This window comes from Passer domesticus, chromosome 5, assembly GCF_036417665.1.
Source record: "Passer domesticus isolate bPasDom1 chromosome 5, bPasDom1.hap1, whole genome shotgun sequence".
Taxonomy (NCBI): Eukaryota; Metazoa; Chordata; class Aves; order Passeriformes; family Passeridae; genus Passer; species Passer domesticus.
In genome coordinates this window covers 25,565,552-26,142,267 of record NC_087478.1, presented here as the reverse complement: position 1 = coordinate 26,142,267, position 576,716 = coordinate 25,565,552, and the positions used below count along the sequence as shown (strand labels likewise).

At 35.2% G+C, this 576,716-nt stretch overlaps 2 protein-coding genes and 1 long non-coding RNA gene across 14 annotated transcripts; 2 read left to right on the top strand and 1 right to left on the bottom strand.

The window, feature by feature from the left end:
* Positions 1–103,535: 103,535 nt before the first annotated feature.
* Positions 103,536–123,969, top strand: LOC135301293 (uncharacterized). Its single transcript, XR_010363034.1, has 3 exons — positions 103,536–103,592; positions 117,632–117,841; positions 119,011–123,969. It is a non-coding gene; the product is annotated as an uncharacterized LOC135301293 (long non-coding RNA).
* Positions 123,970–170,788: 46,819 nt separating this feature from the next.
* Positions 170,789–562,823, bottom strand: IMMP2L (inner mitochondrial membrane peptidase subunit 2). 12 transcript variants are annotated; one of them, XM_064422388.1, is made up of 6 exons: positions 562,678–562,822; positions 553,522–553,659; positions 546,556–546,659; positions 305,749–305,814; positions 259,986–260,088; positions 170,789–171,283 (listed from the first exon to the last, which is right to left on the bottom strand). In XM_064422388.1, the coding sequence occupies exons 2-6, from the start codon at positions 553,654–553,656 to the stop codon at positions 171,164–171,166; spliced, it is 528 nt and encodes a 175-aa protein (XP_064278458.1). In that variant the 5' UTR covers positions 553,657–553,659; positions 562,678–562,822; the 3' UTR covers positions 170,789–171,163. The 12 variants fall into 12 exon arrangements, 9 of the variants coding, with proteins under 9 accessions (XP_064278458.1, XP_064278459.1, XP_064278460.1 ...); XR_010363622.1 differs by lacking the exon at positions 170,789–171,283 and adding an exon at positions 409,803–409,882 and having other exon boundaries at positions 260,036–260,088; positions 562,678–562,823; XM_064422389.1 differs by lacking the exon at positions 305,749–305,814 and having other exon boundaries at positions 562,678–562,823.
* Positions 376,765–408,653, top strand: LRRN3 (leucine rich repeat neuronal 3). The gene is made up of 2 exons (XM_064422387.1): positions 376,765–377,386; positions 405,689–408,653. The coding sequence occupies exon 2, from the start codon at positions 406,040–406,042 to the stop codon at positions 408,164–408,166; it is 2,127 nt and encodes a 708-aa protein (XP_064278457.1). The 5' UTR covers positions 376,765–377,386; positions 405,689–406,039; the 3' UTR covers positions 408,167–408,653.
* Positions 562,824–576,716: the final 13,893 nt, after the last annotated feature.

The window sequence follows — 576,716 nt, the reverse complement described above, 5'->3', positions numbered from 1 at the left end:
ACCTTTGTATAATACTTGAATTCTAACCTTCTGTTAAAGGCCCCCTCTAATTACCTAGATATGTCAGGTGGTAAGTCTTGCCACTCAGAATAAATCTGACATCAACAGATTTCTCCTCCTAATTTTTATTTTAATAAGTAAGCCATACAGCAGCTGTGAAGTTACTGATAATGAATGTTAGGAAATAGGATTACTCAAGTGAGTTAAATCCTTCTGCTTGTTCATTATCTGCTATATAATACTTGAAAGTCACTTCCTGAATAGACAGAGAACAAGTAGCTGGAACCTACATATTTGATCCCTACGCCTCCAGCTCAGACACTAAACAAGGCTCAGTCCGTGAGAAAACCTGGGATGACCACAGTATCTACATGTGCTTATGTGCATTGTTTTGTTCAGAAACTCTCCAGCAGGTTGTGGGTGTTTGGATATTGGCATGCTTGTGTGTGTAAGATTACTTTATGAAGAGTAGGCTGATCTGGTTTTGACATGATGTGGGCTATTTTTTAGCATCTAGTCACAAACAGTTTGGCACCTAAAACTCCAGGAGGCATTTATACTTACAGGTCCTCAGAGTTTGAGTTACTATGGGGCTAATTTATATACTTCCTGAGCTGCCAAGCTGCCTTGCCTGTTCCTCTCACCTGCTTTCCCTGGTAAGAGATGCACTGCTATTGGCCTTTTCTTCCCAAGCCTGTATGATAATGTCACTGCACTAGATCCACTAGAACTTCAAGTTTGACTAACTGGACAAATAAATTTACAAGTTATCAGGGAAATTCTTTCCAATAAAACTAATAACCTTTTTTCCCTGTTAAATTCAGCTGGATTACATTATCCTTTTATCAACAAAGAGATCAGAGAAATATGATGCAAATTTTGCATTTATACTGGTAACAGAAAGTAGATCAGATGTAACAAATTACATTGGATTCAGTTTCATAGCAATGTCCGTGTCAGTTATGTATTTATTTTAAGCAATGAAGCTCACTCTGAGAATCTTCTGCCTTAATAAAGTTGTCTTTGACATTGAATCATACCATATCTTAATTAAAAACTTGTAGAAATTAAAGATAGCACATAATAAATAGCTTAAAACCACCTTAAAGGCTATTTAAACTTAATATTTCTAAGTGTATAGGAATCAGTAAATAGAGCTGTTTTGACTGTGATTCCACACATAGAAATTTTTATGAAGTGTCTATACTAGACACTGTTTTGAACTGCATGCTAGACATAGGTGTGGAATTGCAACTAATGAGGAGGACAAGTGATCAGTTACCTGAGTCACTCTGAAACCAAATGGTCACAACCTACCAAACGTATTTTAGCACACTTCTTTATGGGTTGTAGCAAAGGAAACAAGTAATATCTATAAATAATATAATATATATAATAGATATTATATAATCATTATAATATTAATATAATCTATAAAATCTATACCAACAGAAAAGGACACTAGAAATTACTCAGAAAGTAATTATTGAGAAAGCTACTTGAAATCATCAGAGAACATCCTTAATGTGACATTTTAATCTCATACTGGAGCAAAAGGCCTAACATTGTCCATGTGAGAGAAGACTGTCAAGTTAAAGTAAGGAAATAATTTTGACTTAGTATGCAAAAAACAGATTTCTGTGAGGATGTGTCTACTGCCAGTGTCTACATTCAGACAAATATGAAAATACTGAAGATAGTTCAAAGAATGGACATAAAAGGGCTCTGGGAATCAGAAAATGTCTTATTATCTGAGGCTTAAATAATTCAATCAATTTAGCAGATCTGCAGAGAAGGTTAAAGGTGATCCAATCTGAGTGCAGACCCTCATTCAAGTAAAAGAGATCTGATAGTGGGAGTGCTCAGAATTGCAGACAAAGACATAAGAATCTCCAACACTTGAAAGATGAACTTGGATGAATTCAAGCTTGGGAGATTAATTTTAAAGCACTAAGAATAATTTATGTAAGAATAGATGTCATAGACACACCAGCATATGGACTTTTTGGAGGGCAGTCTAAATGTTGCCCTTAAATACATACAGCTTCTAGAAAAACTGAAAAGAGAAGAGGCTCAGTTTTGTCCCTGTCTGGGTTTCAAATTTCAGACACTTAATTACTAATTCAGGAAAGAGAAGAGAGTTCGTTTCATAAGAGGCATAAACCAGAAAATGTAGCACTTCAGAATCTGACTTGATTTCCAGTAGTGCTGTGGCTTGTGATTGACTGGCACAGACTTCTATCTCAGAAGACAGGAGATTTACCTGTTGCTGAAAAATTTACCCTCTGTATGCATTGTTGTGCAGAAGGGGGTATGAAATCATCCTTTGACCATTCTGTCAGTCACACCTGCTCTTTTCTGTTCCTCCATTCAGTACTGTTGAAATTTGCAAAAGTTTAAATTTGTTATTTTTGAAGTTTAGGACACAGTAAAAGGGATGGTGGGAGAAAAAATTGGAACAAAACATTTTCATTTTTTTAGAGATGAGGTGACAGTAATCTAGCAAAATTTCTTGGCTTTCCCACTCCTTTCTCAAACCAAGAGTACTAGAAACTCTCTAAAGACTTTTAGTGACTTTGCTGCTAATTTAATTTCTGAAATGTGAGAGTAATGCAAAACTTTATAAAAGTCTAAGATAGGTAATTGCCACCTTTCCCTTTGTTCCTAATAGTTGACATATTCTCTGAGCAAACAAACTTCCCTTAAACGAAATAATTTTCACTTTCCCCAAACCACATTTATCAAAGTCTTTATTACTTACTATTATGTCTTCAATCTATGGGTCCTTTAGTCACATAGCAAAATGACAGATTTGGACCTTACAATAAAATTGTCCCCCATTTTAACACTGTGCTGACTGAATATTTCAGCAGTGTCATCTCCAGTAGGTTAAATAATTATTAAAAATTACTTACCCTATTTCATGTTGTGAAATCCAAACAACTGTTAAATGTATGCAACAGATACTAGTGAGAAAAGTAAACTTGCAGATACCTTGCTAGTGAAACTAATTTTTGCTGGTGAAAAAGATTCACCTTTTCCAGGAACTGAGGATTATCTAAATAATCTTGCTGATAATTTTTATTGATTCAAATTATACCCAATTCCAACAGTTAGCTAGAAATTAAAGTTGAGTTTTCTGTGCAAGAGCAAACACCTCACCTGATGAATGCTGAAAGTATGATGATTTTGGTTTGGAAACTCTTCCAAAAGATAGTTAATTAACATTGCATCCATTGACATAATGCTGCTTTCTGTCATATTGCTTGCTTGCAGTACTCTAACTGCAAAAGTCTACCCCAATTGAACATTTATGCCTTTTAGCATATGAGTTGCTGCCAACTGTTTGCTTCAACCATTTACTGTTAATGTTTTACATGGAGTGGCTAGTCACATGAATCTCATGGCATTGTCCCTGCTTCCTAACTCAACAAATTGTTCAGAAGAAGGTTGTACCATGTAAAGCTAAGGTGTTTCAATCTATATTAATTTGTTCTTCTGCTGCTCTCAAATGTTCAACAGGTTGATGCAAATTGTTGGAAGACAAATACATGCATGTTTCAAAACATGTGAATACCTCTTTTCCACATAGATGAGTCAAGAAGAAGATGACTCATCTAATTGAGTAAAAATAAGAGCAAATTTAGTCTCCTATACTAAGATTCCTGTTTCTGGAATTTTGCATCAGTTTTATATAGATCAAAAAATTAAATCATAGTAAAAGAATGCTGAACTCTATGCATATTTGATTAGGATGTTTACACATTTTTATGTAATCTGAAAGAGGTAAGTATATTCATAACTAAAACTGAACGCTGAACAGCTAAATGGACCCTCTAGAAAAGTGAAGGAAGGAAAATAAATTTTCTCAGAGCTATGAGCTGGTCCAATATAGAGTAAGATTTTAAAATGTTTTGCTACATTTTTTGGGGTTTTTTTGAAATTTGACTTTGTAAGTCAAAGAAAATAAATGCACCCATAATCATTATGCATCAGAATATAAAAATGCATATTTATCCATTTGCTGCACTCCTTTTCTCCCCTTCAAAATTTTGAAAGCTACTGAACATTTACAAGATTGGTCAGAGAAGCACATCTATAAATATTGAATTTCCACACAGCCTGTACAGGGTCACAGTGATTGGTCTGACTTATCAGCTGCTGTGAGGTGAAGTGTTTTGTGGAGTTTACACGGAGGCCAAGAGTAGAGGCCAGACAGGCAATCAGCACTTCTTATTAACTGGCCAAATTACTGCATACAAACCTGGCAGAATCCCAGAAAGGAATACAGAAGATAGTTTCAAATGCTGTAATAGAAGAATATAAGAAACTTGATAGAGGACAATGCAACATCACAATTCAGATTTAAAATGGTCAGAGAAAGACATGCTTCATTACTGCCTCTACTGAAAAACTTCCTGTTCAGTTTTCAAAACCAATTTTCCCCCTGTAATACAGGGAGGTTACGTATGAGAAGCTTTTATGTCAACTTTCAGTATTTAGAAAAAGAGGCATCTTTCTGGATATGTGAAACATGATTTAATCCTATAATTGCAATAACTTGATAAATAGCTGGTTGTGACTTAATATCAGTAAAGAAATGTTTGTATGAGACTTGTTTAAAGCAAAGTTCTAGTCAGAAAAGGGAAAATATGAGGCAGATAATACAAAAGAATGTAAATTCAATTTGCAGAAATCCTATTCAATGCTGAAACACTTTTCAACATTGACCAAAGAACCCTCCTTAGAACTACCCAGGAGCATAGTGTGTTAATAAGAAGAAGGAAATAAGTTTGAAAAGAAAATTAATCCATTGATAAGAAAGTTCAGTGAGAATATCTCTGACTTTAAGAAGATTTCATGGACATTAATCACAATAAATTTTACTTTCCCACTTGATGCCCAGTCATTGGAACACTCTGTAGAGATGGAAGTGCAGGTCCCTGTTTCATGAAAGTGTTGTTTGTAGGGTAATTTTTCTAATCAAGGAATTACTTGCTCTCTCCTATCCTACTTGCCCATACTCAAAACAGGAGAAAGAAATTAGGATCAATTAGGATTTAAATGATACCTGAAAAAAATGCAGATTTTTTTTTTACGGCATTTCAAATATGAAAGAACCTACAAATCTTGATAAGGAATTGACCTTTGGGCAGGATGATCTTTACTTTCAATTTCTTTTGAACAGAAATTTTGGCCCAAAAATATCTTGTATAATTTTTATAAGTTGTTCTCAGTTGATAGACCTCATGATAAAACACATCTTGGACTTTAAGAACAGATATACAAAGGAAAACTGCTTTGACCTCAAGAAGGGAGAATCAGTTCATATGAATGACATAAAATCGAGGTGTTTATGTGAGAATGGTTGCACATTTGCCCAATGCTCAAACTCTCTGTGCATTAGGTTGAGATGTTTGCCTAAACACTATCATCTAAAGGTTTGTGAAATGCCCTCATGATATCTGAGACATTTGCACAGAACTGGAGGAAAAAAGACTGGACAAGCAAAAGACCTGCTCCTTTATGGAAAGACTGGGGCTAGACCTGTGTGACTGAGTTCAGTCTTCATCTCCATTTAGTGAAATGGGAACTTGGGCATTTTACCCTGTATGTTATGCCAGCTTTAGGTAATTAAAACTGGGGCTAAATCCCATTCTGCCTGTTTGCAGCAGCAGAAGTTACTGTGTCTCAAAAGAAACACATAAGTTTTGAAGTTTGGCTTCACTTGAGTTAAGAAAAAAAGAAGCATGTACAAACCAGGTAAACATCAGAAAAAAAAGGTAAACTGACTACAGTTTGATTGTTTTGATTTTAATGTGACACAGCCAGTACTACATTTTTATTAAAATTTACAAAAGAATGGCAAAGGTTACAAGCAGTTCAGAGCGATAATACAACCTCATTAACAAATTCCTTTTATATGTTTAACCATATTAATTTAGCATTCAGTTAATAAGAACTGCAGGGTTCTCTTGAACCTGTCACTAGTGATTTATTAAGTCAATTTTATATTCATCTGTTTATAGATCAAACACGCAGAAGATGGGTCCAACAGTATTGAGCACATTTAACAAAAAAAAGAGGAGAATTGGGTATTTAACTTTTAGGTTACACATTTTCAGCAGGAAGACAGTAATTAAATTTAAGCTACTGGTTTGATCAAGGATAAATGTTCTATGCCTCTTAAATACCTCTGAAATCAATACACCTGTTTAGAGCAACAGTTCCTGGAAAAAACTGGCATTGTCTTGGCGGTGAACTGAGGTTTCACTATGTATGTGGTTTGCAAAAGTGAAAATTTGAAGTCAGTTCTGTTTCAGTGGGATTCATAGCTCACAGTACAGTCATATGTAGTGCAATGTTTTATTATTGTCACAGATTTTACAAACGAGGAAAAACACTTCAAAGAGCAACTGCTAATATCACAGAAGTATTAAAAAAAAAAGAGTTTTGTGCTCCTGCTCTTTATTTTGGTTTGCACTGCACTGTGACAGAAAAGAGTACTTGGTGATTAATTTGAAAAGAATAAGATTTCCGGGATTTTTTTTTTCAACCAATGGTAAAATGTTAAAAAAAAAAGGGACATGAAATAAATACAAACATAAAATTTAAGTTTTAAAGACACACTGTGCATTTGTTTTGAAAGCATAAAAACATTTTAAAAAAGAAATAATAAGGGTTGGTTTACTTAATGAAAAATGAACAGAGAATGCATTATTTCATACCAGTACACTCAAATACAGGCTCAAGTTAAACACAGAAACTGGGGAATACACATATTACACAATCTGGTCATTGGAATATCATGAGCAACAACAGATAATAAACTAAAACTCAACAAGAGTAGTCACATAAGAACCTAGGTAAGATTAGGTAAAACTTTTTAAAGTATGACATGCACATCTGGTGTCTGAATGAAATGAGAACAGTTATCACTTCTCAGACTTGTCATATATAAAAGATGTATGAAATTTGAAAGGCTGGAAAAGCTTTTGTCATTTTTAAGGACGCTGGTAAATTCTTTCACATAATGTGTTCAACAGCTTCTGATACGGAAGATTAAAAGTTTCAGGGTGTTTCATTATGGGTATAAGAATTTAGCAGAAAATAAACCCCCTTGCACTCCAGCTGATCCTCAGAGATCAAAGGTTCTAAGTGCTGCTGAGCTTAATTTCTGGTTATAGCCAATTTAAGCACTGTAAATCTGGTTGAGTTCAAAAGAAAAACTTGCATGAGCACTGAGGCACAAACAGTGAAATTTACCAGTCCTGTACTATACATATGATCACGTTCAACAAGGACTTTGCATGATCTAGATTCATGACTAGTACAGCTTATTGCAACAACAGGAAAGCAGGTTCAGGATTGCTGGTGAAAAATACACTAAGTACAGAGTGGTAATGTCTGTTACAACAGAAAGTATAGCAAGAGAGATTCTAATAGCTCCATGGGCATATAAATGAATACTGGTGTGTGCTCCAAGGTCCTTGCAGGCCCAAAGCTCACCAACAGGTGTTCCCTCAGAAAAAACACAGCCTGCTGACACATACTTTTAGCAGGCAGAGATGTTTTCCCCATGGTCTCCTTCATTTGCATCCTGAAGAGTGTGCAAGTGAACATGTTAAAGAAGCATATTGAGAATATTTGTTACTTTGAGTCAGAAATTATAGATGACAGAAAAGGTAGAATAAACACTTTGGCCCTCCACTACTGAGGTGGCAGTAAAGGCTGTTAGGCCTTCATCAGAGGTTCTTTGAGTTCATCCTTATCTCCTTTATGAAGCAGATTCATAACAAGGTTTGTTTTTCTCATGAAGTAAAGTGGCTATTAGCTGGTGCAGAGACCAGGTGCTATTTTCTGTGCCTCAATGAAACAGCACCAGGCTGCCAGACCTCCACTCCAGAGAACAGTCTGTTGTTAGGCTCTAATCCAGCACATCTCATGTCTTTCTTAACCAGTCTCATATCAATTTTTTACCATTTTGAAGAAACACTGTACAATTCTGACCATTTACCACACAGGATAACAGCACTGGTATTTGCTGATCTTGTATCTGGAATTCACCTTATTATTCATCAAGTTTGTTTTGGCCTATCATACTACTTAAAGTTCCTTACGCTGGACAAGTTAATAGTTTTGGTTAACAAGTCAGCAGCGTCTGACCATATAGTCATAAGTAATTCTTTGAAACATGACAAAGTTCCTATAATTGTATTTCACATAAAGCATTGTCCCCTACACTGTATTTTATAAACTGGTTAGTTTTGGTCTTGCATTAGTCAGTCTTCTTTATTTTAATGACTGAGCATTAGTGATGGGAAATTGCTGAGAGATATTTGGGCTAAAAACTTAAAGATTGACTTCTAAGAATTTGTTTAACACAAGAAATTTTCTGATTCTTTGACTGTGGGGTGTTCTTTTTTATTTTGGGGGAGCTGTGTCCAAACAATTTAAATGTTTATCTCAGAAATAGCTAAAACAGTTAAGAAGGGGAAAGACAGAACTCTTATCTGTTTAAACTGGCATTCATTCATAAAGATTCAGCCTAAATAGTTCACCATCTGTTAACGACTTTTTGTTAATAACTTTAGTTATCTACACTGAACTTCATTGCATAACTAGTCTGGGCCATTGACACTTGACAATGAAATGCAAGATAGTTTAGCTCCTGGTCAAGCTTTCCAGAGGCAAACCTTGTCATTAAGTTGTTAGTAATTACAAACTCTCAAAGTTCATTTTCACTTGTACTCTTCACTGCCATTGTTGTTTGAACAAGTCTGAAGTGTGACAGTTCTTAAGTGAAATTACTTTTGTCTTTATGTAATATGTAATTTAGAATAATTCATGCTTATGTGAAATATACGAGAAATGTACAAGATGTAAATTATGACGTTTGTAAGAAATATTCTTAAAGGATTGCAAACCCACATGCTGGAGCTGGGAGATTGCCTCATGCCATTGCGAAACCACAGATGGCAGCAGAGAGAGATCTAATTTACAATCCAAAGGCTGTAGCTCCAGCAGAGATGGGCTCTTACCCAGGAACAGTCCAGGAAACACCCAAGCGATGAATACTCGATAAGTATCTGAGATCGAGATAGCCAGTGTGTCGGGAATATGCATCCCAATGCCAGGTTCCCATAACCCAACATCAGCATTCATCATTTGCCAGGAACTGCTTTGTCCAGCCCAACTCAGAGAAAGAAGAAAACATGAATATGTGAAACTATGAAAAGGAGAGGCTCTGCTCTAGGCTAGAATAAATTGTATAAAAACTGCCCAGACCGGACAGCCTTAGTGAATAGAGGGGATCCGGTGTGACAGAGGTCAGATCAGTGTCCACCCCACATTGATCCCAGGCTCGGTGCTATTGGAGACTGTATCTCGGTAGTGAAATAAAATATATTTTTATTAATTATTAATTTGGATTTATCCATTATTACTTATAACAGTTTACATTCAAAAAGTTAAATTCTAGCCCAAATTAAAGTGTTTGGATGCAGACTGTATACCCTTCATGCAAATTTTGTATGAACATGAAATTAAAGCAAAAATAGAACCAGGAGCTTTAAATCAACAACAACCAACAAATGAACAGAACTAAACTAAAAAAAAAAAAAAAACCAAACAAATAAAACAACAAACCAAACACAAAACAACACCCCACAAAAACCAAACAATATAATAAAAACTCCCGTTTGTACTCTACTGTAGCTGAAAGTTTGTTTTAATTATATATTGAAACATTATGACTGTTCAAAATACTGTCTAATTCTCACTGTCCTCAAAATCACTATCCCAGTCGAGATAAAGTCTCAGTTCTCTCTCCGCCCTCACATCTCTGCACAAATAAAGAAATGAGATTCTCATATTCTGTAGGGTCAGAAGAAAAATAAGTGGCTCTTTTTATGCCCTATTTTTTTTTCTTTTTCCCTCAAGAAAGAAAGTTTCAGGAAGTGAGCAAAGACAAACTCAACTCTTCTTCCTTCTTAATTCGGGAAAACTGAGGTATGACACCATATGAACTGTAGTGTATAAAAAAATTAACAGTATTAAAATTATATTTCCTGCTCCTAACTTGATGCTCTAGGTGGACAAGTGCTCTCAGTTTAATGAGCACATCTATTTGTAGTGCATGCCTGTGAGCATTAGAAGACCTTGATTCCTTTTTCAAAGCACAAACCAAGATAACACAGACAAAACCAGTGCAGAATGTCACTAGCAGAAGTATGGACATGGATTTACAGGTGATGATTTACAGGGAACTTAATCTGCTGATTTTATAAATGACATTTGAAATCTGTCTCACGTTTCTTGGGTTACCTTTAGGTTATGTGTAAACAGATCTTCAATTATTAAATCAGAGTAATTATTTTGGAAGGCAACATGGGTGTATTCCAGTACATCCACCTGATCAAAGCAGAACCAACCTTGAATTCAGACCAGACTTTGTAGGACTTTGTCTAATCAGTTTTTGTAAACTCCAAGAACAACCCCCAGGGCACTCTGTCACAATGTTTAATTATCATGGTAGTGCTTTCTTTTTTTTTAATATCCATTAGTACCTTTGTTGTTGTAATTTATGACCAGTGTCTTATTTTTCTGCTTCAGTAGGCTTCTAGTTTCTGGTCCTCTCTTCTTTGAAACATCCACCTATGTACTAGCAGACTGCTCTGTGTCTCTGTAGCTGCCTCTTTTCATCCTGAACAAGATTAGAATCTCAGCCTCCCTGGTGAGTGCTCCAGCTTCCAAGAAGCTTGGGGCCCTCTGCTGAAGTGACACCAGTTCGTAGTTGTCTTTCTTCAATTGTGGAGCTCAAAACTGGACATGGCATTCCAGATGTAATGTCAAGTACAATGTCAAGTACAATGTCAAGGGATGAGTGTCGAACCCATCTAGCTTCCAGCTCTTCTATACTGCCTCTTTTCATCAAACTTTGGTCACTTGTTTTCCTGAGCACTGAGATGCAAGTATTGGTTGCTCTTTAACACATAATGTGTTGGACTCCTTAATCCTTTAGAACTGCTGTCACATGACCACACTTGAGAGTTCCTTTAGAAAACTTAATTTTGTAACAATCCTGGCAAATAGAAACTGCTTTCCCATTTACCAGCCCACCGGCTGGTTTTGGAATCTGTTAAAGAATGAGACAGCCCCTTTGTGAAAGTATTTTAAACACTTACTGGCTTTAAAAAAGTCTTAAGCCATTAGACATTAAATGTTGAGGTTTATCTTTTTGATCATTTAAGCGATTCATAGCTGGTTATTCAGGAATGTGTATGCAACTGACACCTATCTCCTCAGGCAATACAAGATAGTGTGAAATGCATGACTAGCACAGCAAGATCCTCCTCCACCTTCCTTATAAAAATCCAACTTAATTCATGGGCCATTTAATATCTGTGTGCAGAGATAAATACATTTTAAACATCACTGAGCCAAAGTCTTGTGTAACAAAATTTCCTTTCCATTTCAGACAGCCTCGATCCCTTGAAACTCACATTATGCACACTTTATTCTGGTTAATAACTGCAGTTGCAGGTCACAAATGATTAAAATAAGCCTCAGTAACTTCCAGTTCATTAGGGCAACCAAAGTACCAGAAAAATATTTGGCTTCTTCACAAGGCTTAGATACTCCTAAAATATTTTCTAGCTTTGAACTCCAGTTAGTATTACAAAACTGTAAAGCAGCCCTATTAATTGTCAATTACTCGCTTTCAAATACTAAAATATATATATATATATGTGGGTGTGTGTGCTGATACATATATACACAGATACACAAGAATACACATTTATCTTGGTAACCCTCTTTTTAATTGAACACCTGGTTAATTGGAAGACAGGTTTCCTTGTAATCTCTCATTTACATTTGGCTCAAAACTTGAAGTAGGTTTGAAGTAGGTTTTAAATTCTCTGAAATTATATTTTCTATCCTCAGGCATTTCACATCATAGAGTACTCTCTTGCAAATGAGAGGAAATTAGAAATATAAAACCATGCAGTTTAAAAAAAAAAGTGAAGTATGATTACATAAGAAATTATAATATTGAAATCATATGGATATTAGAATGTTAGTTTAAAATATAATCAAAAGCTCTACCTGTTTCAAGTTTAAAAGGTAAGATTTTGTAAAACCTTTTAATTCACAAAGAGTAAAACATTTTATTTTTAAAAGTGTGAGCTGAGCTTTGCTATAAATGTAACATGCAGATAAGAAGACTACCAATCATTACACTCATAAATAATTTTAGCAAGGAGAAGGAAACTCGGTAAGTTCCTTTCTAAATGTTAAAGCATTTTATATCACATGATTGCAAAATTCGCCCTGTCTCTCCTGACTTCATCATTTAAACAGCTTTCTCTTATAGGTGATGCAGTCCTATATTAGAAGAAAAAATATCTAATAATCCTGAAAAGCAATTTTTTAATCTGCTGTTTTTCCATTAACAAAAATTTCATTTGAATGTAAATTACATCATAAAGTTATATTTTAGACTTGCATATTTACAAAAAGCTAGGATATTTATATCAGTGGTCTGTAATTCATCACCTCCATACTGGAACAAAACTGAGGTAAAAGTGACTGTTCTCTAGGAGGATGCTTCTACTGGTCTGCATAAAGCTATATGGTGAAAAAATATTGGTTTTTTGAAAAAAGACAGAGAAGTCTCACAAATGCCCAGGAAAAATGTAGAATGCTCTGATAATGTCAAATGAATATAGCAGTGTGTAAATAGCTAATGAAATTCACAATATGCCTTTTCTAATAATCATTTAATACAAAAGAATAAATAAGTAACCTAATAATGGGTCACTAAAATAAAATATTTTGAGAAGTAACCCTTGAATTTGTTGACATACATCATATCATCTTTTCTTCTTTTAGACATTTAATTAATCTTCAAGGGTTGTAGAAAAAAAACCAATTTTATGAGTCGTATGCTGTATTTTGCTATGCTGCTAATTAGTGCTGATCAGTATAATTCAATTAGAAGTTCGAAACCTGTAATTAAAAGAACATAAACTCTTCTGAAAAGATCATAATAATGTTGGAACTTGCAGCACTATGAAACTTAAGGTGACAGAATTTTTTTTTATTTCCCATCAAAGGTGATTTTTCAAATTTAGAAAAAATCAATTACCATCTAATGGTGTTAGTACACATATATACAATAAATCTGCAGTGTGGAGTATGTGCTATAGAGAAATATAGAACACTGATTGCAACTCATATTTCCATTAAACTTTTAAAATATTAGTAGAATCATTCAATGTGTTACTCTTTTGATTCTTCTAATGAGCATAAAATTGCTTCTGTTGCATGTTGTGCAGCAACCCATTTGCTGCACATGTGAGTAGCTAGGTGCATCCACAACATATTAAAACTTCCTTTACCTGAAGCTTCAGAGTTCCTGGGAATTTTTTGGGACAGAACTCTGTGAAGAAAGCAAGGGGTCTTGTTATACTTACTAACTATTTTCTCATTATTTTATTGTGGTAAAAATTTTCAGAAGTTTGCTATCCAATTCTCTCTCTCTCAGTCTCTATTTTTAAAAAAGAATTATTATGTAGCAAAAATACTAAAAACCCAGTTTAACAGAGTATTTATATATAATTGAATGACAAACTACGACTCTTCTAACAGAGGATGTCCTGGGCTGACCCTGGCTAGAACTCAGGTGTCCACCAAAGCCTCTCTCTAGCTGGACAGCAGACATAAAATACAAGGCTCATGGGTCAGGATACAGACAGGGAGAGATCACTCACTAATTGTATCACCAGCAAAAAAGGCTGAATGTGGGGAAATAGGTTTATTACTGATCATATATGAGTGATATCAACCCCCTCAAGGTCTGATCACCTGAAGTTCTAAGAATCAAACTTTTAAAGTTATTTATAATTCTAAATGGGTAGCTACAGCTAGAAACTTATGACTAAACAATTGCTTAATGAACATTGGATGCTTGGCTAATCTTTTATTATGAAGAAAAGGGAAGACAATCCCGGGAAATACAGGTTCTTTGGATGATAGCCACCAGGACTGAAGTCAGAAAAACTGAGAAAAAATTCAGGAAAGGTAGTATCAGCAGTGGGAGATAATGATAATCACTCATTCACGACCTATTCAGAAGGAATCCCAGACACAAAAGAAAGGACTGCTCATGTAAACTAATTAGCATAACAGATGAGAGAGAAAACTAAAAAATATGATTTGAGTACTAATTAATAAATCATTATCTAATCTGTAACCAATAAATATGGAGGCACCTGTTGTATTCACATGCCCTCTGAACAGAGAGAAGCTGTGAGAGAAGCAGAGAAAAGAATGATCAAAAAAATTCTTATCTCATTTGCTGCTCCTGTGTTTGTGCCCATGTGGAATGTGTTGGGAAGATTGTTTTACCTGAAAGAATTTGGTAATTGGACTCTGGTGGAGATTGTTTATGTTAATTAGCCTATCAGATCCAAGCTGTGTGGGCTGTCGGTCTGCAGACAGTCACGAGTTTTTCAATAGTTAGTAGTAAGTATGATATAGTATAGTATAGTGTCTCTCTTTAATACAGTTGTAATGTAATGTAGTATAGTTTTAATAAATCGAGTGTTCAGCATTCCAAAGCCTCGGAGTCAGATGCCAATCATTCCCATGATGGGGGCATCTACAATTACTATAGGCACCTTTTCCCGTAAAATGTATAAAATAGTGAAAAAGATTGATTTCCCTAAACTGCAAAGTGCCCGGGATTCCAGTGCACTGGCCCAAACTTACAAGGTGGCTCTCGTTCTTAAAGCCTGACATTTCCAGAGTAAAGGACAAGACCTGGTACTGTACACACTTCATCCTGTTTGTAGCTCTGTCAGACAGTGGAATGGTTCAGCTCTTTCATTCTGCTACATCCAGCCAGCCTTACTACTGAACATCTGGCAACTGGAACACCTTTTTGTCCTTGATCTCTTTAGCTATCATTAGAGCTCTCCTTTTTAATAATGATTTTGTCGGTTTTTTGAACAGTTCTTTTTTCTTTCACTTTCCCTTCTCCAATACCCTAAAATTCCTCTAAATGAGGAATTAATTCTTCATATTTTCTGGCTTTAATTCGTCCTTCAGGAAAATTGAGGAAGAATACTAATAATATAATAAATTACAATGAAGCAATAATACTTTATTTTGAATAATAATAATACAACACTATACAGTAATTTAAAATGTCCAGTTTATCCAAAGTATATTTTCTTTAATTGTGGTACAGGGTGAGGTTTCTGGCATTGTCTGTCTCCAATCCAGTTTACGTTGATCTAAATGCACTCTTCTATATGTTAATGTTTTCTGAAGGATCATCAAGATTCTTATTTTGTAACCTGCACTACTCATGGACATTTTCTCTGTGCTCCATTACTTCTACCCTTACCACCTGTGGCAGTGGTTGTGTGGAAGGCAGTAGTAGCTGACTCACACAAGCCGAATTCTAGTTTGTGAGACTCTCTGTTGGGGATGCTAGAATTTGATGGCAAGAGCATCATGACTGGTAGGCTATTTAAACTTGTTTTACTAATTGGATCTGAGAAATCTTATTCTTTCAATTTTCTTTCAAAATTGTCTGATGCTAAACTATTTATTTAAACTATTTATTTAACTATAAAAGGAAAAATGTGATCGCCTTTCTCTTAAGTTTTATCACACATTTAAATAGGCTTCCAAACTTCTCCAAATTGAATTTTCAATCTGCCAAAAAAATAGGATACCAAAAATAAAATAGTATTAAATTTTATGTAATTAATGGGTCATCTGGCTGAAGAGTCAAAGCAGTGGTTTTTATTTCCAAGAAAAATCCAAACTGTCATGAAGAAAAAACATCTCTTCTTGATACAGGAATTCGATTTTCAATTATGGATGTCTCATATTTTCAGCAATTTTAATATAAAGTGAGGTTTTAATATACAGTAGAGTAAGATAAATATAGTACCCTGCAAAGTCTTTCAAGCATTTTCTATTCTAAAGTGTAGCAACTTCCTCAGAACTGTCCTTGAACAACATGAATGAGCTATGCTGCATGTCAAACGGAATAAAAGACTTTGTTCTAATTTTATCCAGAAGAAACCTTGGTCCATATGTTTTCATTTGAACACACTGTGAATTAAGCTTTACACACAGCAGTAAACATGTATATCATCCTTCACAGTTCCTATGCAATTGTAAGACACTGTAAATTGTATATGTATATATTATATTATTAAATTGTATATGTGAACTGTATGTCCTGTAAAGTGTCATGATATTTTACTGTACACTGTCTGGCATGTATTGTAATATTCATCTTATGCTACTCTATACCATGGAAACAATATTTTAGGAAAGGTTTCTGTCCTAATATGGCCTTGAGATAACATCAGAGGAAAATTAGAACCAGCATAGATAATGTATATTTGTTAATATGTTTTTAACAATTTAATGGACATAGAAAAGAAAATATTTTTAAAATCTAGTACTTCTGAAGTCAAACAATGTCTATAAATTGAATAAAATCTGGCAGATTACTTTTTGTAGAAGTTTTCTTTCCAAGTTTCATTCAATATTCTTTTAGATTTCCTGAAACAGTCCAGTATCCATTAGCTTTTTGCCCTACCAAGGGTAGATAGATTTCATGATTTATTATTGCAATTGTTTTTTAGCACAGACTGCTATGCAATGACAAGCATCAGTCTAGAGCGCAGTGTGAAGGTTCATATTTTTACTTTTTTAGAAACAAAGTGGGGAAAGAAAATTAAGGTTGCTTTTTTTCAGCAAAATATATTTATGATTTCAACTTTATAGTGCCATCTGAACCTTAGTTTGACAAATTATTCTGCCTGTGTCTCTTTCTCTACATAGAATAAGATAAAATCTTAAATCTGGTGGGTTTGACTTTCTAATATCAGCTTAGCTAGGAAAAAAAAAATTAGTTTTAATATTCTCCCCCAAATTTTTAACAGGCCCAAGTCCAGTGTTCATTTAAGCTACTGTATAATTTCTTTTTTTCTGTCGTTAAGTCTGAAAATATAAATATTGTCTGTCTCTTACAAGAAAGAATATGGATAATCCAATGTTCTAATATATCCTGGAATTGTAATCCATACTTCATTTCTATGGTGACATTTATGATGTTAGTTTTCATCTCACTGCAGTGCATCTCATAATAAAAAAAAGGAAAAAAAATCAAACCAAACAAAGAAATCGCCCATTAAGATAAAGGAACAAAGCATTTATTGCCTTAATTCAATTATATACAGAAGTTAAAAAAACTTGAACACACTTCTTCAACGTGATCTGGAACACAAAACAAACAAGTCACAAGTAGGAGTAAATCTAACGTTATTTTAGAATTCACAGGAATTTAGAAAGATTTGTGTCTTAGCTCTGCTGGAGCCTCCCTCCTCACTTGTCCATAGCCCAAAACCCCATTTCAGCCCAGTCTGAGGCCATCAGTCCCAGGCTGGGGTGGACAGGACAGATCATCTCTTTTCTACCACCTGGCAGGTTTGGCCAAGGAGGACCTTCTTTGCCCACCCCACAGATAGGTCCTGCCTCAAGGATTGACTGATTACTTGAGGATTATTCTTAAATATTGGAAGCATTGAAATCTCACTAAAATTTAACTTGCACATACCAGAAGCACTTAGCATTTGTATTTATGGCTCACATACCAAATGCAATCAAAATAGGGACTTCTGAAAGAAGCACAGTTGCAGGAGTTATATAATGAGTTAGCCATGAGACTAAAACTGGACTGTGGAGACCACTTTTTAAAAAATTTGACCTCCTGATAGTGCAACTATTTTATCATAAGGGCTAATTTTAGCAGTGCCAAAGCTACCTAGGCAAGAAGATCTTGTATGATTTCCTGGGTAAAATTCCTCAGTGTAGAATCATAGAATAGGTCAGAAAAGTCCTTGAAGTTTGAGTCCAGCGATTAACCCAGCACTGCCAAGTCCACCACTAAACTATGTCCCCAAGTGCCACATCTTTTAAACACCTCTGGGGATGTTGACTCATCCACTTCCCTCTGCAGCCTGTGCCAATATTTGACAACCCTTTTGGTGAATAAATTTTTTCTAATATCCAATTTACACCTCCACTGGTAAATCTGGAGGCTGCTTTCTCTTGTCTTAACTATGCCAGGGAGGAGACCAACCTCCACCACTTTATAAGCTCCTTTCAAGTAGTTGTAGAGTGCAGTAAGGTTTCCCCTCAGCCTGCTTTTCTCCTGGTTAAACAACCCCAGATCCATTGGCCACTCCTCCACTTGTGCTCCAGACCCCTCCCCAGCTGTGTTACCCATCTGTGGACACACTCCAGCACCTCAATGTCTTGCTTGTAGTAGGGGACCCAGAACTAAACACGGGGGTCAAGGAACATCTTTAAGTACAGAGGGACAATCACTGCCCTGGTCCTGCTGGCCACACTATTGCTGACACAGACCATGATGTCATTGGTCTTCTTGTACACCTGGGCACACTGATGGCTCATGTTCCGCTGTCTGCCAAACAGATCCTTTTCTGTCACACAGCTTTCCAGCCACTTTTGTTTCAGTCTGTAATGCTGCATGTGGTTGTGATCAAAGAGCAGGACTCAGCACTTCTTGTTGAACCTCATGCAACTGGTCTGTCCAAATTCTTCTGCAGAGCCTTCCTACCCTCCAGCAGATTGACACTCCAACCCAACTTGGTGTTTCCTGCAAACTCACAAGGAGTGCACTTGATAATCTTCTGCAGATCATTGTTAAAGGTATGAAACAGGCCCCAATAAGTGTGCCTTGGGGACCATCTATATAACATTATGTGGTAAAACAAGTAATGCGATCCTCATGGCAAGTGGATTAGCCAGGAGACTTCTATATAGTGCTCAGTGGATTCAGACTATTTTCTGTGGTTTGCTCTGAGGCTGTTTAAGGTGTAGCAGGGTGCTGCAGGTACTGTTCTGTCAAATAAAATAAAAGAAAAAAAAGTAAGGTAAAGATACTTGTCATCCTCATTTAGTCTTGCACCAAGCTAGATACAAGTATTAGAATTTGTTTATATTCTTTCTCTTAATTTCTTTTTGCCACAAAGGTGTTTTTAGGAGCATGCATCAGGAATAACAAGGAAGAGTTATGCATCAGGATTATTGTGAGATTAGAAACAAATACATAGTACATGAAGTTTAACTTTTGTATCCAATGTATTCAGAAATTTGCCCATTAGGGAAGAAAAATGAGTAGGCAAAAAATGCTTCTTTCTTCCAGTCTTGAGTCTAATTCACAGGTAAAGGAAAAAAAAACTTTAAAAAGATCACAACTAGTACTTTCAGTAGTTCACCTCGCAGTTGATTAGCCTGGGTGTTAGTGACTAAAGGGTTTTCCTCTTGAATATTAACATAGTTTTTGAAGCTTGCAAGTTTATTCTCTCTACATCCATCCCTATAACCTTGGTAAAAGACAGACAAATCAAAAGTCTACAAAGGCCAAACTGCTGCTGCACACCAAGTGGTTGTTTTCTCTGTTCACCCCATTATATCCCAGAAGGAGCTCTTTCGACTCACCACAAAAACTTGTGTTTTAAATAGGTGAAGACCAGAATTATTGCACAGTTTTCACATTGTATTCCTCAGTGAACAGTGAGATAAGTATAAATAAGAAAATTAATAATCACAAACCTTAAGAGAAATCAAATAATTCAAAATTGAAACCCTGAACTACTCTCAGAACTGGGAAGCAGTCTCTAGGTTTAATTAGGGAATTAATCAAGAAAGACTCTGAACACCTGCATGGCTATTCCAATTCCAGATCCAAATGCCATGGTCAATCCTAGCTGATTATTACATACAGTGGCTGGTCCGCTCAGCATACTGCAAACTTTATGAGCTAAGATATCACCCAGGAACACAGTCATTGCCAGCCCCATTGCATGCAAATACCAAGAGCATAAATATCTTTATGGTCTTTTATTTGCAGTCTATAAAACCAAAAGACCTTTATAACACAAATGAAAATTAATTGCACAATTACCTTTCTCCTGTCTAGGTTCCAAGAAAAAAAAAAACTAAAACCAAAACAAACGCCCAACAAAAAAGATAAAACAACAAACATGTTTTTCTCTCATATTCTATATTGCCTTTCTGCTTGTTTCATTGCCAAGTAGGACAAACAGAAAAGACTTAGCAAAACCTTTTCTTTCCAATCCATGTTATCCATTGTTAGCATTGTGCTTTTTGAACAGCACAGTTGAGATTTCTCAGCCAACTTTATTTTTCTTGTGCCAAAATTTACCTGAAGTCTTCAGCAAACAATACTAGTAATAAATGTATGGTTTGCAGACTTCAGTATAATCTTTTAAAAGTCATAGGCTTTAAAGGCTTATTTTAGCTGTGGTGGTTTCTTTGACCTTGAAAAAGTCAGTGTGTCCTCAAAATATAATTTTCTTCATCTCCCAAATAAAAATAATAATAACTAAAAAATCCTGTTTTCATTGATATTGTGTCAGGGAGCAGCAAGGTAAAGCTGCTGCTTCCAGCCCTCCCCTGTGAGCAAGTGTGGCAGGGACAATGCCCACACGGCCAGGTGCATCCACACAGCACACAGAGCAGCAGAGCACAGCCAGCCCAGGGATTTCCTGGCAGGTCTGGAGTTTTGTTGAGAAGTCGAATCCACAGATCTGAACATAAAGGTCTAGGCACACACACAAGTTATGCCATAACTTATAGAAGGACAAGGATTCAAGACAGCTCCTGAGCAGAGGTAGCAAGCCTGTGCCTCCTACAACTCCTTCTCACAAGTGTGATAGAAGAGCTGCATTTTTTTTTTTACTATTTTGTTCTAAGTCCATATTTACTGAAATCTCCACCTTTTGTGATTGTATTCAACAGAAGTAAAAGTTTGTGTATATTGAATATTTTCAGGACCATAAGTCATTGCAAATTTTCACTGGATTCTCTAACTATGTTTGGGGGATATACAGCTTTGGAATGGCGTATCATTGGGTTCTACATTACAGTGGAAATGTTGCTGGAAAATCTGGAAAGACTGCATTGCATATATACTACTCATTTTGACCTAACAGGCTTCATTTGAAATATATAGTGAATAAGATATTAGTGTATTGACCAACTTGCATGACCAATTTTCATGCAAAGAATGTCACACTTCACTGTGATAGTTTTCCCTCATATTAAAGGAATGATGTACTTATTTTTCTTTGAATTATACATGTCTACTTATTCTCTGGGGCTTTGTGTAACATTCAAAAACAGCAGCAAGATTATTAAAGAAAACATTTTGAGTCTTATGCTTTAAAAATATCAAGTAATGACCTTAGAAAAAAATAATTAACATAATCATTAACACTGTCTATTGAATTCCTGGAAAACATGTGAAACAGGTACTTGAACTTGTTTTAGGTGGTGATCTTAACATTTACCTTTACTGCTGGGATCAACAACAATAATACAGTGATTTATGTAGTTATTCTTAAGCACAGTGTAAACGTCCTCCACACAGCTGTGGCCAGAAGGTAGAGTGACCAAGAAATAGTATGGAAAAAGATAGAGGCAATATTTTAACACTGAATTTTAAAACATGAATCATGGCACTTTTCTATGTATGAAATATATAAAATGTCATATGATATATATATAACATGAAATTTTCCATGAATAATGGAGAAACTTCTGGGAAGAACAAGTGAACTCAGAAAAAAAGGGAAGAGTCACCCCTTTTGTGGATCCCTGCCACAAATGTTTGTCTCCAGCATACCAGGGTATTAGAAATGGCACTAAATACCTGAGATCCATGTGCCAGAGGTCACAGAAGGTGGTAACTAAGGTAAATTCTTAAAAAAAATAAATAATGAAAAAAAGACAACAAATCTTCCTTAGTATTTAAAGGTAGTTTTGGATACAAGGATATAATTCATAATTTTAGTCAGTTTTTACATATAAAGGGCTGCTTTTTTACACTTTCCCTTGAGGTGTTCAGTGCTTGTCTGCTCATTTGTCAGAACACAGAGGTAGATGCAGCCCAGATCAGATCCAGTGGAAACACTTAGATATTCAGGTCTTGTTTTCTGTTTTCACTCCTTGAGATGCATTTTTTAATTCCTTAGGCAAGCAAAAGATCTTATTAGCTATCAGGGAGGGAGTTAACAGAAGTAGTTCTTTATCTTCTTGGATGACAGCAGAGAAGACTGGACGAAAATTCTTTGTGTGGGCTTGGAATCTGATGCAGGCAGTATACCCCTACACTGAGCATCCAGCTGAAGAGTGACATTAATCATGTCCAGTCTTATCTAAACTCAGCAAAATCTCTGGAAAGTCTCTCATGGATGTCTGTAACTAAAACAAGATTTAATACAGTAAGAACAAGATGATATATAGAAAGATGTGAGAAAAATATTCTTTTTTGCTTCTTTTTCTGTTACAATTGGTCTCACACTTTGAAATAATGTACCAGCATAAACTTTGTTATGTCTGTTGGAGAAAAGCAGAGGAGGATAAAAAATATAATCAATCGGTTTAAAATGCTATATTATGTTGCTCTAAAAATGCCCTTTATGTTGAAATGTTGTCAATTCCAAGCACAAAATACCCTGGAATTTGAATCAGAAGGATGCTCTAAGATATTTTCTGGTTCATTGCCCAGCAATGTGGATAAATTGGTGTCTCCAAAACTAAATCATGAGATGTCTTGAGATATTCTGCACCTTTTTTTCCACCAGCAACCTAGGAAGCAATAATCCCATTGGACCTTGAGTAGACTTATGCCCCACAGGTCTCATTCAATCATTTTCCTGTTATGCTATATTCAGATGCTGCTGAATTTATTTTCTAAGAATCAGGGTCTCAAGTACAAACTGACTGGTTGTTTTCATTTACAGAAATATTTGATTAGAAGTATGTCGCCTGCTACAATGTTCTGTAGATAAGTAGAATGTCTATGGGGGGAGTGGCATATATGTTTTATCAGTTTCTTCACATAAATATATTATATGAATAGTGGAAATGGACTAGTATATACATATTTATTGATAGCATATTTTCTATGATTCTTGTCTCCTTATTTTTTATTCAATACCATTCCATGAATGGCAAATTCTTCCTAAGAAACCATTTCAAGTTCCTCCATAAGAATACCCTTTCATGTATTGTAGCGTAATAAATTAGCACACCTTTGCTTTCAGAGTGTGTCTTAATAGTAACATGAAGCATGAAATAATAAATTTTAGTTACACAGCATCTTATTTTTATATTAAGAGCTTGATAAAATCAGCTACTTCTGTTTTAGTTCTGATTTACTCTTTTGGAGTTTACAATCTGTAGTGACATTCTTATTCTGGGTCCCAACTGCACACAAGTTCTTTCTGTATTTGACTCTCCCAGTCAAATACTGTGATGGGCAAAGTCCATTTTCATTCCACTGAAATAAGTCACCCAGATGTTTGTTTGCTTTCCTTAAATGCAGGTTTGTGTGTTCAAACACTCCTATGAAAAAATGTCAGGGTGAATTACATGAACAATTTTGAATTTGTTTATGTGAAACCAACACTTAGTTGTGTAGATACTGTCATGAAATATTTTAGTTATTACAGAGATATGACATATTTTAGCTATCGTAGAAATGTTGACTTTTATTTTAGAAAATTATCAAACAGCAGAAGTATTATTGCATTATTGAGCATGTAATTATTCAGTACAGAAACTCAAGTTGTTGCTTTATATTTATTAGACATTCTTCATTCAGTAGTGTGAGTAGATCAAATGTAGACAACTAGTACAGGTCACCAGCTGGTGAGAGGAGTTGTAGTCATGTTGGTTTACTGATTTGGGGTCCTTCTGGAGCTGCTATTGATATTGGAATGGGGAAATTAGGTGAAATGAACCTAAAACGGACATGCTTGATTTTGCATATAAGTGCAGTCTTGAAGTTAGGCTAAGATCACTCATGTGCATAAATTTAGGGAGTTGTTGGAGCAGTTAGTAGTCTTATAGTGCACAATGTAGCATAAGGCTCAGTGGGAAAATGTTAACTTTGTATCAGGATAACAGTGTTAAATTGGCTCCTAGTGAAATTTCTAGTCACAAAAAGCTGAAGATGTGCTAGGTGATTTGTTTTGTTCTGGTTTTATGCACTGTATCACAAGGAACACAAGTTAAATACTGTTGTGACACAAGGTTCAGTACCTTTTTGCATCTGTCCCTGTAGATGTTATCCATTCCTAGCTCAATATTAATTCTGTCTTGAAAGAGATAAAGTGCATCTCCTGTTACAGCATTAAACTCACAGATCTTCAAATCCATAACAGATCCTCAAATATAAAAATATTGCCTATATAGTTTTAAAACATGGTTTCCAATATCTAGGACAGTAATGCATGCTGTGATTCTGTTTAGGATTCTGATATATAAACTCTTGTTTCCTTTCTAGTATGTAGGGGTAAGTTAGATGACATCACAATCTAAGGGCTCCCATAACAGTTAGTGAGGAGACACACAGTTCTGCCAGGGAACCATAGAGAAATGCTGAGTTGGTTGATCACCAGATATTTTCTTTAGGATGAGGCAAATCTTCTTAGCTGAATTGATTGAATTGACTAAGGAAGCAATTTGGTTGCCTAAGATAGATGTTTAAGATGACATGATATATTCTTCCTGGTCTTCAGCTACATCAAAAAACCACAAGACTCCTTTTAGTCCTGTTTCCTATCTGCCAACTTCATGCAGTATCTCTGGAGATCTATATTCACAAAAAAACTGATCACTATAGAAATTTAGGCATTAACTTAGATGTTGACACCTACAACACACTTTAGTTGCCTAGATATAGGTAATTTACATTATCTTATATATCTTCAGATGTAATATAATTTTTGTCCTTCAGTTAGAACAAAAGACCTAAAAAAGATCTGTATTCTTCTATAGATGACAATCTGAGCCTAGATATGATGCCCTGAAAGTTCTCAAGTGGCAACAGATAATTATATCCAGTCAATATAGTTACTCTCAGGTTTAGACGTCCGACATTTACATTTTTCTGTATCTATATCTTATTGTATATGTAGAGCAACAGTATTACACACTTGTAAAGTCCAATAAACTCCCTTAGTGATTTCAACATTGAAACAAGGTAAAATGGCATAGACTAGAACACTATGGTTTCATATATTAATCACAGAGTCTGGATAATATAGTAGGAGGAAGGAGAGAACACACTGCCCACATAGTTGTGATCAATGATAAAGTATAACTGAAAGCACAGCTTTGGATTTTGGAACGCTATCAAGCATAAATATGACTGATTATATGGGCTCTGCAGTAACAGGACAAGACCTTCTCCACCATTTTGTTACATCCTTATCTTAACAGATGCCAGCTGACAGAGTCCTGTATACCCACAATCAAATGTAATACTACATATTAGAAAATGAGATATGCCAAGAGTGATAGAATTGCCATCATGACTAGATATGAAAATATGGTTAATGAGGTATATAACTGAGCAGCCTGAGGCACCTTAGGATGGCAGCACAGAAGAAGAAGAAGGAAAGATAGGTGCAAAAGAAGAGGACATACCATAGTCTTACAGTATCACCTACTCTATTCTGAAACCAGGGACACCAGCTGAAATGGCAAACATACAAGTTTGATCAGGTTTCTAGTAATTATCCATTCATGTGATTCCACCCTAATGCCTGTTTACAGCAAAGTACCCTAAATCGGAATATCTGATATGCTATTAACAAGTAAATCATGTTTTCTGAAAGTCTAGGGCATGGCAGAGTGTGAGGAGGTACCAAGAATGGTACTTCTTCAAGCATTTGCACAAAAAACTTCACCCAGCAGAAATCTTTCACAGAAACAAAACAAAACAAAACAAAACAAAAAACCCCAAACAAACAAATAAAAAAAACAGGATTGAAGCTTGTGTTTTTACTGATTTATGACTCAGAATTCTAAAACGTAACAGGAAGCACCATACCATCTTAGGTATGTGTATATTTACAAGTAAGCTAGTATCCAGGTGGTTGCATAGTTTGCTATTTTTACTGCATAAGAGCTTAGCTGATAAACTCACAGTAGATTTCAGTGATATCAAAAACTGCTTCTCAGGAAAAAGAATTGCAGCCTTCTCAGGGAGTTGCCTTCGAATTACAGTACAATTTGACTGCTTGGTTACTCATATAAAGTCAAATGAGCAATTGACACAGATGCACAGCTGGCAGTTGGTTGAGAAACAATATATTAGAAGACTAAAGTTAATTCTCTTTAGAATTGAAGCAGAATAATTTGAAACTTTTGTAGAACACACATAGATGAACTGTTTGTAAATGACTTTAACACAAAGAAGATTTTTAAAATAAAAGAAGATGCATATGTTGTATAAAAAATTATGGTAAATATTCTTGATAATGCTGGCAATGAAAAGCTAGCCTTTGTCTTTAAGAATTATAGAGAAAAAATGGGGAATACAGACAATAGCCATATGCCAAGCCATATGCCATACATAGTCCCTGGAAGATCTCAATCCTATATACACATAATACATGAAAAGTGTAACAAATTTGAAAGATACAGAGTTTGTACATTAAAAAAGGTGGGGGGGGGGAAGAGGAAAATATAATCTTCAGTGATGTTCTTATTATTGATTACTTTTAAAGAAAAAATTATATTCACAGGAAATTAGGCTATTCCTAATATATTTGTATGAATTCTACTCCAAGTGTACTCCCTTTTGTATTGGATAATTGATATATTTAATTTATACTGCCTCTTAATCAAAATATAATATCTGTTATTTGACTATGACAAGCAGAAATTACTAGCTGTGTTCAGAATTTCAACTCCAGAGCAGAAGGCAATCCATTGTTCTGATGCTGCAGATGTTTAAGGTAAGAGTGATTATCATAACTGGTAATGAAAACTATTCTTGATTTTATAATAATATCAGAATCATATTGGACAAATATTTTATAACAAGGCAATACTCTTTTTAAGGTTTTAGGAGTGCATACTTGAAAAGTATTATGACTGTTAGATGTTTTTAACTTTATGCCAACCAATTTAAAACTACTCAGGCAAAGTTCACACTCACTTATAATATTTAATTCGTAATTTTGTTGTTCCTGTCAGTGGAGATCAGCTCCTCTCAGGTTTAAATGCATAAATTCTAATCATGGGAAATAGCAATTTTTCTTCAATAGTCTTATTTATACTCAGTAGTGCATTCACTGAAATTGTGAAATTCACTCTTGGTCAATTGAAAATAAAAAATGTAAAAAAATTGAAATTGTAAAAATGTTTAAAAAATCAGAAAATATTTGGAGCTAAAAAATATCTGTAGTATGTGGGGTTTTTTTTCTTTTTCTGTTTATCTTTTTTTCTTCTTCCCCAACCTGTCCCCCTTTCCCCTCCCATCTAATGTTGTTAGGGAATAACTAATTATCTCACTTCCCAAGAGAATTCCCTATGCTTCAGGGTCTGCAGAGGTGATTTGCTTTCCTATCAGAGTTGTTCCTTTTTAAAATTATCTCATATACTGTGGAGAAGAGAGGGGGTTCAAAATATACTCCTTGTCAGTCGATTGCTATAGCTACGTAGTTATCAGAGAATTATCTTTTCCTCTTTTCAACCTGAAAAAGATGAAAGTATTCTGACTTACTTAATAGCAGCATTTTTAAAATATTTATTTAGCAGAGATACACACACACACACTCTCACAGAGTATTTATTTAGTAAACAAGTAATAAAGTATTTCAACAACTCCGACTGGTAATTCTCATCACAGAACATGAGTCTTTGACTTGCATGATTTTGTGGCAAAAGACAATTCAACTCAATTTCTGCCCTAACTGATGCATTACAGAGGGTCTTGACCATGAATTTTTCTAAGAACATGTTTCAGTCCAGTTGTTCCCACTACAAGGGAAATGGCTTGGGTTTCATTTGAGCGAGTCTTTAGGAAAAATTAGTTCTCCATGTCATTTTATTGAAGAGCAGAAGAAAGAGACAAATATTTATAGCCTGACCATCAGTGTTAATTTATAGACAAGGTATCAGTGTCTTGCAAACCTTGTAGAAGCTTTCACTAAATGCCTGAATGATGGAAAAATGTAGAAACCACAGAAAATTCGTGTGATTCGTACTCCAAAACTTAATACAACCACAAGTAAGCTTATATGAGATTAAGTTTTCTTCATTTTTTAAAATTATGAATGATACTACACTTGTCCAAAAATGCTACAAGGAACAAATAACTGGACAAGATCTCCTTGGTCAGCCCTTACACAAAGTTATATCGTTCTAGTCCCCTGCATTTCTTTGTCAAGACCCACTTAAAAATCAGGCAGTTACCTCAATTATGCTTTTTGGGTGAAAGGCTATTCCATTATTCCATGCTCTGACAACCGTTATTTTTCTTCTAATAATATTGCTTTACCACAGATAAAGGGGGAACTATTAGTAAAATACACTGTCACTGTGAATGACAAGACAGCAACCCTCATTTGACTGCTGCTTTTCTTATCAGTTACACCAACTTCCAGCTTGTCTCACCTTAAAAGTTTATTTTATTGTATCACTTCAAAAGTCCTGGAAAGCTCTTGGATTTATTTTTATGAATATTTGCAAGCAAAAGCAGATAAATTGAGTATATGAAGCATTTTCATAGAACTGACTGGGGGGAAGGTTTCTTACTAGTCTTGGTAGTGTCTAAGGCCATATCTGATCAAGGAAATTAACATTTTTTGTATTAAAATACAAGAAAATATTTTAAGCTAAAATTTACATGTTTTCTGGATAGAAAGCTGTGAAGTTTCTTTTCCTGTGCTTAAGAAAACATGCACAAAAACCCCCTAGCTCTGTAGAATCCAATAAAACTACAGGGCAGGAACAACCTTGAGCATGGACCAAGTACCAAATCCTTTAGAGTAACTTGGTTAAAGACTAAAAAACATAAAGAGTTTTTTAAAAATAAATATGTAAACTCAAGTTGAATTGTGTTAAGCCTGGACAAGTGGAAAATTCATATGATAATAATCTTTAGAGAAGGATAGTCTTTTACTCTGACATCAACGAAAATGAGAAATTCACTAAGGAAAATGAGAGTATATGCCTCAGCTGTTGGTTTTACCAGGAAGGATGAAACCTGTTTCTTCTGTTCTTTGAGGAGAGTTGTTTTCCCATATGGCAGCCCAGTGAGACAGGATCACACCAGGGTAAATTATGCTGCAGCTTCTCAGGCCTGTTGTACACAGATATTGCTGTAGAACCATAACAGACAGAGACACTGTAGAAGTCTGTGAACAGCTTGGTGGAAATGTATTCAAGCATTTACTGTTTCTTAAAAGTTTTTAAATATAAAATGCTGTACACTTTCATTTTTATGCCATAGGCGACTGGAGATTAGGTTTGTTGTGTTACAGGCTTGAGAAATTACAGAAATAGAAATGACAAAAATTGTTTTAGTTTATTTTTCAGACCAGCTATACCAGAGCTGGTGGTGCTAAAAAGGAGTTCTGAATCTAACACACACATAAAATACATTATATTCTTCATTTGTAATATTATTCTGATCTACTCTTCTTAAAATTATTAAGGCTAGAAAAGATATATGCACACATGCTGACTGGGAAGGTTAAAAAGCAAAATCTGCCTTTTATTTTTCACAATGGCCATATAATATTGCCATCATTGTTTTCTATTAGTTTCTCTTTAAAACTATATATTGTCCTTCTTCTTTTGTACATTAAGCAGGCATTTTCATTGTGCTAATTAAATGGCATTTACTTCTTTCTTCTCAAAGATTACAATGCACTTATTTCAGGATATATTTTATTTATTCTATTTTTATATATGCTTGGAATTTTTCTGATGAAACCACATATAATGAGACAATGTTAATACAGTCAGCCAAATTTTAAGCACAAACACTATCATTGAGGTCTAGGGGAATTAAGTAAATGCTAATAAACATAGTATTATCTATATATTTAAGTTATCTGCCAAAATATTATGTCTCTAATGCTTTTTTTAATAAAATCCACATTCTCTTTATTTCTTTTTAATGTAAAGGATCATCATACTAGAATTTGAATTCAATATTTGGTCAAAGCTGTAATTTGGTTTACCTTATTATTTTTATGTTACGTAGTTGAGATTTTCTCTCGCCTGAAACTTTCACATATGTGCAACTATACATGTAGATTTTATGTCTTTTGATGGCAGCTATATTTATTAAATTCTATTAAGTCCATTTTACCCACTTCCTATAATCCTGAGCTGGAATATCACAATTACAAAATTGGAAGAAGATTTATTCCTATACTCCTGTGTTTTCTTTTTAGTCCATTTGTATAGTATTAATTTCTGTTCCCTACTTTTTCTACAGGGTTGGAGTTTTTGTTTTTTAAAGATACTTCCTTGGTATGTTGCACTACACCACTTGTAGTTGACAGATTCTACAAGGAAGAGTGAAGAAATTATTGATAATTTAATCAATATTATTATTAGTCCAGTTAATCTAATGCTGATACTAATATGCCAAATTATACATTAATTACAGCTAATTCACACTAATAATGCAGTTAATCATCCTACTTTATTTTATTTTCACTCCTCCAGTGTGTTGATAAAGCCAGATATCAGTATCACAAATCCAAAAAGAACATGATGGTACTGCTAAGTTTGGATGCCAACTTGCTTTTGCATCTACATGAGACTATTTTTATATGCCTGCCAAAACCATCAGATTATTTGCTTGTTCTTGATATGTCCTCAATTATATTACGTAGTCATTATTTTTATATGTAATCATTATTTATTATATGTGGAATATTTCTTTATTGTCTTGGATATCCTATAGCTGGTTTTATCCTCTGCTGACCGTTTGAGGATCTGGGTCTGATCTTTGAAGGCAACAGGTTGCCCCTGGCTCTACTCAGCTATGCTACAATCCTTTTCTGGTGTCATGGATAATTTGCTCTGATGCACACCATAGCTACAAGCTGATTTTAGGTGTGCTCTAGTTTTGGCTGTGATAGAGTTAACTTTCTCCTCAGTAGCTGGTGTGGAGCTGTGTTTAGGATTTGTTTCAAAACAGTGCTGATAACACAGGGATGTTTTAGCTGTTGCTGAGCAGAGCTTACTCAGAGTCAAGGCTTTTTCTGCCTTGAGAGGGGACACAGGCAGGACAGCTGACCCCAGCTGACCACAGGGCTATCATGTAGCATCATGCTCAGCATGTAAAGTGGGAGAAGAGGAAGGAAAAGGGGAAGACGTTTGGGAGAGATGGCATTTTTTTTCCTAAGTCACCCTTACCTGTGACAAAGCACTGCTTTCCCGGGTATGGCTGAACACTGGCCTGCCCATGGGAAAGAGTGAGCAACCCTCTTGTCCTGCTTTGCTTTTCTGCATGGCTTTTCCTTTACCTATTAAACTGTGTTTATCTCAACCATAAGTGTTCTCACTTTTACCCTTTAATTGTCTTTCTTGTCCCCCGGAGAACTAAGTTGCTACACAAGGCTGAACTGCTGGCTGGGGTTAGAGTACGACAATCGTAAATATATCAACACTATGGTATCAGAAGGCATCAGCTCGCACCACTGGGCGTGAGGTGATGATTTACAGCTAAACTAAATATCTAATGGCCATTTGGTCATTCTCCAAGTGGGTTAAGGAAGTTAGAGAAAACCTTATCAATCCTAAGACTTTTTCTGCTCTTGGAAAAACTGTGTCCTCTTACTTGCATTTGGGATTATGAGGTTGCAGGTGATTCTAGAGCTTTGTGAGGTTGTTGTCAAGATCAAAGTTACTTTTTTTTTTGAGCCGTGATGTCTTAGGGGAATATATTATGGTATTTAGTTCAAATAGTAATCTTTTCATTACATCAATTTCGATTTCAGGATATTATAAAATCATTTTCTCATATACTCCAATTTTAAGAACCTTCATACACATTTGGCCACAGTCCCTGAGTAAGTCATGCAGTTCCGTACAAAATATTTAATTTTGTTTCTGCTTGGATTTAATAGTAAACTCATTACCGGTGCTAAGGCTCTTAAATATTATGCTGATGGCTGCCAGTTTTTGTCCTAGAGACATATTTACATAGCAGGTAGAGAGATGCCTAGGCTTATTTTGTATGCTACGGCCAAAAGCAAATTTAAGCTGATTCCTCAGTCTGTAAAAGCAATGAAAGGGTCTTATGTCTTCCTTGGACATGATTCAACCCTTGAAAGGCTTAAAGGACATGGAAGAGGAAATTGAAATAGGCCCAAGAGATGCATGGAATCAGAATAAACCCAGTACACTATATAGGAAATGTATTGAGAAAAATGAAGTATCGTAAGAGTTTAGAAAACAATTTTGGAATAAGTTCCTAAAGGAACCTTAAAGTAAAAATAAATTTGTAAGTCTGTAACACAGTACCTTTCAGTTATACAAAAGATTAAAACATAAAAAAAGTCTGAAAGTTTTACCAGAAACCCAGCCTTCTGTACCAAGTTTGCATGAACAGTTTTGTCCAGGAAAGGTATAGGGGTGGCTTCTGTGAGAAGCTTGCCTGAAGATTCCCCGATGAGCCAGTGCCAACCACCTTCATGCCAGGCCCACCACTGGACAAGGCCAAGCCCATCAGTAACAGGAGTAGTGCCTCTGGCATAAGAGATTTAAGGGAAGAATTTGCTTCACAACAGCAACTGCAATTCAGAGAGGAGTGAGAATATGTGAAAGGAACAACTGTGCAGACACCCAGGTCAGTGAAGTAGGAGAGAGAGGAGGTGCTCCATGCACTGGCCCACGATGAGTTGGCAATCCCTCTGCAGCCTACAGATATCCACATTGGAAAAGAGATCCACCTGCAGCTCCTGGAGACCTCCATGCCAAGCAGGTGAATGCCCGAAGGAGGCTGTGACCCCACTGGAAGTCTGTGCTAGACCCAGCTCCTGACAGAATCTGTGGCCCCACAGAGAGAGGAATCCGGGCTCCATCCATTGCAGTGGCTTTGAATTTTAATGGACTGCTTTACTGCCACAAGGTTCTGACCCTGGGGAATTGTGCTTTTTGATGAGGCTACCTCCATGCTGGGGTCATCCCTGTGGCTTGTTCTCATGGGTGGAGCAATGCTGTTCTTGCTGCTCATGACATTTAGTATCTGCATCAACCTGAAAACTGTGAAAATGCATTAAATAGAAGAACTGGGAATCATCTCTCATCAACTAATGTTTTTAAGGAGCAAGCCTTCTCAGAAATAGAATCAAGGATTTATTATATCTCTCTAGACACTGATTTCCAGGTGTGCCTACAGTGATAATTTTTATGTTCTCTTTGCCCACACAAGTGGGAAATTGCATCAGTGACTGGATGAGTATGTAGGTTGGTCATGTTAATGGATTTTAAAGATATTTTTTGTTTTGCTTCAAGTGAATTATTTCACAGATGACTAGACTGAGGAAATTTGATATCCTTGAAGCTTGCTTATCTTTTTCTGCCTAAATTGGCTCCAAAAATTAATCTGGTTTTGCAATCCTATTTATTTCTTATGATCACAGGAGGATGCATAGCTGTAAGTGAGAAGGGTGTTGCTACCAGCAGTGTCTCTTGCAGAGAAGGTAGTTTCAAGTGTTCAGTTTAAATTCATCTGTTATTGTGAACAGATTCATTTTATTTAGTAAGTTCTCAGCTTGTTTAAACAAGACATTTCTGTGGAAAGGGAACATGAATATGATAACTTCATCATCTTTTTAAAGAGATGTTCCTTAAGCCTAAGGGCTGGAAGCCAAAGAAGGAGATGTAAATTAAAGAAAGATAAAAGAGGAGCTCTCCTATATTTATACCATAATAAAATCTTATATGTATGAGGTTTTCTTCCTCTGGTACTGTCACTGACAGATGTTTCTAAAGATAGAACATTTCTAAAGATCAAGTTAATCAAAACAGAGAGAGTTGTGGATGCCTTTAACCTTAATGCATCAATTTGACAACATTTAGCATGTCTGTCAATTACATCTATTCAGCAAAATTAAGAATGCAATGTTTAAGAGAAAAAAATAAGTAGTTTAAAGACGAACTTTACATTTAAAGTTATAGGAAGTTTTGGCTTACCTGAACAGTTTGTATTTATATATGTTTATGAATTAATTAAGGAGGAAATTATTATAGACTTTTTAAACATTTTGGGATATGTCCTATGTTTTGCAAATAGTTTAATGGTTAACTTTCTAAAGAACCATCATAGTTGCCTACCTAAATTAAAGGACTGGTTTTCCAGTACTGACCAGTTTTTGCATGTGTAAATAGCACTAAAAAACAAACTAAAGACACTTTTCTTGCAAAAAAAAAGCTGCAAATACCAGAGTTTATGCTAAAACTTAAGATAGAAAATCTTACATATACAGTCACTAATGGCTGGCTCAATATCTGTGACCATCTCAGTTTAAATGAGGGAGAAATGCAGAAGATTTACTTTTCACAGGACTTCTTTGTCATCCAACATATACACTTTGTTATGCTCAGACAGTGCTGTTTCATTTTCAGGGGATACAAAAACCACTTATGTCCAAAGTCTTAAAAAGCAGCCTTTCTGTTCTGCAGTTGGGACAGTTGTACATGGTCCCAATCAATGGAGGTTGTATTTAAATTAAGACTTTATGTTTGATCAGTAAATTTCTTTAAAATTAGTTTTATATATGTCCGGTGCTATGAATTTTTTTTTTCTAATTTTGGCAATGCCACTACTCAAATCAGGAGAAATGAAGGAAAAACCAGATAATTTTGCATTATTTTGAGGTAGGGTTTTGTGATAGCATCCTTATTGCAAGTGTGAGTGAAAAAAATTTACAAGACTCTAACTAAGACAAGATACAATACTTTGAAAGCTCTTTTCTACCAAGTGCCTCTGTTTATATCTGGTTTCTGAGAAAAATAAGGGCTTTTTGTTTTCTATGTTCTTGTTTGTTGTATATAAAAAATAACACAGTCATGAGACTAATAGCAAATTATTTTTGCACTCATACCTGAAAGACATGCTGATATTGTGACTATAACATTATTAAGTTTCATTATGAAATTACCCAATGATTAAAGTCAGCTGTGAAACAATAGTTCAAGAGTAACTGTCTCATTTTAAAATAATATCATTAGTCCTTGTCATGGAGAGAAATGTAACTAATGTAAATTTAATTTACATATCCCTGCATATTTATTTTCTTTCTTTAATCTTGTAATCACCATGAGAAATTTTTCAAAAAGGTGACGTTAATAAGTAATTAACATTTTTCCTAAACTCAACCTAACAATTGCTAGTTTATTATTACTAGTGTTCTTGTAAACAAAGAAAAACTCAGCTCTTAAAAAAAATGCTCAAAAAGTAGAAAACCTAAAGACAATGGTAAAAAAATGCATTATTTCATTTAGAAGAGTTGAGATAATGATAAAAACATTAACATTTACATATGCAAATACAGCCACAGAGTTCAGACCCACTGTGAATCTCCTTGTATAGTTCTTGTTGACCAACGGTTACCATCACGCTGTCTTCAATCTTTTTTTAATCAGGCAGAAAACTCAGAGTCAGGTATTAATTATTTGTATTAGACGTGGGCCAATTTATTTTCCTTCCTCTATGAATTATTCACAACCATATTTCTCAAATTTAGTAATTATTCAAAGACTATTTTCTGTAGTGAGTGGTGAATAACATGTTCACAAGGATTGTGAATGTATCTTAAAGGTAAAATTGCAATTCTGTTCTAATTTCTGTGGGTACAAATTCATAGGAAAAAAATTCCTCTTGCATCAGTGAACAGAAGACAAAACAACTGAAGCAATTGGGACACACTAGGAATTCTCTGAAACACAAGTAATTTCCAGGGCCTGAGAAGCCCAGAATTGAAAGTATAAATATTTAAGTTGTTCAATTAACTATTCATTTTATTTGAATAATCTGTCATTGCTATAGAAAATTATTCTCATTGGCACATCTTCCTTCCAACAACCCATTTGCTAGAATATTCACAAGAAGGCGAACATAAAGCCGTCAGTACAAGTGAAAGGATTCATTTAACAGTGAATATTCACAGGAAATTATTTGCCCAGCTGGCAGAAATCACTGTGGTAGCTAGAATAATTACTGGATATCTGAACTACATAGTTTTAGCCAAGACTCAAAAGCTTTTCTCTGAAAAATGGAATCCTAGGGCTTGGGATATTTTAAAGGAGCTTTTGATATTTCTTCAATGGTAGTTCCATATGACATGTGCCTCCATTGCTAAACTAAATGAAAAATCCACTGTATGGATCTGATTCTGGTCTGAAATATGTGAATTAATCAATGTAGTAGAGTATAATCACAAGTAGTCTGTAATGTTGACATCTCTACTAGGTATTGTGTTTCTGTGAGAAGAGATCTCATTAATAGGCTGGGAGCTTTGTAACATAATGCAGTTGTCATAAATTTATGCCACAGTAATATTTTGTTTCATTTGTGATATGATACATAGTGACTATAATTTGACACTGAGAAACTAGGTTTAACAACTTGCTTCATCATAATCATAGTCAGCATAAGTCAGATGTTATTCTGAATTTTCCAAAATGTGGTACAAATTTACTTTTGTGGTTGTTTTTTTCCTCAAAATCTAGGATTTTTCTTTTGATCTTCCATGCTGTGAAATTGGAATTTAACATTCTAAGGTTATTTTATCCTCTTAAAATATTCCTCCTGAATTGCAGAACTATTCTAAAGTTGTTTTAACTTGTTCAGGCAGAATTAAATAATAAGACATAATTATTAAATATTAACATGTACTCTGAAACAATCTAAAACAAGTTTTATTTAGTTATATACTAGGAAAGTGAAGTACTTAATTCTTAACTGAAATATGTTAATCTGAAAGTCTTTGAAGATGCTGAAGTATTCAATTTTCAATCCACCAACATCAAATTGAGTGTGTTTAAATGTCCTATCAAACTATAGCCTGAATAAACCTAGTAGCTGTTTACTTTTTAACTTCTTACTCAATAAACTTTCCAACTGCCATGCCTTTGACTCATTTTTCATAGCATTGGGTGTGTCTTTGCCTTACACCATCTCACACCCATTGACCTACACTGTCAAATCCATGATGATGGTCTGGGCTTGACCTGAGCAATACACCTCTTCTTATGGCTGCTGCAGAGTAAGAACAAAAGAGAGAAGGTACAGTACATGTCATTTAAGCAAAATACACATGTAAACAATGTTATTTCAAATCTCAAGTTCAAATTTCAGATGTTAGCAGGTAGGAGTTTGAAGCTCAAGGATGCTCTCATTACTGGTTATAGGGAGATTAACAATTTTTGTTCTGTCACTGCCTTGGAAAACCAGGACAACTATTTTTTTTAGATACAGGACAACTATTTTTTTCTCATATATATTATGTGTGCAATGTCTCACTCCTAATGGTTTTCATTCTATGGAAATTTTCGTGGATTCAGTAGAAAAATTATTTCCAAGAAAGTCAGATATGATGTAGGAGGGCACTGGATTAAAAAAAAACAGAGGGAGCTGAGTCCACAAAGTGTATGTTAAGATATCATCCATCATTTCCCCTGTTCTTAGTTTTACACTGTATCTGCTATGCAACAACCATATCACTGTTCCTGCTTGTGGCCATGTACCCACATTCTTAATGGTATATCAACATTTGTTTGCATTTTCAGGTAGATATTTTGGGGTGATTAATTTGGGTGTCAAAAATCAGACTGCTGTCTTCCAGAACTATTCTGATAAGATTAACTGTGTCATTATCCATAGGTATAAGGCATTTCAATTCCATCCCATTGCTCTGTTTTGATAATTAAATTGTCACTCCTTTAAGCAATTTATTACAATATAGTATGCAATTGTTTTATTATACATGAAAGCCTGTAACAGCCAGGGTCCCATCAGTGGTTTGCAACTTGATTATGTGCATGACTGACAAAAAGAAAATGAAGTGCATGTCACTAAGAAAAAGAATGGAAAGAAAAACCTAGAAAGCAATGATATATAGCATTTCTAGAGTTTTTTTGAAATGTTTTCTCAGAATTATAATATCTCCAGCTAATATAATTTACAGAGATTTGTTCATTCATAACCAAGCAGGTAATTCTATATGGTAATAGTGAAATTAATAAGTTAACATGCATTGAGTAAATAAACAATTAGTATTAGAATATTGTAAAACACATCCATTTGTAGTGAGTAAGACCACCTTATTTCAGCTAATATTATTGAGAGAAAAAAAAGAAAGAAAGAGTTTTCGTGACAGAAACCTTTGTCCAAACCTGCCGAATTTAAGAATTTAAGATTTTTTTTTTTTTTAGCAAAAATATGGGTGAAGAAAGCTTTGAGTCCAATCACTTGTCCATATACACATTCAATTGCATTTCAAATGCAGAGCCATCTTCCTCAACTTCTTTTCTCGGTGATATTTTAGCAGAATCGGGACATTTTCTAACTTTGGTTTTTTCATCAGAGCAAAAGCATGTTCTCACTGCTACAGTCAAAATGTTAGCCACCTCACCTTCTTTACCTTCTAAAGTTATGTTCAAGTGTAATTTTGGTTGGTTGATTGGGTGGGTGAGTCAGTAGATGACTGCAAATAATTTTTTATTCCAAGAAACTTTAAAGAACTTTTTATTAGGAATTCAAAGAAAATCCCAGTTTAATGGATTACATCAGCTCCTATCACAAAGGCATATTTGTGTATGTTGCATTGTTACCTCTGTTTTCCGGCATTATCAGGCACATAGTGGGTCACATTCATTTATATCACTGCAGGGGCTGGTCTATATCCTACATAATGGTCTCCAGCACGTGTACAGTTTTCAATAAGATTGAACATCAAGGATGAAGCATTTGAAATGTACACTTCTTCCGTGATCTAAGTCTCCCCACTACATCTACTAGAAGCAGATAAATATGTTTAGAATAAATATTTGGCAAAAAAAAAACCAAAAAACAAAAAACAAAACAACAAAAAAAAAAAAAAAAAAAAAAAAAAAAAAACAACCAAACCAAACCAAACCAAAACAAAACAAAAAAACAAAAAAACAAAAAAACCAAAAAAAGCATGTACATATACCACTGTAAATATGTGTAATATAAAGACACAAAAAAATCCACCACCTAGAACTGTGTCCTTTGCATGACCTCCAGAGTCTTGAAAGGCTTTTAAATCTGCAAGTAGTCATATAAAACTGAACTAAGTAACAAATACATTAGAAGAGAATATGAATGCATTAAAAATTAGTGCAGTTTGAAAAGACAGTATGCAAAGAGTCTGGGAACAAAAACATGTTAAAACTACCATGACATCAAACAAAGCAACAAATCTAGTTCCACATACAGATTAGAACCAAAAAGAAGACAGCTTAATCCTATTATTTATTTGAGAGAAAAGTAAACATAATGGATGTTGCAGGGAAAGCTGAAGTAGTCAATGCTGCCTCACTTCACCCCTCCCAACAAGAAAAAAAAGGAAAAACCAAGATTAATTATGACCAGACTCTAAGGAAAATTAATTTTAACATAGAGACAGACACAGGCAGAATGTGCAAAAAAATAGCTTTAAAAATGTACATAGATCAGATGCATTCAAATCCACAGGCTCAGATAAAATTCTCCCCAAGGTACTTAAGGAACTAGCTAATACAATCTTGTAATCATTAGTCATTTCCTTAGACAAACTACTGAGCATGAGAAAAGTCCCAGGGTATTGAAGAAGGCCAAACACAGTATTTATTCTGAAAACGAAGGTGAAAGAAGAACCAGAAAGTTATAAGTATCAGTATCATCTCAGTACATAGTAAAGGTCTGATTTTCTTTTTAAAGTAAACATTTTGTACACTCTTAGGACATAATAAGATCTGAAAAAAATAGTTAACCTCCTTATGTCAATGATGATGTCATTTCCTTATTTGTGAGAATGGATGCTTTATGGACAATGGGAAATGCTTCATGATTAATTGCATTTCTTACAAAAAGGTTATATAGAATATTCTTATAAGAAAGTGAGGAAAATACAGCTCAAATTAAAATAAACTATTTTTCTGGAAAAAAGGTTTTTTTCTCAATTCTTTATCTAAAAGCAGATTAATCAAAAAGGACTCTTATATGGGGCTGTTTCAGTGTGATTTTATACCATATTTACGCTAACTTGAATAAGAGAGTATGTGCACCTCAAAAGAGGAGAAAAAATATACTTGGCTAGAGGGCCAGACTTCAGGACAATCTTTACAAATTGGAGCTATAGCAAAAAAGCAGCAGGAGGCAATTCAATTAAGAAAACTGCAAAGCACCATTCCCAGGAAGAAATCTGTCATCAGTGCAGCATAGAGACAACCTGGCTACAAAGGTTCTCTAGGATAAAGCTAAATGAACGCAAGGCTGTCGTACAATTTCAGAGTGATTCTCCAAGAAGTATTCTGTGTAAAATTCAAGAAATTATTGCCCTAAGTAATGGGAAAGCTTCATCTGAAATAATATATCCAGTTTTGGGAGTGACACTGATGCAGACAGACCAGACACAGTGCAAAACAGAAAAAGATATTTAGGAGATGTGATCTAAGACTTGTTTTGTACAGATTCTTAAATACTAAAATAGGAGACTGTATAAGAGGACCTGATAATTGCCTTTTGGATTTTTATAGGTTACAATCAAGTGTTTTGCAAGTCTACTAAAGCAAAGACAAAAATGTAATCTATTTGATAAGCAGTAAAAAGATATTTTTGGATGTCACAAAAAGAAACATTCCAATACTGTGACAAAACCTGAAATTGACAGTCCAGGGGAAATTTTGGAAATTTACTTCCTTGGAGATTTTTAGCAGATATTTAAGGGATATAAGAACAAAAGAACAGCTGAAGTGGGTTATTCCACAGTAAATGGGACAATATTTCATGCAGTCCTGGAGGGGTGGGGGTGAGTTATTTTGTGGCAGTGGATGTAAGTGCCTCTATTATAACTCACCCTGAACCTCCAGAAATTTTTTGACTGGAAGAACAATAAACCAGGACCATTTCACCTGTGCTTAACAGTCTCAGGTTTTTTCCTCTAAATTTTTCCTGTGAACCCATTTAACATTTTTAGCTTGCACAGTGTCCAGTGCAAACACATTTCACAGCCTTATGTGAACCATGTCCTAATGATCGTTTTAAGCCATCTGTCTGGCACCTCCTTGCAATGCCCATAGCTTCTTCTCCTGAAAGAGGAAATTAAGCATATTTCCCTATTTGCTGTCCTGATGCCACTCTCAAACATCTTCCCTCAGTCATGTCTTTATCTGGAAAATGAAAAGTCTTTTTGAATAAATGTTTACTAGGAATAGCCCAAGTTAGGGTGGAACTGCTCATGGGCAGAGGATTAGAGTAGATGGATGAGATGCTTTGAAACCTTTTTAAGCATCATGAAACAGAGTCATGACCTGTATGATTCCTCCTATTGTCGACATTTCAGGCACATTCTCTTTACTGCAATCTCTTAAGTATAATGTAAATAACCTGTTTACCAGTTTGTGGATAAGAAAACTAAGATGTTAAGAGAAGCAAATTCATGTAAATAGCACACAAAACTTTATATTTTAAACAAAACCATAAAATATAACTGAAAACTCGATATATTTGACAATCATCTAGTTTTCTGTTCTACAGAAAACAACCTGCTTGAAATATGAATTTATAGTAAGTTTTCAAAAGATAATTTCAAAAAGTATTTTTGACATAAATTAGATTCTGTTCTACTTTTTCCATCAATATGTTGTTTAAAAAAATCTTAAAAACCTTTGAATTTCAAAGAAAACTTATATTGCATAATAAAAAGAGTTGTTATCAAATTTAAAGAAGTCATTTAAATTGCCAGCAAAAGCTGAATGTAAATAAAGGGTCAATTTTACATGTAAAAAATAAAACAGTGTAATGAATGTAAATTATTTTTTCTTAGAAAATGTAGAAAAAAACTAAAACATTGAAGTGTCTAACGAAGAAACAAAAATCCTCTATTTTTCATTTATCCAGGAAAGAATTGGTCCTAGCTCCCATAACATATATTTGGCAATAATATAGACCCAGTGATCTTAAAAAAGCCTAATGCATACCAGGTTTTCCTCTTGAAGAAAATAATGTTAATAAACCCCAGAGAGTCTTTCCCATGCCCTGTGGATCCTGTCACTCCAGAAAACATAATGTCATCTTGTTAGAAGCATTTGGCTGGCAGACATGGAGAGAGGCACAGAAGCAAAACCAGTTAGTGCTGTGTAATCAAAGCTGGGCTGTGGTGCTCTTCATATAAGCTTGGAAGCCTTATGAATGTCTGTGGGCAAAGTGGTACTTAGAATGACAAAGATAATGTGTTTTGGTCATCACAGAGCACATCAGGGAGGTTAAGACAGCATTGCGGGGCTGTTCATGTTTCCACACAAAACCAGGCAAAAATAAAATAAATATTCCCTTATAACAAGAGTTTAAAATAGGAACCATCTCTGGAAAAGAAGATTAATTTCTGTAAAAAATAATTTTTTAATAATCTTTAAAAATTCTATAGATCCTTTGCCTTCCTAGAAATAGAACATCATGATTTCTCTCATTAAGTCTTCCATATGTGTGGAGTCTTATAATGATGCTGATGTGTCATTAATTTGTTACATTTACTGCATGGTTTATTGTACATATATGAGAGACATCACCAGGCTTGCATACTGGGATTAAACTTTGCTGCTGGGAGTCTGTTTTGTTTTTACTAGGCCTATTCCTTTATACTTCCTCTTTAGCTGGAACTTAAGAGCTTTTTCATAAACAGACTATTAAAAAAATTACTTAAGAAGTATTCAGGGTTAAGCACTTCATACTCATTAGATGTTTAGTAACACACCTATTTGCTAGCATCAGATGGTAATAAAAGGTAATTTACATGGATCTGCAATAAGATTTTTAAAACCCTGTCAGGAAAATATGTGCAGTAATTTTAATTACTTTTATTGCTTTCATTATTTAAATTAAACATATAGATGTTTGTTTTTATTGGAAAGCTATATTCGTGCAAACTTGGAATCTAATTTTAAACACTTTTCTGTCTCACTAATTCTCTTTCATAAATTCAGTTTATTTGCCATTTATATTTTCATTTAAGAAATTCTGTTCTCATTTATTTTGTTTGAAATCTCAGCTTTGAAACAATGTAAATGAGATCAGAATGTGACCCGGTGAAAATGGTTTGCCATCAAAGGATTCACACTTCAAGCTGTGTTATGTAGCTTTCCAAAAGTGACATCTGGCCTCTTGGCAGGTTCCTCAGGCAGCTGTGCTGGTGGCTTAGAAATTGCTGATGGGCCTGCCATATGCAGTACCTGCAGTTTGGCTGCTTCAGGCTTGCTCCAATTCATTGCCCTACTGAATAAAATTTGCTTTGAATTATCTTCTATTTGAAATTATTGGCACACCATTCCTTTTTTTCCTTTTCCCTGTAATTCAATCAGAGATGTGGTCAGAAAGGAGAGTTCCAACTTCTGCTGCATTGGCTCAGCTAGAGAAAACAGCTCTGTGATCTAAGAATATCACTGTGCTGCTGGCTGCTATTGAACACATCCCCAGGCGCTGTGCAACAGGTCTGCATAACTCACCTGTGCCCTTGATTAGGCATTCTGGGTGAATGTATGGCCTGTGCAGCTCTGGAGCAGCCTGGAATCTGTTAATTTAGTTTCCTAGGATAGAATTTGGTGTACATACTCATTGTAGCATGAAAGGTTGAAAGCGGTGAGATGTCAACAAAGCTGACAGTATTTATAAACTCAGGTTGCATTCAGGGAATATTTGTCTGTTTGGTATGTTAATATGATGAAAAATGGGACAAAAGTTCCAAAGACTGACAGAAGAGACCACTGAGAGAGCTTTGTGTTCTTTAGCAGGATGCTTTAATCAATTTGTTTTTCTTCTTTGTCTGCACATCTGTACAGAGAAACATCCTTTCATGGCTGTATTGCTTTAGCACCTAGAGACCCATATTTCTAACAAGGTATCAATTGAGCTAAACTCTGTACTCACTGAAATTACTAATAACAGCAGTGCCTCGCAGCTCTTTGCTGCATGTTAACATTCTCTCCCTCTCCTACTCTACCTTAAGTAGTAGATACCATGCCCAGATTAGCACAGCAGAGATGCAAGGAGCAATGCACAACTGCTTTGCAAGTGTTCTCAATGTTAATGGTATAAACTGTGAAATAATCTCTCAAATCATTAAATTCTTGAAAAATTTTGCTCATTATTGCATATCCTCAGTAAATATATTAAACACAAAACCACACAGAGACATCTCTTAAAAAATTATTTTAAAGTCAGTGTGTACTCAAAAACACACTTTTAATGGATATCCCTAAAGCAGAGTAACTAAGACACATTGGCCAGGAAACAGCAAAATTTAGATAACATATAGATGATAAACTCCATCACTCTGAATGAGAGTGACAATACAGTCCATAACAAGTAATTAGTGCAACATAATGCTTCCTGTGCATCTTGTATGAAAGATGGAGTGTGATGGGTTCACCTTGGCTGGCAGCTAAGCCCCTGCTTTATCACTTGCTCATTCTCCCCTAGTGGGATGGAGGGAGAATTGGAAGGACATCTGCAAGAAAACTGATGGGTTGAGAAAAAGAGATGTGTAAAGGAGAAAAAAAGGAAACAAAGAGATTGAAAGGCAATCACTCAACACCTCCCAGCAACAGACTGATGTCCATCCAGTCTCTGAGCAGTGGCATAGCACAAATTTAGAATGGGCAAATCATGCCTGACTGACCTGATTGCCTTGATGGGATTTGAGGATTGACAGAGAATATTCAACAATTTTGACTTTAGCAAGGCTTTTGACACAATATGCTTATATTCTTGCATTCGAGTTGGAGGGTTACAGTATAGGTAGATAGAAAAGTAAATGGATGAAAAAGTGGGTAAGTGCTTGAGCTCAGGAGTCACTGATCAATGAAGCCTAATCTACACAGAGGCAGGGTACTGCAAGGGTCTCTATGGAACCTGCCCTGTTTAATGTCTTTGTCAATGATCTGGGGGAGATAAGAGTATGCACACTTGTCAGGTCTAGAGAGGGCAACCAAATGCAGAGTACAATTAATATGCTTGAGAGCAGGGTTGGGTATTCAGAGCTGTAGGGATTACCCAAGAGATCAATTTTAAAATCAACAAAGACTAATTCAAAGTCCTGCAACAAATATGGACTAATCACGTACTGCAGTACAGAATGGGGAGAGACTGAATAACTGTAGCTCTAGTGAAAAGAACCTGGGGATCCTGATGAGCAACAAACTGAAAGTAAAGCCAGCAGTGAGCCCCAGCAGCAGAGAGGCTGTACAAATGGGAGTATGGCTACTGGAGTGGGGGAGAGGGTGATACTCTTTGACTTTGAACTTGTTGAAATGCATCTAGAGTTCTATGTCCAATTTTCTATCCTCTAGGACGTGAAAGGCATTGATAACTTGGAGTGAGTTCAGTAGAGGACTGCCAATGCAGAAGGGGAACCTGCCTGTTAAAGAGATGCTGAGGGAGCTGGCTTGGAAAAGGGTGACTGGGAGGGATGACCTGGCAGCTGCCTTTCTAGAACCTATGGGGACGTTGGTAAGAATCAGATAATTCTTGCCAACCTCCCCATAAGAAGACAGGGGATTGGAGCATGGCAGCATTATGAGGGGCAAGGGACATATTTTGAAACAAAAGAGGTTCTGACTGAATGGAAAGAGAAACTTGCCAACATGAGGACTGTTAAGTTATAGAGTAAGCTGCCTAAACTGTTCATGCAGTGTTTGTCCTTGGAGATTGCCAAGACCTGACTGGATAAAACTTTGACAAATATGGTAACTAACCCTGTTTTGAGCTGCAAGTCGGATCTGAGACCTTCTGAGACCATTTCCAGCCCAAATTGTCGGTGAAATTGCTGATCTACAGAGACTATAGCAACTCAAGGAGTCACTGAAAGCTGTTGTGTAGAAAAGCAAAATTACCAGGAAGAGCTCTGTGGATTGGAAAAAACATGTCTTCTTTTAATCTCTCTTACTTACTAAACTTTCATTTTTTCTCTTTAAAACCCTTTCCCACCCACCCCATTTTTTTTATGTTACACTAAAATTATAATTAGAGATTTAACATGCTTTTCATGGTTTTCGGGTGATCATTACAAGAAATCACAGGTAGATCTACCTCAAGAAACTAAATTTCACCAGGTTCTACTACATCTTAACAGAGGTATAATGAGTTATATTATTTTTCACTCCTTTATGTTCATAACTGTCAACTGCAGGGAGCTTGAGACTTCCTTTCTGCTCCTGAAACTGTGTGGAGGAGTAATTACTGATACAATGTTCCATTAGAAAACAGCTACGAGATTGTCCATGAAATAAGCAATAAATAGAATGGACAACATGCTGTTCTCCTGAAACTGAGTGAATAGCAGAAGTTTTCTTGCAGTTTCACCACTTCAATACACATACCAGTTATCATACTAGTCTTGTGAAACTATACATCAGAGAGAAGGTTATTTTCCTTCGTGTACCAAGCAAGCGATTTGTCTTACCTTTCACTTTCTGTGTGTTCTGAGTGTTTAAATGAAATTTTTCTACATGCTGGGTTTATACATTTTCTTTTTATTTGATAATGGAGCTTTTTTCTAGTAGAGGAGATGCAGACAATCTTCATACACATATCAGTGGTACTACATGATCTGATTGCTTGTAATTACTGGGAAACTGGACCTAATGAATCTGACAGCTCCTGGCAGCATTATGCTCTGTGTTCTTGATCACCTCAATGATATATATGCTGCCGTAATTCCTAAAACGTGGTCTTTTTTCCTTAATTCATAGACAACCTAGAGGAGAGAATTTTATGCTATATAAGGTATATATGGGGCCTGGCTGAGATAGAGTTCAGTTATCCCATAGCAGCCCTCACAGTGTTGTGTTTTGCACTTGTAGCTGGAAATATTCTGTCTTCCACATCTCCACACACACACCAGTAGGTTGGTGGTAGGCAAGATCTTGGTAGAGGACATAGCAAAGACAGCTGATCCAAACTGACCAAAGGCTTATTCCATACCATATGATGGCTGCTCACCCATAAAAGTTCAGTGAAAGGAGGAGAAAAGGATGCATTTGTTATTACAATGTTTATCTGCCAGAGCAACCACTGTACGTTCTAAAGTCCCATACATCCATTTAAATAATGATATAATCCAAATATGTAAATAAATGCACATTGTGGATAAACTTTCATATGACCACTTGTCCTGTATGCTGTATGCTCTGATTTTATGTAGCAGTTATTCAGCACATGAATATGTTATGTCTTTATCTTGTGATTTGGAAAAGAGTGAGATAATATATTACTATGAATTATTTATTAGTAATAAAGGATACAAAAATTTTTAATCTAAATATGTATGCTCATTATTAATACATAGGACATGTAAGAGATTTTTCCCCTGTATTTTCTGTACTCTTCTCCTGTTTAAGATAATATGTCTAGATTTTGCTGGAGTTCCTTTACATAACCTCAGTCATATGACTGGGCATCTAGTCTAAGTAATCATAAAAGCTCCATCTGCTGTAACTGGAGGAAAGAGAAAGAAAATAGATTGTCATTTAATGTAATTATTTATCAGTTTTTATAAAGCTAAAGATGTATAACAAATAAAAATTCACAAATGGTATACTTTATATGTCCTGTATCTTATCTTATCCATAATGTATACATGCCACTATTGTATACATGCCATAACTATAGGTAGTTGCATAGACATGCAACTTCTGGATATGTATCTATAAAGACAGGGTCTCTGAGAGACCCTTATGCTAATTCCATCTCTACAGAGAAGATGGCTTGCCTCCTCAGGGGGACCCTTTCCCTGGCCATTTTCACATTGACTATAGAGAAATGTCTGTACAAGGCTAAATGTTAGGCTAGAATGCCCAGATTCTACAAGCCTCACAGTCAGATTTCTGCTTATTCACAGGAAACATCTATCTTCCAGGAGTCCTGCCTTAAAAGAGGTGAACTTCATACTTCCAATGCAAATGACAATTTGCTCTGCCTTTAACCTGGTGCCAGTGTAGAGGCACAACTGACTGTGTCAGTGTGAAGCACAATGTACAATGGATCTACAGAACTGTTCTAGCTTTATATGACAAATTTTTACCTTGCAGCCTAATGGGAATTGGTCAGATAAATGCTTTACAGCATTCAGTGTGTACCATTCATGTATACTATCTGCCACTGCCGTTATCTTCTCATTTGCTACAATTAGATTTATATTTCCTTGTGGCAGCAGCTCTCTGGCCACAGAGAGAAACATAACTTTTCCAGGCATTGTTCTGGGATGCGAGAAGATCAGAGAAAAGAATGAGAAACAATTCTTATTTAAATTTGCTGCACCTGGTATTGTGAACATGTGGAATGTGTAAATGGAGATTTGTTTACCAAAGGGTGCTTTCTTAATTAGCCAATGGTGATTGTGTTTGGACTGGAGGACCATCAAGTCCACATGTATTGTAACTATCTATAAAAGAGCAATGGGTTTTTTAATAAAGATTATTGATCAGCCTCCTCTAATACATGGAGTCTGTGTAGCATATTACCCGGCCAGGGGCCTGCTGCAACAATATTTCCTATCACTGTAATTGTACATCTAATTCACACTTTTACCTTTTAAGGAAATGTAGAAATTTGAGCTCTGCAATCTGAACTAGCACAGTTAAACCATGCTATACTTTTCTGATAAAAACCACTATGTTGCATCTTCATCCAGTGTTATTCAGTATAACTCTGCAAAATGAGAGAGCTGAAACGATTGAGAGATTTTGAAAACCTGACCAGCAGCTGACCTCTTCAGACTTTTCTCTGAGAACAAGCAATATGAAATATTGATATTCTTTTGGCCACAAAGAATTTAAGCAATATTTCAATTGAAATATATTTCTTTAAAAATGTAAAATTATTGTGTCTGCATATATTAAAAATTCAGATACTAATATAATTCTCACAAAGAAACATTAGAATAAAATTACACATTCTGTTTTAACTTTTACATTTATGCCACTTTTACATTTCACAAGCAATTAGAAGAATTTTCTAAATGTATTAAATGTAGTTATCTCAGCATAGACTTACACACGTTGTTGTCAATTGCTGATAGCTGTACATTTCAAATTTGTTTAAAATTATTTGCTATTTCTCTTCTCCTTAAAAAAATGCAGTGTTCTCTAATTATGGCTGTTATTACAGTACTTATTCACAGTAACACAGTGATCTTAAAATCCTTTAAAAAATAAAAATATGTAAAATATCACTTATTTCATAGATCAGAAAAGAAGCATAGCAATATTTCATTCCTTCCTACATAAAATAAATGTGAATTAATCAGTCCGACCTGGGACTGTATGGGATGGTCTTTTTGTACAGGTGAATCTAAATCAAGATATGATTGAATAAGAAGTATTATGCAAATACTAGAAAGCTTATCATCTATATATCAGAAAATGTGCAATTAATAAAGGATTCATGTGAACAAAATGGGGGGGAAAAAGATTGGCAATGGCTAGTAGGAATGTAAAATTAAAACAAAACAAAACAGAATTAAACAAAGGATTACAAAGAATCCCAAAATCTGACTTAGTTACTATAAGAAAGTGCTGATGCCAACAGGCCTACAAGCTGGTGACAACAGGCGCTCAGTCATCTGTCCAGAATGCCAGCATCCCACCATCCATGTCTTCTTGACCACAGAAGTGAGTTCATCTCATATGATGTGGTCAGAACAAGGAAGTTTTCCCCATTCAAGCTTCTGTGATCAGGAGATTCAGGGCAGTCCAGCAGATTGTCCAAAGAACACCACCCACATGTTTTTGATATGACCCTGCTTTCCACCCTTCCTTTCTTTTTGTCATTGCTTCCTGGGTTTACATCTGTTTCAAACTTTGATATTTCTATACCCAGTAATGATGTTGCCCAAGATAACATCACTGATACTGTTTTCTAGACTGAGTTAGATTTACAAGACTTAGCTTTTCAAAAAAATGTAGCATTTCCTTCCAATTGTCCATGAAGTTCAGCTACTTGTCATATAACCTCCTCTAAATCACCCCAGTAGTTTTTCACATCCTTTTCAATTATCTTAATCTCAGGCCTTGTCCTAGTCATTGTACTAGACCTTTCTCTTACAACTGTGACAATTACTAAGAGAACAGAAAATATCTTTCATTACATCTTGAGGATGCTTAAAATCAGCTCTGGTTCTGCAACTCTGTCACTGTTGCATTTCAACAAGTCACAGTGTCTCTTCCATACATAATGTTATCCTGGAAGAACCAGACATAACAGTGAATAACACTCATCAAGCCTGGATGGGGAAGAGAAGTCATTTAAATAATGCTCGGATAGACTCTGATATTATAAGTCACACTCAGAGCTGAAGAGGCATTAATTCTTCAGATAAAGCCTTGCGTTTCCTAGGACTACCTTAAGTGAGAAAAGTAGAAAAATATTATACAGAAATTGTAAACTTTTAATTCTTGGAGTGTGTGGATGTGGCAAGCCTGTTTTTCTAAATGTCTCTTATTTATATTACTAGCACAGCCATTAATTTAATTAAATTTTAGTCAGGCTGTACATGCATACCTAGTGACTTTAATTTCTGTAGTAGCTGAGTGGCGCTTTTCAGCCCAATTTCACAAAAAGAAAAATACTGCAAATTTCAAGCTCAATAGAAAGGAGATAATAAAAATGTAATGACACATTATATTAAAAAGGTTATTTCTTACTTCTTTGAATGGATGAATGGATGTAGGCTAAGGAGACAGTGATACCATGAGAAAGATTAATTTCTGTAACTTCCAATAACTTCTGAGAAATTAATATTCCTAAATATAGAAACATGAACATCAAAGAAGAATCTTTCATGCTTTCAAGTGTGAGGAAAAAAAAGGAAGTAAAATAGACATTTGAGTGTCTGGAGAAAAAAAATTAAAAATCAAATCATTACAGTGGAAGTACCCACCTCCATGTTTGATATTTAAGTGCTTTGAGATAGGTGCAGTGCAATATTCTATTTGTAATAAGGACGTAAATTACATTAATTGGGAGATTTACCTTACAATAGTTATAAAGCTATTGCAACAACAATCTGCTAGCTGAGCTGTGTTTGAAATACTGTTAGGGCAGCCACTTTTAACTTTAATATAGGAGTCACTGATAGCAGTCTGAACAAATATTGTCAGAATAGTCCAGTCACTGAGAAACTTAAAACTCTATTCTAGCAAGAACTTGAATACTAAATTTACTATAAATATGACGAAAACAAAAACAACTATACATTTGTGAACGTATGAAATTTTGTTTGACAACCAAGAAAAGGCTGTAACTGATCTCCACTGGGCATTTACTGCAGACTGTGCATAGATATATATAGTAGCAAGGAATTATGTTTCCCCTACAATCTCACCCTAACAGCTGAATCACCAGAAAGCCTTCATCTCTGAAAGGATCCTCCTGTTCTTCCCCCGTGTCGCACTTCTTCCCTTCCCCTTTCCTTCTCGCTGCCCTGATGGGAGGTGTAGGTGACTCTGAGTCCCAGGATGGTAAAAGGGGTTCTTGAAGTGGAGAGGTTGAGGCAGGAGACACCCAAGAGAGTTGCCAGAAACCACTGTCTTTCTCCTGATTTCAAATGCCCTGACTACAAGCCAGGAGAGAAAACCCACTATGGATTTCAGTCTGTGGTATAGAAAAGAATTTAAGTTCAAATCTCATGTTCTAAGCAGGTGCAATAATCATGACTTATTACTCAGAAAGGAGTAAAAGCAAAACCGTCTTCCATTCCTGACAGAGGAACACTCTGTACCAGCTGTCATCTCTAAGGTGATTGACTCCTTGCTGTTTTTCACCATAGACAGGATTTCTAATAGAGGGTTCAGGCATATCAGTCCCAGAGAGTGATACTACTCATCTCCCTCATCCTCAAAGCACACTGAAGATGTGTCTTTTCTGGATTGTTCTTCACAGGCACCCGTCTCCCTGCATTTACTGCAGTCAGATATATAAAAAATATTTTTATTTTTTCAACCTTTAAAATTATTTTCTGCAAATAGTTTTTGTGTTATAATTTTAATTAAATTAGTCTTATGGTTGCTTTTCCAGAACACCTCGTCTATCATGTTTTCTTTGTTTGAACACAATTTCCATTTGTTGAAGGGTATCTTTTTACCTCTATTCACCTTTTTTTACTGAGACATTTAATCATCTTGATGGTTTATTTTTCCCTTTCGGTGACTTTTTCATTGATGATTTCTGTTTGCTAATATTACTGTTGTATTAAACAGTTTCTAGTGCTTATATATTAGAAATTCAACTTACCCTTTCAGTTTTCTCATCCTCATTTTTGTGTCATTTTCATTTTCTACAGTTAGAAGATATAGTAAAAGCTGTTCTCTCCTATAAGGATTTTGAGTTTGAATACCCCTACATTAGGACTAATACCATGATTGAATCACTTTTGGTTCTCTGAAATAATCACAGCAGAAATATACTGTATTGGAGAAATATAAGTAAATTGTTCAAAGCCATTTAAAGTAAGTAAGTTTAACGACAAGCCTTTCTGTATTATTTTAGTCTTTATTGTTCCATTCTTCCTATTTAGGAACAGACATTATCCTGTGCTGCCTTGAGTACAGTATGGGCTTCTCTGGAAGTCAGTTTCCTCAGTGATCAATAGCTACCAAGAGCCAAATTCTAAGGAAATTACCAAGCTAAGTTCTTTGAATACACTTCTGAAGGTGATTAGCCTGTTTTGTTGATGGTGTAAGGATACTAGAGAGAATATGTTCTTAATTCAGTCACTGTGGTTGATTATGTAAGATTATGTGGCATGAATCCAGGGATAAGAAGACAGATTTGAGATAGATAGGAAGCAAATACAGATAGTGACTCCAGCTGTCCAAAGTATTTTGTTAATCTTAGCCATTTTAAAGTATTATTTTTAAAGTATTATTATAATTTGTAGCCTAGTCAAAGTGGAAAAATAAAAGCTAGGATCATATGTAAATACGATTTCTGTACAAGTGATGTTAATACTTTTACAGTCAGATGGTCAGTGCTTAGATGATACACAAGAAATGTATGCCATTATATTTCTCATTACTACCCTTTGTTGCATTTTAAATAAGGGTCAAAATATGGCAAAAATAACATCTTCAGAATAAATTCTGTATACAGCTTGAATAGCTTTGTGAAACAATTTGCTCTAAAAAAATAGTTTTATATTAAAAATACTGAACTAGTTGGGCATAAAATATTATAAAAATGTAGCAGTTGCAATTCAATGGCAGAATGAACAATGAAGAACCCTTGCACCTGAGGGAAGTTGCTGAAGGAAGTACAGATGGTTGTACAAGCAACAGAAAACTGCTATCTTTGATAAAGTCATTTTGAACTTTAGCAGGTTGTTGGTGGCTTGTCCTATTCAGTCCAGACTGGGATAGCAGTGCACATACAGGGTTAGCAGTGGTGCTCTCAAAAATTGTTAACTCCTGGCAGGCCCATGGTGGGAATCACATGCTGAGGAGGCACCAAGACAGCCCCAGGCACAGCCCCTGGGCCAGGCTCTCTGCAGTCACCCCCAGTGCATGGGGAGTGAATGCTTAGAGCCAGCCAGAGGTGTGAGCTTCCTTGCTAGCAAATGTGCAATGTACACCCATGGTCCTGGAATCACACAGGAGCACAGAAATCAAACACCAGTTCTTTCTCTTCAAAGTCAGATTCATCACGAGCACTGAATGCATGCATTGAATCAACTGCAAGACCTCTTGCTTCACTGTTGTGAAGTATAAATACTAATTAATTTATTGTTAATTTTTCAAATAGAGATATATACATAATTTAGCATTAAGGTATTAGTCTCAATATTTAATATTGGTTTCTCTGTCTTTTGACATTTTCACTTTCTTTCACTTTCAGAGTAAGTGGAGATCTCAAAAAAGGAAAAAAAAAACTTAGCTGTCAGTAGTTCACATTTCATGTTTTCAGAATAGCCACTTTATAATAGAGTAATCACAGTGTAAATGTCAACAGAGAGACTGTTTAAACATTTCAAGAGGAAGGACACATTTCAAGTTGGAGGACAGGTACAAAGATGTAAAATTATACAAAGATTTACAAAGTTCTGCAAAAAAAATCCAGCACAGCCAAGAATAAATAGAGTAAAATATGCAACTGATTTTACTGGCTTGAAAAAATCCAAACTAACTAAAATCCTTTCCCATTCAAATGAGAAAAATAAAAATTTATGTGCAAACTAGTGCAAATGAGTTACTAAGGCATGTCAAAATTTCTTTGAGAAGCAATTAAAAGCAAAAGGCTACACAATAAACATTTAAGGTAAAATGCACTTTTATAATAAAGTTATTAAGAGATAAAATGACCTCCTAAAGAAAAGTCATCTCTATGTCCTTTATTTCTTCCTTTTTTTTCTGAAGTATTTGTAAATGTCCTAATTTTTATACAGAAAAATCAGACTAAGCAGACTTTTAGCCAGGCCCATAATGGTGGTTTTTGAATCTGAGAGCTGTATTATATCAATATGGGGAAAAGGTCTTAATACAGCCTTGAAACCTGCTCCAGAAGAAAAGCTATGTCTCTATTCTTAATTGAAACCAAGAAAATAAAAGAAAGCAGATGAAACCCTCAGTATAGAGCATCACAATGGTACTAAGCTTAAAAAAAAATTAAATGTATGTCAAGTAGAGTGAGAAATGGCCAAATTGGAAGGTTGTGCATTCCAACACGAGTCTGAGCACCCAGCAGACCACAGCACCTTAATTTAGAGCAGTAGCTCTGGCCATGTAACATCGTAACAGCTTTACTGAGAGAAAAACAAATTGCATGTCTAGCACAGCAGAGGCAACAGAAAGATTTGTGGAATTCCTGCCTGAGGAATAAGCCTATGACATCACATTGTTGTTAGGTCAATCTCTTGAGTCAAAAAGTGCACTTGTTTAAGAAATCGGTTTGCATGCATCATCATAAAAACAATGTCTCTGCCCCTATAATATTCTCATTTTGACTCAGTAGCTGAATGGCTCAGAGGGTTTTGAAAACTTAATTGAATGAATATTTCATACAAATTCCCCATGGTACAATAATTTTCCCTGATCACTACCAGATCACCGAAGCAGTCTCTTTCTGCTGATGTGCAGAGCAGGTAAAATGTGCTTCTGACATGTTTTAAGAAATACTTAAATACTGCTTCTTTTGGAACATCTCTTAATTATTTTTAAACATATAATGCTTTTAAATAATCTAATTAAACATAATGTTTTGCATATTGAGATTTTGTTCTTCTAGAATGTACATTTCCTTTAAGAATTCTGTTAATTTAAAGGGCATTCTATCTTTTTACATCAAAAATATTCCTTCAGTTATTAAGACTCTTGAATCATAAAAAGCAAACAGAAATTAAAGCAATTCTTCTCTTCATGCATCACATAGTTTTAACCTGCTGGCTTAAGTTTTAAAATATAAAGGAAGTACAAAATAAAACTTCTGGTCGTGTCGGAGTGTTTGACAGGCAGTGAAATGCACAGAAAATAAAGATGTAAGTTGAAGTAAGACACAAAACAAATCCTTTCAATTAGGAAGTTGGAGAAATGAGAGCGTATGCAAAATAGCTAAGCACCTGAAAAAGGAATAAAGATCTCCATTCTAGCAAGCATCTGATTTCATTAGGCTGATAACATTATATAGAGACTGAAAATAATGCAACTGCAATAGAACTGTCCCTAAGTTCTTGTCACAAAAGAATTGCCTGATAAGGCTGGAGCAGGGAGATAAGTGCATAAAGCTAAATAAGACATGGTGATAAGATGAAGAGCAGTAAGGAGACTTTAATAGTTAAAGCCTGAGGGACAGTACAGTATTTATTTGGAAGACTAATTATCTGAAAAGAAAGACTGAGTGAGTATGCAGATGCCTCAAAGCAAGCAGTAACAAAGAATAAAGCAAGAGAAGGTAGTGATGCATTGACCAACTTTGTAACTGAGGGTTCTCTGTAAAAGCAAGATTCAAGACAGTAAATTAGTCTAATGTGTATGAAATGCTGGACCCTGTTTCATCCCTCTTCTTGTGACTGTTTTCCAGAACCACATTTAAGTGTCCAGCAAAGATTTTTTCGTTGCAGACTGTGCAGAACTAAGCCATTTCTTGTGCAGTGCTAAGCAGCAGTTGGTATCACCACAAAGGTCTCTGTAGCAGAAGCAAGCAGCTGGGTGTTAATAGCTGCATATCAGCAGCTGATCTGTAATGAGAAGTTCCCTAGAGCACCCACTTCCCAGCACTGTAAATGTAGCAATTTGCATGTTGCTCAATTAATATGTCATCCCTTATTTACGTTTGCAGTATTTACATATTTTACATCCATGATTGATGATGTATATACAACAGCACAATAAACACATTAGAAATACCAGATGGGTTGGTGGATGAGATTAGATTACTGTTGCTGTCATCCCCATCACAGATCAACCAGATACAGTCTAATCAAACAAGAAATCCACATCCACTTAATTAGCATAACCTCACTGTACTATAGTTTATTGGGCGGTACTGTCCCCAGCACAATATATTAAGATTAAATGTGATGATGAAAGTAAGTGCAGGATTCATCTACTCTTGGAATTCTTCCTAAGAAATTCAGCCAGACAACACCAGCAATTATTCACTGTCCACAGAGCCTGTGTCTGAATTAAAAGCCTTTAAACTCATGATCTATTTCAGTGTTTGCTTCCATCAAAACAAACCCCCTCCGAAAACAATCCAAAAACCCCACCAATCCAAATGGTAAGTAGGCAAGCAAATTCCAGATTCATCTGAGGCATTGAAGATGTAAAAGCTATCCCCTGGCCCATTAGAAGGAAGATTTGAGAAATTAATTTGTACAGTGTCTTTCTGGGAAGGATAATGACTCAAGCTTTGCACAGCTATGCTAGGTAGATTTGCTGTCTCTCTTTTCTCACTCTAAAATATAATAAAATTTTTCTGGGGGTCTTACAAAGAAGCCAGAAATTTCAGTACCTATTATGAAGTTACTGTTTCTGCTGGGTGGAACCAGATCAAAGGAGATCATGGTATTCACATGGCAGGCTGTATATAACAGACTTGCTAAAATTATGTCATGTTGTAGCACTAAGGTATGCCAAAATTGCTGTTCTAATTCCTGGTAATTGTTCTAAAAATTGGTCAGAAGAGACAGTCATATGTCAGACTATGTCATAATTTTTCCCTGTGCATTGGTTCCCTGTATTTTTTTCAACTCTCTGACTAGTGTTATAAGCTAGGCATAGAGATTTCTTTATCAGAGATTTATGTGGTTTCTTTAATGCTTTAATCTTTGCTTCCATGATTTCCTCTCTATTGAATCTTTCTGTTAGAAAACTGTCAACCCAACTCATTCATTTCATTCTCAGATTCCCTATGATGTACTATGATTTATATATGTTTAATAAATCGGATGCATGGGAGTGAGATACCTCTTCAGAAGAGATTGAGGAGAGCTTTTATATCAAGCAGAATATTTCTGTCTCTGTGGCAACAAATAAATTCTTCCCATTTTCTAATAATACATCTAGGTAATGTATCTGCTTCATATTGAATGATGCAGTAAATTTTTCTCAAATACTCTAGGTAACTTTCTAATTTTACACCTTTCCCCTTATAACATAAATATTGATGAATCAACTTGTGTGAACTACAGACCTACCTCAAGCTAAAATTGTCAAGCTAAATAAGGCCATTTAATTCATTATTCCTGCATTAAAAAGTATAATCAGTATAATCAATTCTGGGTTCTGCTGATTCTTTGTGTACTAATAGTACATTTAACTCTGTGTGTATTTTTTTGTAAATATGCTTTTTAGATGTATTTCAAAACAGTTTACCTCTTCATCAGACACCTCTATATGACCTATTTTTCTTTTGGCAACTCCTGAGATGGTGAGAATTTGATCCTTTGAATAGTGAACGTGTGCCAAGCTAGCAATTTAATGCTGTTTGCAGTGGGCTCTATCAGAGCATCAGCTGTATGCTATTCAACTGATTAAGCAGGGGTTGCACCCATCTCACAAGAGTTAATAGTGAGAACAATGTGTGGAGAAAGGTATTGCTGTAATGTTCAGAGTGATGGGAAAGCCAGTGAGTGAAATGTACACGGAGCCATCAGCAGAAAACAAGAATTATTTCTTTAACATTCCAGGGAAAATACATCCTTCTTGCTATAGGTCTAGAAGGTATTGAGGCTCTAATAAAAAAAAAAGGGGTTAGATATCCTAGGGAAGATGTTGTGCTAATACATCTTCAATATTTGTATCAGCAAAGACAGCAAGAGAGCTCTATTGTAAACTGCTCCTGGTGACCTTTCCCACTGTGTGCACAGCCGTCGCTGTGCTCAGAGATGGGTGTATAACTACAGTGTGCTAAACCTGCTACAAGTGAGCATTAAGAAATAAAAAACAGCTCCTACAAAGAAAAGCACATTCCTACTGTAGTTATAAGACAAAGGGATACTTAGACTTACTGAGTAAAAGTACTTCTTCAGCAATTCAGAGTAATATGCCTTAGCTTTGCTGAGTACACAAACCTCCGAAAGCTGCTTAGTGAAGTAAGGTGACACTGCTTAGTACTGCTGTAAGGGAAGCCACGGGGGAATTAACAGTTCCACCTACACACTACATTGATGGCCCTTGCCTAATCCAGGGTGCATGTTTATTCCCTTAACTGGATGACAAAATATCAAAACTAGATGTAATGAGATCTGGCTTTTCTTCCTGTGAAGTCCAAATACCTGAGGGTTTGAGAAAAAATTAAGATGGGAACTAGAAACTTGTTTTCTATTTCTCCCTAATGCATTTTCAGTCAAATTTCTACTCACAGCAAGTAGTAATTATTGTGATAGTCCACATATTTTAGTTAAGTTAGTGGGAAAGCCTCAGGCATTTTCAAAATAAATATTGACTAGACCACATTTTAAAAGTTTTGAAGCCTTTCTAGAACTCTTTGTTACCAAAAAAATTTTTAAAAAATAATGACGGTATCATCTACCACTCAATAAATTACAGTTTTCTTGTGCCTCTGCCTTTCCAAGTTAATGGTTCTGCTTTCATAACATCTTTTGGTCAGTTGTGCAAATCTACTTTCTACTTGGATTTTTCCATGGTAATTTTAAAGATAAGCATGTAAGACTACCATGGTGAAGTCCTTTATCTCTCACTATATTTAAACAGATATCTTCATTTTTTCTCTCTAAATCAGACAATAAAGAGAGGAAAACTGATGCACAGAATTTGCTCTCTTCTCTCATTCTAAAATTCAAAATATATGGGATAGCATTAGCTAGGAATTCTCTTCCTTTTATGCTCTTTTTCCGTTACATATTTCCTTCAAATGAATCCTTTTCCCTCTGCCGACTATATACATGTGTATGAAATTTTTAACACATTTGATAATAACCTCCATTTCAATAACATAAATAAAAATATTAGTGATAAGGCAGCAGATACTACCCTGCAGCTTGCTAACTCAACGCACAAAAATGTAATCATAGATAAGAAACCAAACTTTATCCTATTTGCAGCAGCAGACTACATAAATACCTTCTAAACATAAAAAAAATAACTCCTTTAACAAATATGAATAGAAAAAAGATATATGAACTCTAAAATTTTTTTGCAGTAATTAGGTGGTAATATATGCTTTCTAAAGATAATGCACTTATCTCACTGTCTCCCCAAACTCTTGCTTTTTGAGTAAATCTCTCAGCTAGATAATACAAGCTTGGCTTCAGACAGGAGGCTCATATGTTTGCTTGGGAATAAAATATGCTGATTATAAGCATAAGGTGATGGGACCAATAAGTTTAATTTAATTCACTTTGAACATTATAATTTGGATGTGAGAACAGTACTGAAGTATAAATCTAGCAATCTATCATAAGCTTTAGAGAGAATGGTTGTGAGGGTTATACTGGGTTTTTTAATACACACTGTTCTGAATTATAGAAAGTATTGAATGAATTTCTTTAATTGCACTGCCAATAAGGTGAGCAGCTAAAAGCTCTTGCCCTTATTTGTTAGTGGCACTCCAGAAAGATCAAAACCACTTTTGAATTCTGATAATTTCTTGTAGAGAAAGTGCCTTTCAATCATCTTCAACATCACAACAATAGAACAGTATAAGGAAATATATCAAAACTCTTCTACTGCACCTTGTGCCCACTTCCTAGTGGTAGTGCAGAAGTCAAAAGGTGGAGAATGGAGCTGCTCAGTATGAACAATGGCAGTAGACCCAGGCTGTGATTTTGCTGCCCTGACCCCCAGCATAAGAAAGTGATCACAGAAAAAAATTACAGGAGCAGAATTAGGTTTTTAATGCCTGTAAAGCTCTTTGAAGTGTTCACTGACTGCAACAGTCATATTAAAGTACAACCAGAGATTGAAAACAGTTTGAGTGTTATTGCCCCTGGTCAAATAGTGTCATAATGCTGAAAAGAGAAATGCCTTTAAAGTATTAGCCTGGAATTCATATCACTTCTGCTAACTTTATTCATTTTTACTAGTAAAGTGTGGGCTTTTCCCAGCTCAGTATGACAAATACTTCACATTGTGTTTAAAATAAAGTTCTGTCTTCATCTTATTATATAAAAAGTTGATTTTTCAAATTAGAAGTCTCCCCAATACTCTGTAAGCATATTCCTCTTATCTTTTCACACTCAGAGCTGTTTCATCTGCAAGCAGAAATCCATGGTTACCAGCACCAGCACTTGGACAGCAAGCGGGTTTAAGCGTTTGCAACTACCTAAACTAGATTTTATTCCTCTCTTTTCTCCCCTCTATTCTTTTTGTTCCACTCCCCTGGTCTTACTTTATGAACCTTGTGCCTGTTACTCTCCCCTAAGAACAAATCTATTGGAAAAGGGAAAAGGGAAAGGGGAAAGATTAATGTCATTGAGGCTTGTAACACTTTTCAAAGTTAGTTTCAGGAAGCTGACAGGACAGCATGAGTGGGAATTGTTGAGGTGCAGGAAGGTATGGCTTTTGAAGGCAAGAGATGCAAAATCTCCCCTCTTCATGGCAGACTCTTAAGGGTTTTTTTTCTACTCACGAAAACATAGCTTTTGGTTCCCAGGACCTATTTCTGTGACCAGCCAAAATCCTCTTCCTATAAAGGGGAAAATTTCTAAATATCTCTTTAACAGTCATGTATTCAGTCAGAGATAAAATCACAGTAAAAAAAATACTTATTTCAGTTTTCTGAGTATGATAGAAACAACACAATCTTTCATAGAAACATGTAGGCATTTAGTTTTATGTTATTTTATGCCAATACAAACATTTTGAGAATCCAGAGTTTGAGTCTTGGGACAAAAAGAAAGAAAAATTCTTCTTCCATTTACTTGGTTTTATTTTGGAACCTAAAAGCCATTGAAGACAATGAAAAGACTAATCAACTCACCTCCTCCACTTATGAGTCTAGACATGATGTGTCAGGAAAGCTAGGTGGTTTGCTGTCCCTCTGTATTAAATATGAAGAAATGTCTTTAGACTATGTTTTCTCCCCCTGTCTTTAGGGAGGAAATGTTCTGTGAAAGCTGATTGCTTCCCAATCAACACAGATTTCCAATGATCAAGTACAAAGCTTAATTTTTATATAACTGAGAGTTTTGGACATGGCTTTCCCTGCTTTTTCCTGTCTATCTCAGATTGTCTGTGTGGTGTTCAATTGACTTCAGCATCTTCAGCATTTTCATAACATCAACTGGACTGCATAAAGAGAAAACAGATATTTCCTCAAATTTCCATACATTACTTCAGTTGTCCAAACTTCTACACATTCATTGAACACTTTAGGCTTTGGATAAGGCCCAGAAGATAAGACATGGTTGAAGGAAACATAAGCTTGGATCTAATGATGAAAGATAAAAATGTCTCTCACTTGTAAAAGACCTTCAAAGGTTTATACATGTGCTAATAACTTCAGTAACTTTATTTTATTTTATTAAATTTTTATTTTATTTTAATTGTTTTGCTTCCCTTGGTTTTGTTTTGTTTCAGAGACTATGTAAAAATTATCTTCAGTGTGTATATAATTTCTTTCATTCTAAGAACTATATGGCATCACTGCTCACATTAAGGACCAGTCATAAACTCCAAACACTATTGCATATCAATTAATACTAAACATGGATGTTCTAAAATAGTTTAAATTATGTTGTTCTTAGCTGAAATATGGTCTACAAATACAAGATGCTGGGCAATACAGTAGAAGCCTGAAAATTCCCAGTGATTACAGATTGAAGCAAAGCTCTAGTGTACACTAGACATTATGCAGCAGTAAAAACAAATATAACTGAAAAGGGCTTATGCTCTAATAGGTGTCTGATACACATGGTTTGTTAACTCTGTGTTTCAGAAAAAGTAACTAATTAAAGACACTGGTAATTAAGACCAATAACTGGCATTACTATGTTTTGATTAGTAAGGTATGATTAAAAATCTAGATTCTAAGCCTCAGTTCCTGGCTAGCTCACTGACTTTGCATGCTGTTTGCTTTTGTTCAGTTTATTTAACCCTAAACCAGGAGAATAGTGGTTAGTTCCCAGGGCATAGTGCTTGAGAGTGTAGTTTGGGGAATTAACTAATTGACATGTGTGTGGTGTGTTACATTCCTCAAAAGTGCACAATATACTGATAATGTGATATATTACTATTCCACTGACAGATTACATTGACCGATGGCTGGATGTACAGCCATGGAGTGCTCTTCAAATCAATGTTTTCCAGAGAAATTAGGTGGCAGCAGTGATGATAAATATATATTTTTTATCTCCACTTGGCAAAATAATTATGCATTTTATTTTCACATGTAGATCCGTCATGATGATTGAGATCTGTATTATTTTTTGAGTGGCTGACTCCAAATATCATTGGCTTAGTCTGACACAGAGCAGTCAAATGTAATTACCAGGCACTGGTAGAGCAAATACTGTGATGTTCAGCATGCAGGAGAGCAGAGGCTGATTACAAGAAGGTTCAACTTTTCCCCTCAACTATAGTCAAGAATATTAAGTTCAAGTAAATAATTAAGATAACAGAGTAGGAGAAAAATTTGGAAGTGCCCCTGGTTTCTCTTTGCTTGGAACAGTGGTAGTTTACTAGTGTAGCATTTCATGCAGCAAGTTCTGTATATTCAGTGTTTTGTACAAACAAGGTTTTGATAGATCACAAACTTTCAAAGCCATATATTGATCTTTTGGCCAATGAATATTGTAATGCTCTAAATATGCAGGAACAATCTAAATAAGGATCTTTAAAAAACCTCACTATATATCTGAAATATAAATAAACTTCACAGTGCAGGTACAAAATTTATTTATGGGCAGATTTATTTATAAAGCAGAGACTTTGAAGTTTTATCTCTACAAATAGCTCTTTGTTACCTACAGAATGGTGCTGATACATAAGATGTCCTTAATGAGGGTGTTTTGGTTGTTTAATGAGACAGATATATGTGTTGTTGTCAGGCTTTTGGACGACACCTAAATTTGAGGTCTATGTCTTGGCTGTAAATCAGAATGTATAATCTAGTAGCCTGTACACAGGTATTACAATATCTACATATTGTGAGATGAAATTGGTTGAATTTTCTCAACGTGTCCCTTAAAAAATTTTAGGCATGTAGACAGTCTGCTGTTTAAAGAAATGCACTTAATACTGTGCTATAATGCCTATAAACAGAATCCTAATGTTACCATTCAATAAATGCTTTTAGTTTTCTATATTATGATGCCATGCTAAATGTAGCTGTCCATACTCTAGTCAGGTAGATTGCCTCATTTTTCAACACAGGTGTGCTTTAATTAACTGATATCAAGTTTCACTGGCAGAGGACAAAGGAAAAAGGGGACAGATCTCTATTATTCTTTTTCCATATAGTCACTGTTTTGCACAGGCTAGTCGGAAGTCACACTGGCCAGAGATAAAAGGGAAAATTTGGAATAAAAATGGGACTCCTACAAAATCCAAATCACTATGTTCATGAGAACCTCCCAGCTGCAGTGTGCCCCCAGATTCTGTTTTATTAAATCCTGAGGGGACACACAGGTGTCATATTCACTTCCCAGTTACTGCTCCACCCCACCTTCCAAACTATCTATTGTTTCTGTCCTTCCAGGGCCCTACTGCTCAGAATTGTCCAAGACTGCCAGAAAGTGATAATATATTTCAAAACTAGCAGGTAATGGAGTCAGCTTTGCTACCCAATTCTCTCTTTTTTTGCCCATGGCATACAGGTTACTTTCATCATGCCACCTGAAGCAGAAAGGAGAAAAGGGCCTTCCCATGTTGCCCAGAAGAGCCTGGAAGAAAAGGAACAGCAGAAATTATGTCCAATTCTCCTCAGCAGGTGACTGTCACTCCAATGGGTCCACAATTAACCAAGGTATTTTGAGGAGTGTCATGGAGCAGGTGTATACTTCAGCTCTATGCAGTTCTCCAAGTACGCAGATGCTGAGAAAAGGCTATTCAACACTTTTCACAGCCAAGGATTGTGTTTGGTTTCCTGCATTCATAATTGTTGTACCTCCAAGAGAAAGAGATAGGAAAAAAAACCAACATAAGTTTCCCTTTACAATTTAAGTGTCTCAGGACACAAGTCAATATCATATATACTTGTTACTCCAGTTTAAATTTGATCATTACTTTACTTAACAGGACTTGATTGAAAAAGGAGTTAGCATGTACAGAATATATCAGCAGCAAGATGACATCCATAGATTAAGAGTTTCTTCTGAAAGAAACCATTTCCCTGTAACAATGCTTTTATAGATGCGTTATCCTTGGAGCAGAGTGGAACAAAAAGTATTTTTAAATTAACAAAAAAACCCAAAGTACTTATACCTAGGGAAAAAAGTTTTGGCCTTATGTTTTGTTACAAAATCTATGAAATTGGCAGGGATTTTCTCACAGATTTCTGTGGTCATTGGCCCACGCCTTGGATGAATAAATAACAGAATTAGACAAATAGAGAGTGATCACTCTAAACAACAAGAGAGAGATTTACTGTTCTAACAGTATAACATGGCTATTGTTTCTTGCAGTCATATGCTTATCTGTAACACTAGTGTGAAATATAATTAAAAGAATGCTTTGATCTGTAAAGAAAAGCAGAAAAATTGGCTTACCACTTATTCATCTACTTACTAAAAATATCAGAAAGAATGGGTTTTAGACAATTCATCACTAGAAAATTGGCTGTCAGGGAATATGACAATCTCTTTCTACAAGAACAATGTAGTTATTAAGAAGTGTAAATTGCTTCTACATCACAAAATTTTATCTAAGTTGGTTTGAAAATACTTTCATGGGCACTTTTTTAAATGCTAAAAAATTAACTTTACATAATATACTTGAGACTACAAATACTTTTAAGAGAAATAATTAAATTTTTTTCTTAATTGAAAATACATATTGAATTTATAGAAGACAGCATTTTCCTCAAGATATAGAAGTCACAACATGCATTAATCCTTTCTGTCTCTTGTTTCTCTCTTCTAAATTACAAGATCTTTATTTAATTATTCATGAACTATACTAAAACAATTAACATGGCCTGTATGAAATGATAATTTCTTCTGGTGTAAATTGACTCCCAGGGGTTAAGCAAGCTTCCTCTTCAGAAGACAGTAGGGCAAAAAATGACAAAAATTCCCCCTTAGGATTTCCCCCCAGAAACATGCATGGAGAGGCAGAAGTCAGCATTTAGGGATTGGAAGTGTTCTCCAACAGTAGCTGGAACCAGCAGGAGCAGCAGGAGTGTTCAGGTCTCATGCGGTATCCTATGCTCCCTCTACAGCTGCCACCAAAACATAAAAGCAACAGTTTCTCTTGGATACTGAATGAGAAAATTAATTTCCTTTCACTGCTTTCCTACCACTTCTCCTTCACCTCCTCCATTAGTCTCTCCCTGCCTCAGTATAGCCCTTGTCTTGCTCTGTACTGCATGTGTGATCAGTTGTGGTTCACCAAGTGCTCATAAGATACTCCACTCTTACACAAGAGATTAAACTACATCTGAACTAGATGGACAGTCTTGTCATATACTTCTTTATTAAAAAACTAAAAAAAAGCATTTAATTGCAGTTGTAGTTAAGATTTTTTAGTATCATTTTTATGTGCTTAACAGCCAGCAAAAGTGAGGTTTCTAAGCACTACTAGAATAAAAATGAAAGTGGATTCTGCAGTCCTTTACAGAAACATTTTAGTTCTTTAAGATTCATGATCATTCAAAGCCAGATGTCTTGTTCCCTTGGGCACATCTGGAAATCCTTGTCTTAAAGCCTTTCTGTATAGAATAACTTTGTCTGACAAGCAGCTAAACATATACCCTGAGCAGACTATTGATAAGAAAGTGGTAATTAAATGGTACAGGTGTAACGAAATTATTATGTAAAACATTTAGTGGTTCATCAGACATTCAAACTAATGTGTATAATTTGCATCAAGCTACACACTTCTAATAATTTTAGCTTTAAGTCTCAAGCTCATTTCACCTTAAAAGATTTGCTGGCAATATTCCTACTTTGGTTTTAAGTTAATGTGCTTCTGCCAAAGGAATGAAAGAAAAAGTAGGCAATTTGACAGAGCTTTACAGACTAGTTTTATGCAGGAACATAGTAAAGCACTGGATCATGGCTCTCCTTCCTTAGAATTGCTGAGTAACTTCCTTTGTTGGGTTCGTACAATACTGAGATAATACAATGATTTTAATGGAAAAGATGTTCAAATTTCTCAGTTCTTGTACTAACTGCTTCCCAGCAAGCTTCATTCACATGCCATCATAGTAATTTCTTGATTAGGCCTAAAGTTCTTTGTGCCTTGAATCTTAAATTTTGCATCTAAATTACAGATACATTTCAGACAGATAAAATGTTCTATCACTTTTTGCTGAACACAAATATGTGATGAGTTTTAGAGAAAAAAATGCTAGAACCTCTTCTTTTGTTAAATGTATTGGTATAAAACACTGGAGAATGGTATGGCAATATTAAATTAAAGAAACAAATAAAATATTCAAAACAAAAAGGACTGAACTGTGTCTAAAATCTGTAATTAGAGAACAGAAAACTGAAATTACTGCTATTCCTTTCTGTCCTTCTCAAAGGAATGGAAAGGCTGAAGTGCTTCAGCCACGAGAGGTTTGGTTTTGTTTCAAAGCTTACGAATGGTCAGCATCACACTCCACAATGAAGTGTAAAATTGAGGCATTTGTTTGTAGTACTATTTTTTTTACAGGGTTGGACTTAAACCAGGTCCTGCTACTGCAAACACTATGACAAGGAGTGGTGTTCCAGGAGAATTTTTCCATACAGGTTTCCCTAGTCTAAGTGAAAGACATTGCACAGAGCCCCTGTTGCCATTTTGCTTCTTTGAACAAGCAAATGATCTTGAAGAAGGGAGGAGGGAGTAGGCTGGCTAGTTAGATTCATAAAAATCAAATCTTGAAGCCAGTTGTCGATTTTTTCCCTCTAGCACTACAAGAGGATTTGAAAAGGTAGTGTTTGGAGGGAGTCTCTTGTCTCTCTCTTTTTGCATTCCTTTTTGATGTCTATTCTGCAACCCAATAATTACATCTGGGCAGCAGCTAAGGGGTAATCAGCTGCCTCAACGAAACATGTAACATTCTTTAGAAAGAGAAATCCAAACTGGAAGAGACATAGATATTAGGATGATCAAGGGGCCAAAAAGTCCCCTGAGGGAAGGGAAGCAATGGATTTTTTTTTAACTTAACCAAATATGGGGATACATAAAGCACATTATACATATTAAAGAGTGTGATCACCATGTAAATTAAATAACTCTGCAGAATGCCTTGCTTTGCAATGCAAAAGAAAAGCTCTAAACCTCAGAGATCAGAGATTTTCTTCTGATACAACCTAATGGTAACAACAACAGGATCAAGACACATACCAAAACAACAACAAAACAAACAAATGAACCCCCACTAAATAAAAACCAACCAGAAAAAAAACCAAAACACCAAAAACAATCCCAAACCGAAACTAAAACCAAACACTACTCATATTTAAGGTGGAGATTATGAGTAGGTTGTTAAAAGGCCTCTAATACTAGAAGACTGCTTTTGCCAATCCTGATTTAATCCTCTGCCCCCAAGACTGGAAGATGCCACAATGCAAACAGCTGCATTCACTATAGGCAGAAATCCTACCTGGCACTATCACTGCTGTGGGTAAAATAATCCTGGTGGCACTGGGGAGCTGCTCAGCCAGCAGGTCAGGCAAGATGAGCATGTAATCAGTAATAATGGACATGGCCACATCACCTCTGCCCCCGCTCAGCCAATAAATCTCTGCCTAGCAGATTTTAGGCTTTATGGCATTTTTAAGAAACAACAAGTAAAACAACAAGTAATTCCAGTTACTCAAAATTTCATCAAATGAAGACAAACATTTCTTTTTAAGAGATAAATTTTTAAAGTGCAAATGGTATATAATTGTCCATGTACCACCTATCACAACATGTTAGTTCAGGCAGTGGCAGATTAATAATTTTCTGATAGCAAGGAAAAGCAAAAGTCCTTATAAATACTCTTCATGAGAAGACTTAACACAGCAATTAATAAAGACAGAGGAAAATATAGCAAATCAGAAAATAATTTTTAAGTGTAAGCACATGCAAATTGGGGTTTTTTTGCTTTTCTTTAAAATTCTCCCAGGAAATGTACATTTCTACTGGCTAGGAAGGATGAGCCTTAAGGGATAATCAGGCTTACATGAGACCCAGATTTTCAGTAAAGAGAGAGATATTTCTGGTTATTGTTAAGCAGAAGAGCACAAGGGAAAGGTTTATTTTGTAGAAATCATATCTTACGCTGTCTCCATAATTTTCCATTACTAATCACTCTCAGCATTAGGTAATTAGACAAGGGGGAACCAGTATGACCCTATATGGATCAATTAAATGAATTATTAAATTAAAATGTATACAATTAATACATTTTTAAAAGATAGATAATTTTTCAATATTAAATTTCTGAAGCATCTCAGGCATTCAAAAGTATCTTTTTTATTCTCTTCTTTCTGCTTTTTGAATACAGATGTTACAGATTTTCAGTCCTAGTGGAGGCAATTCCAGCTTCTAAGTCAACACAAGCCCAGATTTCCCAGGCTTAACTCATTGCCCCTTTATTGTTCTCTGTTTTATACAGATAATTCTGTTTTGAAACTTATCTTTTTCTGCATTTAATGTGCCTACACTGCAGGGAGTACTTATCATAATTATCATACAATTGGAATCAAAGATTATAAGGGTAAATGCCTGTAAGGGACTTGCTAGGATTTAAATGTTGGCTGTCCTGTTATTTCATGCCAAGCTTAGGAGCATTGTGTGCTGTCTTGCTTAGGTCCCTTAATGATCACTGTTCTAACAGTGTGAAACTGCCTTCTAAATAGGCATAAAATGTTCCCAGTTGGAGGCCTCTCTTTACAATCATTCAAATTGATGCCAAAGTCTAATAGATTCAGTGGAATACAAACATATTCTTGAGGTTTTTTCTTCCTTTTGCAAAGATTGAAGCTGAAAATACAAAAATATGCATGAATTAAAACAGAAGAAAATATTCCTAGTTCTCAGAAGAATAACAGAATCCTAAATTCAGTCTTGCAGGAGGGGCTAGGAAGGGCTACAGAGCTTTACACTTTGCCCTATTGCTGGGAGATATAAAACGTCTTTGACTTTCTCTGGTTGAATTCATGTGGAATTATATTAAAAAAGGATTTTTCACCCTCCTCCTAATGGGTCCATTTATTCTAGAGTGTGCTTTTACTGAACTATGAAAACAGTAATTTGTTTTGGTAAATAATTTAACCTTTTGTAAATTATTTTCTTTTGAGTATAAAAAAAAGAAACAAGCTAATTGTATATAATAACATATTCAGACATGATATAATCAAAGAACACCACTTAGGATAAGAGTGGCAATTGGGAATCGAGGGTGGCTCATGACATACTGTACAAAAAAATGAAACACAAAACTTTTTAAAGTTTCTATTTGCCTCATAATGCAACATATTTGAGTCCTTCAATACTTTACAGGCTGTAGTTTACTGGGTCTCACCAACTAGCACTTGCTGAAGTATTTCAATAGAAGTATTTCTATTGAAGAAATATTTTCCAATAAGTATTTCATTGAATTGCAGCGTGGGGGATATTGTACATATTTACATCAGCAAAGTGTTTTTTAGTTTGCTAAAGAATATAATAGGTTGCACACATTAAAACTTTCTGTGATATCTTTAATTTTGGACTTTGCTATTATGGACTCCAACGTTTCCCCGCTCCATTCAAAATAATGTAAAGTCTAGGTGTTGTGTGAGAGATGCAGCAGTAGCTGATAGTTGATATTCATAGTGAGACTACAAGAAATATATTAGGAACATTACTGATTTTTTTTGTTAAAGAACAAAAAACCAGCAAAATAAAATTATAAGACTCCATTATCAACCACATTATTTAAGAATATAGATCTCTTGCCTCTGTCTCTGATCTCAAAAAACCAGAAAATTACTGAAGCTTGAAACTTTGTTTTAAAGGGGAAAAACCTATCTGAAGTTTACAGAAAGGACATCTAAAAGAACACTTACAAAACTGCAGCAATTTTGCTGCAGAAAAAATGAGTCAGTAATTTCTTCTACAAGTGAAAGAGGCTCTGTTTTATTTGGTGTCCTGCACTGCCAGCGCATGACGGTGTCCTGCTTGAAGAGGATCTTGGTCCATGACCTTGCACAGGAGAGGAACTCTACAGACTAAATAGATACTTGTCAGTATCAGGGAAATTTCAACTGAGCCTTTCACATGTTGTGTACAGCATTTCCATCTTTTGCATCCCAAATGGAGACAAATCATCAACTCCTTCATATTTCTGCTCATACCACAACTTAGCAGATCATCCCAATTAGCAGAAATGCAGAAAATTTCTGGACATCTACAAAACAGAAGGAAACGGCCAGGACCCAAATTCTTGCCAGTGCTGGTGACTGTACCAATCCCTTTCCTGTGTTTTCCAGCTCCCAAGGACTGAAATTCGAAAGACTTTGCTCCTATAGGAAAGTCAATTATTAATTTTAGGGAAGAGACCACATCTTCTCTTAAAGATTTTCTTACTTTTTTATATTCCCCTTTTTTTTCCGGCTGCCACCTCCCCAGGCACATTGGAAATTCATAATATGAACTGGAGGTGTTCCCACATTCAATTTTCATTCCTCTGGCAGTCTGAACATAAATTATGAGGGAATAGAAATGCTGATGCAGCCAAGGTTCACCTGGAAAGGGAGAAAGCAGCCAAGTGTCTTAGCCCATATAAGCTTCTAAGACATACTGGAGTTACTCATTAGTCAAAATTTTATGAAACAGATAGTCATGAGGGGAAAGACAAATTAACCAAACACAGGTTGTGTGTACCCTGGCCCACCCAAAAGAACTCTAATCCAACCCAACCCAATAAAAACCAAAAAAACAACAACACACACACAAAAAAAAATTTAAAACCCCAAAAATAAACAAAACAAAACAAAAGAGAAAATTGCCTTTGTAATGGCAAATAAGAGAAATTTCACACTCAGTTCTTCAAGCCTACATGTTTTCATAGCTATTAGGAATGCAACAGATTGTTTCTTCATCTTTCAAGAAAAGGGGCCCTCATTTGTTTGTTTCTATCTTTTCCCTTACCTTTATTCTCTTTGTTACCTTCAACTATGTCTTTCCAGTCTGTCCCATTCTTCTCTTCTACTCCTTCACTTTATGTCCTGACAATCACAGGTGTCTAAATATATGTCAATGTTCTAATGTTCAGAGGCCAGCCCTGAAGTCTTAGGATCTCAGTGTTGCAGTGAAGCAACAACTGTATCTCAGAACAAGGTTATAAAAGACCTGTATCTTGAATACAGGAGTCCAAATTAACACATCACAATGCTGAGAACATTGGCATGGTTGAAATCCTACCCATCTATAAATCTTAGGTAGTGAAAATAATTTTCCTTCTCAAGTTTTTCATTCCAAAGAATCTAGAAAACAATACTCTGCTTCACATAGCCCTGTTTTGTTTTCAAAATGAGAGCAGATTTTGCTTTTGACTTCTAAAAAGACAAAAAATATGTTTCTGGTGTTTGATGCACTATTTTAAATAATTAGTCTGAGTTTACTGCAGTACTTCAGGAAAATGTAATTTCTGTTTTCTTTTAAGACTTAACATATTTCAGTCTTCAGGATTTCCACATAAAAACTTGTAAGTGTGATTGGGGTTTCCTCAGCCACCACCACTGAAGATGGTTACTTCTGCTGGTGGAAGCAGAGAAAATATGAGATGCCTAATGCAGAACTTAGGTAAAGCACACATCACAGCTTTTCTTATAGTTTCTTTTTGGCACAGGTGCTTTTTCCTTTCTTCCATGGCTGTTTTTTCTACAGGAACTAGTTTAGAATGAGAAACCAAACAGGGGCTTCACTTTCCCCAGACACTGACAAGAATGGCTGCTATGTGACCCACTGGCTGCTCCATCCTTATTTTCAATGCTATATATTATCTATGTATACACTGATTTCCTCTCAAGAATTCACACAAAAGTATTATTCAACTTGGCAAGAGCAATTAGGTTTTATCATACCATATGACAGGAGTTTCTGTTCCAAACTTATATTTTTACAATGTGTATGAGAAACCATAATTTTCACACTTAGCCAATCTTCCATTAAAAAATTACTCTAAACCATTCTATAGAAATAACTTATATTTGAAAAAAAGGCTATCTGAAGTGAAGCTGGACAAAAATAGATTTGTTAATATGTAGTGTGTGCAGGGAGGCAAAAGAAATAAATGTTATATTGATTCATGTGATAGGCAAAACTGAAGTTAAATCAAACTGTCAAAAATTAAAATTACCCCTCCTAAAGTATGTGTCTGCATCCTTTATACAGTCAACATCTAAGCGGGATATCACCTCTTCTGTGTAAGAAGAAAAAGAGAGGAACAAAACCAGCAAGCCACCAATTTAATGACTGCTTTTGTGTAAATACATAGGCATGTTCACTCATGTGTAAGAGCATACACAGTGATAAGAGCCTCTGTACCTATCACATAGACAGAGATGATGTCATTATCGTCCATCTGCACTTAAAATACATTTTCCATTTATAGAGAAAGCTTCTCCTAGACTGACAGCTACAGCACAGACCTTGCCACAACAGTGTAATTGTTTCCAAAGGTAAATTACAAGCCAGGCCTTGCAGGGACTTATGTTCACAACTTCTAATCTCTGAAATTTTTTTTTTAATCTTGTGTAAGTTTTATTTCTGAGTATGATCTTATATAGATCTGATACAATCCCTTTTTTGTTTTTAATCTACATTGGTATTAGGGAGTTTAATCAGGATTCAAGAAAAGGTTGCCTAAATTCCAATAAAAGTGACATCCCATTGCTTCATTATATTCATTAATTTGCCCTTTTATATTTCAAATCAACAACTGTATCTAGCAAAGAAATAATAATTGTAAACCAAAATTAAGAGAATTATTGTACACATAAAAATAATATCATTTTATGTCAATTTGCATGGCAAAAAGGAATACAGGAGCTGTTACAAAGCCAGGAATATGGCTCATTATATATAGCAAGATGTTATGTCTGAACATTAATTGATTTTTAAAATTAATACACATAGTTTCATATCCTTTTCCACATTGCCTTCCATTAGTATTCTAGCTATGAAGTTTGCTGCAGAAGTTCTTTGTGGATCTATGTTTTCTATTCAAGGCCTGAATAAATACATTATACTAGATGGAATATTCATGGGAAAACTTTCGAGATTCTATTAGAAAAAGCAGTCTGTAGTTCTGCACAGTCAGAGAGGAAATCTAGAACTTTCTCTTTTATTATTATGCCAATCACTCTAAATTATTCTATCTATATAAACGTAGTGGACAGACTGAACTAAATTGTGTTAAAGCAAAACACTCAAAAAATTCACTAATGATGGACCCACCTACAGATTTGGGGTTTTTTTATCTGAAAAACTGCAACAATCATCCAGGCTCATTGCATGTCCCCAGCTGGAACTGGCTACCTAAATCCATTAGGAGCTGGATGATAAAGTAATACCTAACTCAGAAAGTAATAAATAGCACTTCCCTCACTCCACCCCTCCAAGAGGATCACCATGCTCTGATCTGCAACACCATATGGAAGCTGCAGGCTGGGGAGAGTAATTGCTAGATATAGGATCTGAGCAATGAGCACGGTGAGCTTTCCATTCCCAGGGGTCATCTGAACTGGCTGGATGAGCAGGGCTGAGCTGTGATTTGTGTGAGGTCTGTGTTTGCAGGGCAGGCATCACTGGCCACAGGCTTTATTTGTCCTGCCAAGAAAATCAACTTTAGGTTGTGTGTCAGTGACTGCTGTAATCTGCTTGAACAGCCACCATGACATCTCTCCAGACATCCAGAAAAATATGTAATGGCAGATGAGCAAGTAAAAGAGAGATGAGATCTGCATCTCCTGAGGCAGTGACTCAGCCCACAAAAGGCTTAAGAAACCTTCTTTGGACCCTTAGTGAGCAGAGGCCCAGAGCCAAGACGAAGGAAGAAAATCCCAGTCTGTTGCTCGTAGGAGACTGAAACCAAGACTAAGGAGTCACAGGGGACCTAATCCAGCATTGCAATGGATTACATTTTGCTTAACTGACCATATCTCCCTTAATCACTGCAAGTCTCAAACTTGCTATTCAGCAAAAAAGTGAGGAAATCGAGTCATAAAGCCTTCTCAGCTCCATGCTCTGTGTGTTTTAGGCATTTCAACTGGGGTAAATGCACAAAACTATGCAGGTGCCCAAACTCTATCTTTCCCTGCAGACCCATCAGTTCAAATTCTGATAAGCTGAGCACCCCAGCTTAACGGTTTTGCACTTTGAGAGGCTTCACCCTGGTATTTACAAAGCAGTTGTCCACATCTTAGCTCATCGTTCTCAGGCCCCTTTACAATGACTGGCATGAAACAGACAGAAGACGTCTTCTACAGTGAAATATGTAAATATATTTTTAAGTTCCCATTTCCCTCCAACGACTACCATAGGATATTTAGCTACAGCCAGCTGAGTTGTGAGCATTAAAATCTAATTTTAGTGTTTCTACTAGCCAGTTTAAGTGGTTTTTGTGTTCAACATGCAAATGTCAAAGGCATTTATTCTTCAGTGCCAAGCTAACTGCAGATAGGCAACAAAGATGCTGAATAGAGTGGTGAAGATGAAAAACTAGCTCTGTATCATAAAGGCAGGTGTTAAAACATTACAGCTAAAATACTTAAATCTGCTTCTTTGTTTCTACACTCCTCAGTTCCTCATGTTTAAAATAGTGTACCTCTCTGCCTCAGAAAATTTTGAGTATAATTTTGTAAAGAGAGAAAAATAAAATTTTATGAAAATACAAAAAAACAAAACAAATTGCACAGCTAAGTAGAGATACTTAGCTTATTTACATTCCTTATTTACAAGTCTATCTGCTTTTCCTGAATTATAATTAAATCCTTTTTAATCTAACATAATTCAAATGGTTTTTAAGAGGATGAAAAAATAACTATTTTTATTCTGTTTTTATTATATTTAATCTGAACAAGCATTGACGTCCAGCTCCTCAGAGGTATTGAGATATATAATTCATTCTGAAATCAGCCGGAGTTTCATTTGCAGATCCAGGTCCGAGGTATTTTTTGACACATTCAACAGAAAACCAACTTAATAATAAGCAATGTCTTACTTATCTAACTGAAATGCATTGAGAACTAGAAAATATTAGCCATTTTGCACTGTACCATTTTTTCCATTCCTGATTAAATTCACTGATATATTTGCATTAAATTATGCAAAGTATTCATATTTACCAAGTCCAAGTACAGCCATGCTTTCAGGGATTCTGCAGTATCAGTTATCTGCCCCAATACCTTCTCCAATACCTGGAGAGGAGAGATGGAGTGATATGTGCAAGGTTACACCACATCTTTTCTGTGAGTTCTTACACAACCAGGTTTTTCAATAGGCAGAATGGTGTGGTTTTGTTGAAATACAAATTATTTTCCCTACTTTGGTAGCAGTGAGTCAGAAATCATGATCAGATGAACTAATTTTGCTTAATTTAAAAAAATAGCTAAAGCAAATAAAGATGGAATGCTACCCAGGAGCTGAGTAGCTGCACAGCTCCAAGGACACAGAAGGAGAGAAAACTGGACCATGGAGGTCAGGCCAGTAGCTACTGCTGAGGAGAGAAATGGGAAGAACTCAGGAGAAGGATGAGAAGATAGTCCTATGAGAGAAGATCCCATCTCAGGCAACAGGACGGTAAGACCTGTATCTGTGTATTGAACTAATCTTCATGGAAAGAATATCAGGATCCACAGCGGTTTTTCCCCCATAAATTTCCAGTACCCTCTATTAAGAGAATCTTAGATCTACAAGTTTTTGTAGATCTGTATTCCTACTTACTCTTAGTTGTTCTGTATGTTAATTTCAAGTTCTAGGTGTGATTTCATCATCTGACATTTATGTTTCCTTTTCAGAAGAATTCTGGAATATTTCCTTTCCTCCAGAGCTGCCAGTGCAGCAGAATTCAAGGGAATATATGAGTGCCTCTGACACTTTCTCTCCAGAATAAGATCAAATACAGCTTGTTTAAGGAAAAAAGAAAAAAAAAAAAAAAAAAGAAAAAAAAAAAAAGAGAGAGAGAAAACTTAAAAAGAGAAAGAAGCAAGGAAAAATAAATTCATAAAATGCTTTGCATATTTTGCAAATCTTCACAAACAATACAGACCCTTCTACAGTCAAAAGGGGATCTGATTCATCTGGATCATTTTGGCAAGTTCTCTTAAGTTCATGTATTTTAATTTTACACCAATTTTCTCCAGGATTCTGGTAAATTTACTGCCCTTACGGATTGCAAAAAACCAAAAAGTAATTTATGTGCTTTTGAGGCCTTTCTCTCTTCTCTGTCTCAAAGAGAATCAGGATTGCCAATATTTTTCCAAGTTTTTCTCAGAGGTTTCCTTGAATTGACAGGGATAATAGATTTGCTTCACAAGTCAACTTCATTCTCACCCACAGTTTAGGAACCCTGTAGACTGAAGATAATAAGAAAAAACAAAACAGCACTCTTTAATCCTGCATTATCACACAGAAGTCACAGTTTCATGTTCAAACATAACTAAGTCATTTTCTTCCAAAAGAAAGATAGATTTGGCATATAGTACTTTCCAAAACAAGCCCATTGCTTTATTCACTAGTAACTGCCCTTTTTGTTCTACTACTGGCAGTTACAAAGGCCAAATTATTTCAAAAGTGATCAAGTGCTGATGTGTTACAAGAAAACATAGGATGGCCTCTTGATTTTGTCTAAATGTAAAAGGCCTACTTTGAAATGGCATTTCTTTTACAACTTCTTCAATAAAGGAAATAGAAACCAGCATGTAATGTATCCATTATTCTTGTCCTAATTTTCCAGTGATTGTACTCTTGTCCAGCAATTCTTGTCCTAAATGAATCTTGATGAAGTCAATTAAACTCTAACTCACAATATTAAGTCAGGTATAATGCTAATCGGAAACTTTTCCATTGAATAGTGTAATTGCTTCCACAAAGCATTGGAAAACTCTCCAAAAAACTCCTAAACTCTTTTCTGGCACTGGGGCCTGTTGTAGCAAATAACTCTTGGCCTTTGATCACATACAGAACATGTGTGTTTCAAATTCCCCCTTCTTTGACAGGGAAATGTGTTGGGGGGAGATATAGATCACAATAAGGTTTATTGAAATATATTTTATTAACTGTTGCTATTACAGGAAGCAAGACAGAATTATTAAACATTATTAAAAGCAGATACTTGCATGGTACATTTGCATATCTTGTGCTGCTGTTCCCACCTTACAGATGCACACTGTCACACACACACTGTCACACACACACCCTGTCACACACACTGTCGTCACTCGCAGTGACCCGTGTGCAGCCCAGTCCTGCTGTTGGCTCCCAGGGAGCTGCTCTGGTGTGGCAGTGGCCCTGGGCAGGTGCCACAGGGTCCCTCGCAGTCCCCAGCAGCATGGGCAGAGCCGGTGTCTCTGCGGGTGCGCAGCTGCCACAGGCACCTGGGACAGGACTGAGCTGCACAGCTGGCACAGCTGGCACTGACATGGCCTGGGGGCCTTGCACACCTGCCACAGGCTCTGGGTCTCATTTCGTGAAGATACAACAGGGTGACAAGATTTTGATGTGTCAGCTATTTGGGGGATTTTCACCTTTTCTCTCATCACGTACTCTTTCTGTCTTCAGGCTGCTCTGTTCTCATCCATGGGTGTTGATAGGGCCTACTCACATCTTTAACGGCACATGAATGTGTGTTCTCCTCTGTTCTCCTCCCTCTAATTTGTCTCTGATAATACCTGTTAATTTATTAAAACTATTAACACACTAGCAGAGATTAAGTATACTTCAGAGACTGGGGGTGGGGGAACAGGACTGCCGGTCTCCTTACTTTATACTTATTCACATCTGAAAGAAGTGTCAGTAAACAAAATATCAAAATCTTGGTGGCAAGTGTGTTGTATTGTAACAGACACAAAAGTGTCTCTTGTGTTACATACACAGTCAATTACAGGGTTTGTAATTAAGAAAAACTGAGCCCAAGCCCCAGCTGGTGTTTGACACAGTTGCCAAAGTGGATTATCTGGCCCACTGATAAATAAATATTGCAGATAGTTTCCCCAGATAGTAATCTGGAATTATTGCCCTGAAAAATTGTGGAGTTGATAATGTGAAATGAACACAAATCCTTGTCTGAAATGAAAGCACAATGTATTTTCCTGGGAGAGGATGTGACAGTTCCAGTCTCTTTAATGTGACTGCATAGAGCCACACTGTCTTCAGTCTTTTCTTTTTCTCTCCCTTTCCAACCTATGTAAATTGTACGGTTTCATATCCAGATATGTGGATTGTAGCATGAGCAATGAAATGAGTAAGGTAATTTGGTGCCCATCATCACAGAATGGACAGCACGGTGTTGGCTCTTCCATTATGAGAGCAAACAAAATTCAATTACTGTTTGGATATGATCAATTATTGCCAAGCTACCTGCCAAGTCTATTTGCTCTGTTGGCATAAAAAGAGCAACTACAGAGAGGATGTCAAGTATTTTTCTGGTAAAGAGTGAAGGCAGGAAGAGAAGAAACAGAACCTTAAGAAGAGACACTAAAAAATAGTAAGACCATTTTGAGCCATAGTTTTTCTGTGAAAAGCCCCCAAAGTGTGACAAAGAAAGTAGTATCAGAACAGATCCCAGATGGAGCTGAAAAGGCTATCAGCTGTGCTTTGCAGGCGCTCTGCAGTGCCTGGAGAAATAAATGTCTTGCAGCTGGTCAGTGAAAAAATCACTGCCATTCTCAGCGTAAAAATGTCACTGATATTCTATTACTACCATCACAATTTACATGCCTAACAAATTTTCTCCAAGCCTTTTCAATTAAATCAGAGAAGAAAAGCTTGTGGAAAAAAGCATTCACGTGTACTGATGTGTTTTAGAATCTGACTGTTCAGCAGCACAACTCTGTGACTCTATTTTCCTATGGAAATACCTGTAATCCTTATTTGTTGATTGACATAACCTAGCAAATATCAAGTAGAGGTATGCTTATATTTTAGTAATCTTTCAAGTGGTGGTTTCCATGTAGCTTTTGAACTCTGAAAGTTTGAAGTACTGATTTTGTTATAGAAATGATGAATCAGGAAAATAGAGAGAGTCCAGACAATGGTGGAGAAATGCAGGTTCTTCTCTCTTACTTTGAGAACAGGGAATGGATTGGATTGTAGATTATTTTAAGGTTCTATAACCTGGTATACACAGACAAATCTATATTTAGTCACATCATTATATGCAAGCACAAGACACTATAAGTCTCATTTTTGAGAACCTTTTAAAAAAACTACTGAGTATGATAGTTTTCTGGGTGCATATGAAGATTGGGTATATATGAGCATACTATTTTATCTGACTTTAATTTGTGAGATGTGACTTTTGGAAAGTGACCTGGGCTATAATTTAGAACCTTGAAAAAACTCACAGCATTATTTACTGTAATGAATTTCTGTGGAAAGCAATGCTAGAAAAATGAACTGAAGGCATCATTAAGCAAGTGGTAAATAAAAAGGTAATTTAGCAAGGTCATTTATTTAGTAAGTGGAAGCAGACATTGTTGCCTCTACTTTCCACTTCCCACTGGCTCCAAAGAGGTAGAATACTTTTCATTTGCTTCTATTAGGCAATTATTGGGGAGATACTGATGCCACCAGGCTCAAACAAGCCCTGAAGACATCAGATGCCATGATCCATCAAGCCCAGGTTTTAAGCTCTCAAGCCAGGACCACCATTCCCATCCTTCTGAGTGCAGAAATAGGTTCAATGTTCATGTAACCCTGACAGCAGTAAAAACTGTGTGATGTGGAAACTTCGTTTTCTGCTTTTCTGGGTTTTCACCCTCTTTTTCATAACCTTTATACTTCTTTTTCATCACCTTTATACTTCCCTTTTTCCACCCCCAATCCCAAAGGAACAGACTCCTCATATTTTACCACCATCAGTTCCAGTTTCACTTTCACAATGCCTTTACCTAGGCACTTCCTGCCTTATGTGTTAGCGCTGGCACCTTTGCACAAGGCATTGCTGACCCTTGAGGATTTTAATCCCCAAAATACTACTGGACTCCCCCTTATCTGTAAACTTGGTTAAACACCTGCTGACATAGACAGCCTCATGACTACCTGTATGTCAGCTTCTTGCTGTGTCACTGCCATAGCCAGTGGTTTCTCACATACTCTCTAGTGTTCTCCATCCCACTGTGTTATCTCAGCCACTAGGCCCAATTAGTGACCTAATAATTTATTTGCAGATATTTAAAATTATTACCTGTAAAAATATAAAATCTCTCTCTTGTATTGTATGTATAAGTACTGCACAATGCATTTCTGTCTGCAGAGGATCTCAAACTCCTCCATTGTGTAGAACACTGAACTCCACAGAATCACAGAATAGATAAAGTTGGAAGTGCCACCAGTGGATCATCTGATCCAACCTTCCTGCTCAAGCAGGGTCATCCCTGAGCACATGGCACAGGATTGTGTCTAGATAGTTCTTGAATATCTCCAGTCAGGGAGGATCCACAGCCTCTCTGGACAATCTGTTCCAGTGCTCAGTCACCTGCACAGTAAAGAAGTTCTTCCTCATATTCAGGTGGAACTTTCTGTTCATCAGTTCCTGCCCATTGCCACTTGTCCCATTGCCTGGCACCACCAAGATAAGCCTGGTTCCATCCTTTTGACACCCTCCCTTCAGGTTCTGACATTCATTGATGAGGTTCCCCCTCAGCTGTCACTTCTCAAGGCCAAACACGCCCAGTGCCCTCAGCCATTCCTTACGAGAGAGATGCTCCAGCCCCCTACTCCTCTTTGTTGTCCTCCAGGACCCCTCCAGGAGCCCAGAAGTGGACACAGAGTTCTAGATGTGGCTCACCAGGGCTGAGTAGAGGGAGGGATCCCCACCCTTGTCCTGCTGCCAATGCTCTTCCTAATGTCCCCCAGGACACCATTGACGTCTTGGCCCCCAGGGCACTGCTGGCTCAGGGACAGCCTGTTCCCCACCAGGATGCCGCAGGTTCTTCTCCACAGAGCTGCTTTTCAGCAGGTCAGCCTCATGCTTTTGCTGGTGCAGTTATTCTTCTACTGGGGTTTATTGTTCCCCAGCTGCAGGACCCTGCATTGCCTTTGTTGAATTTCAGATGTTTCTTTTCTGCTCCTCTCTCCAACCTGTCCAGGTCCTTCTGAAGGGCTCACAGCACTTGGGTATCATCCACTCCTCTCAGCTTTGTGTCATCAGTAAACTTGTTTGTAATCCTGTTTTGTGTTTTATTTCTTTTATTGTATCAGCTGAAAGAAAATTCAGGATAAATTAGAACATAGAGGCTACTGAGTTTTTTTTTTATTTTGTACTGAAATATGTATTTGTCCACTGGTGCTACTGTTAGTATGGTACACAAGTTTGCATTCATATCATGATAAAGAAAACAAGCTAGTGTTCTAACGTAGCCATGACTTTTAAGAAAACATGTTTCAGAGAAACAGACTTCACTGTAAGAAAAGAATAAAAAGATTTTTTGAAATTATCAAATAATTCTTTATCTACTGCCTTGCTCTAAAAAAGAAGATTATATTATATGGCAATACAGTGCACTTACCAAAATAACTCAACAGCTATGCTGGGACAGACTACAAATCTGGTCAACTCAAATTTTTATTAACAGACAAATGATGGCTGCTTTTGCAAAATAAGTATGAAAAGAGCATAAACAAATGACAGTTCCAGTGCACAGTCCTCCTTTTCAGCAATTTAAGTCTTAGAGACTTCCTGAGTCCAAACTTGTATGTTTGTTGCTGTGTATGTTCATATGAAAAGACATTGATAGAATTTTTTTTCTCCCATGAACTGGCTCTTTTGGGGATGGAATCAAATACTATCGCTGTTCCAGCCTGTGCATAATATAATAATGTCATGTTCCAAACTTACACAGAGAGTAAAGTGATCCAGAAATGAGGATACTTAGCAAAGAACAGGAGGAAAATTTGTAAGAATTTTCTGCATATAATAAGTAATTTGAAAAGAAAATATCTTAGAGAGATAACACTAGAGAAGTTATGGGGTTTGTAATTGTAATTTTTCTTTATCCTCAAGTCTTTATTTACTGAATTTATAATCATACAACTAATTAGACAGAATGTAATATATAATTTTATGCTACTTAATACAACATAATTCCTCTCATTGTCTTTATTAATACACTGTATTGTGACAGGAGGAAAAAAATGATTTAAAGTTAGTTTTGAAATTACTTTAATGGTATTAGTAATTTGCCCCCACAACACAAGAATGTACTGAGCATGAAAATGGAAAAAATGTGTCCATGAGATTTTAGATTTTAGACTTTTAAATGAATATTCATATATACAACACAGAAGAAAACAGATCCTTGGATAGCACAGAAACTAAGGAGGTGTTGGGCCCCATCTTGATGACAATGATATAATACCTATTGCTCCATCCTCTACCCACACAGTTACACAGAGAAAGGTACTGAAATAATGTTATTAAGATTACTAAGGCAAATACTCAGATGTAAAGATATTTAGAATACTATTGTGAGTTACTTACACATATTGTTTTTATGAAATAATAGAAAAAAAATATCTGGAGATGAATCCTGTTTATCACAGGATCACAGAACACTTTGGTTTGGAAGGGATCTCTGGTGATCCTCCAGTCCACCCCCCTGCCAAGGCAGGGTCGCCTGGAGCAGGTGGCACAGGAGCGTGTCCAGGTGGGGTTTGAATGTCCCCAGAAGGGAGAATCCACGATCTCCCATGGCACCTGTGCTTGTGCGCTGCCACTGTAAAGTTCTTCCTCGCATTGAGAGGGAACTTCTTGTGTGCCACTGCTTGTCATCGTGTCTCTGGGCACCACTGAAAGAGTCTGGCACCATCCTCTTGGCACATACCTTATTGCTACTGACATGTATTAATGTGATCACAAAGTGAGAACTGTGCAAGGACCTGTACTGTAGAAATAGAAAAGATCTCTCCACAATTAGGGCAACTCAATAGTTCTTGCTAAACTTTTACCAGCTACCTAGTAAATACTGAGTCTCCTTTTCAAGAGGTTTGACTTGAAAATCAGATTCAAAGTACTCAGCTCTCACAACTGTGACAAAGTCAAAGGTAACCCTGCTCTGATGAGTGAAGAGCTCTGATGAGTCAGGTCAAATTTTGTGATTGAGATTACTTGCTTAGAGAAGAGCTTCAAGTTTCCCTGTGTGCAATAGCAAAGCTCGTTAGTTGAGGTCCCTAGCCTACCTTCCTTCTGACTATTTGAAACTTCCTCCACAACACATTTTACTACCTACTCAGTTAAGCTGATTCAACTCTGCATGTGCATTCATGCCATGAGCCAGACTAATGAAACCATCAGTATTAAAAAATAATAACATCCTTTTGAGGTTATTAAGCAATTTCTGGTTGTTTCTCTCTTTCCCGGCTGGGCCAGCTTACAGCACCAGCTTTACAAGCAGCTGAGGCTGCAGGGCTAGGAGTGACTGATTACATGGTGAAAGGAGACAAACTGCTGCAATAGTTTAGGCACTAGAGAAACCCACAGAGCATGGCGACACCTCAAGCCTGGCTCTGGCAGGGCTGGTATCAACACTGATGCCAATTAGCCCTAGTGAGCTCCAAGCACTCCGATGTGGAGCCAGGTGCAGCTTGAGGTTAAATCCTCTCATTCTGTCATTAGTTGCCTGGGAAAAGAGGCCAATCCCCTGCCTGGACACAACCTCCTTTCAGGTAATTGCAGAGAGTAAAATCTCCCCTGATCCTCCTTTTCTTCAAGCTGAACAACCCCAGCTCCCTCAGCCACTCTTTATATGACTTACTCTCCAGATCCTTCACTAGCTTCACTGCCTTTTTCTGGACATCTTCCAACACCTCAATGTACTTCCTGAATTAAGGGACCCAGAAATGGACAGACAACTCAAGGTGTGGCCTCACCAGTGCCGAGTACAGAGAAAAAACTCAAAAACCTCACTGGTTCTGCTGGCAACATTATTTCTGATACAAGTGAAAATGCCATTGGTCTTTTTGGCCACCTGGGCTCAGCCAGATGCCAACCAACACCCCCAGGTCCTTTTCCACTGGGAAGCTTTCTAGCCACTCCTCCCCCAGCCTGTACTGCTGCATGGGGCTGCTGCTATCCAAGGCCAAGACCCAGCACCTAGCTTTGTTGAACCTCATGCTACTGGTCTCAGTTACATTGTCTTGTAATTATTTGTTTTACAATAGTTTATGCTATAAAATAGGCAGTTATCACTTCTCTTTCTAGTAATTGTTTTCAATACTGCATCTATACCTATGATTCTGTAGGCATAATAATAATTTAACCAGCTGGTTTGCCTGATTTTAAAAGCTATGAGGTAGCATTCCAGGAGACATGTATCCTTTCAACCAACCAGTATAAAACACATAACCAGTTGTACCAAGGGATATTTTATCAGATATAAATAAAATTTTGTTTACCATCATGTGTGTTCATGGCCAATACCATATGATTCCATTGTTCAATTACCTGGGATATTTTTTTCTTTGATATCTGTTTTAAGTCTGCTTTAGTTAATTTACCATTTTACTTTGAAAAAAGATACAAGTTACTGAATGTGAAAATGGGATCAAATGGTACTATTGCCTGAAATAATGAACTATTGTACTAAGTACTTCAGAGAGGCCCAATGATTTATTCTGGTCCCATGTACATTCACCCTACCATCACGGGCAGAAAAAGTCATTATTATATGATGACTCATTATAGCTCTGTGATCACAGAGAACATTTTCTACAGATATTCAATATCCTTCCAAATTGCATATTTCACAGAAGTAGGTCAAATTGAGCAGTGATTGAAGACTAACATTTCTGCAAGTATCCAACTATCGAGATTTTATCAAGATAATACTGTAAAGAAGTGCTCTGCATATTTAGGATGACTTATCTTTTTGTAATAGAGATCTAAAACTGCTGTGGGTAATTCAAAGGTCTTTTCTTTTATGACCTCTTTTTAAGTTCCTGCTCTTGTTCTCTTCAGGTGTTATTAACTCATGTTGTACAAGATCAAGGTAAGTTCTGAGTCACCGAAAACGTTCGCCAGTTCTGCATTAGAGTGAGAGGAAAACAGCAAGGGAACTGAACATGGAAATTCCTGATCACATGGAATCTTCTGCACATCGCAGAAATGCACTGGCACTATGGAGCTGGGGCGTATCAAAGAGTCTGCTAGTGCATGTCTTTGGATATCAGATTGGCATCTGTTCTTTGTTCCTTAGTTTTTGTAAGGGATATTTAATTTTAATATTGTTCCTGGTGAACAAGATCATAGGAAAATACATTATAAATTTTTGTCTACCTTTTATATTTCCCTTTATATCCTTTGTTGGCCATTTTATTCACCATCCACATGTCCTTCTAGAGATAAACCACTCAATTACCACTTGTACCACAATGTCATGCCAGAAGTCTGCAGAGTACATTCAAGAATAGATTGTGACTGGGTGCCCCTGTCTTGGGAAGATGATGTTCCTGGCTTTAAACAGATGTCACTGACCAGCAGTGACATCTTGTGCCACAAAGGGAATTTGGTGTCTGAAGAAGACGTAACTCTGGTCACCATTAATTGACTTAAGCACAGCAGCTGCAGATGAAGGCTCCAGTGTGGAAGGCTATATTAAAAAAGATTATATAAAAAAATCTGGTGAGCTTTCTGCAATAATGGCAATAATGCAATACAAGGAGAAAGAGAGGGTCTAAAATAGTACAGGAGAACAAGCATAAGGTACCAATTTAGCATGGCAGCTCAGCAAAATAAGTTAAAATTACAGGACATTACCCACTGAACCATTACCAGATTTTTTGGTAGACATATTAGAGGTGGACAAAAAGAGAATTACCTGTCTGTAGAAAAATCTGACATTTTGGAATCTGCTCTTATTATCATTAAAATGAAAAATCCAAATGTCAACATTTTCTATGATACAGTTCTAGGGAAGTATTTCTTTGGACATGTCAGAATTTCAGCACAAGTTTCTTGTTAACAATGTGAAATCATTAAACTATGAAAAATTGTATATATATATGTGTAGATAGTTCTGCTATTATTTACAACATATGAAGTTGATGCAATACATTATTCATAGCATAAAGATGATGAAATAATTAAAAAATAGTCTCATCATGGTGAAGTGACAAGTTTTCTTGTGGCAATACTTCCACTAGTTTCAGTAATTATGTAGGAATAATATGTTTAATGATATTGTCATATCATTTTGATCATTAAAATTTCTAAGTCTGTTTTGTAGAATCAAGGTCACAAGTACAGTCATTGTCTGATGTTATTTATTAACTGTTAACTCTGAGTCACTCAGATAGTTTCATAGTCAGTGTTTCATAAGGCACCCAGATATTTTTTTGCCTTAAAAAAGCTCCATTTGTCTATTGGCAAGTGACCTCTTGGGAAGAAAAATAAGTTTTGATTGCAGTTAAGCAAATCTAGAACTTAAATTAAATGTCTGTCAAATTAATTACAATCCTATTTAAAAAGTTATTAAATGCCTGTTTGTGTATGGTCTTGCATTTATAATTCACAGAGGTTCTTATGGACATTTAGCTATACAACTCCAATAACTGCTGAAAATTTATTTCTTAATGTGTTATTTTTTAGACTTCAGTAAGTAACAACCTTGAGGTTTATAGCCTAAGTATAATATTTTTTTCATTAGCTGTGTATTCAGGTTTTTTTTACTGCTAGGAATTAATTTACAAAGCTACACTTCATAGATGATCCTTCTTATGCCCTGTAGCATGCTTAGATGTTGGAAGAGTCTTTTAATGTGGATTGCATTGCTTCAGAGCATTTATTGAATTTAGTGTTATTTATAAAGCATTTATTAAATTTAGTGTTTAATTGACGGAATACAAGGGACAGAAATCTTACTTTCCTAAAAGCCTAAGCAGTACAGTTTGTTAAGATGTCCTCGCCAGGGCTTATCCCTGTTCTGATAAAATGTTGAGGATCCATCAAGCTCCCGGAGGAATCAGTTTACAGCAGAGTGTGTGTGTATGCGTGTGTTCATGCACAAGAGTGGGATATCATTTACTCAAGTGCTTGGTACTGGGCACTGCCCTTGCCAGGACTGTGAATGGCCAACTTCCTACAAGGAAGTCTTCATCCATTCTGTGAGACCTGGATGTGAGGTCTCAGGCTCAGTCCTTGGATGTTATGGCCTCATTTGGACAGTCTGCTTTTTGTTTAAAAAAAAAAAATAGTACTCAAGTTCTCTGTTAAATTACATCTTGAAATTAATAAAACTGTCAACACATCAGCCCCCACAGTACATTTTAAAAAATAAAATAGAATTATTTTATTCCATTCCTCTTGCTTTAACTATGACACAGAACTGAATGCTATTTGTTAGTTCACACTTGTGATCCAACCAATTTAGTCTCCTGTATAAGGCACCAAATGAGATATTCATCCCATCAGAGCCATTTTTACCAATCTGTCTTGAGATGCATGTGCACATACACATGCCATGAACATTTCCCATGTTCCAATGGCAATTTCAAAATTTTTCTGGCCCATAAAGGCCACATGTAAATCATTTTAAAAATACTTTTGAATACTCATCTTTTTATGAACATCCAAGGTGTAGTAGGCAAGCGTCTATTGTACCGGCTCTGCTTCCTTCATACTTCTCTCACCTGCTTTTGTCTTGCAGTGCCTCGTAGTACTGCGCAAGGGGTGCTGCTGTAAATCAGTCACAGAACCTGTGCATGCCAAGTGATGGGGAGAAGCAGTCAGGCCATGCCTGCATCTGCTTCTAGCCTTATCTCTTTCCCATCTCCATTCTGATCTCTTGGCCAGCTCCCTACACTCCAGTGCTGTCAGCCTCATCTATGTGTGTGTGTTTCACAGCAGCTTGGTACAAACCCTGTGCTTCCCCCGGTTCCAGAGTTCTAACACGTACTTCCTTCAAGAGTACAGCACACACATTTATATCCGGAATATTGCTCCCTGTGGTTCCCTGTCTTGCACAAGAACCTGTGTACTTTGGTACTGTCATATTTCACTTGATGCAGTAAAGTTTTCTCCACAGTTCTCATGAAAATATATTTCCATTGGTCTGTTTTGATCAGTTATCTGTCACATTTTTACAGATTTTCCAAGTCAAGGCTTAACTGTGTAAATCCTGTCCCTGTCCTACTACTAGTCCTTGCTGCTTCATGATAAATTAACAACATAAGGCAAAGTTAATCTTTCAAGTCAGTGTCTCCATTTTCCTTAAGTCTTACCCACTACAGCTTGGAAAAAAAAATCTGTTTGTGCTGCTACACAATTTAAAACTGCAGTGTTTATTAAACCCAAATATTAATTTGACTATTATGATACCAGACATCAACATCCTAAGCAATTAACCTGAATTTTAAAAGTTTTTTTTCAGACAACATAATTATTTGCAAGTTATTACATAGCACAGATAATTTGTCTCTGTCAAATACATTTTTTGTTAGTTTTAACCAGTCTCAATAGATCTGATTGCTACCATGCAGAGAATAGAACAAAGCGGATAAGTGAATGAATTTTCATTTTATCCTAAGCTCAAAAATTCTTCAAGCATATCTACTCAAAGTACAGATAAATTAAAATGTAATTTGCTCTTTTCTTCCACTTCAGTAATTTCTTCCACTTCAGCCTCTATTATTCATATAATGGTGAGCTCTAGGTCACTGTATACAGGCAGCTGATACTTAGCAACTCATCTTAGTGGAGCTTAATTGATTGTCTTTTGAAAATTCTGTTTCCTAAACAAAGGACAAAATACATTTCTACTAGCAGATCCTTTTTTTCCTGAAAAATATGCATGAGTGAGCACTTCAACAAAAAATTACAATGAACACAAGTATTGTTTTTCAATACATTTTTCTTCAGACATAATTCAATTTTTATTATCAACCAATATTTATGGAAATGGCTGTTATGGACTTCAGGGATAAGGACCTAAAATCTTGTTTCTTTATTGAGATTTTATTTGTCAGGATTCTTGATGCAGAGTTTTGGTATTGTTTCATAATATGATCACCTAAAAATTCCATTCTACATCTGGTATGACAATACAAACCCAAAAATTTGTATGCAAAACATAGGGGTGGTTTAATTGCTAAAAGTCAGTATAAAAATCCTTAAAAATTCATCTGTACTGATGTCATCCTCTGGAATGTGTCTGAATAGTGGTTCCATAAGGTAGAATTTTTGGGTGTGTATTATTAAGGACATTATTAATTTTTCCACTGTTGCTTTTTCATCCAATCTAAATAATTAGTGATTTTGCCAACTTTATTTTAGGAATGCCTAAGCACTATAGCTAAATTCCCTTATTTCATTTCTATTGAAAAACATTTCTTGCTTGCTCTTTTATCAGGAAGTGCAGGTCAGCCTCTTCACCCTGTATTTCATCTTCACTCTATTTCATCTTCACCCTGTATTTAATCTTTGGCTAAAAACGTTCCCTCATTCCATATAAAGGATTTTCTTAAGACACGTAGCCTGAGTGACAGAACTAAGAGACAGCCTCTCTGTCAATTCACACAGATAAAGCTTCCAGTACCTTGCATCTCAATAGCTGAAAGGATATTTTTTTAATTTCAGATTAGAGAGGACACCCCTCCTAAGTAATAAGCCTAGAGATGCTGCTACAAAGATTTTGTTTCTACACTATCAAATTTTAGCCATTATCCATCTCATCCTCTCTTCTCCCTCTGCTTGCCCCTTCTGTACTCTGTTAAATATGGTTCCCTTCTCTGTATGCAGTTTGTATCCAGTCTTGCCAGCAATTATTCCTTCACAAGCCCAAAATTATATTCTCTGTCACCCTGGAAAGATTCTCTTTCGGTCTGGAAAAAAAAAATTCTTTCCACTTGGAAAAATTTTCAACCAAATACCTGCGTGCTTAACACTCCTCTTTGTCACTTGAGAGGAGTTACTTGTACAAAATTGTGTTGTCTTTATCCTTTATCCTTGTGTTGGTCTTTTCCAATATGAGAGTACTACTACCTGTTATATTGATGTGCATGGTCCTTTTGCAGTGCTTGTGTCTATCTGATGTTTCATCCCTTATGTTTAGAATATTGAGTGTCTGCAGAAGAAGCATTTTCTTATTGTTGTTATTACTTTCTGATACAGTGGCTTACTAGCCCATGAGCAGGACTGATGCTAATAGAATGACAGTAACAACATCAGCAAGTTACTCTGGGAAATGATTATGCACAGAATGCTCTAATGACTGAAGAATTACAAAAAAAAATAAAATGTATTGCTTTCTTTTCCTTTACAGTGAACTCTTCCTCTTCAGTTTACAACATATGCATCACTAAATTAGTTCAGATTCTGGTCCAGCACAAGGTATTACATGTTATCCAGAGTCACTTTATGAAAAAAAATTGTTTACATTTTTGGCACCTCCATAAATGCAATGAAACCAGCATGAAATATATGCACTCTTCAGGTAGTCTTTTCTGAGTCACACTGATCTTGTGTACAGACATTGTAACAAGCCCACTGTGCTGTGATGGAATGATGAGCTGGAGAGAGAGCCTTACACTAGAAAGCAAACTAGAGCAGAGAATACATAGCTCCAGAAGGTCAGTGTGCTTCTTTATGTGTTATACCTTCCTCTTATTTCTTTGGCAATGCTGCATCTGACTGTCAACAAAGTAATAGGAATGAGGAAATTCTTTAGTCTTAGGTTGCTTTCTGGAATTGTTAAATCCAGGATGGGAAGAAGGCTCTAGATCAATAAGGCAGATTAAAACATACAAATTTAAAGAAAAAATAGTAAGTTCAGCACTTAAATGTGGAAAAGTTCTTTAGACAGAGAAAGATTTAGACATAAAGGTGTCACTTGACTTATAGGAATATTAAAAAAAAATTTTATCATCTGTGAGGACTTAGAGAATGTTGTTGCATGTCTCAGAACATGGACCAGAGAAGGAAGTTTGCATTAAAAAAGCTACCACAGGAGGAATAAGGACAGATAACAAACCAGAAATCTCAGGCCTAATGAAGGTGATTATTTGGAATTAGAACAGACAAAATTCTGCTGTGCAGGCTGTGGGAATTTAAGATAGCACTTTTCTTGACACAAAAATTAGCGCAATGGCAAAACTGAGTGAAAGGATACAGATTCCAGTCCAAGCTGTGGCAACAGCATCTATGCCTCATGGATCCCCATAACCTGGACTTTATAAAAGTAGTCCCTCCAGAAGAATGACTCTGGGACCCCCACCACTGAAAACCGGGGTGAATAAGGACTACTAGGATGCCTCAGGGCCTATGTGGTAATAATATCTTTTGCTTAATTTCTTTCTCTCTCTTTCCTTCCTCCATCCCCTCCCTCTGCCCTTCCTGTTTCTTTCTATCTCTCTGCCTCTCATTTGCTGTTAAATAAAATCCGTGCTATCAACTTTGGCATATGGTCTTGTTTACACCTTAATTTGGGCAGAGCCATCTCTTCTAATCAGCTCTAGCCACCTAAAACTTCTCTTGAATACAGGCAAAATTCAAATTTTTAAAACGCTATGTTTAACCAGGAACATCACCTTCAAGCAGGTACTCTTATTTCATATTTAAACTACTTTGAAAAATATGAGCAATGTGATAAACAGACCCTTTACAAACTAGGCTTTACTTTCAGTGAGATTTATAACATATATTTTTCTTCATCTCCAAAAGAATATATTTCATTTCCTTCTCTCAGTTTAATGAGGATAGTGAAATTTAAATCAGAACATGATACAGTGTCTTATGTCTCCATTTCTAGTCTATAATTTCTTAGGAGAAATTACAATGCAATTCCCCTCCAGTCCTCTATAAGGTTCCCTATATTAAACCAAGCTATAAGAAAAAAAAATCATTATCTACACTATGTTTTAAGCAAAATTTAGCAATCTACATCCAAAAGAACAATCTGTAAGAATACTGTTTAACTTAAGAACAATTCAAATGTTCAGTAGCCATGTGGGATTAATGACCTAGACACCTAGATATTCACAGAGTCCATGGGAATTTCCTTTCACATATCTTGAACCTACAGTTCAAGTAAACATTTATGTCTGAGCTGGTCATTCAAAGCTCATTATAATGAATGACCACAAATGCAAAGGTACATTTCAGTTCTATTTCAGCCATGAATATTAGGATGAGATTGTACTGTAGAAGCACCAACTCACTGACCATGAGAAGTCTACTTAGTATGCATACATATTTTTGCAGATGACTCAGACTCCAATGGGTCTACATTTTTATTTGAAAGCTCACTATGTTGCCTATTGTGTGTGCCCAGGTTCACCTTCATGGTTCAGCAGGTTTTGAGTGCCTCACTTGTATTATTTCTGATTCAACACTTGACCTAAATCTTCTGATAATCTACTAGGCACAGTCTGAAACCAGCTATGCTTGTGTGACAACAAAGACCATATTGCTGAGGACAGAATTCTGTGTGGGATCATTCAAATTCCAAAACACGGATAAGGTACACTGGAAGTGAAAACTTTAGTTTCTGAAGTTTTGTGAAATGTAAGAAAACAATTTCCTACTAGATCAATGATAGCTTTTTCAGCATAAGGATGGATGCAAACACCCTCTGGACTACTGCATTTGTTCTGGATAATCACATATTTCATGCTGACTTGTGACTTCCATACCCAGAGTTGGGCATGAAGAAACAGCAACACATGATATATCTGTTGTGAAATTTATTGCTTAAGTCTCAGTGCTTAATGTTTAGTGAAGAGAGGATTCACCTACAGCAAACAAACCCACTCATATTCAGGAATACAGAACAGATTAAATTCTTTGAGAGAGGAGAGAGACCCTCACATGCAACTAACATAAGGCAGTACACTTTTTAGACCTATTTAAAAAAGAAAATCTGTGGTGCCATGTGCCCATATGTCTATAAATATATGTTGCGTCTGTGTAGAGTTATCTTTATTTTGAAAGCATTTATCAGACGGAATGGTTCTTATTCCAGTGGGCCCACCTGCTCCCTATGGAGTTCTGAAGTTGTAGTGTTTGTCTGGCACTGTGTTTTGAAACTACAGAAGCTCTATTAACAAAAATATACTTCTGAGACACCAGAAAGTGGATACAAAACCAAACATGAAGGCATATATTTCCTTTGTAAAACTGAAATTGCCTTGTGTTAAAATTACAAGAATTTTAATGCATTTTTACTTTTTTTTTTTTATATCTCAACAGTCAATAGATAATAGGACACTACAACTATATAGGAACATACATGTAGTATCTGCTTTCACACTTTCAAGGCAGCTTTTTCCTGAGGGAGGCTCTCAATTATTTTAGTTGTATCAGCTCCAAGGTAAGCTATGGCTAAGAGATAGAGGTAGGAAAAAGTACCACATCTTTCTGTGCCCAGCAATGGTAGTATTGTAATACTGGTAATGTTGTTGAATCTAAAGCTGGCTTGACACTGCGAAATGACCACAGAATAGAAAGTTCAATTTCCCTTTATCATCATATTTCATCAGCACAAAACATTATCAATAGTTCATTCCGTCTAGGAAATTACTCCATCATATCCACTTACTTGCTTGAATTTATTTTTACATTTAGAGGAATGGAACATAACCTGTCTGTGCTTACTTTTCAAAAAAACTGGGTCAAACATTTGGAGATATATAGAGTATGCTGTTCACAGAAATAATAGGCTATAACTCATCTGTTCTCTTAGGATCTGATTGTTCCCTAGCGAATTAATGTTATTTTACAGGCAGGAATCTCAAATACATTCAGTACTTCTCTGGGAAACTACTATTCTAAGAGTGATACTTTCTCCTGTGCAATTGAAATAAAAATTCCAATGGGAAAGGGAAATGACAAATGAAGCCTTTGTATTACTCATCCAAAATATCAGGTTGCTGCTAGCCTGTGGGGGGAAAAGAACCCTGAAAAGCAAAACCTTTTGGACCAAAAGCAAAGAATGGAGGATAAGAACAAAGGCTGACCAAATAATCACTGTTTGGGCTGTTTGTGCTCCACTGTGCTGCTTCTCCAGTAGATAATGTTCCACACAAGAGCCAGCACCTGTGATTTTGAGGCTGCTTTCAGCTGCCTCTAGTAGGTGTCATCCATTTCCAGGTAGCCTGTAGCAAACACCCACAGCTGTGTCACCCTTACTAGTCTGCCCTTTTATCCTAACCCATAGGCTACCTATAAATGAATCTCATTAATCACTAAAGAAATACTCTTCAACAAGGTGATTTTCTAAGTCATTCATTTAAGTGAAAGTACTGAAAACTTTAAATAGAAAGAGTGTGAAGGCACAATCATGGTTTATCTGTGAATCTCACTAAAAGTAGTCTACCAAAAGTATTTGTCTGCCTTCTGAGATTAAGTTAATTGGATTTCTTTCACTTTTGTTCTTATATTCCATAGAATGTTTATTAATTTTGTCACTTCTGAACAAGCTGCATTAAAGAATTCGTTCTCTGTTTTTATCAGAGGAAAAGTTGGTGCTCATTCTCTGATACTTGCCACTTATTTTCACAGTCAGAACAGCTATTTTCTGACTGGGCTTCTTCCTGTTTTACTTAAGACACTTAGCACTTGCATATACATGGTCTCTGACATGGAGGATGGCTGGGTAGCCCCCATCATAAGTTTTCATCTGAAATAAACAAATGAACTAGAGCAATGAATTCTGTAATAGGCTCCCTGATAACTCTAATCTCATTTCAGCACCTCATAGCCTGTATTTTACTCACAAGGTCCTATTTGAATTTACTAGTGAACATTCATACATTCAAGTATAATTTGTTGTCTAAGGCATATAATTTCTTTAAGCTCCTAGTGAGATCCGTTTCTATTCCAGTAGACCTCAGTGTACATAACCTCTATATAATAAGCTTGCCTAAAGTATGACACTGTGCTTATGACCACAGGAAACAAATGTTGCAACTTGTTCTCTGAACTGAATAGCTATGTAACAGTCCTTTTTGACTACAAAATCTTGACCTTTAATATTTAAAAATAACTTCTATTTTCTATGCAACTGCTCACTATTTGTAAAGATTTAGCCATAGAGTCATCCTGTCCTTCAACACTTTCAAAAATCCTTGGCAACAACAACAGGCAGGAAATAGTCAAACAACTTTATTCTATAAAAAGACTGAATTTAGTTTAGACTAGAAAGAGCTGGGTGTTGCACAGTTTCAAATGTTTAATATCCTGAATCCTACAATAAATGTTTCACTTTAAAGCAACTTATAATATATATGAATATGAACCTCTTGGATCATTCAGTCCAGTCATTTACTGCTGCAGGCAATTAAGTCATGCCATATACTAGAGTTATCTATATGCAACATGACATTTTTGCATCCATTAGGGATGCAATATCCAGGGGTTATTTTAGATTTGTCCATTAGGGAATCATCCTGCAATAGTAAACTGCAGCTCCACTGTCCTCTGTGCAGAGGTCACTGAAATGCCCTGCAGAAAGTAAGAGGCAGAAAACCCCTCTTCTATGAATTAAAAGCTGCCTCACTTTTTCTTGATTATGCCAGAGAGTGACCCTACATGTGGGCAGACCCCATGAGTGATGGAGTGACTGACCTCTTGGCATCTCTTAGGGTGAGAAAAGCCCAGTTACCTTTCATGGAAGTAGAGGGAGTTAGCTTAGCTTCAACACTGGAGGGAAGAAGCCAGATTCCCTCCTCTGATACAGCTAATAGACATTCTTCACATCTGCATTCCAAACTCATTTGCCTGGAACACACGTGCAAGGTGTTCATTATTACCAGTGAAGTTTCAATAGGGTCTTTTAAAGGAATTATTATGAGCCTAGTAATAACATGATCCACATGTGTTAAGATATCATTACTAAAGCAACTTCTGATGAATTAACTCTTTCAGTATTAAAGTGTATGTGTTGTTCATAAGTATTTTGGGCTATGTAACGTACTCCGCATTTCTTCTGCTTAGTGATCTAACAGCTAGATACAAAAAGTCAGTGATTTTAATTTTTATTCATTATTTTTTCTCGGTTCTATTGGATCAACAACATCTAACTTTTCTCACTCAATATCTTACTCCTTGAAAATGTCCTTGAACTTGTGTCTTTGTCAAATGTCAGTAAGGCAAACCAGATTTCCTGCCACCAGCATGAACTGGGGAATGCAGTACTCATATCTCCCTGCTTTACACTCTCTTTTCTCTTCTGATCTTTAATAAGTTTCACATTCATTCAGCAATTTTGGTAAACAACCATCAACCCTAATTTAACAAAATTTCCACAACATTGCACAGGTATATTTATTGATTTGTTTTAATCCTACAAGATCAGGGGCTTTATAAAGAAGTATAAAAAGATAATTTGGCTCTTCTAACCTGAGAATCTAATTGCTCTTAACTCAGTTTCCATTATGCTTTGCTTTAATGAATTACCCTCTCAGTACCTGTTTTGTTGTCTGCCACACTATGACACAAAACTAATGAAGTGATGTTCTTCATAGGCATAACTGATGACAATAAGTTGGTTTTTTGTTTGGATTTTTTGTTTTTTTTTTCTTTTCATGAAGAAATTATTTCTGCTTTCTTTTCCCTATTTATAAATAATAAGGAAGTAAAGTTTTTCTTCTTTGGCTTGGTGAGAATATCATATTAAAATGTTCAGGATCTCAAAAATGTTCAGGATCATTCTTTAGCTGAAGATACTCCATTGTTGACATTTTGACAAAGACTTTATGTCAGGCAAAGGTATAGACTGCTAAAAGTAAATAGGTGTTAGCTAAACTCCAAACATTTTAGTCAATGTGACTTTACCTTTCTCAGTCATTCAGTACCCTTGTGTCTTGTGATATAAAGGATAGCATCAAAACTCATAAGATCTGAATACATAACAAAAAAAGCCAATAACATTGACTACAGTGGTGCTAAAATTCCACTTGTAGTGCACCAAAAAAGATTGATTGTTTCTTTTTCATATCAACTGTAGTAATAAATATGATCAATACACAACAAAATAATATTAGGTATAAACTAAAAAATTCACTGGTAAATGCTTTGACAAGGCAACATGGTGACAGAATTCCATTCAAATACTCTAGGATGGCCTAGATATTTTAAACTTTGGAGATGTGTTTGGATTATCATGTAATATACATAAATTAATAAACCAAATTCTTTAAGGGAGAAAAATAATTGCAAAGAGCTTAGGTGGCCTGACTTCTTATTTAACCAGATATTTTTAGGGGGTCTAACTCCATTAAGTTAGATTTAATTTCCACACTCACATGCAGAATCTAAATCAGACTCATGCATGACTACTCCATCAGTGCTGAATACATAGCTGGTTTTAAGGATAAAAGAAAATCACAAGAGGTCAAGCAATCACTCAGTGAAAAGGAACATTTAGAAGAGCTTGGAAAAAAGGACTAGAGATGACAATCTGTGTTCTTCATTTTTATTGAATGGACATATTCAGTATTCATTAAATTAGTGTTCATGATGAAAACTATGGTAACACCATTGATGGACACAAAAGAGGGAATTATAGAGTGAAAGAATTTTTGAAGGACTAGAGCCAGTTTACACTGTGCTACAATTTAAAGAAATTAAGTCACTTTTAAAGTAACATAAAAAATAATTTAATGGGGCCACTGCAACAAAACCATCATTACTTTCTTCATATCAACCCCACTGAGTGTCACAGAGATATTGGTCCCAATCACCCTCTTCATTTACCTTGGTTTACATTAGGTTAGTGCAGCAAAGCATCCTAGTGCTCACCTGCCTGGCACAATCTATTCAGCCACAAGTGGAGGCTGTTTATTGCCTGTACACAGCTACTTTAATATTGCTGACATAGAGAATAAAAGCAGGAAGGAAGATGTGCCAGGAAAGCTTCTGTATGCTTCAGTTGTCCACAGAAAATGGGGCAACGTTTCAGTATTCATCAGCCATGCCCTAAAATGTGTGGAGCAGCTGTGATCTACCTCAATCTACATTATCAGGATGATATACAGTCTTTGCTCTGTCTTCCCACGTGACATGTCCTTGTTTTACTCTGTGCCCTTTGGTGATAACATGTCAGAGAAAATCTTTGGGGCAGATTCATATATCAAGCAAGAAGATATTTATGAACTTCTGTTAGGTCACTTCCCTTCAGAAATAAATGTCCACAATCTTTTGTAGGCCAAGTAGTGTATTTTATACTGTTGTCAACAGCATCCTAGAATAGGCTTTTGTCAATTAAAGGGAGCTATTGTCAGAGTACCAAGTACAGATGAATTTATACTTCAATTCCTTAAAAGTTGTGTATCAGAAAATATTTTCCAGAAGAAAGAAAACGTCATTTTTAAGGCGGATAGACAGAAGAAAGAAAACATCATTATTAAGGCAAATAGACAAAAAATAAGTTAATTTCCTTTCCATCAAATAATAAGACAATAAAATTGCATTAAAGTATTTATGTCTGGAAATGCATTTCAATATAAAAATCTTATCCATTTTGGAAAATCTATAGGCATGGAATATATGAAACAGGAAAGAATTACACTGTCTTGAACATTGAATTTAACTTTCCATTAACTTATGATTAAATTATGCTGATGTGAGGGTTATTGTGCCCTTGAGCCAAAGTTTAACAGTCCACTTACAGTCTAGTAATAGAGATTTTAAGAAATGATGATTCTGTCATACTGCTGGAGTTATAATGGATATATTTGGATGACTGTTCACATACAAATGTATTCAAATGAAAAGAGCATCATATCAATCATGATCTGCAACACATCATGGATTTTTTTCTGGCACTTTATCTATTTAAATTACATCTAAATTATAAATACTGTGAATATCAGCAGTTAAAGTAATATTAGCCTAACAACAGAGGAGCTGTATAGCAGAAACATTTTGTTATTTCACTGTGACCTGCAACTTCATTGCATTTTATGATACTATTGCAAGAACTTGCCTCCCCATTTTAACTTTGTAGAGATTTCTGCATGCTTAAAACTCATTACGCTGCAAAAGCACAGACCTCTGTTGAGAGGCACATATCTTGTGCCTTAAATTGCATACTTACTGACTGCATGGCCTATAAGGCCCTGAAATAAAGCACCCAATGTTAATAATAATTATCATTTTTAATTTTATCTTTTTTCAATATTGTAGATGTGGAGCATTTAATTTACTTCACTTGTTTTGACACTTTCCCAGCTTGTATTCTACCCTAGTGATGCTTTTCTTAAACAAATATTTTTGAGGCAAAGTGGCAATGACTATACTTCAAAACTGTATCCAGTAACAGGTTCATGCCTTGAAATGAAATAATCTCTTTCCTAAGGACATTTTCTGCCTTTTCCCTATTTCCAAAATAAAAGGAGGGGGGGGGGTGTGGAAAGGAGAAAGCTCACCAAATCACAGACTGCATTTATAAAAGTTGTAGCTAAGTAAAAATGTTTCATTATATAATCTTCCCAAATAAAAGCATTTCAGTATAAGAAAATCCACAAACTTTTTAAAGTAAGCCAACATGCACTTTTTATTACATGTAACATGATCCACCCAAGTCATCAGGCAGAAACGGTCTGATTGTGTATTCCAGCCCTGCTTAATGGCTGTTAGAGACTGAAAGGATTCATGCCTTAAACATTGTCATGAAGTTTTGCCCATTATTGCAAAACATGTATAAAGAAGTTACAACACCATAGGCCATGTGTCCCTGAAGAGGCCTGAGTGGAACTTTGGACTGTGAGTTAAACTGCGTGGAGAAGACTAGTGGGCAATATTGTTCAATCTTCTCAGGTCTAGGGAGAAACAAACAGGGCTGAAGGAAAAGCTTTTCATCCACAAGAAAGCCAAATGCATCAGAGAATCATCCCTGTCTGGGTTTGGGCTGGGGTAGACCACAGCCCACAGAAGCCAGGCTAACACAGACTCCCCCCTCACAGGGGAGGAACAGGTTTCGGATGTGTGGCGTAACCTCTGGTCAGAGGCACTGAACTCCCTGACAACTCCCTTACACAAACCAGCCCACCACCCCACAGACCACATCCACAGAACAGTCATGTGAGAAGCAGCTAAGGAAATGTCATAATCCATCAAAGATCTCCCAAAGTGCTCCCTGGGGCCTTGCATGACAGGACTGCACATGATGCAGAGTGATGCAAGAAATCCAGAGTCTGCTGTGTCAACCTCCCCCCTGCAGGGGAGGTACCTGGACATTCCCACTTGGCCTGCACACATATTAATCCATTGGATCATACAGGTTTTTTGGGCCACCCTCACCACCAAGAAGACCATCTGGAGAGGATCGTTGGGACACCAGTGGGATTCACAGAGTGGTGATATTTTCTTAAACTGTCTCATCACTATTTTTCTGTCCCCCCACCTCTCTTCTATTTCTTTCTTTCTTTCTGTCTCTCTCTCTCTCTCTATCATATTTACTATCAGATAAAATCCATACTATTGATTTTGGCATATGGTCTCATTTGCACCTTAATTTGGGCAGAGGCATTTCTAATAATTTTAATAAGAGGACTGTAACAATGTCAAAGAACATTGACAGAAAAACAGTATATGCAGGTCTCACTTGCACTTCCCTGATCCAGGAATAAATAAATGTGTGAGACTGCAGATTGGCTCCCAAAGTTCTAATATTAGTTAAAAACAATCACAGGAGCACAAGAACAAAATGTCAGTCTGTCTTAATGCTCTCCCTCTGACAAGTATTCTTGGAGAAGAGTACCAGAAGCATGGCCTGTATAGAGGGATAATTTCAAGAAAAGTGCTATTTAGTATCTCCAGCCAGAGGTGGTAGTTGAACCATAATGTTAAATGTTCTCTGGTGGAGCTCAACTTTATGAATTTCTTCTTGAACCTGCTTATACTTTGACCTCCATGAGACTTGTGGCAATGAGATCTAGAGTTTAATAATGGAGACATAATGAAAACTGTTCCCAGTTTACCTTCTCCACACCATACATGCTTTTATGAACTTCCCTTGTCTTTCCCGTCATCTCGCTTTCCATTCTGAAGTGTTGTACACTGCTTTGACAGCACCCTGTGGCAATGAATTCCAGAGTTAAATAAATGAGGAAAATAAAGTCCCACTTTATTTACAATGGTACCAACTATTGTGTTATCTTCCTTTAGTCTTTTTAATTTGAAGAAATCTGCTCCATTTTATGAGTAGTCTTCACTTTTTAATAGGAGGTTGCTTCAAACCTTTAATAACATCTGTTATACTTTCCTGTGCCTGAGTTAATTGCTCCTTTCTGATAAAGGAAGTCCACAACTTGCAGAAGTTTTTAAGTTAAAGGCACATCATGGATTCTCAGTGCCATAATGATTGCTCCATTTGTTTCTCATTCCTTTTGAAATTATCCTAAACAGTATATTTGTTTTTCTCACCATTGTGAAGCATGTGATAAGCTTTTCAGAAAACTGTCTAAGATCCTGATTTTTTCTGAGTTATTTTAAGTAATTTCAAGTCTATCATTGTGAATATATTTTTCTCCATGTGCATTGCTTCTCACTTGCACTGAATTTCATTTGTCATTTATTCAGCTAATAATTTAGTATTGTGAAACTGTCCTGTCTCTCTAGGCAACCAGTTGGAGTTTCTTCTATAAGACTATTCTTTCAGATGCTGCTAACAGTAGTAAATCATGCAGACCTGTTGTCATGTGAGAGAAAATAGTTATTGTCTTTTCTGACCTGTATTCAAGAACCAATTGGAAGGTACATATATTTATCCACTTTATATCTTTAGTTGTATATTTAGAGGCAGACTGATATAAAATTAGGGTTTATTTAAAATATACATTTTAATTCTAATTATATTTTTTAATGAAATGTACACAATAAGTTAAGAGAGCTGGGGTGAGGAGGAATGATTTACTTCTTGATAAGTCAAAAGTTGCTTATTAGCTAGCAAAGCAGATAATATTTGATTTTAAAAAGACACAACATTTCCAAGGATTTGGGTTAATCCACTTCTTTGGTTTAAGAGACATGACAGACTGGCCATCTCTTGTAGAAGACAAAAAAATTTGACGTAAGAGATTATATGTCTGGAACCTGGGAGGATTTCAAAGGAGAGATTGGCTATAAAAGCTAACATGCATCACTATGACAGGGTGCTCTCTAGTAATGCAACATGAACAGCATGATAAACAAAAATAGAAAACCCCTGACAATCACCTTGTCTGGATAACTTATCACAAATCACCTAAATATGAGATAAAGGAAGAAAAATATTGTTCTTTCTCATTTTAAGCAGGTTAAGCTGAGTTTTACTTTCACCATCCAGCCCCCTTTAAACCTCTGTAGCTGTTTTGCCTCTTCTGTGTGTTCTAAGAAAAATAATTTATTCTGCATTTTACTTACTATGGACTTAGACATATGTTACATGAAACACAAGTGATATGTTTTAACAATAAGACATTCCTCACCCAAAAGTGAAATAAATACATTTTCCTAAGATGCCCAAAACACAGATTCCCAGGATGACCTTCTCAGTATACAAAGCATAAAAGGGTGTGCACATCTTCATCTACTTAAAGCAGTTAGAGGAGTTGCAGGTGGAGTGCAGCGAGCTGGGATTGGATGGGATGTGGGGAGGGAGAGTGATAATGAGGGTGATTAGTATTTCCTGTAACTATTGCTAGTTGGGGTGGTTTTCTGTATTGACACTCTGACTGGACCCTGCAAATGCCTTGTAAGTTTTCTTCAGCTACTTTTATTAATTGGATATGAGAATTTTCACTTTGTTATTCTTCTTCCTTATGATGTAATGAGGTATGTGACAGCAAAAAATCTAAGCACAAAATCATGGGTGCAATTTTTCTACCAGTAGGAAATCTGTTCACCAACCTCTACCTCATGGTTCATACTCTTCAGTTGTTTCCTAATCCTTGTAAGAGGACCTCTCTTCCCTCTAATGCTTTTTGAGGTTTTTTTAAACCCAGGTATCTCACATAAATGAGTTATTCTTTGATTCCTCCCCAACTGAGCAGTGCATCATACTTCCAAATCACCTGTTCCATATTGTGGAACATTTTTCCCATGCTTTTATTTATCCTGTTCTTCATTACATGTTTTAACAGTCTGATATTGGAAATTTCTCTCAAATACTTTTTAAGATTTAAATCTTATTTTCCTTGAACCAGCTGTGCTATAAGCAACAAATTATACCCTAATTAGAAATTGAAAGGAGTATATCATCCTTCTAAGCAAAAGGGGTTTTAGGTATACTCTTGTGTCATTTTACAGCACAATCTACTTGGAGCCATCACAATACTCAATTCCACATGAATTTTTGCTTTCCAATCTCATACAATTTCCTAGAAATCCAAAATTATCATACTAAATTATTTCTATCTGATCTGCCTCTCATCTGAAAATCCAATATGTTTTTTCTTATGTGAAATAGCTGAAATTGAACAAATAAGAATTAATATAGAAATTAGGTAGGATTTATTGCTCTACTGTTGCTATGTAAAGGTACAGCTGGATCCCATCTAGGAACATGTTGTTAAGGAAAGAAACAGGAATTATCAGGAAACTGTTTTCTTGGCTGTGGTGGGTATCTCACAAAGAACAGCTCAAACTCAGTTTGTGGTATCCATTCCTCTGAAACAATTGTACTGGTAGCCTAAGGAAATTACCTGCCTGTAGCTTTTAGGTATCTGAATTTACGTGAGATGAAGCATGTCTTTATTGACTGCTACACAAAGACACTGTAGTTAAATGAAGCGAACAGATGAAAGTGGGTCAATGGGGACAGAGGAGAAAACAAGAGCCTCTAATTCTTTCTAAGGTAATTTTAAAAATAACAAGTTTAAAAATAAAAGCAAACAAAACAAAAAATCCTCCCAGTGACTACCCTCAACATGACTCTTGTCATAAAGACTGTCACCCTATGCACATTCTGCACCCGCTGAATATCTGATCTGCTTTGCTTTTACTGGGGTTGCACAACTTCAAGTGTGTTCTGCCCTTCTCCTTTTTTCATCAGCAGGTGAACAGCAGCTCTGTTCATGCAGAGATTTTGAACTGCATGTGTTGTACTGGGTATGTGTTGTTAGTAGGGGCCCACTAACTCTGCTTCCAGGTCACAAGCAGGGGAAGTAACAGTGTTTGCTTAAGACAAAACATCTTCAGTGATTTGCTTCGTGTGGTAGAAATGTATATATTTATCATTGCATTCTCTGAACAAATTTCTGTAACAAGGGGGAATGTTTTACAAAGCAATTTCTTTACAAAATAACCTTTCTTTCTTTTCTCATGTAATTGCACACTTCCCCTCTCTAAAGAAAAAAAAAATTGTGAATAAATAGATTCTACTGGCTAACCACTTTATTTTATCCAACAGCATGCAAATCTCATTCTTCCAGCTGCAAAGCTACCCTTTTCTTTTAATCCTTACATTTTGCCTTTGGTCAGTTATCCCCAGAACCTTGCCCCATCTGTCCTTCCAGGCTCCTTCAATCTCTTAACATTACAGCTTCAAAGAGCAGAAGACTGCAGCTGGGGAAGGGATGGGAGCACAGATTTATATGCAATGTTCAACTGGTATTTAGACAAGGAATTTGCCTGCAGCCAGTAGGAGAATGAGGTAGATTAAATTAGTTTGATGTTGTAAAGAAGTGAGTGACATTTTTATATTTTAATTAAGTGAGACTAGCAACTACAAAAGAATAGGAAAGCAGGAGCAAGGAGAAGAAAAAAAGGAAAGGAAATGAAACAGCAGCTTGCAGGAAAAGATGAATAAATAAGATTACTTTTTAGATTCTGTATTGTAAAGCAGGGGATTATAACAAGATGAATATGAAAATGTGAAGGTAACAGGAAACATAAGCAGGAATTTATAATATATTTCAAATGACCTTTTTATCTTGGAGTCTGCAACAGAGAACAATCTGTCACTCAAGAAAGCTAATTTTAAAGGAGCATTCTGGGTATTATTGTCATCTAATGTACCTTGTTTAATATCCTGTTTTTTCATCAGAAGTGATATATAACAGGTCAGATTGCATTTCACTGCACATGCTGAGTAGCCATTCCTTACTCATTGAGTAGTCACACTGGTTTCAAGGAGAAAAACCTGCAAGTAAAATGCCACTCGGTCAAGTCCAGACCTAACCAAGTGTTTTTGACTGTCTATCCACTCAAGGGCCTAAATAAAATACAGAAAAGTATTCACCAATTATGCTCCCAAACTAGCTAGAACATTTTTGTACAAAGACATACTGGTGTACTTTGATGTAAAATCATGAAAATTATAGACCAGGTTATTTCTATTCAAATTTAGGTGTGTGTAGGAGATCACGGAGCAAAAAAATCCCCTAAACAACAAGAGCTTATTACTTAAAGAGGTATGAAGGTTTTCAAATGGATTGATTCAGATCTTATGTGATTAGATTTCCCATTTATTACAGTGGGATAGTACAATTTCCCAGCTATGACAAATAATATCTATTAAATGCCCACAAATGTACATTCTTTCCTTTTAGTATATTATGGTTCAGTCTTTAATATAAACTTCCCTCAGATGTCTTTTTATTCATTGTGCGTAATATTAATGCCAAAATATTATAGTTGCCCAACTAGTTTTTAATAAGATAATCCACTAGACTTGAATATTATTGTCCCAAAAAGTATGAAAGAAAAAGTTGCCTTCTAGAGGTGCCTATCACTCTCACTACCTGAATAATAAGCTTAGACAACTAATTTAAATTAATCACCTAACCTGGTGAAGTTTATGTGTGTGTTGAGTTTTGTATTTTGGGAGTTTTGAAGCATCCAACTTTGACAGACATACAAAAGAAGAAAACATACATAGCCTTTAATAATGTCTGACAGATTTCTTAATGCACTTTCTTGTGACAAAAATGTATCTCCTGTAGTGTGGAATATGCTTTTTCCAAGAGTAGCCAACTTCTACTCCTCACATAATCTCTTTTTTCACTCTCAATGCAGAGATAAATTCATGGATCATGACTTTGACCAAAGAGGTACTAGAAGTGACAACCCTGTTATTTGATCTGGCTTTTGTCGCTCCTTTCTCTTTACCAAAATGTATTGTCATTCTGTAATTCTTATTGCAAGTCATATCTCTGTATGTTTTCTTGTGGTTGGAATCATGAATTCAGAACATTCTTCTTTAATCAGAATATGTGTTAACTTTTACTCAAAGTTGAATTGTCATTGTCTTTTCAATGTGTCACAAGCTAGACTGTAAACACTGCAAGCTTTTCTTTTAATTTCATTGTATATGTTAGGTACAGAAACAGAAAATTATATTTAATTTGGAGCACTCAATTATTCAGATTAATGGCAGTGATGTTTTTTAAGCTAACATTGTTTATTCCCCCAGCTAGTGTATTTTTATACTTGTAATTTCCTTATTCATGCATTGTGTCTGTGTGCTTGGCTTGTCCTTACAAGAGGATTTCTGTAGAAATCAGAGTAGTGTGAAGTGCTAATGGCTTTCCAATTGATTGGACTTGAAACTAACTTTTGAAGTATTATTGGAATCCAAAGCTGTTCTACCTCTGTAAAGTAGCACTAGTGGTTTTGCTGGGTCATAAGCATGTGATTATTTGAATATTCCTGAGTCAATTTGTAATTTTTTTTGTGCAGAATTGTCCCTTGTGCATATTCACACAAGGAAGAAAATCATAACACTCATTTGTTATGGAGGGCTTTCTTTTCCCCACTGTTTTCTAATTACAAAGTGACGGCAATTGGTTTTGACTAGTAAATATATTAGTTTGAATAGCAGCAATAACAAAGGTGTTAAAAGAATTCTTCTGTATGCTCAAATGGGAGAAAGGCATAGTGTTTTACTACTCTGTAGGGAGCTTTAACACCTGTTTTAAATGTAAAGCTGCAGCGAGCATTTTAGCAGCTATCTGAACTCTGGAGAACAATAAAGTGTATGTAAACTCACTTGAATAAGTTCACAACCTAAAGGGAAATAGTGAAAGTGAAAAAAAAAGAAAAGTGAAATGTCACTCCAATTTCTACCATTTCTAAATTCTCACAGATGTTACTTGTGTTTAGGAAGTCAGATCACCTTACCCATGCCACCTAATTACTCTCTAAGCTAAGCTCTTTCCTTTTAGAATCAAATGAAAGCAGACAAACAACTTTAAGCACTTGTACAATTTGAAGTGTAATTTTATACTTCATTTTATAATCCCTCGGGAGAATTCAGTAATAGAAATATCCTTCTACAATGCATAATCTTACTGGTTTTCTCCTTTTCATTGTCTTTCCATTTGTGTTTACATATAGGATGGGAAATTGTGGTGCGCAGACATACCGAGTTTGTTAAAAGCTGAAAATCTAATTGTTGTGGGTTGATTCCAGTAGGAAACTAAACACTACAGTCTGTCTGCCAACAGACTAGCTGGGGAGATCACACAAGGAATTAACAACCTAAAGCTGCTGATACACAGCTAGATTATTTTCATACATTTAACTTGAATTCCACTGGTCTTGTCACATTTGTGTCATCCAAATTGTATACAAGATAAAAATAGCTTCCATAGAAGCATAGACTCATAAAGGTTAGAAGGGACTTCTGAGGACTGTCTAGTCCAATCTCATTTTCAGAGCTGCTCCAGCCAGAGAAAGATGCTTAAGAATGTTTGTGGTGTATTGACCCTGGCTGGATGCCACTGCCCACCAAAACTGTTTTATCACTTGCCCCGCTGGCTGGACAGGGGAGAGAAAATAGAATGAAAGTCGCATGGGTTGGGATAAGGACAGGGAGGGATCACACCTGTTACCATCACAGGCAAAACAGACTCAACTTGGGGAAATTAGTTTAATTTAATGACCACCAAATCAGGGAAGGATAACGATATATACAGCCAAATCTCTAAAAGCACCTTTCCCCCACCTCTCCCTTCTTCCTGGACTCAACTTCAGTTCTGAATTCTCTCTCTCCTCCCTCCCAGAGGCACAGGGGTAGAGGAATGGGGTCTGCACTCAGGTTATTGCACATTGTCTCTGCTGCTCCTTCCTCCTCAGGGAGAGGACTCCTCACTCTTTTCCTCTGCTCCAGCATGGGGTCAGTCCCACAGGAGAGAGTCTTCCACAAGCCTGTCCAACCTGAGTCCTTCCCATGGGCTGCAGTTCTTCACAAACTGCTTGACTCTGGGTCCCTTCCATGGGAGGCAGTTCTTCAGGAGCAGACTGCCGCAGTGTGGGTCCCCTGTAGGGTCACAAGTCCTTCAGAAAACCTGCTCTGCCGTGAGTTCTTCTCTCCATGTGCCCAAAGGTCCTGTGGCTACCCTCTTGTCCATACAGCCCAGTATGCAGCTGGCCTCCTCCACCTCAGGGGCACCCTGCTGACGAAGGCTGTGTGCTGTCTATCAGCACTCCACGAGGACTTCCTGCAGTTGCTTTCTGTTCCATCAACTCCCAGCTGAAAACAGGGTGCAGGTGCCTTTGATGAACTTTCTGAGATACCTGCCAGGCTATTTCTCCAGCCTGTATAGGTCTTTCAGTACATAGAAGACCTGCTCTCTACTGGTGTAACCCACAAATTGTTATCACCTCAGCCCATGGTCCAGGCCACTCAAAAACATGTTGCATATTATCAAACATTATATCAGTCCCTGAACATATATGACCAGGTATCAGTCAAGGATTTGGATCCCCTATCTCACTATTTTGATCCCAGAAGGCCAACCAGTTTTCCACCTAGTCATCCAGTCAATATTTAATCTATATAGTCCCAAATGTACTACAAGATAACAGGTTGGATGTCTTGCTAAAAGCAAAGTAAACAGATTTACATACTGCAAAGTCCCCTTCTTCATCACAGATGAAAAGCTGTCCATTTCATTAGACTTGTTCTGTCACTTGAAAAATCACAAATGCACAGTCTCAAAGAAGTCTTCTCTTTAAATCTTAAAAATACCTTCTTTGGTTTTCTCTGTATGATAGGAAAAAATTGATAAAAAATAATTTCCTTCAGTTTCAAATCACTTTATTTAAGGTAATTGACATTTCAATACATAGGGTCCTGCTATGATATTGGCAATTATGTCATCCAAAAAAATTTAAAGTAAGTTATACTATGTGAACTATTTTTTTAAAGCTTCTAATTGAAAAATATTACCATTATTTCTACTAAGTATAAAACATACAATAATCCTGTAAAACTGATTAGAAATTTTCCAAGAATAATGAGTTTCAGTATCTTGCAGTATTGAAACAGATGTGGCATTAAATATTTTCAACAAATTTTGGTTAAATACTTATTGCCATCTTGAAAATAATTTACAACAAACATTATTTTATTTTCATAAATAAAAAACACTACTTTTTTTCTGTGTGTGTATATGCAGTAATATATTTTTATCTTTTTCTTAACTTTTTAATCAATAGTATAAAGCTAGTTTTGGAAGTCTAAACTATTATTCACCCAACAGATTTAGAATTCTAATGTATTTCAATTCAGAGAATAATCTTTTTTTAATACTCACCTTGCTAAAATTTTATGTTATCTTGGACAGCCCAATGTTGTACAGTTTTCATTGTATAGTCTAAGAAAAAATGTGTAACTGTGTCTGAAAGCACAGTCAACCAGATAACCAGTGAATAATGATGGCTGAGATTAATTCATAGACATTTATAACTTGGCTTTTGTTAATTATTCAAAGCATCTTTAACCTTAAATGTGTAAGCTTGAAGTGGAAACAGAGGCTCTTTGATGGATAAGAGTAACTGGAAAAAAACAGGGCCAGGATAGAGAAGGTTCTTTCTAAATAATGGTAAACCAGTGTTATTCAGTTTAACCAATGTACTGTCAAAGGTGAAGACTAAGAAAATCTGGGTGAGAAGGCCATACTGGTGCTTTTAGTTAGAATGAAAAATATTAACTACTATTACTATGAAGAGTATATAATAATAGACCTCTTTATTCAAACTACTTTTTATATGGAAATTTTAGTATTAAACATTTCATGTGGAAATTTCCATGTATCCAGATACAAACTGAAATACATGCTGACATATCATTATTAATTACATTGTATTTAATCTAATTGTTTTGTTTGCTTTGAAATAAACAACAGCATTTCTGTTATCCAGTCAACATCTAAATGGTAGAAAATTTTAACAAATTGCCAATGACCTTCTTTGTTAATTTACCATCATTTTTTTAATATCTGCAGCAGCATGATCTGATAACTTCAGTAATTTCATAGGCCACCGTAACAGTTTTCCTGTTATATTTTATACAGCATACATTTCAAAATTCTAAATATCAGTAATTTAAAACTCTGAGGTACATTCAAGAACAACTCCTTTTATTTTATTTCTTTACAGATATTGATGATAATGATGATTGTTGTTGTTATTGTTGCTACTATTATTAATAATAATTATTATTAATCATTATGGCTTTCCATTTCAACAAAAAAAGTGTTAGTATTGGAGGGTTCCCAGTTATCTGCACCTATCAAGAATCATCTGTACTTCTTCTAAAAAAAAAAGGGAAAAAAAATTATTTTCCCTGAGCAAAAAACTTCAAGTCTACTATTAAATGCTTATCATATACCTTTTTTCCCAGATGAATTCTCCAGTTTCTGCTCTCTTTCCAGTTGCAGATTTCCATAAACTGTGGCTTTAATTACAGTTTTTTTCACAGTCTTCTAGGAAATTAGATAGCTTAACAACATTAGCATACCAAGGTAGAGAACAGGAAAAGGATGTGTTCGTAATAGGAGATCTAAATTTAAATATCCCTGTTACATGTCTTAGAGAGACAGGTGAGATGAGAGAGGTTAAAGAACCCATAATAATCACAATAATCTAGTCAATACATTTAATAGAGTCAACAGGTAAATTCAGGTCCTGCTAAGCTGCCTATAGGTGTGGAAAATGCTTGCAGTGGTGTCTGAGGTGCCCTAACAGAACTGAAGCACCCACTTGACTCTGCCAGTCATGACAGAGCCTCTACAATACCCACGTCCCTCTGGCACAGCAGCTGTTGAGCAGGCAGGATGCCCTGAACCATCATGACAGAAGCTAAAGACCTAGAAGCCTGCATGACAGAAGCATTTAGTCACTTGAACCCAACTTCCCTGGCTTAGAGGACGTATCTGTTTTCTAGGGATAGATCTTTAGCTGCCACTGTATTCTGTGGCATAAACATAGACTTTACTGTAATTTGATTCACTGCTGAAAAGCTACAGATGCCATTGTGATGCCAAAGCACAGCAGATGTCACAGAATGACAGAACATTTGAGTTTGGAAGGAACTGGTTGAGAACATTTAGTCCCTCTCCCTCTTCAGGTAGGGTCAGATAAAACTGGTTGCCAAGGACCACATCCAGCTGGGCTTTGAATAGCTCCACAGATGGAGACTCCAAAGCCTATCAAGAAATCTCTTACAGTGTTGGATGACTTCCAAAACAAACAAAAAAAAATGTTCTGTGTTATCAGAGTTTCATGTTTTTCAGTTTGTGCCATTATCTCTTGTCCTGTTGGTGAGCATTCCTGGGACAAGTCTGGCTCCCTCTTCTTCACATCCTCTCATGATGTGTATATATAAGCACATTTGGAAAAGAACTACTCCCTTCCCTGAGCTTTCTGTACACAGGCTAAAAAATCCAGCTCTCTCAGGATGTCATTGTACAAAAGTTGTTCCAATTCCTTAATAATATTCTTATATTTTACAATAATGGATAAGTCATAAAGTCTGGTCTTTCCCCCTAAGAAAACAATGACAAATGCATATCTGATGCCCCAGGCTTCTGTACAGTAACTTGGAATTTTCTCATGAAAGATTATAAAAGGGAGGAAAAAAAAGAGCTGAGATTAACAAGTATCTCACATAATACTAAGCTCTTTTGCCTAAGCAACAACAATTTCAGAGCACTGCTTACAAACACTGAAAGGGAGACAGCTGAGGTAGGATTTAGTTCTCTAAACACAGAACCAAGTTGATTTCCTTTGGTGACAGTACTTGGCTTACAGTTATGCCTTTAGAAGCATCTTGTGTTACCCATTTATCCATTAGTGTAGCTGATAATCCAAAGTAGTTCTTTCAGTTAACATAGGATCCCAAAAATGTATCTGCTTAGCCAAATTACTTTTTCTCCTAGCTTGTGTGTAGGTCTCTTATTTCTTCATCTCCCTCTGTGTTTAGTTTAGAAGTCTAAAGAGACATCTAAACCCATTATATCCTTATAAAACATGGAGTTTACAGGAGACACTATGGCAAATAAAGACCAGGTACAATTTTCAAGTGTACCAAAAATGGTCCAAAATTCTTATCTGTGAACAAATGAATTTTTGTCCAAGGAAATGGTACCTCAGAAGATTATTCATATCACCTACAATGATCAGGTGCTCAGAATATTCCTCTGGCAAGGCATGGTGCTTCAATGACATATATATGTATATACACACACACACACACACACACATATATATATATATATATACACACACATATATATATATATATTTCATTGATCACTGGGAGACGTAAAGATGGGGTTTTTTCTGTGGCTCTAACTAGATGATGGCAACAGTTTGAATCAACCCTCAATGAATGGAATAAGTATTTTAGCCCAGCAACTGTCATGCTAGGGCTCCACTGTGTCACATTGGGGTTTAGAATATTTCTCTAGTGTTAAATGCAGAGTTGTTCCTAGTTCTGTGTGTGGAAAACAAGGTCAAGACATAAATATTGTGATCTGATAACTAAGTAACCATTGCCAAACATAGAGAAGGATCACCCTGGAGGATCTAGCCACATCATAATGGCTTTGTTTTGGTGATGTGGAAAGATATACAGCAAAAGTTAAACTTTATATATTATCATTTGTCTCCTTCAATAATAAACAGCATCACATAAGACCTAAAATCTATAATGATACATCTTTTACATTAACCAACCGATGTTTTAGATCAGTCATAGGAATTACCACTATTGCTACAAATGAGACAAGAGTTAGGATCTACTTTAGATTGAGTAATATATTATTTGATATCTAGAGTCATATAATAACTAATCGGCCATGGTTACTGAAAGATTTTATCATCTGTATTTTTATTTCTATTTTTTTTTTATCTTGCTCTATTTTGTAATTTGCTCTAGGATAATATGTGGTTTGTTGAGCTGATAGTTTTACTGATACTTTGCTGCAAAACCAAAATAATCAATAAAAGTATATAAGGAGACAACTAAGACTTAGCCTAAATCAGAAAGTTTTGAGTGCAAAATAACTATTATATGTGAGGGATAAATTACTTGAAGTTGTCATGATTATGCACTTAATGGAGTTTTGTACATGAAAGATAATGCTGCAAAGAAATGTTAAATGATGCCAGCAACATAGCTTTAAGGTAAGCCAGGAGTTACTTGGGGAAAAAACAAAAGAAGCCATAAATATATTGAATGATTTTCTAACTGTATTTTGATATGGATCCTCTTCAGTGTGCTTTATATTCAGTTACGGATCTTTGGGAGTAATGGAAGATGCATGAAGAAATGCAATGCCATTGAAATGGAACAAGAGCAGAGTTCAGTCTCTGATCAGGGACTTAATTATCACCTTTTGGATTGATTGAGCCCCTATTTCAGTATCAGTCAGTATTTGATGTGCTTCTAGATGTACTGAAAAGTCCCTCCTGTAGGCTGCTAAAAAGATTTGGAAGTCTAGCAGTCATGCCTGAGAATGCAAATTAAACAAAATGGTTGAACAAAAAGAAACATATCATTTCAAAAAGGTGAAACAAAATGTACTACTCATTGAAATTCACTTGCAGACACGTTTGTGTGTTTTGTGAGCTCCTGAGATGGAGGCGCATTTAAGGAATGTATGAAGTACATGGAGAAAATACAAAAGGACCATTACTTAACTTCTACTCAAAGTATATGGAGAGGTATTCTACTGTCTCAAAGACTTGGAGCCCAGACCTCTCATTAAGCTATAACAGCTTTTTGGTTATCAAAGTTGTGTTAGAAATTAAAAATTGCAATGAAAATATTTGTTTTATATTTTAGAGTATTACTCCCAGAGGGTCTGATTTAAAGGTAAATTGTGTGCATTTCTATCTCTAAAATATACTCTCAACAGAAATAGTACATACAATGCATGCTTTGGTATCATTTTTAGGGTGTTTATGTGTAATATACTATATTGTTGGCAAATAATGCCTTGACATTTTAAAAGAGTATTTTTTTTCATTTGCTAAATGTGACTTAAGGTCTGTTTGGGAATACAGTCACTCCTTTTCATGCCATGCAGCAACAAAATTATTGGAGAAAATAAAACACATTGATGTTCTAATGAAATGAGAGTGCCGTGTGATCTGCATGAGGAAGCAGTATTGAAAATGCATTCTGAATTATCCTATGTAGCCCTCATACAGTCACATAGTTCATCATCAGACTTTATCTGGAAAAGACAGGAGCTGAAGATATTAAAATTTAAAAGGCACATTTGCAGAGAATATGTAATGAGTTCAAGAAAGATGATTGCAGTCAACTATTATACAGAACATGTGTAATGAAAAAATCAGAACATATTTCAGGAATAGATAGAAAGAGTAAAATCTTTATTAATACTCATAAAATCTAAGTGTCAGAAAGCAGCATAGAAATCAGTGAGATTAAGCAAAAGTCAAAAGGCAGATGGCAGCGATTTCAAATGCAGATATGGTAGCATAAACAGAAGAATGTACAGATCTTTAAAACAAGCAGAGCAAGTAAAGGCATTGTACAATGTGAGAAGTTGGCAGTTGTAAGTTCACAAGGATAGGGAAAACAAAACTAAATACTATTCTTTCCATAATAAACTAAATAGGAAATTCTTATACGGATTAATTTTTTGATGTAGTGTAGGAAGAACATGGGAATTAATTAATAGAAATATATATTTAAATAGGAAAGAACAGTATAAATAAACATCTAAAATGAGGAGCAAATTTCTGTTGCAGTTTGAATGTATTCCATTAGATTTTCAGTAGGTCAGTGGAGTTCCATTACCTACACTGGACTCAGGCCCTAGCATTTAAATAATGTGGCTGTATTAAAAAAGCAGCATTTTCACCACCAAGTGATATATAGGATCTGCCATCCTGACAGTACAGGTGTAGATTGACAGCTGCCTTTTCCTCTTTCGTAAGTTTATATCCATTAAATATATTGCTTGTTTTCAAGGATTTATTTAAAAAAAAAAAAGTGATGTATCTCAAAAATAATGTGGAATCATTAAAAGGAACAAATATTTCCTTTGCATATGGAAAAAGAATATTAAAGAAAAAAATCAATATTAAATATGAGCATGGTAATGCCAGGAAACCTAAATTCTTCCTTGTTCAAGACTGGCAAGAGTAGTCTAAGTAACGTCACCTTTAAGTTTGTGTACCAAATGAAATTCATCAAGCAGCTCAGAATTTCCCCACCACAGAGCAGAGTTTTGACAAATGGAAGAAATTTAGCGGGCCTATGTCAAGATGTGTAAGTATAAACTTAATATAAAAAGTAATATACTGAAAAAAGAAAGCAGCAAATTCATTATAAATAAAATGTTACAAACCAATATCAGCAAATAATACAGGATTTGATCAGGAAAATATCCCAAAGACTCTGCCTGGTTATGAGTACTTCAACTATTTTCATTTTTGCATGATACTTGACATGGCAGATTGATGCCTTGGCTGCATATTTTTTGACAGTATCAACACAGGCAACCCAAAATGCTCATCAGGAGGACCTGGCAGAGAACATATGCAAGGGAAAATGTTGAATATGGACAGGCAAGCTGGGCCTTTCATTTTGCTATGGCTATTTTTGCAAGTGATAGATTGGGTCAGATCCTGTTCCAAAAGAAATCAAAGGATAAAAGTCCCTACTGTTTAATAAACAGGAGAGGTTTTCTCATCAGAAGAGCCACAGAGATCAGGACAAAAGTCCCTTCTCCAGAAACTATTACTAGACAGGTGTTTTTTTGTGCACTACTGAAAATATTGTAGAAAATTCTTCAGTTCATAGTTTTCACCACTAAAGACTGTCAAAGCCTAAATCACATTACAGATATAAAGCCAAGAAATGAAGGATATTATTTCTTTGTTTGGAAATATGGTTTGAAAAATATCTGGATAAAGGGGTAAAGGTCACCTTGATCTTTGCTTAGAAAGGAGATTGGAAGGTGAAGATCAGTTTGAATTTAATTCAGTATCATACTGGTAGCATTATATGAAATGCTACTTGGTATATAGTTATAAATGATATCTACTGCTAGGATGTGTAAGCAGTAAATTCACACTTGTAAATCACTCTAGGATCTAAAATTGTGAGTCCAAGTTGTAAAGCAAAATGCAAAGTTTCACTGAGTTCTGAGCTGAGGAAGAGAATGGTGAACTCCCCAATATAAGAAATTGAGATCTGTGGGAAAAACTTGATCACTTTACTTGGTTTGAATGAAACACAATTCATATACCATTTTCAGAAAATAAAAGCCTCCAAAATCTTGGTTCATGGAGAAAATTGTTGCTGGGATGGAATTCTATCAGGTCTGAAATGTCTACTTTCTTTAGCAACAACCTGGCACCAGATTTCTCTCAAACATTAAAATCAATGGCAAAAGCTCAGGCTTCACTTCATGCACCATAGGGGTAAAGCTAACAGGCTCTCTCCACCTTTTTTTTTTTTTTAGTTTAATTTGTAACTGGAAGATAAATTCACTGGCATGTTTTGTTTTTTTCTTGTTTCTGCAGTGACACAAAGTTGCTCTGAAATCATCTGCATGATGACAAAGAGACAAAAACTTAGTTTGTGTCAAGTTTTGGCAGGTATGCTGCTTCTGTACTGCTGAAGGACAGTGATAAGCCTGACCCTGTGTTTCTAGTGATTGTGTCAGCCTTAGGGTTTGTCTAACAAAGACTCAAGAGTATATATTCAACTATACAGCAGCATACGAGGTTGTGGTAAGTATCAAAAATAGTGGAAACTGAAAAGAAACATAATAATCACTTCATTAAGTGTTTCAGTAAAGCACAAAGAAATATTCTGTTCAGTTATTGTGAGATACAGAGAAGTTTTTTTCTTTTTTCCTCCAGTTTTATCAGTACAGCTACCTGATGAGTTTGTTTCTTCTGAAAAGCGTAAGCTAAGTTGTACAAAAATATGTTACGTGAAACTGGCAGCAGAGCTGATCTATTTCTCAATGTCATTGACAGGAAAACTTACTGAGAACTTCAGAAAATTTTTCTATGAAACAAAGCTACTTTATCAATAAATGGAAAAGGTGCTTCTCAATAGCAATTTATAAAGTACTTTTCCCATTATCATTCCTTAAACTAAGATAACATTTATAAGCATCAGATTAATAATGATTCCTAGAAGTAGGCTTCTGAATAAATTATACCTATTATAACATTGCAGAGAAAATTATTCTGAAATACTCAATAAATTATTTAGTGGCAACATTAGACATCGTGGTTCAAGTGATGACTTTTAAATAGCTTTCAATCAGGAAAATTTCCTTTGCAAGAGGATGTGCCATCTTGCAATTCACACTACTGTGTGACAAGGTTTTCAATCCCAAATGTTGTCAAGTTAGTCAAATAGGTCTGTTATATAAAGCAAAATTACACTTGTTGTTAGGCAGGAACCATATTAGGTATGATACTACATATTCTTACTTAATTTTTTTTTTAATTTAAAAGTATACACATCAATTAGTTTATTATGTAAAATCAGTTAAAAACTTGGGGCATTTAAGAATTTTGGCAACAACATCAGTTTTGATTTTGTCCCAAGTGATCATAGAAATGGAATAAACTTTATATTTAGCCTTTCTGTCATTAACATTCATTGAAATTTCGTTCATAAATTCTCTTTCGAAGAAATTAGATTCTAGTTTAGCATCTCTATAAATGTTATGATTACATAAACTACAGACAGGTCAGGGGAACAGTATGTGTAGCTCATCACTGTGACTACTGTGACAACAGAGGTAGTATCTAGCCACCCTTACCCTCTTTAAAACTAATTGTCATTAAGCAATTCAGTTTGCTTCTATGAATTATTACTATTAATGTGCCAAGAATTTTGATTTTTAGGTTTTTCATTCAACCCTTGCTGCTTTTTAAAGGTTCTGCGGGAAATTGCTTTTGGGGCTCTTGAGCACGAATAACACTTTACAGCACTGCTGCCTTGTCAATACTGCTTAAAGTACTCACCATTTCGGAAGGAAGTGATACAGAATGACAGGGAAAATCAGGCCAATACACCTATCTGCACACACATCAGAATTGTGTTTTCCCTTCACTATTGGACAACAGACTACCCCAAAACCCAGGAGAAATAATATGCAGACAATGAAAATGAAAGTCAGATTAATCCCACTTGGCACTATAAACAATAACAGAAACTGGTGAGTTTTTTGTTAGTACCACAGGCACTAGTGAATTGAGCACTTCAAGATAATAACCTGCTTGGTTTCCTCTGAAGGTCATTGGCTTTGGCATAATCATAACAGTTCCAAATGAAATTAACTATGAACACTTTCATTCTAAACCAATATATTGGGTTTGGGTGGCCAGGTTTTGGTAACAGAGGGGATACAGGGGTGGCTCCTGTGAGAAGCTACCAGAAGTTTCCTCCATGTCCTGTAGAGCCAATTTCAGGTGCCTCCAAGATGGATGTGCTGTTGGCCAAGGCTAGGCCAATCAGAAGTTATGGTAATTCCTCTGTGATAACATATTTCTGAAGAAGAAGGAAAAAAAGTTTTTGTGTGACGTAATTGCAACCACAGAAGAGAAGGGTGAGAGCACATGAGAGGGACATGTCTGCAAACACCAAGGTCAACAACAGAGGGAAAGAAGGTGCTCCAGGCACCAGAGCTGAGATTCCCGTGCACCCTGTGGTGAAAACCATGGTGAGTCAGGCTGGCCCCTGCAGCCCATGGAGATCCACAGGGATGCAGAGACCTGCAGGCCCTGAAGGAGACTTATGTCAGAGCAGGTGGATGTGGGAGAGGAGGCTGTGAATCTATGGGAGGCCTGTGCTGGAACAGGCTCCTGGCAGGGACCTGCAGACCCAGGAGAGAGGAGCCCATGCTGCAGCAGGTTTCCCAGTAGTATTTTGTTACCCCATGGGGAAACCACATTGGAGCAACCCACCTTTAAAGAAGAGTTGAAGAGTGACCCACATTGTAGAGGTTCTGGAGGACTGCTGCTTGTGGGATGGGGTCATGTTGAAGAAGTTCACCGAGAACTATCTTTCATAGGTGAGACCCCACAGTGGAGCAGGGGAGAGACTCCTCTTCCCGAGCAGAGACAGAAACAACCTGTGATGACTGTAACCCCCATTCTTGGTCTTCCTGTGCTGCTGGGGCAAAGAGATGGAGCTGGGAAGGAGGAAGGGATGGGAGGAATGTGTTTTTAGGGTCTTATTTTACTTCTCATTATACTGCTCTGATTCTGCTTGTAGTTAATTCAAGTAATGTCTCTAATTCTGGCCTGTTTTACCAGTGACAGTATTTGGTGAGCAATCTCTTCCAGTCCTTATCTCAAATCATGAACCCTTCAATATATTTTCTTTCCCATCTCTAGTTGCAGAGGGGAGTGATACAGTGGCTTTGGTGGGTGCCTAGAATCAAGCCAGGGTCAACCCACTATAACCAAATATTCATAACATGCTTTTAATTAATTATATAGAGTAATAGAGCATACTAGATTCATCATGCCCCATTATGTAAATTATTTTGGTTTTTTTCACTTAATATTTATTATATATATATATATATATATATATTTCATTTCCATTACATACAGACATTTAAATTATGCATATAATAATTCATACATGGAAGTAGTTTAAGATTTTCATTCAATTCAGTATGTATATTTTCTTTTAGAAAATTTTAAAATTTAATTATTTTTTGAAAACTTAGAGTTAATAGAATAGCTGTGTAGAAGCTTGAGGTGAAAGGATTATTAGTTAAGTGGTTAGAGCATAGCACTACTAACCTCATGGTTGTGGGTTTGATCCCTGTCTGGACCACCCTTTTCAGAGGTGGACTTGATGAGCCTTGTGGATCAACAAGTAAGAATATTTTGTGAAAGTCTGATGATTATATAGTTATTACTGCTTGATACTCCAGATGGTACTATTAATTAATTAATCAATCATCTATATAGTACTAAGAACATAAGTGGCATTGTATGAAAAATAACTTCAATGTGCCGTGGAGTTCAAAATAACACACCATACAAAAGAAACAAAGACAAAGCATGGGATGCATGGGAAACTGCCGAGAGAGAATAGTGGTAAGTAATCCAGGGAAGATTGCCTAGAACAAATGAGTTCTCCAAAAGGGTTTGAAGGAAGAGATAAAGGTATATGGTCTGTTCACAGGGTTGCCAGAGACCTCTTGGGTCAGCTCCCTGCAGACAAATCAAATTGAAACCACTTTCATAAACCCTCAGAGTTCTATCTTTAAAGCATTTTGGGGGTGAATTGCCCTCAGTACTTGTACCTGGAAGACTGGCCCAGAACTGTGCTCTGAGAGTTAGAACCTGTCTTCTCATTCCAACTTCAACTTACTCATAGAGGTTGATAGTCACCTGTTCCTATGGCAGTCAGATCTTTTATCTTTAAAAACAGTTTTCTCTCATATGCTTGCCACCATGACATAGTCACACACAGTAATATCTTCCCTCATATTTAATTTTTTCAGGATTAATCTCTTATCCTGAGATTCAGGTTCCCCATCTCCTTAAAAAACTCTACATCTTCGGATATTATTTCAGTTCATTTTTCTGCAGTATACTGACAAAAATGGAACATGACATTAGATTTGAAATCTAAATCAGACCTTTAAAATGGCATTCTGTCAATTCTTTTCCTGGGAAAACCTCTCCAGATTCACTAAAGTCACCACTGAATTTTCTCTGTGGTAGGAGGTAGCCACTCTGTAATCCTGTCATTAGTTAGTACCACTAGCCATTTCACAGATGAAGTATCTCCTAGAAAAAAATTATTTTTGTTATCCAAAGCATTAAGCTGATTCAGCAAGAGGACAAAATCAGCCTACAAGAATACTGTCAGATGCCAGTGATATATAGACCCAAAAAAACCCCTGAGATCTGATGATGATTCCTTTGTATTATATGCACAACTGCAAGCAGATGGAGGATTCTGTTACCTTGTCCAAAAGCTTCTTCATCTAAAGGTGGTAGGAAACCAGAGTTAAACCCAGAAGAATCATTATATGCAATTTTCTTTTAGCATGATAACATATTGAACTGGTTTTTTCTGACTTTTTCCTGTTGGGATTTTATGGTCTGCTAGAATCCAGACACCGTTTTCACCAACATGAAACCTTTCCATTGCAGGACTCCCTTCCTGTCTTCATCCTCAAGGAAATGTTTTCCTCTCTAGGTTCTGCATACCTTCTTTGCAAAGTTGTTGTTCCTTAAAGAAAGAGGCTCTCACATTCTCTATTCAGTTCATTTCAGTAACTAGTTTCCCTCAATGCATCTGAAAATCTCTGTCTAATATTTAATCTTAGTTACTGGCATTCTCCTCTGAGACTTTTATTTGTTTTGCACTCAGATCCTAATCTCCTTGTAGATGTTTTCAGAAGTCACACTTTTGGCCCAGTAAAACTCTCCTATTTGATTTTTACCCCATTTTTTTCCACTGCTGGTTTCCTAGACTTTAAGCCTGTTACCTCAATCGTCTCTACTGTCTCATTGGAGGGTAGCAAATAACTGCTTTTTGCACTCTGTCACACACTGAACTGTTCTGTGCTATTCCAGCACAGGATCCCTTGCAGTCTCTTGTAAACTGTGAACTACAGCCACACTACCCTTACTAAACACAGCTAAATCCCTGGATCTCACCCTTACAGTGGAAAACACAGAGATTGGACACAGAGAGCAATGGAGCATAGAAAACTCATCACAGTTCCATGTCCATTCATCAAGCTGTCATTGACATTTTCACCTATAAGAAATAAAGAAATGAAACAAGATAGATTGGGAGGAGAAATTCTTCATGGCTATTGAAGATATATTTAAGAGAACACATAGAGGCAAGAAATTTGAGACAATTTGATGATCCCACACATAACTTGGTTATTTCACATTAAAGTTCAAATTGTCATAAGAAATAAAATTATATAGAATACTTCCATTCATGGCCATAAGTGATCTCTAGTTTATCACCTTGTTTGGGATGGCAGTATATACATATTTAAGAGCTTCTTTCATGTGCAAATGTGGAGTTTCTGCATAAATAAATTTTTAACCCTCTAATGAGATCTTGATTTGGACAGAACATTGCAGGAATTTGTTCCAACCAAACCACAGTTGTAAGCCTTCTTCATACACCTGTGTCTCTGGTGTGTCAGATCATTTCTCAAACATTAATGAACTAACTGTTTTTTAAGGCAGAATGACTTCACTGCAAAGCCTTCCATAAATTACGCAGGATTATGAAAAGGTCTCTCAAGTCTTTGATCACAATTCAAACTAAATGGGTCATTTAAAATGTATTAAAATATCAGTTAATTTAAGTTAATTTAAAGTTTTGATTTTTGCCTTGTTTTGGTTAAAGTCAAACACAGAAACATCAAGTTACTGAAAAGAATTGTGATTTATTCACCATTTGATTGGAAATACATTCCTGTCATGCTACCACATGTCTACTGACATGATGTGTATTACCCTATTCAGTGTTTCCTATTAGAAACAAGCTAGCAATTGCACATATTGTTACTAATTTTAAGGAATAACACATGCTAGTAGATTTATCTGTGATTTTGATTGTGCCAGCCAAAGGTTACAGATACTTCTTTCAGAGATTTCTAACACCACTCCTGGAGATTTATGTTCTATAATGAGCTGAATTTCAGCTTTGCAAACAGAACAGTACTAAGTATTTACTATAAACCTCCTGGGTTTCTTTCAAAAGTTTGAAATGTGTATGGAAGAGTATTTGTTTTATTTAACAAGCCTAAGTTTACATATATATATATATATATATATATACATATACACACACCCGTACAGTGCACACCTACTTTCATATTACCACCACTCTAAACAAGGGAGAAATTCAATAAGGTTTCCCTCTAAGGATCTAAGGAACCCGCTCACTAAGGAATGCCTTAGTCTATCAGTTCTTGATTAAGGAAGGAAATTTATTCTTTCAAGAGATTTGGGAAGAAGACAAGATGATGCCTCAGGCTGCCCTGTACAGAAATTTTGGCACCTGTTTTTCACTTGATTGTTTATTTTAGATTGTCATGAGAACTTTACTAGGTATTTTGTGTTTGATCCTTTCTAAGACAAGCAGTGTCCTAGATATTTCGCAACTTCTAATCTTATTGTGTGTTTTAGTGTTTGTGAAAATGTTAGTAACGTTTTCCTGGACAGCGTCCCATGGAAGAGAAAAATCACAAATAGCACAGTTAAAAAACCACCAATAATGATATATGAGCTTGGTCCTTATGTTTGAGAACTTTCCTGGTCTTGCTGGTAGTGACCTATGTTTTCCATAAAAAAAGAAGAGTAAATATTAATATTGTAAATATTGTATCTATGACTGAAGGTCAGTAAAATCTTTTTCACGTCACCTTGTATTTTCTTTCTCTTTGTTTTGAAGTACATAACTACATTTGGGCATGTGCATACAGTCATGCAGTTTTAAAACCTTTTAAGAAATGTTTGCTCTCTCAATAAAGGAAAAAAAATTGTGGTATTAAATTTCTTGTTGCTATGAGACAAAAACAGGACTGAACATTTTTGTCATGTTGTTAAAATATGGTGTTGTGGGATTAAAATGGCTTGTGTATAGTTACCAGGTAGCAATTAGCGTGTGTGAAAAAGGAATTTTATTTTGTAGAAAAAATAGTATGGTAGGGTATCACACTCTGTTTTCATTTCTCAAGTATATTGTTGCAACTAGCTTCCAAGTTGAAGCTCAGTAGGAATTTTGTGTACCTCAAAAAAGTGATAACCTTGCACTGTTCAACATCAACTTACCAGGATTCAGCTATCCAAATGAACTGGAGATTTCAGTCTGAGGACACATTCTGGAGTTTTCACACAAAATATATTGCTATTACAAAAAACTGACATCAGTGTGACTTTGGAACTCAAAAATGCATCCACAGTCCATGAACATCACACCAGGAAACGTGCTCTATGATCCTAATAAAAAAGTAATTATTCCTAGAAATTGTGTGATGCTATACATTTTTATACAGTGCAAAAATTACTCTTAGTAACCCCAGTAAAGGAAAGACCACATTATTCAGAGTATTTAGCAACTCTACCACCAGCTGGGAATCTTGGGAATCTAGAACATCAATTTTGACCTATAAGTAGAAAAAAATTATGCTCACTACTATCAAATGTCATGTTGAAATTCAGGCCCTTCCATTTAACTTATTTCACTTTCTCAAATTTCCTCCACCCTAAATATATTTTTAATTTTCATGTAGGAACTTACTGAGGGAGGAAAGTGTCAGAGATTGAACTGTGAGACAAATTAGCAGTTTCTATAATTCACTGACCTAAAGACATTTTTTTTATTTTTGCACTTTTTTAATGTTTGCACTTTGATGAGGTTCTGTGACATTGTGCCCTAAAGATGCGAATTCAGCTTTTATAGGTTAAATTTCTGACTTTTTTGTAGGATCTGTGTGCAGATGCTAAATACTGAAGATATCAATATACGGTCTAAAATAAAATGAATATTTTATGCTTCTTGCTATTTGCTATTAGTTATAGTGGTTATTTTTCAGTAAAATAATGTGTTGATACAATAGTGCTATCTTTTTCTATTTTTTTTTTCTATAGGAGATGCTTGTTTTGAATCACATCCTCCTATTATTCCTCACTTACACACTGTTAGAAAATGAATATATTAATGATAAGTTTAGTAATAAATAATAGTAAGTTGGTAGAACAAAACAAGCAAGAATCCTTTGCACCACAGCCCTTCCAAGGAACATTGCAGAGACACAAGATTGATCCTTCAAGTCAAGCAAACAAAAATGAGCCTCTTCAAACGTAAATTTTTTCACCTTTATTTGGTACAACACCTATCAAAATGCAGGGGTGCAGACTGGTTCAAGATAACAGAGTAAAACGGCCATGAAATTGTTGTGTGGAGAGGTCCATGTCTGATGGGTGTGAGCCAGCACAGGCTCACAGTTGTGCAGCTCCATGAGATAAGCCATAGCCAATAAGCTCTCCTCAGAACAGTTCCTCATTCACAAAGAGGTCTTCTGAAGAAGAACAGGTCTTTCTCAATCCTTCCAAAAGCCATCTGTGTTCAAATGTATTTTTAGAGTTTTGGTTTTGTTTTTTTTTTTTTACTTTTGAAATATGTCATTATGGATGCAATTTCCAAGTAGGCAAGAAGAGAAAATATTCCTTTCCTAAGAATTAATTATTGCTCAGCTGATGTAAATGGTATCACTTCATTGATTCAAAGGAACAGCATCAGTTAACACCTGCAATGCCCTATGTATTATGGTCAGGCACTTCTGTCAATTTCATTTCTACTTTGCATACTTTTAATTGCAACTAATATATGTCTTCATTATTTCTCCGGTAGTTTAAAATTTAAATTTCACTGGTCCCATAGCCTTTCTTTTAACTACATCTAGGTGATATTGCTTTTTATTTTTAACCTATGTTTTCAGTGCTATCATCATAATTCTTACACTCAAATTTATGATTTTTTAATCACAGTGTTTTGTATTATTTTTTGATTCAGTCAACTAGAGAGAACTAACATAGTTTTCAGCCAATGAAAAAAAAATTTGGCACCCCTTTTGTTGAATTATTTAATAAAAATGAATTTTTTAATATAATCTTGTGACAATTATTCCCATTTTTCTTTAGTGTTCCTGTGAGGTTTTGCACAAACCAGACCCTGTATAGTTTGTAACATTATTTGGAGTGGACAATGGCTAACATCTGCATTTTTAGTACATTTCCACTGAGAAATGTCTTTAATCCCTCAGAAACAGATTGTAGATGATTAATCATGAAACTGACTCTTCAGCAAAGCCATGCGCTTTCAAAGTCATGCTGCTAAAATGTTTTCTCAAACAATATGATTCCTGACTAACTTGTCTGAGAAATAATTATGTTCATTTCATTGCTGCTTCTCCTCCAAATGTCTCCAAAGGCTCCTTCCATGAGCCCCATGGAAGAAGTCTGGACCTTTTTCTGATAGGTACCAAAGAACAAAGCCCTGTTTCCTAATTTCTTGTGGGACGCAACCAGAACATTTTCCACTCTTTTTCTCTATATAAATTTATTATAAAGGTACCTCATCAAATCAAGGGACACCATGCTCTCTAAAAAATCCAGTGAGTTTTAATGTGGTCTGAGCTTCTCCCAATACACCCTAATCCACCTAAAGACCAGTGTTGGGTACAGCCTACTTCCCTAAAGAATATAAAATTTCCATCCCCACCATCTCTTGAAAACTAAAGCAGCTGGCTATACAATTAGAAAGATGAGACTCATTATATGAGATGGCAAAGCTGGACAGATTTATCAAATCAACACTATTTCAACTTATTTTCAGTACAACAGTCCTACATCTGTTCGTTGCTTCTGAAAAAAAAAAAATTATTATGTTTCTTGAATGCTTTTCTCTAAAGGGATCAGACCACACTCAGACCACACTTTTGTTTGGAGTAGTTTTCCATCAAATCAATTCCATCTTCATCGTTAGTGATTTTCTTGCTGCATCTTCAGATCTAATTAAGGCAATCATGCCTTTTCAATTAACTACAATTACTTTAATTAGGTGAATAACAACAAGAAAAAAAAGAAAACAACTTCCGAAGTTAATCAAATTAGTGTATCCTTATTTACAGACTGCAATCAAGTCTGTAGATTTCAGTCCAGTTTCCAACTTCAACACACACCGACCTCAAGGAATGGAGGCAATACACAGCCAGCTCAATTTGGAGAGGGAAATCCTGTGGGTTTAATGTAACTTAGAGGTGAAACCATATTCCCTGGTAGCTAGATATAAAGCAAGCAACTTTCCCCATACAATCAGTGGCAAGAACCCAAACCCAAAGTTGTTTGCTATTTGCTATTTGCTAAATATGTCAATTTGGAAGCAAAGAAAGCAGCATTCATTACTTTTTTAGGGGCCATCAATTTCTATGCTATGTTTTGAATGCAACTGGAATTATTAAAGCCTGAGTCTTTATCACTGTCTTGGAGCACTAGTGGTTCTTGTGAACAAACTCTGCATTCATTCCCTGTGAGCAGATTCACTTTGAAAGGCAATACTGGTGTGCATGGCCTGGATTCCTTTTCAGTGGACTCTAAACTAGAATCCTGAAATACACTAAATACTTTAAAACTCCTGATGGAAACATAAGTATTCTAAATAAAAAATTATGACCTTTGGACAGCTTTGATTGAGAGGCAAGGTGTGCTGGTTTTGTCTAGGATAAACGTAATTTTCTTCACAGTAGCTGGCATGGGGCTGTGTTTTAGATTTGTGCTGGAAATACTGTTGAAAACACAGGGATATTTCAGCTGTTGCTGAATAGATTTTACCCAGAGTCAAGGCCTTTTCCACCTCTCACCCCACCCCACCAGTGAAGAGGATGGGGGTGCACACGGAGGGGAGACAGCCAGGACAGCTGAGCCCAGCTGACCACAGGGATATCCCAGACCATGTGTGTTGTGCTGAGCACACAGAGCTGGGAGAAGGAGAAGGAAGAGGGGTATGTTTGGAGTGAGGGGTTTTTTCTTCCTCACTCACCATCACCTGTGATGGAGCCCTTCTCTCCTGGGGGATGGCAGAACACCTGCCTGCCCCTGGGAAGTGGTGAATTAATTCCTTTTTCTTGCTTTGGTTATATGAACAGCTTTTGCTTTGCCTGATAGACTGTCTTTATCTCAACCTCCAAGTTTTCTCACTTTTTACCTTTCCAATTCTCTCCTCCACCCAACCAAGATGGGGGAAAGAGGCTGGGGAGAGTGACTGAGTAGCAGCATGGAGCTGAGCTGTTGATTGGGCTTAAACCATGACAGAAGATGACAAAAAATAAAGCATACATGCAGTGAGGATGTCAGCTCACGAGGCCAACCTAAGCCTAAGAGGAGCACAGCACCCAAATCAAATATGAAGAAAATATAAGAGGTGGTCTTCAGCATCAACAAATTCATTATATATATGCAGTTAACTGCACTGGATCACTAGATAATGGAGACATAGTCCAAATTATGGCAATATTTGGATTGATGAATTGATCATGGGATTGTCTCTTTCTTACAATAAGCTGAATAAAGAATGGGAAGTAACACGAAATGTAATCCAAATGAATACACTAAACCTATGGTATATTCCTATGACAGTGTTGATGTATACAGACATTTATGCCATCTTCTTTTAGACGAAGAATTTTGTCTTGCATAGCCTTTGTTTCCTGGAGAACCTAAGCAATTTCCTTTGTCAGCAAAGCAGATATTTTAATTCAAACTGGCAAGCAGTGTTCCCCCGCATATTTTCACCTAGGAATACGTCCTTACAGCATGTTCTATTAGCCAGTATCAGGCAGATTTTATATCACAGCTAGAAGGATAAGGCTGAAGAATTTTCAAAAGATTGATTTGTTGCAGTTGAGATTAAAAAAATTAGCTTCATACTTCCACTAGCACAACAAGTATGCTGCAGGTATATAATTTCCCTCCATCAAACATAATTCTTGACAGAACAGTTGATGCATGATTGAAAATGGATGCTTTTATGAACACTAATAAGTGGTGAGAAAGCCCATGAAAAATGCATTCTGTATTTCTGAAATACTTCCTTCTTTCATGTGTGTAGAGAAGTTTTGCCTGCCTTTCATTTTAGACAATTATATGTCACTACCAATTCAGAACAATGTATAGACTAATACCAAGTACAATTTTTTTAATAACTCAAATAAATTTATGTTCAGAAATTTCTTCCATATTAGTGTATGCTTTACTTGTAGTAGTTTCTTGTAGCATGGGAGGAGGAGGATGAAAATCTGTCCCTAGCCAGATATAAAGCAATTTAATGCAATTTCAAAAATCCTCTTATTTGTAACTTTCCTAGACATACCTTATTGAAATTACTTTTATGCAGTTATAATTCACTGAAGGAAAAAAAGAGAAACTTTTTAACTAACAGCCACTTTTTATATTTCTATGTAGCTGTGACTCCTTTCAAGAAGGTCTAGGAACCAATTTAGCAACTGGTATTCTTACAAGATAAATATAGGTGAAAATAATATCTGAGGGGAAAAAAATGAAAAAAATCATTTAGATACCTGTATTCTATTTAGGGGAAGGAAGAAGTTTTTTAGCTACTTTCTGAACTATGAGGGTCGATTCCAAAAAAGAATGTATTTTTCAAATACTATTTTGTATTAGTTTTTCCTCAGCTCATGTTATTCTGTTAAACACGAAGAATTAATAGCACTAGCTAAAATCACTGTAAAATTTATGCCCGAATCTCTGCCATCAGCATTCAACACTGAATTATTCTTCATGTTTATTTTGGTTCTTGGCTTCATCTGAGCAAGGATGAGTAAACTCTGCCAAATCTTATGTTTATATCAGATGAAAGGCAGATGTCCTTGGGAAAATAAGTTGAGACTTCAAGCTTTATTTCAATGGAGAATTAATTTCATTCTCATTTTTTCCCCAAAACAATGGTTCGCTGCAACAGTCCAATCTATAATATTTCCCTTTCAATTATACAAAATATGACTCTTCATGGTGATGCTTTAATATAGGAGTCCAAAATTTATCTCAGTGATGACTCATGTCATCAAGAACTGAGTTAAGGAATTTTGACTAAGATAAACATCTAGCATATATACATGTTTTTCTGACAGCTTATCACAGAGGTGTAGAAATGAACTTGCTTTTCCAGGTTTCTTTACAGCCTCTGTGAAAAGGTAATGTACTACATTTGTTTGGTTGTTTAGTTTTATCCAAATGCACTGTTTGTGTTACTCCATGTCTTTTGCATCATTTTAGGAAACTGTTTTAAATCTGCTGGAGGAGCTCAGAATCAAACTTTATTTTCTGTTAGCAAAAATATAGAATCCCCTGACCTATGAATACTACTTCCATAGCATCTACTTAAATTCACAGTATACCAGGCACCATAAAACAAATACTCACTCCCCAAGTGCCCAATCCGTCCAAGCTGATTCCAAATGTAGATCTCAAAAAACCTTAATTTTTTTTTTGCCTGCCAAAATAGAGGAACGGAGATGGTGAGGCAAGGGTTCAAGCAAAACACCAGCAAAAAATAACTAAAGCCCAAGGCCATGCAAAAGTGTTGTTGTTTTTGTTGTTGTTATTATTGTTAATATTATTGTTGTTATTGTTTCTGTTATTTTAGCTATTATGTATATTAGCTATCATATACCTATTATTATATTACACTTTGTGTAGTGTTGCATTTCCACATTCATTTAAGGTGAGAGGAAAAGACAGATCAAAAAACCAAGGAGGCACTATGGTTTCAGGTTAGCACATATATAATTGCAAACACATTTCTGAAAGCTAATTTGCAGTGTGGCTTCTCAACACCACAGAAAGCAGTGGAGCACCTCCCTAAAGTGTATGTGTGTGTTTTGCTTTGAAAGGCAACAAAGACTCTCAGATGCACAAAAGAGTCTACTCAGAAAGAATCAGTAACTCAGAGATTTGGCAGAATTAACTCTTTGAATTGTAAAGCAATGAGTTATTGATCACTCAAAATTAATGCCCTCCTTTCCACTCCTTAGTTACATCTGAAACAAAGGAGTCCAGTAAGGAACTCAGTGAAATAAAAAGGGCCAATGAGATCACCAATTCTATATTTTTTTTGTTCAGTCAGACATAGTCTCTGAAAAATGTCCCTGCCTCAAGGTAGGTTTAATAGTTATAACATCTACACATTTCTTTTTATGTTCTTTCCTGGTGTAGATGAAATGCATGGACGGTTTTTCTCCAAGGACATGCATCTCGTAGTTTCCACGGCAATGTTTGTTTAAAATATAAAATGCATATTGCCACAATACAAACAGCATGGCATGTGTATCATCTTTCTGCCATTCTGAAAAATGAAGTGCATGAGAGTCTGGTAATGGTGAGGATGTTTTTGTGTACCATTCATTCAGGTGAAAATTGGAAAGGTGAAATCAAGTGTATAGTGATTAGAAAACACTTGAGAGAGTAGCTGTAATCAGGCTGATAAAATGTCACACCTCAGACATGGTTTTGAGTAATTTCGAGATCACAGAAATGCCCAGTGCAAGGTATGCAGACAATAAACTAAAGTGCTTTGACTAGTTTTGAGTGGTTTGTGATAGGTGAAGATTAGAAATAAATTTTTCATTGTATTTTCTTTTCTTTTGATTTCAGTTTTTTTTCCCTCAGTGTCTGCCGTTTAATGCAGGCTGTGTGCCAAAACGATCTTAGAAAGTCTGCTATGCCAGATGTCACCCTTTTGCCCTTTTGCTCTGTCTGCAGATTTTCTTTTAGCAGCATTTGAAACTAAGTTAGCGAGCATACATTTTCCAGTAAAAAGAGGCATTATGAATAACACTTCTTGTATCACTGAACAACCTCCACAAAGTGCAGTACACATTATACATCAACTACATCAACTAAATATTTTTTAAAAAAAGGTTATTCTTAACTCTTAGCTATGTGGAGAGTACTTCAGTGGTGTCATTCTTTCAAATACATGTAATAGCAACAATGGAGGCTAATATTAGGGGTTAATAAAACCCCACAGAGATGGATTCTACAACATTAATTTGACCTGTGCTAGATAAATATTAGCTATTCTACATACCTCTTGCAAGTTTTTCATCTTCTGATGTGCAAGAGCTCCATTCTATTATTTCCAAAGGAGAAAACTGTTCCTGTTTGAATTCTTTGTGTCACATTAGGATTAATTTTCTAAGCTTTCCTTCCTTAAAGTGCAAATTTCTAGACATTAGAAATGCCTATTGCTTCTCAAACTATAGGCATGAATAAAAACATTTTATTTTCATTAAAAGAAGATGAGACATACATAAACTCTAATTTTCACAGGCCTCCCCCATGCTTGAAGTACCAGGCACTAATCAAATTGTTAAGTAATATTTTCTTTCTTTGCAGAAGAGATTTTTTTTAAAAACTTGAATTTAACAAAACCTCTAAATATTACTGTACATCTGATAGTGTCTGATGACAGACTTCCTTGGTCTGACTACTGCAGATGACTGCAATGTGTTCTTATGAGAAAATGTGTTGGTGTTTTTGTTGTTTCAACTTTTTTACTCAATAAAGTTTGGGCAGAGGTTGACTGCTGTGGGCCACTCCTTCTTTTGGATCAACCATGAAATAAAAAAAAAGAAACATACAAAAATCACTAAAAAAGTGCCCCAAATTCAGGCCCCTCCCTCCTGCCCAAAACCCAAACAAATAAGCAAACAAACATACAAACAAACTTAAAAAAAAAAAAGTCAAAATATCCATAGTCTGGCTCAGTAAGAGGAGGTAACTGTAATTCAAATAAAACATTCTGTTTATACATACAAATTGAGGAATGAGAGGCTGGAGAAGGGCTCTGTGAAAGGATATCTGGGGATTCTGATTGAACAGGAGTTTGCAGTGTGCCCTGGCACCAGGAGGCCATCAGGCATATTATCACTGGCTGCTGGAGAGATGTGGTTGTCCTTCTCAAACCTATGCAGGTGCAACCTTACCATGAATACAGTGTACAATTTCGGGCACTTCAATATAAGGAGGACATAAAATTATAAATATATCCAGAGGACTCTCAAGACTGTGAAAGGCCTTGAGGGCAAGACAAACCAGGATAATCTGAGGTCACTTAATTTGTTCAGAATCTGAGGAAAGGCCTCATTGCTGTCTAAAAATTCCTCAAAGTGGGCAGCAGAGGGGCAGGCACAGATCTCTCCTCTCTGGTGACCAGTGAGAGGACTCAAGGAAATGGTATGAGGCTGCATCAGGTGAGTTTAAGGCTGGACATTAGGTGTCCTCTCTTAACTGAGAGGGTGTTTGGGCATAGGACAGGCTCCCCAAGAAAATAGTAATGGCAAGAAGGCTGCCAGAGTTCAAGGAGCATCTGGATGATGCTTTTATTCATATGGTTCACCTTTAGATTGTCCTGGAAAGAGTGAGGAGTTGGACTCTATGACCCTCATGAGACTGAAGATTTCTATGGTTTTATGAAAATATTGTAATACTCAAATAAAATAAAGTCACTGAACTGAAACTATGAAATTCTCACCAGGTCATGGAAACAGCTCTGAGTTAGCTGCCAATATATTTATGTAAAGGAAAAAGACAAGTTACTTACTAAAATTATCTGTAAAACAGCCTCATTTCTACACCACCTATGATACAAATAAAGTAAGTAAACATGTAGAATTGTTCAGTTCAGTAAATTTCTCTGCTATATCATAAATTTCTATGCTATGCTATCTCAGCAGTCTCCTTTCACAGCCACATGTACCCTGCCTCATCTTGAAATTGTTCAAAAATGTGACAAGATATTTAAGTTTTCAGTGAACACTGATTTAAATATAGAGGTGATAATTAGCTCTTGGAATCCATGTTTTGAATTATGCAAAGCAGTTTAACAGAGCAACAAGTTGCTGAAAATATTTTTGAAAGGTCAAATCACTTCTGTGTCTGCTTCATCTTTCTTTTTGTAAGTATACTCTAAAAAATGAAAGACATTAGAACACTATTTACCTTTCTAAGAATAAATGTCAAAGTCATATCAAATGGAGGAACACTAAAAGTTTTACTGAAGGCCAGCTGCCAAAATGGAAATTAACACCTACAAAGAAATATTAGACAATTCCCTGTAATAGTAACAAGACAAATATGAACTTAAAGATTGATGTTACACAGACTATTCATTAATATAAACTGATGTAAGTTAATGGTAAGGCTCAGAATTTTGATCTCCACAAATGGGAAAATTGTCCCTTAGACTTCTAGGGACAATTTATTTTGATACTTTGCGAGGCTTTAACACCAGTACTTTGTTTTCTGTAAACCTGTCATATACAAGTTATCTAACACTGGCCAGCTGCCAGAATGCAAATTAACACCTACATAGAAATATTGGACAATTTCTCCTTCCCTTGTAATTTTACATTATCACTATTGAAAACAGTTGAATATTCATCTGTCCATTAAAATTCAGGTCATTATTCCTAAAAATAAAAAAAATATTGGTTTTGACATAGTTTTTCCCACACCATCTTCTCCTTCAGGATTTTTTTCTGCATCAGCTCTAAGTGAAAACATATTCTTATGTCAGTTTAAGAATTAAGATTTTCACACATGTATAAAAATCTTATCCTCTTACAAATTCAGTAACAGATTAACATTACACTTTAGCTATAATTAGAAATAATTAAATCTGAATCCAATAATCCATGTTGAAAAATGAAGGCACTTCCAAAGTAGACTTTTTCCAGCAGGACAATTTTAAAAATATATCTCTAGTTTACAGCCACAGAAGTTTATTTTGTGGGGTTTTGTATGTAATAAGAGGTAGTGAAGGAGGCAAACTTTAAAATGCTATCAAATTTCGTGGTTCCAGTGTGTTATTGTGTGACATGCTCTACTGCAGAGTAGAAGAGGTTCCCATTGATAACAAAACCTCTTAATTCAGTACATTTCCAAAAAACTATCAAAGAGAAAAAAAAAGAAGACTAACATTCATCTATTATCTATTTAGCAGAGATATAGCTGTGTGAGGTCATGCAGTTAATAATTTCAAATATTATTGGAAGTCTATGAAAACTAATTCAGTGATTTCACAGGATTGTTTAAATTGTTTTAAAACTGGGAGTTTTTTAAGTTTCTAGCATTTAACTTCAAACATTAAACTACCTAAACCATTTTTCTTTTAGTATGTAAACCTAGGGAGTTGGGGTTTTGTGGCTTTGTCTTGGTTTTTTGGTGGTTTGTTTGGGGTTGGAGTGTTTTGTATGTGTTGGGTTTGGGTTTTGGTAGGGTTTTTTTGGTTGTTTTTTTCTTTTTATTTTTCTTTTTTGTTTTTTTAAAGCATCTGTGATATGAAATTTTTTGCTGATAGGGAAGATTACACTAAACTTCTGAATACAAGCCTAATTCATATAATTTTAAAATTACTGGCAGTCTCAGCCAACAATCAAGAATTTATTGGTCAGTTGGAAGATTCTTCTATTCAGTTCATACAAAAGAAAATAATCAGAATATTTCCATATTTTTGTTTGTTTGGTTGGTTGGTTGGTTGGTTTTTAAGTGTGGTGGGAATGGTGCTGTGATGCTGCATATTTTCTGTTCATTGTTTTCATTACTAAGAAGCTTAATTCTAAACAATTTTTTTAGACCTCTGAAGTCCAGATGTATTTCAAGGAAGCAGGTGTCAGAAGTTGGCTCACCTAAGACTTGTTTTTGGCAACATACTCTTATTATACCTTCCAAAACAAGGTGTATTACCACACCATTCTTTATTTCTCATTATGCTATCATCTTTGTTTATAGCACTAAAAAGATTGTTCCAGCTTTGGCAAACCATAGCTGGAGTTTAATTAGGCTTTTGGCTACCCTGTCATAAGATATAAATAGAAAATAAAACACATATGCAAAAGAAATCTACAGCACTTGTGAAGAGAAATGGGTGCCCTGGGAGACTTGGAAAAAAAGAAACTTTTTTCATCTACTCAGCTAGTTGATAACTTATTTAATATCCAGCTGCAGTATATGAAATTTAAATCATTAAGTTTCACAGCATTATGTGCTCCATTTTATATAATTTAAAAGTAAACAAACAAACTCTCTTAATTGACTAAAGGTAAGAGGATTAATTAGAAGGCCAGAAATGGTGAGTCTGTAAACTAATCAGGCACTGGTTTACCAGGGAAATGTAGAGGGGTTACTTTTTAACACTATACATATACACAAACATATATTCAAAGACATTCAAAGACACACAGCTGAAAGATACCAAAATGCTCTCCTCTGAATTATTTCATTATAATGTGTTGGGTATTTTTAACCAAGGGTACAGATGCAGCCTTTAGGCTGAAGATTGCCAGAGATCCACCTTCAGTATATGAGTTTTTTAAGCTTGATCTAGATGAGTTATGGTACAGTGCCACAAAAGCAATCTAAATTAAAACATAAACCATCACTACATTGACTGATTGGCAGTCTACAAGTATGATTAACTCTCTACAGAATAAAAAGTTCTAAATCTTCAACAATTCTAGGAAAACATTAGCACTGTGAAACAGCATTCAAAGTCAATTGAAATTCTTTTGCATTCAGAGACATGGTTTGTTTTCTATATACTTTTGGATTTCACTTATGGCTTCTTTTTTTTTTATAGCAAGAGCTAGTAAAATGTCAGGCTTCTGATTGGATAGTAAATACAAATACTATGATATCTCTTTTAGAGTGTATGTTGAAGCTAGGTTTAATCATATTTCATAAAATTCTTTCAGATGCAGTGACTAGCAGGTTCCTAAAAATGGAAGTTCTCCATTTGTTAAGTTCAAAAATCTACAAAAGTCTTTATTTTTAACCTATACTCTTAAAATACACAAGCATAAAACTGCTCAATAAAACAAGAGGTAACTCAGATAACAACCTTCCTTTTGTTATTTATGTCATTAATGATGAAATCATGCTATGGAAAGTTTTAATCACATCAGCTATTTTTGGCATCAGTGATATTCTCAAACTCCCTGCCCAATTTTGTAGATACTTATTCTTTCAATTGAAAATTCCCACTAAACTTTTAGGCTCAGAGGTGAACTTTACATCATTATCTCTACTGCACTTACCTGTTAACACTTGTCTTCTGTCTAACCTTATGCAGTATGCAAGAGTGCTTCATTTATTCACATTACCTCCTGGCAGAAATCACTAGAAAATATAGCTGGAAAGGTGGAGTTGGCAGTGGTGCTTATGATGTTCCAGCCTCATTTAATCCATGAATTTAAGGGTTATAACATTTATCATACATGTGTCCAAATCACTTCTGTCAAAAGGAGTATGAACTCCCACTCCAAGAAATCGCCTCATCAGCAACTGGGTGACCTGACAAATGTGACTCTCTCACTCCTGCTGTGGGTGATTCACCTTACAAGAAAGATACATCAAAATACAAGATCTCATGAGAAAGTTATTTCATATCCTGTGATAATAGTCTTGCTATGAAGAGAAAACCTAAGTCAAAGTCATTGCTTTGCTGAATATGCTGTATGTAACTCCAAAATGCCAGCTGCCTGCATATCCCTATGTGCTAAAAGTCATAATTTTCCTTGTCAATTCCAACCTGTTAACACCTCTGAACATGACAGTTGTTGAGGATTCTCTATGCTCACTATAGACCTAAAGACCTAATTTTTCTATCTTTTCTGTGAAGGAGACCAAATTCTTAACACCCACATTTTGGAAGGAGGCCTAGCTACCACATTTAGCATTATGAATGACTTATGAAGGACTCAACCTCCACTTAGCCAATCGGTCCTGAAGAGATCAGTGAGACAAAAACCAGGGCCAAGACACACCACAGCACACCCACAGGACACTACCTCTTTACATATTTGGTAATGGACCTGGAGATCAGAATGATGCAAAACTGAAGACTTTGGGGAGGGTAATGTTAGAAATCTCAAAGGGCAAAACAGCCCAAACTGTGGTCAATAAAATAATCAAATTTATCTCTCTCTTTAGCTGAATGGAAATAGTGGCTGCTGTTCTTTGCCTTTCCCAAAGACCCATTTCATCCAAGGAAACATCTATCTCTCTACCTTTTTTCTTCTCTGTGCCAGTTTTACAGTAAAACTGGTGTGGTCCCAGAATCTGCTTTCTGATCCTTTCTCAACAGTTGTCATGGACAAGCCACCAGCACAAGAGCAGTGTTCCTGTTCTTTTCTTATTTTTCAGGCTTTATTTGGCCTCATGAAATTATTTAAGGTTAAATGTTCCATAGGTCTAGAAACATGAAAAGGCTTGCAATATGATTTTTTCTTTAGAATACATTTAAAACTGAAAAATATTACATACAACACTTCAAAGTTCATAGTAAAATAAAATGAACTTTTAGAAAATTTTCACTGACAGTCTACTTGACACTCCATGAATCAAATAAAACTAGGAAATAAAGCCTTATCATGCTTCTTTTAAATTGTACCACAGACAATCTTTTTTCAAAGACAGTCTTTTATGTAGACAAAATTTTCTCTTCTAAAATTAATCTTAAAAAAAAACCAAACTAGTCAATATCCAAAATGTTACAGCTTAACAAAGCACTTATTTGGTTTGGCACTTCGAGCGTCATGATTTTAAAATACAACATTTTATTAAAGAATATTTAAAATAAAACTTGAATGAGAAAAGAAATGGTGAAATGAATTTTAAAAAATTATTCATAAATTTTTATGTTGATTAAATACACTATGTTAAATGCAATTAATTTTACCCAGTAAAGTTTCTGAATGAAATGCTCAAGTGTTCCCTTTATATTACAGCAATAGATGTTTCTGACACATTTAGGTTTTTAAAAATACTTTAACTATTACATTTTATGTCTGACATCACTAATATGATAGAGGTTTAGTTGCTCATTACAAACATTCATTTATTCTTGCAGCAAACATTAACCATAGTTATGGGATATAGTTACAGGAACTTAATGAGATACTACAATACTTATTGTATGCATACAAGTCAATAAATCTGACTGTCCCACTCAGGTCTCTGGAAAGGCTACTCTGCCATACATCCATCCTGCCACAGCAATGCCAAGGTCACCAAGCTTTGAGCTGGAGCTGACAGATGGCTGGATGCTCCTTGGGTGCAGGAGGAGTGCAGACTGTGAGTATGAGCTTCTGTTTAACTCCAGAGACATGCATGTTTCCATGTTATAGACTAGCCACAATTTTTTTTGATAAATTTTTGAAAAAAAAATTGATTTAGCCATAGACAAATATTTGGCTGTAGTATGCAGTGGCAAGAGCAAATTCATACACCACTGGTGTATGAATGACATCTTGGGGAAGGTACACTACAAAACTTTGGCTATCCCTTTGCAACAAACATGGATCTAGACAGACACAGTGCTCTTGTCAGCAGTCTGAGCTCACACTGAGTTCAGGCTGCCTGAAGGCAACATAAAAACTAATGTCAGGGCATTTTTTGTGAAGTAGCCTATAAAGTTTGGAATCCTCTGAAAAAAGTTAGTTATTTTTTCCGCCTAACTTTGTCTTGGCCCTGTGGTTAACTGAAGTTCACAGAAGCAACTAAAGCAGTTAAAGTGGTTGATGCAATCTTCAAGTGCAGATTACATGTTCTGCCAGAAATTGTGTCTTCTCTCCTCTGGTATTACCAGTGAATTAATCTCCAGACCAACACTAAAGTTTTGCCAACACAGTGTGCAGCTGTATTAGTTCATCACTGAGTACTGTCTAAAAACAATTCTTGGGCTATGTTATGATGAAAGATTTAAAAGCAGAAGTATCTGCCACCACTGGAGATGCAGTGAAGTGAATGTCAAGAATGAGTTAAGAAAATCCAAGATTTCCTATGAGATACATTGAAGAAGACTACAAGCTACCCAACTATAACTGTAATACAGGACCAAAGATGAATGGGAGTCTAGACATGATGTGTTTTCACTATGCACTAACAATAGCCAAGAAAATCAGACCACATTTATTCAGAGCAAAGGCATTAATGACTTCAAATTCCAAGGTCTTGTTGAATGGTAGAGTCAGATAAATTTGTGGCCAAAAATATGGCTGTTATAAGTAGGCAGTACAAATCTCCCAAGAATAAAATTTCTGATGGCATTTTTTGTTGTGATAGAAATAGAGGTCAAGGAAAAAGCAATCCAGATCCACAGCACCAACTTGAACTGACAACCTAGCAGGTTTTAGTAATGGCTGCATGCTGGCAAGCTGAAACTGAAGACACTTGAACTATTCCGTTTTGGTTGTATTGACACCTACGGAAACAGAAAGGCTGAAAGCTGAGATACATCATAATAAATAAATTAACAATTAATAATTTAACAATTAACAACATTAAGATTTAACAATTTATAAGAATGGTAAACTACTTTTCCATAGTCTACACATCCATCATATAAAAAAGCAAAAGCCAGTTCTGAATTCTCTAGCTCAGCCTACAGTGATATAATGAGAAGGTAAGCCAAAGTGCTTCAAGCAGACAACACATACCAAAATCCAGACACTTTCCAGATAGCAGTTCAGTAGCACAGGAGACAAGCTTAATCCATGTGATACAGTAGCTGTACATCTCTCCAGAAGGCCCCAAATAACCCAAAAAGACTTTGATGTGAGCTGCCTCATCCATTAAAACACTGCATACTCTAGAATTTAGGATCCAATGCTAACAGCAGTTACTACCAGACTATGTGTGGATGAGCTGGGAATGCAAGATAGACTTAATCAGTGTTGTAGAAGCTGACACTTATCTGAGCAAACATTTCATACTTAATGTAAGCCAATATGTACAGAGCAAGCCAAAAGTCATAACTACAGGCCATGAATTTGTTGAACACGTATTTTGAACAGCATGAAATGCACAACTGTTCAGACATCGTAAAACTCTCCAACATCCTTAAATCATAACTTGGTGTTGAAACAACTAAGGCAGATATAACTTTTACAGGCAGGACTACATTTCTGATCTACCTTTAGTGATTTCTGAAAAAACTTCATGGATTTTAAGTTGAGAACCTACTGGGAAACTTTAGGCATATTTTTCAAGTATTTGGTTTAGACATCAACTGCAGAAGAAAATGGAAATTTATAGGCTGCAAAATAGGTATGCAACCAAACCACTCACACAAAGCAAATGATGAAAGATTAATCCTGGGTGTATAATATAACTAAAAATCAGGGCAGTAGAAATGAAATCAAGGACACCTGCAGAACAAAGGCAAATCAAAAGCCAGAGTGAAATCAGGGGCTTTTACTCAAACAGTAAGTTTCAGGAATTAACAGTAAGTTGTTCCATAAATACGAAGATCTGGTGGACAAAACTAAATGAGCTTTTAATAAAGGCCATATTCCTATGACACGACACCCTTTTTACTAATCAGTTCTTGCCCCATCAATTCAGGCATTAGTCCCAGAAAATTCAACTACAGACATTGCTCGAGGAAGGAGTAGCTACCTGAAAATTACTTGGAAGAAAGAATTTAGAATGAAAGGCAGCCAAGAAATCAGCTTTTTATCCATACAGCCTGTGTTAGCTACAATTTTCACCTTTCTATAGAAGGTTTTTTTATAGAGATTATAAAATTCTAGAAATAGTATAGAAACATGAGGCAGGACACAGGTTAATATTGGATGTCTACAAAAAAATAAATAAACAAATAAATGAAAATTAATCCTAAACCTTAAAGGGGTTCTGAATGTATTACTATGAATGATATGAACATAAACATGACATGAAGCAAGCTTAACTCAGTTTATAGGTAAGCTATTGTTGAAGCATAATAATTGTTGCTATTTATAATTATACCACAAAGATACTGGCTCCTGTGTCTGTCACAGACAGCATCATTCCCAAATTGTTCACATTCATCTGGTCTAATAGCAAAGTGTTTTAACATTCAATGTAAGCAATCCAGCAACAAACCCTTTTATATTTCTGTGTTAGGAACCGTCACAGGGGAGAATTACACCATCCATGGCCAAAACTGTTAATGTAATCAATGAGCATTTGGGCATTCCCTGGTATCTGCACTGTGCAAGTCTCAAGACACTCCCATTTGTTTAAGATAATCTGTGTGAAATTACAATGAGGAGATAGTCATTGCCTAAATTTTGCTTTTTAAGTCAGGTTCATTAGGATTGGGCACAAGAACATGAAAGTATAAACTTGTGAGTGTTAGATGGAAATAATTTGCAGTCTCTTGGCAGCAGCTTGGAAATAACAATTTCTGCAATAGCAAGTCATATCAAATAATCTACCATCCATAAAAGACACAGCACTAAATGCAAACTAATGAGGATTGCTGAATCTGGGAACAATTAAACCTATCAACTAAACCCCACACTGCATGAAAGGTACAGTGCACTCCAAAAGAGAGCAAATCCTCTGTAGCTTTTGATGTACTTCTTCCAGATGGATTCGGTGAATTAAGCAGTTAAGAAATGGTCAAAGACTTTCAAAAATTTTGTTGGTTCCTGGACTGCAACCTCCTCAGGAAAAGTTCAAATGGTCACTGCTGCTTTTTCATCACAAAATTGAGCTCTATGAAAATGGCCACTATCAATAAAACATGCTTAAAGCTGGGGATGGGAAATTGAAGTAAAGGAAAAGCCAGTTCAGGGTGACCATTTCTAGAAGCCATGTTTCAAGATGTGGAGAGGATCATCACCAATAGGTTCACAAGGATTTAGAAAGCCTTGCTTAAAGCCTTGTTTTGTGTAGGGTCCTAATGAATTTCTTATGGATTACCATAATTGCACAGTAAAAAATTATTTATTTTTGAAGAAGGTGGGTTGTTTTGTATATTACCATGCTAAATAGGTCACTTACCAGTTTTAATCTGTTTTTTTGACAGGAAAAATATCTATGAAGTTGTAAAGTATGCAGTTTCTATTGTAAAGAATGCTTCTGAAATTGAGTACTTCTAGCTTATAAAAATAATGTTGCCTGCTACTTTATAATAGAAAGAGTCTAGAAATGACAACCCAGAGGAAACGTCCCAAGACTAAAAGTCCAATTTTTTGTTTTGCCTGCCAGTTCACAATGTTTTCCATGGTTAGCAAAGGTGATTTGAAGACATGGAAGCTGTCTGAGAGCTGGGAAATAAGTTACTCTTTCTGTTTTTTTCTCTTTAAAAGAATTAATTCCTAAAGAAGAATTGTATGAGGGAGCATCAAATCATGTCCTGCATTTTCAGGAGACATAGGATAGTTTTAAATTAAATATATAAAGTACAAAATAACAGGCAGCTTAATTTACCTTGGGGCTGTTTCCTTTTTAAAAAAATCATACATGCATGAAAAAGGGAGATTTTTGGAACATTGACATCTGCTCCTCCTTTGCCTTGGCAAGAATAAGGAAAAGATGAATAATCAAAACCCACCCTTGTCTAAGCCAATAAATGTCATTCCAAATTGGTACAACTTGAACCTTTCTAACTACATTAGGCAGAAGAGCAACCTGAGGCAAACAGATTTGGCTCTCCCAGCTTGTGTTGAGGGGAAGCTGTGACACTGCAGAAGCCAGACACTCCAGCAGAAAGAGATGACCTCATTGGAAGGGAGGTTAGTTGATTCTCCCTGTCAAGCCTGTTCAAAGCCATTTCCAATTACAGTTTTAATCACTTTGAGTAATGAAGGACATAACATTTTTGCCTAGTCCCTGGATTGAATCAAGCCATTCTTCTGTGAGTCATGTAGATCTACAGAAGAACTTCATCTCATACACAAGAATGTTACTCAAATTGCTTTCACATAGCCTATTCCTCTCTGGGAGTAGAGAATAGGATGGGAAAACATTATGAAAAAGGCTATATGTAAGGTCTGTCTTTCTGATCTTGCCAGAGGGAGGGTGTATTGAAAAAAAGGCAAAACCACATCTCTCTTGTATTTTCCTAGTTTTGCATATCACCACTGAACTGAAATTGTCATGTCCTGTGATGCAAAAGATAGAGAATTCAATTAAATAAGCACAAAAGGGATTCAGTAGTTTGAAACTCACACACATATACATACTGTGATAATTTCTGCCTACTGAGCTTCCAAGCTGAGGAACATTCAGCTCTCTGAAGCCCTCAAACAGGCTTGGCAACCATGGATCTTACACTAGGCTATGTTATGCAGATGAAAGTGGCAGAAAAGCCTGTGTGCTTAGCTGCTACCCAGACTGCACTGACATGCTTACAATACAAATGAAATCATTAAACCTTTGGGGATCCTTAAGGACATGGCCTAAAAAACACTTATTTATTGCTTTATTATTTTGAATGAACAATAATTTGTTGAGGTGATCTTGATTGAGGTGATTTTGAAAATTTTCTTTCCATTTAAATTAGAGCATCTAAGTGATCTGAACTGATATGGGAGAATTAATACAAGGAAATAGCAATATAAAGCCTTGGAACCCAAAACTGCTGTCTGTCTACCAGCTCAGCACCTTGATTAACTTGAAATGATGCTTTGAAGTTAACACATCAGTCATGTTAAGATTTAGTCAGATTTACGAAATTCAAGTTTTCTTCCACAAGAATAAATTCCTTTTTCTCAATATTTTAGATACTGAATTATTTTTAAGCTCCAAAACTAGATTTCTATCTAGGAGAAGCAGGAAAACATTAAACATGTCATGAAAACATCATTTATGGTAGACTAAAATGTATTAGATTTCAGATATGCTAGTGACAATGAAACAACATAATAGAGCTCAGCAAGATGAAGACAGTCATAACACTTGTCTTTGACAACAGCATCCAGGTAGCAGAGAAAGTAAATCTACTTCAGAGGCCTTAATAAAAACTTATAATAAATAGATAAATAAAATATATAATAATTTTTTTTCTGGTGACAATCTCTCTTAGCATTCAAAGTGGGCACTGCATAGGATGTACAGTAAAGAAAGAAAAAGAGAGCAGGTGAGGAAACAAGTCCTGAGAACCTTGTGTGTTCAGCATTTGCAGCTAGGATAAAACTCCTAAAAGACAGCTTTAGTTACTCACCTACCTATGTATCTCTTCATGCTGCACATAATAATTCCATAAGAAAGAAACATCAGTAAAAGATGGGAAAAGATCCCAAGAGTTCACATATAACATTCCATGGCCAGCTTTAACTGTTTTAACTCCATGCAGAATGAGTTTTCAGTACCCTTAGGCTGACTGCAAACACTATACTGGGTAAAGGAAAAACACAATCTACAAGGAACCTATTTCCATTAGATCACAATTACTACAGCAGAAGTAGTATCAAGAAGAGCTTTTCCTTTAAATTATTGTCTTATCTGTGTCTATCTGATGAAGTGCTATCTGTTGATGTTGTCCTAACCCTTTGCATTTCATACATTTACTTTACTCAAAATATCCATGAATATCATGTGAAAAGGGTAATCATGTGAAGTGATCTTATTGCCACTCCTACACCCCTTCAGTTTCAACTGAGACATTTGTGAAGGCCATGCTCATGTTCAACAGACCTCACCCTAACTGTGGGGCATTAATTCAAATTTCCCATTTATTAACCATTTTTAATCCATAAGTATATGTTGCAATTTCTGAGTGTAATAGAAGATTGAAGGGCTGGAGAACCTGCTATGTGAAGAAAAAGTGCTGTGTGAAAAAGTAAGATCTGTTTTGACAGCAGAAGGGAAGGTTTGGGAAACCTCACCACGGTATTCCAGTCCTTAAAGGACAATTAGAAGGAGGACAGGGGTTCTCCCTTCACAAGACGTACATGGAGAAGACAAGGGGTGATGGGTACCAGGAGAGCTTTCATCTCAGTATAAGACATGTTTTTACAGTAAGAACAACCATTCCTGGAACAGCTTCCCTTGGCACATGGTAGACTCCCCACCACTGGAGGTTTTCAGGATGTGATTGAACAGGGTGATAGATAATCTTAATTAGGCTCCTTTTCCCAGCAAAGTGTTGGACCAGATGGTCTTTTAAGGTCTCTTCCAACCCAGGCTGGTCTATAATCCTCTACCTTCAATAGAGGTTTAAAATGGAGTGAGTTTTTGAAAACACAGTAGAGAGATACATAGACATTATACTAAAAAGACAAGCAAATATTGTTGCTCTTTCTTTCTTAGGTTAAAAAAAGCCCCACAATGAATTTTGTTTGTGGTTTGGGAAGCCTTTACTTTTCACCAGTGTTTCAAATAGTATTAAGGGTGCCATTATGTAACACTGAATCACTTTAGAAAAAATCTCAGAAGTATGGTAATTCCAAAACATAATGAAAGTAATAGTATTTGTTCAAGAAATTTTATAATGATCAGAACTGAATACATCAACTTCTTCAATAACAATAAGTGGCAATTAATGCCATCATTTTTACTGACTAGTTTTAAATACAGACACAGAAAATTCTATTACAAGTATAGAAAAAGTAGCTTCACCATTCATCCAAGTATTGCTGCTTGCTCCTCAAGAAAATGAAAGCAATTTTTTTATGTTTTGTGCTTGTAAAATATGTGTGATGACCTTCCAAAACTTTCTCTCCATTACAGATGAGAAGGTTTTTCCATATGTATCTGAATGAATATACATTATTCAGCAGATCATTTAATGGATAAATATATTAACATTAAAGAGGGAATAGCTTAAAAAAACCCAAACAGACAAAAAAATAAAAAGAAAATAATTTTTTTGTACACCTGATATAAATTTCTGGGAGTCTATGGTAGATTAAACTGCAGAGGACATCAACTTCACTCAGGATAGGTGTACTGCTTTAGGATTGATAAATGACAGTGACGAGACGTAATATTTTTCCTCAAAGCAGCTGTGAAACCACCTTATAAAGATAAAAAGATTTTCTGACTTTTGCAATTTGAATTGTATGTTTTATAACACTTATGAGTTATTTCAATACATATCTATGACACACTCTATTGGAGTAAATGAACTAGGAAGGGCATTTTCACAGGAACTTTGGGACAGAACACAAGAAGTTTCTGGGGATATTAACATTGGAATTGACAGCTTCATTAGCAATATGGAAGTTACTAAACAATCTTTTGAAAGTTTGAGGTTTTTCACTGAAAGCTAGGTGAAAATCAACAAAGTGTAAGAAGATAATAAAGTCTAATTTGAGAGGATAGATTTCAGTGAAAGCTGAAAGAAATCAGCATGAATTAGATGACTGTTAATATTAATGTCACCTTGACTTTCAAAAAGAATGTGACAAAAAATTTTGGGACAGATTATTATACTCACAATGTGTTTTGTTTATATGTTTGGCATCCTAGCATGTAATAACATACCTTAGCAAGGGAGAAAATGCAACCAAAATATAAGTCCATTTGATTCTAGAGAGAGAGAAGACAATGTATATGTTATTTCTATAAAATGACTTCCCACTGGATCAGGAAAATACCTCAGGGTATCTAATTTAGATAATAATTTTCACATCAGCAAACAAGGTATCAAGTAATAACAAAAAGTTCACTCTATTGCTGACATAATTAATATGTAAAATTTCTAGGAGTAGAATAATTAACATTGTTAGCATTTTATAAACAAGAAACAATGAAAAACCATTTATCAGCATTTTTTTCCACTAGCGTAAACAGCAACAACAGCCTCAGACAATATGTTTTAACAGACAGATTTAACACCCAGGAATTGTTACCAATTTCAAAGGTTGGCCAGAAAGAAGTGAAGACAAAAAGAGGGAAGAAATGTAATGCACACCAAATTTTAAAGATTATAAATAATAGTGAATGCAATTCTCTTTATTCTCTTTATTATTGGACATCAACTGGCTATAAGGTCAGACTGTGTAAATGTGTACAGAATTATAGGAACAAAGCTAGGAGTTCTCTTCAAATTAGGTAACTATTGCAAGAAAAGGAAAATGTTTACCTTATTATATCATATTTAGTAACACCTGTGAATTCAGAAAGGACTGCCAAAACTATATTTTCTCAAGAATCAGGTTCCATGGACCTGTGCACGTCCAGGTTCTTTAAACATTCCACAGCCTGAGCCTTCCCATACCATGGGTAAATCTTCCTTTCTCCAGGCCTTCCATCTAGTCTTAGGGGTCTGTGGTTCCTGAAAACAAATCATTCTAGTAAGATTAGAAGAATGCACTGGGTACCTCAGCCTTTTCCGTGTCTTTTGTCACCCAATTTTATCAGCACTCTGGTCTCATTTCCTCTAGCCTTCATTTTCTTCTTATATGCCTGGAGAAGCCTTTCTTATCCTTCTTTATGGCCCTCAGCATATTCAATTTTAGATGAGCTTTGGCTTTCTTAACTTCATCTCTTTTCACTTGCACAGTATCTCTACATACCTGAGTAATTAAACCCTACTTCCACTTCTTGTATGCTGCTACATGATAGTAGGAGATGCCAAGGGGAAAGTTAGGTCTAGGATTTCTAACTCCAAGGCAAAGATTAAAATATCCCATCTAGCAACACTCCACAATTTTGAGAGAGGAATCAAAAAGGATGTTTATTCCATGAAGTAAAATATATTGTAAAGACCCTTGAGCTAGTTCAAGTCAAGCTGGCATGAATATATGGTGGAGGGTAATGCTATGCAGAGATAACAGCTTTAGTCTCAAAAGCTCCATGAACAATTAAAACAGTGGCCAATGAAAGCTTGAAAACCCTGCTTTTAAGTGCAATTAAGTGGCTCAGGTGCTACATTGCCTTCATATGCATATATTGTTTCAACTTCAGTAGCTAGTTCCATTGGCACTAGCTTTTCACATTTGCTACACTTTGGTATATAAATATCCCAAGCCAATTAATCTTATTCCCTTTTTTCTTAAACAAAACAAAGCAAAAGAAAGACAAATCCTTTTAGATAACCATTTATCCAATGCTTGGAGCACTAATTTGGGAAAAGCTCAAGCTCAAAACTTCTGATTTAAGGGATTTGGAATTAGAATTTGATACCACAACTTTTTTGCAAGTCCTAAATGCTAGGTTAAAATTCACAATAGAGTTGGAGTCTTTCTTAAGTTTTCAGCTCAGGGGAAAAAAAAAAAAAAAAAAAAAAAAAAAAAAAAAAAAAAAAAAAAAAAAAAGCAGTCCCTCCAATCTGGTTTTGAGGCCTAATAGTACATCAGGTCACATTAACCAGTTTGAAATCTGACTGTTGAAAGAGTGTCTCACCCTAAAAATACATGCTTAACTCTTTTCCTGATACATCTGTTCTCCTGCCACTTGTTGCCACATTATTTTGTGGGTGTCTGAGCAATGTAAAAATAGAACATTGCTTTTAGGGACAGCCAGTTCCTTCACTAAACTCAATGTCTATGCACAGTCACTGGAATCTGGCATAAATTCATCTTTCTGCCAAGTATAGACATACTCACCATGGTCTACTGCGGCTGTTGCAGCCAAGACAAGGAGAAACTAACCAACGTTGCCTAGGTGAAAAGTGCTGGTATATTGAACATCTCCCAGGCAGACACCGCACTGTGTACATTTCTTTATCTTCCATGGGATAGTCAGACTTTCGAGTGACTAGCAGGAGTATCCAGGAAGAGCATTGCAGACTAGAACACATTCTGCCTGGCAGTGACTGGAAAAAACCCCCACCCATAAGATTGAAACGGGAACTAAGGGAAACAAACATGAACAGCTGCTTCCTAACTCACAGGCAAGTTAGATGCACACACACAGAAAACTCACAAGCCTAAACACTTGTCCTCTCCAAGAACAATATTCAAGGCTTGGTGAAATATCTTTTGCTTATAATGACTTGATGGTTGCCTACATTCCTTTGTTGACTCTATGTAATTTCTGCTGTTGCCCATTCACCTATTTATCTTTTACAGATTAGATATCTAGCTTACTTGAAATGTCCTTCTATAGGCCTAGATTATTTACTTCTATAGGCTTAGATTATTTAATGTCTTCCACTTTTAAATCTGTAGGGATTAATCTGGTGACTCTAAAGATATGTTATGGGGTGAAGGAATGTCATTCATATACAAAGTAAACATTGTTAGGGGATTTGGCTGAAAGAGAAAGGCTTCCCACCTTCTCCAAAAGGTATTTAATATTCATGTGTGAAGCAGAACTGCAGCAAAGATGTGTACAAATATGTTTCAACTACGCACTATTTAGGTGGAAAATTTGAGTCTAACCATTGCTAAAAATCAAACAGAGCAAGGAATTGCACTGGATCACCTGGATTTCATAACACTCAAACGACAAGGAAAAAAATATACTCCACAAATATATGCAGCTGCTAGTACTGCATGTGAAAGATAAAACATAGATTTTTAAAATAGTTTTGTAAGCATTTCAAATGGAAACACTCTCAATTTTTTTACAGCTTTGCTCTCTTTGAACATTTGTTGGAGCATGCATTTATCTCCCTAAATGATTGCAATAAAAATGGTGGTGAACAAAACCTCCAGCAAAGCAAATTACCAGCTTGCATTTGGAAGAAATCACTCTGCTGTTGCATTTTCCAGCCCTCTTCCACTTTGGCTTTTACAGACATCAGACTTCTCTCCTAATAAAAAAAAAAATATTATAGACTGTATACAGTAGTGCAGGAGGATTGATTGAGTAGAGCTACTGGAGGGCAGAACTTATCAACAGGCAGCTGTGACTGTGTCATTTACCTGCCTGCTTTGAAGTCTGCTAATCTTTTTATGTAACATGAAAAAATGTAAGCAAAGAACTGCTAGTGTATACACACAATTTCCTTCTCTTTCTCAGTCTCAATCAGTCAAATACACATGCAAATGCACATGCACACACAGAGCATTTCTTTCTTTGTTCAGCTTTGATTATGACGGTTAGCAGCTACATTCTCTGCAGTTTTGGTTTTTTCTTTTTTTTTTTTTTTTCCCAGTTAAAGGCTTTTCAGGAGGAATTTCATTTGCACAGGCTGAAAACTGGAAGAAACCTTTGTCAGTTGACAACCTCAGAATTTCCTGATCTAACATTATTCATTTTAAAATCATTATTGTGAAACCAGTTAAAGGATTTTGAAATGGAAAATCCCAGGCTTTACAGTTCTTCACTGCTTTTTATCCAGTCATTACTCTCATCGGCATTTTCTACTTAGAAATAAATGCTTTCATTAAGAAGAAATAGATTTTTTTAGCTGACTAGAATCTTTCATACAGCAATTTTTATGTACACCTTTATTCTAAAAAGTGAGTTTCTTAAATAACATCTATTTGCTCTCTGAAAGCATGCTAACAGTCTTATACAACACACTCCATTAGCATGGAAATGGATTTTTTGTGTGTAATTTATTTTTCTGCTGCTGTATTACATTATAGCTGCAGTTATCAAAGAGAAACAGGAAAATTCTTGTTATACTTTAAAGTGTATAAGATTCTATCTGTTTTGGGTTTTTTTTTTAGTGTATTTCTAATATGTCTTCTAATGAACAACATATTTTGTAATAAGTGTAAGTGTATATGTATATCACTACAGAAATGTATCTAAATTTGTCCCATTTTTGAAACATTTCAAGAAATAAAAGCATTGCAAGGAGCATGTGACTATACTAGAAAACTTTAGATTTATTAGGATAACATGTAAACATTTAGAAATAATATTCCAGGAATTATGAGAGAATAAAAAAAGAGTAGGTAGGAATGAGAATATTATTGTGTTCACCTGGAGTTATTTACTGCAAATAAGAGTCATTCAAAATATACATCATGGAAAACAATTGACAGCAAGTATGTAGCTACATAACCAAAAGAGGTTTTTTTCTTCAGTGAGATTGCTGGAAATGATTCCTACTGTAAATTTGACTTCATATGACACAATACTTGGTTCTAATCTTAGCATAGAATCTTACTAAAAAAAATTAAAATTTATATAGAAAAAAAGAGTACTGAGCAACTGAGATTTTCTAGCAGTGATCTTTGATAATAGGATGAAACGCTGAAGTTGAACCAGAGGCAGTTTTGAACACTTAGAATTTTCTGTACACAGCAGTATGCCAGCTCAGTCCTTTCTGGGGCAGTTTTTCTGTGCCACAGACAACAGATAAGTCTACCATGGCTTGATGACAAAAGAATTTCTACTTACCAACTCGTTCCACTTCAAGACCAATATAATGAGTCTTTCTGGTATCTATTGGGGTCTAGAAGCCGTGGATATAAACTGGACATATTGAGGAAGCCAGACAGGTCATGAATTTTTATGCAGAACGTCTGAACAAAACAAAACATGTTTTACTACTGAAAAAAAGGATTAAAAGGATAACTTTTTCTCCCCACAATGTTGGTTGAATCAATTCAGTACTCTGTCTGTATGAGTTAGGTTAATTGCACCAGGCCCTCAACAGGCAAAAAGTGTGACTAAGCAATAAGATTCATGAGGACAGAGCACCCGGCTGTCCAGCTGTCCCATGATGGCAGCATATCCCGGTGATGGGAGTTGTAAATGATGTTCAGTCACTTGCTCCCCATCTGTACTTCCACACAGTGCAGACTTTCTGCTCCAGGTGCTGAGTTCTGCATTTCTCCATGCTCTTTCCTGGCTCTATTGTTAGCTGTCCTCAGGCTTACGGAGACACCTTCAAACTGGAGCAATTTTCTATGTCAATAAATCTCTCTCTTGTTTAGAACCACCTACAAATTTGCTGATGTTGCACTCCTCTTCATCAATCTGGTCATCAATGAAGATGTATGAGGTACAGTATGAGGTCCAGTACTGACCTCAAAGTACAATGCTCATTCACAGCTATCAAATGGATGATTGAATCTTCCATCTGAGCCCTTTTGAGTCTGTATATAAGCCAACATTGCTTTCAGCTTAGCCACTACAGCCCAGTTTCCATGACGTCCTTTTATTGCTCCTGTTAGCTTTAGGTGCATGTACATAAGTAATCATTATTTTGGATTTTATTACCAGTCATCTTGGTGCTGGGGTTTCTCAAATTCCTATGCCATTTATCTTTGTCTTGTAGACATCTAAAATCCTTAACTTATGACAAAAAAATGGGATTTTAGTATCTTGCATGTGAAATATTGTTGAAATACCGGTAGGGGGAAAAAAAATATTTTTTCTTTTTTACAAAAGATTTCCCTCTCTGAAGAGCTGGTTTTTTGTGGAATTCACTGCTTCAATCTGCCTTATACTGAGAGGACACTCCCACCTACCTCACTTTATGCAGCAATTATGATAAGTTAGATTGCTTCAGAGCTTTCCAGTAGATAAGGCTTTAGCTGAGGATTAACATCTCTGAGATATAGATATTTCCTGAAGATGTGTGAAATAAATACATACCATAGCATAAAAGAGACTTCCAAATACCTGGTCTAACTGTAAACAAACCTTTCAACATTGGGGTTTCTTAAAATAAACAAGAATTTCCCCACTCTTTAAGGATACTAATCTACTGCATAATGTCTGCTGAGAGCTTTGCGTATGATTTAATAAAAGCAAAACAGACTCCATCTCTATGCAATGCTCAGCAGCTGGTAGAAGGAAAGTGTTCCAGAATGGTCTGTGTTGGCAGACCTTCCTGATATTTCTATTTCTGATACATACAAAGTTGCTGTGTATACATCATGTTCATGCCACAGGCACTCTTAGGAGATGGAGCCAGAAAACTCAAGCTTTACATTCCAAGATGAGATAAAACAATTCAGTTCCCAACACCTTGTGCAAACTTGCAAGGTCAGGAAGATCTCGAGTTGTATGCTGCTGCGACAGTTGCTTACGTTAAAGGTACTTTTTATGGCAATACATATTCTTCATTTTCTGTTCCCAGAGAACAGATTCATAGACAGTGGGTGAAAAAAAAATAAAGCTAGTAGTTCTACTGGTCAGTATTTTTTTTTTGCTCATTCTGCACCTATAAAATTTAATACCCTTGAGTTTGCTCACTTTCAACCATATGCAAATTGATACGAGACAGACGAACATGTAAAAATTGTTTGTTGTTCTCTAGCCAGTGCAGTGGACTGTACAAGCCATGGCACACAGCTTTTCAGTTCAATTCTCTATGCAGCTGCACCCTCTTCAGCACTGTGTTTTGAGACTTAGAAGCAAAATAAGTCGTTTCAGTTGAATGTCCCCTTCAGCAATTTCAGAGCATGGGAACCCTGTTATAAAGGAGAATGTGAGTTTTCTTCAGACACAAACACAGAGCAGAGTATTTTGCTCATCAGAGCAAATCAGGACTGAGGACTTTGGTCGCATGGAATCGTCTATATCAATGAGGTCCAAGAAAGGCAACACAGAGACTGTCTCAAATGTCTCTGGATGCACCTTTCTGTCCTTCCAGGTCCAAGATGGCTAGTACTTCACCTATCAATTTACCACTGCCAACAGAGCCTGGAAGGGATCAGTAGCTATGGTCCCGCTTTTAAGTGTGCTGCTTTCTCTCACCACATAACTGACTGTAAGTGTCTGCTCATGGGAGCAGCAGTTCACCCCCAGAGCCACCTAATTCTGGCACATCAGCACATGCACAGTCAGGATCTGTGCTTGTGCCTTCAAAAGGGATTGAGAACATGAGTGAGCAGAAACCCTGGGAAGAGTCATCCCTTCTCCATCCCTTTCCTCTAGAGCTTAGACACTGGAGAGAAAAGCACCTGCAAGAGAAAGTAAAGTGATCCTTTGGTTGCAAAATGAAAAGGCAGAAACTTTAGCCTTTTGGCATATTCTTCATGCACTCCATGTCCCAAAGATGGAGCAGTGCAGATTGTTAAGAAAAGGGCTGCAAACAGCCCCTTAAAGATGAGGCACTTCACAAACCAACCCAAAGATACTGAGACTTTTTTCAGTACAACCTTGCAGGCTAACCATCAGTGCCTTAGGAGGCCTGTGGTGATTAACACATCATTACTGTTTCAGTGCAGGGCTTTGTAGTAGTAGCCTTCTAAAAGGGCTTCAAAGGCTTTTTGCCATGTAATCCCTTGACCTGACAAAGATAGAAGGCCCCACCAGGCAGTTCATGCCAGATCTGATGCTGTGTTTACAACACAGTCATGCTCAGAACTGTCAGCAATGCTGCCAGCAGCTCTGTGGCAATGGTGGAAAGTGTCCCCAGGAAGCAATGGAAGAAGCCTCTAGCCTGGAAGTTGGCAGCCTTAGCAGTGCTGTAGTGGTGACAGTCAGAGAGGGTGGAGATGTTCACATTTTGAGACTGTTACTGCAGAAAGACAAAGAGAGAAAAGCTAATTTGAAGCATAACTTCATAAATAGATGAAGACAATAGCAAGAAAAAGAGAGAATTCATTTGGGAGAGGTATGAGGACCAGGTCTTTACTTCTTAAAATCATCATGTCTCCATAAATTTCAGTGAAACTACATTGATTTACCTCTGTTGGATGCCTAGTTGTTTCTACAGTAGAAGAAAGGCTTAATAAATACATGCATTGCATTCTCACCCTGTATTTACTGTTAAAGTTCCCTTTATATCAGTGGAACTATGACAGACAAAGGTCAGGCTCAACTATACCCAAGAACATTCACTGAGTGCTTACTGAGCTTTTGTGTCTCAGCTTCCCTATATATGCACTCTCATTCCATTAAGTACTTCCAGGAGCTGAGCTCCCTACATGCAAGTTTGTCTGCAAAAGACATTTTACAATTTTTATGGAAATTTGGTATAAAAGAGATGTTGTTATTTGCCCATGCAAATGTAAATGTATCTCTTACATCTAGAACACCCTGATTATTGAAGAAAATGTTATTTGCATTTAATTCAATTGTGCCTGATGTAGAATAAAAGAAACCAAAAAAGATAACAGCCTGTTTGTCAAAATGAAATCTAGTTATGGCTGTCAAAGTTTGTAAGCAAAAGGATATTTGAAAAGGTGCCTGGGCTGAAATTTTCACCCCTCATGACTTTATGTAAGTCTGAACTGTATTAATTTTTTCTGTATTACCTCACAGATACATCTTCAAGAGTTAGGATTATTTCTCTAAACTTATGAAAACTGTGCTCTGCTTTGAAATATTACTTCAGAAACTCACTCATATATTGATTTCTGATGTTGCTGGTTTTAGAAAGATAAGAATTCTAATCCATCTGCTGAATGTTACTCTACTGAAGATTAAACAGCTGTCATGCCCACTCCCCAAAATAATCAAAAAAGGGGAAAAAAAAAGAAAATATTAGCGTGTTGGTGGACTAAAGAAGTCTATTTTCAGATATAAGCAAAAGACAACAACTTGTGTTATCTTCTATGTCAGTGTCAACTTCTGAAGCTTTAAAGACGTCTTCTATCTACAAAGAACAGAATGCAAAAAAACCAACTGTGAGATATCCCTACCTATAAAAATCAGAAACACATCACTCAAAGCAAATGAAAGGCTTTCTGAACTCTACCCAGAGGTAGAGAATTTTAGCCCACTTAACCTCACCCTCCTATATTCTGAATACAAGAATGTATATTGGGTTTTCTTGGTAATGTTTTGGTACATTAGCGGGCCTACAAAGGTGGCATCTGTGAGAAGTTACCATGTCTGATGGAGTCAATTCCAGCCATCTCCAAGAAAGACCCACCACTGTGCAAAGCTGAACCCATCAGCAACAGTGATAGGGCCTGTGGTATGGCAGATTTAAGAAGGGGAAGAAACCACTAGGCAGCAGCAGCCAGGAGAGAGGGGTGAAAATATATGAAAGGAGCAGCCCTGACCACACCAGGATCAGTGAAAAAGGACGGGGAGGAAGAGCCAGAGCTGAGACTCCCCTTCAGCCCCTGGTGAAGACCCTGGTGAGGAAGGGTGTCCCTCTGCAGTCCACGGAAGTCCAGGGGGGAGAGGAGATTCACCTGCAGCCTGAGAAGGACTCTATGCCAGAGCAAGTGGATGCCTGAAGGGAGCTGTGATCCCAGGGAACCCCTCACTGGAGGAGGCTCCTGACAGGACCTGTGGCCCCATGGGGAGAGAAGTCCAGGCTGGACAGCTTTGCTGGCAGGACTTTTCTGGCAGGACCCACACTGGAAAGGTCTGTTTCTGAAGGGCTGCACTGCATGGAAGAGACCCCTGGAGCAGGGGATTAGTGTGAGGAGTCCTCCCCCTGAGGGGGAAGTAGTGACAGAAACAGCATGTGGTGAACCGACCGCAGCCTTTATTCCCTGTACCCATGAAATGCTGGGGGATGGAGCGAGGGAATGAAGAGAGCAGCTTCTCTAGCCTCCAGGATTAGAAACAGGAGAAAAGATATCTCTTTATTATATTCATGCATTATTTCACAGGTATATGTTCCATTTTCTACAAATTTTGCTGCATAAAGGAATGTGAGAGTATATGTAACTACGTGATCATGCATTAATACTTTAGGAAGACTGTATGTGAAATCATAGCATTAATATCATCACTTAACCTGAACATGTTTCATTCTCTTAATTTAACCTTCAAATGTGTAGATTAATATATCTACATTTTTCAGCTATCTCTAAGGTCCTACAATAGGCTTCTTGTGGACAGAGGGGAAACTCTTATGACCCCTTTAAGTCATAAGATGCTTATCTTTCCACCAGATTATGCTGAACAATTTGTTCTCTGTTTTAACATGAATAAGTTTAATAGTTTCAGTGGCACAGCACTGCATTGAGAATGTAGTTTTATAATTTAAACTGCAATTATAATTTCTTTAATATGAGATAAAAATCCAAGGAAAGGTGAAATCTTTTTGTCTTTTTATTTTTATTTTTTGTCCTCATTGGTTCAAGACTAGGGAACACTTCAAATTGTAATTATATTGTAGGGCACTTGAACATTTCTATTACATAAAAAGACAGCAACTCATCTTTTCTAATTATAGAAAGTTTGCATTAAAGTGTGCTGTAGTTATGCATTTTATAATTAGTCTTATAGAGTTTAAATTTCTGGCTTTGTTCTGCCTTTGAATATGAAAAACTCCCAAATAAGACAATATTCAAGTAAAATTTTTTTAAATCCTAACACTCTCACTGAAGTTCACTAATGTGAATTCTGTTTCAGGAGTAAATCTGACCTTTCCCACTTTCATACTCAAAACAAGCAGGCAATAAAGAAATAGCAGACAATAAACCCTCTGGAGCAGTTAAGAGTCATCCAAGAGGGACTTGTGAACATCCCATTTCATACTATTGCAGGGGAAACAAACTTTCCCTTGTCATCAACACAGGAAACTGCACCTGTGCCTTCCTAAGTTCACTCATGAATTTTGCGATGAAAATGAGACCAGCTGGAAGGAAGGCTTAGTACTCTGTGGATGTGTCACAGGCAAAACCTGGGACAGCCTGAAGTCGTCTGTGAATTGTGAGTTTTCGGATTTTTATTTTTTTTTTTAAGTTGTGTTCTTATTTTCTTCTGCTGCTCCACTCTGAAGACCTTTTAGCTCAGTGTATGAGCAGCAGTATGTTCCTCACGGTCGTTAGAATTACAGAACTTGATGCCATCAAAATTTGTCTTTAGATGTGTTTACTTCACATACTTTAAGATTATCCTTGAGATAATCTTCCCAATGTTTCAGCCACCCAGTTCTGTATCTTTGTCTTTCTATCAAAACAATGGGATGCTTCCCTCAGGCACATGAAGTCCATGACATTGCTTTCTCATCCGAGTTATGATTAGAGTGTCAATGTCAAAGCTTTTACAAACTGCACAGCTTTAGTTCTATTTATTTTGCCACTTGACATTAGGAATTTGCTGAAAACAGCATAGGTGAAAATGAATGAGGCATTTACATAGCAATTTGTCCAAAACTTGAAGCCATAAAACTATGACAACAGCAGCATAATATTCCCATTCAAAAACCAATTTTGAACTCAATGGCTGGAACCATAATTTACCAAAATGTTGCTAGCCAAATTGATACACTTTGTGACATCATCAGCAATCACCACATTTCATTACCAAGATAACAAGACTTGTTGCCAGCCTGTATCACATATTATCAGTGGGGCAGTATGGGGGACTTTTACAAAGTTAGTCTGACCTGTGGGATGCACAATTTCTGGACCTTGGGCTTTTTCTGTAGACTGTGAGGTCACTGCTTTGTGGAAAGGCGATCAGTGGTCAAAGGGATATCTGCAGGTTTTTTTGCATTTACAGGTTTCAAGCATATGGAATAACACTTACTGATAACTGACCTTAAATTTGTCCAACAACATGGCATCACTCAAACTGCTAAGGCCATTATGAACTTAGTTTAACTTATTCGAAAAAGCAGAAAATACTTCAGTAAACATCTTTGACTGATGAGATAAAACCTTCATTCTCATACAATGGCACTGGATATTGCTAATTTACTAATCAGGGTAGAAAAAACGACTGTTCACAAAATAGAGCAATTCATAGAATCTGACTTTCGCAGAATTATGAAAAATCAGGTAAAAAATTTGGCTTTCCTCAAGATGCAGGTGGCAAAACCAGACAGCCATGGCATAGTCAGAATGGAATCCATGTTAACTTCTACATGTTTCTCACTACTGCAATTTCTCGAAGAAAACAATTTGACAGAGTTGGCATGCACCATTCCAACAGCTGCTGAATTCCACCATTCATCTGAAACTGATAATCTCCCTCTTTCATAAGATAACCAGTCAGATTGGCTGTTTTTTGGCAAAGCTAAGGAAGGGACAGAGTGGGTATCTGCTTAGTCATTCCAAACTAGTCCAGTTTAATTTCTGTCAAAACAGTGACTTCATTTTGCTGCCAGTGTTTCAAAATGTGTAATGACCTGGTGTGCATACAGGGTCTAGATCCTTTGTGCAGAGTCACACAGCTCTCAGATGACTTGACTCATCTATCCTATAGTGTGCAGTGCCATTAATCTACCATATCTGCACTGGGAGAAAAATCTAATCAGATATATATAAGGAGATTAAAAACTACAAGGCGCGTATTCAGATTTCCTCTAAAGTAAAGGGATATTTGCAAAATATATTGTTTGCAAGCCTTCTGTCTCAGATGATTATGTGTTTCTGATTGAGCTTTATCCTATGGAATCCAAGCACTAGAAATAAAAGAATAATTTCCTGTCCTGCTGAAATAGGATGAAAAAATGTTCAGAGTGAAATCACCTTAATGCCTTAATCCCATTCTCAACATAATGTTTTTTTCTTCCAGCTCATGAATGTCAGTGAGAGTGTGGACTTATATTTTCCTGTTCTAAATAAAACTTCATTGTATAATGGAGTGCTTTCAGAAAGCTATTTAAAAATAAATTTCACTTTAAAATAAATATGTCATTAATAACACGGGGTTTTTTTTCATTTTAATCTCACAGTGGAGCAAAGAGTTCAACATAACTAATGCAAAAATAGGAAAAGTTACAAGATTATAGTTCTGTTTCTAAAAGCAGTACCATAGGGCAAACTTGTCAGTATAAAGAGACAGGTAAAGTGGCACACTGTAGGAGGAAACAGGAGCTCTGGCACACATACTTGGCAAGAAAAAATTATATATATATAAATTATATGTAATATATAAATGATATATATTTATAATTTCAGTTTTATCTGAAATTATGATAGTCAAAGTTCTATAAAGCAGAGAGGTGCAGGAAAGAAAAAACAGCAATGCACAAGCAATTTGCTTATGTTTCTTAATCTTCCCTACATTTTATATTTAAATGCACTTGTCTATTCTTATATTAACTCACCATTCAACTCTAAATCCCAGATAGACCATAGTAACAGATGTTCAACATCTTGCAGGTCAAATTCTCAATAAAGAAAAATACTGACAGGTTTCCGTGTTTTTTCATGTGTAACCCTTTTATACAAGTCCTGGAACAGAAATGGAAAGAAACAGCACTCAAGTAATCCTCTTTCAGAAATCAAAGCAAAACATTTCTATCTGACTTAGCCTCAGTGGGTAAATTATGACTTGGGAACAGAGTTTAGCCAGCAATCAAAGTACGGTGCAAAGTCTTTTGCTGATCATACAGTTTCTTCTATCCAGAAATTTGTGTAATGCTACTTACAAGAACACAATTTTCGTGTAAAGAGGCCATTGCTTACACACATACAAACAGGAATTCAGACCCCAACAATGTCTCCAAGAACAAGACATATTGCTTGTTCATTAATCTCCAATTCCACTTCTCTGGGTTACCATATAAGAAATCCTATTCATCATTGTTTTTATCAGAAAGCTCCACAGAGAGTGGCCTCTTGAACATAACTCTTCTGATGAGTTTTTTGCCTACAAATAGTTGCATTAATTTCACGATTTTTTAAAATGTAAGGTTTTTTCTTTTTATTTCATGGAAATAATCATAAAGTTGTTTTTTTTTAAATTGCAATTATTATTTTTCTTTAGAATTCTTAACCCATATAATATTTATTCCATATATGAATATTTAATTTATTATTTCTTTCTTAAACTACATTAATTCATACAGGAATGTCATTGTTTAATATACCAGATATCATTCCTCCACAGAGAGATTTTTAAACTAAATACATACATTTTCACGTATTCATTTTGACAATCCAGTGACATTCCAGTGACAAAGGAAGTTAACATCATGAATATTTTTTATATGCCCCTCAATATTTTCTGCCATCCATAATAGAGCATTGAGCATTGATTTTGAGCACTTGTAGCCCGGGGATACATATTTTTCAAAGAAAAATATGGTCACGTTGAATAATTTCCATTCTACCTACAGTATCTGATTTGCTTTAGAGGCACTTACAACTCTGTCAGTAAAACTGAGATTGATTAGGACCACAGCATAGGAATACATAAGGCATGAAACCCTGTTATACACTGAGTCTTAAATCTTTTATCATTCAGGTTGGGGTTTTTAACTTAATTTATTTTCATCTAGAAAAAATCAAGCCAATCCATACAAGACCTCTCTTAACCCTTGTCTCATTCTGCCCTCCAGTTAATTCCTCCCTCAAAAACATACCCAGCTGACTCTTTAGTTACTTCAAACTTCTTGTTAGAGTTCAAATCCTTGACATGCTCTATATATCAACAATATGTTTATAGACTGGCTTACAGGTCAGAGAATGTTTTACTTTTGACCTAGCCACTGTTACAAACTTTGCATTTCTCACCACCCTGTTCTTTTTTTCTCAGAATTTAAATGACTTTATGACATTCCAACTGGTCATTATCTAATTCCAACCGGTCATTATCTAATTCCAACCATGAAAAGCAAAATCTGTCAAACAAGATTATAATGCATGTAGAAAAACCAACCAAACCTGTTGCACTTTTCTGAATCGTTTTGTATAGGTAAAGGCAAGAAATAGTAGCATATGAAAAAATAAGACAAGGAATCTTGAGCTGAAATAGTAGATACACTTGAAGACAAGGACCACCTTGTTTTAGCAAGGTATTCATCAATGGCCTTTTTACCCCCTATTATGTTCCAACTGTGCTTTGAATCTCAGCTTGATTTGCTGCATGCACCATATGGATTTCAAATTTGCAGCATTTTCTCTTATGATACATCAATACTGAGATGAAGAATGTCAGTCTAGGTTCATCATGTAGCTGGATAATTATGTTTTCTTACATGGATACACGAGAAATAAATTTGATAATGCAGTATTCAAAAATGTTGTGAGAAGAAAATCCTGAAACAATGGTTTATATTTTTATTTTGTTAACTATTATTATTTATATTATATTATATTATATTATATTATATTATATTATATTATATTATATTATATATAAGGGTAATTATTCTTTCTACAAAGTTGAATTGCATAATAGATTTATTGGAAAAATCAAAAGAAATGTTTAGAAGGCTATGAAAGAAAGGAGCACATATGAAAAAGGAAATACTCTAGGTGAGTAGCTAAGCAACAGAGTGAAAACTAGGAAAAGTGAGAATAAAATTTTTTAAAAGAGATGATTTTTCAGCATTGCCAGGGGGAGTAAAAGTTTATGATGATTAAACTGATCAGTAGAGTGAAAATAAGAATTATGGACTGTGTCTAGAATAAAGAAAAAACTAACAGAAAGATTGCAAAAATTAAACAAGTAGAAGCTAAATATGAGTGTAAGAAGTTCAAAAGCTTTAAGTTACTGAAAAACATTTGCTGATTGAATTGCCATATTGTTTTCTTTCCAAATAATTGATTGAATTATTGGAACTATGTATTCCAAATAAATTTACATTAATCACTCATAACAGTAGCTACCCTCATGACACTTATGCTTCCTGGCACTTCTACAAACTCTTTCCCTGCCAGTTTTCACTATATAATTTGTGTCATTCAAAGAAAAATTAAGCATTACCTGACTTGAGAACTACTTCCAAACCTTCATTGCTTTTTGAAAAAGTACTCATTTTCCTGAGACTCTTTCCAGGCAGTTTTAATTAACTAGGACCAATGCAATCTTAGATTCTAACTAACCTTTGGACAATTTGGACATTGCCCTGTTCAATGCACTTTGAAAATCTCATTCTTCCATAGCTAATTCTTCTTATGCTAAATAGGGACACTGGGTGTTCATACTGAAGATGCTAATTAATTAAAAGTATTGTAGCATTTGTAACTTTTTGTGAACACAGCTTTGCATTCCTTAGACACCTACAGGATTAAGTATCATGGGTATGTGTGGTGTGTGTGAGAAAGACAAAGACAGAGAAAGAAATGCACAACAGAAAGTAGACTGACCACACCTACATGATAGGCTAAAAGAACTTGTTTTGACTGTTAGACAACTAAATCATTTTATGAATTTATCACAAAATTATTTAGCATAAAAAGTTCCATGTATCTACTTGTGCCATAAAGTATTTAAAGTATTCTTAGAAAATCCCATCAGAGGTTTTCTGTCTTTAAAAATTTTGTTCTATCTTGTTACTGAGAAGGATTTGTTTAAAATACAGGTTATTAATAGAGGAAAGGAGGAGGAAATAATTTTCTTCTTTTTAGTCAGTTATCAAAAGAGAAAATATTTTCAAACTTACTATCATGACAACTGATTTTCAATAGTGACTAGTGATTTTGCAAGTTATGCATTTAATTTCTGATAACTTAAAATGAAAACCACCTGATTTTCAAAACAATTTAAAAAGTAAAGCACTGAAGAACAGACACTTTCTCTTTTGGGGTGAAATCAGTGTAAGATTTGGCATTGTGCGGGTCGGTGACCCAAATGAGTTTAACCAACAGTAGAGAGAGAACAAAAACCCTTATTTTTTGTTGAACTTGCTAGGTGCCACTGTGTTTAGGCCATATTATAAAAAGACTTTACTTGCTTATATAATTGATTCTTAAATTTAGTTGCTCCCATTGTCATATGGTTACAATGTCAAGAACAATAATTGCTCCCAATTTAACATAGGGGATAGCACAAGTAAACAGAAGTTAAAGAAAAAACTTTCAGACTTTACTCAGATGTTTTCTGTTTACAAACAGACTTTTCATATGCTGCTGTTAAAGAGAGCACTAACCATTTATACAGATAGTGGAACATTCAGTTACATTAGAAAGGATATAAGATAAGTAAGAAATTTAAACTTTCATGCCCCAGGGCATAACACTAACTGCCTGGGGCTGAAACGTAATTTCCATTTTGACAGGTTATTCCAAACTCTTCATTATGGGAAGTACAACTTACTAACCTCTGTCAGGAACAGGTTACTGGACAAATGGACTACTTATCTAAACCCTTAAGATATTTCATGTCAGATTTATAAACTATCCATTCATAATGAAGAAAGAAAGAAGAATAAAGGAAATGCATTTCTTTAATTACAGGCTCATCAAAAGCAGGTTAGAAAGTTAAGTACTATAGCCTGATCTTAGATCCTGAGGCAATCAAGTCCTACAGAAAACAGGACCGTCTGTGTGATTAATACTTGTAATCAAATGGATGAAATTGTGGGGATTGCTAAAAAAAATTACTCTTCTATGTTTCATTTATTAATTGAAATGCGTGTAAGGAAAAAAATATGGATATGGTATGTTTAGCTCCCAGAGGATGTAAAATTCAATTTTGACATTTAATAGGAGGAGATGAGAAAAGGTTAGATGTTAAATAAAATGCTGAGACATTTGCGAGTGGGATGGAAGAGGAAGATAGTTCATAATATGGTGGGTTAACATAGTTCCAATAAGTTATCACAAATTAAATATTTTTTTTAATTAAACCTTTCCTCACTGTATGTTTGGGGTAACCTGCTATTCAGATATAGCTGCTGCATTTTTAAAATAATCTACACCCTTGGGGTATTAACTATTAAATCTTCAAAGGTGAACCCCTCATCCAATAGCACAATTAATAAATTTCAATCAAAAAAATATGTGGATGATGACATAGCTTAAGCATTGACAATTTTTTCTGTGTAATGTTCTGCTTAAAAGTCTCTGGAGGTGCAGTTGCACAAATCAGCTTCTGGTTTATCTTTTATTTCACAAACTAAAAACCAAACAAATAACGCCACAGCATTCAGGGTCATAAGATGTTGCTAAAGGAACTGCTAAAACTTCCACAATAGGAAACACAACATTTTTTTAAAAACACTGGAAAACACTAGCTGAGATTAAATTTGTAGTTGTGGTACCAGATTTAATAGTCTGAGCATTTAATTCACACAAAGGAGTTACTGAAAAGGAGTACAGATGTACTGATGAGAACTTCAGCTCTGCTACCTCTGGGATTCCCAGTCTATCCCTTAAGCCACTGCCACGGGGTTTCTTGCACCCTTTGTCCTCTAGTTTCTTTCAATAACTTCAGTTTATTTTTGCACAAAGCATAGCTTCTATAGGATGGTGAGAAAGGGCTGCTGCATGCTATTAACACAAATCCAGTGGTTTGGGGTGAAACTGGGTATTTTTGGAAAGACATATCCTAAGATATTTGCCACTATTATGGCCACATCACATATTCTATGAGCCTATAATGCTGCAGGAAACTTAGGTCTAAACACTCATTTTTTCCTCTCATCATACAATTGTGGAAGGCTAAGCTGTCTACTCAGAATTTTGGTTTTCACTGATCTTTAAAATTCATTCAGATTTGTATTTTTTATCACAAATTGTACATGTTTTCATTAACTGTGCTAGGTAATGACAGTAAATGACAGACAATAAATATGTAGGCTGTGATCTAGGAAATTCTGAGATTTTTTTCTAAATCTATCCTATGTATCTTACGGCCTTCGATAAGATGCTAAATAGACCATGGTAAAAATAGACCATGCTGGCATGGAAAGGAAGAAAGTAATAATTCTCTTAATCATAATAGTAGTGATATTAAAATATTCCAAAGTGAGAGAATTATTCCACATTATAGTAAAATACCAAAGGATAACCAAATTCACAGAAGAGCATGCAGGTTCATCAGCTTGCTAGACACCTGAACAATACAACTACAGAAAGATAATTCTGACAGCTGACTTACTTGTAATATGCTGGAATTGTTTAGAGCTCTGTCTTATTTGCACGGTAAACAAATTTAAAGGAATGAAAAAGATACGTGAAAATCAAATTCTGCATAGGAAGAGCTCATATCTGTCATCACTTGACTATGCTGTGGTACTTTTGGTTCATATGTCTTAGTTGTGCTCGTAATGTGTGGTGTTTTATTTCATCAGTGTTAATACTTGAGGAACCAGGCAGTGTAAACTGTTTAGTATAGCACAATCTATTTTCTTGGCTTTACCTTTTTCTCCTTGGATAGTTCTGCACTAAATTATCAATTCTGCAATTGCTTCAGAACTGAACAGCTAGTGCTCTGTGTATGCAATGACAGATTGCCAGTAGTCATGTTGCATCATCTAGGTATGTTATCCTAAAGGATGAATAGATGGAGGAAATGAAGCTCAGCATGTCTTCTAAGCTATGATGTTCCCTTGTCATGGGAAATCCTGACAACCTAATTGAAGATCCTTAGATTCATTAGATGATCATTCTTTACTTACACCAGCTTTCCACTTTCTCAGTTGGTGTTTTAGTTTTCTGTATGAGGCTGTGCACCTGAGATACACAGCTTTGCTCTGTCATTTTTTCAGGGGTGGTTGTGCATGGTACATTGCTAAGAGTACCAATTCCTGATCTTTTTGCAATGTCTCTCCTTGCTCTACAAGTTCAGTCTGGCAGTCTATTCTCCTTGTCTTGGGCCATAGGAAGGTATTTATGGGATGCTAAAACATTTTTAAAAAAAAACAAGCTTTAAAATATCCTGTCATCCTTTTACTTCTTAGTGTCCTACTCCTTACTTGTGCTTGCTCTTATTTAACTCCCATCAAATAATACCTTATTGCATTACAGATATAAGCCAGCACCAAAAACCAGAAGGCCTGTGAAGAGGCCTTAGAAAGCTAATTATGATGTCCATGAGAATTTTGTTACTTATTTCATTACTTCCAGAACAGGCTTCTCATTATGTGTTTCACATTTGTACCTTGAAACCCAAATGTATCAATTAAATAACAACACCTTTAAATATGTGCTCATGTGTGCCAATCTTGGTCCTTTCTGCTTTGAAAGGAAAGGTTTGCCCTTCATGCTCTGGATACTGAATTATCTGTTATGATTTCATCGAGCTATTTCTATTCACCGACCTACATGATAATGTAAAATGTCATGCACATTAATATGATGAAGAAAATAGCTTCTTTTACAGGAAACTGGTTCCTTAGATGCCTATTAGAGGAAAAATGGTACATAAGAGTACTGTAATACTGTTAGGCTAAAGAATCTAATCTAAAGAATCATAGTTATCAGTCTAACAGAATTAGATATTGATGCAACTGCCTGCCCAGCATCAAAGGCACCACCAAGTTTACCAAGCAGAGAAGACCTAAGCAGAGAATGTATAAAATAGCTGATGTAGACCTCAGGTCTAGTTCATCCATCCTTCTATCTCCAACAGGCCTGATAAAAAAATTTAAAGTCTTGCAATAAAAAATAATCTATTCAAGTGTTTCATTATTTTTTATAATTAAAATATTTCTTTATGTCTTATCTAACAGTCCATATGTTGCATTATAAGTTTATTAGATCTGCTCCCAAACATGATGAACATGGAGAATCATGATTGTCTTGATTTCACAGCAATCTTTCATCATTTTGAAGACTCTCTTAGACACTGAAGACTAAATGATAAACCCAAGTCCTTCCAACATTTCTCATATATGATTTTTTTTTGTTCCTCTCTATTTTTGTTGTGTCTTTCTAAATATTCCAGTTGTCCTCATTTTTTTTTTTTGTATCTGGCACCTAAAATTATACCCTACATGAATGTAGAAGGAATACTGTTTGCTGTGTTCACAGCCTGTACTGCTCTTTACAAAGTGTGTATTTTCCTTGTTCAGCATATTGTTGCCTCATGCTCAACTACAATCCACTATATCCAAATTTTCTTTTAATATAATCCAGCATGTATATGGGTAATTATTGCACCAGACTCTGCTCATCATTATCAAATTCAGATCACTGTGCTCTAATACCATTCTCCAAAGTTACATCAGTCTTTGCAACCATCTCCAGACTTAATAGGCATATTCTCTATTCCATCATTTCATCATGTATATCCTACATACATCTCCATATAAATGCATGGATATTTATAAATACATGTATGCAAATACAGATTAATAAATATTCCTTGAGGCATGTCACAGTTGAATACTTGGGACATTGAAACTTTCAGAGCCTGTACAAGTGATAATCAGCTGGTCTTCACACAGACAAAGGAGCCCAAAAGAACAATGGAAGCTGTGGGAACCCAAATAACACCACAATTTAACTCCTTGGTGTCTGTTTCAGGAGTCACCAAACTGTGAAAGTCCCACCTTACAGCTATGAAGAAGCTCTGAGACCTCTGAACCCACCCCACTGGGTACAACTAACACCAGGAAACAGAGGGGCGGATGGCTGGGTTGCCTGGCAGACTTGCCCATGGGTACAGGTTTTGCTGTGGAGTGCAGGGCAGAGCATTTCAGTACTGCACAAGACTTCTGAGGTGTTTAGGTGATCAAAATCAGTGAAATGGGGATGGTTTGGGGAAGATCAAGTGTGGAAAAATATAGACAGAAGAATACAAATTTTAACCCAGTGAAGAGAGCACTTGTCCAAGCTGTGGGCTGCCAGCTTGCCCATGAGAATGCTGTGGGAGACAGTGTCAAAGATTTTACTGAAGTCCATGTAAATATCCACAATTTTACTGGCATCCACTAGGAAGGTCACCTGGTCATAAAATGAGATCAGGTTGGTCAAACAGGACCCGCTGTTCCTAAACCCATTCTGGCTGAGCCTGACCCCTGGTTGGCCACGTGATCACATTCAAGGTAATCTGTTCCATAATGCTCCCCTGCATGAGGGAAGGCTCACAGGCATGTAGTTCCCTGGATTCTCCTTCTGTCCCTGAATAATTCTGAATTTACTGAAATAACACCCAAACAAACTGCATTAGTTTAACTAAGAGACTTCAAAGACCTGTAGAACACCTCTTTGGAACAAAGAAAGATCCTGACACATAAAGTAGTCAGAGACTCTACAGAGATGGAGCAGTTATGAAGAAAGTTAGTTAGTAATAGATAATTTTCATAGTGATTGAAGCTATCATCTAACTTACAAGGCAGATGTGTATGTTCAAAGAGCTGTAGACTCACATTAATCTTGCCTGAAGTTCTGATAATTGCATGTTTTTAGCTGAAAGTGTTTAAAGATCTTTTCTGTGGTTTGTTAATTTTTTTTTAGCACCAGCCTATGTGAGGTAAAATTCAATCAAATATGAACAAAGGCTGGCTCATTGATTTGTCATTGAAAATGTGTAATTTTCCAAGTTATTTTCACTTATAATGTGTGCAGCTGTACTTCCTATTCACAGAGTATATTTATTATATTAACTATATACTAGAATAATAACCACATATTTCTTATCTAATTACATAGTTTCCAAGAAATGTGGCAATCAGTACTAACAAAGATTTACTCTACTAGAGAAATTAATTAAACACTGCCTTCAGATAATGTAATATCATTTGCACAATTTGACTGAATATCTAATTCAGAGAGATATACAGGAAATACCTATATAAAACAAACTATTTTTATCCTGAAATAGAAAATACAAATAAGTAATAAATTTAATAATAAAAATAAGCTGCATTGAAGGCTTTTCACCTTCAGAAGTACTGATTCCTCATTGTAATTATAAGACAATCCAAAGTATATATGTTTTGCGTGTTTTTTTCTTTTTTCATATGCAATTAATATGAATAATTTCAATGCAGTTACAAAATAAACAAGGTGAATGTAAAAGATCAAAATATTTTATTGAAGGTTTTAATATTTTCTTGTCCAGAGAAGCACAGGTACAGACATAAGCCAAGCATGTTACTGCTTCTAGAAAAAAAACGAACATTCAGTTCTTCTACAACTAATTATTTCAAACTGAATTAATATACAATGCCCTAATATTGGAAATTTTTAAAACCCACCAAATAATAGAACAAACAAAGAAAAGAAACACAAAGAATTTCTGGTGGCATTGTAACATTTAGATGTCACATGTATTTGTTGACATGACACTGATGTCAGAGCACATGGCAAAGATCTTACAGGTGATGGCATAACCACTGAAACTCTTTCTGGTTGAACTCAAGTCAGTGTTTTCCTGCCTGAGCTGAGATCACTCCTGCTCTCTGTGGAGTGGTTTGCGCTCCGGAGGAAGCATCGGCTCTAACTTCTGCCAGCGTTGTGGAGGCCAGAGGATATGAGTGGCTCGGGCATGTAGAAGTCCAAGAGAAACCTGCAAGCAAAATATAAACCAGAGGTGTTATTAGGTAATGCAAATAAATCAGCACGTGAAAAATACAAAGCATGTGATGATTTGTTAGAGCAGTGGGAGAATACAAAACAGAGGAGTGAGTACTCTCATGCATATAATGAGGGGAGAAGAAAATGTCTTTAGTAACAATTTGTTTTTCTTTTTTGATAAAACATTTTTTGGAACTCAAAACAGCTTGCTGAAATGCACTGTCTGTAGCACAGAACTAGGAATGGTTTTTTCGTTTTCAAGAAAAAAAGTTGCTCAAAATAGGTGAGGCATTCTATAATCCACATAAAGCTTTTTGGTCATTAATTATTCTGTGTTCAGAGAACAAATTTTAAATATCTATTTTGAAGAAGTTCAACAGAATCTGTGTCTTGGATTTGAGCCCTGTGTACTAACCATACCAGGATAGTGGCTCTTCTAAACATGCTGTGTTTACTATTTATCACACTCCTCCAAATCCCCATTTTGTCTTCAACCAAAAATGAAAATTACTGTGAATTGTAAAGATTCCCCTGAGGATGAAAAAGTATTTCTCTACAGGTCAAAACCTTTTGGAGTGCTAGGACTACTTAAACCTGATTAATATGTTTTGCAAACATGTTTTACCATCTTATTATGTATTATTGTTTATTTCAGTAATTTTATTTCACTAATATTTTACTTCAATAAATCAGAATAAAATTCAATTCTGATATTGCTTATAAATGAATCAGAGATAACATAGTATAGAAAACAGAATTGTTTAGAAAATCTTAAGTAAATTATAAACAAGACCCTTTTCATATATAGTATGAAAATAGCTAGACTAAGAGTAAGAATAGAATAGTCACAATTTCAGACTGAGATAAGACAGTCCATACTTAACACTGAAATTAAGTTATTATGTATGGAGTTAATCTCAGCTAATTTGAAAAGCCTGCAGGATAAACTTCTGCATCTTAAATTACTCGTTTAGACTTGTAGAGAAAATAGCATGTAATAAGCATCCAGTACCAAGAGAAGTTATAAACAGGAAAAAATCATGGTTAGAAATACTGGAATGTCTGTGTCTGTGAAAATATTGAATAATTCAGTCTCCTAAACAGACAACAGTGTTATAATGGTTATAATGGCAACAGAATTAGCAATGGCATGGATTAAAAAATGCATAGGCTTTATTTGACCCTTATGCCATTATTTCTCATAAGAACAAGGAAACATCTATGATATTATGCTAAAGAATTTTTTAACCAATAAAAAGGAAATGCTTTTCAGTATGTACAGCATTACATCATACTTACATACATTATACAGGATACAGAAGTGACCAGGAAAAAAATAGAAAACTGTTTCAAAAAGTTATGATGGGAGCAAAGTCTAACACATGTAATTGAACATAAACAGTGTAGTCTCTATACTCCATATTAGGAACCACCAAAGGTTTATTCTTATATTTCCATGATCTGGTATTGGCTGTTGTAGGAGCCAGGAATTAAATGGATTTCTGGTTTGAACTTGTACTTTGCTGCTTAAATTCCTATGTAAACTCAGTTCCATTCCATTTCTCATTAAAAAAAAAAAAAGTGATTTTAGTAAGCAGGTAATTCAGCATTTCATGCAAACAGACACCAAATAGGCCCCTAGGAATATCTTCAGCTAATTTTCTTGATTTAATTTCATAGGATTAATATATATTCACCAGTCTCTCTCTACTACATAATCAAATCAGTGAAGCTGAAGTGGTATATATCTAATTCCATATTCTGTAGCTTGATGAAGCAGGTGCTGAATTACTTGAATATAATTTGGTTACTTAATAACCCATGATATCTAAAAGAATCTGAAGTGGACCACTGAACTGAAGTCTAGTATTATATTTCACTTGCCTGATCCCTTGCAGGGACCACTTTTTTCCTGGATCCATAGCAGTTATTTTTCCTACATTTAAGCAAAGGACAGGCTGCTAAGTGGCAACTCTTTTTCAACAGCATTGAGCAACATTTTTTAATGTCTTGACACACTTTTGTGCAGTTTGGTTGATATTTATGGAATTCACAACATCCTTTATCTTAATTAGTCCACAAGTGGGCTGCAAATGTAATATTACCATGTTGGGTTTTTTCCCTGAGCATACAGCATGATAGCACACACATTACAGGCTGGTGCCAAAATATAAAACCACAACAAATCCCACAGCTGCATATAAAATGTGACAGCATTAGTACAGAGAAAAAATGTTAGAATACTCTTTCCAAACACAAATAACATCTCATTTTCAAAGCTCTGTGTTTTTCTCAGTATACTGCTTGTTACTGATATCAGCAGGAGGTCTGCAAACAGACTGAGAATATAACAAATGAATCAAAACATGTTTTAAGCTGAGCCTGGGAATAATTTTACCCAGAGGATTATTTCTACTGACCATCATCTTCCTTGAAACTAATAAAGAAGTCTCCTTCCTATAAACATGATTTACAACATGACTAGACTTAAAAAGGAAAAACAGATACTGTTGGGTGATGGAAGCCTTTGCTAAATAACAAATTACACTGATGCTATAGGATTTCTTTTATAATAACTTAAAGGTTCACTTTAAAAGCACCTTGATGTTTGACTTCTGCAAACAACCATAATAACTTTTTTCCATTGCCTATTATTATTCTGTGCTTACTACAGCAGCCATGAATTTCACTGAGGAAGAACAGAATTGTTCGCAGAGAATAACCTGCCCTTGCTAATGGATTTACCCTCATCAAGGTTAGACAGGAATGATCTCAGAAGAGTGAACTAAAAGGCTACACTTTCTGTTGTAACAGTGAAATACTGAGATAATCTATTAATTAATCACTTCACTTATAGACACTATTTTCTCCCTTTACATAAGAAAATAAGTTTATTCCCTTGAAATACTGTCTTAACTATAAAAAAATCAGTATTCTAAAGACATAAATTCTTTGAGGAATGTGCTCCCTTCCCATCACAAAGATGCCAGAAATTAAATAGTTGGGGGTTATTTCTACCTTATAACCTATTTGTTTTTCTTGCTGTGGCAACAGCAGCCACTATATTGAATTGAATCCATATCATTGCGCCTAAGCTGAGCTGTTTAAACTTTTTTTTAAATATTTGCATATTAAGTTGAACAACTAAGAAGTCACTTCATTACACAGCAATTTTATCTGCAAAGTTCTGAATTAATAATACTGTTTTGACACTGTTACTGTGCTAAAAGTGTATTTCCTCAGTGTGTGTTTGTTGTTAGTATGTTAGTTGTATGGAAACTGATTAGTTTTGGCACTGCATAAGGAAAAGATAAGCCCAAGACTGATAGTGCTATCTGCAGTGGTACTTAGAACAATCTTGCTCATTTTGTCCTAATAGGCTTGGATAAACCAGCTTTATTAGTATGAAGTCTTACAATAATATCACATCCTCTGGTTCTAAAATACATCATGAAAATAGGAAAAGTAGTATTCAGACTGTACAAGACTGTATGCATGTAGCATACAGTGGAGGACATCAAAATTTCTGTAGAAATGACAGGTACTCAGTTTGGATCTCAAGAAAAAGGAAAGTCCAAATATCAGTGTGATGATGTGCTGGTTTTGGCAGGGATAGAGTTAGTTCTCTTCACCTTGGCTGGTACTAGGTTGTGTTTTGGACTTGTGCTGAACACAGGATTAATAAAATGGAGATGTTCTTGTTACTGCTGAGCAGGGTTTACACAGACTCAAGGCCTTTTCTGCCTTTTACTGCAACTGCTACGGACACTGGGTATGCCTGAAATGTTGGAAGACACAGCCAGACTGACCAAAGGTATATTCCAGACCACATGAAATCATGTTCAGTATGTAAAGTTGGGAAAAGTAGGAAGAAGGGAAGGTTTGGAATGATGATGCTTGAGTTTCCAAGTCACCATTACATGTAATGGGGATCTGCTCTCCCTGAGATTGTAGAAGAAAGCAGTGAATTAATTCCTTGTTTGGCTTTGCTTGTGTGCATGGCTTTTGCTTCTACTATTAAACTGTCTTTATCTCAATCCACAACTTTGCTGGCTTTTACCTTTCCAAGTTTCTCCCAGATTCTCCTGGTGGGAGAGCGGATGAGCAGTTGTGTGGAGCTGGGTTGCTGGCTGGTGTGAAACCACCACACCCTAACAAGGGTATTCTCAGCTTTCCCAGAGAATGTAAATTCTACCCAAACAGCTAAATCCAAGTCCTGTAGCTCCTAGTCCTGAGTTCACTTTGGTTTAGGAACATTCCCCACAGGTTTTCCCTTGCTTCTTTTTTCCTTAAGCCTTCTTTATTTTGTTGCACCTTAAACAGCCATTTTTTCAAATTCTGTAACAACTCTGAAGCAACGAAGAACACCACTAAATATATTCTGAGAAACAGCACTGCAGAATCAAAAAATCCAAACCTATCAAAGGTAATGGACCAGGCTAATGAAAAAGGTGAGAAGTTCAAAAATATTTCAGCCCTCATAATACAAAAATCCTGAACATAGAAACAGTTATGCAACTACACAACATTTCAGCTATAACCCTAACAAAAATATAAAACCTGGAACAGCTATCTGTGTCAAATTAGATTGCATGTCTTTAAGAAAGGTTGTGGCACTAGGTTTTGATGTTAGATGGTAGCTGTAAAATGGTCTCGTAGAGAATTGTCCCAGTAAATTAATCTCTCAAAAAAATCCATACTTTAATAGAAAGAAAACATGATTGCTATTACATTTCATCTTTTGTACACGGTTGAACCTTGAAACAAGTGCTATCAAGTGCAGAGTAGGAAAAGAGCACAATAAAAATAAAATCCTGTGGATTACAGTAAAATCCCAAAGAAACCACTTCCTCTAGTAGAAATATCTGTGATAATGAACAGTGACAGAAGAAACAAATATCCTTCATCTCCTTCTTTTATGAGTCCAAGAATACACAAATATTAGAATCAATAAATTATGTTGTGAATAAATCGGTACGAGAATAGATGTTCTTTAACTTATAACAGCTCACTGAAGTTTGAGGTAACAAGGTGCCAATTAGCTCATGAATACATAAAGTGATAGATTCTTTTCTAATACATAGCAAAGTGCCAGCATATTCATTGTTCTTTCTTCTTGTAACTGAAGAAATCAGGCCTAATGGAGCCATACAGATCGAGTGACAAAGAAAAGAATGCAGACCATTAATTTTGTTACTAAGTGTTCCATTACACTTCCATTAATTTGATAGCTGAAACAGCAGCTCCAGATATAGATAAAACATCCCATGTGTTCTCTTTCATAGAGCTAGTATATAATCAGTCTACATTTGTATTAGGTATCAAATTTAGAAATGTTTATTTAGATAGAAAATATATTTTTAAAACCTGAAAAAATATAAATGGCAATTATTTTATTTTAAGAAAGTCCTAAACAGTGAAAGTATACACTTAAAAATGATGCACATATCATATATATGCACAGAAAAAACCACAAAAAATCATGGACAAGAGAGAGATGTATTTCAAATGAAATGGTTGATTCCCTTCCCAGAATTAATAAACTTCCCAGAATAAATAAAATTTTAGCATGGAATAGCTGTGTGACATTACTATAACAATTGTGACTGCACCCATCCAACACAGTTTTGTAATTTAAGCTATTCAGAAAAGAAGAGGTGAGTACTGCATTGTAATGATAATTCAGGTTATTGATTGAATTGAAAAAATGTACTAAATATCAAAATAACTGGATTGCAGTCTCATTTTTCTATCATGTCTACATGCTTATATAAACCTAAAGTTACCAAAGAGGAAAAGGAAGGAAAAGGTCACTGAAAACAGAATATATTTCACATATGAGATTTCTTTACAGTCAAATGTGCAGAAAAAGACTAGCTAACATTGAACCATAATTGAAATTCAAAGTAGTGCAGATTTAAAGGAATTCAGTATAAAGTAGTGCATCACTTATTCATCTCCTGAAGAAATCAACTGTCAATGCCATTGTCTAAATTAAATAGAGTAACAGGCTCAGTACAAGAATTCCATGAACTGAACTCCATTTCAATTCCTTTTCTTGGAATTGTCATGGATATATTATTGAAAAGGCCACTATAGCTAAATAACTTCACTCCTTCACAGATTTTTCTGTTTTCTGTTCTCTCAAGACATATTCTTTAAATAGAGGTTAGCATTTAACACAGTACTACTTTTCTTTTTTCTTCAGTAAGTATAGCGGTCTTAGCAAATACTCTTTTTTATGATTAACAGAGCCATTATGATAAATAGGTCTACAAAAGGATTTATAAACCAATCTATTATTTATTTTAGATTTCTTGTAATAAAAATGGTAAAGGAATTTGCTTAATGCACAGCCTTGCATGCTGCATATACAAAAAAATAATTTAATAGTTAAAACCTTTTAATATTTCACTGCATGATGCACAAAGTTCCTGACTAAATAGGATTGTCACTAAGTCACGTAACTCAACAGAAAAACAAAATGTACTAGCAGCTCTCACGAAAGAGACACACATAAAAAAGCCATAATACATTTGCAATTCAATATTTTAAGAATTGATAAATCAAGTGGCTGGAAGAAAAGAATTACTAAACCACATTTATTATCTTCAACAAGAAAGTATTAGCTAATTCCAAAATATCTGCATATTAATTGTTTAGTAATACATAAAAGACTTCAATGTGAATTCCTGTTCAGCCACATATTATATCAGTGCCACCAGTCAGAATAATGTCAGGCTTAGTGATATTTTTCAGCTTACAATGCTGATACATTACTACTTAGATCTGCTGTACATGACAAATTGAGTGTATTTCCAGTTTGGTGCCATTGCATGTCATTAATTCAGTTTCAACCTGAAGCTTTGGCAAACACAGTGGCACAGTGCAAGACATTCAAGCACAGGAGTGACCAAGTGGCCCCAAGAGCTCACACACTACCCAGGGACTCAACTCCTCTCACTGTGCTGCTCCTCCAAAGACACAACTCATCCCCACAGGCTGGCCTTCAAGCAGAGGACCATGCCCTCCACTGCTCTGTGGGCCCTCCTCTGCAGTCCTTTGTGCTTCCAGGAGAACCAAATTCTGCATTCCAGCGCTGCTCTGCCCACGGAGATTTACCATGATGCTCTGTGCAATATGGGCGAGAGCCCTGATGCGCTCCTGCTCTGCTTCAACTGCACACTCACAGATAAATCAGGCCCTACTGATGAGTGGCTAGTATTCAAAGCTGAGCAAACAAGCTAAGATGACAGGTGAAATTCCATCAAACTTCTGTGCAAATGCCCTGCTGTGCCAGGGATCATATGCCTGCAAGCTGGGAGAGATGACATTTCAGACTCATTCAGGAGAACTAAAAAGAAGAGATGGAGTCCTACTGTAGGAGGAAGCATTAAGCTTTAATCTATAGATACACTCACATTCTTCTTCAAGAAAGTGATGTGAAAACCCCCCACATGCTAGTTGCAGCTAATTTCTATTATTCATATATTTTCTAAAAGCTCAGAAAAGTACCTGATCTCATGAATCAAAAATCAGGGTGATTTCTGAACTTAGAGAAGTACCAAAATTAAAGAATGTCATGGAGAACATTTCAACCCACTGATGTCTTTTCTGTCTGTAAGAGCAGCTCCAGCCTGAACAGACCCATTACTGTGATGGGACAGCATTGTGAGTATTTGGAAAAGTTCATAATTTTAAATTTTCCTTGGCAGACGTGTTACAGTAATTATCAAATGCTGAGGGAAGAAAGAAAAAAAAAAAAGAAAGGCCAGCAGTAGCCAGAAAAGCTAATTTAAGGGAATTTGTGAAAAATAACCTCTTAATTAAAACAAAATTGTACAAGACCTTATGATATTACAACTGTTACTGGGCAAATCAAGCCTTTTCTAAAGCTAAATTGTTCTGAGATTTTCAGCAACAATAGCTTGTATGTACAGCAAACGCATCTGTCAGCTGGCTCAGAGTTTCTGTGGTTTTTATAACATCTTTTAGATTTAGATTTAGTCTGATACAAATGAATTTGTTGCAATACTGTTCGTAAAATAATTTTCATTTTCCCTTACATTAAAAAGACGACTCTTCAATAGACTGTTCCACTTAACTAAATATTTCAAAATATCCTACTGTGAAACTTGCCTATATTTTCTTTCAAAATGGCGACAGAAACAGTTTGACTTACAGAAAACATGCTGTTGGTAATACGAGCTATGAAAAGCAATGGGGAGTAAATATTCTATGAGCAGTTAGGATATCAAAATGTCATTAAATAGCTGCATGATATGTTATTAAAATTATAAAAGACTTTTTAATAGACCTCTTTGTGTGAGGACAGCTAGAGCTCATCTAAATTGGTAAATTTTATCAAGAGTTCTGTATACGTAATCTCTACAAGTTGATTTACTGGAAAAGAAAACCCCACAGAAATACTTCAAATATATATAAATATTTTTCCTTCCTTAAAGCTATAATAATAGCTATGAATTTAAGAATACTAAATACTTTCTCTCTTTTCTTTATCTGATTTATTCTGCATTTTTCTAAAACTGTGGAAAAGAAGGTTAAATTTACTAAACCCAGTCTTTACTTGGAAAAAAAAGTCTCAAAAACATTAATATCTTATTCAATCTTGCTACTATTTAGCATTCTGTGTTTATATATACTGTGACATTTGTCAAAATAGAAGGCTTCTTTTATAATTCAAATCATATAGCTATCCTTTCACTTCATAACAGAATTTATGATTAAATAATTGACACTATATACTTATGCATGTATTTTCTCCAGCCTACCTAACTAATCCTCTTCAACTTTTTTTTTCTTTAGTTCACTTCTGATTAGCTTAGGATAATGGTATAAGAGGTTTTGCAGAGAAAAAAAATGTTTCACAAAAATATAGCAGAAATATAAGATACACATCCATATCAAGATATAACTGTTATCAAATCCCATTGCAGTTCTTTCTCACAGTCCTGAGCCTACAAAGGCTCACATGTGACATGACTGTTTAGTCCTCCACAGAAAAGTCCCTCAGTACTATTACTAGTACTATTGGGAACAACAGTACTAATGGAGAAGCCAGTTTTATAGAGCAGTGACATGACTGATCAAGTTCCCAGGCTTGGCTTGTGCAGCCCCAGCAGACTCAACAAGAGGAGGAGCAGGGGACCAGCAGTCAGCTCCCTTTAGTTATGGGGACATCAGAAAAACAAAGAAGAATGGGAGAAGCCTACATATGAGTTCCCTGATCATTATATTTGAGGTTCAGGTAATTAGCCTAAAAAGAGATACTGCCTTCTGCCCTTTGAGATGCACCAGGAAACCTCTACTGGCCGTGGAGCCTCCTCATTCAGAAGGGCAGAGGCTCCTTCAAAGTCCTGTGCTACACCTTCAAAAGGCACGTAAAATTTGTGTGAGATTCACAGGAAAAACAGCTTTGTAGCTAGCTACAGTTCTCCAACAGCTCTCTTCAAGACCTTTGGTATTCTTCGTGTCACACCCTCACTAATTGTTTTTTTCTGATTTATCCTTGATCTCTAGCCTTCTTTGATGTGTCCTTGCAATACAAGAAAGGGTACTAAACCAAATAACTTAATCACAGGCTGCATCATTTCAAAATAAAAAAAAACTACCCTATCTTTAGACAAATACAGTAATCAGTTGTGGCTGGAGGCCAGGTGCCCACCAAAGCCACTCTATCACTCCCTTCCTTAGCAGGACAGAGGAAAGAAAATGTAACAAGAGGCTCATGGTTGAGAATAAGGACAAGGAGATACCACTGACCAGTTACCATCATGAGCGAAACAGACTTGAGGAAATTAATTTAATTTATTTCCAATCAAATCAGGGCAGGGAATTGAGAAATAAAAACAAAACTTAAAAGCACCTTTCTCCCACCCCTCCCTTCTTCCCACTTCAAGGTGAAGTTCAATTTCACTCCCAAATTCTCTCTCTCCTCCCCCGGCAGCTCACACAGGACTGGGAATGGGGACATGGTCAGTTCATCACACATTGTCTCTGCTGCTCCTTCCTGCTCAAGGGGAGAGCTGCTCACACTCTTACTCCAGCGTGCAGTCCCTCCCATGGAAGACAATACTATCCAGTATGAGACGAGTCCATTTTGGAGTGGCATTGGCTCTGCTGGACATAGGGGAAGCTTCTAGCACACACAGCTTCCCACAGAAGCCAGAGCCCTGTCCCCACCCCGCCCCATCGCAGCAAAACCTGCCCACACAAACCCAATAGAGAAAGTTTAATCCACACTTTTACCATCAAGACTTATATTTATCTCAAGGAGAAACTAAAACTTTTCCTAAGCTCTACATGATAAGCAAGAAAGTAGTGAAGACTAATGAATTCAGTTCTCTGCATATGTAATAAAAAATTCACTCATAATCAAGCCATAGTTCAGCAAAGCATGTGCTGAACTTTAAATATTCAAATAATACACTTGAGCACATTATTAAAATTAAGTAAAATAAAATAAAATGAATAAATTTCCAGGGACCTGATGATCTAGATTTATTAACTCTTTAAATGACTCAATTTTTCAGATTATATGTAGCCATTAAGCTATTTTAGCAAGATATAACCACACAGGACTGCCAGGTCATCAGTACAGGAAAAGGATTAGCACATTTAGGATTTCAAAGATATACATGTTAAAACTTATCACCTTTAAAACTATTTTTTTACGTGGAGCTCTTTCACTTCCAGGAAGAAAATCAATGTGATTAAAATTCCTTTTAAGTGCTTACCTTTATAACAAAATCCCATACAAAATATTCTATAAATCCAATGCTTATTTTCTATCTCAGTGTTTTGGGGGACAAAAATCACATTTTTGTTAGCAACAGACTGTGTAGCCATCACCATTGCTACAATGCCTGAAGATCCAAGTCTCTCAAATTAGCTGAGGAGACAGCAGCAGTGAAATTGCAGACAGCACAATCTGATACATTTTCATCAGTCTGCTGCGGAGAAAATATATTCCTGTGTGTTTACTGAGCTGTTTTTTCTGCTTCAGGATCTTAGCATTCAAAGCAGATTTAAAAATGCTCCATATTTTAATGAGATCATTATTAATAGTTCATCTTCTCACTTGCTAGAGTACTAAATTTCCATCAGCTCTGGGCAAAGGCAATGTGAAGATGGCTATTACAACTGCTTTGCAATGGATTCTGGCAACCTCCCCACACTATCTTTGTTCTCCCATGTCTGCACAGCTTAAGCAATCCGGTCTGAGCTTGGTAAGGACTCTACATTCTCATTTACAAAACATTTTATGTATTTTCTTGTTCAATGAATCTAATGCATGTTTTTCTTGAACAGTCAAACCACCAAACCTACAAAAAGAACCAAAAAAAAAGGCTCCCATGTTTTCTTTACTCCAACTTTCTCACAGTGACCTAAGTTTTCATGCTGTCTGGAGCCACACAACGGCAGCAGTGAATCAGAAGCTGACTTGACCTCAGGAGCCTGGTGGTATGCACCATTAGCACATTTGAAGAGAGAATCAGTCTTCAACTGGAGTCAGCCACCCTGTGTGCTTGTAGACTGGAGGATGTGATTCTAAGCATGAGTGAAATACATTGGTCAAAATCATGATTCTCTAAATGCAGAAAGTAAGAAGATGAAAATTAGTAGCTAATTATAAGGTAAACTGTAGTTTGTACCAAATGTGGACAAATGCAGGGGTAGATTCTTAAGAGAGCTGAACTTAAAAAGAAAAAAAAAAAGGAAAATGTAAATAGCATCTAGAGCCTTTTAATTGGAGTTTAGAGATGTTTGAACAGCCTACATCCTGAAATTAGAATACTTCCTTCCCAAACATCAGAAATTATATCAAATCAGCAGTAGCTACAACTGGAAAACATTCCCAGTTAATACTAACACATTAAATAAGAAATCAAGAGCTTCAAACTTATACTGAGCAAGATTAACCTTGAGCATCCATGGCAACAGCTGAGTCCAGTGCAGCACCTGCCATGTTCTGCAGCAAGGCAGCTTTCTCTTCAGTCACAAAATACTACTTTATGTCATTTTTCTTCATAGTCTCTGCAAGAACTCATCTGAAATTAATTCCCAGATAGTCCAAAGCCCTTTAGTACACATTTATGTAAGGGACTTTTTATGTACAGATTGTATCTGGATAGAATCGTGATACTTTCCTCCCTCTTAAGTCCAGCCACAACTCCTGAGTGACCTCTCCTGCGGTGTCATTCTGGCAGACTTGTTATCTTTCCCATGTGTGTGCCAGCTGGATTAAATTATTTATCTGCAAGGCCTCCTGGTTGCTGGCTCGTAGCATTCCCCAGGCACGAGAAACCAGCAACCTCCATCCACTGCTGGGCAGAGCAGGACCCAGCTCCAGTTCCCAGAGCTTCTGCTGCCTTGCTCCATTACACAATGGCAAGGGAATCCACCAGAAATCCCCAAATGCTGTTTTATGAGGAGGGCTGGAGAACAAGGCATAATCACGAGCAGAATGTGGACGACAAGGAATAAAGAAACAATTTCTAAGACAAATTAATTTCCAACTTCAGCCAAAAAAAGTAAATTCTTCAACAGAAATGCTAAATCCCATGGCATCTGAAGAAATACTCAATTCTCAGACCACAGAACATCACCTTAGATTAGGCCTTAATTGAGATTAATGGGGCATAGCCAATCTCTCTTGTTTTTTTAAACCTCATCTAGAATCAGGGAAGCCATCTCACCTGTCTGATAGCAACGAAAGCAAATTGTTTTGGTCATCTTTCAAATCATAAGGAGTCTTTTTAAAGAGAACTTGAGATTCTCCTCTAAAGAAAGGTAAAATAAACACGAAATTTGTACAATACATTTTTTGTATACTATAGCTGCTATTCAGAAAACATAGCAGATATAGAAAATAATAAAAGCAGTATGTTCACAGGGATAATATTTTAGAGGGCCTCAGTTTTTAGGTTTAGCTATTGAAAAATTTTTCAATACCTTTTTGTCTTTCAAATGCTGTGGTTATAAGAGATTCAAGATCTGTTAAGTGAAACCCATTCCCTACAACTCTGTTTATTTAAAGTTTTTGTTAGCATGTATAATGGCACTGCTATCAACACTTTTTAATCCCTAATATTCATTTCTGAAAATGCTAAACCAAGCCCTCAAGCTAATGAAAATGCTAGACAGGTTGTGCTTCAAAATATACATATGCAGAAATTGAGACGTTCCCTTTCAAATCAACAACTTTCTCGAAGGTGTGACAATCAAAAAGTTGAGTCTCTGCTTACCATTCTTTAGTACTCATTTACATAATGACAAAACACATGAAAAATACTCCTTTTCTTGAGAACCATAGACATGAAACTACTAAGAAAAAGATGTCAGAATCTTTATTAATTCATATTGCATCTTACTTTAACAAAATTTATTTCTCCTACAGAAACAAGGTTGAGCCTATTTGATGATTATAATTTTAGATTTCTTACTTAGAACTATGTCAAAATTAATTCTTATTTAATGAGGTTTTTGAAAAGTGTTTAAAATAACAAAAGTCTGAAACATGCTCATTAGAACTATTTATAAATAATTAAAAATGATAGCTTTTAAATAACTTGTGATTGGATCCTAAAGCCATGTCAGAAATAGTGCTCAGATGACAACCTGTCACATAAATTTATGCTTGATACATGAGCCCTGTTGATCACTAAATAGTGAACACTTTATTATTCTCTTGAAAAAAAAATGAAGTTAAAATTTCACAATTACTTTTTCCTTCCTTTTCCCTCCTACTTCGTGACACCTAGATCATTGACAGCATCTTGCTGAACACTAGGAAATCATCAGTTACTTAGTCTGTATTCTCCACTTTTTCTGCTATCAAATGCCACTGTTAGAATGTAAGAGAGACATAAATTGAACAGAAAAGGTAACCAACTGCTCATGAAAATGTAATTTTTCTGTTTGACAGAGACACTAACATGATGAGCTATGGCATTTTTGCGTAAAATCCTTTTTGGATTTGGAGTATGTCACATTCTATCACTCAGGAGTCAACATTTTGCTCATGACATCGCACCCATAGGGAAAGCTTGGGTGTGAGCCTTTGTTTTGTATTGCTATTTTAAGAGTTTGGCAAGGATTACAGTAAAGATTCTGAAAACTTCTCAGCCTTCAAAGTGTGGTATAAAAACTGTCTTTAAAAAGATTAAAAAGATAAAAAATATACTTTTTCAAAAAGATATTCTTAAATATGAAGTGCCCTTTATTTTTCATAAATAAACCACTTGAAGTGCAGAGTGTTTGAAAATGCGCTGGCCAACAAAAACATCAAAATCATTTTTGCTAACAGTATTTTTTTTGCTATTCTACAGAAAGCCAGTTAGATGACAATAAAATAAATTAAAAGGCAAATTAAAAATAAAAGTATCTTTATTCAACAAACCAGGGTAAGTGGTAGAAGTAAAACCTAGATATTTTTTTCATAATTTCTTGATTGTGATAATAATGTTTAAGGCTTTTTAAGAGATTAGTTCTTAGTCCATTGGTGTTTCCTACAGAAAACAAAGCTGCCCAGGACTAATTATGTTTATGTATATGTGTGTGTGTGTCTGTATGCGTGTGTGTATTTATTTTCCTTTTAAATAATGATACATGCTGCATATAAAAAGCCACAGTCAACTGTGAATTTCTTAATGTCTTATTTTCAGGTATAATTTGAACATTGACTGGAGCCTGGAACCTGTTCTCAAACTGATTAGTAACTTACTTGAAAGCTTGTTGCCATAATTTTAGAGGACTATTCCTGTAAACCAGGGCTATAGCTCATGTTTAAGGACACCTGTGTCTGACCCTAAGATTTATTTAATTTCCACTGCAAAATGAGAGATTAAAAAAAAAAAAGGAAAGAAAGCAACATTAGGTTTATAGAAGATTGTAAAACGTGTATGTCAAACTTCACCTCTTGAATTTTACAGATTTCAAATATTAATTTCTAGAACAGCGTGAGCAACAACCTTTAAAAGTATTATTATTCTGATATAAGTAGATGACAGTCTAGTCAATTGCACTACATTTTGCTTTTGATGAGGACTATTATTTCCAACAGTCATAATATGTAACGATGTCACAGCTTGTCATGCCTTTATCTGAAAAACATGAAAGCATGCACGAAATACATAGATTTATGAATGTCACTGTTACACAGACACTGTTTTTCATGGTAATTACTGAAGTGCTTTTGTAAACCTGCTCCTATTCATAGGGGGAGGGAAATGAGAAAAATATTTAGAGAAATTCTATGTTTTCCAAGGGAAAAAACCCCAAACCAAACTTCAAACATTTTGTTTTCTATTACAGAAGTGTGAATGCTACTAAAAACAAAATTTTTAGCATTAAAAAGTTCCACTGACCTAAAGAACCTGTTTAGAGAACTTGTTTATCTAACAGAACACAGCCTTATGCAAACAAGGAGGAATGCTTGCTTCCTCCAAAATTTCTGAATATCCTGTCCATTTATGAAGACAAGATACAAACAGAGAGCAGCAAATTGCCTCACAGGTATTACACTCAGACAGCTATTAGAATATAGTGCAGACTACTGTAAAATTTACAAGACTGACACAGAGCTGATTGGATATAAGGTATATAATTGCATTTGATTCAACAGACATTGCATTTAACCTCACTGGTATGTCCCAATGCCTACTGAACCGTATGGACAAATGTCCACAAAAAGAATCATATGCAGAGCTCTTATTCAGAGCCCTTTGAGTGGATGAAATTATAGATTCAAAGATTTTTAGCACTATCACGCTTGGCTTACACTGTTGCAATTTTTCCCAATTCAAGGATACTTGTCTTTACATAGGAGAAGTTCCCTAGCCATCACCAGAGAATGACCTCATGTAATTCCTCTGTATTTGGAGCCCGTGTTACAATCTTGCCTTCTTTAGGAAACCTACAGTCTTGCCTTCTTTAGAGATTTCCTGCACAAACATCTCTCTGGCCCAAAAAGATGTTATTGCATGTAGGAGGAAGAATAAATTAAATACATTAGGTGTTTTGATAGCCCTAAATTAACTACATGTACTAGAATAAGACATCAGAAAAAGATTGATAATTATTACTTTTTGCTGAAGTGCTCTGATTCCCAGACAGAGAAAGCAGTGATTACTGTTGAGGTATTAACCTTATTAGGAAAAGTTTAAAATGCAAATTAAAGTTAGAAATTTAAAGTTACAAAATTGAGTTTGAGAAAACATTTAGATCAAAGAACTGATTGAATTGTTTGTTTACTAGACCTTCTCTCAACATTCTCCTGAAATCCCATGAGATATTCAGCAAACTTGGATTCTCTCATCTAAATCAGTAGCCTAAAATGAAAATCATGCTAAGCTCTGTATAAAACCAGTGGAAAAAGAGGACCATGACATTGTGATGTAGATCAGTATTAAGTTGTGTTAGTTTTCCCCATTTCTCTCCCTTTACTTTAGAGGAAAGCTAGGCAACTGTGCTATTAATTTAGGTGTCTCTGCTCAGGACTTATGATTAGATAAAAAGAATCTGGGCTTCTATATTGACTTAAAAAATTATGCAATGTTCTCCATTAAAATCTATCTGTTCAAAAGGTATCCTTGAAATAGATGCAAGATAACATCTAATGTTAAATTAGCTTTCTAAATTACTTGGTACTAAATTTAGAGAGGACAACAGCAAAGCTCCCTTCACTGGCCCAGAACCTGCATACACTAACTGATACTGCATTTCCCAGTTTAACAAATAATTTGTGAGGTTTTTCCTGCCTCAGAAAATTCTCAGAAGTCCTTCTCTTTATACTGCAATGCTAAAGGAGAGCAGTAATAACTGCAGGTCAATTACTGAACATAGGTTACAGGGTTTGAAATCTTAGTGACCTTGAGTGGAATCAGGTTCCAAATGAAATTTGTTAAATACCATTATGTTACATGACAACTCTGGGAGTCAGGGAATAAGAGAATAGTAGAGCCAGAGTCCCTTAGGGCAGTCTGATAAAATGTAGCAATACCTGTATAAATAACACATTTGTTATATCTAGTTTTGTTGCTTTAAAATGGTTTGCTCAGGAAGCTGCTAAGCTCAGAGGAATAAATCGCCTCATCTCAGCCATCATGGAGGCATTGTTATATACTGCCTCTGTTCTAACCATGGCAGCACACTGCCACAAAAAAAAAAAAAAAAAATCAGTGATGCGAAACTAGATTAAAAATATTCATTTCAGAATTAAAGCATAACACATTAAACCTAAATATTTCTTGGCTAGCATTTAATCACACAATTTTTTCTTTTTAAGAACTCTCAATTTAACCCCAGTTCCCAGGTTTTCTTTTTTAGATTCCACTTCCAGGGCAGTAGATATGCCATGTTTTCTCTATGGGACTACATCTGAAATGAGTCAGTCACTCTATACTACTCACAGTCGAAAGAACTTCATCTAAAAGTACCTCCAGATTGAATCTTTTGTGTGAAGCCTGAGCAATCTGCAGCCAGTCAAGAATAAAAATATATTGAGGACTCACTGCCAGAGATGCAATCATGAGATGCAGAAATAATTGCTGGAAAATATCAGAAGATGGTGTGCTAGTGAAATTTTGAGTTTTGTCTGCTTTTAGAAGATTTTGGGTATCCAGCCTACATTCTTACTTTATAGTCCAGAGTGCATGGATAGCAAAAGAAGTACAAAATTCATCAAGAACTGTTCCAACATAAAAATAACAAAAAAGATAGGGCTAATAATGATCTATTTTTATTTAATTTTTACATAAAATATACAGTCAGCGTCCAGTTCCTAGATGACAATCAAGCCTAGTTTTACTCCTGTCTAATTAACATGCAATGCTTACAGTAATTTATGGTTTCTATTAACTTTCTAATAAGTTTCTATTAAGATAATAGAGATTATAGGCTTAATTTTTCACAATTTTTGTCAGGTTTAAATAAACTTGAGGTTTATATTTTTAGTCTGAAATAAGAAAAAAAAGAAAAAGAAAGAAAAAAATAAGTTCTACTGAAGGATTTGTGCTGGTACCTTGTTTCTGCAGGACGTTGATGAATATTTCTCTGCAAAGCAGTATCTCTGAGATAATTTTCTTGCATTTTATACTGTTCTATGAATTATAGAAGAATCCACACTGGCTGCCTGTGTTATTTTGCAAGAGTCGCTATGCTTTTTAGAAGCAGACTGAAGTAAGGAAAATTGAATCATCTACATCACTTGGTGCCATCATAGACTTGCCCAAAGTAAAAAGGAAAGTCAACATGAAAATTATTTTGAAAGATAAAGCAGGTTAAAAAGAATGAGGTCACTATTTTCATTGCTATGAAAATAGCAATGATCCAACAGATCAACAGTTGAGACTTTTACAGATAACTGGAACAAATTATGAAGTTCTTAGAAGTTCCTAGAATAGTTTCCCAACTGAAGATCAAGGAATGTCATGTGTTTATTATTTTTGTACTAATTCAATAACATACCTTAAAATTCACACCCCACTTCTCAAAATTAAAAATTAAAAAAAAATCTAATAAATCATGAACATCGATATCTGTAGAAATTGTAACATTTTTTGAAAAGTAATAAGAACTAAGACATGAAAGCCTGTAGACAGGCTGGCACTGCTTGCACTGTTCAGAGAATCCAGTGCAGATCCTCAGTGTTTCTCAGCTGGGGAAGCTGCAACTTTTTGCAAAGATTAGACTTGGATTAGACTGCAGAGCAAGGCATCTCTCACTGCTCATGCATCAGGGACTACTGTGTTTAACAGTGTTATTCATCTTTTCCAGGAGACACTAATTTTAGGATATTTTAGAAATGCTGTTCCATCTGTGAATTAAATTGCACTTCATATCTCACAAACACCAAGAACTAAGTAGAAGTCACCTTCACTTTTTCTCTTTCTATTTAACGTTAATTTTGCTGCAAGAGGCATGTAATCCACAGCTTTCTTGTTGTGCCTGGCCATTTAAATTTTTGATCCTTTTTAATAGACTGTAATAATCAGTATATAAAGTCCATTTACTCAGGGTAAAAATGACTGACACCTCTACACTCAACAAACCCCAACTTAACAAAATGTATGACTGGGAACTCTATCATTTTCTGTGTAAATCCATATCTCCCATTTTCATATTGTCCCAGCTTGTATCTTCACTGGCAAAACAGCTTTGCTCTTATAGGCAGGAAAATTTAACAACAAATTATAGAGCACATGAATGCATAAATCATTGCATGAATATTAAAAATGAAAGTGGAAGTAGTCTACTGTTAAGGGAAAAATGTGGTTTAATATCTTTATGTATCACTTCTCCAAGAACCCTAGAAAATTTTGTGTGACTGGAATAAACAAACCTTCAGTTTAATGGAAATTGTGAATGTTCCAGAAATGCTAGTAAAATCATTAATTTCTAGTAAAAAAGGACAAGGCATTAGTGATGTCATTCCTTAAGATATAAACTAAAGACAGGATTAGGAATAAAAAAACAAAACAATTGGATTCTCCATTTATCTAATATTTTCTTTTATCTGAGTCATTGTAACATGTACCTTTCCAAACCAATTTTAAGTTTTATAAATAAGACACTGTTTCAGTAGTTTTGCTAAATTCAAATTCAACATCTTTATGATAAGATGATAAAGATGTTCTATGCGTAAAAAGATGCTCCACTAGAAATGTGTACTTAAAATACCTAGAATATGACATCTCTTATGGCTTTACCTGAGGCAGGAATAAGTAGCTTTTACACTGGGTACGTCATAAAGTATTATGAAATACTAAGTATTAGGAACTATAGCAACCATTAATATTTTAATTTTTTTTATTTTAAACTATAATGCAAAGTTAAAAGCTCATTTTTTTACTGCGAGAGAGAATTCTTTCTCTGCTTAAAGCAAAGCTCTTTTAAATAGCAACGCAATACTGAAATTCTAATTCTGGGGTTGCTAGTTTATACACAACTGGTGGTCATCTGACTGCTGATATGAAGCCAGTTGCAATATGCCTAATAAGGACTGAAACATTCTACAGTTTCCTGAAGTATTTTTATAGAAAGCAGAATGGGGAAAAAAATTGGATAAATTTATGAGATAGTGTATTTACATGTTATTTACACTAATATGTTTCAGGAAAAAAAAAAGAAAAAGAAAAAGAAAAAAAAAACACAAAAACAAAAAAAAAAACCAACCAAACAAAAACAACCAAACAGAAAACCATGCAGTAGACTCCCAGCATGAAAAGGTCATGGACCTGGATGGAGGGAGTTTGAAGAGAGCCACTAAATTGACCACAGGGCTGGAGCACCTGTGCTGTGAAAGGGAGGCTGAAAGAGTTGTGGTTGTTCAGAGTGGAGAAGAGAAGCCTCTGAGGAGTCCTCAGAGCAGTCACCCAGCACTTCAAGGGGCTTAGAAGAAAGCTGGTGAGGGACTGTTTACAAGGGTATGTAGTGATAGGACTAAGATAGTTTAAGAGTAATGATCTTAAATTAAAAAAAAGGTTGATTTAAATTAGATATCTTTAACAAACTCTTTAGTGTGAGTGTGCTGAGACAAAAGAAGAGTTTGCCTAGAGATGTTGTGGATGCCCCACCCCTGGAGGTGTTCAAGGACAGGCTGGATGGCCAGCAACCTGTTCAAGTGGAAGATGTCTCTGCCCATGGCAGGGCATTGGAACTGGATGATCTTTAAGGACTCTTCCAACCCAGGCCATTCTATGATTCTAAATCAATACCAGATAATATATGTAAGCAAGACTATGAGTGTGCTGAAGTGTCTATGCTGTAATAAAATAGAAAGAACCTATTTTTCTCTGCACGAACCAGTGAAAAAAATAAACTAGATCAACCAGAAAAAGAGCACGAATGAAGGAGAATACAGTAACATATGAAAGAAGATAATCTCTCAAGTAACAGTATGCAATCTTGCACACTTGACAACTCAAATTATTTTGAACAATGAGTAATTTATGGCTGGGAACAGGCAAGCACATTCCTTCCTTCATTTATTTGTTTTATTCCCCATAGCATACAACAAATAAATAATATTACTTCTAAGGAGACATTTTCTACTGTTATTATTTGCGCCTTGAGGAAAAGGATCTTAATATCTTTGAGCTTATGAACAAACCCACTTACTGTCAGACATTCCTCCCTTTTCTCATTCTTCATAATAAATTCCACAAATTTTTGTATTGTCACATGTAATCTAAAGAAAAGCAACATTAACAGGTTTAGTGTGACACAGATTTAGGTTTTTAAGACTGTTTAAAGTTAGAGCATCTACACAGCAAGTCAATAATTATTTTTCCTAGTTGGGAAGATACTTTCTTGTCCTGTTCAATTTGAAAATAAGTCCTGTGTATGCTAGAAAGCAGATTCAATTCAAAATAGTAAAAAAGTATTGAAAGTTATTTAAAATGTAAATGCAACTTGTATGTCAGTAAAATTGTACAAGGTTAATCATCAGAATCCAAATTTAGAGCCTTTTCCACAATGACATACTGCATGTTAATTAACAAGGTTGAATACTTGGTATTTTATATTAGCAGTATCACAGCAAAGAGTTAATTGTGCAACCTGGAGCAACAGCCTAATTCCAATAAAGCACCAGTAATATAGTTTCATAATTTGACAAAAATACATGTAAGAAATAATATGTGTGTTGTAGCTAAATCTAGGCACTAACAACTTAGTCTTCACTCTCTGCACTCTTAATGGTGACAGATGTTAAGACCCTGCTGAGCCACTTTCTACAGAATTCATTTATCTTTCTGGTTTTGCGTTTACCACAGATGTACCCTAAAGAGATCATCCTAAAGTCAGCCTTTGGGAATACAAACCAATGCCATTTTTAGCCTATTTCCCGAGCAGGTGACCACAGTCAGAGGTTCAGGTGTTCCTGTACATTGCTACGAAGGAAGACAAAATATATATTGTTGAAAGATAAGATTGAAAACTACCTGAAATATTCCTAAACAATGACTGTGATCACAAGGAACTAGATAACCAGTAGCAAGTAAATCAGACCTGTTTGTAGTTAAATGTGTGGGTTAGAACTCATAAACCTAGAAACAATTTTGGGATGCAGCAGTTTTAGCTGCTGCGTCTTCCTACACTCCTTCATTGATGATTTTACTATCTATCTCAAAAGCTAAAATACTTGTTTAAATACATAAAAGACAGTCAGGCAACTCCATTATTACATGCAGAGGTATCTCTAGATCTGTAAATACAAGCTTAAAACTTTCCACCACTTTTGCAGTTCTACTTGTGTTAACAATTGTGAGACTAGAACAGGCTTGTCACCAGAATGGCCTCATCTAGGCTTTGTCATGGCAGTGCAAATTAATAAAAAAATACCTCCCAGATTGTGTTAAGGTTGCATCAAATGAACTTCCTTACTTGTTGGTACATGTCATTCAGACATTTCAAAGACAAGCTGGGAAGGTCTATTAAATTAAATGAACCCTTGCCATTACATTCTTATTCCTATTTGTTGCAGACAAGATTTGGGCAATGCAATATCTCTATTATCTAAAACATGATAGTCATACTTTAAGTCAGGTAAATATAATCAGAAAAGAAATCAAAGGAACGTGTTAAGCTGCAAAGAATCCTAAGTCTTTCTTTTGTCTTACAACTATTTTTGTACAAATTTTCAGTGTAACACTGGGCATTAAAGCTTAAATAAATTTTATGCAACCTAGTACCTCATGATGGACAATAGTGATATAGTGTGCAAAAAAAATAGGAATAATGCTTTGTGGAAAAATCTAGACCCTTTTTTAAGTGACCTTGTTCTGGCAGCACAGAAATGTAATCTGAATTCCTACATGAAAATGACAAAAAGACATTAAACTCAATTTTATAATAAATTGCTTCTGAAATAACATTTTCTGCCATATTTCAGCTCCAAAAAATTTCATAACATCCAAATTCTACCTTTTGATGAACAGACATTCTGAGTAAGTCTGGCGTGCTTTTAATTGCAGAAGCACATGTACACCTCTAAAATAAAAGTGTTCAGTATTCAAACTTTTCAGGGACCACTTCATTTAGGACTCTGAGGGTGATATCAAATCTGAAATGACAGTTATGATTTTCAGGCATATTTCCTTCTATAACACTTATATTCTTCACACTTTAGAAAAATGAAGACGCAGTTACAGCTGCTGCCTACTGATCTGTGTGCACTGAGAAGAACATCAACAAATTCAGCTTATCACAGCCATTTGCAAGAGCATGTTTGTCAAGCAAAACTATCTCAGACCATGAGAATACTGATGTCTCAGTTGGACTATTTCACTAACTCTTCTATAACAGCATAGAAGGTTTATTTTAACTGAGACTATGCAAACAAAACCAAAAAATTCTCACAGACTGTTAAGCAACTCAGAAACCTCATCAGTTTGAAATCTAAAATTGTTTAGGCTTGAGGTTCAACATGCAAATAAAATCTAGAGCTACTCTGAATACAACATCAGGAAGAAAATTATAAGCTTTAATACTGGCCGCTTTCCAAAGTACAGCCCATATCTCAAACAACAAATGGGTGTTGTGATGCAGAATATATTAAAAAATACTGATAATTCCAACATTTTTATAGGGCTATTCCTCAGTGAGTCACAGCAAACTTCATAATATGGTACCATTAGGCTCACATCAGAGATGTGGAAATAAGAACAACAGGACTTTTGTGGGTTTTAAGCAAATACAACTAAAGATCAGAAAACACTGATTGTTATATAGAGACCATGTCTGTTAATTTGTCACACTAGTTTGGCTTCAGACAAAATTGTCTTTTCATTTATGACTTTCATCTTAAGGGCAGCTGGAGAATAAATTAATTATAGCAATGATATCTCCCTGTTGGTTAACCTTTGAGACCTTTGATGCCTGAACCTAAAATTCTGTGTGCTAAGGGCTATACTTGCCTAAGGAAAAGATAGCTTTTCCTAAATTGCTTTGAAATGTAATACAAGCATGGACAAAAAGATAGACTGGTAATTTCACTTTTTACTATTTACTGTTAAAAGAACTTACGGCATTCTCATGGTCTGTCCTCACAAGAGCAGGGAAAAGGGCATATCTATGATTTTTTTTTCCTTAATACCTATTTGGCTTGCTTAGTCCTTCCTGACTAAGCTCTGTAACAGACCAACTCCTTTCTTCAAATTCCACAATCAAGCAAGATAAGGAGACCTTGAAGAAAGAAGACAAGGTATCCTGAAAATTAAAAGCAGATTCTTGGAAGCAGAAAATCTAATACTCTTAGGAATTATATGATTACAAAACTCATCTCTGTATACTCTGGATACTATTTGATGTTACTAAAATATTCCTAAGACATTACAATGCTTTATAAATGCATTTGTATACAATATATTATATTTGTATTTTATATATAAATATATTCAAGTAATGTATAATGAGATCTTTATCATAAAACCATTTAGAGAAAGCTTTTCAGAATTAAAACTTCTCAGAATTAAAAGCACAAAAGTGTCAATCCTTTTTCTGGTGGTATCTATGGAAAAGCTGAGCAATTTCAGAAAGGCCAGGGTTTTGTTAGGGTTCAAAGGAGGCAATCATTTTGACTGGACTGTGACAATGTAAAGAGTCTTGTTAACTTGTATGGCATCAGCCAGTTTTAGAAGGGGTAAAGCAATTGACACTACCCATTTAAGGAACATGAAAAGTGAGGACAAGGACCCATAAGAGTTCACCTTTTTCCATGATTGCCAAGTTATTCTGATCAAAAAGTATCTCAGCAAAAGCTTCTGTGCTTTGTTAAGTATTTGCAGCCCCTCAGCTGTGGCTCTGACTGACCTTTACTTAGCACAAATTACTCTAACTGTTGTACTGCCATATAGAAAAGATTGGCTCAAAATTAGTCTCTTCTGATATGAGAGACCAGAAAAATTGATTGCTCAGTGCCTTCTTACTAACCTCCCACTCACTTGAATATTAAAATTCCAGAACTGCCATGAACACCTGAAGGGTTTTTACATACATAAGGAATGCATTTGACTACCCTACTGCATACATATATAACTCAAAGTAGAATTGAAGGATTGTATAGTGAATGTTATTAAGAAAATAATCGCATTAATATTTCAAAGGGCCAGATTCCCTTCTTGGAATGGGCAGCAAATAAAGATAGCCTAAAAAAATGCTAAACCCAGGAGACCCTGTACCCCGTGTTTGTTACAGACCTTCATATATGGGAAAAAACTTTAATACATGGTGTCATAAAGATATCTGGAAAGAGATTAAAAGAGCCAAGTAGACATGCTTTGGATGTGCTGAGAATACAAGCCTGGGAAGAGGCCTTCATACAGTTAGAAGAGATTCAAGCTCTATCAAGCACTTCTCAAGGCATTTCTTCTCCAATGGGCTGCTACTACACTGTGACAACCCACTGAAAGTGCATAGCACTGTAGAAAGACACAAAATTCCCATGGCCATGGGAAGGCAGCCTCATGAACATCTGAAGAAGAGACAGTAAACCAAAGACTGGCTACACAAAGCAGAAATAACACAGAAAGCAGGGAGCAGCAGCCAGGATTATGGAGGACATGCAGGGGAACTCTGAATTAGTAGGTTATATCCAGGCACACAGATGTGAACATCCACATGCCTCTCCACAAAAGCTTTTGGGAGTCTGACCCTGCAGAACATGCCTACCAGGTCATAATCTTAGTCTGTCTTCTGGATTCCAGGAAGACAAGGTAGATGGAGGCCCTTCCTAAAGCATAGACTCACAGAATCACATATATGGCACACTACAGGAAATTAGAGAATTTTGATATGAGATGGGAAGACACCTTGAAAGCTTAGAATTTGGAAAATTGGTAAGCACTAGTCAGTGGGGTTTATATTAAAATTTCAAGTTTAGATGCCTGAAGGTCATTGAATTTCCACCTTAGGAATCTTTGCTAGGATCGCAATGAGTAAATAAATTTTATTCTTGTTATGAATCTGATAAATACACAGTAATTAAATTTTCTCAATAAAATTATCAGCAGGGGGAAAAATTATTTTATTATATAAAACCAGGGAACAAAAATGTGATTTGTGCAGATCCCCACCAATTTCAGTAGGGCTTCCCATAGTGGCAGTTATCCTTCTATTTAGTGTAAATTACAGCCCAAGATCTAACCATCTGAACAGATTTGCTAATAACTTACAAATTGCAAACATAAGCACAAACAAAAAAAAAAGTGGAAGAAAACAAGCTATTGTTTTCTGCTAATCTTAAATACAGACTAAGACCAGCATTTTAAGGATGAAATTTCATTTCTAGAATATAGAGAGCTAGTAATGAAGTTTGCATAATGGTCTTAGACAGCTCTTCTCCAAGACACACCATATCATAATATGGACAATAAATGTTTTTATTAATAGGCAGATGAATTTGCCATTCCTGTGCCAAATAAGGATCCTCTCATAATTAGAAATTGCACATTCCGTAGAAGGAAAAATCCTACTGAGTACACAGCTGCAAGGAAACCCTTCTGCAACTGCAACCTGCTTCTCTCAGAAGAGGTCCCCATGGTGTGGAAATTACTTCCAGCAGTGTTGTAGGCATAAATGCAGTTTACATTTAAAATATATTTCTACCTTTAGTTTTGAAACATGCGGTATACTGAGGCTGCAGTTACAAACAGATTCCACCCATCCATTCCTCTTTGACCCCAAGTTTAGTAGCAATATGTGTGACTGAAACTTATAGATGGAACTGATGGAGAAAAACCAAACCACAAACCCATGAAAACATGTTTGATTTCAAGTGGACACAAAGCAGTTTCAAGGATAAGGATAAGTTTCATAAAAAAAAATCTCAGCATTAAGCCATGAACTTATAACTAATTGAAAGACCTCAGGTAAAAGCAGCCCTTCCTTCCACAAGGTTTTCCTGAACCCTTCTTTTGCACTTAAGAACCAACTTTCCTTTCCTTTCCTTTCCTTTCCTTTCCTTTCCTTTCCTTTCCTTTCCTTTCCTTTCCTTTCCTTTCCTTTCCTTTCCTTTCCTTTCCTTTCCTTTCCTTTCCTTTCCTTTCCTTTCCTTTCCTTTCCTTTCCTTTCCTTTCCTTTCCTTTCCTTTCCTTTCCTTTCCTTTCCTTTCCTTTCCTTTCCTTTCCTTCTCTCTCTCTCTCTTTCCATTCCCAAGTTGGTGTACAATAGGGGCTTAATAGCCCACAACCATTCTAACGATTTTGGGGAGAATGGTCTACCTAAGCTCATCCAATACCCTTCAGGCTAGAAGGGTATAAGAAACCCAAAACCACCCTTCAAACTACTCTGTCTTTTAGCTGGAGATTTCTGCTTTTTGCACCCTATAGTGTTTGAATTTTTCCAACACCTTTCAAACACCCACTCATTTTGTTGCCAAGTGGCAACAAAATGCTCAATTTTGAGAAAATCTGGAGATTTTCCCTTGCTCGTCACAAAGTTTGTTACATTTTAAAGTGTAAGCTCTTCTTTTCAAACACTTGGTAAATTTGTCTGATTTGTTACCCACTAGGGTCTATCTCATTATATACTAATGTTTATTTCTGGATTCTAATGTGAGCATATTTGCAAGGTAACATGTGAATCACACAGAATCTACCGCTAACTTTTATATTCACAATGCTGTCAACTTGAGTTTTATATCAAGGAAACGTTGTGAATATGATAAAAATGTCATCTGGGGGCTTTTCAGACATTTATTTTAAGGCTATCAGAATTTGGGGTAGTCTATAAAGAAAAAGATAAAGATAGGCAAAATAGTAGTTCAAAACCAGTAGTTTATTTACCTAAATATTTAGCTTCCAAGTGCCTTTTTTCAGTGATTCATAATCAATGTTAAAGATAGTTTAATATTCTATATTACTTTCCCCAGAACATGTCACTATAAAGTGCAGAGTAATCCCATTAGTATCAGTAGACAGAAGCACACAAACAAAAAATTCTAAACTGGAACATAACAAATAAAATTTCAAACATTTCCAGCTTTTTGCATCCAAACCTATTTTCCTGTAAAAAGTAATGCTGGCACAAACATCAAGGTTATCATCTGCTTTCTGAATCTGCCATAGCAACAACCATTTCTAGACTCTCACACCAGTCTTCAGAAAAGCTACTTTAAAGTTCAATTAGATAAAGGAAATAAATGCTTCTGAAAATGCTGAGACAACCATCAATGTGCTTTGCAGGCACAGATAGTGAATAGAAATATCTGTGTGAAATATTTCTATAATATTTAAAGTAGAATACTAGTAATACTGTAGAACACTAATTATTTCTATTCTTTAGTGAATAACACAATGACTGCCTATGATCAACTTGTACCTATAAAGGTAGTTTATTAATGCTATTAGTATTGAGTAGGTTAAGATATGTAATGAAAAAAAAATTATTCAAATAGGCTATGCAAGCCTTTTTCCTCTAAAACTCTTTATAGGAACAAAGAAAATCCATCAGTTAATTTAACAGCATCCTACATTTTTGCAGACTCCAGTGGATACACTTTCATTTTCAGTACAGACAGTATGTATTTACAAATAAGAATGAAAATTTTAAACATTACGGAAGATGTAAACCTCTCATTTTTCAGTAGTATTAGAAAACAAACTACCGTTAAGGAGGGGAATTTGATTTACAGATAGAACCCAATCAAATTCATGGCAGTTGTAGGATTTTACTCCATCCAAACAAAAGGCTGAAAAGCTGTCCATAATGTAATTAATGGAGCTTAAACACTAGTGAGAATTCTGGCCTCCTGTTGGTGTCTATTGGTATTCTTGTCAGCATGTTAGTTAGATACACACAGTTTTGTTGTGATTTGCTGACAGATTTGGATTGTATGTATTGCTACCAAAGGATGTGGGCTCAGTTTGCACAACATATGCCTCCACAAACTGGGTTTCCTGTAAGGAGTAAATGAAAGGCATCAAGAATATACCATTGCCATTATTTGAGTCCTAAGACTCATAACAATTATTCAAACATTCATACTGCAAACGCCTAAAATAAAGATGGAGAATTCCTGGTAAAAGGGTTTTGGTTTTTTTGGTGGTTTTCTTTTTTTTTTTAGGACATATGAAGGATTCAAGCAATAAATATTTTATCAACAACAGATACAATTATAAGGACTGTCTACATACACACATCATCATTCTAGCAATCTTAAGTTTTTCTTTTGGTTTCTATCAAGGACAGCCATGTGTCCTTCTCTCACCGATAATTCTGCACTATCTGATCTCCTGCAATATGGACATAGATAATTTCCTGACTTTGCATTCTTTACAAGGGCTCACAACATCTGACCCATAGTCCTGAGAAGTTTAGTGCATTAGATGAGAGGTGAAAAGAATTCTAAGAAACTACTGGAAATATTCAAAAGCATTAAAGAATAATTTATGTAGGAAGCTCAACTCAGTTCTTTCAGGATTTTTTGTTTATCTTGACTGCCTTTTATAGTGAGAAACAGCCAAAGCAAGGAATATTTTATGACAATTAGGAAGATCTTTGGAACCACTTTAATCAACTCTCTTATCCTTCTTGATTGTATACAATGGAGCAACCATCCTGTGTGTATGGTAATATCTCCAAGGTAACAGATTATAAAACATAAGCACAGTATTATAAAAACTATTTAGAAAAGGAGGCAATTGAACATGAGGAAATTCCAGTCTCAAATACTTCCATTTCCTTAGGATTTCAGCAATGACATTAAAGGACTGGAATGACCCATGCTGCAATCTCCAAGTTTCAATTAATAATATATTAATTAGACAGTTTATATATTTATACTAGGAAAAAAGATAGATAGATAGATAGATAGATAGATAGATAGATAGATAGATAGATAGATTTTTTTCTTCATATTATTTTTTTAAGGTAACCTTACTTATGGCTCACCATGAGTAAAGTCTTGAAAATAATATTTCTATTGAAGTCAAATTGTCTGCAGGACTATTTATACTCTTAAGGGGCAGCACTTAGTTTATAGCATGCATGCCTCCAAAGTGTTCTGCATATTGTATTTTTGATCTAAAGTATAGTCATACAAAAGAAAGTAGGAGATGTACCTCAATCCACTTAGCTTTGTGAGAATGCCTGAGTAAGGGAAAGGATCTGATCAGACATTTCCTTAGTTACAGTTATGGACTGTTAATAAGAAGAGAATGAGCACAAAATTATTTCAGCAGACTTTTAGGAAAATTGCTTTTATGGGTAAGTAACATACTTATGTTTGGAGCATATTTAAGTAGGACAAAAGAAAGGTGTCTAAGCTTTCATTTCAATTTGTTGCATTTTATCTTCTCCTATGTGGCAAGAACCTATCACCTTTTCCTAACTATAAATCTGCTGGTTTGAGCAGTGATATCTAGTGCCCTCGCTTTTGCAGAACAGATTACAAGAATAACAAAAATAATTATTTAGATGTGTTTGCTGCAAGATGAATTAGCAGCAAGAACCTAAGCATTTTACCAGTTTTGTTTACTTTTAGGAAAAAATATTTAATATATCATTATTACATTATTATATTTTATGCAGGTTGAATGGGAAGTTGAGCCTAAATATCTAACTATTCATACCATGCCAGGATGCGTCCAAGGCAAAGATGATTTACCTTCAGGAGTAAATATTTCTCTGCAGTGGTGGCAGAGGGAGCCAACATAACCAGCTAATTTTACAAAGCTTCAAGTTACGTGTCATAAATTCCAACCCCAGCTGCAGTTCAGTGTTTTATTTATTTACAAATAAAAGGGACTGGCTTGCAGAAGATGCATTTCTCTCTGGGCACTTTGTCACTGAACGGGTTGTGTCTAAATATCTGCTATTTTGTTCCTGCTCTATCTATTTCCACACAGACCCAGAAGTATATAATCATTGACCAAAGTGCAGACAGCACACCTACATGGCATTTTTCTTGCTGTAGCCTGCTAGGAATAGAAGCAGTTTGAAAGATGCACAGTTGCAAGCAGTAGTTTATTTGCATTACTTGTGAAAGTCCTTCAGTTAAATTTCCACACAGCATGCTCATTATGTCCATGCAAGTGTGTCTGTGGAGCTTTTAAGCTTATTGAGACAAATAGTGAAACTAACAAACAGCGAGAGCTTCCCATACTGTGTGTAACTGGATTTCCACTTTAGCTCATTCTAAGCTCCCTCAGTGAGTGATCCTTTTAGCCATTTTCATATCATCTTAAACATGCATCAAAGATTGAGGGGCAGCACTGCATTGATTTAAAATACCCAATTACCAAAAAAAGCAATTTCTTCTAAAATTATAGGTATATTATGAGTGGTAATCTAAGAGAAATTGTGTTAGGTTCAAAAAACAGTAAAAACATTACCGTTGACTGCATTGTGCATGGGTCAAATTTTCCATTCCAACACTGAAATATTTTTTCTTCTCTCTAAAAAGCATTCAGAGCTAGGAAATAACCTGTCTGGAAGCAAAAGGTCCTTGGGCAAAATTCTATGGACTTCATTATTCCAGAGATCAATCTAAATCATTCAATGATCCCTTCTAGCCTCCATGAAACTTACAGAAACTACAAGACCTTAATGAGTGCAAGTGTATACATTAACTAGTCTTTAACAGAGCCACATATCTTACAGATCATTATGTTAATTTCCTATGAACTTCTAAAGTAAGCACTTATCAAAACTTTTACTTAATGAGGTATAAAAAATTCCTTACTAAGAGAAATATAGATTTTAAGACTGCAAGTGATACAAATCCAGTACTCTCAGGCAAACTGTCCTGGAGATAACTACCCTTCATAATTATTACTTTTATTTACTTATTATTTTAATTATCCCAAGTTCAGGTTCCAATGACTTTGTCCCATTAAGCCATGTTTCTTAACCCTTCCTTTTGTCAAAAATCTGTAAATAAAAATCTATTCTAGCACACTCATACTGTTCAATGAGATCACATATTAATATTTTGTTATAAGACAGCAATTCCTCAAACTCACCCTACAAAGGAAACACTAGTCATACCTGGTGTTTTTCTGAAAATTACAAGCTATCATGTCCTTCTTAAAAACAGTCACAAATTCAAGTCACTATTCACCCACTAGTTCGCTGGTGATTCTGTTTGAAATAGCTTGTTCCTTTACATAGATGTTGTTTCTTTTACTTTGTTTTATACCCTATGAACCTGTATATAGGCATCTATGTGTATGTGCTTTACACACATGTATATGTGTCTATATTCTGCTTGCAGTATCTCCTTGCACACATTGAAGGATGTCCAAGTAAATAAATCCAGAAAATGGCCATACAATTACTTCCAGAAGTAATGAAACTGAACTGCAATATGTACTTGAAGTTCTACATTTGGAGATGGTCTGTGGGATCACATTAGGGTTAATTCCAAGATAAAAAGCACTGTACTGTGTCTCATATGATTGACAGCTCATTAGGGCTTTCTTTATCATTGTTCAGATCCACTTCTGTTGGTACACACAACTTTCTGAAGTCACTAATACCATTTTAATTGACATTGTACATAAACCTCTGAAAATTCTACTCAGAGTTTTTCGTTGTTTCCATACTTTTATACAGATGTGGCAGGAGACTTACTATGTTCAGCAGTCATGTTATATTGCCTGTCTTAACTCTTAGTTCTCTTAAAAAGGAAAATAACCTTTGAAATCATACTGATACCTTTTGGATCTAACCTATTTTTAATTTTGAAAGAATAATTAAAATGTATTTTGTTAATATTCACATTATCCAATTAGCCCATTTTGCAACTTAAATTCAGTCTTTTCATCCTTTGACCCATCACGAGGATTACACTTTCACAGATGGAGTGACAGGAAAACAGAGCAGAAAGACTTCACCAGCTCAGCATGGTTCTTGTACTATGTAAGATTTTGAAGCTGTAACACAAAGTTCTTTCAGGTTTTGTACAGCTGAGTACATAAAACGTATTTTTCCTGGAGACTGTTGTTTATTTTTAATACTTCAAAGGCATTGACTTTTATATTTTGTTATTCAAAGCAGAAAGCTATCCCATTTGTTTGACATGTGTGTCAATTACCACCAAAAGCCTCAAATCTGGGAATCAGCAGTGCAAATGTAGAAAGGTCACCACATCTCTTATCAGGGAGAAGCCAAAACTGTTGTTTCTCTACTAGGTTTTTTTTAGCTGCCACACTAAAGGAAACTTACTGTCTCTCCTGGAATTCAAGCACCCATATGGACTGAACAATGCACTACGAAAAGAACCTGACATTGCTTGTTTACCCTTTTTTGCCTTGTTTTTAAGCAAAAAGCTTAATAGAATTGAAGGTTTCAAAGCTGAGTAACAAAAATTTTTAAGTAAAAACCTTTCTGTAGAGGATCACGTCACTGTGACGCCTCACTGTACTGTCACCATCTGCAACCATACGGGAAATAGATGATGCATCCACTTTGGGGTAAAAAAAAAAAAGAAAAAAAAAAAAAAGAGAGAGACAAACAAAGAGTCCAACAATGAAGAGTCCAGCATGTCTGAGCACAGCAGTTAACATGAGTTGTTCCTGGTTAGCATAACTGTCAGCATAACCATGTGAGCTAAAGCCAGATAAAGTAGCAGGATTTAGGAAGTGTTTTGTATAAATAAAAGCAGACAAAATGTGATCAATCACCTGTCCCAAATAACAGCCTGCATCTTAAATAGGTTTTGTGTGCTCAATTAAGCACAGAGACAAACTATGCCAACAATTTGTTGACCATGAAAAATTACCAAAGCATGAAATGTTCAGACTGTGAGCACCACCAAAATGCCAGCAAATAAGAAAAAACCCACATTTTGAACAGACTAGACATCAAAAATTTGCTCTCTACCCAGTCCTATAACTGAGGACTCTTATTTGGGCAATGCTGCAGCTTGTCTACATTTTCTGTAAAGGCTTCTGGGAGGGAAACTTCATGATCCTGCAGAAGTATTCAAAATCACCAGGGAACAGGGAAAAGCTCACAAGACCCCATAACCATGCCTTGAGGACTGTGCAGAGCCTGACTGACATTATTCACCCATGCAGCTTCTCTGCAGGACTGGAGAATCTCTCCTGAAAAGATGGCAGGTCAAAATATTTCCCTTCTAAACCTCAAAAACTCTTGTTTATTTTTTAGAATTCTAGTAATTATTAACAGGTGCACATTGCCTAGACTTCCAAAGATATGTGCAGGGGTAGATGTACCCCTATTCCACACAAATGTAAAAATACTCTTGTCATACACATGCACATATTTATCGCCACAATGATGAAAACCAGTGTTTTCTGATTTGTCAAATGCTTCATGGGAGGGCATCTGAATTTATGTAAATTCATGACTGTACAAACACATTCTTCCAAGTGCAATATATCCCTCAAAGTAGTGCCACTTATTACTGCATATGGAAATATTCCTATGAATGCCATTGAAGATAATTGGGTTGTTTGGGTTCTTCTTGTAACTGAAAACAATATTGATAAAATATTTAACAAGAGAGTTAATATTTTTTCAAAAACATTATTTTCTTATCAAAATACTTCTTCATACTTCTTACACAATAGAGATAATCAAAATCCCAAGAGACATACTGCTTTAAAAATGGGAGAGAAAATTTACTGTTCAATCTTGTCTAAAAAATGGCACTACCTATTATGGTACACAGTCATATTCAAATTACATATTCCTTTGAAAAATCCAGCTGCATCCAACTTGATCAACTGTTTATATTGATTTAAAAAATCAGTAAAATCTAATTTTATCGAGTGAAATCACTTCTACCTTGAAAAAACACCAGTTTTTAAGTAAGAAGAAGATTTAGGCTATGTCTATTTCTAAACTCAAAGATGCATCCTGGCTTCTTTTGAGATGAAAGCTGTGCACTTGATTGCCTGCTGATTCCTTTGTAAGATAAGATCTAACCAAGCATCAATCGTTTCTCAGACCTGGGAGACCTTGCCATGGAAATCTTGGTACAGCAGAAAATAGTTCTGAAAGTTTCTGATTGTGTATACGCATCATTTTAAGAATACACTCAGCTCCAATTTTAACATCTCTGTAATTAAAATGTTCCAATGGTTTGGTTTTCTCTCTTTTCCTGAAAAATCATTTTCAGCACAATGGATTGAGATTTCTTCATTGATAGTGGGAATGGAAAAGACCCAGGACCTAAGCTGCTGGAGAGCAGCATAACAGTGGTTCAGAACATCTCTGTGGCCTCAGCCTTGAAAAGGTTGTTTGGGAGCACAGAATGACAGAGGGCATTCTGAGCACAGGGAGCTAACCTGCAGCACTGCAAGACTTCATTAAAATAAATGCTTGGAGGTTTTGTATGTCCCAAATGAAAACTTAGTTTCCTACCAAATTAAAAGTTTCATGTTGTTCTAAAGTACATTTCAGTATTTTGGTATAATAAAACAAATATAAAAAATATATTCCCTTTTCCTATATGCTTTTTAGTTCATCATCTGAACTAAATATCAGTTATTCTTACAGTTGTACTTGCAAGTTCTTTAGAAATTTTTGATTCTGTAAAATCTATCATTATTAAGTTTTATTTACCAAGCTCTGAACAGTTATTCCATTATTTTTTCAAAGTTAATCTGATGGGACTAGGTTGAATGGAAGTAGCAAGGTACAGTGAGTAGGGCTGCTCTTGCTTTTTTTAATTAGGTTTTTTATTTATTTATTTCATTTGATGCTAAAATAAATAAAATTAGATTAATATAGTTTTCCAGTGAAACCAATAATAAAATTGTAGACTTTTGGGAAGAAAAAGGACATAATTTCTATGCAAGATTTGTTAGCTCAACATTGGGAATTTGGTAAAATTTAGGAAATCTCAGAACTTCATCAAACTGAGTAGGAAGTTTAGAGTTATGCTAAATGATTCTATACATCCAACCTATGGTTTAGTTATTAAAAGCTGGACTTAAAAGATGGAGACACATAATCCTAATTTCTGTTATAGCTATTTAGCCCAACCAAAAGTTGCTTTATCCTGAGTTGTGTCATTTCATTCATTATGAATTTTCATCTGGAATGCTTCTTTTCCTCACTGTTTGAACAGACAACCTTGAGTCACAACTCAGACATACATGTCTAATTTTTAGATAAGATGACACCTAACATAAGAGCTTACTTTTTTTTTCTTCTTTCCATACACTAATTTATAATTCTAATTATTTAGGTCTAAAGAAAAGATACATTCTGAACACCATCCCTACAGTAGCTATGCATGATGATGGTGTCCAACATTTTATCAGCTTACATATTATACTATTTATGCAATAATTTTTTTGAAACACAGATTTCAAATGCTTTCTTTTAGTTACTATTTGCAGTTTTGCATCTCTATAGAAAACTGCTTACATTGTATCATCTGTAACTTTGGTAAGAATAAACCATAAAGGTTGGGTTTTTCCTCATTAATGAATTTGATTTTATATTCCTAATGCATTCAAGCACTATCTTTGTTAACTTGACAGTTGTAGAAAACATTTAAGGACACCTTTTTCTGAGAGCATAGAATGTCTATATTCATTTGGAGTTTCAAAGTGGATGAAAATTCTCTGCATTTTCTTGTATAGATTTCTTCAATATTTAAGTATTCTTAAATTACAGATGTAAAATATGTTCCTTACCAGTCTTTCAGAGAATATAAAAGCTTACTCTCTACACCACACTACAAATTCTGAACATATTAATATTGATTTTTACCTTTGAGACAGCTTTGAAAATAAGATAAGAAATTCAAAACTAATTCAGTGAGGCAATGTGCATTAAAGGTCATTTATATTTTATACTGCTTTTTCAAAAGGAACTTCTTGCAAACATCCTACTTGTACATATTCATTTAATGATAACTCTGGCTTTTTAAATGGAAAAGTGAAAAATAGAGTTGGTAGAGCAGATTTATTTGCTGTATTGGAAATCAGGATTCAAGGCTGATTTGCTTGAATATAAAAGTATTTTTTTCTCAAGAATGTATGCTTAAAATAAAAAGGAGAAGACTTACAGAGGCTTTTACTTCAAGAAGTGTACCATTTTATGTATTGCTCAATCAATTAATGAGAGTGGGAGGGAGTAACAACACTTTACACCAATCAGAAGTTCACTGAACCCTCTAAATGGGCTGAGAGGTGTGTGCAATCAGCATCTTTGGAGGCTCATTTTCACATTAATGGCAAGTAATAACAGGAAGTTCATAGGTGTGTAATTGCAATCTCACAACAATGATCTGTGGAGGCAATGCTGAATGCTGACAGTAAACACACCTCTCTCTAGAGCAAGTAAAAGCTGGTCAAGATGCACATATAATACAGTTTTGATAAAAATTATTCTTTTATATTTCATTCAAAGGCTGCTTTCAGGTTTCCCAGTTTTTTCTTTCTTTGCTTCTTCCTCCTTTCCTTTTCTCCTCATGGCATTTTTTCCTAAAATTGTTTTTTCTGTATTACACCTTCCTTTCATCTGGCCCCTGCTTCTGCCTCTTTTTATCTAAAACACACAGAGCAGAAGACCAAAGGAATCAACAAAATTCCTAGTGAAGCTGGAAAGATCAATTTATAAGAGAGCGGTTCAGTTTAAACTAGCAGATTCAGTTCATAGAACTAGCAGGTTGAGATAAGAATTAACACTGTGTGAGTTTTCACACATGAAACAGTAAGGAATTAAGGAGTAAGACCAAGCAAGCAAATGGATATGTGAAGCATGAATACAGCCAGCACAGAGCTTAGGGAGACAATCTTTTTGGAGAACAGAATAAAGGGGATTTGGAAATTGAAAGCCTGTTGCGTGGGAAGAATGCTGGATTCAGATTGGTGAAGAAAGCATGTGCAGGTGTTTCAGGCATTGAAATAGGTTCTCTGTGGAACAGAGTAATATCTCTCAATCCCACAGTTTGATTAGAACAAACAACTAGATGGCAATTTTTGGTAAATTTATGATTTAAAATCATGACATAAAATAGTTCACCAAGTACCTTTTTTATACACCTTTGACCACCACTTTTACTATTTTTCTTTTCAACTTTTTATTATCTTCTTTATTCTAGGCTAGCTGTTCCTGCCCTTCCACTCACAGACAGTTTCAGTTCTAAATTGCACTTACTTCATTCAGGCCAGACTGTAGGAGCCACTGTTCCATCTTTCTGTCAGTTTACTACCTGTCAACAGCAGGTGTCTCTCTGCCATTCTGTCCATCTAAAGCTGACATTTTCTCACACAGATTAAGAGTAAGAAATAGGTAGCTCTGAGCAAAATTCTGGAAAGCTTTGGCATTACTCTTTTTGTTTTAATGTATTGCTAAAAGGATGTATGGCATGTATAATAGAAAAAATGGGACATGATAATGGAAAAATCTTTATGACAGTGAAGGGCTGGATTTGAAAAGGTTTCAGAAAGAAATCATAGATAACTCTCAATCAAATTATTTTACAGTTTTATAATGTGAAAAGAAATTTGGCAAATCATTTTCAAAGTATATATCGCAAATTTCAAAGAAAAGAGTGTTGAAATCAGGCTATATTCATAAACACAACAATAATTTTAGGTGCTTCAGTTTTGAACTGCTGAATATACCAGTATAACTATATATGGGGAACTGCATTCAAGTAAACAAAAAACATCCAGCCTTTGAGCTACAATTCCTTTATATTATTCAGTTGGGTTATCAAAACCAGAAATACCAAAACTCAATTTCTCCCTGGAATGCAGTCTGAAGTTTATTTATAAAAATAAAAGAATATTTTGCGCTTTTCTTAAAAAATAAAATACATCACTGCTCTTATGTGCCATTATTTCTTTTCCAAAACCAGCCATTAAATAAATAAAATATGTAATCAATTTTTCTTAAATGTATTTGGTTGTTCAGTTTATTTAACTATAATGCAGGTAAGTTTTAATGAAACTGTAAGGCTGTTTTTAGTTCAACATTAATTGCTTGATATGTATCTTGTAAGTTAAATTAGATCTTAATATTGGCTAATAATGAAAAAATGGATCACAATAATAATAACAGGAAAGTCATTATGATAACATTAATTATTATAATCATTGTGTCTGTCAGTATTAAAATCATGCAATGGTATTAAAATGCTACCAGATTGAGGTCAGCTTTATTCTCTTGCAGAAGTCTTTGTAACATGAAATTTAAAGCTGTGGAGAGCAACAGTGAAAAAGCATCTCTTACGCACATAAAATGGTTTTCAATTAGCAGCTAGCTGGAGGTGAACAGTAACTGGTAGGTATTTCCTGAGCATTTTGTTACTTAGTTAGTTACTCTGAAAAAGAAAACTTTTCCAAGATGTAGTTGTCATGTCCAGAGACTCTGAACTGCTCAGCCTAATTTAAGTCTCATTATGCAACATATTTGTTTAGGAAATAATGGTACTAAGGTGCTCTTTAAGCTAATTAAGCTTTTACAGAACACAGAAATTTACTTTGAGTAACATAATGAAGCTTTATGAAGTAAATCCAGCTGAGACTGCAATAGATGAAAAATATCTAGTTACCAGAGATGTAGAAGACAATGGGTTGAAGTGATAAGATTGGTCTAAACTACTCCAAATGGAAATATTGCAGCACCACTTGAATGTCTAGAACAGGATACACAGAAGAGAACAGATGACTCGCTATATCTTTTAAGACAATGTACCTTCTATCTGTTCTTGATATTATTTCTTTTCTTAAATAGTCTTTAACTGGTCAATTTAATTCAATTTGATTTTTAAGGGCTTTTTGGAAGGGTTTTTTTTTTTGGGGGGGGGGGGGGGTTTGGTTTTTGTTTTTTTTTGTTTGGTTGGTTGGTTTTTTGCCACAGGAATATCCAGTAACCATTAGATACCTATAGTGCAATACTGAAATCAACTTTCAGCATATAAATCTAACATAACTTTTTTATCCAATATAATGGAAACTGGCTACATTGTATGTATATACATTTTCAGATAAACACAACACAAGCAAACTGATTGTAAAATAATGCAAGAAATTATGAAGCTTTAAAGATCTTTCCTTTAAATCTCATGTTAAAGAAACAGTAAATATTGCTTTCTCATTTCAGTGTAAGAAGGTCACAGAATCTCTAAAAGATCTTTGGTTTTGGAATTATTATGGTCCTTTTACTGCCTATAGTTAACCTTCATCTTATGTGCAATTTAAATAGATTGTGCTTCATTGAACTTGCATGCATTTGTATGCAAATATGAATAAAATTGGAGAACAATTAACGATATTAGTTTCAGGGATATTTCATCTCTAAATGCTGCTTTCCTGCCAATGTAGATATGAAGTGCTTAATTTTGAATGACACCACCTGCTCTTACCTATAAGTGAAATGAAAAAGCTGCCAAATAACATGTTGGGTACTAACTTTCAACCTTTTATTTAATCAGGCATTCCTCCATAACTTTAGAAGCCAACAATCTCATGGGATGAAAAGCACCATGGTATATGTCTGCAATTCAATTCCAAACCCTCATTGTGATGTCTGACTTAATACATTTTTTCCTTTACTATTTTCCTTTAGTTTCAGGGTGGGTCACCAATCACTTCAAGCGGACATACCAGATAAATACCCACACCTCATTCTGACAATGACAGTGAAGATAAACAAGCATATATAAATGAAGACTTTTCTGATTTTAGCTGGGTTTAATTTCAAGGTCTACATCAAACTTACACTCTCCAAAATGTGAGACTGTAAGGACATCAGTGAAAGATGAAAGACATTTTAAGAGTTAAAAAACCATACAGTTTGAAAACCAAATATGAACTTGTCCATACAAGTGTGAAGTAAATTTAGCTTTGGGCAGCAGCGCATAAGGCAGGTTTTGAGGGATACTTCTGTTACTTTTGTGTTTGAGGGTTCCCTTTTCCCCTAATAAACTGCTAATAAGAAGGTAAAATTCAGTGCTCTGTCATACATTTTCTTCTATGTCCTTAGTGTCACATTTGATAGTTTGTCAAACTGTTTATCATCATGTATAGAACTGCCTTAGCATAAGAAAAACCATCCTACAAGCACTTTGCATGATAGAAAATAGCAAGATAACAACCCTTTCAGTTTATGATTACTGGCAAGAATAGCCATTGTGATGTTTTGCAGCAACCTGTCAAAGCCTGTTTATATCTGGCTCTCCTGGCTGAAGTGGCTACAAATACTTTAATAACTACAACAAAGTCATTTGCACTGCTAAAGTTCCTCATCCAAACAACCTCTCAGGTTTGAAAGGAATGCTGCTGTATGTTTCAACAGCACACAACCCAAGTTTTATGCCTCATATTTGTTCGTGTTTACAGTATTTGTTTCTGATAAGCCCACAGCCTTTTTCATCATAAACATCACATTGTTCTGTAGGTGGGAAGCATCACCTGCTGAGGAATTTGAATGGGAATATAACCTTCCTCTTTTCCTCAAACAAAACAAAATTTTCCTCTGTGAGTACTGAGTTCTTTCCCTACACACACTGTTTTCAAATTCTTGCATTAAAAGTGTTATTTTTTACCTTGGTATAGTCTCTACTATAGAGAGTATACTTGGTATAGTATACCTGATAAAATTCTTGCTAAAGACAATGACTGTCTTCCCCAAGACAGTTTGCACAAAACAGAGTCAGAGAATCTTAAAAAAGATCATTTAGATGCCCTGGAAGAATATTTAAATATTTCCATAGCTAGACATACTGCTCAGATAGGCATATAGGAGTGATCATTTCTTTTGCTGCTATGCAACCAAAAAGTAATAAAAGACCAGATCCTGGATATCTCAGAGCTTCTTCATATTTTTTTTTTTAATAAAACAAAAGCAAAAGTAAAAGTAGGTCAAAAAATTAACTTAGCAATCCCACTCCAAAAGCATAGGAATTACTCTTTATGTTTATGCAGTCATTCATAGATGTGACTTAAATACATAGGGTTCTTCTAGCAAATTTCACAGTAGTCAATCAACTTCCCCCTGAAGGTAGAGAAGAGAGTTGGGTTCCTAGACTGTAGTTCCAAAGCTCAATGTGTTGAGCACTGACTGTCTAAATCACATGCAGGAAAATGAAAAGAAGGATTGATGGAAGCTCTGAATGGTGCCAGGTATGTCATTTAACACATCTAAGACTCCATGCCTGAATTCCTCTGTTTTAAAGCTCAGTTTTAGCTCACTTTAATGCAAACTTCCACTTTTCTGTCTGGGCCGAGACCCAGTTCTAACAAGAGGGACAGACCAGATTAGCACATAGCTCAGCAATTAAGATACTCACAAGATGTGGAAGTGAAGTATTCAAATCTGTTCAGGCTGAAGAAAGCCTTGAAACCATTGATAAATATTTCTCCTATACACGCCTGAACACTTCAAAACGCAGAATACTTAGAGACCTAGACAAAAGGAGTACATCTATACATATCCAAGGCATGAAAAAACCAGACATCAGTAGTATCTTAGGCATCCAATCACTTCTCCCTCCACTCTTCCAGCATCTAAACACATTGAATATTGGTGTTGTCCATTAAATACCCTCAGGAAAAGCCTAATGATCCCCATTGTAAATGGTTTTAGCATTCAGTTTGTCAAAGGGACAGACGCTGCCAGAGATGAAAGAATAAACACCAAAGTACTACTAAACTTGTGGAATATTTGTGATTAGGAATAATTCAGGATCTTGTACCAATAAAGACATTTTATCATTAAGCAGAACTTGCATGCTCTTTTGAGAGGTTGCATATGGACTGACTACATTCCCCCTTAACAACCACTGACAAAATGCATTAGAATGCTGGTGCATTGCATAGAGATGATCTACAGTAGCAAGAGGCAAACAAAGCTCAGGGAAGTCAAATACTGAAATTAAAAAAAAAAGGTATTAGGTTTGAAGAGGTGAGAGAGTTGAAAACTGATAAATCATAATTCAGGGTCAGGCACTTCTTATTTTTAACCTACGGGCTGAAATTCTACTTTATGTGATAGAAAAAATGAATAGCTCCTTCAGGGGGTACCTAAAAATTGTTTACTGTTCTCATCACTTTGCCACATTTAATACTCACAGCACATAATATATTACCTAGCAGTTTAGAATTATTGCTTTGCAGCAATTTCATAGTGCTTGCTTCAAAAAAAACCATGATACATGCCACATAAAAGATAAATGATGACAACAACAAATAAAAGATATATTAGTGGTATTTTAAATTTCAGAAAGTTCCAGTTTATTCTGTTTTGTCCTGCACTTGTCAATAATATATGAAGGCCTTTTCAGTAATTGCTATTTCTAATAATAGACGGTATTTAAATGGACCTTTCACTAGACTGTAAAGCATTTCAATATTTTAAATATACTTGTAGAGAAAATGTATGAAAAATGGACATGTATACCCATTAACTTACCTTCCAAAGGTCAAATGGAAAATCTAAAACAGATCAGGACATTGAGTGCAGCTCTTCCAGAAGTGTATTTTGGAACTTTCTTTCACCTAACTGTTTGTTACTTGTCTCATTTTCCCACGTCTTACCTTTCATCTTAGGATCTACCTTTCTTTGAAAGCAATTACAAAAAGATGAAATACGAAATTATTGCAACCCAGTTATTAGAAATTCAAATATTGAAGCTGTTCTCCCCCTGAACTTCACATACTAAGGGGCACCTTCAACACTTTAGATTAAAACTCTGTTTAAAAAAGGTGAAATATTTAGGGCCTATAAGCTCTTTTTTTCTTAAAGACCATAAAAACAGCAACCAAACTTCAATGTCTCACCTAATTTGAATCTTCATCAACATCATATAGCATTCTTTGTTCAAAATAATATTTCATTAAAATAATTGCATGTTGATATCAAGAAAACAAATGCAATTAATCATTCTTGGTATGAAATATTCTGCAGTGACTGTCAAATTCAATTTTATCAGCTGTACTGAAGCCAGAGCACATTCTGAATTTTTCACTTCAGGGCAGGAAATGGAGAATCTCTACAGCTGTCTGGATAATGATGAGCTGTATTCTGATCCATTGTGTTCCAGTCAAGGTTTTAAAACTAATATATTATTATATAGTATCATTCCTGGTTATCAGTTTCATAGTTTATTGCAGTTTCAAACATGTAGGCAGATAAAGCATTGGAAAATCTGTGTGGGAAAAAAAATCTGTGTAGTCAGATTTCCTACCTTTCTTATACCTAAGGTTTATAGCCTGAGTTTTCATTAGGAACATCTAGAAACTGCAAATAAGTAGGGTAGAATATTTCCAGACTTCACAGAAAAAAATTATATAATTACAGATAAACTACTAGCTTTAATAACTAATATTTCAATAGACCACTGTTTGCATATTTTCTGTCTTATGAGTTCTATATAAGATTAGGCCTAAATACACTAACACACTAAAAACATTTTAGCTACTAAAAAACACAGAGATAATTATAGCTAAAGTACACATTCAGATATCCTGTTAAGGCTTATTTTTTTTCTAAGTAGAAGAGCAGCTCATTTCATTAACTCTTATCTCCCTATTCATAGGTACAGACCTATGAACATAAATGGTCAGGTCATTTAAAATATATATCGATTCATAAGCATAAATGAAACATCAACATCTAAAGTAATTGCATTGTTGTGAATATACTAAGTTCACTAATTAATGATTAGTAGCCTCTAGGAGAAAGTTGTGCTTGAAAATTAGGAGGTTAGAATTTAAAGAGAAATTATTGACTTTTAGGAACTAAAGACTTAATTTAAAATATTTATGCAAATAAGGAGTCAGTGCTTACCTTCATTTAGGTAATCAAGTACGCAAGTTTAAAGTACTCAAAGTGCCTGTTCTAAAGGAGAAATCTATCAAGCCAAGAGAAGGCAGCAAAATATCCCTCAAACAGATCACGGAGCTGAGGGTGAAAGGACATATATCACTAGACCCACAATAAGACAAGCAGGTAGGAGAGACACCATAACTGAGACAGGTCTTCCCAGGACTGTAATTACATCAAGGACCTTAAAGTAACATGGTACCAGGGAATATGAAATGTATCACAACTTGTAATTACCTAAAGCCTTCTCTTTTGTGTTGGGTCTTCTAGTTCCATGATAAAAATTTCTACCTTCCTGTTTCATGCAGGCAATTTCTCATATATGAAGAAATCTTTTGTTTTCTTCAAGGATAGGCAATCCTTATGCATGTATTTCACACACACAACTTTAAGTATTTGATTATGAAATAAAACTATTTTTGAAATATTCTGGGAGGACATACATCTCTAGACTGCACTCACAGTGAGGGGTTTTTCCCCAAATACTGTCGATCCCCATTGGCCACTTTGCTGCTGCTTTCCTAGTAGCCACAGTGCAAGCACTGGTGCTAACAAGGCACTAAAGACATTTCAGAATATGGGCACTGTGGACAATTGGAAATCCCAGGTTTCACAGTGGCAGAGCATATCAGGACTTTGAGAAGAACGTGGGTTCTTTCTAATCCAATTGCCACACTTTTTGTCAACAGAAGATGGGGCAGGAGGGCTGAGGATGGTGTGCATGCAAGTCTCATCCAAACATCCTCCTGCAATGCAGCTGGGCATGCTCCCAACCCTATGATCTGGAAATAGCCGGCATGTACACACATTAAGTGGCTGCCAGAATTCAGCCCTTCTGTTGTCCAAACCTGTGCACATTATATCTCTCTCATGTGGTGCTTATGATGCCAGTGGCAAGAGAAGTGATGTCATGCTGGTGCTAATGCTACTGAGCTGCTTCACAGTCATGGAAACTGATAATGATTGAAATTAGGGGAAAAAACCCCAGAGGAATCTAGTAAAGGTACGTGAACAGGAAACATGACAACAGATAAAATTCGATTTTGACACAGGCATAATATTGTCTATTTGAAGGAACAATGCAAACTACTCATTCATAGTGCCTAGATCTAGCAACTGTAATTAGTCACAGAAAAGACAAAAAACTGTAATGTAATAAAAAGTAAAAATACTGTTGAACTCTTAAGTATTGACAAGAAAATAGAAGCAAACAGCCTGTATGTCCTCAGAGAATCATTTTAGTCACTGTACTCAAAAATAAACTATGTTTTTAATGCTATGGGTGAATTTATTTGATTTTAAAATCACAGTACCAAGCACGGAAGACACAATTTTATATGTCCATACCTGCACCAAAAAATCTGTTCTTAGCTCAAGAATTAGCTAATCAGTGTCAAAAAGTTATAGGTGTAAAAGTAATTGCATAATAAAAGGGTGAATCTCACAGAATGGTGTAATCTCCTGTCTAGTCTCCTTACCAAGTAGCCACCATTTCCATTTCATTACAATGAAGTAATAAAAGGCTTCTAAAGTGCCTATAGGTTTTAAAAAAAATCATAGTGATGATCTACACTACATCTGTAGTTTTATTCAGAAATTGAGGTTAAAATGAAGATAGATACATAATGACATCCTTGATAAGAATGAAAAAATTCCCACAAGATTAACAAAATGACCTATCAATTGTAAAGAAATTAGAAAAAACAAACAAGCAAACAAAAATAAGACAGAAAAATATAATATAGCATATAATTTTTTTTGTCTCACAGCTACTTCTGACATGTTTAAAAAAATCTGCACATCTAAGCAAAACATTCTGAATACAGATTACATGTTTTAGACATACTTTTAATCCAATCTTATCTAAACAAATTTTCTGTCTCTGGGCTAGGTTTGAAATAAAGTAATGTTAAAGAACATTTTTCTTATTTAGTGTTTTTAATTTACCCTTTTTTCAGATGGTTTTCTTGGTGTGTTTTTTGTTTGTTTGTTTTGGAGAGTTTCATGTGGTTTTGGTTGGTTGGTTGGTTTGGTTTTTGTTTGTTTATTTGTTGGTATTGTTTTCTAATAGAACAAAGGATATTATAATGTCCACAGTTCACTTGCAAAATCCAAGCTGCTACACTGCCAAATCCTCAGGGATAATACCTGGCCTCTGTGGATTGTAGAGTAAGGCAGATCTTTCATCTAACAAATGCAAGCTTGACAAATATGCAGTTATAAAAGTTGAAGACTTGCAGAGTTTCTGTGCAGTAATATGGACTAGCTTTAAATGTCCAAATTTTTTCAATCTTAATCACACTTTGCATTTGTGACTCCTGTTTATGCATTTTTCAAACTTTGTTTTCCTTTTAATCTCTTTGATTGAGAAAATATTGAATTATCTCATACCCTTCTCATACCATACAGCTAACTAGCTCTTTTTCAAGCAAAAATCTGTCCTTTATATATTTACCGTGAGCTATTACAGGAGTATATGATGCCATACTTCTTTAATTGCTCTTAAACATAAAGCTTCTTTTTAGTTACCTGTCAAGTAGAGTGTACTCTAACATAGAACAATGGCAATAGCAATAATAACAAAGATTTTACAGATTATTAACTTAAACATAACTTATCAGTCAATATTGCAGGATCATTTGCATGCAGTGTTCTCCTGCAGACATATAAATATAAGCAAAGGATCCTCATTTGGGCCTGGACAACCTAACTATAGTATAAAAAATAGGTTCCACTTTGTTCAGCAGGGTGTAATATAAGAAAGAATTTGAGAAAAGAAAATTTCCAGTTTTAGAGATTTGAATAGAATTGGATATGTTTACAACTTCAGTGATTCCCTGAAACTTATCAGCACATGAGTCTATGGAAACTAATTCTGGAGTGGAAATCTCACATGGATACATAGCTTGTGAAAGCTGTATGAGTTGGCTTGTTGCAGTACAATAAAAGCTTGTTGCAGCAATAAAAGCTGAGAACAGCCTCATGCAGGACTCTAGAACTTTTGGAACTATTCAAAGCTGAGTCTGTGAATCAGAAAATGTAAAAAAACTATGTAAAAAATGCCCTGAAACTATGGGCTGTGTCCAATTTTAAATTCCAATATAGTCTCAGAATGTTCTTATATTCAAGTACAGGTCTCTTTAGCAAGTGCTTCAAAGGCCAATTCTCATGCCCATGGAAACAAATTAAATTACAACATTAAGATTAATTAATATATATTACTTTAAATGTGTAAGCCAACTGTTAAAAACCAGAATTGTTATATTGATTATACTTTTTGAAATTTATTATCGTGATTCATGTTTCTTTAAGAAATTTCCCTTTATGACACTCATACATTTTTTCCATTTGTTACTACAATTCACTATTTTCTGTTAGACAATACTTTGAATTTTGGTAACTATAAAAAATTGATGGGCATAAAATATCTGGAACATGAAAAGCTATGTCACAGTAGTATTTATTGACTCAGCAATGAAGCTCATAAGAGAATGGGATCACAGTATTCTTAAGAGTTGCTCTACATTTTTAAACTTCAATCTTCCTATATATTTACTTCAAAATTAACTTGCCTGAAGTTAGAAACTTGTGAATGGTCCATACACTGATTCAGAGCTCATTTGAAAGATGAAATGCAGGATCATGACTAGTCAGGTACTAAATACTGTCTCATAGGAATGGCTGGCAGGAAAGCTGTAGAATTTACTCAAAAGTCTGAATAAATTATTCCATTTATTATGAAAATGGAATTACAAGGAATGAAGTCATGTGTCCAGCAGATCCAAGCCTGGCATTTGGATGATTTTACAGCACAACACTACCCCTCTATCTTAGTCTGCTACTGTCACCTACACAGTTCAACATACAGGTACCTTGAACAGCTCAGCTTGCAGACAAAAGAAATAAGAACAACACAGAAGCAGACAGCATCTTTCTAACTTAAAGATGTTAGAACATATTTTTTTCTTGCAGGCACAGGAAAAATAATAGAAAATTCTTTGGTTTGTGCTAGGGATGGAGAAGATGGAAATTTCTCAAATCATGTGACTGCAAAAACAAACTCTAACAAGACTCTAAATAACACTGGTGGATTTAAAACATTAACTCAGACCATTAGCAATTTTTTTATGTTAAGACAGCAATTAATAAGTATATTCTAAGTAGCCAAAAAGTGATATAATTTTTACTTTAAAATGTCTCAATTTTTTAAAAATTGAGATATTTTGGATGATTTGCATCTTGAGAAACTTATATTCCTAACCTGGGACAGACTTCTTTGAAATATATGTACTCAGTCAGGTTAAAATAGGCATGACCAGGTCAGGTGGGATGTAGAACAGTTTCATCAACTGATATGTTTAAAACAACCTCGATTTTTAATTTCTTAATTAAAAATCAGAATAAGTAGATATTTTCTGTTCTAAAATTAGCTTAATTTTTGGTACACTAATACCAATAAAAAAATGAAAACAGGACAATCAGGATAACAAAAGCTTAAGAACGTGAATGGTAAATATGGGTTTTGTGCAGCCATCATCATCCTCTAGAAAGATATAAGAGGGGATATTGCTTTATGCCATGAACCTGACAGTCCTGAGAGAATACCACCAGTAAAAAGAGGGGACAATGATCCATACCTCATAATGAGAAAGAATTACTGTTCTAATTAATGCACCAAATTAATGCACCATTCTATCTTTAAGAAATGTGCCAGTGTTGATCCCCAGTGGATGAATAAGGATACATTAGATTAAAGAATATCCTTCTTGATCAATAGGACTAAGAAAAAAATTCTTAAAATAAAAATTGGAGCATACCTAGGAAATCGCTCCTGACCCTCTGTGGAATACAAAATTTGGGCCTCGGTATTTTGTGATAAATGAGTTTTATCATTTACTGACATAGACTCCATTTGGTCCATATGAATCTACTTTGCCAATAATAGAGCACAGGTTGTTGCCAATATCTGAATAGAAAAGATCTGGTGTGCTATGTACTCTTCAGCAACACTGACTAATACTTTTCTTAGATATGATATATTAGTTCCATAGTCCCTATTAGTTAATGAACCTCCACGGAGTAGATGATTAATGGAAACCTTTGCAAGTTTATCAGACGCAATTGCAGGCCCTACAATGAAGACTTCAGCAAAAGCACAAGGATTACAACACAGGTTAGACACCTGACACTTTGAAAATGCATGTGTATATAGCTGCATGGCATATTGAATTAGCCTGTCCTCCGGCATCTACAGCTAAGTTTGGTATTCTTGGCTTCTTGGCGAAATATCGCCACTGATGCAGTGGTTGAGAAAATGGACTCCTTCAGTGTTCTAACTGGGTAATTTACTGGGATCAAGTCCCTACACAGAAGACATACTGTAAGAAGACATACAGATTTCAAACACTTTCTTTTTATCTCATATAAAGCAAATAGTCCCAGATGCAGTTACCTCACTCTGGTGGCATCTGATCTTAGGTCAATTGCAAAAAACTAGAGAGGAGCTGTTTTTTAGCTGGCAGGTTCCTGCCAGCAGGATAGTGATCATACTTCTAGTTAAGTGTCTGCCATGCTGAGGGAACTATTTTATATAGTTAATATATATCCTGCAATTGTCACCAAGATAATAGAAAAATGTAATGTAAAGCTATCTAAATCTTCTTTCAAGTCCTACATCTGATTCAGGCAGACATTGATTCCTTCATTCATCAAAAGTTGTAATAAAGCTGCCATATCACAATCCATAGGTATCCATCAGCTGGTTTCTTACATAAGTTGGCTGAAAAACTTTAGGATAGAATGTTAGTTCTGCAACTCAGTGGATGTAAAACTCTTGAGAAGATTATTGTCAGTTATATCATGGAAGAAAATTGCCATCATTTTGCACCTGAAACAGATCTTTATTGAGACTCTTTCAAGGGTCCCCTTTTTCTTAGAATAACGAAATTGCAGAGAATAGAAAACCATCTTCCCTTGAAATCTAATAAAATCTCTTCTATCAAACCTAAAATAAAAACATTCACACCTTTAAAAGCATTTCATGGAAACAAAGATGACGTTGTGAGATAAAATGTATATTGTGCTTGCTACCATACATAACTTTGGCTATTCTGCCTAAAGTGCTGATTGAAATGTACTCAGCTCTTTTGACCCCTATTCCATTTTCCCAGTAAAGCCTCTTAAACTCTACTTTGCTCAGAAAAAGGTATTATAGGCTTCAATTCAATGATGATCTGGAAAACTGCTGGATAGGAAAAGCATAAAACATGCAGAACACAGCAGTAAGATTCATACTGAAAGTAGGCTTTTAACTAAAAATTATGTTTAGTTCTGACTGACATACAAAAAAGAAACTGTGTTTTCTTTTTCAGTTCATTAAGGCTAAGGTTGAAGGAACATTTCAGTGTGTGCAAGGTAATTAACTCTACAATGCCAAATACACAAATTATGAGCTTATCTCTGCATTACTGTATTGGTAAATGGATCCACTTTCAGAAGATCTTAACACCAGCTCTTAGACCAAGATTTCAGTTTTCTTGAAATCAAAATAATGTTAATGTGACTTGCTTTGAAGCTTTTACTTTTAAAGAAAAATTGCAGGAACTAATCCTAAAATTACACTGCAATAAATCCTGGAAGAAATACATGACAGATTTTTAAATACTCAAAAGAAGTACAGCTACTTGGTATTTGACAATATTCCCACTGACTATTTTAAGAGAACCACCTATTTCATAAATAAGATTTGTTTTCTAAAATGAAAATAATCCTCCCTGTGCTAACCATAGCTGTCTAAAAGTTTAATTTTCAATTTGTCATTTGATCAGATGCAGTTGTACATATTCACTTTAACAATTTGCAAACCTTTAGAGGTTAAGCCAAAGGCAGTATCAAATATTCTGTTTTACTTAAATTCCAAGTAATGCTATGCTCATCAATTTGGCATGATTTACAGCAGAGTCTTCTTTTTGTCTGGATCTTTAATATCCTTCATTGCAATAACACAGATTGAAAGGATCTTCATAAATTCAGGTGAATCTGGGCATGTCACATAAAGGGGCTGATAGAAAGGAAATGCTGCTTTGTATTACTCAGTTGTGTATGTCTTAAAAGGGCAAACTAGTTGCAATGTTGAATACACACAGCAACCTCTTTATTGGAATAGACAGCATATAATGTGAAATGATACTCTGAAATGTTTTGTGAAATAGAGCCTGTTCAGACACATCAGATTGGGTTCACACCAGGAATGCTCTTAGTCTTCAAGAAACCATTCACTGCAGTACAGTTCTTGATCCTCTTGCAACCAATAAATGCTTGTGGTTTTGTATTAGTAAAGTTGTACTGTAGTAAATTACGTCTTTGAAAACTATGGGCTTTTACCTTAAAGGTTGTGCTCATCTATTTGCTTGATACCTTTTACATCAATAGTTCCATGCAGTCAGCACAGGATAGCTGAAATCCCAATAAACAAGGGTGGTGACCTTTCGTTACTTGTAAACATAAGGCAAACTTTATCAAATATTCAACAAATTCTCTTTCAGTAGCACCTGTGTTCTAAGCCCAAGAGGAAATTTGAGAGCAAGCAGATGGATGAGGTGCTCATATTAAAATACAGTCTCAAGAAAGAGATCAGTGCAGAAATGCCAACTGAGATTTTATTTACTGTTCAGTCAGTGAGGAGCACAGAGAATAGGAAATGGAAAATTCCTATGTGATGGGAATTATATATGAAAGCATCCACTAAAACTCAATTCTACTACTTTGTATGCTTATAACAAAGTGAGGTTTCAGCAACTTCAGCTTTTTTAAGATACTCTTCCTACCAAGGACAGCTCATACTTTGGCTTCATGATCAGACCTCCTCTTTCAAAATGTCTCCTTTCTAACTACAGAATATAGAATTGACATAGTTATATCCACAACAGATAGCATTTTCATTCTCTTTTGGCCTCCTGCAATTCTAAACCATTCTAAACTGAGAGAAATAAGAATTTTCCTCTAAGTTTCCTTTCAGCTCCTGAATTTCACTGGGAACCTTCTGAACTAAAATAGGTATGGTTACTCTTTGGGTAGAATATTTTTATTTTTTTATCAAGACCGGAATTGAGAATAAGAACATTTTAAAATGCATCATTCTGCTGTAAAACCTCCTTTGCCTTTGCTCTTCAAGGCTTGCTCTAGATATACAGCTCTTATGGGGTAGATGTCTCATAATTATTTCAGATAGTTGCAGAACACTGTGAATCTACTAGCCACTCTTGCTAAGAATAGCTTCAACAAATGCGATATCAGTGTTTGTGCATGAAAATATTAATATTCAGGTTCTGCCTTCAGACTTTAACTACATTAAAAAAAATACGTACTTTGTGTTAAGGAAAGAACAAACTAAATCCCCACTTGCATGCTAATTAATGCCTTCTAAGAACAAGACAGATAGAAAATGTTTTATAAGAAACCTCACTCAAGAAAAAATAAGTTTGCAAAAATACATTTCAAAGCACTAAAATGGCAGATCCAATGCTGTTTAGTTTTCTTACATAAATTAAAATAAAATTTTATTTTCTTCTGAAGCATTAGGGATAAACTCATTTTTAGAATTTAAGGTCAAGAGACTACATTTGTTCCTGACCTAACTTCAGTGATTATGATGAAACTTTTAACAGGAACAATTTTTAGATGGATAATATTTGGGTTTGCATTTCTCTATATACTCCTTAGAAAATATTTTGATAAACTAGAACGCTTCTCCAATCTAAACATAAATGAGAGATTGAAGCCCTGTGGGAAAGATGTCATTATTATTTATATAGTATATAAAAATAAATACTTTCTTAAAAAAGGTTCAAAAAGATCATACAATGTTCTGTCTATTTCAATCACTTAACAAGGTGAAGAGCCTCCGTGAAGTGGCAATTCTTAATTAACAGATCATTACTAAAGGTATTTTCTATGTTGAGAATCCTCATTAAAGATACTGGAAACACCTGAGATAATTTGAGTACTTTTCCTGTGGATTAGTACTTATGAGGAAGAAAAGAAAAAAAAAGGAAAATAAAAGAATAATGCATTTAAGTGTTTTCTTACAACTCAAAATTTTGAGGTGCTCTTAAGAAGGCAGATGAGAAGACTAAAGTGAGTACAGCACTTACATTATTGAGCTGCTTCACTTATATACAGTTAAAAGTTTACAATTTCTGTACTTTATTATTATTTCTAAAGGCCTAAACCACTAACTCTCCAGAAAAATATAAATACACCAAAACATTGGATTCCCTGAAGATCAAACATAAAGGTGGTGTCATTGCAGCTGCACTACAGATGTTTTTTCCCTAAACTATTTCACTGAATACTAAACAGATACTCAAAATGTTTGAAAGCATAATAAACAAACAACTGAGTCTAAAAGCCCTCTGCATTTATCAAACACAGACACATTCAAAGTAACTGGATGCCTATGAGATTTTAAAAGATGAAGAAATGACAAAGCTATACTCAGGAAAACACTGAAAATAATTATTTTGAAATTACATATAATTACATATTTACATCCTTACCATGATTAACAAAAAAAGGCAAGAATGATGGAAACCTCTGCAGGATGGGGAATTCAAAGAACACACAGTTCTGCATACTAGTAAAAGGATTTCCTAGATTGTGCAGAACAGAGTGAAACTCAATCAGTTCCAGACATTTAACTTGGTATGATACTGTGACACAAAAGCAGCACATGGAGGCACTGGTGGGTGCAATGGAATGCCACATCTTCTGACTTCTCATAACCCTTTAAAGCTTTTAAAGTACAATGACATCAAGTCATAAGCATTCGAATACTTATAAGAAAAACCTGATCCAAAGTTCACTCAGCTCACTCAGGCTGTCAGAAAATGGACTACAGAATCACAATTTTCTCAAAATTTCTTATTCAAACCATACATATATGATGTGACACAATCAGCAAAGAAATGCAGTTCCATGCTTTTGGCCAGTGAGCATCTATAACATTACACAGGCATGATCATTAGTTAGGGTTAGCATCTTACAATGCTTTTAAACATTACAAGTTTAACTCTTCCTTGACCTTCACTTTTTCTGTGTTCAGAAGTAATCAAATCATAGTGTTATACCAAATGTAAATTATTTCTCTTGAAATAAAAAATTCCACTCTCTCTTAATCAATTAAAGAATTGTTAGCTAAATAGTTTTGGGTTTCTCTAAGACTGCCTCAGTATAATTTCCTCAAGTAGTATTGTAACTACTATACTTTTGCACAGTCTTCTGATATATTCTTCCTTCTTTCGCCAGCGAAAGGATACATCTTGTGCACATGAATTATCTCAAAATATTTAGTCTTTTAGCCACTGAAATAGAGAAGCTTTAATTTCTTTTGGGATTCCGTTGCTGAGAAGGAGTTAGAAATCCAGAGCAAGTTGAATGGGGATAATTTCTTTCAGGGGAATTAATGATCATTCACTTCTTGAACAGTGCACTTTGCTGGTGCTTTGATAGACAACAGACTGGGTTTTGCTGCTCCTTTTTCTTAAAGGCTTTGCACAAGTAACACAAAAGGCTTTCTGCCATTTACTTGCAGCCAGTGCTTGGAGCATAGAAACATCTGAAGATTATTATCATATATTATGATAATATACATAATATATATAATATATTATTAAAATATACATAATATGTGATAATTATGATACCATTTGTTTGCATAATATGGAAGATATTATGTAAACAAACGCTAGAAAATTCACAGTGCATTTCCTGTCTTAAAAATACAGCTTTGAGCCCACAGAGCATGGTAGAAGATTTTTCCCTATAAATTTACACAAAAAGAAAAATGTAAGATTTGCCAGATAAACTTGTAAATAATTTTCCATTGTGAAAAAGTATTTCTTTTGAGACATATTGAAAAAAATCCAAAGAAAGTAAGAACAAGAGCCAGTAGAATTGAAAAAGCCTTGAATAAAAGGGACCTTGCAGCCATCCTGTCTTGGAGCAGATCAGAAAAAGGCAAACTCTTCAAGGCCTCCTCACTCCCAGCATAAATGCAGATGTAACCTACCTCAGCCCTATACTAAAGAGAATTTATTTTCCTCTCTCTTGTACCGTGGTTATACTTTCAGTTGCCCTGAATGAGGCTAAGCCAGGTTCACACAGTCTACACATCTGCACAAGAAGATTACCTGACACCAGAGGGACTCCTGAAGTACCACAGACTTTACAGAATGAATGAATCATTCTGTAAAGCAGAGTTAAAAGGCCTAACACTGACTTTCCTGTACAGGCAGAAAACGGCCTTCAAACATACTCAGGGTCAGGGGTAATGCTGAAGAGTTCTTTCTACCTGAAATATCTTCCCAAAGGCAGGGCTTTGGCAGATTTCAGGTGTGTTCACAATATATATTACATCTGATAATATTGCATGTAGCTCTTTTGCTTCTATTACTTCACATTGTATAAATACCTACAAAGTGTGGTCTAGGAAACAATAAATAAAAAAGAAAGAATTTTGTAGGTTTTTTCTTCCAATCCCTAAATTATTTTAAATTATCAAGACCTTTATAGTCTATCTACATGTTTCCCTTTTACATTTCCATTCAAACAATATTCCTCTTTTCTTGAACATAGAACACCTTTATATCCTGTTAACAACTAAGAACAGGGAAAAATGAGCTTCACAGCATGACACAATAACTAAAATAACCCATTTCACATATGTGAATTATGGACTTCTCAAAATACAGAGGAAAGTACTAGAAATTCTTCCTGGACTCTCTCCAAGGGCAATAAGGCTCTATAAACACCAATTGTCAATTTGCAAATATTTGCATGGATTTTATGGCTAATAGAGAGTGTTCCAGAAAAATCTGGAACTTAGATCTACAGGTTAAATTGCAAAGCATTATTTTTTTGTGACAAATGTGATAGAGAGAAATTTATTAATAAATTAAAATAAGAGGTAGCAAATTGTAAGAAACAGCTTTTTGTCTTTTCAGCTGTCCTGGAATGCATAGAAATTTTATAGCAGAATTTTTACTGTTTACTGCAACGCTTGACCTTGTTTGTCTTGTCTACTTGTATATAACTGCAATGTGTGTAGTTTCTTATTTGTTTCTGTATTTTTAGTAAGCATTGCATTACAATTCACACAACTACCTGCACAGAAAAACTGTGGCCTGATTTGGTACCCCAGTTGTTCAGATCATGAAATTTATTCTTGAGGAGCAGCAAAAATCTTGGTTTTTGTGCATACTTTGGGGTTTTTCTATAGAAGACATGGGGGCAAGAATCTTGATCTCAACAGAGTGCCAAGGTAGAGGCAACATGTACCTTGACCTGTGTACAGGAAGGTAGTCCATGGCTTCATCGTTAACTGTGACTGCAAGAATTTTTCAGGACTTTATACTATCTGTTTTCAGACAATGTGAAAAGGCTACAACAATGAGATTATCACCTTGTATAAAACCTCGAACTCTGAAGTCTTTCAGAATATCAGTGCTGAATACATTTGCAGTTGTCTTTGTTTCTCATAGAGAGCACCAGTGAAGGGAAGTCCCAGTTGTTTTGAAATAGCTCATCTTGAACTCTACATACAGATACTTTTACAGCCTGTCATGTTTGCTTATATTGCTAGGGAAGAATACCCAAAAGTTAATTCCTTTATATAATTTTGAAACAAGACAATTTATAGGATATACATAAAGTTCAGAATTTATGATTATATAGGAATGTCAGCAATTAGAATATTCTGTTATCTTTCAATTTTGACTACATCTAATTAAAATTCAATATAAGGGTATTTCTTGTGAATTCCTTCTACAAGACAGTTGTCTGGTTAATTATGGGGTTGGATTTCCTAAAATTTAAGTAGTAGTCAGACAAAATTTGTATGATGTCACAGCAAATCAGTTTCAAAATGCAATGAAGGTAAGGAAGTTTTCCTTTTCCAAAACAATACCGTGAACATACCACATTGTTTGAAAGATAACTGTAAAGAATATAATGCTCTATGAGTGTTTACTGAAGGACAGTTTACAACAAATTATTAAAAATATAATAAATTCTTTTTCTTTCCAATGGAAAAGTTTACTTTATAAAAAGTCCACATAAGAAGCCCCATATTCTCTGGAATTCTAGCAAGATAAATTGAGGGATGTTCCTACAACTGGAAAAGGTCACTTAAAGGACTCCAGCTAAAATGTTAGTGAAAATGTCTGTGCTATCTAATTATTGTGTGAACTCTGGAAAATATTTCCTTTTACAGTTCAAAAAGGGAAACCGCTGAGAGAAAAATTTGGCTTTATTTTTATAAACAAGCAACAAAGCTCAACCCAACAAGCTTTATGAAAGATAAGCCTGATACTCTTATTGCTTTGAACTAAATTGACACCTATCTAAAGGGATTTTTAGTATGCCAACAGAAACAGTATTTTTAGTTATTTTTTTATTATTATTATTGTTTTTATTTGTATTGTTGGGTTTCCTTAGAGTTATTTTGGCTGACAATAAACGATCATTGCATTTTACCTAGACTGCTATGTATTTGTCACACTCTCCCCCCACCAAACACAAGTAGAAAAAATTTTGTTCTGCATTTGCCAGCGGTCACACAAAAGTCAAACCATACATTTGAGGTGAATTTCACAAATGCCTCTAAATCAACTGTTTTCAATACATTTGTTGCTTAAAAAAATCAAGCTTTCTATTTTAAGAGGACAAAGGTTCAGTGCATTCTCTTTCATAACATATCTTACAGATCTTTTTTTGCCTCTTGTATTACCTTTGCTTATTAGAAAAGAGTATGAATGACTCAGTGAGGGAATATAATAATTAGAATATAGTATGAAAGGGCAAGCAGTATCTGGAGGCACTCCACTTGTGCTTCCAGTCACTATAACTACTGACTGTTTCTCTTTGGCCACCAGATTAATTCATCTGTACAATTAACCTTATGTCACCCTCTATTACTTTTCTTTCCCTCCTCTATTCACCTATTTTGACTTCTTGCCTGTGACTTGCTTTTTACATGCCCAGCTCAGGGTACTCAGCATTATTCTCTCCTAGTTACCTTCCTCAGACAACTTTTGCTCACATTTCTTGTTTTCTACCTTTGAGTTCCCATTTTTAAAATCTATCCATATAATAAAAACAAAGGCTCTTGCAATAGGATGCAAGGTATATTTTATAGGCAGACTTAAAAAATTAGAATTGCTATAAAAGAAGATATAATCAAGCCATGTAATTGCAAGGCAGTATTGCTGCATGTTTCATTCTCCTATCCATCCTGCATGAACTTACACTGTCACAAATAAAATCAGACTGTCAGCTGTCCTTTTTTCATCTGAGAAGACTCAGTGTAGTGCTTTATAAATGCAAAAATTTAAAATACGGGATTTCTGCCTTGAAGGTCATACAGTGAGAAATAGAAAAGAAGAAAAAAGAAAGCAGGATGAGGGGAAAGAGCAGGAAAAATAAGAATTAAACACACAGAGAAAATATGAGACATATTTTTTTGGCAGCTGAATAGTACTGATAGTACTTTGAAATGAGAACAAATGGGGGAGTAAATAAGACCAAGCTGGAAGTCTGCATTAGAAACAGAGAGAAGGAAATGGATTTTGCAGGAAGATATTGATGATGTTCTAAGTGTTTTATGAATATGGACTATGAACTTTAAAGAGGATTTTCTACAATAACATAACTCCCAACTGGACCAATTTTCTAAATTCATTCACTTTCCTGTCAGTTTGACTGTGTTGGTTTCGATGAAAGCTTTTTTTTCATCAAAGCCTCCCCCATTTTAGTGCCCCCTCAACACAAACCATGACCACTAAAAAAAAGCTATGAATATTTCAAAGAACTAAATGGCATGGATGGATTAATATTTTAATTCAAGTTATGCTTGCCTTTTATCAAGTTGCAACTTTGAACATAATAAATTCTGTTGAAAGAAGCAAAGGCTTTCATATTCTATATTTTTTCTCCTTTTTCATTATTTATTTTAAGTGTTTTTCTAAACACTAGAATGTTTATGGACCTAGCCAATGGCATGTCAACAGCAGAGAATGAAACTACAGTTGTACCCAGCGTACTCCTCTGATAAATTTTCAATCTAAATCAAAAAAATAATTCCTTTTACCTTTGCCTATATCAAGCTTTTGTGACAAAAATTTCTTTACTTTAAAAAGACATTCAGAGCATTGTACAGTATTTACCCCCCAAAAAATGTGAAGAAATACTTTTTGAGGCTCTGCTCTAGGTGGCAGCTGAATTACAACAGTGTGGCCAGTGTATGCTACTGAGAGTGTAGAATTTAACAGAACTGAGTGATTCACTTGCCTTCTTTTGTGATATGATCACATTTATTTTCAGGAATTCATTGATAATAAAATGCAGGCATGTCATAATATAAAATCAAAACAAGTTGATTAGGCTATCTGCCAAAAAAGACTTTGCACTTCAAATCAATTTGGACACACAGCTAAAACTTGCTAAACTTGAGAAAGGAAAAATTGAACTACAGAAGGATGAATTTTGCCTTTCTATCACATAAAGTTAATATTTCTGATAATATCTTTCAGATAATATCTCAGTGTTCCTTTTAACTTAGTAGCTATTTCAGTTTTTATTGTGTTTTACTTCATTACATCATACTGGCTTCAGTTCATTCAATTCATTCATTGGTAATCTGGGCTGCATCAGACAAAGCCCTGGCAGCCTGTCACAGGAAGTGACAGGAGGTGATCCTTTCCCTGTGCTCAGCACCTGCAGAGACACCTGCAGTGATGGGCTCCTCCTCAGTACAAGGCATATGGACATACTGGAGTCCAAGGGAATGCCATGAGGATAATTAAGAGATTGAAGAATCTCTCCTAAGAGGACAGGGTGAGAGATCTGGAACCGTTCAGCCTGGAGAAATTTTTGTCTGTTTTAAAAATCACATTATACTTGCCATATGAAATACTTACTGTCTCATGCAAATGAGCAAGGCGAAAATGAGGCCTTGCTGGATATAACTACAAAAGTTCAGCACAGCAAAATAGTTCAGCTGACACTCCATTTCAAATCCTCCCTCGTCTTTGAAGCCAAAACAATAATAGGTTTATAAGGAAACATCAACATTCTTGCAGTATTTTTCAGGGTTACTATTGAGGCAGGATACCTGAAGTTGATATGCTAAATATTGCATCTCTTGACAGTAATGGTCCAAAGATTTTTCCTTTGAAGATCACAGAATCAGAGAATGGCTGAGGTTGGAAGGGACCTCTGGAGGTCACCTAGAGGTTCAATCACCCTTTCTGAAGCAAGGCCACCTAGACTCATCTGCAAAGGACCATGTCCAAATGAGTTTTTATTATATCCAGGAACAGCAACACCACAATCTCCCTGCTAAGCCTCATGCCCCTCTGGAAGCACACCGACAAAGCTAGCAAATTCCAAGACATAGTTTTTTTCTCCTTCGTGTCAAATATTTTCTTCCTTTTTTTGAAAAATATGCAATATTCTAAAAATTCTGGATATTTTTGAATATTTCAACAGAAATTCTTAATTCAGGTAAATATGAGATAAATGTGAAGAAGCACAGACTTCAGTAGGGCTGCAGAGATTCGTAAGCAAAAAAATTTCTGATTGTACTTTTGAGACCAAGTATTATACTATCACTACATTATATTTCATCTCTTCCTCAGCCATTTTTAACTGTGAAGTCTGTGCTAGAGATTCTACTTTGTGATTTCTTAAAATATATCTCCAAGCTAATTTGGAGCATAAATCCTCCTGTATTAAAGAATATATAGCATTGACTTATTGTTTGCAACAGTGAATACAAGACATTTCTGCAGCAAAAAAGTATTTTTAGAATAAAGAAAAAGAGAAAAAAGAGATGACCTATTTTATCTCACAATGGCAGGTTTCCAAACAGTCATATACACCTGTACACACCTAGAAACGCAAATTATAATTGATTCATGAATCCTTCGCCTTTTCATACTTCTTAGCATAGCAACAGAAACTCATAGATGTTCTGGGCTCACTAATTTTGTCTATTCTGTTCCACGGAGTATAAAAACTTCCATTTAAGAGAGCACTGTGGTTTGGCAGTCCAAGAAACTGAATGCTAAGACATGTTATTTCATACAAATTAGCACAGTACGGTGGGTCACATTTGCTTATGGCTTCTTCTGTCATGTTTTTTTTTTTCCTGCTCCGGTCTCACAAGCCATCAGACTCAGCAGAAGAAGATGCCTTGAGTATATGGGCCCACAACAGTCATATCTGCACATTGTCTCGCACAGCAATATGTCCCAGTTATGCCAAAGTGCATGGCAGAGCAGGGTTTAGGGCACTGGAGCCTGGCAGAGAATGTGCTACCACAAGACAAATTCCCCAGTTTCAGTGCATTGTTGCTGTCCTCTTTCTTCTCTGGTGCTGTCCTCTGGTGAAAACAACAGGTAGATCCCATGCCCAGAGAAAATGTATGCATCTAACAGCTGGCTGCAGAAATCAGGAAGACTTTAAGATTCTCTTTGTGCTGCAATTTTAAGTAGAAGTAGTACTTCCTTCCATTAGAGTTTATTCAAATTTATTGCAAATTCCAGTGTCATCTTTTAAAAATACAAACTTGCAAATTAATATCTGCTATTTTGTAGAATACCTTGCCACTGGACTGTTGACAGAGTACAGTGTGTGTGAACAGTTACAGTCTACCACTTCTATTAGAGCTCTTGATCCTGAACTATTGTACAAAGATCAGACTATAAAAAATACAGTTATGTTCTCATAGCTCCTCATTCTGCTACAGATCTTCCTGTGGTAATCAGATATTTACTTTGCTACTATACACTGAAAGAATTACTATTGTACATTGAAGTAGTTGTTCAGCCACTTCAGTTTATGCTGAACTGGGCTGGGTCTCAGGCAGTCATTATCAGACTCCTGCTAGCCCTGTCTTCTCCCTCCATCCAAAACCCAACACAAAGGACTCTCCTACTTCCTTCAATGTGGAATCACCATGTGAGCATTGTTTAGATGTCAAAAGAAGGAGAGTAGACTTAGCTTAAATATCAGTAGGTCACAGCTATTATCTACATATTTCAATGATTTTTAATAATTAAAAATAATATTGTTTGTGACTTGTTTACAAATATTTCTCACCATATTTAAAGACAACACACAGTGCATTAACTTTTCCCACAGTCATTTGAAAACAGAGGAGCAATAATAGCACGTGCAAGGGTTCTGACAGCAGAAATAATTTGACAAGAACATTTGACAAGAAAAAATTGACAAAAAAAATTGACAAGATCAAGGTTTAACATCAGGTTATCAGGTTCATCTTAAATAAATAGTGAAACTTTGTAGTTTAAAATTAATTACAAAATGTACAGAACATGTCAACTTCCCTTGCACTTTGATCATTTAGAATAGAAGATTACTCTCATACACATTTCAGATGTAGCACATGCAAATATCAGTAAAAATAGGAAAACCTTGTATATTCATCTGCTTTACAAGTATTTCCTTCATAATCATCATGAATCTTTCCTGCATAGTCTGAACTTAAAGACAAGTCTTTAATGTACCTAAGACATGTACATTAAAGTTTACTATGAAAGAGAAAATCATTAAAATCCCCAGGAAAGGGTCTGAGGGTGGCAGTCTGCACTGTAGCACTTGCAAAACAGCAAATCTTGTTCTTGTCTGTTTTAAAAATGGAATTGTGCATGACACACAGAAGCCAGTAATTTTCCTCTATGCAGCATTCATGAGGCTTTCCCCACAAAGTGCTATGGTTACATGTTACTAAGAAAGAAGCACAACATTTGTGAAAGAAATATAAAGTGGATGACCACAAATTATAATTTCTTCAGTAATTCTTTGATATCACAGATTTGAAGCAGAAATTCATACCTATATTTCAACTTTTTAGAAGAGAACTACATATTTATTGAGGAAAAAAAGGAAAATAGGAACTTAACAGAAATAAAATACCATAAATAGTAACACAAAAAATAACTTCAGCTCAAAGAATTATTAAACTTTGACTCATGACAAAGTCTATTTTGTAGTATTCAATTTTACTCGCTTATTTTAATTAATTGATGTCTAAAAATACACATTATCCTTGTGTAGTTCAGTTTGAATGAAAAATAAAATTTAGAGCGCAAACAAGCATTTATATAGGGTTTTACAGAAATAGAAAATGAACTCTTTTGCCCGGGAAACTCACTACGAAATCTCAGAGTAAAAAGTAAGTTTTACTTACTGCCACAGGACTATGCTGAAGGACTTGCTGTGGAATTCTCTGTAAATGAACTATACCCAAGGTATACTTGACAATCTACAACTCCAAAAGAATTGCAATTCAGGACATATAGACAAGTAAGTTATGCTGTAGGTGTTAAATAGCATTTTCATTGCTTTTCAAACCACTATTTCTTTATGCACATTGTTTTATCTTTGGATCAGTTGAGTAGGGACTTGCTGGAGAAAACATTTCCACAATTAATCTCGTGTTTGTTTGGGCATAATTGCATGCCATGAAACACTCACTGAACATAATTAGCTGCTTTGTACTACTAATCCAAAACTTTTTTGTATGAAAATACTGACTTGCCAGATGGTAAGAATCATCATGCTATCTCAACAACTGGGAAATGTGAGTTCAGGTTCACAGGCCACGGAACAACAATGATGAAAGGATACAGGGAGCCCCCAAGGGTAGAGAGGGAAGACTGCCAGGCTATTCCTAAACCAGCTATGATCCTTGCCTCTCTCACAGTAAGATTTTATCATAAGGAAGGCAGTGGGGTAGAAGACAAAAGCAAAGGCATGCAGTAGAAGAAGAAATCAGTCTAACTGCACCCGGATAACAGAGTGCAGTTCTTTTCTCCACTCTCCTTTCCTCCCTTTGCTCCCCCACATCCTCTGCCTGGTTAGCCTCTGCTGCTACTGTGGCTGCATGAAGGAGTGCTCACCTAGATTTACAGAAAACCAAACAAAACACACACACACACAGAGAAGAAAAGATGCAAAATTTCTGCTAAACTAGCAGTTCTCAACAGAAGATAATAGATTGTTCTGCGTGTTTGTTCATTAATAACTTTGTGTTATGCTTTTCAAAACAAAAGGAGAACTCTGTGAGCCATTTCATTATGCATCCTTGTAGCTGAGGCTCTGTGCAGTGCTTAAGGGAAGGCAACTCTAGCTGAGGTGGATGAGGGAAGAAAATTATAATCGAAAATCAATGTTCTTGTCCTGCAAATTAAAATTCCTGGCCTAAGCAGGACATTGAGGGTAAGATGACTTAACTTCATTCTGCAGCCAGAAATTATAAGATCTAAATCAGGACGGTTGAGTCAGAGTGAAAATTTCTCTGAAAATCCTTTTACCATTTTTACATTTCTGGAAGTTGCATGTTACTTTTTAAGGCAGGTAGGACTAAAACTGCTTCTCTAAGAAAGGTAAAAAAGCTCCATGAGGGAACAGAGAGGCCAGCTGCTTCTAAAGGGCAAGAGAGCTGGAAGATGAGGAAGGCAGCACCCGGCTGGCCTGTCATGGAGAGGATGCTCTGGGCCACAAAGTGCACTGAGGGAGCAGAAAACCCAGAAGTGTAAAGACCAGCATAAGATCTATGTATGCCTCGTCACTTAAATATAATTTTAATCACAGATGGAAACAAACAATCATATTGTTCCACATCCCTGCAAGTCCTTTAAAACAAATAGAAAAAGAGATCTCAAAGGGATCTCTTCTTACCAATATGATCCAAAAATATTAGTTTGAAAAAACATGCACTGCAATGAGCTGCAAAAATTCTGAATAGAGGATCAGCAAAGCTCCTTGCTCAGGCTTAGTTGTAGTGTTCCCTCCGAGCTGATGAAGTTTGCACCTTTGCACCTGGCCCACAGCTGCACTGCACACCACTGGAATGGAGGGACACCTGACCCAAGCCTGGGCCAAACTGGTGCCTTGCTCTGTCTGTCTGTTTATTACATCAGTGGTGTAATCATCAGAAGAACAATAGCAACAATACTACTGATAAAAATACACATAAGGCCAATCTTCATTTTATCACAAAACTAAAAATCCTTGCTAGAGAACTAAATTTTGCTAACAAGCAGCAGTACTTCATCTGTTTTTCACACAGTCATACAATTTATCTCACTTCCACGTTTAATCCTTTATCTATTCCTACTATTTTGTATTCTATCACTGAAAATGGTTTTTTTTCCCCAGCAAACCTGTGGTGAAGAAGAATGTAAATTTTGCAGTAGCAGCAGCAAGTAAATTAAAACATGGGAAGTTTTATGAATTAAATATGAAACTGGCTAATGCAATCAGTTCTGTACTATTTACATTATTTATTTTATTAAATTAATTTGACTGCAGCTCAGTTTCCAGCGTGGTAAGGTTTTCATATCAAAGACACAGTAGGACACTGTAAGAGAAATGGCTTTGGAGCTGAGCAGAGAGCATTAGGGATCTGGTAAAGGAGACTGCTTTGGGTTGGGGATACACACATTTTGGAAATATTGGTACTTTGATAAGCAGGATGATAGCTTACAGTGTTGACATTTAATCTGTGAACACTGGGCTACAAGACAAACACCTAAAAGAAGAGTAGAAGCAATTCACACTTTCTCATGTCATGATTTAAGTCTTTCTGGGAACTAAGACATCACTGCAATGGTCATATAGCATTTCCATCTTGAAATCTCCTTTGATGTATTATCCCCAAGGGAGACTGTAACAGATGGCTATTCAACACACATGTAGTCTTCCAACCCATACGCCTTTATTCCCAGCTACACTTCAGAAACCACTAAGGGAAAGTGTGAAAAAATGCTCTCAGTCCTACACCACCAAGGGTTGCAAAATTCTGCTCCTGAATACAAATCCCCTTTTCATTATTTTTAAAGCATTCTACTCAGTTTATACTTATTGCTTTTTCAAGATGATCTTGCAGAAGATATTTTTTTGTTCTTTGGATATTGGCTGTTTATAAAAAAGCTACAACCGACTATCCATCCAATCACCCATCTACCCTTCTCCCCCAAAAATAGCTTTTCAAAATGCATTATAATTAAAGTCCCATTTCCTGTTAAATAGTAGTTGCTAATACATTGTTCATTTTTCTCATGAGACCTAATGGCACTGTCACAGTATTTCTCCTTCCAAACACGGAGGTCAGCTTCTTTTAGCAATTTTCAAGGAACTGTAATCAGAATAAAAGGTTTCTCAACTGGAAATAGACTGTCACAGAAATCTTAGAAAAAAACTCCACTGTGGGGAATAGAAGTCCAAGAAAAGATGACCACAAATTGGTTTATTTTTAATGTGTAATACATATGAATGGACTCATTTCTAAAGAATAAGGGTGGCCAAAGTAATCAGAGTATTTGGACACTGCCCAGAGGAATATATCAATGATGGTAAGTTTTCTGAAATTATGAATAGTTATTTATGGAGATTTCAATAGATTTATCCCTATATACACAAATTTACTTCTTTTATGATTGATTAAACTGAAAGTTTCTTTAAGGGGACCATGATTTTCTTTATTTTTTCATAGGACATAGTACAGCAATGACATCTCACAGAATTAAAAGTGGGTGGATATAGACAGAGCTGCAAGATATTTGCAAAGCATCACACTAAAACTATTTCAGATTTTCTTGAAAACATGACTTGAAAGCTGTCTAAAAAATCACAGACAAACTGTGTTATTAGATGTCAGCATACCCCACTGGGAAATGTTGCTAAAGGAACCAAGGGGGTTTCTGTGGGAAGCTTCTCTGGCTTCTGCTGCTGGGAACTTCAGTGAAATTTGTGTGGAGAAGAGGATCGCTACCTTGTGCAAACACTGATTGCTATTGTATTTACATTTACAATCCTTCATAAATTATAAAGTCATCTGTAATTGCTTGTTCGGATATCATTTATGCACTTTGATAATAATTCCTTTATAAACAATAACAATAATTACCCAGCAAAAATAAACCATGTCCCAGATTAGAACTTTTCTTCAGAATAGCAGCTAAGACTCTAATCAAGGAAGATTCTCTCAACTGACTGCTGAAAATATGGAAAATTATCAAACCCGAGATCAAAGGACATCTGATCTTTTAAAAGGTCTGCCCTTCAAAGAGAAAAGGGGAATCTGTCAGCTACAACCGACAAGCACAGGCTGAAAAAAGCATCTGTGTACAGCAGAGAGATGAAGAACACTTAAAGAGTATGGAGAAATCTCAAGCACTTTGGCTGCTGTAGCAATAACTAAAAACTGAGAAATTGTTACTAATGAATCCAAGTCAGTTAAGAAGTAGCTGCTTCTGTATACCAAATTAATACCAATCCCATGCCAAATGACAAGGAAGAACTAGGGGAATGAAAGTTAATTTTGAGTCTGTGTCTCAGCAGGGAGATCTAGGCACCTTCCAGCCTACTTTTTTAAGGCAAGTGTAAGATAAGCAAAAGCCCCTTCTTATGGCCATGGGTATATAGACCTCAAGGAATCTGCAACACTTCCACAGTGAACAACTGGGAGACTGGGAGTACTCAAATTCCAGCTACAACCTCAGGTACAGCACAGCTAAAAGCCTGAAGAGTCATGATTAAAATCAACTCTCAAACTGCTTTGTGGTTTATTGATTATAAAGAATTCAAGTGTGGTCACTGCTTATAAAACATGGCAGAAGCCATAAATTAAGATTTTGTGATGCAAACTACACATCAGTACTAGAATTTATGCCTAATATTAGTTATTATAAGTTTTATACTCATAGAATGTGTGTAGAATTTATAAAATAAGGCATCAACTTATTTATTTGTTTTGTATTTTATTGTCCCCTAATTAAAAAAAAAAAATAAATCATGCCATTTTTGTAAGGCTGAGCGCAAAGTAACAATGCTTTGATGAGGCATCTGAACAGACAAGGCAAAGATTTTTTCAGAGAAAGAAGAGCTACCAGGGCAGAAATAAAGGCATAGCAGTAAAGGGGGAGAAACAAAATCAAAAACTGGAGCTGCACAACTGTGAAAAGCAGAAGTATCTACAGCTCAGTGACGTGCAGCAAGAGCAGAGATGCTACAGCAGTTTTGCACTGAAAGTTGAGGAGCTCTGACTTGACAAAGGGAAAAAATACAGACAAGTGGGCACCAAGAGTACCCACTCCATACAATGTGTATAGAGCTTTTGTTATTATTGCGTAATATTTGTCAAACCAAAGCAGTGTTTTAACCAGACTCAGGATAGGATATTTTTTCCTGACCTTTGACATTTGGTATTGCAAAAAAGGTTAACCATGACTTAGACGACAAACAATATTACCTGAATTAGCTTAGCTACCTTTTGCAAGTCCAGAGCCCTGAATAATCTAGGAAAATAGGTCTAGTACAAAAAAAGAGTGAATCTAACGTTAAAGGTGCATCGCATTTCCTCTGAAAAACAGATAAAAATACATTCTGAGAATAACTAGGAAAATGCTAATCTAGAAAATAATCTAAAATTCACTTCTGTGAGTAAATTATTTTTAATACTTTTAAAAAGTTTACTTGAAATGCAGAAATGGCAATACAATTTTGCAATAGCATGTGTCCATAAATGTCTACCTTTGCAACACTTAACAGGGATAGGTCTTCCCTACTTAGCACCAGTACAAGTAATGCTGGAAAACTTCCTGCATGCATGAACATCTTGTCAGTGGAAAGGCTGACAGTGCCATAGAGGTGTAATTCCTCTCATCTGATGGGCCCTGTTCAACCTATATTAGTCACTGATGTCCTGGATTCTTCTAGGCACTTTTGGAGGATTATTCATCCAGACATCTAAAATCCCTGTTTTTCAAAGGGAAAAATCACCTTCCAGAGGTGTCATAGGTAAAAAAAATGATTGTAGATGGTTAGTTTAACTTAGCATGGCAGGCAAAGCAACACAGTGTAGCCAAAGCAGAAGCATGTGGCACTCCTAAATTATAAAATATAAACCAAGATATAATTATTATGCTTTGTCTGCAAACCAAGAGTAATTCAACCAAAAAGTGTAACCAGCAACAGTATGTGTTTGGTGGTTCTAAGAATGTGTAGCCAGACACAGTTTCCATGCATTTCACATAAGTATGTCATCAACATGACTACCAAAGGTGCAAATAGTGGACATCAGAAATCAGAGATACCAAGGACAATCAGATTGAGAAATATGATTAAAACTAGTCCTAATATTTACTGGGAATAATAGAGTATTGTACAACATCATCTGAATTAAAATCAAGATTGCAATAGAATAGAATAGAATAGAATAGAATAGAATAGAATAGAATAGAATAGAATAGAATAGAATAGAATAGAAAGAATATTTCAGTTGGAAGGGACCTACAACTATCTAGTCCTATTGACTGACCACTTTATGGCTGACCAAATATTATTGAGAGGGTTCTACATATGTCTCTTAAATTCTGACAGATGTAACCCTCAAATAGCATAAAAGCATCAAGCACAAGTAGGAAATATGGAGAAGAAGGAAGAAAAGCCCATTAAATAAGCATAAACACTAACTGTTTTGCATACTTATTTCTGATGGTTAATAACATCTAAAATGAACTTCATTAGCATGAAGTGTGCTGTTAATGAATGAGTTTAGTAACATTTTTGTTTAAAGTTTGAAACTATCCTGCTGTGTCAGTCTTTAAAATACAACAATCTCCAATTCCCTGGAAAATATCAACATACATACCTGCATTTTAATGTGGACACAAGTTACAGCAGTTCTTGACAGCAAAAGTTGTTGCAGGCTTACCTTACTAAAATATTTTATATTTTTAATAGCAATATATAGCTTTAAGTATTCAAAAACCTTTAAAACTCATAGTCTAAGATATGAGTCCTTCCTTATGCTTATAATTTTTACACAGCAGCCAGATTAGATCAGTGCACAAAATTTCAATCTATGACAAAATTAACCATAGAACTATAGAACAGTTCCATTCGGAAGGCATCTTTCCTGACTCCACACAGGACCACCTCAAAGTTAAACCACATAAACCAAGAGCATTGTCCAAATGGCTGAGCTCCTAAAAGCTTGTGGCCACAGCCCCTTTTTCTTGGTTGCAGATTCCAGCAACTGACCACCCTCTTAATGAGGAGTCATTTCCTAATACCAAGTGTAACCTTCACCTGGTGTAACTTCAAGCCATTCCCTCACATCCATTATTTGTGTAAGGATAAGAATGTTTAGAAATTTGCTAAATAGAATGGAGAAGATTAAAAGTTATACTTCTCCATTGTAACCTCATATTACTAAAAGGTGAAAGTCAATCTGGGAAAAACTGGTTATCTGCAGACGTTTGCACACCTAATTGATTTTGGCCAAATCTGAAAAACATATCCAGCTATTCACACAGTCCTAGATAAAATGTCTTTTCTACCAGAACATTCTCACTCTTATGTTTACAAATAAATAAATTAAAATTACCAATATTGCAATAAAATTTAAAAACTGTTGTCTTTCTTTTAAACATTTTAGAACATAAAAAAACCCCAAAAAGCTGCAAATATAGCATTTTATATTTTCCTAAAATGTTGTGACTACTTATCTTCTAATAACAGATTTTTTGCAAAGCTTCTTAATTTTTTTACCAAGCAACATTGCCTTTCAATTTCATTCTGCTAAGAAACATACTTTTTAATTCTAAACTAAATTTCAATAGGAAACATTTTCCAATATATGGAAATCCTGCATTATCAAACTGTGCATTGTTAAATACTGTTTCAGTAGATCTTGTAAAACCACAGCACTGGCTCCATAAACCTCTTCTATACTACTGAGATAAATAAATCTCTGGAGAAGGCAGAATATTCTTTACTACTGCAGGAAATATGGAAGGGTATTAAACTTCTGAACTGAGATTTGGTTTTGGAAAATGCTAAGCGCCTACTTTCACTATCAGCTAAGATAAAGGTTTAGTATGAATCATGTGCACTTTAAACAGTACTGACAAGAACAATGTATTATTAAGCATTGAACTCTGCCACAGCAAATAATATTTATCTGACAAAATATAACAAGTGACTGACATTTTCTATATTAATGTCATGTTTCATCATTTTAGAAAACTTATTTTCTTAATTCCTACAGAGTGCCCAAGGTGTTTGAAGCTTTAGCAGATATGTAACATACACTCTCTGTTAATAACATCTCACAGACTGACTCATACTCAGGGAATCAAATGTAAATTATACAATAAAGAGGAAATTAAAAAGTAGTATAAATGTCTGTAATGTGAAGTCATGATGTACAGACAAAAAGTGATTATTCAGACAGAATTTAGTGGGATAAACTGAGAACCATAGGCAGTATTTGAAAGTTAGCCCATAGGCCCCCCCAAATTTCTAAAAGCCCATAGTGAATTCCTAATCCTAAGGTCTGAGAACTGCTACTTCCATTAGGAAGACTAAGAACTGTTCCCCAAGAGACACCTAGACAACTGAGGTTGAGACTTTCTATGATTAAAGATACGAGACTGAAAATTATCTGTGCTTCTATTTCAGCAATGCATGAAGTTCACTGTAAAAAAAAATTTAAAAGGTATCTTCTTTTGTTATGGGAACAAAAAAGGTAAAAATATGGAAGAGAAGGAAACAGAAACACAGGGGAAAAAAGTAAAAAGTGGGTTAGGTATTTTTTCATAAATGCAGGTCTCGAGAGTGGGTTTACATTCAAAGTTCACCTGACTTCAATAAATATCATGATCTTTGAAAGATTAATGAAGTGACAGAATCATATATGCAGCATATTACTGAAAGCCAGGCCTCTCATTAAGTGACATTTTGAATTACAGACTTAAATGCACATCTTACCTTTATTTATAAAAAAAAAATTTGCACATTATTTTTTGAAACACAATATTTTGATCTTTTGGTTAGGCCTTCTCAAGCATTTTTAGTTTATCAATTTTATTCCCTACTACAAAAATAGCACATACACATTTCAGATGTTTGTCTTGGGACACTCTATTAGCCTGCAATTGAAAGCAAATACTGGGAATTTGACAAATGTGTCAAAACAACCAAGATTAAAATCATTACAACCATATCTGCAAGATTAATGTGGAGGAAAGGTGCTAATTTGAGAGTTGCCAAGTATCAGCTCCACAAAATGGTAGAAAACACACATTAGCAATGACAAATCTACATAAAGTTTGCACTCTCTAGAGCACGCAGGAATTGCTATATTCAGTAATGAAATATAATGCAATATTTGTAGTGCTTTGCTTTATATTTTCTGTAGAGAAGGCTTAAAGCACAACATGATTCTAGTTTCATATTTTTGATGATTTTGAAAGTTTTATATGAACTCAGTTCAGAGAATACAGATTATTATACAAGAAAATATCTTCAGCATGAAACATCTTGCCATCATATTATCTTTTACATCTTTTATATATGAGGAAAATGTTTTAAAACATGCTATGCCTCTCACATAGTTTTTTGATGGTTTTGTCAGTTTGCTTGTTTTCCCGCAGTGAAATCCCTTGCACTCATTTTCACCATCCTTTCAACAAACCTTCTTTCGTTCTGCTATCTGAAATGTCTGGCTTTGTGCTGTTACTAAATACACAGTCCTGAAGGGCTGCTGCAACTGCCTACTCACACACTGCAGTAGCATTGAACTCAGTCAGGGTGTTCTTTCAAGTGCTTTGAAATACCTTGAGATAGAGAAGGTATTATAGAAAAGCAAACTCTTTTCTATTTTATCCATGTAAACAGAAATCTATACTGTCTTCTGCTGTGAACTAATAAAGGCTGCTGCATGACAGATGAAATGCAATTCAGGAGACCCACCATGAGAGTAATCCTTTCAAATGCATCTAGGATTGTTCAGATGATCAAGAAAAAAAGTGGCCATGAGTATTCATACATTATTAAAAAGAAAAAAAAGCTAGCATGAGTAAAATATTAAACTAGATGAGATTCTACATGCCTGAAAGACATTTTTGTATTTAATACCAAACAATTCTGCAAACTTCACCCCAGTCTGTGACCAAGTGTGAAAATGTGTCTACTGATAGGACAAATTAAGAGTGAAAATATAACAAAACCAAATGGGATTTATGAAAAATTTTTTACATTAAAAAAAAGCATTTTTCCTAAGAGGGTCTCTGTGCATTTTATTCAGGTAGCCTAATAAAAGTTGATACTTTTAGCAATTACTTTTCCTCTTTATATAACTAGATTAGCAATACCCCACTAAGTGTTCTTCTGGTGAATTACCCAGAACCCCAAGAGACTTTCCAGTTTATTGTTTCATACTTCAAATTGTACCTATCTAGCAAATATTTACAATTTGTAGTAAATTTCTAGTAGTATTTACAATTTGCTGGCTATTTCCAATTTTTGCTGGTGATACACAGAGGCTGTGAATTATAAGAAACAGTTCAGAAACTACAAGCATTTTTCACATACACGACTGAGAAAAAGATATTCCATTTATAGTATGCAACCCTTTTCTTAGTGTTAAAACATGAGATCAATTATGAATTTTAGAATTAGCCCCAGGTACTGGGAGATGCTCCTCACTGGTAAACTGCTACCTCTGACTATGGTGGTTTGAAGGACAGGGTGGTAATTAATATACAAATAGAAAGATTAGCTCTGCTACCTGTATTTAGCATTTATATGCCACAAAATAACATCAGAATAACAGAGGAAATCTCTAACTGTGACAAAGGAATAAGAATCTTCTGGTGCATCGTTGTATGACAAAGATATGATCCCTTTCTCTGCAAGTGTTGCCAGCCCTAGACAGATGGAGCATGGCAGGGGCTGGACCAAGGCATTGCTGGGAGTGCCATGTGCTGTCCCTTGCTGGGGACAGTCTGTGGCCATACGTCTGCAGCACAGCATCAGCAGGAAAACCCTGCTGGGGGATGAAGTCCTGACATCACTGACCCTGGCAAAATTCCCAGAGACAAGATTTTTCCCAAGTTTTAAATACTTTAACATACTGTGCAAAGCAGATACAAGATAAACCTATTTTACCTTACAAAAGCTTTGGGGATTTTTTTTTTACCTGACTTAGGTAATAAGCTATTGCAAGTGCCCCAGACCTCAAGGAGGCATGTAATTATTTTTAAACTGGAATGCATCTTTATATCTATATAGAACAGAAAAATGAATGCAATATTTTCTAAGAGATTGCTTAATGTCATCACTGTGCTGTCACTGAAAGCCCTGCTAATACTGGAGCCTAATTTGCACTTTTACCGAAATTTCAAAATGATGAAAAGATGACGTATCTTTTGTCCTGTTCCAAATGCAATGAAAAAATATGTTACCCTTTGTTGCAGAGAAGGCATGAAATCTAAAGCTAACTGTCTTAATGCTATGTAATGCTTATTCTATGAAAAGTTAAATTAGTGTCCAGAAAGCTGGCACCATTCCATTTTAAAGATAAATTTTAATTCTTTACTTCAAAACCTATAAGAAGCATCTCTCTATTAATTTTTTATAGGAAACTTTGATAGATTTAGTCCCTTATGAATCTCATTTAAAAATACATGCATTTAAATGCCATTTGGGACTTTCTCTAGAGAGCTAAGAATAAAGGTTTTAAAGTGGAACTCAGAAAGAAGAATAAAGTTAATGTTTTTATTCCCAAGGTAATTGAATCTTTTCCAGGTATTACTGGTATCTGCTACTTTGTCTACTCCTGGTAAACAGAGCTATTTCTCCTTAGATTATACCATTTACTTTTCGGAAAAAGCACCCAGGTATTCTGACAAGGAAAAAGCCTCTGAAGAATAATCAAACCTTATTTTTATCCACTGTATAAATACTTTGTTGAAACTAAAGGTGTTATACTATTACTACTTTTTCTTTCACAAGTCTTGGTTTCCGCAGCAAGACACTATCAAAAGCACAAGACCATAATGACCCATAATAAAACTAGCACATGTAGCAGCATATTATTAAGCCCCATTGAAAAAAGAAATATAGTTTGAAATAGAGATGTTACTGATGTTGTTTAGTAAGTTCATTTTACATAGGTATTTATTATTGAGTTGGAAGAATTTGTTCACTGAGGCTTTTTAGATTATAAGTGTGCTAAGTCTTTAATTATGCACAATAAATCACGTTGGATTTTCAATAGATCAATAATTTACTTTAAATTTTGGATTTTGTAAAAATACTATGTCTGCTCTGACCTCACTTTTTTTGACCAAAAAAGGAAAAATTTAGATTTGAAATACTAGAAGAAATTGCATTTCTTTCTGAGCTTACAAACACGAGATACCTGGAGGTAGGATTACTCAAAGAACATCTGTGCTTTTTTTAACAATTACTTTATAATGTGTCATCTGTCTAGCCTATCTTCAATTTTCAGTCTCTGTAGAATTTCTTTCTCAGAGGAAAATATACCAACTTCTATTTTTTTGTTAATTTTTATTTTCCTTTTTTTTTCAATATGTTTGTGCAAGCATCATTGAATAAGTACATGTTCTCTTTTCCTGTATAACCCTGGGAATATAGTAGATGTCTTCAGTGTACTAAGAAACACAGATTTATACTACTAGGATAAAAGCTAACTGCAGAGGTTAAGTTGGGTTTGACAGGATTTGCCTCTCAGGTTATAATTTCAAAGGCCCAGTGTGTTGTTAGGGCCAGAGCTCTTTTTGATGGATAAACTCCTAATAGCCTGAGACATAGTAACAGGGGTAAAACTAAGGTTACTATGCTGTTCTACTTCAGGTAGTGCAAGATTCACTAAAAAAAATTTGCAAGTCAGGGAGAATGTGAAAGCTCAGCTGGCAGTCAATTTTTTTTTTTCCTCTCTGTGAAGTCTGCAGCTTTTTTCTATATATAAGCAATCTATTTGAATGTGATGAAGCACTAAGGTTTCACACACTTAAAGACAAGTGATAAATTGAAATGACATGGCTCTGTTGCTAGTTTACTGCTGAAGTAATCCAAATACCTTTTTAGTTTTTGTTACTGTCAAATTAATTTGTGTAAAATGTGCCAGGAGAGAACTCTAAAAGCAAACCAGGGAAGAAAGATATCCCATTATAATCTTCTATTTTAGTGCATGACTTACTTCAGGCTGCACTACTTCCTGAAACTTCAAACTAAAACACAGATGTAAAATCAGCCTTCCATACAAACCACACTGCATGCAAATGCAAATATAAATGATCAAGACAGTATCTTTATTATTTTCTTTTTTAATATAGTTCAAACATAAGATGAATGCTACAACAGAAATACCAGATTTTCTTCTACTATTATGTGAGTTGAATCTTTTTCTATGCAAAATGCAAAGTACACAGTTTTGAACAAATTTGGAAGGGAAGAGTGACTATTATAGAAGGGAAGAGATATGAGCTCTTTGATATGAGCTTTATTTCTAACTCATGTACTAAAATTCATTTCTTGATCAAGTTTCCAGTGTACAAACATACCTGTTACGTACAAACATACCTGGTATGTGCACAACTAATGGGGCTAGTAGAGCACTCAGCAGTATAAGGAAAACAACTGTAAATTTTAAACAAATGCATTTTCCCCTTCTGCTTCTTGAAACTCAGATACTGTGACAACAGAAAAATACTTATGAAACATTTACAGAAAAAGTCTCTCAGAGAACCTAACAGTAGGAAAATGTAAGAGAGTTCTGAATGGGATCCAAAGTGACTAAAGGACATTTCTTCCTAACTCAACATCATTAAGATGTTCATGTAAACATGAAGACTTTATTCTTCTATTTTTTGTCTTGTTCAATCTAAATATTTTTCACTTAAAATCTGATTTCTTTGTAATACTTGTAATCAAATTCTTTAATTGGAAATGCAATGATTTCTTTGAAAATTTATGTGAACAAAAATTTATGTGAACAAAAATTTATTAAAAACATTTTAATAACTGTGAAAATTAGATTGCTTCTTTACATATCTCCACTCACTAAGTATAACCAGATCCTATATTAACTAAGGAATGTTTGGAATTGAGACCTTATGCTTTCACTGATGCATTCAGAACTCTGAGGTCCTCTAAAATTCCTCTGACAAACCTAAGACTTAACAGCATATTTGGGTACAGATATCATGAATATGAAGCAGTTTCTAAAGTCAAGTAGTAGTAGTAGTTCTTAAGGCCTCTATTACAGGACTTACCAGAAAACAATACACACCTCTGAGAAAACAGTATATAGAGCTTGTCAAAGGGGAGTGTTATATCTCTTCACTTGAGGATATGGAGAACGCAGCAGTTGCAGCAATATCAGAAATTCTGAGGGGCATGCCTAATTTCACTCCAAAGTACAGGTTCATTTTTTTACTATTCAGTCTGGAGAAGTAACATAGGTATTTCTGAATTATCCTATGTGTGAAAACCTGCATTAGCAGCATTTTTAATAAATTTCAATTAGTGTCTCATGGCTGTGACAGAATTATAAGAGTTGTGAAAAAAAACGGTCCTGGAATGCCTGTGTCTAATCTCTAAAATGGTAAAAAACATCATCTGGTGAGCGCTTTCTACCTGCCAAAGCCTCTGAAATGTGAAGGTGAGCATTACATTAGGTGGAGCTATAACCTGCCAAGGAGCAGTCATGGAGGATTTTGTAGGTAGTCACTTCTTCTGATCCCTCTCCTTTTTCAGTGTATTACATCTTGTTTCGGTCATAGGCTTCCCCTGGCTTTCATTAGAGGTAGTGTGTATATGGCCAAAATTCAGTGTTGGATACCAGTTTCACATCTGTTACAGAGTAGTCCAGAGTCTGTTATGTTGGCATCTAAATTATACAAATCCCGGTTTTTAATAAGTTGCAAATTAAACCCGAATTTTAGTTTTCATAATATGAAAATATGTGAATATGATTGGGCATAATCCAGAATTGAAAATACTAAACTGCTAAAATGACAGTACATTTAAACTTCCTGTTATTTCTTTTGTGCATTTTTAGTGGAAGGAAGATGAGCTTTTGGCTTTAAAATTTCTGACTGGCTAAACTACAAAAAATCTGAGTCCTGCTAAGGTGATCCAAAAGTAAAATTGGGAAGGTTTGTAGCTCTTTGCTTTCATATCTTGGTTGTGTACCAAGTCAAAGCTATATTCTACAAATAATAACTCTGGCAGTGCTGACTAAAGGTTTGAATAAGTTTAACCCCTTTGCTTAAGTATCCCTTCATATACATTAATCCAATGGCTGTAAAGCAGTCATTGTGGGAACCATTTACTATGCTCTTAAGAAAGATCATGAAGTGACTCATCCAGAAAATACCTAATAATTCATTTGACCATCATAAAATACTGAGAGACCTTTGTTTTTCTTATTAGTTTAACTGATGCTGCACAGATTTTTGTTACTAAAATTGCATGTTTTCCACCAGAATTGGAAGTGTTATTTTGCGGAGTTATAGATTTGTCTTTTCTTTCTTTCTTCCTCATTCTTTCTAGCAATTGATCAATTATCGATCATTGAGCCATGATTTAGAGTGAAAATTTTTGTTCATCATCTTCAGATTTATACCTTTGCTAGGAAAGAAATATCAGATCTCATCACATCATGTTAACTACTGCGGTGGTTTCCTTCTACTCCCATTGCAAAAAGTGATATCTCACATATATGAAGTATACCAGTTAACAACCCCCAAAGCTTGTAATCTGGTCTCCCAGCTTCAAGAAGATATATTTCATGGAAGAAGAGACAGCACTTGTACAAGCTCTAATACATACTTATTTTAGAATAGGATTCCTTAAAATTATATTGGGATAGATTACCTGCGGTAAAAAGAAAATTTTGCAATTAGAAAACGTGATATTGAGTAACAGATAATGCAGCTTGCAGCCATTGTTATCAAGGTTCACAATCAAAACTTAATGTGGGACTTGTCCTCATAACCACAGAGGGCTGATGATCACATGATAGGAGATTTCAGGTTGGCATCAAATGCATTTAAACACATTTTCAATTCCATCAGGACATACATTATAGCTATATAATGTATATGTGCATATGTGAGAGAGGAAATACCAGTTTTCCTATTATACACAACTCTTTTCTAAATCTCCAGACTGACAAGAGAAAAACAAAAACTGTGCTGCTTCCTGAATCTGACATTGGGTTGCAGGAGCTCTTAATTAAAATCTACATAAAATTTCAAACCTTAATAGATGCTAATCTGCAGTGCCCAAATCCACAGAGCAAGCAACTTAAAAGAACTATACCCAACTTTAATTAAGTAACATTATCTCAAATACCAATCAAGGGAAGAGGAATATATTTTATTATTTGTTTTGCAAGCCTATTTGCTACTATGTTAGTAGGCATTATCCCTCTCACCAAATGTAACATTCTATGGGAATTACCTCTGAAGAATTATTCTTACTTGTCTCTTCTGCAGTGAGATAAATAATAACTTGAAAATTCTGCTATCAATCTGAATGTCTCTCTGACAAGACCATGATTATGTTAATCAAAAAATATTTCTATCCTTTTATTTTCTGAAATTTAATAAAGAAATAAATAAATATTTTCATTACAATTGTAGTTTTCAAAAAAAGCTGACATAGTTTGGAAAATGCTTTGATTGCTTGGATAACAATCAGGAAATATTTAACAGCAAAAGCTCTGCTCAAAAATTTAAGTTTTTACTGAATTAGCTGCCATCACCAGAATCAGTAAAATGATCCAGTTTGAACTAGGGTGCTTAATTTAATAAATATTTCAAAATAAGAGATGGAGAAAAGACATAACATAAACAAGAGAAATAGTCTGAAACATGCAGGCCCTGGACTTTATTAAGAAAATCCTATAGACATAAAATATATAAAAACAAATGTTTGAAAGATCAGGATCCTCATAAAAATTAGATTTAGCTCAAATTAAATATTTTTATTTGCTCCATAACATACCTATAAAGTTTGAAGTACTGCTTAAAAGAAAAAAAGTCCTTGCTGTTAATATTTGAGAAAATTTTTTCTTCTCTGCTCAGGCTGGAGTTTAAACATGGCCAGGTTAGGAAAATTCATGATATCTAGTATATTTTCTAAACTATTCATTTTAGAACAGAGGGAATACAAATAAAGGTTTGCAAAGAAACATTTGTACAATCTAAAATGCAATTTGATGCCCTTGATAATCTTCTGAAAGACTGCAGCAACAGAAAAGTAAATTTACTATTTTCTCTCTCTTGATAAATGTGATTCCATCAGTGTTAACACATAACTTTTGTCAGTTTACTGTCCAAATGCTAAATAAAGGAGTTTAATGACAAAATAAAAATCATTTTCCTATATGCACAGACACATAGGTAGGAAGGGGCATCTGGAGATTATCTTATCTTGCCTTATCTGGAGTCCAGCCTCCTACATGGCAGGACTCAGCCAACTCAGGTTCCTCAGGGCTCTCCAGGAAGACTTTTTTACTATCTCCAAAAATATCTTCCTAACATTTCAGCAACCCCTGCATGACTTTGCCATAATGCAAAAAACCCAAACTTCAATAACTTAATGTTCGTTCAAAACTTTGGGTGCTGTGCCTGGTGTCCCTTGTCCCACGACCCTGTGTCTCAGAGGAGGCTGGCCCTGCCTTCCCCACAGGCTGTGCAGAGCTGAGGACACCTCTGACCTCTCCTTGCAGCTTTCCCACCCAAGGCTGAGCAAAGCCTGCTCTTGAGCCTCTGCATGGTGAGCTACAGGTCTGTCACAGAGGCCTTTCTCAGGGAACTTCTCAGAACTTCTGCAGGGAATCTCCAAAGCACACTATCCTGACTGTACCAAGTGCATGGAAAACAGCATTTCCCTCTAATAATTCATAGCAGTACTGGTATAGTATTTATCATGGTTCAACACTGTTTTTCTTCTAAAGGAAATAAACCTACACATGTAAAAAACCACATAAACATTGGTTTGCACATTCACTGCCACACAAATACATATTTTTAAGCTTCCAATATAATGTGCAATCATGTAAACGAGTAAAATAGTCTTATTTTAGGATTGGGATCTTTAATGACATGACTACTTATTGCACCAAAGCATTTATCGTATCCAAAAATTGAATCAGGTAAATAAAAATGTCCTAATTCTATAAACTAAAATGTAGAACTTCTTTTAAGTAACCACTGTCAGAGCTTTGACAATAATCCATGTCCAAGAAGGTAAAATTATAAAGAAATAAATACATTAAGTGTTGTATTTTTTCAATTATGTCCTAGCAAATCTTAATATGCATGCCAGCATGAATCAAAATTCCCTATAGTTAAACTATACAGAAGTCAGCAAAGATTCCTTTGTGCCTTGTATGCATTAAAACAAGCAATTTTTAAAAATTCAATATAAACATCATAATGTTACGAATCCTGCAGAAATATTATCAAAGATAAGAGTACTCCAAACAGTAACATGAGAGAAATAGAATTGTTAGGAAATGGATGAAGGAGTACACAGGGTTTCACAAATTATTATATTTGAATGCAGAGCTGTTAAAATTAGATAATTAAAAATGATTGCATGATTCTGACAGCTCTCTGATCTCTTCTAATATTTCATTAAATAGATACAATACTGTTTCAACATTTTTCCTAGTTTATTTCAATATAAGTGATGCCAAAAGATGGCTCAGACTACCATTCTTTTCAAAGTGGTTGAAAAATTCTTTAAAGGGTCTTACATTCAGAAATACTAAATATTTGCATTAATAATTTATTGTGCTTGAATTTGTTACATAAATCCTGCTCCATAAGCAGAATGGCTGAAGCTTTATCAATGTTAAATAAATTACATTTACAAGTAATAGAGAAAACTAGCTGGAATGCATGAAATAAGATTTGACATAACTAAGACAAAAAGCGAGCTTTCTACTGCTATTTCTTAATAGAGTAGCCTTAACTGAGAGCTTTTAGTCATATGATAATAGCCATATGCATTGGTTTAAAATAGTCAAGCTAAATATTTTACTTTTCAAAATAATTAGGACAGCTATAGGGGACTTTTTATTCCCTATAGTGCAAATTCAGTTAGCCATGATAATTTAATGGACAGTCAGGCCACACAATCTTATTAGCAAGGCTCCCCTTCAGCAGCTCCTGGAGTGAATTGTCATTCTTCACCGAAAAGCCACCATCCCAATTTGCATCTCACATACAGTACTCCCTCAAAGAGACAAGCATATTTACCCTTTGAGCTTTATTTATCATCAGTCATAACACATAATGTCCTATCTGTTTTATTCACCATAGATTTTTACAAGTTCAAGCTGTGCATCCATGCCATTTACTACTGGTAACTTCATGCTCCATATGCAAAGTCTTTTTTCTGATTTTAAACAGTTTCACCTGTTTCATATTTGCCAGTAGCCAGAGAGAAATAATATGGAATGGCAGTGATTGCATATTTGCATTAACATCCTGTTTAAACACAGGCTTAATTTCTTCTTTAATACCCAAGAGAGAACTAGAAATGTCACTGACCCCATAGGAGTTACGCCACTCTCCAAGGCTACATCTATGCAGCAGAGTGAAGGTGCACTGGTGGCAGTGGTAGAAAAAGATTAACTGAAGAATCTGCAACATCTGTTAGCAAGTTAATGCAGACAAGTCCCCAGTAGGTCATTCCCAGCCTTCACTGACTCTTTTGTCATCACTCTTCTCACCTACACTAACTTTAGGAGTGTAAGCACAGATAAGTGTTTTCTTGTTAAAATCACACTTTTGTATTGCCACTCTTGACTATCTTCTTGACTGTTCTAAAGTAAGAAAAACAGAGTTTGGTACTCTGCCATTGACATATTTGTCTTAAGCCTCTTTGAATGGCATTTTGGAGTCAGCAGGTATTTCAAGCCCTGGCAGAGCTCTCTGTGGGAAGCGTGCCCTAGCTATGTGCCTTACTGTGCAATTCAATGCAGTGATGTTCAGTGCACTGCTGGGAGCTCTTAAACTCTTCCCACCTCTTGTCTTCGAGGCTGCTCCATTTCAGGGAGATATGTAATCCTTGCACTAGTTTACAGCTCACATATGAAAGTTTCTCCAGATGGCAAGATCATCACCAAGATGATGTGCACTTTCAAGACCTGTGGTATTCTTTGTTTGCTGTTATGTAAGTAATTCAAAACTGCAGAAAGAGATCTGCTTCCTCCTTCAACTGTCCACTGAACCGCCCTCAGAAAATGACAGAGCAAATGAAGCAGTGGTACTCTCACAAGCTGCAGACATCTTGATTTAAATATTTCCTTTACCAGCAGTAACCTCTGCACTCCATTAGAAGTATCATATTTCTATTCAATGTAATCTCTAATGTAATTTTCTTATTTTCTGCTTTTGACTATTTGTATTCACTAACAGTAGTTACAGAGAGCAATGCGAGATCAAACTAAAAATAAAATCATTAAATAAAAATCATTCAAAAATCATTTAAAAATCATTAACAAATTTTAAAATCACATTCTTCTACTGTTTGTAATTGAATTTGCCCATTGAGGGTTAAAAGTTAAACCGTTCCTATCTTATAGCTGAAAGGAATGATGATGGTCTTTGAAAATCAAATCAAAACAATGACTAAATCCAGCATATTCTCTTCAGTGTCATCCTAGTTTATAGCTTCCTAGCCACAGTCTACAAGTTTCTGCTGTTAAATGAAAATGTGGTTAAACAGATAGAAATGTTTTTCAGATATTTTATTCCATGAATTTACAGTACAGAATAGGCAATCATAAAAATTGACCCCTACAGTAATGGTAAGTAAAAATATTTTACTCATTTGAAGCTTATGAATGTAAAACTTATGTCAAACAAAAAAATTTAGGCTCAGGTTCAACAAGATTTTGTTTTGAAAATAAACACATTTAAAATATTTTAGGAAAAGGGCTAGGATAGGGTCCTGGATGGGCAAAAAGAGATACTTTTGACACCATCCTGAACCTACCTGTGTCACAGGTTTCCAAGGAAGAAAAGGAGGATAATAGCGTTTTTGCCCTTACACTGGATTGTACAGGTTAACTCTTAAAGAACTTTATCCAAAGCCATTAAAGCCAACAGAAAGCTCTCATTGACTTTAATGGGCTTTTGTTCAAGTCTTAAACATAACTGAAAGACTGCCACTGATTGTAAGCTCTAATTTTATAAAGGTCTTTCATATTCCCAGGCTGGAGGCATTTGGAAATATGTAAATGTATAAATAAGAGCATTATAAGAAAAAATTTGCCTCTTTTACTTTTGAAATTATGAGAGAGCTTCTCATTGCACATGTGTACATCCAGGAATATATCAGTTATTCCATGCACTTATTAATAACTGTTTCTTGATACCCTCACATATTGTTTGGATAACCATCTCTGCACTGCTGGGTGCCAGATCTAAACATTTAATCTACACAAAGTACAGTTTATAATGACTTTTCCCTTGAGTTAGCCAGAATATTGGACACAATATAAATTGTCCCTTTACTTTTATGCAGATATTACCCTGACTATGCAAGCAAAGACAGTAACTGATCTGGCATAAAGTTAACCCTTTAAAATTTTTAAGAAATTTGAAGCAGCAGAGGAGTCTAACACTTCACCAATTCTTTATAATATCTCCTGCATTTCTGATCTGAGAAAGCAGAAGCATTGCCAGGAACATTACTTTTATATTTCCTATGCTGTTGAACTACAGCCCATAGTAAAAAGGTCCATCAAATAGGAAAATTACCAGAACTGAACACAAAAAGAAACTTTAAAAAGTGGTACCTTAATTATACTAGGTAATCATTATGGCATTTCTGTAGTATGCCAAATAAGGAAGGCTAACCTAGTATTATAAAACTTCACTCAGAATTTACAAACAGCAATATTCAGTTTAACGGAAATCTCCATCCTTGTCCAGGTAACTGAAAAAAAAATCCAGCAATATCTAATTTTTTACCCCTTAAATAATAGTAAAAATACACAAGTTTGATGTTTATTGGCTTCTATTCAAAACAGCTATTTTCCCTGTTTTGAATGGCTAACAGCTTTCCAAACCTGAAACACATTAGTATTAAAGTAATAGTATTATGTATCACCTGCTATTCAGCATTACACAAAGCATTTTTTTAAAAGACAATGTACAATGGCCATGATTTAATTAATTTAGTCCCATATTAAGAAAATGTATTTAATATCTAAGTTTTGATTATATACAAAGCTAATAGCATTTCTAATTCAGTACTAACCTTATATACCCAGTTATTTTTCTACTATCAGTTAAGGTATTAATTTTATTCAAAGACAAAATTAGAAAGGAAATAGTAAACCTTTAAAAATCTTAGTTTAAACATTTTCATTTTATTTACACACTTCAGGAAAGTATGTGTCTATTCTTTAAAAATCCAATTTTAGTCTCCTAAAATCATGCAGTAACAAGATATTATTTATTTTATAACATTATTATGAACTAAATAAACATAATTTAATCAGGCCAAGTTTTGCTGTTTTGAAATTCATATCTCTCCAAAGGTGCATCTAATTTAGAACTTGATTGGTATAAGGGTTTATGCTTTATCAACCTAACCCATTAGGCCATTACACAGAGTTAATCTCCAAGAGAAAAAAATTATTCTAACATCTGTTCTCAATCTGTTTTTCTATAATTTCCTTTTATGCCCCATGTAACTCATTAAGTTCATCTACAAAACATTACTGAGTCTATCTGCACTATAAATGCCTTTTTACTATACGATCACATGAAAGCAGAAGTAATGGTAGATTACAACACAGTCCACTTAAGCCCCTACTATTTCTACTGCATCTTTTGGTCAAAGAAAACATCATTTTGAAAGTCAGAATTGTGAAACACATGTCCTAATGTGACACACATTCAACCTATTATCTTAAGTGACCTATATACTAACAAAGCGAGAAAAACATTTCCATCCATGTTTTATCATGCCTGTTCCTTACCACTGCTGCAGTCTCAGGAGAGAATTTTTTTTTTCAAAAAGTGCATACCTTCTGAATGGCTTGAAAGAGTAATTTTAATATTTTAATTCACTTGTAAAAATAATCTCCAGAGTACAGAAGAGCAGTAGAAAATGTCCCAGTAACCTATAATCTTACATGTGTAGGATGAACAGAGCATAGAGTGCAGTGTGTCCTAAATGCACTTTCCACTTTTTTCTACAGACAAAAAAAATTTATATTTTAGTATTCTGAAGCTAGTTTCAAACCCTGTGATCTCTTCTGTGCCTTCTGCTTGCATTCAGGGTTTCCTGTTCTAATTTAATTTCCGAGGAAAATACCTATTTGCAACTGACTTGCCCATAATGTATTCATCAAAGAAATACAAAGGTCATTCTTCCTTCAGAAAGATAAAGAATTCACTGTCAAAACCTGTCCTGCTAGCTCTCAAAAGTGCCATTGCTGTAAGAAAAGTGATATACTATCTGATGTTAGCTAACAATTGATGATTAATGTGAGGTCAAAGACTAGTGAAGGGGATTTACTAATATTTATAAACATCAGTGAATTGAGAAAAAAACAGAGTATTTAGATTTACCCCAACATTCTATCTTGCATGAAAGCTGCATGGTGTCCACCTTGAGAATTTTACCTTGTATGAATTTCTCTGTGAACTGCTGTAAATCTGAAACGAACATCCAACTGCTAAAGGTGCTTTATGCTCTGAGCCTACATTGGCAATATATTTGTAAGTGAAAAGAAGATTAGTGGCTTTATGACTAAGATTTATGTTGGGAACAGAGAATGACAGAGAAAAGCTTACTAAGGCAGGAAAGAGATACCTGCACAGCATAGACTGACTTAATTCTGCTGGAAAGAACCTCGAAAACTAGATGTCAGAAATCTTAGAAGACAGTAGAAGGAAAATAGCAATGAAAAACAGCAGCAAATACAAGCACACAAAAAGTGAGGCAAACTAAAAGAAGGCATCACCATTACATACTCCAAATCAGACAGTGGGTCTATTTAGTATTATTTCCTGAGAAAAATTTCAATTTAATAATTGGGCTAAACTTCAAGAAGCCAGATAAACTCATAAGGTCCTTCTTGTCATTAATTCAATTAGTCAGTGGGATGACTTCTGTATGAAATAGACGTGAAATACATAAGGGTCAAAAAAACCCAATCTTGACAGCTTCCCTGTGACAAACAGTGGGTTTTTAAATAACATTAGAGGAATATTCTCCCTTAAAAAGAGAGAAAAAACCTGCACATGGAATACGGCTAAAAGAGTTTGCATTTCCACAACAGGATACACAGTTTATGCAACTATTTCCTGCGTGCTAGATTAAGTTAAAACAAGAACAAGAATCTATACAAAGCGTAACAAAGCCAAAACCAAACTCAAACTAGAGTTCAGAAAATTGACTGTCCTCCTGATGAAAAGATGCACACTTTTACCCATCAAGAAACAGATCTTATGGGTTACATTTTCTTTCCACTGAATATGCAAAGAAAATTTAAATATTTACTTTGGGAAGAGTTTTAAAATGTGTCTACTATTGTCCACTGACCAATTTACCAGTTAACACTTGTTAAGCATGGTTACAGTTCTCCAATTCTTTATCCCAGCACTGGCACTAAAGCAAGATACAGCTCCCAGGGGGGAATCATTCCAAATTGTATCAGCTGGCAAAATGTCCTCAGGGAGCATCTGTCAGCTACAGGGAGCTGGCTCACCCTCTGGCTACAATTCCAGCATATCCCTCCAAATTTAAAATCTCTACCATATCTCCTTCCATGTGGGGAATTTAAAGAAATCCTTATTCTTTTTATAATACTTAAGAAAAAACTCAATATCTGCTGACCAAGATATTTTATAAATTTTAATTTTCACAAAAATAATAAAAACTACACTCACAGTCAATTCATACTCACTGTGTTTCACACAGTCAGAGTTTTTCAGTTGCAAAGTGTGACATACAGAGAACTGACTTACAGGACCAAAAGCGTTGCTGTCAAAGCTGTGGCCATGGTGATCCCCTTCCACCCAAATATGACCGTGTGGAACTTTCACATACTTCTTTTTGTATCCAATGGTTCTAAGCAGAATTGGAAAAAAAAAATTGTTAGTTTAAAAGATTTTAGAAACAAACAAACAAGTCCCCAAATGCCCAAAAACCAAAACACAAGCAAAAACCCCCAACCCCAAAAAAGTTTTGTTAGGAAAAATTCACATATTCCTGGGTTTGGAATTTGACCTTGCATACAACTGAGCATTAGCGTAAAACTGCCTGCACTGAAATCCTTAGGACTTCAATAGTGTTACTCAAGTCAAAATATACACAAATTTTTGTATGAGCTGGTTGCACTATCAACTCTTTACTACATTGTTTTGTCAGGAATCACAATGCAAGAAAGGAAGAGACTTTTCAGTTAAATATAATTAACAGATTATTAACTTCACCTCTGCAGTAACAAAATTTTGAACCATCAGATTTTATCTCAGGTAAATACTGTGAACATTCATATGTTGCAGGCACATAATGATACAGTTTGAGACTGTTTTTCTTCATCAAAAATATACTGTTGTTTCTGAATTGGACTCAGATTCAGAGCATAGATTCCTGCAAATATTCTATCCTGGGGGTAGGATTCATTCAGCTGTAACAGGCTAAACAGGAGAAACTTAAAAAAAACCTTTAAGAGAAGGACAAGTGATGAAGAAAAATGACATTGATGCCATCCTCTACAGAAAATCATACTGCTGCAGCATGTCCCTGTATTACAAAATGACAAACTACAGATTAGTACTAAAGCTGAGGTGCAGAGGATGCAAAATTCCTGTATTTACTTCCCCAAGTGGCTGTCATTTTCACAATGGCAGTCTGTCTTCTACCACACACTTCTGCTTTCTTTCAGATGGGACCTGTTATTCTGCAATCATTCATGCAGTGATGTTGTCGTGCTTTAACCCCAGATAGCAATTGTCATGCACACTGAATTATTACCAGGATGAAGCATTTACAGATGGGACTATGAATAGTGATACCTCGCATTTAGTTTTGAATAAACAAATCTGTCCATCAACAGAAATAGACTTTTGATCTAGCTTGTTGCCTCCAGCTGCTCATTGCTTTTCGCTGCCTGGAAGACATGCCATCAGAGCAGAAGGCAGAAGGAGCACACTCTAAAATTAAAAAAAATTCAACTGGAGATAGAAAACCATCTTCACCAGGAGATTCAGCTGAACTGTGCAACAGCACTAATCAGGGATATTCACAAGTCAAAATCAAAAATATTGGGTTTGAGGAGGTTTGTTTTGGTTGCGGGGGAGAGTGAGTATGTCAAAAGGACAAGCTAATCAATACCCTGGAGGCCATGAAATATTAGATGAATAAGGAATACTCAAAAGTGCATTTTATTAACTTTGACTATATTAGTCAAATAAAAATAATAATTACTTTATTTGCAAGTCACAAAATTTGACTAATCCTTTTTCAAACAGCTATTTTTTGGCAGCTAAAAGGATGAGCATTCCAGTACTATATTCAAATTGAATTCTACATGTACTTTCATTGAAAGCTGAAAAAATAATAGCCTATTTGCAGAAAAGAAAAAAAGAAAAAGACTGATCTTCATTTTTTTTAGAACAGCTCCATATTACACATTATTCAAGACTAAATTCCTAAACCAATTGAAAACCAGAATGTAAAACTGTCCTAGTTGGTAAATATATTATTTCCTAAATACAATGAGTATGCTATAATAATTCAATTATGCTAAAAAAGCCATTTATTACTATGCAAATCCTTTTATTTTTTTTCAAGAGATATGGCATACAGTTTGGACAATAAAATTATTTATGTTTTTAGATTTCATAATGCTCCATCTCATTGACAGTTTCTTTTACAAAATATCACATATTTTACTAGTAAAATGTTTTAAAGTATAAGTGGAGAGTTGTTCATTAATTCTGCTGTTTGATTAGACACTTTAGAAAATTATTAAATGGGTCTCTTCCATCAGTGATAAAGGCAAACAATAGCTAAAAAAATATTTAATTTTCTCTTCCATTCATCCTCCCGAATACACAAGAGTATATTGTGATAAAGTTTTGTACCCTTACAGACTTCATGCACAAGACTGAATTTCACTCAGAAGGGTGAAAGGATTTGAAAGTTAATTCTGCTGGCATGTTTATCTCATAAATGTCAGGAAAATAATATGGCAAAGGCCAGTCAGTGACACAATCTCTTATCCCCAAATAATCTCCTCCTTTATTATGATTGGGAAATCACAAAGAGGAAGGGAAAAAAGTTTTGCAATAAGTACTTAGAAACAAAATTAGAGGGAAAAAAATGGTCCACATGGATAAGTCTTCCAAAGGTTTTCAGAGACTCTGTGAAAATCTAAGGGTTTAACACAGGTGTATGATGTGTTCTTTAAGGCCTAAGGGAAAAAGAGAAAGATTACAGAATGCAGTAACTGTAATTGTTTCTTTTTATAATTTCTGAAATCTGGTAAATACATATTTCTTTTCTTCTCATGAAATATGCATTATAAACCAGAATCTTTTTCTGCAATTATGCAAAATTTAAAGTCTCTTGTAGTGATTAAAAAGGAATTATATACAAATTCTCATACTGAAAAAAGCAGATTATTGTATACAAGTAGTTTTTACTTAGAGGAAATAGAATTAAAATTTACAGTGTTAATAAACATATTACGGGAATAGGGAAGAAAAGAAGAAATGGAAAAGAAACAAAAGCAGCAGTTCTAATTGTCTACTTTAGTAGATAGGAGTGATACTTCATTAATAAGTCCTTTAAATTCAGCAGTTAAATACAAAACTTTCTGCCATTTCATGTATGGGTTATATAAGTCATAAGATTTTGCCACATGTAGGCTCTAAAGAAAAAAAATATATATTGTAAAAAATAAGTGCCCACATACCTGTGAACAGAAGAGAGGCAAGAAAATCTATTTTCCTAAAGCAATTGGTTCAAAATGTTACTGCAGTATTTGCATAGGGCAGTTATCTGGGGACTTTGCATCCTTTCTAGCAATACTACTGTCCTGTAGAACACCCTGGAATTTGAAAACAAACTTCTATTTGAGATTTTTACTGCATGCATTAATAACAAACCACAGCAAAGGCTCATGTTACAGTGAGCTGGATCATCTTTTACTTCATATTTGTTTTAATTTTAAAAATAATTTCATTTTTGAGTTACTCCAGAACAGGGAAATAAAGTATTGCTGCAAACAAACAAGGCTACAGGCTTTAGAAAGCCATGTTTGGTTCACAGTGGTAGATTGTTTTCAATTACTCTTGCAAAGACTATGTTGATATTTTAAAAATTAAAAAAAAACCCACAAACTTGATTTTCTTTCCTAAAAGAATCCAAATTGATTCATAGTCAGAATTAGTCACTGTCCCTCTCTTCCATGAATCCCGCAGAAATTTTAATCTCTGACCAAATTGCACGGAAGAGACCACATGTGTGTGCTGCAGTGGCAATATGGCTCCTGATCTAAATGTACAAACTACATTTACTACATTTGTACTACTGTTTTTTTTGTTAAACATTTTAGCTGGGCATGCTGAAATAAAACTATTGTCCATCACTTTGTGCAATCTTACAAAGCCAAATTACTACCACAAACATTTTTGAAAAGTGTTGACTCCACCCTTTTTCTTAAGGATAAGACTACTGCTATGACATTTGGGAGTTTAGATCTATGTAAATGAATAACAGTTTTAAATATAATAATCAATAGTTCAGTGAAAAATAAATACAATTCAAAGTGAAAAAATACTTTGGAATGCTTCTAGCATTATTCAACAATGGCTGCAAAACTAAAAATCCTCAAGGCAAATACCAATTTAAAAGCATTACTAGCTCATCAGGAATTTTATATCAATTCCTTCTGAGAGGTCTTTGCTACTAAGGAATTGCAGTCAATAATATCTTTATAGCATTACAAACTTCTATTTTTCTTTCTTAGTTTAATGTCCTTAGACTCATTTCTCTGACTGACTGTAACCATGACCTCTGTTAGCTCCCACACATGAAGTTTTTAATTAAATTTAGAAGATATCTGGATGAATTCTTAAGAGAAAAATTGCTGTAATAATTAGTTTAGTATTTGTGAATTTGATATCTAGCTCATTAGCATGAGTTATAATTACTGAATAATCTCTTAAACTTCATAAAGCCTCTACTAATGAAGAGTAGTCTTTCACTTTCTTAAATTTACTATCTTATAATAAAAAATAAAAAATATTTCACACCTCTTATTCTTTCCATTTAAATGGCATACTTAGCAACGTTACAGGCAAAGACATCAAATTACCCAGATTTTGATATATAGAATCCAAGCATCTGATAGAAACCATATTGGTGTGAGAAAAAAAATAATGTCAGGTTTTACTGACATCTTCGACACATTAGTAATAATCACCTATGCTGCTGTTGCTCAAACTGTAGTTGAAGTCTCATTGGCTTAAGAATAGGGTCTACCAGAGCTGCAGTTATTTTCTTGTTCAGAACATAATGGAATTGCATTTATCTTTTTAGACATTTTTACAGAAGTTGGTCTGAAATTCTGATTTACTTTTTTCTTACATATGAGGTACATTTTGAACCTTTGCAAAGTTTTTTTTTTCTCCACAATTTAATAGCTAACAGATGTACTTATAGCTATCCTTGGCTGAGAAATAATTTCAATCTTGACAGTCAAAAATGAGCTCTATATGGTATTCTAACCACCTGCCCACAAGCAAGAAAAATCTGCTTTTTTAGGATGCGGTAGCAGTGCCAAAGCAAGCAACTTGGCTCAGCTAAGCTGGATGAGGAATGATTGCCTTCAGTTTGATTTGACCTTGAGAAATCCAAAGGTCTCAGCAATCTGCATATCTTTGCGTGTCAACAGGGAACAAACGCTGTAGATAATGTCCTGTTTGCAGAGGAGATAAAACAAAAATACAAATTCTTTTGTAAAATAGGTAGTCTCTATCATACTTAACAACTTTCTCCAAGCAACATGAATTGCCGTACATGTTTATTGGGTTTGCGTGGCCAGGTTGTGGTAGCATGAGGTCCACAGGGGTAGCTCTGAGAGAAGCTGTCACAAGCTTCTTCCATGTCCAAAAAGACCAATGCTGGCCAGCTCCAAGATGGACCCGCTGCTGGCCATGGTCAAGCCCCTCTGCAATAGTGATAGGCCTGTGGGATAACGGTGTAAAAGGGGAAAAGTTGATGTACAATGGTAATTTCACCAAGAGTGATAATGTATTTTAGCTCTGCACACATCAGGGTCAGTGACGAAGGAGGAGGAGGTGCTCCAGGTACCAGAGCAGAAATTCTCTTTCAGATTCTGGTGCAGACCCTGGTGAGTCAGGCTGTCCTTCTGCAGCCCATGGAGGTCCATGGTGGAGCAGATATCTACCTGCAGCCCACGGGGGAGCCCAGACTGGATCAAGGAGATGCTTGAAAGAAACTGTGACCCCAAGGGAAGTGCACTCTGGAGCAGGCTCCTGGCAGTCATGTGGACCCATGGAGAGAGGAGTCCATGCTGGAGTAGGTTTTCCTGCAGGACTTGTTACCCCACAGAGGACCTACACTAGAGCAGTCTGTTCCTGAAGGACTGCACTGAATGGAAGGGACCCATGCTGCAGTTCATGAACTGCAAAGTGTGAGAAGGACTCACATTGGAAAAATTCATACTGGGGACTGTCCCATCAGAGAAACACCAAGATCAAGCAGAAGAAGAGTGTGAGGAGTCCTGTCCCTGAGAGGAAAGGAGCAGCATAGATGTGATGAAATTATCATAACACCCATTCCATGTTCCCCTGCACCACTGCAATGGAAGAGGGAAAAAATTTGAAAGTTAAGTTGAGTCAAGGAAGAAAGGAATGATGGAAGAAGGTGTTTCAAATATTTGGGTTTATTTTTCTTTATCCTACCCTGATTTTTTTGGTAATAAAATACACTAATTTCACCAAGCTGAGTTAATTTTGCCCAAGATGGTAACTGGTGAGTAATCTCTGCTTGCCCTTACCCCACCCACAGGACTTTTGTTCCCCTTTTTCTCTCATGCTGAGGAGGAGAGTGATAAGCAGCTTTGGTGGGCACCTGGCACTCAGCCAGGGTCAAAATGCCATAATGTGGAACTTTTTCCACATACATCAATCTTAATAAAATTCGCAGAATGAACAAATGCTAAGATATTCAATTTCAAGTGACACTCAGATCCCAAAACATGAACCTTACTGCAATATAACATGTAAGTTTTATTAGTATCACTGTAGGGAATCTTACACATGACACTAAACACCTTCCAGCTCCTAAGAAATCTCCTTTTTCACTTCCAATACACACATACAGCCATCTGTGCCTTTCTACTTTGACTCTTCCTTTACACATACATAAAGACATAAAGGCAGCGTTCCATATGTGAAGCAACTAAATATTTTTTTTCTGAAGGACACCTACAGACTATGCACAAGAGTAAGCAAATAGGTTAGGGAATGTTCTTCAGTTGTGTGCAGCTATTAACTTTTGCCTCAGAGCTGAAATCTATTTTCCATATGACCTCCAGATCCACCAGTTATTGAGAGGTCTGACTATAAAAAATGCATCCAAACTCAGAAAATGCTGGAGGATTCCTAACGTTTCAGGTATTGCTTCATTGCCAGACCTGCAATATTGAGAAGGGAGCCCACAAAGGAATACACGTGTAAATAACAGAGATGGCACAATCTGAAACAAAAGAACCCCATTCAGTGATATTAGGAATAGCCATTATGGTGGCAGTGATTCCCTCTGCCTACAACTGGGCAAGTTTTTGATTATATAAAGTCTGTTATACTTTTTGCCATTAAATATTTTGAAGTCTCAGGAAAAATTAACACTAATTTAATAGTTTCCTTATTTGGAACAGAATTGTAATTACAAAAGCACCCCCTTTACACAAAGCCATTAAAGCAAGCTGAACTACAAATGCTATCTCTTTTTTTCCCAGCTAAAGCATTCCTACCACAGTGCACCAGTGCAGGTTCCTGTAACTCAACAGTGCTACAAATAAGTAGAAATCTGATATGGAAAGTACAGGAGATGTTCATAGTTCTGCTTCATTAATTAGATAATTTCTCACAAAAAATGTCATTCTTAAAAAACATAGTGATTTACCCATTACTTGCTACACCAGCATCAGCATAATGCAGTTAACAATTTTTAAAACACATGGCATTCACGAAAACTACTGGATTTGTGCATATTTATCTAAAATGATAATATGATTGAAAGGACAAAGAATAAGCCAGCTCATCTACTAGAGAGATTAGACACATTTCAAGCCTGACATTCCCTTGTTAACACCCCATTTGTATGAGAGGACACTGTAACAAGAAAGAGACTAGAAATAATTATATGAGTGAAAAAATGTGAGATCATTGCTTGTAAAATTCACAAAATTTATGGCATCATCACTATGAGCAAAAGTATCCTTGATAGATCAATTTACCAGAAAAGGATGTTAATCATACTTTTGAATCCAGATATATTTAACCAAAACATACTAAAGACTTAGAAGGAGCTATTAATGTCTCTTAACTTCCTTAATATCACATAATTTCCCAGATAATTGCTCAAGTTTATGTTCAAGGCATATGTCAATGCAATTAATTTTTCTGTTGTTTCTTCATTCTTTCCTGAATTTTCAAAATATCCTCAAAATACTCTTAAGCTTTTTAATGAGGAAGTAGCTATGGAGCTGCTGCTGTTCTGCATGACCAATACACATGATAAAATAAATTCTTTATCTCAATGCTCTTTACTTTCATATATCTCTTTCTCGAGAAGATTTTCTTGATTTCTGCCATTCACTAAAAATGTTTCCCAAAGCTACAAATTAATCTTGGACAATGACATGAGTTGATAGCATTTCTAGAATTTATTTTCCTGTGCTTTAAAGATATTGTGTATATCTAGGGCCTAGGTTTTGCCCCTCTCAATACTTTTACCAATATGCAGGTATTTGTATCACAAAGGTCTGTTACCCTGGTGCTGGAAAGCATTCTGTAAGCTGATTAAAACAAAAAAACTACAGCTGACAGAAGCTCTTTTCTGTGTCTTGTGAACTGTAGGGTTCTAGAGGCAATACTTACCAGCAATGCCAGGGGATCTGGATTTTAAGGAAATAACTTCTCCTTTGGTAAAATTTTTTTCCATTCATTTGCAGTCACTTTTTATTATTCCCATTTCCAGCCTCACATTGTTTTTCTGTATTTTTTTTCAATTCATACTACCTTCCTTCAGGAAATGTAAAAGGCTTCTGCAGATCCCCATGCACATAACACTCAGCAGCACAGGAATTTCCCTCTGCTCCTGAGTTTTGCTTACCTAGTCAGGAGGCATGAAGCATTTAATATTGTTTGTCCCTACAAAGCAGAACTAATTTGCTCCCACTGCTAAGAAAGATCAACTAACAGTAGCTTCCCTCACAGAGATGACTTTATCATTTCTCCTATAACATCTGTGAATAGTTTTGTACTTGGGCCTTCTACCCTATACCTTTTATATTGTGTGCCACTTTCTTCTCCCTGCATGAGTTTCATCTGTTTTAGTTCTAGCAACATTCTTATTTTACCATCGTTTCCACACCAGATCTCCTCAACCCATTCAGGAAAATACAATTTTGTTGAATTTTAATGAACTATGGACAACTACTGCAAACCTGTTTGTGAAATAATAGAGAATCCAGAATCTGGGTTGGATTTGGGGTGTTTTGTTTGCTGGGTTTTTTTTGGGAGGGGTGGTTGTTGTTTGGTTGGTTGGTTTTGGGTTTTGTTTTCTTTTGTTTGGGCTTTTTTCCCAGATTGATTAAATCTAAAGCAAAATACTGCAAAGGTAGTGCTGTGGAAAATCTGTTCAAGGACCATATTCTTTACAAAGTCCATATATAACTTACAATACTATCTCCAACTATATTGAGAGCATTATTATCTAAAATTAGTATTAGAAAATTCTGTTTTTAAAATCAATATGTATTTCTCAATTTATCCATTCAACAGTGGATACTATCTAAAGATGATTGCATATACTAGATGTATGTGAATAGAAATTACTACACACTTTTACACAAATCTGTCGCTCCCACTTGGAATACTGAAACTACTCCAGTCTTTTGCTCACCATATTCTCTTAATCAGAAGAACAATTATTATTTGCAGGACAAAATTTACAACAAATACAAAACAGTAATTTTGTGTTGAAAAATAGAGCAATCCTTATTGGTTACATAACTTTCATTTAGATGTCTAACCAGCTTACTGATTCAGGAGAAAGAAAACATAAAATATCTCATTTTTTTCTACAAATCTTTCACTTGTGAATCTGTCTGAATCCGACACTTGCCCTTTCAAGTTAAGACTATGAAAATTATTCACTTTGGTTCTTTTGATAAAAATCCCATTATCCACATAAGTGTATAATTTCATTACCTTCATACATTTCTCCACTAAATTATATTGATAATTAACATGATAGGGTTTTGCTAATATCATTAGCAGATATTAACAGTATCATATTATATCATATATTAGATGGGAATAATTTGTTAATTCATTAGCTTCATCATTTTACCAAGGTAAAAACTTAGTAGCTATTCTAGGTCATCTAAGTGAATTACCAAACCCTGACATCATTGTCAAATTGGAAACTATACCTGTAGTAATGGGAGGACATATACAGCCCAAAGAGGTATTGCAATCAAAAATATTAATTCCTGCACCCAACACCCTCTTTTTATTAATATTGAATTAACTGAGAGCATTTTAGTTTTAGGCACATTTTAAGGAGTCAATGACAATGGTTTTGAAGTGAATTTCAAATGTTAAGATTTATGGTGCTACTAAGATGAAAATTTCGCCTGATATATAATGGTTTCTATTTCCTCTATTTCTGCAATACATGGAGAAATTTTCCTCTCAGTAATGCCTTTGCCAGCCTAAGAAAAGAGATGTTCAAACTTTTTTCCAGATTTTAAGTTGTGGATTTTAAAATTTGACTCAGCAGCAAAACTCTAGCCTGCAGAATCTGCAATTATCAAACATAGTGCTCCATAAAATTCTTCCTCTTTGAACTCACTTTTTCTACTCACCCAAATCTTCTCCCTTAGCAGTTTTTCTGCCATTACTTTTGTGAGAGAAACCACCACGGGAGAGGCTGCAGGCTGACCTTTGGTTACCCACTCTGTGTATTTACTCAGCCTCAGCGTGGAGGTTGCTGGCCAGGCCAGTTTTCCAAGAAACAGGCTCTGTGAGAGGAGGAAGAGGTGCACAGGAGCAGAGGAGAAAACAAAAGGTTTTAAAATTCTTTGTATCCCAGAGGGGAAAATCACAGCATCTACCACCTTGGACAACTCTCGTAGCCTGCTCCTCTCCTAAGGAAATTCTGAATGAAGAACAATGCTCTTAATTTCAAAAAGTGGTGACAGAGAGGGTCATACCAGCATTGCTCTTCATCACTGTTACAGTTTACTGGGCTAAATTCTTGAAGACCTGTGACTGATAAAAGAGTCTGGCAACATCTCTGCCTAGGTCCAATGGTAAGAAATAATTCCCCAACTACACACCTCTCACAAAGGAGCTAATTGCTGTACTCTCTTTATTGCCTAGAACAAACCAAAGGTATTAAAATTTTCTAATCTGCTTTAGGCAGCATATGCAAAATGAGGAACCCTTAGTGTAATAAGTGTTTTCAAAGTGTTTTGTTTGTTTTGTTTTGATTTTTTTTTAAATTTATGGAAGGGGGAGAGTTGTTATTCTTTTTACAATGGAAGACTGAAACTTCACATCTCCCTCTATTTATGTTTGTTAGAGAATAATATTTAAAAATGCCTTTTATTACTTTTCCTTTAGAAGTGTATTTTTTGGAAAGAACACTACTATCAAAAAGATAATTGAGAAACTTACAAGTAAGTAATAAAAAATATTAACCATGCATGGATAAGTGAATTACTATTTTTACTATACAATTATGATTATGAGTTTAAAAACTCAAAAATATTTCAATTCAATAAAAAATCTTAAAAAGTAATAGGTTTCATATGTCTTCTGTTACAAGATATATATGTAGAAGACTGCAGATAACTACTTTTGAAGTGGTGGTGGTCTTTCAGACTGAACTTTCAAATTACAGAAAGAAACAATTGCAATTTGAAGTAAGCAGCAAAAAAGAAAATCTTTTTTGTGTTATTAGATGCATATCTAAACATTGATGGTATTTTTGCTTGGTGTATAAGATACATTGGTATATCCAAAAATCATTACTCAACATTAACCTTTTATGAAGATTATAAGAAATGCCTTATTTCTGTGTCTGAGCAGCAGTCCATATAGGTCAAGAGTCTGTCTCCAGACAACTGGAAAAGCTGACACTGCCCAGGTAAAACACATTAGCTTGACTGCTCACCATGAGCATCGAGATTTAATCTATCACAGATGTTTGATTGTACATGGCTGTCTATTTGTTTTAGTGTCTGCTTACTGATCTGTTATATTGTCTGCCTTCAAAGCATCCTGGGACAACAAATTCCAGAAGGTAACTATTGGTTGCACAAAGACATTCTTCTGTCTTTTATAGACCAATCTCCCACGTAAAATGCCTCTGCTTCTGTACTGTGGGATTTAATGAATAGTTCAGCTGGTCCATCAGCATTGTTTTTGTTGTTTTTAACCTCTTTCTATGTCCATCTTTAAAATCATGTCTCAAGAAGCAAGAACTGACTGCATTTAGGGGTATTATACTCCTACACTGTTTAGACAATTCTATATTTTGAATATTTTCTTATTTTTTCAGCTTTTGAATTACATATTTAGATCAGTGGAAATCTAATAAAGAGAAACCCTTAATTTAGGAAAAGTCTAATACTTTTTTAGAGCAACCTTCTGTTTGCCACATGAGCTTATGTATAAACATTTTTTTCTGGAAGAGCTCAGTTACATGCAGCCCAGTGCTGGGAAATAGTAAAGAAATGCTTCATGGAGCCTAAAAAGATTTATATAGGTGATCTTTGCTCTTAGGAATAGATGTTAATACCATTTTTCTTTTTTCTCAAACCAATGAAATTTCATATTCCTTTGTTAAAAAGAAAAGCCTGCAAAGCAGTAAACTTTTCAAACCAAAGATCATCAAAAAAGATAATCTGAATTACTTCCAAAAGAAAAGGGCGCTGCCCTCATTAATACTTCCACTGCATTCAATAACCTCATATCACTGAGTCAATTGATATTTCATTAAATTTCTGTATTTCTCACATTCTCCTTCTCAAATATGTTTTCCCATTTAATGTTACTGAACCAAGAAAATGTTCATTCAATAGTAATTTTTGAAAAAGCCCTCAGAATTAATCTTTCATCATTTTAAATATCAACAGAAAATCTAATTCTGCATCTGGCCATAACAGTAACTTCCTTGTCATTCCCTTGTGTTGGCAGGAACACAAGCATGCTGAAGAGTTCACTGAGTCTTGTAGTGTTAAGAAATACTTGTCAAGAGGGGAATTTTTGTATTTCTTCTTTTAAGACACAAAGTGCTACAAAGGAAGCGTTTCTGACTTTGCTTTAAAATCTTACATCATGAGACTAGGAAAAAATAGATATTTTTGTATAGCAACAGAAAATCCCAGCATGCTGGTATTTCTAGAAAGAAAAGTGTTATCAGCATGATCAGATGGTGCTAAATAAGTGAGAGTACAATGATAGGAAGCCTCTTAGTCAAAATAGTCTGAGACAGACACAAACTCCAAATTCTTATTTATAAACAACAGAAAAAAAGAAAAATATCAATAAAAGTACAAAATATTTCTACTAATGAAGGCCAGAAAAAATGTATACATTTAGGATCAAACCACAACAAAGAATATGTTGCTAAATGTATTTTGAAATAATGAATATCACGCTCCACCTGCTTTAGCAAAGTGTAAGGCTCAGTAACTCAGCCAAAAGCTGAATCTGAAGCGTGAGAAAGAAGAAAAAATGACACTACTTGAATATTACTCTGAAAATTTTCATTGCCTTTTGTCAGTATACATTTTAAAGCTGAAATTTTACAGGTAGCATAAAAAGCAAAAGGATCAAGAAAAAGACTTCAGTCTAATGTCTTATAGAATTAAACTACTTAAATTTTAAAAATTTTAATTCCAGACTACTAAATCAGTTCTCATAGTCTGGTCTCAAACCAGAAGAAATTGTTTGCATGTTTTCAGAGAAATTCCTGACAAAAACAAAGCTCCCCACATGCTTGTCATTTTGTTCTTGAAAGAACATAATATAGCTATATGTAACTTCTGCATACAAGACTTTACTATCCATATAGAGAAGCCAGCAAAAGGTAGGGAGGATTTAGCATGACTATCCACATTTGTTAGAATAATTTGTAATGAAGATTAATAGGTTTGTGTGAGGTTGTTCAACAAAACTCAGATTTCCCATCTTCATTATTTGACCACGTGTGTGGCTTTATTTGTAAGGATTGGTTTTAACTGCAATTATTGTCTTGATTTTTTCCCAGCAATCATGGCTACTCTAGTACATTAAGAGAAAATAACTTGCGTGCATTGTTGTAATAAGTTAGGTGTACAAGACCCAGTCCCATCTCCTCACGTTTGTTCTTCAACACTAGAAAAAAACATTTTTTTCTGAACAAGGGGCAATGGGCCACAAAGAGAAAAGCAAAAATACTGATATTAGCATGTTTCTGCCGGCTTTTTCCTTCAGCTCCATAGATGAGTGGATTTGCAGGGGTTTTCCCCACAGGAATGAAGGTACATCACAACAAAAAAGGAGGTAGGAATAAAATAACATGTTTTGGTGCCACACATGCCAAATCAGTCACAACTACCAGCAGCAAGAGCTGCTAGCTCAGATGTTGGACCTTGTTTACCTCTTCAGTGGCCAGACAGAGATGCATCATGGCCACTGGGAGTGTGTCTGTGTGAAGGATAAATTACTGGCATATAGCAGAGAAGCAATCAAAGGTCTGCACATTTCGCTGGAGTGTAGAGCTGGGCTGAAGACACTCCTATCACAGTTGCCATGCTTTAAAACACACATACTTCCCAACTGTGCAAGGGGAGCCAAGGGAGGCAGCTTTCCCTGCCTTTCTTCCAGATGAGCTGCTCCAGCACAATTCCCCATCAGTCATAATCTGTCACTTCTGCTGAGCATTAAGATTGTAATTAATTCCTCATGCCCAGCTATGCAAGGAAGTGGTACTGTATAATCCTCAGCAAGTCGTTCTCTCTGTCATAGCAGAGAATCTTTACAACAGAAAAAGGAATAATCTGACAGACATGTGACAGCTCAGAAAATGCTTCAACCATTTGATTCAAAGCAAAAAACGCACATATGAATTTCTTGAGAGGATGCCTTTAGAGTTCTATTATATTTCACCAGGTCTTGAGAGAGCAAGTAGGGAAATGTTGCATAGGAAAGCAAGAGTCATTGCCAGGCAATTCCCAGCTCTTCCTATTCAATGAATTAGTTAACATCTAGTTTAGAAGAGGGACAATCATACTTTGTTATGTCCTATTGGCAAAATTCCTAAGACATAAAAGCACAATATGTGCTTTCCTCCAGTGCACAACCAGTTCATTTTTCAGCTTCTGAGCTGATGAGTTACAAGTACCTCAGTATGGAAAGTCAGTAGAAGGCAATAACCAGCAAACAGCTGGTAGATCTGAAATAATCCTCATATCTAAAAATCTGCCTGCTATATTGCTATGGAAATACGACAGCGCTTGCTGCACTGAGAAAAGGTATTAGCAGCATCAAAACTACCTACCAGCAGAGACACTGAGAAAGAAGTAGAAAGCAGGATTTCTAACCCAGTCTTTCACACTGCCAGCGCTAAGCGACTTCCCGGTTATACCAATAACAGCTTAAAGACAGCTTTGAGGAAACCTGAAAATAAAAAAGACTACATTCACAGCAATCAAAACAGTAACTTCAGACTTTTGTAGGTTTTTTTCTTTTTTGTTGTTATTTTTCTTCTGATATTTCTACAGGCCTTTATACAGTCTCGTATACACTTCCCCCTTCCCTTATGCTTCCTCAACGGAAAGGCTGATATATGTTAGACCACTTCCACAACTTTTTTTCAACAGGCCTAAGAACATGCAACAACCCTAAGAACCCAAGCAACAACTGACAGATGCAGCTAGCAAGGGTTGATTGGTCTGTCCAATAAATTCTTAGTATCCTTTCCGATTAAACACGTCACAAAACCTTGAGCACTGTTTCACTGTGATACAGCCCTTCTGTAGAGCTGGGATCTTAAGCTTCCCAGGGAAGTGGTGGAGTCACTGTCCCTTCAAGTGTATAAAGAAAGATTGGATGTGGCCCTTAATGCCATGTTTTAGTTGATAAAGTGGTGTAAGTTCATAGGTTGGACTTGATGCTCTCAAATGTCTTCCCAGCCTAGTTAATTCTGTGATTTTGTGATCTCTACTCTCTTCATAGTATCTCATTTGCTCACAACAGCCAGCAAGATTCCTCCACACTCTGAGATGCAGCCATTTAATAAATTGGGTGGTAGAGCGTAGCTTTGTGAAAAGCAAATTAAAGCATATCCTTTATCTGCAAATTCCTCTGTCAACACAGCTCTGCTCCGGTCCATACCTGCTTCTCAAGAATGACAACCTTTCTGATAAAAAATATCCTCTGAAAGCACATTAATACAAGCACCAAACCAGTAAAAGGTAGGTGATAAGGTACTAAATTGGTGAAATTATCAGATTTTTCAGGCTGCAGATATTAGGAAAATTAATACTTTTTTTTCCACACGGGAAAGTACAACTCCAGACTTGCTTGATATTCATGTGGTTAGAGATAATTAGGAAACAATATGTATGTGTGAATAATACGTATACCATAAATAGACTTGAAGTACAAAAACACGGATAGCAACTTTTGAACACACTGAAAAAAATAATGAAAACACTATTAAACATCTGGAATGGGTTAATTAAAGCAATAGAGACCTGCTAATTTCCTGCATCTATAACATTAGCATTAGCATTTATTACCACTACTATATCACAGCAAAAAAAGAATGTACAAAAGCTAAGGAAGACAGAGAGCAGGAAAGAAAACTAAATACTTTAGAGTGAAACCTATCTCCAGCTTAATTCTGAGAGACAGGATATTTTATAGACAGGTCAGTAATAGGAACGGTCAAGTACATAATGTTCTGATGTACAGACCATTTGTATTCAGTTGATATGCAGCTGACACAAGAGGTACAATTACAATTCCTAGTTTTCTGTAGATTTCCATGACACCAAGTTTTCTTAATGCAATGAATCACTTCAGTCTCATATTTCAATTTAAAGCATTTATGGCAATTATGAAACTCAGTGTTCAGTCTGAGAGAGTCTGAGAGTTTGACTGCTGCATGTTTGAAAGATGAATCACATAAAAGTCTTCAGTCCCTATTCAGAAAATACAACATATGGAATGAATACTAAACATTATTTTATCTTTCAAAAAAATGTGGAAATGTGGGATTAAAGGACAGGAAAATAACTTCTTTCATAACAACCAGGAAGCACTTGGGACTTACCCCCACTCCTTATAAGAGAGCAAGCAAACAAGCAAGCTCTTTTCTGATATACTACTTTTACAAGTAGGAGTCCAAACAGGTGCATTCCTGTGAAGCATGGTGCTATTACCTCAAAGGGCTTGGATCCTGTACAATAATATACCTTCCTTGAAAAGCTAGATAGCACAGAATAGAGAACTTTCTCATTTAAAATCATATCATGGATTGAGTTGGAAGGAATTTTAAAGATCATCTAGTTTCAAGGCCCCTGCCATGAAGTCACTGGTTCAAATTTCTCCTGAGTTTCAAAATTTAAATCTCACCTCTAGATCAGAAAACATTTTTGAATATTTTTTTCTCCCCAGAAAATCTACTGCCATGGTATGTACTCAATCAAATGTCTTATCAGCTACCAAAATTGGAACAAGCACAAAGTCTAAAACATTGTTCAGATTATTGTCTTATCTTCAGGGCATTAATGGTCATGCAATATGGGATATAAAAATTAAACTAGATAGCAGTTACACAATCTATTGAAAAAATACCTAGGGATTTAAATACACTAACATAAGGAAACTCAATTTTATAAACCATATAGTTTTTTCTTCTCATACATTGCACATCAAATACTTTTTTATTATACTACATGCTTTTGTAGAAATTACACCTTCTTAGAAGTATGCAATGTGGCACAATTATTGTTGCTATGGGAACAATACTACTAAATTTTGTGAGTTTTGCACACATGTTCTCAGATGTAATGCTACTCTCATGTTGTGTTTAGTAATAAATTTTCTCTTTCCCCACCAGTCTTCAATGCACTACGTTCTTACAAGAGGTAGACTGCCCTCCCAGTTGAATTTTTGCCCTTTTTAAAGTAAGTAGAAGTTCTACTGTCAGATTCAGCAGGGGGGGCATCCTTTCACCCCAGGCCTCTGCCCCAAATGCATTTGCTTAGGAATATGCCCTGAAGATATGATTCTGGTTTCACTTATACAGAACAGAAAAGGAGAAAGAGAGAGATACAGAAAAAGCATGAATGCAAGAAAGCAAGGCAAATCAAGAAAGCAAGACAAAACAAGAAAGGAAGACAAAGTCACAAAACAAGAAATCAAGAAACCAAGCAAGTCTTCTGTTCCATGTCAGATTTATATGCTTTATATGATTTCTTTGGCAATTTTCTCATCATTCAGCTTAACAGTATAAATCCAAATGTAATATAATCAGAACAGTTCTTATGTCTCAAGAACTAACCGGTGTGGTTTCTGTCAATGACCTCTTGTCTGTTGTTTTTAAAAATGAAGTCAGACATTTATTACAACTCTAATCGTAAATTCAGATATGCTGGGATAGCTGGGCCTATCTAGAGGAAATAGTGTCCAAAGAGGAAGCATTTAGGGCAATATTTTGACATCAAAATTTATGGGCCTCTCTGCTTTACTCTGCCACTTACAAACTCTGACATGGCATTTCTGTACTTGAGTTGAGCATTTTAAGGGGCTTGATCATCTTCCAGTTACCTGTTAGAGCTCTACAAATGGAGATGCAAAATGTAGCTTCCTGAAGGCCCACTCAGTCTGACAGAAATTATCTTGCCCTACAAATGTGTGTGTGTGTGTACTTCTCTACACGCACTCCTGTGTGATGCACAGGAACTACATATTCCTTGGCTATCCTGGTCCCCACCTAACAGAAAGTTCCCTACATAGTAAGTAATAAGACAGAGGTTTTAGGTTTTGGTATGCATTTTTTAAAAAGCATCACTTTTTACCATGCATTAATAAGAGTACTTATTTTGTAAAGTCCTTTGAGTGACTCCTAGAAAACTGAACTCTGCTCACTTCACAGTCAGCAGAAACTCCAGATATTCATCATCTTTGAAAGCTGAAGACCATGTCAATCTCCAAATGTCAGGTTTATTTTCCATTTATTTGGTATTTATATATCTTTTAAGAGGAGGAAGATGAGTGATGGGGTTAAATAAATGGATAACTGTGAATGATAAAACTCCTACTCCCTCAGACTTATCTGACATTCATAAGAAATAGAATTACAGCAAAATAGAATACCACCCTACTAGAATACCAGTGTGCTTGCAAAACACATAGTAAACCACCTCAGCTTACCTTAGGTGGTATAATATTAGGTGAAATCTTCAACAAACAATTGAGTAGCATCTTGCAAAAGTGATATATTTTTTTGTTTTTGGAACAATGAGTGAAATGCATACAGTACAGAAATACAAGTAAGCTAAAGTAGTTTCAAAGAAATCATTTTAGATATGAAATTTATTTTATTCTTCCAAAATGTTTATAGTGCATGAAGTCTTTAAAAAACAAAACATAGATTAGAAATACTGAAATGTTAAAAATGAACCCAGCTATACAATCTATAAAGAAAGCCAACTCTTTTTAAACTTTGTTGCTCCCGACAATAAAAATCTCTCCAGCTTCAAATACCCACTCCTTTTATACATAACTCACTACCATTAAAGCTGCTTGAAGAGCGCAGGGAAACACATCAATGGTTCAAAAAAATCAAGAGTAGACTAGACTACATTATTTAACATATGTCATACTGGTATGTTAAAATCTCAGTGTCTGTAGTTTTCTATTGTACACTCAACAAAGAGGTCACACAGAGCTTTATCACAGTTCCAGTTGAATATTATGTTAGACCTCATCTTCTCTTGCCTTTTTTGGAAGGGAGGCTGGGTTCTACAGCAGGCAGATGTGGATTCCTAAACCAGTATATGAACCACTGGGTTGAAGGCTATAGTATCGCCTTTAATAAAAATAGATGTTTGCATAATTTGTTTTGAATAAGGAAGGTTTTTCACAATTATAAAGTCAATGTTTAATTGTGTAATATTGTTTATACAACCCTTAGAAATTCTGCATGTATTCAGAGTACTGTTTTCTGCAGTTTGCTATAAGAAAGTGTACTGGTGATATCTGTCTGCATTCAAGATTTTTTTCAAAATAATGACCTCCTCAGAATTTATATCTAGTCATGGAAACTGGTAGATAAGTGGTGAAGTCTGGCTGGAGATGTATGTCTCTGCTGATACAATTTAATCTATTACAGCCCAACACATCTTGCCACATTGCACCTATATGTACATATATTTTCAGCACATGCCTGACTCTTCCTTAAACATTATCACAATTCATATTTTGGTTACAACTAACTAAAATGTGAATAGTATATATTAGGCAAATACAAAATATATATTAACAGATTTATTTTCATCATACCATGGTGCTTGACATGTATTTTATTTAATCAAAATCTCTAATCAATTTTTTTAATTGTTCAGTATTTTGTCAGTGCTATTTCCTTCATTTTGATCATTGCATTAGTATCAGCATCAATTGCTAACCAGTAGATCAAACACCAACAGAATCTTTTTCCATTGCTGTGTGTTTGATAAAGATCATAGCCTTATATTTTTTTTAAACGTTTATGTAAATATTCTCAAAAAAATCCCTTTAATTATTGCAAATATAATTTTAGGTAACATCTTAGAAGAAGGGTCATCACACTCAAAATAATTTGATTCCACTGTGATTCTTGTTCTCCAAGATGTTAAAAGCAACAATCAAGACTGAGTCCCATTGTTAGATATTGTATAAAACCCATTAATTGGGATTCCACTTAGCTAAATTTAAAAGTTACAAATCTATTTTAAATTCATTACTATCAAAGGAAATACATTCAGATGAATTATCATTCATTGCATCTATCTTCGCAATCTATTTTATGCAATATAATTTTACATATCAAAAGTAGGAGGTAGATTAGTGATTTTTAGAAGAAACACTCAGTGGGAAAGGTAATTGGAACAAGAAATTTGAAGTCCTCAATCAATGGCTGTGACAGTAACACAGTACAAAGTGTACTTCAGTTACTCAATAGTCATTGTATTTACACTGCACAGTAAGCTATGATTTTTTGTTCACAGGGCAGAGAGAAGACTGATGGGCTCAACACTTTATTAGCCTCAGCATTCACAAAAAAAATCATGATCAAACACTTAAGTAAAAGAATTTTAATGATGGACTAGGATCATAAACCAGAATAAAGAGGGAATGTGCTATACATGATAGACTCTGATTGTTTGCAAGAATGTTAAATAGTAAGGAAATGAACAACATTTCTGCAATCAATTTGCAGTAAAGATTTCAGCATCACACCTAATCAAAATATAAGAGAAGGTTGATGAAAAAGGAAGACAAGTACACTTGAGAGATGTTATATAGAGATGTATTAAGAGATGTGTTTTACATAAAACATGAAGAAAATGAACAATTCATTTGATCTTCTATCAGTTTCTGAGGCCCAGCTAGAGTACCACAGCATAAGAAAAAGTGAAATCTATTGGAGACAATCCAGGACAGTGCAAAGAAGGGATATTCTAAAAAAGATGTAGATCTCAGTGCAGGTAAAACAATGCTTCTGGGAAAAGTTAAATAAAGCCATGTCCTAATTTTATGCACACAGGGATGGGCTCTGATCTAATTGTTACCATACAGAGGAAAAGTATAATTGGGAAAATTATTGTCAGTTTGAACAAAGGTTAGCTTAATGTCTATTAGTCAAATCCATTGTCAATTATAGTACAGAATGGCAGAAAAAAAATCCCAGAAACCACCCTTTTGTTATTCTAAAAAACTGTGATGATGTGCCTCATCTTGAATACTGTCTGCAGCTCTGGATTACTATGACTGAGCTGCAGGACCTTGCACTTGGCCTTGTGGAGCTTCATGAGGTTAGCATGGATTCCCCCTGAAGCCTGTGAAGGTCCCTCTGGGTGTCAGCCCTTCCCTCCAGCATGCTGACCACACCACACAGCTTGGTGTCACCAGCAAACCTGCTGAGCTGCACTGGATGGCAGTGTCCTTGTCACTGATGTGACACAGCACACCCAATGTTTGAGATTACACAGATTTCAAAAGGGCTGAAACATGATTAAACCCATGGAGGAAGAGTCTAGTGAATAGTTTATTCAAGGATATTATCAGCCCCAATTAGGATGCTGCTCAAAGCCAGGATGATATCATTGAAAAGGGTCCCTACGCACCTGCCTTCTCTTCAAATTCCCCTCTGAAGAAGCAGGGTTATTCTGGGAAAAATAAGATCTGTCAGGAAAAGTAGAAAACCTTTATATTTTCTTCCTGCTGGAAAAATTAGACTAAATGCAAGAAGCCCATATACACCACAGTGCTGTATGAAATTATTTAGAAGGACAATGATAAATTTTTTCAATAACTTTGGACACAAAAGAAAATAATTGCTTAATTTTCACTAACATAATTTACTATTATGAATTACTATGAAAAATATTCTACCTACATAGATAGCAAAGCACTAGAATTGTATTTCCATGGAGGTGTAGAATAACTTTCTACAAGGTTTAAAAGAATAAGACAGTCAAACATTTGTTAGATATACTTGATCTTTCTTCTTTGTCAGAGACTGACTAGCCCTTTCTTCCAGCTTCATTTGTATTTTATGGCTACAATTTCCAAGAGAAGAGATGAAAAATGAAAATGTACTCCAATAAAAAGTGCACCTTAAAAAGTTACAAATTTAAATAAATTAATTAAATAAAGGTTTGAGACAACACATCTGTTACTTCATTCTTTCAAAGAATGTGGTGAACAGAACTGAATGTTTCAGAATAAAAATGTTCTGGCACTTTTTTATCATTTAAAATCTACTAGATACAAAGAGGAAGAAAGCATGCGTGATTGAAAATTAGATGTGAGCATGGATCTGAGCCTCAGTGGATGGATTTTAGTAGAAGGGTCATCTCTTGAATAAAGAGAGAATTAGTCCCTACATAAATTCCAGTATAATCATGTACAAAGTCAATTTTGTGGATAAATATAGCATAGTTCAGACTCTAGGGCTACCCAGGCAGTGCTTTTCCGTTGAAAATAACTCAACACACTGAAAAATTAAATGTGAAAACATTGTTTTTAATTAATCAAATCTAAACTTACAATGAGAGAAAGAAATACTAGTTTTGTTCATAAAGATGTTAAGATTAAAATCTTCCATTTTATTTAGAATACAGCTTCAAATCAGAAAGCAGGGTGAGGGTCCCTCCAGAAAAAGGATTGTTTACTTTTCAGAGTGGAATTAGGTGCATTTTCAACAACATCCTCCTGTCATCTGACTGTTATCTTAATTTTTTGTCTATGAACTCTGTTTATTTACCCTCTTCATCTCAGTTTGTCTTCTCTGCATGGGGTGGGATGAGAGATAAAGATCTGACTTCCTCTGGTGACTGCTTCTGTAGCAAATGTGTGAAGCATGATGCCAGGATATGTTACATCACTATTTTTACCCTGTTTATCCTTGGATAACTGTTTTCAAGTAGGATACAACACAAAGGACAAAAAGGTATGAAATTAGATTTTACAAAGAGTAATTGTCTTCCTTATCATGACTGTGCTGGTCTTAGAGTTTCCAAATCACTAACCTGAAAGTAGAAATTGGTGCTAGCTAAAACACATAAATACACCAAAAGATAACGGAGCAGATTAACCTATACAGCAATGAAATCTAGGTCAGGCTTAATGACCTTCGAATTGCAGCTGACACAATGAATATTAAGCCAGTCAACCATGAGAGATGCATTCATGAAGCCAGACCAATCTAGGTTTTTTAGATGAAAATTCATTATAAAATACTGATGTTTATGTGATTTTTTTCCCTGTACAAATGTAATTGCACCAATTGTACCATTTCTAGAAAACTCATCACAGATAATTGACAATGGACCTTGAGCAGCAATGTTTTTACATACTAAAATAATCTATCAAGAAGGCCTAAGTTAGGTATTATTTTCTGTGCAGATTGTTACCAAAAATGAGGAAAGGAGGAAGGAAAGGAAAACTTTTACTCTAAAGATGAGCTAAGAGAAAACTAATAAATTGAGAGAGTTTTTTTTCTGAAAATCCTACTGAGCAAAATTTCCTGCAGAAAACAATAATAAAAATTTAAAAAAAAAGTTTTGGTTAACCATTTTTTGAATTCAATATATCATCATCATGGTGGTGTTATCCTATGAAGATAATATTTTCTGAGGAATTTATATGTATGTATATATGTGTAAATCTCACAAAATAATAAATTAAAATGTAGTACTAAACATTGAACTTGTTGTGGGAGGAGAACTGTCATAATCTCCGGTTTACACAGTTCAATCATAACTATTTCATGAAATTTGTCTGAAAAAGACATAGGAAGATGATGACTTGTCTTTTCTGTGCTAGCACCTTGTGTTACACAGTAAATATTCAACAAATGTAATATCTGGTAAAAAATTACAATTTTTCTGGACAACAAATACTTAAAGCCAGATACCTGAGCATTTTCTAGGGCTACCATCCCCCAACACCCCCCACCATAGGATTTCTACTTCATATTTAATAACCCTGTGGAATTGGGCTGTGCCAATTCCTGTACCTGTTAACTTTTACAAAGAGTTCATAGAATTGTTCATTCTTGCACGATACTGTGGCTGCTCCACAAATACTCCCTTGCTTATGGGGATGGCCAACCTGCTGTAGCTGGCACTGTTTGGGCAGGGAAGCTGGACTAGATGATTTCCAGAGGTCACTTCTGACCTCAACCATAATTGTGATTCTGTGATTGTCCAGCTCTATGAGATCATAAATGAGCTCAGGAAAGGTTTATTAAAAATAAATCAATATTTGAAAAATCTTTTGGAAAAAAATTCCCTAATCTCTACTTCCCTTAAAAACTAGATAGAAGACATGCTAGTGTTCTAACCATATTCCCTTTTTCCCTCCCCTAGGAATTTTAGAAAAAGGAAATTAGATTAAACAAAAGAAATCCGAAAAGCAACAAAAGCTCAACTGTTCAAAACGGATTAAAGCCTCATTAAGCAGCAACCAGGACTGATGTTTTCAGTCAGTATGATTTATGAACTTTGTTTGCTTTGTGCTGTTCACCAACAAACAAAAAAAGCTGCTCTGGAAGTATTCTCTAGGGGCAAAATTGTAAACAGAATGAGCACTCCATTAAAACTCCAAGGCTACATTTACCAAAAATATCTTAAATATTTGTAAATTTTAACTGCATCTTTTTTTAAAATACTATGATGCAATTAATTTTTACTGATGGGCATGTGCTCTACCCAACATTATCTTCAATAATTTTTGATATTCCCCAGATTGGTAAATGTGAAAGCAAAGAGATTTCACAAAAAAAAGGCTGGGTTTTACAGACAGGAATCTGTAACAGATGCCTACTCTTTCAGCACCATCTGTGAATTGATAAAGGTAATGATAGTTTTTTAAACATTCTTATGCAATTCATATAGGTGTTCCTATGTAATTATAGAACAACTTTAAAATCCAAATATTGTCCTCAGCTTCTCTCCTAGATAAAATGCTAAAAAAACTCCAATGTTAAATGAGTACCTGCCTTCATTTTAAAACAATAAAAACACCATCTACTCTACAAGCAATCAATACTGTGTATTTTGATAAAATAATTCTCACATGTGCATGTGTACTCAGTATCATAAATGGGTTACTTTAACTGAATGCTACAAGTATCTCCTGGTAGTGTGAATGTAAGCAAGCTGAATTTCCTTTTGGAAGACTCCTCAAATAAATGCCTATGAAAAGGGATGTTTACTATTTAGAATCCAGTTTATCTGGCTACTAATGCACCAAAATTCTACTAAAAAAAATCCCTGAATCTACCTTTGATTCTGATCTAACTCTGACAGTCTTTACCAGATACATGGTCCTCATGTCTTAGAAGTCAACAATCAAATTTAAAAAAAAACAGTAATGTTATGACGCCATGCAAATGTATCTAGTAATTTGAAATAGGTCTAAGAAACTGGTGGCATGATTCATAAACATATGCTGGTGACATGAATCATCTCATTTTACCTTTGGCAGCTAGGTTGGATTTACACTATTTCTCAGAGTTAACTGCCTATGCTCTTTCTTAAAAACCTGTAAGTTTTCTTAATATGGAAAGGTCAAAATTTTTTGTATAAACAAATACATTGAAAGATCACGTGAGGCTGGAACCAGATTTAAGCAGCTAACCAAAAAACTAATTACAAAGTAATTACTAGATAGCTGCAAGACATTATACAAACAAATCCAGTTTGAATTCTGTACTTTATAGCAAAAAATTTGTTTTTTTTTTTTTTTTTTTTTTTTTTTTTTTTTTTTAAAGAATGCTGCAGTAATAAACAGGTATTTTGCACAGCATTTGATGGACAGCTTTTATGTGAAGTAGAAAAATGCACCTTGAATGAATACAAAGAAATTGTATTTTGCTTATGTAAACATCAAGATTATCTGTCTAATTAGGCATGCAACCATGCTTTTAAATTATAACAGGTAAAAAGCAAGCGAATTAACTGTGTACTTCAAAACAGCCTGGAGAGAACTGGATGAGCCAGAGGCACTGGCATCTATTTAAATATGCTATGCCATTTTCAACATAATTAGTTACCTAATTGAAAACCCAAACTTAGTCAATGCATTTGTACATGTAATTAATTAGTTTGTTTAAAAGCTCTTCATTCATAGTACTTTATTCTTCATTTCCTTCCTTCTTCACATTACCACAGCATAGATTTGATTTTCAAAAACAAAAGAAGACAAACACATAAAATTAAGAAGGGCATTAATAAAAGAAAGCACTACACCACTAGTGCTATCTAGAATTTCAGAGATACACTTTGTTTTTTTGGCCTGGAGCTATTTTAACTTTTTCAATATACATCTTCAATATATCTACATCCTAACAGCTATGTGTTAAAAGATTCTTTAGGCTTTTTATATGAACAGAATATCAATTACACAGGTCAGATTCACATTGTAAACCCCAAGCAAACAGGGAATTATGACCTAATAAAGCCTTTATTTATTGGTGTTTCTAATTTGTGCCATATAGATTAGGAATTAAAATGCCAGCTTTTTATCATTGTGTCCCAAAAGGTATAGAAGTTGCACTGGATCCATACCAGAGTATATATATAGGCATGCAAGAGAACAATGAGATCATCATAAAAAAAATACAAAACTATTTTCTGTAAAGTCATAAATATTAAAGAGATCTATAATAAACAGTTTTTTTGTAAACAGTTAAATGAAGGAACTTTTTTTTTTTGTTCAGAAACACCAAAGAAACTAGATGGTGTTTGATGGTGTTTGCAAAGCCCTTCCTCAGGCTGAGAAGAGTTCAAATGATGAAGGGTGGAAAACAAATGAGAAGCTGAGTGTCAAGAATGATAATTTACATAATGATTTATGGATAGACCCAAAAATCCACAGGGTAAGATAAGGATAAAGCTATGAGGAAGAAGAGTCTCAAAGTCCCCCAATATTCACTAGATCAGAGAAGTCACTTGCAATACTCAAGTCTAAATACTCAGCCTTTTGCACTTACTTCTGAAGAGAAACAGGAACCCACACACATTTCAGAACTATGAAATATTCTTTATCATGAGAAGATAGGAGGTGCAACTGGAGCCTGACACTAGGACTGACAAAATCACACAGTGGATTTTAGCACAGTTCCTCAAGTCAGCTGAAACACAAGCAAAGACAGTGGGACACACACTGAGAAAAAAATCAGTAAGACCAGCCTGGATTTAGAGAAAATAAGAGTCCTGGAATAGACAAAGAGTTGTTGATTGCAGATCTACAAGAAACAGTCAGAGTGGCAGGACAAGATTTAACTTTGGACAGTTGGAAGCAGATTTGGTGATAGCACAATATATAGTCAAAACCCTGGACATACATTCGAGAAAATAATGTATGCAAAGTATGGGGTCACAACATAAATCTGATTCAGTGATGGAGAAAAAATGAACAAACAAATAATTTTGAATTTAATACCAGATACAAACTTTGAATGTAAGTAAAAATATAAACTGTAGGTAACAGATAAAGAAACTATTAAAATTCAAAAGACTAAGGAAAATAGGATGAATTATAAAAATTCATTAAAGATCACCTAGGACAGAAAAATAAAGTTGATAATATCTATTGCATCTATGATAGAAGAAAGGAGACAAAGTTCTAGAAAAAGAGTGAGATGTAATCAGAGGGAGAAGGAAGTAACCAGGAGTTACCTTTATCCAATGGAAATCACTGTATTTGCATAAAAACTTACAGACTAGAGAGAAGATTCATGCATACCTATAGAATTTTGGAAATATTTCTGTGAAAGCTTTAATGATGGCAAAAACTTGAAATACAGTTGTGTTCCAATGGTGTATCATCATCTCTTTTAAAAGTGGTGTAAAAAAAGTGGGGGGGAGGGGTGGGGTGTAGAGTTCTAGAAGTTACTAGCAGCACAATAAAAAGAGGATGCTGTTACATAAAGAGACATGATGCAAAAGCATACTTAACCAGACCTTCCTTTCAATGCACAATGTGCCCTTTCCCATTAACACTACTACTTATTACAATAATTTTTCTCCAAAAGGAATTAGACCTCCAATAGCACTCAGGACTAAGGAAGAAGAAGGGCAGTGACAAAAGAAACAACCGGTACACAAAATCTCTAGGGAAACAAGGGAAGGTAAGAGAGAAGCATGTTCAGAAAATATTCAAATAGCTCAATTTTTTCTCTTCTCTATCTTCCCTGGAGAAGTGCCTTTCATATATGCATGTAAAAACCACCAAAAGTCTTCTAAATAGCTGTACTCTCTCCTCCTCCCAGGTAGTAAGATAAAACTTAATGTCTGCAACAGACTTTAATTCCATTCTGTCTCATAATTTTGACTGCAGTAGTTGCTGCATCTTTGTCTGCAGTGAGACCGGACTCATTTTGAACTGTTTAAAATGGCAGTGATATATATATATATATATATATATATATATACACATATAAAAACATATTATAATTTTATCTTTACACTCTGAATATATATTTCTGGGTATATATTCTTTTATACAACAAAATCTCCATATGTTTTAAGGACAAAACAAATAGGGAAAACTGGAGCTTAAGTTAGTAGCATGTTTCCCAAGTTTAGATCCAGACCCTCTTCAACTGGTTCTCCCTGCATGGCCAGCTGCAATCACTGAAAATGGATGAAAATTTCTTCAAAACCATGCCACTTTGAAAAGCTATGATTGTGGAAGGAAATTACCTTATACATTCTGTTTTCATTTTATTGTCTTACTAGGAGAGCCTATAACTGATTCAGCTCTGTTTCCCCTGTGGTGCACAGTATTTTAAGTTCTTAACTTCTAAGCAGCCCTTTAGTCTGTAAAAATCAGGACACAGCCTGCCACTAAACTGTAGGGCTCAGGGATACTTCCTGGATTTCCAGATCATCCCTGGTCCTATGTTTGTATGAGGCCCACAAGCACATCCTATTTTTTCCTTCCCCTCTTCCCTTGGAAAGGAAAAACAAGTATAGAGGCCAGAAGAGGGACACAGCATGAGCTACACAGAAGCAAAGACAATGGGTGCATTATGGTAAATAAATGCTATGTAGACTAGACACCACTGCTTTTCTAAATCTATTTATATAATTTCCAGAGCTCTGATGATTCTAATGGGTTTCCTTCTAGTGAAAAAATTTTAGTTCAAGTAATCTTGAAAAGACTGTCACGAGCAATATATTCACCTTTGCTTTCTCACCTCAAAATGACAGGATGGGACCAATCCCTTCACTGAACAACCATTCTATGGACATTCATACTAAATTTAACAAACAAAGGTCTAAGGAAATTTAACCATCTCTTCAAAATTAGAAGAATTAAAACCTTCTAGTGACAGAAATGATACAAATTTCTACACAAAACAATATCTAATACATAAAAATCCTTTAGTTATAAAATTATTCATAATATTTAATGTATAGCTCTAAACACTTTAAGCCAAACAGTAATTCTAATTTCCTATGTTTTCTAAAGCTATAGAGAGTAGTTAATCATATCAATCATGTACGAAACTTTTACATATTGAATTTTTTTATTAGATCTCCTCTATCAATCTTATATTTCTGAATCTTCCCATTCCTTCAGCATTCCCTCATCTACCCACACTATGTGCAACTTTTAGGTGCACTCAAAAATCAACCTGCAGTTGCTGTTAAAGCTTCTCCATTTACATACTGAATAGAATAATTATCTACTATGTCCTAAAACAATGTTTCTGTTAAGTAATTAAATTTAGCTTCTGTAGAACTAGCATATTCTTGCTTTTCATTCACTTTATAGTGCAGAAATCCCCCCACTCTAATCTCATTTATAACATCTCCCAGCACATATCTCACACCTTGAAATTTTTATGATAAATGGGATAACAAGAATGATGCTGCTTTTTAAGTAAAAAGCATGTGACAAACTATTTTATCACCTCCATGAGGCTGCCTATACTGATGCATCAGTACAGGAAAGACATGGTCTAGTATGAATTTTAATTAATTTATTTATTTGCTTTAAGAGATAATGAATTCTTTGACTGATATTTTTTTGTAAACAAAGTTCCATGGACAAAAAGCTTGACAAAGTTCCATGGACAAAAAGAATGGGGGAAAAAATTACATTCCTACTTTTTGTAGTGGTAGAAACTATTATATTTTGATGTGCTTTGAATACCAACACGTAGGTATTACATTCAATTTAGCACCTCCAATTCCAAGAGGATTACTGATAACAGATATGCATTGAAAGGGAAAAGAAGTTCTACCTTATACTGATAAAATGCCATATATTCATCATCTAACTGACAAGAAGTCCCTTAGTTTGGGAATCAAATCTGCCAGAACAAAATCTTGCATCTGGATATTTCTTTTAGATAATAGCTCTAAATGAACAGAAACAAACACTAATTAGATACTTGATATAGACTTTTCCTGGGCTAGAAATTCTAGAACTCTCTGCTTTATTTTTGTGAAGTTTCACTGTAATAATGTAGACAAGTCATGTAAAAATAACTTGAATATTATACTAGGAAAAAGATATTACGTATTTGAAGATTTTCAATTTTTACAGATTTTATTTTTTCAAGATTAATGCTCCACTTTTTTTTGAAACAATGGCCACAAAAAACAAAAGGATTAGGATTAGGGTTAGACTTGTATTTATCAGATTTACTTACAGCTATATTAGCTGTATATTATACAATCATGTATCCAATAACATATCAAAATTCTGAACTACAGTTTCATAATATCTATATAAATCAAAGCATCTTGCCAACACTCATGAGAAAATCTGCTATTGCTTCTGCTACAGGCATTGCCCAAAAGTTGTAACACAGTGGTTGTGGAGATGTTCCACACCGTGACAGACCTCCAGAGTCACTTCCAGAGATGTGCAAAGAAAAAATGACATCTGCTCCTATCATTTTTAGCGAGTTGTGGAAATGTGTCAGGTTTTCAGTTCCTCATACTGTCATCGTTGTTGAGCTTTTCCATTTTCACAAGGACAAAATGACAAGCACTGTTCCTGGGAGCAGAGATGAATCTGTGATTGCCACGGGACTCAGACAACAACCACAGAGTTTTTTTCACTTAGGCCGTAGTGACTGGATATAGTAAAGAAGGAATTAATTATTTCACTGTGGAAATGAGGAGAAACTATCTCTTGCAAAACTAGACAGCTTATTTGCTTTCATAGCTTTCTAGGTCAGAGTACTTGTTATGTATCTGTTATGATCATTATGTTATGATCAGATGATCAGAAATCCACTAAAAGTTTTTAAATAAATAAATAAATAATCACATTATGTTTTCATTAAAAATACCATGACAACAGTTAACCACTAAACAAGCTTGTAGAAAATTACAAAACACAAGGTTATTAATTTTGTATCATCCACTGTTCTCGGGAATTCTCATTAGCTTTAATGCTCATTAAATACTGCAACTTAAAAATATTTTCTTGCTATATACATTTATCTTTTTTTAATTTTTGTAAATGGCTTGTCTTCTTCCTTTTGACAGTCTGAAGGTCTGTGCTGCAGCACAGCCAGACCCAGTTTCATGATAAAGCAGTTTGTAACTGGATTTTGTGTGTCTGAAATCATCTGGTTTTAAATTTACCCAGGGACTTGATCTGCTGTAGCAAATAATGCGAAACTAATGGGATTTTGATATTATGCTGATGTGAATATGGCTTGGAGACTTATGTAGTCAAGATCTACAGAAACTTTTAAAACAACATTAAAAGTAGCTGATGGTGATTTGGTCAGAAATTGAGACTCATTTTATTTTAAATATCACCAGACAGGTATAATCAGAACATGGCTGAGATGGAGTAGTGACACATCTGTATGAAACTGGAACTCCATTCTTTTGTAAACAAGATTTCTTTTGTGAAGCTCTAATTTGAATCACAGGTTTTAGTTAGGAATTTTAGATTCACCCTGTAATGCATCTTCCACTGGGGACTACAAACTCCATTCAGTAATAAGATCTTTAGCCCTAACTTAATTACAGTATCTGAAAAGCTGACAGGGAATAAACATGACTAATGATTCTGATTTTCTCTCAACTGCTCACCTATCCAGCAATCTCTCTGCACAGAACCTTGCAGGGTGATCACAATTGATGATGTTTACATGTCTGACATTAGAAATAACTATTGCAGCAAATCACACTTGTATCTCTGCTGTACTTTAAAACTGAAGTAAAAGTTAAAAATGAAACAACTATGTTCAATTTAATCTGAATTTAAGGGGCAATTTTTGGTAATTTTCTCATTTTCAGAATAAGTGAAACATTTCATTCTCTCTGCACATCTACAGGGATGTAAACCCTCTTTTCAGAGATTTCCTGTTCAAGGCATACTTTAGCAAGCAAAGCCCAAGAGGGAAAGCAATTTCATTTGTTTTCAAATTTATGTTTATTGCTAGCCACTGTCACTGTCAGAGCATTTCAGGTACTTGAGAACACCAGCTTAGCAATCTTTCCTTGCTATAAGAGACATGAGGTTTATTCCTCCAATCTGCTTCTATTTATTCTAAGCAGAATTTGTCTCCAGTAAGTAAGGATGTTTTGAATTTCTCATAATTAAAGACAGGGTGTTTAAGCATATATTATACATTTAAGTTCTATTTAGACTGAAAGTTTCAGTCAGACAACACAGAAACGAGGTTTGAAAAGCTGAATAATGATCCATTTCAATCTATTATTCAGTCCTCTTTTCAGCAGGCCTATCATATACCTTTTAATTCCTAAAAAATGTGGCTGGCCAGTTTCTCAGTCATGTATAGATCACATATACATATTTATAAAATGTGTTTATATATAGTCAGGTTGTAAATCCACGTACCTTATATGAAATACTTAGAAGGGCTTGATTATAAATATAGGATTAAAAATCAGTGTATTATAAATACAAATTACTGGAGGCTGTCACAGTAACACAACATAGTCAGAATTTCCTCTCCAGAATAAAGCGGCTGTTCCAGTAATCACACACTCAATAATGACTACAAAACAATCACACTGGAAGCTTGCACACACCTTAGCGTCAAGGATACTCTTCTATTACTGATCATCCTTCAAATATCAACCTGTGTGTATACTTGGAAGACAAACACTGGGCCAAAGTTGAATAGTTTTCATTCATTGCTGTAAAAGGTGCCTACTTATACCACAAAGGAGCCCACGATCCCAAAGCTAACTTTATGTACATGTAAGAAAAATTCAAAGAACAATTTTAATAAAGGAAATGAGTCAAAGATTTAAGCCCAAAAGGTGTCTGAGTGTTTGCCAAAACTTCAGCATGATATTTTTAATTGCTTTTCATGAGCCATCTAATTTGTTATGAAGAGTGACTTGTATGCCTACACATAAATGACTAGTGCTATTTTAGGTAGTCTGCTGAGACATCCTCATGACAGGGCCAGTGATAACACAGTGTTCAAGAGAATTGTGCCTTTCTGAAACTGTAGCTTATAAAACCAGACAGGATAACTAGGACATCTAAAATGGCACTGGACAGGTATGTTTAAAGCAACTGAATCCTACCCATTAAGCCTGTGAAACTCAAGAGTTTTCCTTTGGAAATTAACAGTTCTATCAAAAGACTTTTAAAATTCATCACTCAATTTTCAACAATTAATTAAAGACCTTTGATGCAACAATTTCAAATATGATTTGGATGGTCTTTCAGCACTGAATATACAACATGGAAAGTGCTCATAGCAGAAAAGACAGCTAAGGAGGTAATTACTAAAAGACTGAGGAAAAAACATTCTTCATGAACATATGCTAATCTCTTGCCCTTCTTCTGCCAGCAAGTCAGCATATAACAGTTAAGTACAGCAGAAAAATCTGAGCAGGTAAAAGGTGAAATTTGCCATAAAAATCTTAAGCTCCTGTAAATGACAATTCTGGGTCAAAAAGTAGATCTCCAACATACCTTAGGGTGTTCAAAATTATTTTTACAAGCCTATCATGTAATGTATTTCTAACACTTCTAAACTTTGTTATGTACATCAAAAGATACAAAGGAACTGAACTCAATTACATCTGGGTTTTTGATGTAATGGGTTTTACAGATTGACTGAAGCACTGGTACAGAGATACATGGGGAATACATGAGCATGATGTTGAGGACAGGGCAGGCAGAACACAAACATAATTTCCTACACATTCCCTAACAATTAAAAGAAAAGGAGTGGGGTTACAGGATGAGTTAAACTACACTGCACTGCATCCACTGATTAACTGTTGATGCAAATATTTCTAAAGTTTATTATTTCTGTCCAGGCAGAATTTTTAAGTCTCTACATTAAATAACAAGTGTCAAATTAGCTACAAAATGGTCTGACTTCTCTTTTTCTTCAAAATCATAAAAAAAATCACATTATCCACAGAGAAATGAAAGGTGAGAAAGTTGCCCTGTGCTTTAAGATTTGTAACGCTAGGGGCTTTCCCTTTACAGATCTGTAATATTTCACTTGTAGAACTGAAGCCTGATTCTGACTTTGCTGTCCTGCTGTGGCAAAACTTTTACCTCTCATTCTCAAATGCTCTTGTCCTCATGGTGTCATGTCACTGAACTGCAAGACTTTGATAGGTGTCTGATGCGGGGTTTCTCACAGGATTACAGATTATGACCGATTTTTAACTCATCCTTTCTCCTCCCACCCTTCTTTCACCTTTTTTTTTTTCTAGCTTGAGGTTCATAACTTTATGGTCAGGAATATGTAGAGCTCAGCAGAAAACATTAGTAGGCAATTATGATTTGGGGGGTTTTTAATGGGTTATTTATTACAGTAAATAACCCATTAAAAACTTCCAGAAACATACACTCACAGAACTTCAAACAGTTAAATGAATGCAACATCTGTACCTGACCAGTTGCTGCAGCCAGAAATTTCAACACTAGGATGTAAAGGAAGCCAGCTGGGACACCAAGCTAATCCCACTTTAACTGAATAATCATGGTGGGAAGTGTTCAATGGAATATCTGTGGTGCTGCAGAAAATTATGGCAATGAGAATTTTGCCTGGTGATATTCCAGTCTCTTCCTTTCCAGTCGGCTGTGGGTATAGCTTTCCTCTTTCTGTCACACGTTCTTTTAAAAAATATTTTAAAATTTTATTTTCAATAAAAGTTTGGGTTTTCTTCACTAAGACTGTACGTAACCATCACTTAGGGACCTCCCAGGAAAGCCTGTCTGCTCACAGACAGTGAATACTCAGAAACACAGAGAATACTCCAGATTTTAAGAAACTTTCTACAAAACTCAGTAGACATATATGTAGCTCTCCTGGTATGTCTGCTATTTTTGCCCATGTTTAGGTATTCTCAAGCATGAATAGTGGTAAAAGGGATAAGGATGTTACTAATTAAAATGGTGAAACAGTTTAAGTCCATGTGGCCTAGAAAGATGGAAAGTAATTATGAAAGATTCAATATTATATACCTCCAATACTCTAGAATAAAAAAAAAAATTAAAAAAGAGAGAATTTAGAGTATTTGAATTGACAGAGGGAAATAATTTGGTTAAAAAGTCCTCAGCATTTGTTACTGCTTCAGAAACTAACACAAATTTATTTCATATTCTATATAATAGAGATCTCAAAAGAACATATCTAAAGCTGATCTAACTGCACCTCTTCAAACATCAATATTTCCCAGCAGAAGACGACAAAATTAAGGACCTCTCTGCAATCTATCAGGAAACTAAAGCTTCCTTTAAAGAAGTACTGAAACTCAACAAAAGAATTAACATCATAACGAATTTACGTCATCTTTCAAATAATTGAAAATGTTCAAGGTTTTTAGACAAACAGTTTGGAGAAACACAGAAACAAAGAAAAACTGCAGCCAAATATCAACAAGTGCTTTCAACTTTACTATCTGACAATGCCTAAACACAGAGCTGAATACTTTTTTCATATGGAAGGAAATGTAGCAGTTCACTAACTCCTTTAATTGCCTGCCGTACTTATAACAAACTGAGGCCCCTTCTATCCCATGTGACAGAAATCTCTTGATAGAGATCAGCAAGAGCTCTATATTCGTCTCTGTCTCCTAGCAAAGAAACTAGAATTAACATCAGTTGAATAAAACTTACACAGATTAAAAATATTCCGGTGCTTAAATATTCCTTACGTCATTTTGACCTTTCCATAAATTCAGCTCAAAGAGTTAATTGTGCTGAAATAAACATTAGCGTCATGCCTAAGGATACAATTTTTTACCTGGCCATGGAGTATTGGCAGCGCAGACAATGAATCTAAACTGTAGAATAATTCATTAGGAAATATGCAGTAGCAGTGGCAAGATTTACTACAAATATACTTGAAGTGTTTTTAAAAATTAATATTATGCTACTATGCTTGGCTTAATTAGCTCTCTTCTTCATTTACAAATCATATCTGTCTGGTTTATGAACTCAGTCTCTACTCCCCATTCTTGAAAACCTGTTTAATTAAAGTTTTAACTACTGCATAAGTTTTAGAAACAGTACAATTACTTTTATTACTATAAGCCTAAATCCTTCTTTTAAATATGATCATACCTACATATATTATATCAAAACAGGATAAGACATGCTTCATAATACTCCTGTGTATACACACAATACTGGTCCTTTCCTTTATATGTGCCCTCTATTTCCACTATGCTGCATCTAGGCAATTTTGGGGGTTTTGGACAAGCAGTTGGATTGTGATTAATTTAGCCAATCAACAAGTAAGTTTTCCTAAACCCATTAAAACTCACCTTTCTTTTTTTTGGCATACACGTATTTCTAGACTGTTCAGTGATTTCCTCATCCATTATTCTATTTTATCTATTTTATCTCTTTTATAGATCCATCACTTATTAGACTCCCCCTTCTACTAGCAGGTGACTCTATTTTGGTTTTCAACTACAGCAAATCCTATCACAGTCTTTTTCAGCATTTATCACTTCCTCCCATTGATGCTATTATAAATTATTAAATACTAATTAAATTTTGCTATACACACAAAGTTGAAACATAGTCATTACATGCTAGCTGGGATTCATCTGAAGTTCTAGAAATGCATGACATACAGTTGATTGTAACTTTTTTTTGCCTGCATATTAAAAACCTCATGGCCTAATGGTCAGAGAACAATTATTTGTGCAATCACTGCCTACAGACTACAGCAAAGCAAAAAATATTTCTTGTCTGCCTCTGCACAGGTGCTGGAGACTCTAGTTAATGACTTGTCACCCATTATACCCAAAATACACTCCAGTTTCATCACACAATTTACTCCACAAAAGCAGAATGTCAACAATATTCTACAATAATTTAAAAATATAATTGTCATTTTCCCTCCTGTTCTCATTTGAATCTCACAACCACTGTGGTGATCACTTTCAAAATCTTATTAATGCTGCTGATGTGAACTATTCAGGACATCAGATCAGTTTGCAGTACAAAACTATAGAGGCAATTTTTTTAAACTAACAATTTACAATTAATATTTCTGCCAACATATATTTGTAAATTTTCCATAATCAAAAACACTATGTCAAAATTTCCAAATTAAAATATGGCAAATTATTTCATATGGCTCACAAACAGTGCAGTAAAAAAGGCAGGAGCACTAAAAAACTGTCAGGCTATAAATCTTAGGAAGAAATGAAACAAACAAAGAGGAAAATTCACATTATTTTTCTAAGTTAAAAAAAAAATAGCTAAATCATCATCAGTTCATTCTGTGTATAATTGTGTATTCATTACTCCACTTAATGGAAAAATATGAAATGCATAAAATCAACTTTGAAGAGATGACTTTTTTTGTATTCTTCACATATAGTTTAATCCCAAAAATAATATTTTCTTTACATATACTCTTATCCTTAAAAAAATGTTTTAACCAGATTTTCATTCAGACTAAATTGGCCTATTTCTCTTAACATTACCAGAGCTGAGAGTCATCATAGCAGCTGAGGCTGGGATCCTCTGAGTCTGCGCAGATGATCCCAAATGGCAGTGTCAGTGCATTTTGGGAAGTTACTGTGCTTCAGCTGGAGTTGGTAAGCAGACATGTGGTCCCTGTCAGCTCATTGCAATGACAAGTACATGGTGTTCACTTAAGCTGCTTTCAGCAGTTCCAAAAGGGAGCCCAGGTGAAGCACTGGAAATATGAGCATTTAGGAAGAACACTGGAGGAAAGCTTTGCTCTTTTTCTATATACGGCATCACAAGAGATGCAGCTGCTGTTGTTTTCCTGCACTTGTGTGGAGAGGCAAATAAATTTTATCATTACACTGGAGTGGTATCATGCATATGATCAGCTTAAATCAATCACATGAGCACATAGTATCTCCAGTTCTGGGAAATGGAAGGCAGGAGGGAAGAGTGGGCTTATGTGTCTGTGTAGAAATGCAAGGGGATCAAGAAAACCTTTTAAAAAACACCACCTCAGTCATTTGCAGTTACCTGACCATTACTCAATTTGAAATGAACAGCAAGTCTGCTTAAATCTTTCTTCAAAGAAGACAAAGAAATCAAAGAAATTCAGATGGAAACTCACCTCCTCCTCCCCCCACTCCCACCCCAAAAAAGTCATCATTTGGACTCTAAAGCCAGAATAAGGATGCGGATAATAAAACAACCTCATACTGAGACTTACAAGACGGTTTTCTACTCATTATATTATGTGGATACAGCTCTTTCACAGTGTCACTGGCTGAGTTCAGCACACAAAATATATTCAAGTAAGACAGGAAGAGGACTTTTGCACAGCTTTAAAATGAAATAACCAGGAAGATTTATTTATGTTTCTCAGAGCAGAGTATTTTGTTTCAACATGTTTTTCCTCAAATTGCAAACATAAGAATATGTCTGATCCTAATACTGCTTGAGTTAATAAAAATTGTAGCTTCAGTTTACAGAAGGAAAGTGCATGAATTTCCAGGTTTTGAGCCTGTTTGCCTTCCAGTACACCTAGAAAAATCTGTGCTGACAAATACATGAACTTATTGTTCATTTTCTGAGATGAGGAGCCCAGGGAGCTCAGTTAATATCTGTTCCACAAGCTTCTTATATAAGCATAAGCCTACAACAACATCTTTCATCCTGACTTTCTCATCTATAAAATGGGTTTAATACTCTTTCCTTCCTCCTACCCTCATCTTTGTTCTTGTCACAGTGAGCTTTTAATGCAATACACGTAGATGAGCACCAGAGTTGAAATGGAGCTAAGCTCATATCCACAAACTGCTTAACCAGACATATAAACACTGAGAATATGCACTTCTAAGCTTTTCAGAGCAAAGAACATTTTTACTAAACACACCCTTTATTCTGATGCCTAAGTATGGATTTCAAGGCCAAATTTCAGATGACCAATGACATTTGTATCCATAGGCTGCAAAAAGAAAGTAATTTTTTTTAAGTTGAAACACATGATGGCCTTTTATTAACTACTGGATTTTTAAAATGTTAATGCATTTTAGTCTCTCACTGCTCACTTTTTAAAAATCTTTATAAAGACAACCTATTGAGCTTCCCATTGGGATGATTCTAGTCATATGAATGTCTTTTCTAACCATCTGATGGCTTGGCAGCAAATCAACTTTCAGTGAAACAGAAATCAAATGTGTTTCTTTAAAGAAAAATATCTATAAAATACATGCTGTCTTAAATGAGATGACTACACTGCATTTTTTTAAGCTTCCAACAGAGAAAACATTCATCTAAATGTGAAGTCATACATTTGAAAATTAGTATTTGCTATCGTAGAATCATAGGACAGTTCAGGCTGCCGAGCTCATCAGGAGGTCTTCACTCCAAACTCCTGCCAAAACCAGGGTGAGCTGCGAGGTCCATTATTGAGAGCTTCATTCAGTCAGGCCTTGCACACCTCCAAGGATGGAGGTCACAGCTCCTGTGGCAATAGCCTCATTGCCTGACAGTCTTCAAAGAGGGTTTTTAATCTGGTCTGAACACCTGTGGCCAGTGCACCACTAGGCCTAGCTCTATCTTCTTGCTAAGCTCCCCATGGATACTGGGGGCTTTCTGTTAGGTCACTCCAAAGCTTTCTCATCTCCAGGCTGAACAAGCTCCATTGGGCCAACATCTCCTGGCAGAGCACCTGCTGCTGCCCATGCTGAGTTTGAGGGCATGGGGCCCTCTGCTGTACTTGTTACGCATTACTTTTATCTTTCTGCCCCAAAATGCCCACTGAAATCTATGTGTGGTCTAGGAAACAACGGTATTTTTCTTTTCCTAAAACACTTTTGTGTATCACAGCCCTGGTCATAATGCCAAATTTCAGTAATTCAGCTTTTTTAACCTTTACTACTGGGCCTAAAGATTGACAGAAACTTAAAAATTCATTATGGATACGGAAAATCTTCGTCGTTCTTTTCTCAATTTGTTTTTCTGGGTTAAAGATGCTGCACCAATATACGTTCCCATCATTTGCATTTACAGAAATGGAGTCCAGTCATGCAAGGACTCTGTGTATAGAAATAGAATAAAAATCAATGGAAACTCTATTTAGGAGACTTGCAGAATGCAATCAATGATAAAGAGTCATAACAGAGCAGTACAGCTGAACCTAAAAGAAAACTTTCATTGGATAAAAAAAAAAATCCCATCAGTACCTAACAGTAAGTACTACCAAATAAACTGCAGAGATATATAAATGGTGAGATATATATTCTGTGCACATGGACACAAAATAAGAATATTTTAGGGAATGAAGAGATTTCATCTAAGATAATTTGACTGCTACTATGTCCTTTTGATACATAATGAACCAAGACAGAACAATATGAAGAAGACAGTCAATATAAAATATATTGCAAAATTTGTAATCTATGAGGATGTTGCTGTGCCTCTGTAGAGTACAACCTGTTCTCACTTCTGCAGATCTACCACTCCTGTCAATGTGGTTCTGACCACTCACAGATTTGTATTCACAACCCAAAGACAGACACAGCAGACTCTGACAAAGATAATAGAACACAGCCATCATCATCATCATCATCATCATCATCATCTACTGTGATTTCTAGATTTAAATGTGTTTTACTGATAATCCATTTTCCGATTCTTACTATCAGCCATTGCAAGCAGTACCTCTCAATAGTCACGGGGAACCCATGTGTTGGGGGCAGTAAGCAAAGAGGGAACAAACAGAGTCTTGCTACAGCATTAGTGAACATAAATTGCTTCTGTATGATTAAATAACAAAGGCTTGTATGTAATTCCTGCCAGGTGGTTGCCCTGAAGATGTTATGTACAGAGACATTTTAGGGCTCCAACACTGGCAAAGTCTGAGTTTTTCTGAAGGCTGCTCTGCTTTCTAGAGACAAGCACAGATTTTTTTGTATCATCTAATACAAGTTGTTATCCAGCACTATGGTCTCTGTGTGAAGACAGCTATTTTGTGGGAAAATCATTCCTGGACCTCAGTGAAAAAAAAAATGGCAGCCAAATGTCTCACAGTTTGAAGCTGAAAGCTTTCTCCGATAAGTGGACAGAATTACTAGATTTTGCTTATAATTTAAGGAAGAATGGGATCTTTGACTGGAAAAAATATAACAGCCTGTGTGAACTTGACAACAGGAGTACATAAAGTTAATAAAAGTGATTGCTGCATTTAATAGCTACTGATGGATGGGCTTTATTTCTATTAATTTTCTACCCTTTTTCAAATCCCGTTATACCTCCTTCCTTCCTAACTTTCTGTAGCAATAGTTTCTACAACTTAATGATAAACCTTGTAATAAAAATTGAAAAGTTATTGTTGAAAAATTGGTTTAGACCTACAGTTTAATAATGCATTGATCTATGTCTGTATTGTCATGCTTTGAGAAACAAGGAGTACTTCCTTTTTCACATCTTCAGAGCAATTTTGCAAGATGTAACATGTGAACACACACTACATTTTCCTGAAGCATTCAGCTCAGAACACTAAGTCCTGAAGAGCCTAACAATATTGCCACATAATCTTTTTTAAAAAATTACTCTTCCTATAGGATCACTAATCATTCTTAACTCAGGTACAGTATTAAGAAGCAAACAAATAGATGAAAAAACATAACAGGCACACCAAGCTCCTCCAGACCTGTAGAACTGTGACAGACAGTAGGAAAACAAATTAGTTCAGCAAGGTACTAAATAGACTTAATTTCAAATTTTACTAGCTTAATACCAATTTTTATTTCCTTTGCATAAACCACCATTTATTTTTGTTACTGAAAACATACCATAACTCATCTGTGAAAGATTACTATAGATTTTTGAATTACCAGTAATGCATTTAAGATAAATAAGTTTAATTTCAAGTTATTCCAAGTGTTTTATAATACCAACATTAATTTTTAACAAATTATATTATATTGACTTTTGAAATAAGGCTTCCTTTGGAAGACTTATCATTTAAACAATCTTCAGGAACTGATTTTCTACTTAAAGTTAATTCTCCTGTGAATCCATGGGGAAAAAAAAACTAATTCTGATCTATGGGAGCTACACTTTGCAATATTGTCTCTATACAAGCTGACCTATAGACTCATTCCCAAGGACTAACTGGGGATTTTTTTCTGTCCATTCTTTGAATTCTTTTGAGGAGGAAGTTGCACCAGCTTATCTAAATTAAATTATCATTTACAGGTTTGTGGCATGTACCATATGCTTCTAGTGATTTACAAGACACTACCAAATTCATTTCACCTGCACTAGCAACTAGACTGGAAACAACAACAGAAAACTGTAATGACAGTGCTTTTATTTCAGTGCATTTGTAGCATTTTGCAATGCCGCAAATCATATTTCAAAAGGTAAATTTTTATGTAGTATAATGTCTGACTACCTGAAAAATAGAAAATAAAAGGCGAAAATGGACCTATTATAGATTTTTCACCTACACACCTTTTCAAAAACTCTAAGTCAGTCATTGTTACTTTTAAAATGTCATGATTTTCATTTCATTAAATACTTTTAGAATTAGGATTTGAAAAACAGGATTTTTCTGCCATGGAGTCAACTCCTGAACATAAAATATAAGAGACCTTTCCTATGGCACTAATGGCTCTGCCTACTTGATCTTTCATCACTTTCAGTAATTAACAAACAGTAAAATGCTAATTAACTTTAATTGATAACATGAGAAAACACAGCTTTCTAGTATTATCCTTAATCATGATCCAAATGGATCAAATAAAGATAATTCGTTCAGCTATGAAAGCACAACTACAGAACCACAGAACATATTGCCTATCACTCTTCTTTTTCTAACCCATGGCAGTATTGCTTGTCTGATTTAATTGCAGCTGAAAAGGAAATATCACATAGCCATTTGCTCACTCCAACCTTCCCTGGCAGGGGCAGGGAGGGGAATTGGAAAGAAAATGTAAACTTCATGGGTTGAGAAAGAGCAGTTTAATAATGGGGAGGAAATAAAATATAATGCTAATGACAATAACAGAAATTAATACAATAATATTCACTCTGCTGTGTTAGTTATTGTTATTGTTGTTGTTGTTGTTACTGAAAAGAGAAAGAGAGGAATAAAACTCCAGAACAGCGAGTGATGCACAATAAAATTGCTAACCACTTGTCCCCAAGCAGTGATCAGTGCCCTCCAGCCAGGTCTCTGCAGTTTACACACTGAGTATGACATTCTCTGGTATGGAATATCCCTTTGGCCAGTTGGGTCAGCTGTCCTGGCCATGCTCCTTCCTGGATTGCTGTGCTCCTTCTCACTGGCAAAGCATGGGAAACGGGGAAGTCCTTGACTTAGGGTAAACACTATTCAGCAAAAACTGAAGCATCACTTTGTTAGCAACATAATTCTCCTCCTAAAGCCAGAAAACACAGCACTGACCAGCTACAGGAAGGAAATTAACTCTCTCCCAGCCAAGAGCAAGACACAGCAAAAAGCTCTGGGATGATTGTCACATCTAAAAAAAAAAAATGCACATCTGAATTACTGAGATTTCTATCGGTATTTCTATCAATAAATTAATCTGACCAGGTTTACCACAGACAACTGAGGATCATTGTACAGTCTTCTGCGTCTAGTGATTCACTAACCTGCAGGCTCATCACTATTCTGAACACACTTGAGCCACACACCTTTGTCCGTTTTGCCAGGAACACCCACAAATGTTAATGAAAAGTTCTAAGTCTTAAAGAGTTTGAATGTACAGCAGAATTAATTTCCTAAAGCTAGAATTTATGCTATTAAATGTCCTTTTTTATCAAAATCTATACTCAGTTTCAAAAATAAGGCAAATATGTTAATTATATAGAACAATGTAAAGTAACCCTTGAAGTTACCTCATCTTACAATCCCTTTCTGATATTGCCACAGAAATGAATGGGGAATACTGAAACATTAATAACGTTCTTATCACTTATATGAAGTACAGCAGTAATATCAGCAATATAAGTACCTTCTTAAGGACACAGGTCAATAAAAGACAATACACAATCTTTAGCTCTTGAAAGTGATAGCAAGTTTTAGCTGTAGAAGTCTGTAATTTTTGGACATCAAATTATCTCCTTTGTTCTAGATATTTTGCTTCAACAGAGACACAACAATTTATTTTGGTTTCTCAAACTGAGATAATTCAGAACTTTTCAATAAAACAGGAACTGTATTGACTGCAAGAGGAAAAATAAATACATAGATATATTTCACAGTGCCCATGCTATACACCAGGGCCCACTGAGATCAATTCAAATCCTTGATCTGAATTGCAGCTGTCAAGTACTTCTCTAGCAGTCACTACACCAGAGCAAGAATCATTATCTAAATGAATTGAGGCACAGTCTGCCATATTATCTGAGATCTCCCAGAGTCATTTACATCTTAGTATGGGAAACCAGGGATTTACCCTCCCATCTCTAGGCCTATTCCACTCTGTATCTGGGAAAAAGAAACCTTTTCAAGCAAGCGTTTTCTTCAAAGTAATGCTGTTCCCACAGAAACTTTTTATTTACATATAGTAGTAATTTATTTCCACCCAGCCCCAGTAGGAAGCTCTATCTGTCAGAATAAACCAAGTCTTGAAATACTCTGGATTCTACTCTTGCTACAGTGGGGGTTTTTTTCTGATAGAATAATTTACTAAAAATCAGTTGCACCATATTCCCTAAAGACACCTGCAGTGAAGATAATAATCTATGAGGTATGGTTTTTTTCTATAAAAATAAAATAAAATAAAATAAAATAAAATAAAATAAAATAAAATAAAATAAAATAAAATAAAATAAAATAAAATAAAATAAAATAAAATAAAATAAAAAAAGATCAAAAATTATATCCTGGAACAAACAAACAAATAAACAAAACCCTAAAAACAACCTACTTGCCCACCCCAGTGCAAAGCAGCAGCTGGAGTTTCTAAATGAAAAATCACAGCCCTATAATCTCACTGAAAACTGCTGGTACAATTACCCGCCTTGATTTGTGGCAGAGATATTCTCAGAAACAAGCATTATTTGTACCCATGTACATTTCATGAGAGAGTGAGTAGTTTTGTGTAACATTTCTCCTCTCATTAAAAAGCAGACAGGTACGATGCTGACATCCTTGTTTATAACAGACAGAAAATGCTAGAAATTACTCGTTGTCTAGGATACTGATTTAAAATACATTAAAAAGCTGCACTATTCCTATAAAGACTCTGAGACTAAGGCTTAAAATACTTACTTAATAATGTCTCCTTCAAGTGCAATCACTCGTTTAATGATCTTCTGTTCAGGATTTCTAGGAGACCTGAGACAGGAGATAAGGTTACACAATCAGTACCATTCTCATTGTTTTAAGAAAAGAAAGAAATAGACACTATGGAAGCCATTAGAAAATTCCATGTTCTCCTTGAGTTAGCATCAGTCACAACGTTCCACGGGGAAGTGAAGCTTCTGCAATCCTTGTCACTGCAAACCATCACTGAAAGCAGTTGATCATCTGCTTACAAACAGCACAAAAATCCATATACTTTTTATAATGAAAAATACACTCCACAACATTAAAAGCAAAGCATCCCACAAACCAATGAGGGATGTACCTTTACAAACAGATTAATGTATTAAAAACTGAATCCCCCATCATTTTTTGGGAAAATGTGTTAAATATTTATGTTATTGCATCAATTTGGGAGGAAAAAAATTCTTCCTATGTTATATTAACATCTATCATTAATTTAGGTAAGTCTTGCCTAGGGAATTGTGGAAGTTTGAAAATAAAAGCTGCAAAAATTTCTGAAAATTGCAGCTTCTGAATGCACTGTTTTTCACTTATTTTCCCATAGCATTTTTAATTGAGCTGATTCTGATCATACATCACATAATATGAGAAAGCAAAGATGAACTTGCATGTACAGCCTGAATATTCTGACTTCCTGGATATATATTATTAGATAGACTATTAAAAGTGTTATTTTACTATAGTTTTGACAGGTTAATGTAGATATATATTCACCACAAATTTTCTTTTCCTTTATCATTTACCTCTGTTTTTTACTCTTCACTTTTAATTATCTAACTAGGCAAACTTAGAAGAAAATCTTCATGTTATAAAAAACCAATTCTTTTTATTTGCTGCTTGTACACAGAAAAGTCAGGGATGGAACAAACTTTATTTCCTACTGATGTTCGGATTCTCCCTATTAAGGTTTCAAGTACAGTCTGCTAGACACATCAGAGGTGTATATTACAGTTTTCATGGCTAAAACCATCTTTGAGCTCATCTCTGGTCAAATGGTAAGATTACACTTCTTTAAAAAGCAGAGATGAGCTAAGTCTGGATGAAAAGCTTGCCCACACTGCTGCATGACTAAAGGCATTTGAGGTTCACTTTCAGTTCCAATAGTTAAGTAAAATGGGTTCAGACTTATTTGTTTCTTTTTTTTAATTATTGTGCCAAAAAAATCCAAATATTTTAAAATTAGTTTGAGGATTTAATATTTTTTTCTTGTGTGTACATGTCAATATATTTGAAATAAATTTCTCTTTCAAAGTAATGAAATAAAAATCAAGAAGCCTAATTTTGAATTTCAAAATATCAAATAGCTTCCCTTTACAGTTTACCAAGCCTGGAAACCTATTTTCAAAAAGGAATTAAGAACACAGAACATGAATAAAGACCATATATTTATTCCCTAGTCATCACTCAAATTTTCAAATCATTATGTAATTTACAGTAATATTTTATTTAGCAATAATTTTGCATGTTTAGTTGTATATTCCAGTTTTCAGCCTTGCATTTCATATTCCTTCTTAAGGTAGAAGCACACAGTTTCATCATATTTTATATGTCAGTCTTGGGAGGAATTAATCAAGTTTTAGATGCTCATATGATTTAAATATATGGAATATCCACAGCACTTTCAGATGCTGCTCCTTGCAAGCAACACTTACTTTGCTGAGCACTCAATTTGAGCATTGACCATGTCCTATTCTCAACCAAAGCATAGTCTATGAAAAGACAACACAGCCTTATTATAAGCTGTTATAAATTTAAGATATTTTTAAAAGTTACTTTACTGCTAATTGATTTAAATTTTAATCAATTTAAGCCCAGGCTGTAATATTTTCATGTCAAATTTAAGCAATGGAAATGATAATACATAATGTATGTGATGAAATGTGCATTTCTTAAAGATTGAATGAAAAGAAATTTTATGTTTGCTCTTTCAAAATTCTGTTCTGGTTTGACACCTTACTCAAATTAAGGTTCTCAGCAATTTCCCTGCAAGAATTTCCACTTGATTAGAATATATATAGTAACGCATTTATTGACCTCTCCCTTAATTTTCTTTTCTTGTGCAAAAATCTCTACTGACCATGGAAAAACATCTCTCTAAATTTGAGGTACGGTAGTTATTCTAAGAGTAGTTAATGTTTTGCTAGCAATGATATATTTAAACCAAAACATGATTTATCAGAAAAACTTCAAGGAACTTCTTGCAGATATTATTATGAAAGAGTAATATTTTTAATATCGGAAGCCAGAATATTTTTTAAATAAACTTCATACTAACATTCTGATCATAATTCATTAAAATGGCAAAGGACTGGTAAAAGACAGGTTAGCAGGCTCAAAGTGGGCAAGAATACAAACACTTTTAGACTAAGAACTTTCAAGAGCTGAGCCAAATGGGTTTTTTTCAAGAGCCACTGTAAAACCAGGAGGTAAGAGAGACTGGTTCTGAAGTGATGGATGTTGGTGCCTTCCTGAATGGTGTATTGCATAACACTGGGATTTCACTGATTATTGAAAACACAAAGACATACAAGCCATTTTTGTCTTCTACATTCAATCCTGCAGAGAACAGCGTGGAATCACACTACCACAAAGCACATTGCCCAAGAAAAACAGGAAAAATTATGAAGCCAGCAGAAAAATCCACTTTTTAGCAAGTAATTGTCAGATAGAAATGGTGACAATTTCTTGAAAGCTTTCTCTTTACATCTTTAGCAACTGAGTATTTCAGTCAATATTACTCCTAAACACCTCCCTTTCAACCACTTGGATTATTTATTTATTCTAGTGGATACTGCCCAATTTTAAATACTTGTTCCATGAGCTAATTAGCATTTGATCAAACAAAAAATTTTCATAACATTTCTTGGTCATTTGAGTCTTCTTTCATTCTTTGAATTTTCTAACTACATTCTTCTCAAGAGCCTCCACAGCAAATCATCCTCAACTTCCATTTCTACTCGCTTTTCTAGAGAGAAATGTTTTTATAAAATCTCCTAAGATCCCAGCAAAATAAGTGAAGCACTGTCCAACTAAATAAATACTACAACATACAGTAATACTTTTTTTCTTGAATAAATACTCAGATATTTTTGGTACCTGCATTAGAAAGAGACCTGATTCTGTGAACTCAATGAAAAAGCAGACAATATATTTCAAAAAGATAGCTTCAATTACATACTTTAATTATCTACATGTGTTTAATGTAGATATTTAAACATCCACTATCACAGACAACCTGGAAAAATTCTGTGCTCACTCTTTGAAAATTGTTGGAATTTTTATACCAACTCAGCATCTTCTAGAACAGAACAAATAGCAGGCATTTATTAATCAGTTGTAGAGAAAAGTACCTAAAGTTGTCAGTTTTTATATGTATGTATCTATTTATCTATGTATATGCATAAGTATGTATATTACTGTTAGAAAACCGTTCAACTTTTTATGAGATAGAAGCAAGATATTTAGGCATCAGCCTCAAAGTTTGTCTTCAGATTATTCTTGGTTTACTTCAGATTGAGTTTTATATGATTTGATCATCATTTACATGGTGGCAACAGAAGAAATTAGACTGTTGTTGTAGTATAAACAGACTGAAATAATGAAGACAATCTTCTTCAAAATTAAAATTTCTGCTGCTATTTATGCTGTTAAGGACAGATACATAAATAGATTTAACTCCATAAAATAGGATAAGAGAGAATTTTTGCGATCTCAGCCTAACATTGTGATCCAAAACCACTCACTCAGTGAGCTCTTCATTTCTCAAAACTAATTCCTCTCTCACCAAAAATTCTAGCATAGCTGGAGTCTATGCTTCTGGGAATTTCCAGGATTGATGCAGGAGGAAAAATTTGCTGTTTGTCTCATTCTCAACCCATTTGGGGATCCAATAAATAGCTAGAGGAGTAACTAAATTGTTCACAGAGTTCAGAAGAAGTGGCATTAATATATCTAAAGAACCAAGAACCTCACAGTATGTTTTTGGTGGCTTTACTTAAAAATATGCTTGAAGGAAGAGGAAACAGAAGCAGTGGAGCCACCTCATTCTTATTTTCTGTTGCTCATCTTTGCTTCCTGTTGCCAGCATAGTAGCTGATGCTCAAACTCTGTACAGAAGTAAATACGTATCCAGTCTTTAATTCCTCCTAGCCCCATGGCTATGATAGAACAGAACCAAAACAGACAATTCTAAATACTGCAGAAGAATGGAAATTTACTTAATATATGCACATACTTTCCAAACAAAAATATTTTTAATCTGCTTGTTTAACATTTTTCCCAGTCCATAACTTTCATCTAAATTCCATGCTTCTTTATGCAGAGAGAGAATTTGATCATAAATGCAATATCTAATTACATCATGGGTTATGACACAATTTCTATATTGTGGCAAATAGTATGCAATGTAACAATGAAAGATAAAAATGTTCACACATTTTATTCTTGCTTTTTCTTTGATTCTTGTTTTCAATTTCTCTTGTACAGACTTACTGCAATAAATGTGTCCAGTACCAGGCTTAGTATCTGTGTTCTGTTTAGACCACCAGTACAAGAAAGGTGTTCACAACTGGAAAAAGTGACACCAAAATAATAGTAACAGAAGAGCAATGTAACAGCAGTGGCTAAGGAAATCTGGTTTGTGCAGATCAGAGATTAGACAAAGGGTTTAATTGCTATTGTCATCTCACTGTTGATTAGGAATTCAGAATTTTTGGAAAGGTACACAGCAAAAGAGTACACAACATGAGTTGCTGAAAGGGAAATTCCAGTGGTGCGGTTTGACCTGAGAGGCTGAGAACCACAGACATACTCAGAGCTGAATGGGACAAAGGTCTGGACAGTCTGACCCAAATTCAGAGTCTAACCTGCCTCGAGTGGTTGGTAAGATTAGACAGTCACTAGAGGTGCCTTAAGACATATTTTACTTTTCACTTCTACAGCCTTTAGTCTTATTCAAGTGTATGAAGAATCAGGTTGTAATATCTTAAAATACAAAATATTTTGTCACAGATGCAAACTCTGATGCTAGAAGAGACCGCACTGATCACTTTATTTATCTGCTGTAGCCCACAGATCAATTTTTTGTCTTTTTCTTGCAGTACTTAATTCTATTAGAAAGCACTTTTAAAGAATGTTATGATATCATGTCTCAACATTCTGAGCTGCAATGAGACTAACATCCAGAGAAATTACTCCATAGTTTAATTATCCTTGTTATTAGGAAATTGCGACTGCATTCAAAATGGAATTTATCATAGTTCAATTTCAATTTCACGCCTTCTCCTCCAAGGCAGAAAACCCCTCAACATCTTATTTCTTCTTCATGAAGAAAGATTTGGGTACATCAGTTCTTAAATTTCTCTTGGATTCATCAGCTAGAATTGCCTAAACTTCTTAGCACACAGTTTTTCCATTCTGGGACCCCTTTTCGTTACTATTTTTCAGACTCTTCTAACATTTTCATTTTCTTCCTAGCACATATGGGAATCTAGCATTATTCATCTTGGATTATTATTATGCTTAGTAATCAATTAAGTAGAGCAACATGGCCTTATTTGCTGGCTGAATCAAAAAAAATTCTTTCCCATTTCTTAACATTCCATTTATTTTTGTATAGTCAGGCAAAAAGCTCATCCTTTTCATCCTAAGAGCTGGTGTTGAAAAGACACCAAAAGGGACAATTAAACCTTCTCTGAGTAAACTGCTTGCTAAAACAATTAAACAATAATTTTTAGATGACTACTTGCACTTCACATTCTATAGAGCATGGTTGTGAACACCAATCGTGTGATTCACACAATGCTACCCTGTCTTTCCCTGCACTGCTTGCACACTTGGCCAATGATTATGAAGACAATTGACAAAACCAGCACCTGCCTTTGGATGACACAGCAATCTGCTGGAAATATTACTGTTCACAAATGTGCCTCCAACCATATCTACGCCTTCTCAGCTGAAAGGAGCCTGTTTGTAATCTGTCTAATGTACCCCATTAACTCCACAAAAGGAAAATTTCTTGATTAAGATATAATGTAGTAGTAAAAAGAATTATTTAAGAAACCAAATATCTATATTTTAGCCTGTATCAAAATAATATTTTTCTATCTGCTTTGTAAATTTACTGATAAAACATACCAGGTTTGCTTGACAAAACCTGTTCCTGAATTAACACCTTTAAGTGTACTTTAGCTTCTACTAATAGAATAAGAAATAAACCATGTGATTATTTTGCTCAGATAAGACATTTCTAAGATCCTGCTCTTTGTTTGAAAGCTGGAAATTTATTGCAGGTCATGAAGTCATTTGCATTTTCCCCTTTGTCTTTCAGCCTCTTCAAAAGAGGCATTTTCCAAATGGTATTCCATACTACAAAAACTGTTTGAGACCATTCGTGCATGTCAGTATCAATGTTTGAACCCCTTTCTGATCTAAAACTGTGTTATACTTTTAGAGGAAGTGAAATAGATTAGATTAGCAATTTTTTCAAGCAGAAATATTATGCAGAACTTATATGCAATTTTGAGAATGTTAGCAGATAATGGGAGCATCAGAAACATTCCTCAAATGCTCCTGGATTTCATTTGGGCTAAATTTGAGGAAGCGGGGCCAGACTTAATAAATACTAGTGTAGTGAAACATTTTGAATAGTCACAATTTTTCACTCATAATTTAAAAAGTACTTAAAGACAGCAGTTGCACCAACTGGTTAGGCATAAGTTCTGGTAATGCTTGATTTGCTCAGCATGTCCAGTGTAAAACAAGTATAAAAATATAATTAAAAATATGAGAGAAAACTGCTTCTAGGGACATCCTGTAATTCCTAACTCTACATTAACACCTCTTAGTCAAACCTCTGTTAAAAAGCAAAATCATTCACTGCCAAAAAAACATTTTGTTTTTACTGAGAGTAGTTTTTTATATTAATTATAGATTCCAAGCATGCACTGGTGGAAAGGTAGTGTTTTATTTTTCTTACATTTCAAACTATTTGTGTATAACCTAGAACAATGCTTACTTAAAATTTCTTGGTGAATTCTGAGCAACCTCTAAAAATAACAACCTGAATAGAACACCTGCATGAAGCCTCAGAAAAGGAGTCATACACTTTGTTGCTGTAGTTAGAGCAAGTAAACAATGCTCTTAAGCTCTGCACTTAGAAGGGTTCAAGAAACAAGTGGATGTGGCACTTAGTGCTATGGCCCAGTCAGTAAAGTGGTGTTCAGTGAAGGGCTGGACTCAATGACCTTGGAGGTCTTTTCCAATCGTAATGTTTCTATGATTCTTGCATGCTTGTTGGTCCTTCCCCTTTCTAATGGGCTTCCATTCCTTTCCTTCTCTCTGCATTCTGATTTAGTCTTGAGCTTTCAAGCAGAGCAGGAAGTAACTCTCTAAAGTGAAAAAGTAGCTTCCATGGAAGTAAACATCCATAATATCACCTCCCAGACATTATTTAGCAGAGATCTCCTACACCAAGGAGTGACTTGGAGGGAAATTAATAAAGGTCTGCATAATATCAAAACAACTGAGTTTTTCCTGGTATTTCTGCAGCATGTTATAGAATTGCAGCCTCACTGTATGACGAGACATCAGCAGCATCAGCTTTTAAGTGTTTCTCATAGGTGTTTGAAGGATATCGCAAATTATTTAATCTTCATCAGCAGACAACTATGAATTCTGTATTAACTAGATGTATGATCCTACATGACAAAATTAAGCAATCTTTTCTACACTTTGGATCAGGCAATTAAAATTTTTATCTGAAAAACTTTCAGAATTATTTAAAAGAGAAAGTAAAAAAAAAATAACAAAAAATAAAATACATCTCCACTAGAAATGACCATTTTTAAATTACAACTAGCTAGCTACAATAAGGCAGGGGGAAAAAAAAAGGACAATTGAAAACTAAATTAAGTGCTCCACAGCAATAAAACTAACTGGTACTGCAAAACAACATGACAAGGGACTCTGAAAAAAATCTCAAAATACTACAGTAACTGGGAAGTATAGCTACTAATTTGAAGTTAAATCACATTTAATTGTTTCTCAGTCTTCCAATCTAACCACTTTCAGGTTAAATGACTCAGCTGCTTGTAATGCAGGCTGTGTAATCACAATAGTTATGTGCACTTGACCTTCTTCCTGTTAACAGAGAGACTCAATTAATTACTTGCTGTTTTAACTGGCCATTTCACCTTATCTTCACCTTTTTCAAAAGGGTTGAGTAACTCTAACTTAACCTTTGACTTTGGAAGCATACATAGAAATATTGATCTACCAAATAGGAAGTTAGCTTGATCTAGGAAGGAGAATATGTGGGTTTCTATGCTTAAGAAAAAAACAGTAATATATGCAATGTTTCATTAACCACTACACTGTAAGGAAGGAGCCACATTTCATCTTTACCACAGCTGTCCAAACATTCTACCCTGTAATGGAAATAAAATATTACTTACTTCCAATGCAACAGACAACAGAGGAAAATGCACAAAAAACTGTAAAATGTAATCAATTGCTTTTAAATACTTCTTACATTGCCATATGGGGTGTTCGATAGATATAACCAAAATAATCTACACATTACTTATTAAAATGATCAAAAAAAATTATGCTGTAATATGCACTTTTACACCTTCTTCCATTCTGGGTTTAGACATCTTCTATGCATATAAAATTAAGTAATTGGTTGCTCATCCTAAAATGGCAATTGTATCTACACACCACGCAGTATGCAGCAATTTTCAATCATTGTTCCTTTCTGATGGGGTGCCAGAAAACTTTTCCAGTTATAGAACAAGACCACAACAATTAAATAAGTACTAGATGCAGATTTAGGTGTTACAAACATCAGTAACCTAGGAACCAAAACATTATTTCTTTTGAGATAATAAACATTAAGTCTGGTTCTCATATCACCTCTCCTGGAGACTAATTTTAGCATGTCAGATAGGATTAACATTATATTTTGTTTAAAAAAATTATTACTCTAAAGAAGTTGAAGTTTTTATCTATATTGAAATCACCTAAACTGCATCAACACACTGCTTTCTAAATTTTTCTAATGCTGTTTCAAGCACCTGTTGTGAAAATCTCTTTCTTGATAATTCTAAGTAGCTGAATATATTTTCTCAAATGGAATCTCAGCTACAGTCAGGAAACTAAGCCTTTCAGAAGAGTTAAGTCTGTTGTAGTCAGTGCACAGAGTGTAACAATTAAAGTGGGATGAATCAGTCTTTGGAGGAGTATCTCTCTCCTCAATGAATACAAAAGAAGACAGACATCAGATCAGTCTAGCCATCTTGACAATAAATGATTAAAGATAAACTGCTTAAAAATATTGTTTCATCTACCTTATAAGTATCTGTAGCAGATTTGGTTTTTCAAATAACACAGGAAAGCAAGTATTAACAGTGAGGTAAAGAAAAGACTAATAACATTATAATGTATACTTTTTATATAGTTGTAATATAACTTCTAAGTAAAAAATAGTTTAAGAGTAGAGAAATGTCAATTCACAGAAAACCAAAAGAACCACCAATTTCAAGTTCCCTAGAGGTCAATAGAAGTCCTGACTTCAGGATTATTTATCTTTTTTTTCTTTTTTTTAAATAGTGCTGCATGCAATGCAAATACTTTTTTCCATATTTATGATAAACAAAATGAAAATCAATTATCTTCCAACTAGTAAAACACAAGGGCGGAGGTTTAACTAAGAATAAATTTTGTATCTCTATTAATGGTCATTTAAAAACCTGTCCATAAGATAGAATACTAAATATCTCTATGTTCTCACTAAGCACACAAATATAAAAATTACTTTCAGACTGTGCAAGGTTAACTTCACTGGAACTTGTATACAGTTATATCATAAAATAACATATCAGAAATAGAAAATGCTGGTTTATATTTTATTTATATATTATTTATAAAGCTGAAAAAATAGTATTTTTTGAAATAAAATACAGGAAAAAAAAAGTGAGAACCAGAATTTGCAAAACACAACCACAGTTACAAAATGTCATTTGCAGAAGTTACAAGACACGCTTCCACTTCTGTGTTAGATACAGAAGTAACTGCAGCTGTCCATGCTGCAGATGACATCAAGCTGTATTAAGCTTAGATTGGCTGCTGTGACAGAAATCCTTGTAGCAACAGAATTTATGACCTGCTTATGAGGATTTAGCAAAAAGAGGCAATGGCCAATTGAATAGGGAGTGTTTTTCCACATCATATTCGGTCCCAGAACATGATCTTCTGTGTCAGCAGGCCATTAAGCATTTTGCTCCATTTGGTACTAATTGCACTGTCCTCTACTTATGTGCTTCCACAGAAAGAAGAAGGGACCCTTCAGAAAAACTAAGGATATTGTTTTAAGAGACTTTGTTCACTTGAGCATGCATAAAGAACTTTGAGGAGTTTGTCAAGAATAAAACAGTGCCCCATGTTGGTTTTTGCCATGAGATTTTTAGGATTCTGAGCTCTAAGACATTTCTTCTCTTGTATGATGGCAAATATATTTATTTAAAATATTAAGAAAGGAAGATTAAATAAATAAGAACTATCATCAACAATGAACAGCATAAATGAGTAAAGTATTTATACCTACAGATGCTTTTTTCCCTTCATGCACAGCAGTTTACAAGGTTTTCAGACAGTGCTCCCCTTTGCCATGAAGGCCAATCTGCTCTCTCTGCCCCAACTGTGCACACAGCCCCAGGGCTTGGTCTGCACACTTGCTTCCCAGCGCTTCCCACGCTTCAGTTCGCTCTGGTTATTCCACCCAACATGAATTCTTCAGTCTCAGGCAGTAGCAAACCACATCCCAGCCCCATCCAGCCTGTCAAACCCAAACCTATGTGACAGTTTCCCACAGAAGGTCCCTGTCACCATTTTCTCTAAGGAAGTGACATGATGCTCAGAATTTTGCTAGATAAGGAAGAAACTGGCAGAAGAGATAGGGAGGGGGAAAGAATAGACTAAATTTTGCAGAAAATTTTTTCACTTTCTGAGGACTAATTCTTCTTCACCTTCTATCCGTGGGACTAAATTTAAAAAATAAAAAAAAATTTTTCTTTTATCTTCACCTTTTTTAACTCGATCTATGAAGAACAAGGTGATTTCCAGTTTTACTAAAATTTGAAATTTTTGTGCCAGTCTTATGTTTCTTTTAACCTATTTATCCATTGGTTTGGGTTTTTTTAAAGAATATTTCTTATTTCTGAAAATTTTATAGAATAAAATAAAAGAGAATGTCTTCTCACAGAAAACAGTCAGAAAGACAGCAAAATAAAATGCAAGCCAGAAGGACTAATGACATAAGCTTGTATGAGAAATTAGTGTGGAAGAATAATTATTTACTTTTTAGTGACTGGAAGTATTGGCAGTATTAGCAGCATGAAAACTTGTGAGGAAAAAATGCAAGATATGGCCTGGGATTAACAAAACTTTTCAGAAATTTTACTGGCTCTACTGCAGAATATTTTGAATATGTAGTTTATATATTATTCTGTATATTTCAGACAGTATTGACACATTCTTAAATGTGTTAACTATCTCTGTTGATTGAGAATATCAATTAGAAACCAAAAAGGATAATTCAGCCAATTCAAACTTGGCGTTTTTTCCTTTGCCATTCTAATTTTAAGCCTTTACATTTTCATAAAAAAGGTATATCCATAACAAGTTTGAAACACAGACTTTCATGCATCTGGGGTTGAGAGAAGCTGCTTATTGTAAGAAAGCAAGAACAACAATACAAATTATTTGGGTTACAAACAGCCAAAAAGTAAGAGCAAAAATTGGGAAATCATAGTTCTTTTCAACACTGGTGACTACTGCATCACAAAATTAATTATTTGGAACAGCCTAACCTTATAATTTTGATTCTCCAAAGGTTATTCTACTACACATTCCTTATCAGTATGTGCTACAGTCAAAAATCATAAAATATATACTGGAATGCATTTAAGCTGTACGACGTAGAGTTTTGAGACACTAGCTGTATACTTCTGGCTCAAAATCTAAAGATAGCTTTTGCATATGTGCTTCAAATGACGCATCACTACAGAAATGGTTACTAACACAGTTGCTTAAAATTCAAGCTGGCAATATGTTTAGGAAGTAGGATAATGGTAAGGCTGCCAGAGCCATAATGTTAGAAGTATAACCTTACTTCTCTAAAAGAAGAAGTGCAAGAGTATAAAAAAAGTGTCTATGAGATTTGTTTGAAAGATTTATATAATTCAAAAACAGTTAGATTAGGTTAAGTTTCTTTTTAACTGAACAGCAATACTAAGACTTACTACTTATGTAACTCTCTGTACATTCAAAGCACTAAGTGACTGACATCCCTGATTTACGCTGCTTGATGAAAAGCTACCAGAGTACTCATCTATGCTATTTAATTTTGCTGTGCACACAGTATGCAATGGAACTAAGCTTTACAAATGATTAAATTGAACATAATCAAAATGTTATTAAAAATAGTTGTCATATTTGAAACACTAGATGTTTCTATGCTTTGTGGTCAGCTCAAGTTGTCATGATGAGTCACCAGCAGCAAAACAACTAGTGACAGGCAAGGAGTTCTCAGCAGGCAAGGATGTTTGTGGTACAAATCTGTCATATGAAGCATAATGGGAATCCCTCAAATTCCTGCCTGTTTATCAGCTTGGAGGAGGAAAAAAAATAAAATCTGTTATTCCATTAGATGTTCACAAGCATGTCTGTGCTAGGATTAGGCAGCATTAACTCTTTGAATGCAGTGAGGAACAAATGCCCTTGATCTTCCACAAAGACAAGGCAATTCATTCATGGGGGTGGGGGATTCTGCACTGCTGGTACGCTCACACGTGTTTCCACAAAGGGCAACACTCACAGAGAGGTCACTCCAGTCAATGCAGTCACTGAAATAATAAATAAATGTTTAAACTAACTTCTGTCTCATACAGAAAGTATGGGGACTTATACATAAAAGAAATAGTTTCAATATCTCCCCATCATCATTATATTTTGTCTTTGAGAGAGGAATCTACATTACACAACACTGTATACAGACCTTTTTAACCTATTGATAATTAGATAACAGATTAACTGTGACTGCAACAAAATCACTGGCTAACTTGTGCTCTTTTTCAGTTCCTATGCTTCAGAAAGAAAACTCTGCATCATTTCAGGATTTTCATGTGGTATCCACAATGATATAAAATACAGCATGAATATCTGTCCTGAATCTGAAGGCAAGATCTAAGGTAGATTTAAGGATAGGCATCTTCAAGAAACCTGGCACAGCCTGGGCTGAACTTTTGTAATGCAAGCAAGCTGTTAGTAGCTAAACTTCAGCATCATGATACTACTTATGGCATCATCTTGGCTCAAATGGGTGACTTCATAGCTTATTCACCAGAGTTTGTTTGTTCTTTGTTCAATGTAGTTTAGGGTCAATAAGGAAGGGAAAAGACGTTGAGCCTGACTTCTTACATGCACAGGGTTAGTATGTACATGCTAGCGATGCCCCCATCACATGAAGGTTCTTCTTACATCCCTGCAAAAATGGGATATGTACAAAAGTCTGTTATATGGTTGATGGATATTATCCTTAGAATTGGTACTAGTCAGCACCGACTACAAAACAAACTCACTCTAACTTGCAGTAAAAGAAGGATCAAATTATTTTTTCTCTGTTAGGAGCTAAAAAGAAAAACACCATGAAACAGTTACGTTGATAATGTATATGTAGGCCTGAGATTTCAGGTCATGACATTTCACTAATGTAACTTGATATTGAGCCTAATAACTTGTGATTGATTAAAACACAACTTGGCATCGTACTTTCATTTGAAGATTCTAATAAATGGTCACTTTCAATTGCATTTTGTTCCTCTGCTTAATCACAATTATCTTCTGAGTGTTAATACTATTTTCACATTTGAAGTAGTCCAACACCCTTTAACTTTCTTCTCAAAATTAAGTTTGATGTACAGAATAGGGTCAAACAGAAAAACTTCCAATGCCCATCTTTATGCATAATGAACTCTGTACAATTTTAGAAGAGCTTCTCTCTCTCAAGACACAGATGAGAAACATTTAAAACTATTTTACATCCTGAGAGTCATTAGCCAATTCAAAGACACACGCAAGATCTTTTTTCTTTTATAACCTTACTCTGCTTTCACCATTACTTCTTTATGAATAATTTAATGCTGCCTGTTTGAAAACAATTAAACAGGGGAAAATAAGCCTTGCAGTCCTTTCACATTATTTCCCATACTTATTCATCTTCATTTCTTTAAACATTGTCCATTTCTTTAAACTTTTGCTCCACTGGCTTACATTAGCTGGTGCAAACTTTGGATGAACTAGAAGGAATGGAACAAAAGGAAAACCTCATTTAAAAAAATAAAATTTTAAAACAGTGCAAAAAACAAATCACAGCATAACCTAAAATAATGGTGTAGCTTCTGTTTGTGTTAGTGAGAGTGGGAAATTAAAGAATAAGTAACAGATTTCTCTCTTCTTGACTTTCATGTTTTGGTGCATTGCAGTGGTTAACTTGTTTGAATTAAGAACGTAGACATCTAAGTATAAAAATTTTAAAAGGTCAGATAGACTAATAGGAAGCCTGACTAGCAGCATATGACCCAAATAAACAATAGAGTTAGCAATCACAAAGTAAAAACTATTATTATGTGAAAGGAAATGCTTAAAAATAGTTTTTAGACCCCCTAACAGCTGAGTTCTGGTCCATCCAGCAGACAGTTGAGTAAATAAATTTCTGTAACATTCTTGTTTGCCAGATCTCAGATCACATTGAGTCTTTTAAACACATTCTCAGTTTTGACTAGATGATCTGTTGTCCAGTGTTTGCAAAAGTCAATAGAATTGTAATTACACTCAAAAAGGTAAAAAATATTTCAGATCTTATAGAAAGTCACAACCTACCTTCAAAAAACTCTAAATATAAAGAAGTAGAAAGTTTATGGATTACATTTAACTGTTCCCTGAAGAAAAATTTTGTAAGCTACAGTAACAGCTCCTAAACATATTCTGAACAAAAAATGTATTATTTCTTTGCTTAAAAAAATATTGTCATCAAGATGTTGGTTTTGGAGATAAGGCAAAAAGAGGGAATAAAAACTTGTGTAAACTAGAATTTTTAACACTAAGTTCATTTGTGAATGCATTGTATATTGCTTGCAGCAGTTCAATGAGATTGCATACATTCCAGAAAAATTTTAGACTGTAAGTATCTTAATGAAACAGATGCAGTCTTCTCCCTAACTGTTGAATAACAATTTCATCACTCATGTAGTGGAGCAGAAAATGTACGAATCAAATTAGAAAAACCTTCTCCATTTGAATATAACAAGCCCTTAAATGCATAATAAATTTTGGAAAGAAAATTAGCCATATAAACACTAATGTGCACTGTGTATTTAATGGTTTTTATCATGTGTGGAAATGCAGTGCTCTACTCAATTGATCAGTTTATAATCATACAAAAATTTGAAAGTACTAGCATAGTTCAACTGAAATGTTATAAAATGAGCAGTGGTACTAGATGCCCAACTTAAGATGCCTGAGGGCCTTGTTAATTTTTTTGTTAAGAGCTCCTGTTACTTACTTTAAAGTGGGTCCAAAAATCATGAGATATAGAAAAAATTGATTTTGTCAATAGGTCCCTATCTGAAGGATCACTAACAGTGGGTTATACATAACTTGTATATGCCTATACCACTCAGTCTTGCACTGGTGAATTGGCATGATCTGTGAATTTATGCATTCAACATCAAAACAAGTTTGAGATAATTATTAGACCTCCAATTACCCAGAGATATCATCACTTTCACCCTCTACAAAACGTAGAACCTTCTTGTAACACTTAACAGACAAAAACATTATTTTCTTATAGGATGTTGCTTGTCCTGATCCACAAATTTGATTCCCTGGCTTGACCTTATAGGAACTTCAGGCTTTGTGCCTGAAGACTTGTCTGGCAGGCTGGACACTCAGCTGCCCCAACCACATTTCTGACCTTGTCCCACACTGCCTTTTATAGAATCTCAAGATGGAAGGGACCTATAAGGATCATCTAGTCCAAATCCCTGTTCCTTGCAGGAGTATCTAAGTTATATTACTCAGAGTCCTGCCCTAACGCTCCTTGAACTCTCTCAGGTTTGGTGCTATGACCACTTCCTTAAGGAGCCTGTTCCAGTGCCCAAGCACCCTCTGAGTGAAGAACCTTTTCCTAATGTTCAGTCTGAACTTCCCTTGATACAGCTTCATTCCATGTCCTTGTGTCCTGTCACAGGTCACCAGAGAGATCAGCACCAGCCCTTCTGCTGCCCACCTTGAGGAAGTTGTAGACTGCAATGACTCCCTCAGCCTTCCCTGTTCCCTTCTCCAGGCTGAACAGACCAAGTGACCTCAGCCATTCCTCATGTGGCTCTCCCTCAAGGCCCTTCACCATCTTGGTTGCCCTTCTTTGGACACTCTCATAGTTTTATATCTCTTTTCTATTGTGGTACCCAAAACTGCTCCCAGCACTGGAGGTGAGGCTGCCCCAGTGCAGAGCAGAGCAGGACAATCCCCTCCCTTGCCTGGCTGGTGATGCTGTGTCTGATGCACCCCAGGACAGGGGTGGCTCTACTGGCTGCCAAGGCACTGCTGCTCATATCCAGCTTGCCATTCACCAGGATCTACAGACGTCTTTGTGTGTGCTTCTCTCCAGCTTCTTCTTTGCACAAAAAACAGGATTACCCTGTCCCAGGTGGCAAATCTGGCAGTGAGATACTGCCTTGCTCCTTGGCTATCCAAATGTCTCTGTAAGGCCTCTCTACTCCAGAGAGAGTCCGCAGCTCCTCCAGATTGCAGCACTACATATTCCTGTACAAGAAATGTGTACATTCGTTTGAGGGGACAGAGCAGGGCCTTACATACCCTTTTAAAAAGAGCAGCTGTAATATAAAATATTTTTTGCAGGGGCTGCAGGCCTCTCCCCAAGGTCCGAAGGACTGCACAGCCACCCAGCTGTCCACTGCTCCCTGTGCCCCTTCTGTTCTTGCCTGTTCCTGTTTCCCTGAGGGTTTGCAGTTCCAGCTCTTTGCTGTCAGGCCACCCACTAAGCCAGAATGCCTTTGTCTTAATTCATATATCTCTAAAGCACTACAAGGACCTGATTAGCAATGACAAAGTGGCTGCAACATAACTGAATAAATTTTTAATTACTTTAATTAAACAAATGCAAATTCCCCAATGCAGATGAGTTTAAACCAGTTTAACAAAGATCTAGTTCATTTCCATGCATGTTCTCGATTATTCTTCTTTGCCATCCCTTCAGGTTGGCAAAAAAAATGAAAGCATACATGTGTCGAGTAAAACAATTGCTTGCATAATATCATTCCAAGAACTAGATGAGGGCAAGAAAGAAAATTGCTACTTTGAGCAGAAAAGAGGAAGTTTCACAGGTTTTGACATCTCTTCGGGGCAATGAGCAACCACATGCTGAAATCTAGACTGTCAGTGAGCAGGAGACTAAGCTTCACAAAACTGTGGGATGGGATGGAATGGATGGATGATGAGCAGGACTGAAGGGCAGAAATAGTTTTATCTTGCAGAAACTGGTAATGGCATCGCTAGACAATTACAATAGGGGTGGCTTATGAAGTCACCAAACTTCTGGGAGAATTTACAAGCTTAGACTGGAAATCAGTAACTAACAGCATTCACAAAACTAGTAACAAAGATTTTGCAGGGGTAGGGGTGGGTTGTGTTTTGTTTTGAGCATTAGTGTTTTGTTTTGTCTTTAATTAATGCTGAGAGCAGCAACTACTATAGAACAATAGTCTTTTATTTAATTGCTAGAACTCAAATCCTTGTATCTTTCTGATTACACTGAAAGAAATACAGTCTTTGGTTAAATCAGTTTAAGCAATTCAGAGGTTTGGTTTACTTTAGTTGGTGAGCCATTAAAAGTGAACAACCTTACTAGAACCACAAACCTGAAACTACACATAACGTGTAATTTCCTACATGGTCATCACAAGGCATGACAATTTTGGTAACAGCAGGGGAAGGAATGGGTCCCGATAGCCTCCTGCATCAATGCCTCTGAGTTCATCGTCATATGGGTAGAACTTAACAGTCTCAGATCACCAACCCACTCACTCCCTCAGCTACATACCTGCTATTGTCAAGTACTCTGCTTCATTAAACCTTAAAAGGACTCTGATTGCAGGCCACAATTGGGAAGTGGTTACACTCTTTTTTTCCCCTCTGCAATTAACACAAGTCTGCAGAATCTCACTTTTCCAAAGTAGTTCCATTTTGGTTTAGTTCTTACTAAGAGGAAGAGCAATTCATGTCTTCTTTAACTTGAGCAGACACTCAGATTGGGTTCCATCTGCCCTTATAAGTGGGAGTGGGAATATTTTTACAGTATTTACTGTACCCCTAAATGGCTAGTGTGGCCACAAGTGATTTAGCAGATTACAAAAGGCAATGAGCCACTTCTAAATACATTTTCTCACTTTGAATTATAGTTGCTGAAATAAAATCCTTCAGGAGCAAACAATTTTGACAGATAACATATATACAATATCCTACTGCTCAAACCTGTTGTTTACACAAGTAACTTCACAATGGATTTTTTGAAAGTTGAAAAATCACATGAAGATATTTACTGTTTTTAAGTTCTTGTAAAATACAGGTTATCAAGCTATATTTAAATACTTAAAGAAAGTAATCACCTCATTAAAAAAAATTCTGTATCATTGAAATAGAAATGTCAGAGATGTATGCAATTAATCACTGTTTACACAGGAGCTCATTTGTCAAAATGACTTGCCAGGTATTATAGACCAAGGTATAATAGACACTTTTCACAAGGTGTTCAACCATGCAAGTGCTAATAATTCTGTCTCTCTTCCAGAAAAGGTACAATCATGTAAATAGGCCCACTGATATCTAAGGCTGAGGAATGATCTCCCTATTCAATAACAGATTATATCCTGTCCTACCAATTGTCTTTCTGGGAATTACCTATGTGATCCCCAAAGCAAGCATGAAGCTAGGAATACCAGAGCACCAACCCATTCCTACTCTGGAGTGAGAAAAATATTGAATTCTAACCAAGTAACTCTTTAAAGGAACAGGGTCAAGTCATATCTCAAAAGAAGTCATAACACCTCTCCTTTCTCACTGAGGCTTATTACAAAGCTTCTGACAAAATATTTTTCTTTTTCAGTGTAATTTTTTGTTTCTCTAGTTTCACTGCATTAGGTCTATTTCTTTTTTTTTCTTTCCACATATGGCAACTGCTTGCATTTTTCCTCTTCACAAAGATGCTATTTAATGAAAACCTACATTCAATTCAGCTTTTTTCTAATTTTGAGGCACAATGAGATTCTGCTAGGTAGACTGGGAAACAAAAGGAAATTAATAGGAAATTAAACACTAGAAATTAACAGACACCGAAAATTATTTTATAATACTGAAAATATTCAAAACTGAATTTTCAATTTGAAAATATTTTCAACAGCATATAAAATTGCCAGAATGCACAGAAAAACATAATTAACAATAATAAAAAGAAAAATTATCTTCTGTTTTGTTAATTATAAAGGGATCAAGAGGAATGGCAATGGGAATTTTACTTCTATTCCTGAGAAATTAGCTACTCTTAAAAAAAAAACCCAAAAGTCAAACAGCATGAAATTACAGACTCCTTACATATTGTGAGCTTTGGCTACTCAATTCCAAATAAGAAGGTTTTTACTTTTAATGCTACATATGAAGAACAATTTGCTTGTTTCCACAAAAAATCAAACTAAGAAGGTATTCTTTTCTAGGACAGAGCAAGCTAATACAAAATAAGTTAGAGTACTTGGTTTAGCTCCCATGGAAATAAATGTTGCAAAAACTTCCACTCATTAAGCCAAGCCAAAACCAAGCCTGTAGTCCTCATTTAAAATCCTAATGGCTATAACAAGAGAAACTGTAAATAACTATTGAACTGTAACTTATATTCTTCAAATGCGGCTCAAGATTTGAAGTGTAACCAACCAGCTCATGAATTTTAATGATTATGGTATAGGGTATAGGGTTTTTTTTTTCCTAGGCTGTTTACCTTTGTATTCAGAAACTGAAAGGCATCTTTCAAAACAAATTTTGATAAAAATAAATCTTTATCTTTGATAAAAATAAAGCTCTAATAAGATCAGTCATGCATTTGTTTATATGAAAAGTTCATCTAAAAGCATCAAAATTCTAAGACAATATCAAGAGACTTATGATTAAGTCATACATTCAGGCTTACTACTATTTTTTATATTTATTCAGATTACCAGTTTCACAGTGAATATATTGGTATTGTCCTTCTATGTCACTTGCATACAATACCCAGAATTAAATTAATTTGGCTAACATATTCAGCTACATATCACATAGTTTGAATTATAACTCTCTTGGTGAATATTCAACAGATCAGAAAGGAAATAAAAAATGAAATATAATTTTAAGAAACTTGTTGCTACTTGAGCTTTAACCTAACCTTGGTGTTTTCCAAAAATTACTGCTTTTTCTATTCATGGGTAATAATCACTGCACTAATAGCAATTAATATATAAATAAATGTTCTATGGAAATCAAATTACTCCTGAATCACAAATTTGGGCATGCTCACTAAAAGCTGTAAGTGAATTTTTAAGATCAAATCAATGAAAAATCATTGAATCAATTTTAAAAACAATCAAAAACAGGTAGAAACACTGTGATTAAGAAGAAGAAAGTGAGAACAAAGAAATCTCTCATAAACTCTGAGGGAAACCAAAAATGTTTTCAGTAAGTACTTTGTCATTTAAATTCATAATATATATAATAGTGACCAAGGAAAACAATAATCTTTGTTAGCCTACTCTGTACTTAATTCAAATCCTTGAAATGTATTAATGTGTGAATTTACTAAAAAGAACAAATATTAGTGACATTCAGACAGAGAAGCAAAGGAAATGTAAGTTCTTATTTGTTCTTTGCAAACCCTTGAGATTGGGTACATTGCAGAGGTTAGAATATTGAATACAAGAATGCCAATTACAGGGTCTGTTTCAGATAAAATCACATTAAAGGGTCTGATGGAATACCATCACCACGACTGGTAAGACATTTGATCCCTGCAACATATTAAATGTGAGCTGCTTTGGATTCAGGCCTAAGGCCATGTCCTACAAGACACAACTCAAAGAAAGAAAATGCTATTAATTTTTCCTATTTTTAAGCTTCTTAAACAAAGGGTTCAAAAACAATTTTTATCCTGAGGATCTCTGGTTACTTTTATATGCAGTACTATTCTGGTGAAAGAAATGTAAGGACTGCTACAACTAAGAAACATCACTGCTATTTTCACCATTTCACCAACTTTAAAATGCCACCTTTAGCAGACTAAAACTCTACACATATTCCTTTCTTGTTTATAGCTAGTATTTATGCATTGTTCATTGTTGGTTCACTTTTTTATTATTTTAATAACGGTGTATACTTCTGTAGGATTGAGGAAAATATATGGCTTCTTCAGTTTACTCATCTAATTTCTGAAAATGAATTTAATGTAAGTCTGTATTAATCATACTGGTGATTGCGGAATAAACACTTAAAGGTTAAAAATAAAGAAAAATAACTCTAAATCTTTTACCACAGTGTATAATATTTCTGGATGTTTTCAAAGGTTTGTATTTAATATAGTAAAAATAAGTGAAAAAACTGAAAGCGGTATCTATGCACAGAACCAATATCTTTATCAAAACAAGACAGTGATGACTCAAGGAATACCTCCTACACAATTTAAATTAATTTTCTTGAGTAATTACATCTAAATACTATTCTTCCCTTTCTAATCATCTAGATCTCTTTGCCTTGTAAAAGAAGAGAAAAGGATTAAGTCCTAAATACCAAAACACTAACATTTTAATCAGAAAACCCACACTTGTGATACTGTGATGTTCAAGGGAACAAATGAGTAGGCCTTTGATGATTCTTGTGGGTCCCTTCTGACTCAGGATATTCTAAGATGCCATAAAAAATTAGTCTGTCATAAACATTTCTAACAAAAATCTACTTGGCTTGAGACTCAGCATTTATCATTATTATAGGTTTGTAAAGGGAGTCTTTTTATCTAATTTGCCTAATTTACTACTTTTTCTTCCGCTTGTGATTCTTTAGGAATATTCACCATTAAACCATATTAACTATTACAATGTCATTTATTACCTGAGCCGCTCATCATATTTAGTAAGTACATCAGTTCACAAGCAGCATTTACCTGTTCCAATTCTGATAGATAACACCTAATACTACCTCTTTCATACAATACAAATGTCAAATTAGTGGGCATTCAGAAGTGGAGATCATACGGTTTACAAAGTGATTCTAGTAGTGTTATTTCAGATGTAGCCTTTGCAGTAGACAAGGCTGACATTATTAAAACCAATCAATGCATAGTGCTCATTTTACATATTGTTTTATACCTTACATTAGGATGTTAAATCATGTATGCAAATGTAATGGAATGTCACTCTTTTCTGGAAACTTAAAAGTATTTACAAGTTCCTTGCTAAACAGAACATATACCCACTCAGCCAAAAAGCACAAATCACATGCCTTTAATGAGACCCACTCTAGATTCTCCTTTCTACCCACTGACCCTCTATTTCCCTAAAGTACCCTCACATTTCCATGGTTTCCACTACTTTTCCACCATGACACTGTGATCCATTCTCTTAATCCTTCTTCAGAACACATCTAGATCTCTCATTCTCCTTCAAGCTCCAGTAATACCTCCTCTAAACATGCCTTTCTTCATCCAACTTATTCCTGATACCATAACCTCTGAATAACACCTCTGCTGCAGTTGTGCTACCTGACAGCTATCCAGAGCATTTACATATTTTATTTTTTCTAAATCCTTATCAATTATAAAGACACAAACCTCAGAGTGAGATATAACTTTACTTGCCTTACCACTGTCAGAACAGATGGTGAGGAAGTTATGTTGATCTTCTTCTCTAAATCACTTCTTGTACCCATTATCTCTTCTTCTGGAATGGCAGAGCAGTAACTTCCTTTCTTTTTTCTGTCTCTTCCATGCACTTATACCCATGTACTTATGGCCATGTACTTATGTTCAACTGTTCACTATCAGCTCCCTTTTCAGTTCTTGTTTCTATATACTCTTCTTCTATTGCCTTAGCTTTAATTTCTATGTTAATTGAATAATCTTCTTCCTAACCTCCTCACATATTTGTCATTTCCTTGCTGAACCACACTGCAGCTTCTCTCTAAATCCACCACTTTCCCAAAAATGTTCAACACACTTGATCTTCTCAAGACACCCTTGCTTCTCCAGTTCTGCTGCTGTGCCCTGTTTGCTTGATCATACAGCCCTTGTCTATTACCTCCTTCACCCTCAAGTGCGATAAAGTTTGGGTATTTTCTTCAAAGAAACTTCTTTTTGAGATATTCTATTCTCTACTTCTGTTATCTCTGGAAATTCACACATTTAAAACTCCCAACTGCACACTCAGCATCGCATGTCTCATTTGCTGCAGCATCAGTTTCTCTGCCCTTAGCAAATGCAATCTTGTTCCTCTCATACCCACTCAGAATGTTGCTCCAAAAATTGTTGTCCTACTTTGTCACTTAGATCATGTCAGTGCTGTCTCTGCTATATTGCAGCAAGCAGACTACTGCTCTACATTTTATAGGTCCTCTAAATAGATACAAGAACCATCAGGTTAGCATGTATGTAGTATTAAAGGGGCTGGACAGCAGGGGAAAACTTCTGAGTTTTGTGACCTGGGTGGCTGCATGCTGACTCAGCTTGAATTCTCTAAAACTCGAAGATTTTCCTTAAATCTTAAAAACAACTGATATGCCAGGAAGAGAAACTTCTGGAATCCTAGACGGGATCCTTCCTACAGCCACTCTCTCTAACACTCAGACCTCAGATACAAACAATAAAAAATGAAAACTTTTAAAGATACACAGAGCATATGCAAGTCACTTATGAAACCTTGGGGCTCAGCTGGGGCAGCAACAGGGGTGCAAGGGGTGCAGGAACTGAGGAGAAGAGTTAGGGCTGCAGGTTACTTTAAGGAGTCTGAACAAGGTGACAGTGAAATGCAAGACTATTTTCAATAGACTGGGAACACTATTCCAGCATCTGCATGTCACCAGAAAATTGTAAAAGGCTTTTAAAAAGCAGGAAGTTACCAAGCTAAGCAATTCTAAGATGAGTCATGGGTTTCAGTTCATGTGTGACATCTAAATGTTCTGGTTGCAGTTGACAGGGTCCAAGTGAACATTTGAAGGAAAACAGCATTGTTCAAAGTCAGGCAAATTTCAAAAATAACTTAAGGAAAACCTGTTCTACATACATATAGCACTCTCAGTGCAAACACAATTATGTCGTTTGTGTGCAAGTCAACAGGCACTGAACAGATATTAAAATTAAGTTCTGGACTACATTTGTGTACTGTGTTACTGCTTTAAGACAATACTTACTTTTAAAAAATATTTTTTTATTTACGTAGAAAATTAAGAAATAAAATCTCTGTATCATTATGCCCTTTATTAAGCCAACCTAGTCACAGACTGACTGGCAATTTACCTCTAATTGGTCAATTATAGATTTAACAATATTTTCATGGCTCTAGCTTCTATAGATGAGTATTCAAGACATTTTCCACAGATGTGAGCGGCAAAGAGAAAAACTATATGTACTTTTTAAGGAAGGCTAGATCCAGTACAACATAAAAACAAGAGCCTATCACAAGTGTTTCTTTCAATAGAGAAAAAAAAAGGTGCACATGTGCCCTTAAGAATTTTTCAATAGAAAAATTACGAATGTTAAAAGTCTACATTGCTAAAATATATGTCCTTAAAAATATTATACAGATTATTAAAATAGTTGGGTTTAAAACCTCATCAGTTACCAGTTTGTTTGCTCTTAAAGATATACCAGGCTTTTTTATTACGTTCTATAAACTACACGTTTGCAGTCTTGTCCTAAAATCAGAGCAAAAAATTAAATTCTTCCTTTCACACCTATGCAAGGTGAACATAAATCCCAAAAGAACAAAAAAGCAGCAGAATAAAATGTGGCATAATTGTCTGTCAAGGTGACTACAAGTCATCACCATGTTGCAGCTGTGAAACACACCTGTGTAACCTATTTGCAGTAAAGAACAGAAACCACTTTGATACCACATACACATCCAGCCATCCATTCTGAGGCAATTTAGAACACATGAAAAGGAAAGGTAATAAAGGTAATAGTGAGACTGAAAGTTACACTGATTTCACAAAAAACAACTAATGGAATTAGGTTTATCTGACAAAGCAAAACCAGAAGACTATATGATATTATATACACTAGGGGGCAGAAATTGAAGCAAAAAGTGGAAAGTGTTTATTGCTTTATTTTAGCACTGTGAGGATAGAAAATGTTAGAAATTACAGAAAACATATTTATCCTGGGATTAGACAAACATTGCATTAATTTCCAAAGAAAAGTCCTCATAAACAACAAAACAAAAACCCCCCAAAAACCTAACCTATTACAGGAGAAAACTTGAGAATTTTTTGAAGTATATGATGTTGATCCTAGACACAGCCAGGGACAGATTTTTGTGAAGCAAAGGGTTTATTTAGCTTCCTTTTCCTACATTTGTGGGGAGCAAACTTCCTATTATTGCCCTAGAAATGCCAGAACATTACTGATCAACACACTTTGTGATAGTACCAAATTGTATTCATTCTCATCACTTCCTCAGAAATGCAGATAGTGTTATTTGATGAGCACAGTTTCAGCTTCTCTAAATGCTCTATTCAGACAGGAACTTAAGGAAGAATATCTGGTTATTTCATCAAATAGCAGTTCATCTGCTAGATTCTCAGATAAGAGAAAATCAGCTGAAATATTCTCCATTTTGAGAAGTGGAAGCGAGTTTCATACAGCTGGCATCTCATGTAGCAAACACACAAATAATGAACTAGATACAACTATCACTCCTGAGTCACCACTGCACACTTCCCATGTATTTTTAGACACTTACATACTGCAAGTCAGAGGTACCGTAGTATCTTCCTGTAATCTAATCATATTGGCAAACTGCAAAACCTTTATCATCACTTATGAGAAGTTATACTTGTCTGCCCAGTGAAATCAATCTCTGCTGAGAATGAGCACTCAGCAGTAGTATAGACACTGTACATCTGAACATGGTCCTGCAAAAGCAGTACTAACCTGTCCTGTGCTTTCAAGCAAACAAATAAACAGCAATATAATATAAACTTTCACTGGACCACTAATGTTTTTGCCTTTTTTTTAAAATTCTAATTAACATCAATTGAAGAAAAAATAGTGTGTGACACAGGGGTGCTCTTCTGGTTCTGACTTTGAACTTAGACTTGTAGGAAAAAAAATAGTATATAGTCATATATTTATGATATATTTATGTACTGCAAAAACAGATTGTTAACCCACTACTTTCATTAGTGACCATTTCCTCTTGCAATCAGTAATTTTCAAATCAGTGAGGACATCCCTTTGGAGTTTGTCAAGGAGAGTCACAATTTCTGCTTGTTTCTTGACAAGTAAGCATTTATGATTATGACTCTTCTAAAGGAAAGAAGTAACATTATTTAAAATAATATTTTTAGGGACCTAGCAGAGATAATTTCCAGAATGACATTGATTTAAACAGTTTCTTTTTTATACTATCTTCAGTGTGATTTGATTGGATATTGAAGATGCTAATGTTCAATATTAATGTTGAAATGTCCATATTTCACCATGTGCCATTTCAGTTTTCAATCTGAAGGAAATGGACATGAATTATACAAATATAATATGTGCAGACATCAATCTCACAGAGCACATTGTTTATTCTAATCAACATCATTGATATGCTCACACTTGTCAGTGTGGATATTTTTTACCATCTTTAACCCTAATCCAGCTACCTTTTTATTACATCCCTGTTCTTTTTCTACAGTGTATACCCCAATTAACATAATTTTCTTTCCAGGATTAGGAAAATTTAGCATGTATTTTATGGAGTCATACATGTGCTACCATGGGTCAGCTATTTTAATTCAGTGTATCACAAATTAATGTGACATGCAAGACTGACAACAATTTTATTCCTTGGCCTGCACCACACAACAGTTACAAAAGCTTAAATCTCACAATAACAGTGGGATGATACATGGACACATGAACACAACCCCTGCCATTATGTTCTCTTTGGCAAGTTGTTACTAACTGAAAGACGCCCACTGATTGCATAAGGGAATAAAGTTGTTATTAATGCATATGGTTCCTTGTCAAGATCAAGCAATATTTGGGCTCTTTGCTCTATCAGACAGGCTACTAATAAAGCACTTGCAAAAATTAAACCACCCTCAAGGATGCACCCAATAGATCAAGGCAAACATACACACAATCTAACACTGGTGATGCTGTGAATAAATAAATACAGCCTCCAGTGACATCAGTATTCCTTTACAAATATTACATTTACATATACACAGAAATTATGAAAAAGGCATGTATAAATAGTTAAAAGGTAAAATATTAGTTGCACCTTTCAACTAGATTAATGCAACAAATTAAAAGCATAGCCACCCTCAACACACAAAAGCGGTTTTCGTTGTCCCACTATACTCTGCTGTTGTGTGGCCCCTACCTTGAATGCTGTTTGCAGTTTTGGGAGCCACAATATAAGATATTAAGCTATTGGAGTGTCCAAAGGAGCTACAAAGGGCTACAAAGATAGTGTAGGGCCCTGAGGGTAAAGCTGTAGGAGGAGCAGCTGAGGTCACTTGGTCTGTTCAGTCCCAAAAAGTGGAGACTGAGAGGAGACCTCATTGCAGTTACAACTTCCTCATGAGGGGAAGAGGAGGGGCAGGCACTGATCTCTGCTCTATGGTGACCAGTGACAGGATCCAAGGGAATGGCCTGAAGTTGCGCCACCGTTGGCTCAAGTTGGATATTAAGAAAATTATTTTCACCCAGAGGGTGTTTGGGCACTGGAACAGGCTCCCCAGGGAAGTGGTCACAGCACCAGCCTGACAGAGTGCAAGAAGCGTCTGGGCAAGGCCCTCAGGCACTTGGGGTGACTCTTGAGGTGTCTTGTGCAGAATCAGGAGTTGGATTTGATGATACTTCCAGCTGAGAATATTCTACATTTCTAAGTGACTGCAACTATTACAAGACTACTTGGCATCCAAATATAAAATAATAACCATTCCTACTTATAGACTTTAGTTTTACGCTTTGTCAGACCCAAGTTTGATCAAAATAGCTGCAAATAAAAGACTAGTAAATCCATGGTGCATTGGACAGTTATTGAAATGTCATTTTTTTCGCTTGCTTAGTTCTATTAATTATATTCATATGCCAATAAGGAATACTAAGTGCTTTTCTTGAGATAACTTGCTATGTATTTCTAAGTGAATGTCTGTGTAAGATAAAAAAATCTCACTGAAATTTATTTAATTTTTGCTAGATATTAAATAAAGGGCAATAAAGAACTTGACTTGTCTATCTGCATGTTAACTACTCTTCCCAAAGCTTTGGAAAAAAAGGATATAGCACATTACCCCACGGCATCATTATAGCACTACAACAATTTTAGTAGCTTGAAGTATTGAGGTAAATATAACATATTCCAGTAGTGACAGCATTTGAGTGGTTTCCAGAATCATTCCTCTATTTATAAACTGATCCTGTAGATGACTTGCAGGATATTTTATTTAACACGATAGACTCAATACCTATCTATACCTAAATCAATGGCTCTCTGTCACATTCTCCTTTTCTCTAAACATTCAGGAAGTCATGGATTCAACTACCTCACCAAGAGATCAACCAATCTGCTTTTATAACCCACAGAGATTTTTAAGTGGGCCTTTAGATTAGCCGAAAAACCCCAGCATGTTGGTACTCTCTAGTCAGCTCTTAACAGACCCCCTTTGCTAAGGGAAAGGGAATAATGATACTGGCCTCATCTCTCTGGCTCCCTGACCCAAGCAAAATCTGAGCTGTTCTGTTTGGGCAGCTTTAGGCTGCAGTGTGCAAAACCACAGGGTGACCTGAGAGATATACCCAACTATCCCTAGAAATGTTCAATAAATGTGTGAATGCCATATCAAATTACATATACATACATATGTACACATTATATTAGTTTAACAAATATATAGATACCAACATAAAGACAATTGTATTTCAGTTTCTGTTTGAATTCCTTTTGAGATAGCAAACTTGTATAGGAAAGTAGAACCTTCTCAGGATCATAAAAAGCTCCTATTAAATTTAAGGATAAACTGAATAGTTTGCATGTAAAAGAAAATAAGCTTAAGATGCTTTGTCGTCTCATGTGACAAGGAAAAGATAAGGACAAGGGCATGGAAGAGAAAAAGGAAACAAGGAAAAAAAGGTAAAAAAGAAAAATCAGGAATTTGCTGCAGCCATGCAAACAGACTAAAAAGCTGATGATTCATGAAGGCCAGCTCATGGAAGTGTTCAGACAAACAAATTACAATTCCTTTCAAATCACAAGACCAAAACTGGTGGGCATTTTTCCTCTCATCATCACTATGAATAAGAGTTAGGTATTAAACTCCTAGTAATGATATATAATCAGAGTCAGATAGTGACTGAATGTTTTGTTCAACTGTAATTGCAGGGTTCCCAAGACATATTAAAGACTTCATAGGACTAAAATAGACAAAATATTATTCACCAAAGAACTTGAAAATAAATTATTAAGATTTAGTCTCTATCACTTCTGTGGTTTATCACTCTGTTATCTTTAAAATACATATATATTTTGTCTTCCTTAGTATTATTCTAAAGAGAACATTACTTCACTATTTTTATTCCGACATACCTTTTATACATTTTCTCAATTGGACTGACTTACACCCAGTTAGCCACTTCTGTATTGCCCATGTAAAATTAAATCACCACAAAGATCCATTTGTTTTTTATAATGTATACTTAGTTATTCCTTATTTGCAATATTTGCCAACACTGTATAAACCATCCAACACAGAAAACATAAGCTTTTACCTGCTTGAAGGGCTTATAGTCTCTGACTAGAGTGACTTGGCTATGCAGGACATGAAAAGAAAATTGAACAATGATTAACACCACCACCACCACATCAACACAAACACACAGATTTCTCATGAATACTGCAAAACCAAAATTTTTTTTGTGCCAGAAACACGGAAAAAGGACAGGATGCTTTTTACTTAAAGAAACCACTGGGAAAAATGCTTTCTGCCTCAAGCAGGGTGGCTATGCCTACTACAACACAGAATTCCAGACCATGCTGGAAGATGGAATTGAGGGCATCTGTGAGTATAATCAACTGCTTTCTTTTTTCCTCATCAGGTAGGGAAACAATCTTCTCAGCCTATATTACAGATGTAGAGCCACACGTATCCTATTTCTAGTCAGTATTTGAAGAGTTTATTTTTAACTGGTTTATTATCAGACACAGAGACATATTTGGTGTGCTCATTATGCCTTCTCATATTCTGATATGACAGAATATGACAACCTGACCGCCACACCTAGAACAGAAGAGATGGCCTCTGCAATGGTCCTGAAGCTCTGCTCTCCTGACCATCTACAGTTGGTGGCATGCAGATGTCTTCTCTGGCACCCAGGTTTCCTTTCTGGGGCAATTAGGGCTAGAATAGAATGGGAATGTGGCTGGAGTGAGTCTGTCTGTCTGTGTCTCTCTCCACAGTGGGAGACAGTCCCCAAAACTCCAGTCGAAGAACATGCTGGACTAGGAGCACAGCACATGGAAAGTAGGACAGTTTGTGCCTACACAAATAGTGAGCTGTTGAGTCTACAGCAAGAAATTGATTTTGAAATATGATTTTGGCCCTGAAAAAAAATGTGCTTATTGGCATTAAGAGTAGCATAGGACAGAAACTGTGGCAAATAAAAAGGTAAAAATATTTCACTAAGAAGAAAAAAATATTTACTTGTGGTGAAGACTTCTAACAATAGTTTTATGGGTTTGCTTACCTTCAAGGCACAAAATGCATTTATTTTAAGGAAGTAATGAAAACATTTATTTCAGTGCACTGAAAGAGCAATCTCATACTATTACTATAGTGTAGTGAAGTTTAATCCATACTGACCTCAGCTGTGGCAGTTCTGATAATACATGGAAGTGTATTATCAATGCCTGGAAAGCAGCAGGGAAGCAGCTAGTCAAAATAAACCATGTCAGTTCTGCAGTTTACATACAAATATGATTGAATTTCTTTTCCTGTGTTATTATAACTGCTCTGCTACAGCAATTGCTTGGGTCTGACAATGACAACATGGGCAAGCAAAATAGAAGGAAATGAAATAAAAGCGAGATGACCTAGTAACAAGAAATATAAACCTTCTTTTTCCCATAATGAAAAGATTATATTTAATCAGCAACTGTGTGCTTTGAATTTGATTCAAACTACCTTAAAAGACCCTTGACCAAAGACATTTACAGTCAGTGAATGGAAGCTATTTTATGCAATTTAGTATTTTTGAATTTGAATAACTTTTCTATTTACCCAGAGTCCAACAATTTTCCATTAAAATAAAGTGTTAATAACATCATGCTAAGTAAAGGCTTAAGGACAGAGAAGTTCAAGAGTAAGAAACGTTCCTGTGTTCCTATTTACCTGTCACTTAAGTTTAAAGCTCTGCACTGTGCATGCTATTCAGCTCAGAAAACACATTACGACTGCACATTAACTAACAGCTCTGTTTCTAGTTTCCATTAAAATGCTCTACTATGAAGAGGTTCAAAATTCACCCATGAAAATATATTCCTAGGAGGCATTTGATCTCATGTCAAGAATGGATATTTTGATTTTTTCCACAGCAAGTATCAGAGGACAAATTTTAAAAAAATCATTTTCTGAAAACACAGAGTGAACTAAACATTGATTTGAAGAAGGTCAGTCTGACAAAGGAGCCCTCAAGGGGGTGCAGAAGCCTCATTCACTCCAAGCCCCCGCTGGGAGGAGGCTGGAGCCCCTGACAGCAGCAGCAGCAGCAGCAGCCTTGGCTCCTGCCCAGTGCAGTCACAGAGCCCTGATAACACGTCTGCACGGAGTACAGATGGATCCCCTTCAAGCATATGTCCCTAATGTGAAAGGCTCAGTCCTCTTACACTGTACCATAAGCTTTCCACATCCTGTTCCATTCTACAAAGAGGAACCAGATTTATTTTGCTTCCTTCTGCCATATGTGCATCTATAGAGAAAAGAGGATTTGTCCTAGTAAATCAGCACATCATACAAAATGAAAAATATCGGTTCCATTTCCCTCTGTCTCTGTCATGCAAAGACTTAACGGAAAAAAACCAAAATCATTTAATATCAAGTGTTTAATTCAGAATCCTGCTTCTGATATTTTAAAATATGTATTTATGCTTAAACACCCCAAACATTTAACACAATCAATAGAATTCTGTAAGATTTGGTTGTCCACTTTCTAGCCATCTTAAGCAACACAGTGAAGGAAAACAAAAGATTTCCATGTTCCTAAGACATGTTCTAGCAGCTTTTTCTTCAAGGTACCATTTGAAACCATGTTGTCATTTCTCTTTAAGGTTTATCAAGCATTGCAAGTCTCCGTTTGGAACCTAAACATCATTGGAGGAGAAGTAATTACAGAAAATGCCTCAAACTGCTGCTATAATGAACCAAATTTTCCTAGTCAGAATAATGTTTTCAAGTTTGTTTTGGCAAATAGTTGCATGTGAACTGCTGCTATAATGACACATCTTTGAGACAAGTGATTTTGATAGATCCTTATAATAATAATAATACCACAATAACCTGTATATAAACTCAGTTTTTATTTAATTTCTTATGGAAAGGCTAAGCTGAAATGTGAGAAAACTGAAATGCAGAAAATTAGCTTTGTATTCTCTTCATCAGCCCATGCAGCTTTAATTTATTTTATAAAACAAAAGTATCTGAAATTGAAAAATAGTGTCAAAGAGCATTTTCTACTCTTCTCAATGGCATTACTTTCTTATTAAACAAAAAAATAGTGACAATTTTAGGGCAACAGATTTGACTTTGTACCTTAGGAAAATCACTTCTTGACCTAAAAGAGATCTTTTTGGACTGAATAACTAGTTTTAGGGTCCCTCTGTACAGGTGCTTGGCACAAAACAGTTACTCCACAGGATCTAGCTAAGAAGATTTCTGTGAAAAAAAGAACAGAAGATTATTACCAGATTGATGACAAAAAAGAAAAATTTCCCATGGATGAGTCTAAAGAAATTTTGGCTGTGCATTTTTCAGAGTGGAGTGTGCACATTTGTGCATTGAAAACATAAAGTATTCTATCCAGCCTCCAGAACTGTCTTCTGTTCTGGCAAGTCTCTCTGACTGCCAAATCTTACACAATTTGTTTCACAAGTATGGGAGTTAGAATGTACAAATTGCCAGAAGAGGAAGATAACGTTTGGGAGTAGTTATTAAATATGCATATATATTCATGAATACTTCACACTTCTCCACTGACCACACTACATGAACATTCACTAAAATATGTAAGAGTTCATCAAAATTGCATGAATGACAATGAACATCAAATGAGACATTGTGTATCACTTTTTGATATGTGACATCTAGACCTTCAGAGATACTGTCTCACTGTTAGATTCTTAAATATCTAGCTTCAAAGTTCTGAATTACGCTCTGCAGGAAACTGTATTGTTTCTTAACAGGATGTCAAGTAAACATGCAATATCAAAGTTACCAGTTCATAACAGGTTAACCTCAACACAAATCAATCTACATGCACTGGCACTTGGTCTCATCCTTCCATTCAACCTTCAGGCAATCATTCTTCAAAAACTTTCCCATTCTCTCCCATGCTTTTTTTTCCAAAGAACACTTTCAGAAGTCTGTGAAAAATTCAACATTCCCACATTTCAAAATGTAACTAAGGCTCCACTATTAGGAATTACATGCTATCCTACTCTGTTATAGCATATACATAGAACCACAGAATAGTTAAGGTTGGAAAAGACCTCTAAAATCATCAAATCTAAGCCATCAATGTAGTAGCACCAACACCTTCAACATTAACCCATGTCCTCCACTGCTCTATCCACATGGGTTTTGAACACTTCCAGGGATGGTGGCTCTACCACTTCTCTAAACAGCCTGTTCAAGTGGTTGAAAATATTTTCAATAAAGAATTTTTTCCCAATATCTAATCTAAACCTCCGTGATGCAACTTGAGGCCATTTCCTGTTGTCCTGTCACTTGCTACCTGGGGGCAGAGACCGACCCCACCTCACTACAGCCTCCTTTCAGGTAGTTGTAGAGAGCAATCAGGTTTCCTTCTTTACCCCAGGCTAAATAATCCCAACTCTCTCAGTCTTCATAAGACTTGTGCTCCCTCCACCTCAGCCTCTTCCCTGCTGCTGATTTTTTCACACTTCTCTTGGGGCTGCTCCCTCAATCCAGCAGTCCCTCCTCTTAGGACACTGAAAAGCACCAAACCAGTAACACTTCTAAGTGAGAGTTGTTAGACATGACCAATAAGACAACATGAATCTACCCTCTGACAATTATTTTTCATGCCTCCTACACCCTCTTCCTAGAGGAATATAATAGACTTGTCCCTCACTTCCTCACTGTACGTACAAAATCACATTGTGGTGTCTATAAATAAATGGCATGAAATAGGCAAGTGACCACATTATAAACTTATTTCCTCTAGATCAGTTGCAATAGATTCAAATGTATACATGTGAAACTTGTCCAATCTATGTAAATTGATTTAAATGTCAATGTCATTTAGATCACCGTCACTTCTTTTTCAGGAAGAGCCTTAAACAGGCATTTCTTTCCATTCAATATAGGAATTCACTGGATCGAACATATGACTTTCCTTCTGGTAGCAACATAGATAATCTTAGGTTTTGTTTAACTCATTCAAAGTAGTTGAAACTGTCCACTGACTCTAAATTAGTTCTGAATTACTTCTGTGGTGGAAGATATGCCTTTAAGAATTAAATAAAAAAATATTACATTCTGAAGTTAATCTGGCTAATGTACACTCCTCTGTTCTTGGTCTCTCAGCTCAAATAAATTCCACTTATCTTTCTTTCCTCTTCCCATATTATTTGAAGAAAACTATTTAAAGCCTCTCTTTTACCTTTGCACTTATTATTTTCTGCTCCTGGTTCAGTTGTCGTGCCATGTCTAACACTGTATGTTTTTTTAAAATAGCTGTGTCTATTCCTCAAAAAAAAGCTTATTTTCTAATCTATAATTATATAGGAAAGTAACATTGACAGGTGTATCTGTCAATAAACTGTTTACCCCCAAATGCCATTATGAGTGGGTCATGTAAAAAAAAAAGTTGCAACCTAGATTGCAAATTTATTTCAGATTACAGGGCTGAAAGCAGACTATTGTAGTGACAATTATAGAGAAGTTAGTTACCTACTTGTTTAAAAATAGCCAAGAAATTTCAAAATAAGATCTATCCTAAAATATAAAATTAGAAGTTCAGTAAAATGAGCCTTAGGTGCAGCTCAGTGCTTAGTAAGGTGATTACCACAGCCATACATATAAAAAAAACAAAGATAGATAGAAAGTCATTATAAAGTGAAGAGAAAGGAACATGGATTTTTTTTAAATAACTCCTACAACAATCAGAGACCACTACCATGAACACCTGATTTTCGATTCAACTGGGTTTTTTTCTAAAGTTCAGTTCTAATGAGAGACAATCATTCTTATATAGAGAACAATACTGTGAACATAGGTTGGACACACTGCATCTCTCCTTCTACCTAGGGGCATTTTAATTATAGCCCAGGGCTCAGTCAGTTGGATACCTATGAGCCAAGTCAGTGGTCCCTAACTTTTTTATATTCTCTTGAGAAAGATGGCAATAATCTTAACCTCAATGGGATCAGCTTATTTCCTTTTCTTGACAATTCCTGCTGCTGTCTTTGTTCCTGTTGATCCCAGCACAAGGAGTACAGTGCACAGAGTAGATCCAGCAGTATTTATATATGTGAAATCCACACTGTTCTATGGATTTATTCCATGCCATTAAGATGGACCCACCACCAATTACGAACTACTGAGCTCACATGAACTGTATGTAAATGCTAAATATATTTAACAGTGCTATGTGAGAAAGAGCTGAGATATGATACTTTGCTTTACATATGAAAAATGGCTCAAAGATACTCATCTCAATCAGAAATAAAACACTAATGCTGCCGTTATGGTATTGCTGTTTGCTTATTTTCTTCTATTTTATTAAAACTGGACTAATTTTTCAAGATACAAATTGTGGTTTTCGCTTTGTCTGCTGAGTTCTGAGATTTGTGGTTTAAGAAATAATACTTCTTTCCTATAAAGAGTAGTCCTGAGACAAGGAAAAAGCATTTTGCACATATGTTGTATAAACAATCAAATTGAACATTTCCCCAAAAAGCCAGGAAGAAATGTGTTTTCAAAGTGAGTGAATTTGGATTTAAAAAAAAAAATTCCATATCCTTTTCTCCAGTTTTATACAGCTGGTAATTATACCACAGCTTTTAGTCAAACAGCATCACTTCATAGGTTTTCTGAAGCCATTGTGGTTGAAATAGGGGGAAAAAAGGGTCTTGTAACATCCTGCCATATCTGGATTCCTTTAACCAATTTTAGAATGCATAAAATAGCAATAATTCTTATGGACATGTTTTTTTTCAGTGACCTCCTGCTGCCAAAGAAAAGTAGCCCGACTCGCAATAGTGAATAATAGGATTAAAAATGCTGTCATTTGGCAACAAGGGTTTGATCCACAGCTGACTCTGCTACAAGACTCTTTCACTCACTGATCAAGACCACTGAGTTGTCAGAGACAACCCTAACTTCAGACATGACCAGATGCCAGCTCATAGCTGTTGTTCAACTACTTTGAACAAGAGTCTCTAAAGGATGCTGAATTCTGTCATTAGGAAGAGAGTGACCTCTCTTTGGAAGGCATAAATACATTCATAGTGAGTTGATACAACAATTTGAAAAAGAATAACAACAGAAAAGGTCACAAATGCAGAGCGGAATATAAGAAAAAGGCTGAGTCCCTTGACAGGAAAGATTGCTGCAACTAAGCTGCCTTTAAAAAATGTCCGAGAAGTGAAAGAAAAAAGGTTTTTCTACAAATGTAAAGTATTTTTATTCATTGTAACTGAACTCTAGGGAGACCTATCAAGATGAACTTCACAGAGTGTCAGGCTACATATGCTATGCAAAACATTTTTTTCCTTCTAATCTTGAGCAGCTTCTGTGCTTTTAATAAATCCTGGTTTTAATTAGACCACTTGAGTCTCAGACTTTCTAGGGAAAATTTCATCCAGGTTGCCCCACAGATAAAAAACTTTCACTCACAAAAAGGTAGTGTCCAACAGGGACTCCCAGACAAAGAGGGCAATTTTGCACTTCTTTTACAGAGCATATTACTACAGCAAGACTAAGGTCATAGGCATTCTTCCACTGACCAAGTACAAGAAGCAAATTCAAAAGAAACAGCAAAGAACAGAACATCTATGGTCTTTTTCCTTCCCCTAACTTCAAATACCTAGTCAGATAAAAGGATTGGTAAGTACTTGCACTATGACAAAACCCCAAATACAAGATAGTAATTTCAGAGACTAAAATTGCAAAAAGATTTTCAAATGCAGCTTCTGATTTTATCAGCCTTTTTTTTGTCCCAATATGAATTGAATTAAATGGATCATCTTTTTTGAAAGCATTGAGAGTGCTTACTTAGATTATATTAAGTGTCAGTTCACATAGCAGACCTGTAACAAAAAGGAAAATACAGAGCTCTTCAGTCAATGGAATGCTTAAAGACATCTTCTTTAATAGCAAATAAAATTTAAATTGAGAAAAATTTGAAAGATCGGGAATTTGAAAACTTTGACAAATCGCATGACAAATAACAAATAGCTACTAGTGTGAAATAGCAAATACCTGACAAAGTATTCTGTTCAGCCACTCTCTAATCTCCTATAATCTTCTTTCATTCATGACTGGACAAAGGGGAAAAAAAACCCCAATGTTGAATACAGTTGGATAATAAATTTCTGAATATGACCCTTGAAGTACATCTTATGCACATTAAAAAATGCTTTGCCAGCTATAATACATGTGGTATTTCTACTATTGTAATAGTTGCCTTCTAGTCACTCCCTACTTTGCATACAGTTCTAAATAAGAAATACTAGCAGCAAGATGTATTGCAGCAAGCAAACAATACTTTCAGGACATATTTGGTCTGCAAATTTCACAAACTAGCTGCTGCAATCAACAGAGAGACAATGCAGCTGTCACCACCTTTGAATCTGCTTAATAATTATCCTCTAAAGAATACACAAACCAACACAAGAAATTAACCATAAAATCCACATAGAAAGGGAGCATTGTAATATGGAAGCTAGCATGCTCTGCAAGCATGGCTGTAACTACTGACTGAACAGAGGTTCCTCCAAAAGGAAAACAGCATTAAATAATTATCTCAAATTTCCCACATGCATCCCATTCTCTTAGAAAATTTTCCTCAGGCTTTTTCCTTTTAAGGGAAAGACTGCAAAATTATATACATCAGTAATATAATTCTTTCCTTTACTCAATTTAGAAATATTTCTTTTTCTTTAGTTTTGAACTGCACCTGTTATATGACACACTGCTGTGGCAAAAGCTGTGCATACAAAGGTTGTAAAAGGAATGTCCAACATGAAAGACAAAGAATGGTCTAAAATGGGGTATCAGTGACAATAGCCTGACTCAGTGAAAACTAATTTTGGGTTGAGGTGGGGAAGGAGGGAGAAAAATCAAAGCTTTTCATGTATTTTTCTCTTGACCTGAGAAAGAACATGTGGGACACTTAAAAAAATCTTATGATAGATAATGAAGACCTTCATGAAGACTCTCAAATTCTACTGAAATAGCAACCTGCTCTAAAAGAAGAAACACTCGTCTCCCTTTTTTCCCGATTCTATACATACTCTAAAGACTGGATCTAAAGACTGCTTCAGCTGTTTTACCAAGAAAGAATTATATGTAAATATATTCAACAGGTGATAATTAAACAGCTAAAAATAGAAAGTAGGGTATGATGTTATACAGATACCATATCACAACTGAGAATTCCACGGTCTAGCCCATTTTTTTTTTTTAATTCAATAAGATATGAGACAGAGTCCATGTGTAATGAATATATGGTTTTAAAAAACACTGATATAGTAAATGTCAATATTCAAACTATAATGCCTCCAGCTAATTGGGCACTACAATTCTAAAATAAAAGTGTTAACCATACTGTGAAAACACCTTAATTCACAGGTGAGACTATTGTTTTGAAGCTATGATTTTGCATACACATAAACATTATTTATCAAGGAAATAAACAAAATTGCAGCGTCTTTATTGTTAACACTTGAACACCTACAATAGTTGTGGAGTTTATATATTTATAATGCTTTTTATTGTTTTCTTTGGTACTACAAGGCTTACCATGCCATATAATCCCACTGAAGACTTACACTGTATTAAATCAGCTACTTCATTACTTTTTGAGACCAAAGCCATTTTATTTTTCTATTTGTACTGCAACATCAATCATTTAAAGTATATTTTCAATTGTGTTTATATTACGAGATATATAAAGCACATGAGGAAATATATTGTAAATAAATTATTGCTACATTACTAGATAGCAATAAAGGTTGAAAGTAAAGAAGAAAAAAAACAAAAAACAAAGCACATTACTCTCTGATAGTGAGACTGCAGCAAACTGCAAACTGCTTAATCTATAGAGACAGGACAAATGTCAGAGTAAATTCTTGAGCAGGACTACACAGCTCCAGGGGAGGATAATGGCATACTGTTCTCTTCAGCTTTAGGTCAGAGCCTGGCACCAGGCTCAGATCATTCCTCTTTTATGCAATGATCCACTGCTTGCATACTCAGACGTCAGAGCTGTTGGTTAAAGGCTCATGAGGGACGCTGGTGATAAAATTCACCATTTTCATTTCTCACAGCATTGCCAGGAAATCACAGCACAGGCCAAATGGTTTCCATCATGTTCGAAAACCAACCACTAGCTAACGGTACAGGGACCATCTATAAATGTTTGAGCAGGTATGAAACAGCTGCTGAAATGAGTAATGGAGATTCTCCCAGGCCATCTGATGGCTGTCTGGTGCTTCATGTGAAATGAGCGCTTGACTCACTTTTCCCTGCTCCCAGTGGACTGATAAGAAGCAATACCCAAGGAAAGCAGTGACCTTGGCAGTAGAGCCAAAAAGAATGAAAAATTCTGTCTTTCTCACAGCACCTAAGAGTTGAGAGATGTTACTGGAATACAGAATAGACACATGAAGCGTCACCAAAGACAACACTGTTGTGATAGTTCTGTGTCACTGCCAGTCACTGGATGCGATTACAGACAACAACCTTCACATTCAAATTACAGGAGAAAGCAACTCATTTTCATACATGAGAATTTTCGCAAAATTGTCTACTGGTCTTGACACTAAGATATGTCCCTGAGAGGTACTAGAAACACCTCTATAAAATATGTTATACATACCACAGACAATAACTTTTCCACTACTATCAAAATTCTTGAAAGAGCATTTCTGGTGGTTTCTAAACAAGTTATACTGGCCAGTTTCATAAAACAGGATTCATGATCCAGCACCACCTGACAGGTGTTGCTACCACCATTGCTACTAAGCTGTTAACTGCTGTAATGGCACTATATCCCTCCTTAGGAGAATCCTTGACAGACAAATGTATGGCCCTGCTCTCAGTATGCAGCAGAACAATTTTGACAGGTCATGATAATAAACATTGAAAAAATAAATTAATCTTAGCAATGGTGGGATGAAGTTTATTATTATTTTTGCCAGACAGAAGCTAGCCAAACCAGGCAGAGCACAAGTTTTGGTGGGAAAATGGCATCCTAACTAAAAGGAAAGACGTTGGGAAAGAAATACAGGAAAAGGCATAATGGCCAGCAGTCTTCAAAAACACTGATCAGTTTTCAAAAAAACTGTAATTTTTTTTAAGATTATACAGTTTCATGTATATTTTATATTTTGAGTTGAACAAGAGCTATAAAGAAAAAATGGAGGAAGGGCTGCTCTAGATGTGAATATTAACCCCAAGGAACTAGCTGGTCAAGAACATCACAGTGGGTGGAAGGCAACTTGGGTGACACGGATGAATAATTTACAGAGCTCATATTCCTTTAAAAGGGAAGAAATAAACAGCAAAATAAAACAACTAACTTCAAGAAGGCAAACAAATTCAGATGAATCAGTGAAAAGACAGCAAAAATAAGTTAAAAGAGTAATTTTTTCCAATGGGGAAAAAAGGCAGGAATTGCACAAAATCAGATATTTCACAGATCGTCAAGAAGCATAAAGTATTACAAGCACAAAACCACACAGTTAAAAACAAGAAAATCCAACACACATTATGGAATACAAATAAGAAAGGAACAAGATTAATATGAACACAAACCCCTATAAATACACTGATAGTGAAAGAACCTTTCAAAAGAGAGGAAAGGATATTGATAGAGTGCAGAGAAGGGGCCAAAGGATTTAATAATCTTTTTCACCAATTTTCACTAAATGTTCATTTGCAAGTAAATGGCCAACCTGGTTTCTACCAGAGAGCTCAATTCTTAGCTCTGGTTAAGTTGATCTGAAGATATGGGCTAGAATTATGACTGTCATGCCAAACTTTGGACAATCACCTCCCTAAAAAAGGAAAGTAAGGGACATAAAAGCCATTAGCAAATTTAAAAGAAAGCATTGATTAGGCAGTGCAGTTGGGATTCAAGGATGAGTACTTGGGGAGAAGTATTTTTTTGGTTTAGTAATTAATAACAGACCAGTGCCCAAACCAAAAATAGGGCATTGAAGCAGAGTTGAATATTCTAAAACTTCAGTGACTAGCAGCAGTTCACAAGAAACACTTTTGCCATTACAGATACTGTCAATTGAGCTAAAGTGGATTCATCAAACTCATAACTGAAATAAAATTATTATGTTTCTTCTCACTAAAAGCCAGAAGATGCTCTAATTAAAGAAAAAATATTATTTATCTACCTCAAATGAAATAGTGTAAGCAGAAAAAATCTCTATGGAACAATTATTTAGTTTCACTATTCAATTTTTACCATGATTTCTTTTCCTTGTTTCTTCCTGGTTCTTTATTGCAGGATGTGCACATAAACACTATAACACAACTGACAGAGTCTAGACAAAATGAAATCAATCTTAAGATACCTGGGATCATGGGATCCAATGAATAAACAGTACTTCTAGAAGTGGTCTAAATCTCCATTCTTTTTACTCTTCACTCCAAGAAGACATGAGGAAAAGACTGTAGGGTTAAATACACCCAAGTAAACACAAGAGTTTAGACCTGACTCTGAAATCTGACTGAACAATAAAATCTAAATACTCTAACTTAAGACAAGAGCTCAGTCTCCTCAGGAAGGAGCTGTGAATATGAACACAGCACACACAAAATTGGTAAGGAATTCTTAAATATAAAAGGATTTTCTGTTACAAGATCATAATCAGAAATCTATCATGTTGGCAAGTGCAGACTTTGTGTTTGTTTAGTGAATGAAATAAATATTGCCCTCATTTTTTTTAATTATTAAAAGCAGCAAGTTTTACATTAGGAGAAATAGAACATATTTTCATAAATTTTATAAAGAATAAAGGTCAAAAAGAAACTCATTATTAATTTAAAATATGTATAAACAAAGAGTCTGCATTATACATTAGTTACACTTTAATAAGAAATACAAGTGTGGGTTTTGCAGCTAGAAAGAAATCCCTACTTTTAAATTTTATTTGTATGACACTGTTTTGCAGAGGAAAAAGTACACATGTAGACTACTAACAGGTACAATTAATGACTACGTACAGGTAGGAAGAAGATATTTAGCTTCCACGTATGAACACTGCTCTCAGGTTGATCAAACTCAAAATGTAGGGAGTTAACAGTGGAAAAATTAATTAATATTTTACAATCATTATGCTGTTCTGCTGTTGGTTCTCTTGATCAAGCTGTTTGTTGATTTAAGAGACCAAGATCCTCACAGAACATTAATCATATTCCTGACATTATAAAATCTGGGTGTGTCTGTTTTGTTTTGTAAATCTGTGCTGTATCTGAAGCATGTGATTCAGACTGACTTAGAATATCACCAAAAAGATAACAGAGAAGAGAAGAGGAAAAAGAAAAGAAAAAAAGGAAAAAAAAATAAGAAAAGAAAAAAATAAAAGAAAAAAGAAAGAAAAAAAAAAGAAAAAAATAAAAGAAAAATAAAAAAGAAAAAAGAAAAGAAAAGAAAAGAAAAGAAAAGAAAAGAAAAGAAAAGAAAAGAAAAGAAAAGAAAAGAAAAGAAAAGAAAAGAAAAGAAAAGAAAAGAAAAGAAAAGAAAAGAAAAGAAATTGGAGAATTATAAGATGAAATGAAGGCAAGAAGCAGAAGCCATTAATTTCACAAGAGAGCTTTGGATGGTATAACAACCCACTTCAGATGCATTAGTTGGATATCATTTTCCGTTTCAGTAAGAGTAAGATCAAATCAAGGCAGCCTTATAGTAAAATCCTACAGTTACACTCTGAAAAGAGGGGTCATTTTAATTTCAGGGTCTTTTATTACACAGCAAGATAACTGATTGAACTGTGAAATAGCATTAACAGCATAAATATATTCTGATGTCCTCTCTTTAATGCATTTAGAAATTACAGAGTTGGGGTTTTTTTGCAGGAGTTATGATGAATTCCTTTTTCTCAGTTACAAAATATTTATATGAAGACTACTGTTGGTAAATCTGCTGCCATGCTGCCACTGCTAAATTTTGTCCTAATTATTAAATGAACTTTTTTAATGGCTGTGATGATGTAATAGTTTCAGGGCTTCAAAGGTCTTGACCAAAAGTGAAATTGTTTTCCATAAACCTATTACATTTCTTCTTATTTTTGGAAGCCTTTTCCTAGAGCAAAATATTGTTGTAATTCAAAGCAAGAAAATGGAAAATGGTGGGTGTTTCTACTACAGTGCAAATAACTCAAAAAGGAATTTATACTTCTTACAGCCTTCAGAGGATCTACTGTCAACAGAAAAACAGCCTGGTACCTGCAGAAGAATAGTGTCTCCAAAAATCAGGCAAGTAGCTTCAACTTAACATGTAATTACTACTAAGTAATACACAAAGAGGGTTTTGGTAAGCACAGATGCTTTACTGCTTAAAACATGTATTGATCCTGAAAAACTCAAAGACACTAAGTTCAACTAAACCAGCATTCATTCAGAAAAAATCATAAGTGTGTGTTGATGTTACTCTCATTCTGACTAGTCTGTGCATTACACTCAGAGCGTTTTAGGAAATTGAGTTGATGATATGATATTTACTCACACTAAAGGAAAAAACTGTCACTTTTATGCTAAGACTCTCAAGTTCCTGCCTGTAAATTTATAATTCAACTGAAGAAAATACAAAGGTTTTTGGAAAATCTCCCAAGTTTGTCATATTATGATAATGACAGAAATCAGTGTGTACTGGAATGGCTTAGATTCAGTGAGGCTCCATTCCCCTCCAGCTACAACCCCATTAGTCTGACCTGGGATACTGATCCCAGGTATTTCAGACAGATATTACACTTCATGGAAACTTTGATGAAAGCCTCAATACATAAAACATACTCTATTGTTTTTATTTTAAGGTCTTAGCCAAGTATGTGCAACACCTCTCTCAAAAGATTATCTATTAATGCATGAATATGCACTGGGACACAACGCTTTACACCGGCAGCTTCACAGTTCTGAATGTGCTTAGCAAGAAACAACCTAACACTTTTATTTACATCCTACCAAAAATACCCTCAGGAAAATACATAAACATGAAATGAAATGTAAAGTTGCAGCTGTCAGTTCAAACTTACCCATTGCAACTTTGAGTAACGTGAGTTGGCTGAACTGAATATTCTGAATCCAAGTAACCTCATTTTTACTCATAGATTCGTTCACACCTCACCCTCAGTGCCAAACCTCCACTGACTAAGGAACAGATTTGTCTACTGTAAGAATAGCAGATTGTAGGAATGAGGTTAAATACATTTTACTGTTACCATAAGTACTTACAACTAACAGAACAAAAAATACCTTTATTTTACAGTTGAGAGAAGGTTACTATCAAGTGAGAAAAGTAAAAATAAAATACCGAGAACACAAGACTTAGTTGATATATTACTATTAGTATGGGAAAGAAGAACAAAGAGGCAGCTCAAAACTTTCAGTGTAGGCATAACACTGCAGGATGTAGATCAGCTATTCTGTTTCGATCACAACACTAGCAATAATGGTAAATATGTCTAGATTTTAATTAAATTTCCCATAGACTTAAGTATCTGTGACTAACGGTATTTAAATTTCTGCAGTCACATAATATTTATACAACTTCACATTGTTCATTAAGATATAAAGAACTATACATAATCATTTTTTCACCCAAGGAAAGAATTATTATAAACAACTCTGATTATATTTCACATATAATCACCACCTACACTTCAAGAGTATTGTGGATAATCTGGATCACATTATTCTCATACTCTTGGTCTGAAATCTTTACTATCTTCAAACATAATACCAAACTTTGAAATAATAATTCCTGTTTCCTGCTGTTCTGTATGTGTCCATAGAGATGCTTATGTCTTCCTTTAAAATAGTCCATGTATATTTTAATGCCATCCTAGAGACTCCAATATTTTTCATTCTCTTTGTGGTGATTACTATATCACTGTCTTGTAATTTTTTCCAATGTTTTCATGTAGATCTTTAAATGAAATTTCTACTCCAGTCCAGTTTTAATTTGTATGTAGAAATAATCACTCCTTCATAAATACCTAAATAATAGAAAGACTTTTTCATGGTTTAAATTATATTTTTAATAGAATTCATCCATTATCTTTAAAAAAATCCCTGTTATCAGGAGCACCACAATCTTATTTTTTAATGTTTTGATCTCAAGATCACCTTGCTATGCATGCCTGGAAATTAATCTTGATTTATGTTCTGGAATTCTTCAAGTCATTTCACTTGGCTATAGAAAAACACATGCAATTTCCAGTAAAGTTTTCCCTACAAGTTTTCACTGTAAGCCTAGGGAACAATCCAAAGGCAGCACTGACATGAATAGTCATGTGTGCTAATGTGGAATTGATGCTAATGAAATAAATTTTTGAATCAGCTGCATTTACAATTCTTAACATTCAAGGGCTCAGATGTGCTATTCACTTGTTGAACCACTTATGCTTAAGAATAACATAAGCCCAATGTAAAAAGAAAAGCAACTCATCAGTGACAGAACAGACACTAAACAGAAAAGAATATGCTAATCTCCTCTGTCTTTCTATTTATGTAGAAGAAAGGTGGTAACCTTTGTTTTGAGTTCCTAGTGTACAGTTGATTACTAATTATGTTAATTCAGCTGTAGTTGTTTGTTGGGTAATACAAAACAATTTCTAAAAAACAGATACATTCTTAGAGATCCACTTTTAACAGTACCCTTGTGATTTCTCAATGAAGATTTGATTAAATATTATTGTTGAATTAAGGTGGACTACCTGCCAAACAAACACAATTTTAATAAGTGTTATTCTACTTGAAACTCTGTAGTAGACACAGAATCAACCCTATTGACCAGCTTAAAGAAATACCCTCTGAGGTTCAGAAGGTGAACCTAACAGAGTTCCTCTCATGGAATTTTATTAGGAGTAACAGACAGCTAAAATTTCCCGGTGTGATTCTTATTCCATTTTTCAAGGCACTTCTCACTGACCAGACATTCTAAAATACGTCATGAAGTCATTTTCTACAGAGATTGAATTATTTGATCAAATGGCTCAATCAAATTATGTGGCAAGCATAAGTGGACTATACTTTTTTTTCAAACTACCTGGACTCTGACTTCAAGCTTTATTTTTATCTCACACTTATAATGTACCAGATAGTACAGCTGTACTTAAGATCTAAAAAGAAAACTGAAAGGCAAAGGTTGAATTGATTTGACAGGGTAAATTCAACAAAGAGGAATGCTACTCCTCTTACAAAGAACTGTGAAGACAGTCTTCTGACAAAGATGAGATGCCTGCTGCAAACACATTTTTACATCTTCCCCAAATATAAAGAAGGTATCAGTAGTGTGTTATGCTGTTAGGCAAACATCTTAGTTGATCTCAACAAAAGCCAGTGGGCCACAACATACCAAGTTACTTGCCTTACATCAACAATTTATTGACCTACTGAAGTCAATTTAAATGGTCATATGCTTAAGGGTAGATAAACTGGTTTAATCTTTTAACAAATCAAAATTTCAAACAAAATATATTTTTTATACACCCCCTTTAGTCTCTTTTATTTTTATGTGCAGTCCTGATGGCTTCTATTAGCTCATATTAAAATATCTGGATAAAACAGATGTACATGAAATTCTTCCTAAGGCTCTCACACCATTTAAAGCAAAGCAATGTATTCTGTACATAAATCATTTTCTTCCTATTCCCAATTTTATAACCTCTGCCTTTGTGTAGGGAGGCAACAGTGTTTTTCATTGTTGGGAAAGTACTAGCATACTGGGTACATATTTGATTAATGCACATGAAATAAGTGCTTTTTTCTACACCTCTTGCTTTCCCCAGTATACCCTTTCAGAATAGTGCCTACAGAACAGGCACTTTTGAAAAGAGGTGCTTAAAATGTGAATAGAAAAAACAGAATCATATGTATTACAGATAAAATTGCCTAGCAGGCCATCTATGCTCTCTATGCACTAGAGCAAGATTGTTCTCCATGGTACATTTTCTACTATTCCACTGGTGAAATTTTTCATGTGCTAAACATGACTTTTATCATTCATCTTGGAGATAATTTCCACTTAATATATATTTCTAAAGATGTTTTCTTCAAGATTCTACGCATATTTTCTCTTTTAATTTTACCATACAATATCCTGTGTGGGGACAACCTACATATTCTTTCCTGTCTTTGGTCTTAACACCTACAAAATATTTCACAGGCTTTTCATTAATCCTCTTCTAATCTGTTAGTTTATATATAAACATTTATTTTTTAAAAATCCAATGAACTATAACTCGTCCATAGGTATAATTTGAACATATAATTTGAAATATATATATGCAATACATAAACACACATAGAAAAGCATATATATGTATAATATAAATGTGCATTTAAGGTTTCCATCTTAAAGCAAAACTTCCATTATCCTCAATTTTGCTCATCATAGAATCATCTTCAACAACATTTTGGGATATTGATTTATGTATGTTTGGATGGCATTGCATCTACATTCTGGTAAGGAATATCTGTGCTTCTACCACACAACAGTGAAAATGTGTGTCTAATAGATCCATATAATAATTAAACATCTAAAAATATAAGTCTTATTACCAAAAACCTGCAATCTTACTCCTAAATGTCAGTAGCACAGTTTGAAAAGAGATAGCATGGTTAAAAAAAATAGTAAAAAAAATTTCCACGACTTAATGACATTAGACTTTTGCTACTGACTCCTATGCTATCACAGAAGTTAATTCAGGAAATAAGTTCTAGCTTAAACCACTCAGTAACAGAATGTTATTAAGTCTGGGTTAGGCAGAAAACTGTCAGATATAATTTAAATAAAGCTGATTCTTCATTGATGAGAGGTAGCTATATTAGAAGCAACTCAGGCGTCAGGCAGTCCTGTTTTTTATGGTTCATTTAATAAAATTATAACAACTGTAGCAATTAATCCTGAATCATTAAAAAGTTGATGACTTAGTTTTGTTATGTATTAGCAAGTATATACATGCTAATTTAAAGAATAAATATAGAATTACTAGACATACAACCGTAGAAATCAAGGTCTACATTTCTCATCTATACATACAAATGGACGTCTGATATTACACAGGAATATTTGCTTTGGAAATAACACAAGGACAAACCTTTTATGCAGTTTCTATATACTTTTACTACTTATCTAAGGAAACTCAAATTAAGTGAATTCGTACAAAATAAGGAGGTGAGAATTCTTAGATACTATTAATAATTTAACTACTATTTTTTCCTCTTAAAGAAGAATATACTGTTGGACACATAAGGCTAAATTAGCTTTATCTTTTTCGTTTAAATATTTTATCAATCTTCTTTGTCAACTAAAGTCTTAAAATTGACATTTCACTGTTCTGTTTAATAGCTCAAGCTGCTAAAAGCATCAGAAACATTTCTAATCTTGTGCAGAATTCTAGAGGTCTCTCTTAGCACATAGGAATGAAAAATACACAACAGCAATTACCTATGGAACACATAAGGTACAGCAGATAAATTGCAAATTATCATTACAAAGCCAGGTCTAAGGAACACAGTCTAGCAGACAGAAAATACATGGTTTACTCAAATATGACAATTGCCATACATTGATATGACAGATCGTATACCTAGTTAAAGAATTTTGGATTTCAAGCAATAAGGAAAGTGAATAATTACATTACAAAAATCTAAAGATGTTTAAAACCCTTAAATTTGTAACGTCACATTTAGTATCCAAAACTTATGTTTACAGCTTCTGATGTAAAGTGATCTAAAGGCATTTCAATTTTAGAGTGAAATGAGATGTCATCTATAGATCTTTAGTATCAGCAAGAATCAATGAAGTGGTAATTTGCAGTAATAGGCAAAACCTAAATATGGCACACCTGGGAAAGGAGCAGCTCTGAGGACTAGAGCAGACTCATCCCAAGTGCCTTTATTCCAACAAAGGCTGCATTAAGCCAAGCTCTCTCACTCCGTTAAAGTTTTAGCATGCAATAAAATTAATGTTCCTCTACATATTGATTTTTCACTTCATAAAAATGTAACACTCTGCAAAAGAAAATTTCGTCTCTTTGCAAGTTTTCGTATTTGTTTCTTTCTTTGGCCTAATTTCAATTGGCAACCAAAGTGCTTCATACTCAAGGCTGTCCCAATGTCACTGATCCCTCTGTCCAGAAAAAGTAATGCATTGCAGCTGCCATGTCACTGTCACAAGAAAAATCCAACCACAAAACTCCTACTTGTAGCAACACAAAGTCAGTCTAAATGCATGTTTAACTATAAATATTGGATTGCTTCACTGGCCTCCAGTAAAACATCTTTAAGTCAGGGGTTCCCCACACCAGTTTAACAGCAATGTTTTACAATTTTCAAGGAAAAAATCATACCTCACCCAGATGGAAAAGCTGGTTCTTGTCTTAAACAATACTAAATTGTTCTATCTGTTTTGAAGAATTTTGGAATGTAAAATAGGATAAGAAAGAAAAATAGGATAGATATTAAGTCTGGAGTATCAACAAAGAAACCAAGTAAGTGCAAAAAATTCACATATGATGCCTTGAGATGAAAGACATCCCTCAACTAAATATAAGTAATTGAGATCATTCTCGGAAAGATTTCTTAAATGGAGGGTACATCTAGGAACAAAATAAAACCTGATCTGATCTCTACCTCTATTGTAAGAGACATGGAGAGTCACTGATCTCACTTAGGTATTTTCAAAGACAAGCTGCTTTGCAATGTAATTTACCCATTAGAAAATCTAAAATATTTAATTGGTTTGAATTTTATCATACTTGCCCCAAACTGTGTGTATTAAAATTGTTGCCTCTCTTTTAATCATTTGTATAATTATTTTTATGGTATAAATATTCTGTCAAATAATCCATAATATCATTTCTCTACTATCTTTGCAAAACTCCATTTTTGAGCATTTGCTTGCCTTTACTGAGTTTCTGTGGAAAAAAACCCTTTTTCCCATTTGAATCCTAGTGAAAGATGAACCTACCTACATTTCATATTTTAGATTTCATATTAGATTTCACATGAGATTTCATCTTTTTCTTACATTGTATAACTCCTTATGACAAAGAATTTGGCATTGATTTTTATAAAAGCTAGACCAGTAATAATATAATTAGGAATGCTTAAAATTATAGACATCTTAGAACCAATTTGCAGAGCAATCTGGAAGAAATTATTATTTCTGTGTTATATATTCAAAATTTAAAGGTACAAATTAATTAAGACTTGAACAATAGCTGGCACATCACACAGTGAGTATAAAGAACTTTGACTAATGCTCTAAGTCTGCTAAGCAAGGTACCAATAATGCAGGTGGTAACTGAGTTCTTATTCGCACTGGCTCAGCTTCTGTTACTACCCCTGCTACAAATATGAAATCAAAATAGTATGGTAAGCCCTTTGAAAAAGTAGACCAGGCTTTTCACCCCTTCCATAAAGTATGCTTCTCAGTGGCACATTTGTATTTATCAGTGTTATCTAATTTAAGAATTTTGTTCAGTTGCCATAGAACAAAATTTATTGTTTTATGGTCAAAATAATGTGGCACTCTTTTGCATTTCAATTACTTAGTACCATCTGAACAGAAATCTCTCTTTCTTTGTTTAGTATAAAATTATTTTGTCTGAAGCTTCTTCTCATCAGTCTCTTGTTTAATTGCTTTTGTCTTTAACAACCACAGCATTCAGTTTTTTAATTATATGTTTGGGTAGGCCCTAAATCATTGCAACAGACATGGACAGGACAACCATCGTTTGCTTCCATGGTAAAGAACTGACTGTGGCTAAACACTGTCATCTGTAGAATTTACATAAACACATTAATTAGCCTTCCTTTGTTTCTCTTCAAAACCATATTAAAATACCAGACACAGCTGTCTCTACAAAAGATTAAATTCATGTCCTTTCTAATTCATGATGTCACCCCAGTCACAAGCAATTTTCAGTAGTTTTACTTTCAAAGGAAACACAACTAATGAAAATACCACTATAAAATTTTACATGGGGAGGTTGTGCAGCCATTCTACAAAAAAATTTGTATTTATTTGAGACCTCTTCCCCATAGCAATGGGCAAAGATATATAGGCTAGCATTCCTAAAGCTAAATCAAACTTCACTTCCAATAAAGTAAGCAGTTATTATGACACAAGCTGAGAGCTTGTCCTTCTATTAGAATATTGCTTTCTCAATACTCTGCTGGTTTTGCCTGGGATAGAGTTAATTTTCTCCACAGTAGCTGAAATGGAGCTATGTTCTGGATTTATGCTAGAAACAGTGCTGATAACATGGGGATGTTCCAGCTGCTGCTGAGCAGAGTTTACCCAGAGTCAAGGCCTTTTCCACCTCTCACCCCAGCCCACCAGTGAGGAGCTGGGGGTGCACATGGAGGGGACACAGCCAGGACAGCTGACCCCAGCTGACCACAGGGATATCCCAGACCATGTGTGTTGTGCTCAGCACACAGAGCTGGGGGAAGGAGAAGGAAGGTGGGAACATTCAGAGTGATGGTGTTTGTCTTCCCCAGTCACTGTCATGCATGTTGGAGCTCTGCTTTTCTGTAGATGCCTCAACACTTGCCCACCAATAAATAGTGGTGATATGATTCCTTGGGTTTTTTTGCTTGCCTGCATGGTTTTCCCTTTACCAGTAAAACTGCCTTTATTTCACCTCATGCGTTTTCTCACCTTTACCCATCTGATCCTCTCCCTCATCCCACTGCGAGGCAAGTGAGCAAGCAGTTGTGTGGGGCTGAGCTGGCCTCTGGGGTTACAATGGCACAACACATAACAAAATTCATTTACAGTGCAACACTTAAGGATGAGCCAAATCACAGGGGCTTTACTTTTTCTGATAGGGATGATCAGTACTAGCAGAACAGTTTATGGAAGTGGATCATATTCAAAGCATCACATGGAATAAAGTAAATGGGTCAATGTGGTGGCTAAAAGGACTGAGTATGAAAATTTCTAAATCTGAAGAGCAGTATAAATGCTAAAAGAGGAAAAATCAGTAAAATCATAAGATCTTATATTAGAAAATAATGACAAAATTTAATTATTTTATTGCTACAGCCACAGTCAATACACCTATGTCTACAGTGTTGCAACAGATGAGGACAAAAAGGAAAAGGACAAAGAACATGGCAAGAAAGTCCATCACCAAGAGACTGAACCCACTTGTTCTAATAAAGCCCATATCTCTTCCACTATATAGAAATTCATATAACTACCTTTATTCCTTATTTAACATTAATGAAAATACTACAGTTACAATTAAATGCCACTTACACATCATACAACATTTGTGATCACAGACAGAAAGTTTAAAAGGTAAGAAAACCGCTGTGAACATTCACTTTCTCACCCATGTCAGCATAATACTCTTTATAAGAGAAACAAGCAAGAGAATGTTCACAAGTGAAGAACAGGATTAAAACAAAGTGTTATTATCAAACTTTTAATTTCATTTGCGGCATAACAGAGTTTTAAATTTTTAATCTAATGAACCAAAATTTCTTTAACAATCAATAGTGATAGGCACAATACTGACAACACTTACAAAACAAAGGCTCAACACACACTAATATTATTCAGGTTAAATTTTTCCCAAGACCAGACCTCAAGTCACTGTCCACACAGAGTTATATTATCACTTCTTTTTTTTATTTTTAAAATAAAAATATTCTTTATTTTATTTTTATTTTTAAAAAAAACCTTAAAATGCATATAAAGGGTTTATTATACTATAAACAAACATTATAATAAATATTATTTTTTATCCTCACTATGGAATTGAGAGTTAAGACCTCACTCTGGAATGGACCCACCTCTCTATCTAACCTCCAGAGACGGAATATTGGCAGCATTGGTGTTTAATTAAACTATTCTCTCAAATGTTTTGAATGCTTAACATAAACTAATGCTAATCATAAACTAACTTCACTGTGCTGCCAAGATACATTTTGAATACAGAAAGACAGCTTTACTGAAATACCAGTTTTACAAATTTAAATGCACTAAATTAGCAAAAGGAAAAAAAATTAAAACAGCCTTGGTCACCCAGCCCCATTATACCTACACACTCTTACTTTGAATTACTACCTAGTAATGGATGGTTATTACTCTGTAACCACTAGGTCCAGAATGAAAACTGGGGCCCCTGAATCAAGAACCTTTCAAGCATGAAAGGCTATGAGATAAAGGATGTGCCTTGCAAAGACTCCTAAATGCAACTAGATTTGTAGCAGTAACTGCATTAAGCAAACCCATCAGCTGCAGAGAAAGCAGATGAGTGTGAGAGTCCGCTATTGCCCGTGACAGGAAATGTTAGCAAGCTGCTCTCATTGGCCATGCTTCAGCAAAGCATTTAAGGATGGTGCTAAAGGGCTCTCTTGGCTAGAATACCTTCTTGAATTGAGCCTAAGGGCCTTGTGGAGTTAGGGCCAGATAAAAACATGCATTACTCCTTTCTTGTGCACAAAACTATTCAATTAGAGAGTGCTCAGAGAACTGATGCATTCAACTCCCTTGCTATTTGACAGAAACAAAACAGGATGTGATTAACAACTCTGGAAACATACAATTTTCGTGGGTATTGACAGTCATAGCTGCAGTTGACTATAAACCCATTTTACACACTTTTCTCTGCAAAGCTGAAGTGATAAAGATACAATGAGGTTTATTGGAATGAGTGCATAGTTACAAAAATGGGAATGAGAAGCATGTTTTTATTATAAAGAAAACATTAGAGTATGTCTGCTTTGGCTGAAACTTTTAAATTTAGAAAAGCATGCAAAGTATCTTTATTTTTCTAAGGATATTTTTAGAGGAGTTTATGTATTTCAGATATATATATTTTTGAGCTTGAAATTTCAACAGTCCACATACCTATGGGAGGAAATAATTTAGTGAATGCTACTATGTCACATTTCTTCTAAAAGAAAAATGCCAATATCTCTATCACCAATGATACAAAATATTTATAGAAAATATCTATTGAAAATACTTATTTTTGTGTATGGAGGTGTAACCAAATCAAAAGAGCAGAAGCTATCCAAAGGAATATGCTCTTCCATCTATTTTGAGTGTACTTTATTACTTAGTGCTATTAAATATTAAAGAAAACACATGTATTGTTTGTGTTATAAGTCGTATAAATGCTATGAACTACTGAAAAAATTGAATATTTTTATTTTACAGCCCTTAAAGCAGACTGCATTTCTTATTATAGATATCCTCTCAGCCTGACTTTTGGGGCTTTGAAGGCTTCAGGGAGGAATTACTGCAATATACAACTTTCACTCAGAAAATCTGTCCTTTACGTCTTAGGAAATAAACCTCAGTCTCACTAAATATTAGTAATTATATCCAATTTCTTCCCTCCATGAAAGAGGCATGTTCCTAGTTCCTCCCAATTCACTTCTACCCTATAACATCTCTAGTATAGGGTGGGGGGAGATTAAAATTTTTTTAAGTCAGAAAGAGCCTTTATTTTCTGTCTAATTTCCAGCTTTAAGAATTGTGTATTTTATATAATCCATGTGACAAAAATATCAAGCTGTTTCACAGTACTAGGAGAAAGAAGCTACCCAGCACACTTACTGATCAATCTAGAATTTTAGTCCCAGATGGTTATTGTCCCTCATTTCTATGAAACAAGACACCATTTCCAGAAAATACACATTTGCTCTTCTGCTAACATTGTTCTACATCTCAAACACATTCTCACTTAGCCAGTGCATTTATTTCTGAGCAGAATAAAAACAGAGTGCATTTCTTTATTTCACAAGGAGACATAATAACTCCTAATAATACCTAAGACAGAATCTGTTTCCTCAACCCTAGCTACCCATCTTGCACTTCTTCCTTTTAGAATTCGTTTCGACCATATGTGACCCAAACTACAAACAGAATTCCAGATGAAATCCCACCAGTACCAAGTACATTGCCTTTAATATTTTCTTTCCACTTCTAAAAATGCTGTAATACATCCTGATATGTCTTTACACTTGTCTTTTTTCATTGCCATGTCACACTTATGGCTTTAGTCACCCTGAGACTTACAAAGCCAGATTTCTCTCTTCCTCTGACACTTTCAATTATAACTCCCAGCTTACAACAGAAAAATCATATTAGTTCCTAATTAGACTTTGTACTACACACTTTTTGTTTCACTCACCCTTCCTTCTCTTACTTTTAATCTGACTTTCACATATTTTTTCTATCAGCCAGTTTTCCAGCCGTTATTTTTGCACTCAGAGAAATATTTCCTATTGCCTCCAAATTAGGCCACAGTTCAACATGAATTTCAGTAGCACTGATCTGAATTAAACTAATCTAAGGGTAGAAAAAAGTGTGGCTCTATATTGGCTCCCCTATCCAGTTTATCATACAAGTTCTGCCAACAGTGAACATGAGGGTGAAAACAAGCCCAGAAGGGAGGATGTGCTTCTTTCAACACACAGACACATCAGCCTGCTCCAGAGGCATTACCCAGTAGTCCTTCACTAGCCTCAGCCTGTCTGCCATAATCTTCTCTTTGCTATTAGCCTTTATCTTCTCCTGGCTGCAGCACTCGTTCGATCCATCACTCATTGCACTGCTTCAGGATGCTAAGAACGTAGATCATCATTCACCTGTTGCCACGATCCTGACAGGGCTAAGCAAAGGATCAGACAGAAGAGTCTGTGGAGGGGGTGGGAACGCAGCTGCTGATGGCAGAAGGTTGGAAAAACTGCAACCAGTAAGTTAATCTGCAAAGATTCTTTTACAGCTCAGTACCAGACTGGTAAGAGCTTGCTGCTCTCAAAGGACCGGATCATTCACCTTTTTCCTTTCTGTGTTATTACTGTTCCTCTTCCCTGCTTTCAGCAATGCACTCCTGCCCTGGGCATTGCTCAGTCCCTTTGTGAGCTGCCACCTGCACCCACCTCAGAGCCAAGGCCTGCCTGAGACACTGGGAGTGACTGCATGCACATATGCAGTCCAACAGCAACACTCAGCAGGGAGGAGACACGGAGGCAGAACCATGCAGCTCTTTTCTTTTCCATCTCTTCTCCTTTCAGTTGTTTTATCAATGGATTGCAATACAAACTAAGAATAAGTAGTATCAATAATGAGCAACTAAGCAACAAATTTGAGTTGCTTTTCATGTACCAAGTCACTGCTACTCAGGGTTAAAAACAATATTGCCATTTAATTGTTCAAAAACTATTTAGGAGTTGGGAAGATCTAAATTATTCACTCAGCCAGACTCCACAATATGAGCTTACGGTAATTGTGATTGCCCAGTGGGTCAATTAGGAAAGTTCAGGGAAAAAATATGTCTTTCCTTCAGAAGAAGAGAAGAAATATACTGCAACACCACTCTGCAGCATTGAAATTGACCATCTTGTCACATTAGAGTGCAGGCATACTTGCTGATATAGAAATAGATCATTCAATAAAGTCTCTTGTCCAAATATTTATCACTTAATTACTTACTCATACAAAGAAAAACTTCTGCTTTAAAAAATCATGAAAGTTTAATGAGGACAGAAGGCTGTAGACTGAGACTTGTGAAACAAATTCCATCTCCAAGGTAGCAGCTGAGAAAATGTCCCACCATTATTACATGACTTGAGAATGGCAAACAGGTTCTGACACAATTAACCTTTTGGCAATACAGAAAAGTTATTAAAAAGACTAAGTGGTGTTTTCTTGAAGGCCAAAATTTGTGTAACTCGCAAACCCACTCAAACTCAGCACTACTTCAAAACTGATAAACACACAAGGAGCAGTTACAATTAACTTCTGCTTTCAAAAGAGGTATTAGAGGTACCAGAACATATTCTTAGTCTGCATGTCAATTTTCTTTGTTTGCAATAAATGAAAAAAACAGGCAATACGTGCTGAATACTAGCATAGGAAACAGATAACAAATGAAACAGTATAAAGGGGAAGGCAAAGGACACAACTTCTAAGCATAACAAGGTAACAGTACCTGGCAGATAAATTTATTGTGCTCTTAATCAAGTCTCCTGTTACATGTAAAGTACTGTTGTGAATGTGTGAAATGGATTCCAGGATTAAGACTTAACAAATTTATCTCTTCCTGAGGCACCTTATTTCCCTATGAAAATATATTTTTTTATTTCTATTTTAATGGCATGCACCATACTATTGCTACTGCAGGTAATTGTAAAAATAGCAATCAAGGGCAGCTTTACTGATCAAAATGTTGCTGTTCTTCTATTGCAATTTAAAATACAATTTTCAGAGATTTTGCTGATTTAACACTCTAGCTAAGTACTGGGATCATGTCATCTGCAGATACATTTACGATATCTAAAACATAGTTCAGTAGAAATTCATATCACACACAAACACACACATGGATGCACACATACAAAAAACAGCAGGACACAAACAGGATTACAGTAAATTCCATTCAGTATGATATGCAGAAAATTAAGTGTTAATGAGTTGTAGATCTCAAAATAACTTATTTCTCCTATTCTTCTTTCTAAAACATCTTTTATAAATATTTCTTAAACTTACAGGTGAATTTCTGATCACACTAAAATCAGTAATTCACAAATTCTCTTCAACAAAACCAACAGTTTGCCTGGCTTTTTACTTATATATGTCCCCTAGTTTTATATGTACCACACTATTTTTTTTTTTTTAACTTATGGGTAATTTGGTTTCCAATCATATAAATAGATTTTACAATAGGGCTTGGAAAACTGACCACAGCATATGCAGTAATTGCTACCCTGAAAGGCTCCATTTCAGATTTTTTCATGGCTTCAAGTAAACCAGTAGTAAATTTCTCTTTCTACAATTTTAGTTCTAAACCCAATCATGTAAAACATTTTACTACAACGTCTGTCTCATTCCCTACAAGTATGTTTGGGAATGATTTGTCAATGAAAGTGAGAATGATTCTGTGATTCCTTGAGATGTTATCAGCAAATAACTGCAAATGAACTTCCAATTAAGTTCCATGATGCCGATGCTAAATGTTTCATTTCCACAAGCTGTTCAGAGAGCCAGTGCATTCTTCCACTGAACTACTGAAATACATAATTAGATGGTACTAAAGGTGAGGTACGTGATAATAGAGCCTATTGAATACTTTCAAAAATAAAGACCTATAGTATTTCATTGTTTAAAAGCAGTTTCTCTCTTTCTTTAAACCCCTTTAAAAGTCTATGAAAATTTTAATATTCACAGGAATTACACACAGGTAAAATAATAGAAGTATGGTTCTCAGAACAAAAAGATTTTCCATGTATTGTAGAGATCTGAACTACTAGAGCTCTTCTGAAAGGGTTGATTAATCATACTATTTAAAGACTGTGACACATTTATACCCAAACTAATGCAGGCAACGCTAGTAATTCACAGTTACAAACCTGTGCAAGAGACAGGTTATGTGTTGGGACACTTGGTTTAAATTCCAGACCTTTTTGGACTCTGCCCATTTCTGGTATTGAACTCACTTAATTGGTGTATCTTAACTCTCCTTTATATGAAGAGGGGTAAAATAAAAATTATTATTATTTGATTTGCTTTTAAAATCCTTTTCCACTGAGGTTGACACAGAAGAACCATAAAAACTAAAGAATACAGATAATAATTCCTATTCCTCTTTAGTCAAGATTATAAACTTTAGATTTAGATTCACTTTTTTAAAAAAGCAAGCTGCAGAACATTTCTTTAAAGCACAGAAATAGGTGTTGATCATAAATATACTGAAGATGTCAGACCAGTTTTAATTAAATATTAAAATGGTTTTTAGTAAATTATGAACATAGGCCTTCAAGCTCTGTAGAACAAAAATTTAGTCAAGGTAGAGACTTAGTAAAGGCTTTTCTAGAGTGGGAATGAATATTTGGTGCCATCAGCATCCTAGAATCCTTGGAGTACAGTTGTGCTTTTCATGGGCAAAGAAAAAGCCATACTGGTATATGCCAAGTAAAAATTCTTCTCCTCATCCAAGTCAGAATACAGACATTTCAATTTATTTGCCTTACAAGCTTCCAAAACATTTACCCATTAAAAATTTACATACCTTATTTCATCTATTTTCCACCAAAAAACAAGAAGAATGGACTGCATCCATGATTTTACCTTTCCATAATTTAAACTGAGAAATGGGGGTGTAGCAGCTGACTCCAGGAGAGTGAGGGGCAGCTGTTGCTTAGGTAGCACTTACCCATAAGTGCCTGTCCCTTGCACATACTTCATTTCAAAGAAGGGAAATCCAGAGAAACAGAGTCTATTAAGCGGGTCTTAGGCTGCCAGCAATGTCCTAGGGTCAGATTGGCCACGTGTTGAGCCCTACTAAGGCAGACCACCTCAGACCAGTGTTTAAGCCAAGATTACAGGAGTCTTTCTGCCACAGCCAAAGGAAGGAATAGATTACACACAGACCTGCCTCTGACATCCTTGAAATTGTGTGATGCATAAGACACCTTGAAAGAGGAAGCAAGGACTGAAATCTGCATCCCTCTGGACAGAAGCTAGCAAAAACAAAGACTAGAAGAGTCAGTAGGGAAGACTTCAGAGAAAAGAAGGATGAAATGTTTTTTCTAAAAATTAGGGACAGGGTGTGAGAAAGCAATTGCATGTTCTTTGCACAATCACAAAGAGGAGGAAAAAACTGGGCATGGGAAAGATGAATTTGTGGAAAGTGAGATTCAAAGCCTAAGGTAGTTTATAATTAGTTCAGTTAGGAATATTCAATTAAAGGCTTTTAAATGCAGTGTAGGCAGCAATGAAGTTTGGCTTCTCTCCAAAATTAGTTGCACTCATACCCAGAACCAGGACAGTCTCAGGAGAGATTAGTGAAATTAATGGAATTACTAGAATTTCCTCTCCTGGTCAAAAGTTAGAGCTCCTGCCTGATATACCAAATTATTCCCCATTTAGGTTACTCCTGAGGCACATTTTTAAATAGCAATATTGAGTCTCCTTTATGTTTAGTTCAATATTCTCCATGTGACATAACAGAAGCCATGACAAAAATATGTGTCCTGAGAGTACAGTTAGGAAATATGTATCAGCAGTTTGATTTCTCCCTCTTCGACCCATGCATTTTAACTTCTTGAGTTTCCAGTTTGAATGTTATTACTATTTCATTAAGGCCATAACTATCTGTGTTCTGGTTCCTGAAAGCCTATTTGGCATAACATTCGAATTAGCAGTAATGAGAGGAATATGCTCTTCCATCATCAAGTTTGTTACCTTGATGAATATGTCTCTGTAGAAAAATATGAAATGAGTTAATGTACCTGCCTATTAAAGCCACTTCAGGAGATGGCTGAAAGTATGAATGGCCTATTAGCTAAAGAAAAATTCAACCTAAGGCCCAAGGAAGAAATACAGCTGTATCTAAAAAGCGGATTTATTGCAGCTATTTCTTACAGTACTCAAAGAAAAAGTAGATGTCAGCAAAATTAGGAGAGTTAAAAGGTCACACTAAAAAAAGTTAGACAATTTTGGGGCTAAAGGATTTTGCATACAAAATAGTCAGGCTTATATGAATTGTTTTGTGCATTTAAGGCTTTTTTGCTACTTCTTTGTAGCTGAACTAAGATTATCTGTCACAATAAAAAACCCAAACAAACAAACAAACCCCAAACAAACAAAAAACAACCAGAGGAAGAAACTGATGAGAGTACTTGACCAGCTGAGTAAGGCTTCTATTTAGTAATCAAAGTAGCAGATTGGAACAAAATTTTGGATAAAATCTAAGGCCTGACAATTTCTTTTAGATATTATTATCAAGAAGATTATTGTTTTCAGAACTATCTAGAAAAGTGGAAATAAAAGACTTAAATATGGATATTAGTTTCCCTTTTTTCTTCTGAACTTTCTGTAGTGCCACTGAACTATTTTCATACAGAGTTAGGTAAATCACTACTATATAATTGCAAGTAAATGTAAAAGACTAAATTCGTATTTGCTTTATTTATACTTACCTGAGTAAATAGTGAGAAAAGCTGTTTTAACATTGAAAAATGAGTATTCCCACCAGCTGAGGAGTCAGAAATTCCCATTGTCACAAAAATCAAAATTATCAAAAAGAGTTGAATAGATTTTAGAACACACAGATAAGCACGGAATCTATATAGAAATCTGATAAGTAGGCTTAATCTTTGATAGGCAAAAAGGACTGGAAAGATCTTCCAAAAATGTTAAACTGAGCTGCTTCTTCTGTAGGCATGAAGTTAGCTATTTGTAAACACACCTCTGTTATAAATATATCAGTATCTCTGAAGAGGGGTTTTTTTGCTAGTGATTTATTTCACCTGAGTTTTGGTTGGTTTGGATTGCTCTTGCTTTGATTTTCTACCCAAACTATTTCCACTGGAAATTTATCCCAGGATGTGATGACTCACAGAGGGGGGAAAAAAAATAGACTTAAATTTAATCACAGTCACACAAAAATTTTGTTCTTCTACTCCCTTTTCCTCATTACGTACCAGCAGGATGTATTTATCAGCAGGAATCTTATTTTCCCCCGACTCTCCTACACTACACAAGACAAGGTTTTATAAACCTCTCTGCAATGTGGGCTCTGCTGTCACCTGAATAGTATTTAATTGCATGTGTTCCACTTTGAGTTCATATGGTTTCCAAGCACAAAAAAATCATAACTGAATTAATTATCCTGCATGAAATGGCCAGTTACTTACTGTTCCTGGAACAACTCTGAACAACAATCCTGGCACATCCTGAGACATATTTGCTTTTTTTCAATGAGAGCTGTGAGCTCTTACCTCTTGGTCAACCATAAATACAGAGATATGTTCTGCCTCTCAGTTATTTCTAATAAGCTCACAATTTAAAGCAGAATTACATTTTATTGGCTCCAAATGACCTTTCATCGTCAACTACTTAGAGTGTAATCCCATTTCTATTATTGAAGTCCAAGCAGCCTTTCTGAATGATACTCCTGTGTCCCTCTGAGCTGCTCATTGTGGGAAAACCACCCTCCTCCCATTCAACCTGTCCTCTGCCTTCTCATCACAGTGATGGCATCAAAAGATTTACTTGGCACTAAACAAGTTATATTATCTACTGAATTTTATATGATATTTTTACACAATTACCAAATAGTTAAATAGTTACAAAATGTTAGTTCCTCTTCTCTGGTAATTAGAATTCCCAATTAAATTATTAACTTAGTTATTTCTCATTATCAAATGGCCCTGGTCCTCACCAGGTCATAGTCTTGTAAGAAAACAGATGTTAACTTTCTCTGAAAGTACCTATCCCTGTTATTTTATTAAAAAATATTTATTTCATCTCCTTTATGACAATACTGAAGGGAGTTAGAGGCTGAATGCACTCTCTTGGAAACACAACAGTTACACCATAAAGGAAATGGTCAGTATTACCAAACACTGAAGATTTTATTTCTTGCTGCAGACATAAACTAAAGGATAATGAATCGCAGTGCTTTTAGTGTTCCTTGAGGTGTATTGTGAATTCTTACAACTCAACAGTAGAAAGTAAACATAGCCTCTACAGTATTGAAATAACACAAATATTCTGAAATATTAAAAATTGATATTTCTTAGCTAAGACAAATGAGTCCTGATATCTCTATGTCATCTAATTTATTTTGCTTCACCCAAAAGTATTCAACTAAGTCAAGACAAGGACATGTCAGCTTTACCACAGCTGTCATTTTCCTATGCTTTTAACAGTCCAGGAGTTACAGCAAAAAATCTATAGGGACAGGCTGCTTATTAATTGTGCACACAAACACACACATAAATCCCTTTGAGGCATATTAGCTTTAAAAGTAAACTTTTGTCACCCAAAATGGCTCATGAAATATGCAACATATATTACAAACAATTATTCATCAGACATTTCAGATAGCAATAACTGATTACTTAAATTCCTTAATTTCAAAATATGGCATAAACACACACAAAACATAGGAGAAATTAATTTTCTATAGTACAAATTTTTTTGTCACATGACCCTACAGAGCCCAGGGCTTTGTAGCCCTTGAAAATGGGAATTTCCATCTTTTTCTTCAATTTTCTACCCCGTTTGGCAAAAAAAATTAACTGATAAACTAATTCATATAGTAGAACTTGCTGAATTAGAACACTTATTAGCCAGAAACTTCATTTCCGTGCAGAACTACAGTAATCTTCTGGATTTCTACATTTCTCTGACACTTTGAACTTATTTGTGAACAATTCTCAACTTTGAGGATACTTTGAAATCAGTTCTAAGTTATTTAAATACTTATACTTTAAACATATCAGATTCATCTGGCTGTACTAAGACAACCTTTTTGTTTCTGATCATATCAGCTGAGCATACAGAATCGGTAATAGAGGAGTAATTAATTAAATTGTTTGTTAACACAACTGCTTGGTCAGCACAGAATATATGTGCTATTCATGTGGGGAAAATGTGCTGACCCAACTATAACATAAGTATGGTTCGGTGTGTATTTGCAGTCAGGTCTTACATTTCATCAAGAATTTTGCCAAAACAGACTCATTTTCCAAGCAATGGTTTGATCAGCTGTTGAATGCAGATCATTCAGCAACTTGCAGCTTGCAGCCTTTTTTTATCTAAAACCATGGATATCTTTCTACTTTGATCTCACACTGTTTTGTTTCAGGAATTGAAAATCGGGACTCATATTTGTTGCTACCTAACTGGTACACCAGATTTTTCAAATGTCCTTATAATAGAGGCATGCAAAGTACAGGAAGTAACAAGATCTGCTTTTCCTCCCTAATTTATTAATATTTTCATGTTGCCTTTTGTAGGAACAAAATAATCAAAATGCATACATATATAGACAGATCTCTCCAATACACATAGTTATGTACACTTTCATAAGCATGTAATACAATATGCTATATTCCTTAAAGATGGAATGGTTTTATGCCTCTTTTGTTTCCTTTACCTCTTTCTCAGTGCTATAATGCAATTCTGTGTCTGAGCACCAGACTTCAAATGAGAGATCTATTCAAAACATGCACAGACAAAATAAGTGGTTTCCTTAGTAATGGAAACTACGTGAAAGCCTCTGAAACAACTCCTCCAGTAAGTCATGGTGTACATGATCCTTTCTATCCCCAACTTATTGATTTGAAGATAGTTTTACATTTGAATAAAAATACTTAATGTGCACAGTTTTTGAAACTAGAGATGAGAGGGAAGACATTTACTGCATTCCTAGTTACATTGTTTGGGTTTTAATTAGTATGTATGTTGTACGTTCCAGTGACCTTTTAATTAATTTTCTAGATCTCCAAGTTGAAAAAAATGAAATTGTATAACTAAACTCTAAGGACTTCACTTAGGTACGCATTACACTCCCACAGTTTAGTGTACTTTATTCAAACTAACATTAGATAACCATATTCTGAGGACACACTGCACTTATTCGTGCTGTTTCTTGTCATCACCATGACAAATTCATGCTGTTAATGGCATGGGAAAATATCTGATATCTCTCTCAGTCTCAGACTAAAAGTAACTAAAAGCAAAATGACATTCTAGTTCTAATATTTATCTTAGCGACTCTAAAGTTTTCTAAATCACCAATACAGCTCTTGTGCAAATAGTTATGAAAAGCAGATAATTTAGAATTTGTATTGTTATCCACCCATTTTAATATTAAACCACAAGAAAATGAAACAAGAATAGCTTGTTTAGTTTCATCAAAAAAGTTAAGAAATTCAAGTCTGAAGATCTGCCCTTGAGAAACACACACTATATGTATCACATTTATTGCCACAAATGTGGCATTATCAGGGAAGATGGCTAAATTTAAAGTAAAATTTTTACTGGGAGAAGGAGGTTCCCTTTCACTGATCACATACTATTTGCCACACCACACAGTGTCAACAGAAAAAGTACAAACCTCTTTCAGATAAAATATCAGTTAATGTTCCATAGAAAGGCAAAAAAAGATATCAGCAAAGAAAAGGAAAATGGCTTCTCTATAAGGACAGAAATTTCAAGACCTACCACCATCCATTTACAACAAATTGGCACCAGGATGGAAATTCTAGGCCTTACATTCAAATCATTACTGCAACTATTATCTTCCTCAGCCTTAGATACAGATTAGCTCCAAGAGCTATGACAATAACTGCTATATTCCATGCACATTCTAAGTCTCACAAACAAGGATCACGAACAAGCAGATCCTTAAGAAATCTACAAGGGCATCTTAGTTTTAAAGATCCACCATAGAGAAAATTCCAATAAGTTATATCCAATTAACGAAGGCTACAAAACCTGAGATGTCACCATAAGTAAGACATAAACTTACTGAGGTGAAATCAATATTTAAACATATACACCCAGCTTGACAATTGCTTTTCAGATACTTCATCTGCCTTATCCAGCTGCATATAAAGATCCTCTAGCTGCTTTTCACTACTCTGTCTTCATTAAGAATTCCATGTGATGCAGCAAGGTTTTGGTTGCTATGTGTGACTCACTTCCAGCCTTCTGCAGATACTGGTATGCCAGGGATTCTTGCCTATCAGAATAGGGTCAAGGATGAAAACTAGAAGAACTCAAATATCCCCCTGTGTTGGACCCAGTAGGGATAAAACTTGTTAAGATTTTTCAGACCTCAAGCAACTCCTGCAGAAGGCTGACTATGGCTCTGGGACCTATAATGAAGAAAGAAACTATAGCTTTTGCCTGGGATCTCATACTTTTTGTTTCACAGAAAATAGTTGCTACATGAATAGGCAAGTTTTCTGGAAGAGGAAATATCTCCTTGAACACCAAGATCAGCTCCTCACCCCTGCTTTCATTCAACCCCATCACACATGACTGAATTTTCCTGTACTATAAGGCTCTTTACTATGCAGTTCCAGATTTTGCCAAGTCATATAGCACCTACTACCTACGTAGCATTTAAAGAAGTAACTGGGGCTTTGTATATATGTGAATTTTTCCTTATGTGAAATTCTTTACAGATTTGTTTCCATCTGCTTTTGCTCTATTGTATCAACACTAACTCCCAGATCTGATAAAAGAAATTTCATAGCAGGTTAAGTAATCTGATGCAACATTTTCCATTACGAAGTGCAACTCTAGAAATTTGAATTCATTGTTGGCAACAAGCCTTTCATCTTCAAAAAAGACAAAGAACAAGAGGCAGAAATGTTTATTTCTGAAAAAAAGTATTCAATTTTGGAAAGACACATATTAATAAAAATTAGTCTGTATGGGAGCATAGCCCTTTTAGGAAAACATCAATAGTCTTGCCATGACAATGCAAGGTTGTCAAATGCATATGACAATGTCAGGTTGAAACCATTGGACTGAAAATGCTAGTAGAACAGGGTTACATGAAGTGGTGGCTCTTTTTTCTCTCTTCTAGGCAAATCACATAATGACAACCAGGTATAATTTGTAAGTCAATTAATAAATTAACCGATGACACCACAACATAGATTTCTTTGAAAGTGACCTTCACTCAGAAAGAAATAACTCCCCACAACCCACATGGAAGATATAAAAAGGTGTGCTTTGCAGAACTGGTGAGAATTAATCTGTCCAAAAAAACCCCACCAGCTCACCTCTTTTTTTACTCAATGGACTACGAGAAGAAGCAAGAAAAGCCACAACTGAGCCTCCTCCTTGCAGTCATGGTGCCTCAGAAACCAGGATAAGAGCACATAAGAGCAATAAAGCTGTCCCAAAAGTGTTGTCTCTTTTACACATGCACATAACCTGTATGAATACATACTTTAAAAAAATAATTTCCAATTTCTGATATAAAGTGTGTCATTTTAGAATTCAAATCAAATAGTTGTGGTATTTTTACTGTAACTGCATAGTATTTATTGCAGTTTTTAATTATACTTGCTGCATTCTAAACAGAGCTGTGTTCTTACAGACTGAAAACACTAGAAATGGTCATGGGTAATCCTGAACCACAAAAAAGTATACGGAGGCCCAAAGATGCTCTGCCTTTCTACATAATAAAAAGGGGGAAAAAGTTTTGAAACCATCTTCCAATTTTGAGAAAAATGAGGACACAGAATTGCTGTATTTAAATAACTAAGGGGTTTATGGATTGTGTTTATTGTCCATTAAAAACAAATAATTACTTAGTTTATTTAATGTGCACTCAGTAATCAGATAAAATGTATGCTAAATAAATTGCTGGAGTCGGTCTGCATTAATTTCATTGTCTCTCTATCCGTCTGATAGAATTTTTTTCTAGCCTGTAACCTATTAAGCTATATATATATGATTTTCATAAAATTGATTACATTGCTATTTTAAAACCACCAAGCATCACAGTGAAATCAGCAGAAAAATAACTTAATGAACTTTAATAATCATAATTGTTTTGGTTATAAAAGATACTTTTCTCCTGCAGATAGTTTTTTAGCATTACCTAAATCATAAAATTCAATTACTTCACTTTTTTTACAAAACAGAATTTTAGTATGATTTAATAACATTTTAACTAATATGTAAATGTATGCCTATCAAGGATGTACTTTAATTGCATATATAGTCTATCATAAGAACTCACTTTCTTTATGCAAGTATACTTTAGTTGATTTAATTATCTAGCCCTCTAATTACACAGTCCATACCAATCAACCAAAATGAAGCACTTCTCTAATCTTAATTTCACATGTCAAACCACTGAATATGTTTTTGCATGATTCTCATGTTAATTAGAAAGCCAGATTTTGAATGAATGGCAGTGAGTTCATGAGCAGGCTAGGGGCAAACCCAAGTTTTCACACAGGGCAATGCTAGTCCCCATCTATTTACCTTTCCCCAGATCATCTGTTTCTCCACCGGATGAGATACGAGATCCAGCAGTTTTTAGCTGTCTTTAAAGGAACATTTCCAACTTTGTCCAAACTTTTTGAAATATTCTTGTCTCTTACTGCCCCCACAATCCCACCCCTCTCGCACAGGTTAATATCTTTTTTGGGGGTGAGGTAGGAGAGGGCTGAGATCAGGAAGGATTTCCATTTTTCTTGTGGGAACTACAATGGCAAGAGGTTTACTCTTCCAGCTTTGGATTGTGTTTACTTAAAGCATCCTGAGAGGATTCCATCCCATCCAACACAGGACATTATGCTGTGCAGCAGGGAAAGCTTACAGGCTGACTTGAAGGTTTAAAACGGTTTGCATTTGCAGCTCTTGGTGGTGAACATTACATACATCAGAGGCTCCAAGAGCCACCTCGTGGGGGCAAAGGAGAAACAAGGTTTCACCAGTGAGACCTGAGGCTACAGAAAAATGATGTGACATCTTTCTGATCTGAGTTTTCCCTGTCCCAACCTCAGGCAAAAATACCTGAAAGGTAACTAAAGATGGGTTTGCCCCAAATTTTCATTATAATTCTTTAACTCACATTAGAAAAATTTTGAATATCCATAACTAAGAAAGAGAGAAAATAAAAAGACCACTTGGCCTTTCCCTGGCCTAGAGTAGCTCACTTATTTGCAGCTAATCAGCCACATAAATCCTATTATTTCATCTTTGAAACAGTCCCACTCAGTTGGATGAGTGAAAAATGAACAGCACACATCTTTGAAAAAATTTAACTCTTTGTTCACTGTAGTAAGCTCGAGTGCAGCATTTAAAAATTCGAGGCAGAAGGAAAAGACTGCTTTAATATAGCCACAATGTAAGTACCAGTGAGCCTAACAGGAGTAGTTTTGTAAAATTTGCCCTAACCAATTATAACAACCTGAAATTTATTCAGAATGGTAGCATTCATTTAATTCAATTTTCATAATAAGTGATTTTATGATGGATAAAATTATTTTCTTACCAAATAAAAACAAAAATAATGCAGTCCAAGATCTGAGCCAAAGTGAATTGAGATGAGATTCAGTATTCATAAAATAGCAACCATTCTATTGCAAAATTCTGGTGCTATTGCTGTAGCAAAAAGTACATTAATTCACACCATTTACTGATCTTCAGAAAATATTCATACTGTTATTAGACAAGATCGTGAGTCTTTCTTCAAAGCAGATGAGTGTGAAATGAGAACCACATCTCACTTCAGTCCACTAGAGGGTGGCCTGACTTGCTCAGGGCTGTGGGACTGAATTCACACAAGAGATCCAACATTTTCTTCTTTTTGACCTGTTGATAACCAATTCTTTGTGCTTCATTATTAATCATATCCTATAATAAAGTAACTGATTTTATTTAAAGAGTATATATGATAAAAACCCTTTTCTTAACAACATCTATCTGATTTATTTTTCTGTATACCTAGAAGAGGTGATGATAATCACAAATTATTCTACGGTTTTTAAAACCTTCATAGTTTGTATGCCTTTGGTCATGGACACAGAATAAACAGGAAAAAAATAAATCATTAACCAAATAGCATGGCATAAAGGGAAAAAGAAAGAAAGAGAAGGAAAAATCTGGGCATCCTATTGTTTATGTAATTGGATAGTCATAAAAGACAGACTCAAGCAGAGAGAGATTAAGAGAAACTGACTTCTTATTTAACCAACCCCTTTCCTAGTTCCTTTTAAAATTTTATTTCTCAGGAAGATGTATTACTGCTCTCACTTTCTACTGATAAGCACAGGTAGTAAAATGTAATATTTGACAAAAATTGGAAGAGGAAGAATACGTAAAATCTTTTCCTGTCTTAAGCTTAAAAAAAAAAAAAAAAAAAAAAAAAAAAAAAAACCCCAAAAAAAACCACTGGGGGCAAGTCACAACACATTCTTCCTGAATGGTTTCACCATACAGTATCCTCTGAACTACAGCAGCCTTTGCAGAAGTTCAGTGATCTCTAATAAGTTGTTATGAGTACAGATAACAGCCCTTAAAGGAAAAAAAAAAATAATAAAATAAAAAAGGGGAGTGGGGGTAGGAAATGTGGCCCTCCCAATCTGCTCCGTACAGACAGAAAGCAAGCCCTGCAGCTCCCACAGGTCGGAAGGGCTATGTGGGCGCGCTCCCGGGCTGCTTTGGTGCTGCCGGCCCCAGCAGCAGCGGTGTCACGTAGCAGACATCCTCCCCGGCCGCGCAGCCGCGCGCCCCGCGCATCTGGGCGCGCCGCGGCAGCGCTCCGCTCCGCTCCGCTCCGCTGCGGGAGCCCGGCGGCCCCGCTGTCAATGACCGCCCCACAGCAGCGCCGTGCCACGGCGACAGCCGAGCGCCCGAGCCGTGCACCGCTAACCACCATGGAAACGAGGAGAAATAAGAGCAGCTAGCGAGCTGCTCTCTCCCCCGCCTTTCTCTCTCCGCTGGATTGCGAGCCTCAGACAGCCAGGCAGCAACAGCGCCTGGCAAACGCAAGGGATCTCAGCTGGCAGCACGGAGAGTCTCTCGTGTTGTAGGATATCAATAGATACATCTCTGTATTACAGACTGTTAGACACACGCATGCACACCGACTCACACCCACACGTACATGTGTGCTCATCTATACAGACTCTGGCTTTCATACAAGTATGTCGCTACCTGAACTAAGGATTCGAAATTACTGAGATGCAAGAACTCCAGCTTTGAAACTACTCTTATTATAGGGTAAGTTCCTCTTTATTTTCAATTTTACCCTGACTTTTATCTGACTTCTAGACTCTTTCCCCTTTCTTCTTTTTGTGAAGTTATTTTATTAGTGTATTTTCACATACTACTTTCTGAACAGAAATGCAAATGCAATATGCTCTTTATGCCAGAGATAATCTAAATATGCTTGCAATAGTATCGGATTTGTGCATCTGTTAGCTTGAAAGAACATCAAAGGATAAAAAAATATAAAAGAAGAATGTTTCCACTGATGTTTCAGAGGCAATATCAAATTAAACACTTGCTCTGTGTTTTGAAACCAATAAAACAAAATACAGGACAGCCTCCTTTCTTTTCTCCAGTGCTAGGATTAAGGGAAATGCTGTTTATGTCAAGACCTAAAAACCACTGAGCAATGAAGCTGAATGAGCATATCACAAACAGTTATTGAATTTCTGCCAGGCTACATCTTAAGCATTGTGGCAAATGACTTTGCTTAAAAACATCCCCTTTCCAGTCAGAAGGGACACTGTGAATGTCTGATTACTGATGCAGCTGGAACTGATGCGTTAGGTAAAAAGGATCACATAAAGCAGAGGAGTTCTAATCTTCTTTGGTAATTAACAGTATCTCAGCAGGGTGCCTCTATTTACATGGAAGGAGAGTGTTTAAATCCATCACTATAAAAGCTTTGCCTGTTTTAGTATAGCAAATCTCAGAACTGTTTGTCTCTGCTTTCCATGTCTTTGTTTTCACATGTCTAGCTGGAGTTTTTGCCCAGCACTGCTGATGAGAAAGAGAACCCAACACAGGGGGAAGGAGAAGGCAGCAAATGCAGGGGGCTAGAAAAATATCAGTGATTTTCTATTTAACCAATTTAATCAACTTAAAATTCCAGGCTAGCTCCACAGCTGTCTAATGTGCTTGTGCTTATGCATGTGTATGCCATTTCTTCCATGCAGTATCAGAGCACCTCAGTATCATTTAGATGAAAACATATTTGGTAAAGTGCATCAGCATGGGTCTGTGATTCATGCATCAGTGAAAGACAGAGATAGATTTTACTTCACACCATGAGGAGGACAGGTTACCCCTCTAATGCATGCTTCAAAGTGAAAAAAATACAATCCACATCTTTCCGTATGCTTTTGTTTGCTTTTTAGAGTACTACATCTGCATTAAAAACATCTCAGTATTTTGATAATTCCTCATACCCCTTTTTTCTCCCTTCAGCCCCCTCACTCCTGTGAACTCTGGAGAACATCATAAAGATTCTGTTCCTTTGTACCAATATAATTATTTGCTTGTAATTTTAGAGCTACTGTGTTCTGAGAAGCAAACTGTGAAAGAACCATCAACAAATAGCCACTGGCTTTAAGTCTGTCACCTTTCCAAAAATGTCAGGAAATGGGTAGCTTAACAATACGAATGGTAAGAAGTCAATTAATTCAGGTGACCTTTGTAAATGGTGACAATAAAGCAGCTCTGACAATATGCCACAGCATTCGACATTCCCTCCGGAAAATGAATGAGCTTAAGAAGAGGTTTTCTTTTCAGAGTACAAAATGAAAGGTACTGAAGCATTAGCTCCTGCTATTGGCAAGCTTGCTTCCTCTATTTTAGGTGGTCTGTGAAATCTGTTTAAAGCAAGCTGACTTATTTTATTATATGAAACACAATCTCTGCTCTAATTAATTAAATATCCTGTTTTCATTCACACTGCATGTGCACAACAAGCATTTCCAGCTCCTGGTTTGGATTTTTACAAAATGTGCTATAAAATAAGTAGACAAAACCTGATTCTGATCTCTTCATGCTGTCTATAAAGGACTACTCAGAGGAAACTTTTTCTACATGCCTCAGTAGCTTCTCAGCTCTTCTGGATGTTTATCCTCATTCATTTTTAATGTAGAAAATAAGTAAATATGAGTAACTTTACAGAAATGCATCTTGGGTTTTGCTACATATATTCTAATGTGCTACTTCAAAATATTATATAGCTATGCCAAAGAGCTTCAGAAAAATGTGGCCATTTCAATCATACACGTACAGAGAACATATGCTGTAGATAAAGCTTCTCTACACAGCATAAACATTCTTAACCAGCAAAGCAGGCAAAATATATGGTGGCTGTATTTTGGTTAATACTCCCTCAAATGTTGTAGTGTCAGCCAACGACTGGCTGATGTTGTTATGGTAACCCTGAAGTCCCGTCTTTTAGGGTGGCAGCTCTGAGCATGACATCAGAACATGCCTGCTTGGAGTACCCTGAAGTGGGTGAGTACTTCATTTTTGCACCTGAATTAGATCAACTAAGCAACATTGCTACCTGTAATGCAGATCAAAAATATAATGTATAATCTTTTGTAAATGATCAAGATTGAGCAGCTTATGGAAATGTTCAGATCCTGCTTTTCACTTGTAATCACTTGTTCCTTGTCACTAGAAAACAAAACTAAGTATTTGCAAGAGAGAGCAAACCATTTAGGAGTGTTGGAGACGCTTTCTATGACTCTCACCCATAACCTTTATTGTTATAAATTATTAACAATTACAAGCTAGCCAAAAGCTTTGCTGCTTGCTGACAATCACTCTTAATTAAAGTTAGACTGGTATTTAATAGCCAAGTTTTAGAGTATTAAAACAATAGAATAAGATAAGCAGTAGAAAACAAAAGACTTTTTCAAGACAGCTCTATCTTCAGTTGAAAAAAGTCACCACAGAGAAATTATACCTTTTTTGAACTATATATAGATAGTTTTAGTGTTTCATGGTACATTACTGTTTTAGTTAATTCATATGTCCTTTCTTCAGATAGTACCATTAAAAGCTGAAGGAAAACAAAATTCTTGAGAGAGACATTGTCAGAAACTACCTTAGCATACTCTTCCATGTCAAATGCCACAATCTACTTAATATCAAGAAGCAAAACCTGACAATGAAAAACCAGTTTCACATGTAGCACTCAAGTAACTATTTTCTGAAGACAAAGGCATGGAAAGTTTCTAAAATTTTTCTGAAGATCAAAAATCAGACAGCTTCTAATTATTTTTTTTAACAGAATATGACTTCCACAAGCCTTCATACTACTTTAAAAGGATACTAATTCTCATTCTAACAACACAACAAGCAATTAAAATCCTTTGATTCACTAAAAGAAAATGCCACTAGAATTTGAGAAGAAGCAGTAGTGACAGATGTCATTAGAAAGGTCATTATACACATTAGTATTAAGAGAAAAATCAATGCTTCTCATTAAAACTGTAATGTAACTGTAAAAAGGAATTACTGTGCCTTTTACTTATTCAACTGACCAGTCCACAAACTGTTAAAAGCCATTATTGTGAAACGGTGTAGTTCATAAAGAACTTATTTAAATAAACAGTATGACCTTCAGTGTTATACACAAAATCTATAAATGATTTCATCAATTTTTCCTCAATAAAGTCATATCCTCAACTAAACTGATAAATGTTTATTAGCACAGAACATGGAGCTATACTCATCTGCACCAGAGAAAGATCCAATATGGATGTCAATAAGATTATTTCACATTGGGTTCTTCATGGAGTAGCTGAATGTGACACCTTGTGAAAAAGAGGATTTTCATGAGGGCCAAATACAAACTACTTTTACAATTTTGATTGATCCAATTCTGTCCCAAGGATTTCATATTCTTTATACAAGGAACATCAACCATAAGACAAGCTGCAGGCATGCTCTCACCCCTAGCATTTACCAAACTTCTTACTTTTCTTCAAAGCAAAACCAAATGCAGAAATTAAAATAAAGGGGAAGTTTCATTTTATAAACACAAATTTATATAGCAAATCCTCAAAACCATTATCCTTCATTTAGAAATACTGCTTTTTCACAAAAGATTTATCTCAAGTCTCTTTCAGTTTGCCACAAACAGCAATGGTCTAATTGAAAGGAAATGAGAAATAAGATCTCTGTATTCACATTGTTTCCATTCAGTTGTTGTATTTCTGGAAATCATTAAAATATCTGCCCCAAATGTAATAGTAGATTAACTGTACTGACCTCTGTATTAGAGCAGAAAAGAATTTTTGCCTCTTTAGTGCTCCCAGGTCCCACAGTCTCAGTCAAACTGGGAATTGCTTTTTGACAACGCTGGCACAAAAGAAATCATTTAGCTTTTCTCTTTCCTGAATAAGCATCTGTATTTAGAGGTAAACATTGCAAAGCAGAATAAAATGCTACAGGGAATATATTTTTTAAATGTCTACTGATTATCAGTATTACCCCAAGAGTCTTTTAATAGACATTTCTTGTTATGCAAATAGCAACCAGTCTGCCAGGAAATACTTTAAATTCTCTATAACATTTGGCAAAAGGTACAAGTCATAAGTTAAGCTGCACCAAAAATTCCTGGGCATCCAGCTGCTAGTATGAAAGAAACAAGAAAAAATATTTTTATACAATTATATGTCTAGGGATCAGACAATTACAGAAATTACCTATTTAATAAATTATGGAATAATAAAACAAAAAAACTGTGGTGTAATAGAACACACAACGAAGAGCAAAGTTCTGCACTGAGACATTTTCTTAAATCACCATAGTGCTCTATGCTATAATACCATCACCCTAGATAAGAAAAGATTACTCTCAAATTGTCTGTATAAAAGACAACATGATGGTCAGACATTGCTAGGGCTCTTCTGGTGTGGTGTTGAGAGGTTAAAGGAAACTGGGTTGGTTGGTTTTGTCGTGGTGCTAAAACAAAAAGTCATTCTTATTTGAACTAGAATGGGAAATATATACCAGATTTGGGAGGCATTTAAATAAGTACAATTATGGGACTCATTCCCTGAATAAGGATAAAGACAAATGTCTCCTCCTTTACAACAGCAGCATATCTCTGCCGAAAACAGATATATATGTGCCATTATTTATATCATATTTATGTGATTTATTCAGTACCTAAAGACCTAATAAAATTTTTCATCTTGACAGGAATAATTTTTATGTGAAAACAGAAACTTTCTCAAAGATTTCAGCTAGTGTCATGGTAGCTATAAATAGAAAAACTAGAGAGACACATTTGTTTCTTCACCCCAAGCTCATTCCTGTTGCCAAGTTCTCTCAAGTCACTGAACTTCCTCTCCCCTCTGGAAAGCAGCTTTCTCTAGAGGTCATGTCAAGCATCAGCAATTTTTGCAGATGACACTTAACAGTGAGCTAATTCACCCCAGTCCAGTACAGTGCAGTGCAGATTTCCACCAAAGTGCAGAATTGAGCTCCCCACCCCAGCTGGCTCCATGTTGCATGCCATGGAAGGACCTGAGAGACAGGAGAGCCCACACTGCTCAAGGCTCACATGGGAGCTGAGTCTTCCAGAAAAAAGTTTTCTGTGTAACAACAGCTCCAAACACACTGCATAATACTAAACTGCTCTCTTTTGTGTGTTTCATACAGAAATCAGGCAGTGCTGTAAAAATTCTTCCTCCCTCTGCACTGCAAAAGATGTTCTGAAACAATTCCATCAATATATGAAATACAGTATTTTCTCTTATCAAATTCTAAACAATTCTTTTAAGAAAAGCCTTTCAGTATGAAAACTATAATTACAGCCAAGTGGTGCTTCATTACTACTGTAGCTTGAGGGACATTATCTGCACAACTCCTATTTCATATCATTTTATAACAAAACATAGTTACTTAAGTTATCCTCCAAGTATAACACTAAAAGATTATCCTAGATATACGATGTGTATTACATAATTTTGAACATATACTTCTTTTTTACACAAGATGCACCATGTTAACTTTCTGAAATGACAGCTGTGACTGTAGAGTATTTCATCACACTCTCGCTATGCAGTAATTTACTTTTTAATTTTGGGCAGTTGCTTGCTGGTAAGCCCAATACAGGGCTAAAACTCAACAGCACTTGAGAGAAATGGAATGATTAATAATGATTATACCAGTTTATAGAGGTATCCTTATGAGGTGAGAGAAGACAAAATAAGGAAATTGCAAATATAATGATCTGTTAAGCTAGAAATGTTTGTCTGAAGAGCAATTTCACCCAGCATGTATTCGCATAACATATTCTTCTGAATGTTGCTTTGATATAGATTATCCAGTCATCAATATTTGTCAGACAAACACACTTTCAGTCATTTTATTTTTATTGTAAAATAAGAGGCAAAAAGGATATTCAGCAAACTATTCCAGCGTTAGACTCTAAGCTCCAGAAAATAAGGAAAAGTACTCTGTCTTCTACCACCAGCAGCCAAACTGCTGAGCTCTTTCTTTCCTGGGCAGAAAGAAGAGCCAGTCAATCTGAGGAACTGCCCAGAAATATTTCTGCATTTCTCACTTCCTCCCAAGGATAATAAGCTTGTTTGGACACACATTATAAAAACCCCACACTCTTCTGATAGGAAGGAATCACCTTAGATATTTAGTGCATAGAGTCATTTTAATGAGGCTACTCAAGACACTGCAGATGCAAGTGCCTTTATTAGATATTTAAATATTGCCTTCAGCAGGTATCCTTTAACAGTATACTGTAACTAGAATAGATAAATAAAATTATATACAATTTCAAATATTTAAATACCATAATCTTAAATTACCTATACATACCTATATATTGTCCCAATTATTAAGGAAATTTAGGATCTTTGGCCATTTCAGTTCAAGCAAAGTATACAGATCCACATATCTGGAATTTGCATACTTGGAGGTCCTGGCCTCCTGCTTCATACTGAAATAGCCTTTGTTCTTTTAAGAGTTGGAAAATCCAAAAACTTGCTGATTTTCAAATATTATTCTCATTTCTGCTCTGACAGCTTCTGAAGTTTACTTTAAAAATTCACAAAAAGGAGCAAAAAATCTCCATTAATCTTAGGTGAATGTGGATAAAGTATTTGTAATCTTTACTTTGTTTTAAATTTGGTTCTTCAAAAAGCATCTTGTGTTGGTATGCCATTGTGTCAATCCTAGGAACAAGTATAGAAAACATTGAAAATTAAGAAAAAAATATAAAATGTTTAAATAAACACACAATATCTTTGCCTGGCACAAATATTTCAGGAAAACTATAATGGTTATGTTGAAATTGTAGGCTACCCATTTACAACTACTATAGCAGTAGTAAATGGATTTAATGTTACTATAAGCACATTAAAAGTTGTGGCATAAATCCACTATACTACTATTTAATCTCTCACCTAGATGTTAGCCAAGCTTTCAGAAAGTCTGAACAAATTCTGTTAAAGCCATCTACTCCATCATTAATTACAATGTAGATATTTATTTTTTCAATAGAGAGTAATCAATGCTCAGGGCTGGGGAAAATGTTCAATTCCGGAAAAATTAAATTTGCATTAGCATTGCTTTGAAATAAATTTTGTTTGGCATGTCAAAGTACAATATTGAATTTACCATGATCTGCTTGCAAGGGAATGGTCAAAGAACAAGATTTGCAAGTAGTAAGAAACTCCAGTTTGATTTTTACCTTCCATGAGCTTGTCTGGCATAAGAGCAAACTTTGCTTTGAGTGTGAGGATGGACTAAAGAGCTCCTGAGGTCCCTTCCACTTGACTCTCCCACGATGATCCTCTCAACAGAAAGGCTTTCTTCCTCTGCCATCACTGTCTTGGGTAAGGACACACAGCAGCACTGTCATCAGAGCCTGCTCAGATGTCTTGGTGTGACTGCATCACATGAGAGCAATTTAGATGTTACTAGAGGTGAAGGGCACTGTTCAATCTGTCTCTGAGCTAGTTGTATGGAGCTGAAAATTCTGAAAAGGCAGACAGTCTGCTGGACTGGTAAAGGAAATAAAACTCCATTTGGTCATGAGGCAATATATGCTTTGCTGTTACCTACAAGAGTAGGTAACAGCAAAGAGTAATTCAAAGAAATCCCAACAGGACACTAGAAATGGTTTAAATGTCTTACTAGTTTGTTTAAAAATTTTAATATAACACACTATATTTATTCAGTTAACAGAAAGCAACTATTTTCTAGGAAGAGAGAAGCATGATTCCCTGAAACATTACCATCTTAATTTGTAATCTCTCTATTTCTGCTCAGCCAGGTGTTCAGTGTTTTCCACAGATCTGGGACTGAATACACTACAGTTTTATACACAGCTTCAAAAATACAGCTTTGGCAATCAGGAATTATTAGCATAATAACTACTTCATATTAAGTGCTAAACTTTGGCTTTAACTTCCTAGCGTGGTATTTTACCTCATGTCGTGAATATACTTGAGCTGTTTCACTCTTTACATGTTATAAACGTGCAATGAGTTTCATGAGAAGTGGTTCTGCTGAGAAAACCTGCCAGTTTGAAGGTGTTATTTATGCTGAATTTCCATAGTTATCGCAAATATCAAGATTACTTACTCCAATATCAAGATTATCAAGATACTCTACCAGAGTAATTTAAGAAACACTAATTTGTCAATTAAATTTGCCTAAAATGTAGAGTACCCTTTTACAGATGATTAAGTGGACACCATACAAGTTCTAATTTTGAAAAAAGCAATGTGCAAAGGACAACAAACTAGAACCATGCACTAATAATACCTGTAACCTCAAGGAAGCCATGGAGTGTAAAGCAGGACAGAAATAAGCAGCAGCACTAAATTCCAGCCTTTTCTCTAATCTTATCAGTAGATAACATAAGACAGCCCTTTCTGTTCCTAGTTCTGCATGTGCATAAAATCATTGTCATGAGCTTTACATAGTACTAAGTTTAAAGGAAGGCCTTTAAAGCATTTTTCTCATATTAGAACCATCCCATGCAGACAGAATGCATTTCTATTCTTTAGCATGGGTAAAAGCTATAATTTGATAATGTTTCTAAAGAAAAATGTTTCTGAAAAAAAGTAAATTATATTGCTTATATTTATCACTGGTATTGTAGCAACTCCCTAAGTAAATATTCTAGCACAGGAATGTTCTAAACTCAAAAGTATAAAGAATAAAAAAGTTTTAGAAGAAGAATTTCAACAAAATAATAGGTTATATAGTCTATGTTTATTTATGACCGTTACATCTGCCAGACAAAGTCTGCTTGTTGGCATTCACCAGGGTTAACTATTTGAATGTAACTCAAATCAAAATGTTAATGATTCATTATAAAATTGTTTCTTCTTGTAACAAGGATGCATTTTTCATTATGCAGTAATCTGCAGAATTTATTAACAAACATTTTTGAAAACCAGCACAGAAAGGTTTGCTTTAAAAGGAATTCCAGTTCAGTCCTAAACAGGACTCTTGTGAGATCAAGAAAATCTTGTTCTAAATGTCTGCTGGCTTTTAACTCAGACTCTCATAGTCAAGATAGATGCTTAATGGAATTTGAATAATTTGAACAATTACAGGAAATCATATTTAAGTGCAAAGGACAACTTTTAAAATTCAATTTAATTTCTGTTTACATGCCCTGATAATCATACACAGCAAACATGATCAGCACTTACAGCAGCCACAGCTATATCTTATTGACAGTAAATCTAGATAGTTTCACAGGGCAAAAACCAGTTTAAGCTTAGCAGTTGAAAGCTTAAATGCCTTTCATAGCCATGCAAAATACAAGTGTATGGGAGATTCAAAGTTAAAGATGAAGCAGATATAATTCATTGTTATGTAAATAATAATAGAGGAAAACCATAAAGAACAAATTGAGAATATGAGACTGTATATGACACTGCTTTCCACACTGCCAATTTACATGTGTTTTATTCTTGGACTTTTTCTACAAAATGCAAAAATTGGTTACCCTAGCAACTGCCACATGTTACTCAGTTTATTTCTGAGGTACAGAGCAGCCTGTAAAAGAATAATATTGTGCACTTCTATTAGGATCTCTCAGAACCATAGAGAATTCAGAACTTCATGTGCCAGCATGTCCATGTATTTTCTGAAAGTTTTAAGAAAGCATATTAAATAAATAGTATTGTATGTATTTTGCAAACTCATTTTCTTTATGGTTTATGTGCAAATTAAAAACAAAAATTAGGAGCTGTATGCAGAAAAATGTATACTCTGTCCAACCTGATAGCTGTTTTCTGCATTCTTTTTTTAGTACAGTTCTAGTAGACATCTATAACAAATAAGTAAAGACTTCAAAACTTCTTAAATTATTTATAGGATATCATCTTCCAGAGTGTAATAGGGACCTGAGCAACCTGGTATAGTGAAAGGTGTCTCTGCCCATGGTGGGAGGGGTTAGAAATAAGATGATCTTTCATGTCCCTTTAAACCCAAATTATTCTATGATTCTGTTATAATTCTATGACAATCATTATGAAGATCTCAAATTCTCATAATCTGTTAAAGATTAAGATTTAGTTCAAAGTAACAATTAAAAGATTTTACAGTTGCTCATTAATTATATGCCCTGCCTCCCCAAAATGCAGAACTCTTTGGTACATGTCTAGGCCCTATATAATTTATGAGGAGACGTCTTGCAATGTAGTACAAAATAACCAGAATTATAAAAAGGGAGTCAACTTTAGTTAGCCATTAATGACCATATCTTAAGGAAAACTCTGTCACTCTTTCACTTTTGAAGCCTGGAAAGGAGTCTCTGTGTCCCTAGGAGATCCACAGCCCCTGGTCCTATAGACAGGCCTTTATCCAAGCAGCCTGCACAGGAACCAATCCACAACTCATAATTTATAGTTTATAGGTCAATGTTAAGCATTTATTCCAATCTTCCAGTAATTTCTTTTCTGGTTTCCACTCAAAAATATTTTTAATAGAATAGAGGAAAATACTTGGTTACAGCCTCACTCCTCATTCAAAATACACAACTTTGCCCATTAAGATAATAAAAGGATTTCTAAATTTGTACTTGAAACAGAATAATCAAAAATTAAAAAGTCTTTGGATTTACATAAGCATTTGTATGTTTGAATATTCTTCCTGCTAGCTATTTTCACAAACTCTAACCAGTAAATGCTGCTCTGCCTGTTTTACTTATCTCTGCTGACTTCCATATCATCACATACCTGAAAAGAATACAAAAACTAAGGAACATCTTAGCAGAAGAAAATAAGCCCAGATACATTTTTCCTATGGTTATCAGGGTGAGGATTTTGGCATGTAGCTAAAACTGCAAATTATAGCCTTAGATTGACAAGCAAAACAAGAGCACATGTCTAACTCCTGAACAGGTTAGAAGTTTTGAACAGATCTGGCAGCATCCTCTTGGATTGGAAGGGTAAATTAATAGAGGCTAATTCTGTATTTAGGCTTTGGGAAGCATTCAAACTCAAAGTGCCTCAGACATTACTGCTACGAGCATATGCTTCCCTTTGGATTCTTGTGATGTTTGGTTTAATCAAACTACAGAAACACAATAGCAGGGAACATATAAACAGACCTTTTTTGCATTCCCTTGGGACATACTACAGAGTAATCAATTGTAAATTAATTGAGGAAAATTTGTTTTGCATAGCATAGAGAGGCAAAACATTAATTTAGAATCATTTGCTTAGTGGAAATTCTTATATGTTGCATGTATTCAACTTTGTTTCTTATAGTGAGATGCAAAACAATTACCAAGGATGTAAATACCTATAAAATGTAATCTATACCTCTATTGCAAATAAAAGTAGAGTAAATCTACTACTTCTAAATCTATACCTCTATTACAAGTAAAATACTAGATAAAATTTAACTTCTACCAATATTCTGATTAGTTATTTGAGTGCATCAAATCTTCAACCAACTTACGAGAATTTATGACCATTTCATTACATTTAGGCACACTGGATATGCAAAGCCACTCACCATCACAGAGGTTTCATGTTGTACAATCTATGTGTATGGAAGCATTTGAGTCAGTGCTAGCTCTTCATCTGTTACTTACTTTAGGTCTTATATAAACAATACCTGCTCTAAGGACACTTCCAAGAGAAACAAATACTAAGCTCTTAATGGTATAAGTCTAAAAATAATTCTCTTTATTTTTAAACAAAATCCTGCATTTGGTTTGCCTCATATTGGTCTAGGTAGATAAACAGATAAAATAAGTATATTAAATATATGTGATAAAGGGACAGAAATGTTTTTAAAAGTCACTCCACAGATGACTTGAGCACACCTTCACTTGAACAAGCCATCGAGTGAAAGCACAAGCACAGAAACTAATAAAAGAAAAATATGTAAAAAAAATTAGTATTTTGCAGTTTATTTGCCTTAATAAGTCACCTTAATTCGAGACTCAGTGAATGTGAGATTCAATGAATGCCATTCTTGCTCTGATTAAATGTCAGGGCCACAGGCTTGTTGTTTCAAGATGAGAGAGCAACAATTTTGTGTGTATAATGAACCCTCTCAATGATTTGTGTGTGCAATACTTTTCTTATCAATGAAACATCACAGAGTAGGTTCTTTATTATGATATCCTTTGGTTTAATAGAAATTATTTTTTATTTTTAACACTAGAAACAAACTGATGCAAATTTGACCTGGTTGTTGACTAGATCTCTGACAGAAGGCAGAGGGGAAACAGCAGTCAGAAATCTTATTGCATATATGGAAAAGTGTGGCTTGTGATGATTTTTGCTTTTCATACCATTAATGAGGTTTGAGACGTCCTTTTTGAAGTTCCTGTCCTCAAATCCACCATTTCCACAGCCAGAGGCATTGTAGGTCAATGTGGTTATCTCAGAAAGATAAAGGTTTTGTAAGTGTACAAGCCTAAGCCCCAGAGGCACTCTATTTCCATGTGGTTATCTTAGAAAATGAAGCTCATCACCACACAATTCTACAATCTATGCCTAACCAGACACAACTGAGCCCTCAGGAATTAATGGACTTTCCTAAGTGACATAAAAAGCATCCCTCAGCAGAAAGAAAACGCTGTGCATTGGATCATTCTGTTCAAATTCCTTGCATTTCAGAATGCAATAAATAGTTTACAAGTAGTTCTAGAAGTATTCTTGGTATATTTAGAACTTATGTCTACAACACAGAAATACAAACATCTAAAAAATAGCTAAGGATTTTTGCAAAAGTTACATTGCATTCAGATTCCAGACATTCTGAATCATATTTGCTTTTCTATTTTTCTGCTTTTCAAATTTGTTTGCAGGAATAAATCTGTGTTCACACAAAAAGCTGTGCAAAATAAATTCTGAGTCTATTACTTGAAATTGTTCAGCTGTAAAACATATTCTGGCTTGGATTCAACAAAGTTCATAAGCAACAGTTTATGAAAAGTGAGTCATTTGCTTTGAAAGTACCTCCTAACATAAAGTACTACACAGAGGTAACAGTAAACTCCGAATATCAATTAACAAATATGAATGATTGTGTCTCTTTTGGGCTGGTGACATGGAAAAAAGAAAAAGTGTTGAAAAAAATATACAGTTAAGTACTGCAATCAAGAACTGGTAAATGAAATCTAGTACACACGACAGCACACTGCAAAAAGTAGGAAACATCAATAACCCAAAGAGACATGGAGCTTGGCCTAGAATTTGAGACTTTTCAGACTGTGTGATAAACACTGAACTCTCGTAACAGGTTGATGGCATTGTGAATGCTGGTTTCATTCATCTCTTTTAGGCCTAAAGACTGAGAAGTCGAATTCTTCCCACATGGGTCCCCAAACAGCCATTAGGAAGAGAGCCTTAGTCTGAGTGGAAAAAAAGCCCTCAAAGGACAAAGCAACGAATGTTTCCTTTTATGAGAAGTGCTAGAAATCACTGCGTAGTGCAGAATTAGAATTAACTTAACATCAGTTTGGTTTTACTTTCAACTCAGTTAACTTCCAAAGATGGTGACCAAGAGAATGGGAAGCAGGAAAAAAACCTCAACCCTTCTCATTGCCCTCATCTTACTCTCCCATCTGCCTCTAGCAGACAAAACCTGTTTGTACCTAATCCTTTCAGCATAAATCAACAATTAAATGTAATAATTTATTAGCATAAGGTGCAACTGAGATGATCAAATTAAAAATAGTAGATTAAAGAAAATCATAGTCATTCTGAATATTTTGACAAATTTTTTTTACCAAATATATTTATTTTAAACTCTGAACCTGTCTGGCAGGAAGACTGTGAATATAATGAATGGTACATAGCAGCATTCCACAAATCAGGATGTGAAAGGGATGGAGCTACTTTAAGTTAATTTCCAGTCAATAAGTATTCAGAATATTTTGCAGGCACAAAATTAAATGAGACCACAATTAACCTCAGCTGGATTCTGACACATGCCCATACTGCAGAATGCTCTGTCTGTATCCTTCTTTCCTGCAGCCAGACATTGAAATTTTATTTTTAACTCTGACAGTGCCTACTTTATGAAGAAATAGATGCAGTTTTGCAGCGTCAGTGCCCCCATGAATATTGTCACATCAGACAGAAATCACTGAAATCTGATGCTAATAATTTTGAATATTTAAATAAAAAATGATATATAATAAAGACTATTGGAACTGTTGCATTAGAAGTATGTTGCCTGAGAGACCCAAAGAATTACCTGTATTTGTCTGGTATAGTTTTGTAACCCTGGAAAGTTCTTTCTCGAACAGACAGAATGGAAGCCTAACACTTGTAAACATTAAAATATCACACTAGCACGGGTAGCCTCTGGAACTAAGAATTTTTCTTCCAGTGAAACAAATTCTGTTTCATGCTGCTTAGCTATTATTATTTTTAAAAGGCAATTAAAACCATGGTGAAAAATTCATCAAGAGCGACTTTCATAACAAAAGTATTATAGACTCAATATCAGTAAGATAGGAATGAGCCTGTTCCAAAACAATCTGCCTAAACTAATTACCAAACTAATGAAGGTTAATAACTTCAAACCTTAATAACAGCTTGAAAAATATGCTACTTCACAATTAAGCAAATGAACCAGAAAGATTTTTTTTCACTAGAATGTGCTGATTTATCTTTCCATTGGATTTCAAGGATCACATTTGTGTTTAATCTACTCTTTTATTTATAGAGTAAAACAAAGTAAATCAAAACAAACATTTCCGTTCATCAAAAATAGTTTGCTGTAAGTTTGTTTTGCATTCTGTTACAAATGCAGCGGAGAGAAATGTTGCCGTGTTGTTGTCCCTTAACAGTTCTAGAAATTCAGTTTATATATAGGGAAGTATTTGGGGACATTAATAACAGCACTTCTGCTTTAAGAGAATAGAATTCTTACTTCTCTGACATAGGGGAGGTCTAATAGCAATTCCTGAAAGAATTAAAATCCTGAAAAAAGCTTGGAAAACCAGAAAGACCAGAAAGAAAAAAAGTAAACCTTATCAAGACTTCTTCATTTTACCATTTCCTTAGTTGTTAGTTTGGTAGATACACAGCATTAAAATGAGATTATTCAGCCTAAGAAATAAACCACTATGAATGCTTATCAATTAAGTATAGCTAATAGTTAGCCTTTTGATTCACAAACACTGAGCATTACCTATAACCAAAACATCCTTGGTGCCATCTTATGTACTAGGTTATCATCTTGGATGGTCATGATAAGGAAAAGGATATCTCATCCTTCTGAAGAAACACTCAGATGTTTTGCTAACTGTCAACAAAAAAATTTACTACAAAGCAAGAGTTCCCTTAATAAAAAAGGGTTTGGTAATAGATCAAGCTACTGAGAACATAACCTGCTTAAAATTTTTGGACTGGTGCAGATCACTACATGACAATGTTCAAAGGAATACCAAGCCTTGCCGTATCTTTGTCAACATGTAATTGTAGTCTTCCATTTTTATTTCTTTCAAGCTAATTATAGGGGTTTGTTACTAAGTACCTATGTCTCCACCTGCAGTAGAAATGCCATCTTTCATTAAAACATTAGGCTAGTGAATATCAGTTTTCTGCATCCAGATGACTGACTATAAACTACAAGAACATTAAAAAGGATTGAGACATCCTGACTTCGGAGAGAACACATCTCAATAAATCTTCAGTATTTTTGTTCTGAGATAGGCTTCTATTAATACCAAAAAATATTAAAAATTGTTTTTAAATTGAAAAATAAGTATTTGTAGAAAAAAGGCAACTAAGAAGCAAAATTCTTTGCATCTTATCAATTTACGTTCAATTCTAATTTTTTAAGAGCAACCTGGGAATTATAATGAAACTAAAACCCAATTTTCAAGCCAAACATTTTTATGGCCTTCAGGGTATTTTAGGACTTGAAATGCAAGTCCTAAAAGCCTGCTCCTGAAGGACTGCCAAACAAAGCTATTCCACCTCATAACTACTTGACTTTCTACTCATTACTTCTATAACTTTCAAATGCTATTTCATCTTCTCTGGACGTTGCTCACATTATTGCTCGTGAATACCAAGAGACAGAAAAAATACATTCTTCACCTTCAAGGGAGTGTTTTCAGGACTTTTCAAGTTCTCAGCCATTCAGATGTGATGCTTTGCCTATTCATTTAATCACAGCATAATCTCAACCTTTAACTAACTGCAGATTACTGGATTCCCAGAGATTCAGAACTGAAATTTCAGAAATACATCAGGATCATTCTCCACAACCAGCAGTGGAAAGGGAACCTGATTGGTCTAGGTTTGAAAATACAGGAATTAGAAAAGCCAGTGTTCCACACTCCATTTTCCAGATCTGGATTTACTGTCAAGTTTGCATTTCCCACATACAACAGGATAGGATGATAAGGACAGTTTAAAGCACACTTAAACAAACCCAAGGACTACTATGGACTTTGATCTTTAAACCCTTTCCATGTTTTATTTTCTTGTATTAGGAATGCTAAAGCAACTTGAGGTGACATTTCCCAGCTCATTAACAGAGGACACAAAGTCATTTTCAAGGAGACAGACAGGTGGTTTATAACTTCCATCATTATAATATCAAACAAGGTGACAACTAATGCCTGAAGGAAGGATAATTACACTACAAGAGAACTTAAACTATATATTCAGTTCACATGTATAAGAACTGACAGAACAAAGCCACACACCAAAGCTGAATTATCCTCATTCACCTGTTTATATTATGATTAACCATATTAACCCTCAATTCCTTTTTATTCGTATTGGTTTGTGTACTGCATCAGCTAACTCCATCAAGTGAATTATTTGCAGAGTATCTGCACTACCTGTTATGCATTGGTGCACCACAGAAGACCTATTAATATCTTTAAAGAAACAGCATCTTAATCTCTTTTTTTAGATAGTCAATCAACTAGCTAAGGAAGGATGAGTTAAGAAGTCAATACACCCTTCCAAATATCTATGTCCACTGTTTTAAAATCTTCCATGGTATATGCATATTTTTCTTCTCAACTATAGCAACATATATAGTTTTAAATACTGCAGATTGCATGTAGGATTAAAAAAAAAAACCTAACTCATCACCTTCAGCATGCATCTAGAGATTTCCTATGCATTTTCTGTGCCCCCAAACAATTTACCTAAGACACTAAGTATTCTTCCATTATGTTTGCCCATGATGTTTTCTCTATATATACTCTTAATTATTTTCCATACATGGCAGTATGTATTTTCAATTAGTTCCAGTTAGTTTCCATACATACTCCTAGTTAACTAGGGAGAACCTTTTATTAATTCAACAAAGACCACCAGCAATTAATCTTCATATGGCCGCTCATATTTCACATATTTTTCTAGAATTGTAATGCATATACAGGGAGAAAAATGACTCCACATTTATTCAATAAATATAACTACTCCTTATGTAGCTGTAAATTATTTGTCACTATACTAAATATTTGTACAAAGAACTAACACTTTCTCCTCTGCTGTCAACAAATCTAAAACTGTTTTACAGAGGAAGCAACCTTCATCCTCTTTCAGAAAATTTATTGCAATTTTCCTCATACCAAATGATTCTGCCTTAATTCCAATTTGTTGTAGTGAACCTCAATGACCAGCACCATATACAGCATTTTGTGAGGGTTCTTACTTGTAGCCAATAAGCTAACATGATTTCTGGCATCTACTTTGTTCATAATTTTTGTTTCGCAGGCATTCTGGTGCCAGTGGTCCCCCTGTGAGAAGGAAGCACACCATGTCTTTTTCCTTACTTCTGATAATCACTCTGATGACTTCCAGCTTTGAATCAGAAATTACTACTAGACCCTGAAAGCATAACTTCTCATTTTACATTGTTGAAATATCACATTATTGTAAGATCCATCTTTACTCATTCAAGTTGTTTTACTGCTGAAAAAGACAGCATGCCATTATCTGAAAGTATGAAGGCTAGAGTCAGGCTTAAAAAAATGTCTTAGAATAAAGATGCAGGTTGCTTTGTCATAGCATCATTACAAAATTATGCCAAATCCATCTTTGGATGGAAAAATTGGAAGGACAGTTTGAAATGGTTTATCTGTCCCACTTTAATATTTGTGATTAAAAAAAAGCTGCTCCATAATCACCACTAATAGCATCTTTTCAGTATCTTAATTCAAACTTGCCTTTTCTTCAGCCTGAAAATTTTCCATAGCAAGAGGTATTTCATTACACAAATATATCTGTGCATCTTCCATCATTCTGATCATAATGTCCCTACATATATAGAGTTCCTACATGTCTCTAATAAGCACCTACAGCAGATCCAAAGTCTTGGAATCATAAGTAGGAATCACAAAAAATGCAAGAGAAAGCATGCGTGTCAAGGAAAATCTAATGCAAACTTTTGATTACAGTAATTTCAATCTGGTTGATTGGTATGAATTCTTGATCAATAAATACTGGTCAAAATTCTTTGGAAAATCAAAATGTCAGATTGTGTGCTGATGTCAGACTTGGCATCCAAAATTCAGAAAGGGGATGAAAAGATGATAGATTCTGGAAAGCTAAGAAAGAAATACAAAATCAAGATGTGGCTATATAATGTAAGTTTAAAAATTGAAGTAATCCTGTTCAACGCTAATGAGCCAAATCTTCTAACATTAAGGAATTGAGTCAATCTTTCACTTCAGAAAAAAAATTAAAATATTTTAAAATAGCAGTTATATATTGGGAAACAATGGAGATCGGCAAGTGTTGTATCTACACATAAAAAGGTTTAAATAAATTTGCAATTATGAAAGGAAATAAAAAACAGTTGAAAGAGGATTCAGTTAATGTTCCAAGAACTATAAGATTATTTTGCTGTAGTGACACACACTGTAGAAGGAATATGATACTTAACTGTAAGTATTGCTGCTTATCTATATTGTATTTATACTCTTCCGGTCTTATTTTTAAAAGAAAATCTTGAGAAGATTATATCATCATTTTAATGTATGTGTTTCTGGGGAAATAAAAAGTGAACCATGGTAAACATATAGTGTGGATTAGAGCAAACAAATAGGTTATAAAAGCCAAAAAAACCCATAATTTCAGGTCTAAATATAACATTAGTATTGAGAATCACATGAAAAAAAAACCTTAACATGTAATATTATTAATTACATGCTCAGTTGAGCAAAAACTGTAATTAAAACTAAATAAAAACCCAAATATTTTCTGCAATCAAAACATCACATGACAGTATCTCTATGAGTTAGGAGTATGCCTAAATTATTCCAACTGTTGTAAAACACAACAGAAAAGAGAACTTTTATTTCCTGATCTTTACAATATTATTCTGGTTTATGCATTGTCAGTTCTTGCATCCTGAAGTATTATTTCTTATCAATCCATTTCTGTACACGACCTCAAGCAAAAAAAAAGATAAAAAATACAAAAAGTTATCAATTTTTATTGAACAATACATTGTGAACCTGGTTCCCCAGGTGGCTCTAAATGAAATAATCACCAAATGTTGTCACAATTATAAAAAAAGCAAGTCAGCCTAATTTGGTAGGAATATTCATGACATAGTAAATATCTAATCCACTATTGGCTGCTCAAAACCATTTTTTGGTTTTTAATTTTTGTTTACTATAATGATAAGCAATAAATGTTTGTCCTTCATGTTCTCAAACCAAAAATCATATGATATGTTCTAAATATGCATCAGTTACTGGCTGTGATTGGAGTAGAATGTTGCTAATATAGGTGCATTCATTAAACCCATTTAAATTTTTGGATTATTACAGTTGATATGCAATACAATGCACCGTGGACATTTTTTATTATTATTATAAGAGAATTTACTTTGATATGACTATGTCCCAAACAAATCATAAATATACCAATTAACTAAAAGATTAATTCACTAAATATTTAGAGGCTACCATTAAAGACTGACAATTTAAAGCAATTTAGGTCTTCCAAGCCTAAATTTCTGTTATTGACAAATTACAGAATAGAAATTGTAACTCCTAAAGTTATAATGTTTTTCATTATGCTAATATATTACAGTGACCTTTTTCCCCATGATAAAAGAAAAAAAAAGAAAAAAAAAAGACAAATCAATTCCCAAGGAAAATATAATGTGCTAAGTATAGCCACTACCTGCTTCTGCCTTTATTACAGATATCTGAACATACCTATTTCTATGGTTTAGGCATATTTAATATTTACATTTTAAGAGACCCAGAGGAAAAACATATGTAGATTTTGCCAGTAGCTTTGCTGGATTTTGGCTAGGCTTTTTTACTAGTCAAATGTACTACAGACTTGTAGAATCTGTATGGTAGCTTTCTAGAAAATCAAGCCAAAACTGGTCTGAAATCTTTAATTCTGGCCATCTGCTAGAAGCATCTGGTAGCTGGGTACATGCACCCACATCCAGAACGTGACTGCTCTCTTGCCAACTATGTGCCTAGGTAACTGCCAATATGTGCTTCTCCACTGCTAACATGACAACTGTCAAAAGGAAGCTGAATATGTTCGAATAAATCTAAATTAAACTAACATATTACTTTCCTAAGTTACAGCCATCATTTTTGTACATAATTGCTCAATAATGGCAATGATAAATAAGTCACACAGTGAAATCTGTCTAAGGCTAAGAACTACAGCAAGGATACCAAGTATTTTGAAGAGTTATTGGTAACATTTTAGTCTGTTTTCTCTGACAACTAGAAAATAGATATGTAATACTCACAATGTGTTACATCTCTATATAAAAACATCAGAATTATGCATGCAGTATCTTGCATGATTCAGGAAGAAGAAATAAAATTAAAATCAGTTCAGGTTCTTTCTAGTTGCTTTTTCTCTATCCAAGTAAATAAAATTATGCATAGTTTAATGGACAAGCTTGAATATATTGCAAGAGGATTTGTAAAGCCATATTACACATAAGAACATAAATGAGAAGTTAAAATACAAATGGTAAAGGAATGTGTGGCTCCCATTGAAATTCATTCTCTTGTCATATAATTTTCTAAAAACTCTGCTCACAAAAAAAATTATTTTGTGCACTTTAAATTAAGAGAAGTAAAAAAATAGGTGGTAACTGTAATTACTGAAATGATTAATTCCTTTGTGAGATCAAAGCAACTTTTCATCACCTTTTGCTGTGACATTTGTGAAAAGGAGAGATGTATTCAATGGCTAGGTAGTGTATGATTAAAAGTTAAAAGCACATGAGAGACAGAACAATAGAAGGAAAATCTAAAATTAAAGTCTAGAAAAGTAATGCAGGATCACGATAGTAAACTAGTAGACTACAGCTAAAGGAGAAGAATAAACCCAAGGATATTCAGAAATTGCCACAGTGACTTTTTTCTCTTACCCATCGGTATTACCAGTTGCTGCTTACCTTGCATTTAATTTTTAAGCTCCGTGGAGTAAAGATCAGATTTTTGTTTAGCAACAAGTGAACACACAAGGTGACGGTCGTGATCCACTGCTTTAGCTCCGATGCACAATGATGGTGCTGACACCATATTAATAATGGCAACAAAAATACCATTTCTATTAAGCTTTTTGATTTTAATTGACAAACATCTTACTGCACATACAGGTACTCCCAAAGTTGTCTGCCATCCCATGGTCAGTGGCGGCAATCCCTTTTAAAGCAGGCTACTAAACATCCTAATATTTTTCTATCCTCCATTTCTTAAAAACTGTTTTAGTAAATGTTCATTTATATCCATTGAAAAGTTATTCTAGAATGGCATATACAATAAATTAATATATGTACATATTCAAGTTATTCTAGAATGGCATATACAATAAATTAATATATGTACATATTCCTTTGGATTTAATTTAACCTTTTGCTTTTATCACATCTAGTTTGAATACTGTATTTTCTAAACTGTAAGATTCAATATACTACAACATTTTTCAAAAATACTGGAATGTAATTTTTGATTGATACAGGAATAAGAATTATAGTGAGATTTTTAATGAATTGTATGTGGTGATAATTCCTCTTATATCTGTTAAACTCCACTAAGAGACCATAAAAAAGAACAAAAGAATAGTAAGCCAGACTGAGTTAGTGAGAAACAAAGGTTAAATCTCTTGTAAACATAGCTGATCATAATGTTTTTCTGACCCTGTCTGTATTTGTAGATTAAAAGAACCTCAAATCACAAAATATCCATTGATATTAAAAGTTTTCATTATTTACAAAACCTTATCATTCTTGCAATGGTCTATGGTATGAGAACATGTCCTGTTTTACAGGCATATTAAACATTCCAAGATTGTGACTTTCCCTCAGGCAAATTTATTCCACTTAAGGAGAAAAATTAAAAGTAGTTGTAACAAGTTCACAAAATAAATATAAACACATATGCTGATTATTCAGATAGTTCCAATTGCTCCTAGGGTTGAGTACCAGCTTTGCCATTTCTTTTGCATCTTGCATGTAATGCCATTCAGGGCCAGTGTGAATTCTAAAAATCAAACATTAGAAATAAAGTAAATTGGATTTCCAAAATTAGTCAACGTCCCAACAGAGCCCTACCCAAATTTTTCACAAATGTTGAGGTATTTCAGGTACTCACTTTTCAGATTTTCAACTTCAGACATTTGACACTCAGCTGCCCAAGTTGAACACCTCAGAAACACAAAATTTCTAGAAAATCCTCATTTGTCTTTCAATGTGAGGCTACATCTCAACTACATGTAGGAATATAAAATATTAAGAGCATATTACAGTAAGCATATTCTCTTCTGTAAAGAGAAACAGAACAAAACACTTGGCTCCAGAGAGTGGAATGAAAGCAAGACTGCATAGGCTAGCAGAAATGCTTTCCATTTTTACACTGCCTATATAATTTTCAGGAATCCTCTCAGATGAGCTAGTATAGCTTACTTCTATAAATATTCTTTCAAGACCAATTCTGTTATGAAATCTATTATATCTACTATACTTTTTTGTGCTTTAATAAAATATGTCAAATACACAAGATGTCACATCTTTTTATTAATTTTAGTGTAATAAGAAAATCCCCAAGGAAGCATTTTTTGTTTGTTTTGACCATGAAACAAATAAGGAAAAAAAAGCCTTATAAAATTATCAGAAAGATATTAAATATTCCATCTTCAGTCTGTATATTTTCATAATCAACATTTAGAAAACCCAAAAAACCCCTGTGTGCCATAACTAAAATCAAGTTATGGAATGTCTCACGCCCAATTTTTGGTTAGTGACATTTCCAGATTTCTTTCCATGGAACTGCTCAGGGTGGTTATAAATGACAAGAACTGAGAAGTGCTCTCTGAGTTGATGTGTTTGAAAGGTAGCTTTGTATGAACAGCTGTGTTTTCAAAATGCTTGCCACCTCTAAATTGGTCCTTGTGAAGTGCACTGTTTGCCTTATTGCCAGCAGGGCACATTGCACTGTAACTGCTGCATTTTTAGTTTTTATCGCTGTCTCTCTAACTGCTGAAGTGGAAAAGAATGATTGCCAAAATCTGACGTGTTTCTTTTCCTTTCTGCCCACTCTGACTTGGTTCTTAGCTGTCTGTTGCTCCAGTGATGACAAATGTTGCTCAGTTTATTCATTCACTGAATGTCTTTTCCAGCTCAAATAATGGTGATACCATCTTGTAAATCAAGTCTCCAGCTGTCAATAGCAGTAAATCAAAGAAACCTAATCAAGACATAACAATCATTGTTTACACAAGAAATAATTAGGCAGCAAAAAGTCACATACATCAGGGTACATTTTTCTAAAAGAGATAATACTTTAAAAGGAATTATCGTTATTACGTTTAGTAAGATACCAAGTATGGGTGGCAACAGGGATGGACCTCCAGAAGAAAACAGATAATCTGTTCACAGATATTTAGCAGTTTTAGTACATAAGTTCTAGTGCAGGAAACAATATCAAAAAAATCCTGAAGCACTAATAAGAAACACTAATTTGTTAGATATAAAATATTTAGCCTTTTTATTTGCAGACATTAGGAAGCAAACCATACTATTTAATCTGCATGAGGAAATACAAGTACAATCAGAGTACCCACAAGGATTTGTAAGTGCATGTGGGTAAATAATTACATCAAAGACTCCAAAACTACGATGCACAGTTCTTCCTGCTGGTTGTGTGGAAACATCTGTCCTGCACCTCTGCTTACTGGTGGTAATCTGCTGTGGAGTCCTACCTGTACAAGCTTCTCTACTGTGAGAAAGTTCTAAAAATAGTGCAAGTTCTAAGCTTAGAACATCACATCAATAATCTTGAGAGGTCACCAAAATCAATAATCAATAATCATCATCAATAATCTTGAGAGGTCACTAACAAAGAGTTAGTGCTGACATACTTGCATTATTTGAAAAAACTTCTTTTTTAAAACAAGAAAGTAAGTGGTTCCTTGGCACAGAAACTTTTAGATATGTAAACCTCAGTTACTTTAAATACTACTCAAAGAAACAGAACAAATAACTTTCAGGTTCTCTGTGTCCTTACTATACTATATTAGTACCTTTAAAACTGGACATTCAAAAGACAAAAAACTTTCACATAAAACTCTAGATGGTACAAAGCATTCAGCTTTAAAGGACCAGAACACATTAAACAAAACTCTGAAAGTCACTGCTAGAAGAGCACTTACATTCAATTTTATGCAGTATTTACTATTACAAGTGCATTAATGAAGAAAAGGAATCAATATGTTCCAGAAGTTGAAAGTAACATGAAGTTAAATGCTTTTTTTTTCAATACACTTATCTCTGTGACACCACATTTTTCAAGGAAACTGAACTTCACATACAGTTTATGCTGCTGAGTACAATTTACATGATGTCTATTTTGTTACAGTGAATGACAGCTCACTTTTCAATTCAAAATTATTTGAAGGAATCTTGAGGTTGGGAATTAGTTACATACACCCAGACACACTCAAATAATCAATGCAACCAGTTAGGTAGTTTAACTTGATCACTTCAAGTGGGACTGGAAAACTTACATCAGCAGTCCATGTTTTCTTATACTCTTAGTCAAGATGTGTATTGGAGTCACATTATAATACTGCTATAAACAAAAGTCCCATTTTTTTTTCCACTCAAAGCATTATATACAATTTTTGCTGTTGTAATGTACCACTTTTTAATGTATTCTGTCATGTGAAGAGTATTACTGTCATAGGATTTAGTTTTACGTTGTCCTGCCAGAAGCAGGTGATCTTTATGGGTCCCTTCCAACTTGACATATTCTACTCTATGATTGTATGGTCCCACAAGCCACCATGGATGTCCATTCTATTCCAGAAACATTATTTTATTCCACATCTTAAATGACAGCTAGAACCAAATAATTTTTGTATAAAACGACACATAGATATGCCACTATTTAAAAAAAAAAATCTTTCTCAATTGAAACAGTGCATTTTGTAATGATGACTGCATGCTGGAAGTGTCAAAATTATTCTACAATCTGTTATTCAAACCACTCAACCTCAGTGAATATTTTACACAAGACAGAAGCACTTTAACCAAAGAAATAAAGATTTATGCTAGAACACCACATGAGTTTGAGCTGGTGACTTATTAGCTGAAGCATTCACCAGAAAGAGAAAGGACATCAGATTAAATCATAACGAAGAAGAATTTCAACCTGGATCTCAACTCTTCTTTTTTCTGCTGCTTTTTTTTTTAATATGACATGGAAATATCCACTGGTGCCCTTACTTTTGGTTTGAGAATCCCACAGAAACTAGAATATAAAATAAGGTGTATAAATGCAAATACAGAAGCATGTCAGCTCAAAAGTGTACAAAAATGTAGTTTATGTACTTTAAATGGTACAGTCTCTCAGGTGCCCGGGACATGAAAACTCCATCTGGGTCCATATTTTATGTTTCACAGTGACCAATAGCAAATTTCCAGGGAGGGACAGAATATCAGGTCAGGTGTATTGTTATGCTTCCCCAGAATGCTTTCACAAGTACCTCTACTGAGCAGACATCCCTGAGTATCACAGTGGGATCAAAAGGCTGAGATAAGACATCAACAGTAGTAGTCTGTTGAATCCCAATTAATTTACAATTCAGGTAAGATTTTCAATGATCTTTCGATTATTTGAAACATACATATTGTATTTGTCATGCTAAAAATACATTTTTAATATATAATCCAATACTATACAATAGTCAGCACGAAATGTTCTTCAAGAGTAGGTATGAAGAACATGACCAAAAAATTCTCTACCACATGGCCATCTTCTTTTTCCCTTACACGAGAAATTACGTCTCTGCATTTGGCATAGAAGGATTTCTACTAAGATGTTTAAATGTGACAGTACTCCACCTAGGGGTATCACCTTGCCTCCTGGTGGCAAAATTAAGTTGCAGGCATTAGCTTTCCAACACAAACCTTTATTTTTCTGCAAGCCTCAAGTTCATCTAATTTCCCAGAACAAAGGAACAGATTATATTTTTACTGTTTCAGTCAGTATGTCTTAGTATTTTAGTATAATCTGGGCCATGTGCATAAAAACATATTATTGATCCTCAAAACAGCAGAATGTTTTCTGTATGTTTATCTCACACATTGTCTGTTCACTCTATTAATAAACTTACATGTTGAAATAAAATATTAAATGTCCTTAAATGCACACAACACAAAGAACAGCCTCAAAGACTTGCCAAATGTACTTCAAATTGTCCCAGTTCTCATATTACTTTACACAGTCCAACACCTTTCCTCTACGCTGTTATGGAATGTGTGGGTGGTCTCTATGCCAAATCCCCCTGGGCCTGGAAAGGACACATAAATCCAAATGCTTGACACTTAACTTTTGCAATTCTATCTATGCTGAAAGTTATTTATCAATGTCAATTAAGCATTGATCTTAAGGTTTGTAAACAATGTCAATATGAATTTGAGCACTAAAGGCAGAGGGAGAAAGGGCATAAATGTGTATTGCACAACAGTCTTCAGAAACAAAGTCTGGGTGAAGTTAAGTGTAAAGTCTATATTCTTAAGTAAATTAAACAGTGAATGTGTACTACTTTATATAAGAAAACACAGAAGCTTTTGTATTACATGCGTTGGAAAGAAATGTACACTCAAAGTCAGATTTTTCTCCACAAAAAGAAAGTACATACCAAAAATCTGGAAAGCGCACATTTGATGCCACAAGTGGCTTTGATGCCACAAGGTTTCAGTCCTTACTATAATTTGGGACCTGAAAACAGTCTACAGGCTTCAGATTCTTGCAGAGCTACAGGGCAAAGAAGCAATTGCTAGTGTAATTTTTTTTTTCCTTATCACTCTGAAGACACTTTTTTGCTAATATTCCTTGCAATTGAGGTTATTGAAGTCAGAATAAGAAAGTCAGTGATTAGCCTGAATTTGCCAAGATGACAAGCTATTTATTATAAGGTATATATTTCCTTCTAAATAGCATATTAAAGAAAAAAAAATGTTTTCTTTCTAGACAGCAGCTACAAAAGTATTAAAAATTATAAAACCTGTGGATTTTCACCTTCATATATTTATGTATAAATATCTCACAGGCTTGCCTGAGAATGTCATTAGGAATGTGTATTAATCCAACCATTCCATTTCCCTTTCATTATAGATAAATTACATTCTTTATAGTTACAAACTTTATGTAAAAAAGTTAAATATTCATGCTCCGTAGGATTTTTCTCAGTATTTACATTTTCAAAGCCAACAGAAATTAGTCTGCTTCTAGAGATAACTGAACAAGAAAATATTTTAAAGGAGGATAAAATATGTAGAAAAATCTCACTGATATATTTTACTTTATACTCTGTGGATCTTCATCTTTCTGTAGAACAATGCTCCCCTGGATGTATGACAAGCTAAAAGTGTAAAGACATATTACTCTATTAACTTAATTTATGCTATCTGGATACCACTATAATACTCCAGACACCACAATCATTTTCTTTTCTTACTTGCAATAATTAACAGTAAAGAGCAAAAGATGGCTAAATTAATTTATAACTTTATAGCTTCTTATACTAATTATTTCCTCTTCTTGTATTTTAGGTCATCTTGTCGTTCCTACAAACACTAATCAATCATGGGATTTGAAGTTAATACTACTAAATAAATGAATTGTTTAATCTCCTATGACCATCTACACATACTTCATCTTCACAAAGCTCATCAATTTTATGTCATCAAGGACAAAGTGACCTTCATTTCCACAAAATGCTTCTTACTACTGGACAAGTTGGTTACAAATTTATCACTTACCCTCAGGAAGGAAGTCCTTCACGATCATCATTTGATAAATGTAAGATTGTGCTGTATTAACTGACCAGGTCATATTGAATACCAAGACTACAATTGTGGAATACTAAAGGGTCTGTTACTTTCCTGAACATTTAGGCTAAGATGAAGGACCTGCAACTTAAAATTAATTTACTGCTTGGTCTAGTTACCACTGCTCTACTACAAGCCGTAGGAAGAAAAGCAGACTGCCCGGAGTCATGTATATGTGAAATCAGACCATGGTTCACCCCCAGGTCTGTCTACATGGAAGCTCCAACAGTGGACTGTAATGATTTAGGCCTTTTTAATTTTCCAACCACACTGCCTGCTGACACACAAGTTCTACTTCTACAAACTAATAATATTGCAAAAATTGAACATTCAGTAGACTTCCCAGTGAATTTAACTGGTCTAGATTTATCTCAGAACAATTTATCCTCAGTGACCAGTATTAATCTTAGAAAGATACCACAGTTACTGTCAGTGTACCTTGAAGAAAACAAACTTACTGAGCTCCCTGAAGAATGTCTCTCTGGACTCAACAATTTACAAGAGCTTTATATTAATCATAATCTGCTTTCTGTGATTGCACCAGGAGCTTTCATAGGCCTCAATAATCTTCTCAGACTTCATCTCAATTCAAATGGACTGCAAGTGATCAACAGAAAGTGGTTTGAAGCTACTCCTAATCTTGAAATTCTCATGATTGGAGAAAATCCAATAATCAGAATTGAAGACATGAATTTCAAGCCTCTTAGCAATCTGCGCAGCCTAGTTTTAGCAGGTATAAATCTCACTGAAATACCAGATAATGCTTTGGCTGGCCTTGACAACTTAGAAAGCATTTCCTTTTATGACAACAGATTTGTTAGAGTGCCCCACATCGCTCTTCAAAAGGCTACAAATCTTAAATTTCTGGATCTAAATAAGAACCCCATTAACAGAATACGACGAGGAGATTTTAGCAATATGCTGCACCTAAAAGAGTTAGGAATTAACAACATGCCTGAACTGATTTCTATAGATAGCCTTGCTGTTGATAATTTGCCTGATTTAAGAAAAATAGAAGCAACCAATAACCCCAGATTATCATACATTCACCCCAATGCATTCTACAGACTTCCCAAGCTGGAATCGCTCATGCTCAACAGCAACGCGCTGAGTGCGCTGTACCGCAGCACGGTGGAATCCCTGCCTAACCTCAAAGAAGTCAGCATACACAGCAACCCCATCAGGTGTGACTGTGTCATCCGCTGGATTAACATGAATAAAACAAACATTCGGTTCATGGAGCCGGAGTCCCTGTTTTGTGTAGACCCTCCTGAATTCCAAGGTCAGAATGTGAGACAAGTACACTTTCGGGAAATGATGGAAATCTGTCTTCCTCTGATAGCTCCTGAAAGTTTTCCATCTACATTGGATTTAAAAGCTGGCAGCCATATTTCTTTGCACTGCAGAGCAACAGCAGAGCCAGAACCTGAAATCTACTGGATAACACCATCAGGACACAAACTTTTGCCTAATACTGTCTCTGATAAGTACTACATTCATTCCGAAGGAACGTTAGACATAAGTGATGTAACACAAAGAGAAAGTGGCTTATACACATGTATAGCAACAAATTTAGTTGGGGCAGACCTAAAGTCAGTCATGATTAAAGTGGACGGCTCTTTCCCTCAGGAACACAATGGATCTTTAAATATTAAAATAAAAGACATAAAATCTAATTCTGTTTTGGTTTCATGGAAAGCAAGTTCTAAAATTCTGAAGTCCACTGTTAGATGGACAGCCTTTGCGAAAGCTGAAGACTCCCGGGCTGCACAGAGTGCTCGAATACCATCTGATATAAAGGTATATAATCTTACACATCTAAATCCATCAACTGAATACAAAATTTGTATAGATATTCCCACTATCTATTCTCAGAATAGGAAACAATGTGTCAATGTAACCACAAAAGAACTGGACTTGGAAGTGAAAGGCTATGAAAAGAACAACATAATAGGATTCCTTGCTGGCCTTGGTGCTCTTTTGGGAATCATATCTGTGATATATCTCTATAGCTGCATCTCTCAAGATATGAACTATGGCATTGGACACAGCTATCTAAGGAATTACCTGAAGAAACAATCCTTTTCACTCAATGAGCTTTATCCTCCCCTAATCACTCTTTGGGACATGGGCAAAGAAAAAAGCACAGCAATGGAAGTAAAAGCAACTGTAATAGGTGTACCAACAAATATGTCATAAATATGTCAGTATATCACTTTCTGAAATAAAAAGCACATGACTCTATTTGTGCTGAATAAAAAGGCAACAAGAAAAACATATTTCTCTTAGGAACTAGATGCCTGGACTTTGTTGCTGCCATCAAATGGAATATATATGACTCAGTATGAGAGAAGAATTTTAATTAACTGGCTTCTAAGGGTATTCTACCAACCAAATAAAATTAACTTCATATTCTAGAACTTTCATGGGACTTTTAAGTCTGGAATACAGTGGAAGTAGCCAAGAACATTTTCTGTATTTTTTTTAAATTATTATATAAAAGTAGTGGAACTGAGCAATACCTCCTCCTGTGCTGTATTACACAAAATAGCCACGAGTTTTTGCAGTGAACAGATATACTAGGATTGACATATGGTGTAATGAAATGGACAAATTCTGTAGAGTAGACACAGTAAGTATGTGAATTTTTTTTAATGAGAAAATACATTTTTGATTAAAATCAAAACACTTTTTGTCTTGGTTTTTTCTAAAGAAAACACCCCACCTTTCTGGGAGTTCTTGTCTGACAATAAACAAACACAATCCAAAGTCTGGTAAAATATCTCTTTACATATTCTCTTATGAAAATGCTAATCTGAGCACAAAGGATATTTTTGCTGATTTTAGGTTGTATAATGTTTCTAACAGAAACGTAAGTTTTGTGATAGTTTTTTATCAAATTTTATTTGCCCTAAGAACATTATAAAGGTAAAAGGGATGTTGGAGATGAGGCCACTTAAACCCACTTAAATAGATTTCAGCATGGATATTGGTTAATGAATAGTTCTTTGATCCTTTTATTTTATACACTTTTATGCATCTGTGTGAAATACTTCTGTTCTCTTAGCAACATGTGAGCCTGCAGATCTTTATTTCCATGTATTTGTATTGCACCATTTTATTACTAGACAAAAGTAGTCTCTTCTAGAATACAAGGCAACGCTTCCCAGGGCAGTACTGTGAACCACCATGCATATAAACTTAACATCTTTAATTTCTACACAGAAACATCTCCATGGCATTAACATTTTCCATAACCAAAGATAAAGATTTTTTTCCATAACCAAACATAAAGATTTTGACATTCTTTATGTCAAAATCCCCACAGAAGCAACAGGTGAGCAGTGGAATTCTTGTGTAACTCTATATAAAAATGGACAGCTATTCTTTTTACAGATATCCTACATAAGCCTGAAGTCCTTAGGAAGTAATAAATTCACCTTGTAGCTTTAATCGCATAATGCATATTTACTTGCATTTTCGCACAAACATGCAAAAAAAAAAAAAAAGTAATAGTAGTTTTTTCAGCAAAGTAAAATGTCTTTAAAATAATAGAAATAACTTAGTTGTGTTGAAGTATGTTTTTTCACAATCTCCTCATTTATACAAGGGTTGTTTTTTCTACACACAGCATAGGGCTAAAATTTTCATGTATTTCATTAATTGGGATGTTTACTCTCTTTAATGGAGGAAGAAACTGATAAGGAACTATATTTAATTTCCTCAGAAACAGACAACTATTATTACACACTTGTCTTTCCATTTATTTCATAGTTTTCTCTCAGGAATGCATTAAAATGCTTTAATGCATTAATTCATTAAAAGCAGTACTTACTGGTTATTCAAACCAGAAGAGTAGAAACAGATTAATTTTTCTTTGGCATTTGACAGCAAACCTCCTTCTGAAATGTACCACTAATAAAAAGAGAGAAGGCAAAAATAAGTATTTTAAATATCTGGCTAGGAATACCTAAATACAACACTGAAAAAAAAAAATCAGTTTATATTACTTTTTTCTATCAGCTACTAGAAAGATAATGTTTTATTCATAAAAAGATGAAGCATTTACTTTTTGGTAAAAAATGTGCTGCCATTTAAAAAATAAATTGCAATATTTCATCAGCTAACACAGTCAACTGCTATCTTATATAGGAAAATTTCAGTTTCTAGTTTAGCTAAAATGCTGTGAAATCTTAACTCAAAAAAGTACCCATACAACCTAGATAAGAGATTGGAGGAAAAATATGTTGATTTATATCCTAAAAGGAAATTTCCATTTCCAAAATTCTCTAATAAAACTTATTCTACTTGTGTATCCTGAAGTAATGAACTCAAGATAACTTAAAATAGAAACTGGAATTCTTCCCATAATGTTGTGCTGGTCAGTAAGACACAATGCTAACAATAATCTTATAAGATATCCTTTTTTATCTGAAACCAGAAGAGACTTTTCTGAAAAATGTTGCTATATAGTACAGAAAATAAGTTCACATACCAGACAATTCTAGAAGAGCTGACAGGAAAAAAAAAATTAAAAGCAACACTGTCAGACATAAGGAAAAAAAAAATCCTATTATTGAACTGAATAGGGTGGATGTGTGGCACTGACAAAACAAGAAATTTTACATGGAAGAAAGTATACAGTAAGTATGACAAGTTCATTATTAAAACTTCAGAAGACATTTTGAAGGAAATAGCTAAATGGAATAGAAGAGGCAGCCATTGAACACAACCCAAAATAGCCAAAAAGAGACTGAAATTTCATCTCATGCTAAAGATTTGAAAACATACTTGAAAAAATAATAACAGTTGCATGCAGCTTTTGTAGAAGTCATAAAACAGATGACTAGAAATATATCCAGAGTAAAAAAAAAAAAAATGTAGTATTGCCTGCTAGGTAGGAAACACCTCCCCCCAACATCTTTCTGGAATGCAGGTTGACCTTCCAAACCTAGTGTTTTGGTAGGTCAGTTGGCTGATGTTCCAAATGTGTAATTTGAATAGCTTTTCCTTTAATACCATTGGCAGTAATTGGAACTCATTTTCTCAGGAAAAGACTACATAGATACTCAGGGAAAATGCTAAACAACAACAACAAAAAAAGAGAAGGATTATAAAAACAAGAGAAAGATAATCTAAACATTCAGTAAACATTAAATCAAGACAGAGAACAAGAATTAAGCTAGACGACAAAGTTTGCGAAAATTAAAAGCAAAAACCACCAATCTTCATTTCCACATATGACAACTATATAAGTTAGATATCTAATAAGAGAATTGCAATTACTCAATTTATGGATAAATTCAATATATTATTGAAACTTGGCAAGCTTTGCATGATTGGAATGTTAAAATACACAATCACAACCTGTCTAGTCAGAACTGTGCTTTTAAACTGAGATTTGAGCTATTCACTTCAACTTCAATAAAAATTCTAAACGAGTTGCATCTTCTTCAATGTTTCCATTATAGGGCAGTGTGAAAATGAAATACCAGACTACATTCTGTCCATGTTTAGCTGCACTTCAGTATTCTGAGACAAAATGTACAAATAACCTTTGTAAATAACATAGGCATACAGTAAAACTAGTAATGAATAATGAAGACAGACCCTATGGTGTGCAACTGACTATGGTTATGTTATTTTTCTGGCTACATTACGTAGTGTTTCATTTCTACAGCTGGGGTGACCAAAACAAAATAGAAGACTAAGCCATGTTTAAAAGACTTGTTCTTTTGAACAATAAGAAAAACTTTAAATTCTACCTACTCAACTACAATATTCTCAGAGAGATACAAAGTTGCAGATATATTGAAGTATGTTCAAAGCAACCGAATCTTTTATTAAGTCATTCCTTCCTTCCGAAACTCTGAAAAACTACAAATTAAATTCCTCTTTCAGCTAAATAATGCTTTTTAAAAATGTCTCTCGCTTATCTTTCTGTCTCTCAGCTTCAATTATTTTTACACCCTTTTTCCCAAAGCCCTTTTCTTTGCCTTGATGCAAATTCTCTGTTCCCTTCCATGCTCCCTGTGGGTTCTTTGCTTATTTCCTGCTACTATTGTTGCCAGACTGTCACATCATTTCCAACACTTCCCAGTAAGGACAGATGTTGTCTGACTACTAAAAAAATTATCAATGAAACATAATACTTGGAAGCAAAATATTTGAGTAGAGAAATACAATTATTAAAGAAAGACCTGGCATTTTTAGAGAAAAATCTAGTTGGAAAGTTGATCAGGTAATGAGATTAAGCATCTTTCAAGGAAACAAAAAGCAGAAATAATGTAACAACATTCCAATGAAAATAATAATATAGGACTTAGATAAAGTTGGAAGGGCACACAATTTGGGCAGATGGCCTGTTCCTGATCCTAAAATAGCTGATGTTCTTTTTAACATTACAGTTTAGATAAGTGGAAAACAACCCCATCTGCCTCACCCTTACGTAGCTATTGTTTGTTATCCATGTTAATGACAATTTCACACTGTGCTCCAAATAGCCACAATGCTTTTGTGAATCACAAAAGTACATCAAATTCAGTGCTGGTGTCTTCACCTATACACATTTTTTACAGACCAGACCGAGATTCTATACATAAAGTCTTTCAGCTTTCATATACTACACTTTACAGGTCAAAGAGTTTAGAGTTTTGTCATTTAGCATGTGAGCACAAGTCAGAGTCCATGAAATGGCTGTTCAGAATAACTTTTGAGGGCAGAATTTGTCCTACATTCTTATTTTTTCACATGAAATTTCTACTCTGTGCTGTTAATGTTTATAATTTCTTTTTGGTTTTGTCCCTAGTGTGAATGTCAGCTAAACTTAAAAACATACAGCTGAACACTTCACAACACCACAGAAAGTGAGTTACAGTCTGACATCTACTAAAGACAGCTAAAACACGCTTTTGACATAATGGTGGAATGATTTCATAAGACACAAAAGCAGATTATGAAAATCATCTATTCCTAAATATCCAACATTTAAATGGAATATAAAGGGGCTAAAAATAATGTCAGAATTATCACTTAATAAAATGCAAAGTGCCCAATGACCATGCCAAATAAAAAAACTCAACTTACAGTTAGTCTCACAATAGCAACAAACATCATTAAATTAGAAATCATCAGCTATGTTTTTCTTTATGTACCAGGTAATAAAAGGATTAAGTTAAATTGTTACTATTAATTATAGTCTCTTAGATTAATCTTTCCTTAACAATTAATATAAAATGGGATGTTAAATTCTTACATAATTTATTTCATAAATGCTCTGAAGGTATTCATGATAAGTGCATGCCCATTTTTAGCAAACTAAGTGCTATACTGAATATTCATGTGTTATATCACATATTCCAAAATACGAAATAATGTTTTCTCCTAAAATACCTGTTTGCACAATTCAAACTAGCAATTCCTAAAATATATTGCACATGCACACCACTATCCCAATTCCATTTATTCTACAGGAATGTAAAAGGATTTTTTTACTCAAGCTAGACTAAACTGCATCCCCAGGACTCCCAGACATTTTGTTTGACAGGTTCACAATAGTACAGACCAATGTCACAACACTTATAAATCTATCATGTCCAATTCAGCATTTCAGGCTGTTGAAGTCCAATTTAAAATTACTTCCTTTTTTACCTTCCAAGAAATTCAACCTCTCTTGTACCCTTCACATTTCATTCCTTCACTCAGCAATCATCTACTGTTTGCTTACACAAAATAACATCAGCAGCAGCCCTCCTTTTTAACTATTTTCTACTTCATTAACACTTCATCTTTTTGTCAGCCTCCTCTATGAAATAGACTTTCAGAGTATCCTACTGCCTACACTACTTCTAGAGTATTCTTCCCTATGACATTTGTCATCATTTTGTAATTATCGATGACATGGGAAAAAATATCCCAAAAAACAACAACAACAAAAAAGCTGAATTGCTCTATGGATTTGAAGGCAAATTGCAAGTGTAGCCAGAGGAAAATCATAACCCTGAAGACTCTGCAGTCTATTCTCCAACCTACTTCAGCAGCCAGCTCTGCTTTAATAGTATTATGTTAACTAAAGCTCCCTTTCTTCCCCTTAGTCTTAGGAAAGCTGAGTGAAATGGAGGATGTCTACTACAGGTAGAGTAATTTGAAGTTATTTGTAGCTTTTGCCATATCTGGATTATTAAAAAAAGAAAACAAATACAATAATCTTATTATTCATCCAGCCTTTCAAAAGCATACAAAAATTTATAAGTATATACCAATAAACACATCACACCAAAGCACATACACCAAGGATTAAACACCTCTGCAATTAACAAAAGGTTTAGAACAAAAGAAATAGAAATATATTGTCAAAGGGTTGTAAATCTTTTCTCTACCACACTGAGAGGTAGACAACTGACCCCCAGTACTTCCTCATATATTAAAAGCATTTAGATGTGTAATTTCCACTGAATTTAACAGATACTAGTCTACAACCTGTTAAGGTAGTTTGGGCATTACAAAGTATGCCCCTGGATGACAAAAGCCTGGCCATACACACCTGTCCACCTAACTGAGAGCCATCAAGAATTTTCATCTACACAGCTCTACTAAAAACAGTATAAATGTAATATACATCATTCATTTAGTTTAAAACATTACATATATTTTTAATTAAGACAAAATGGGAAAATAACAATATTATTTATTTAAAATGCTTAGAATATTTTGTGGAGAGCATCTGTTTTAGGATTAAATAATTCAATATACATCAAAGAAATTCTGGAGAGTGAAGAAAATTAAACAACAGCAAAGAAATTCTCTTTATGTTCAGCTATTATCTAGCTGCAAAAAAAAATAATACGCCATACAATATATTCTAAATTACTGCATTTTAAGATATCACAAACAATATATAGGTTTACCTTGGATTCTTACTCCTCCAGACCTCAAAGGTTTTCAAGAGTCTGCTCCTGCTATTCATCTCTTCCTATAAATTTTCATCCTACAGAATTTCTTTGGCTTCAACTTTTCTTCTTCCTTTTGTCTACTTCATTTGAAATTTTTTTTCAATTATGCTACACATGAAAATTGCCTGTTCTTGTATATCATGCAACATTGTGATCCCACTATCAGCATTTCTTCTCTATCATTCTAGCAAAGAACTCTACTTTTCTCTTGCCAAAATTTATATTCCACCACCCTGGTTGTGTATAAATAATCTAAATGCTTCTTGCTAGAACCCTAACATTAAAATGACAAACTTTATATATAATGTGATGACTTTATGGTTAGTAGAGGTTTACCTTTAACAAGTGCATCAAAACTTTCTCAAAAATATTTTGAAAATTGACAAAATATAAGAAAGAAAAAAAAACTTCAAACAAAAAATGGTAAATTAGAAACCTTCATATGTTGCTAAAAAAATAAAGTGCAGACCATGTAAGTATTACAGTTAAAAGTGAGGAAAAATGAGAAACATTAGATACCCAAAGGGAGATAAGTGAACAGGTAAAACCAATTGCAACATAAGATGGAACAAATACTTTAGAATAAACCAGAAAAAAGTTGTAAAAGTGTGGCCAAAGGGGCCAAAACTGCTAAAAGAACAAGTTTGCAATATGATCAAATCAATAAATAAGAGAAAAAATAAGTTGAATGAACAAAGTACTGCAAGTAGGTTTAAAGACAGTGAAGGAGAAAAATAGGATGAACAAAAGGTATAAGAAAGAAAAGCAAAAAGTGAAGGCACTGTGTCTAACAGCCCATCCTGGAAACATAATTAAATGTAGCAATAGACTAGTCAGTAGTCAAGCAAATTTTAAACAAGAAGAATTATCAGACAGTATTATCAGAAGTTAAGAAAAATTAATAATAAAGACATAAAGAAAGACTCAGGGAAAACAAGTGAGCTCAAAGATACCATGAAAAAAAAAATATATATATAAAAGTTTCAAATTAAGACGAGACTTAACAAAATGGGGAAGAAAAAGAAAACAGCAGCCCTATGTGTGTTTGATTTGGCCAAAAAATATTTAGTACAGAAAAAAGCTGTAAAGATTGACCATTTTTTAAATGCCTTTGTTATTGTTGTTGGTGGTGTTTTATTTTCAAATATATTTCAGATTATTCTGAAACAATGCTAAGGAGCCCAACTATAATTTCCACACCTTATGATCATGTGTCAAAGGAAAATTTACAATACTAATTGTAAAACAAGAGCAAAAATATTTATTAGAAAGTGAAAAAAGTGCTTAAGCAATGACAAAGAGCATTTTGGCTAATATGCAGAAGGCAGTGAGAGGTAGTCTCATTTGGGAGGTTTCATTCAGAAGACAACTAAAAGCTGTGTTGTAAAGCAAAACAGTTTCACAGGGAATTCTCAGAGGGAAGGAGACACTACTGCTTCTAATTAAAGAGAGTGCTCAAGGTCCAGGAGCTGCTTAACAGTATCAATTATAATGCCACTAATAAGCAATTAAGGTTTGTGATTTTTCTAAATATTACCAGAGCCAAAGCAATATCAAATATCTTTTTTAAGAAGCCTCAAAGTTCTTTAATAATAATTAATTCTGAAGGATTAACTACAAAATCCATTTAAAGGCAACAATGAAAGACACTAGAAGGTATTTGAGATTGTTTTAAATTATGTTGAAAGCAAGTGTATTCCAGCAAAAAAAAAAAAACCAATCATTGTTACAGAGAATAAAAGCTTGAAGAAAAATAAAAGGGAAGACTAAGAGCAGGAGGCAAAACAAAGAAAATAAAATCAATTAAATTAAGAGGAGAAAAGAGGGAAGACAAGAATGATCCTGTTTAAAATTGAGTTTAAAAAGTCAAGTTAATATATTAAAGTTACATGCTAAATTAATGACCAATGCAAAAGAGTCAGTCAGAATACAGTAACAGAAACATAGATTTTTAAAAATAATTTTAAGACCCCTTTTAAAACTCTTAGCAAACTAACTGAAAAATCAGTGAAATTGTGGAAGTAAAAGAGACTGAATAAGCCACTAGGTGTCTGTATCTAAAAGAGCTGATCTGCTGAATCTCTGACAATATATTTACAAGTAAAGTTGCCTCCCTGGTGCAATTTGGAGAGATCTGAATTATGAAGTCCATACAGTGAAACCCTTCAAGGGTTTTCTAGCTCAGCTCCAAGTGCATTAGGAATTATTAGTTTGATAGAAAGGCACACTAAAATCACTGCCACGTAGATTGTATACACAAAGCTGCTAAAATACACAGTACTAGCCATGGTAGTCTGGACAACACCACACTCAAGGGGTAGAGGTCAATGATTTGTACTGGTTTGGGACCAGTTGCCAGTGGTGTTCCTCAGGGTTTTACTCTGGGATTTAACTTGCTTATTAATGACTTCAAGCAGGAGACAAAATCCATATCAATCTGACAGTGCTAATTTGGAGAATGCAGTCAATACATTTAACCACTGCTGGTGGCAGCCTAGGGCTGCTGTTTAGAAGAATCTAAAAATGCTGGAAAATTAGGCCAACAGGCCAATGTGAAATTCAGCAAGGATACATTTAAAGTCCTGCACCTAGAGTGGACTAACTCCTGAATGAGTACCAACCTGTCACTGCCCCACTGGATAGCAGCTCTGCTGAAAATTATCTGGGGCTCTTAAGCACAGCTGGCTAACAGGATACTGGGCTGTATTAACATGAAACTAACAGAAGACTGAGGAAAAGAATGTCCCTTCATTCAGCACTTGTTAGACTACGCCTGTAATACTGTGTCTAATTTTGGATCCCTAATTGCCCAGCCCCATATGAGACATTGATCAAGTGTAGCAAGCTTAGCAGGAGGTTCCCAAGATGTCAAGAGCCAGAGCTCTATTCCCAGGAAGAAATTCTGAGGCAGATGGGTTTGTTCAGCCTGGGAAAAAAGAAGGTTTGAGATTAATAAGTGGCAACCTTCCCATATCTAAGAGGTGGCTACTGAGAAGAAAGAATCAGGCTCATTACTGAGGTGCACAGCAGGAAAATGAGTGACAAACACCTAAAATAGAATTTAGGGGGATTGGGATTTAACTAGATACAGGGAAAATAATTAATTATGAGGAGAAAAAGTATTGGGAATAGATTGCAGAGATACAGTACACAAATATAAGCAAAATTATCCAATTCATAATTGACCCAGTTATGAGCATGAGGTAGAATAGTTGACTTATCTTCCAATCTGAATCATTCTGCAGAGGAACTTTATTCCCCAGAGACTATACATGCAATGTAACCTCTTCAGAGAAGCAAAAAAAAAAAAAAAAAATTAGCTGAAATTACTCAAAAGTTTGCACAGGAATATCCTCTCACTGTTTTTTAAAATTATTCCATGAGTTCTTAAGAGATGCTACAATTTCAGTAGGTGTTTAGGCCTCTTAAATGTCCAGATTTTAAAATATATTCCTAATGAAATTCCTAATTCTATTTCCATACGTTTTCAACATGTGGCCATACTTTATTTCAAATATATTTACTTTTTTGAACAAAATCCTTAGGAATTTCTTACATGCCTTTTCTCATGCTCTACCATTTTCATTATGATGCACTTTGACATATCTAAATGGCATGATTTTGCATAAATGGAGAGCACAGACAGTGAAACTGAATATATAAGTTTTTCTTTCTTTTTTTACCAACACAGACATGAGTAACCAGCTATAACTAGCACATATTTTTCTGAAATGCAAAAAAATTTTGAATAAATCCATGAACATGAGAAAAAGATTCAAATTCACAAATTCAAAATATATTCAGAGTTGGATGGGACCCACAAGGATCACCAAGTCCAACTCAAATGAATGTTGCATGCAGGAATTGAACCCATAACTTTACCATTCCTAGTACCATGCTCTAACCAATCAACCTAATCTCTCTTCTAAAAAAGCCTGAAAGTTATGAAACAGAAAATCTTTCCTTGTGTACTGTCAACTATTATGAAATTTCATTTCTTTGGGGTATGGTTTTGTTCCATACCATTATAGAATCCTTTGTGGCTTTGCAACTACATCAGCCAATTCCCTCAGGACTCTGGGATGCATCCCATAAGGTCCTATAGATTTAAGTACATTCAGGTTCTTCAGGTGGACATGGACCTAATCTTTACTTACAAGGAGGGACTTTGCTTCCCCAGTCCCCATCCCACTCCAGAAGCATGGAAAGAGAGGCTGTTATTGAAGACTGAGGCAAAAAAGTTGTTGAGTACCTCAAACTTCTCTTGCTCTGTTATTACCAGTTTATCAGCATTGTTTATCAGGGGGTTTACACCTTCTTGGACCTCACTTTTCTGGTTAACCTACCTGTAGGAACCCTACCAGTTATTCTTTGCATACCTTGTTCAGTTCCAGCTTCTCCTTGGCCTTCCTCATCCCATCCTTGCATGAGCAACCTTCATCTCTGTGCTCTTCTCAGTTTACCTGTCCTTGTTTCCACTGCCTGTGGACTTGCTTCTTTGCCTTTGGTTTGACCAGCAGGTCCCTACTCAGCCATGCCAGGCTTTTGCCTTCCTTGCCTTATTTCATGCTCCTGGGCATTTCTACCTCTTGTGCTCTGTGGAAGACTTTCTTAAAGACCTGCCAGCTCTGATCTGCCCCCTTGTCCCAGAGGTCAGTCTCCCAGGGGATCCTATTGACTATCTTCTTGAAGAGCTGGAAGTTTGCTTTCCTAAAGTTCAGGGGCCTAACTGCACTGTATACCTGATCCATATCCCTTAGGAGTACAAATTAACTACTACATCAATGCATGATCACTGCACTCAGGCTGCCTCCAACCTTCATGTCCCCCTTAGCTTGTCTATGTCGGTGACCATCAGACCCAGGAACACATTCCCTCTGCCAGGGCTGTCTCTTACCTGGCTCAAAAAGTTATGTAGGACACATTGCCTGGACAAGTTCTGTGTTGTCCATCTTTGGAAGCAAATGAGGTGAAGTTGGATAGAGCTTTGGGCAGCCTAATCTAGTGAAACCCTGTCCACAGGGACTGAACTAGGAGACCCCTAAATATCCCTTCTGATTTGAACCATTTTATGATTCCAAGTAAGGAACATATAAGGAAAAGAGGGGCCACTCACATGTAAACCAGTGACTGTTCAGTACATTTGCCTGGCAAAATGTGGTATCCGACCACCACAATCTGTCTTACAAAAGTCATCTCAACTATTTTCTGTGTAAATTTGCTGTCTAATGTGTGTGTGTGCAAAATCTACTACAGAACATCAGGCTGAACTGAAGCCTGTGTTGGATGAGACATTCCAGAAGGAATCCAGGTCTGGGCGACCCGTAGGTCTTATTGCCAATAACTGTAAGACACTGAGACACAATTCTGGGTAGAATAATTTGTATAAAACCCATATGTTGTGAATGAGTCTGAACGTGAGCAGTAACAAATTCTAGCCCTCATCAGCTGGCTATCCATGCTGTTCATGTTTCCGTGCTTATGCTGGTGCATAAACAGAAACTGTTTTCTCTCTGTGTTGTCTGTGTGGTCAGTTAAGTGTGTGTTCTGCATAGTGCGTGCTCCTGCCTGTGCAGGATGTATGCTTAGCCTCAACCACTGGCTGTACCCTGGCAGACAGAACCACAGTAACTTCTCAATTATGGCATCAAGACAGGAGCTTCCCTGAGTCCAATATGCACCACAGTTGGTACTAAAGAAAAAAATCCTGCCAGCAACATGAAGTTTATAGTATCCACCATCTCTAACACAATTTCTAAGGTTATGCTATCAATAAAAGCATTATAAGTAGCAATATCTGAGGTGATGACTGGCTTCATACAACAATCACTATATATGTAAATAAGTGTTTTTCTAGTTTAGAAATAGCTTCTAGATAAAAATATTTCATTAGAGAACTTTTCCAAACTTATTCACATTATTTCCCCTGTACAGTACAAAATAAACTTTCAGCACAACATCACCACCACAGGCAATAAGAATTGATCAGGGGTAGGCTTATTGGATCTGATGTATGCTGACAAACACTTTGACTAGTTTTCTCTAGGACTTCAAACACACTATACCGCTGAAATAATTTGCTTTTTGACCACAGGCAAAAGAACTGCCTATTACTAAAGTGAACAACCTGTACTTCTACTTTTGAGATCATAATAATCATTCAAATTGACAGCACCACCCAGGGTCAAAATGTCCTAAGGAACCAATTCAGGAGATCCACACCTTAATTAGCTTTTTAAAATAGCAGCTATTTTCATTTTACCTTCTAATATTAATATGCTCTTTCATTTGAAACTAATATAAGACATTGACTTCAGTTTGGTGTCCTCCTCTCATAAAAAGCCAATTAGTAAGTTTGTTTGACTACTTTTGCAGCCTACATATACAGCTGATGCCCATGATCTTGACATCCTCTCCTAAAGCACTTGCCAAATTTTAAACAGTTACAGTCTAAACTCTACCTTCATCTCTACTCCTGGTATTTTCTTAGCTTCCCTCAGAATGGAAAATATGAGAGGCAATGACTTAATTATATTTAGAGCATCTGTTTCTTAAAATCTTGAGTCATATAGGTCTCCATTATTCCTTCTTCCTCAAACTAACAAATGAATCATGCTGCAGCAGCAATAATTCCTTCCCTTTGTCAAATTGCTAATGATGGAAGAACTTGTAATATTTAACTCCATGTTTATTCAAAATGGTTGACTTGTGTATTCTCCACACAATCTACTTTTTAATTGCACAATAAAGTATCAGGTGATGAGGAAATCTCTACTCTTTTGCAGATTCAGGTTCTTCCTGGTCTACACTAGTCAGACCAGTAAGTTCAACTTATTTATTGTAATTTCATAGCTCTCAGCAGCCTAATCTAGTTGAAGATGTCCCTGCTCATTGCAGAAGGGTTAAACTAAATGTCCTTTAAATCTCTGTTCAAACTGAAACTCTTCCAAAATTCTTTTTTTTCTTAACTCTATGAAAGCTTCAGACTTTGATATTACAGTCAAAATAATAACTATAAAAAGTATTTATTAAATGTTTCACACTAGGAAATATCAAAGCTTTTAAAAAATTTTCATAGTTCTTAAATTATTTAAACACAGGAAGTCAAATTATTTGGTAATTTTTAAAAATTATTTTTCTATATACTTCACTCTTACATTGATTTCACATTTCAACTGATTTGTAGATACTGTTAAAAGAACCCCTTCCCCAGTTAAGATGGTCCAGTGTCCCTTTCAAACTATTTTCCTAATAAAACAGCCACTTTAATGTGAACTTCATATACAAATCTTAATTGTGTATAGTGCAATGAATGCCCAAGTTTCCAACTCCGTTTCTGTAAAATCAATTGTTCACTGAATGACTGCTCATATCCACTCAGCATGAATTACTGCTTTATAAAGTAGATGGATATTTTTCCCTTGTGTGCAACACAATATAGTGTAACTAGTTAAAAACAGGAGAGATCCATATTTTCTACTGCTTATTCAAATTTTGTGTACTAGATATGTCATTTTTTTAATTGCCTCAAGATGTTACACTGAACAGTTCTCTCAATTTTTATGAGCTACTAGTTAGCTCATATGGGTTTTCTTCCTTTTATTTAAAGGCAAAGGATTGATTCCTGATCATTTCATAGGAGAATGAGTCATTCCCATGCACTCTTCCCTACTTATTACATATGAAAAATTACAGATGCATATTTCCTGTAGCATACATTATTGTTACTTACTATAACCAGTAACTACTACAAACAACAGAAGTTACAACTTTGATTCCCTCATTTCAAACAACAAAATCAACAATGATCAGCATTTAAATTATGCTTATAAGGTTAATATATGTAAGGACACGTTCACACTTTTTAAATCTAGCAACCACTGACTTTAAGACTAGATACTAGAATAAAGTTTAGCACATACTTGGCGCATGTAAGCGCCTATAAACTCAGAAGTGGAGTGCTGTGGTGGCTGCATCATTTGCTCCATCACCTTCTAGTCAGAGTAGAAATCAAGCACCACTATATTCAACATGAAATAGTCAAGTGTTCCAAAGATTCTGAGTACATAAATGCACCAGCAGAGTTATCGATGGAAAACTTTACTATATAAATTTCTTATTCCTAAAGATCAGGAAATGGTAAATTTCACACACACCAAAAAAACTGATGTACTTTGGCTAAAAGTGTCTTATAAACTATATAAAGCTTTGAAAAGCATTTTGGGCAATATACAAGTATTTATTCCACATGCATCACTACATTCAATATTAACACTGAAAAAATAATAGCTCTTAGATTTACCGTCAGTTAAGCTGCCATACAACACCTTTTTTTTTCCCCAAGATATTAATATCATAGCATGTCAGAAGATTTTTCTACAAGCAAGAGACAAAAAGCAGAAAAGGCAAAAATGGCCACATTAGAAATCAAATAACTGTAACTACATTGAAGAATAGAGATTTATTTTTTTTTTAGATTACAGAATCTGGAAAGGTTAGTAACACGACTTACAGTAATAACTGCTTTAATTACTAGCCTCAAATTGATGCTCCAAAAAGCCTTACACACTATACCACCTACAACAATGCTACTAAAATGGAATTAGCCTTTGAAAAGTATTTCACTGAAATTTATCTCCACAAAAGTATGAATTCAGTGGTATCAGTTTAGCTATCAGAATGTAAGCTAAGCAACACAAGCACATTAAAAAATGAAGAAGAAATTTCAGGAAATTTAATGAAATTAAATAGTTGCAGTTTCTTAGTCTCTCTTCTCAAGAAAATCTCTCTCTGTATTCATCATTCTACCTGACTATATGGCAATAATAAATTTAACGAATTCACTTAGGAAGTCTTAGAGTAACTCAGCTTACTACTTCTTTATTCATCTGTTACTAATGAATTTTTACATTCCATTAGTCTGCCAATTCAGCTTGGTTGTTTTTCTGGAGTTCTTCCATCTTCCATGACACTTTCTCATTAAAATAATTTTATATTACATATAAATGTTTTTTTCTTCTTCAATAGTGTCATTCCTAAACAGCACAAACATTATAATAAGTTATTAATTTACATACTGAATTTATATACTAAGTAAAAGATCTCTCAACCTTATTCATTCATCTGCTCTCTCCAGTCTAATCTTAGAATTACTATCCCAGTATATGAGTAACATCTGTACAAAACCAATAGCAATAAGACAATTTTAATAAAGCCTGCCAAATTTCCTTGGGAATAATTAAGGTGTCACTTGATCTTGAGAAAGTCTTACTGTAGCAATGAGTCTGGGTTTTTTCTTAAACAGTGTAAAAATTTAGATCTATTCTGACTCTTCTGCGATAATAAAACCTGCATTATTTATTTTTTCTTCATTTGAACTGTTCTCATAATCTTTGAAATTTCATAATTTTATATATTTGAAATTTTTGTATTTGTATTCATGCAATTTGTGCCGGCCTCCTAGCTGCATCTAGCAAAAGGCCAAATCTTGTTTTTCAGTTCCAATGACAACTGCAGTGATTCAAATAACCTGTTTGTCCTTTTAACAAGGAAGAAGGGAGTAGATTTGGAATATCAAAAGTTTATGAAAAAGAAACATGAAATTATGACAAAAACTTTTCTGCAACCGTAACATGAAATTAGTGCTGTGATCATAAACTAAAGCCATCACTATTGTTCTATTCTGTAACTCCTGGGCACAGCAATTTATAATACAAAATAAGATGCATATTGTCATACACCAGTGTCATGATTAGAGGACTAAATTTTAGAACTTTATTTATATCTCTTGTATTATATAGAACAGCTAAATGAGAAAAGGCATCTGATGAAGGAAATACATCACATGGGAAATTCTTGCGAGAAAATCTGTTTCCATGAAGTATTTTATTACTAAGCAGACTGACAGAAGCAAAAGGTGACCCCAGTTTACAGCAGTCCCATTTTGATTAAACCAAAATATGCAACTAAATTTCAACTCCTTTGGAAATTTTATAGCCCAATTTCCTGCAAACTTTTCATGAATGACCTATTTTCCTTACGGGATTATGTACGGGTAAATTAAACTAAGTATAAACAAATGTTTCTGCATGGAATGAGCTTGATGATTAGCTTACAACAGTACTAATAGATTTTCAAAGTGATGCTAAGTTACTGCCATAATCTAGTCTCACATCCTACAAATCACACAGCTTCTGTCCCTGAGCTCAAATTACTGTTGAACTATAGCATATAGTTCAAACAGTACAGTGTTTTTTAATTAAAAAATAAAATATGGAGAACCTTTTGTTTCAATGTTCTAATGCAGTGTCAAAAGGTCACAATAAAATAGGTATTGTATTTTCAGTTTTACTGATTAATATAAGTTATAAAAAAGAACAACAATGCAAATGACCTCCAAACATCTGCCCCTATCAGTCACTTGAAACTCTGCAAAAGCTCTCATTTAATAAGTTTTTAAAAAAACCTAGAGATCATGCCTTTTGAAAAACAAACTGAGATTTGTATCTAGGAGGGAGATTTAGAAAAAAGATTAACTAAAATTTAATTTAGATTTCAACTGTCTAAAAGTACTACCTCCCCAAATAAACAATTGCTTTCCATTTTGATTTGTATCTAAGACACCACCTAAGATACCACATAAAACATTTAAAGACCTCTTTCTTCCTCTTTAATTTAGTGGTCAGAATCATAGAAAACCTCTATTAGACAGCAGTTTTCTTGAAAGACTGACAAACATAATCAAGGACATTATCAACAGAAATACCCTTGCTTATTTCTGCCAGTCTTTTTTAATCTTTTTTGTCTCATTTTACTTTCAAATGCTCTTTTCATCCAAGACTTCATTAAATTTGAGATTATAAGGGGGTATAAAAATAAAATATAAGAAAAATAAGATAAAGACTTTAGCATAATAAAATTAAGAGATGGTTACTTACTATAAGTAACCCTTATAGTAAGAACTTTTAAATGTATATCTAGAAAGCAAGTGAAAGGAGCTGTTTCTGTACAAAATTACTCAGCTTCATGATTCTGTCAGACAAAATGTTTTCTTCTCTTCCTTTTTCCTATACCTAAACTATTGGTCTGTCTCTTCAGCATTCTACACTCATTTAGCTGTAAGACTAAATTCCCTGCGGGTCCATTAAGTATGTTGCTAGGCAAACAGTCCAGTAGCAACTGTGAAACAGGAGGTTTGGATGGGAGCCAGTTTTATAGGTCACTACACTGTAAACCTTCACATCATTAGATTAGAAACTAGTCTTGCAAACTGCAACCATTACTACTGATATTCTTTCTTTCCTCAGAGAAGGCAGTCATTCATACTACACCTTTTCAATAATGGGTATTTCCAAATCAAAGGCATTGACGAGGATAATATTCTTCCACATACTAGAAGGGTAAATTCTCTACTTATTTAATGTTTTAATGCTATCTTATCCTGTGTTTAGAAATAATAGTCATAGCCATGTTAGAGATGTACAAATACCATGGGAAAAACCTTTACCTTACAAATTCAAAGAGCATATATACATAAAAGAGGGCTTAACCTCAAGGAAGCAGTATTTTTTTTCTTTGTTGTAACAGCTATAAGAAAAACTAGACTATTCACACAAAACTACCCAACCATCATATTATCTGATTTGGAAGGTTCCTTCTCTTTGAATAAAGTACTGTACCTTTGCTGTAATGCAGCATTATCTTGAAAATGAGCATATAAACCCTTCAGTGTGATCTTTACATTAATTCAGTCACAGAACTCTAGCTGAGAATAGCAAACTGCACAGTCCTGCTGATGTGACCACACTGCATTACCCTGTGGAAGACCTGCTGCTCCAGTTAATAAGTTCAGAAATAAATGGAAGTGGAAGGTTCCCTGCCTATGGTGGGGCAGTTGAAACTTGATGATCTCTAACGACCCTTCCCACCTAAACCATTCTATGACTCTGATTCTATGAAATAAATATGACCCCAGAAACAAGAACATTTTCATGTCATTGTTTTTACAGGCTGGAAACACAGCAGTGAAATCAGCGCACAGGAATTGCAAAATGAATGAAGATCCATAAGAAAAATGCATAGCTTGGGCATGAACATGTTTGGGTTTCTTTAGTCAGTAGTTTGATATTGGTGCACTTCTAAGCTGAAGAAAGAAAGTGAAGCAGAGCAAAATAAAAGCATTTCCTCTGGGAATTTTATGTACACAGGGATTGTTTTAAAATATATATTATTGGAAAGAATAATAATGATAAAGTCATTGAGAAAGCAAAAAAGTCATGATATCAATCAGTTCTTGAGCTTCTGTGTCCTTATCTGTTCATTATCAGTAACATTTTAACTTTTATGTTAATAGAACTACACAAATAATCCCCAACCTTTATGCTTTCATGTAGGAGAAAATGAAAAATGGATTTAGATATAAGAAATGGAAATGCACAAGCTGAAAGATCACCACTGCCAAAGGTAGAGAGATCTAAGCAGCGACAGTAATGCCAGAGATTTCTCACGCTATCAGGTGAAAGGAAAATAGTGACATTTTTCCAATTAGGCCCTAGATAATCTTCTGTACTGCCTAATTTAATGGTCCTTATACATTTTTTTCAGTCTTAACACAATTCTCCATATACATTTACTTCTCCAGAAGTGCAAAAAATTTGAAGCAAAGAAATTGATTGTTATAACATTACTATAATCTTGAAAGAAGGTTTAGAATTTGTCTACTTATCTTGTCAGCTCCTGAACAAAAATGTCATCTGACAAAGCTATCAGCATTTTTTAAAATCTCTAGTGTATATCTGTTTTGACTTGAACAAGTAAGATGATAACTTACGCTTCTAGTTTTACAACTTCTGTGTGTTATTCGGGCTATTTTGGAAACAAGATCAGCAGAATAGTTCATGACCACTCTCTGATTCTACTCAAGAAAATTCTTAAATCCATCTAATCTATGCATATAAACAAAGCTGCCAGAAGGACTCATTAAAGAACCCCGCCTTTTACAAAACCCTGAGTACTTAAAAAAAGTCTGCTGGGAATAACAACCTGTTTTTCAACTGCTTTTAAAAGCTTGACATTATAATTTGTGTTCAAAAGACAAAGATTAGATACCGGCTACTACTAAATTCTGTATATATGCCTCAGAACAACCAGCAAATTGTTAAACAGAGAGCAAAAACTGATACCTCACCTTTGCTAGTTCTATGAGAATTTTGTTAAGAAAATTAATTTACATGTTGAGATAAAAAAGAAGATGCCATTTGGCTCTAAATATATGCTTAAAAAATACAACCATCAGACTGTTAGTGGCGCATTGCCTTTTTTTTGTAGACAAATGTCTGGGCCCTGAAGGCACACAACATTCTCAGTTTCCCTGCTTGACTTCAAGTTTTTCCCTTACTCAGTCCCAGACTCATCTTACTGCAGCCCCTGCCCCAGCCAGGCTGGGGACACATGTCCCAAGCCCTCTTCAAGTGGACATTCCCACTGTAGCCTATTCCAGACCTGTCTCTGCTCCCATCAGCTTTTGCTGCCGACAGAACTCTGTGATGGGCCCTGGCTCATCACTTGCTGTGTTGGTGCTGTAGCTAGACTATGATACCTGATCTTGGCTCTGCCCTGGTGTTAGCACCTCTCAATGAGGACACGGGGAGCTCTTAGCTTGTCCCCCTCAAAACTTTGCTCTGTTCTTGCTCCTCCCTAAGAGCAGATACAGGAACATGCTTGTGGTAATTCATTGTCTTACAGGAATTATGAAGGCTTTGCTCTTAAGCCTAGACATGGACTAGGTCACCCCTGGACATAGTGGAACCAGAGCAAGTTCATATGCAAACAGCAAACAGGTGCCTGTCTAGAACTGAACCAGATGTTGCTTTCCTACTCATGCATTTAGGCATAGAAATAGCTTCTTAAACCTGGCAATCAATGTTTTGTTTATTCATATTTTTTAACTGACTAAATAATATTAAACAATCTATTTGGCTGTTTTCTTGACAATTTTTGTAAGTTCGCAGAGATACTTTCTTGTTTCATTAATATTCTTGTCTCTACTTTTCCTGAATTAAGAAAACCAGACAAACAAAAACAAAACAAAAATTCGTAAACACAAAATCATGAACAGAAGTTTGAAGTTGTACTGAGGCAGTCCATTTAATCAGAATGTGAATAGCCTGAGAAATCTATGAATTGTTGAAAACAATAGCAATGAATAAGTAATTAACTCCTGTCTGTAGATACACAGTCTACTTTTTTTGGTACATATTTAATATGGATAAACAAAACCTGTAACATTAATTTTCTGCAAGTAATTTTCTTCTGACAGTGCTTAAAATAGTTCTAAACGTGCTCAGTTGCTGAGATAGCATCGTCATGTTAGCACAGCCACTGCATTATGTACTTCAGACCACTAGCTGTAAAATATTTTTGAAGATAGTGGTATATTTAGAAATTATTTTTGAAAAGCTATATGAACCTAAAGAAACTAGGTTGCCTCAAAGAGGCAGTCCCATTTCAGAACCCAAGACAACAGGAAGGAATAATATTTAAAAAAAAAAAAAAAAAAACCAATATTTTTTCTAGACAAAAAGGTCAATAAGTAAAATATAATTTAATAAAGCATCATACATGAGAATCTTTACATGTTGCAGCACTAACTGGAGTCCACTGCTACTGTCTAGGGTATGCTGCCTAAATGAGTAGAATTTAGAGGAAAAACAGCTTCTAACAGTCAAAAACACTCACCTAATCAATATCAGAAGTAACTGAATTACTATGTAAGCTCAGATTTCTAAAATGGTCTTTGTGAAAGTTTAAAATCATTATACACTTCAAACCACAATTTATTGTTAAAAAAATAGATGGGAAGACTGAAAATGCATTCAAACAAAAACAACACAATCAAAATATTTGAAGGAAATACAAGCTTTATGCAACACAATTACAACAATGGCCATATCTCTTTAAAAAGCTTCATAAAGATGCTACAAAAAAATTAAAAGACAAGGAATCTATACCACACACTCTTTTGTTGGAAAATATGAACTACATTAACACTGTGCTTCATGTTCTAAAGAATATAACAACCTCTCTTCCTTAATTGCATTTTTTGACATTTCCTCCGTCAATCACAATCAAATCAAGAAAAAACAATTACTTGATTACTGTCTGCCCAACAAAGTAGCAAACTTCACTACATAAACACTACTCACTGCTGACTGAACATTAAATTTTATCTTGCTCCTCTTCATAAGAGGCCAAATTAAAATCATAACCTAACAAATGTTGGCCATGCATCCATGAGAGGATAAAACCACCTGGAGTGCTTGCATATAGAAGCAGCTCTAAAAAAAACCAGAGAAATTAAGTTAAGATTCGGAGCCTTGCAACCATGTTTTATAAGCAAAAATTAGATTTTTAAAAAATTATATATGCTACATGTTATTATAAAGATGGTGTGTCAGACAGAAGTAATTTTTAATCTGTGTTTGTTTTCATTTCAGGGCATATTTGGTGTTTTAGCTTTTAGAAAACAATTTTTATGTTTATCAATTTCCATACTTAGTAAAATCAAAACATAGCAAACATATTTATTCCTAAAGCCTTGAGGTCTTCCTGACTTTGCCAGCTGCAAGAGAAACTCACTCCAGGCAAAAAGCTGAAGTGCTTTTAAATGTAAAATGTGCTCGCTTTCACATGAGCAAGCAGCCTGCAGGTATAAAATGCCTGCCACAGATTCAAAAGATAATGGTGGTATTTCAAGCTCTCTTTACAGAATATTTGTTACTAAATTTGTTGATCAGAGGACCACTGAATATCACAACAAACAGTACTATAATATGCAATAGGCACAGATGTGAGATCTGACAACAGGATGCCATTTTCTTGCTCACATTTTTTTAAATTAAAAAATGTAACCTTTTCCTCTCATAGCTGAGCCTATGTTGGATAATTTTTATTTAGTGAAAATGCAGAAAAAGGGGTGGGGGAATGAAAGAATAATGATATCACATAGCTTAAAGAACTCTTTTAGCCTGAAAGCATTAGGCTATTTTACAAGAGTTGCCACCCTCACCGAGCACTGCTGGCTTGGACTGAGTGGTTCTGAAAGCTGTTACCATGTAGATTTCTGCCTATATGACAGCAGACTGAGTGGCACCATCACTGAGGAGACAGACGAGATAAAAGCCTAAAAGGCTTCTAACTTAGTTAAGAATCTCTAAAAAGTATCTAATCTTTCTAGTAAACAAATGGACGCAGAGGGCTACCAGAGAGAATGTACAGCCATTAAATACTGACTGATGCTCCTGGGTTTCTATGCTCAAGACCGAAACATCACATGATACTTCATTTCCAGTCCTGCATCTGGAAGATTTTAGTCTATAAAGATGTAAGCAAAACTTCTATGTCATTAAAAGCTCTTTTACCTTGTCTGTGTAGCACAGACATTTTTAATATACACTTCCACTGGGTTTCACAGATTTTGCCTACCTGAACGGCTTGGGTTTTTATCTCAAGCTCCAGGAAGAAGGTTCTCCAAGATTTTCTCAGGCATTCATTATTCTTATCCAAACTTCAGACTTCATTTTTTAAGTTGTACTTTTAACATATATATAGTTAGTTGAAGGAAACAAGAGTCTTTGGGATTTATGGCATCATATTATTTTTGTTCACTGATACTGGGAGAGACACCAGGAACTAGTAGCTATGGTTGCAAATCAGAATGTTCCAAGAATCAATTCATTTCATAAGTCCTGTTAAACACAAACGCTAGACCTATTTCACCTATAGTTTCTTGTCTTTTTTTATTTAGCAAATATGAAAGAAATCAAGAAACCCTACTCACTGCTTGAAAATTACCAAGTAATTAATGATTAATAAATCCAAGAATTTATATAGTTCCTTTAAAACTGTTCTGGATAAAGAATAAAAACACACATTAAAAAAAAAATAAATAAAAAGGTAGTCTACAAGTAAATTGCTAAAAATGCTAAAAATTTAATGAAGTTCTAAATTTAATTAACAGTTTGGAATATATGTCTTTATCTCTGGATACCAAATATTCTCCTACTCATTTTTCAGACTTAATTCTGGGAAACATCAATAAGTAAAGACTCTCCCAGGTAGAAATAAGCTACATGGGTGAATGTGTGGTTCACTACGCTAAAATCAGGGTTACTTACATATGACTGAATCATGAATTCCAAAGAAGATGAAATGTCTTTCACTACTGATGAGAAGGATAGCATGCAATTTTATTCAGGGTCCTCTCTATGCACTTTTACTATTCAAGCAGTATATTTAATCCTTGCATGGTTCAAGAAGTCCAAGACACACAGCTGGAAACTAAGCAGGTAGACAGAAACAGTAAAATATCAAAGGTACACTCAGGTTAGATCATAGTCTTCTATAAAAGATCTTTACAATATGTAAGAAAAAAAAATTCTACTAAAAAAAATTTTTTCACTGACTTCAGTGGGACAGCATTTCATCCTGAAAAATTAACATTAGAGGAATATACAGTTCACTGGTTAGGTAGCCTAAGTTCTATACAGAGATCAATTCCCCTTTGGCTACCATTCCCTGTTCGACATGCCTCCTAGCTAAGCCATCAGTAAAAATGTCTGAAATACTTTACTTACTCTGCCAAAACTGCCGAACTGTATCTCTTTTGCCAAACCTAGCCAATTCTTCACACTCTCCAACCTCACTCTTCCAAGTCCCAACTGGCATCGTCTTCTTAAAAGAGCCAATCCACACCACATCAAATAAGTTGGAATTTGTATTTTAAAACTGATCTCACTCAAACCTTAGATCATAAAAAAAAATTAAATACACTGAGTATTTCTTCATTAGAGATTACAAAATTTATTCTGATCTAAATCTAAGTATGAAAGAAGTAAAATAGGAATATGTCTACTAGGAGTGAAATTTGTCTAACTTAAGGTAGCAGTAAAATAGCCACATAGTGGCTAATTTAAAACATTGTCCTGGCAAATGTAAAATTGAGGGATTTAATTAATTCCAAATAAGGATCCACAGTTGTTATGTTGTCAATAAATTCTAAGGGACTCAGAGTGGAGCTGTATATTTTCCCAGAGTTATTTTTAGCTATCATCAGAGAAGGCCGTTACTTGGACTGTCAGGCTAGACTGTAAAGGCAACAAAATGTGGAGGAGGAGAGCATGGAAACACCACCCTCCCTAACAAGAGCCCTGTGCTGTGTAATGAAATGGGCTGGCACATCATGGGGCACAGGCTTTTGTAGTTGTTTTCCTCTATTCTATCCATAGTCCATGGAGAGAGATGCTGAGCAGTCAGTGAGCTGAGCCTGTTGATCAGGGACAAAGTACAGCACCTCTTCTGCTCTTTTCTTATCAATGTCCTTACATTGTGCAAAGGTGTGGGGTACAAACATCTGACATTTGCAGAGGCTGGGATACTGGCAAGCACAGCTGGCTTGTTGCTGGGTGGTGAGTTCACATAAGAGGCCATCGTGCCAGTGGGTAGGGGAGGGAGAACAGGGAACAGCAGCTGTTCTGCTTCAGCAAAATTTTACAATTCATTAGATGAATGCAAAAAAAAAGCATTTTATCTTTGCTCTCAAGGGGGCAAAATTCAATTCTTCCTACACTGCTGAGTAGCTCTAAGATGTGGCACACCTGAACTAATGAAGTCAAGAAAACTGTTGCATTTTTTAAAAAACACATTATCTACACTTGGTTAGTGATACTTTGTATCACTGCATAATTACAGACCTATAAAATCTTCATTAAATTCACACCAGTAAATATTTCTTTGAACTAAGTGAAATAAAGCTTTTTGATGTATGGTGTTCTCAGCATTTATCACAAATATTAGAAATATATTCAGTAAATTAGATTACAAAAGAGTAGTAATTCCACAAGAATCGAAGTAAGAGGGTGTTTAATTGCCTCAGATCAATAAGGGAAAAATCATGGCAGAATCAATAAAAATATATGAAACAAAATATGTATTTTAGGTATTTAGGGCAGCAACCCACCTTCATTTTAGTGTATATTGCCTTGGGCTTTATAAGCTTGTTAGTTTTACATCAGATATAGCAAGATATAAAGAGAGAAACTACAGTCATTGCTCTATGGATACGAATATAGGCTAGAAAATAAAAACAGCAAAAACCAAAAACGCCATACAATATATGATACACTTTTTGGAGGGGATAGAGTTTTTCTTTAGAATCACTTTAACACCTTTTCTCTCACCAAAAAACACTGATTTTAAGAAAGTCTTCTTTAAATAAGAAGCACCAAAATGCCTGTTTCCTAAAGCAATGAATATTTAAAATGCTCCTGGAAGGTCCTGTTCAATGACAGGGATCATTTGCAAGTGTCACATCTTTCCCAGTCTCTTCTGCATTAGAGACCATGGAACTTTATCTTTTAATTGCTCTATGCTGAAAAAAGGCCTTATGACAAGCACAATGATCCATTCTGAGTGCTGCTAGCTGTAAAGTAGTAAGAACAAAGAGGACTGGAGGACTTAGGAAACCTGTCTGAATTGGTTTTTTTCATTTTTTTTGTGATTGGGCCACAGAAAACCTTTGGTTTTGTACTTTTCTTGAACAGACAGAGACAGATGTTTTAATTTCCCGGAGGATGTTAAGTCCATGGACTCATCTTCATTGTACCACAGTCACAAGTTACAGAATTTAAAAATTCTGGCAGATCTTTCTCTGATATGCTCTCTCCCTTAAAATATTCAAGACATACAAGATGGAACATTAAGAGCTAGTGCAGAGGGAATACCTGGAATCAAAAGGCTCCTCACATACATTTTCATGGCATCAACAACAGATGGCAACATCTAATTTCCAAATTCTCCTTTATATGAAATTTGAGGTGTGATTTTACTTTTTTTTTAAGCCAAATAACATGACATTTAAAAATCAAAGCAAAAATCATAGGTAAAGATATTAATCGTAAATGTATGAAGATACATCATTATTTACAGAAGCACACATGCATTCAATCAGTAAAGGTCCTGTGGCTTTATCCAGTAACAATATATCAATATATCAGCAAAATCATGATATTGAACACTGAATACACAACCTTCACAGGGAAATATTCACAAACTATTTAGTTACATTGTTTTAGTAAATGCATGGAGGGAAAAGCAATTAGTTAAACAACTAGTATATTTCACAAGCTGGAAAAGAGGACATATTTGAGAGAGACACAAGTATAAATGCAAATATTAAAATTTAAAACAGAATATTCCAACATGAAAATAAAATAAGAAACATTTAAGTTAGAGTCAACACAAGACTTTCCAGTTCTCTTGAGAGGGGATATGACTATCCCCAAGGACATAGCTATCTGCACCCTTCTTTCTGCCCCTTCTCTTAAAAAAAAAAAACAAAGAAACTCATACTCAAGAAGTCCCAATATATTCTAGTAGTAAGTCTTTATAAAAGATAAGGTTATAGCTGAAGTCAGAGTATGTCATGCCATAAAGCTTTTCAGCAACCTACATAAAGAGCTGTGGCTGATGCAGTGGCGTGCCAGCCACAGGCTCAGCTGCCAGCTACAGCTGCCCAGCTCAGGAAGGGATGCACTGGGAGTCGGTCACAGAACTCTGATGCCTTCAGGGCAATGTGTGCCCAAACACTGCTGTACCACTGAGCTGGCTACTTCACAGGGTAACAAAAGTTTCACTTCTAGCACAAGAAAACCATTTAGCTCTTCCAGCTAAACATCAAGGAGTGCAATTGCAAGACAGAAAGGGGTAGACACTCTATCGCAGATAACAATCCAAGGCATTATGATATATACTGAAGAAAATGGTTTCCTTGCCACTTAATGTACACACATTGAACCAATGAATTGCAGGGTCTAAACTGCTTCTTACTGACAGGAGAAGGAAGTAAGCCTTTTTTTAGTGTAAAAATATTTTTGCTTCTTGTTCTAAAAAGGAATAATTTTTAATTAAAGTAAATTAGTTTAAATTTTAAAAATTGCCTCACATACTTCAAAAGAAGTAGTAGAATTAGATTTGGTTTAATAACATCATAAGAATATGTATAAAACATGTTATAATTGAAAAAACTCTGCAATAAAATATATATATTTATTGCACATATATAATTCAGTTTCCCAAGTGCAAGTATTGCAACAAGATGTTTTATCACTGATTGCTGCTCTAATAATATACCAAATGCCAGCTTGGAAATTAAATATTCACAAGAATACAATTAAAATGAAACCCTCACTCCCAAAATAAATCATAAAAAACCACCTCTGTGATAAATAAAAGAAAACAGTATTCCTGCTGCCTTTGTCCAGTTCTTTTTTTCCCATATGGTATCTTATTTGTCATATGGAGGTTGCAAAAATACCCTTTAAGAGAATAAATTAGAAATGAAGCATAAACAATAAAGCCTGCTCAGCAGTCGTGTTTTTCAGTGCTCTGTAGGGTAGCTGCAGGAATTTTCCATGCTGTGAGTGTTAATGAGACCCTTCATAGGCAGCATTAATACATAAAAGCAATCACCTATAATTCACCTTTTCAAATCTATACTTCGTGAATTCAGTAGCTAGAAGAAAAAGAGGTAGAATAATGCAAATACTATCCCCATCTAGTGATACACAACCATTGGCCAGAAAGGTTGACAACAAAAAACTTATCACCAAACATAAATGCTTCGATAATCATGCCCAGGGTCCAGAAGCACTTGGAGAACACATACAGTTTTCAAGACTACAAAATTGTCCCTAAACATATGGTTTTCCTGATAGAAGAAAACATACTTACAGGAATTATTAATTAGCTAAAATTGGCTGGATTCAAGATACTTAGTACAGAATGGGTATCTGACCAAAGTCTGTAATGAAAGCAATCTGGCATGAAGGAAACACACAAATTTTATACAGTTTATTTCTAAGTGGCCACTTATCTTTTATAACATTTATTTAAATCAAATTGTGGAAAAATTCAAATTTTCAACATGGATACCTGCAAAGTTCTGGTTAACAGCTGCCAGCATGAGGCAATTGTCACTAACTAGTATCTCACTCAAGTAAGTTTCCAAGCCAGGCACTGGACTTCAGCCAAGGACAGCTTCACCAAATGGAGAAGGTCTTCAAGGTTTTGGTAGGAAGTTCCTCATGTCTATTCTGAATGGCCAACCCATGGGTAAAGACATGAGTGGGATCTGTGCGCCCTTAATACTTGATAAATTTTCAAGTGAGAGAATATTACTTCATTCTGCCAAATGCACTATTTTCTAATTCAGTGACAGAAACATGAAGCAAGAGCATACCGGATAGCTATCTTGCACTCTGATCCCAGTTCAAAGTGATTTCTCTGTTCCAGGTACTGGGAACTTTCTATGTAATTTAAATACCCAAAAATGAGATTAAGTTTTAAAAAAAGACCCAATTCTTCCACAAAATGAACACTGATTTTTGGTACAAGCTTGCTGTGGGTCATCCATTCTCAGTTGCATTTCTTCTTCTAACGAGGCAAACTAACTCTTGGGTTTCCCATTACCATTAACTGATTCAGGCAGGTCATCCCTTATCAATGAAATTCTTTTTTTGAACAGTACCAGGTAAAAATATTTTTTGAATAGTACTACCTCCTGGATGAGGCCAAGATCTGCATTTTGGCTGCAGATCTAAAGTGAACATAGCAAATATATATCAAAGATATGCCTCAAAGCCAGATTTTCTGGAGGTTAGGTATGGCCTTTTCCGACTCTTTTTCTGGTTTTGATGCCATTACTGGCATTTTGAGGCCCATTACTGAGAAATTTCAGCATGCTAAGTTATCAAAGGCACTTTTATTTTGGTGGCTAGGTTAGCTTCCTGATGCCTTGGTGTGCTGCAAGAGCTCTTTCAGCCTCTGATGTGAACTGAAGCATTTGAAAGAGAGTAGTATGTGGATAGGGTGAAGGAAGGCAGTGGGCAGCAGTTATAGGTGTTTGACTGCTGTGACAATAATTTATACAATGAAATGCACTTCCTGAGCACATTTCATGTTCATAGAAGTGAAAAACCACTGGCTTTACATGAAATTTTCATCCTTAAATAAAATTACTTCAGAAACATTTATGCAAACACGCAATGTAAAAAGAAGAAATGCACCTCATTAATAGCTCTTCCTAAAACCAAAACATGATGATGGAAAAACTTGAGAACGCCACTTTATATGAGATGAGTGATTTATAAATATGACTTGCTGGAAGGGAGTGGGACTGGGAGGAGCATCATGGATTTCCATCTAAGACTAGAATTCATTTTGCTTCCAGTTTTAGATTGGAAAACCACTAAGAAGGAATCACTGACATTTGGTAGTTTCAGTAAACAGTTCATATAACTGAAAGATCATTTCCTCCCATCTTAATTCCACCAAATAACTCATGAAAAAAGTAAATTCTATCACTGTTCATGTGCCCAAACAGCAGTAGCTGAACTGCAGTTTTCAAAGGCAGAAGGCTTTATACACTATCCCAGTGGCATGTTACAACATTGCATCAATTAGTATTGTAATCTATATCATCTACTACATCTTCCTCACTTACTTTTTTTTATATCTCTCTCTTCTCTCTATTTTTAATGAAAAAGTGAAATACTGCTAGTGGCTGCCAGACAGGAAATTAGCTCAACACTAAGGACAAGGAAAACTACACTACCACTTACTAAAAAGAACATAGCTATTTTCTGAGTTTTGCTTATTGCTTTTCTACTGTGCCACACACACATTAGACTGAACCAATAAATAAAATTTAAAAACAACCTGATACAGAGGACAGAAAATACAAGTACCCAGCAAAGTCAAGGGAAAAAAAATCTCACAATATTTAAATTTAGACATGTTTGCTACAAACTTACACTTCAAAACAACTTTTAACTACTGTCAACATCAGTAGTAGAACTGTTATTACCATGAGAAGCTCATTGCCTCAGGATGTTGTATAGACCAAAAGTCTCGAGAGGTAGTAAAGTGGTCACCAGAATTGTTGGAGTGTGGATAATGAATTATTTTGAGGTATTAAACAAAACAATACAAATGTAACTTGTGACTTAGTCCCTGAAAGCCTATCTCTTGGAAGTGAGATTCTCCAGGGGAAGAAACACATGATGCTTTTTCTATATGTTGCAGTTTGGGCAGATTCACGGCAATTTGTTTTGTTCTTAAATACTATTCATGTCTTTATTCTGTTTTTAAAAGTTCCTCATTTCTTAAAATTCATTTACTTGAAGGAAAAAAAAAGTAAACCCCATAGAATGCAACGTCTGCAATGCTTTCTGGTTATTTTATGTTGCGTTTTCATTGATTGTTAGTGATATGGTACAAATAAATGGGGCATTCTGCTAGCACTAACAGATTCAGTAAATAATGTTCCACATTCTGTGACACCAAAAGAACTGGTGCTCTTCATCTGTTGTAACATTGTTTTAAAGAATTGTACTCAAATATCAAAGGCTGTTGCTCTCAACCAAAATTTGGCAGTGGTAGATTAATCTCAATATGTCAAGTTATATACATGAATCATTAGGTCATATAATGGACATTTCTAAATATCAATTTTCAGTGATGTGTGCACTGATTTTTTTCCTTGTAATTACCCCTGAATTTATTTGAACTGACGTATTGCTAATATGCCAAAATAAATAATTACATTAGAATCAGCAACTTTATGTTAAACTACATATCTATTTAATGTCTGTGGAATTATATTTCATGTGTTCCAAGAAAACATAATGGGATGAACTTCTCAGGACTTTACTCATGGTACATAATATAAATTTTATACTTTTAAATTACTTTTCATTTAAATTATGGCTTCTATGACAGCCACAACCTAATATGTTGTGTGTTCTTAATTGTCTACTTTGTCCCTTCAAGAAGAATCAGATAAAATTATATGCAGCTAGGAGAATAGTGTGCCATCATAGTGGCCAAGTGAGCATTAAGGGACAGAATGTCCCAAGGCAAAGCAGAGTATGCCAAGGGAGCAGGGACATGCAACCAGGCATCAGAGAAGCAAGAAAATTAGTAAGAATCAGAGACATTGATTCCAAATTTCCTTAATCCCAGAAAGTCAAGTAGTATTGAAAACAACCATGAATGAAGGACCTACTTGCTGTACATGGAAAGAGTAATATTGAAACCTGTTTATACTGTTTTGCCTAAGCTAGCTATGTGGTGCGTTTGGGTTATTTTTTTCTCTATCAATAAACTAATTGCCCAGTATATGCTGGATTTCTGAATTTTAAAACCTTTTGGTCTTTTTCAGGAGCACCTTATAAAGAGAAGGTCAAGGCAGATTCTCTTCAAAGCTGTTGCCACTTCAGGGAAGCACAAGAGCTCACTAGAATTTTGCATCAAGCCTCATTTTATTAATATTTCAATATTATATTTTATACCTTTTGTAGATTTACAGTTACTAGATTTACACAATTTATGGAGATGTGCTTTATATAGGGATTTAGAAAAATATATAATTTTATAGGTCTGTAAAAGTTTTGAGGTAGATGAGAAAATACTTCTTTCATTTATCTGATATCTAATATTTGTGCCAGCTACTTGCCAGGGAGCATGATTTTCAGATTATATTAAATTTTCTCTTTGTGCAGAATTTGTCCAGTAGGGATTATGTATCTATCAGATTGATTGGATCATAGGAGAATGACAAGAAAAGATATCATATTAATCCAGATTTCTATTATATTCAAATGAAGTATTACAAAAAAGTTATTACTATGAGTAAGATTACGATTACTCTTCCCAGACAAGATAGCATTCAGATGGAGAAGGCATAATACAAATGCCATTTGAAAGCTGAAGAGAGAGGCAACAGTCACCTACACTGAAAAATACATAGCAAATGACAGCACCTCAAAATTACTGTAAAGTACACCTGTCTGGTGTTCACTGGATAACTAGAGCAAAGAAGGAGTATAGGTCAACTTCTCAGCTCTAAAGGAAGAGTTTACTCTAGAAATCTTCAAAGTGAATCTGAATCTACAAGGGCATAATCTGGGAAAATAGGTTAAGAACAGGTGGTATTGCTATATTTAGGCACAAAGGAAATCTAAGAATATGCACACATGTGAGTCACAACAGAGACCAATGTCAAAAAATAAAATAAAGTGAATGAACACACAGATAGAATAGATGGTTTTTGTCAGGTGAAATGACTCAGAACTAGAATGACCAAAAAAAGCTCAAAAAATTACTTCTGCAATAGAATACTCTACTCCATAAATTAGAAGGAAAAATAATTTTTTCCCATAATTTCCATTAATGGTAGAAAGTGATAAAAAGGGAAAATTTACCTATCACACTGAAGTTCTGTAAACTGTATTTATTGTTCACAAAATGCTCAAAAATGAAAAAAAAAGCTGCCTATACATTTATAGTTATTAAAATGCTTTCAACAGATTGAAATAACAAAATAGTTTTGAACGCTCTGCCCAGATGACCAGATCTTCTAGTTTTGTCAGCCTCATGCATTTATCTGTAAATTTTGGTTCTAATCCTGGGGTTTTTTTTCATCCCTTTAAAGGTTCTTATTTTTCAGAAAATGCTGCTTTTATAGTGAAGCATTCCCATAACTCTTCATATCATGAAAGCATAATCTCAAATTTCTCATTTCATAAATAAATAAATTCATTTCATAAATTCATTTCATAAATAACATTCTGCACCTAATGAGATACTTGCTTTGCTTTTAACTACTCATGAGGTTATACTTTGACCTATTCATGGTGTTATACCTAGTTTATTAAAGGACTTCAGTGGTAATCACAAAGCTGTGTGTTCCAATAAGAAGCAACTCAAATTTGGAATATCAGCTAATGAAAATGTTTGCAAATTTTACATAATAACATTAAATATTATCACAGATTTCATGATGACATATCTAATGATCCATACTAGGAAGAGAAATCTGACAGAACACTTCTGTCACAATTTTTTTGAGGTTCAATAGATACAGATGATAAATTTTAGATATCTTTGCTTCCTCTTTAATGAACCATGAGTATTTGAGTACTGAACTAATTTAAATATAAATTTTCTTTTATCAGAAAGAGGCTATTTTCCTAGCCAGTACTTCTTAAAACAAAACAGAATTTAATTTTTTTCTTGGGTTAAAATATTTTTAAACACGCAGAGTAAATAATTCAAAATTTTCAACTTTCTATGACATGCATATCAAAGGTGCTTTTCTTATAACTGTCTGTTTGAGCTTATTTACTGTGATTTTAAGTGATACAGACAGGAGGAGCCGAAATCCAGCTCCTACAGCTCATCTTGTACAAACTAGGCTGCCAGAAAACCAAATGATTCTAATGACTAATTTCATGACATAATGTTTTAACATGTAAAAAGACACAGAAGACAGTTTCTAAGATCTGCTGATAATACAAAATGAATCCTAATCAATGATAAGAGACTCAACAATTTACCATATGTTTGATGAGATTTTTCTTCACCTTTGCCAAATAAAAAAGCACCTTTACATAACTCAAGCCATTACTTAGTTAGTTTTAAATGACACCTCTCTTTTGTATGCTTCTTATTGTACTAAAAGAAAAGCAGTTTTATTCAAAAACAGTAGGTATATCATTGACAGTTATTAGCTAGATTTCATAATGAATAGCAAAGAAATTCAATATAGGCTAACTAATAGTCCAAACTTCCAGTTTCTGTGTAATTGCTTCACATTCAGAACACAGTTTTCTTTGTCTTCCTATATTGCTATTTACAGACAATAAGTGTTGTTAAAAGAACATACTTCTATGTTTTAGAGTCATAAATATCAAAGCCAAAGAATAAGGTCCGATTGAAGAAAAACTGGTGATGCAGTTCTATTCATTGGAAGAATGAACCCTTTCTGCTTTTCATGTTATGTGATACACAAGCAGATAAAAAAAAAATTTGCAGTTTTCCTTCGGTCATTTTATATACACCAGAACATTTTATAATGTGTAGTTTTCAATGACATTCCTTGAATGCTTGAAAGAGAAGACTTCTGACTACTCAAGCAGTTTTGTTGGGCTGACCCTGGCTGAATTGCCAGGCGGTCACAAAAGCCACCCTATCACTCTCCTCCTCAGCTGAACAGGGGACAGAAAATACAATAAAAGGCTCAGGGGTTGAGATAAGGACAGGGAGAGATCACTCATCAAATACCTTCACAGGCAAAACAGACTCAACATGGGGAAATTAGTTTAATTTGATACCAATCAAATCAAAGTAGAATAATTTTTACTTCTGTAAAACCAAATCTTAAAACACCTTTCTTCTACCTCTCCCATCTTCCTAGACTTTCTCTATCAAATTCCTGAGCCCATATTCTCTATCCACTCCCCTGCAGTGGTGCAGAGGGACCACAAATGGAGGCTGCAGTCAGTTTATCAGACATTGTTTCTGCCACTCCTTCCTCTTCAGGGAGATGGCTCCTCACACTCTTCCCCTGCACCAGTGTGCATCCCTTCCATGGAGGGCAGTCCTTCAGGAACACACTGCTCCACTGTGGGTCCCTCACTGGGTCACAAGGCCTCCCAGAACACCTGGTCATTGATCCAGAATGGGCTCCTCTCCATGGATCTAACCAGGAGCCTCCTCCATCACAGACTTCCCAGGGGGTCAGAGACTCCTTCATGCATCCACCTGCTCCAGTGGGGGGTTCTCCATGGGCTGCAGGTGGATCTCTGCTCCACCATGGACCCCCGTGAGGTGCAGAGGGACAGCCTGACTCACCAGAGTCTGCACCATGAGCTGCAGGGGAATCTCTGCTCTGACAGCCTGAGAATCTCCTCCTCCTTCTTAACTTACCTGGGTGTATACAGAGTTGCTTCTCTCACACAATCTTGCAACTTTCTCCAGCTGAAGTTTTTTTGCCCTGAAACCTGTTATCCCAGAAGTACTATCACCACCATGGATGGGCTCAGCCTCCGCCAGCAGCAGGCCCATCTTGCAGTCAGCTGGCACTGGCCCTGTTGGACACAGGGAAAGCTTCTTGCACCTCTTCTCAGAAGCTATCACTGTAGCCCCCCTGCTACCAAAACCTGGTCATGCAAACTCAATTCATTGGTAGGTGCCTGATCACTGGTGTCAGAAAGAACTCTTACTGGTGTCAGATGACACAGACTTTTATTCTTAACTTCCTGTGCTTTTCTCTCTTTCAAACCAAGAGAAATGTTTGTCCTCTGGACCTCATTCTTCTTCGTTTCATACAAATAGTGGGCGATTTGTACACAATGGTTGACTCTTTTCCATTATCTGTTCCACCTAAATCAGTGTCCACCTACCCACCACTGGCCTGTTTCTTTGCTTAGCTGTCAACACATCTTCATTATAGCTCAGTCAAGGTATGTGGGCACTCAAAGAGTTAAAAATATTCAATAGATTAATTCAGCTAGTGGTATTAATGACTATATTAATTTCAGGAGACCTCATCTTAGACATAAACCCCTTGCAAGACATAAAATGTCACTAGTCTATCCTTTAAGTAATCCAGCTCCATCAGGAAAGAGGATAGTAGTTTTAATAAAATGGGACTCATAAGTTTTTATTACTTTTACAGTGAATGCTTCTCAATTTTATTGGCTCTTCAAAGGAGTAATTTAGTTTTTCTATTTAAACATGACTTTTTATCCTTCACAACTTGCAGGTTTCAATGTTTCATTACTGTAACATTATAAATAATGCAGATACTAAGGTTTTAATAAAGATATCAAGTCCTTTTCACTGTTATATACAATCTACAACTATGAAAATTACAGGAAAAGAGAAAAAAAGAATTGCTTTTCTAGGCTGATAAAGCTAACAGCATTTTTGAGAATGGATGAATGTAAGCATTATAAAATGGTTATCAGTGGTCACATTGAGTTAAGTAATACATACTGTTACACATTGATTTCAGTGCTTCTTCACTCCTAGCATTTGCATGGAAAAAGAATTCAAATATGTCCTCTACATATCAATATCATGGCCCTAACTGACATCAGTGAGAGTGTTATCATCAGATTGCAGAATGGAAAGATGGGACACGAACATTTTTCTGTAACGTGATCCAAGAGGCTGATACTGATTTCAAGAGGAAGAAAAAAAATTATCTTTTGTTCTATGTTTTTTTTTTTTCTTTCACCATGGCTTAAATAGTTAAGCATCAGAAATTTTAAAATATTATTCCTGAAATGCTACCTATTTTTTTTCCTACAGTTTTAGAGCAGACAAGGAAGACATGCTCTGATATCACAAAACTGTGTTTTGCTCTTCTCTGATTTTATCTGTGACTGGAAAAATGAGAAAAGATCAGTGTTTATAGAACCATGAAAAATCTTTAATAAGTAATGAAATTCTGGCATCACCAACAAAAATTGACTGAAGTAGACTGGCAACCTAAAATTCTACTTATTAATTTGCATGAGGTAAAGATGACAAAACTGTCCTGGTATAGAAACCATGAAAACTTTTCTCTTGCACTTTCTTGTTTATCAGAATGACATGATATCAGGAAAGTGTTTATATAATAAGATGAAGAAATGTTTATAAAGAGCATAAGCTTTAGCTGTAAAAAAATAAACAAAAAACTTATTTTATTAATTTAGTTATAACTGAATGGGTGATATTACAAAGAAACATCAATTTGCAACAACTACATGCAAGCCACTATTTCTGCAACACTAAGGTGGCAATAGACTGGCTAGCTAAAGACAAAAATAAGACCTGCCTTCATAACTACACAAGTTATGACAGAGTTTGTCAATGGAAGCTGATGCATCACTCCCTGTCACCTCTGAAATAACGGTGAACAACAGCTTGTGCAACTATCAAACAACACATCAAAATACTCTGGCATTCACATATGGAACAAGAGCAGATAATCATTTTAAAAATTCATAATATCTGGCTATGAGGTAAAAAGTAAAAAAACAAAATTATTAAGATAAAAAATTTAGTAAAGCTTCATTTTGTATGTGACATAGAAATCTCAAATTTCATGCTTTTTTTTTTTAATTGTAGCTGGCTGCAACAAATTTGAGGTTGCTAACATGTTAGCATAACTAAAATAATTAAGCTTGGGAGCAATAGAGTTTTTTAAATTAGCTCTTCTAGAAGAAAGTACCGTTATAATCACCTAATTATGCTTTGATGTAGCTTTATTCATAAATGCTGTAAACATTCATTGCCTTACTACCGGGGAATATGCCTCAGTTTATACACTCTGAAGAAAATAAAGTTACTATATCCACTGAAGAACATGTGTGAACAGAAAATGCCACAATTTTAAGTCTATGTTTTTCTTCCAAGACTTTATAAGGCTTAAAGAAATAAACCAGCTTGTCCATTTAAATAAGATACTTTTTAAAATAGCTATTTTTTTCAGTTTATGCAATTTACACTGTCTACACCTGCCGCTTAAAGCCTAGCATAACACAACCACTCAAGTAAATGATTGAGCTATAAAACTGTTAATGACTGGATTTGTCTTTTGAGATTTGTCTTATATTTAATAAATCAGTCCTTCAGCAAAACCACTTCTTTAAAAGACTTTCAGCAGCTTTCAAGATTTGTTGGTATATCTCCCCAGGCAAAAGAACGCTGGCCTGCAGCGTGAGACAGCACAACCATCAAAGGGTATCAGCAGTGAAAATGCAGAACACATTAGCAGCAAGCCTGCTCAGACTCAGTACCCAGCAAGGATGTTGGCCAAAACCAAAACATGTGCCAGCATGTTTTTATTAATATTGCTACTTTCAGCAGATCCAGAAAACCCTGAACAAAATCTGTTCATCAGTGCAGCAATCAGATCTTCATAGGACCTCATGTCCTAGGAGGGCAAGTTTTAAATAGCCACATTTGGCTTGATAGACACTTAATATTTTAGGTACATACATAGTTTTCAGTGGATTAACATGCAGCTGGCATATGTTTCAAACTAAGAAAACAAACAAATATATTCAAATAAGTAGCTTAGTAGTCCATTTCTCTTTTTAAAGAGTACATCAAATAATATTTTTATGATCCTATAATTTTTTACTCAGAGGACAAGATAATTCAACTTCAGAAGGATAAATTGAAACATCTGACACCCAAATAGTTAAAAAAGAAATCTGAAAAAACGTATGGAGTCCATGAAGTAATATGATTTTCTGGTTTATTATTTGAATAGAATTATATGTATTTTTACCTTAATAGGGTCCAATCGTCTGCCATTGTTTTTTATATCAAGCTCTTGTAATTCTGGTAAATTGCAACTGAGAACCAAGTAAAGTAAGTCAAAATGACAAAAGATACTTACGAAATGTAATTCTTGTATGCTACTTATGCAATTTTTATATTAAGTTAAAGCAATAAGATGGGCAAACATGCAGAGCATTTCAAAGTATTAGAGCAATCAATAAAAACACTTCCTTGCCAATTTACTGTAACACCCAAAAATCTAATCTGGACCTATTCCATGAACATTCAAGTCTTTTCTTGATTTGACAATATTTTCAAAAAGAAGTTGTTTGGCTGTAGCAGGAACAAGTTGTTGACACATTCTGTCTCTGGATTTTCAAACAAAATAACAAAATAAAATCACTAATAAACTACATTTTCTAAAGAGCCTTGCTTGTAGGCAATATTGCTAGCAAAAAAAAAAAATAGTGAAATGTACTCTAGATAAAAAAGCAAACCAAGTATTCTGAAAGTTTTGGTCTCCACAGTTTCATCTCTTAATGAAATCAAAAGCAATCAAAAGCAAACATTTGTCAATTTTCTGTCACTTCTCTATTTTAATAAAGAATTTTAAAGAATCCAATATTCCATCTTACATTTTAATTGCCCAGCTGAGACAGAAAAGTTTATATGCACATCCATTTACATTCAATCCATCTACCTGTCAATGTGCTTCATGAAAATAAATGTATTCCTCATGAGAGAGGAATGCAGATCTGTTGAGGCTGTGTCTGTAAGGTTTATACACTCCACTGTATTTCCTAAGGAACATTCTATTTTTTAAGAAACAATGAGAGGTGATTCTTCCATCAACACAACAATAGTTATCAGAACTTGAAAAGCAACTCCCTTTTGAAAACAAAATGGAAAGCTTTTTTTCAAAACCTTATAACAATTTACAAACCACTATATCTCTCTTCAGCTAGACTTCCAATACACATTCCAACCCATGAATGAGGACAAAAACCTATAATTACATAATTTCATTTGGACTTAAAATCTTCTACGCATAAATGCCTGCAAACTTTCAAATTTCACTGGACAAGGTGCATGGAACAGAAAACAAAAATCCCTTCTTAGCTGAATGAGATGTGAATGCAAGATCAGATATGTTTATTTGACTTTAATTTTCTAAGTTGCATTCATATAGAGAGACACAGAAGATTGAAGATTAAGAGATGTCTTTTTTAATTTATACTTTTAAATAAGTATTCAAAAGATATATGAATTCAAAAATAAAATTTCCTGAATTATTTTTCTAAATCTCATTGTACAATGTCTATACAATGCATAGTTATGAGATTACTTTGTTCCTATAGGTAAACTACAGGTAACTGAAACATCTGGAGAGAATACAAATGCCACAGCTAATCACGGGTTTGCCTGGACTGATGGGAATCTTGTGACTGAAAGCTAGCTCTTTTTACAGCTATGTGTGTGGTTTTTTTTTTTCTTGATAAATTGAACTGGGAAAAGCAGTACATCTCAGAGGCTTTAAAACCACCTATGTTAACTATCTATTCCAGGATGAGATAAATTGACCTTTGAGTGAGTCCTTCCTCTTTTTAAAGCAAACCAGGATGATTTTCCTAGACTACTTTGGTGACAAAAGTACATATTCAACTGGAAAAGGAATAGAGATGGCAGAATTATTTGACTACTGATAAAAGCAAGCTATTTTTGTTAAAATGCCAAAAGAAGGAACAAGGCCCCCCAAGCAGACTCACAAGTTTTGCTACCCATCTCCTTCGTATGGGTTTGACCTTCCAGAAGCATGTCCATGGACATAGCCAGTTCTGGTGGAGTCTCTGTCACCATGGGTCCTGCAGCAGTGGGGGTTCCTCCCTTGTCTGCCCTTGTGCTGGCTTGCAGCTCATTCATGCCTACCAACCTGCCCCACAGGGCTCTCTTTAGATGGCTAAGGTGGCCTACTTTGACCATTAACCAGAAGAATGTATTTGCTTTCAGTGGATGCATCACAAGTTTACATTTATGCATCAATTTAGAGTTATACTGGATATGCACCCCCCAACCAAGTTAAAGCAATGTTTGAGGTCGCAGTATAACCTACAACTCATTAAACCACAAAACAAATGGAGTTGTTTAACATTTTCATCAATTTTTCTCCCCTTATCACACTTACTATAAAGTCTTTCATAAAAACTTGCCATTGTAATTCAATGATTTGTTCTATTTTCATTAAATCCACACGAAATATCCAATTATCCCACTCCCTCCTATTAGTCAAAGTAGTCACAACTAATTGACAGCTTTTTTTCATGCTGTTTCTGCACCTGTAAACTTTATATCTCATGGAGATTGTCCTTATCTACCTCATTGAGGTTATCTACAAGCTGTGGGCTATTTGTGTCACCAGTGCAAACAGACAACCACCACAAACACTCTCCTGATGGATTGTCCTGATGAATCATCTGGGATTGTCCTGATGGATCATTTGGGACCTCCTTGAGAGAGCCAAGGGCAAGATGCTAGATAAAAATTCAGCAGCAATTGATTTCCAACAGAATCTTGAAAATCAGAGACATGCATCTCACTTGTCTCTCCAGATACACAAGTACAGATTCTCCTACTGTGCACTGCAAAAGAAAATACTCATGAAGGACTGGTAGTTTCACTCAAAACTTAAAAGAACTACAGACTGCTATATTTTATCTTTAAAAATAATAGCATGCTGTGTTACTGTTGTTTCAACACATCAGTATGTATTTTAATTGAAGGTAACAACATACTAAGGGTTTGACCTTTGGAAACTGAGTATTTCAAATTGGGGATCATTCACACCACCTACTTTATATGCTTCATTTGCATATGTATCCCAGGATTCTTATACAGCCACTGAAGCACAGTTCTGTTTTAAGCAATAGTCACATTTATTAGAAAGCCAAATGCATTTGGCCTTTACATGGGTATTGTGGGAGAACGGGAAGAACTCTAAAAGTGAGCAAAAGCCTTGGAGACACTGAAGTTACAGCAAAAGGCAGCAAACTTGCAGCAGCATCTCCTCAAACAACGACAAGCAGCATGGAAGATAAAGAAATACTCAACAAAAAATTTGTTTTTAGAAACTGAAATGCTAGAGAATGTTCCCAAACAAGATGTTGCCTGGTACTACAGTAATATCAGAGTCTGAATCTGCATAATTTAGACATTAAAAATCATACGGTTAATTCTATCAAAACCAGACAGACTGCAGACAAATAAATGTTAAGCTCTGCCTATGCACTTGTAATTTTTCTAAGTAATCCAGACATTTTTACAGCTTATTTCATAGTAATGTAGGAGTCTAACAAGCCCTGTTCTGTGGCATTAAAACAACTCTAGTAACTGTTGAGATTGTTAAAAATACTAATAACACCCACACACCAGAGAAGATTCAACCTGCTTGTAAAGCCTAGAAAGTAGTTCACTACTGTTCTTAAAAACTAAAAGTGGTAATAACACAGAAAAGAAAGAAGTTTCTTGGATTTTTTTAATATTGAAATACATTCATGCTATGTTTCCTAAAATGCAAAAAAGGAAACTAAATTATTAAAAAGGAAAAGGTGTATGAAAAGTTGAGATAAAACTTTGAAATTTAAACTCTTATAAGTTATACTATGTAAAAGTGCTATTCTTCCAAAATAATATAATATAGATAAAAATGCTTCAAGATGTAGACATTTCATTATCTTTCTCTCTGAGAATATACTATTTTTGCAATGGCTGTTCCAGCATATGATATTATTATTTATTTTAGTTTAAATGCTAAAGTCTACAAAAATAAAACAATTAAAATAAATTCAGAAATCCATGCAACTACAAGCACAAACAAAACACATTCTCTTCTGTTGTTTTCTGCTTAACAATGTCTTTAATAATATCATCCAAAGAGATGAATTCAACTAATTGTGCATGTCTGACATTGACATGATATAATATTTTCTATCATAAACACAAACCACATGTGGTCAACAGTAAGAGCTCTAGATGAAAAAAAAAATAAAAGTCTAACTTTTTTCTGTCCCCCCCATGGAGGGCAGAAATCAGCACTAATTGAAGTTACACACAAGGAAGGAACCATATGGGGGCGCTCAGACAGAAAGCTGCACAGAGAGGTTCCCAACATATATCACTGTATTATTGATGCAATATTTAAATATTATATATACAGGATCCAGGAGATCACTTATATTATCAGGAAATATAAGGTATCATGGGAATCAACTGAGACAAGAAATAGTCAACACACTATTAAGAGGTCTCATGTATAAGTTTCTGCTGTGATTATAGAAGTCTAATAATTATGACCCTGAACAAATTTTCACAATGCCTAAGGGAATTAAGGAAAAGGCTCTTTAAAACATCCAGCACATTTGCATAATGCAACCATGTACCTAATTCAGATATAAGCATGAAAAGCCTTAAATGGCCAAGTGAGAGCCTAAGACATACCCAAAGTTCAATATGCCACTGTGACAGGTCTGTGTTATACAGTTTTGAAGTCTCCAAACATTTAAAAAGATGAAACACTTTCAGCATGGATGTTAGTTTAGCTGATGAGCACCAGTCAGTGTACTGAGAGTTTACTAGGGCAGTGATAAGTATTAATAATGGTGATTTCTCTGTAGAAACTTCCCAGGCCTGACTGGTTTTGTAATCAGGCTTAGAAAATCAGATGAATGATGTAGTTTCCATAATGGTGGCCCCACTGTGGTTACCAAACAATTGCAAAAATCTGAGTTCAAATTTGTACTAAAGCAAAGAATACAAATCCCCATGTAAAGAACAGAAACATGCCTCAAATATAATGCAATTATATGTAACATTAGAGTACAGTTCAAGAATGTATTTATGGTAATAAATAAACACAACAATGCTATTAGTGTCACCATAAACCCATTCACTAACACAAGTTTTGTGTGAGATAGTCAAAGAATTATGCTTCTATTTCCATATTTCTTTACTTAACTGTACTAAGAAAAATCCTACCATTAAAATAACATTAATGCTAAATAAACATGGGTCTCCACTGTTCACATTCTTACAAAATTATTAGAAGACTGAATCTGCATTTTAAAAAAATATGCACAATGTGAATTCTTCATCTGTCAATTTATATTAACTCCGTACAGGAGTCTAGCAAAAAAACCCAGAAAAATTAAAATAATGGAAAAAGAACTCAGAAGTTTGCCTATATGTTTGAACTTATCTTACCTATAATTGCTAGAGAACTATAGAGCACAAACTTAGAGTGGCCAGACAATATGTAACTTATATTCCATAGTACAAAGAAAACACAATTCTAAAGAATTCACTGTCAAAAACTTTGGAACTAAATTTTGCGATCTTCTCACTAATTAAACAGGAGAAATTGACAGAAGTGATCCCAGGTAATTTTTTTTTCCTGTTGCAAGGTACTTTCTAAAAGAGATATGTATGATGAAAGAGAGCAATAATCATAGCAAAGTCCCATATAACACCAACAGAAATGAGTACAACCCTGTCCTTTTTTTAACATCAGAAAATTTGAAAAAAGTATAATAATATAAACCTATCTGAGAAAAGACAGTAAACTTGTCACATCAACAGATTCAAAGGCCTATTAAAATTAAGTTTATCTTACTCAGCTGCCACTATCCATATTGCACAGTGAAGAAACTGAAGTAAAATATGAGTTTTGTATGGAGTTTCATAATGACATTAAGGAAGAAAGGAAAACCAACATTCAGAACTTGCTCATCTCAAACCCTGTTCCACCAGATCATCCTGCCCATCTCATCTACCACAGAAGACACATAATTTTAAAATTATGCACATAAGAAGTGCATACCTAAATATCATGCATATTTAGTATCTACGATATTCAGTAGAAAGTAAATAATTGCTAACTTCAATGAGCACCATGAAAATCACATACTGCATGGATAAAATAGGAATGTATAATATTCAGAATGAATTCCTGGTTTGTTAATATATAAAATCATTATTTATAACCACATATAAATATTTTACAAGGTATTAAAACTAATAAAATTAATAACTGCAATATGTAATTTAAATAGGAAAAAACCCCTTTTTACCACATGAATAACAGAGCAATTTCATTCAAAAAGTTCATAGTAGGTTTTTCAAAACCATCCTGCTTCATTGTTCACAATAACAGATATTTCTCTATGTAACATATTTGCCTAATTAATAAAAAGGAGCATGCTGTGAGTCTATGAAAAAATCTGTTACACAATTCCTCTGAAAACCTCTACACTGGATTGTATATTTTCTATCTAAATTTTACATCTCACTGCCAGACAAGCTATTGCTGCTTGCTAATTTCTCTAAAGTACCCTGACTGGAACTCATCATTACTTTAAGTCAGTTTTTCAGGAAGAAATAATTCAATCATTTTGTATTTTGTAGAGCTCTGGATCAATTCAAACATCTAAAAGGTACAACTTTAAAAGGCATTCTTCCTTCAATTAAGAAGAAAGAAACTTAATTTATAACATTTCTTATAGATAAGTGTATGTGGGCTTAGATAAAAGAAATCCCCTTCTGCTCCTTCTCATGCTTCAAACCAGCAGACGCAAGCTTTAGTATGGGAGCCATAAATACAGAAAAGTTATTGGTACTCTGTTACAAAAAATATTTTTTCTTCTGATAGGATGATGACAAATTAGAGCCTGGTCCCTAAACCTTGCTATTCTCACTTTGCAGCGACTGCAAACACTTTCCTCCACACAGAGCTTATAAAGTTATCTACTGATGACTCAAAAACCTACCTGTTGCACCAACTGATCTCCTATACCTGGTAAATATCTTTCTTTAGGCATGCCACAGTCACTTTAAACACATGACTCTCCCATCTTCACTTTCAAATTTTCTGCCTTTTTCTCACTATTAGGACTATTATCTTAATCTTTCAAGACTATAGACTATATTTTTTCTTTTCTCTCCCTTCATTAGTTATCCCAAAATATCTCTCTAATACCTATCATTTTATTTCAATACACATCTCAGCTAGCACTGACATTCACTAACTCATCACTTCTATTAATAGGGCCTTGTTCTGGCCCTGAGCTATTCTCTCATCAATCCCTTCTGTCTTGGTGAAAATTTTCATGCAAGGACATTGTTGTCAAATCACATAGCTTTGACTCTTTTTGGTAAGACTCTGCTGCCATTCCAAAATTTAGATAAAGAACGCTGTCATAAAATTATTGAAAACACTGTACTTAGTCTGCTTTTCTGAGCCCACTTCCTCACCATCCAATCCACCATAGGTTGTCCACATATTCTTCAAATCCCTTTTGTTAAGCTCCTCCAAAGGCCTCTTTTGTTAACACCTACCTTCAGCCCACATAAAACCAGACAGGTGATTCATTCTGATAAGTGTATGCACTCACATCCAGCTCTACTTACTCACACCCATGTGCAATCTGACATGGCTGCTGAGGCGGTTTGTATCAGGAATGCAACCTGAGCCATATGAAGTGCAATATGGTAGAAGAAAGAAAAAGAAAGTATTATATATACTGCTCTTTTAAAGCTCATTTACAGTACATTCATACTGTTAGTAGTGATTCTAGTATTTGTCCACTCTTCTACCTATGTTCATACATGATGCATGGCAGAATTTTATTGCTTCTGAACTACTGAAACACTGTATTATAAACAAGGTACAGCTAATAAATAATGCCTATGATCACTAGGTAAAGAGGTTAAAGGACTATTTAGTCTGAGTAGATACTACTCTATCTGCTATATCTGATACTCATCCTCAGCTTAACAAAATTAATGGCTTTCTCTTATATTTTTCCTAAATGTGGTTCTGCAGTGGAGATATTTTATATTATCCCCACACTTACATCTGTTCACCTGATCAGATTTGAGACAAGAACTGTGTCTCATTTATTTTCTAAATGAGCCCCATGCTCATTATATGCATCAAACATTAGCTCATTGATCAATAGAGGGTTCTGCTACTCCATTACTCTAGGATTTTATATAAGAATTAGACTGTATGCTATTGTTTGCTATCCTTCTATACATTGTTTTGATATTTTTCCTGATGAAAAATAGATTAAATACAAAACAACTCAAAATATGAACATGCCATCTATCAAATATGCACAATTCCCTACTAACATGGAAAATATTTAGAGCCTGCTACACCATGGGAATAATTCAGTTCAATTTTTATCATTGGGATAGTTATATAATCCCATCTAAACAAAGCCTTGATCTGACTGCTCAGTATGATTTGCTGTGGACAGAAATGACACAGATCGGAAGTAGGTAGTTCTAAAACAGAACCACCATGCTTTTGCAGGTGTTGCTCAACCCATTACACAACCTGCAGAAGGTAGCTTGGGAAAAGGCAGAAATTACATTATCATGCCGTCAGCATTATCATTGCACCTCAGCAATCTCCACCACAGAAGCATAGAGTCTCAATTTGTTTTTTAAAAAATAGTGAAAAGCCTATACTGAAATGAAGAGCAAATTACTATAACAAAGCAAAAGAAATTACTGTAAAATTTATAAATGAAAATGTAAAGGACACTTCCTGCAGCTGGTACGGACATCACATTAAATTTTAAAGGGCCTAGTGAATGTGAAATATGAGTATTAGGTGACCGGAGCATGGAAAATGCCCTTAACCAATCTAGGAAATGGCTTTTCTCTCCAGATCATGAAGAAATATACACTGCAAGAGCTGTGTATCATGGAGTAGAATAAGAAAAAAATGGGACAAAGAACAAAAAAAATGGACTAGTAGTTTCTTTTACCATAAACCTTGCTGAATATGCTTTAGGGAAATAGAGACAGCTACAACACAGGAGAATAAGGACAAGTGTGGGCTCCTTGGTGGGTGTTCAGCTGAGCAATAACTCAGTCCCTTTAAGAAGCTATGAGCTTCACATACAGCTGAAGTACCTCGGCAAGAGAGAAATCCAATCTCCTCAGAGATTATTTATGACAAAGTGCACCTAACTAAGGCCCAATTTGTTTGTGGAATTGTAGTCATTCCATTGCAGCTAAACAACAAATGAATCTGCCTTGTAGAGAATTCATTCAGGGTATAAAAGAAAACAAAAGAGAGAAACAGATACCACACTTCATTTACACACCGATTTACAGGCTAACTTAAAGAAATGATTGATAAAGCAATTTTTGAAAGCAGAGAACTCTCTGAGAGAGGAGGCCTTCAAATCACATCTCTAAAGTGAGCACTTTCTATTTTAGATTTATCAATGTATACTCCTTGGCTTAGAATCCACCCTTTGTCGCATTATATTGCTGTTTCCCAATTTACTTCAGATACTTAAATTGCAAATTTTGTTGAACTCAGAGAACTAGCATAATTCTTGTTTTATATAAAAGTAAAACACACTCTAAGATGAAATTTTTTAAAGTACCAGAGCACAGTGTGTCCTAGCAGCTTCCTGTGGGCAAGGATACCAGAAGCAGTGAGGGCTTCTACAGGGAAGCCAGGTATCCATCCTGATAGCCAGGGTTTTTCCCACTATCTCTAGCCAGGGAGCATCCAGGGGGCAGCTGAGGCAGCCCTTGCATCAAGGCACCTCCCTGGAAAGGTGCTTTTCTAATTATTCATATTAAACTTTTATTATGTGTGTTATTTTAAAGCAGTCTATTTGAAAGTGCTTACATTTTAAATTGGATTTACTGTGAAAACATTAAAATCATGTAACATTGGCTAACATATCAATTAATATTTTATCACTTGGCTTGATTTTATTCAAAATTAACATTAAGTACATTCACTGAAAATTAAAAACTGGAAAGGAATTTTGGTCACTAATTACAATTTTACGTCAATTTCTGTTCCTTGTCTTGTCCGTATATAGAGCAAGAATTTCTCCATGCAAAGATGATATGAGCATGAACCCAGTCAACAAAAATGAGCACATACCAAAGAGTGCACAAAAATATTCAGGGACAGACTGGACAAGATTAAAAGAGAGGCATTGCTTCAGACATGAAATTAAAGTAGGGAAAATCTTAAATTGTTCAAACACAGTAACCAGTGGTTCTAGAAAAACCCCACAGGCCCAAAGAAAATGAGGAGTGAAAATAGCCATTGTCCACTAATTAAAAGCAAAGGTGTTCCTTTGCTTTTGACCAAAGAATTCCAGTTCTTAAATACTATCAAAAATGGCAAAGCAACACTGCTTTTGAAAAGTGACATTTGCTTTTCAGGTACTGAAAAAATACTTCTTAAATTAAAAAAAATTAAAAATAACTACTGAGAATACAATTCAGTAGATATTTACAAGCAGGAAATAACACCTATTGCAAACATTCAAACAGAAGGAAGGCCAAAGGCCAAGACTAGAGAATGAAACAATTCAGAGAATATGTATTTGAATAAGATAAATGAGTACCTGCTGAAGAATAGTGCAGAATTATTTACAAAATAAACCCACCATAAACAAAACACAAAAAGGGAGTAACCAAACTGCTTGTCCAAAACTTGAAGATAAAAAGAAGAGCCTCCATCAAGCACTAAAAAATGGGTTAAAGCATTTAAAGGGCTCAGAACATTTAACTACAGTAGAGAAAATATTCTTTTTTGGAAACCACAGCTTAAAAGACTTTCATTTTCTTCTTCATATATATATTACACTTTTAATACTCTTATTAACTGTCTCTTCTGTGCAGTTTGAATCAGGAAATATACAGCAAAAACTGCATGAAAAAATTACTACATGACAAAATTCTCTGAAGTAACAGTTATGGAAACAACTTATTGTATGCAAAGTAAAACAAATCTGTCTTTATGGAGGACTGTCAGAATACACAGTAACTTACTGACTAAATAAGGGATGACTCTCACATATTGACACTTTGTTGCAACCACGCAAATCACTCACTATGCTTATCTACAAATTGGCTAGTTCTGTATCAATGAGGAGTTCTCATCTCAGCTGGTGTTTTCTAAATTTGTTTTGGGTTCTTCAAATAAGAAGATACATCTTCCATTCAATGAAAAGCAAAAATAATCTAAGCGACATATTTTTCAACAGTTTTCTAAAAGAAATATGCTCCAATCTTATATGAAAGTTCAAAATTAGCCAATATGTCTGTCTTTCCTTCTACCACTTAAAGAGTTCCTCTCCAGACAGCTCAGCTTATTTCCACGAACTGCCAAAAGTAGTTATAGTGTAAGCAAATGACCTCATCATGGCCAAAACTGTAGCCCACACCCAAAGAAGGCATCAATGAGGGAGGAAAGCTAAGGCTGCTGTGAGTACCAAAGCAGTTCTATTGCTATGAAGCAATCAGAAAAGTTTCCAGAGACTACAGAAAGGTTTAAAAACTCTTCTCATGATTACACTAGCATGACCTAATAAATCAAACTAATGTCCACTGAGATGTGCACTTTTTTCACTGAACAAAATAAAATTAAAGGAATTTGCTCACTGTAAAATGCAGTAAATTCTTATCACATAAATAAATGAAAGACTTGTCATCTTGCAAAATAGACTGATTTAAGTTATGTGTAAATTACACATTCCTCTTTCACAGTGTCTCACTACATGTAATAATGCCAATTTAAATAAGCCAGTGCCTTACTGAACAATAGTTCAAGCAGCATGAATTTCAAAGAGTGAAGAAATACTCAATTTTTATATAATCACAATCTTTTGTCCAACAAAAGCTTGTTCATTTGGGGATTTTACTGAAGCAATTCTCAAGTTTTTCTATAAGGTAAATTCTTTCAAGCTTTGTATCTCTTTTTCAGCCCAGTGATTAACTTCATTCTAAATTAAAACCTCTTCATGTCTTTTTATGCCAGTCTGTATTAAATATTTCCACAAAACACTGAATTAATACAGTGAGGGAAAAAAACAAACAAACATGCATACTTGTTTTTGAAGATCGTCTTCCTGTTATTAACTGTACTTTTCCTTAATTTTTCAAACATATTAAAAACCTTCAAATTTTTTAAATAATGTGAATAAATTGATTGTTTCATCTGTAGTATGCATCAAAACCAAAAAAGATTGAACAGAATATTCCTTTAAAAATCTGGAACAGAAACTACTTCCCAGTTTTCAATTCTTAAAAATTCTTCATTTACTCATAAAGCTTTTTCTATACTTAAAAAAAAAAAATTAACAAAGAAACAAAACAAACAACACAAAATAAGACCCAGAAAGCAAAATAAACTCATTTATGTTTCTTGTCAATTTGCATGACTTGTTTTCCTTAGTTTTTCTCCTGGCAGTTAAGAAGAGTTTGAGATGTGCATGGCCTACTTTCACTGCCATTTCAGGAAGGATTCATGTCATCTACTTTGGAGGTGTCTGTATCTCAGCTAGTTCCCTTATGTTCTATAGTGAATAGAAAGCAACTGGTCACTTTTAGTACCCAATTTATGTAACTTATTTTAGGTGTCCTTTCAAAATGAGATGGTTTACTCACCTGGGAATGCCCATTTATCTCACTGACTACAAGGGAGAGAAATCTAAACAATGAACTTAAATTTAGACACCTTCATTTGGCCTGATGAAACCCAGGCTTATAGACCTTCCAGATACAATCTCTATTTCACATGCCCAATGGGCCTTTTGCTTTTAAATCCTGTAAAATAAAACCTTGTTTCCTCACAAAGTTCTACTGTGATACTCTCTGAACCAGTCACTAATAATTTGCTTGTAAACTCTGCAAAAGATAGCATTATTCCAACAGTGCCATGGTTTGCTTTCTCTTATCTGTATTTTCTTTTCTTTTTTGATGCTGCTATTGCAGCATCATATAGCTTAGTTTCCACGAAAATTTGGGCAGATCTAGACCAACCTGTTTTTCCTCATTTTTTCAGTTTCCTAAATTTGTATGGAAGTTGGTATACCATTGATTCCATGCCTTGGTCTGGGGGTTTTTTTATGCCCTTTTTAAAAGGCAACCCATTAGGTTTTATTTCCTTTTTAATACTTTCATTCTCTGAGCTATACTGTGCTTAGGATCATTTTAGTCTTCAACTGTAAGGATGTCATTCTAAACCACATTGTCTTCTATACTTCACAACAATACAGCTCTTCAATTTAAATTTTTTCTTGCAATCTTCTTGATGTTAAGTGTCAACAGTTTGGTTCTAAGTGAGGTTACTCTCTCTTACATAGGTGTTCTTTATTTGGAAAAGTCCTTCATATAATGCTTCTTCCACAAAATGTTAAAAACATTTACATATGAGCTTCTGAGTTTTAAACATTGAGTTGATGAGCAAAACTAATAGCCAAAAGCCATAGCTTTGGATTTATTTCCATATTTCTAATCTGTTTTGGATTTTGGACAGGTTTCTTTTGGAGTTATTCACAATAAAATAATTATTTAATTCCCAGAATGGCTCCCTTTGCAGGACACAGATTATCTACTGTCCCTCAAAGGACTGAGAGACTGTTACTAAAAAGCATTTCAAATTAAAATTGCTGTTATCTTACAATTAACAAGCAGAAATAAGTCACTGATCTAGCTAAATCTCAGTAACCCAAGATGAGGTTGTTCAAGTACACCACAGTTCTCATTTTCTCAACAACTCTTCAAAAATACTAGAGTCAAAAAACAGTTTTAAAATTAATAAGTATTTAATTGAAGGCCTAGGAACAAAACAGAAAGGTTTTTCTTTCTTGATTCCCAAGAGAAGCACTACAGCCACTTACTGTTTCAAGTCATTATTCTTCAGAGACACATTAAAGACTTCATCAATATGTAAACCACTTGCACTGTATCATTTGTAGCTTTGCTTGACATTTAGTTTCATACACAAAAACCAAGGGACAAAATTGGTCTTGTGTGTTGATATTCTAAATTTGAGGTATATCAGACATAAACATGGCATTCTTCCAGTTTATTTGAATCTGATCACACTAGGGAAAATATGCTCAGATTTTAGCCTCCCAACAATTCTCACAAGAATCAAAGCTATCTCTCAACATGATTTGTTAGCAACAAAATTCACTACCCAAGGTCAAAAAATATTGCTGACTACATATGAAAACTTTTTAAGTTAGCTCATGAACAAAGAAAATGATATTTTTCATTTGCATGCTTTGGTAAATCCCTTTTGGAAGATTAGACCCTTAGTATTTACAATTACCTTACCTGCACAGATATAATAAGCAAACTGCATTGATTTCAGCCATGTTGTATCGAGCAAATAATCTGATAGCCTTTTTCCATACTTACAGTGTTATATTTCAAGCCTAATTTATCTACATTAATTCTGCTGCTAACTTTCTTGACTAGAAGTGACAAGAAGGGGAAGGAAGGGACCATATTACTTTCTTCCTGTGTAAGTTCTTATCATGAAGTTTATTAGAAACAACCCTCGGATTTCCTAGAAAGAAAGATCAGCTTCCCTCTAGAGGCACTCAACAGTACAGGTCCAGAAGGTACATAATCCTTGTATGCAGAAGTAAGCCTGATATGAATGACTGTGATAACCTATTCAAGCCAGTATAATGTCAGCAGCTTTAACTACCATCATTACCAATATCTAATATTTTGATTTATATATATATACACACACACACCCCCCCACCTTTTCAGGCATATTCCAATGTGAGGTTAGACAGAAATTGGTTATTTATACAATGATAATTCATCTATCATACACAATTTTGAATCAAGGTAATTACAGATCATACGTAAGGGTGCTAGGTATGCTGGGATTCCAGCTGGACTTTGAGAGCTGTCTCAAACTTGTCTCTTTTGCAACCTAGGAATTTTTTTCCACTCCCATATCTCAGTACCACTTGTGCAATATCACAGTGCTTCCATGCCTGAAAAAGTTGTTTAGAAAATATTCACAAAGTTTAGTGAACACATTTTGCTTTAATGATATTGGCTATATGTGCATTAAGATGGCAAGATGAAAGAGGCACATCCAAAATCAACCATGTTTGCAGGCAGATGACTATGGAAATGATGAGACAGAAAAGAGATGTGAGCCCTAGTACATCCATTAGCCAAACCCTTGGTAAATTACAGGCATAAAAATAAAGCAGGCATTGGAAGCTGTAACCACCTACTTACCCACTGGCAGTCATGAGAAAAGCATATATGCAGCACTTCCCATTCTGCAATTTGTTCTTGAGAAAGTAATGAAGGTGATTTTTCTTCCAAAATTGCCAGGTCCTTCAAAAACTCACAGTATTTACAAAAGTATCAAGGAGCATTACATTATCTCTTTATTTTCCAAGGAACAGACATTTGCATGTGGCTATACAATCCTGCTAAGTACCTTCTAAAAAGTAAACTTATGGTCTCAGCACTGAGAAGGCAGTACTTTCAAAAAGCAGTAAAGCTCACATTTATATATGTAATGCAACTGTCCTGTGAGCAAAAGATGCAAAAGACTTTTGCTGAAAAATAAAAAAAAAACACCTTTGCTCTTCTAATTTAACACTGAAAGATCTGAAGAACTAGCAGTGCTGCATGACCTGATGCCACTTGATCTCAAAAACAGCTCACAACTTGTTATGATGGCTGGTTATGATTTGGACATGCATTTTAAGTTCATCTTCAATACTTAATTTAGACTTCATGAATTAAAATATGATGTTCTATTCTCTAGTTTTCTAGAGAATTTCTTTAGATTTCTTCATAATTTAGTTGCTTCTTATGCTATGCAAAATTCAACAAGATGGAAAAACCATTATGAATATTTCCAGGCTGCAGTGCAATGTGTCTAATGAGAAGTGTAAAATTAATTGTCTCAAAACCCAACATATGTAGTACTAAAAGTCCTTGTCAGTCTTTAACTATAATTGTACTCTGCTCACTTATAAGAGTGTCTAATTAGTCATTACTCACACTGACAGAACACATCCCCTATCCTTCAGAATCAAACATGACACAGCAAAATATTTTAGGCATGTGTTGTTAACTATGTATTTTTGACAAACTGAATATTCCAGGAACACAGCCATCAGAGACCCAGAGATTCTAATCTCATTTGAAATTGTTTGGCAAGATGGAAAAGGTTAGAATGAATCTCTTTATTGCCTCCCATCAAGATCAACAGACAAAAATCTACAGCAATGCTGAGCTCAGACTATTCACAATTAGAAATAGGATTTCTATCCATTATTTCTTTTCTTTGGAAAGCAAATAGAGTAATGAAGGAATTAGCATGAATGTTTATGTCTGGCATCTAGCAGAGCTGAGTAATTTGTAGAGTGCAGGAAAGTGAAGATTGGCTGATGGGTTTAATTTGGGCTTGTTTTTACACTTAGAGTAATTTTAGCTAAATTGTTTGGATACAAAAATCTAAATGTTTCATTTTCCAAGTATTTAATTTTTTCAGAACCTCTTACAGAAACATCCACACATAGTATCATTTCCTTAAAAGATGCAATTCTAATGAATAAACTATTTGTCTGTTAGTAAATTTTGCTTTGAAGCAATATGATTTATGGCCCAAGACTGTGAAGTTTGGAAAACTTTTTTATGTGACAGAAACTAAGTTTACAATAAAAAGTGGCCAAGAAATTCTTTGCTATGATATCTAAATCATACTACTGCACTTACAATAGTGTTGCCAATACTGTCCAATCTCACAAAGTACCATTGTCACTGTTGAAGCAATTCCAGAGAGGTGCTACAAGGATGACGAGAGGGCTGGAGCAGCTCTCTTATGAAGACAGGCTGAGAGGTTGTTCAGCTTGGAGAAAGGAAGACTTGGGGGAGATCTTATGCTTTCCAGTACCTGGAGGGGGCCTACAGAAAGCTGGAGAGAAACTTTTTATGATGGCATTTAGTGACAGGACAAGGATTAATGACTTTTTGCTGAAATGTTCCTGCCCATTGCAGGGAGATTGGAACTGGAGGTTCCTTAAGATCCCTTAAAATCCAAACTATTCTATGAGTCTGTGCACATTTGGATCTTTCATACAACAGTGTTAGGCACTAGAGAGATAAAAGTCTTTGTAAAACATGCAGTCCCTGTAGTTTTTGTGGTCAAAAAATACTGTCTTACTGCCAAAATTTTCCCATAATTTTCAATAGATTTCTACTAAAATCCTGTGACAGGCATTTACAATAAACTTTCACTCCCTTTAAACTTCCTGATTGGTACAATTTGCTAACAGCCTAAGCCCGAAGTAGTCTTGGCAGATCTCACTCCCTTCACATTGCTTGAGTAGTACCAAAAAGGTATCTGGAACATCTAGTTTCCCTAGGTGCTTACACAAAACTGATATGCTTTTGTCCACTAGTCTAACCCAATGTGAGCATTTTAGGTATTTTACCACATCCTTTTGAATACAGTACCTAAAGCCACAGGCATTTATCAAAGCGTAGAAATATGTGTAGATATATATATATATGTAGGAATATGTGTATATACAATATCATATACTCTAATTTATACTTTCTTATTTTCTTGTGAATTCATACCAGCTGCTTTTCTTTTTGTTTGCTAGTTAATACCTAGTTTTCAAAGTTTGCCTGTCATAATGTCATGCTTTCATTATCATATAACTGTCAACTGAAAGCCATAATTTTAGATACAGAGCCAGGGTATCTTTTTCTTCCATGTGCACCACCTTAAATTTAACTTTACTGATTTTCATTCTATTTGCCATACACTCGATTCAATAAAGTCCCCTGGCAGATTTTCAGTGTTGGTACTACCTTACCTACCCAGAGTAAGTTAGTAAGTCAACACCAAATTGAAACATATCACTGATTACTGGGTTTTTTCCCATATTATTTATTAATATATTGAAAAGCCTATATTCAATAAAGATCATGCAAACTTCAGAGGAAACCATTCTTCACTGATCAAAGCAGCATACATTTTAATCAAGTATTTATCCTTGCAAACTTAAACACAATAACTATTTCTTTCATAACCTCTGGTAAAGTACCGGAGTTAACATATTTTATCAATTCTGGCCAAATGTATTAGTTAACAGGATGCACATAACAACCAATTGTCTCTAAGTAGCACCATGTATCCAAAATGAAAAATTTCCTTTTACAACAGCCATGTTTGCTTGTCCAAAAGCATATGATATTTAACCATTAATGCATTAATTCTATTATCCACTCAATAATCAATAATAAAAAGGAAAAATCATTACTTCAAATGCATTCAGATGGTAGTAGGAAGAGTTTTTGTTTTGCAATGATCAATTACACAAAATGATGGAGGCAATTGAATGTTTTCCTTTGAAGAACAAAAACACCACAGTTATATCAAAAAGCACTTCATTTTCACACACAATTTCTTCTGTCTGTATTTCTGTCTAAAGATTATAGTAGACATTTGTAACAACTGCATAAATGGTCTGCAATAATTAACAGACATTTCAGGCATTTATAAAACTGCTAATATTTTAGCCTATGAAATCATTATGTAAATTAAACTAATTTCCACCACAGCCATTCAACTTCAAACAGCTGCATAAACCAGGGTTTTTCCTTTTCTAAAGAAATCTGCATACAATTGTGTTTTGTATCACAGTTATACAGCCCCAGTATTGTCCTTTAGAGACAAAAAAGAGACCTTGAAGCCGTGGTCCATATTTTAGGTGCTTGCTGTGATGCTCACCTTACCATCTGTTCTCATTAATCTCTCAAATGAATCTACTCAACGCATGCCAAATACAATGAGATTTATGGTAAAGAATATATGTAATTAAAGGCAGAAAGGACCACTTGGTCAGTAGAATTAGTGAAGTTCTATGTACATCCTTAGTCAGTCACCTTTAAGTTTGCATTACCATAATTGACAAGTTTTCTTTGTTTGAAAACACCCACTTGACAAAGTGGATAAGGTAATCAGATAATATTGGCTCTGTAGCTTTTATGACCAAGTGACTCTACAGAGAAAGAACATGACTTGGCCTCTCCCTTTCTTTCTCCTTATCACCCACTACAGCAGACTAGCAAACAACCTATGTTTTTGGAAAGAGCAATAAAATGCTATCACTTAATGAATACTGCTGAAAATAACACAGGGAGTGTCATGGATTCTCAACACCCTAAAGATCATAGAATGCTAGAGTAGCTTGAGTTGGAAGGGACAGAAATGTCTTCTAGTCCCATTGCCCTGCAATGAGTAGACCAGATTGCTCAGAGCCCCACCCAAACTGACCTTGAATGTTTCCAAGGATGAAGCATTTATCACCTCTCTGGGCAACCTGTGCAAGTGTTTCATCAGCCTCATTGCAAAAAACTTTCTTCTTACATCTAATCTAAATCAACCCTCCTTGAGTTAAAAACTATTACATCTTACTCTATTGTAACACACCCTACTAAAAGGTTTGTTCTCATCTGAAAATATCTCCTTTAGGTATTGAAAGGCTGCAATAAGGTCTCCCAGCAGCTTTCTCCAAGCTCTGACCCCAACTCTTTCAGACTGTCTTCATAAGAGAGGTGCTCCAGCCATCTGATATTCCTTGTGGCGCTCCTCAGAACTCACTCCAAGAATTACATGTCCATTTTACACTGGGTGCACCAGAGATGGATGTGGCACTTCAGGTGAGGTCTCACCAGAGCAGAATAGAGAGACAAAATCACCTTCCTCAACCTGCTGGTCACGCTTCTTCTGATGCAGACCAGAAATGAAGACTGAGCAAGACAAATGAATTCCAGCAGTAGGAAAGACAGGAAGCCAGAAAAAATAGGGCTACTCCCAGTCCTTTAGAATCTACAGCCTCTCTAGTACCCTGAACCCCCTTCAATTATCCTTCCTAGCTCTCTCTCTCCTGTCCTAAATGCACTCAGTAATGATTACAAAACTGAAATGCCTTTCTCTCAAAATTCTTGACTCACTTCTAATTATATAAATTCAGAGGTTATAAAAATTGTGGCTAAAGATGATAAAATTAGGAGACACAGAAAATTTAACATAGAGAAGATAAGCAGGAACCGAAAAGCTCAAGGAAAGAAGGTTCGTTCTTCATGTAACTGTTATCAAAGTTTTAATCTCTTAGTTGTTAAAAAAAAAAGGCAACAAACTGGTAAAGTGCTTTTTCATTGAATACTAAGACATATGGTAGAAAAATATGACTAAGCAGAGACTCACAGAAGGTCACAAACATGTGTTGAACATCAGCTATATTTGGTACAGCCGTAAATTCCAGCACCTTGCACCTAGCCAGGTGGGTGAACACAAGCAGGTGCAGATTAGAAAGCAGGACAATATAATACCAAAGTCGCATTTAGAGATCACACAAACACAAGTACATATCAGTAACCTTAGTTCAAAAGATTAGTTTCTGTGTTTACTAAAATTCTTATAAGACACTTATTCTGATATTTGATTCTGATGAATTCTAAAACTTTGTATCCCTTTAATTTTCTAATTACAAGACACCATGAAGTAAGGGAATCACAAATACCACATCTACCTTCATTTATTTCTCCTTCTCAAATAGCAGTACTAGTTTGTACTACAATCAACAAGTTTTCAAATTTTATTTTTTATAAAAGAAAGTCTTATATTTCATTGCATAGCCATACAGCCATATCAAAAATTATGATCTCACTCCCTGACATATTTGAAGCAAGTTTTAAAAGCATGATACGGTCCTGACAAAACTCTTTAACCCACACTTCTGAAATTAATGTTGCATAACATATTCTAAACTGGGCCTATACCTATTTCAGAGACATCAAATAGGTCACACAGGTCAATAGACAAGGCCACAGTAAAACAACATCTTCTACATGATCTATCTTTATCCATTTGGCCAGCAAATTCAAATGCAATTCAGAAGGATGATGACTTAAAATATTTCATTTAGAAATAGTACTCACTCCAAACCATTTTAGAAAGAAATCTATTCAACAAAATAAAGGTCAAGTGCCAATTAGTGTTACATAGAATTTATAATGTTACATTTCCAGAGAAGGGAGTAAAATAGACCTGATATATTTGTGATGGTTTTTCTCAATATATCAAATTGAATGAATAGAAGGATAATGATAATGAGCAGGACCAGGCCCCAAATGGTTACTGTGCAAAATTCTAAACAATGGCAGATCAGTCTCTGCCTAGAGAGCTTACAATACAAATGATATTATTCTTTGAAAATGAAATACAGAAAATAACAGAAACAAAGGAAGTATTTAGATTGATAAGAAGCACTCTCAATTAAAGGGGCTTTAAATATCCTGTGCTAGTTTCCTGAAATGCTGAACTCAAATTGATGCAACGTAGCACTTGTCAGTGGAGGTATTTCACCCCTGATTCTATAAAGCAGATTACAGTGAATCAAATATCTGTTTGAACTGTGTCCCAAACTATGTCCAAATGTATGTGTGGTTGATAGCTGTACTCTTCAAGCCCATCAGGCAGCAGGCATGTGATTAACCACAGTTAATTCAACTTAGAATTGTCACTGTCTCTTTTAAATATCCTGCTCCAAACTAATGAGAGGAGATACCTGAAGCACTACCACAGTAACATTTGCTGCTGTGAAAGGACTATAATTAGCTTGTAAATTATTTTAATTTGTTTGATTAGCCTCGACAAATAAACAGGTCATCTGAAGATATTTCTTCCCTGTTTTGATACCTAAATTACTTTTTCCTTGGGATCATTACAGACAGCATGTACAGTGACACCTTAGTTGTAAGAGTCAGCTTTTACAGTGTCTGCTATTCAGACTAGAATTTTCCCTGCTGAGCATCTATTAAAAGCTGATATTTTTTTTCTTTAACTTTCCAATTAAAATTGCTCAACTATTACTGGAAACCAGGTGGAGGCAGAATGTATTATTCTGCCAATACTATGATGTTCTTACAGTGATTTCACTTAGAAATTTAAACAACCCTTTCTTTTGAACCAGATCTTCAAATCTGTCCAGAGATTAAATTCCTGTAAATTTATAATGTCTTCTGAGATCACAAGACCTTGTTTATATCCTGTAAAGTAGCAGACTTTTACAGACTGCTTTTTGCTTATACTCTGTTGAGGTCACCTACTTTACCCTAAGACAACCTTGTTTACATTGAACATATTCAATCCCCATGTAGAGCCAGCATGGTTCATCTACTCCCAAAGAAAACTGGGCATATTTAACAGCTTTATTGACTCTCCAAATTAAACTAATTATGCCAGAAACCAGTTTGTGATTCAATATTTTCTGTAAATAATACACTGAAGTCTATGTGTATCATGCTAGATTATTAGTATCATGATCCACTTCAGGGCTATCAAGCATTCAATCTTGTTTGTGCAATTGCTCCCCATGCCTGGCATTTGATGATGCAGAGGTTCACCATGAGAATGTGAATCAAGGAGAATATCTCTCCTGCCTTTGTTCTACCAAAGGAACCTAGGAAAGACAGAAAAAGTAACAGTAGCTAGTCTTGCTGGGAGTTGGAAACAGAAGTAGACCAGATAATAACCTTTTCAGGACACAACTTGGGTTTGCCAAATACGAAAACTAGTCCTATTGCAGCAATCACAAGCAAAAGCCACTACCAAAGTTAATACCTCATCTTCCCATACTTTTGCTTATATAACCCAACACTAGCTTGCAGCCACTAAACAGTAGCTTGATATTCTTTCAACACAATAACAGACAGCAACTAAAACACAGGCTTGTATTTGCATGTACCTCTTGATTTCTGTATTTCTTTCACAAGCAATAACTTTTTTTTTGGTGAGAAAAGTCAGCTTCCTTAATTTCAATGGTTATTTTTCTCTTGTCAATATTTAACTGCGGTCTGAAAAGAAAATAAAAACATCACAGTACCTTCCTATTATTTCAAACACTAATGTCAATTTAATTAGCCTGTTTATTTAGAAAACTATCATATTAACATAATTCTTTTAGAAGAATGTATTGTTCATGTGTGTCTTAAATAATGAAAGTGTTGTTATTTTGAATCTCTTTCTTAACCACATTCAGCTCATTTTAATCTTAGACAGCACCCAATTTTGCAAAATGTCAGTTTCTGGATCAGGACTCATATTTCTTTCTTCCCCAAACCAATTTGAAACATATGTCTTTTCATAATATCTTATATCTCTCCATCAATGCAGAAGTCCTTGGTTACTGAAAAACCACCACCCCAGAAGTTTCATTTTGTTTGAGTAAGTTTTCCCACATCTCCAACCATTTCCCTTTACATTTGTTCCTAGTCTATTTTAGGACCTACATACATAGGATGGATCTGTAAAGGATGACAGCATGTCAAGATTAATCCAAGACCATAAAACTAAGTACACACATCACCTCTAAAGGATTTTACTATCTTGGAAAGATCACACTATCACACTTTCTAGCTTGCAGCTTTGATTGACAGGAGGTTGTTTCCTGTTACAAGGAAAACAGTAATCAGATCTCAGAGTAGGAACAACCGATGCTCATATCAGAGGCACTTCATTTGGTGGTGTTTCAGAAATTTGAGATGAAAATTTATTTATATTGGCCAATACTCTGATGACAGGATCAAATCAGAGCATTCCAGTGCTTCCACTGCTACAAGAAAAAATTATTGAAATATATCTACTTTTACAAATACCATATCATATTACAGTCATCAAAAAGAAAACACACTACTCCGAGAGCCTACAGAGTATCTATCACTGTAAGTTTTTAAGGATAGATTAAACTAATCCTGACAGTGTGTTAATTTTACTTGGAAGTAAAATTAACATTAATTATCTGAGGGACACATGGGCAAGAAGCTATCACTGCAGACAGGAAGTCAAAATCCAGCACACATGCATTAACGTGTATGTGTGCACGTGTGGGTGTGTATAACTAACAGAAGTCCAGAAACACCCAGGGAACAAGGAGTTTTGATTCCTCTGCTCATCACACTGGACACAAAGCTGCAGATTGCTTGTCCTCCCTTCTGCAGGCAGCAATCTTACACTGAGCACCCAGTGGACAGTTTCATTGCTCAGAAAAAGGATTCTTTGATTCAAAATGGTGCTTAGAGCACTGGGGTGAACTACACAAAGCCACTTGGGCTAAAGTAGTTTCCCTCCATGGCAACTATACAAATTAATACCCTGCTATGCTAAAGTAGAAATTACCTAATCCTCCAGCTACATATTATCACAGATTTAATGATCTTTGCAAAATAAAGTTATACCATCCAGTGATAATGATCTCCACATGAAGTAAACTTGCTCAATGTTTCCAATAATTCATCACTTTCCGTAATTTCCTGCCACTCTCTTTACAAAGTCTCTGCCTTTCTTATGATAAGTTAATTTTTAATTTAATGGCAGTGTGGTGGTTCCAATTTTGATTTCCTCTAGTGTTTCTCATTGTTCAATATCAGTGAGTGTTATATCTTACATTTTCTTCAGGTTTTTTGTCTAGTTTTAGAATTACAGATTGGCTCACAGAAGGGAAAAAACTGCAACATGAATTCAGCTATACAACATTGTGTAATTATAGCTAGCCAGTTTCATGTATTAGTACACATTCCTTAGTGTGGTCTGATTCAAACACTTTGTTTGAGTGGTTGTTAGGACTTAAAGACATTTCTAATAATTGCCACTGATGTCTTGCCCTGCAGCTATCTGGATAAAATTCTATTGCAATCATGCCATGCAACTCAACTCTACTAAGTCAGTCTGCTAGAGCACTTCACAATCTTCCCCATTTAAGTTGCTGAAATAGTTTTGTGTCGTCTGCAAGATTTGCTGCTTCTCTGTTCATCTTCCATTTTCTGGCTAATAATAGCACATTAAGTGCTAACATGAGTCCTAGCAAAGAACTGAAGTACACTGCACTATTAATATAAAACTTGAACATACATACTGACTACTTTCCTTCTGTCAGACACTCCATTTGAGAATCCTTCCTTGTCCTCTAATATATTTTGCTTGTCTTAGGCTTTTCTACAGAAAAGCTGGAAAAATACTGAATGAAAGTAACATATATCCTTCAGGTAAATTTCCTCATCTCCTTTCCAGTTCACTTTCGAATGGATTTAATGTTTTCTTTCTGATATTTTTCCACCTACTATAGCAGTAAATATAAGAAATAATATTGACAGCTAAATTATGACAGAACAGCTTGATTTTTCTTGGAATAGGTGTTAAGAGAAGTCTTTCTCACAACTCAAACCTGCAAAAAATTCCCCTGCTTAGAGCACAGGGGTGCTTAGACTGATTCCTACAACACTAAGAGACAGCATGCGTGTTTAAAACTGGGAAAAAAGTTCAAGGGAATACCTGAAGATTTGGAATCGCCTTACAGTTCCAGAATTTAAGGAGAGAGTGAATATTTTTAAGAATGCTGTGTCAACTATTGAAATGTAAATGTAACCATGCCCAGGACAAGGACTAATCTCATCATGGTTTTACATAAGCAGTATTATTCAATGCTAACATAATCTTTATTAGCACTCTCATGCAGAATCTTAATTTTTCATAGCTGAAAACAGAATTTGATAAATATCCTCACATGTGCTGCTGCCTATATGGAGTTGCTCTGTAGACCAGATTAATGCCAGTAGGGTCAAAAGCCATAGTGTTGTTATAGCTGTGAGGATTTAAGGAGATATGTCAAGATTTGGAAGAAGTAGTACTATCTTTTATTTAATTAAGTCATACAGCTGGACTGCCTGCAATTAAGATCTTCTATTGGGCCTGTATTCCCAAAAATAAGTGGGATTTTTTTTATGGAACTGATAAAAATCACTATCACTCTCTGTAAATCTTGCCTTAGTGATATGAAAAAATCAAAACAAAAGAGCCCAGTTCTGAAGAAGAGCTTACTTTTGGAAATTTTGACAAACTAGTGGCACATATCTGAATGTGTTTCCTGGCTGTTGCTTAGAAGGAATGAAAAGTACTAGTTAAACAAAGACTGAAGATTAGGAAAAAGTGGTCCCTTTGTTGCCTTTTTTAAAAATCATGGTGGGCGTAGAAAATCTTTCACCACTTCACCACAAAGACTTATGAAATAGTTATTTCTTTAAATATCATTGGTATACCTGGTATTTTACTGGCTGAAAAACACCAAAAATCTGCCAGCCTAATAACAGACAGTGTTCATAGCGAAGGAAAGAATACAAAGGCATGTCAATTCAGACACACAAATGGACCTAAAATTTATACCCACATGTGACAATTTAGTAAATTATTTATATGCGTCAGAAAATTTATAGAAAGGATTTGAAAGTACAGAACAAAAATGTTTTGCAGATAGACTGAGAAAGGTATGTACAATTGAGTAGGAGGTAAGATATGGAACATTAGAACTAATAAATAAATGCTAACCTTGAGAATGAATGCCTAGAAAATTATGGCATTCAGAAGAGCAAGTATTGAGGGCTGCTTAGTTTTGCTGAAAAAAAAGTTACAAAACAAAATGGAAACTATGCAACTGAAATAAAGAAACTGGTAGGAAGTATTTTGCAGATAGAAGGGAAAAAAAGAAAATCAGTTAAAATTTGTGTGAGGCAATATGTTTTTCAGACACAATATACTCATGGCACTTTATCTCTCAGTATAATTTACTGTTTCAAAAAAGTTTCATTTATTATATAATGATTTTGTAATTTCATATATTTTGAATCCCTGCAGGTTTTCTCATTTATTATAAGAAAGTGTGTATTTAACTATAAAAAACATGATGGGTGCCTGGCTCTAGGACCAAGCAAATAGATGAGTACAATCTAACAGAAGTATTTTACAGACCTGGTTTCTGTAAGCAGTCATGTCTCTTTATAGCATGTAGAGTAGAAATGGGCTCTAGTGACATACAAAAGAAACTCTTACTTTGATTACGCCAGTATTAATTATACAATACAATAGCTCCTCTGAGATGAATAGAATTGTTGTAGCCTGTGAAATATGTGCATATCTTTTACTACTGAGAAGCACTGCAGAAGTATAATAATTGAATTAACAAATTAGAAGGTTTGCCAAGCACATAGCAGGATCTAGGTTTATGGATAACAGTGAAACAAATGGTAAGATTAAAAAGTCATTTCACTTTTTAAACTGAGACCTTCTGTCATATATGGCCACAAGCATCCTACTTTTGAGAATTTAGTCCCACACTGAGCAAATCAGAATACTGCAGTGTTTTCTCCTGTTGTAAAAGTGTAAAAAGAATGTAATTACTACTTGCCAACCATCCCTACTTTTCTACTGCCTCCATCTTATTGCAGACACATCTTTTTTCCATTATTGGCAAAAGTTAAAATCTCTTCTTCATAACCATAAAATTATTGTAACTTGTTTTAAAATACCAAGTGATCCTAGATCACTGTACTTTAATAATTTTGAAAATAAACTAATTCTTGAAAATAATGTGTTTGACTCAAGTGGTTCTTTGGGGAACTTCTTTTTGTAGTTAAACATTTGGTTTGGTTATATGTATGTGGTTTTTAACTTCTTTGTTTCATCTCCTGTTTTCATGGATGATTAAATGCTGCAGTGGTAAACCATATTCAATGTTGCATTTAAGACTTCAGTAAATCAATAAATCTAAAATTTTATTCATGTGCTCTAAAAGGAAAAGATGCAAAGTGGTAACAGTTTTTTGACTTCTGTTCTGGTTGTTGTTTTATTTGGTTTTTAGCAAAATCAAATCAGAATCAAAATAAAGAAAATCACTAAGAACTAAGAAATATGCTTTTTGGCAATTTGTCTTATAATCTCTCCTAATTCTGGAAAATGTTCTGGAAAATCCCTGTCTATGAATGTAGAGCAAATATAACACTCATATTGCAAGCAACATCTTTGTTATGTAATGGTGTGACATTTTAAATAAAATTGAAAATATGCATAGCAAGACAAACATGCAGTGGAAACACCTCACAAAGCAAATGCAGAATCTATTAACTAGTGAATGGAGGCATTTCTAAAAATATCTTCTTGATTCAGATCATAGACCTCATTTCAAATTGTACATGAGAAAAGTTAAGCTGATTAAAGCAAATTGATAGAGACAACATATTTAGTGTTACCTTTTAGAAGTACATTGCCATTGTTATAGTTATATTTATAATATTTTAAATCATTATATAATTTCGCCTTTAAAAAATATCTTTGCAGAGAGAAAATGGTGACATCAGTTGTTAAATCAGCTGTAGCTATCAGTAGATATCCTTTGCAGGAAAAAAATTATTACAAAAGCAAAAGGAGTATTTCTTAAATAGCACTTATTACATAAGGAGTTCTACTCAACAGGGAGCAAATTACTGGACTTTTCCATTTTAATGACAAGTAAAGGAACTTAGTTCTTGACTGTGTATCTAATATGCTGTGCAATCATTTATTATGACAAATTGCTCAAAATTATTGTCTTTCAAGAAAAATTTTATTATGGCAATCAATTCTCCCAGAAAAAGACATACAGATTCAAAACCAGGTCATCTGGGTCACTTCTGCAGGTCATCTGAGAAAAAGTCAGAAGCCAATAGGGAATTAAGAGACAGTACTTCATTTCACAAATGAAGAAAAAGCAACTGCAGAAGAAATATAGTCTTTATCTTATTAGGCTATAGAACACAGAAATCCACTAGGAATGATCACAGCTATTTCACAGAATTGTATTTTAAGTTAAAAAGAAATATCTGAATAATGTACAGGTTATTTTTCCATTTCAAAATGCTTCCCTATTTAAAACCACTACACCAATTACAAAAATATCAATAAAAGTAATAAACAAGAAATCATCTAGTCCTGGTTTTGAATAAACTTCAAATATTGACCTAATAGAAAAGCATGAACTTAAATCTGTGTAGAGAGTTTGGTATTTTGAAACTGACAAGATAAAGTGTCATGTTTTTATCTACCTACATGGAGATGAGGGATGTAAATACAGGGAGGCTATTCCAGTTTGCTGCTCATTATCATTCTTGAAAGGACAAAGTTATTTTTCAGATAGCAAAAAAGGAGCAAAGGAAAAGGCTGCATATGACCCTGGAGGCATCTTCATAGTGCATTGCTTTCTTCTACCAACTTCAATGAATTTGGACAGTAGTTACTGTAAATTGTATCCTTCTTATCCAAACTACCACAAAGGCAGCTTAAGGTGTTTCCCCTCGTACAAGGGCATTGCTTACTTTGATATCTACGTGATTAGCATGGCCATTTCTGTATTTCAATATCTCTGAAAAACACATGCTGCATATAAAAGGTAATTTGAAATATTTGACAACAACATGATATGAATTCTTTTACGAATATGCTGTAAGTAACAGGTACTAAATTTTGCATTAGTATTATTTTGGAAATGTAGACTAAAACTATATACCATATTGCAGAAAAAGCCTAACTAGTTATTGAATCCAGTGGGACCAGATTAATACAGAACCCTCCTGTGGCTTCTTCGGTTTTCCAGTAAATGAAAAACCACAGGTCATGTGACAAAGCAGCTGGCAAAATGCAGATTTAGCTGTCAGGCAGAAATCTGTGTATGACTGAGCTCAAGCAAAGAAGTGGAAAATAACTTTTCAACAAAGTTTTTCCTTGCAACTATTTCCTTTGAAGGAGTAAAAACCAGAAATTTCTGGTTATTATATAGAACCACGCCATTGATTTTCTCCCCACTAGTTTTTTAAAAGAACATAAAGTCAGCTTCTTCTTTGTGAGAATATAAAGACATCTTTTTTTTTCCACAGACTTCAGCCAAATTTGAGATTGGCATTAAACAGGAATGCTGCTTCTATACTGCTAACAACTGTTCATTGTCCTATGACTTCTATGGTATTTAGGAAAACCAAAGTGCAAAAATACATCACAGTATTAGTCTTATATGTTTATTGTAAGTCCTTTGGTTCTCATCCAATGAAGAGTGGGAAGGATTTCACAGCATGTTAAAACGTATTAAGAAGGAATATACAAAGAATGAAGAACTATTTCAGGTGAAAGTATTAACGACAGAACAAATAAATTCAAGAATATAAACACACTGTCTGTATGTATAATATTCAACTGATCATCAATAAACTCGCACAAATGTTAGTATCTCATCTTGCAATAAGATATGCTGAAACGATCTTAAAGCACTGGGTACACAAACTTATAAAAAATATTATATGGTGTAATAGTTTGTAATAATGAAAAGATATTGGCTGAAGTGGTCTTACTAACTGTATACTCTCCAGCAGAAAACGAAGAGACAACTCCTTGCATTCTAAATCTCACCAGGATAAGTCAAGACAAACATCTCTTATTTTGAATTCGTAAAAATGAAAAGATTAAAAGCACTTTTCAACAAAGTAAACTTTCAAGTACAAAAAAATGCTTAAAAATGGCATTGGAAATCCTGACTACAAAATTACTTACTCTGTAATTTAAGAAATATGAAAGAAAATTCCAAAGAGAGAAATTGAGAAACCTCTGAAATCAGAGACCCAGATTCACTAGAGGGAGAATTTCTCTCCTGGAGAAAACAGAAGAAAATATATAACTTACAGAAGAAGAGCATATAGAAATAAGCTCTGTTTATTTCACTCAGGGACTCCTATCCATCCTCACACACCAAAGACCCAGAATGAAACAATGTTTTAAAATCTTAAAGGTAAATATAAGTTCTTACAGCTTTAAACATTAAGGAAATATGTCAGTCTCAAATGTTTCTATTTGATTTGCTGAACAAAATATTTTCATATGTTTTTAAATTAAAATTGTAAAGTAATAGCAAAAATCAACTTCAAGGTCTCATACACTGACAACACCTATTCTGGCTGTTGACAGCAAAAAAAAATTCTTAAATTATCACAGCATCTTAATCATTCAGTTGTTGTAGGCCAGCAGGCAGACTTGACATCTGCTTTCTAAGGTCACCATCTAAACAGGATCACATTAAAAAAAAAATGCTTCTAACAAAGAGCAATTTACACAGAGGTGAATCACTTATGTATGATGTTTTATAAGACCTAATGTAGCACTGCTGGCACTCCAAAACCTCATATTAAAAAAGAACCAAACAAACGTACCTCATAGGAGGGTCAGTGTTATCTCTGGAGACTAAAAAATTACTTACCTTGAGGACCAAAATTCTTGACCGCTCTTTTACATTAATCAGAATACTCTTCCAAATTTAGACAAAAGGAAAGCCAATGATTTATAGGCCAAAATTTCTGTAAATCTGAAATTAAGTCCAAATGTCTGAATTTGAATTTCAGCATCCAAATGTCAACTTTTCTATATTTATACTCTCTTTCAATTTGAAGATGTATTTTTCCAGAATCTAATTATGTTTTTGGCAGAAACATGGCCCAGAGCATTCTGGAGTTCTGCAGATTTTTAACACCAGAACTCCTGGCAAAATCTGTATATAGCAGATAAAATTTTAGTAGAGAAAGCAAAAGAAAAAAAGCAGTAAAAATCAAAATTCTCTCCTCATCTCTTACATAACCGATGTAAGAGCTTACATCGGTTCTTGGAGCTTACTTTCTTCTTTTTGGCTAGAAATGAAAGATTGCAACAGGGCTCAAAAGTACCATTTCAGAATGGTGCACTTTTCATTGGAAGCAATTTGAAGTTTCTGCAGACAATTGTTTCAAATTTTTTTTTCATACAATAAGATCCTTTGAGAGAAAAAAATAAATTAAAAAAATTTTTTTACTAGTTCATTACTCATGAATATAAATTCTATGAGAATGAAACTTCAGTTATAACCTCCTTTTCCCCAAGCTAAATTCCAACACATGGAATTCTAACAAACATTATAGAAAATTAAACACTAGAGGCAAAAAAGATAAAATTTTATGCTAAACTGTAAAGATGGGCGAAGGATTTGTTAAAGACCATATGAAAATAGCTTCAAATATTCACTGTCTTGATCATCTCCTCTGTGAAAAAACCCAATATTATGCATCACCAGCATGGAGAATGAATGAACTACTTCTGATTTCTCCCAACTAATCTGCTTCTAATATCATCCCACAAAGAGAGAAAATTACTCAGTAGTCATGAGAAAAAAATCATTAACACCATACATCATATTATAATTTCATAAAGGAACTTTACAGAGTCAATAGAAGTTCTTCAATAATACTGCAAAGTACTCTTCAGAAAAATATCCTTAATTTCGGCAAATTGTTTTGTAAATACTAGGGAACATCATTCCAGAGAAAGCCTAATTCTTAAACAGAATCAGGGGTCTTCAAATTTGTCTTCATGCTGCACATTAAGTGCTTTTCAGGTCTCTTCCTATGCACCAACCAAAGTCTGAAAATCTGCACCTTCTTTAGGCAATATAAACCAGTACTGTTACCTTATTGTCAAAAGTAGTTGTCTTATGTGTTGCTTTTTCTCTCAAATAGCCAACCTAAAAATCCCTCGCTCTTCTCTAAATATATGTTTGAAAAGCAAGTCAGAAATCCCCAAATGGGATCCTTATGCTTGAGTTAACTGATTGTAAATGGGTACATTGTTAATTTTACAGCTGATTCTAGTTCTAGCTGCAAATCATGTTAGATTATAACTCCAAGGTTATTTATGAGATCCTCTTAAATTTAACCCCAAAATAGTCAAGGACAATATTAAAAAAAAATATTCCCAAGTTGTAACATTCACTAACTATACACGTACATTTAATATATGTACATCTAGTAGAACAGTACCTACCAAAATCACAGAATTTACACCTCCATCAAAAAAGCATAAGTATTCAACTTCAAAAAAAAAAAAGTTAACAGAAAGAAATTAACCTTTTAAATGAGAAAAAATAAATTTCAGAAAATTATTTTCTCTGAGTGTCCAAATCTTTAGTTCTGTATGTCAAGAAAGAAAAAAAAAAAGAAACTTTTTAAAATTCAAAAAATGTAAACCACAAAAAAAAAGTTAAATTGGGAGCAAGTTGGAGATTCAAATAATCATGATTAGGCATAATTATTCCTAGAAACATCATGGACATTTTGGGGACCAGCACAGAATTTAAATCAAAGCTTGTGAAGGTCACAGGAGCTCATAAGAAAAAATTTAAGAGGACCACTTGCAAGGGCAAGGTTGAGATCATTTACAGGATTGAGAAGTTAAAAAAGAGGTTTAGATGAGGTCAGAAGTAGAACAATTGTTGATATTGTTATGTATTGAAAGAATGAAGAGTTGGATTACAGCAGTAGGAAATAAACACAATGGTATACAAGATATGCATAACTAATTAGATCAATTCCTCAACCAGGTGATAGGCTTTGAATATTATCTCACAACTGTAGGAAAACAATATATTCAAAAATTTATAAAAGTTTTTGCTCAAAAGCTTTGCAATAAACTTTAAATACCACAAAATACTTTTTAATGAATAGGCCTTCCTGCTGGATTCATTTGGATGAACATTTATTGAAGCACTAATTGTCAGCACTACTTTCAGGTCTCCATCAGTTCTCATAAATGTCCATATGTTCTTTGGCTTAAAAGTGCAGCTTAATGACACAGGAAAGTGCAAGCCAATTTATCATCCTTCCTTAACCTTTTGAAAATAAATTCGTTTTTATGAGAAAGAATCACGGTAAATAAAGTAAAGAGCATTTCAATTCTATCATAATATAGTGTCATTTTGCATTGTCTTAATGTAATTGCTTAACTTTAAAATTACTCAAATCAATCACTTTTTTTTTTTCCCCTGACCTAGTATAATATCTCTAGAAGGGCAACGACAAGGACCAACTTTCCAAATAGCTTTATACATTTGAGATGTGACTACTCACCAGGTGTTTGTACATGCCTCTCAGCAGAGCCACATTTCTACAGTACAGCCTCTACTTTCAACATATTTATGCTAGTATAAAATTCTTTGTGCTATAGGGATTTATTGTTCCTTCAAAAACCTACACTTATGTGAAAGATTTTAACCAGTATAACTGAATCCACACTAGAGGGTGCTGCTATTTTAATTGTAAAAGGTTTTTACAGATACTGCAACTTTAGAGCAGTATATTTTGTAATGTTTAAGAAATGTTTTCTTGCTATCTGGGACAGCAAATTACTACCAAATGAGAATTACACTTATGATCACAGACAAGCTTTGGTGCTGAAGTTCAGGGTGTGATGTGCTGCCCTAGCCAACCACACATAAAATGAACACAACCTACTAACTCTTGTGGTGTGTTAGAACCTGTACTTAATGCTTCAAAGCCACAAAATTCACAATAGACACAGGAGAGTCTTTTTTCCCCCATCTGCCTCACTATAGCTCACCAGACACATCACTGATACATGTCAAGCCTTGTTTAAAATCCAGAAGTCGGTTATTATTTGCTGCCATAATTGCATATCAGTGCTTGTATTTAACATATGAGTAAATTAGAAAAGAGAACATAGGATTTTTAGCATCAGAAAAACAGTTTGTAAAATGAATCTGATAGATTTGAAACTGCACAAAATTGTACTGACTCTTCCAAAAACAAATGTATGCACTTTTTCCATGTTACATTAAAGAGGAAAATACACTTTACAAAGTACATACAACTTGAAAGCTTCAAATAGAATTTTGCCTCAGGATGCAGAATAGCCTTTGCATGAGCTTCCATACCAATAATTCCATCTTTCTTGATCCATACAAAGAACATTTATATGCTGCCTCTTATCTGATCTCCCTGCTCACACTTTAAAGTTTCTGAGAACATGGGCTTTACTGGGAGGTCTAGTGTATCATGTCAGGGTCCATTTGTCCTGGTCCATATTTCCACTGTTCATGCAGTACCAAACCCACCCCAGAATAAATATGATAGATAAGAATGAACTTGAAAGAAATAGTTTATCTTCTTAGGTTTTACTTCCCCAGAGACTTCTATCTCTCAGGCTCTATCCAAAGAATAAAGGAGAGAGGAGAAGATATTACTCTACCTTCTCTCTTCTATCTTTTCCACAGGCAAAAGGAAAAGATTCATAAATACAAGAAAGTGAAGGAAAGGAGTTTGTCATTTTGGAAAAGTGTTTCAGCAAAAAACAAACCTGATGCCATGGAGGGATCCTATGAGAAAATGTTCTGTGGGCTAAGGGCTATAAGTCCAGTTGACCAGTGCTATATTGAAAAAAAAGGAAGATTTTACTCTAATTACAGCTCCTATGCAGAAAAAAAAACCCCAACCAAATTAAAAAAAACCTTAGAAAATTATAACACATGTTGCAACAGATGCACTGATTAAGAGCTACAATGTACACTGCACAGTAAACTGCTGTACAAATCTTTAAAAAAAAGAATCTAAAAAAAACTGGGGGGGAAAAAAAGCTAAATATGAGAATTTGAAACATTTCTAAGACTTGTTGATTCCTGGTCTCTTGCCCCCACTCTCTTTTTCTCTATTTCTTCTGCCCTTTTCCCTCTTCCCACATTCTCTCCCTCCTTCCTTCTATTCTTGTGGAAAGAAAGAAAAAAAAAGAAAAAAGAAAAAAAAACCCCAAACCAAACCAAAAAAACCCAGATAATGAAATGCTTCACTTAGTTGTCAGAAAGACATAATCACTATTTAAATTTTTCAGGTGAATCTCCACTTTGAAAAGCTTATCCATCCAAACAAAAAGCTATTAAGCAAAACTTGTAAGTAACAAATAGCAAATATCCATATTAGAATAGCTAGCAAAACATTACATTGGAAAACACTCCTTTAAAGGATGTATTAATTTTTTTTAAAATACATTTGCATAAAATTAAGTTTTGTTTACTGACAATTCTGTAAATCTAATATAATCTTTGTACAAATATATGTTGTGAATCATTTGCACAGCTGCAGGAATACCTCCAGTGGTTAAAACTACTTTAATTTTTTCTGAGAATATATAATATCTCATATTATGATCACCAGCATAACTTTGATAGTCAAAACAACTATCCACACACTTCACTGGTATTCAGGTTCAAAGAATTCTAAACATCCCATAAAAACAAAACCTGTTTCTGGATTACAACACCCAGGGAAAGGAAGACCAACATTACAGATCCCTAAGGTCCAATTTCTTGCCCACTTTTGTTATTCAACAACATCGGTTGAATGAACATAAGAATGGGCATTATGAAAATTGTTCTTTGAGACAACTAAAACAATTATTTCAAAATATTTTTCAGTATTATCTCATAAATGAGGTGGCTTCTTGCTTTACTCCATGTACAAACTGAAAACCTGATTTTTAAGAAAATCTATCACTAAATACAGATTTGTCATTTAACTACTGACAAGGTAAGCAAGTAGGTTTTACCATTTCATAGTAATTCAAACTATATTTTTAAGAAATGTCTTAGAAACAACAGGTCACTTAGCAATTCTCTCCACCACTTAGCCAGAAGTCTGTAAAATGTTATCAATTAATATTATTTGATTTGCTACTATGATATTGCTAACATGTATAACCCATACCACCTGAGGCATTTTCTCTTTGCTGCAAGAGTAATGTTAAGTCTCATAGGACATGCAAAACATATACTTGCATGGGAAAATACACAACACATTCACAGAACCAAAATTATTATGCATGTCTCATAGGACATGCAAAACATATACTTGCATGGGAAAATACACAACACATTCACAGAACCAAAATTATTTGGGTTTGAACTGACTTTTCAATATTGAAATCTGTTCCTTAGAATTCACTTTTAAGGCAGTAGGAAAAATATGTCCTTCAAAACTTGTTCTGTTTATTAGCAAAAGCATTTGTGACTTATTTATTTCTATCTAGTCTGTTTTATTAAATTTGCCTTTACATTTTTCCCCAAACACTTGAAACTTCTATATGCACAGGGTTCTATCAAGTTAGACAAATTGAGCAAGATTACTTGTCCACGGAAGTCTATCTGAATTAATCAATCAGTTTGCACAGCTTCTTGTATACTGATATCATGTGAAAAAAGGAGGGGAAACTTCCCAGTGGGTGATATAGAACCAACCAGTATTTATAAATAATTTTACAGTTGTAAATACATATTTTGGTATAGTTTGTCTCACCATATAATGTACTTTTTACAAAAGAAGATATTATCTGTCTGTACTAATGGAAAGAGCACAACACAAAGACTAGATAATACTTATGAGAAGAGGTTGCTGAGCAAAGCAGACCTTGCTGTAAGCCAACATCATAATTCCTATATTCTTAGTTAATGTCACTTTGGAAAAAGGTCAGTTGTGTATGTACATGAAAAAAATATTGCAATGACAAAGTAAGAAAGCATACTTGGAAAGAAAAAAAAATTAAAATCCAAGCTGTGTGTAGTACAAAGGAAAATACAGAAGTACATACTGCAAATTATATCATATTTTCCCTAGTCATTATGCCCATTTCAAACAGGATTTCAAATAGCTCAGTACATTTCTTAAATAATCTATTTTTACAAAGGCTGAATTAATTAAAATACTATTATAAGATCACAATCATATTAGGATGCTACAGTCATCACCACGTTGCAAATCTAGCACACCCTGAAAACAAGCATGCTGAAGGAAAGGCATTTGTATGTGTATTGTCACAGGATTTCACTTTCTGTTCCCTTTGCCACTGCTCCTAGCCGTGAATCATTCTAAACATTCAGAAGATACTCCAGAAACTTTCCACTCTGGTAAAAATACATGGGAATATATAAAGACCTTTTCCTCCTTCATTTCCAAAACCAAAGAATTGTAGCCATCAGGATCAGAATTGTATGACCACATGTTAATGTAGTAGGACATTAAGAAGAGGACTTACCTGTTCTGCCTAATAGCTGGTACCATAGCTCAGGGCATCTTCCCCCTCACATGAATTTGCTATTGGTGAAATAACTCCATCAGGACAGCTTGCCTGGCAGTGAGTTATTTTGGCACTATGGAGGTGACATTCCCAGCTGACAATAAACACTTTGTCTTGAAAGGGAGGTTGTAGGAAGATAAGCTGGAATTTCTGACTGACAGACACTTCACAAACTATAAAAGCTACATCAAACTTCCATAAAGCAGAAGTCTTCTGCACATTCCCTGGAAATGTGTGGGGTCTTTCCCCCAAAGTTGGGATGCCAACTTTTGTGGTTAGTGTCTCAAGGGTTGAGTGAAATGACTTTGCAAACCCCATCATAAACTTGGTGTTAAGTTAGATTGACTCCTAATCTATAATATTTCTTTGCTAGTTATAATATAGGTGCCTTTATGTCATGCACTGTTTTATGCAATCTAGTAGTAGTTCTTTTGTTTTATCCTGTGTAGTAAGTAGCTCTGTTTAAGGGTTTTTTTGTTTGTTAAGTTCCTATCTATTCAATAGACTTTTTTTATAATAGACCTGATCTGCCATTCTTGAGAACCTACAAGCCAGAGCGACTTAGGTGCATGGCACCTGTGTAGAGCTGCTGCCAAAAATCTGAGCCTAAGGCAGGGCTTGTCTAAAGCTCTCACTCAATCCATGACAATTGTACTGAAGATGATGCAGCAGCATTTAAAGATGTACCTTACCTGCCATGCGACAGGTCCAAGCGAAAAACACACAGCTGGGCAGAGACTAAGATATGAAACTGGGAAAAAAAATCATTATCATTAAATCAAAGTAGCCAGAAAAATGTGGGGAAAGCCATTTTATCTGGGCAGAAAGAAAAAGAAGACTACCTTGGAAATGTTCTATCGCCTAAAATTTTTCTAATTTACATCTTAACGTACAGATGTGGCACTGAACCAAGGTTTTATTTAGCTTGGAAACTGCTAAAAATGCTTAGACTTGTAAGCAATTTGAGCTAGTGAAAGGCACAACAATCAGCTAACAACCATCCCACTCAAATAAGTATGGACTGGCACTGCAAACACCTATCTGAAGCTGAGACCATGAGTCTGTATAGCCAGGAATAGGTAATACCTGTAAATAATTATCAAAGGTAGTGGCTGGAGTAGACCATAGCTAGATATCCTTTTTCCATAAAACACGTCCTGAGGCATTACATTTTGTAATTTCAGGACGCCACTTTGGTTTGTATCAGTATTACAGCATTATTATATAGTCACACCCAAGTTTGTCTAACACACTCCCTTGCCCAAAAACTTGCAAAAAGTTTAGCTTTTCATTTGCTTTCATTTTGATCTAGTTAAGAAAATTATCTAATATTTCTTTTTTGAAGTTCTAAAGTCAAAGTCAATGATAAAATAAGGCACAGAATAATGCAAATTATATGTAATAGTAAAAAGAAAAATTAAGTCTTCTAAGATTCCACAGGGAGATATTTATTGCCAAAATTAAAAGGAAGAAAAGAAAGAAAAAGAGCATGATATTTTGTATTCAAGTATAGAGATACAGACATTGTAGGCTCTTCCTTGAAAATACCAATTCAAAACACCTTCTCACTATCCCTACTTACTCTGTCAACTTCAGACATTTCATGCGTTGTTTCTCCCACAAAAGCTCACAACTCTATACAAGCAGGACATTTATTTTCTAGAATGTAGGAATACATTTCATTATAACAGACTAGTAATGTCATGTTAATAATATAAGGAATGAAATATTGATCTCAAAGTTACCTGATGTTTAGAGACCATTTAAATTAATGACATGTTAGTTTTTCAATCTAGAGACCTTGTATGTGACTCTACCTACCAGATAGCTAGTGCAGTGCTAGAACTTCCAAAAACAGTATTCCCTTCACCCACAATGTATCCTGCTCTACATTGCCACTTAATCAGAGGGCAGCTAAGAGAATGAATACAAGAAAACCTTCTGATAAGAAACCTGAGTTCTACAGAAGGTCATTTCAACTGCTCTGGCACAGGCAGTTTTCTGGAGAGAAGCACCTTGCTAGGACTTCCTGCAACAGCATGTACTTTGCCCATATGTGTAGGACAAAATCAAAAAAAGAGAAGAAGGAAATATTCAGCATCAAAGTAGGGATGATGGTATAGAATGAAAACATACAAAATCCATTGAAGAACATATTAACATCTCTGTAACCCAAAAAAAACACATGTACATACAGAACTGTGTTCCACATTTAGTGCCCAACTCCACAAAGCTAGCTTTATTTTCTATTTATTAGTATTGTCATAATATGAAAAACAAATACTATTTGTTAGGAAGGCAGCCGTTACATAAAATTAACAGACATATTCTGCTTCAGGGCATGAATACAAGAAAATTGTCAGACATTAATAATGTAGACAGAGCATTTTCCTGGGAAAATGAAGATCCAGTGGAACAACAGATAAATCATGCCCAACTGCTCACTATTTGTTGTTTCACAATCTGTTGTATTTTATAGAATGTGACTAGTACAAGTCTGTTACAGCCATAAAAAAATTAGCAGAAATTAATATGTAAATTACTGTAGTGCTTGTGTGGGAATCCATTTCATTAATTTGAATTCACTGACATGACTGTGTAATCTAAATTTATAAGGTTTTTGACTGCCACTCCATGGAGAATTCCAGATTTATTGAATTTTGCTTTAAAAGTATTTTGTGCATCAAATAATACTTGCAGAGCAGTAATGTACATGAATGGCTTGGAGTTTAATTTATATGATATATACCAGGCATTTTGCCTGTGAGAAGACATATAACCTACAGTGCCAAAAAAAAGAGAAGGCACTTAGATATTTCCTTTGAAAACATTTATGGACAGCAATGAAAACAAATTACTGGAAGAAGGAATAAAGAAAGTTTTTGGAGTTCCCAGTGAAGTAAATACTGCTCATAATTATTTTGTTCAAATAAATGCAAGAAATCATCTTCTTGTTAATATAAGGTCTTCACGATGCATAGAACTCAGGCTGAAGAAAAAAGGCACAGAATAAATCACATGCAAATCTGAACATGAAGATTTATCAACACATGGGCCAGCTTGAAGGTTAAAGCTTCAATACCAAGTTTTGGAAAATAGCAGCAAAAAAAGAAATAACAAAATTCCTTACCATTCAGCACTTTAACTAATACATGGATGCAAATATAGCAAATGCTTTGCATAATCTTGGCCTTAAAATCCTCTAGTTTTCTAGATGTAAAACAGGTATCCAAATAACATGATACTATCAAAATGTTTCTCAAGAAAATACTGAAAATAACATGTTAACAAGCTTTCTGAAGAAAAGTGGAAATAAAACAGAAAAGACAGAACAAAACATTTACTCAGTTATGAAGCTCTAATTTTAAAAGGAAAAAAATATGAAGATTTAAAAATATTTATATGATAAAAAGGTTTAATTTTCAATTATTGACAGCATTGTAAATTGGGATTTTCCCCCAGTGTGATTCTAAATGTTTTTATATGACCTATTTGCTCATTGGATGCATTACCAGGCTCATTATTTAGCAAAATGCAATTTTGTTAAGAAACAGGATTGTTTCATTACTACAGCTTAAGTGTTTTTCACTATGGCATAAATACGAGGTATTTATCTAGGAGTGCCTATGGTGGAGTTTTACCCCTACACATTTCAGTCTTTTTCACATACAGACATGTATCCATCAACAAAATGAGTTTTCATGTATCATCAAGCATTTGAATGAGGAAAACTGCTTTGAAATGAGGATTTGGGGGCAGGGGAATAGACAATTTGGTATCGGATTTGTTTAAACATGACACAATGAAGACTATATTCCCAACCAGCAACGAATCTTTCACACTTGTCAGATCCTCCTGTCAGCATCCCCTGCAGCTCTGCTGACTACCACAACACCTGTCTGCTCCAAGGTCACTGATTCAATGTCACATTGCAATGAACATGCTCATGCACAATTAGGATTTCAGTATCATCTTGCAAGAGATTTTGTTGTCCCTGTTATTTTACTTATAACTCATTACTGGGTAATTATACTTTGTGAATTGGTATGATTTTATAAATCAGAGCCCTGAAATTAGTTCATCTGACTAGCAAAGAAGCAAGTAAAGATATGACCCAAAGAAGCATGTACAGAAAAATGTGTCTCTTAGATGAAATGGCTACAGTCCATTTATTTATATCACTTATGTGGAGATAGCATCTCCATAGGTTTCTTTGCACTGATCTACTAAAGGAATCTTTTTTCTTTTTTTTTTCAAGAGATACATTTTATTGTTAAAATATCATCTGTTTTTTGCTTCCTAAAACATCTCCAACTACTTGCTATTTAGGAAGCTATCTGTTTCATGCAGAGATGTTAAAAATTGCAGTATTTTTTCCTAATAGTAAATACAAATATAAATTAAACAACAATTACATACCCATAGACCTGCATTAAGGTGTCAGTTATAAAAAGTAAGAACTACTCCAGGAGGCTCTGTTTTACCTAAACCTTGGCATTAAAGGAATGTAATACATACCTTTGTTCTTTTCCCCTGAGTAACTGTAATGTTAGAATCATCCTCCAGTTGTTCTGAGATTGAAACCTTCTGTTCATGTCTGTAACTACGATTTTTCTATCCTAAGTTTTGCAAAACATAGTAAGCAATTGTCAGGAGACACACATTCCTCAACAGCACTTAAACCTACATATCCTAAATTCAGGTATTTGAGAGAAACATTTCCTTTTTACTGCATCAAGTTAAACTGTCCTTTCCTCCTATCCACAAACTGAGCAACAGATTTTATAGGTCAGAAAAGGGGAATGATTCAACTCTTCAAATGCTCAGAGGAATAGAGATGGTACTGCTGTCCCTCACAGAAAAATTCCATTTGTCACTGCAGAAATCCATGTAAAGACCCACTCATCGTGGTTCTTGTAAGTCTGCCGCCTCTGAAATTACATAAGAATTGCATGATTCTGTATATGCTGAAAAATTACCTTCTACTGAAAAAGAAATAAACCCATGCATCCCTGTCTCAATCAAAACACAGCTAAAAAGATAACTCAAACATAAAAATCTGCTAAACCTTCCCCAAGCATTGTCTGAACATTTGACTGTTTTCACAGCACTGGCTAGCAGTTCATTAACTCTGCACTCTCTAACTGCTGATAGTCAATAGCAGACACAGTTAAGAGTGCCGATATCGGAAGTCATTACAGAGGAGCAATCATGATGGGTATTGACTGCTGTGACTCTAAGATGCTTTAACTCTGGAAAGTGGCATCTGAAGACTTGCTGCCAGAGCTAGCTGTCTTATGTCTCCAAAATTGACCTACCAGGGATACCTAGGTACAGATTTTACAAAGTGGAGTTATTTCACGAAAAAGTAGAAGTATGTTTAATGTCAGCTCTTTCTCAAGAACACTTATAGTCCTCATTCTGTAGACATCAGCCAATTTTGCTCTTAGTAATCTGTACATACTTTTCATTTAAAGTATTGTAGCTTGTACAAGTTCCCTCTATAATTTTCTGAAATGTAATTCAAAAGTTATCCTTCTTCACAGAAAGGAAAGGGATGAGGAAAGAAAATAAAATCAATCTCATGAATTACTTAGTTTGCTCAGTCTCACACTTTCTTTCCCCCTCAGCTGGAATCTTATAATGTTATGAAATGAACAACTAATCTTTCAGATACACAAGTCCATCTTCATATTTGATCCCTCTTCTTCTAAGCTTATATTTTCTCTGCTGATTTAAGAACCACAGCCAAGGACTTTATAGATTTTTTTTTCAGTGGGAGAAAAGTAGTACTGATGACTGGTTTTGCTCATGACTTCATCATTCATTCTTCTGTTGAAGCCAAAAGAAATATGTGATGTTATACCACAAGCTGCTGTAACGATCAATTAACCCCAGCTGGTACAAGGCCTTAACAAAGACTCTGCATCCTGCTTCAAAATATTTTCAATGACAGCAAACTCCATCCTCACCACCTCCCAAAAATAACGTACAACTTGTTCTGTCACTCACAGACCAAGTAAATTAAAGAAAAACAAAAAGAAGAAAATCCTACCACATGTACACTGCAGGCTAGTATTCTCTCAGAAGAATCGGTGAAATTTAGAAAAACCATCTAGCCTCCAATTGTTCAGGAGTTACATTTTCTGGGAAATGCAATAGATTTCATCCATAGCCACCATGACCTTGGCCAATTCAAAACACAAATCACTGTCTGCCTTCAGTAAGAACAAGTCTAATACTCAGATTTCCTGCCTGAACACAAACTGACTACATTCTCATTCACAGCTACCTTATCTGCCAATACTGACTGATCTACAGCACAAGAAGTTACAAATGAAAGACTAAATGCAGCACAATTTTACTATTCATGTAAACTACACAGATAACATTCTTATCTTCTGGACTCCCTCAAATTACTAGGATAAAATTTCATAATCACTACTTGTACATCAAAATGCATTTCAAATACACCTACAGCAGTATCCTATTATTAGCCACTCTGCCCAACATAAAACAGAAAGCATACAAACTACTATACATGAAAAGCATGCAAAGTATCATACATCATTATAAAACAGATGCTTCTTGAAATATCCCTAGAAAGCTATAACATACAGAAAGCCCTCAGACACCACAAACATCCATGTGTATCATTCTCTCACAACACCCTGCTCAGCAATCTCAGACCCTTAACTAAATAAACACACCACTCCAGAGAAATCCATCAAGTCTTCCCCGAGTCCTCTAAAGCTCTCAGTTCTGACTCTGAGGGAAACTCATAAACCCAGATGATTCTGAGAATTAAAACATAAACTTCAAAGGATGCTAAGCAACACAACAAAGAACATAAGGATTCTAACGCTTTATAATTCTCACTCATCCTTAACAAAAAGCTCCATATTCATCTCTGTCTCCATGCCTTAAACCAATTAATGACTCAACTGTGTCTTCTCTGGATAACATCCTTTCTCCTTCCTCCCCACCTGCTCCACAGGTGTCCACTATTTTTTCTTTCAAATGATGCAGGTAAATTGAACCCATAACAATTTACAATTGTTCTTCGAGACCTCTCCTGCTATTACAAATTTTAAGAGGCTCACATGGTCAAAAGGAGGCATCTTTTCCAATTATTGCAACAACTCTACGATATTACCATCTCCTTATAAAATCTGTAAAGCTTTTATTCTTAAAAATCACAATTACAATGCTATGAGTGCATTATAGTTTTTTTCTTAACAAAGACTTTCAAGTGCTCATGTTAACAGAGATAAATAAAACAAACCATGTAGAGCTTCAAGAAACCTGATTACAATGTTCTTTTGTCTACAGCAGAAAAATTATTCTATGCTGCACATAAAATTAAGATAATTATCTACTAGTTTAATTTAAGGAAAAGCATGCATGCCTCTTACTGCAGTAACAAAAGCAATTACTTTTGTGGTAAGTTAAATATTAGATTTGGAATGTTTTCAAACTAAGCATAATAATGTTTTAACAGCAGTTTACACTATAAAAAATTCAAGCAGTGTCCTTTTATGCATCTGAAAATTTAATTTTAAATGTGTTGAAACTTTATGGGTACAGCAGTATAAAAATTATGTTAACCAGCATTTAACAAGCACAGGAATTATACTGAGTTATGCAATTATTAGCTATAATTTGCATACGTACATAAATTACACAGTATAGACGTATATAAGCAATTCTTATAATGATTCAGTTAGGAGAACTGCTTTTTAGAAATGTGATCTGTTACTGGTTTCCGTACTTGCTTTCATTAAGTCAGCAAGCCAAGCTCTTAGTAAGCAAGTATGGTAAAAAACTACTGAGGTGAGCATGTTAATAATGTTTGTAGTTTTGCATAGGGATATTAAACTCACACTATTTATTTTATTACACAAGCAAGCAATGCTTTTTATACATTAATAATTTCCATTCGATAGTTTACAAGGACAGAACCAATTAAAAACCAAGCTTACTAAACTGTCTGGTTTTCATGTAAGAGATCTCTGCCACAATTTTCAAGTTGTTTGGGTTTTCCTATTACAAATTTATAGAATAGATGCAAGGTAATTTTCTAATTATGTTTAAGCCTGGAGTCCACCAAAGTTATCACAGAAGAGATATATGTTATATACTGTCACTTCTGGAAGCATCACATCATCCTGAGCTGCAACAGAGACTAACAGCTGAAAAGGGCAGTTAAGGCTCCATCCTTCTCCAACAATTCCCTACTCGTTCTCTTCGAATTACACCCAGCATAGTATCTCACACAGCCCTTTTCTTCTCTGTAAATAATCAGCAGCTGTTTTGCATATGTCAAAGAAGTTTCTTGACAGACATTACAATACCCAGATCTAAGACTGTGGTAACTATAATGCTGATGTTCAAAATATTTTGCAGAATATAAAAATATTTATCTGAAATTCTGCTTTTAACCATTAGAAGAATGCTGATAAATGAAATCCAGCAATGTTTATACTTTGTCACAATATACTTACTGAGTAAAAAATAAATAAATTTGCTTTTCCAAAAGAAACATTCTTCCAGAAGCAATATTTTAAATTTGCCATTTAAAAAAGGCTGATTTCCCTAAGACTTCATAATCATATTTTATACATTATTGAAGACTACTAGCTAGAGTACAGGGGTTTTTTAAATTTCTGTCTGGGATCATACAATTTGAATGTGGCTTGTGGTTTTTTTTAGGTGGTCTACAAATTAAAGAACAATTTTAATGAATTTGATTAATTATATATGGCATTACCACATTAAGAGATAATGGGTAGTTCCAAACAAAGATCTACAATGCTTTTCTAACTATGTTGATTAAAAAAATAATTTTTCTCAGGAAATTAAATATTTAAATAGAAAATCCACGCAGTTTTCAGCAAGAATAAAAGCAAGATAATAGATCAGTCCTAAATATGTTTCCTTTTTCATCGGAATATACACCAAGTGAAAGGAGTAGATATTTTCAATTACGTTCCAATACCCCCAAAGACAAAAATGTTGGAATTTCTCATTTCTCAGTCTCTTCCTGTAGCTATAGCAACACAAATGTATCTAAACCAAGCTATATGTAAGTATTAAAATTATTATTAAACACGCTAAGATTTCTTTCTTCCCCACTGTGTTATATTTGTTAGGAAGACATTCTTATTTCTAATAAGGAAAGAAAGTAAAAACAAATTTTGAAGAAACTGTAGGACAATTTCTTTAAATATCAGTAATAGTCAGATAATTTTTTTTCATAATATTTAACATGATCACCTCTTTCTGGTAACTGGATAAATCGAGACAAAGCAAATGAATAAACTATCATTTTCAAGAAACCATCATATGATGAAAGGTTCTCAAGACAGAACTTAGTTTTCTTGAACCAAGAGGACAAAAGGATCTCTTTTGCTCTAATCAGAGGCAGCACTAACCTTTCCTAGCTTGTTGGGATCTCAACAGTATGTCTAACGTGCAATATTTTACCTGTGACTTTCTCTAAATGTAATTTAAAGAGAACATTCAGCAAATTAAAAAGGAAATTCATATTCAGGAATATAGTTAAAGAGCATTACCTAGTGTATCAGCAATTTGGAAAAGAGGAAGCAAGCATTTGTAGACACAATTCACAATATCTTTGATATACCTGGAAGCAATAAACCAATTCTACAGCCTGTATGAATCAGTGCAGTTTCATTAATTTCAGTGATAATAGGCTGATTTGTATAGCCTGACAGTCTGACACAAATCTATTAAGTTTTTCAAGCTTTAGTTTTTGACACAACCATTTCTCAGAAGAGATGACATAGGACTTGACTCCAACATACCATTTGTAATGGTAGATATTCATTATAAGTATACAGATCTGAAAAATTAGTTCAAGTACAAAGGTTCTAAAATCTACAGATTAAAGGTAATACACTAATTACTTCTAAGAACACCAAAATGTAACAATATGAAAAAATGCAATTGTTTTTAAACTAGCAGCAATTTATAAGTATGCAAATTCATGTTTCCTTGTGTACTTACAGAGGGAAAAATTTCAAGTAAGAAGAGAGACCAGGCACCTCAAAAATTTTAAATAAAATATTTAAACATTTTTGAGGTTCCCAAAGCCCAGCAGGCAACTCAGTTGACTCAGTGCCTAAAATTCCATTGCTGAAGTTTGCTGAAGAAACCTTCACCTCAGCACACCCTATGTCAGCACAGTCATGGTGTGTCCTGGGTGACAAATTTCCTCCTGCAGAGGAAAGGTGAGCCCCAGGGCAGGGGCCACTGCTGAAAAAGAAAATATGTACTACTTCACTCACTCTTTACCCATCCTTCTTCCATTTTTGAAAGGTAGACTTTAAAAAAATCTGAGGCTGAATTCCCAGGAATTAAAAGCTTATGCTAGTACCGACCAATTTAAATTCATGCCCTAACTACCCTGCCAGAACTTCATATCTCAACCCTGGCCCTTCTTCACATGCACCATATATGAAAGAGGCAAAGCTAATTTCACATAGCAAAGGGTATCTAAAGATTGTCATTTAAATGCACATTATAATGCTTCAGTCATTGTCTGAATCTAAGTCATGCAAAGGTCTCAATACAGACTTAAACATTATGGAATATATTCTAGTCTTTTTTTGTTGTTGTTGCCATGCTCCCCTGGCCTTTTAAAAAATATATCTGAAATATTCTATTGAAATAGAGTTTAATCACAATGCACATTTTTATGCCTTCCACTGATGACTAAATAATGAACCTAAATTACTAATCAGAAAGCAATACCTCATGGTTTTTCTGACATGTTGGAGTTCCAGATTGAGCCTCCTATCTCAAGCAGGAAAATTGCTGAAGCATTTACATGTCTCAAAAGTAATTCAAAACTCAAGGCTTCGAGGACAAGGTAAAGTCTTCCCAACCCCCAGCCATCCCTAAAATGCTAAGCAAACAAAAAACCCGAATAAAACTACAAGCAATAGTGCATGTATCTATGACCTGTGACTTGAATCAATACAGATAAATTAGAAGTACATTGCTCCTTGGATCAGGTAATATTTCGATTTTGGACAGAATTAATGTCTGGGGTGGGGGGTGACTTGTATACAATACTGAATGGCCAGAACAAGATATATAGCTTGGGAAGTGATGTGTGTAACTGCTTATCATTAAACAGTGGAGAAATGACTGCAACAAATTCCCACATCTGTCTCATATGCAACTTCAATGTACCTTTCCAACTTGTTTTACTTCTATATTTACCCAAGATTAACTCTCCACAATGAAATAAAATGGTGAGCAAAAATGTAGTCACTGATTCTGCCTGACAGATTCAGAGGTGTTTCAAGCAGTAGAGCAGGCTACATCTCAACTAGATAGCAGAAATAAGTTTAGAAATTACCCAATGTGTTACAAACATTGAAATGAAATAGAGATTATTATGAAAGGAAGCCAGCAGATACAAAATTCCTTCATTTCCTATGGCAATAAGGCACATTATATTTTCAGTCTCTTTTTTAAACAAAAGAAACCCATATTTTTTCTACTAATTTGACATGCACAATTTGTTTCATGTCCCGCTTATGAGGCAGCACAAATCTAGTCAAAATAATAACCCAGGTGACATTTTAAACAGAACCACTGGAAGGATTTGGTGTGTTGGCCAGAAATAGAACTCCAAAACATATTGATTCATATCTTGGCTCTAGTAAATGTTTAGCTATGACTTATTTAATTTTCTCTGGTTTCCATTTCATTATGCTCATAAGATAATGAGCAGAATGCACTTACAGAAGGACTGATGTACTGCTTCTGTCTGCAATCTTTTATCCTCACTTTTCAAGGTATGAAGAAAGCACTTAAAACAGCCTTCATTATCACTCCTTACTGGCAAGCAAAGCAGCTGAAGAAGATAAAAGATATCATGGGAGGAGCAATAGTAAACAACTATCACCTCCCTCATAAGTTCCCTTGAGTCCAAGTTCCTATTTCTTTCCTTCCTTGTTATGTGTAAGAAGTTCTCTATAATGAACATGCACTGGCTGCAGAATTAGCCTATCTGAAATTTTCCTTTACGAACCTGATTGCTGTTTTAATTGTTGGAAGCATATCTGAAGAACCATTTATTTCAAATCCATAAAAATTTCTTGTTTACCACAACAAATTTCTGAAAAAATTAGTATCAGCTAATGCAAGTCTAAAACTGGATATAATAATATTCTTTAGTTGCAGAGAATTTTCTGAACAAATACTCAGAACATTCATGGTCAGAATATTTCCCAAATATGTAGAGATGATACTGAAATTATCCTCAAGCATGCACATACAAAAATGCATATTCTTTGGAAGTTTACACTTCTATGGTATCAGTAAACAAAAATACTTAGAGAATCTCTTTGCATTTAACATTACTACATTCATATAAATGCATGATCTGTCTTACAAAAAATTAATATAAACTTCATCACAATACAAATGTTTATACTATAGTTACTCTGGCTTCATGCATGTGTTGTAAACAACTATTTCTAAACCATATGGGGATTTGCATCAACTGACCTTAAGCATTTGAAGTTGACACATGGTTTATGCTAGAGATTTAAATCCCCTCTTCAGTCAGTGAAGAAAAAGAAATACCTTTGAAATTATTCATCACGTTTTACTTAACAATCTTACAGGGCAGTGAACTAAGCCCTGAAGAGAGTGTTTTCTACCTGTTGAGTATTACAGGAGCCATAATAACAAGTGTACATGGCTAGAGCAAGTCACAATGGATCTCATCTTTTATAATCAGAATATCATTGTCTCTAATACATCAGCTAAGACAAACTTCTCATTATTTGAACACTGACTGCCACTGGCAAGACTTGCTATAAAAAGACTTGGTAAATAGGATAACAAAATGATTTAACTTGTGCTCCTGATAATGTCTGGAAACACACAATTTACATTGTAAGAAATACATTTATGTCTTTGTTTCTTTCAGACCATACTTTCTGAAAGTATCATACTTGGATATCTGTATCTCTTCTTCATTATGTTATTGCACAAATGTGAAATTCCACTTATAGAGGAGTGGGTGCCTACCATCAGAGATTAGAATTGCCACCTTTCGCTTGAATAGAGATATTTTTCCTCTCTGCTGTGGGAAAAAGGTATTTGTGGCAAAGAGGTCTATGAACTGAACATGAGTCAGCACTGCAATGTTGTTCTTAAAAAGAAGTATGTTTGATCTCTTAACAGGGATATTTTGAGACGCACTGGGGAAAAGCAAGATCATGGGATCTAATTGCCTACAGAAGTGACAGACATCCTAAATAAAGGGGTAAACCATGTGAAATGTCAAGGAAGATAGTGACAATCAAAGAAAGAAGTGAATAAACCTCTCCAGAATATACTACGCTCTAACATTCTTGTTAGACGTTGTGTTATGCTTGTTAGAATGAAGGTGCCATTCTCATGTAAACTCTGGAAAGTAGTTCATCTTTCATGTCCCTTCCAACAGCCAAATTATTCAATAATTCTATAATGCATTAAGCAATTTTTCTATTGTATTCAGCACTAGCAAGTACTATTCTTCGGTAAAATATTCTGTCCTATTTAAGATGTTAATATTCTGGAAAAATTTGACAAACTGCAGAGGATCCAGAAGACCACAGAAGAGCAGCAAGTACAATCAGCAGTCTATAAATACAGGAAAAATATAAAGGTCTACAGGAAAAATATAGTCAGTTGATTTTGTACAAATAAAACAAGATGATTGAAGTGAAGACTAAAACTCTTAAAGTCCTCAAATAAACACAAAGGAAGCATAAAGAGGAAGGCAATAAACAGTTCTGTCTACAGTAGACAGGATTAAATGCAATGGGCTGAAATGACATCAGCGTACAAGAGACAAGAAAATAAGAAAAAACCCCATATTTGTAAGAAGTAAGGTTTGAAACAGCACGCCTAGGTAACTAAGGGATCATCAAAATAATGAATTTTTCAAAGTAATTTAAAACAGTAATTTACAAACCAGCATAAACACTGGCCAGGTCAGATCACCTTGTATTGTTCCATCTCATCACTTCACATCATGACCTTATATCATTTGCTGCTCCTTACATCATCCAGTGAGAAATTACTAGTTCTACTTCCCCAGTTTCATTCCAGATCCTTTCTCAAATATTGTGTCAGGCACCACAGCTTCTAGAGCGATCTCTGTCCATGGATTCTTATTTTTTCTTCCATCTCTCTTTCAAAAAGAATTAGTGCCCACTATGTCTCATCAGCATACACAGCTCAATACATAAAGAGTCCTTTGGACTCACAGTTTCAGTAAAGCTTAATTACATGTTCTCTCATAGTCTCCCCAGTTATAGTTTGCTAAAAATCTATTCAATCCGCCAATGGGGTGGAAATGGCTTTCTTCAGAAAGCCTCCTTGTGGCTGGAAGTTGTAGAAAAAATATTTTCAAACATGCATCAATACATTTGATTGATAGCAGCTGATCTACTGAATTGTATATCCAAACCTTCTGGAAAAAATCTGAAAGCATCTGTAATATGTCATAGAAAATTGCAGGCCCCTTGAGGCCATCAGTATACAGAAGTCTGCTCAGCTTTACAAGCTTTTTAATAACTGCCAGAGCTTCCTATATTTGGGTTAATTTAATTAATTATTTCATATTAGGATTGGGAAGCCTTCAAAGCCATTCTTTATCTTCATTATGTGCTTGTCTTCACTGATGCATATCCTTAATTGTGAACCAATTGATTATATGAAGCAAATGCCTAACTCCAGAAACATCTAAATAGTCATATTTTTAGTTTATTTTGTTACCTGAAAGGACATATTGATAAGTTATGCAAAAAATATTCTAGAAATGCTGGTATTTCCTGGAAACTGAGCTTATTGAAAGAAGAATTTTACAATTCAACAAATAATTACTACTATTATGTAATTGCAAAAGTTATTTAGTATTTTTTTTACAGAAAATATCAATTGCAAGAAACATACACAACCACTTGACATTAATCTATTCAATATTTTCTAAAATATAACAGTGATTTTTTTGAGATATATTCACACTAAAATATAAAAAACCCTATGGTATAAATTTGTGAGATTAATACGAGGTATCTTATAGTTTCCAATCTGAAAGACATCCTCTGGGTTTAGTCAAGTAAAAGCTTTGACGTTATGGAGATTTGCCACCCTTATCCATTCTTAGCAGGCAATGACAATGATGAAAAAACAGATTAAAAAACTGTTATAAAAATGCTTATTTCCTGACAACTGAACAATTATGTGCTATATATTCACAAAAAATATATATAATACTTCTTATTTCATATTGAGCTTTACATAATGCTACACATGGGTCAATTATGAAAGACAGTAACACTCCTGCTTCAAAGAACTGATTCAGAGATTCTATCATGGCCTCTCAGTTCTGTGCTTTACAGGGATGATATTGAGTAACTAATTTTCTTCTTGGATATACTTTGAAGTTAAAAGGCAGTAGCAGTTCATGCAGCAATCAGTCCTCAAATTCAAAACTTCCTCCACTCAGAATCACCAATTAAAGAGTTTCCCTTAAACAGATCTACTTTGTTGCAGTTCAGTAACATAAAATTGCTTAAGTCCCTTCTACCCATGCAACTGTTTTAAAGGTTATCAGTTTACAGTGTGTTAAGTGGTTGCAGGTAGGTCAGCAAAGAGAATCCAGAATCTGATGATAGGCAACTGAAGATTATAAACTGAACAACAAAAAAAAAATATTGCTCTTTGTGGATGCAATTCAACTAGTGGACTGGAAATTGGAGGAAAACACCATCCCTCCGCTGAAGTTCAAGTCACAGAAGTCTGCACTTTTTCATCCAGGCTTTTTCTCAGGCAGTCTGCTCAATCCAATTGAAAACACCAATGTAATGTTCTTCTATTTCTTGCCTCTATTTAAAATTAGAAACATAATGACAAGTATGTAACACGCTTACTATTAAAACAGATCTGCTAATGCAGAGAAGTTTGATACTTTCAGTAGTCTATGGTATCTTGTGCAAAAGAAAATAATAAGTGAATCAGAGTATTATATAAGAAAAAAATTAGCAGCAATTGCTGTTCTAAATTGAAACCACCTTAGTCTTGCCTAAAAGATGAACATGTAACTGAAAAGGCATACTCCTCCTTTCCACATCCCGTCTGTCAGGCTGAAAATTTTTTTACGCACATGCCTGTGTTTGCACCTTCAAACAGAAAAGCCAGAGACCTTCAAGTACAGAACACATGCTTTGCCCCTCAGTCCTAACCAGTTGTTTCTGTATTGCTAGCAACACAGCCAGATGCAGAAGACTATGGTGAATCAATGCTTTGGAGCACAGCTATTCCTGCAAGGATGCATTCAACACCCACCAAGAGAGGGACATGGTTTCGAGATCCATTCCATTCAGGAATCCCTGGATGAGCCTATCAGCTCCTGGAGCGATTCATGACCAAAGTAATTTTGTCTTTTCAACAGTCTTACTGATCATGGAGGACTAATACCATACACTAGCAACAGTGGGAGGAAAAAAAAAAAAAACCTTCAGAGATTCAGTCTATCTTTCCATCCTAATCAAGACCCCAAGACTCATCAAGGATCAAAAGGAAGTTTGTTACAGATACAAAAATAGGACTGTTTTAGTATCATTCTAAAACTGATGAGCCATTATATTACACACCTTTTTTGGGAGATGGGAATAATTTCTCTTATCTTTTTTTCTTCATAATTTCATTGATTTTACAGGTACCAACGATTAAAAATATTTGCCTTAGAGAAAATATCACATTGGTTGACCCACTATGGCAGCATTTCACTTATATTAACAGCTGAGCCATTCACCACCAATTGCAATGTCATTTCCTAAATTTTAGTATCCTGGTAGTTCTACAGGTACAATGGTATAAGTAAACACACACCTAGGAAAAAACAGAGCTGCAGAGATTTGTAATAGAAATGTTAATACTGAAATGACTTGAGAATAAATGGGAAAACCAGGGAGGGGAAGGAAATAACAAAAAGCAATTACAAAAGGCCTATATAAATGGATATATTAGTGAAAATTACATTAATCAGCCTTAAAGGCTCTCCACACACATCTTCATAGCACATGCCAATTAGAAAAACAAGCTAAAAGAACAAGCTAAAAGGGGGAACAGTGTACTGCAGATAAACCAAAGATCTACAGAAAGGTAAAGAACTGGGTTGAATGACCAAAGCAAGGAGACAGGAGATAGTGAGTACATCTTAAGGACTCAGAGAAGGGGCATAGGATGCAAAGACAAAAGATCATAATCACTGTCAGCTCCTTGAACAGCATATCCCAAATCAACACATGGTCACCAACCTAAGAAGAAAGACTGAGAATGACGAGAACTTGTAGTCAGAAATTTTAGTCAGTGTTATTATAAATATGACTACAGTACAGGTGTACCATAACGAAATAGAAAGAGATTAAAAAATTAAATTATATTTATAGATTTCAATATATTTTCACTGTTTCTATCAGTCAGAGTGACTAATGGTTCATGTATCCACATTGATGATATTCATCTTTATTTTCTTGTCTCTTTATGGCTGACCTTTTAAAACAGCATGTAGTGTACACTCCTTTCAAAGAAGTATAAAGATATTGTATGCTGGTGTACAGATTACATATAAATTATATAACTTGATACAAAACCTTCTGGTTGAATCTTGTTGTTCTGGACATCTTCTGTGTTACTTAATTGTATTAATAAAGTCTACATTTTAAAGAGCTATTAGAATATCTCTGGACAGCTCCCACATTAATTTTAAAACCTGTAATGTTAAGGTATGTTTATAGCAAAAGACCAACGTTTTTATATTATTATATAATTTATAATTTATTTTAAATTTTAGTTTGAAACTTGGTAGATGGGTGGTTGAAAGAAAAGAAACATAATGCACAGTCAGTCCTGAGGTTTTCTTATGGTTGGAATTTGTTACAGTTCCAAAGAAACCCACACTGCCCATTCTCCTTTCAGGCTTTCCATGGGAACTATTTTGCTCTATGCCTCTTTGCAGAGAGTCTGAACTCCCAAGGTGGTAACATCCCTATTCACTGAATTAACTAATTTCCAACTTCTCCAACTCCATTCCAGGGCGTATCAATGCTTTCAAATGGCTGTGACAGAGAACAGGTGTGGATTTAAAACACCATTTTTCTATTTCTAACACAGCAAAAAGAAAAAAGGATTAAGATAACAGATGATATTTAAACTTAACTTTTGCACTTCTTTACAAGTTTGTAGATTCCTTTTCAGTTGACTCACCATGCTATAGAGTTCCAGAGAAGACAGGCTGCACTTGCCTGTTGCTCTCAAACAGCATTTCCAGTGTACAAATCAGTCTTTCAAAAGATACTTTGTGCCGTTAGCTTGCACTTTATAAAGCTGCTTGATTCCTGTCTCCAGTGGTAGATTTTCAGCATTTACATTTCAAATCAGGAAGTGAATACAAGCCATTTTCTGACCCTTTTCATTTGCATTTCCTCTGACAGGAATTACCCACTGGAACAAGGGCACCCCATTGAACCTGTTGTCTTGCCATGCTGTAACAAACTGAATAGTGGCAATAAGACTTTTTTCTTCCCCCCAATACCTGACTGGAAGTAAAAACTCCATTGTACAGACAAGTTGTACAAGGATACACTGCCTAAACACAAGATTAGATAAGAGATTTTCCTGTCTGGAATGTAACTGTTTTAGTGCATGTGTTGTCCAGCATCTTTAAAATACATAAAATAAGACCCTTTTTTCTACAAATAAGTAAAAGAAGGAAGGTATAATTCTTCAAACAATCTTTTTTTCTCCTAAATACTTTAAAACATAAGGACGATCATGCTGAACTTGATCAAAGATCTCATCTATCTTTGCATCTTATCTCTGACACCACTTAGAAAAAGACCTGCCTTCAAAAGTATTTGACAGGAAAAGCTTGTATCATGCTTCCTTCTCCCTTGACCCCATATTTCCCCAGCCTCCCAACTATTTTTTATGTCAATGAAATTTGTAGCCTGGTGTTGTTTTCCTAGAATTCCATTTAGTGCAAAATATAAACCAAGTTTAGTGTTTCATCACACTGATGTTTTGTCACACTTGACTTCATCCTCAATCTCAGAGGATAGAATACTTTCTCTGTCTTAAATCTAACAACAAGCAAAATGAAAAAAGTTATTTACTGATGGTGTTTCTGTATATTCTCAACAGCAATTTTCATGTAATGAGACAGGATTTTAATTGCAAGAATTAACAGCTTTATTTAGCATTAACTTGACATAAAATTAGCAGTTTCCATCTGAAAATAAAATCTGAAGCAGTTATATTTTTCAATAGTTGATCAAAATAAATGCAAAAATTAAGGAATACTCAGGATTATTTAATCACCTCCTCAGCACAGCTGACAGTAATTGTAACCATAACATAAATAATTTGTATACACAGGCATAAAAAGAAAGCACTGATGAGACCGACATAAAAGTCTTTTGGTTACAGTTCATTTAAAGTCAAGTTCAGACTGAAGCATGTTTCAGCCTAGTGAGGATCATTTTATATTTGGACATCAAAAGCATATTCTGTGGTCCACTGCTCTGCAATAAACAGATGTTTGAATACACTCTATGCTATGGATAACATTAAATTTGCCTCCTGGGATTTACAGGACATTGGTTCTTAATGAGCAAATTTAATACAGTGGCAAAATACAGAATGTGTGAGATAACACACAAAATAATGCAAAAGTCTATTTTTATTCATGCATCTTTAACTATACTTAATATTTGCTACAGTCTAAAACTATACCAAGAAGGAAGTATTACACTGTGTGTCTTACTGTTATGCATTATAGACCACTAGCTATGTATAACACAAAACAATATATGTTGGCTATTCTAAAATTTTTATTTTCTTTAGAGGAAAAAAAAAGTAAATTAAGCAAGGAATTCACTTTATGGCTATAAAGTTACAATTAAATATAGGTAAGAGGATCACAAATAAGAAAATTAAGTGTTTCAGCAGGAATAGATGAGAACAAGGTCCTGCTAAGAGTGTGTTTTGTAAGAAAGTGAATCTCTGATCTTGGAGTAATGTTCACAGCCCACCTGAGTCACTGTCAAAAGAGAAGAGAGTTCTGCCTTGTTTGAGGCAAGATAACTTGATTTAAATGTGGCAGACTGAAAACTTTTGAAAACATATACAAATGTATCAGCATGACTATAACAAACAGATGAAGGATGATATGTCACTGAAAATTACTAAAAAGTGTTTAAACTCTCTGAAAAACTGATTTCTGGTAAAACAGACTAATTTTTAACTCTGTGCTGCACAGAGATTACTTGGGGAATTTCCTTTGAAGAAGCTCGGCCATTTTTTATAGTATTTTTAGGGAATTCTTCATTTATTTAAGCAAAAATTGACACAGCATGAAGCATCAATTCCTAGTAAACAACAATACAGAATTATCTATGCATAATTGACAGTAAAATTCAGTCATCCATATTGAATTGTGATGACCATAAGAGCCATTAAAAGCTTGGTCATTTGTGTAGCTTTTAATCATGTTTAATTGAAATATTAGAACAGTAAAATGCATTCCCTTTGGATAGAACAACACAAAAAAACCCAACTTATCTATTTAATCCCATTTTCTCAAAACATGTTTTTAAAATACATTTTATCTTTGAGAGAGTTAAACAGTTCAGTACCAGAGGCTCATTTGTACACTTGCACTACAAAATTTAAATCAATTTGCATAATCAAGTCCTACCAAGTGTTTGCCACCAAGATGAATTACTTCTTTTAGCTTATCTTTGAGCTATTGTGAGGAGTAAAACAAACACAGAGCGTTAAATAAAATTTAGAGTTCTGACTATTCCACTGAATTAGGAATGACCATAAATACAGCTTACAAAGTCACATTTTTGCATAGCAACGGTTCTTTTAAAATGTATTTAGTGTAAATATATACCTTAAATGTACAAAGACTTGTACTTTTCATATGAAGAGTGTCTTGTAGCAAGCATTTGAGGGGCTGTGACATGCCTAGCCCTAATCCCTTCTCATAGGGTGATTAGTACCATTCCGGGAAAAAAGCATGAGAAATCTCAGATGGATCCCATCTGATTGTTACTGTAGATACTTTCATCACTTTGTCCTATTTTGAGCCTTAATCAATTCTTAGTTTTATTTCAGTACTGATTGTTTTTGATATATGTCTCCCAAAAATATATATCCTGATAAAGTTGCATAATCTATCCTAAGTTTTCATAATAAATAAAATAAATTAAAGTTAGTATTGTTATGCTCATCATCAACAGTTTCATTCAGGGTACTAGAACCAAACATTTTTTGAGAGAGAGATGAAACTCATGAAATTTTTGGCCCCTTCTTGCATACACAGATTATACAAATATCTGGTGAAAAAAAAGGAGACTGGAAAGGTTAACTTAATCCTTCAGCTCCTATTTTTCCAGATGTCTTTAAGCAAGATAATCACTTTACCTTTTCCTGTCCTGTAATGGTGACACAGAAAGCAGAAATATTCCTAGTGAAAATGAATACAACCCACAATAGTAAAAAGCAAGTAAAAATGTCATCTCTTTCCCAAGGAACCACCATAGCCACTAGGAAATTATAGTTATTGTTACTGGCCATGAGACAGAGTGATTAGTCATGAACCAAGAAGAAGAGAGCTAAGTATATCAGCTCTTCAGTTCATGAATGTAAAAAAAAAAAGAAATTTAAAAAAAAAAAACCACCTCACTATCTTCACAAAAGACAAAAAACCAAGGCAAAAAAACTGTTGAAAAAACAAAAAGTAGGCTTTCTAACAAGAGAAGTTTCAAAAAAGTTGAAATCAAATTCAGTAAGTCTAAAGTAAAAAGTACAGTGAGAGCAGAAACCTTAATATTACATTGGAAGAAATACATTGCAAAGGATCAATTTTTTCTTATAAATTGATGATAAAACACCAAAATAAATACATCAGCTGTGAAAAAAAAATCTATAAGATAGTAAGGTTCAAAATATCAGAGAGAGTTTCCAACCTTCCTGAAATTAATACTTTACTAAAAACATTAACAATTCTATATGTATTTTGTTAGCGTACTTCTCATTTCTCTGTTAATAGTAGGGGAAAATTAATTTTTACACCTTATCATTTGTTATTTAATACCCTGTAAATCATAAAAACTCAAAGAGGAAAGGGTTTCTAACTGAGAAATACATTAAACTGATGTTTTTAAAGGAAAAAACTTTCAAAAACTTTACTGGTGGCATAAATCAAGGTGGAAATTTTTAGCTACTGAATCATGTGAACCATGTCTAAACTACAGAAGAAAGATTAAATACTAATCCAAGTTAATCACAGAGACAGAATGAGCAATATTTTCTGGAAGATAATCCATTGCATTTCTTGTAATTAATATCAAAAAATCTCAAGCAAGAAATCCAGTATCAACCATACCAAAACATTTTGTCAGCAGACTTATACATACCAATGTCTAGCAGAGCTATGGAGTAAAATTCAAATCTAAAAGAATATATCAAGCTGAAGATTTCACAGCAGAATTAAAATAATTTTCTAATGTGTTGGAAAAGCCTAAACAGAAATATCTATGCGCAGGGAACTCCAGATTCTCTGCAAGCACCAATTCTCCTTCAAATACACACGCATTTGAATCCATTGACTTGTACTGCCTTTTAAAGAACAGACTACTCTAACATCACCAAGCACTGCATCAAATGCAGACAGCATTCTCCTCATCCTGCAGCCCTTTGCCTTCACCTTTATATATCTTGAACATCCCATTCCAACTGTGACAGAGCATTTGTAGAGCTCCCCAAAACTTGAAATGATCTGGTTTACAATGTTCTCTGAGAACAAACAAAACCAACAACACAAAATAATCAGAACATTCCAAATGGCTGCCAGTTAAGTAGTTCAGTATCATTTACTGGGTGGGTTTCATGTGCAGTGAGCCAAGGAGGACAGATGCCTCTTGCAACTGCAATGTTGAATGTTTGGAAAACTGCAGCGTTAAGAGTAACAAGCCACAGAGCTGCCTCTTCTGGAAAGTACTGATCTACTGCACATGTATGGCATGGGAGTGTATCATGTGCTAGCAGTTCCTGCTTCACTCACCACTTTCTACATAAATATAAGTTCTTGAAGCAGAAAAAAAAAAATTGTGAATACTAATTATTTGAAGGTAAGTGGATGAATTTTAGGGGATTTTAACTGAAAAAAAGATGATGTAGACAGTTTTGGATTAAAAAAAAACATTATACCCAGATTTATAAACAAAAGAACAGTGCAAAGTAAGAAAACTGGTTTTATTGATGTTGTAAATACATAACTTTCAAAAATGGCATGGAGGCCTTACAGATAAAGCGAGAAAACAGAAGGCTATGTAGCTTTCTCCACCCTCAACATGTGAAAGCAAAAGAAAAGTGAAGAATTTACTATGAGCTCTCTCACTGAAACTAAAATCCTGGTCAACCCTGGAACCATGTTTCATACACAGATGTACAAAATATTAGAAATACATAATTTTTCCCATCGCTCAACAGTCTTTACATTTGATATAATTCCCATTCCTTTGCGCTTCTCATTCTGAAGCAATATTTCTTTTGTTGCTCCTCAGCTCTAGTGATATAAATGAAATTTTTTTTTTATTAAGTAATCACAGATGTTTGCTCTTCAACTTGTTGTCTGGTCATTTTGGATTACAGCTGCATAAACAGAAAGTGTTATAGAAAACTCAAACAATCCCTCTTGAAACAAAGCTGTCAGAATACATTTAAGTTAGCTACTTTTGCAGTACTCTAATACAAGTAGAAGGTTCAACATCCTCTCTCAAGGACCAATTCAATTACATACTATATGACTTTTCAACAAAAGAATACTGAAATTTGGCACAGGCATTTTTCAAGAGAAGGACTAGGACACTTTGGCTGAGTTCAGAAAGTTCATTTTCAGCTGTTAACAAGTAAGCATCCATTTACTTTCTTGCCTCTACTGATTGTTTTAACTAGACCTCTGCTGTACATCACAGGACTTTAAACAACTGACATCCTAGATACCCCCAAGTGGGCACTTAGTGTGCACTTAGAACCATCAATCCCTCAATAGAATTCTAATCTTTAATTACAGAACAAAACCAGGTTTTGCCTAAACTACAAATGATTGTCAGAACCAGTAGTAACCCTAAGATAAAATTCTTAGAAGAAAGATACTTGATGGTTTCTTTGAAGTTAGTCAAGGAATTTTCTATGATGTAAAAGATGGACTACTACCAGAAAAGTCTGATTTTCCTCACCTTAATTAGTTCTCTTGACTCTCATTGTCACTGTCATAGTATAACAGCCACTTCAGTGAATTCATCTGAATGATTAAATCAACTCACCATGGAAATTAGAGCAGCCTAGAGACCAGTTACAGAAGCAACATGCCTAACAATTTTATTTTACCAGCAGATACAATTAACAATATTGCAGGAACAAGTATTCAGAATATAAAGAAACAAACCCTTGCAATTATAGAAGCTGACATTTGCCTCATAGTGAAGTAGATGACTATGTTAAAAAAAAAACACATTTGAGGAAAGCTTTATATGAAGGTAGGCCACTTCTACCTATATGTACTCTACTTTGCCTAAGTAGGCTTTTTTATAATCAGTCTTCCAAAAAACAACCTGCATTTCTTCCCACATTCCTGTACCATTAATTCAATTATCACCTTAAACTTGTGTCACATTAAAATGATGTTGCCAATGTAAAAGTATGAAATTACTGTAATGTATCTTGTACTATCTTTGTCATATATTCAGCTCAGAAAGCTCCTACATTATTTCACTAAAGCCCATGTTTGCTTTCTCATGAAGAAATTATGTTCTAAAAATATCTTTCAAGATATCTTGCTGTATTAATACATTTACTACTTAAAAGAAAATAAGCAAATGGCTTTGCTAACTCCTAGACTTATTTTTGCTAACTCTGTCTTATTTTGGACTTATTTTCTCTCAGACTGAGGAAACTATTTTCAGGCTTTTCACCCAATATGAAAGTTTAATATTGACAACATTCAAACTGCTGGGTCAACTCCCAAGAAGTCTGTACCAAATTTCTCTCAAACTTAATAGAAGACGACAAAAAAGTTTAAACAGCTGACAGTTAGGGTCAAAATTAATGCAGACATTAATGTTTATAGCATTATGCCACAGATAAGCCAACATCCAAACTATTTAACTAATAAGGAAGTGAAAAAATCTGAGCAAGACCAAGAAGTCATACCTAAGCCCCTCTTAAATGAGGCACAGATACAGGTATTTATACATTCTTGAAAAAAAGGGAGGAGGAAACTCACAAAGGCAAGCATCCCCTTTGAAAACATCAAAATATTTGGAAGCTGCAGTCTGATAATAATAGAGTAATCCTGATTTGGAAGGGACACACAAGGATCGTCAAAGTTCAACCCTGGGCCCTGCACATGACAGCCACAACAATCACACCATGTACCTGAGGCTATTGTCCAAACACTTCTTGCACTCTGTCAGGATGGTGCTGCGACCACTTTCTGGTTCCAGCGCCCAACAACCCTCTGAGTTTCTTGATGTCTAAACCAAACCTCCCCTAACACTAGATGAATAAATGAGCTAGAGAAATAAAGATATTAGGCAACAAAGCACATGAAATTGAGAGGTGTGTGAAAAGGTTTTATAAATTTGAACTCAAGAAAAAAGATTGCAGACCATGAAAACAAAACACAAAAATAGCTCTATACAACTTTCAAGTCTTAAGACTCTAAACAGAGTGAACAACTGAAAATGGATTTCACCTGCAGTGTGTTCTATTCTTTATGCTGTTTTTTCTGAAACTGTCTGAAAAAATGAAGCAGGAAGCAGTCAAAACATGCAGGATGTCTGACCCCACTGCGTACAGTGAAACCAACCTAAGAAAATAGTCGTGAAACACAAGAGAAAACAGTACATTTGGTAAAACACAATGAAAGGTATGACAGGTCTCATCTGCTCAAATTTCAAGCCCACATTAGTTGTGTCACTGAAAAATTTTCAAAGTGTGGGACACTCCACAGACAAAAATTACTATTCCAGGAAATAATTTGAGATGTCCTATACTTGATGAGTGGTGAACGTAGAGATATGAGTAGGTACCTGAAAGGGTAATTTAAGAATTTCTAGGCCATAAACTTTTATTGGCCTATTTTCCCATTTCTCACTTGAATAAGGTTTTTGAAAAGTATATGTGTATAACAAATCTAGAGACTCGTGTATACTTTCCTCCCACCTGTTTAATATTTCTTTGTATACAGCCAAGGCATAGTCTTATGAACTAATTACCAAGTCTTCTCTACATACACCTTAAAAATCATTACAGTAAGCAATGAAAACCTTAATAGAAACTCTGTATTTGGCTTACTCACAATTTATCACTAAGAAACAATGTGTGTAATGGGAAGGGTTAGTCATTGCCTTTTACCATCAAAACAGGTTGTATTCTCATACAGCTTTATTATTCCTTTTTTCCCCTTTTTACTATGCTTTAGCTTCCATTTTTATTATCCATCTGCTTCTCCTTTCTCTTGCATAACTTCCCATCTTACTCCCCTGCAGTAACACAAGGCAGAAACCTATCTTCTTATAGACCTCTACAAAGATATTAAGCCATTCCAACAGGCAAAAAAAATCAATACTGCAGTAGAAGCACAATACTTAAAATACAAATATGAATGAACACAGAAATATTGACAGAAACTAGGAGTCAGCACAACAGTGAACCTCTGCAGCCCTGCTTAATTTCTCCTATTTGTATTATTATATTATTTGGATTTATTTGGTTTATAAAGTCTACAGATACCAAAAAAACTGACTATTAATGCTGCAAAATTATTAATGGATCAACTTTTACAGAAATGCATGTATTCTATCATTTCTTGATCTTCTTACATAAGGAAGTAAAATATCAATAGCTATAAAAAACATCCGTGGGAGTGTCTAAGGTCATGTTGAATGGGGCATTGAGCAACCTGGTCTAGTAGAAGATGGCCTTGCCCATTGCAGTGGGGTTGGAACTAGGTAATCTTTCAAATCCCCTCCAGTCCAAAACTTTCTATGATTTTAGGACCATAATGTAAGCTTAAAATAAAGCAAGAAAAAAATCATCTCACTCTGCTCCTTTTCCTCATTTATCTGTCCTATATATGTTCCACAGATTGAACAGACCTGACCCCTTGCATGAAACTCACACCAATCTATCAATAAAACCAACTGAAGATTGTTCTGAAATGGAAATTTTTGCCAACCTGTTAATCCAATCGCCTTGTACTAAGCAGACTAAATACTTAATCATTAAAAAGTAACACAAAACCAGATAAACTGCACACTATTACAGTTGCTTGTAAACTGGTATATAGCTAAAATTTGTGCAAATATAATGCACAATAAAATTGATCACAACAGACTAAAATGTCATGTTGTAGTAATACTTCCAGATGAGGTCATCTTTAAAATTTTCATCTCTTCTCTTTAAAATTAAATGAGGGCTTAAAGCATTTCTAATTCTATTCTCCCACTAATAAACCCTCATTAGATTTAATTACTTACATTCTACATAGTTACCCTACAAACAGTCAAGCCTACTTAAAGTTACTGTTCTAATTGTTTTACTGTTCTAAAAATGACTAGAAGCTATGATCCACGAGAGGCGTTTGTTTTTCTTTACTACACACCAGCAATTCAAATGTTCCTTCCTGGTATACCTTATTATGAAATAAATCAACAAGTCCCTTCAAGGTAATATGTCATTCTTACATTTCCATGATTTTTTTCTGAAATGCCTAATCTATTTTCCATGTAACTGTCTATGTGGAATTTGCATACAACTGCCTACATACAGCTCACTCCTATTTTCTAACTAATAAGTGAATTCATTACTTTGTTTTAAAAAATGTATTCCTGGCGCAATTATTATCCATCAGAATGACTCCCAGTTATTCACTGCAAGTTTGTCTGCTTGTATGGCATTCAGCATGTCAAATTCATCATGCTTAACTTCACCAATCTGAAACATAGGTTTGTCTAGTCTAATCACCCAGATCCTCTATCCAATTCATGCAAACAGACAAGCATGAAAAGAAGAAAATTCATACCATCTATATCAGATGTCCTTTAAAAAGGGATATACTGCTCTCTTGGGGTGCCTGCTTGACCAGTTAATTATAAAGGAAGTCTAACTGACTATGCTCTATTAAAAAACTCATTTTGAGACAGATACATTTAAATAAGACATAATCCAGCCATGACATGACCACGGGATCATTTCTGACAGTATAGGTACATCACCTCTGCAGAATGACATAAATTAAGCCAAAAAAGGGTATTTGCTGTCAGCAGAGCAGAATTCAGACTAAAAGTGTCTGCACAGCAACTTTAGCTGGTTTACTGCACTTCTACAATGACCCAGCACTGCTACGCTGGCAAAATTCCATTATTATAAGGTTGGCCTAGAATGCAACTATGAAAAAGCTGAGAAATTATTTAATAAACATATTAGTTAAATATTAAAAAATTTCATAGCTAAGTACGGCTGCTGAGATGCAAAAGAATTCTGCTGGATATTAGTGCTTATTCTATGCATTCATGTTTTCTAATCTTATTTAAATGACAATCACAAGTGCAGTTCACAGCAAATACTACGGAGTATTCTAAGAAATATACTGAAATACAGAGCAATATGTGCTGGAAAAATCCCACATTTCTAGACCTGCACACAAACATCATCCCTTGGGTTTGGATTATGTGGTGGGCTACTACCAGCACAGTAAATTTCCTCGGGAACTGAAACAACTCAGGTTGTAAAAACCCAAAACTTTGATTCAGAAGTAAATGCAAGGAAAACAGATTTCAGTGATGGTTTAACCACCTGATTGTGTTTCTATCCATTAGAAGCTTTGTCCTTATCAAATGTACTTAGAATAAAAATCATAATAAGTATATTCAGGCCTTTTAAAAAGAAACTAATGTTCAAACCAAAATAGCAAATATCAGGTTTAAATCAAACTTTTGTATTTATCAGGCAAACATAGCAAGAAAAGACAGTAATAAACTTATGTTCTGCTATGCCTACTGAACTCACAAATACTGCTTTTTCTTGCCTCCTCTCAAGTCTGTGATCAAAAGATAGAAAAGTTCTAGCAATAATAAATTTAAGATTAAAGATGAAAAACAAAAGAAAACTGTAACAAAAGAAAACTTTTGCTCTGTAGCCAGCATCACCATTTTTATGAAATCATTAAATCTTTTTTTAAAGCAATATATGTTTCTGTCTGGAAAATAAAGATTGAGTGGGAAATAGAATGTTTTGGAGGATTCAATAAGAAAATACAGCCACAATGACTTTAAGAGACACCCTGCTCCATATTAGTAGTGACAGTAGTAAGAGAATAGATGTCATATCAGTAGTACAGAAATACAGTACGGATGTACTGATACTAGATATCAGCAGTGACAGAAACCCATAATGCAGTCACCAACACACACTTGGGCCCTCTCTCTAATCTACAGGTTAACTTAGGGGAACTATTATCATTAACAAAAGCAAGACTTAATGCTGTATTGCCAGAAATCAGTTTTGATCTTTAGCAATAATGCACTTCTTTTGTAAGAAAGAGCAAGGTCTGAAAAAAAAGGGAGATGATACAGTTGAGTCCTTCTGCACTGAGGTGTAATCAATAATATTTGATTTATTCCTGGCAGAACTTTGTCTAATTTACTCTTTACATCAAGAATTCTATGTTTCTTCCTCTTCTTATTTATTTCCTTGACACTTAAACTCAGGGTTTCTGTCTTGTTTCAAAAGGCTTTCTTTTAAAAAACAAACAAATTGGGGTTTTTTTCTTTTGTTCTTCCAAAATCTCTTCAGTCTAGCGATGTTACATAGTATGAGTTTCCCACATCCTTACTAAAACATGTGCAAGGATGATAAAAAAGAAAATCAATTCTCCATTTGTAATGATAGGAAGCACCTCAGTTTCATCTACATTTTATTGTCACAGAATCAGAATGTTTGGAATGGACATCTGGAGGGCATCTGATACAACAACCTTACTCAAACCAAGCAGGGCAACCTACACCCAATTGTCCTGGACCATGTCCACATGGCTTTGTGGAATTCCAAATTATCTTCATGACTTGAACTGGTTTTTACATTCACATATTTTTTCAACTTCAACATAAATTAACAAACCTATTCTTTCTAAATGAGCACAATGACATCCTAGATCTGATTTTTACAACACTTATTTGCAAAACTACAGAATTGATTTCTTCATTGCTGCAGCAAAGATAAGTTCAATATATGCAGGCTAGATGGTTGATAGACCTGAGATCTTAAAAAACACATCAATACAATGGTGTGGATTTTTATTTTTATTTTTTCAGGTTTTGCTATTGACAGATTTATGTCTACCTCCTACTGTAGAAAGAATATGATCATATTACCATGATAATGCAGTAATATTGTGACTCAATTTCACTTCAATGTACGCTATTGCTTACGAAATGGCTAATAAAGCAGTTTTCAAGATGGGGACTAAACTAGAACAATATACATTACACAATAATAGATAGTAAACTACCACTAGGAGAAAAAAAAAGCATGGTAAATGATACAATTCTAATTCATTAATTTTTTAAAACTGGCAGAATGATTTATAGAAAGCTTGTATGAACACAAACTCCCCAGTCAGCTCAGATGGCATAAAATACTGGCTGCAAAAAAGAGTTTCAGATTTTGAAGAAAAACTCATTTTAACTCTATAACAAAGTTTGCAGCCCTCCTTCTTTGAGTCACTTTTTTCAAGTATCATTAGCTATATGCAAAAAGTCACTGAAAATAGAATAAACCTTAGAACACCGTCAATAGACAGCATTTATTGAACAATAAATATGATATGTAAAACTACATTTTGGCTAATGCCCACAAAATATACCTTCAATTTTTAGGTAAGTATGCATTAGTATCACCATCCAGTCAAGACACAGAGAGTCTTAAGTGTTATCATTCACATTGGGAAAGGGCCATCTTTCACTGGTATGTGGAAACAATCCATTTTTGTTTTTAGTTTTGTATGATTTTTCATGCTGCTGTTTTCTAACTGGTGTTATTGTTTATTTCCATCTCAACAACAAAACCCACATCTCTTATTTTGCCCTCCTTAGCTTGTATCATTCTACTCTGTAGACATTATCTCAGTTTTATTAACATAGAAGTCTCCCCAAAAACCTAAGCCATAGTTACACCATATCAAGAATGAGGTATGGTACCTTAATCATGGCTGAATACAGAGGGAGAAAGTGAGAATTCTAGCAAATTGCCTTTTCCTCATGTAAGATATTTATCTGTAGCCATTCTTCAGTTTCTTTTTAAGTAAAATGGGAGGCAAATTTTGGATGTGCTGCCAAGGATTCCACTCCAAATGTTCAGCACCCAGAGGAAGTGTTTCACATAGAAAACCTGAAACAGCCACACAGCAAAACCCTATCTGCTTAAAAATCTGAATGAAAGCAGGTATCAACACAGCTCAGCAAACCCAGCACTTCATCTTTCATGCAGAACTCAAGGGATTCAAGTGATTTAAGGATGCATATTGACATAAAATGCAGTCTTTAAATGTGTTCCCCACTGATAAAATTACATAACACACCTCAAACAGTAATTTCAGGCTAAAATGTATAAGCAGCAAAAAATCGGGCAAATCAGAAAAATAATAAAAACTTCTGAAAAGTCAGCTAAATTTCCTTGTCATATAAAATGCTAATTAAAATTACTTTAACCTGTAAAAGGGTTTGTTGTTCATGCAACGAATACAATGCTTAATAAACACGTCATAAGAATGCTGTAAAGTAGTAGGAAAGTTAATCCCTTGGTTTCTGATGTATCTTTGAAGCTAAGGAGTAACTGTGTGTCAGGCTGCAACCCAAAGTATTTTTGTGAGCTCCTACTGAATAATGTACAAACCTTGTGAAATTCAACAAGGCCAAGTGCAAGGTCCTGCACCTGAATAGAGGCTGGGCAATGAATGGATGACAAAAAGCCAGGCAGAGAAGAACTTGAAGGTGGTGGTCCATGCAAAACTGAATTAGAGCTAGGCACTGGCAGCCCAGAAAGCTGACTGTATCCTGGGCTGCATCAAAAGCATTGTGGCCAGCAGGTCAGGGGAGGTCACTCTACTCCTCTACTCCACTCTGGTGAGACCCCACCTGAAACATTGCATCCAGCTCTGGGGCTCCCAGCACAAGAGGGACACGGACCTGCTCAAGAGGGTTGGGAAAAGATCAGAAGGCTGAAGCATCTCTCTGATGAAGACAAGCTGAGACAGTTGTGGTTGTTCTACCAGGAGAAGACTCTGGTGAGACCTTTGAGCAGCCTTCCAGTAACTAAAGGGGGCCTGCAAAAAAATTTGGGGAGGTACTTTTGGAGGGGACAAGAGAGAGTGGTTTTACATTGAAAGAGGGGAGGTTTAGATAAGATATTAGGAAGAAATTCTTGAGGGTGAAGCACTTGAACAGGTTGTCCAGAGATGCAGGTGCTCCATCCCTGTTCAAGGTCAGGCTGGATGGGGGTCTGAGCAATCTGGTCTAGTGGAAGGTTTCTTGCCTATGACAGGGGGGCTGGAGTAAATTATCTTTAAGGTCTCTTCAACCCAAAGCATTACATGATTCTATGGATTATGTATCAAAGAATTAAATAAGAATCCTGTTACAAAAAAAAAAAAAAGAAGAGTGAACCATTCTTCAAATAAGCTTTTTTCCCCTTGTCTAAATTTGAGATTACTGAAATGTAATTTCTTTAACTGTTCTTCACCATATTGACAGAAGAGTTGCTATCATTAGCATTGCAAACAGGTGTTTGCCTGTGTTTTTTAAACATAAGTATGGAAAGACAAAGAAAGGAATTAAGCCTGTTATAATGAGCAGAATAGTGACTACGTTTAAGATGCCTTGGTCAGAGGAGAGAATACAAAGAACAAAGGCAGAAATGAAAAGCCCAGCAAAGAAATTACTTTAAATTAATTTTCATAAACAAAAGCAGGTGTTTCAAAAGGCATGTCAAAATGTTACATTTCTTGTTTGTTACAGTGACAAAGCAAAAATGGAAAATACCCAATTAATTACATCAGTAGGTGGCCTTTTGTAACAATTTATCTTCAATAGCTACCGAATATTGTAACAATATGCATGTCAATGTTAAGGAGCATAAGAGAAGGATCATGGTTTTAATGATCATAATCAAATCTGGAAATCAGATCTCCCTTTAGCCTGTGACAAACCATTATTTTAATAATTTCTAGAAGTAAAGAAGGAAGCACAAGAGGAAAGAAAGCGAATTCAACCACTGACAAGTTTGCAAAACTCAGACACAACAGCCTTGAACCCAATCTGTCAGGTATGACATTCTTCAAAAAGGATGAAACTTTGTACTGATGAGATTCTTTACAATACACCTGTGGTGGGTTCACCCTGGCTGAACACCAGCTGCCCACCAAAGCCACTCTGTCATTGCCCTCCTTGGCTGGACAAGGGAGAGAAAATCTAACAAAGGGTTTGTGGGTTGGGATAAGGACAGGGAGAGATCACTCCCCACTTACTGCCACAAGCAAAACAACTGAACATGGGGAAAATAAATTTAATTTACTACTAATAAGATCAGAGCAGGATAATGAGAAATAAATCCAAAACTTAAAAACATAGTTTTCCCCCACCCCTCCCTTCTTCCTGTGTTAAACTTCCCCCCTGATTTTCTCTACCATCTCCTCCCCAGTGCCACAAGGGGACAGGGGAGGGGGTTGTGGTCAGTTCATCACAGGTCTCTGCCACTGGGAGAGGTCTCCTCCCACTTCTCCCCTGATTCAGAATGGGGCCCTTTCCATGAGAGATAGTTCTCTTTGTACATGATACACACAATCAAAAGTTACTTCAAGACCCAAATCCTCAGGTTATCTTCTAGGCCCATGCTAACTATGTACTAAAATAATTCACAATTTAGCATTTTCATTTTGATGTTCTTGTCCAGAGCAGTCATTCTGGTGTCATTCTGACACCCTTCTGGTGTCACTTCCATAACAAAAAGAAGAGACAAAATGTACCAAGTTGCATCTTCTATAATTTACCAAAACAGAGAGAAGCCCTAGGTCATCCTCATGATGTTGAAACCTCAAGCAAGAAAACACCACCCTCTTTTTCATAATAAAGATGTAATTTTCTAATACTTGTCACTACCATGCTCCAGCCTGAGAACTCCAAGTACCATGTAATAGTGCAAGAGTTATCTGACACTCCACTGAATTCAAGTAATAGTTATTTTTCATTTAGATTGACAAACCATGATTTTTTTTTTGTGAAGGACTAGGTAATGCATAAAATTCTAAGCTACATCCAGGAGAATTACTTTTTAGATTTTGCTGATCAACCTCATACCTTAAAATGTCAGGCTTCAGATTTCATAACATTATACAAGATGACTTCTACACCTCCTAATGTAGTCCTCAGCATTTCCTCCAAAAAGAACAAAATTAATCAAGCCATGAAATCATGCTACCTCCTACAGTAGTTCCATCTGAAGGGGAAAAGAAAAGAAGAAAACCACAAAACTTTAAAAAACAAAACAAAAAAAAAATCCAACAAAAAAAAAAAAAAAAAAAACAAAAACAAAAACAAAACACGAACAAACCACACCAAAAAAAAAAAAGCCTTGTAATAATCATGCCATTGTATCCTAATGCCATAATTTGATTCTGTCTTTCTGACATGCTGGGAAAAAACCCCATGCCACTAATTAGTCAAAGTTATGTAGAGTTTGTGTTCTACTCACATCAAAAACAGCCAAGATCCATATAGATACTGTTTAATGGCTTTTAAGTAGAATAGACAACTGTTCTCAATTTCAAAAAACAAATTACACCACACTATTGCATTATGCATCCATTACCAGTTTTTCAAATCTTCTTTCTTGATCCAAATCTCATTTTAAATAAACATATTTTTTAGTTTGGCTTTTTGCCAGATCATCTGCAAGCATCGATTTTGTAAAAAATTCTTTTTAAAAATCTTCTGCTAAGAGTTGAAAATTTAAGCAAAGATGTATAAAGAAAAAAAATTAACAAACAAGTATCAGTGAAAAACTGCTGCTTTGACTCAATTTGACTTAACTGAGTTCACATTAATGACTTGGCAGTTAGTAATCTACACAGGAGAGCTAAATTAATTGCACTAAAAAATATGTTCCACTATTGTATTATACCTGCAAGTCTTACTACAATAATATTAACTGATTTTTTTCTAAATCTGAAAAAGAAAATGAAAGTTCATCATGACCATGCAATTTTTCTTGATTCTTTCAAGGAACACTGTCTCTCACAATATTCTTGTATCTGTGTCAGAACATTGCAGGACATGGATGGAAAATCAAATGTGAAAAATAAAAATGCTGTATTATCAGGCTCAAAGAGAAGTGGTTCATGGATTGTTCACTGCCTGGGAGCCAGAAATAAATGGAGTACTGCATGGAGCTGCCCAGAGAGTTTATACAGTCTCTGTGTTTGAAAGTCTTCAAGACTCAACTGGGTAAAGCCCAGCAGAATCTTGTCTGGCATCATAGCTTGCTCTGCTTGAGTAAGAGATTAAAGGCCCTGAGGTCACAACCTCAATTACCTTATGATTAGGGATGTGATCCTATGATCTATGTCTCCCCTTTTATTGAAGGTATAAAGACATGTACACTTGTGTGTAAAAAATGTCCAGCTTTTTTACATTTCTTATATACAGGCAGACAAGCTCAGAAGATTTTGAGTAATTTCCACTAACTATAGTAAAAATGATGGCCAAAGAAGTGGATGCCCTCCCTAATTCTTTCCTTTGACCTCACCCCTGGTACAAGTCCAACCTATTTGCAAAATTGCTCTTTACTTCCAACAACTAGACAGGCTGTCTGAAATATATGGCAAGTAAGTCTCAAGACTTCATTCTCTGGACATAAAAGGCAGATACATCCTTTTAACCTAGTATATCAAAAGAAGAAAAATAGAATAAAGAAGCCAGTCCAAAAAAAAAAAGCATCTGTGGAGAATTCAGTCCAGCATATCACTAAGAATGCTGATAAAATTCTCATGTAAATTCACTGTTCTCTCTTAACAATACAAAGAAAGCATTTCCCTCCTGCCTCTTCTTCCTTCAGCTGGAACTCTTCAGGCTTTTAACCCTTCATTAGCCATGTAGCCAAAAAAAAATAAATCTAAGCATTTGCTAAAGTTCAGTATAAAGAAGTTTATGGTGTCTTGACATGCTGTGGTGCCATTATAAACTTTGTATGAAAATGAAGGCTAGAAACCCAAATAATTATTAAAAAACATTGAATTATCTCTTTTACACAATGTAAAATTAAAATCAAAGATGCATTAATACATCTGTTAATATACCTGTTAATATAGCTGTTCATGCTCAGTGGACAATACCAAAAGAATACTACTTATTCAAGGACAAAATTATACAAGATCCATGAACTGGAAAATTACCCAATACACCATCAAGTCTTTCTCCCAATTACAAAAAAAAATATTCTATACCATGCATTTTATTCTAGCCAATTCAAAGTAGATTAAATGTTTTCTTAGTGTTTTGCCTATGATTAAAGTGAGGATTCCCAATTCAAGAGTCATGGCTCAAAATCATCACTGACAAATTTCAGAAGTTCACAATCACTCTGCTTTTTCTAATTTGTTTCCATGCTAACAGCCTTGTCTTTTTCTTTGTTATAGATACATTCAAAAATCATCAATTGTTATTTCTTCTATTAACTCAGCTTTGCTTGCAAGCTAGCTGTCAAGCTCCTCCATATAAACAGAAAAGCAAACTTAAAGGAAAAAAAAATTCTTCATATTGAAAAGATGAGAAATAGATGCAGGCATACAACTGTGTTTGTAGAAACTTACACCATTTTTATAGTAAGTAATTTGGAAATTCTGGTCAATTTGTACTAGTCCCAAACAATTTTTAATTTTCACATTGACAAGATTGCGTTAAGGAATTTATGTAATGGAAGATGGGCCAAAGGCAGCAGCCCTGGTTTCACTGGCATATACTGAATATCACATTTCAGAATTCTACAAAATCAAAATTACTATTAATTATAAAATTTATAGTATAAATTAAATTTATAAATTATAAATTTATAATTATAAATTATACAAATTTCAGTGCACAGAGGAAACACCAAACTAGCTGGCAAGGCATTAAGTGTAGCACTGCTACTAAGCAATGTCATATTTAAGTGAAAAGACTTGTTATTGATTCATTACCATCTCTCATTTACAGTGTTCTATTTTTGACTATTTGACAAAAACAGGCCACACATTATACATAGATATAACAACGCAAGATATAACAAATACTAGTACCATCTCTAAGATCTTTTCAATCAAAAATCACTCAGTCAAATAGCTCTGGCTAGCTTATCTTTCTTTGGCTATTTCACTTCCAACATTTGGTATCACTATGGACTGAACTCAGATGAAACCATTATTTGTACTTGTAACTCCTATTTTTGGTTATGCAAATACAACGTGGTTGTGAAGTCTGGTGCCAGAACAAAAGACACCAATCTCAATAACTTCTGGAGAACTAAACATGCAATGACAAGGAAAAATCTCTATAAAGTCTGTCTATTTCCATTTACTAGAATTTAAATGTTAGAAAAGCACTACCTAATTCATGTTAAGCTGTCTCTGTACTACAAAGGCTTTCCCTTCTAAAACTCTGAATTTCCACATTTGTGCGGCAACATAATATATAGCAGCAACTTACAAGTCCCTAAGGGAACCATGTCAATTGGCATTTTAAAAATTAATTCAGTGACCTACAATAATATGAGTTTCTTATGCATAATATTTGTCAGTAGGCAATGTGGGAAGTTCTGAATTCATTTAGAGAGCCAGAGCTTTATAAAGGCAAACAAAAATATTCTTGAATTGCTTCTTCTAACTTGGTGTCTTCTGGTGAATGACTGTAATATAAGAACAAGGAAAAACTGAATATGTGAAAGGGATCTGCATGCAGTGTCGTTAACATTTAAAACAGGAAAGAAAAAGAAATAAAAATTTCTGGTGGTATATGCCCTGCCAGCTGCATTATTGACCTGGTGAGACATTCAGAGCTTGTGGAAATTTTGCAAATGTTCTGAAAACTATAGCATGGTAGGTATTATATGTGCTTGCACAGATAATTTTTAGTCACTATAAAGAAAATTTGCAACCATGAGCAGGACTTTGGGGCAGAAGGCCCCATCTAAAAAGGCTTAATATCTAATTATATCAGCACTCCCTCTTCTGATCTTAGATGTCAGTGAAATGTCAGAGCAGCAGTTCACTGAACGGTTTGTGTAAATGAACCCCGCACAGGGCTGCATAGCATTTTCCACAGTTTGCTGCAGTAAGTACAAGCTGTCTTTAGAACAGCTTCTTTCAACTTATCCCCATTGTTTCATGAAGCATGCTATACTGTTCACATGAGTTTGGTTTACCAATCACGGAGTTAAATTGGGATGGAGTTACCAAAATTAGGGTTTAGGTATCACTGTATATGAAAACAGAGCATATTCTAAGCTAGGATGAGATATCCATACTATTATAATACACTCAAATAATGGAATATTCAATATGTTAAACATTTACAAAGAAAAAATATTATAGTCACATGAAAATAGAAGCAGAGTAGTCACTACTCAAAACTTAAGGAAAGAGTTTCAACTTTTAACTTCAAAATCCTGCTTATGAAGCCTCTCTCAAACATTTAAATGACACAGACAAGAAACAGTGTGTTTTGTTACAAAAGCATAGTAGTTTGCATCTGAACTATCTATTTAAAATGAAGTACTATAGAAGAAAACTGCAAGAAGTGATTATGATTCATTAAAGGATAATTCAGTATATATGGTCAAATTTCCTATTTTTTCATGGAATCTGAGACAGGAAACAGTTCAGAAAGTGTTTTGCATGCAATTAATTGCCATCTGTCCTTCAAGGATAGTTTCCATTTCCAAATAGTACTAAAAATATTTGAAATAGTGAACAGGAATTGCTTTAAATTTCTACAGAGCATTCATTAAATCTCCATACTTATCACTGGATAATCATTACATTTTCTTCCTCAAGCAGGTAACTACAAAACTTCCCCAGTCAAATACCATTCTCCATGTTTTTCTGAACTACAATTAATTTTTAAAACTAGAAGCCTTTGCCACTGCACAACATGTCTCTGCATAACATCAATATTCTTTTAGTCAAATACATAACATCTGACTGATAATTTGAAAATTAGCATTCTCAGTAACATGAAAATATTTTAATATATAATCAAATACAGCACAATGGCCACTATCACAGAACAGGGAATTTAAAGAGAAATCTAATAACATAGTAAGACAAAAATAATACAAAAAATTAAGTTCCTGCAAATGATTAGTTTGTGGGGAGTTTGGTGGTTTGTTTTGATTTGGTTTGCTTTTGGTTTTCATTTTTTGGGTTTTTAAAATATGTTCTTCACTTAATGGTCAGGTTCTGGTCACAGAGTTTGTTTCACTCATGGAGAGTAGCATTCTCTCAGGTACAGTCACTGTTCCAGCAGAATTACTGTAACATTCTCTGTAGTGACATCAGTGTAAGCATCTTCAGAACCAAGTACTAAAATTTATTGTGCAAATGGGCAAGGAAATTAGGATCTCCCTGCATCACAGACTCTCAAATACAGTGCATGATCTTCAGTAACACTTGCTCTTTTAATGCCTTTTTGTCCTCCTCAGTGCTACGTAATACAAAACTGGAACTCACATAAGACTTCAGCACTGGAGATATTCAAAATGCCTGTTTAAGTGCCTTCACAACCTGATCTAAAAGTAGCTGTACTTTAAGCATGTGTTTGGACTCCAAAGTTCTAAGTCTATATATTCACAGTCAGAAACTAAACTACTTTATGATTATGACAGAAATTAGGAAGACACCAAGAATGAGAGAGAGGGAATAACAGCAATGCAGGGACTAAGGGCCACTAGGAAGCTGAAACTAGTCTTACACTGATGGATGGTAAGAAGAAAGTCAAGGAAGTATCTGACATCTGTAGGAGCAAAGCTAGAATCCACATTAAGTGAAGCATAAATTTCATTAATAACTACATTTTTATTTTTGCTGAACTTGCACCTACTAATGAAAACCAGTTTAGAGAGCAAGACTGAAAGTCCAAGCTCTGAACTGAAATTGCAATAATGCTGAAAAAAACAGACACTTTGAAAGATTGCAAATGAAACTAAAAAAAAAGTGAAAGAATTCCTTGAAGAATCTTTTAATAATTTTAAACTAATGAGTCAGACCTATAATTAAGGTAGTTGGCAGATTTCATTATAGCAGACATACCAGCTCAGTTCAGTTAGCCAAAGCCACAGGTGGAGGGCAAGACACAAGTAACTAACAAAAGCTATGACTTCACATTTGGAGAAGAGTTGTGTGTGATATGGAAGGTTGCAGAAATCCCTCAGGACAAAAATAAAATGCACAAAAGAAAAGGAAGAGGGGAAAAAACAAACAAAACCCCAAATATACTTACTTTGGGGACAGAATGAAAAAGAAATTTAAAAATACAAAGAAAAAAATTAGGAAAACCCTCACAAAATAAATACTGTTAGAGATAGTACAAGACAAGCATATGGGATGTAGGGCCATGCACAGTATTTGCTAAACAACATACAACTGCAGGCAATGCAGGCAAGACCTGCCAACTCAGAGTAAAATGAAAAAAGTCACATTTAGCAAGCAGATGGATGTACAGTGTGTTTAAAAAGCAGCAGACAGGACTACAAGCCTGCTTAGAGGTCACACTTTTAAGATCCAACCTGGAAAGTGGTACCTCTTCAAAACAAGAAAGCTTTTTGAATTCAGAGTTGAATTTAGACGATCTTACGTAAATATCATTTCCAGAAAATGCTTTAAAAGCTTGATATAGAAGACAACTAAAATTGAGAGCCTAGAGTAAACAATAATTTTAAGTCTTAGATGACTCCAAACTAATGTGGCAAAACCAAAACTAGACAAGCTTTTTCTTTTGTTTTTTAACTGCCATGATTCACAGTAGTAATACAATCTTTAAGAAATCTGAAAGTTTTATATCTTGTTTAATGAAAATACAGAAAAATGTAGAAGTAGAAAACTGTATTGAAATCAAGAGTATAGTGACCCTTTATTTCTAAAATATGTTTTCTCAAAAATACCATTATACCCTCTACTACTTCCAGCTCAAGAAAAGGGTAAATTGGAACGAATTGTATCAAGATGAGTTGAATGCTATGAGAAGAGCTTCAGAAAATTTCTGTCTTCTCTTTCCAGAGGAGTAATGTTGTAAGTATTTTAATCAATGTATAGAATGCAAGTAAGAGTAGAAACTTCAACCTCTTCTTCCATTGTCCATCCCATTTAAACCAGGCTGGGCTGTCCCTGATGCCTCAAATTTTAGATTTTCTATTTTTCTGACTCTGTGGTGCTTTAGTGTGTAGTTCTGACTTTTGTATTGTTTGCAAACGCTCTTCACAGAGTAGGGAGACAAAACAATTCCTTCTGTAGCTGTGGTGAAAGGACAACTGATCCAAATTTCAGGCCCAAGAGCATAAACAACAGTGATTTGAAGAGAGAAAAACAAGAACAATGGAACTTCATAACCTGAAGCTATAATTGGACAATTAACTCCAATACACAAATAGACCAGAACTTTAAAAAGTGAGAGACCCGGTGACCAGTCGTCCATTTTGGGACCATTTTGGGTTCATCTGGGGCATAGCCCTGGTTGGACTCTTGTATTGCTCCAAGGTGTATCCCTTGAGGCCCTTTAATTAATACCTACTTTATTCTTTAACTCTACTTAGCCTCTGTTCTAGGTCAGCCTTCTCAAGGCATCATCCCCAATGCACAGTCTTGCTCTGGGAAATATGTGAGCTGAGAAAGGCCTGAGCAATGAGCCACCAGAGCTGCACAGACACAGCATCTCCTTCTTGCAGATGAGGCTCAGCTTAGAACAAGGAGCAGTCAGGGCACAAGAAGCAAGGCTTTAGAAAAGAAACCAGTAGAGACAAGAGGAAGGTTCTTCCTCCTAAATTTCAAGTGCCAAAGACAAAACTATTTATCATCTGCCCATAGAAACAAAATCCTGGCTAGGAAAAAGGGGAGAACTGGAATAATTTTAAAAGCTATAATGAAGGAAACTCTTCCTCAAAAGGCCTGAATTATGGAACATGTTTTTTAGCATTTGCTAGAAAAACAATGGGAATTTATCTTTAACCAAGTAGCCAAAACACTGTAATATGGCCACTGCTTCCTTTGCTTCAGATTTAATATGTAATTTCAGCCATGTGTATACAACAATGAACTAATTAAATAAAGAACTCACCTGGAAAGTAAAATCTAGATCTATGAGGTTTTTCTTTAGACAGCAAAACAGCTTGAACACAAAATCATACTCCAATTGGGAAATAATATTTAAAGAAAAACTTTTCCTTTATCCTCACAAAGGATACAGATTACTTCATGTCAACTGAAAAAGTTTGCAGTAAAGGAAAAATGTGGGCTGAAATCCTCCAGGATGTCTCTCTGATGAGAAACAATCCAAATTGATTCAACTTTACACAGCACATTCTTCACTGCAAAAACAAAGCAAAGAAAGTAGAGAAAAAAAAAAGAGAGAGAGAAAAAGTACATGGAGAGAGAGGGATGGGGAAGGGAAACTAATGTTTTTTAAATTCTGAAGCAGGATGCAATTCCAAATATAAATTAAGTTGAAATAATACAACAGAGTTTTCCTTATGTCAATGGAGGTAATTTCTTTCCTCCTTTACTTGTTACATCAGTATCATGAAAACAGCAGCTGATTTTCACAGGATGGAAGTGAAATTACACAGACTTACTTGGCAACTTAATTGCTGATGAGAAAGAGACAGCTCCGGTTAATAATAAAAGATTTTGCTCTGCATCTCAGTGAATCAGCCTCGTTCTAAATTTCACAAAGACACATACTGATACACAGCTGATAAGCAATCACTGCTTAATTTTTTTATTATAAAGCAGGGGTTTTTTTATGGTACGTATGAACACATGAAACCCCAAACTCATGCAATATTCACCTTAGTATACTTAACACAAACTAAAAACAAGCTAAAATACATTCTGGTGGTATGGTATATTTTTAGAATAAAGATGTAGCCACAGCAGCAAAAGATTTCTTGGCAGAAATGTTTTTGTCAATCAAAACTCAAATAGTAAAAAAATTATAGATACTGCTTTCCATTCAGAAGGTATATTTACAGATCTATACGCAAATTTATAATTATAAAAAAAGGTTTTCATATCTACAGGCAATATTTAGGATATATATTTGCTTCATATAGAGACTCTAGTTTTTATTTTTTTTATATTTTAACCTGATATGAGCCTTATTTAGCAGGAAATCAATTACTGCCCTTAATTCCATCTGAGTATGACTGGTCTGCCCAGAAAGCAATAGATCAACTATGAATTTATGCCTCAATATGGATACCAGCCCACAGCTAAAAATTTGCTGCTCTATATAACCAAGCACATTAAGCAGTCCTCTGGGGTAACGTATAAGCAGAAGTAACTCACATAATTCAGCACACACTACAGGAAGAAGTCTTTCAACCACGTCTGTTCACCTTTTTTTGGTCCAATCCATTCTGAAGAGAAGCTGTGCATATTGTCAATATAATGAATGAAATCTCAAGACTCCTCATAAATTTTACATGTCCTAAGGGTTCTTTTCTTCACCACCATGTGAAATCTGAGTATGCTTAAACTGAGCTGTGGGGGGGGGGGGGAGGGGGGGGGGGGTGTTTAAATTAAATTAAGTATTTTGATAAATGTGCCCTTTTATTGTCTACACCAATATTCTGTAATATTCATGAAACTAAAAACATTCAGCAACATTAGAGCTGTGTTTTCTTAAATTAGCCTTGTTTTACTGTATAATCCCCTCAAACTTCACTGGTTTTCATTGCAGTAGCAGTTCTTGCCATACACCTTCCTTTATGCCTTAGAGATTCCTTTATTTATGAAGAACACTATAAAAAGAAAGTATTTATAAAATGTACAATGACATTCCTTAAGGAATAGGTTTTTATATCATTCTAAGAAAATAATCTCTGAATTCCAGTAATAAAGAAACAACATCACTTCATAGTAAATACAGGATAAGAATTGTGTGTGTCTTCTGTCAAATGTACTAACACCAAATATATTTTATTCTTTGTAAAGCAAATGTTCCCTAGAATAATCCTTTCAAAGAAAGAAGTTGGGGAATTTTTACAACTGAACTAGAAAGCAATGAAGTGAGTACATCAGTGTTGGCCAGTTGGGTATATTTAGCAAAACAATGTTTGTCTTGTTCAGCAGCCTTAACTATTGTCATGACATTCTTTTTTCAGTAAAAGGAAAATATTTGAGAGGGTGAGAATTTCTAAAATCAAACCAGTATCTGTAGAAAGAGCAATCCACTGTGCAATAGAAAATACAAAACCAGACTTTAAAAACTACCGTTTTCTTCAATAGACCTTGGTCTTCTCCCAGAACTATTACTGCTTCCACTAAATTTAATAGACATCAGAAGGGTATCAAAGCAGCATTTTTCTAAACAACAAATAAAAGTATTAGATTACAAATCATTAGTATGAGAAATTTAAAAAAAAATTAAAAAAGAAGAGCACAGGTGTAGTTCTTTTTGATTCATTTGGGAAAAAAATATTTTGTGAAGATGTCATAGAAAACTGTGCTGTTTCATAGCAGAATGTGAAATTATCATGAAAAAAACCTACATCTAGCCAATGCATTTGTCAACAGGCCTATTTCTCACTATAATATAGGAGTGAAGTTTAATCTTGGATTTATGTGAACCTTTCCCCTGCTTCCTTACATTGCATCAAATTTCACAATCCAAGTGAATTTCACAGATACAAGTAAGCAATACAAAAAATATGGCAGAAGTAACTAAAAGTTAAATAAACATGACATTTTAAGATTGCCATCATGAAATAATCATGGATATAAAGAAAAATTGTGATGACATTCATTTTCCTGTTCCAGAGAGGTCATTCATATGCCTCTTGGCATCACTAAGATACAAATTTAATACTAGCTCTGAGGTAATAATATTAATAATGGAAGACACTATGTTAATGTCAGGACTCAACACCTGGTCTATGGATACCTGCCTGCCTACAGTACATAAAGCATTGAAACTGAGATAATCTTTGAGTATTTTTCATTTTTTTACAATATTGATGTAAAGGAAAGTGAAATATGAGCAAGAAACACATAGTTTTCACATAAATTACTATTTCTTATTTTTGTGAAAAGTCAGTCTGAAGAGATTCTCCATTTATAAACAATGCTCTGAAGACTGTGTTCAGATTTCCATCCAACCCATCCTGAATTTTACAGAAAGAGCTACTGAGAGTTGCAATAGTGGCACAATTTTCAGCTAAATCTGAAATCAATATTTGAAATTAGTAATCAGATGTATGGATTTGTGACATTCCCTGGATGAAGAACAAATGAAGAACAAAAATTATCAGGTATAATTTTTGCTGTTTATTGCCATGAAAAGTTGTAGAGGAAGTAATATTTAGCAATTTATAGATCAACTATCCCTGAATTTGTTTAAAAAGATGCTGTAGAGATTCAAGTACTATTTAATGGAAAGAAACATATCCAATGTCTCTCAATGCTGTTGAACTACATAGGGAAGAGCACACAGGTAGGGAATCCAACTGACAATTCACACCTTCTTTTGCCAGTTTTGAAAAGAGATTGTGAAATGTTTTCTTTGTCAAAGAGTTACAGTAAGTAGCCTTATATTTACATAGAATAGAACCATAGAATTCCAAGTTGGAAGAGAACCACAAGGATCAAGTGAGTGGCCCATATAGGGAACAAACCCACAACCTTGGTGTCAATAGCCTCACAATCTGTCCAATCTCAGTGTAGTAAACCATTAGCTTAAGATGAATTTTCAGACGGGGCAGTGGCTGAAGCCCCTATACAAGACACTGTCCACTGTTTCAAAGTGCAAGAGTCTAATTAAGTAATTAGCTAAACATGTATGTATTTAAATAAAAATATTGGGTTTAATTCTTCACTTTTGAGAGAGCTTCAGCATTTTCTTTCAAACCTCATCATAAAATACTGCCTGAAAATCCTCTTAGATCAATGCGGTGAGAATCTAATTAAATCAAGTTACTGAACTGTGTCCATAAACAGTGGTTTTAATTCTGTCAACTTAGTATCACTAATGCCATCCATAAATTTTGTCACATTTACAAAGAAAGCATGAAAAAGTCACAGTTTCACTACATAATAAGTTATGCTCTCTTGTGTGACATTAATAGGCTCTGTTAGGATAACAGCAGCCAGCCAATTTAAAATGTTCAGGTTTCATTTTGTCAGCATCTGTGATCCAAGGGGTCATTCATTAAATTATGACCTTATGTCTTCTGTGTCATTTAAGAGACAGAGAGGAAGGAAGGGAAAAAAGAAAATAATATTGTAAACACCAGAACAGTATGGAAGCTCCCCAATATTATTTAGTTATCTGCATGTATAGCTCATTTAACAGATGCTTAATCTCAATAGGATGAAAAACTGTTGACTGTTCAGTTTTTGACTGTTAAAGTGAAGACCCTTGTTGGTCAGCTATCACAATCTCCCAAAAGGAGAGTTCAAATAGGTACAGTGAAAAGTAGCAAATGTCACCTGGAAATTTAAGATATAACATGGAAAATACTTTTTTCTGGGCAGTAGTAAATTGCATATAAATAATCCTTAAAACTATATGGTGAAACATACTAAAATAATTTCATTACTATTTGATTACCTAGTTTAGGGACAAAAATGGAAATATGTTTTTATTCTAATTAAATTACATGTCATTTATTTGGCCCATCATTTAACATAAAATGTCTAAGGATAACTCATAAAAACTCATTTCTGTAAGTGCTCGTTTTTCTCCAGTGACTGGAGAGAAATTCTGGCGAGTAGGCTTGATTTATGATATCTAACTATTACAACAATAGAGATAATTGGAGTAAGTTTAATGCAGAAACCCCCCTTGAGGCAAAGAAATCTATGTAGAATTTCTTGAATAATGATCCTTTTGTCCAAAACCAGCATCCCTAGGCATGACAGAACATAAATAAGAATAAAATAATAAGTTAGAGGCTTCATCCTTAAGCCTTCATTAGAGACTTCAGAAACACAAACATAACATAAGATGCTCGGAAGGAAGGAAACAGACTTGCTCACTGGCCAAACTTTAACAGATGAATTAGTCTGTTGTAATCTGTTTAAGAAAGTCTGCAATGATAAAGCAAAACAAAGAAGAAGGAATAAAAATTGTCACAATCTTCTCTTTAGAATTGCTACTGAATAGACACTCCAACAAAGTGCAGCTAGGATCAACAAAAGAAAAGAACAGTGTCAATCATATTTTTTTTTTCCTTCATCACAAGCCTGTTCTCAGCTTCCTTGTTTTCTCTCTGATGTCTCTAAACGTATTTATTACAACTGGTTGAAAGAGGCATGATTGAAATGAAGTGGGGGATGCAAAACAGTTCATTTTTCAGTAGCACATTATTTGTGGCTTGGGCAGGACCTCGGATACAGATAATCTAAGCTTCAAAAGCCCTAGAGACAAACCTAAACATGTGTTTCTTCAGCATATAACTTCCATATAAATCCCAGTTACATCAGTTGAACAGGTAAAAATTCCTTTCAGGTTATTAGTATGTATCTGAGTACAGCAACCCAAAACCAGCAAGAAAACAACTTCAGGAAGGGATCATTTTGCCATGCAATGCATTGGGTTGAAGGAGACCTTGAAAGGTCACGTAGTCAAATGTGACCATACATTCTGCCATTGGCAAGAATACACAGGTCAGAATGATTTTTTTTTTTTATGGGTCCTAAATGGAACAAAACCCTACATGTATATATCATGTGCATTACTGAAATGGTGAATTATCCTCATATCCAACTATTGGATTCTAGGGAGATGATCTTCAGCTGCTACATGCACACTCCATACAAACTAATGAACATGAATTTTGTTTTCAAATAAAATAGGATCTAAAATATTTATATAGACTATAAACTTATCCATAAATTAACATGTATTAAACACAATATTATATATTTGATTTTTAATGAAGTGTAAAACACATCCATTTATAATTTTCCCTTTTGCTCTTAGTCTTCTGATTTTCTGGATTGTTTTAAAATATATATTGGATTTGGATCCTAAGTAGAAAAAGTGGACCATATACTCTGGACTTGCAAGAGCAAAACGGGGATAACAGTCTCTCTTCTCACATGCAATATAAACATCATCCATTCTAAGGAATTACAACAAGGACTCCAAATCCTTTCAGATTCTGGGCTCGCAGCAGTACCAACCATTGCCTTTGTTCCAAGTAGCTGAGGGAAAGGAAAAATTACGATTTTCATAAACATATACATTTAAGAACTTTTGCAGAGTATGTGAGTAATATGCTGCAGTCATCCTACTACTGCATGCCAACTGGTTCAAAATCTGACCTCTGTGTGTCCCAAAAGGATACTTCCCAAATCAATAACGTAATCTGAAATTGTTCTACAAGTATTACATACACATAATAACTACTAAATCATTATGCAAGACCTTTATTTGCCAGTTTGTCTGTCAGAGATACTTTTAAAAAATATATAATCTCACCAATTCATATTTGTTGAAATTTTTGCTATAACAGTTCTCAAATTCTGAGTGTGGTTTATTTTCTTCCTAAGTCAAAGATCATTTTGAATATCAGCTAGTCATACAAGTCTGCATTAGCTCACCTTTTGTACTTGGATTAAATTTCCATAGCAATCTCCAAATCAGTTTATTCTTAGCAAACACATGGGAGACCAATCAGCAATATATGAATACAGCCATCATAACTCTGTTGTGTTCAAAAGGGTTCTTCATAAGATAACATTAAATACTATACAAATTTCAGCTTCCTGCAGATGAAGCTCATGATAAAAGCAGTATTGATGTGTTTTATTTGTTCACTTTATCAACTGCAAGTATGAGACAAAGAACAAAACAGTAAAATAACAAAACCTTTACTCAGCCCATTCCAGTATCAGTTTATTACTATTAATATATTATAAAGCAGGAGTATAACTGGTAGATTAGATATACCAAGATTGATTACTTCTAGCCTGAAGTATTCCTCTGTGCTAATAAGAGCAAATGCTCTGTTCATGTTCTCTGTATACCAGAAGCTGACACGTTTGCCAGCCCTGCTGCAACCACCTAGAGAATGTACTTGTTGCTGCCATGTCACACCTCATGAGCTTCAGCAAATAGTATCTACAGCTGCACACAGGAATGGAAACAAGCCACACAGAAGAGCTAAATGTAGTTGCTAACAGAAATTTCTAGAATAGCCCAGGAGGGCTTTTACAAATCAGGACATGAAGAGTCCCTTCAAATCTAAATTTCCCTTGGTGGTTAACTACTGCTGCATTAGCAAATCTTGTGAACTGGAAAACCCTCGCTGAGCTGTCTCACATATAGTTACACCATTGAAATGTGAAATACATCTGCTAAGAGTCTTGGCAATCTTTAAGTATTTTCAAATGTATCAAATCAATCATACATCTATTAGTGTTATAGTATGCTATACCTGTTCCCAAACCACAGGTAATAGCTGATTAAAACATACATAGCAAACATGCACAAAAAAACTTTTAAGTATTTTAAAGGAGAAAAGTGTAACTTAGAATTAGCTGAAAAAACAGCAGCAGTCTTTAGAAGAGTGGGAGACAACAGCTCCAAAGCTGCAGACTTACAGACTTGTTGTAAATACTTATATATAAACCCCAACCTACTTTACGCATTCACAAACTGTAGTCTTTTCAACACCACAATTGGCCAAAGGATTACAAAAGAGAACTGAAAGAAAAGGAAAACTGGAAGGCCAGCTACTCAAAACTCTCTCAAAAATAATCATTGAGATAATTTCTCAAAAATTATAAGCAAAGAGGGAAACAAAGAGGAGAAAATATTCTATATGAACATGCTTACCTGTTTCAATTATAAAAACTAAGAAGCATCTAGAAAAAGTTTCAGATATTAAAATGCACTTTTTTCTGCTGAATTTGGGTTCAGACATTTTAAGGCCTTTGTTTTGCTACGGCAGGTTTAACTTAATGTTAGTTAACATATACTCACATAATAAATTTCTTCCAGTAAGGAATCACTCCAATACCACACTTTTCCATCACTGTCAGTTTTAAAACCTGTCTCAGGATATCATGCAATAACATAAGGATCTTAGAAGGTTACAGGAGGCCCATGAAAGAGTGTTCTTAAAATTTCCTAGGATTGCAAGATATTTAAATGATGTTACAATAAATGTACGTCAACTATATCAACATTCTCCTTCAGTTATCAAAGGTATGCACGCTGTTCCTATGAACTAGTAGTGGTAGTACTGACCTGGAACAATTAATACTCTTCACAAGTTTTACAATGACAACACCACTCACCATGAGGAAAATGTAGTCAACAACAAAGCCTACGGAAGCTATTTCTATTTTAATAGAAATGTGACACCACCTCATCATAAACTGCATGGAACAATGAATTTAAATCTGTCTCATGGATTCACGTAATCTATATCAATTAAGGATACAAAAAATAATTTGTAATCAGGTTTTCCCTGATAATGTTAAACAGGTAAGCCTTTGAACTCAAGTAAAGTGCAAACTAAAACAAGTTTTTTGTGAAAAAAGTACTATTGTCAGCGTCCTATAGGACTGAGGAACACACTGTGCATGATCACGCATTTAAAAATCTTACAACAGTATTTCTTTACTAAGGTCAAACTCAGCACCAGTTTAAAAATAGCCTGTTCTGAGGGCGAAGGGGATCTTGTGCAGATGCAAACATCACAGCAGGCCTTCTGGGTGTACAGGATGCTATTATCCTTTGCTTGCTGACAACATACTTCCCTTTATATGGCAAGACCACACTTCTGTCATTACAGTTGCCCTAGTTCTGGAAACATCAAAGTTATTGTTCTGAGAATGCCACTAATTTATCCCTTAAAGCAAACATATAAAACAACACATAACACAAGAAATATGCTCACTAGCTACCTCTTTTTTGCCTTAAGATATACACTATTAATTACTGAAATTCTAAATGGCATTATGTTATGGATGACGGGTTTATGAGAACAATAATTTTAAGTTTTTACTCCTACTTTTTCCTTTCCTTAGTCCAAAATTTTGCTTATATACTAATTTTTTACATTTCACAAAGGTAGCAATAAAAAGGATACCTACAATAGCAGGGAAAATCAGAGCAGAGCAGCAAAAGAATAGGCTGGCTAGAGTGTTCTGCTCCATATGCAGAAGACACAGGTCAAGTTCAAATCAATTTAAGTTCTATTTATTAAATAATTGAAAAATATTTTTGTCAATTCTTCCTACATAAAGTCATTAAATTACAGATATGACATGAAAATGTATAGGTAACCCCTGTCTTCACTTCTGGGCTTCTATCAAATGAATTTTTTCACCTTCATTTTAGGTGTCTTTTATACTTTACTCCTGACACATTTTTCCTCTCATTTTCAGTTCTTTATGAATGAATCCAGTAAGACTCCACCGAAAATTTAACAAGTGAGAAAACAACTGCTTGTGTACTTTAGCAGGCTCCACTTCTCACTTGGGAACCACTGACCTCATATATTGCCAAACCATTTCCCTTTATTGTAGTGTATCAAATATGTCCCATTCTTCAGACTTCTGCTTGCAGCCTTCCACCCACCCCACCGATTGTTGCCCCACACACAACTGCCTGAACCTACTCATTGTTTCTCCTTCAGAGAATTTACAATCTAGTTATAAAACATAAATGCAATCTGACCGTTCTCTGTATGGTTCAGCTATTAACAAAACAGGTTTTCAATGCATGGCTGGGTTTTGTAGAAGCAGTTATAAGACAAATATCACAACCACATACACTGAAAGAGGTTTTAAGAAACTCCACTTCCATGCTATAAAACAGATTAAAAACATCAATGCTTATTGTAAACATCAATTAGTAATGTAAACCTTGATAGTGTATAGCTATTATGGCTCACATCTTAAAAGCCTCATTGCTGAAATTCCATTTGATGCAAACAAACAGAATAATTCAGATTACAAAGGACCTCTGGAAGTAATCTACTTCAGTTTATGGCCAAAGCGGATGCAACTGGAAAAGCAGATGAGGATGCTTGGGTTTTTGCTAGTCTAGTTTCAATTAAGGCTGGAGGTTAGCCTCTCTGGCTATGCAGTGATTCTAATCCTTCTTGTTTTTTCCCCAATGTGTATAGTCAGAATGCCCCTTGCTGCAACTGTGGTCCCTGCTGCGTTCTTCTACTGTACATCTCTGAGAAGGACTCGTTTCTGTAGCCAATCATCAGATAGACAGTTGGCAATAATGATAAGTCCCAAATACAAATACATATGCTTATTTTTAAAGCTAAGTGCTGTTCAATTGCACTTTTCAGGAACAGCTGATTGCGCATGAAAAACTAATGTTACTTTCATCAATATAATTTCCCTAGAAAATACAGTGATTATAAGGTTAATTATCATTTTAAACCTGTTAATTTGCTGTTCCCTTGCCTTTACCTTTGCTAACAGGTTGAAAAAACAGAAAACAAGGCCAAGACTGCTTATTGCATGCAAAAATATTCATGTCCACAATATACTCAGCACAGGTCAAGACCCATGGTTTTTCTTCCAACTTCACCAATTAGATAGGAAATAAATATTTTTATGTGTAAGCAAAATTATCTTTGTCAGCATATGTGTAGTTAATTGAAAGATTCCTAGAAGAAACATTGTGTAGTTAATATTAATGGTTGCTCATAATACAACTGATTAAACTGGCTTAAGGGAAGTTATTACTGAAAGATACCAAGTCAGCTGTGGCAATATTTAATCTGTAATTTGTCCAAGAACACAACATTTGAAATATCCTGTAAAACAAAATATCACCTCAGTATTTCCCAAATTGTACCCAGAATGAAAACAGACTAACTGCCAAAAAAAAAATTGATAAAATATATTTAGGTATCTCTTTGCATACAAAGACCCAATTTCATTTTGTTAATTGCTTACATTCAGAACTTAAAAATAATCAGGCTTTATCTCTTAAGAAAAATTACTGTGTTCTGGGATTCAAGAACTGCTGAATCATACTGTAACATCCTACATATATTTCTCTATTACAGCTTTCATAGTGCAGAGAGCAGAACTTAGCATTGGAATACAAATGCCTTGATGCCAAGGAACTGGATCTCTTTGAAACATCGTTTCATATGAAAAAGAGAGAATAAGCTGATTTCCAGAGTCATTCTAGGAAAAAAAAAAATACATTACTTCATCTTCTCAGAAGTATACAACTTCTTTATAATAGGTGATATAGCATCTTTAGGTCCAAAATGTGTACTGTTCACAATTCAAGTAGAAAAATATGAAAGGTAAACAAAATAGTGTTAAAATAGTGAGTTTATCTTAAACTGAATCTAACATCTCATGAATTCAGCACTCAGCATTTCATAAGTGCAGTGGAACCTAACAGTAAGTACTTTGATTTGTTATCTTCTCTAGGATTCAGTCGGAACACTGGCTTCACTTTCAAGGGAAGGAAATTACTTTCAACAAAGTATCAGTTTAACAAGCCTCTAAAGTGTCAAGGTATCTGATCATCAGATTAAATAGAGTATGTATTCAGAGCATATATTTCAAAATTTTGATGCATCTATATTTATCATAATTAAAAATACACTTGATCTAAAGTGCAAGACAAACCATACGAATATCCATTTTTTTTATCCTATATCATCACAGATTTTCAGTCTGAATTTACATAAGAAGGAGGTGTCTAATCTGAATACCCTACAGAAAATGAGCACTGGAATTTCACATTAGTTGCTGAACAATCATATTGCCTGCCACTTCCAGCAATGAGATTGTGTAGCTTATTTATTTCACTGACTTGTAAAACCCTTCCTAGTTCCAAGTACCTACAAGCAATGCCAGTCATAAATAACCAGCAATTACTTCACAGCAGCTGTAAAGAGAAAATGTACAGAGAAAAAAGGTATCAAATATTTTCCTATAAGAGTTGTCAAAGTTTCTTAAGGTTCAAGGAAAAAACATTCAGGAAATATATACTGATACCTTTCTGTACATACATGGCAGCAGATTCTGCTACAGCAAAGCATATTCCTAGCGTCTGAATTATAGCTATTTCAAAAGGTAAAAGCGACATTTTTCTAAACCAAGGCAGGTTTCAAGCTCCTTTTGTTCAACATGATCTTCACAGGACAGTCAGCCATCCTACTGTAAGGCAGTTAAAGGATCAGAGAGAGCTTTCCAGCCAACCAAATCTCTGCTGCAATTTCTGCAACATTCCAAGCAGCTGTCCACTTAGACCCAGGACTTCCAACATACTGTGACTGCTCATCATCTAAAAGAGCATAAAAAACTATTCTCTACTGTTCTACGTTTGTAGTTTTAATTGAAAAGGTAAAAATTATGTCATTTTGTTTCTACTTCTTCATTTGCCTGATCACTAAAAGATGCAGTAAAAATAAATTAAATTGAATTGATAAATCAATTAATTTTGAGATTGAAAGTTACTGTTAACACTCCTCCAACAGCAGAGCATAGGGTCTCCTTATGTAACAATTAGCAGCTAACACCTGCTCATCCTACAATTTGAAGATCAAAACATAACCATTTTTTCTCACATCTTTCTCACTTGCCAAAGAATCAGACATATATTTTTGTGTAACTACAAATTAACATGTTTTTATTATTTATTTCCTAATCTAGCTGAGTTGCAACACTACTTCAACTCACAGTTCTTCCACTGCAAACACAGGTAAGTCAATATACTTACCAGTACATACAGTACCAATTCAATAGCATCAAAATTAAAGCTGTTCTACACAGGATAATTAACAGATCTGTATTTTTAAGTATTCTGCTTCTGAAGTGGTCAAGACTAATATCCCTCCACTTTCACAACAATGGGTCTTAAAGAAATTTTATGCTATTTACCTCAGAAGAAAATTCAACCAAATACCTGTCTTAATGTTGGAGGTTGGAAATGGGTGTGTGTATTCTATTCCTATCCTAAGATAACAGAAGATAACTTCTGTTAAGGAAGTTAAGTGGGCAGTTTTTTTTATCGCTTCCACAACCAACCCTCCACCTGGGGAGATACCTTCTGTTAATGGACCATTGAGTGTCATTGCATGACTGATAAAATGACATCATCCCATCGGGAGATGCTCCGCCCAGAGGGAGGAGCCAAGCATTCCTAACTGGATAGAATCAGAGATTTGGAAGGTCACAGCCAGCCTTTTCCACTGGATTCCCAGAGAGAGACCAAGCCCATTTACATCACCACTGGATCTTCAAAGGAAGACTACACCCTCTTACAGGGCCATTGCTTCAACAGAACCACACCTGTCACTCCAGGAGGATGGTAGACCCCATTTAATCAGACTGCTACCACCACCCTGACCAGCAGGGTGTCAGGTTGTATTCTGACTTGTCAGTATTGTTTTGTATTACTGCATTGTTTATTTTATTTATTTAATTATTTTATTTTCTGCCCTAATAAAGAGTTGTTATTCCTACTCCCATATATTTGCCTGACAGCCCCCTTAATTTCAAAATTATAACAATTCAGAGGGAGGTGGTTTATATTTTCCATTTCAGGGGAGGCTCCTGCCTTCCTTAGCAGGTATCTGTCTTTTTCAAACCAAGAAAATACCACAGGCTGTGCATCTGACTTTAATTATTTTTGTCAAGTCTCTCAATGCTGCATTTTAAATTAAACACAAAGACTATATTATATGCAGGAAAACCTAAAACAAACTAACAAACAAACCAAGCCCAAAACCTAAAACAACTGGGTAATCAATGAAGTGGATTTAGTAAACTTCCAATGTAGTATTCTCATATATACTCCAATACATGTTCAGCAAGCAACAATTTGTTTCTTAGTTCAACAGCAAGGTACTTAATTCGATAAAAAGGCTAATAAAATCATAAACAACCAGAATATGAAGTTTGCACAGCACCACTTACAGTACTACAGTAGTCTTCTCAATCAATACCTCTTTCACAAACAGCAAAGGCCATCTGACTCCCCCATCATTACCTTTTTTAAAATAAGTATTGTTATTTTTAAATCTCCAACTTTCAATTTAATCACTAAACAATCTGTAAGCTATAATATTCATTTATGTGAGCTTTTGGCCTAAAGAGTCTAGCCAGACTCTTTCCAGCAGATTCTTGCAATTTAATCTTGTCAACTTCCTAGTCACAGCCATAGAGTTTAAGCGTAACAACCATAACTTTAACGCAACAGCTTCTTTCCTCCACAACTGCTCATTTTCTACAGTAATGCAATCACTGCCTATTAAACCCCTCCTGAGCACTTCATAATACAACCAAGGATCATGAACAGTATCTGAAAAGTTTCCTTAGAAAAAGGACTTGACTTTATAAATAGAAGACCATAGCTTTCTTCCACCACCAGTGTTAACACACATATATATAAGATACTCACACTAAGAATAGATTGTAACATAGATAATAAAAGTAGAACTACATATTTTATTTTTATCAAGAAAATACATGAGAGGTTTTGAGTTTTTTTCCCAGCTAAAAGAAGAGAATAGGAAAAGATTTTCTGAGGTCACTGAGGCACAGAAACTAAAGTGATTATTTAGCTTCTGTGTCAGCACAGCCTCCTTTGCAGTGTCCTACCTGCCAGAAGACAGATGACTTGGTACAGAGACCTAAGCACAAACAAAAATAGAACAGAAATTGGAAGACTTAAGGCCAAGCAGAGGTATTTGTAAAAGGTTGTCCAGTATTATAGTCAGAAAGAAGCTTTCTTAAACATAATACAAGAACCATTCACATTATATCTATCAGAATTTAGTAGAAAATCTTTTCATAATCACACCTAATTCAAATTCAAGGCAGTTCCTTCAGTAAGTACCTTCTTGCTGATATTTATTTTACTAAGCTAGTCTCAATAATGAAATTCCAATTAGTGATCTTCTATGAATAGCACATATTCAGTTTGCACCATTTGAGAACTCTTTTGTTTTCATCAACTAAACAAGACTATATTCCTTCAAAAATTGCATTATTCAGATTTGCGTGTATAGGCTGAAACTTGTTGAACCATCACATAACATCATCACCACAATTATCTTTTCCAGTTCTCATTTTTGAATAGATGCCAGTGAGGGACACAGCAGCAGAAACAACCTCAAATGCAGTACTTTGATTCTTCCTCCAGAATGATGATCTGCACTGGATTTTTCAAAGATCAAGCTCATATAGCAGTTTACCCAAAATAAAGGGGTTTACAGGAAGGCATGAGTATAATCTTAGAGGAAGAAGTGACAGAAGCCATTTAATATCCCTCATAAGGATAAGAAGGATAGGACACAGGAAGTACGACTTGGAGTTTTTTTTAAATGTCAAGGCATTTTCTACATAGAAAATTTGGTTTGTATTTAAAGCAATTATGCTCCTATATGAGTGCTCAAAAGAAGCTGACAAAATAAACAACACTTATTTCCTTATTTTTATAGCTGACCTTTAAAAACATGTTTTTAAACATACTGCCCATTTAGCTATTATAGTTCATACTTTTAAAAGTATGTTACCATTCAGGATGTACAGAACAAAGAGCATGGTTTCCTTTTTTTCTCTCAGATTAATTTAGCATAGCTATTTTTATTTGACACACAAGAAGACATTCTAAATTAGCAATGGAAGGACACCTGGCAACCCATCCAGCAAGTAAGTTCTTGCTCTCAGTCAAACATCGGAGAAGGTGTTGTCTCTATTACAGACATAGCACAACCTTTAAATTAACCTCTAATTTTTGATCTCAAGGTTAAAATTAGTGTCTGCGAATATTTACAACTTTAACTTTTCATCATTTGAAAATTTAAGCACCAACTTATTTCTACATTAACACAGGAATTTTGGAATAAAAAGACGGTATGATTGTACAATCGGGACAGAAGGGTTTCCATAAAGGCAACCCAAATGAATTCTAGACCAAGAAACCACTCTTTGGCAACATCTTTTTATAACAATGCCTGCATTTGCACACTGTAAAAAACAAATTACATACAAATAACGTTGGCAAAAATATCCCTTAATCTGCAGTAGAAGAGCACTATCTCTATAAGTGCCGGCAAGTGCAGCTGCAGCATGGATTCCCAGGGAACTGCATGAGCTGTACAACCCCCACTGTGACACACACAGCTCCAGCTACAATGCTGCTGGCACTCAAACTTTACAGAATGAAACCAGCTGAGAGAACACTATGTATCTTATAACTCATTCCACAACATCCGATAAAGTTCTACACAACTGTTGAGATCTACCTCAGCTAAGCTCTCACAAAATAGATGCCTGTTTCAACACAAAAGTTACTGAAAAATCAAGGTCTGTCTGGCAAAAACAAGCATTCAACTTTGAAAGATGAAGGCATGTGCTACATGATTATTTTTCCTCTTTGAAGACAAATAAATGCATTTTCCAAACTAAAAATATAACACTTTTATTTTTTTAAATCCATTTAAGAGATGGAAAGGTAGTATTCTGGAACACAGAATAACTGACAGTACTTGACTTATTTAAAAATTATTCCTGTTTTGATTTTCAATTTATTAAGTCCCAGTAATACAGCAGTATCTAAATTAGTCATCAAGCAAGTGATCCAGTTAAGAACAATAACATTCTGCTCAGTTCTGAAACAACTTACAATTGTGAATTCAAAAGTTACAGCATGTAACATTGAGCTCTCCTAATTCTGGTATCAACGAGTTCAAATCAAAGGGAAAAAATATTCTAAACGCTGAGGTAAGATATAACTATAAGTAAAACACTAAACTGCAATTAAAGAAATAATTTTTTCCTACCAACTTATCATCTCCATTGGTTTTACCTGACTCTAATTTAATATATTTACAGACTAATGCCATTTAAAATATTTTGTCTAAAACAAGGTAAATGCACATGTGCACATACAGTGGCTAATTTGACAGCTATGATTGAGATGAGTGGTTCACCTACATCAAGTACAGAGACATGCGGTCTTCATTCAATACCTTTAATAAGTACAAACACCACCAAGTACTTGAGTAGTTGGGTGTTCATTTGTAATCAAAGTCATAAAAAAAATATATATATGTGTGTGTGTATATATATATATATGTTTATCAAGAACTAGATTGAACAACAGAGGAAAAACTATCAGATCTACAAGCAGTATCAGGATCATGACCACAGGCTCACTGATTCTCTTCTGGGGCATCCAGGACCACCAAGAGTGACTCACCTCTTTGCTCTGTTCATACTGTCAGAGATACCATGTCATTCTGGATGGCTGCTGGTTCTACCACAATTCCTAAAGGGATTGTTGAGATCACAACTAGCAAAGTCCATTTTAAGTAGAAGGTCAACAGCCAGAACTTGGAGCAAAGATACGAGTTTGAATGGCCCTGGTCAAGCAGCCACGAAGGAATATTTTACTTCAGCTCTTGTTCTGCAAAAGACCACTCTTCCACAACCTCTAAACTATCTTCTGCTACAACTTGGCAAAGAGGAGGCAGTGGACAAATGTAAAGAAGCCAACAAGGATACAAAACAAAGGTTTACATATCCATTTGCCTATCTCAGTCACAACAATACTTTCTCAACTGAATTTCTGAGATCAGTAAAAGAGCATCTGATGGGACATCGTGCTTCCCCGTTCATGCCTTAGCTAAATCAGGATCTCAGGACCAGCAAGTAAAATTCATGCATATGTGCGAGTTATAGAAATCATAAGTAAACAATCAAAATGAAAAAAATAAAAGTGTTAACCTATTTACACAACAGAAGCATTGTATAGCAATAGTCTCAAAAACTGACAAGTACAAAATCACATCCAGATATTATATCCTGCAAGACTTTATAACACAATTAAAAATTTAATACAATAAGGAAGCAGGCCAAAACTGCTTCTTACAAATCCATATCAGGAGGTACTTGAAAAGTTGTTACTGAAAATGTAAACATTGAATGATATTTTATAATAAAACTAGCCAATAAATTATTTTTACATTGTCTAACTTATTTTGTATTGATCTTAAAGTGCTTTGGGAATACTGTGATCTGATTATCCAGTGGACTTCCCAAAGACTAAGAAAAGCTTCCATACAGTGCATAAATACAACTTCTTCTATGTGGGTCAACATAAACTCTACCAAGAGTAGGGAAAAGTTTCCAAACATACAAAAATCTCCACAGCACCTAAAATACCAGTTATCCTGCTCAAACATACAGCAAAGTGAAAATAACCAATGCAGATGGCTCAGACGGAATCACAAAAGTTCAAGGAGTACAATAAGAATGTCTGATCAGGAAACAAAATTAATGTTTCAATGTGCTCATTTTCTGTTCAGTCTATTAATTACTAATCAGTTATACTGACTCTCTTAAACAATCACCAGAGCATGACTTGGGCAGAGGGATGCACACACAGGCAGAATCACATTTTACAGCATTCATTAAGTGACCTGAAATTGAAGCCTTTTTGCAATATTATCTGTAGCAAATGTGAATAAATTCATATTTGTAGCTAGACTATTTACAGAAAATTTTACATGACAGATAATGAGACAGATCACAGTGCAAATTTTAAGTGTCTAGCAAAGGAAGAACAAATTTCCACTAGTGAAGAGGTAGGACAATTAAAAAAGATACATGACAAAAAGGCAGTTAGATAATATGGCTTCCAAAGACATTTTTGTTACAATTTCCATACTGTGCATTTCACTTACAAAACAGAACCTCAAGCTTAAACTCTCCAAGCATATGAGTATGTATTATATCCCTGCATCAGTTATGAGAACTTGGACATTCTATTTCTATATTATATTAAGGCTGAAATGGAGTTTCTGTCCTCTGTTAGTCTTGAGTATTTTCAACAGCAAAACACTGCCACCTTTTGGCTTGATACATAGACCTCCCAATTTTAAATGTAGAATTCTATATTTTGCTCCATTTGTCCTTTAGGGAGGTGGTTGAATCCTTGAGATCATATCTAAAATTTTATTCAGTAGACATACTTCATGAGGAAGAAAAACATACAGTACTAGTCGATAAGGAAAATTTTTCTCATAAGTACATAGCCCAACAACTCAAAACTATACTCCTTTAGGCCACATAATGTTTTAGCTATTTTCTATCTCACAACTCTTTGTTCTTGGCAGTTTTGGTACACATACACACTGTATCACATGATACCTTGCACTGCACTCCTTTTAAGTAAAGACTTGGTAATGCACTCTTTAAACATCTGAGTTTTGAAAACAGATGATAGAAATAACAATAATGCATTATTTAAAATGTAAGTTCCTTGCTCATGTATAAACCTACATTATAGTAGATGAAACACCAATAGTTCAACATCTACATAAACACATATTGAAATATATGCAAAATTACTTACACCAGCGACACTATGTCCCCACGTTGTACATCATAATTTCTAATGCTCCAGTGGTTCAAGAGTACTACATCAGATGCTTGTCTTCCCCCAGGATTCAAAGATGGCTGAGAGAAGGGGAGAGAAATAGATCTACATTTAGATCTACATTTCTTTATCAATTTCCCACCTAATTATCTTTCCATCAACAAGTGAAACCCATTAAAATTGGTAAAAAACATGCCCACTTATTGTAAGAGGCCAAGAATCTGTTTTATTACAAGAAATACATTTGAAATACACTTCTTTATTAAATGACATGTTAAATATCATTATTTTATGACAAACTCTAGTTCACATCTTTTAATGCACTACTGCATACAAATCAGATTACATAGCATACATACTTAGGGCAAACCTGATGAAAAGAAGGGATTGCTGTTACTCCTTATCTTTTCATTTTAAAATCAAAGGAGAACCAAGTACACTTATTCCCAGGGGAAAAGAAAAAAAATACAAACAAGCTTTTTGCAGGCATCTTACTATTTATAAAAGTATCATGCACTAAAACTGAATTATGTACTCATAGCAATATTAATCTCAGCATCTTTTGCAAAGAGGAAAAACAAGCCCTATATCTACTGCACACACTGGCACTGGCAATAAACGTGGGCCTTCCACAACAGGACACAAAAGAGCACGTGTTGTCATCCCATTGCAAAAGCACCATACCTTCTTGGTGATTTCTCACGGGCAGCTCCTGGCAGTACTGACTCTTTCTTCCTCACAGCACAGCCAACAGACTCTAACTAACTTCTCAACCAGCCAACCTACTCTTACAATACACATCCTAACTGGATCTAGCTGTGGCCTATTAAGGGCAGGACTGTTCCTAATTCTTGATAATTAATGCAGCTGTAACTCCTTAGGGGTGAAATTACCTTCATCACTATCTCTATTCTCCTACATTCCATCCATCCACAGGCATGACTCAAAATAACCAAGTAATTAATACTTAATTAGGAGGTACGTAAAATCCCCCAAAATTATTTTGTGTGATATGATACAAAACCAGCATACCTGATTAATGCTACCTCTGACTTAACTCTTGGGAAAGGGCAGAGGAAGAAGCCCATCACAATACTGTCTTTATTTTTGCAAGGCTTACTTTAAAACAGAGACTCCTTTTACTAGAAAGAAAATATTTAAGAGTATTCCAGACTGAATTTTTCTAATAGTTTATTTCTCAAAAAGGTTTTTCAGGGTCTTCAAATAAAATTACAGTATCTCCCAAGTTGGCCAAGAGATAATCACTAATGTATATTCTAGAGTTAGGTGATATATGCAATAAAGCACACAGCGTTGAAACTAAGCTACCCCTCCTTCATATGGTAACTACAATATTAGCTAAAAATTTTGCTGTTGCTGTTATAGAAAAGGCACTTACACTATAACTTGAACTAGCACATAAACCACTGGACTTTCACCGCTGATATTCCCCTCTTCAAACTTTGAGTAAACCAACAGAGGGACTGAAATTAACTCTTCTCAACCCTAGTAATTACACAGTGTCAAATGTCATTCTATTATTATTCAGTAAACTGCTCTCAAATAAAATGGTTTTCTAGTATTTATTTTTAAAGAAGTGCTGATTTCTCTTTATTACAGTTTCTTCATTCATCATTGCTAAACAGATTGGTTGACAAAGTCATACTTCTAGTGGGATTTGCAAAAAATTTGTTTTTCAAGGTGCAAGAGGAAGTCATGTGGTAGGGCCCTCAGTAGGTGTAATTCACATGAACAGTAAGCAATATGCTAGGTCAAAAGAATAAACATGGTAGGGAGAGGGGAAGGGATATGACATCATATGTTTAGTTAAAGAGCAAATGAGGCTAGTCACATTTTGGGATACAGGAAAATTTCCAGTAAGGTAAGTCAGGGGATCAAAGTAGATCACTTTAATATCCATAGAGATATGGTCCGTGTCTAAGCTATAAATAAATTAATGCTCATTGCTGTTTTATTTACTAGACTCAATGCACTGCAAGAACCACATAAATGAAAACCAGGACCTAATTAGCAGGTTTTTTATTAGTAGTTTTTAATCAAGATTTCCAGAATTATTTATCACCTTTACAGCATTTTTCACCAAAGGATCAAATATTTACATACAAACTCAAACAAATCAGTCATACTCACTTTGCCAAATGCAGGTACATAGGGGCCAGAAGCCTTCAACACTACTAAGTATAAGGCAAAGACCAATCTTACAAAGCAGGAATCATACATACGACATTCCCACACATATGACATCATACACATTCCCACAAAGTAAGCTCCTTACTACTCAAAGGTATCTGCCTTCTATTCAAAAGAGGAGGAAGAAACCTTAAATAGAAACCTTAAAACCATTGTTCTAAAAGATAATGTATCTCACAGCTGATACTTAGAATATATCTAAATAAGTGTTCACACACTTCTTGTATCACATAAACTTACATCAACTACATCTTAGAGATACATCAGGTAGTTACAGAATTGTCCTAGTTGCACTATCCCAGTTGACTCCTATTTGTTTCCGCATTTAAAAAAAAGAAAATAGCTTAGAATTTAAATACATTTAGATTTTGCATAAGCTTTTTTAACTTAAAGCACTCTATATGTGTTTTTAACAATGCCTGACCTCATTTTGACATACAGAGTGGATATTCAACTCATTATACATTAGAATGGTGTTTGAGAAAAATACGATGGTGTAGGCTTTTTTCTTCTCTCTCTCTCAAAAAAAAAAAAACCAACAAACTGACAAACATGCAGACAATAATACTATTTTGTTAGAAGAAACTGAAGGAAAACTATAAAACAACTATTCATTTACATCATCACTATTGTCTATTAAAAAACTAAAAGGCTAAATCCTTCAGCAAGCCTTTCTGTATTGTAAATAACACTAACTGAGATTCCACAACAAACAAGTATAGAAACATTACAACTTATTCCACATGATATTTTAACTACTGGTAAGGTTTCAGGTCTAGCAAAATCAAAATACACCTTCTGCAAAAGGAGTCAACAAATAGGGTCACAAGGGCTTTTCATAAGAAACAAAAAATGACAGTTTTCTTCCTTCTAGTCTGAACCATTGTAACTTCTTTGCTCAAGTTTTTGGCATAAAAGCCTGCTACAAATAAAGCACACAGGTCTTAATCTAAACTGTGGTGCAGAAGCCACAAAACATTACTCTTTCCAATTACTAACTAATCCAATGCTAAAAGCATGCAAATTGAGATCCCCAGCCATATGATGAAGCCTCATAGGACATGAGGTTCCATAAGCAGGAGGGTAAAAACATGCCCTTTTGCTATAAATAATGATTAACTTGATAGTTGTTATGCTGCTAGTGAAGGTCACAACTTATTTGCTTGTAGCTTGGGGAACACAAAGAATATTCACATGAGCTTACAGGCTTAGGTACAGTAATCCTAATAATAAAGTTAGGAGGAACTGCCACAGAATAATTACAACTGCTATTATGCATAATGGAATAGAACATTCAATATTGTTTGCTGCAGAAACATGAATGCTTCATCAGAGATCGCTGCTCAGGCCACTTCCTGTAATCCTTGGTATTGAACTGTTTGTAACAGACCTTGCATATAAAGCTGCACATATGCTGTCATTTTCTACCCCACTTGAAAACAGTCCATTTGATTTAATGAATTTACAAATTTATATATCCATGAGGGGTTCCTTTTCCACATCTTTATGTATGAAGAGTCTGTAATATCAGACAAGTAATGAAACTAAAAAAAAATGACATAAATGAATATCAAGATGTCCATATTACAACAAACATTTTAAAGTATATAGCACACACTACAAGAAATCACACAAAAAAAATCTGCAACAATCAATTACGAAATCTTAGGTTCTTTTTTTACTTACATGTAATGTTGTAAAGAGATTACAACTCACTAGAAACACACTATTAGTAAAATGCTAGATGAGCACATCAATCTAAAATCCTAAGCAACAAAACTACCTTATGTGATAATTAAAAAACCCAGTAAATTTGGAAATAAATGAGAAGGTAATGAAACTATTAAAACTGTTAAAATTATAAACTGCAATAGGTCACTATAAGTTAGAGTTAACACACATATATACTGAAGTCAGCACAAGTGAAATTACAACAGGTGGCTGAAAGCACTGAAAAATACAAAATCAGCTAGAGATAATAGAATGCATGAAGTCTGTCTTAATTGATTGAGTCAGAAAATTTTTATTTTCATTAGAAGCTTTATTCATACACTTGCCAGGGTGTCAAAAAGTGTTCCTATAATCAGTAACTACGAAGCAGCAGTAAGGCTGGTCCAGAACAAATGGAGAAAGTGCAGGGGGAGAGAAAGCACATAGCAGAGAACAAGAGTAGGAGGACAAGCATGACACAGAGAAATTTATTTCTTGCTTCTTGTCAAAAATTTTAAATTCAGGCTCAACAGAAGCCAGAGTTATGAGTACACAAAGCCAGCTAGACATTTTAGAGGTCTATTGCAAACAGATTCTTGGGAATCTTACCATGATATCAAATCGAGACAATAAGGTATGACTGGAAGCATGTGATTGAAGGATACAATCTGACTTCAAACTGACTGACTGAATCTCAGTCTTCCTCATACCTATGGCTTTCAGATATATTTGCGATAGATCACTCTCCAAATAACACAGTTACCAGGCAGAATTGCAACATGACCAGTACTCCTTCAAGCTACTCTCAAAAAGAGAGATATATTCCTTATAATTGTGTCCCTGTCAGACTTGCTTAGATGTCTAATAAATCTTGGCAAGGAAATTAGTATCTTAGTAAAAGCACTAGGATTTTTTTTCAATCTGAAAAATGGCCATATGCATAAAAGTTTAAAACAAACCTCTATTTCAGTTTTGTTTCAGAATAAAACCAGAGAGTTTTACAGACACTGAGGTGTCAGTAAAATTATAAATGTCAGCTTTCAAGCTATCCATTTGTCAATCAACAGAGGGAATGTTTAGTTAAGAGATACAGCAAGGGAAAAGCTTCAAATTTAATAATCCAGTGAATATATATTTCTTTCCCTTTGTCAGGTTAAATAAATCTAAGCAAATGCCTGTAGTGTTTTTCAAATCTTCCATGAATAAACTACAGTCAACTATGTGCTCTACAAGTGAGTAGCAAAGCAACACTCCAAAACAATACCAGAGCACTCTCAAACACTTGGGACTGACTTAAAAGAAAACATAAAACTGAGGTACTAACCAGAGGGACACAATAGATTTGTGTAGAGGGAAATCTAAGACATTTCTTTCCAGCTACTGAAGCAAAACTATTGAGAAATAATGGATATTAAACAGAACACTACATCAGAGGCAGAAAAAGATCAAACAATAAATGGCAACGTGGTATGCTAAAAAAATCAACACCCCAAAATTTAAATGCTCAGGTGATACCCACTAGTAGCAAAAAAAAACCACCCAAAAAACAGAAACAAACAAAAGAAGAAAGCCAAAACCAGAAAATCTAACATGAATCTGAATCTTAAAAGATTCCATGTGGCTCTAGACCTGCAATAGAGGCAAAAATTGGGAAGATGAAAAACAGATGAGTTGTACTCATCTGGATAATTTTTTGCTACTCTAGATGTTGTGCTATATATTTGAAGTCCTCCTGCCTGAAGATAGTAAAAATGTTTTTTTTTTTTCAGTTTTCCCTTCTTCTCCTTTCTAGTGCAAATTTCTGGCTCTGCAACTGTAAACTCTGAGATTATCCTCTCTTTCACTGGTCACACCAATGGTATTCAGAAAAACATCTGTGAAAAGGGCAATAATAACTTACGTTACACCTAGCTTGTGGCCTTGGATTGTAGAATTACTGGAGTAACAAGATTTTATTTTTACCCCTGTTCTTGATGTGAGAGCTGCCTGCTGAGGTTTCTTAACAGAGTTTAAACATCAGATTACAGACTACCACAAAAGCTACAATGCCACCTAGCCATTCCCTCCTCCCCACCACATGCTTTTTAGAACATTCAACATAAATCAGCCAAGTGCAGGATCAAGCCTAAGTTCTCCAGCCCATGTGTAAATTCTGCATAATTCAAACTCCAGCAGCTGGTCTTGATTGCTGTGAAACCTCTCTTCAAGGTTCTGAGCTTATATCAGAAACGAGAGCTTGGCATCCAAGAATCAAATCCTTACTCTCTGCTAATTTGAATGTTGCAACATTGGAACAAAATACATCATAGTTATCAGTGCTGATGCATACCAATGTGCACTGCATATGATTTAAATGCTAGGTAACAACATGGAAATTTTCTGTCTACATTAAAACATAGCTTTTTCAAGACCAAATAAATGGTGAAAAAAAATAGTGTTCACAAATATTTGTCATCTAAATGTTACACATTCTATTTATATTTACTTGTTTATGCTGTATAAGCACTCAATATAACCAACGTAAAAACAGTGAACCGATACCTATTTCGTGATGAACATGAGCAATGATAGTAGGTTCATGCCACTTTCACTATTCTTCCCTGCAATTGCGCCATATGTGTTCAAAAGTAAGAACAAGTATAGCAAGAAACAGTTTTACCATACAGTTACTATAATGTAGGTACTAAAAATTAAAGCCTCTTTGTGAGTCATCAATTCAATCCCAAGCGACAAAATATATGGCTCCAAATATTTCTAAATGTCTAGGAAGATATCAAAACAATCTATCTTTATCACTATTTCTCCATATATTTTCTTTTTACTGACACAGAATTTTGGGAAGTTTTGTTCTCAAAATCTTTCCTTTCACATCATAAAATATTTAACAAAGTAGAAATTAAAGTATTCCATACTAGAATGTCATTTAATAACAATTGAGAAAAAGATTTTTTTCACCTTGCTATTATCAATGGAGAGCCACCTTTTAATTTCCTGACAAACAAAAGATATTTCCAGCAATACCTGCATTGATGCTCCTTCCACCCTCGCGACACAGGCAACTCTATCCAGAAAAGTCACAGTTACAGGAACGGCAACAAAGAAACCTTTAAAAAAGGCTTTAATGTATCTCCTCCCCAAACCCTGAGCCTGTGCCATAGTCTGAAAAACATGAAGGAAAGAAAAAAGTAGTTATAGAAAACATTTGAACTAACATCAACACAGAGCAATTCAACACAGAATAATTAAGAATAAATTTATTATCTTTTAGAGGTTCACAATATTCAGAGTGGAAAAAAAAAGAATGTGCACACGAGAATGGAAAAATCCCAAACCAACAAATCAGAAATCTTCATCAGATTTTAAATGTTTATTCTAAAGAACAGAGCTTGATACCTCACATTTACCCTTTAGCTAATTTGAACGTTTCTTGTGATCCTATGCTAGCAGATGTACTCAATAAAAATGATTCAATGTGGCAGGTAAACAAAAAGCAAAGTGATGCAACCAGACAAAATTTAATAATGCATTTTGGAAAACAAAAGCATTGCAAATAATTTCTCTGCATAAACTGGTATTTATTCATTTTTCACCCCCAAAAATGGATTGTGTTAAGCAAAGGAAAGCTATTTGCAACACATCACCTTTTCTTTATTAAATATTTTCACAAATGAAAATGCACAAATGCATCATTTCCACACTGGTGGTAACTGCAAACATAAAATCAATTCAACTTGTCACATATATCATAGGGACACACCATAACACAATGACTCCCTGTTCACCACTCCATCACAAAGTTAAAAGCATGTTGCCAGACTAGGCAGCTACATAATGACATATGGGATGATTCTACTCCAACTTCATGTATTATACTACCTCTTATCTCTTTTATTTAGCCCTGAACCATTGACCATGCTTGGAAAATACCTACAAAGTGCACTGAAACACCAGCTGTTTGTTTGTAGAGTCATACCTCTTAAAAGCAAGTTGAATAATCCAGGTACTGCTGCATAGACCCCAGCCTAATTCACATAACTGCAGTTTGTCTTCCACCTATTGGCAACTCCCTTTTAAACTGCTTCCACCTAATGAATCCCTAGTAGATCAGCTTGTGTTTATATCCAAGAATCATTTTTCAATTAAAATAAGGAAAAGTGTAAATATATGCAGTTTCATTCAATCCTATTACAAAGTACTTAAAATTTCACAATATAATCCTTTTTTCTTTCTTGCATTTTCAGAAACATGGAAGTGATTAACTGTTTGTATGCAGAATATAAACTGATATCACTCTGACGAAATAGTACTGAAAGTAGTATTTCTGTCACAGATAGAGCTTCTTAATTCCAAAAAACCAAAAAACTTAGAAGAGAAAATCCGGTTCTACAAAGTAAGTCATCTGCATATTCGTCACTAGAATTCTTTATAGATATTAACAGCTTTGCAATGACAAGATCTATCTTCTGAGACTATTACTTCTGACATTCACCTTCAAAAGGTTTTAATTATTTTTTAAGTGGAAATATTTCATCATGTGTAACTTGCTCACAAGTTTAAATTTTCATAATGCTTACAATTCAGTCATTTTCTTTCTGAACATTTCATGAAAACATTTTCAATTTGCATCAACCACTTTTACAAATAATTTGAAATAGGTTGTGAAACAGAAAAAGCCCTCTCTATTTTGAGACAAAAGCTAAAAGGATCTACTCTCAGCTTATAATTTAAGAAATTATTATTAGACTCAATCCACCAAAAAAGACTATTGCCTCAATCAGCAAAGCTTTACCATTGGAAAATATGCCACCTAAAAAAATCTCTAAAAATGAGGGCTTTGTCCACCTTCTGACTATATTATTGCCTACACCTTAATACCCTTCTCTCAACCTATTTACTTTGAACTTTGCATCTTGAGTTTTGTGGCTGGAACTCTACTTCTCTGCTTTGAGGTCTGGCATCTCAGACCTCCTCCGCTCTAATAGCAATGTCAGCCACAAAACACCACTTCGAGACCTTACACACAAATATATTCACCATGTTCTCTAGAGTAACTTCGGAAGGAAAACTGTCTGACACATGCATCACAATATGGCTGATTTAACAATAGTTTTTAAAAATTCAGAAATCAAACAACTTTACCTCTCTTAAAATTCCTCAAACATCTTTTTCATTAATAATGAAACATGAATATTCATCCCATCCTGTCTACTGAATCCATAGACAGATATTGTTATAAACTTCTTGCAGAAGCCCCATGCTAATATCTACAGAGAAATCCAGAATCTGAAGTAATTGGTCAGACAATCCACAAGAGACCAACCATATGCTTCCTAGAACTACAAGCTAATTAATAGTGATGAAGAATCTAGCAGTCAGGTTAAAACTGCTAAGACAAAGTGCTTCATTCTCAGTACACCACTTGCACAAGGCAACACCAGCAGTATTAAGCAGCTGTGGACAGCACTGGGAATTAAATTCTTACTTTTGCGAATTCAAACACATGTAGCATTACATGGCACAATATAAAAAAACATGAGGGGAATAGCACCAGCAGCACCCCTACAAGCAATCAATTTGCAAAGCCACCAAAACCAACAGCTTATGTACTGAAGGACTTCTCTACTTGTCCTGAATTTTCTCCTCTCCTCCCCTGTCCTCTTGGTAACAGATCAAACTACCGGTTTCATTTTCCCTGTACACCAATATGATGAATCCTTCATTTATAATGATGAGCTACATTCTGAACTTTTCCTGGTTCCCCACCTCCCACAGCAAAGGACACCTTTTTCCCATAACACAAGCTGAGCCGGTCAGCAGAAGCCTTTCTTCCCAAAACACAGCAAACATTCTCACACACATTTTAAACACTTTGAGAAGAACTATTTAAAAACAGTCCATCTACAACCTTAAGTCCTTTCATATAGCAAAAGGTTTTCAACACACAGGTAAGTTACTACATCTCACTATCTGACTTAACAGTGCACACATTTTTGCCTGGTCTGTTTCATAAACTTTCCCCTCTAAAAAGCACAGACAAGTAAATGGACATGCAGAATTCCCGTGCAACTGTTGACATAGTTCACCACCCAACTGCCAGTAAATGGGAAGTTTTCCCTCATTCTTTTAAGTTGTCCTGCACTGCCACAGGGGAAGGGCTGGAACATAGGCAGCAAAAAAGGCAGTTTGCAGCATTACCTTCTACCAGTAACGGGACATGTGAATGGATAATCCTCAACTGATACATACCGCTGGATTAAAATGTTCAGTGTTATCTTTTCTTAAACTTTGATGGTCGTAGGAGAAAAGAAGGGGGAAAAGTAATGATAAGCATTTACTGCAGTCACAAGAGAGAATTTAGAGTGGTAAAGGGAGACACAAAAATGATCCTGAAAAGAAAAAATTCTGGTTGGAGTTTTTTTTATAAAGAAAACATAAGATAGCCATCACTCCTGAAGATAACATTCTGCTCTTAGAGATTTCTAAAACATCTGTAGATTTTAAAAGCATCATATTTCTGGAGTGAAATTTTGAAATACAGTGCAGTGGCTGGTTTATGATGACAGGTTGAAATGCATGTCAGTGAGGTAAGCCAAGTATTGTTTGCTGAAAAAAATAATTTCCCTAACACATACTTCTGGATCTCTGACCAATCTGACACCTTGAATAAGATCAACAAATCACAACACTTAAAAGATGTGGTGAAAAAAAGAAGAAAAAAAACCAAATACAAAAAAAAACCCCAGAATAAAATACTTTAGAAAAGCATATGCTTTTCAGCACCTGTAAGTTACACTTGGTTTAGGGAAAAAAACCCCACAGAATAATTTAGTACAACTGACAAACTTCAAACAAACAACCTTGAAAACTTGTTTGAAACAGAAACACGGACAAGTAAAATCCAAGATCAAAAATGCTAGCATATAGCAGGTCAAAGCATTAAGAATTTCACATTGTGCAGCTCAGAGATTAAGGCAGATGGAGCACAGCATTATCCGGACTGAAGTATTTGGTGCACAAAAGGTCCAGGGATTATAATGAGCCTCTCGTGGGTACTACAACATATGGAGCAGAGATGCTATTTAGATAGCTCTCTATGTATAAAATGTTTATTTTTTTCTTACACTTGCCTGCACATTAGAAGACACTGTTTATCTCATAGCCTGCAGAAAATCATCAAGTAATTCAGAAAGCCCCAGGTTACAATATATTTGCAAACCTAGGTACTTAAAAATTACCCACAGAAGTATGATAGGAAAAATAGCTGTAAAAACAAGGCATTAGCAGTCATCCGCAAAGGAAATAGAATGGCCCCTGATGTGTTCTGCAGGAAGACATGAGGGAACAGGAAGGAGGGAATTACAACCTATATGCAAGACAACTACCCCACCAAGACTGCTACATTAGTGTGAAATTACCTATTTGATCTTGTTCAGGAATTAGTAACTATATGATATATAGTTCAAGAATCCATTGAAACAACCAACTTCTCTGTCAATCAAAATATGCATTTTTCTATAAATCAGTGGCACCATACTAGAATTCAGGATATATGGTTTGAAAACAAAGAAGACTTTCATAACAAAAAACTCCACAACACATGAATAAGCCAAATTTTATTGTGTCCTATAAAACATAAAACTGAGGACAAAAGCTTTTGTTTTAAGACTGGTCTAACTTGAAGATGAGGTTATACCTGGCTTAACAACCATGATTAACAGGATACTGCTCTGTATAAGAATTTGTGTGATTTTTTTAACACACTCTTTTTCTACAATCTTCCATGATACAAGGCCATGCAGCCTGAGCCTAATTTCCCATTTTAGTTTTACATTTTCATAGCTTTTATATTACAGTGATTACTGTAAGGATACAAGTATGCAGAGTTCTTAGCAGGCTGATTTAACTCACATATATTTATCCAAGTACAGGCTTGGACATGATGGTGATGAATGCCACAGAAGAATCAAAATAGACTAGCCCATACATTTTCTGTTAAAATAATCAATATAGATCAGTGCATTTAAGTTTTCATTTTAAAATCCTACCTCATTCCAGAAGAAGCTTTCATTTATCCTTCAATAAAGCCAACTCTATTCTGGTATTATTCCACTATAGTAGGAACATGTCTATTCAATTCATGTATTTATACTCTGCACAGGTTTTACTCATCCTATTCTTCCATCATATTACCCTCTCTCTATCCCCTAGGACACAGACATGGAAGAACACCCCTCTATTTTGAGTTTGGAAATATCTCAGGTCATGGAAACAATGTGTTGTGTTGCTGAAGAAGAAAATCATAACCTAATCTGCAGTTTCAGCAACTGCACATGTATGCTCTGCTGTTCTTTTTTCTTTTCTCTAAATTAATCTTTTTGTTCTGACACCCAGATGTTTTGCTTCTTCCAAATACAAAGCAGTAGATTTTGTTAGCTTCAACTCCATTTTGTACCACTTTCTTACGCCTTTGCTTGAATTCAAGCAATTACAATTTACATGTAATAGCTCCCAGCCCTATGAAATATGTAGCATTTTTTTCCAGTATACCACAGTAAAGAAAAACAATAGTAAAAACCCATTTTTCTAATCTTCTCGGTGCTGTAACACACAGAGAGGTTCCCAGAAGCAGACAAAACCAGATCAACCATAATGAGCTTTCAGCCCACCAAAGATATAGAAAAGCTTAAACCACAACAATCATCTACATAATCAGTCACAGAACTATTGCTGGGGGAAAAAAATTAGTTTAATGTGGAACTGATTCTTCTTTTAATATAATATTACTATATCACATCACTGGGATCTATGTCACGTACAAAGGCTTAGTTGATGTGTTGGCTGTAATTGGAAAGAAATTCATATTACTTATTCTTAGAAATTAATTTTGTGCTTCAGGTACACAAATTTTACCCTAATGGACAATCTTGTATTTCCAAATAAAACATTTCACTCTTCAGATATAAGCAAAACTAGAAGAAAACACAGCTGTAGACCAAAGCTACCCTCAGCAATCAAATTAACGACTAGTTTAGGATGGCAAGTAATCAGCCATTCCTCAGCTCTGACAAGTTATTCAGGATTCCATTTTATACACACAAGCATCAAAGAAAGGAATTACAATTAAAAACATTATTAATTGTTATAAACCAGATTTTTTCCCAGCTCTTAAAATGTCAGATGTAATGAACTATCTTCCAAGTACTATCACACAGGCAACTGGCAGAGCACCAGTTCTTCTAAAATACAAGTTACAATACTTGGGTTTATTCATGTTCCTGTACCTTCAAAGAAACTACAGATCATTAATATATACCGTAGATAAAGGAAAGTACTAAATTACATCAATTTCTGGAACTCACTTAAGACAGCAGCATAACACATGTTCAGCTTACAACTGAAAGTTCTGTGTTGCTTTCAGCCTAAGAATTCAATGCCTGCAACCAAATTGTTTAAATTCAAGTGTCCTTTGCAAATAACTACCAGCTGCTGCTATGTTTTGCTCTCAAGTAGACTGCATAAATGAGGAGTTGCTTTGAAACTTACTGAATTTGTAAATTATATTTACAGTAAACAATAGCATAACTTTTGAATTTCAATGAATTTGCACGTTCATCTAGTCAACTCTCTGAATTTTTTCAAGCACCATAGAACTATAATGTTAGTTGTGGTTATCCAGAACCAAACTTAGGCAAAAACAAAGACAACAAAAAATAAAGGAGAATATTCAGTTTTCACCAAAATATATAACTTTAAGTATTCAGATACCATTTAGCAAACAGCCTAAAAATAAGAATAACAGCACTCAGCTTCAAGCATTAATATGATCAGAAACAAAGTCTTCTAAAAGGTTTTGCTTTTGAATTAAGAAGAGCTAAGTTTCATACGGAACAGGGAAGTTTCTTCTAGCCTAATGGAAAGTGAAATTAATACAAAACAAACTAATAAAAGAAACAAGATTCTCAGCTATGAATCTTTAAAGCCTTCCAGTAAGCACTGAGTATATGAGGACAGAATAATGACTGAAAATAATATTTATTATGGTATGAAAAAATAATGCCAAGAGAAAGAATAGAAAATTATTTTACTATTTGAAAGGTATTTTCCATTTTCAGCATACTTCATAAAAATAACTAGTTCTCCCACAACTACTGTAAAAGCAGCTTTGTGTATCCTTGTTCAAAGCAGGGAAATTGGGACTGATTCCTCGACAGAACATTCCCATGAAACCTAGCAGTAAAACCTAATGAACCAACTACTTACCATCTACTGTCTGGGGGATAGTAATAAACTAAATGTATAAACTAATACAGAAAATTATGCCTTCAAAAAATAATTGCCTTTATTTTAACAACTCATGTTTTATCCTTGAACTCTAGAGGTCACTGTGGGAGTTGTTAGTCTGGGATTTGTGATAACTTCAACTGCCTTGTAAGTTTCTCAGGTCTCAAGAATAAGCAAAACAACTTAACAAGCATAAGGATATGGATTTCCAGAAACAGCTGAAATCTGTAGTACCCTAGTCAACTTATAAAGATCTCACCACAAAATTACAACTGTGACTGTGAAACCATTTGAATCTTAAAATTATTGCTAGCATTATTTTCAGGGATCAGGATATCACCCACTACCATACTATGTGTACAGTTATTTACCACTAGTTCCAGGAGAAAATTTATTTCAGTAACAACATGCTAGTTAAATAAAAAAACCTGTTAATTTAAAAGTAATTTAAATTAAAGACCGCCTGGAAAATCTTCCAAATACACTACTTAAAAATGTTAACTTTTTTTACTAAGTGCATATGTATTTAGTTATAAAGCTGCATATTGGAAAGAGCAAGTCTAATTCTGAAGTTTTCTAGATAAATTATTTCATTTAGTCTGAAAATCCTCAAGAGGTTCTGTCTTCCTAGTATATTTTATTGACAATTTTGATTTTCTTCCTAGATGAACAGTGAACAAGTATGTGTGGCATCTGCTTTTAGGGGAGAAAAAGAAAATAAAAACATAGTGGTACATGAAAGTTATTTAGAGAGCTATGTAAAGCAGCTTTGCCTATTCCGGTATCTCGGTGTGCTCAATGAATTCCAGTTCCACAGAACAAGAATGGTAATACCAAAAAAAAATTTAAAACTTCTGTAATGGAATACCAGCTAATTTTACAAGGTTAGAGTCTACTGGTTGTTCAGCTGCACTTTTTCTATCTAAGGTTTTTGCCAGCTTCCAAGAAAACGTGCCTTAAAAAAAGTAGGGACACCAGAGAGATGTGTGTAGGAACTGGGTGAATCTCTTCAGCTTCAAGCATCGCAGCCTTTATACACAGAAGCATCACATGAAGAACAGATTGCAGGACAAGCACCAGACATGGAAAAGCAGCCACTTTAGGACAAGTTATATCATTATGAACAAATGAACAAACAAACAAGAAACACAACAACAAAAAATTCTCCCAGATGTCCAGGCTGTAGGGTAGCAGGAAAGCCACTCCACCAGGATACCGGAGAACAGCCACTAACAGTAGTCCTCGTAGGACAAATACGAGATGTGATAGAAGTTTAATAAAGCAGAAAAATACGTGAAGTAAGAACTGCATTTAGTCCAGGACCAATCAGGGTGCCCAGCACGAGTCCCAGTTGCAGACACGGCGCCAAGAACGGCAGCAGAAGGCCGGGGTCGCTTCCAAGCCCATTCCCCCGCCCTCCACGGGCAGCAGGGCACAGCGCCTGCCGCACCGCCTCTGACAGGCGCCGAGAGCACAGAGCAGCGGTGCTTCTCGCCATTGACTGGGCCGGTTCTTTCGAATTCCGTCCCTTCCCCCGGGAAATGGATATCTCGGTAATCGGAGGGGCGAAGAAGGCAGGAAGCACACCCCGGGCAGCAGGGGGCGCCACACGCGAGCGGCGCTTCCGCCGGCCCCACGGGCCCGCCCCGGGGGAGGCGCGGCCGGGGCGGGGCGGGGGCGGGGCAGGGGCGGCGCTGACTACGGCGCGAGCTCGCGGCCGGGCCCGCCGCGCGGCGCCTGCCTGTCCCCGCCACCGCCCCTGGAGCCCCCTCTGCTCTCGCCCGTGCCCGCTCCCTCCTCCACCAGCGAGCTCCCCGGCCCCTTCCCCGCCCCGGCTCTCCGAGCCCGCCCGGCTCCCGTGGCCCCGCCCGGCTCCCGGCCGCTCCCGCCGCTTACCCTTTGCTCCGTTCCGCGGGGGGCGGGCCGCAGCCGGCCGCGTCACGTGACGCGCGGGCGCGGGGCCCGCGGTGCTCCCGGAACGGCCGCCCCGAGCCGCCCTGAGGGGCCGCGGCTGCCGCGCTGCGCCGCTCGGCCTGGCGGGCTCGCCTTGTGCCGCACACAGAGCCAGACGGGCCCTGCACGGAATAAGGTGCTTGGCCTGATCCTTTCTCAGCCCCTGCAGTTACAGTTTGAGTCCCCAAAAAACTGAGGATGCTGCATTGCAGTGGCTATGTTTTCCTTCAGTGAGGGTGGATATTCATATACACAAGGAGTTTACACTTGTGGCCGTTTTTTGGCAATTGGACAACAATAAATCTCTTTGGATATTCATATGTAATGTTGGGCGTTTTTACTACTTCAGTACAAAGCTGTTCTGTACCTTGCAAACAGTGTAACCCACACAAAAGGGCAGGATTTTTGTTCAGCCGATGATTTCCCCGAGAGCACAGGAGATGTGATGGGGACCGATGTCAGCCACATCTGCTGCACAGAGAGCTGGCTGCATTGTACTGGCTGCATGGACGGTGGCTGGGTTTTCCTGGCTGGGGCAGATGGGCGCACTAGAGCTTGTGTTTTCATTCGGTAATCAGTTGTTTTTATCAGTTGCTGTAACAAGTGCAGGTGCCAGTATAGTCTGAAGAAGGGGGTTTTTCCACATAGCTCATGTACCTTCAAGAATCAGTGGGCAAATTCATGAAGGGAAAATCTATTACAAATTATCACACACATAGAAACTACCTCTGGCTCAGGGTGTTCCTAACTAGATGCTAGGAGATACTTCTACTAGTCAGGCCATTGTTGGAAACCAGTGTAAGATGACACCTCTGCCTGTGTCTCTGCAGTCAGATATTTGCAATTTATTACTAAAATATTATTTTTAATCTCAAATATAAAATTGTCCATAATTGAATTGATCTTGACTTCAAGGCTGAGCTACAAAAGTATGAATGCATACTTGTCTGTAATCTGACCTTGTCTTTCCACAGAGATAAAATGTTTCCACAATTTTTGAGATAGGAGTTAACTATCTTAGAAGACACTGTGGTACTTTATTAATAAATTGAATTGGAAGGCACACTTTAAGGCTGTTTTTAGTGCAAGGTACATGAATTATGTACACATAATCTATAAAATTTCTTGTTACACGCTATTCCAAACACAACATGCCCAGCATCTTGTAAAATCCAAACCTTTCAGCAGTGCTTACCGCTTTTAATGCTGTGTTTTGTGGGGCTGGGAAGGAGTGGCTCGTGGTGATGGGTGAAGGGGGGTCCGGGATCCTGCAGGGGTTAGAGCTGGAGCTGGTCCTTCCCTCCAGTGGGGGATTGCTGCATCCACGCAGTATAGTAAGTAAGTCTTACTAACTTGCTTGTTGGTTAATCCTTTATTTAATGTATTCTTTAACGCATTTGAATAGTGTGCTGTCTTTAAGATTCTACAGGTATGTTATCAGTGCACTGTGTAGAAATTAATAGAGTATTTGGCTACTGCTATCCACCATCTCCATTTTCATGTAAATATATCACTATGAAACCTTCACTAATTGTTTACAAATATTGCTGCAAAACAATATTTTTAAATTGTAACATAAGAGAAACATCTTATAGGAATGTGCCTCAATGTTTCCATGCATTTGAAGCTCACAGTATGAAATAATTCCCTCTAAAACTTTTTAGCTGAAACTCTTTTCAGATTAAAGATTTTTGCTGTAAACCTCTCAAGATCAAATCATGGCTTATCAGTTCTCTTCATTTTTAAATCAGATGTGTGCTAGGCAATGAGCAGGAAATGCCCGTTCTTACTCCTTATTTAGTTGTAGATAAAGTGAAATTTACCAAAGCTGATACTAAAACTATGAGCTGCAAATGATGCATGACCAATATTTGCACCATTTTTCTTTTTTTTTTTTTTTTTTTATAAGTATTCTACCACAGGTGCATTGGTACCCAAAAGTAAATGACAAGATTTTTTTGCTTTCAACTCTTAACGAGGAGGTACTGAAAATGTTTTGCTGCTTCTATGTTTTGATGCATCTGTGACTGAAATAAAGAAAAAATGAGCCCTCTTTACCCACCTCTTCAATTACTTTTCAGTTGAGAGTACCACTAAAACATTCTTGGTAATACACATAACTTTTGCACTACAATATCCTTTTAAAAGACTCTCAACAGACTCTCAAACAGCAAGCTTTAAGCTAAAAGCACATTTACTTCAGTTTCCTCCAGGTTAATTTCATTTTGCATTTTAAGACTACAGAAAATCTATGGGAGATATTCAAGACCTGCTTTGAGTTAAAGTCCTTACATTTGCAAATACAACTATCTGTAGGGTATTTAAGGCATTTTTATCTTCCTCCATATAGTAAAGGAATGAATGTTTGAATGGTGTTGAGTGTACTGCTCTGAGGGATTGCGTTTGGAGGAAAATACTGGGCCAGATCCAACTGCCTCAGAGCACAGGAAAGGTGCAGTGAAAAAAGAGCACAGGATCAGAAAGTCTGATTGCTTAATGGATATTGCAGATGAATACTTCATATAGTCCAGCAGCAGCTTGAAGAACTTGTGGCCCAAGGACAGCAATCAATGGTGTGGCACAAAAGAGGGCAATAAATCTTAAACTTGCTATTGTACTGGAAAAAATATGATTGCAGCATCTTCAGTATTGTATTATTACACATCTCCATTTCATTACATGACTGGGAACCTAACTCCTGCTACCTTGGAACATCACATATTATTCATTTTATGCCTCAGACACGCTGAAACACAGTCTGGTCAGAATAAAGTAGATTTTGCTTATGGTGGGTCAGGCAAGACACAGAGCACTAGAGGGGTCTCTAGTGACCTCTCCTTCAGGGAAAAAGAGTAAAATTAAAACACAAGAAATTTATTCCTGAAATCCTATCATGGGTCAGTGAAAATAGCAGAGTCTTTGAAGGCCAGAAAATATATCAATATATCAATAACTTATGATAGTCAATCATCTTGTATTCCTCAAGGAACAGTTATTACACTCATATTTTTGCATGGGAAGGAAGAAAACAAACATGATTTGCAAAGTCAAGAGTCTGTTGTCAACATAGGTAAATTCTTGAAAGGCTTTTTAGTTCAGATTTAATAATTACAAAAAAAAAAAAAAGGAAAGTAATGCTATTACAAGGAAAAAAACCCACATCTATAATAGACAGCTAAAATTCTTATAACAACTTCCTAACATTCACCTCCCTGGTGTTTTGCTCACCCTTTGGTGTTTTCCACAGGTCTTTAGATGGTTTGGTTCCGTGTGATGGGAGTTGTTTGTTTGCTTTGTTACCCCTACAACTGGCTTTTCCCAACTTCCCAGGTCAGTGTATTTTTAGCTGACCAACACTGACTTGTTTACAACCCTGAAGTTTCCAGTGTCATCTTGCACCTGCCCCCACTCCTGTCATTGCAACACTGTAGTCTCCTGCATTGCATTATTATTATGATGATAAGGGCATAAACATTTCATTCTATCAGCTGTTTATTACCATGTGTTATGATTGTGTACTACAATTATATAAAATTACCAAAAAGTAAAACACAGAAACATAGAATAGCTCAGTTTGAAAGGGACCCATAAAAATCTTTGAGTCCAGTTCCCTAGTCCCCATAGGACTACATAATCTAAAGCATATGGCTAAGTTGTTTAGATACCCCTTGAACACTGACAGGTTTGTGGCTGTGACCACTTCCTCGGGGAGCCTCTTCCAGTGACTGACCCCCCTTTCAGTGAAGAACCTTTTCCTTATGCACAATCTGAACATCCCCTTATCCAGCTTCATTCCATTTCCTCATGTCCTTCTGCCTAGCACTGGTCACCAGTGTGGAAATCGGTACATTAGAGAAGTCCCTCCTGTAAGATTGTTGTTACAGGTAAGCAGAGTAAAACAGTGGCAGGAATGCTAAAGCAAGCTCAACAAAGCCTGACAAGTCCAGAAGATTTCCAAAATCAGTATAAAGCCGATGTTCTGCTGCTAGCCATAGCAATAATGTATTCACTGAGCTACTGGTCTACATAGGTCCTAAGTATTTAGAAGTGTGAAAGTAACTCAGCCTAATATTACTTATTGCTTAATACTCTTCAACATATTTAATCAATATAACATTCAATTCTTCTATGCAATGTGTTAATCCTTATTTTGCTTTCAAGGGCAGAGGTTACAAAGGTTAGTAGCAAAAACCAAATGTAGAGCAATCATTGTAGATAAATGATTATTAAATGCTTAGCATAAAGAAGGCAACATTCATCATACTATTACATGCAGTACATTTTTTCAGTATTGTCAGATTTAAAGGCTTAAATTTCCCGGTATTGGGTCTGTATTGAGTCAGTATTTCTGTTCTGTCCTTTCTCATTACAGAAGCTTTTTTCTGAATCATTTCTCCTGCATGCACTTTAAAGGTGTGTAATTAACTGGTTGCAAGTTGTTAGGCAGTTGATGAAGGGTGAATGAGGTGCTGATTTGTTTTCTTTATTTACATGTTTCCCATAATACTCTCAGGAGAGCAGGATGTGAAGGCATTTTTACCCTTTGTATTATTCTTTCTTTGTTTCATCAGAGTAAGAAGTGGTTTGTGAAGCCATTTGGAATTCCTCAAATTCCATTAAACGTTAGTGTCCAGGGAGGCCTAAATCAAAACCACAGTAAGTGCCACACGAACATTGCTGACACAAATAACCAGGTTAAAGAAGTACTTTTTTTTCTAACTATTGCAGTGTATCTGATCACTCTCAGCTTGTTGTTTAATAATATGCTGTTTTTGAAGACCTAGACAATTCAGGACCTGTATCTTGTTTATTATTCAGTCCTCTCCAACCTATTAACTTTTAACCAGAGAGGAGAATAATTGTGTGGGGCAGCCCACCTTTCAACCAAGCAGTAGGGAGAGAGACATTTTAAGACAGTTTCGTTGCTGGGGTCTCACAAAGGCCCCCATTGCCTACTCTTTGTCACAGATGTCTACCCTGGAGTGTTTGTAGCCACCTTTATTTTAACATTGTTTCTAACAAGCATAATAAATAACTTGCACCGTGAAAAGTCCATCCCCTTAAGCATGTACCTCTGAAAATCTCGCTGAAAAACCCTACCCTTAATTATAGTGTATTAAGTAAAATCAGCATGACAGGTTTTGAGTGAGTGGGAGCTGAATTAGAAGTAGACGAGCAGGCTGAGAGCTACCAAGACAGAAACAACTGAAAGAGCAGAGGCATGAGAAAATTAAACCAAGGCGTGCATGGTGGAGTGTATTGAAGTGGCAAATAATAGTCTGGAGGATTTGGACAAGCAGGGGACAAGCAAGCAGAAACATAATACAAAGTGTAGATGAATATGAAAGACAAATGGCAAAAACAAAAGAGTCCTTTATAACAGGCAGGAATGATTAAGCTGTGTAATCACAAAATCCTGCTGTGACCGAACTCCTGTGCAATTACTGAATGGACACATATCCCAAGCGCGGCACTTTGAAGAATATGGCAACACTTTCTGTCTCTTGTTTCCAACCCACTCCCATCAGCAGCAGCTTGTGTGGTATCCTTGCTTTCTGTACAAGAGCCGGCTAAGCAGAACCTCCCTGGGAGCAAACCTAAGGCCGGAGGGGCAGATGTAATTAGTTCCTAGTCAGCACCATTAGTTCCTAGTGGCACCATCAAATCGTTCTTAAAAGGTATTCTTTAGTAAAGCTACACATAATATTGTTCAAATTTTTTCCCCTATCTATTGTTACTTTAGAAAGTATAATACATTCTTTACTAATATATTTAAAACAGGTATGCAACACAATGTTACAGGAGAGCAGTGGGTGTCACTGCTAGGGGCAATTGGCATCTCCATTTACCTCTGTTTAGTGTGTATTTTGAGGACCTTATTACAGGTTGTTAGGTCACCATGTTCTGAGCACATCTTGCTTTCTAAAACAATTTTTACTTCTAATGGTATAGCCTGGGCTGTGTTAAAATGTTTTCTTAAGCACCATCTGAATCCAGAATCTCCAAAGAAAAACTAGCTGCAGTCTTTTTGAAATCTCCCATGGGAAAAATTCTTTCCAAACACATGAAATTAGGGCAAATAAACTACTAAGGCATCAGATGCAGAATTGAAACGCTTAAATTCAGAGTTATGGTCCAAACACTGCTGCTCAGCTGTTGTATAACCTTGTGGATAATTCCTCATTTGACCTGCAAGTTCTTTTGAAATCCTTCTTTCCTGCAAGCTACACTTTCACATACCTAAATCAGAGCACTGAACGGACAAGGCATTTAAATCTGATATGAATTACCAGAGCATGACTTACACTTATCCCAAAGAATCAAGATTGTTGAAGCATCTAACTTTCTTTAAAATAGCAGCATTTAGTGTACAAGCACCGAGGTAGTTAGTGAAGTAGGAGTTAGTTTCCTCGCTCAAATATTTGGTTTCTTTCTGAAGCTCAGGAGTTTCTAGGGTTAATCCATACATCCCAGATTGACTCCATGTACAAGAGAGATATTGACTGCTGTTGCTAAGATGTAAAAGAAAATGGTAACTTAATACTGTAATTTAAACAGCTCCTTCTTTCAGAGTGCTCAATGCCTATTCTAAAATTTCCTGCTGGACCTCAAGGGTTAAAGACAAAATGAGTCATTTCCAAAACCTGATCAGGTTGGCATAAAGTTTAGCTGTGGTACATTGTAGGAGACAATTCTCAACTGTATAGCTTAATTTCATACCTCTGAGTCATATTCAAGTTGTTTGGATAGAAATTTTGAGTCATTAGAGACCTCTTTTGTAAAACGTTGAGTCTGAAGGTTAATGAGTTTATATGAGGATACCTGAGATAACAATGATTATATGACTGAGTGGATCTGGGTCGCTTCTTGCCATCTACTCTTCAGTATCTCTGCACACACACACACACACAGACATATTTACCAATAAAATTTCTGTGTGTAATTTACACAGCCATTCATCTGTCTGACCACTTCTGTCCACATAACACGCTTGGTCTGTCCATCCTGCTGGGATTCTGTACCCTGGACAAACTCCTTTGTGCCAGCCCCACCTAAGCTACAGGACAGCAACAGGCAAAGAACACATGACAGAGTTATGGCTTTGGCTCACTTGTCACGGTTTGTCTGCTGGTCACACCAGTAAAACACACTGCAGCTTTCAGGGCACATAAATTAGTCAAATCTAATGGAGCCATTTTTTACTATAGTGCATTTCAGTTCCCATCAGTTGACCTTGGAGCCACTTACTTGAGACCTGATGTAAGATTTTTCTTCAAATGAGAAAAGGTCTCTTTTCCACTGCATACTTGATAATTTAAAAACATTTTAGAGAGTCATTTTTCAGGCCTTAATCTTGACATTCCTGCATGAAACTCTAAAGCTGAAACTCACAAAAAACAGCCTCATCTGGAGCTAAAAATATGAAAGGTAATGGTAGTAATTAGGGAAAGCAATGGAAATTATTCTAAAGCTTTTCCTTGACTTCAGCTACATGTATGCATATATCCTCTTGCCTGAAGGCATTGCAGCACAGGTGTTAGGGTCTCTCATTAAAATGAATCTCAGTGATAGAATCCCCTTAAAAACAGTCATGTTTTTAATTTGCTTATATTTGTACATTCACAAGTAAGCTTACAGGGCCCATTTTCTTTTGCAAAACTCATCTCAGATGTTCATTACAGTTCAGACACATTGAAACTTTTAAGGCTTAGCAAAAAATAATTTGGAACTTCAAAAGATTATCATCTGAATATAGTGCCTACTGGTTAGCATCCTAGAAAACTGAGAAAATATGTTCCTCTGTGGCCAGGTGAATTCTTCAGCAAACCTATCAATAAAAGGATATAAATCCCTTGCAGGGAAACAAATATTATAATATACTCTGGATTTATACACTTAGGGCTAGCTCTAGTACCAACTGCAAGTACCTAGCCTTTATGTTTCTGCCTTGTCTCCTTCCCAGCCACAGGAATGCATTGGCCTGATGGATGCACCCAGGGGTAGCAGCTCCTCAGAGTGGACACTCGGAGCTGCTTGGTCTCCTCAGCCAATACTAAAGCTGCTAGAGAGCTGTGGTTGGAGCAGCACCATTGGTAAGGATTGTGTGTCTCAGTGCACTCAGGTGAGAGAGTCCCAAGTGCTGTGCCCAATCCTGCACCAAGGAGAGGCACCTGCATTAGCTCTTTTAATGAGCTGTGTGCTGTGGTACTTTTCAGTGAATTAGACATCACCTGTATCACCACCAGCAGTAATGTTCACCCAGGGAGATAAACAAGTTGTGAGAGCTGCTCTCTGACTCTGCTTCAGCAGGCAACTTTTAAATGAAGAATGAAATTATCTAGGCAGAATGCAGGCAGGTATGTAATCACAGTGTCCTGCTCCCCCCAGAAACACACAAATTGAACTATGCTGTGTTTGACAATATGGCAAACTTCTGATTGTGTCACCTAAACAGAGAGAGCTGCATGAGGGGTGCTTTACCTGTGCTGGGAGCCTGTTAAGGAGAGCATTTTCGTGTACTGGGGAAGCTGTAGATGACAGAGTGCAGCAGTTTTTTCCAATGAGAGCAACTAGCACACCACACATACAACAACTGAGACAAAACAAGACGTGACAAGGAAGAACAAATGCACATCTTCATTCTGTTGGGTTTGATATTCATATGGGTTTAACAGGAAATCTGTGTCCCAGGCTCACCAACTAATATTTGCCACATTTAAAGTATATTACATATAACATTAATACATGCCTACTAACCTCAACATAATTAACAGTACATAATATTTAACATAAAATTTGGTAAGGGACTACTATTGCAGGTTGGGCCCCAAGTTACGATATGGTCTCCACAACCTTAACAACATTATGATAGTCCCAACAATGGTCAAAGGTTTACCTAGAAACTGCATATGGCTGGACCCCTGACCAGTTGACTGCTTTAACCATGGGATTACTGTGTGAAAGAGGAGATACTGCCTCTCCTGGTGTCTCCCTTCTAGGAGGAATGCCATGGGAGCTATTAGAATGGGAGCACTGCAGATCTGCATGTGAGCTAAATGTTAAGCTACTTGGATAGTGCTGACAGCAACACGCCTTGGTCACAGAAGTTTGAAAACCTAGAGAATGCTAAATGCAAAGGTATATGTTCATACAGACTTTTAAATATCAGCAAAGAAGAGTGAGGTCAGGCCTTGTAGTTTTGGATGTCTTATTTGAAAACTTTCAATGACTGCATATACCAGGTGCCAGTAGAATACATATATCCTTTCAAATGTATTGAATTCAATATAGTGTGTATAATAAGGTAAATTCAATTGCTCTCTCCAGGTTAGACTGTTCTGTTCCAAATTACAGTGCTGTAAATACAAGTAACTGCACTGAATCTGCTTGTCAAACCTCTTTTTTAAAATCAGATCGAGATGACTGACTCCAGTTTTGTAACTAAGCCACAGCATGAACTATTTCTTCTAAAGAGGTAGTTTGCATAAGGAATGCATAATTTTACAGATTTTCCAAGTGCCTGAGACCTAGGTTTTAAGAAGAAAGAGGGAAATACCAATCTGAAACATTAAATGTGAACATTCAACCTTATAACATACAGTAAAATACTTATTCTTAAAAAAGAATAGCACACGTCCCGTGGCATAAAAAAATTCGCAAACAATAAAAAGTCAAAAGCCTAGAAAAACATATTGTCCATAAATACCACTACAGATTACCAAACTACAATGAATATTTTGTGCAGTTAGCATGATGATGGTAAAGCATCTTTATGTCTTCGTTGAAAAGTGAGACAATATATCCCCTTGTTTTGTATCAGGTATGAAACACATTTTCATACAATGCACAGAGATCACAGCATGAACTAAGACTAAATATCAGACTAAAATTCCTATATTTTCTGGATAACACTGTAAATTATATGCACTTATCCCCAGTACAACTTCATTTGGGAGACTAAAATATTCCCACAGCTCTGCTAGGGAAAATTCTGTGTGTGAGGAAAAAATATATATTAAAGATAATAATTCTAAAATATTAGTCTTTTAGGGATTAGAATATATAGTTTGAAACTTTAGGGGTGTGGGTTTTTTTGTGTTAGGCTTTTTCACCTCTTTCTTTGTAAATTGGTGTTGCAGTGCATTGCATGGGAATGTAAGCATTCTTAGTTTGGGACTGAAGAGGTAAAAGGCTATTTATTTGACTCTTCCAAACAGGAAATAAGTACTCTGAAATCTGTGGAACAGAATCCAGATGAATCCAAACTTTTGCTTTCACAAAGCTGCTCTGATAATCATTCAGTGGCATAAAACGTGTTTTTCCAGTAATGTTGTAGGTAATATTCACTTGTAATTTATTGAATTTGATGAATTTAGCACACTAATTGTGCTTTTAGACTTATCAATTTACTTAAGGTTTTACATTTGATGGGGTTTTTCCAAGCACATGAAAAATGTGTAGATTATTACATGCCACATTGATCTAATGTATTTCTGACAGCTTAGAAAGAACGTGAATGCCTTTATTTTGCTTTTTTCCCTAATTGTATGCTGTATATTAGCGTTTTTAAAATTCTAATATGTAGCATCACTTGATTTCAAAACACATCACAGAAGTACAACACAACTATGTAGTAATTGCAATTTTATGCTTCAATTCTCTACCACATCTGAACATTTCAAGATTGGTCTGTTGAAGATGATTGCCTCTGAATTATCTGATTATAGATGGTTTACAGAGCTTTCACTTTCACCCCAAGTATTTGCCCAGTCACATACACTTTTTTTCATACTCTGGTTAGATACAGTAATTTTTCAGGAAGAAGCTTAAATAAAATTATGTTGGCTGTAATTTGTTTAAAGCAAAAATATTTTAGTCTTGAAGTTTAAATACTTTTGTTCCCATTCTATGAAGAATTCCAGTTATACACAGAACTTAGTGGGTATTCCCAATTACACAATGCATACGCCTACCCAAAGCCCCTCTTATTAATAAACCACTATATTTAAAATCTATATTTCAGTCTTTAGTCTGAAGAGACAAACTAAAGCAAAAGGTGAGAACATAAGTACTGGAAAACATAACTTGAAATTTATTTTTGATTAAATAATTTTATAAGGTCATTAAAATCATCATCATCAACTATTCTTTGACACATTCCCTTAATGTCTTCATTATCCACAGTTTGCTATTTACGCTGAACATACTTAGAAAAAATTTAGAAAAGAGTCCCTTTACAATTCATTTGTGCAAAAACATAGCCCTTTTGAAGAACTCAACATCTTTTTGACCTGCAATATTGTTATTTGGGTGCTGAGAACTCATACAGCAATGTACTCAATAAGCTGTTTGCCCAAGAGCAGCCTCTACTGTGGAGTCAATATTTCTGCTATGTCGTTTATTCACCTACTTTCTGACTCTGCTGTGCCATGATTTCCAGCTGGAAATATGCTTGAGGGTGGGAGCCTGCCCTTTTCCTTTTATTGTGCTGTCCTGAAGCATCATTTAATAGGCATTTAGTGAAATGCAGGCAAAGCAGGTGAGGTGGACTGCTCGTTCTTCCCCTGACTGCTGCATGACCTTGTCAATATGGTGCTCTACAGGCAGAGAGTACAAGACACCTACAGAAGACCCAGAAGGAGCCACAGCAGTCTGTCTACTCCAGATAAAAATAAAAACAACCTCAATACCCTTTGTCAAGTGCTGCTGACTGAGTTGGAGTCAGGCTGAGGATTCAGCAGTGAGATTAAAAAACTGTCGTTTCTGTCATTGTTAAGTAACTTAGTGCTGCTAAACACATTACACAAGGACAGCATGGCACGATGCTTTCTTAAGAGCCCATGACACCCTGAAAACACTCGCACATATTTCAAGGCACCGTTTCTAAACTGGGTCCTCAAAAGAAAGATGGGGAGGCGGGCAAAATTAGCCTGCTGGGGAGTGCGGTGCCCAGAGGCACGCTGGCCATTCGCTGAGGGAAGAACCCAGAGCGTAAGGGGGAGCTGCTCGGGCACCTGCCGCAGCCGCCGGAGCCGTGCCCCGGGGCAGCCCGGGGCAGCCCGAGGCGAGCTGCCTCCTTCCCAGGCGCCCGGGCTTGTGCCATGCCTGTGCCTGTCACAGCATATATCGCAGTTGAGACACCCACAACACACAGAGTATAACCACACCATGTCAGAAAGCTTTAAGCCTCCCCCATACAGAACACCACCATACCACATCAGAAGGCTTCAAGCATCTACTCTTTATTGCTCTTCAGTCCAATCTTTTATACCCTTCATCTTGCATGCCTTACATCTGTGTGCCTTCTGTTTCCTTAGGTTATTGGTCAGTAGACCTCGGCACTCCATGTCCCATTACCTTCAATACTGTTCACCTGTCCTGCGCAGCTGTAGCCCATTAGGGATGAGGCTCGGCTGCAGCCCCACTCCCAGTTACCACAAGCTGTCTGCCTACATGCGCCTGTGCCATGCCAGTGTCTCTACCATGCCTATGCCTGGCCGTGCCGTATGTGATGGCCCCGGTAAATCTGCTGCCGGCCACTGTGGCGCCGCAGGCTCTGTGAGTGCCCGGAGCCGGCGCCCAGAGCTGCCCAACCCGCTCCGGGAGCAGCTGCGCGTCCCTGCCGCCCTCTCGGAGGATCCAGACCGCCGCCACTGCGCGGGGCGACCTTGTCTGCCTTGTGCCTAGTGCCTGTCCTCATCTTCTTTGTTTCCCTTGCCCTGGTCCTGAGGCCCTGGTCCCTGCCCTCACCCCGTGCACGCCCACACCCAGGGCCCGGCGGGCCGCCGGGTGCTCCGTGCTGCTGGCAGCCCTCAGCAGGGCCATGGCGTGGCACACGCTGCAGCAGCGAGGCGGTGCAGCTTTCAGCAGTGAGCGGCGGCAGCGGCCAGGCGGCAGCAGCCTTCAGGGCAGCCGTGTGCTGCCGCCACCGGTGCCTCGGAGCTCAGTGACAAGGTCCGGGGCAGGCTGCACCTGCGGCGACCAGGCCTGGCTGAGGCGGTGGTGCTGCTACCCGGAGAGACTGGGACAAACTGGACGAGACGTGTTTTAAAACATGTTCATACTGTGCTGTGTGCTGCCGGTTGACTGGTGGAGCAGCAGAACAGAAAGTCCATTTTGGCATTTGGCACAGTAGCAGGTGCCAACAGTTCCGATGGCATAGGGGGGTGAGGGGGCTGGTCTTCCAAAGGGGCAAGACAGAGTAGCTGAGGAATTGTCCTGGAAGTCCAGCACAGCAGCCTTGGAGCAATCATCAGACTTCCAGTGGCCCCCAGCTGCTCAGGTTGGGACCTGGCCCCACCCTGAGCCTCCCTTAAGAGTGCGGCATGGATAACTACATAAAAGGTTAAGTTATAGTTTGAAACTTGTCAGCATTATGTCAACAATAAATTCATAATATGGTTTAAATGAAGTTTTTCTCTACTTCAGGTAGACTCCTGTCTCTTCACTTTTTTATTTTTTTGTAGACACCAAGGTAGAAATGAGGAATAAACTTGTGGTTTACAGGGCAAATTCGTGTTAATATAGCTGCAATATTTATTCACTTATGTATAATCAGTGTTTCTAGAACAAAGTGTTACAATCCTGTGTTTCACAACACACAGAGCTAGACTGAAACAGCAAACTCGCCAGATGTTTTATCAGCCCAGCATACCTTCACAGAACAGCTTTCCATTTTGCCAGCAGCCACAGCTTTGGTTCCTTTTGTCACCCAACCAAAGCAACTCACCTCAGCAATTATCATTTGCTGATTAGTTTCAGTTATGCAATCACAGCTGAAATTTTAGCAGCCTCTTCTGGAACAGATTTATTAACAATGATCAATTATGACCAGGTGGAATTTCTGACAGATTTTTTTTTTTATTGTTGCTTGACAATATATGGGAAGTCTCCCATTAGATAAATGCAGTTAATGAGCTGACCCTGCCATCTGCTGTCATTTCTGCTGCTGCTTCCATGGTTTAGTGCCTGCTCAGAGTCTC

Coding starts and splice junctions, on each gene's coding strand:
- LRRN3 (XM_064422387.1), top strand. CDS start 406,040: ATGAAGGACCTGCAACTTAAAATTAATTTACTGCTTGGTCTAGTTACC.
- IMMP2L (XM_064422388.1), bottom strand. CDS start 553,656: ATGGCACAGGCTCAGGGTTTGGGGAGGAGATACATTAAAGCCTTTTTT. Junction 260,089..305,748: donor CTTGAAGGAGACATTATTAA/GTAAGTATTTTA, acceptor AATTCTGCTTAG/AACCATTGGATACAAAAAGA. Junction 171,284..259,985: donor ACAGCAACGCTTTTGGTCCT/GTAAGTCAGTTC, acceptor TTTTGCTTGCAG/GTTTCTCTTGGACTTCTACA.